The sequence below is a fragment of the Lithobates pipiens genome, unplaced genomic scaffold (assembly GCF_037356315.1).
Source record: "Lithobates pipiens isolate NorthernLeopardFrog02 unplaced genomic scaffold, aLitPip1_a1.2 Scaffold_3, whole genome shotgun sequence".
In the NCBI taxonomy this organism is placed as follows: Eukaryota; Metazoa; Chordata; class Amphibia; order Anura; family Ranidae; genus Lithobates; species Lithobates pipiens.
Genome location: NW_027507790.1, coordinates 203,220,241 through 203,636,216, shown reverse-complemented (window position 1 = coordinate 203,636,216; position 415,976 = coordinate 203,220,241). Strand labels below are relative to the sequence as shown.

The 415,976-nt window shown below is 47.0% G+C and overlaps 1 protein-coding gene across 4 annotated transcripts; it reads left to right on the top strand.

Annotated features, from left to right (window-relative positions):
* The first annotated feature begins 51,668 nt into the window (after positions 1-51,668).
* On the top strand, positions 51,669-380,719 carry DDX4 (DEAD-box helicase 4). 4 transcript variants are annotated; one of them, XM_077462712.1, is made up of 27 exons: positions 51,669-51,777; positions 86,702-86,803; positions 115,516-115,555; positions 130,746-130,793; positions 142,725-142,784; positions 144,194-144,250; positions 148,242-148,298; positions 159,388-159,423; positions 171,498-171,539; positions 198,538-198,591; positions 213,611-213,673; positions 243,591-243,641; positions 244,918-244,995; positions 278,701-278,730; positions 278,953-278,991; positions 297,680-297,727; positions 297,802-297,831; positions 299,841-299,983; positions 300,910-301,062; positions 301,203-301,357; positions 318,779-318,908; positions 341,002-341,168; positions 352,012-352,157; positions 352,529-352,628; positions 354,925-355,201; positions 366,086-366,190; positions 380,420-380,719. In XM_077462712.1, exons 2-27 carry the CDS (start codon positions 86,741-86,743, stop codon positions 380,498-380,500), a joined length of 2,253 nt encoding a protein of 750 aa, XP_077318838.1. In that variant the 5' UTR covers positions 51,669-51,777; positions 86,702-86,740; the 3' UTR covers positions 380,501-380,719. The 4 variants fall into 4 exon arrangements, with proteins under 4 accessions (XP_077318838.1, XP_077318839.1, XP_077318840.1 ...); XM_077462713.1 differs by lacking the exon at positions 142,725-142,784; XM_077462714.1 differs by lacking the exon at positions 213,611-213,673.
* The last annotated feature ends 35,257 nt before the right edge of the window (positions 380,720-415,976 follow it).

Genomic DNA, 415,976 nt, shown 5'->3' with positions numbered 1-415,976 from the left:
CTCCTTGAGGGTAGTGAATGTACAATGTATATGTATACAATGTATATGTAAAGCACTGCGGAAATTGATGGCACTATATAAGTAGCTAAAAATAAAATTGTCCTATCGTGGAGGCTGCAATAACACCACTCCCACACATGTGCATTGGAGTCACGTCACTGTGGCAGAAATGGTTGCTGAGCTGCACATGTGTGGCTCACTGAACATGACAGCTGACAGGCAGAAGAGACCAAGAGTCTCTTAGTTTATAAATACCCTGCTTGTTAGCTATTTTGATTACAAGTCAACTTTACTTCCATTTTAATAGCAAAAGGGACACTTTTTAGTTAAATTGGTTGTAAACCGCAGCAGAGTTAAAAAACAAAACAAAAAAAAAAAACAACAACACCACCTGTAGGACTAGCACACTATGAAATACTTATCTTAGAACAAACCTCTCCAGCAGGGTTCGAGTTCGTGGACTACAAAAATGTAAGTGGCCAGAGCTGCAATGACGTTGCTCCCGTGCATGTGCGTGGGAGCTCTCAGTTTGGGCACAAAGTTTTGAAGGCCTGCCACACTATGCCAAACCTTGAGATCGCTTATGCCAGTGATGTCACTGGATGCATCCAGGGTGAATATATACGAAACGGTGCATGTTTAGGCGATAACCATTTTACCTACACGTAAGCCTTATTATAGGCTTACCTGTTGGTAAAAATCAAAAAGCGGGCTTTATTACCGCTTTAAACTGACGCACAAATGAAATACTTATTACTAAGGATGAGCTCAGGTGTGTTCGCAGCCACGCATTGGGAAATGTGGTTAGCCGCGCATTGGGAATTGTGATTAGCGCTCCACAGTGCAGACTTCCTGGCAGGCTCTGCACATGCTGTTTGCGAACACAGCTGACCTCATCCTTACTTATTTTTTTGATTGAAAATGTATACTTTATTTTTCAAGAAAATATACAAAAAACAAAATACTTTTAACAGGGTACATTCCACACTGTACTGCGACGCAGCGCATAAAATACACTACATAACAATACAGTTCCAAACATACAAATAAATTACATTCATTCTGCGGTATGATGCCTGATGTGTTGTGCAGAGTAATAATACCCCGAAACATCACATCATGCATGACGCCGCATTACCCTGAAAGCATTACCAAAAACCATTACCAAATACATGTCAAGTCATACAGTCTTAGTCAAAGTCAAAGTCAAAATCAGAATGACATTTCAATGAGCAACAGGTGTGATGGGGGGGGGGGGTTGGAGAAGGTGGGGAGGGGAGGGAGAAAGAGTTCACAGGCCCGAAGCTTTATTGAACTGCCAAAAAGGGTACATAGTGGTGGGGGAGGGGAAGGGGAAATCTTCAGACCTCCTCTTCCTCCATGTTGTCCATCAGGTGATAGTCTCTGAGCAGACTGTGAATCAGTCTGCGGCAGTCCTGGATGGACATCCTCTCCCTCTGGTGGATGAGGCGCTTTCTGGCGCACCAAACAGCGTCCTTAAAACAACACAGCACCCGCCAGGCACTATCAATGTCCTCTTGTGAGTGAGTCCCACAAAAGAGTCCGTTTAACACACCAAAGTGTGTTATAGCAGTCTGTGGAACAAAGTCTTTGAGATCAGGTTCCAGAGCCCTCAACAGGCCCTGTGCAAAGGGACACTCCCAGAAAACATGCAGAGCAGTTTCCTCCTGGATGATGCAAAAGGGGCAGTGTCTGTATCTGCACAGGTTTCTGGCATGCATGAATGTCCTGAGTGGCAACCCCCCTTGGATTGCCATCCATGCCAGATCTTTGTGCCTGTTGGTAAGTCTCTTTGAAGAAACATTCCTCCAGACCACTTTGCAAGTGGCTGAAGGGAGGCCTGGAACAGTCTCAACAATGTCTGATGCTCTGATCAACTTGTGGATAGTTTTTGGCTTCCACAAGTCGGGCTTCACTCCATGTAGCCCCTGCTCCTTAATAAACTTGAAAGTATCCAAGTAATACCAAGGAGTGTCCCAGTTGTAGGGGATGGAGCTGTCCCATTTGTCCCATCCAAGGGACCTCCAGAGAGGCAGGAGGAAGAAACGGGACATGGAGTTACCGCCAGAGTCTACAGTTCTGTCCACCAAAGTTCTGCGGATGCAGTTACAGGCAAAGAAGACCCTCAGTAGAGTGGCGATGTCGGGCACGCCCTTACCGCCCTTGAGGGGTTCCTTGAACATAACAGCCCGCTTTACTCTGTCCATTTTGGAGCTCCAGATGAAGTGAAACACTGCCCTGGTGATGGCCTTGCAGGTGTTAACCCGGGGGGGCCAGGCCTGGGCGAGGTACTGCAACACAGGGAGAATCTCGCTGCGGAGTACCAGTGTTTTACCTTCGATGGTGAGTTCTCGGAGGCTCCAAAGTCCAAACTTCTGTCGCATCTTTGCCAGTCGTTCTTCCCAGGACTTCAGGGCTGCGCCCTCTGCTCCAAACCAGACCCCAAGGATTTTGATGAAGTCTGCTTTGACGCTGAAGGGCATAGGTGCAGAATAAGGCAGGAACCACTTTCCGAAGAGCATGACTTCCGACTTCCCGCAGTTGACTTTTGCCCCTGAAGCTTGGCCGAAGTCCTCACATGTCTGGGCGAGTGTGTCGATGGAGTGCCGGTCGGCACAGAACACCGTCACATCATCCATGTAGAGCGAGCACTTGACCTCCCGTCTGTCTGGTCCTGGTGCGGTGATCCCTCTGATCTCTGGGTTCCGTCTGATGCTTCGGGCGAAGAGCTCTATACAACAGACAAAAAGCAGAGGTGAGAGAGGGCAGCCTTGTCTGACCCCAGACAACATTGGAAAGGGGTCAGTTTTCCAACCGTTCACCAACACCACACTACAAATTTCATTGTACATTACATTTACATATGAACAGAACATTTCCCCAAGACCAAACCTGCGCAGAGCGCTGCACATAAACTCATGGGAGACACGGTCAAAGGCCTTCTCCTGGTCAAGGCTGACCAGGGCCGCGTGCACACGGCGGCCATGAATGTACTGGACCGTGTCCCGGACAAGCGCGAGGCTGTCCGCAATCCTGCGACCAGGAATGCCACAAGTCTGATCCGGGTGGATGATCTGTCCGATGACAGATTTCAGCCTGTTGGCCAAAACCTTGGCGAGGATTTTGTAGTCCACGTTCAGAAGAGAGATCGGACGCCAGTTTTTCAGGTCCGATCTCTCCCCCTTGCGCTTATACAAAATCGTGATCATCCCCTCCCTTAGGGTCGGAGGCATTCTGCCCTCCACCACCATCTCCTCGTACAGCTCGAGCAGGTCCGGGCCTATGAGATCCCACAGCGTTACATAAAGTTCAACTGGGAGACCATCGCAGCCCGGGGTCCTGCCTCGCCTAAAGGATTTAGCGGCAGAGTGCAGCTCCTCCAACACCAAGGGGGCGTTGACGTCCGACGCACCTGCAGGATCAATTTGGTTAGAGATACCTGACAGGAACCTGTCGGCTGCCTGTGAATCTGTTGTTTTCGGGGAGTAGAGGTTGGTGTAGTAGTCGCTGACCACTTGCATCACAGCCTCCTTTCCCTTCTGGAGTGTTCCGGTCTCGTCACGCAGCTCAGACAAGGGTGTGTGTCCTGAGTGGAGTTTCCTGAAAAAGAAAGAATTACACTTCTCACCTTTCTCAAGGTTCTCCACCTTGGCACGGAAGACAATGTGCCTGGATTCTTCCTCAAAGTGCCCTTTCAGGCTCTTCTTGGTGTCCTCCAGGTCCTGCCTAACGTCCCAGCCACAGTGGTGAAGGTCCTGCAGGGACTGCAACTGACGTTGCAGTCTCCTGAGTTCCTTCTTCCTGGCACACACTTGCTGTCATCCCCTTGCCTGAAAGAAGCTGCGTAGCTTGACCTTCACAAACTCCCACCAGTCACTTACCCTTCCGAAGAATCGCTTTTCCTCCTTCCAGGTGGCATAGGCCTCCCGGAGTTCCCCTATCAGTTCCTCATTTTCCAGCAGGGTGCTATTCAGCTTCCAGGAGCCTGGTCCGCGGGCAAAGCCCTCGCCCAGGTCACCCCGAAAGTGAATAGCCCTGTGGTCAGAGAAAAAGCAGGGGATCATGGAGAAATCGCGATGCTTGACTGCTCTTGAAGTGAGCACGAAGTCGATCCTGGAACGCACTGATCCATCGGGACGGCACCATGAGTAGTTCACGGTACCTCTCCCTATGGATCCCACGGCGTCCTGCAGGGAAGCCTCCGAGATCATCTCCTTGAGCAGCCTGGATGTAGCATCGAGTTTTGCGTACATGCTGGAGCTGCGCCCATCCTCCTCTATCGGGCAGTTAAAATCACCGCCGATTACTACTGCCCTGGTGGTGACGAGTTGGGTCCGCAGGGTCTGGAAAAGTTCCAGCCGCTCATTCTTATCTGGGGGGGCGTACACGTTGATGAGCCTAATTGGCTCTCCCACCCATGAGCCGTCTATGACCAGAAGACGGCCACAGACTAGCTCATGGATGGAGTCAACCGCGAAGCGCCCACCCCTGACAAGAATGGCTACACCTGCAGACTTACAATCGCCACCCCCGGACCAGTAGGAGGGACCGAGGGTCCACTGGGAGGTCAGATGAGTGTACCTCCTCAGAGGAGGAAGTGCGCACTCCTGGAGCATGTAGACATCACTCTGCTGTGTGGCGAGAAATGTCAGTGCCGCTTGCCTTCTAGATGTATCCTTGATACTCCTCACATTAATGGAAAAGATTGAGATCTCTGCCATAATGAAAAAGGGGTATGAGGTCTAGTCGGCAAGGGACCGAACTTACCTCCCCGGAGGGGGGTCTTCCGCTGCCTCTTCTGCTTGTCCTGTGTTCTCGGACAGGCCGAGCTCCTGCAGGACAGCATCCATCATTTTCTGGGTGATGGGGACGTGGATGTCGGAGGGGAGGTCAGGCTCAGGGGTGGCCATGACCTCCTCCTCCCCCTCCACGTCCTCATCCTCCTCCCCCGCTGACTCGAGGTCCTCCACTATTGGCTCTGGTCCCTCGCTTTCGTGCCGGTCGCCAGTGGGCCTTTTAGTGGAGGAAGCGGGTTCCTCTGCTGTTGGACTACTAGGCTTCCGTTTCCGGCTTCCTGAGAGTCCACTGGTGGGGGTGGAAGGGAGGGTGGGGAAGTCCTCCAGGGAGGACAGGTCCGGGGTGGGTGGGGGGAGGGTGGGGAGGGTATCCTCCAGCACCGGGGTGGCGGGTGGGGGGGTGCTGGAGGTTGGGGCCGGGGTCCGGGCTGGGGCCTGGACAGGGGTGGGGGTAGGGGTGTGCTTACCCGTGGTCTTCTGTGGCTCTTTTTCCCTTTCCGGTGGCTTCTTCCTGGTGCTGGAGGATGGTTTGCCCTGGATCAGGGCGCCAGCATAGGACCGGGACCGCTGGGGGCAGTGTTTAAACACGTGCTCAGCCGCTCCGCAGAGGTTGCAGGCTTTGGACCTCGGACAATCCTTGGTCTCGTGGCCTGCAACCCTACAGAACCTGCAAGCAGGTTCTTTGCAGTCCTTCCCCATGTGTCCGGTGTTGCTACACCTGTTGCAGGTGAAGGGTATACCGGGGTAGAAAAGGGTGCCTGCGGAGTTGCCCAGGGAGAAGCACGGCTGCAGGTGCAGGATGTCCCCCGAAGGGTCCTTCCTGAACTTGCAGAGTACTGACCACTTACCTATCCAGAAGCCGTTGGCATCGAGGATTCGGACGGGGTCCTTCACCACGGTGCAGAACCTCTGGAGGTAAGTGGCTATATCCTTACCTGAGGTATGGGGGTTCCTCATGGCCACCGTCACCCACTTCTCGTCCCGTGTTATGGGGCAGTTCGCAGCGAACTTACGGAAGGGGGATTCAGGACCACTCGCCTTGACCATATCCCAGTATCTTCTGCAGGCCTGGAAAGACACAAAAGTTACAAAAAATGTACCTCTTGTGAAGGCCTGCACTGAAAGCGTTTCCGCTTTGCTGAACCCCTGCTCCAGGATCATCTTCTTGCCGAAGATCTCCGGGGTCATGTCGGGGACCCTTCCGTCCACCTCCTTCAGTTGCAGCACGACCGTCCTTACTTATTACCAAGAACCTGCTGGGTTAAAGTAGAACTATGGACAAAACTTTTTTTTTTTTTGCATTTTGGATAGAGCAAGGGAGGGTTATTGTCCCATTGTGGAGAGTTCTCCTCATTTCCTGTCCCATAGCCAAACAGGAAGTGAGAGGAAATCCATGCAAATTAACCACTTGCCACCCGCCGTATAGCAGAATGACGGCGGCAAAGTAGTTTCAATATCCTCACTGGGCATTATATGACGTCCCCAGGATATTAAGCCGCTGTGCGGCCCCGGTAAAGAGTCTCCGACGGACTCTTTACCACATGATCAGCCGTGTCCAATCACAGTGTAAATAGGAAGAGCTGGTGATCGGCTTTTCCTCACTCGCGTCTGTCAGACGCGAGTAGAGGAGAGCTGATTGGCTGCAACTCTGACAGGGGGGGGGTGGGGTGGGTCTGTACTGATCAGTTATTAGCGTAGCCCCCCCCCCCCCTGAGGATGCCCACACTGGACCACCAGGGACACCACCAGACCACCATGAATGCCCAGCACCAGGTATGCCACCCTAGACCACCAGGGATGCCTGTCAGTGCCCATAATGGACTTCACTGTTTTGCATGCATTATTGTTTGGCACTGATTGGCATCCATCAATACAATACTTTATACTACAATGCCGCCTATCAGTGTCCATCCGTGTCGCATATCAGTGCCACCTATCAGTGCCCATCAATGCAGCCCCATCAGTGAAGGAGAAAACTTACTAATTTACAAAGTTTTGGAACTGAAACAAACAAAAAAAAAAGTTTTCAAAATTTTCTGTCTTTTTTTTATTTGATTAGCAGAAAATAAAAATCCCAGAGGCGATTAAATACCACCAAAAGAAAGCCATTTGTAGGAACAAAATTATAAAAATTTAGTTTGGGTACAGTGTAGCATGACCGCGCAATTGTCATTCAAAGTGCAACAGCGCTGAAAATTGGTCTGGGCGGGAAGGTGTATAAGTGCCCTGTATTGAAGTGGTTAAGGGAATTCCTTGGTGACTCCCAGGTCACCAGGACTAGTGTCCCCACTGGAAGATTTCCCCTCTATTTATTTCTTTTCCGGGGACAGCCCACAATTGGGGATTTATATTTACTTTCACTTTCAATGATAATGGTAAACAGGACAAATAGAGAGGGTGAATCGCCCTAAAATTTCTAAACTCTGAACTCAATCCAAAACTTAAAAAAAAAAAAAAAAAGAGTCTTGCCTTTAGTTATACTTTCACACTGAGGTGCTTCACAGGTGCTACAGCGCAAAAAATAGTGCCTGTAAAGCGCCTCTCCTGTGTCTCCAGTGTGAAAGCCCTTCAGGACAAAAAAAAAAAAAAAAAAGTCCTGCAAGCCAAATCTTTGCAGCGCTACAGAAGCGGTGTATTCACCGCTCCTAAAGAGCCCCTTCTCATTGAAAACAATGGGGCAGCGCCGCTTTGCAGGCGGTTTTAACCCTTTTCCAGCCGCTAGTGGCGGTTAAAGACCGCTAGTGGCTGAATAGGGTCGTTAAAACAATGGTAAAGTTGTTTTAGCGGCGTGTGAAAGTAGCCAAAGGGTGACTCCACTTTTGTGGGGGAAAAAAAAAAGCAAATAAAAGAAAAAATAATATAGCATATACAATTGCGACACAAGTCATATTGTAATTGAATTTTATTAAATTACCTCACCTTTTCAATCTGCAGTTCTGTAATTTTCTGAAAATGCATTGCAACATGGCTACCTGGAGGTGTCCTGTACACGGAATGTGTTCAGAACGCCCCCCAAAAACATAATTCCTGCTTGTGTGATTGCTCACTGCTTTTCCCAGAAGTCTGTACTAAGATTCAAGCCAGATTAAAGGCATCCTCTGCAAAAAAAAATCATTTTTGGTGGGATACTCCCAATAGGAAATCACATCTAAAGGGATACAAGCAGTTTTCTTCATTAGAGCCCTGCAGGTACACAGCTGATTGATAATTGTGAAACCACTCCCATTAGACTCACTTTCCCACATGGATACAGACAAACACACAGGGAATTATTTTTTTGTAAGTTTTTGGCACAGTGCGCAAACAAAATGTCATAAACCATGAATCAGACTGAGACAGAAGTACAGTTAAATCACACTTGTTTAATAATGATAATAATAAAAAAGGTTAACAGTAAACATAGTCAAAACAGAGACTTCAGGAACCAGAACGGATATTCAGACAACCAAAACATCAGGGAGCCAGAGAGGAGCGTAGTAGAATAGCAAGCAGGATCCGGAGCCAGAAGGAATATCAGCCAAGCAAGTCTTTAACAGGAACACAGGAGAGCATCTCTAGAGATGTGACCAAGGCAAAGACAGAGATCATCTGGGCTGGATGAGTTAAGTAGGCAGGACAGGCGAGCAGGATATCATCAAGAGGTTGTTAAGGAATCTAATGTACATAATGATAATCAAAAAATGTCTATTTGCTTATGTGTATACATGTTCCTTACTTATTATGTAGTATACAGATTGACTCTCTGTTCGGAGTTAAAGATGGCGTCTACACCCTACATCCCACGCGTTAGAAGATTGCATTTGAGATAAGGGAACCAGCTTCAACCAAACTTCAAGCATCAAGTTTCTCCATTTCTCTTGTATTTTAACCAATAAGATGTACCAATTAGACTGAAATAGCAATGACGTATCTTTCTGTATAAAATATCAACACCGCAATATCAACACCGCACAGAGAGTGTTTACTTCTAATGTGCATGCACATTTATACTTTTTAATTGGAAATAGCAGCAGATAACCTCAAACTAGTTTGTAGTTCTTATCCATTTCAAGGTGAGTCACTGTGGAGAAAAGAGAGCTGGCAATTAGCTGACAGCTGAGCGCCCAACGTTGTGATGGAAGGTTTTCAGCCCTGATACAAAAGCGCTGTGTTACGTACCTGCCGGATGAGCCTGACGTGCAGTGGGAAGGCTGTCTCGTACAACCCCGGCTCAAGGGCCACCGATGTTGCAACAGTGGCCGCAAGAGCCTGGTGGTGTATGGGTGCCTGGATCGTCTTTGGTCTTGTCAGTTCAGCTGGTGCAGCAGGAAACAGGAAGCAGGCTGGTAAGCTGGGGAGACACTGAATACGTAGTCAGACAAGCCGGGTTTGGTAACAGGTGATCAGATGTAGATATAGAGGACAGGCAGAGAATGGTCAGGATAACGGCAAAGTTCGGCAACAGGATATCAAGCAGTGTAGAGCAGAGTGTGGTTACAAGGCAAGCCAAGGTCAGGATAGCAGAGATCAAATCGTAGTCAAACAAGCCGGGTCAAACACAGGAAACAGATCGGATCACAGGAACAGGTAGTCACTGGAACAGGTATGAGCTGCAGACCAGACAGCAAAAACACAGTGCTGCTGAGGTGTATAACCACTTCAGCCCCGGACCAATAAACAGCCTAAGGACCACAGGTCTTTTTACAATTTCGTACTGCACTGCTTTAACTGGTAATTGTGCGGTCATGCAATGTTGTACCCAAACAAAATTTGCGTCCTTTTCTTCCCACAAATAGAGCTTTCTTTTGATGGTATTTGATTGCCTCTGCGATTTTTATTTTTTGCGATATAAATGGAAAAAGACCGAAAATTTTGAGAAAAAATTATATTTTCTACTTTTTGTTATAAGAAAAATCGAATAAACTCAATTTTAGTCAAACATTTAGGGCAAAATGTATTCAGCCACATGTCTTTAGTAAAAAAAATGTCAATAAGCGTATATTTATTGGTTTGCGCAAAAGTTATAGCGTCTACAAACTAGAATACATTTTCTGGAATTTACACAGCTTTTAATTTACGACTGCCTATCTCATTTCTTGAGGTGCTAAAATACCAGGGCAGTACAAACCCCCCCCCCCCAAATGACCCCATTTTGGAAAGTAGACACCCCAAGGAAGTTGTGGAGAGGCATGTTGAGCCCATTGAATTTTTTTTTTTTTTGTCCCAAGTGATTGAATAATGACACAAAAAAAAAAAAAAAGTTTACAAAAAGTTGTCACTAAATAATATATTGCTCACACATGCCATAGTTATATGTGGAATTGCACCCCAAAATATATTCTGCTTCTCCTGAGTACGGGGATACCACATATGTGGGACTTTTTGGGAGTCTAGCCGCGTACGGTACCCCGAAAACCAATCACTGCCTTCAGGATTTCTAAGGGTGCAAATTTTTGATTTCACTCCTCACTACCCATCACAGTTTCGAAGGCCATAAAATGCCAAAATAACACAAAACCCCCCAAAATTACCCCATTTTGGAAAGTAGACACCCCAAGGAAGTTGTGGAGAGGCATGTTGAACCCATTGAATATTTTCTTTTTTTGTCCCAAGTGATTGAATAATGACACAAAAAAAAAAAAAAGTTTACAAAAAGTTGTCACTAAATGATATATTGCTCACACATGCCATAGTTATATGTGGAATTGCACCCCAAAATATATTCTGCTGCTTCTCCTGTGTACGAGGATACCACATATGTGGGACTTTTTGGGAGTCTAACTGCGTACGGCACCCCGAAAGCCAATCACTGCCTTCAGGGTTTCTAAGGGTGCAAATTTTTGATTTCACTCCTCACTACCTATCACATTTTCGAAGGCCATAAAATGCCAAAATAACACAAAAAACCCCCAAATGACCCCATTTTGGAAAGTAGACACCCCAAGCTATTTACTGAGAGGCATGTTGAGTCCATGAAATATTTTATATTTTGCCACAAGTTGCAGGAATTTTACAATTTTTTTTTTTTTTGCACAAAGTTGTCACTAAATGATATATTACTCACACATGCTATGGGCATAAGTCAAATTACACCCCAAAATAAATTCTGCTGCTTCTCCCGAGTACGGGGATACCACATGTGGGGGACTTTTTGGGAGCCTAGCCACGGGACCCTGAAAACCAAGCACTGCCTTCCGGATTTAAATATAAAATGCTACCAAAAAAACTGTTAGCAATCGCAGGGATCAGGCCTGACTCTGCGATCGCTGCAGTTATGTGTTTAGTGTTTTGTAAGTGACAGTGATCGATCGATACTGCATTTGGGTGGGCTGGGCAAAGGGGCAAAACGCAGGTGCTAGCAGGTATCTGGGCTGGTCCCGCTAACAATGCGTTTTTTTGGAACCCTGAACTGCTGGGGATGCTAGTATAGATCTGATCAGATATTGATCTGTTCAGATTCTATACCACTACGGGAGGTTTATGCTTTGCGTGTGGGTGTTAGCGGTACTGGCACTAACCTAGCGCTGCCTGGGGCGACGCAGACCCTGACCCTAAAACCTAATTGATATCACCCGCCGGGTGATCAGGGGGTTAAACTTTTATTGGGTAATAAATGGTGGGTGCCCTGATGCTATAAAAAGCAAACTAACCAGAGTCACCCGTAACACTTATACAGTGATCACTGGTGAGAGGGTTAACTAGGGGCAATCAGGGGGTTCAAATTTTTATTAGGTAGTATATGGGGGTCCCTGGCACTATATAAAAACCTGACGGGGAACCTAAATAACTAACTGGCTAACCAGCGTCACCAGTGACACTTATACTGTGATCGCTGGTGAAAGGGTTAACTAGGGGTAATCAGGGGGTTAAAACCATTATTGGGTAGTATATTGGGGTACCTAGCGCTATAAAAACCTGGCAGTGAACCTAAAAAAAAAAAACTAGCTACCTAGCGACACTAATGCAGCGATCAGAAAAATGATCGCTTAGTGACACTGGCAAATGGGGGTGAAAGGGTTAACTAGGGGCAATCAGGGGGTTAAAGCCATTATTGGGTAGTATATCGGGGTACCTAGCGCTATAAAAAACCTGGCGGTGAACCTAAAAAAATAACTAGCTACCTAACGACACTAGTGACACTAATGCAGCGATCAGAAAAACGATAGCTTAGTGACACTGGCAAAAGGGGGTGAAAGGGTTAACTAGGGGCAATCAGGGGGTTAAAACCATTATTGGGTAGTATATCGGGGTACCTAGCGCTATAAAAACCTGGCGGTGAACCTAAAAAAAAACTAGCTACCTGGCGACACTAGCGACACTAATGCAGCGATCAGAAAAACGATAGCTTAGTGACACTGGCAAAAGGGGGTGAAAGGGTTAACTAGGGGCAATCAGGGGGTTAAAACCATTATTGGGTAGTATATCGGGGTACCTAGCGCTATAAAAACCTGGTGGTGAACCTAAAAAAATAACTAGCTACCTAGCGACACTAGCGACACTAATGCAGCGATCAGAAAAATGATTGCTTAGTGACACTGGCAAAAGGGGGTGAAAGGGTTAACTCTAGGGGCAATCAGGGGGTTAAACCTTTATTGGGGGGGTAGGGGGCTACCCTGGACCTAACACTAACTGCCCTGACAGTTTTTACTGTTACAACTGACACTGAATGCAGTGATCAGTAAATAAATGATCACTGCAATCAGTGACACTGTGACTGGGGGGCGGGGGGGGGGGGGGGGGTTTGTGTGCCTATGTGTTAGAGTAGTGTTGGTGTACACTTACTTTGTCTTCTCCTCGTAGTCCGGTCAAAAAGACCGCCCGAGGAGAATGACATCACTTCCTCCCAGCCTGTGTATACAATACACAGTGGGAGGAAGCTTCTCATTGGCCAGGAGCGATTGAGAGGGGGCGGCCATCCCCTCATCTCGGATCGCTCCTGAAGCGAAACGGACCGCTGTATCCAGCGGGAGGGGGTCCGATCGGACCCCCCACCCGCTGGAAGGCAGGCACGTACATGTACGTGCTTGTGCCTGCCTGTGCCATTGCGATGACGTACAATGGCAATACGGCGGTCCTTAAGTGGTTAAATAAGGCAGCCTGTTACCAATCACTGAAATTAGTCTGCACTGTTTTAACCCCTAGGTGGCAGATTCATGACACACTGAAAGTGAACCAAAAAAAATAAATAAATAAAAGGGTTCACGAAGGGTACATTCACACCAGGTGCAGTGGGACCGTGTTGGGCCACTATTTCAGCACAGTTCCACCCACAAGCCAAGGCAAAATAATCTTTTTGATGTGTTTCAGCGATGTGTTGCAGAAAAAAAGTAGTGCATGCACTACTTTTTTCAGCGCAGTGGGAGACAATCCACCGCCTCACACAGCACGGTAGCCAAATTAACCTAATGAAATGTCTGTGTGACATTTCAATGAAGTTTGTTAAAAAAAAAAAAAAAAAAAAAAAGAATAATGTGATGCACTGGGACTGCAGGATTGCAACCCGCCACTGCGTTCTAATTAGTCCCTAGGATGTACATTAGTCCCACTACCATCTTGAAGAGGAAGGACCCTTTCCCGATCCCTCAGGGAGCAAGACTCCTGACAGGGGCAAGGCAGACTTGGGTACATCTAAGCAAGAGTCCACCCTTTGTGATCAGCTAAAGTCAACAAACTAGTAGTGGAAGAGATACCACCCAAGGCAGGGGAGGAAGGAACCCAATGGCCACACACCCTCGCCACCCCCCCTCCCCCTCAAGACTTGAGGGAAGGCACAAAGACCCACATCCTACTAACTGAGTGAAGAAGAAAAGACCAAGCCAAAACAGTAAATGAGGGGGAAATCCTTCAAAAGTGAGGGAAACCCCGGTTGTCACAAAGGTCACCAGAACTAGTGTCCTCATTGGAAGATTTTCCCTCTATTACTTTTCTGGTGAAAACCCAAAATTTGGGAATTTAGTCCACGCACTCTTAGTGATAATGATAAACAAGACAAATAGAATAGCTGGATCTCTCTTGAGGTAGGGGTGCAAACAGCAATTAAAAGATTCAAAAAAGTTTTGCATTTAGTTATATTTTAAGTGCCCTCTGAAGCAGTCATTTTTTATGCCCCCGACCTTCCCAAAATATTCAAAAGGCAGTATGATCTGTGCAATATCGTGTACATGGACACTCCAGATACCATCCCCTTTTCACCCCCCATTTTGCTTAGATGCTGCCATAGCAACCGTTGACATTGTGGCCCCAGATGGTTACTGGGAAACTGGCAGCTGAGCCGCACAGAAGCTGCGCGATCACTGGCCACGCGCATCGGGTCCTCCGCCATGCAGTAGGCCCTCCTGCTAAGGCTCTTAAAGGAGCCGACCTACATGTACGTCTTTTTGCGCAGGAGAGCAAACTTGGCGACGTATAGGTACGTGAACCGATCGAAAAGTGGTTAAGACAAGATCACTGACCCCCTCCTTGCTCTGAAGAATTTAACAATGACAGGCTAATGTAAAGGAAGCGTCAGAACATCTATGACAAACGGAAGGTCGTAGCTCGTAGTACATGCGGCTCCATACGGTGGAGGTGAAGTGACCCATGGAAACGTTACTCTGGATGAGGAGACACCGTGGCACATTCAGACTGGTACAATGTGTCGCGTACCTTACAGCGGAGTCAGACTGCTGGGGGTGGCTTCTAGCACGGTTCCAGTCTCCACACCCCTGGAAGTGGGAACAGGAAGTGTGGAGGCAGCGAAAGGGTGCAGGTGCCTGCGGCTTGGAGATGAAGACCTGAAGATACTGGGTCCTCCCGGATGAAGAGGCGTAGGCCGGTCACTGGTGGAATACAGCAGGAGCCAAGCAGGTGTGAGGAAGACACTGCACGTCAGGAACAGGCTAGGTTGGCAACTGGCAGGCAACAAGGTACATAAACGGAAGGCAGGTGCGTAGTCAGGGGCGAGCAAGGGGTCTGGTAATGTGCTGGCAATGAGGTACAAAATCAGGAAGCAAATCCAAAGTAGGAAGTCCAAGCCAAGGTCAGAAATAGTCCAGGAAACATTACACAGGGATGAGCCAAAAGAATAGTTGAACAAGCCGGTAGTCAGGAACAAGGTTACAGGTATAAGAACGATCAGGTATTCCAGGGATAAGCTGAAGACGTTCCAGCACTGGTATCAAGTCAGGATCCTGTTTATATAGAGCAAGATGTGCCCGGATTTGTGGACGTGGCCGTGCGTGCGTAATTACGTGCAAATGTTCGGTTAGCGTGAGTGCATCCATGTGTTCGTATTGGCGTGCGTCCGTTCGTACTGGAACTCACACGCCTCTGACGGGGACACCGCGCATGATCCTTGGGACGAGCGTGAACTGCTGCTACACGGGGACGGATCTTCACATGGTGAGTTCTCTGACACAATGGTACAGAACCGCTTCAGTGTTTATCTGCAATCTGCATAAAGAAGCTGGGAGTGATAGGTGGATGGTCAAGTGGAGACGGCAGAGGTGGTGAGATGTCAGTGAATTCCTCTATGCACAATCTAGGATGTCATTAGAAGCTATTGTGCTGTAAATCAGAACAACCTTGTTTTCTTCTCTGCCTCACGTACCAAGCCCTCCCAATTTCCCCATCATCCTCCGCTTTGATGAACTATCCTCAAGGAACTTCCTAATACCAGGGTGATCATACCATGGCTTGACTCTGGTGATTACCAGCCTGATCCATCAGGTATTGCCTGTAGTCACAGCCAAAATGCCTTTAAAGAGCATAGCTCCAGGGCTGTAAGAAGTATCTGTATGAACCAACTACCCAATATACATCAACTCTGGGCAGTTCTCTAACATGGAAGCCACATTTCAGTACCTGCATCCGCACCAGTGGATATACACACCATTATTAGTGGTCTTATTGAATCCCCTTTGGACTGTACAGTGTATAACTAAAATTGCATTTAGTGCTGAAGATCATTTATAAAAGTGTCACTGCTGGGTTGAATAGATGCGTGCACAGCAGCAACCTTTCCATAGACAATGTTGTCTTTCTAACCACTTCTATACTGGGCACTTGTACACCTTCCTGCCCAGACCAATTTTCAGCTTTCAGCTCTGTCGCACTTTCAATGACAATTGCGCGGTCATGCTACACTGTACCCACACAAAATTTTTATCATTTTGTTCCCACAAATAGAGCTTTCTTTTGGTGGTATTTGATCACCTCTGGGATCTTTATTTTCTGCTAAACAAATAAAAAAAAAAAAAAGAGAAGAAGACCAAAAAAAATTTTTTTTAAAAGTTTTTTTTTTGTTTAATTTACAAAACTTTGTAAATAAAGTTTTTTCTCCTTCACTCATGGTCACTGATGGGAGTGCACTGACAGGCACTCGTAAGGCAACACTGATAGGAACCAATGAGGTGGCATTGATGGGCATGAATATGCGGCACTGATATACAGCATGGATGGGCACTGATAGGCGGCACCTGATGTACTGTATGTCACTGGATGCCTAGTGCCAAATAATGCCTGCCAATCAGGGATGCCCATTGTGGGCACTGATTGACATCCCTGGTGGTCTAGGGTGGCACACCTGGTGGTGATATCCCTGGTGGTCCTAGTTGCATCCCTGATGGTCCAGTGTGGGCATTCTCGGGGGGGCTGCACTGATCTGCCTTGTCAGAGGAGCAACCGATTGGCTCTGTCAGACACTAGTGAGTAAAAGCCGACCACCGGCTCTTCCTGTTTACACTGTGATCAGCCGTGACTGGACACGACTAATCACATGGTAAAGAGTCTCAGTCAGAGACTTTTTACCTAGATCGGTGTTGTGGGGTGTGAGACTGACACCCCGCAACAATGATCACCACGACACCGGGGGCGCCCAGCAGCTCCATTTCCTGAAGACGTCATGGTGAGGTTATTGAAACCACTTTGCCGCCATCATTTTGCTATATGGCGGGCGGCAAGTGGTTAATTTATTTAGTTTTGGAGGATATCTTCACTGGAATTTGTTGAGTTTTTTCTATTTATCAATTATGGTGCTTTTTCTACATTAAATATATTTTTATTCAACCGTGGTGTTCCCCTGATGTGACCTTCTTGGCAGGATCTTTTTCCTTCCTTTTGTGCAACCAGCTTAGCAATTCCTTGTGTATACAGGCCAACATTGGGCCTTGTTTACCTGCTTGCTGACCAGCCGCCGTCATTATACGGCAGCAGGTTGGTTCTCCTGCACGAGTCACCATAGCTGTACGGCGGCTCGTGTATCCGTGATAGTGGGGGAGCGAGGCCACAAGTCAGGCCGACTCGATGTGCGCCGCCGACCCGCGATCTCCTTTTACAGGGGGAACTGCCTTTGTAAACAAGGCGATTCCCCATTCTGATAGGTGACATGACAGGGATCTACTGTTTCCAGTAATCTTTGTCATGTTCCAGTAAGCCCACCCCGCCTACAGTTAGAACACACCCAAGGAACACAGTTAACCCCTTGATCACCCCCTAGTGTTAACCCCTTCCCTGCCAGTAACATTTATAGTTATCAGTGGCTATTTATAGCACTGATCGCTGTATAAATGTCACTGGTCCCAAAAGTGTCTTATCTGTTGCAGTCCTGCTAAAAATCACAGATTGCGTCCATTACTATCCCCTAGACGATATAACTCTTGCGCAAACGAATCAATATACGCCTATTGTGATTTTATTTAACAAAAATATGTATATATGTTGGGATATTTATTATAGCAAAAACTAAAAAATATATGTATTTTTTTCAAAATTGTCGCTCTTTGTTTGTTTATAGTGCAAAACAATTAAAACCTCCTAGGTGATCAAATACCACCAAAAGAAAGCTCTGTTTGTGGGGGGGGGGAAAGGTCAATTTTGTTTGGGTACACCGTCGCACGACCGCGTAATTGTCAGTTAAAGCTACGCAGTGCAGTATCACAAAAAATGGCCTGGTCATTAAGGGGGCAAATCCTTGCAGGGCTGAAGTGGTTACATGGGCAGGGGACAGAGAAAAAAGGTTTATGAGTCATGGTTTAACCGCTTGCTGACTGCCCTATAGCATTTTTACTACTACAGGGTGGCAGCTGTGCGCCGGACCTGGCTCCTCCGCAAAGGGCGCTTGCATGCACTGTTCTGTTTTTTTCCCCACAAAGGACATAAATAGGATTTGGGTACAACGTTGCACGACCGCACAAATGTCAGTTAAAGTAATGCAGTGCAGGATCGCAAAAAAAAAGTCCGGTCAGAAAGGGGGGTAAATATACCGGAGGCCAAGTGGTTAACCGACTGCAGGAGGTGCATGTTAACATGACCAGCAGCCATGTTATTACACACACCTGCAGCTCAGCAAAATTAACAAAAGATGTTGCATTCAGCAGGCAGTACTGCCACCTAGGGCAGCTGTCAAAAATTACAGGGCCCCGTACAGTTTACCTGAAGTACTGGCCCCTTCCCCCACTCCCCATCCTGAAGCATCCCTCTGTGTGCCTGCAGCAGCTGCTGGCGGGAGAGGAGAGGGGGGATGCAGTTAGCACTGCGGAAGAAAGGGGCACATAGGAGGGCCCAGACAGCAGATGGAAGAGGTGCATGTGCTAGAACCACTCTCTCTGCGGTGCAGCAGGGGGAGGCAGCAGAGCATCGGTGTCTGCAATAAGAAAGTACAGCTCAGCAGGTGCCTAGGCCCCCCTTTTGAACTGATGGAACCCATGCCCAGTACAGGAGGTCTGGCTGTACTGCCATATAAGCGACCCTGCTGCCACCAATCACAACTCATTCAAGTGAATGGGAACAAGTCTCAACCATTTTGCAAACATGTGTAATAAACATCATCCCAGTGGGCTTTCAATGGTTGATATAAACGTGGGGGTGACATATCACTTGTGAGGTGCCTGCCTCTGGAAAGTAATGTACCACAGATCATCGCTGAACTCACTGGAGGCATGAAAAAATTATATATAAGGAAACTTAACTTTTTTTTTTACATATTTACCTTTAAATATACCAACTTTAACCGCTGGATTTTCAAAAATAATATACTGGGACAATTTACTGCTGAGCAGTTGGAAATCAGGCAGTTGAACTCAAAACTGTGTCCTGCAGCTATTACATGGGACAGCAGGCCGGAATTTTTTTTCCATAACTTTTGAAATAAGACAAGAAGACAAGTGTTTGGATAATAATGGCCGCGGTTGTTTATTATTCAAAATGTTGTACATAACTCATCGAAACTCATCCAATAAACTTAAAGCTAGCCCAGTCACTACGGCTCAGGCAGCAACACAAAATCCCCAGAAGGGCAGGAGGACCTAAGGCCAACTGCCCACAGAACCCCAACCCGCGGCCATCTCAACACAGTAACTTAAATTTACATTGAAAATATCCAAGCCAATATCAGACAGATGGATGCCATCCTGCCTGAAAAGGCCAGGGATACCCCCTTCCAGCTCAGTGTGCCTAAAGGATAGCATTCCCAATCTTGATAGCAACTTGGATACTGCCCTATTCACTCTCTTCCTGATTTTTTCAAAAGGACGTACAGAAGGATGAGAAAGCCAACTTATCCTCTGCACAATTTCTGAAAAAAAAAAAAACACTACTGAATTGGGAAATGACAACTGTATCCTAAATGATAACTGTATCTTCTGTAGATCATCCCTAATCCGAAAATTAAGGTCCAAAGTTTTATGGTAACCAATATCATTACCACTTATATGAATAATTAAGATATCCAGAGAGGGAAAATGAAGAAGAAGCTGTGAAATAAAAGAAATTAGGTCTGACCATAACATTCCCCTCTTTCCACACCAAAAAATCTTAAATTTAGAAGCATCCAATCCTAACCAAAAAATCTTAAATTTAGAAGCATCCAATCCTAAATTGCTAGTATAAACTCGTTGCTGAGCTCTCAAATTCGCCCAATAGATGAAGGAGTGTCCAATCATCCATACAATGCGAGTGTTACCTGAAATAAATCATAGTATTGCGTTAGGATGAATATAAAGCAAATACCTATCCGACTTCCATCTATCAAACTGTTTAATAGATCTAACATCAAAACCCAATCTAGTGGCCTCTGTTGCTGCTCCAATCCGAAAAGAATGCATCGATAAATGTTCCTGATCTAAATTTAAGGCCTTCAAACATCTCCTGAAAACACTTAAGAACTGGTATTTAGTAAGGGGTAACCCTGATTCATGAATGAAAAACTTAGAAAACCCCCAAAGGCCTAATTGATGAATATTGACTTATTAGAGCCATCGGGCAAATGCTAGTACTCATACACATATCTAATGTTAACCAATTACCTTTACCTACCTGATCCGTTTTGGATCTGCTAATTAAATTTTTTTTATGAACTTTCAAAAATAACAACTTCAGACATGTGTATTTGAACCAGCTCAGATACCCTAAGCGCCGCAAAAAACATAACTGAAAAAACCGCCCAAAAAAGAACCGATTCAAAATGAGAATTTTTTTTTTTTTTTTTTTTTTATCCATCACGGAGCAAAGCTCACCCAGTACTAGAGGAGTGATGGGCTTCCTTGAATCAGGCCTAAAATTAATCCTTTTGTAAACTTTTAAAGCTTGTTTTATAGAAAAATACTGCATGCAAGATGGCATGTTATTTAATTTCAAGAAAAAATAAATTCCCGACAGGGTTTTATGTATGTACGACCAAGAAATAATTCTGCTCAAACAAAGAACCAACAAACTTCAATAACAGCAATTCAGACATGGAACCCAATGGTTCACCTAATATGTTTAAAAATTCTTGATACATAAACCAAGCAGATTGATAACCTGCCCAAGTAGAAGGTGCCAAAGAATTGATAATGTTCAAAATAAGGAAAATAAAAATAAAAATTGTAGCTGTCGTGAAGCAAAGCAGAACCAAGAAACTTTAATAAACAGTAACAAACTTAAAGCTAGCCCAGCCACCACGGCTCAGGCAGCAACAACAAATAAACTTAAAGCTAGCCCAGCCACCACGGCTCAGGCAGCAACAACAAATAAACTTAAAGCTAGCCCAACCACCACAGTTCAGGCAGCAACAACAACTCAGACAAGGAACCCAACGGTTCACCTATCATATTCAAAATTATTATTATTATTATTTTTTATATACAAAAACCAGGCAGAATTGATAATATAAATAGAAATAGGCCTTAAACCAGGTCCCATAAATTGATTGGACAGGAGTGTCCCACACGATCCGCCTCCAGAAGTAGCTTGAAAAAAAAAAAACGCTCCACCTGTGAACGAGACAACTCATCTGCCAAATCATTGTCCTTACCTGGTACATGTAAAGCCTTTAACCAATATGTTCAAACGTAAGCATTTAAAAATCAGGTATCTTATAAGGACAATGACTGGCGGAGACTTGGATGCTAGACAATTAATAGCGTACATTACTCCTTTATTATCTGTACGTATCAAAATTATTTTATTTTGGAAGAAAGAACAAAGCTCAAATGCAACAATGATAGGAAATAATTCCAATAAGACTATGTTTTTAATGTAACACTTTACTAATCAAAAAACATGCCAACGTTCAGCGCACCAATAGTTCTGCCAGATTGCGGCAAAAAGCCATGTGACCCTGCTTCATCAGTGAAGAGAAGGAAATCTGAATCTAGAATGAAATCCCCCTGCCATAAGGCCCTACCATTGTTAAATGTGAAAGAAATTGCAACCAAACCAGCAAATACTCCTTCACATCACTGTTTTTTTTTTTTTTTTTTTTTATTATTAACTTGAACAATAAAAGAGGCTATTTTCTCAATTTTTTCTTCTGATAACCTAAACTCCATTAACCAGTATGAATAATGATATCTAGAAATTCCAGACAAGTTGAAGGCCAAATAGTCCTCTACTGAGCCAATGGGATACCAAAATGGTCGCAAACCTCAAAAATTTTCTGTAATAAATTAATACAAAGGAAAGAATCGGGAGGGCCTAAAAACAAAATCATCTAGATAATGAATTAAAAATTGTGAACCGGAAATGGCAAAAACTACCCACTCTAAAATGAAGAGAAAGGCTCAAAATAAAAGCAAGACAAGGAACAACCCATAGGTAAACATTTATCAAAATAAAAATCATCAGTAAAGAAAAAAAAACCCAAGGGAATTAAAAGATAAAGGATTAATGGGAAGTAAGCTAAAAGCTGACTTGACATCCGCCTTTGCTAAAATAGCTCCCTTCCCCAACATTCTTTACTTTACTAGAACACCTCCAAAAGAAGCATATGAAACGGATGACATACTCTCATCAATTTGGTCATTAAGGGAATTGCCTTTGGGAAAAGATAAGTGATGAATTAATCTAAAATAATTATATTCCTTTTTTTTTTTTTGGAACTACACCTAAAGTAGAAATCCTGAAATTTGAAAACTGAGGGAAAGAAAAGGGGAATTTGAAAATGGAGGGAAAGAAAAGTTGCCACCCTTCCTTCTGAAATTTCAAAATTAACCTCATCTAAAACTACTTGAAGAAATTCAGATACTGATTTGAATTATTAACTATGGTACAACCCTGACCTTGAAATATAGGCAATAAAAAAACATCCCTAAAACCTACAATGAGAAGATGGGCCTTCAACTTGTCTGGAAACACCTGAAGCCATGGGAGCATGTTTGCTAATATCACTGGTGTGTGTGCTGTTTAAAAAATCTCCAGATTACAAATTTGTTGCTGTTTTTTTTTTTTTTTTTTTTACTTCAGACGAAATGCCTCATCAAAATTAAACCATGCCACTTAATGTCTAAGTGTTGAAATAAACCCGTACTTTTTTTTTTTAGGTGATATTTCACATAAAACACCCCCAAAAATACAAAAACGCCTGTAACCAGTTATTAAAAAAAATAAATAAAACATTTTTGATACAGGTCTACGTCTGTCGTCATCCTCTTATTTATTTATTTATTTATTTATTTATTTTTTTAATAATAAAATCGTTAGCGGAAGGAAAAATGAAAGAATATCTAAAAAAAAATTCCCCCCGCCAAATTTTTCCTTAACAACCTGACACAAATGAAATCCCAACGGAAAAATATCACAGGGCATGGACTCCTTTAAACAAATTTCCAGCAAGTTTTGTGATTTAGCATTACTATAATACACATTGATATTCTGTTCTAAATGAATTGGCAAAGCTGGAGTGCCATTAGCAGAGACGCCACTAGGTGGCGACCAAACTTCCATAGCTGAAACGTCAGAGGCTAAAACATTACTTATAGCTGGCTGACAAAACGATTTCTGAATAGCTAATTCTTTAGACACTTTAGATAATAGTACCATTTAATAATTCATTAACAGAAGGTTCATACATACCTGCACTCCCTTGATGTAAAGCAGGCCCACTATCAAGCCCTGCTTCAGTGAAAGGCAGCATGGTCGGTTGCCTAGGTGATACCTGACGCTGTGGAGGGGGAGCCCACTCTCTCAGAGAGGTTGCTCCACCTTCCGTACCACTTCTGGCCCCAACCACCGCTTCAGACGTGGATGCTCTTCCGCTCAGCTGGCCGCTCTGCCTGCCCGCTCCAAGCCTTCCCCCGCCCACCTGCCCTCTGGTACGGTCCTGAGAAGGACCAGCTTTTCTGAATAGCAGGGCGCGGAGGGTAGGCGAATAGCTCCGGCGGGGGTTGCGCTTCTTTTTCGCCGCCCCATCCGACCGAACCAGGGGCGGCGCTTCCTTGCTGACGCGCTGGCTCCTCCTCCACATCTTCGGGATCCGCTTCTTCCTGACGCAGCGACGGCTCCCGGGCTTCCACCGCTGACCACTCTCCTCTTCTTTCCTCCGGACCAGGATGGCTGACAGGCGGTGTAGCTCCCACCGGAGCCTCTTGACACGACGGGCGGGTAGGTCTAGGCATTGGCGAATCCAGGCTTCCCTCCTCTCTCATCTTCCTGCCTCAGAAGAGACTGTTTGTTCAGGGCAGAACCCAGAGAGAACACCACAGCTTTTCTTCTGAGGCGAATGAGCCCCCTCAGCGGAACCCCCTTTTTATAACCCCAAGAAAACTGGTTTAAACCAGTTCTTCCCAGGCTTTTCACATGTCATGAAGAGAGGTCACCTGTACCCCTTCTCAAAACATGTGACTAACAGCTGTTTCCCCGCTGGCCACAGGCTCTGTGGGGGAACTTGAAACTGCTGATCCAGCCGCTCTCCCATGAGGAAAAGGGGGGGGCAAGAAACTGCCCTCTCCCTTTTCCTGTCATTCTCCTATCCAGAACACTAGTTGCATACATTTTCACATTCATGTATATTCATGTAGCACTAACCCCCTAAAGAGCTGCTGGTTTTATTGGGCTTACCGTTACCTTCTTGACCTCGTGTGCGTCTAGGGGTTTCCCGAGGTAGATGGCCCAAAGAATTCTAGAAACTGACACTGGATCCACTTTTTAGGATATTTATTTGAAAAGGTAGACAAACAGTCTCTGAATGAAGGCTAGAGGGTTTAGGTACTCTTGGAACTGCAAAAGATAGAAAGTCTCTCACTATAGAAATCCAGAGAATCACCATTTCACAACTGGATTCTCACAGCTACCGGATAGACCTCCTCTCACTAGGCCCACCAGCCGATAGAGTGTTTAACCCTTTCATGACTAAGCCTATTTTTGGCATTTGGTGTTTACAAGTTAAAATCCATATTTTTTGCTAGAAAATTACTTGGAACCCCCAAACATTATATACCTTTATATTTTTTTTTTTAGCAGAGACTCTAGAGAATAAAACGGAGATTGTTGCAATATTTTATGTCACACGGTATTTGCGCAGCAGTGTTTTAAACGCAACTTGGGAAAAGGGACACTTTCATGAATTAAAAAAAAAAAAACAGTAAAATTAGCCCAATTTTTTTGCATAATGTGAAAGATAATGTTACGCCGAGTAAATAGATACCAAACATGTCACACTTTATAATTGCGTGCACTCGTGGATTGACGACAAAGTACGGTACCTAAAAATCTCAATAGGCGACACTTTACATTTTTTTTTTACGGTTACCAGGTTAGCGTTACAGAGGAGGTCTAGTGCTAGAATTATTGCTCTCGCTCTGACGATCGCGGCGATACCTCACATGTGTGATTTGAACACAGTTTACATATGCGGCGCAACTTCCGTATGCGTTTTCTTTGCTTCGCGAGCTTGCGGGGACGGCGGGCGCTTTAAAAAAAATTTTTTTATTTATTTTAAAATGACTAAATTGTTTTTAAAAAAAAAATAACATTATTTGATCACTTTTATTGCTGTCACAAGGAATGTAAACATCCCTTGTGACAGTAATAGGTGGTGACAGGTACTCTTTATGAAGGGATCGGGGGTCTAAAAGACCCCCCCACCCCTCCTTTACACTTCAATGTATTCAGATCGCTGAAAACTGCGATTCTGAATACCGTATATATTTTTAAAACCGGCGCCATTGGCAGCCGAGTAAACGGGAAGTGACGTTATGACGTCGCTTCCGTGTTTACTATGAGGAGACTGGAACAAAGCCGATTATGGCTTCGTTCCAGTTCCTCCCCGGCTGTCGCGCGTGCGCCTGAGGTGCACACTGGCGCACACACACACACACACACGCTGATGCCCAGATTGCCTAACAGCATGCGCGCACGCAGATTCGCCTGCACAGCGCGAGCAGAGCCCTGACACCTGGATTCCAGAAATATTTAAGTGCCATTAGATTGTAAGTTCCTTTGGCAACAGAGACTGTTAGTTCAATGTTCTCTATGTTCTCTGTAAAGTACTGCAAAAACATGTCAGCGCTATAAAACAAAAAATAAATATCACCCAGCTACATAACTACTGAGGCAAATTATTTCCTGTACAATATTGTAATGCTGTTAGTTTCCAATATTTATATACAGGAATTTATATGTGTTCCTTGTTATTTATATCTTTGTTTTTCTGTTCTAAATTTCAGGAATTTATGGTGGCTCTAAAATCTGCCATCCATTTAATTTTCTTATTGTTTAATGGCAGATGTACTCCTTGCTCTACAAAGTTTATGTAAGATAACAGCTCTGAAATGCAATAAAAATTCACAGTGTGCAGCAGACAGAATTGATTTATGAGTACTTGCAACCTCATACACACAAGGAGAATATCGGATTAATAATCGTCCGTTTGTTTGTTTTTTGCGTTTTAGACTCATATCAAAAATGAAGAGGTTACTTAAAGGGGTTGTAAAGGTAAATGTTTTTTCACCTTAATGCATTCTATGCATTAAGGTGAAAAAACATCTGACAGTGCCGGCCCCCGCCAGCCCCCCGTTTTACTTACCTGACCCCTCTAAAGTCCCGCGCTCGTCCCCCGACATCCTTTCCACCATTCAGCCTGGCCGCTGATTGGCAGCCATTGGCTCATGCTGCTGTCAATCACATCCACTGACGCGGAGCGCCGGGGGCGGGGCCGTGTGATACAGTGAGCGGCTATAGCTGCCGGCTGTATCACGGGAGCGTGCCCGCAGATGCTTCTCACCATGTGAGGGAGCTCGCATGAACGTGAGAAGCATCTGAGGGAGGAAGCTGAGACAGCCGCCGAGGGACCCCAGAAGAGCAGGTTCGGGGCCACTCTGTGCAAAACGAGCTGCACAGTGGAGGTAAGTATAACATTTTTGTTATTTAAAAAAAAAAAAAAAAAAAAAATGTTTTTTCTTACAATCCCTTTAACTTAAAGCGGTTCTGCACACACTTTTTTTTTTTACATGTTACAATTATTACCACTCTAACATTAAACTCACTTTGTAGATTTATTTCCGGTATCCAGGTCCATTTTTAGTTAAAATTGACACTTTTAAAAAGCTTGCAACTGAGTTTTCATTTTGCTTGTGGGCTTCACTTCCTTGTTCCATTTCGTGTCAACTACCAGCATGCCTTGCTGGTTCCCGCGCATGCTCACTGGCAACAGCGCCGAGTGGCGTAAACATCTATGTTGCCATAACGTCCGTGAAATCATGCAAGATTTCACGTTGGCTGTCAGCACTGACTTCTGGGACGAATGGCACCAGTTCCCAGGAGACAGTGCGGAAATCACAGGAAATGATGCAGATACCAGAAAAATCCCCGCCCACAGCCGCAGAGACAGAGGAATGAGTGCATATACTGGGGCAATGATTGAAAGGTACGATTCCAAAAAAAAAAAAACAAAAAAAAAAAAAAAACCGTCCATTTAGCACTCTTTGGTAGATTTGGAAGGCAGTGAGATCAACTACAAAAAGTGTGTGCAGAACCGCTTTAAGAAAACTCTCGTATGACAAAATAGAACTTCAGTTGGTAGTAAACTCTATTATAACACTACAACCTATAATTCGGCTTACCTGTAGGTACAGTGAATATCTCCTAAACTTGCACAGTTTAGAAGATATTCAGAGTGCATGCAGCAGATGATATCGGTGCTCTGAGGGTCCAGCTTACAGTGCCGAACCTTCAGAGTCCGGGCTGTAAATGGCAGCTCCTGAGCACATGCGTGAGAGTGACGTCATCGCGCCCCGGCCACTCATGTAGCTGGAGGCTGCAAACCTGTAAGGAAGACCGGGGAAGAGGTCAGCTCCCTCAGCAGTCACAGCGCTAGAGGGCTTCGTACTAAGGTAAGCTTCTCATAATGTGCTAGTATGTGATGCCAGGGCCAGATTAAGAGCATCATGTGCTTGGTGCTGAGGATTTTGGTGGGCCTTTTACTGGGCACCTCAGTCCCCAAGTACCCCCAACAGACCATGTTTGCAGGTTTTCCTTTATCTTGCACAGGTGCTTTAAATCTGAATCAATGGCTTGGTATTTTGGACAGCTATTTTATCAAAGAGAAATTCCCAAAACATGGCCTGTTGGGGGTACTTTAGAACTGAGGTTGAGAACCACTGGTTTAAACAATGCTCAATTGGTACCAAGGGACCCAAAGTGTGCCAAGAAAATATCCCCCACACCCCCAGCCTGAACAGGATGGATCCATGTTTTTATGTTAACGAGCAGGGCCCTCTAGTCCCTCATGTATTAATTTGTATTGCAAGTGTACTGTCTGCCCTCATGTTGTAAAGCGCTGCACAAACTGTTGGCGCTATATAGATCATGAATAATAAAAATAATAATAATAATGTTTACACCAAATTCTGACCCTACCATCTGAATGTCGCAGCTGAAATCAAGACTCATCACCGGGCAGTGTTTTTCCAATCTGGTGGCACCTGGTGGGGTCTGTTGCTGCTGTAGCCCATCTGCTTCACGGTTTAATGTGTTGTGCATTCAGAGCTGTTATTCTTCATGCAGTGCTTTGAAAATGTATTTATACCCCTTGAAATTATCCACATTTTGTAATGTTATAACCAAAAACGTAAATGTATTTTATGTGATAGACCAACACAAAGTGACAGGCCAATGGCTCCTGCTGCTGTCAATAGCAATCAAGGGGTGCGCATCCTCAGAGAGACAAGGCACTCCTAGACATTGCTGCATTGAGAGTGGGCTCAGGTATTAGGGGGGTAAAGCAGTGTCATGCAGGATGTGATGGTTCAAGGAAACTTTGTTCTACACTACACATTAGCAGGGCCAGGACAAGGGGTGGACAGGAGGAGCAGCTGCCCTGGCATTGTGGTATCTACAGTATGTGAGATGGGAGGGGGTGCTGTAGGGGAGGAGATTTGTGTATGAATGAATGAATGAATGAAATATTTGTATAGCGCACAATGCGAACTGAATCGCCTCTAGGCGCTGTGGCGAGCTTTGATCATCTGCTAAAAGAAGGTCTTGAGTTTTTTCCTAAAAGCCAGGTGATTTTCTTCCAGGCGGATGTTGATTGGTAGAGCAATCCATAGCCGAGGCCCTTGGACAGCGAATCTCCGATCCCCCTTGGATTTATATCGGGCTTTGGGCACGAGGAGGTTTTTGTTGGCTGATCGAAGACTGCGGTTTTTATTTCAATATTTCTTTATTGATTTTCAGTGTTTGAAACAAGATAACAATTATAACAGCTTATCAGATGTTCCGACTAGAGAAAACAGATACAGATCATATATAACAGAGTAACGTAACACGTGGCTAGTCAATTGTGCAAACTAGGTAAAATAGTATTGGGTACAAATGCTAGAACAAGAGAGTAGATATGTAATCTCTTGTCGTGGGGAAGAGGGGAAGAGTATAGATAGGAGAGTGCCAGTTAGGAATATAATGGAAACATCAGGGGGGAATGGTTACAGAGGAAAGTACAGCAGTCGGACAATAATATTGATAAGGAATATCAAGTAGGAACTAAGATTAGGTAGTTACCGTACATTTCGGGTGCGAAAGCCAAATACGCCAGTCAGAAAAAAACTTTTTCATACTTAATTGTTTTCGAGTTACTATCCTTTCCATCTCACATTGAAAGTTAAAGTCTGCAATTGTGTGTATGAGAGAAGGAGAAGAAGAGGCTTTCCAAAGTTTAGTTATGTTCAGTTTCGCTGCAAGAAGTAGATGGATGACCACTACTCGTGTACTCTTAGGAAATTTGTCAATACCTAAGTGTAGAAGAGCCAATGAAGGGTCGGGGGGTGTAGGGATTTGTGACAAGTTGGATATCAAGGCAAAAATTTGTTTCCAGAAGGAGCTCAAAGATTTGCAGAACCATAGGGTGTGCGCTATGGTACCGGTACTTCCACATGATCTCCAACAAGTAGAGGGATGGTCTGGGAAAAATTTAGAGAGACGATAAGGTGTGAGATACCATCTATGGAGAGTTTTTTGATAAGATTCCCAATGATTAGAGCAGCGGGAGGCTGTGTAGGTGAATCTAAAGGCACGTGTCCACATGTCAGGTGTGACCTGAGAATTTAGTTCGTCCATCCATCTGGATAGAGATGGTATTTGCGAGTAAGGCCGATTATCATTCAGAATAGAGTACATCAATGAAATACCGCGTTTCGGATATGTCGAGCTGGTGTAAAAGTCGTGGAATTTCTCAGGGAAAGTCAGTACTAGGCTTGTGCAATTCGTTTCGTAACAAATCGAAATTCGGCCGAATTTTGCATCTTTCGGACATTCGGATGCATCCGAATGTCCGAATAAAAAAAAAAACAAATTACAACGAATACGAAAGAAATATAACGAATGAATTCAAATTAATTCGACATGATTCGAAATTATTTCAACTGCATTCGAAATTATTTCAACTGCATTCGACATTATTTCAACCACATTCGAAAATATTTTGTGACCCGACTTTAGGGCCATGTATCTCGGGGTCACTTGGTGCTAGACACTTCAAATTTGTATATGTTGTAGTGCTAGTATTATTGTGTTCGCATACCAAATTTGGGGTTTCTAGCTATAAGTGACCCCGAGATATGTGGCCCCAAAATCGGGTCGCAAAATGTCATTCTCTGCTCTAATAACTAATAACATTTTGCGACCCGATTTTGGGGCCACATATCTCGAGGTCACTTATAGCTAGAAACCCAAAATTTGGTATGCAAACACAATAGTACTAGCACTACAAAATATCCAAATTTGGAGTTTCTAGCACCAAGTGACCCCGAGATACATGGCCCTAAAGTTGGATCACAAAATATTTTCGAATGTGGTTGAAATAATGTCGAATCATGTTGAAATCATTTCGAATCCGGTAGAAATATTTTCGAATTTGGTTGAAATATTTTCGAATGTGGCCGATTTTTCGAATTCGGTAGAAAACTAAACGAAATCCGAAAACAAATTTAAGGAAGTTAACGAATATAACTAAACGAAATTAATGAATTAACGAATTAAAACGAAACGAAACTAAACGAATTTTTTCCTTTTGCACATGTCTAGTCAGTACTGTAGAGAGGTTGGCATGGCGAAGAAGGTGTGCGATCCTAATATATGTGAAGGTTTCAGTGTCGGGAAGGCCAAATTCATTTTGGAGAGTAGTGAAGGTGTTCAAGTTGTGATTAGTGTGGTATAGATCTGATAAAGTTGATATTTTACGTTTCAACCAATTGCTTAAGTTTATGTCAGGTAAGTGTGACAGTATCGATCTAAATGGAATTTGTAGTAGGTGACACTGTTGATCTAAGATTTTCCTCTGGGTGACTTTCTTCCAGACTATTAAAGAGGCCATTATGGCCGGGGATTTATGAGTTGAAGGGATAGGGAAGCCTGCCGAAGTAGCGATCAGAGATTCTTGTAGGGTATTAGGGTGGAATGACAAGGATTCTAAAACAGACCAGGCCTTATTAGGGTTTGGATGCCACCAATAGTATAGTTGGTCTAGAATGGAGGCGTAATAATAGTTCTGAATATTGGGAAGGCTGGTCCCTCCTTTTCTGTGATGTCTGGTTAGGATATATTGGGCACATCTAGGTGGTTTATTGTCCCATACAAATCTGGAGATTTGTTTTTGAATGGAGGTGAAAAAGGAGTGGGGTATTGGTGATATTACAGTCCTAAAAAGATAAAGTAGCTTAGGGAGAATTAGCATTTTAAAAGATGCTATACGACCTAGTTTGGAAAGACCCGTTGTGCGCAACTGATTCAGCAGTTGGGGTAGCCGTTTTTGGAAGGCCCGATAATTGAGGTCGTAAAGTTGGGACAGGGTAGGGGCTAAATTTATTCCGAGATATGGGAGGGAGCTTTTAGTCCAAGAGTAGGGGAGAGTACTCTCTAAAAGAGATTGTTGTCTATGTGAGAGATTAAGTGGAAGGATTAAGGATTTTGAAGAATTAATTTTGTAAAAGGAGGCCGCACTAAATTGGCTAATGATGTCTTGAATTGCAGGTATGGAGATGTTTGGGTTCGTGACCATTAAAATGACATCATCAGCAAAGAGACTGATTTTATGCTCAGTGTCGTTATGTATAATTCCTGAAATGCTCTTGTCCTCTCTAATCTTTGCCGCAAGGGGTTCCATTATCAGGGCAAAAATGAGAGGGGAGAGCGGGCATCCTTGGCGAGTACCATTAGAAATCTTAAAGGGATTAGAAAGAGTACCATTAGTCAATACTCTGGCTGAAGGATTTGAGTACAATGAGAGTATGGCCGCTTGGAACCATCCTGTGATGCCAAATTTGGATAGTACTTCTCTGAGGAAACCCCAATGCACCCTGTCGAACGCCTTCTCTGCGTCTAGCGACAACAGCAGAGAAGGCGTTCGAGCTTGGGTGGCCTGGTGAATCAGGTTAAGGACCCTTCTAGTGGCGTCCGGGGCTTGTCTGTCTGGCATAAAGCCAACTTGATCGGGGTGCACAAGGTCGGGAAGGTAGTCTACAAGTCTGGAAGCAATAATTTTAGCAAATAATTTTATATCGGTGTTGAGGAGAGAGATAGGTCTGTAATTTTTAGTGGAGGTGTGGTCTTTTTCCGGTTTGGGGATAGTGGTGATGGTGGAACGCAGCATATCTACCGGTAAAGAACCAGAGGTGGCAGCAAAGTTGAAGAGGTCCGTAAGATGGGGAGCAATAATGGAGGCAAATGATTTATAGAATTCATTAGTGTATCCATCTTCACCCGGAGATTTGTGAAGTGGAAGAGAGTTAATGGCCTTTAGGGTTTCATCTAAGGAGAATGGACGAGAGAGCTCCTCTAGTTGGTGGCTTTTTATAGTCGGAAGATCCAGTGAGGATAGAAAATTTTGGATAATTTGGTCATTTGGTTGGGCGGTATCTGAATCGTTAGACAGCGCAGAGTAATAGTCGCTAAAGGCATTAGCTATATCCTGAGGATTTGTCAAGAGTGTGTCGGAGGTAGGGTGCCTGAGGGAACTTATCTTATTTTTAAGGCGTTGGGCTTTGACCTGTCTGGCTAGTAGAGCACCAGCTTTATTGCCTAAGGCGTAGTATTTGGCTTTGGTCAATTTGACGAAGACTGCGGTTTTGTGTGTAATGATTTATTTTCTCCATTAGGTATTGCGGAGCTTCTCTATGCACGCATTTGTGGTTGAGGCAAAGGGTCTTGAACGTGATCCGATTTTTTACAGTTAGCCAATGTAAGCTCCTCAGCGAAGGAGAGATGGATTCCCAGGTTTTTTTTTCCTGTTATCAGCCTTGTCACCGTGTTTTGGATCAGTTGTAATTGCGCAAATTGATATTGTGGTAATCCTATGTAAAGCGAGTTTGCGTAGTCCAGTCTTGAATTAATGATTGTTCCAACTACCACTGCTTTGTCATTCTTTGGGATAAAAGGGATGAGTGTGCGAAGCATGCGCAGCAGATGGTGAGATCCACTGACTACTGCAACTATTTGCGCATCCATTGACATTTGTGTGTCTAAAATAACCCAGAGACTCTTGACTTTGGGCTTTGGGGAGATAGTCTGCCCAAAGACGGTTGGTGGAGACCAGGAGGTTTTGGTTGCAGGCTTGTGATTTGGGTGTACGATAAGAAGCTCTGTCTTTGATTTGTTCAGCTGGAGGGAGTTAGTGGTCATCCAGTCCTCTATTGATTTGAGGCAGTTTTCAAGTTGTTGTTGGTGATCTTTTTTCCATTGATCCGGAAATAAAGTTGCGTGTCGTCAGCGTAAGAGTGGAAGCAGAGATCTGAGCATCTGATGATTTGAAGGAGTGGGCGAATGTAAATGTTGAAGAGAACGGGTGACAAAGGAGAGCCTTGAGGGACTCCGCAGGTGACTGCCCGAGTTTCGGAGAGGAATTTTCCTAGTTTCACTGTCGGTGACCGATTTCCTAGGAAGGACGCGAACCATTGGAGATCTATGTCTTGGACTCCGGCTACTTCTGTGAGGCGGACGAGTAGAGTATTGTGATCTACTGTATCAAATGCTGCACTTAGGTCTAACAGTACGAGGAGACACGGCTCTCCGTCATCTGCTGCTTCGAGGGCGTCGTCCCAAATCTTAAGGAGTGCTGTTTCTGTTCCATGACCTGGGCAGAAGCCTGATTGCAGCGGGTCCAGGAATTTGTGAGTGAGTATCCAGGTGGAGTTGTAGCTGATGTACTAGAGCTTTCTCCATGATCTTAGAAATGGTGTCGAGGCTTGTAATTGGCCTACGGTTGTTTGGATCCTGAGGGTCCAGGTTTGGTTTCTTGAGTAGAGGTTTGACGATGCTGGGAACAATCCCTTCGTGGAATGATTGGTTTATGAGGTGGGTTATGGTTGGAGCCACAATGTCGGAGCATTCTTTAGGAAGTTTTGTTGGGATGATGTCAATAGGTGAGGTACTGTGACACAGTTTATTAATGATGTTTTTTGCGGTGTCTATGGTAATTGCGGATAGTGAAATTTTTGGCGGTTGTAGAGAGGGGAAATTTGGGGGACCACAGGCAGTAAGAATTGTTAGGAGTGGAGGGATTTGTGTTGGAAGGGGAGATAGGGCAAGTAGATATGTGCTATGAGAGGGGGTTTGGGGGGGGGGGGGGGGGGTTGCGCTAGAAGGGTGATATGGTAGAGGGGAGGGGAATTGTGCTAGGAGGGGACATTTTTTTGGGGGGAGGATTTTCTCTGGTAGGGATGATTGAGGGGTACTACGAGTGGAAATTTGTGCTGGGAGGGAAGGGTGGACAGGATGTGTACTCAGAGGGGCAATTTGAGGGGTAGAGGATTTGTGCTAGGGGGAGTTTTTTTGGGAGGGGGGTGGCATTTGTGGTGAGGGTATTTGGGGGATGGGGAGCAAAGATTTCTGCTGGCAGGAAAGGTTTAAGCAGGGGACGGATTCGTACTGGGGAAATGTATGCTTAGGAGGTAAAGCATGCCCTGGGCTCTACCTTGTCTTGGCACAGCATGTTAGGCATCATACAACTGACTGAATTTTATTTGGTAGCTATAAAAGTATATTTTTAGTTATTTTCAATCATATAGGTTCAGCATCACATTAGTGTTAGCTTCCTATTTACAAGAGACTATGTACAGCACTCTGCCACCAGCCATGAACTGACTGCACTGCATTGGAATGCATAGAGACCTAGTGATGATGTTACTGGATATAATATTAAGTATGTAATGAAAACCAGTGCCGTCTTTAATATTGATTGGTCCCTGGGCAAAATTTTTATTGGCTTGGCTGCCCACCCTCCCCCCCCCCCGTGTAATTTCACTCTCCACCTGCTCTGAGACAGGCAATAAATAGCAGCTAGACTTAGCATCAGTTTACTGTATCAGATCAGGCAGCAACTGTGATTGGTTGCCAGTGGCTACAGCATATCATTACTGCTTACTGACTGGTTTCTAGAGATTACAGCACACATTATGGCTCACTGATTAGTTGCTAGTATAGCTCTCAAATGTCCCTGATTTCAAGGGACTGTTCCCGATTTGGAACAAAGTCTCCCTATCCTCCTCATTGGTCCCTCATTTTGGTCTACCTTAAACTATATAATTGTATATAAAATGCACTTTTTATCTTTCAAAAAGATTTTCCCAGTGCTAAACCTTTTATCCAATATTTCTAAATTTCTACATTTGTAAGTTTCAAAAGCCAGTATAAAGGAATAGTAGTGGTTGAAAAAGTACTTAAAGCGGAGTTCCACCCTCAAGTGGAACTTCCGCTCATTGGAACCCTCCCCCCCTCCGGTGTCATATTTGACACCTTTCAGGGGGGAGGGGGGTGCAGATACCTATCTAAGACAGGCATTTGCACCAACTTCCGGGCATAGACTGCCCTGTATTGAGGTAGTTAAGGTGACATGGCAAGGGGTGTGCCCCTTTCACACCGAGGTGGTTTTCAGGCGCTACAGCGCTAAAAATAGCACCTGTGTAGCACCTGAAAAAAAATAAAAAAAAAAAAAAAAAAAAACGGCCCCTTTCACTCCAGTGTGAAAGCCATAGGGCTTTCACACTGGAGCGGTGTGCTGGCAGGATGGTGAAAAAACTCATGCTAGCCGCATCTTCGGAGCGGTGTATTCACCGCTCCTACCCATTGAAATCAATGGGGCAGCGTGGCTATACCGCCGGCAAAGCGCTTCTGCAGCGGCACTTTGCTGGCAGTTTTAACCCTCTTTTGGCCGCTAGTGGGGGTTAAAACCACCCCCGCTAGAACAACGGTAAAGCGGCGCTAAAAATAGCGCCGCTTTACCGCCGACGCCCGCACCGCCCCAGTGTGAAAGGTGTCTTATACCTACATACTTTTGCTAATAGGTGTCCCTCATTCCCATCTCTTGGGAGGTATGTATTTGAACTTTGCCCAATCTAATCCAACAGAAATCGCTGATTGTTTTAAAAAAATGCATTACATTTTATATTTAATCCTCCAATAAACTATATTGAAACTCAGTTTATTGCATAGATTTGACTTTTCAAATCAACTGAATTCTGTTGGTCAGTTGAACTTCTGCATGGTATACTGCTTAGTTTCCAGTGATTACTTGCAACTACGTGCAGATTGGGGGATAGAAAATGGTTGAAATTTATTAAAAATTACCCAGTGTATATAGCCAGCTTGAGTGTATATAGCCCGTTGGGCTTTGTTGCCCAATGTGGGCTCAATGCATGGAGAAGGCAATGTGCCTCATGCGCCATCGTATCAATTCACACCACCACACTGTGTTGGTGTGCTGAAATTTTTTTTTGCATATTTGTACTGCTCCTTGTGACATGCTGTTATAGTGGATAGTTGCCATGGATAGTTAAAGAAGTATTAAATCGTAAACCAAAAGTGTATTATATTGCAGCTTACCAAAATTTTTTAATTTTTTTTTTGAAAGCCCGTGGCGTGCAAAACACACTCAAAAACTTCACCCGGTGGCAAAAAAATGTGCACACATAAAGAGTGAGACACAAAAAAGTGCAAGGGGTACACAAGCCCCCTGAATCCTCCAGGGCGTTAGGCTCCAGACAAGGACAAGGACACTTAAAACTTGGTCCATCTGGCCAAAACCAGGCAGACCCCGTTCTTTGGAAGGTCTGCTGAAACAGACCCACCCAAATACTAGGTGAGGCTCCCCCGAAGGGAGACCCCCAACCAAGAGAGGGCGAACTAAACCAGAAGGCCATGTCCAATCCTCCCCAGACTTTCAGGACAGGCCCGAGGACCTGTGACCCTACTGATCACACAGTGCACAGTGACAAAACATAAAAACGTGACACACACACAAAGAAATAAATTAAATAAAATGGGGAAGGGATAGTGTAGAGGAGAGTGAAAAGGTGATCATTGTGTGAAACAATGACCAGGCCCTCCGGCCAGGAATAAATAATTCCTCTGGTCCCAGCCAAAAGGCCCAGCCCAAGAGGCAGTGCTAAAAAAGCGTTCTATTGGTGCAGTGACCATGGTGCCCAAAATCAAATGTGACCCTCACTCACAGTGACACTTAAAACTTGGTCTTTCTGGCTGAAACCAGGCAGACCCCATTCTTTGGAAGGTCTGCCGTAACAGACAAACCAAAATACTAGGTGAGGCTCCCCCGAAGGGAGACCCCAACCCTAAGAGAGAGGGCGAACTAAGCCAGAAGGCCGTGTCCACCCCCTCCCCAGACTTTCAGGACAGGCCCTGGGACCTGTGACCCTACTCATTACAGCAAACGTGCAAAGTGACAAAACAAAGATAAAGTGCTCTAAAAAGTGTAGACGGGTATCTGATATCCTCCGCTAGGAAGGACCTTACCCTGATCCCCTGGGGCATTAGGCTCCAGACAGGGACTGAGGTACCAGACTCATGGCCATCCAGCCGAAGCCGGACGACCACCTTTCTCCAGAAGGTCTGCTGAAACAGACCCACCCAGGTACTTGGGACTATGGGACTCCCCCGAAGGGAGACCCCCCCAATAGAGGGCGGACCAAGCCAGAAGGCCTATGTCCACCCTCCCACAAGACTTTCAGGATAGGTCCGAGGACCGACACCCTACTCATCAAAACATGAAGTGACAAACGTGACACACACTTACCAATTATTAGATGTGGTGGCTGCATCAGTTTTCTTTGGCTTTTTCTCTTTGGCTTTCACCTGGTGATCTGGCCAGTAACACATCGTCGTTATTAGTGAGACACAACTGGGGCTTTCCCCCCATCCAATTTGCATGACAGGAGAGTGTGACCGGCTTTCAATGGAGCACATCTCATTGGCAGCCACAGAGGGGATTGCACAAGGGTCCTGTGCGTCTTTGGCTCTGTTTCAGGTCCGAATTGAGGCAAAAAATGATGGCCTGGTTTGTCCATCAAATGGAGAACAGGGATGCACCGGACCCCTGCTGTGAGCCACGTCCGCACTAAATGTAAACCCAGCCTGAAGGAATGATCTAAAGACCCACAACCATGGGCGTCCGCAGAACTTTTTCCAAGGGGGGGCATCATTTTAAGGCCACTCATGCTCTTTTAGACAATCTCATGAAAATCTTTCCACTGGAAATACATATGTGTTATATAAGAGATAATTCATCTTCACTTTGTATTGGAAGTTACTCTGGTGGCTGTGTTTCATGCCCATATAGCCTAGAGAATGTACATCTTTTTACATTGCAATACATCTGTTGTGGCCATATTTTGATCTCATACTGTCACTGTATAGGCTGTTTTCATCAAGATAAAAATATGGCAACAACAGATGTATGTAAAAAGATGTACATTCTCTAGGCTATATGGGCATGGTACGCAGCCACCTGGGTAACCTTGCGGACGCCCATGCTTTCAATCCAATACAAAGTGATAAGTGAAGAGGAATTATCTCTTAAAATGTATACACACACATATCTTTCTAGCAAATTGCAATTATAGCTCAGCTCAGCTGTCCCATTTTCCAAGCAAAGCAATATATTATTATATATAAAAATGCTCCTCCTGAGTCTTGCTGTTACCCGTGGTTCTTCACTGTGTATGCCTCAGTATTTTCTGTCTGTTATGATGATCCCCTAAGCCCAGGGCAGCACACTGGCAGGCGGCAGTGTATCACTGACTCTGACCCAGCCACTTGAGTGGGCGGGGCCAGTTCCATGCTGGCTGGATCTACACAACGCAAGTATGCTGGCAGCCAATGACTGGAGCGGAGCAGCCAAGGCGAGCATCACTTTGGATGATAGAGCTAGGGTGAGGGGGGCACGTCAGATGATAGATGCCAGAGTCTCAGCAGGGCCAGACTGGGAATAAAAACCAGCCCTGGAAAAAATTTCATGCTAGCCCCACAGCATTATAATACCAGCCCAACATCATTATTGTTCATGAAAGGGAAAACCATACATTTTAAAGGACATTTGATGAAGAGAGTATTATATATAGATATGAAATCACATAGGGCTTATATATATATATATATATATATATATATATATATATATATGTGTAAAAATGTATTTATTAAATTCCAGTTAAAGGTGGTAAGTGATCAATCATCAAGGGGGACCCCAGGAACTCAGAACGTGGGGGGGGGGCACCTTGTGCAGAAAGAATACACTAAGGTAAGGGGGGTGGGTTACTAATATAAAGAGGAAACCCTTTATATCACTGCCCCCTTACATTATCGTATTCACTCCCCCCTTACATCAGTGACCCCCGACTGGCCTGGCGGTGCTGTCACTGAGGTGCACTGTGCAGGGCTCAGTCAGTCGGCTACAGCTTGGTGGCTCAGGTTTTATCCTATAGTCTCCTGTCCACAGTCCACACAAGTCTGACTTCTCCCATGACCCCCATCCCGGTGGTGCTCCCACTCTTGACTCCTCTCCAGACTCCCTCAGAGACTGCAGACATGCTACAGGAGATGGTCAGAGACTGCAGACTTGATGCAAGAGCTCAATTTAGCCCCACTGTGCACATCAATGCAGCCCCTCCTGTGCCCATGTCCCAGTCTGCAGTCCCTGTCTGTGGGAAGGCGTGTTGCTGATGCTCGGTACGGTACCTTGCATGCCAGCAGGATATCCATGATGGCCAGTAGCAGGCAGGGTCTGTTCTCGTTTTGGATGGGGACGGTGCTCCTTCCAGAGGATCTGTTTGCTGTGAGATGGAGTGGTCCCTGGCCACCTGCACCTTCAGCCGTCCTCATTTTCCGCCCCCCGTCAGCCTGTCCTCTGGTCCTGGGGAAGTGGAGAGCTCGCTGTACACCTGTGTAAGGTAGGAGAGTACCTACACAGTGTGTGTTTGTTGCGTGGGGTGCAGGGGACAGAGGACACCACAGTGGGGAGGGTTGCAGGGGACAAAGGACACCACAGTGGGGAGGGTTGCAGGGGACAGAGGACACTACAGCGGGGAGGGGGGACAGAGGACACCACAGCAGGGGGGTTGCAGGAGACAGAGCATACTACAGTGAGGGGTGCAGGGGACAGAGCATACTACAGTGAGGAGTGCAGGGGACAGAGCATACTACAGTGAGGGGTGCAGGGGAAAGAGCATACTACAGTGGGGGAGGGGTGCAGTGCTGGGCACAGGTGAGGCTGCATTCTTTATGTAGCACACTCCTGAGCCCTGGGGACCGTGATGTAAAGAAGGGGCTTTCTGGGGACCCTGATGTAAGGAAAGTGGTCTCTGGGGACCCTGATGTAAGGAAAGGGGCTCCAGGGCCGGACTGGGGAAAAAAAACAGCCCTGGAAAAATTTTTTACAGCAGCCCCATAGCAAATGTCATGATTTTTCTAGTTCACAAAAAGGTGGGGAAAAAAACAAAACAAAACACAGAGACTACCTTCCACAGAATGAATACACTAAAGGGGTGGGGTTGTTGATATGGGGGGGGGCAAACCTTTATATCAATGCCCCCTTACTTTATTGTATTCACTCCCCCCTTACATCAGTGACCTCCCTTCAGACTGGCCTGGCGGCACTGTGACTGACCTCCTCCGAGGTGCACTGTGCAGGGATCAGTCAGACTGCTCCAGGTTGGCAGCTCTGGGTTTTATCCTATAGTCTCCTCTCCACAGCCCAGAAGTCTGGACTTCTCCCATGACCCCCATCCCGGCGGCACTCCCACTCTTGACTCCTATCCAGACTTCCTCAGAGACTGTGGACATACTACAGGAGATGATCAGAGACACAAGAGTTGGTCAGAGACTGTGGACATGATACAAGAGATAAATGCAGCCTCACCAGTGCCCATCCATGCAGCCGCACTGTGCCAACAATGTAGCCTCATCTGCAGCCTCGCCAGTGCCTTGATTACACACAGCAGGCATCTTTCAGGTGTCCAACGTCTTTCTTATCAATAAAGTGTTGACATTGTTCGTTAGGATGCTAGTGGCTAGAAGGTTCTAACACTGCACAATGAAAACCTGTGGCTTTGTATTACTAAAAGGTAGACTTGATCCATGCGCTGGCTTGTATACAATTTTATTCATTTTGGCAAGGCATCCCTGAAGAAACCTAAAGGCCACCTGATTGAAAAAAGGCTTCTGTAGACTCACCACTGCAACTTTGCTCTTACTAGAGACTTGCCACGCACATTTGCTACAAATTGGCAAAGTGTCAACTAGAATTTGTCCTTCAAGTACAATGCAAGCGTACAACTTGCCAGTGAAAACGTGCAGCAAGTTAACAAGCCTAAAGGCCCATACACACACGATACAAAAATCGGTAGTAAAATTGAATCCAAACTATCTGCCGATTTTTCAAATCGTTAGTACGGTGCTTTCGCCAGCCGATTCCGCTTTTTTTGTATGACAAAAGGCTGCACGTGCAGAGTATAACATTTTTGTCAGATGTGAACACAACATCCAATTTTCATTTAAATTAGTACGGTTTTCCCCTTAAAAAAAAAAAAAAAAAAAAAAAAATCATAAGAACCAGACTACGCATGCTCAGAAAAGAGAGAATACATACAAAACTATTCAACACATCTCGTCACTTCTAGAGTTGTATTCTGTCGTATGAGAATTTTCGTAGGGGGGGGGGGGGCGGTAACTTCTTCACTTTCAACATGAGACTAGCATGCAAAAAATAAAAAATAAAACGCACCAATGGCTGTCTGAAAATCGAATGTGTACGAGGCTTTACAATTCAACACTGACACAATTTATCCTTGCTATCTGGGCTGCTGGAGAGTTTGTGCTGTGGAAAAACAACAGACTTGCTGACTCGATCACCAGATGAAAATAGAAGACAAGAGGGCCTGAAAAGGAAACAAATACATCCATTGCATCTAAGAATTAGCAAGCTACAATATAATGAATGTTTGCTTTTGGAATGAGTACTGCTTTAAATGGAATTTAACGATTAATAAAATTTAAAGAAACTAAAAAAATAAGCAAAAAGCGTTTTCCAACATAATACATAAACATCATTAGAAATGCTTGCACCTTAACACGTGTCCTCTGGTGTGAATGAGCCCTTGGGGATTCAGAAATTCTGTGGGCTGAATGAAGGAAAATGAATAAATCTACAAAACAAATTCCTCCATCATTGTTAAAAGCATGGATGGACAATTCCCCCTAGCTGGGCTATTGTATTCTGGCAGCCGACACCCATTGGTGCCCATCAGTCTCCTTCACCAACAGAGCCTGCAGGACCATACACTGCTCGACTTTTTGCCAATTTAGAAGAGATTGGTCAAAATTTAGTATGTAGTAGAGTGTAGTATGGGCAGCTTTAAAGAAGGTAGGTATGGCTCTCAACACTTGTTCTCATTGTCCGCCTCTGTAAATAAAGTCTGTATCAAACAATAAATAACTATTGTTTCCTTATCACAAGCAGGAAAAACATGGCTGGCACCATCTCAATTGTCTATTTTCTTATCCAGCAGACATAGATTTGATTTGTACCTCTACCCTTCTACAGAAGATCACAGGTTTGTCAGGAGACAGAATCAATTAAAGGACAGCTGTGTTTTGTTATCAGACATCACCCCCACCTACCTGGCTGCAACACAAACTTTGCAAAGTGTTATCTAGCAATGGACATCAGATAGCAGTTTAACACACAAGTACAATTCCATTGCTGAAAGTTCTTTACATGTGCATGCACACTCATATTCATCCCAACTTTCTGGGCTATAAAAGAGGGACACATCTTTTTATTAAGAAAATATATATATATATTTTTTTGAAAAGTACAGCAATTAGGCTGCATACAAACTGACTAACTCTTGCCAAAATGCTGTAAAAATGCTGATCCTAGACACACACTGACTGGTAGATGAGCAAATATATGTAAACAGGGTTGGAGCCAGCCATAGATTTGAAAGATGAGTATATGACAGCTGCAGTTGTTCACACACAGTGCGTGCAAGCAGCGTTTGCAACCGACCACAAGAATCTACTGTCTATACCAGTCATTTCAACCAGGGTTCCTCCAGAGGTTGCTAGGGGTTCCTTGAACTGTGGCTGATGAACCAGCTATTTGATGATACCTACAGAGTTCAAGGTTTAGCACCACTTGGCAAAGCCAGCAGCATGACACCAAATATCTTTTTAGCTGTATTTAAGGTTGGCATTCTGAACACCACTATAAGGGGGGCATATTCCTATTGACCACCAATATCAGGAGCATTGTTCCTATTGAGCCTTGCTGATTTGGTTTTAGTAAGGGTTCCTCGACACATGAAAATAATTTTTTGTGGTTCCTCTAGGGCAGTGATGGTGAACCTTGGCACCCCAGATGTTTTGGAACTACATTTCCCATAATGCTCTACTATACTGCAGGGTGCATGGGCATCATGGGAAATGTAGTTCCAAAACATCTGGGGTGCCAAGGTTCGCCATCACTGCTCTAGGGTTAAAAGGTTAAGAAAGCCTGGTCTATACTGTGAATGTAGCCCTATGCAAACGGCACACAGGAAGATGGTGGAAGAACTCTCATAGCACGTCATGGGCCCTGGCAATGTAAAGAACAGCAATTACACAAAAGGGATAGATTATAACACAAATGGCAACATCTACAAAAAAACTAAAAAATATCAGTTTATGCCAGCTTTAAAGAGGGATTCCACCTACAAAAACAATATTATAAGCCAGCAGCTATAAATACTACAGCTGCTGACTTTTAATAAATGGACACTCACCTGTCCCAGGGTCCAGCGATGACGGCAACCGAGGCCGATCGATCTCTCGGCTGCTGCCGCCGCCATTCTCGGTGAGGGAATCAGGAAGTGAAGCGTTGTGGCTTCACTTCCCGGTTCCCTACTGCACATGTGCGAGTCGCGTAGCACAATGAGAATGGTCCACGCTGTCTCTGGGACCCGTGTGTGTCCCAGCAGATAGCGCGCCGAGACAGGAAACAGCATAGACTCCTGTGGGAGTCTATGCCCGGAAGTGGGTGCAAATACCTATCTTAGACAGGTATCTGCACCCCCCTCCCCCCTGAAAGGTGCTAACTGTGATACTGGAGGGGTGGAGGGTTCCGATGAGCGGAAGTTCCACTTTAGGGTGGAACCCGGCTTTAAAGCGGGATTCCACCCTAAAGTGGAACTTCCGCTGATCGGAACCCTCCCCCCCTCCGGTGTCACAATTGGCACCTTACAGGAGGGAGGGGGGTGGAGATACCTGTCAAAGACAGGTATTTACACCCACTCCCATGGGAGTCTATGTCATTTCCTGTCCTGCCACGCTGTCTGCTGGGACACACACGGGTCCCAGTGACAGCACGGACAATTCCTATTGCGCTGCGCGACTCGCGCATGCGCAGTAGGGGACCGGGAAGTGAAGCCAATTCGCTTAACTTCCTGATTCCCTCACCTAGAATGGTGATGGCAGCAGCCGAGAGCCGAGCGATTGATCAGCCTCGGCATCGCTGGAACCCGGGACAGGTGAGTGTCCATTTATTAAAAGTCAGCAGCTGTAGCTGCTGGCTTTTAATATTTTTTTTTTTTTTTTTTTTTAGGTGGAATCCCTCTTTAAGCTGGCCATAAATGGTTCAAACCTCAACCAGTTCAGCAGGGACCAGCAGATTTTTCATGCAATTATTGCCCCATCAACACATTGGTGGTTAATTACGAAAGACAAATCCACTTTGCACTGAAAGTGCGCTTGGAAGTGCAGTCGCTCTGAATCTAAGGGGTAGATCTGGTGATTTTATCATCCATTCATGTGCAAGCTAAAATGGTGATTTTTATTTTCCTTGCATGTACCCCTCGGATCTACAGCGATTGCACTTGCAATGCAAAGTGGATTTTCCTTTCGTAAATAACCCCCATGGGCTACTTTCACACTAGGGCATTGGGGGGCATTGGTGGTAAAGCGCCGCTAATTTTAGCAGCATTTTACTGTTGTTTTTGCGTCCCTTTTCAGCCACTAGCGGAAGCTTTTAACTCCCACTAATGGCCGAAAAGGGGTTAAATGTGCCCATAAGGTGCGCCGCCATTCCTACAGCGCCTCAAAGATGCGGCTTGCAGGACTTTTTTTGGCATCCTGCCAACGCACCACTCCAGTGTGAAAGTCAGAGTGTGAGAGGAGAGGCTCTTTATAGGCACTATTTTTAGCGCTATAGTGCCTGTAAAGGGCCTCAGTGTCAAAGTAGCCTACCTATGTTGAAGGGGGAATTGAGCAATTTTATTTTCTGCAATGAAATTTACGAATCCACTGTATTGCTTCTCCTGTGATAGTATAAAACCTAGCTTCTGCAGCATTTAAACTGAGCTGTGCATGCACAGCTCAACTCACTGGCACAGTACCTGTGTGCCAGGATGACTGGCTCTTGTGCATGACATGCTGGCCAATGGAGATGCTTGTAGACTGTCACCCAGATGGAGAAAGGGACCTGGACAGTTAGAATAGAGAGGAGGTAAGTATATTGCCTTTAGGTCCACTCTAAGGCCCGTACACATGATATGAAAATCAGAAGGGAAAATTCATAAGACAAGCTGTCTGTGGATTTTCAGATTGTTAGTACGGTGCTTTCGACATCCGACTTGACTTTTTTGTCAGACAAAAGCTGGATATGCAGGTTGTAACATTTTTTGTCAGGTGTGAACTTAAAGTGGAGTTCCACTCCCCCCCCCCCCCAAAAAAAATGTCATTAATGTGCATGAATAAAAATAAATAAATTTGGAAAATGTTTTTTTTTTTTAACTTACCTTTTTATGCCTGTTTCTATGTGGTCTGCCTCCTTCAGCGCCTGGGCTCCTGATGTCACTTCCCTCGGCACAGGAAGGGAGATCACCTCTCCCCCTCCCTCTAGGCAACCATCTGGGACAGGTCCCAGATGATTGCGTGGCCAGTCACGGCGTGCGGCTCGCGCATGTGCAGTGGGTGCCTGACTGTGAAGCCACAGCCAGGTGCCGCCCACAGTTATAATGCTGGCACCGCCGAGTGAAGGTGGAGATGAGCGGGGCTTTGATCCCCTGCATTGCTGGACCCTGGGACAGGTAAATGTCCAATTATTAAAGTCAGTAGGTGCAGTATTTGTAGCAGCTGGCTTTTAATATATATATTTTTTTAAGCAGAAACTTCGCTTTAATGTTCGATTTTCGGATGGTTGGTACAGAAATCGTCACACAAAAGTGGAAAGTACAAAACGCATGATTGAAATTAAGGAACGCCCGGGAAGAGTTTGGTCTTGTAAACTACCATTTGTAATATAGAATTAAAGGGGAGCTCCACCCTAAGGCGGAACTTCCGCTCATTGGAACCCTCCCCGCCTCCGGTGCAACAATTGGCACCTTTCAGGGGGGTGCAGAAACCTGTATAATACTGGTATTTTCACCCACTTCCGGGCATAGATAGCCGCAGAATCTGCGGGTATTTATGCCACTTCCTGTCCCTTCCCCGCTGTCTGCTGCGAAACACACGGGTCCCAGAGACAGCAGGGACCGTCGCACATGCACAGTAGGAAACCGGGAAATGAAGCCACAAGGCTTCACTTCCTGATTCCTATACCGAAGATAGCGGCGGCAGCACCCGAGAGCTGAGCAACAGATCGGCTTCGAGTGCCAACATCGCGGGCGTGCTGGACAGGTGAGGAGTGTCCATATTTTAAAAGTCAGCAGCTGCAGTATTTGTAGCTGCTGACTTTTTAAAAAAATAAATAAAAAACGGCGGAACTCCTGCTTTAACATTGGTGACGCGGTGTAGTGTCATATTTTGCTCCCCATCGTAGAATACTCCGGAAGTGACGTTGCGGCCAGAAATTTAGCACTGCGCATGTGCGGTGCATTCCAAACACTTGCGCCATGCGTTCCAAAGGAATTGCGACAATGCAGACTAGTGAAACCCTCAGATAATGTTGCGGAAGTGAGGGGAGGTAATCCCCTCCCCGAGCCACAGTTACCCGCTCTCTCTCCGCTCTGTCTAAAGTTAAGGTCACGATTACCTCCTAGAGTTGCCACTTCATCCCTTTAAACCCGAACACCTTTGAATTACACAGGTTCTGAGGCTAATTAAATTCAGGTAAGGTGCTAATTGAGTTTAATTACCACCTTACCAGCCACAGAACCTGTGTAATTAATATGTGTTCGGGTTTAAAGGGATGAGGTGGCAACCATACTCCCCTCACTCCCATGACATTATCTGACGGTTTCACTGAACTACATTGTCAGAAATCCTCTGGAATGCATGGTGCAAGCGTTTGGAACGCATCGCGCATGCGCAGTGTGAAATTTCTGGCCGCAACGTCACTTTCGCAGCATTCTACGATGGGGAGCAAAATATGACACTACAGCAGCAATTTATGAAATGTTGCAAAATGGGATAATGATGAAGCTGCTTTGCTGGTGATACTGATGTAGTTATGCCAAATGTATTTTAAAAGGCATTTGATTTGTACGATCTGAAAATTGCGAATCAATGCTTACCAAACTTCTACTAACACGAAATTTGCAGAAGGGCCCCAAAGGGTGGCGCTTGAGAAATGAACTTCCGCTTTATAGACTCATAGTACGTCACTATGTTTGTGTTTGTCAAACGACAATGTGCGGATAGTTAGTATGCTAGACAAAATCCTGCACATGCGCTTTTGACAAAAATTAGACGCTCGCTTTTGACAACAATCGAACCGTGTGTACGAGGCCTAAGTAGCTAATAATTGTTGAGAATACCTTTACACTTGTGTAGAGGTAGCAGTGGATGGGTGAGTGGCCTGAATGCATACGGTCTGTGTTATGGATGGCTAACCTGCATACCTGTCAAATTAGGATGCACAGCTGTGTCCCTGTAGATTCACATGGGCGGCCTGCAATCAGCACCTGGCAGCTCCCACAATATATACAACCTATTCAGGGTGTGCAGATCTTGGGGTTTGTGTGTATGAGGCCTAAGGCTGGGTTCACAGGTCCGGCTGCATTTTGGTGTCCTGTGCATTTGTGTTCACCAGTTCAGGTGCAAAATTTCCTCGAATTTTCATCTGAATTGGACCCAAAAACACACAGGACCTTGTTTGAATTCACACCGCAGCCACCCTGGACATATGTGAACAAGCTCCATTGAAAGCCGGTCACACTCACATTATGCGGCGGCACAGTGGTGTAGCGGTTAGCACTCTCAACTAGCAGTAAAAAGAGTCACTGGTTTAAATCCCAACCACGACACTACCTGCCTGGAGTTTGCATGTTCTCCCTGTGCCTGCGTGGGTTTCCTCTTGGTACTCTGGTTTCCTCCCACACTCCAAAGACATGCAGGTGGGTTAATTGGCTTCTGTCCAAAATTGGCCCTAGTATATGAATGGGGATCTTGGATTGTGAGCTCCTTGAGGGTAGAGACCAATGTGAGTGTGCAATGTACAGGGATAGGGGTAGACACTCACTCAGGTTGAACTGGATGGACTAGTGTCTTTATTCAACCTTACAAACTGTGAAACTATGCGAATTGGATGCAGTGCAAAATGCATCCATATTGATTATATGTGAACCCAGCCTTGGGCGTCTTTCACACTTATGCTACTCTAAAGTTGCGTGATTTAGCGGCCGCGATTTTGACAAGACAGTCATACGACTGTGGATCCGACTTTGCCCCAGGACTTGAAGTACGACTTGAATGAGCAGGGACGCTAATTTTATTAAAGAGGAAGTAAACCCTGATGAGTTTACTTCCTCTTTCATTCCCTGCAAAGGCAAAGCATAATGGATTACTATGCATCGCATAGTAGTCCATTATGTGTCACTTACCTGACACAGGTGCCAGCGAAGTCACCGCTGTCGCCTGTAGTCTGGCGCATCCATCTACTCAGTGGGTCTCGCTGCTCCACCGCCGCGATTACGTCACTCCCGCGCATGTGCACGGGAGCCGCCATGCGCGCCATCTTCGACGTTGGCGGTGCCGTGCTCAGTGCGCCTGCGCACCGCTGTCTATGGCGCATGCGCCGTAGACAGCGGTACCTGTTTTTCGGCAAATACGGTTTAGGAGATATTTCTTGGACCTATAGGTAAGTCTTAATCTAGACATCGGAGAGCGGGAGAAGAGAGCAGAGAAGTCGGAAAAGACCCCCAGAACTGCTTAGTAAATTACTTTAAAAACCTGTGTAGTGTGTTTTTTTTATTGACACTTTCTTTCCCCCAGGTGAATGGGTAGGGGTACGATGTACCTCATACTCATTCACATAGGGTGGGGGGCTGGGATCTGGGGGCCCCCTTATTAAAGGAGGTTCGAGCTTCTGATAAGCCCCCCCACAGACCCCGACAACCAAAGGCCAGGGTTGTCGGGAAGGGGCCACTGTCCTCATCAACATGGGGGCAAGGTGCCTTGGGGTGGGGGGCAGGGCCCCTTGCTTCAAAGCACCCACTCCCCATGTTGAGGGCATGTGGCCTGGTACGGCTCAGGAGGGGGCGCACTCGCTCGTCCTGACTGGCCAGGCTGGTGCTCGAATAAGGGTCTGGTTTGATTTTGGGGGGAACCCATGCTGGTTTTTTTCTTAAAAAAAAAATTGCCATGGAGTTCCCCTTTATGCACAAGTCGCATGCCAAAGTCAGATCAGTTAATACGGTATCCGACTTTGATCCGACTTCAGAAAAAAAGTAGTGCAGGAACTACTTTGAAGTCGGCACGACTTAAATTCACGCCAATATGAATGGTATGAATCGCATGACTTGTCATGCGATTTTGCAGTCCAAAATCATGGGACAAGTCGTACAAGTGTGAAAGGGGGCTAAGTCAGATTTATAGCTCAAGTATTTTTCAAGAACTTGCAGGGCAGGTTCACACTATCAATTGGCTAGGAATGCGCTGCATGTTCCTGTGCAATTCTGTGCAAAGTGATTTGAGACCATTCATTCTGAGTGGGCTCAAATCGCACCAAAGTAGTGCATGCTCTACTTTTGGAAACGCACTGCAACCAGATTGTATGATACTTTTGTACCATGTGAAAACAGCCAGGCAAACGCACTGCATTTGGGGTGTCATTAACTTAATAATGATACCTGCTGCAGATCTCAAGGGCAGTGCATTTTGAACATGATGCGGGAAACATGCATGGTTTGTGTGTTTCCCGCACCGCATTCTAGCAGAATCCGGGGTTCATATGTGAAGAAAGGCCATAGAAAGCAAGGGGATTGCTATGTTTGTAATGTTATCATGCTCAGCTACAAAAGCACCAGGTGCAAAGCGGCCTTTAGCCCCCTTTCACATTTGTGCAACTTGTCCTGCAACTTGGCACTGCAAAGTCGCATGACAAGTTGTACCCCATGATTTCCAATGCGTACCGTTTCATATCTGTGTGACTTTACTTCAGCCCTGGAAGATTTGGCTGCTTTATGACCAAGCCATTTTTTGCGATTTGGCACTGCGTCACTTTAACTGACAATTATGCGGTCGTGCAATGCTAAACCCAAACAATTGATGCCCTTTTTTCCCCACAAATAGAACTTTCTTTTGGTGATATTTGATCATCTCTGCGTTTTTTATTTTTTGCGCTATAAACAAAAAAGAGTGACAATTTTGAAAAAAAAAACAATATTTTATTATTTTTGCTATAATAAATATCCCCATTTTTTCCTCAGTTTTGGCTGATGCGTAGTCCTCTACATATTTTTGGTAAAAAAAATTGCAATAAGCGTATATTGATCGGTTTGCTCAAACGTTATAGCATCTTCAAAATAGTGGAAAGATTTATGGCATTTTTATTATTTTTTACTACGGTAGTAATGGTGATCAGTGATTTTTATTGGGACTGCGACATTATGGCAGACAAATTGGACACTTCTGACACATTTTTGGGACCATTGGCTATAAAAATGTGCTGATTACTGTAAAAATGGCACAGGCAGGGAAGGGGTTAACACTAGGGGAGATCATTGGGTTAAGTGTGTTCCCTGTGTGTTTTTAACTGTAGGGGGAGGGGACTGACCTAGAGGCATTGATGGATCGTGGTTTCTAGCTATTAGGAATTCACGCTCTGTCTCTCCTCGCGGAACAGAAATTTGTGTGTTTACACACACACGTCCTTGTTCTGCCTCTCGTGCCCGCGATCACTCCTGCTCTCAGGTCATCACGACCATCAACACCCCTCCGAGTGCAGCGGGCGCGTGTGCCTGCTATCCCGCTTAAAGGAGCCGACGTATAGCTACGACGGCTCGCAGGATCGTGCTGACCTGCTGCCATATAATGATGGCGGTTGGTCGGCAAGCAGTTAAAACAGTTCCTGCACTACTTTGGTCTGACTTTTATGCGACTTGAGGTCAATAGACCTCAAGATTACACAGGCATTGCTTCAGTTTGCACTAGTGTGTATGGGGTCTTAGGCTGGATTCGCAGAGGCCCCCGAGGTCCGGCTGCAGTTTGCAGTCCAGAGTCTGGTGCAAATGTTCTATTTACCGGTTCAGGAGCAAATGTTTCCCTGAATTCGCCCCTGAACTGGACCCAAAAACACACAGGGCCCTTTTCAAAACTGCACCGCGCCCGCCCTGGACGTGTGTGAACCTGCTCCAATGAAAGCCAGTCGCATTCGCATTAATGTGAACCCAGCCTTAGGCCTTCAAGCTACAAATTATCATCTCCTGAAAGGCAAAATCATAAATTTCCTCTCCAAAATGTATTTTTTGAGGTAAAGAACTAAAAATAAAATCCCACAAAGTATGTCACTCCTCAGTCATACTTCCATGTCAGCCACGTGATTTATTATCTACCCTGCCAGGCAGAAATCCAACAACCTGACCATAGCAACCCCCCAAGGCGGGAAAGTGCAAAGCCGTGATTGGGTAAGGGCCGTGGGTGCCACCCTTCCATCCAAGTCTACTTTAGAGGGCCGGAGTCAGTTGCCCCGCCCTGTACACGCGCAGCTGGCTGTTCTTCGTGTGAGGCGGTCAGTCCCTGGCGGTGTCTGTGAGGAGAAGACGTATGACAGGTGAGTGCGGAACGCCCGACTATGTGTTTGTTTTGTAACTATGTTATGTTATGTTATTTACAATTCCTAATGGGAGTTACATTACGGTGAGCCCCGGGCGCATGGTTATGGGGTGATATTTCGGGGTTGTTCTGGGCCGGTAATGTCGGTTGGGGGTTGTGCCGAGTTCCAGAACTTTGGCTGCCGCCTGTCTGGCCGTTCCGTCACATTGCACGGAGTTCCATGGATAACGGTTCTGTGCGGTGAGCACAGGCCTTGTCCGCCTCCTCCTATACCACGTTTTATCAGCGAGGTCCATGGGGAGGGGGGAGACACTTTCACATAAATGGATGTTTGTATTATCACCTGTTTTCTATTCGTTTTGTAACGTATAAAATACAAGTAGCGGAACTTATTGGCACTTTGAGCGAGTTTGGACCTAAAACCAAACTTGTACAAAAAAAAAAGTTCGACTTTTTTTTGCTAGACAATTACGTGGAACACCCAAACATTTTTGTTTCTCAGGTGTCTTAACGCCTGAGAAATGTGTGTGTATATGTGTGTATGTATATATGTGTATGTATATATATATGTGTGTGTGTGTGTGTGTATATATATATATATATATAATTTTTTTTTTTTTTTAAGATAGCACACAGTATACATCCTAGCAATCAAGCCTTATAATACATTTCATGTTGTTGGGAATGACATGACTGATAGGTAATTAACTATGAAAACTTTACAATATTTTTTAAGTGCAGCAATCCCTGGACTTTTTCTTTATATATGGCCTTTGTGAAGGCTGGATTGCTAGCACTAGGACATATATCATGTGCTGTCTACCACACCTAAGAGAAAATAATTATATAATGGTGTGTGTGTGTGTGTGTGTGTGGCTTCCAAGTAATTGTCAAGAAAAAAAAAGGCTTGTTTATAGACTTTTAACTTCTAAGCAGCAAGATGTCAGGAAAAAGCTGCAGTTAGCAAGTGGTTAAAGCGGTAGTAAACCCGTTAATTTTTTTTAATTTTTATTTTTTTCTAAAAAAATTTTTTTACCACCTGCAAAGCAAAAGGCATAATGAGCTAGTATGCATCGCATACTAGCTCATTATGAAATACTTACCTTAGAACGAGGCCCCGACATCTGGCCCGATCCACGCCAAGGGAGCTGACATGTTCCCTCTGCGTTTCTTCCGGGTATCGCGGCTCCGGCGCTCTGAGTGGCCGGAGCCACGATATCGTCACTCCCGCGCGGGAGATTTGATCCCGGCCGGTCGGCCACTGCCGGATTTTCAGCCGAGAATCCCCTTGTGCGCATGCGCCGCTGCAGTCAGCGGCGCATACCGAGGGGAATATCTCCTAAACCATACAGGTTTAGGAGATATCTTTTTTTACCTACATGTAGCCTTATAGGCTTTCCTGTAGGTAAAAGTAAAAAAAAGAGTATAAAACCACTTTAACTAGAAAATGCATTTCCTGGAGAAAATGCGTGGGAATGCTTATTATTACACAGGATTTATATAGCGACAACAGTTTGCGCAGCGCTTTACAATATGAGGGCAGACAGTACACTTAAAATACAAATCAATACAGGAGGGATCAGAGGGCCCTGCTCCTTAGAGCTTACAAACTAGAAGGGAGGGTCAAGTTGAAACAACTGCTCCCTCAAAACTGTCATACTATCATATTTCTCTATTATAAATCGGTACATGGTGCGTCTGTGCTCCCCCCCCCCCCCACCGCCCATCACTGTGTATAAGAAGCTTTTGTAACCATGGAAACAAAACAGACAAAAGCCTGGATGCCCTAAATTTAATGCATTTTTCTGAAATGATCGCTAAACTTCAGCTTTTTCACAAAAACTGTATAAGATATCAAACTGAAAAGAGAGAGCCAGATAGCTGAACATTTTAAAGTAAGTTTGGCGTCTAGGTGAAAGTATCAAGGAGCTGAAACTTTTGGTAGCGGAAGATTTTAAGGATTTTAAGCATCCTTTCATTGATGTCAGTGTTAAAAAAAAGTGTTAAAAAGCTTAACATTTTAAAAAGTATAAATAGAAAGAAAAAAAGTTGAAGTCAAAACGTACGGAATAAAAAAATGATTAAAGCGGAGGTCCACCCTAAAGTGGACCTTCCGCTCATTGGAATCCCCCCCCTCTGGCGCCACAATTGGCACCTTTCAGGGGGGAGGGGGGAGCAGGTACCTGTACAGTACAGGTATCTGCACCCACTTCCGGCATAGATTCTCCAGAAGGTACGCCCCTTTCCTCAGAATCTACGCCCCTTTCCGAAAGTCCCCCGCTGCCTGCTGGGAAACACAGATCCCAGAGACAGCGGGGACCATCCTTATTGCGCAGCGCGAGTCGCGCATGCGCAGTAGGGAACCGGGAAATGAAGCCGAAAGGCTCCACTTCCTGATTCCCATACCTAAGATGGCGGCGGCAGCACCCGAGAGACGATCGAGAGATCGGCTTCGGGTGCCGACATCGTGGGCGGGTAAGTGTCACTATTTTAAAAGTCAGCAGCTGCGGACTCCCGCTTTAATAAATAAAAAAAATAGGAAGCTCAAAGTACTAATAAGTTCCTCTACATGTATTTCTATGGTGTTTTTATGCATTACAAAACTAAACCAATAGACACAGGTGATAAAATCACCTTTTCACATAAAAGGATGTTTGTATTATCAGCGCCTGAAATGTCTCCGTTTACCCTCCATGGACCTTCCTGAGATTAAAAAAAATATATATATATTTTTTTTGTCTCTTCTTCCTCTATCACTGCGGTCTATTCTTCTTGCAGAGACCCTAGAGAATAAAATGGTGGTTAAAAAAATTGTCACTTTTTGCACAGCGGTTTTTTTAAACATACATTTTTTTTTTTTCATTAAAAAATACACTTAACCCCTTCCCTACCAGCCACCATAGTTAAACTGTGGCAGGTTGGCTCCCCTGGGCGAACCATAGCTATACGTAAGCTCGCCTTTTGACCACTAGGGGACTTGCCCGCGGCCCCCATTCCTGATCTGATGCGTCTGCCCGGCGGTTTGCGATGACCGTCTGGCACCTGCGATTGCTCCACACGGAGATCTGTCAATGTAAACAGATCTCTGCTGTCAGGGGTGAGTAGAGCGATTTGTTGTTCATATTAAGTATGAACAAAGGTTCCCTCTCACCCAGTCAGTCCTATTTCCCTACAGTTAGAATCACTTCCTAGGTAACATTGTTAACCCCTTGATTGCCACTACTGTTAACCCCTTCCCTGCCAGTGACATTTAAACAGTAATCGGTGCATTTTTTATAGCACTGATCGCTGTATAAATGGCAATACTCCCAAAAATGTCTAATGTGCCCCATCTGTCCGCCATAATGTTGTAGTGCCGATTTAAAATCGCTGATATAAATAATAATAAAAAATGCCATAAGCCTTTCCCCTATTTGATTTGCACAAAAGTTATAGCATCTACAAATCAATAAACGCTTATTGCGATTTTTGTATTTGTAATTTTTATTTTTTTATTTTTTTTATATTACCTACCAACAATTTGTAGAATGTATATGGGTCTAAAAACTGAGGCAAAAAATGAACCCCATTTAAAAAAATAAATAAAAAAAAAAGCTATTATAGCAAAAAGTACAAAATGTGTTTTTTTTTTCTTTTTTCAAAATGGTCGCTTTTTTTGCTTTTAGCACAAAAATAAACCACAGAGATGATCAAATTCCACCAAAAGAAAGCTCTATTTGGGGGGAAAAAAGGACATCAATTTTGTTTGGGTACAACGTCGCACGACCGCACAATTGTCAGTTAAAGAGGAAGTAAAGACACATTAAACTTTTAACTAAAAAAAAATGCAACCTGCAAGGCAAAGGCATAATGAACTAGTATGCATAGCATACTAGCTCATTATGAATAACTTGCCTGACAACGAAGCGGTCCTCCATCTTCATTTTTGCTGCTGCCATGTATCCCGGAGTGACTTCCGGGTCTCGCTGCTCCGGCTCTGTGATTCGCCAGAGCTGCGATGACGTCACTCCCACGCATGCGCACGGGAGCAGTCACGAGCGCCATATCGCCGTGATCTGCGGCCTGCCCAGTGCGCCGTAGACAGTGCTGGCTGTCTTTTTGTAAATATCTCCTAAACTGTATAGGTTTAGGAGATATTTCTTGGACCTACAGGTAAGCTTAATCTAGGCTTACCTGTAGGTTAAAGTGGTTTGTAAGGGTTTACAACCACTTTAAAGGGATTGTTGTGATTGCAGTGTTGAATCGCAAAAAGGCCTGATCATTGAGCAGCCAAATCTTCCGGGGCTGAAGTGGTTAAACAAAACCTCTCTTTTTTTTTTGTATGTGTAAAATGTTACACCGAGTAAATGGATATCTAACCTGTCGTTAAAAATTGCGCACAGTCGTGGAATGGCGACTAACTTCTGTATTTAAAAAACAAATAGAAAAAACATTTCCATAGAAAATTCTGCCGATTATGAGTTTAGCGTTGGAAGAGGTCTAGTACTAGCATTATTGCTTACTCAGACATTTGCAATGATGCCTTACATGAGTGTTACAAACACCGTTTACGTATGTGGGTATGACTTATGTGTTCGCTTGGGGACAAGGCACTTACATTTTTGTAATGTAAACATCCCTTGTGATAACAATACAACATGACAAGTCCTATTTATGGAGAGATCTGGGGTCTAAAAGAACCCCAAATCTCTCCTTTTCCCTAAACCCATTCATGCGTAACCCCATTTCTGACATTTGTTGCTTACAAGTTAACCACTTGCTGACCAGCCACTGTCATACTGCGGCAGGTTGGCACGATCCCGCAAACCGTCGTAGCTATATGTTGGTCCCTTTAAGCAGAATAGCAGGCACGTGCCCCCGCTGCACAGCGGGGGTGCTGATGCTCGTGACTGGCGATCGCAATGACCGCCGGCCACAAGCGATTGTGGGCACGAGAGCCAGAACAGACGTGTGTAAACTAGCACATCTCAGCATTGAGCGAGAGAGAGAGATCGTGAGTTCTTGAGCTGGGAACTATGATCTCTCATCTCCTATAGTCAGTCCCAGACCCTAAAGTTAGAACAGTTAACCCCTTCATCACCTCCAAGTGTTAACCCCTTTCCTGCCAGTGACATTTTTACAGTAATTTGTGCATTTTTATAGCACCGATCTCTGTATAATTGTCAATCGACCCAAAAATGTGTCAAGTTTCTGCCATAATGTCAGTCTCGATAAAAATCGCAGATCGCCGCCATTGCTAGTAAATAATAAAAATGCCGTAAGTGTATCCCTTTTTTGTACTCTATAACTTTTGCGCAAACCAATATGTTTTTTTTTTTTTTATCAATATGTAGAATACATGGCCTAAACTGAGGAAAAAAATTTGCTTAAAAAAAAAAAAAAGCTTTTACAGCAAAAAGTACACAATATTGTGTTTTTCTAAATTGCCACTTTTTTGTTAATAGCGCAAAAAAATACATACTACAGCAGGGGTTGACAAATTTGCTTGGAATCTAGGAGCCAGCTTAAAAAGTTAGGAGCCAGGTCCGTGACGGCGATCCGGACCTGTCCCTGGCCTGACATGGAGACAAGTGAGGGGAAGATAGCAGCGCCGTCGCCGCCGCCCCCCCCCTACCCCCCCGTCTCCAAGTCATTGCCCATAGCTCTTAGAGGGACATTTTATTTATTTTTTTCAAATGACAATTTTTTTTTCAATTGCATTTTAGTGTAAATATGAGATCCGAGGTCTCTCTGACCCCAGATCTCATATTTAAGAGGACCTGTCATGCTTTTTCTATTACAAGGGATTTTTACATTCCTTGTAATAAGAATAAAAGTGACACAACATTTTTTCTAAAAGAACAGTGGAGAAAAAAAAAAATAATAATTTTTAAACGCGCCCTGTCCTGCCCGCATATAAAATCGGTGTTCGAACCACACATAGGAGGTAGCGCCGTGATCGGTAGAGCGAGAGCATTAATTCTAGCCCCAGATCTCCTCTGTATCTCAAAACGTGCAACCTGTAGAATTTTTTTAAACGTCGCCTATGGAGATTTTAAAGGGTAAAAGTTTGTCGCCATTCCATGAGCGGGTGCAATTTTGAAGCGTGACATGTTGGGTATCAATTTACTCGGCGTAACATTATCTTTCACAATATAAAAAATAATTGGGCTAACTTTACTGTTGTCTTATTTTTTTATTAACTAAATTATTTTTCCCAACAAAAGTGCGCTTGTAAGTCCGCTGCACAAATACGGTGTGACAGACAGTATTGCAACAACCACCATTTTATTCTCTAGGGTGTTAGAATAAAAAATATATATAATGTTTAGGGGGTTCCAAATAAAGGGAAGAAGAGGCAGGTAATATAAAACAGGCAGAGGAAACTTCATTAACATTGCTGGTTTGTCATACCAACTGCGACCACAAGAGGGCGCCAGATTCCATAAGGAATCATAGGACCGCAGAAGGCCTCAAAGCCGCGGCCTAAATTTTCGGCCGTCGGCGGAACGGCCCGACGCGATCACGCTGGGGGGGTCCACAGAGACAGGATACCCCCAGCTGTGCTGCCCCAGGCGCGAGGTCGCTATTTCTAGTCGCCAATGCGACCTGGCGCCCGGGTTTTGTCGAGCCCTGTACTACAGTTAGAAAAATACCACCGAAAGAAAGCTCTATTTGTAGGAAAAAATAGGACGTCAATTTTGTTTGGGTAAATCATCGCACGACCATCATCGCACGACCGCACAATTGTCAAATCGATGCAGTGCCGTATCGCAAAAAATGGCCGGTCATTGAGCAGCTAATTCTTCCAGGGCTGAAGTGGTTAAAATCCATAATTTTTTTTCTCTTTTACTTGAAACCCTCAAACATTATATTATATATTTTTTTAGCAGAGAAACGAGAGAATAAAATGGCTGTCATTGCAATATTTTGTCACACTGTATTGTGCAGCGGTCTTTCAAGCGCATTTTTTTGGGAAAAAGACACTTTCACAAATTAAAAAAAAAAAAAACTAAACTGTAAAGTTGGGCCCCCCCCCTTTTTTTTTTTTTTTGTATAATGTGAAAATGTTAACGCTAAGTAAATAGATGGCTAACATAGGTGTGAATAGATAGTTTTTCAGGCAGACCTGATCGGACAGACCGGTGGACCTGATCAGAAAAAGCCCTTTCCACATTTTGCTGTAAGGGAAAAAAAAAGTGTTTACATGGCTCGAACCGGAAGTGGCATCAACGTCGCTCCAGTTCTCCAAGGGCATAGATATCTAACAATTGCTTCTTTCTATGGAAAAAAAACCCTGCCAATGCATAATGATTCTCGGAGCTACTGATTGGTAATGTTAGCCCAGGAACCACCAGCGCACTCACTTCTAAAATGAAAGTTGTGGCAAATCCGCCTTTGGGATCACTTGCATGGGAAAGTGCCTAACTAAAAAAAAGATACCTGGGGTTATGGCATCTAGCTGAAGCCATAACCCTGGTATTGTCAAACTAATGACGTATAGTTACAGCGGTCGGTAAGTGGTAAAGTGAACAAAAAATATTTGTAACTACTTAAGTTGAGTTCAGTTGAAAGATGCTGAAAAGAAAAATGCAGCCATTGCATCGCTTCATGATAAGGCACTGCGTTACTTTATCTGCTTCTGGACTGCCCCACAAACATTTACTGCAGCAGGGCGGCCTCTGCCCGAAATTGGGTACCCGCACCGTCAATCATTTCCGAGGCGGACAGAACGCTGGTCTGCCTATGTAAACAAGGCAGCTTGTCGTTCTGTGGCGAAGACAAAGATCCTTTGTTTCTGCTACACAGGAACACGGAGCTCTGTCTTAAAGTACAAGCATCCCCCACACAGTTAAACACTCTAGGGACACATTTAAAGCCTTTGATCGCCCCTGATGTTAACCCTTTCCCTGCCAGTGTCATTAGTACAGCGACAGTGCATATTTAGCACTGGTCCCCCAAAAATGTTTCAATTGGTGTCTGATTTGTCTGCCACAATGTCGCAGTCCCGCTAGAAGTCGCTGATCGCCGTCATTACTAGTAAATTAAATATTACATAAAATGTCCCATAGTTTGACGCTATAACTCTTGTGCAAACAAATCAATATACGCTTATTGGTGTGTTTTTTTTTTTGTTTTTTTTTTAACGTGCAGCAGAATACATATTGGCCTAAATTGAAGCACTTTTTTTTTCTCTTATGTTCACTGACTGACACAGCTCCTCTCTTATGCATTGGGTTGTTGCGACACGTTTAGGAGAGGACAAGGCATAACATGTTAAAGTGGTTGTATACCCAAATTTTTAACTTTTACCTACAGGAAAGCCTATAACAAGGCTTACCTGTAGGTAAAAAAAAATATCTCCTAAACCTGTTCGGTTTAGGAGATATTCCCCTCGGTATGCGCCGCTGACTGCAGCGGCGCATGCGCACAAGGGGATTCTCGGCTGAAAATCCGGCAGTGGCCGACCGGGATGAAATCTCCCGCGCGCATGCGCGGGAGTGACGATATCGCGGCTCCGGCCACTCACAGCGCCGGAGCTGCGATACCCGGAAGAAATGCAGAGGGAACATGTCAGCTCCCTTGGCATGGATCGGGCCAGATGTTGGGGCCTCGTTCTAGGTAAGTATTTCATAATGAGCTAGTATGCGGTGCATACTAGCTCATTATGCCTTTTGCTTTGCAGGTGGTAAAAAAAAAAAAAAAAAAAATTGCGGGTTTACTACTTTAAGAAAAACACAACTTTTTCTTAAAGTAGTCCCTTGGGTAACAACCCCCCAGCCTGCCATGCAGCCTCAGTTTTATTTTTCCTAGTGAAGGAGAGAAGGACCTAGGAACCCTGCGGGCCCATCAGTCCATGTTTTTTCTGCAGATGCTTTGCTTTTTGCGCAAGACTGAAAATCCTGTGATCTGCTATCAACAGTCAGCTGCGTGACAGGCTGGATACCTTTATCCTTGTAGTCTCCCCAGGCTGGCCAGCGAGCATGTGTAGACCAGAGCTAAGCGCTGGGTCGGCCATGACGTACCTCAGCTCCAGAGGTGGTCGGTGAGCGTTAACGATCTGGGACACACATATTACCGAGCTACTGATGTCTGCATCAGTGTGCCGGCCCAACAGCCACCCCGTACTGATTGGAGAGTGGGTCTGTGATGGAATGTCTGCAAGCTCTCCCTGCCTCGGTGGGGCTGAGCAGCTGGGCATTCCCTGGGAGGTCCCTCACCTCCCTCTCTTCTCTCCCTGTCCGTATCTTCCCTCCCCCTTCCTGTGGGGGATGCTGCATGTGGCTGCTGAGCAGTGTGTGTCTCATGTCCAGGGGCTCTCCGGGGGGGAGGGTGCTCTCACCTGGGGGGGGGGAACTGCGCTGGCTGGCTGTGCCCTTGTCTTTTCTTTATAGTACATTATAGGACACAGAGTCTGAAGTAATTGGTGGGTTATAGGCCTACCTTCAGGTGTTGACACTGGTATAACCAATACAGGAAGTTGACTCCCCTATATAACCCCTCCTCCTTCCAGGAGCACTCAGTTTTTTTGCCAGTGTCTAAGGCAGGGCTCGACAAAACCCGGGCGCCAGGTCGCATTTGTGACTAGAATTAGTGACCTGGCGCAGCACAGCTGGGGGTATGATGTCTCCGCGGACCCCCCCGATGCGATCCCGTCGGGCCGCGGCGGCCGGTAATTGAGCCCCTGGCTTTGAGGCCTTCTACAGTCCTAGGGTTCCTTCTTGAATCTGGCGCCCTCTTGTGGTGGCCGTTGGAATTGCAACCAGCAATGCTAATGGATGCAATGCTAATTCCCCTGCCTTGCCAGCCTTTCTTCCTTCCCTTTACTCAGAACCCCTAAACATTATATATATATATATATATATATATATATATATATATATATATATATATATATATATATATATATATAATATTTTATTCTAACACCCTAGAGAATAAAATGGTGGTCGTTGCAATACTGTCTGTCACACTGTATTTTCACAGCGGACTTACAAGCACACTTTTGGGGAAAATGTATTTAATAAAAAAAAAAAAGACAACAGTAAAGTTAGCCCAATTTTTTTTTTATATTGTGAAAGATAATGTTACGTCGAGTAAATCGATACCCAACATGTCATGCTTCAAAATTGCGCCCGCTCATGGAATGGCGACTAACTTTTACCCTTTAAAATCTCCATAGGCGAAGTTTAAAAAATTCTACAGGTTGCACTTTTTAAGTTAGAGGAGGTCGGGGGCTAGAATTATTGCTCTCACTCTACTGATCGCATCGATACCTCACATGTGGTTTGAACACCGCTTTCATATATGCGTTCGCTTCTGCATGCAAGCTTGGCGGGACAGAGCGCGTTTAAAATATATATATTTTTTTATTATTTAAACTTTTATTTTTATTTTTTCACTTTTCTTTAAAAAAAAAAAATTGTCACTTTTTTATTCCTATTACAAGGAATGTAAAAATACCTTGTAATAGAAAAAAGCATCACAGGTCCTCTTGTATATGAGATCTGGGGTCAGAGAGACCTCACATCTCATATTTACACTAAAATGCAATTTAAAAAAAATGTGTCATTTGAAAAAAAATAAAAAAAATAAAATGTCCCTCTAAGAGTTGGAGACAGGTGAGGGGCTTGGGGCTATCTTCCCCTCACTCGTCTCCATGTCAGGCCAGGGACAGGTCCAGATCGCCGTCACGGACCTGGCTCCTAACTTTTTTAGCTGGCTCCTAGATTCCAAGCAAATTTGTCAACCCCTGGTCTAAGGTGTTGGTCACGAGTGAAGATGTGCTCTGCGGAGCTCCAGGAGGGATCCATGCTGGATTTAAAGAAACCTCCACAATCAGATCCATCCTTGCCACTGAGGCCATGGGATGGTACCTGGACCTTGATGCAAAACGAGGTTTTGCCTGTAATGCTTCTCTTTGAGAGCTGGACCCTTTGAACCAGGGCGCTTTTTGGTCTTGCTACATTTCCTAAAGCTGTCCTGAGGGGTTCTATACAAGGCCCAAAGGAGCGGAACCCCTTATAAAAGGGCCCCAGTTTTTGAGCGTGTTTAAACGCAGCCCGCCGTGATGGGTGAAAGTTGGATCTGTCAAATCGGCAGTATCCTGCCGCGAGGACAAGGTAAGGGAAGCAGCTTTGCTTTTTCCTTCAATATATCTTATATGCCTTATAAATGTCTCCTCTATAAGTAGTAACTTGCACTACCTATGATGTGTCTTGGTGCAGCTCTGTCTCAGAACGTGTGGTCCCAGTGGCAGAGGTGGGTTCTTACTATAGATCTTGTGGGATTTGCGGACATGCCCCGGACCAATTGTCAGCCTAAGGACCAGAGGTCTTTTTACAATTTCGCACTGCACTGCTTTAACTGGTAATTGCGCGGTCATGGAATGTTGTACCCCAACAAAATTTGCGTCCTTTTCTTCCCACAAATAGAGCTTTCTTTTGATGGTATTTGATTGCCTCTGCGATATTTCTTTTTTACGATCTAAAAGGAAAAAGACTGAAAATTAAAAAAATATATATATTTTCTACATTTTGTTATAAGAAAAATCGAATAAACTAAATTTTAGTCATACATTTAGGCCAAAATGTATTCAGCAACATGTCTTTAGTGAAAAAAATGTCAAGCGTATATTTATTGGTTTGCGCAAAGGTTATAGCGTCTACAATCCAGAGTACGTTTTCTGGAATTTACACAGCTTTTAATTTATGACTGCCTATTTCATTTCTTGAGGTGCTAAAATAGCAGGGCAGTACAACCCCCCCCCCCCCCCCCCCCAAATGACCCCATTTTGGAAAGTAGACACCCCATGAAAATTGCTGAGTGGCATGTTGAGCCCATTGAATATTTTTTTTGAAAAAAAATTATAAAAAGTTGTCACTAAATGATATATTGCTCACACATGCCATAGTTATATGTGGAATTGCACCCCAAAATATATTCTGCTTCTCCTGAGTATGGGGATACCACATATGTGGGACTTTTTAGGAGTCTAGCCGCGTACGGCACCCCGAAAACCAATCACTGCCTTCAGGATTTCTAAGGGTGCAAATTTTTGATTTCACTCCTCACTACCTATCACAGTTTCGAAGGCCATAAAATGCCAAAATAGCACAACCCCCCCCCCTAATGACCCCATTTCGGAAAGTAGACACCCCAAGATATTTACTGAGGCATGTTGAGTCCATGAAATATTTTATATATTGCCACAAGTTTCAGGAATATTACTAACTTTTTTTTTTGCACAAAGTTGTCACTAAATGATATATTGCTCACACATGCTATGGGCATAAGTGAAATTACACCCCAAAATAAATTCTGCTGCTTCTCCTGAGTACGGGAATACCACATGTGGGGGACTTTTTGGGAGCCTAGCCGCGTACAGGACCCCGAAAACCAAGCAGCACCTTCAGGATTTAAATCTAAAACGCTACCAAAAAAACCTGTTAGCGATCGCCTGACTCTGCGCACGCTGCAGTTATGTGTTTAGTGTTTTGTAAGTGACAGCGATCGATCAATATTGCACTTGGGTGGGCTGGGCGGAGGGGCAAAATGCAGGTGCTAGCAGGTATCTTGGCTGATCCCGCTAATAATGCGTTTTTTGGAACCCTAAACTGCTGGGGACGCTAGTATAGATCAGATATTGATGTGTTCAGATTCTATACCACTACGGGAGGTGTATGCTTTGCGCATGGGTGTTAGCGGTACTGGCACTAACCTAGCACTGCCTGTGGTGACGCAGACCCTGACCCTAAAACCTAATTGATATCACCCGCTGGGTGATCAGGGGGTTAAACCTTTATTGGGTAATAAATGGTGAGTGCCCTGATGCTATAAAAAGCAAACTAACCAGAGTCACCCGTAACACTTATACGGTGATCACTGGTGAAAGAGTTAACTAGGGGCAATCAAGGGGTTAAAATCTTTATTAGGTAGTATATGGGGGGTCCCTGACGCTATATAAAAACCTGACGGGGAATCTAAATAACTGGCTAACCAGCGTCACCAGTGACACTTATACGGTGATTGCTGGTGAAAGGGTTAACTCTAGGGGTAATCGGGGTTAAAACCTTTTATTGGGTAGTATATAGGGGTACCTAACGCTGTAAAATCCTGGCGGTGAACAAAAAAAATAACTAGCTACCTAGCGGCACCAGTGACACTAATGCAGCGATCAGAACAACGATCGCTTAGTAACACTGGCAAAAGGGGGTGAAAGGGTTAACTCTAGAGGCAATCAGGGGGTTAAACCTTTATTAGGGGGGATAGGGGGCTACCCTGGACCCAACACTAACTGCCCTGACACTTTTTACTGTCACAACTGACACTAAATGCAGTGATCAGTAAATGATCACTGCAATCAGTGACACTGTGACTGGGAGGGGGGGGGGGGTTGGGGGGCCATCGGGGGGTGATTTGTGTGCCTATGTGTCAGTGTAGTGATTGGTTCACTTACTATGTGTTCTCCTCGCCGTTCCGTTTAAAAAGACCACCCCGAGGAGAGTGACATCACTTCCTCCCTGCCTGTGTTTACACTACACAGGCAGGGGAAGCTTCTCATTCGCCAGGAGCGATCGAGGGGATGGGCAGAAACCAATGGCCATCCCCTCATCCCGGATCGCTCCTGAAGCGAAACGGACCGCCGTATTTAGAGAGAGGGGGTCCAATCGGACCCCCCACCCGCTGGAAGGCAAGCACGTACCGGTACATGCTTGTGCTATTGTGCTGATGTAGATTTACATGCGGCGGTCCTTAAGTGGTTAAAGGACCAGTTCACAGATGCTCTCAGATGAGCTCCCTGCACAACAAGCACAGGAACTGGCCGAGCTACCTAAAGCATTATGCTTTGCGGTAGACGCTATGAAGGATTCTATTCACCAGGCATCACACCTTGCGTTTTGTACTTGTACATATGCAAAGGACTCTTTGGTTAAAAGGTTGGTCAGCTGAGACGCCTTGTAAGAACCTTCTAACTAGTTTCCACTTTAAGGGAGAACGATTATTTGACAATAGTTTGGATAAATACATTCAATTTCCAGTGGAAATAGTACTCTTTTGCCAGTCAAAAGAAAATATAAGCGTCTTTCATTTTAAACTGTTTGGCCTCTATCAGACCAGGTATAAAGGAAGACATGGGGCTACAAGTCTGCAAAGCAGAATACAAGACCTCCTTATGAAGAGGCATCTCCCCTCACAAGGATGGGGGAAGACTTCTGATATACTCAGAAGTCTGGCAAAGGGAGATTCAGGACAAATGGACTCTTTCCACGTTGTCTCTAGGATACAAGCTAGAGCTTTGAGAGTTTCCACCATCTCGTTTTCTGAGATCAAACGTTCCCAAGGATCTAGGGAAAAGGCAATCCCTGTTGCAAGCATTAGACCGATTATTGGCTCAAGGGGTGATCAGACAGATTCCCAAACAAGAGCAAGGTTTGAGGTTTTACTCAAACCTAATTACGGGGCCAAAGCCAAATGGGGATATCAGACCAAGTCTAGATCTACGTAATCTAAATCGGTTCCTGAAAATCCACTCCATTTGCATGGAGTCAATCAAGTCCGTCGTTTCCATCCTGTAAGGAGAAAAACTTCTGGCTTCCATCGACATCAGAGATGCATAGCTGCTTGTCCATATATTTCCTCCTCGCCAGAGGTTTCTGCGGTTCTAAGTAGAAGAGAAGCATTTTCAGTTAATAGCCTTGCTCTTCGGGCTTGCTACTGCATCTCGGGTATTAACTAAGGCATTAGCCTCACCTCTAGTTAGGTTAAGGGCACAGGGCATAACTGTCATGGCTTACTTAGACGATCTATTGTTAATAGACCAGTCCGTGGCTTGCTTGAAGCAAGGTGTAGCCATCACAAGCAGTTACCTGGAAGGTTTGGGTTTGATTCTCAACCTAAAGAAATCCTCTTTTAAGCCACTAACAAGGCTGGAGTATCTTGGCTTGATCATACACAGCCCAGAAAAGGGGTGTTCTTGCCTCCTGCAAGGATCAGCTCCATACAGGAGCTGGTAAGGATGATCAGGTCAAAGAGAAATCCTTTAATTCTCCTTTGCATGAGGTTGTTGGGGAAGATGGTAGCTTCATTCGAAGCAGTTCCCTATGCTCAATTCCTTTCGAAACTGAAAGCAGTATTCTGTCTGCTTGGAACAAAACGATTCAAGCTTTGGACTTGCCAATGTGGCTGTCCCCATGAGTGTCCCAAAGCCTCAGTTGGCGTTTAATATCTTGGAACCTGCTGAAGGGAAAGTCCTTCAGATCAATTATCTGGAAGGTAGTAACGACAGATGCCAGCCTTTTTCAGGCTGGGGAGTAGGAGCCTTGCCCATTGACATCCTAGTAGTTCGGGCAGTGTATCTGGCTCTAGAAACCTGGACCTCCAGGTTAAAGAATTGTCCTACCAGGATCCAGTTCGACAATGCCACGGCTGTGGCATATATCAATCACAAGGGGTCACCAAGAGTGTCTCGGCTCAGAGAGAGGTGAAACAGCTTCTAACTTGGACAGAAGAGAATGTCCCATGCCTAGCAGCAGTTTTCATTCCGGGAGTAGAGAATTGGCAGGTGGACTAAGTCGCCGGCAGTTATTCCCAGGAGAATGGTCTCTTCACCCCAAGGTGTTTCAGGCTGTTTGCCAAAGATGGAGGACTCCGATCGTAGACCTTCTAGCGTCCAGATTCAACACTAAGCTAGTCAACTTTGCATCCAGGACAGGGGACCCACTTGCATACGGAACAGATGTGTTGGCGACCTCGTGTGATCAGTTTTTACTGATCTATGCACTTTTCCCTGATTCAGTTGCTACCTCAAGTTCTTTGCAGGATCAAGCTGGAAAGAAAATCGGTAATACTAGTAGCACCAGCATGGCCCTGAAGGTCATGGTACGCAGAGAGGATGGCAGTGGAGAGTCCCGGGCTCTTCCCACTAAGGCCAGACCTGCTATCTCAGGGGCCGATATTCCATCCTACTTTACGAATGCTAAATTTAACGGCTTGGCTATTGAGACCCACATTCTGAATAAATGTGGGCTTTCCGGGTCAGTTATCTCTACTTTGATTAATGCTAGGAAGCCAGCTTCTAGAGCTATATATTATAGAGCCTGGAAAGCTTATGTTTCCTGGTGTGAGTCCAAGGGTTGGTACCCTCAGAAATATATCAGGCAGAATTCTTACCTTTCTACAATTTAAGCGTAGAGATGAAGTTGGCCCTGAATACTATTAAGGGCCAAGTCTTAGCCTTATCATTTTTTTTTATTTCAAAGACTGCTTGCTATGCATTCTTAAGTCCAGGGTTTCATGCAAGGAGTGCCACGGATTAATCCGCCAGTTAAATCACTCTTAAGCTCTTGGGACTTAAATTTAGTTTTGTCAGTGTTACAAAAACAGCCATTCGAACCGTTGCAGCATGTTCCCTTAGTCCTGACTAGGAAGCTGATATTTTTGTTTGCTATATCCTCAGCAAGGAGGATTTCAGAATTGGCTGCTGTTTCTTGTAGGGAGTCATATTTGATTATTCATGAGGACAGAGTGGTGTTACACCCTCGTCCAGGTTTTTTGCCAAAAGTGGTTTCAGGCTTTTATCTAAATGAAGATATTGTCTTGCCAGGGGTTTTTCCCAAGACCTCGTTCCAGGGAAGAAGGGTCACTATATTGTCTTGATGTAGTGCGAGCAGTGAAAATGTATTTAAGAAAACTGCTCCGATTCATAAGATTGACGTCTTATTTATTCTGCCAGAGGGTCCTAAGAAGGGACAGGCAGCGTCAAAATCAACTGTCGTTAAGTGCATTTGGCAAGTTGTAATTCAAACTTATGATTTAAAGGGAAAGATTCCCCCTTTTCAAGTTAAGGCCCACTCTACCAGCAGTTGGTGCTTCTTGGGCAGTGCAGCTCCAGGTCTCAAATCTGCAAGGCCGCGACTTGGCCTTCAGTACATACATTTGCAAAATGTTATCAAGTGCACGTAAGATGGAATGAGGATATCTCCTTCGGGCGCAGTGTGCTGCAGGCAGCAGTATAAGTCCTCAGGTCTGGGGGTTACTCTACAGGTTGTGTCTCCCTCACCTCAAGTAGCATTGCTATGGGACATCCCACCAATTAATTACTAGAGACTCTGTGTCCTATGATGTACGATAAAGAAAATAGGGTTTTTCATACAGCTTACCTGTAAAATCCTTTTCTTGGAGTACATCATAGGACACAGAGCTCCCACCCCCTCTGTTTTATGAGATGAGAGTAAATTACTTAAATTGCTTGGCTACAAAAACTGAGTGCTCCTGGAAGGAGGAGGGGTTATATAGGGGAGCCAACTTCCTGTATTGGTTATACCAGTGTCAACACCTGAAGGTAGGCCTATAACCCACCAAGTAATTACTTGAGACTTTGTCCTATGATGTACTCCCAAGAAAAGAATTTTTATAGGTAAGCAGTTTTAAAAATCCTATTATTCTCATATCGTCTCTCAGGACAGCCTCTGAGATATAGGGCTCCTCCCTCCGGGACAGGAAACGCGTCAACCCAATCAAATAAAAGGTGTGGTCCTCCAGGCCCTCCTCAGTTTTTTTTTTTTTTTTGTGTTTCCTGCCGGATGGGAAGGAGCACGTCGGAACTAGTAGGGGAGCTCCTTCTTCTCAGGGGCTGTCCTGGGGGAAGCACCTGGTGGACCTGGCCCATAGCACCCCTCGGTCCGTTAGGAGGGTGGAGAGGGTAGCCATCAGCCCCCGCTGCCACTAAAAACGTTCAGAGAGAACGGGACCCCGATGGGCGGCAATTTTCCCCTCTATTGCGCTAACCGCTCGTACCTGGTCGGACGGATGGCGGGTGAGACGTTCGGATCCACTGGCTGGCGTTCGGGTACTGTAAGCGGTGCGTTCGTAAGGAACGCACGGCGTGAGTGGGCGGAGTTTTGCGTTCCGGCGTCCGGAAGTGGGAGAGACGCACTTCTGGATTTGCATCATCGGGGCGTCGCGGCACCTGTTCCAGTCCTTTGGGCGCAGCGGTGTGGCTACAGGGCTGTCTGGAGCGGTGTGAAGGCTCAGGGAGACTGAGTAAGACACTGGAACAATGGGGGGTGCAGTTGTGCTGGTGGACTCCGTTTCGACAGGCTCCAGCACCTCTCAGGTAAGCTTGGTGAGGGCAGACCAGGACTTACACTGGGGGGTGGAGGGGTCACTCTGACCTTAGTACCCTCCCGGGGTGGGGAACCTGCTGGTGAGGGGGGCACTTCCTAGGCAGACCCTAGAAGCACAGTGGTGTGGTCAGGGGTGGTATTTTAATGGGACCCTGTTTTTCTTTGTTTTTAGGTCAAACAGGACAGAGCCCAGATACCTTTGCACAGAAGGAAATGTGCTGTGTGTGGGGCTAAGTTAGGCACCGGTTGGGAGAAGCCGCTTTGCCCGGATTGTGTCAGTAGCCTGGTAAAAGAGGACTCGGTGGCAGCTTGCCACAAAGTTTTGACATCCGTGAAGGATGAAATGGCATCCACTTTTCGATCATTCAAGAGCATGATGGATAGGATGCAGGGTCCTTCTGTCTCTTTACCCAGGGCCGTGAGTATGCCCTCCTTGTCTGAACCAAGTCAGGAGGAGGAGGTGGACAAGGAGAGAGTACCAAGGTCGTTAGCCTCTAGGACAGTCTACTTCTGAGTCAGAGGGGTAGAAGAGTCCATTAGATCATCAAGATACAAGCTGTCTTTGGATGATGTGGGTGACCTCCTTAAGGCAATATATGACACTTTGGAGATCAGGGAAGAAGAAGTCCAGCTTTCAAAACACGACATGATGTATCAGGGGTCGAGTGTACTGAAAGACGGTATTCCCCATCCATAAATCGCTGATTGAGGCTATTCTGCTGGAGTGGGAACAACCGGAAAAGAGGCAGTTTTTTTCAGGTAGCCTTAAAAGGAGGTTCCCTTTTGAGACGGATGCGGTGCATCCCTGGAACAAAGTTCCCAAACTTGATGCTCCCTTGGTTAAAGTCTCTAAAAAGACAGATTTGGCCTTCGATGATATGGGTTCTCTCAGGGATCCCATGGATAAGAGGGGAGACGTGCTGCTTAAGAGGGCCTGGGAGGCCTCTTCCATTGGGCTTAAACCTGCCCTAGCAGCTACCTGTGTGGCCAGAAACGTAGTGTTGGCTTACACAGTTACAATCTCATATTTCAGCGGGCACTTCCAGGCAACAGCTGTTGAAGTCCTTTCCGCTACTGTTCAAGGCAGTGGGGTTTTTGGCCGATGCCTCCGCAGAATCAGTCAAATTAGCTGCTAGATCTGCCGCATTAGTGAACGCTGCCAGAAGGTCCGTTTGGCTTAAGACCTGGACAGGCGATGCAGCTTCGAAGTTGAAGCTATATGGGTTACCGTTTTCGGGGGGCCACTTGTTCGGGCCCGGCCTGCAAGAGGCGTTGGAGCGCACGCAGGATAGGAAGAAAGCTTTCCCAGAGAGGAAAAAGAAAGCTGAAGGAAAAGGCTTTTTTTCGAGGCTCTAGGCAGCAGAACCTGCAGGAAAGGGAGGTTCGCCCCCAAAAAATTGGTCGGGTCACAAGGGAAGGGGCAGAGGAGGAATCTTATTCAATCCTCCTCAACCCTCCCCGAAAACCCAGTGACTCCTGTGTCTCGGTGGGAGGAAGGCTGGGGAAGTTCCTTCCACAATGGGATACTTCAACCGAAAGTCCGTTCATACGAGATGTAATAAGGAACGGCTACAGGTTGGAGTTTGGTTCAGTTCCCCTCCTGAATTTTCAGGTAACCAGGTTACCAAGGGACCAAGAGAAGGCAAAGGCTCTGGGTCTTCTGGGAGATCTGGTAGACCAAGAAGAACTGGTGCAGGTGCCTCCAGAGGAGCGAGGCTTGGGGGTTTACTCCCATGTGTTCGTGGTAAAGAAACCTTCGGGGAAATTCAGGCTGATACTGAATCTCCGCCCCCTAAACAGGTTCATAAAATACAAGCGGTTCCGTATGGAGTCAATCTTCTCGGTAACCAAGTTTGTTTCAGGGTTGTCACATGGCCAACGTGGATCTCAGGGATGCATATTTGCAAATCCCGATTCATCCGGAACCTCAGCGGTTTCTCAGGTTGGCTGTGAGGATGAACACGGGAGTGGTACACCTCCAGTTTCGAGCTCTCCCTTTCGTGCTCTAGGCCTCGCCAAGGATCTTTACAAAGGTACTGGCAGAGGCGCTGGCCCCGTTGAGGCTCAGGGCTATAACGGTGATTCCATATCTGGACGATCTACTGTTTATAGCTCAGTCGGCCCAACAGCTGCAGAAGGACGTACAGGAGGCCTTGGGTTTCCTGCGCTCACTAGGGTGGCTGATAAACCAGGAAAAATCCCAGTTGACCCCCTCACAGGAAGTCCTGTATTTAGGATACAGGATCTCTTCTGTGGAGATGAGGGTGTTTCTTCCTGCGGAGAAGATCAACAAGATAGAGCAGGCGGTAGCCCAGCTTCAATCAGGTCGGGAAGCCCAGATCAGGCAGGTTATGAGAGTCCTGGGATTGATGACCTCATGCTTTCCAGCGGTGGCCTGGGCAAGACATCATCAGCGCCCCTCTGCAGAGACTTATGCTCCGTTATTGGGATGGCAGGGAGCAGAGCCTGGACCAGGTTATGCCCCTATCTTCTTGAAATGGATAAGAACTATAAATTAGTTCTTGGTTATCTGCTGCTATTCCTAATTAAAAAGTATAAATGTGCATGCACATTAGAAGTAAACACTCTCTGAGATATGTTCAGCTCAGGCTACTTCTAAATACTGATTTATTGGTGGGCGGTGTTAATATTTTATACAGAAAGATACGTCATTACTATGTCAGTCTAATTGGTACATCTCATTGGTTACAATACAAGAGAAATGAAGAAACTTGATGCTTGAAGTTTGGTTGAAACTGGTTCTGTTATCTCAAATGAATTCTTCTAACGCGGGGGATGTGGGGGGTAGACGCCATCTTGGCTCCGAACATAAAGTCAATCTGTATGCTACATAATAAGTAAGGAACATGTATACACATAAGCAAATAGACATTTTCTGATTATCATTATGTACATTGGATTCCTTAACATTCTGCCGTCAGGCGGTCTCTGTGGTGGTGGCGGGCCCAGGTCAACCTGGACAAGGGTCTTCCCTGGTCCCCACAAGCTACGGTGGTGGTCACGACCGATGCCAGTGCGATGAGTTGGGGTGCCCACCTAGAGGGAATCTTAGCCTAAGGAACCTGGTCGAATGTAGAGGCAGGTCGTTCCTCAAACCAGAAGGAGCTTCTGGCAGTTTGGAATGCTATAGAAACCTTCCAGTCCCAGTTACAGGGCAGGGATCTGCAGGTTCGGTCAGACAATGTGGCAGCAGTAGCTTATCTGAACAAGCAAGGGGGCACCAGAAGCCCCGCGCTGCAGGCTATTGCGGACAGAATCTTCTGCTGGGCCGAGAAGAACTTGTCCTCGATATCAGCCATTCATTTGAAGTAAACTCAGAATTTACTGGCCGATTTTCTCAGTCGGCAGAAAAAATGCCATGACGAGTGGTCCCTCAACAAGGAAGTGTTCGAGGAGATTGTGTCATGCTGGGCAAGGCCAGAAATAAACCTGTTTGCAGCAGAAAACAACAGGAAGGTGACAATTTTTTTCGGTTCATCCACAGGATCGTGCCAGGGGGATAGATGCCCTTGCCAATCCATGGCAGTTCGGACTGTTATGCCTTTCCTCCTGTAAGGATGGTGGCGGAGGTTCTGCAGAAGTTCCGGTTGGAAGCTACGGACCTCATTTTAGTTGCTCCTTTTTGGCCAAGGAGACCCTGGTTTGCCAGCATAAAGAAGTTGGCTGTTCATCCTCCGATATTACTGCCAGTCAAGGAGGATTTGCTTTCCCAGGGGCCTATTCTGCATCCTTAGAGAGACTCAAGCTTGCGGCCTGGTATCTGAGGAACAGATCTTAAGATCACAGGGTTTTTCAGAGAGAGTGGTTAAGACCTTGTTAGAATGCCGTAAACCAGTAACTAGAGCAATTTACGCTAAGATAGGGAAAAGGTTTAATTCTTGGTTGTGAGAACAGGGGGTTGGATGTCCCGGGGTCCCGGCAGTCCTAGATTTTCTGCAAGCGGGGGTAGAGCTGGGCCTCTCTATCAGCACCCTAAAGGTAAAGTGGCGGACTTAAGTGTTTTTCTTCAGTCCTCTCTCCAGCAGAATCCTTTCGTCAAAAATTTCTTCAAAGCTCGGGCTAGATCCAGGCCTGTGAAGATGAAGACCTGTGCTACTTGGGATTTGTCCTTAGGGCTTTGACCCGAGATCCATTTGAACCCTTAAAGAAAGCTTCTCTTAAGTGGATGGTACTAAAAAGTCTTTTTGATAGCAATCACGTCAGCTAGAAGGGTGAGTGATCTGCAGGCGCTTTCGGTCAGAGAGCCATTTTTGTTAATTTTAGAGGACAGGGTAGTGCTTAAGACTGACCCTAATTTTCTCCTTAAGGTTGTGTCCACTTTTCATAGGACACAGGATATTTTACCAACATTTTTCTCAGCCTCAGGTGGAGATGAGGCGAGATCTTTAAGTTTGTTGCCAGAAGTCTATTAACCTTTTTAGAAGCCACTAGGGTCTTCAGGAAGTCAGACTCACTTTTTGTTAATTTTTCGGGCGCCCGCAAGGGCTGCAAGGTGTCCAAATCGTCTTATCGCCAGGTGGATACGAATGGCGATAGTTAAAGCCTATGAATTAGAGGGGAAGCAGGCTCCCTTAGTTAAGGCACACTCTACCAGAGTGGTTTCCACGTCATGGGCAGAGAGGGCTGGAGCCTCTCCGGAGGAGATCTGCAAAGCAGCAACATGGTCCAGCTACTCTACGTTTGCAAGACATTACCGTCTGGATTTATGGTCTGATAAAGAACAGACTTTTGGACGAAAGGTCCTCCCAGGCAATGGTCCCGCCCTGACAAGGTGAGCTCCTTGCTTATCTCAGAGGCTGTCCTGGAAGATGATATGAGAAAACCGGAGTTGGACTTCCCGGTAACTTTTTCTAGAAGTCTTCCAGGACAGCCTGGTTTCCCACCCAAAGTTGTTTAAGTTGGACCAAGTGGTGAGGATGTGTACTAACGTGATTGTTAGTGTTATGTCTTTCAGAGCCTTCCGGCGGTTCTTGGAGTAAAACTGAGGAGGGCCTGGAGGACCACACCTTTTATTTGATTGGGTTGACGTGTTTCTTGTCCCGGAGGGAGGAGCCCTATATCTCAGAGGCTGTCCTGGAAGACTCCTAGAAAAAGTTACCTGTAAGTCTAACTCCGGTTTTCTCTCCCTGCAGGGTGGCTGTGTCTGCCGATCGCTGCAGTGCTGTTCACCGCCATTTCTCTGTCAGTGTCCCTCATGGTATTCAGTGTTCAGCGGCCATCTTGGGTGAGGACAAGGAGCAGCATGCGCTCCTGTAGCTTGGCAGCCATTTTCCTTGTGTTTATTGTCCCTTATACTGGACACTCGGTGGCCATTTTCTTGGAGCCTGAACACGTGGATCGGTTTCAGTGCCATAAGAAGCAGCTCTGGATGAGTGGGATCGCCTATGCACCTGGGAGCTGACAAGGGACACAGACACTACTAGCTGAACAGCGCAGAACCAGTCAGGGTGGTGAGTCCTGCGGTAAAGAGCCCCTCAGCCAGCAGCAGTTAGGAGGGTGGGACCATCACTGTCCTAAGTCCCCATCAGGTGGCAGACAGGGTAGGGTCAGCATGGCTTCAGAAACTGGTGTTTCTTCCCCCGAAATCCAGGCAATTGCAACCGGTTCGCCTGCAGATTGTGCAGTGCCTCTGGATGCTTTATCGGCGGTCCTCAATTTGCCCTTCCTTGGTGAGAGGCTATTTGGAGCTTCGCTGGATGACATTTATTAAGAATGTCACAGGTGGGAGAGTACCTTGTTCCCACAGGCCAGGAAGGCTAAGGAGCCATGCCAAAGGCAAGGGCCCTCGTTTTCCTTTGGCTAAACGCTCCCAGTCCAACAGGACATCCTGAGGGACAAAAGCATCCCTGGAACCACATGCCTGTGTGCAAAAATGCTACTGCATGAAGGTTTGCCCCCGCCCGTCGTATAGGGGTGGGGGGGGGGGGGGGAGAGTCGCCTTCGGGAGTTTGCAGCCCTGTGGGCCTCTCGGCTATCTGACCAATGGATCTGCAAACTGATTTCCTCTGGCTAGAAGATAGAGTTCCTCTCTTGGCCACCAAAAAGACTCTTCCCCTCCAGCATACCCTTACTCCCGGCTCGCTGGGAGGACTTATTGGGGGCAGTATGGGACCTGCTAAGCCGCAGGTGGTAGTGCCTGTACCAATCTGTTGGTAGTCCCCAAAAAAGGGGTACGTCCAATCTTGGACCTAAAAGCCCTCAATTGCTTTAATGCAGGGCTCGACAAACCCCGGTTGCCAGGTCGCATTTGCGCCTAGATTTCGTGTCCTGGCGACTGGGGCAACGCTGCTGGGGTATCCTGTCTCCATTTGGACCCCGAACGCCGCCGCGCAATTCCATCGGTCCGCGCCAGCCAGTAATTGAGGCCGCGTCTTTGCGGCCTTCTAAAATCTTTCGGTAGTCTGGCGCCATCTTGTGGTGGATGTAGAAATTACACCCTATTCCAATAATGCTAATTCCTAATGGAGTGAAGCTCCCCTGCCTGTTTTTTGCCCAACGGTGAGTGTGGTGGCTGGTAAATGGCTTCTCATTATTATATATATATATATATATATATATATATATATATATATATATATATATATTATTACATTTATTAATTTAATTATATATATATATATATATATATATATATATATATATATATATATATATATATATATTTTATTTTTTTTTTGTAATTTTTTTTTTGTTTTTTTTGTAAAAAGTAAAAAAAAAAAATTATTTTAATTAAGGAAAAAAAAAATATTATTTGTAATCCTCCCTGCTTGACCCCTTTCACAAGGGCTGTCTGATCAGGTTCACCTGTCAGTTTTTCAGGCGGACCTGATCGAACCCTTAGCAGGGAAATGGCAGTAAATGAGCGGGAATATGTCGGAAATAATAGTCACATTCTTTTGTTAACCACTTCGTGCCCGTGCTATAGACGAAAGATGTCTACAGCGCGGACACCAATTGCCGGGAGGGCGTCCCTAGACATCCTCCTGTTTACTTCCCCTCTGCACGCCGCCATGGGCGAGCATCGGGGAAGTTCTGTGTTGGCCGTGTCCCTTGGATACAGCCAATCACAGATCATGCTAAATGACCAATCACAGCGGCCATTTAGCACTCGAGCGGTGTGTCCAATGAGAGGTGATCTCATATGTGGGGGGCTGGGGGCTATCTTCCCCTCACTCGTCTCCATGTCAGGCCAGGGACAGGTCCAGATCGCCGTCACGGACCTGGCTCCTAACTTTTTTTAGCTGGCTCCTAGATTCCAAGCAAACTTGTCAACCCCTGCTTTAATGTACAGAGGTTCAGAATGGAATCTGTTAGCTCAGTAGTCGCTGCACTCCATCAAGGGGACTCCCTGGCGTCTTTGGATTTCAGGATGCATACCTGCACATACCTGTATATCTCAGGCATCAGAGGGTTCTGCGAATTGCAGTCAGGGAAACCCACTACCAGTTTGTGGCTCCACCTTTTTTGGCTTGGTTTCAGCACCCCGAGTCTTTACCACGGCTCCAATTTTGGCGTTTATTGAGAAAACGTGGGACCGCAATCTCAGGTTATCTGGACGATCTCCTGAGAGCAGCTTCTGCCTCAGAATTAAAGGAGGATGTGGCGATCACCATGCAAACCCTGCAGAAATTTGGGTGGCTGTTGAACCTAAAGGCTATGTTCATACCGATTCAGCACTTGGAGTAGCTAGGCTTGCCGCTGGACTCCATGGAAGCTAGTGTTTCTCCCTTCAGACAAAACTGCAAACTCTCAGAGCCACGGTAAAACTATTACTGTACCGCAGGGGGTCGTCGCTGCGTTTCTACATGCGAGTTCTGGGCCTTATGTTGGCCTCCCTCGAGGCAGTACCGTATGCCCAGTTTCACACCAGAGTCTTGCAGAAGAAGATATTGACAAAATGGGACATGTTTCCGCTATCCCTGGATTGGCAGATTCAGGTGAGCCAGTCAGTCAGGGACACCCTGCTTTGGTGGCTGAGGTCCCTGGCACTTCGGTCTGGGAAGTCGTTTCTACCTCTACATTGGACAGTGATCACAACGGACGCCAGCCTGACGAGCTGGGGTAAAGTACTGGGAGTACAGTCATCCCATGGTCTCGTGGTCAGGTGCGGAAACCAAGTTTCTGATCAAGGTGCTCGACTTGAGTGATCAGGCCTTGCCTCTCCACATAGTCAATGAGACTACGAGTGCATCCAATCAGGATCGGGTCAGACAACCCCACGGCAGTGGCATGTCTACCATCAAGGAGGAACAAGTAACTCGGCTGCAGCACGTGAGGTCGCTCACATCCTTCAGGGGACAGAGCAACAGGTACCAGCCTTGTCGGCCATTTACATCTTGGGAGTTGAAAACTGGCAGGCGGACTAGCTAAGTTGCCAGATGCTCGGCCCAGGAGAATGGACATTGCATCCAGAGATGTTCAGGCTACTGTGCCTGCGGTGGGGCACACCAGACGTGGATCTCCTGGCCTCCCGTCTCAATTGGAAGGGACTGAGATTCTTATCCAGGATAAGAGATCCTTGGTTAGATGCGTCAACCACGCAGGTGGTTCCATGGGATCAGTACCGACTGATCTACAGCTTTCCTCCGCTAAAGCTACTACCAGGTCTGCTCCGCAGACCTAGTAGTAGCTTTAGGCCAAAGGAGGCCGAGGGGTTTCCAGTAATACTAATGCCCCGGATTGGCCTCAGCGTCTGACGCGCTGACCTAGTACACCTGGTTGCGAAGGCTCCCTGGCGACTGCTGTTGCAAGATGACCTTCTGTGTCAAGGTCCGATTCTCCATCTTGTTTTACCATCGCTGTATTTAACGGCATGGCTGTTGAGAGCCAGATGCTAAGGTATTGTGGCCTATCGGACTCTGTGATCTCAACTATGTTGGGAGCACGGAAATCTTCTCGGAAGATATACTGTTGTACCTGGAAGGCATACATCTGTGTGTGGAGAGAGCATGGCATCCGTGCACCTATTCAGATTCCAGGATCCTGCTGTTTCCAAAGTGAGGAGTAGACCAGAAGTTGGCTTTAAGCACCATTAAAGGACCAATATCAGCCTTGGCTGTCTTTTTTTTTTTTTTTTCAGTGACCCCTGGCGTTTCACTCTCTAGTGAGCACTGTTGTTCAGGGGGTCCGACTTGTAGTTCTTCCGGTGTGTACACTGCTACCCGTGGGATCTGAACCTGGTGTTATCGGCGCTCCAGAATCCGCAGTTTGAGAACAGAGGAATTCCCTTGTTAACTCTTTCTCGGAAAATGGTCTTTCTAGTGGCCATTACATCGGCCAGGAGGGTTTCGGAACTGGCGCCCTGGTCTTGCAAGTCGCCCTATATGGTTTACCCATATGGAGAAGGTGGTGTTGCGTCCGCAACCAAAATGTTTTTTTCGGAGTTCCACATCAATGAAGATATTGTGTTACCATATGTGTCCTAAACCGACATCCTAAGAGGTGGCCCTTTATTCCCTGGACGTGGTCAGGGCTATAAAGATTTGTCTGCTGCGGCTCCCCTTCGGGAGTTAGTCTCTGTTCGTTTCGGTAGCTGGTCCGAAAAAGAGGTATGGCGGTCTTATCGACCACCATTTTCAACTTGATCAGACAGATGTGGTACAGGCCTACGCCTTGAAGGGGCAGGTGCCCCCCTTTCCAGACATTGCCCGTTCCACCAGGATAATTGGGGCGTCTTTAGTCGCCCGTTAACCTTTTTACCAAATTCTACTGAGTGGATGTAAGCGCATCGCCTGCCTGCTTTGCCCGCAAAGTTTTATAGGCGGTCGTGTGATGTTGAAGTTCTGCACTCCTTTTTCTGTTTAAAGAAAATAGTCCTTTGAGTATAATGCACTGTTGCATTGTTGCTGTAAGTTTTGATGCGGTTAGATAAGGTGGCGTCTCCCCTATTAGGGAGCACTTTTGATTTTGGGTGAAGTTCTTTTATGCTCTTTTCCACCCCTCATTATGACACTGCTTGGGGACGTCCCGATGGTCAAGAATAAAGGAGCTGTGTCAGCCAGTGAACGTAAGAAAATAGGATTTTTGTACTCGCCGTAAAATCCTTTTCTCTGGAGTACACTGACTGACACAACACCCTTCCCTCTTATTGATTACGTTATACTGTTTTTTGACGTACTGAGGCTGCAGGAAGCAGTCTGGGGATTTGTTACTGAAGGGACCGCCCCCTGGGTGAACTAGCAAGTTGTTTTTTTGTACATGTTAGCATGTTCTGCATAGTTCTCTCCTGAAGTTGGCGTAACTATCCGAAGGTCAAGAATAAAGGAGCTGTGTCAGTCAACTCCAGAGAAAAGGATTTTAGGGTAAGTACAAAAAATGCTTTTGGGGAAAAAAAAAATTCTTTTGTTTACAGCACAAAAGAATAAAACCCCCAGAGGTGATCAAATGGCACCAACAGCTCTATTTGTGGGGAAAAAAGATTTTTTATTTTATTTGTGTACAGCAGGGATATGCAATTGGCAGACCTGCAGCTGTTGCAGATCTACACGTCCCATGAGCCATTGCAAGACTTACAGCCACAAGCTTGGCGCAGAGGCATGATGGGACTTGTAGTTTTGCAAAAGCTAGAGGTGCGCTAATTGCATATGCCCGTTGTAAAGGATAGCGCAATTGTCAAAGTAAGGCAGTGCCATATTGCAAAGAATGGGGGGTGGTAAACCTTCCGGACCTCAAGTGGCTGACAACTGCGCGGTCATGCAACTTTGTACCCACATAAAAATATATAATTTTTTTTCCCACAAATGGCTCTCTTTTGGTGCTATTTGATCACAGCTCTGTTTTATTTTTTTGCGCTATATATAAACACAAGACAATTTTGAAAAAAAGTATTTACTTTCTGCTATAAATCCTATCCAATAAAATAATTATAAAAACCTAATTTCTCTTTTGTTCATTGATGGACACAGCATCTTCATCTTGACCTAAGGTTTATATCGTCCCTTTAGGAGAGGACTAGGCAGAAAGTGTTTAAAAACAGCAACACTTGCACATTACCACCCAAGGGTTGGTCCTACTGGTTATAACGCCTCACACTGCATCCAGCAGCTCAGTTTTTTTTTCTGCCTAGTGTAGTAGAAGAACCTGGCTCCCGGTGGGACCATTGGTCCTGGGAATTTTTTTATTTTTTATGCATTTTTGATTCCTGTGATCTACAATCAACAGCCGGGCTGGATAATATAGATCCTTGTAGTCTCCCCAGTCTGGCCATTGCCCGTGAGCAGGCCCTAGCTAGCGCTGGGTCGGCCTTGACATGACCCGTCTAATCCATGGGGGCCGGTGAGCTATATGCTTCTGTGCACACGTATGTCCGGGCTATGGCTGTCTGTGTCTGTGTCTGTGGCCGTCAGCCACCCCATACTGCTCGTGTGATGGGGCCATGGTCTTGGAATTTAATTTTTTTTTCTGTGTTTTTTGATTTCTATGATCTAAAATCACCAGCCGGACTGGGTGACAGGCTGGATAATTTAGGTGCTGGTAGTCTCCCCAGCCTAGCCATCGAGCTCTAGCAGGCCCTAGCTACACGCTGGGTCAGCCACGGCCTTCCCCCGTCTGATCCAGGGGTGGCTGGTGAGCTATATGCTCTGGCGCACACATATGACTGGGCTACTGCTGTCTGTGTCAGTGCGCTGTGGCCGGCAACCACCCTGTACTGCTCGGGTAATGGGTCTTTCTTGAATGCGTCCAGCAGTCCCTGCAGGAGGGGGTAAGTATGGTTTCATCTGTCTTGGCAGAATGGAGCAGCTGGGTATTTCCTGGGCAGTCAACTAGGGGGTCTCTCAGTCCCTTCTCTGCTTGTCCCTTCCCTCCCCCCCATGCTATGGGCCATTGTGTGACTGGGCACATGGGGGTGCGGTGCACGTATCTGGCCGGGGGCCACCCTGACCAAGTTCTGCACAGTCTAGCTAGGTGTGCCTGCGTCAGCTCCCAGATGCACAAGAGACCGAGCGAGCGATCGGCTTCGGGTGCCGACATCGCGGGCGCGCTGGACAGGTAAGTGTCACTATTTAAAAGTCAGCAGCTGCAGTATTTGTAGCTGCTGGCTTTTAAAAAAACAAAAAAAAACGCGGAGTCCCGGTGGACTCCCGCTTTAAGCTGAAAAAATGTGTTCAGGCTTCAAGAAAATGTCCGCCGAGCGTCCAGTATACGGGACATAATCACAGAGAAAATGGCTGCTGGACTACAGGAAAATGGAGACAGAGCATGCTGCTCCCTTTCACACCAAAAATGGCCGCCGAGCACTTTGTACCATGAGGGACAGTAAAAATAACAAGCAGAGTAATGGCAGTGAAACACCTCAGGGGAGAGACCTACACACATCCAGGGCACAGCTATCCAGCGCAGTCCCCCCCCGAGAGCCCCTGTCTACGGCACACACCGCTCAGCAGCCCATGCAGCATCCACCCCAGGTAAGTGGGGACGGGGAGTGAAGATAGGGACAGGGAGAGAAGAGAGGGAGGGGAGGGACCCCCAAATCGACCTCCCAGGGAATGCCCAGCTGCTCAGCCCCACCGAGGCATGGAGAGCTGTACTTGCCAGTCCTGAAGAGCTAGGAGACATTCCATCACACATCCACTCCGATCAGTACGGGGTGGCTGCTGGCCCGGCAAACTGACTGAGACATCGGTAGCCCCGGTCGTGTGTGTGCCCCGGGGAATTACGCCCACCGGCCGCCCCTGAAGCTGTGGGCATGTCGTGGCCATCCCAGCGCAGAGCTCTGGTCTGCACACGCTCGCTGGCCGGGCTGGGGAGACCCCCAGCCGGCTGTTGATAGCAGATCACATGATCTTAATCTTGCGCAAAAGGCAAACTTCTGCAGAAAAAAATCCACGAACCGATGGGCCCGCAGGGTTCCTAGGTACTTCTTCACTAGGCAGAAAAAAAAGTGAGGCTGCAGTAGTAGGCTTAGGGGTTGTTGCCTAAGGGACTGCCCCTTGGGAGGAACTAGAAAGTTCTTGTTTTTTTAACATGTTCTGCCTAGTCCTCTCCTGAAGGTGGACTAACAACCCAATGGTATCACTGGTTTGGGCTTGACAGATGGTACTGGTTGGCACATGCAATTGGCAGTGGTAATAGTTTCACTGGCAGGTGGCACCTATTGGTGGTGGCATTGATTGGCACTGGCAGGTGGCGCTGGCACGTGGCACTGATAGATGGTGGTGGCACTATTGGCGATGGCAGGTTGCACTGATTAGCGGTGCCACTGGCAGGTGGTGGCAGGTGGCACTGGTTGGCGGTGGCAGATTTCACTGGCAGGTTTCACACTGAGCACTCAGTAACTGTGAAACTGACAAGTACAAGTAACAGAGGAGAGAGGAGCTGTCAGAATTGAGCATAATGTAGGGGGTGGGTGGGACCAGCTATCAAACACCAGCCAATGATTGGGCTGGTTAAGAAAAGGGTGGGGCCACATACATAGCGCCCCCCCCACCTCAGATCTCATTGGCTGGTGTTTGATAGCCGCCCACCCCTGACATCAAGCTCAAATCTGACAAGAGCCTCCTCTTTCCTCTCTGTTACTTGTCAGTTTCACACACTCGGCACCTCTGGCAATCAAGTGCCGCACTGAGTGTGAAGGGAGGACGACGGCGGTCAGTGTTAATGCACTGCATGTCTGGGGCATTGGGACTTAAAGTGAGTGGGCTGGTGGGTAGCCTAGGCGCCAGGGTGCCATTTCTGGTCGCCAGTGGCGACCTGGCGCCTGGAGTTTGTCGAGCCCTGGCTTAACCACTTTAAGTGCTTAAAAGTATTCATGCAGGTTTGTGCGTGCTAGTATAGAATTACTTAAAACAAAGTAACACCCAAAAGTTTAACTTCCACTCATTTGTCTCTCCTCCCCCTCTGGTGCCACAAGTGGCACCATTTCGTGGGGGGAGGGGGGATAGTATACCAGTCTGTGACAGGTATCCTGTTCCCACTTCCAGGAATCCACTGCGGCGGCCCATGCCGTAACCGCAGGCCTCCCTCCTCTTCCCCCTGTCGCGGGGCCAGTAGGAGAGAGGAGCGGCGCCTCGCGCATGCGCAGTAGGGTTCCCGTCGTGAAACCGTAAGGCTATACTGCCAGGTTCCCTTACCAGGAATGGCGGCGGCAGCTGATGTAAACACCAGCTGCTGTGCGGACATCGCTGGACTCCAGGACTGGTAAGTGTCCTTTTAAAATCCAGCAGCTGCGGTATGTGTAAACAAATTTAGGTAAATTAAGCGCACTCTGGGTAGGGGTGCAATAATACAAATACAGGAAAGGGGGGGGGCGGATGGGGTAAAGGGGGTATCAATCTGTAGTATGAACTATGCTCACAGGGCAAATATAATGACATGGTCCATGGCAATTAGTCCATATGAGTCCATATAAAAGATACTAAATAAACTAGTATCAAGGAAGGCTTCCAGACAGAAGTGGGTCTGAAACATAAACGTAATCACCAGACATGATGGAAATGTATATCATTATTTATGTTCATATAAGAACAATAGATGCGTCTGTGGGAACGATTAATAACAATTATAAATATCAAATATAAAATGTTTGTTTCTATGCCTTCATTCAAGTCCCCAAGCGAGAGACTATCTAAGGTGAAAATCCAATAGTTTTCCCTTTCGCATAGTCTCTTGTAACGTTCTGCCTTGGGGAGCTGCTTGGAGATGGCCTCTTTGACCCAAATGTGCATTCCTATTGAGGACTGTTGGTGACATTCCTTGAAGTGCCTTGCAACACTATTTTTCTAAACCCTTTTCTACAAAATGACGGCGCTCACCGAACCTTTTGGGAATGGCCCGGATGGTGCGGCCTACATAAAATAGGCCACAAGGACAGGTCAAGCATTACACGACGTACTCAAAAGAGCAGTTGGAAAAAGTCTGATATGGTGTATTGCTTGCCTTTGCACATGAATTCCTTTTTTTTTTTTTTTGGTGTATAACCGGTTTGCAAGTAAGACACAAGGGTTTGTTACAGCTGTACATTCCCTTCAAATTAAAAAAAAAAAGTAAGGGAAGCACTGGCAGTCAATCTAGATGTTAGTGTTTTAATTTTACTGGCCGCTATTTTGGCCTTGATATTTTTGGCTCTTCTGTAAGTGACCAATGGTCGATCTGTAAGTGTGCATTTAAGACGGGGATCCTCACTTAAGATTGACCATTCTTTTGCCAAAATCCTTTCCATTTTCTGGAATTGACTATGAAATTGTCACAAAACAGGGATTGTGGATTATCCTCGGTTCTCATAGTTTTGTCACTCCTGACTTCTGTAAGAAGGTAGTGCTGGAAGGCTCCTTCAACGGTCTCATGTGGGTAGCCCTTATCTTTAAATTTAATTTTTAAGGACTCGCCATGGGTGATAAAATCCTCATCCGAGTACAATTATGCCGAAGTCTGCAAAATTGGCTCTTGGGAATGTTACCCAACATGGGTGATGGCAACTCCCATAGTGTAAAAAGGAGTTGCCTGATGTGGGTTTCGTATAATTTTGTGCACAACTGGTAGTATCATCATGAAAAAGTTCTAGGTCCAGAAAAGCAAGTTTATCATTGTCTGTGGCTACGGTGGACAGGCCCATATCATTAGTATTACAATATAACAGAAATGCTGGCATGAGAGTATCTCATAGTAGTATGTGTAACTGCTGGCTTTTAATTTTGTTTGCCATACCTCTGCTTTAAGACCCCTTTCGCACTGAGGTGCTATAGTGCCTCTTCTGTCACTCCAATGTGAAAGCTAGAGGGCTTTCATAATGGAGCTGTGCTCTGGCAGGATGTCAAAAAGTCTTGCAAGCAGCTTCTTTGAGGCGCTTATGAGTGGTGTATACACCACTTGTAAAGCGCCCCTGCCTGTTGATATTCACGTGCAGCGCTGGCAAAATAAATCTTTTAAGCCTTTTTTCGGCCGCTAGCGGAAGTTTAAATCGCCCTGCTAGCGGCCAAAAAGTGCCGCTGAAAATAGTGCTGCTTTACCGCTGACTCTCCCACGCTGAGGCCCCATTCACACCTGAGCGTTTTGTAGCTTGAAGCCTGAAGCTACAAATGCTCGAAGGGGAAAAAATCTATTAATCTCAATGGAGATGGTTCACATCTCCACTCCATGTCGCCTGAAGCTCAAACTCGCGGTAAAAAAACACTGCAAAATTGCGGTAAAAACACAGCAAAATCACAGTAAAATCACGAGATTTTCTGCCTGAAAATGCTACATTCAGGTGTGAATGGGGCCTGAGAGTGAGAGGGCTCTAGGTCTAAACAAGGGGAAAAACAAATTAAAAAAATAAAATTACTTACTGTAGTATTGGACTCAAGATCTCTTCTAGAAAACACATGCATAATACAATAACATTATTACATTTTTTATGGCCATGTGAATGAAGCCTGTTCTGGTTCTTTACATACAGAACGTGTATGGTTTGGGTTGTCTCATTGCAAAAATGTGTTAACCAGACTTCAAAAATGGAGCGCATTGCCTGGCAGCAAAAACTTGTCAATTTAATGTTGGTCTATGTGTTTGCGCTAAATAAACCATTGAGTTAGTTACTTTTTTTTTGTACGTCATTATCACCGTTGTGTTGTCTAGTGTCCTGCTTTTAGAAAATGTTTGTGCTATGTAATTTTCTGGCCTCTAAAGAGGTTAAAAAAAAACACTACTATTATGTACTTTGGTAACTGGCTTTTGCAGTCTATAGCAGGACATACATGTAAAGACTACCCATAGATGACAAACAGTGTAGATGGACAAATTTTCTGCTGGTAAGCTCAAGAATATGAATGTTTTAAATTAATAAATGTGTGTTGTTTGTTTTTGTTTTTTGCTTTCCAGCTCGTCTCCAGTGGAAGAACATCTTTTTTTGCATTTACCATGTCTGAGGAAGATTGGGAGAATGAAATTGGTAACCCGCCTGCCTGTGTTCCGAGCTACTCGGTATGTGTTTTTTCTTTCAAATGTTAACTTTTTTTTTCTGTTGCAATGTTTTTTTTTTTATTTTTATTTTTTTTTTTTTTGTGGCAGAGGTTGTAAAGGCTCAAGAATATTTACTTTCGTGCATTCTATGCATGCAGATAAACCTGGGTGCAGCAGTCCCCTAATACTTACCTGAGCCCATGTCGATCCAGCAGTGTGTACGAGAGCAGTGGTTCTCCTGGGTCTCTTCCATCATTGGCTGGGACAGCAGTGGGAACCACTGGCTCCTGCTACAGTCAGTCACAGCCAGTGAGCCAATGAGAGAGCAGGGATGGGGCTTTGTGTGTGAATAGTTGCACTGGAGGGCGTGGCTCTTGAGGAGGGTCTGGGTTGCTCTGGGCAAAATCACTGCACAGGGCAGGTACGTATGACATATTTGTCACGTACAGCCATAAGCCTTTGATCACTGCAAATGGACTTTAAGACACAATTCAAAAAAGCATACATTAACCACATGTCTGCGGTCCATAGCTGAATTTGCGGCCACAGCAAGGTTGGTAATTCTGGGAGGGTTTACGACATCCTCCCAGAATTGTCCACACACGCGAGAGTCACCAATTGGGGTAAAGGGCCAATCCCAGCGTCCCTTTACCACGTGATTGATTGCCTTGCCCAATGACGGAGCGATCACTGTAAACAAACCAGCATCATGTTCGGTTCTCTTCTTTCCTCACTCCGATCGTGAGGAGAGAGAAGCTGCAGCGTGAGGCTGCATAAATTGTTTTAAATCTGTCTGAATTATCCACATCTGCCCCAGCAGTGTGCTACAGTGCTACATCTGTGCCCATCCTGGGATTTTGCGTGAGATGCAATAGGGATGCCATTAGAAGTAATGGTATCTCAAACGGGTTTGGCGTTTTGCAGCCACTTTAAATCTTGGGGCGGCTTTGTAGAGATTCCACCCGAGATCATGTGTGAATTGGGGCCTAAGTCAGCAGCTACTCTTTTAACCACTTAATGCGAAACAACATGCCTGTATGTCGTTTTGAGGAAGTAGTTGTACTGGGGTGATGCTTGCAGCCGTAGGCTTCACCCCGTTAAGTTGTGTTTTTTTTGTTTTTTTTAGAGCTAGCTGTCAGCTTTCTGATAACCTATGTGGCTCAGCAGCTGCTCAGCCGTTGTCACAAGGAGCGGGAAGCCCTGATCTCCTGTCCTTCCGATGTTGTAACCCGGAAGCAATGTCACTTAGTTTACTTGGCGGCTGCCAGTGGAGCAGATGTAAACAAAAATCTCTAGTATTCCAAAATGCCTATTTTGGCATTTTAAATACTTTGCACTTAAAAGGAGGGATTTGCAGCATGGGCGGGCGCAGGACGTGAGTAAGCCGCGCGCGTCTGAGGGGAGGGGCTAACCTGCGCTACCAAGTGACGTGCAGAGGGCCGGGGATGGACGCCGCGTCCTCTCCAAGGGAAGCGGGCAGCTTAGGTCGGAGCAAACACGAGCCCCCACCCGCTAAAGCACGCCACTAACGCCGCATCACCCGCTCCTCCTCCTCCACTGGAAACGGTTCGCTGAACCAAAGTGCCGCCGGTAGATCCCTCGGCCCCCCTCTTACACCTCCCCACCTCATCTACAGAGACCTTGGATGAAACCCCTGAGAGCCTACAGGAGCCCAAATGACTGGAGATCAGCAGGGTGCTCAAGAAGATAGCAAAGGACGGTATTGTACTTGCTAATGTTTGAGAAATTATCTGTCTGCTGGCTGCTCAGCTGGGGCATGGGGATAGGACGGTCTCTGCAAGTTTAAGGTGTTGAACAAATCACTGCCCTCTGAGACGAGTACCATATCAGTTTTTTGCTGCCTGTGAGGTAACATGAACAAACTGTTGGGCTCCAGTGGTAGGAGGCAGTTATTGTTCCTTTCTGCTAAGGGTTTCCATTTATAGATATGTCTCTCACCTATAAAGTATTCAAGTATATTTTAATCTAAACGTGACATATCCCGCAATAAGCCTGTACCAACCTGGTGTAATCAGGATTAATATGAAAAGCTATGTGGGGCCAGCTATTAGAAACCCACACGTATGTGCATATGTTTTCTTCCACAGCGAATAGGAATCAGGATAACGGAAAATATAATTCACCTCTCATGGCACTGAAGGATAATAAATATTTCTTGCCAGGTTGCAAGGAGATAGGAGGCAATTGGGTAAAGGAGGGAGCACAGCTTAAAGATGTAGTCAGGGAAGGTAGTATTGCACCTTTTCACGAAATAAAACAAAAAGTAGACATAATGGTGATAGACGAGTGGAGATACTGCCAGCTCTCCCGCTTTATAAAAAAACTCCCGCAGCCGATTAGGGCGGCTGATGAATTGACCCCATTGGAACAATTATGTATAACAAAGAACTCCAAGGGGATAGTGTCTAGGTGGTATAAGTTACTGCTGTCGGCGGGAGAGTTGGGAGTACCTCCTTTCGTTAAAAAATGGGAAAGGGAACTAGGTTCACAAAAGGATAAGGTAATGTTAGGTAAAATTTTTAAATTGGCCCATAGCTCAGCCATTGACTCTAAAACCGCGGAGATGAGTTACAAATGCTTGTCGAGGTGGTACTACACCCCAGATAGAGTAAATTCCAATCAGACACGTCAGGGGAATGCTGGCGCGGTTGTGGGGGAACAGGTACGATGGCTCACATATGGTGGGAGTGCCCGAAGATCAAGATTTATTGGAACCAGATCATATCGCATATTAAAACTATAACTAGTTCTGTGGTAACCGCAGACCCCTGGGTAGTTCTGTTTCATGGCACAGGAGGTAGCGTAAAACAGTACAGGAAGTCCTTGATCCCACATTTATTAAATGCGGGGAAAAAACTAATCCCCAAAAAAATGGCAAGAATCGGAGGCGCCTCTGATATGGGAGTGGGTGGACGCTGTAGAAGGGATATATAAGATGGAATGCCTGGAGGATAGCTCGGCGGGTAGGAGTAACAAATATACGCTGGAGAAATGGAAAAGCTGGCAAGAATTTAAAAGGAGATGGAGTACCTCAGAAGGATTAAGGGCATAGATTTAAACGGGTATAGATATGATTAATTGACAAGTTAAAAAAGATCTACTAGGTAGGGTGGGGGGAGGTGGTGGGGTAGTAGTAGGTGGGAGGTGGGGGGGATCTTTGGGTTAGGGTGCAGTAGATTAGATAAAAGAGGGAATATATTAAGCTATGAGAGCCGATTTGGATTTAGCATATCATACATATATAAAAAAAAAATGTATATATATATGAGAAAAATTGCCACCATGATGTAAAGCAGGGGTCTCAAACTGGCGGCCCTCCAGCTGTTGCAAAACTACAAGTCCAATCATGCCTCTGCCTGTGGGAGTCATGCTTGCAACTGTCAGCCTTGCAATGGCTCATGGGACTTGTAGTTTAGCAACAGCTGGAGGGCCACCAGTTTGAGACCCCTGATGTAAAGCGATGAGAGGAAATCTGAGCAACCAGCGGATGAGAGGACCTGGTATTCCTCGGATATTACTGGTATTACTGAGTTGGCATAAAAAAAAAAGGGATTTGTTTACGTTCCTTGTGACAGCAATACAAACCTTTTTTTCTCTTCCATCACTGACCGACACAACTCCTCTCTTGGCCATTGAGTTGTATACCTTACCTCTAGGAGAACACTAGGCAAAGTTGTAATACATCACTCAGATCTCTCAGTTCCGCCCATGGGAGCGGTCCCTTGGGTATCAACCCTCCTGCCTGCTAGCAGAACTCAGTTTTATTTTGCCTAGTGAAGGAGAAAGACCTAGGAACCCTGCGGGTCCATAGGTCCATGTTTTTTTAGGCAGAAGCTTGGCTCTTTGCGCACCGGCGGGAATGAGCTCCTGAGTCAGCGGCAGCAGGGAGGGTGCACCTGTCACTGTCCTAAGTCCCCTTCGGGTGGCAGACAGGATAGGATCAGCATGGCTCAGAAACTAGTGTTTCTTCCCCCAAAGTCCAGGCAATGGCAATCGGGTCACCTGCAGACTACACAGTGCCCATGCACACCCTGATGGCGGTGCATGGAAAGATGGGTGCAATAAGGTGGCCCCTGTGTCGTTCCCCCCCCCCCCCCCGTCCTCCGGGGAGAGCTCTGGCACAGACTTGGGCCCCGATGAGGCTGGTGACCCCTGCTCTGTCTTGTCAGATGTCGCTGACCAGGACAGTAAGGATGAGTCCGGGTGCAAAAAAGCGCTTGTTGGAGCACTTATCACAGGTACCTGTCCCCTTTGGGTCCCGCAAGCCAGCATGTTCACCTATGGTGTTCCTGTATCTGACTACTTTGACAAATTCATCTACAGGGAATGGGGTTGCATGCAACTGACCTTTTTGGTCCCCAGACACAGGGCGGTGCGTTACCCCTTTGAGGAATGCCTTCTCACAAAGTGGTCGGCTCCTCCGGTTGTGGACCCTCCAGTATCCAGGTTAAATAAGTAACCAGGATCCCGGTAGTGGGAACTCCTGCATTTAAGGATCCCGCAGACAGGAAGGCTGAGGCAGTGGCTCGTTCCTTGTTTTTACGGTTGTGGGGTCCGCTGTGCGACCAGTACTGGCATCCGCACTTGTGTTGCAGACATGGTCTGAGTGAGCAAAACATTTGCACCGCAGGCTTTTCCTGTCTGCGTGAAACTGGCAGACCGACTAGTGCAAGGCCTTGTACGTTTGTGACGCGGCCCTGGATACCTCCCTCTGCTTCTAGGGCTTCAGTGTCAGCTGTTGTGCTGAGGCGCCTGATTGGCTGAAATGCTGGTCTGTTGACCAGGCATCTAAAAAAGCCCTGACGAATTTTCCCTTCCTTAGCGAACGGCTCTTGGGGGGCCTCTGGATGGCTTTAATAAGCATGCCACCGGTGGTAACGGTGTATTACTCCCACAGGCCAGGAAGGCTAAGGAGCCACGCTGTAGGCAAGGGCCCTCTTGTTTCCGTTCACTAACTGCTTTTCCGTCCGCCTGGAGCTACGGTATTACGTCCCCAGCCCGACAGGACGACCACGGACGGACAAAAGCATCCCTGGAACCGCAGGCCTAACAAGCCTGCGAGATTAAAGTGGTTGTAAACCCTTACAACACACTTTGACCTACAGGTAAGCCTAGATTAAGCCTTACCTGTAGGTCCAAGAAATATCTCCTAAACCTACACGGTTTAGGAGATATTTGCCGAAAGATAGACAGCGCGGAGCGCAGGCGCACTGAGCGAGGCACCAGTCAATGGCAATATGCCGCGCGCGTGTGAGGGGCTCCCGTGCGCTTGCACGGGAGTGATGTCCTCGCCGCTTCGCCGAATGACAGCGGCGGAGCAGCGAGACCCACCGAGAAGATGGATGCGCCGGACTACAGGGGACAGAGGTGACATCGCTGGCTCCTGTGTCAAGTAAGTGACACATAATGGACTACTATGCGATGCATAGTAGTCCATTATGCTTTACCTTTGCAGGGAATGAAAGAGGAAGTAAAATCATCAGGGTTTACTTCCTCTTTAAGGCTACCGCATTAAAGTTTGTCCCCACCCATGTCTCGGGTGGGGGCTCTCCTTCGGGTCTTTTCAGCCCGGTGGTCCCCTCGGTTTTTGACCAATGGACCTGCGACCTGATTTCCTCGGGCTACAAGATAGTTAGTCGCCAAACAGATTTTTTCCTTCCAGCATAACCGTATTCCCGGCTCGCCGGAAGACCCTCTTGGTGGGCAGTAAGGGACCTGCTGAGTAGCAGGGTGGCTGTACCGGTTCCGGAATTGGAATGTTTCCAAGGATTCTACTCAAATATGTTTTGTAGTTTCCAAGAAGGAAAGGGTACGTCCAATCTTGGACCCAAAAGCCCTCTATCACTTTAAGGTGTAGAGATTCAGAATGGAATCAGTTGCCCAGTAGTTGCTGCACTCCAAGGGGACTCCCTGGTGTCCTTGGACATCCAGTATGCATACCTGCACATACCCATATGTCTGTGGCAGCAGAAGATTCTGCGATTTGCAGTCGGGGAAGCCCACTACCAGTTTGTGGTTCTCCCTTCGGTCTGACATCAGCCCCCGAGTCTTTACCAAGGTTTTGGCTCCGGTTTTGACATTTCTACGGCAACGTGGGATCGTGATCTTTGGTTATCTAGACTATCTCCTCCTGGGAGCATCTTCCTCATCCGAGTTAGAGGAGAAAGTAGCGATCACTATGCAGACTCTGCAAGAATTTGAGTGGCTATTGAACCAAAAGAACTCGGTGATTGTACCGTCTCAGCGTTTAGAGTACCTAGGCTTGCTGCTATACTCCATGGAAGCAAGAGTTTTCTCCCTTCAGACAAGCTGCAGACTTTCAGATCTGCGGTAAGACTGCTGATGTACCGCAGGTGGTCGTCGCTTCGCTTTTGCATGCGAGTCCTGGGGCTTATGGTGGCCTCCTTTTGAGGCTGTACCGTTTGCCCAATTCTACACCAGAGTCCTGCAGTAGGACATCTTGTCTAAATGCGACAAATCTAAGTTGTCCCTGGATCGTCAGATTCAGGGGAGCCAATCAGTCAATCACTGATCTGGTGACTGAGGTCCCCGGTGATTCAGGCCGGAAAGTCGTTCCTACCTCTAAAGTGGACATTGATCACAACGGACACCAGCCCTTTCGGCTGGGGTGGAATAATGGGGGTTAAGTCGGCTCAGGGCCTCTGGTCGATGAAAGAGTCAGAGTTGCCGATCAATCTGCTCCAACTGAGAGCGATCAGGCCGTGCCTCTCCACATGGTCAATGAGACTGCAAGCACGTCCGTTCAGGGTACAGTCAGACAGTGCCACTGCAGTGGCATATGTCAATCACCAAGGGCGAACAAGAAGTTTAGCCATGGCACGGGAGGTCACTCGCATACTTCGGTGGGTAGAGCAAAATGTACCAGTTTTGTCGGCCATTTACATTCCCGGAGTAGAGAACTGGTGGACTATCTGAGTTGCCAGATGCTGTACCCAGGAGAATGGGCGTTGTATCCGGAGGTATTCAGGTTACTGTGCCTGAGGTGGGGCACACCAGACGTAGATCTTCTGGCCTCCCATCTCAATCAAAGGGGGCCAAGATTCGGGTCCAGGACAAGGGATCCATGGACGGACGCGTCAGACGCGCTGGTGGCTCCGTGGGATCAGCACTAGCTGATCTATGCCTTTCTTCCACTGAAGCTGTTACCACCTCTGATAAGCAGAGTGGAATCCGAGGGGATCCCAGCAATACTGGTGGTCCCAGATTGGCCTTCGCGCCCATGGTACGCAGACCAGGTGCGTCTGGCAGATGCTCCCTGGCGACTGCCATTGCGAGAGGGCCTTCTGTCTCGGGGCCCGATTCTCCATCCTGCTTTACCATCGCAGGCTTTAACGGCATGGCTGTTGAGGAACCAGGGTCTGTCGGACTCGGTGATCCCAACTATGTTGCAAGCACGGAAATCTTCTAGAAAGATATATCGTCGTACCTGGACGGCCTACATCTCCATATGTGAGAAGGGTTGGCATCCGTGCTCTTTTTCCATATCCAGGATCCTGCTGTTTCTTAAAGCGGGAGTCCGCCGTTTATTTTTTTATTTTTTTAAAAGCCAGCAGCTACAAATACTGCTGCTGACTTTTAAAATAATGACACTTACCCGCCCAGCGTGCCCGCGATGTCGGCTCTCGATCGTCTTTCGGGTGCTGCCGCCGCCATCTTGGGTATGGGAATCAGGAAGTGGAGCCTTGCGGCTTCATTTGCCGGTTCCCTACTGCGCATGCGTGAGTCGCGCTGTGCAAGAAGGATGGTCCCCGCTGTCTCTGGTATCCGTATGTTTCCCAGCAGACAGCGGGGGACCTTCGGAAAGGGGCGTAGATTCTGCAGATATCTATGCCGGAAATGGGTGCAGGTACCTTCACCCCCCTCCCCCCTGAAAGGTGCTAATTGTGGCGCCGGAGGGGGGGAGGGTTCCAATGAGCGGAAGCTCCACTTTAGGGTGGAGCTCCGCTTTAAGCAAGGAGTAGACCAAAAATTGGTGTTTAAACACTATTAGAGGACAACTTTCAGCTTTGACTGTCTTTTTCAGCGACCCCTGGTGTCTGTCATATTGAGTACCTTTGTTCAGGGGGTCTGTCATGTAGTCCCTCTGAGTCCACCGTTACCCCCATGGGATTTGAACCTGGTGTAATCGGTGCTTCAAAATCTGCCGCTTAAAAATATCAGGGTGTTCCCCTGTTGACGCTTTTTCAGAAAGTGGTCTTTCTAGTGGTCATCACATCGACCAGGAGGGTTTCGGAACTGGCGACCTTGTCTTGCAAGTCACCTTATCTGGTTATCCATGAGGATAAGGTGGTGTTGCGTTTGCAACCGTCCTTTCTACCGAAGGTGGTCGCGGCTTTTCACATTGAGGACATGGTGTTAGCATCTCTCTGTCCTAGGACAAAAACACCCTAAGGAGGTGTCCCTTCATGCTTTGGGCGTGGTTCGGGCTATAAAAGTGTATTTGACTACCACTGCTCCCTTTCGGAAGTCAGTCGCTGTTTGTTTCGGTAGCGGGTTCCAAGAAATGCATGGCGGTCTCAGCCACGATTTCCAGGGGGATCAGACAGATTGTAGTACAAGCATACGTCTTAAAGGGGCAGGTGCCCCTCTTTCCGGTTACGGCCCACTCCAAGGGCAATCGGAATGTCTTGGGCTTTCCGACACCAAGCGTCTATCGCTCAGGTGTGTAGGGTGGCAACCTGGTCATCTGTCTACATGTTTACCAAGTTCTACAAGGTAGACGTCAGTGCATCGGCTGGTGGCTGTTTTTGGCCGCAAAGCTTGAATATTATAGCATTTTTTTTCCATTTTTTTTTTCTATTAAAAACACAGTACCTTTTTAAGTTAATGCACTGTTGCATTACATTCCGCAGTTTTTTGTGCGTTTGTGGGTAGTCACTCCTGTTGAGGGTACCTTGATTTTGTGGTGGATTTCTCCACGCACTGTTCTTTTTTGTGGGTAAAGTTTTCACTTGTTCCCACTTGCCACGGTGGATGAAGTGTTTATGCTGTTTTTCCCACCCCTCGTTTTGGCACTGCTTGGGGATGGCTATGGCTAAGAGAGGAGCTGTGTCGGTCCGTGATTATAAGAGAAAATAGGATTTTTGGACTCGCCGTAAAATCCTTTTCTCTGTAATTCACCGACCGACACAGCACCCGCCCCTCCTTTTTTCTTTACGTTATATTGCTTGTTGATGTACTGAGTTCTGCTAGCAGGAAGGAGGGTTGATACCTAAGGGACCGCCCCCATGGACGGAACTGAGTTCTGAGTGTTGTATTGTAACTTTGTCTAGTATTCTCCTAGAGGTAAGGTATACAACCCAATGGTTAAGAGAGGTGCTGTGTCGGTCGGTGAGTTACAGAGAAAAGGATTTTACAGTGAGTAAAAAAATCCTATATTTTTTTTTTTTTTTTTTTTAAGCCATAAGTTGCAACCGCAAATGTTCAAATCACACATGTGAGGTGTCACCAGGATTGTCACAGCAATAAATCAAGCCAAAGACATCTTACTCTAAACTGGTAACTGTGTTAAAATTTTTGAAAGCATCGTCTATGGAGATTTCGTTTTTTTCGCCATTCCATGAATATATACAATTTTAAACTAATATGTTGGGTGTGTCTTGGCGTGACATAATTTTTCTTTTACTGACTGACACAGCTCCTTTACTTAAACCATCGGGTTATTAGGCCACCTTCAGGAGAGGACTAGGCAGAACATGTTAACGTGTACAAAAAACAACTTTTCTAGTTCCGCCCAAGGGGCAGTCCCTACGGTAACAATCCCCCCCCCCAGCCTGCATACTGCAGCCTCGGTTTTTTTTTTCTGCCTAGTGAAGGACCTAGGAACCCTGCGGGCCCATCGGCCCGTGGATTTTTTTTCTGCAGAAGGTTGCCTTTTGCGCAAGATTAAGATCCTGTGATCTGCTATCAACAGCCGGCTGGGTGACATGCTGGATACCCTTATCCTTGTAGTCTCCCCAGCCTTGCCAGCAAGCGTGTGCAGACCAGAGCTCTACGCTTGGTTGGCCACGACATGCCCCCCCAGGCTCCAGGCGTGGCCGGTGAGAGTAATGCTCTGGGGCACACACATGACCCGGCTACTGATGTCTGTGTCACAATGTGCCGGGCCAGCAGCCACCCCGCACTGATTGGAGAGTGGGTCTGTGATGGAATGTTCCCCAGCTCATTAGGACTGGCAAGTACAGCTCTTCCTGCCTCGGTGGCGCTGAGCAGCTGGGCATTCCCTGGGAGGTCGATTCGGGGGTCCATCACCACCCTCTCTTCTCTCCCTGTCCCTATCTCCCCCCCTCCCCTGTGGGGGATGCTGCATGGGCTGTTGAGTGGTGTGTGTGCACATAGATGGGGGCCCGCTGTGGGGGCTCCCACCTTGGGTGGGGGCTGCGCTGGGTGGCTGTGCCCTGGATATCTGTAATTTCTCTCCCCTGGGTAACTGGTGGTCTGTGTCTGCAGATCGCTGTAGTGCTGTTTGCCGCCATTTCCTCTGCCTGTGTTTCACTATCCCTCAATGTATACAGTGCTCAGCAAAACCAAAAAGGAAGGTGCAGTATCTCCAGTATTTGTCTTTCTCCAGTATTTGAACACCCAATGTTCTAAAGGAGGGCTGCAAGACCTTTTTGACACTACCATCTTAAACTGTCGGTATCACACTTCGAAGACCGAGACACCAGAGCGCAGGCAAAGTTTTTTTTTTTTCCTTGTACAGTGCTCGGCAGCCATTTTTGGTGTGACCAGGGAGAAGCATGGTCTGATACCATTTTTCTGTAGCTCGGCAGCAATTTGCCCTGTGATTATGTCCTTTGTACTGGACGCTCGGCAGCCATTTTGTTGTAGCCTAAACACGTTTTTCATGCTCGTCGCTGTTCCCTGAGGCTCAGCACAGCGCTGTTTTCTCTTGCAAGCATCTGGGAGCTGACACATGCACACCTAGCTATACAGCGCAGAACTCGGTCAGGGTGGTGAGTCCTGTGGTGGGGGGCCCCCCAGCCTGCAGCAGTTAGGAGGGTGGGACCATCACTGTCCTAAGTCCCCAACAGGTAGCAGACAGGGTAAGGTTAGCATGGCTAAAGAAACTGGTGTTTCTTCCCCGAATTCCAGGCAATTGCAACCAGTTCGTCTGCAGACAGTGCAGTCCCTCTGGACGCTTTGTCGGCGGCCCTTAACACCTTTGTTGCCAAGATGGAGGCGGCGTGTGGATGCAAAGGTGGTAAAAAGCAGCCTGGCCCTCTAATCTTCTGGGGGAGCAACAGGCTTCTCCTGTCTGCGTGGAACTGGCAGACCAGTTAGTGCAAGGCCTTAAGTATGTTTGTGACGCGGCCCTGGATACCTTCCCTCTATTATCCAGGGCTTCAGTGTCAGCAGTGGTGTTGAGGCACCTGATTTGGCTAAAATGCTGGTCGGCTGACCAGGCATCTAAAAAAGCCCTGACGGATTTCCTTGGTGAGCGGCTCTTTGGAACCTCATTGGATGACATTAAAAATGCCACAGGTGTTAAGAGTACCTTACTCCCACAGGCCAGGAAGGCTAAGGAGCCACGCCGTAGGCAAGGGCCCTCATTTACCGCTCACAAATGGCTTTTCCCAAGTGTTCTTCCAGGACAGCCCTTGAGAGATGGAGCTCCTCCCATCGACACAGGAAACACATTGCCACAGTTCAAAAGGCGGTCCCTCAGGTCCCTGGTCAGTCATTTGTGTTTCCTCCGTCGGAGGAACATGTTGCCAGGAACCTGGAGGCCCCTCTCAGGGGCTGCCTGAGAACCTGCAAGCCTAAGGGACCGGGTCCTGGTTTATGGCTGCAGTTTGGGTCCATACCTTTTTTTCTTTGGCTCGGGTACCGTCCAGCTGAACCGGAGCAGACCCGTTACCCTCCTCCTTCCAGTGCCGAGGTGGCCAGGGGCAGAATGACGCCGGTTTCCCCCAGGAGTGGTGAGTGGAACCTTCCATCTTCCCTCCTCGTTGCAGGGGGTCGGAGACGCCGAGCGTTCACTTCCGGCGGAACCGCGTCATCACTGCGTGCCGAGACTTCCGGTTCCGGGTCTCTAAGGGTACAAGGAGGAGAGGGAGAGCCAGCGCTGTGCCTGTAAAGCCCGACCAGCGTCCAGCTATACCGGATTAGCGGCGGGATTCGGAGCGTCAGAGGGGGACCATGGAGGCTATTCCCCAGGATACTCCGGCGGAGACAGGCACCAGCCAAACCCAGGTAGGCTGCTGGGCATGCTATTACTCTGGTGGAGTGGTGGTGTTTGTAGGCTGGGCCCTGTAGTACCCCACGGTGGCGGTTTACTCACAGTGAGGTTGTTTGTTAGTGGTGATTCTAAGAGGGACATGGTGCTGACGCTAAGAAATCCTTTGTCTTCTTATTTTCAGGCTAAAGAGATGCCAAGGGAAGACAAGACAGGCCGCAAAAAGTGTCCTAATTGTGGGAATAGGTTGTCCTCTGGCTCTAACAAAGCCCTATGCAAGCAATGCATTGCAAGCTTGCTTAAATCTGAGGCAGATTCCCCTTTAGCAAAGTTTTTGGGCTCCTTTAAAGAGGAAATGGCGTCGACCTTTAAGTCCCTCCGGGAGTTAATCACTGACGTGGGATCAGCTGCAGCTGCCTCCACGAGTAAAACAACTATAATCTCATCCTCCCCATGCCTTACAACACCCAGCTCAGGGGAGCCCCGTATGGTCAGGGAGCCTAGCCCCACGTTGATTAGCCCCGAATCCTCTGACACTGACTCGGGTCAGGAAGAGGATCAAGCAGCATCTAAAGCCTCAAAATATAGATTATCTCTCGAGGAAGTAGATGAGCTAATGGGGGCTATCTATGATACGCTGGAAATTGAGGAGGAAGAAACTCAGTTATCCAGACATGATCAAATGTATGAGGCTCTGGGGAAAAAGAAAGCAAGGGTTTTTCCTATACATAAGGTGCTTTCTGACCTTGTCCTTAAGGAGTGGTCTGAACCAGACAAGAAGGTTTTCTTTCCTAAATCCCTTAAGAGAAGGTTCCCTTTTGATGAGAGCCCAGAGGCGGTCTGGAATAAAAATCCAAAACTAGACGCCCCTCTGTCCAAAATCTCAAAGCAGGCTGATCTGGCCTTTGAGGATATGGGCCACCTGAAAGATCCCATGGACAGGAGAACAGACATTGTCTTAAAGAGGGCCTGGGATGCCTCTATGGCAGGCTTAAAACCAGCTCTAGCCACTTCCTGTGTAGCTAGAAACCTGGAGTTCTGGTTATCGCAACTACAAGAACACTTAAAGGCAGGCACTCCTAGGGGGGAGCTTTTGAAATCCTTCCCTATGCTTTTTAAGGCCACCAGTTTCATCTCTGACGCCTCCACGGACTCCGTTAAATTTACGGCTAAATCTGCAGCACTTTCAGTGGCAGCAAGGAGGTCAGTATGGATGAAAACCTGGGGGGGAGACACGGCGTCTAAAACCCGCCTGTGCAGCGTCCCTTTTATAGGAGACTTAGTCTTCGGGCCTGAATTAGACTCCGCCTTAGAAAGGACGGCGGACAAAAAGAAAACCTTTCCTGCAAAAAAGAAAAATTTTCAAAGAAAAATTTTTCGTCCCTTTAAGGAACCCTCTAAATCAGAGAAGAGTTCAACCCCCAAAAAACATTGGTCGGGACATAAAGGGAAAGGAAAAGGGGGCATACTGTTTAGCCGCCCCAATCAGGATCCCAAACCCCAGTGACGTCAGGGTTCCTGTGGGAGGAAGATTAAGCAAATTTCTTCCTCAATGGGAAGAGACAACCTCGAACGAGTTTGTCTTAAACATAATAAAAAGGGGTCATGCGCTGGAATTTCACAGCAACCCTCCTTCCAAGTTTCTGGTGACAAAGCTTCCAAGTCACTCAGAAAAGGCCAGGGCCTTACCTTTACTAATAGGGGAAATGGTAGATCAAGAAGTATTGACACCAGTCCCTATTCAGGAACAAGGGGACGGTTTTTACTCGCACATCTTTGTGGTAAGAAAACCGTCAGGGAGATTCAGACTAATTATGAACCTCCGTCCACTGAATCGCTCCATCCGTTACAAGAGATTTCGGATGGAGTCCATTTATTCCATAAAGAATCTCCTGCAGAAAGAGACATTTATGGCAACCCTGGACCTAAGGGATGCTTATCTGCACATTCCAATTAGGGAGGAATGCCAGAAATTCCTTCGGATGGCAGTGCAGATAGACACAAAGGTTTACCACTTTCAGTGCAGAGCACTTCCCTTCGGTCTATCATCCTCTCCGAGAATCTTTACCAAGGTTCTCGGAGAGGCTTTAGTTCCTCTGAGGCTTCAATCAGTCTCAATTATCCCCTACCTAGACGATCTGCTCCTAACAGCCCACTCAGAGAGTCGTCTTTCTCAGGACCTAGAATTGACTCAACTCAGTCTGAGTCGATTAGGGTGGATTGTCAGTCAGGAGAAATCCAAGACAACCCCAACACAGGAGATCCTGTATCTGGGGTACTGGATCAAGTCTGTAGATCAGAAAATTATACTGCCGGAAGAAAAGATTTTGAATCTGTGGCAGAGAATATCTTTTCTTCAATGCAGCCCCAAGTGTACGGTGAGGGAAGTAATGTCGGTCTTAGGTCTTATGACGGCAGCCATTCCAGCCGTACAATGGGCCAGGTTCCATCAAAGAGAACTTCAGGGTTTTCTGTTAGAACAATTAAAAGGCAGAGATCTGGAGGAGGAGGTATCGATCCCCTCAAGGGTAAAACGCTCCCTCTGGTGGTGGAAGGACAGGGAGAACCTAAACAAAGGGGTTCATTGGGTCCTTCCTATCACTTCAACACTAACAACGGATGCGAGCAGTTGAGGCTGGGGAGCCCACCTAGGCTCAAGCTGGGTCCAGGACAAGTGGACCCCGGAGGAGAAATGTTTCTCTTCCAATTGGAAAGAACTAACAGCAATCCTGAGAGCTGTTCTAGCTTTCCACCCCGCAATACAGGGTCACCATCTACAAGTCCGTTCAGACAATACGACGGCTGTAGCATACATAAACAAACAAGGAGGAACCAGAAGTCCTCGTTTGATGTTGGTAGCCAGACGCATTCTCCAGTGGGCAGAAGCCAATCTGGAATCCATTTCTGCAGTTCACCTGAAAGGGGAGCTGAACAACAAGGCGGACTTCTTGAGTCGACAGAAGATTTCGAACCAAGAATGGTCCTTACACCCAGAGGCATTCAATCTCATAACAGCTCACTGGGGAGAACCAGAGGTAGACCTTTTTGCGAGCAAGACAAATGCAAAGGTTCCCAATTTTTTCTCGCTAAACCCAGGAGATCAACCCCTGGCGGTAGATGCCTTGCAAACTCCATGGACTTTCAGTCTGGCGTATGCATTTTCCCCTCTTCATCTCATTCCGAGGGTCCTAGCAAGATTCCTCAAGGAAAAAACCTGTTTGATTCTAGTAGCACCTTTTTGGCCCAGGAGACCGTGGTTCACAACGTTGCTACAATTGACAGACTGTCCGCCTCTAAGACTTCCCTACAGACAGGACCTCCTGTCGCAGGGACCTCTTTACCATCCGCAGGTCGCCACACTGAAGCTGTCAGCGTGGTTACTGAGGAGGAAATCTTAAGGAGTAAGGGCCTGTCAGACGAGGTAATTGCGACCTTACTACAGAGTCGCAAACCAGTCACGAGAGCTATTTACAAAAAAGTCTGGAAAAAATTCAATAGCTGGCTGAATGGCCGGGACATAAATACGGCTAATATTCTACAGTTTTTACAGGAAGGTGTAAACAAGGGTTTAACCCTAAGTACTATTAAAGTACAGATAGCTGCCTTAAGTGTATACCTAGATGAACGCTTACAGGAAAATCCTTTTGTCGCTAGATTCTGTAAGGCAGTCGCTAGACGCAAGCCAGTCAGAATCACAAAAGTCCCATCCTGGGATTTAGCAGTTGTGCTAAAAGCTTTCTTGGGGTCACCCTTTGAGCCTATCTCAGAGGCCTCCCTAAGGCTTATTACCTTTAAGACAGTTCTCCTGGTGGCAATCACTTCAGCCCGTAGGGTCAGTGAAATCCAAGCACTTTCCATCAGGGAACCATTCCTACAGATCCTAGAAGACAGAGTCATTCTAAAGACAGACCCTGGGTTCTTACCAAAGGTAGCATCTAGCTTCCATAGGTCCCAAGATATTGTCCTCCCTTCATTTTGTCAAAATGCAGCAAATGAGAAAGAGGAACGTTTTCATTTATTGGATGTGAGGAGGTGTATTCTAGAATATCTTAAAATAACAAATCCATTCAGAATCTCAGACTCCCTTTTTGTCCTTTTTTCCGGACAGCGTAGGGGACAGAAAGCTTCAAAAGTAACCATAGCTAGATTGATTAGGCTAGCTATAGCAGAGGGGTATAAGGCCTTGAATAGAGATCCTCCTGAGGGTGTTAAAGCTCACTCAACAAGAGCGTTGTCTGCATCCTGGGCAGAAAGAGCTGGTGCCACCCCGGAGCAGGTATGTAAAGCAGCCACATGGTCAAGCTTTTCCACCTTTACAAGGCATTACCGACTGGACTTAATGTCTAGTCAGGATCAGGCCTTTGGGAGGAAAGTCCTCCAGGCCGTGGTCCCCCCCTAATCTGGTAAGTACTTGGGGATCCTCTCAAGGGCTGTCCTGGAAGAACACTTGGGAAAACTGGAGTTAGTACTTACCGGTAACTCCTTTTCCGGTGGTCTTCCAGGACAGCACGATCCCACCCTTTATTTGATTGTAGTGATGTACTAATGTTATTACCTGTTATGGTTTATATGTTTTTCAGTTCCATCCTTCGGTTCTTGGTGAATGACTGACCAGGGACCTGAGGGACCGCCTTTTGAACTGTGGCAATGTGTTTCCTGTGTCGATGGGAGGAGCTCCATCTCTCAAGGGCTGTCCTGGAAGACCACCGGAAAAGGAGTTACCGGTAAGTACTAACTCCAGTTTTTTTCCGCCTGGGGCTTCGGCTAAATGTCCCCAGCCCGACAGGACAACCTCTGAAGGACAAAAGCATCCCTGGAACCTCAAGTCTGTGAGCAAAAGTGCTAACGCATGAAGATTTTCCCCCTCCCGCAACAGGGCTGGGGGGTCGCCTTCGGGAGTTTGCACCCTGGTGGGCCTCTCTGTTTTCCGACCAATGGGTCTGCGATCTGATTTCCTCTGGCTACAAGATAGTTTCTCTCTTGGCCACCAAACAGATTCTTCCCCTCCAGTATACCCTTACTCCCGGCTCGCCCGGAGGTCCTAATGGGGGCGGTAAGGAGACTGTTGAGTCGCGGGGTGATGGCACTTGTTCCGGAGCTGGAAAGATTCCAGGGGTTCTACTCCAATCTGTTTGTAGTAGACAAGAAGGAAGAGGTATGTTCTATCTTGGACCTAAAAGCCCTCAATTGCTTTGTAAAAGTAGAGGTTCAGAATGGAATCAGTTCGCTCAGTAGTCGCTGCACTCCATTAAGTCAACTCCCTGGTGTCTTTGGACATCCAGGATGCGTACCTGCACATACCCATATGCCTACGGCAACAGATGTTTATGCGATTTTTTGCAGTTGGGAAAGCCCACTACCAGTTTGTCTCCCTTTTAGGAGGATGTGGCGATCACCATGCAGACCCTGCAGGAATTTGGGTGGCTAAAAGGTCGGTGATCTACCGACACAGCGCTTGGAATACCTAGGCTTACTAGTGAGAGTTTTTCTCCCTAAAGACAAACTGCAGGCTCTCAGAGCCGCGGTAAAACTGTTGCTGAACCGCAGGTGGTTGTAGCTACTCTTCTGCATGCGACTCCTGGGCCTCATGGTGGCCTGCTTCGAGGCAGTACCGCATGCCCAGTTTTACACCAGAGTATTGCAGAAGGAGATTTCATCAAAATGTGTCAATGCTCCATTATCCCTGGATCGGCAGATTCAGATGAGCCAGTCAATCAGGGACTCCCTGCTCTTGTGGCTGAGATCCCCGGTACTTCGGTCCGGGAAGTCGTTCCTACCTCTGAATTGGACAGTGATCTCAACAGACGCCAGCCTAACCGGCTGGGGTGGGAGTACAGTCGACCCAGGGCCTCTAGTAGGAGGAGGAATCCAATCTGCTCGAGCTACAAGCAATCAATGCTATGTCTCTCCACAAGGTCAATAAGACTTCAAGGGCGTTCGATTAAAAAATTCAGTGAGACACCACAGCGGTGGCATATGTGAATCATCAAGGAGGAACAAGAAGCTTGGCCGCCGCACGGGAGGTTGCTCACATTCTTCAGTGGGCAGAGTGACATGTTCCAGCCCTATCGGCCATTTACATCACCGGATTTGGAGAACTGGTAGGCGGACTACCTAAGTCGCTAGATGCTGGACCCAGGAGAATGGGTCCTACATCCGGAGGTGTTCAGGCTGCTGTGCCTACGTTGGGGAACACCAGACAGGGATCTTCTGGTCTTCCGTCTCAATCGGAAGGTGCCGAGATTCGTGTCCAGGACCAGAGATCCTTTGGCAGACGTGCTGGTGGTTCCGTGGGGTCAGTACCAACTGATCTATGCCTTTCCTCTGCTAAAGCTGCTACCACGTCTGATTCACAGAGTGGAGACCGAGGGGATTACAGTAATCCTGATTGCCCCAGATTGGCCTCAGTGTCCCTGATATGCAGACCTAGTGTGCCTGGTGGTGGACACCCCCTGGCGACTGTCGCTACGAGAGGACCTGTCTCAAGGTCCGATTCTCCATCCCGTTTTACCATTGCTGGTTTTAATGCCATGGCTATTGAGAGCCAGGTGCTAAGGAACCGGGGCCTATCGGACTCTGTGATTGAGAGCACGGAAATCTTCTCGCAAGATATATCATCGTACCTGGAAGGCCTACATCTCCATGTGTGAGTAGAAAGGATGGCGTCCGCGCTCCTATTCTATATCCAGGATCCTGCTGTTTTTATAGCAAGTGGTAGACCAGAAATTGGCTTTAAGCACCATTAAAGGACAAATATCTGCTTTTGGCTGTCTCTTTAGTGACCCCTGGCGTTTCTCACTCCTTAGTGAGCACGTTTTGTTCAGGAGGTCTGACATTTAGTTCTCTGGTGCGTCCACCGATACTCCTGTGGGATATGAAACTGGTGTTATTGGCGCTTCAGAAAACGCTGAGAATATCCAAGAGATTCCTGACTCTTTCCCAGAAGGCTAAAGTGGTGGTGCGGCCGCAACCTTTTTTCTGCTGAAGGTGGTTTCGGTGTTCCACATCATGATACCATCTCTGTGTCCTTTACCGACACATCCTAAGGAGGTGGCCCTCTATTCCCTGGACTTGGTCCCTTTCGGAAGTCAGACTCTTTGTTTAGGTGGCTGGTCCAAAAAAAAGGCATGGCGGTCTAGTCAGCCACTATTTCCAAGTGGATCAGACAGATTGTAGTACAGGCCTATGGCTTGAAGGGGAAGATGCCCCCTTTCCGGTCACGTCCCATTCCAACAGGGCAATTGGAACGTCTTGGGCCTTCCGACATAAAGCGGCGACTTGGTCGTCTGTTCACACCTTTACACAGTTCTACAAGGTAGATGTGCATCTGCTGTCTGTTTTGGCTGCAAAGTTTTACAGGCGGCCATGTAATTTGCAATTGCACTTAATTTTTTTTCAGTTTTTTTTGCGGACAAGAAACGGTTACCTTTTAAGTAAATGCACTGTTGCATAAATGCACTGTTGCATGGTTACCGCAAGTTGCGAGACGGTTAGATAAGGTGGTGACTCCCAGATTAACCACTTGCCGACCAGCGGACGACGATGTACATGGACAGAATGGCACGGGCAGGCAAATAAGCGTACATGTACGTCCCTTTAAATTTGTCGCCCTGCCATCGGTAGCGCCACCGGCGGTGCGCTCCCGCCCTGGTCGGGAACCCCCTGAAGTCCGGTCGCGGGACCCACTGACTCTATCGCCGCGGGCATACCCGCGATCGTCTCACGGAGCTGCCAAATGAAGAAATGCCGTTGTAAACAGCATTTCTCCATTCTTCCTAGCAACTAGTGACGCTGATCTCTGCTCCATGTGATTGGAGCAGAGATCAGTGTTCACTGAATGAAAACCCAACCCCCCCACAGTTAGTAACACACCCCTAGGAACACTTAACCCCTTCACTGCCACCCACTGGTTAACCCCTTCACTGCCAGTGTCATTTACACAGGAATAACTGCATTTATATAGCAGTGATTACTGTATAAATGACAATGGTTCCAAAAAATGTGTCAAATGTCCGATGGGTCCCCCACAATGTCGCAGTCACAATAAAAATCGCTGATCGCCGCCATTACTAGTAAAAAAAAAAAAAAAAAAATTACAAAATAGGAATAGTTTTATAGCATTTTTATTAATAAACACTATAACTTGCGCAAATCAATCGCTTATTGCGATTTATTTATTTTTTTTTGTTTTTTTTCCCAAAAATATGTAGAATACGTATCGGCCTAAACTGAGGGGAAAAATTTTTTTTTATATATATATTTGGGGGATATTTATAACAAAAAGTAAAAAATAATGCGCTTTTTTCAAAATTGTCGCTCTATTTTTTTTTAATAGCGCAAAAAATAAAAACCGTAGGGGTGATCAAATACCACCAAAAGAAAGCTCTATTTGTGGGAAAAAAAAAGGACGTAAATTTTGTTTGGGAGCCACATCGCACGACCGTGCAATTGTCAGTTAAAGCGACGCAGTGCCGAATCGCAAAAAGTGGTCTGGTCTTTGACCAGCAAATTGATCCGGTCTGAAAGTGGTTAAGGAGCACTCTGTTTTTGTGGATAACGTTTTTATGCGTTTCCCACGTTCTGTTTTTGTGTGTTAAGTTTTTATGCTGTTTGCCACCCCTCGTTTTGGCACTGCTTGGGGACGTCCCGATGGTCTAAGTAAAGGAGCTGTCAGTGAACATAAGAGAAAATAGCATTTTTTGTACTCACCGTAAAATCCTTTTCTCTGTAGTTCACCGATTGACACGACACCCGCCTCTCCTATTTTTTTACGTTATACTGCTGGTTGACGTACTGAGGCTGCAGTATGCGGGCTCTGGGGGGTTGTTTCTGAAGGGACTGCCCCTCGGGCAGAAATAGAAAGTTCTGATTTTATTGTACATGTTAACATGTTCTGCCTAGTCCTCTCCTGAAGGTGGCGTAACAACCCGATGGTCTAAGTAAAGGAGCTATGTAAGGCTGAAACAACTAATTGATTAATCGACAACTAATCGATTACGAAATCGATTACTATTTTCATAATCGATTAATTGGCCAGTAACATAATGGGGTTAAAAAACTAAAATGATCCCGTTATAGTACAAACACACTACTGTAAATATTACTTTCACTGTTCTACAGTAAAAAAATGAACCCCTTCCAGTAGTGATTATTTGCTTTTTTTGTACTATAAAGGGCTAATTTTAGTCTTTTTAACCCCATTGTTACTAAATGTCTCAGGCCTGGTTCACATCTATATGTTGGTGCTTTTTGCAGAAACGCACTACAGTTCATTTCTATGGTTTCCTATGGGAGACGTTCATATCTGTGCTTTTTTCAGGAGCTGCATATTTGGAAAGGGACTGGGACTTTTACCGCAAAACATCGCTTTTTTTGGTTAAATATACTTCAGTGGAGAAGCTGCAGAAAAGAATGTAATGGATTTTTGCAGCAATTTGTGTTTTTTAATCTGCCCGAAAAAAAAGTTAAAAAAACGCAAATTGCAGTAAAATCACGTGTGCAAAAATCAAAACGCACTGCAGAAACAGATCAAAAGCAAAAACTGCATAGGTGTGCACTAAGCCTTATGCTGACCACACTGATCAATTTTTCAGATGAGACGAAAAATCCCTGTACATTCGCTGAATGAAAGAATTTTGTTTGAAATGTTCACTTCAATTCTGAACAAAAACCACATCCACTGTCTGAAAAGTCCTTTGACCGAGAAGTTTTCTATTTCAAAATTTTCCCCTCACTGTGGTTGAAAATGAACGTCAATTTGACCCATTTTTTTATTTTTAAAGGTTATTAACCGATTAATCGAAACAATAATCGGCCTACTAATCGATTATGAAAATAATCGTTAGTTGCAGCCCTAGAGCTGTGTCAGTCTGTGAACTACAGAGAAAATGATTTTACGGTGAGTACAAAAATCCAATCCCCCCCCCCCATTCATCTTTCAGTACAGCACCATAGAGAGAGACACTGGCTCCTCCCCTATCGGTAAACACCACCTTTCAAATCAATATTTAAATCTCACCTTCCCTGCCCCTCAGTTATGGTGTTTTCTCCAGAGGGGAGACCTCTATAAGGGGACGGGGCCAAAACAGCTGGGAAGGCTGAGGCCTGACATACCTGAGGTGGTCGTCTCTCTAGGCTGCCTGGTGGCAAGGGTGCCCGGGTTGGTGGCTGTTGGTGCACCCCAGCTTCTCCTGGGGAGGTGTGCTTCTCTTCCCTCCAGAGGGGTGCTGCAGGAAGTGTACCAGGTCCCCCTGTAATACAGCCAGCGTTGGCGCAAGAGGCCAGGCCGAACGGCGGTTGATGTTGGTTCCGGTGGGGGTGGGCACTTCCCTCGGATCCATGTGTTCCAGACACGCATTACAAGAAAGGACCGAGCGCTCGGCTTGTGCGACCTGTCCGTTCGCTGTGCACAAAGCTACCAGAAGGCACGTTCGACCATCTATCCTCAGCAGGACATGTTGGAGGCGGGGGCAGAGGCTTTGCGGGCAGCTCCTTGAGAGAACAGCACCAGCCACTCTAAGGTAAGAGGAACCCTGGGGTAGTGTTCCCTTGCCTATCCCCGTTGGCTCCACGGGTGTTTGCCCTCGATGGGGAAGTGGTTCGTTGTGAACATGCAAGCTATCGCCTTTGAAACATGTCAACTGCTTGTCCTGTGTGTTTTATTTTCTTACATCAGGGGACACAGAGCCATAGTAGTTACTATGTGGGTTATATGGACCACTAATAAGTGATGGACACTGGCACGCCCCTAAGGCAAGACGTGTACTCCCTATATAACACCTCCCACTCCTGGGAGTCCTCGGTTTTTTCGCCAGCGTCTAAGGTGTTGGTCATGAGTAAAGATGTGCTGTGCTGAACTCCAATGGAAGCTTCCTTGTTTGAGCTATCCAGGCTGACCGGATCTGTTCTGATGCCCTTTCATGGGCTAAATGAATAGTACCCGGGCCTTGTGTCTGAAAAAACAATGTTTTGCTTGCGAACGCTTCTCTTTAGAGAGCTGGACCCTGGGATCCAGTACTTTTTGGTAGTAAGGCCATAAAGTTGTTACTAGCAGAGTGCTGTCACAGGTCCAGGATCGTGGGTAACCCACAATCGACCCAAATCAGTCGGCTCTTCTATCCTCCATACAGGAGTTGGAGGAACAGCAGGTGGTGGTAACAGACCAGCAGAGGCTTCTATTCCCACATCTTTGTCTGCAAAGTTTAAGGCTCATCAGGAACCTGAAGCCTCTGAATGTCTCAATTACAGGAGATTCCAGATGCACTATTTACTCGGTGAGGGTGCGTCGATGGACTTGAAAGACACCCACCCGAGCCACAGAGGGCTAGCAGAGGTTTCTGAGGCTGGTGGTAAAAACCAGGGAATGGATGTTCCATTTACAGTTCAAAGCACTCCCCTTTGGGCTATCCTCTTCTCCCCACATCTTCACCAAAGTTATGGTTGAGGTCCTGGCTTTCTTGCGGCTCAGAGGCATCTCGCTAGTCACATACTTGGATGATCTACTTCTGTTTGCCTCTTCCCTGGAGCAGTTGTTCCAGGATGTCCAGGTAGCAAGAGACATCCTAGGAAACTTGGGGTTGCTCTTGATCCTGGAAAAATCCAGTTTGGTTCCGTCCCAAAGGGTCACCTTCCTGGGCTATGTGTTGGATTCAACAAATTAAAAAAAGTGTTCCTTCCCTAAGAGAAGAACAGACAGATCAGATGCATAGAAGACCTTGAACTGGAGGGAGCTGAGGGCAATAGCCTTAGCACTCCGAGCCTTTCAGAGAGAACTCCAGGGATAGCAAGTTCTGTTCGGTTTTGGACAACTCCTCTGCGGTGGCCTATATCAACAGGCAAGGGGGTACCAGGAGCAGTTCCTTTTGGGTCCTGGCAGAATCCACCTTCAAGTGGGCCGAAACAAACTTTATATCCCTTTCGTCTGTACAGTTTAAAGGGGGAACTAAACCAGGTAACTGACTTTTTTAGCAGGAACATGCTGAGGGAGGGCGACTGGGTTTTTTAACCAGGACATCTTCGAGATGGTCACTTGAAAGTGGGGGGTGCCTTGTGTGGACCTCTGCGCTTCGAGGGAGAACACAAATGGGATGGAGCAGCCGTGGTGGATGCACTGGCTCAGAGCTGGCTTTCTCCAGGGGTTATGCCCCCCCCGTACTGATTCCAGCATTCTGATCGTGCCACACTGTCCTAGGATTCAGTGTTTCTTAATTTTGTCATAATGCTGATTCCTCTCTCCCCTCTGTGTACTGATGTGTACAGTGGGAGGGGTAGAGATTGGCTGGAAGCAGCGCAGTGGGCTGGATCTGTATTGCCCACAGCACTGTTTTGCGACAATTTCAGTCACAATAATCCATGCTCAGCCATCCCGCCATACTCTGCCATGCCCGGCCTTACTTAGCCAATATTGCCAAAGGTGGTCTCTAGTTTCCATAGGGACCAAGAAATTATTTTACCTACTTTCTGTTCGTATCCTGTGAGGGAACAGGAACATATTTTTCATAAATTGGATTTTAGAAGGTGTGTCCTTCAGTACTTAGTACAAAGCTGTTTAGGAAATCTGATTGCTTTTTTGTATTTTCAGGGGCTAGGAAAGGGTCCAGAGCCTCTAGACGTATGATAGCCAGATGGTTAAGGTTGGCCATTAGTCAAGCATATTTGTTCAGGGGCTCTGAGCCTCCGGAGGTTATCATGGCACATTTCACCGGGGCAGTGGCAACTTCTCAAGCAGAGTGGGCTGGTACTTCTCCAGTGAAGATCTGTAGGGCTGCAACAGTCCAGTTTTGCCACATTTGTGAAACGCTACAGGCTGGACCTGCTGTCAGCCAAAGACCAGGCCTTTGGGTGTAAAGTGCTGCAGGCATTAGTCCCACCCTAAGGTAAGGTGCTCGCTTATCCTCCCCTATGGTGCTGTCCTGAAACATGAATGGGGGGGGAAAACAGAGTTACTTACCGGTAACATCCTTTTCCAGGAGTCTTTCAGGACAGCACTGGTACCCACCGAAAAGGATGTTACCGGTAAGTAACAACGCCCCCCCCCAAAAAAAAATTGCATTTGAAAAATTGCGTAAATACTGTGTGAAAAATGTTTGTCTAACACCCAACGCGTGTCAAAGGGCTTTATCTTGAAGTGGTTAGATGAGTGGGCCATGTTTTATACATGCAGCTGCAGGGCATCCCGGTACAGTTTTTTTTTTTTTTTGAAGAGTGGGCAGTTGGTTCTTCATGGATAACAACCGATGTGGCTAAAAGCAGCTTGGCTGTTATCCTGAAGGAGTGAGTGTCCAACCTGGAGACCCGATCCTCGATCAGGCACTACCGGCTAGAATGAGAATGGAAGTAAGCCAGAAACTGCTTCGTTCCAGTCTCCTATGTGTAAACACGAAAGCGGCATCACTATGTCACTTGCGATTTATTCGGCTGCCAATGGTGGAGATTAAAAAAAAAAAAAAAAGTATTCAGAATGGCAGTTTTTGGCTATTTGAATACTTTGAAGTGAAAAGGGATTTTGGGGTCTTTAGACTCCCTATCCCTCCGTAAAGAATATCTGTCGCCACCTATTACTGTCGCACGGTAAGTTTACATTCAGTGTCACACCAATAAAAGTGATCAAATGTATTTATATTTTTAAATGGAAAAGAAAAAATATTTTTTTAAGGCGTCCAAGCTCGCACAGCAAAGAAAATGCACACGCAAGTCGTGCCCACATATGTGAACTGTCCCTAGCCACTTCCCGACCGATGCACGCTTATGTACGTCGGCAGAATGGCACGGGCAGGCATATTGGCGTACAGGTATGTCCAGTTTTAAATGCTGCCCTGCTGGTCGGAACCCCCGTGAGTCTGGTCGCGGGTTCCGCGGACTCGATCACCATGGGCATACCAGAGATCGTCTCACGAGGCGGCTGAACAAGGAGATGCCATTGTAAACAGCATCTTCCCGTTCTGCCTAGCAACAAGTGACGCTGATCTCTGCTCCATGTGTTTGGAGCAGAGATCAGTGTTCACTAAAATAAAGTCCAGCCCCCCACAGTTAGTAACACACCCCTAGGAACACTTAACCCCTACACTGCCACCCACTGGTTAACTGGTGATTGCTGTATAAATGACAATGGTCCCAAAAATGTGTCAAAAATGTCCGATGTGTCCGCCATAATGTCGCAGTCAGAATAAAAATCGCTGATCGCCGCCATTACTAGTAAAAAAATTAATAAAAATACCATCAAACTATCCCCTATTTTGTAAACGCTATAACTTTTGCGCAAACCAATCAATCGCTTATTGCGTTATTTTTGATTTAAAAAAAAATGTAGAAGGAATACATATCGGCCTAAACTGAGGGGGAAAAAAAAATTTATATATTTTTTGGGGCCTATTTATTATAACAAAATAAAAAATAATGCCTTTTTTTTTCAAAATTGTCGCTCTATTTTTGTTTATAGCGCAAAAAATTTAAAACGCAGTGGTGATCAAATGCCACCAAAAGAAAGCTATGTTTTGTGGGGGAAAAAGGATGTCAATTTTGTTTGGGAGCAAAGTCGCACGACCACGCAATTGTCAGTTAAAGCGACGCAGTGCTGAATCGCAGAAAGTGGTCTGGTCTTAAGCCAGCAAAATGGTCCGGTCTGAAAGTGGCTAGATTCTGTGCTAAAAAAATGTTTGGGGGTTCGAAGTAATTTTCTAGCAAATAGTAAGTTTTTTTAACTTGTAAGCAGCAAATCTCAGAAATAGGCTTGGTCATGAAAGGGTTAAATTTGTGGTGCTTGGATACAGTTGGGCTCCACTTGGGTACACAAACCCTTATGTGGCTTGTCCACTAACTGGGTTAGCGCAGACTTAATGTTGCAGCTTACCAGTCCTTAGTTGAGGTGCCCACATTTGTTTTCAGTTTTTTTTTTATTTATTTTTTTTTTTTTTTACCTGATCCAGCAAATTAGGTTAATTATGTCCTGAGTTTATGGTCACAAACTCCATGTATTAACGGAGCCATGGATATCGCTTAGAGTAGACTTCAAACAGGTCTCTCTCTCGAAGGGGGGGTTGTGTTTTTAGTAGGTAACTGAAAGATGACGTTCTTTGCACTTTTAGTTCTTTACTGGAAGTGACACGAACACTGCTATTTTGTATGTCAACAAATATATTCTGTACTTTCTGAAAATGAAAAGTATTTTTGTCACAGCATTTTTGTTTCTGGGTTCTTTACCCTTTTAAGTGTCTTGAATTTACCACCTTAGAAAATGTAATGCCGGCCATAGACGGTTTGAACCTCGGCCAGTTCAGCAGGGACCATGTATGGGCAGGCTGAATGTCGCCAAGTTAATCTGTAGATCACCTTCGGTGCAACCATCCTGTTGGATTTCACTAGGGCTGCAACTAACGATTATTTTCATAATCTTATTAGTTGGCCAATTATTTGATCAGTTAATAACCTTAAAAAAACTTAATTTTCGACCACAGTGACGGGAAACTTTGGAAACAATAAACTTCTTGGTCAAAGGAATTTTCATACAGTTTATGTGGTTTTTGTTTAGAAATTAAGTGAAAATTTCAAACAAAATTCTTTCATTCAGCAAATGTACAAAGATTTTTCATCTGAAAATTAATCCGTGAGGCCAGCATAAGGCTCGGTACACACCTATGCAGTTTTTACATTTGAACTGTTTCTGCAGTGCTTTTTGCTGTGGGTTTTGATTTTTTGCGCACGTGATTTTACTGCATTTTGCATTTTTGTTTGGGCAGATTAAAAAACACAAATTGCTGCAAAAACGCATTACATTATTTTCTGCAGCTTCTCCATTGAAGTATATTGAACCAAAAAAGCACTGTTTTGCATTAAGTCCCTGACCCTTTCCAAATATGCAGCGGCTAGAAAAAGCACAAATATGAACGTCTCCCATAAGAAACCATGTAAATGAACTGTAGTGCGTTTCTGCAAAAATCACCAATAAACATATAGATGTGAACCAGGCCTAAGACGTTTAGTAACATAATGGGGTTAAAAAGACTAAAATTAGCCCTTTATAGTACAAAAATGCAGATAATCACTACTGGAAGGGGTTCATTTTTTTTACTGTAGAACAGTGAAAGTAATATTTACAGTAGTGATTATATTGTTGTACTATAATGGGCTCATAGTTTCTTTAGTTTTTTTTAACCCCATTATGTTACTGGGCGATTAATCGATTATGCAATTAATCGATTAGTTGTCGATTGATCGATTAGTTGTTTCAGCCCTAGATTTTACATGCGATAATTGCTTGCAGTTATTATAACCACTGTAGCAGTAATTACTGTGTTCGCCTGGTGGGGACAGCTGCAACGCCCACCCTCCGGCCGAGAGAACACAATTGCTTTGCGGGATGGATTCCCAGTTTGATGGGGAGCAATTTTTTTTTTTTTCCTGCAACGCCGGCCTAAGTTCAACAAAATAATTAGACAAGTGTTACTGTTTATTTTTATAGTCTAAAATGTGTTGTGTACACTGACACTCATATATATATTTTTTTTTAATCTTCAAGGAGCCAGCATTCCAGGCGAGTAATCAAAACTATTTTTCATGTAAGTGGAAAAGCATGTATTTAAAGAACTAATAAGAGTCATTTTGTTCATCAGTATTGTAATGGACTTTCATCCACTAATTTTGGCAGTAACGTGGAAAAAAATATTTCTTTCGTTCACTGACTGACACAGCTCCATTATTCTTGACCATAGGGTTGTTTGGCCACCTTCAGGAGAGGAATAGGCAGAACATGTCATACATGTGAAAAAACAGGACTTTACAGTTCTGCCAAGGGGGCGGTCCCTCCAGTAACTACCCTTCAGCCTGCTTCTTGCAGCTCATTTTTTTTCTGCCTAGTGAAGGAGATGGACCCAGGAAACCTGCGGGACCATCAGTCCTTGTTTTTTTTTTTTTTTTTTGCAAAAGTTTGCCTTTTGCACAAGATTTTTGGATCCTGTGATCTACTATCAACAGCTGGCTGGGTGACAGGCTGGATATCCTCCTTTGCCTCCCTGGCCATCGAGCGTTTGCAGAACATAGCTGCACGATGGTTCGGCCATGACATGTCCCTCAGGCTCCTAGGGCGGTCAGTGAGCTCCGGGACACACATGACCGGACTACTGATGTCTTTGTCAGTGTGCCGTGGCCAGCAGCCACCCCGTTCTGATCAGAGAGTGGCCCCCCGTGAATGATGCTGCATGATGGGCTGCTGAGTGGTGTGCATACCTGTAGCCAGGGGTCTCCTGGGGGGGCTCTCAGCTTGGATGGGGTGCTGCGCTGGGTAGGTGTCCCTGGGTGTCTGTGGTCTCCCAGCTTGGTGTCTGGAGGTCTGCATGTGTTGATCGCCATAGCGCTGTTCTACCACCATTTTCACTGTCCTTTCACTGTGTGCAGTTGTTTGTCTGCCATTTTTGGTGTGCCTCAGGGGAAAGCATGGTCAGAGGCCATTTTGCTGTAGTTTGGCGACCAATTTCTCAGATTATGTCCTTTATACTGGGGTCGGCCGGTTTCCATTTTGTTGTAACCCTGCATAGTGTTTATGCTCAGCCCTGGTCCCTGCTGCTCAGAACAGCACATTTTCTCATTCGGGACACCTGAGAGCTGACACAGGCACTTGTAGCTGAACGGCGCAGAACTTGGCCGGGGTGGTGAGTCCTGCGGTGGGGGGCCCCTCAGTCTGCAGCAGCTAGGAGGGTGGGACTTTACACTTGTGCTAAGTCCCCAAGGGTGGCAGACAGGGTGGGTAAGCATGGCTTAAGAAACTGGTGTTTCTTCACCAGGACACCCTGTAATTGCAACCGGCTCGTCTGCAAACAGTGCAGTGCCTTTGGAGGCTTTGTCGGTGGTCCTTGAAATGTTTGTTGCCAGGGTGGAAATGGTGTGCGAGCGCAAAGGTGGTAAAAAGTGCTCCCCGTCCTCCGGGGAGAGCTCTGACACAGACTCTGGCCCCGCTGAGGCTGGCAGCTCCTGCTCTGTTGCTTCAGATGATGCTGACCTGTACCGATCGGACATTGAGAATGAGTCTGAGTCTGGGTCCATGCAACACAAAGCGCTTGTTGGAGCGCTTATGAAAGCTTTGCGTGATGCCCTGAAAATTCAGGATACAGCAGGTCCCTCTGCTGAAGTAGTGGTCCCTTTTGGGTGCCGTAAGCCAGCCCGTGCACCTAAAGGTGTTTCCGTATATGACTTATTTAGATAAGTTCATATACAAGGAGTGGGCCTCCTTGTATATGACCGCATATACCGCAATGGACCTTTTCGGTCCCAAAAAGTATGGCGGTCCGTTACCCCTTTGAGGAGAGCCTTCTTTAAAAATGGTCCGCTCCTCTGCTCATCGACCCCCCCCCCCCTCCGATCCTGGTAGAGGGGACTCCTGCATTTAAGGACCCTGCTGACAGGGAGGCAGTGGCCTGCTCCTTGTTTACAGTTGTGGGGTCAGCAATACGACCAGTATTGGCCACAGCAATTGTGTCGCAGACACTTAATGAATGGGCAAAACTTCCCCAAAACTTGTGGAAGCAGCAGGCTACTCCCGTCTGTGTGGAACTTGCAGACCAGTTAGTGTAAGGCCTTAAGTACGTTTGTGATGCGGCCCTGGATTCACTTCCTCTGCTATCCAGGGCTTCAGTGTCAGCAGTGGTGCTGAGGCCCCTGATTTGGCTAAAATGCTGCTCTGCGGACCAAGCATCTAAAAAAAAAAAAAAAAAAAAAAAGCCCTGACTGATCTACACTTCCTTGGTGAGCGGCTCTTAAGAGCCTCGTTGGATGACATCATTAAGAATGCTACAGATGGGAAGAGTACTTTTCTCCCACAGGCCAGGAAGACTAAGGAGCCATGCCGCAGGCAAGGGCCCTCATTTTCCGCTCAAAAGAGGCTTGGCCATCCGAGGATTCGATTAAACGCTCCTAGCCCAACAGGATGACCTCTGAGGGACAAAAGCTCCCCTGGAACCGCAAGCCTGCGAGCAAAAATGCTACCGCATGAAGGTTTGCCTCTGCCCGTCACTCGGGTGCGGAGTCGCCGTCGGGAGTTTGCAGCCCGGTGGGCCTCCCGGCTGTCTGACCAATGGGTCTGCGAACGGATTTTCTCTGGCTACAAGATAAGGTTCCTCTCTTGGCCACCAAACAGATTCTCCCCCTCGGCATACCCTTCCGGCTCGCCAGGAGGCCCTAGTAGGGGCGGTAAGGGACCTGCTAAGTCGTGGGGGCATAGTGCCTGTTCTGGCGTTGGAAAGGTTCCAGGGATTCTACTCCAATCTGTAGTCCCCAAAAATGAAGGGGTACGTCCAATCTTAGATCTGAAAGCCCTCAATTGCTTTGTAAAAGTACAGAGGTCCGGAATGGAATCAGTTCGCTTAGTTCATGAAGGGGACTCCTGGTGTCCTAGGCTACAATGGAACCCTGCTCTCCCTGTCTCCGCAGGGTTGAGCAACTGGGCATTCCCTGGGAGGTCAATTCGGGGGGGCCCCCCACGGCTGTGCATGGATGCTGAGCTGTGTGTGTGTGTGTGTGTGTGTGTGTGTGTGTGTGTGTGTGTGTGTGTGTGTGCGCGCGCGCGCGCGCACGTGTGCCCTAGGCCCCTCACCTGGTTTCTGGCTGTACTGGGGTGCCTGGGTCCTGAGTGCTTAATCCCGGGAGGTGTCTGTGAGGGTTGCACCTGTGTCGGTGCAGCGCTGTCTGCCACATGTTTCTGCCTCTCATGGCGCTGGCTGGCGGCCATTTTCAGTGTGGGCAAGGGACAGAATGCTTCTGGGCTTCAAGCGGCCATTTTCCCGGTGATTCCCTATTCAGAACACTGGTAGCCATTATCTTGAAGCCGGACCACATTTTTTGTGCTCTAGCAGCAGCTTCCTGTGCCCTCAGCTTGCTGTTTTTGTCATCAGAGTGCTGGCAGGCTTTCTATGTAATCTGGACACGTTTTTAGGATCGCTCAACGATCGTTCACCGACCGTTCTGACGGGCTGCCACTGACACAGCTTTGGTCCCTCTGCATCTGGGAGCACTGGGGTGGGGGGGGGGGCTACAGGCACTGCTGTATACAGTGCGGAACTCAGGGCGGGTTAGAACCCTTCAGTCAGCGGGCAGCAAGGAGGGTGGGACTGTCACTGCCCTAAGTCCCCTTCGGGTGGCAGACAGGGAAGGTCAGCATGGCTTCAGAAACTGGTGTTTCTTCCACGAAATCCAGGCAATTGCAACCGGGCCACCTGCGGACTGCGCAGTTCCCATGGACACCCTGACAGCGGTCCTCAATTTGTTCGTTGCCAAGATAGAGGCGGTGCGGGGGAAGAAAGGTGCTAAAAAGCGGCCCTGCCACCGTCCTCTGGGGAGAGTTCTAACGCAGACTCGGGTCTAGCTGAGGCCGGTGACCCCTGCTCTGACTTGTCGGATGACACTGACCAGGACCCTTTCGGACCGCTCGGAAAGTTAGGATGAGTCCCCGTCCGGGGCCGTGCACGACAAAGTGCTTGTTGAAGCACTTATCACTGTTGTGCATGATAACCTGAAGATTCAGGAGCCAGCGGATCCTTCTGCTGATGTACAAGTCCCTTTTGGGTCCCGCAAGCCAGAACGTTCACCTAGGGTGTTCCCGTATCTGACTTATTTTGACAAAAATAAGTCAGATAACGCAGTGCGTTATCCCTTTTGAGGAAAGCCTTCTCAAGAAATGATCGGCTCCTCCGGTCGTGGACCCCCCAGTATCCAGGTTAAATAAAGTAACCACGATCCTGGTTGACGGGACTCCTGCATTCAAGGATCTCATGGACAGGAAGGCCGAGGCGGTGGCTCCTTCCTTGTTTGCGGTTGTGGAGTTAGCTGTGCTACTTGTACTGGCATCCACACTTGTCGCAGACACTGACTGAGTGGACAAAACTTTTGCACCGTGAATTGGGAGAGCAACAGGCTTCCCCTTTCTGCATGGAACTAGCAGACCAACTAGTGCAAGGCCTTAAGTACGTCTGTGATGTGGCCCTGGATACTCACCCTCTGTTATCTAGGGCTTCAGTGTCAGCTGTGGTGCTGAGGCGCCTAATTTGGCTAAAATGCTGGACTGCTGACCAGGTATCCAAAAAAGCCATGACTGATCTTCCCTTCCTTGGCAACCGACTCTTTGGAGCCTCATTAGATGACATTACTAAAAATGCCACTGGTGGTAAGAGTAAACTACTCCCACAGGCCAGGAAAGCTAAGGAGCCACGCCGTAGGCAAGGGCCCTCTTTTTTCACTCGCAGGCGGCTTTTTCGTCCGCCCGGAGCTTCTACTAAACGTCCCCAGCCCTACAGGACGTCCATGGACGGTCAAATGTCCCTGGAATCACAAGCCTAAGAAAAAAAGTGCTACCGCATGAAGGTTTGCCCCACCCTTGTCCCGGGTGGTGGGTCGCCTTTGGGAGTTTGCAGCCTGGTGGTCCTCCTGGTTATCAGACCAATGGGTCTGCGATTTGATTTCCACAGGCTACAAGATAGTTTCTCTTGGCCGCCAACAGATTCTTCCCCTCCAGCATACCCCTTTCCCCGGCTCGCCGGGAGGCCCTCTTGGGGGCAGTAAGTGACCTGCTGAATCGCGGGGTGGTTGTACCGATTCCGGACTCTGAACGCTTCCAGGGATCCTACTCAAATCTGTTTGTGGTTCCCAAGAAGGAAGGGGTATGTCCAATCTTGGACTTAAAAGCCCTCAATCACTTTGTGAAAGTGCACAGGTTCAGAATGGAATCAGTTTGTTCAGCAGTCAACTGCGCTCCATCAAGGGGAATCCCTGGCAACTTTGGACATCCAGGATGCGTACCTGCACATACCCATATGCCTTCGGCCTCAAAAGTTTCTGCGTTTTGCAGTCGGGGTCGACCATTACCAATTTGTGGCTCTTCCCTTTGGTCTGGCATCAGCCCCCCGAGTCTTTACCAAGGTACTGACTCAAGTATTGGCATTGCTGCGACAACGTGGGATCGCGATTGTGTGCTACCTAGACGATCTCCTCCTGAGAGCATCTTCCGCCTCAGAATTAGAGGAGGATGTGGCAATCACCATGCAGACCCTGCAGGAATTTGGGTGGCTGTTGAACCTAAAGAAGTTGGTGATTGTGCCGACCCAGCGCCTGTAGTACCTAGGTTTGCTGTTGGACTCCAGGGAAGCGAGAGTTTTTCGCCCTTCAGACAAATTGCAGACTCAGATCTGCGGTCAAACTACTGATGATCCGCAAGTGGTCATCGCTCCGGTTTTGCATGCAAGTACTGGGACTCATGGTAGCCTCCTTTGAGGCAGTACCTTACGCCCAGTTCCACACCTGATGGGGGTTCAGTCGGCTTGGGGCCCCTGGTCGACGGAAGAATCCGAGTTGCCGATCAATCTGCTCGAATTGAGAGCGATTGGGCTTTGTCTGCACATATGGTCGAGGGGTCTTCAAGGGCGTCCGATCAGGATAGTCGGACAACGCCATGGCTGTGGTGTACGTAAATCTCACCAAGGGGGAACAAGAAGCTCAGCCGCTGCAGGGAGGTCGCTCACATTCTTTGGTGGGCAGAGCGACATGTTCGGCCCTGTCGGCCATTTACATCCCGGCAGTGGAGAACTGGCAGGCGGACTATCTAAGCAGCCAGATGCTGGACCCAGGAGACTGGGCATTGCATCCAGAGACATTCAGGCTGCTGTGCCTGAAGTGGGGCACACCAGATATGGATCTACTGGCCTCCCCTCCTAATCAGAAGGTGCCAAGATTCATGTGCAGGACAAGAGATACGTGGACAGACGCGTCGGACGTGCTGGTGGCCCCGTGGAATCAGTATCGGCTGATCTACGCCTTTCCTCCACTGAAACTGCTGCCACGTCTGCTTCGCAGAGTGGAAGCGGAGGGGATCCCTGTAATACCGGTTGCCCCGGATTGGCCTCTGCGTCCTTGGTACGCAGACCTGGTGCGTCTGGTGGCAGACGCTCCCTGGCGACGGGCGTTGCGGGAGGACCTCCTATCTCAAGGTCCAATTCTCCATCCTGCTTTACCAGCGCTGGCTTTAACGGCATGGCTATTGAGAGCCAGGTATTCAGGAACCGGGGTCTGTCATACTCAGTGATTTCAACTGTTGCGGGCACGGAAATCTTCTCGGAAGATATACAATCGTACCTTGAAGGCCTACATTTCCATGTGTGAGGAGAAAGGATGGCATCCGCGCTCCTTTTCCATATCCAGGATCCTGCTGTTTGTCCAGCAAGGAGTTGACCAGAGATTTGCATTAAGCACCATCAAAGGGCAAATCTCAGCCTTAGCTGTCTTTTTTTCAACCACCCCTGGCATCGCACTCCTTAGTGAGTACCTTCGTTCAGGGGATACGACACGTAGTCCCCCCCCCCCCCATGCGTCCGTTACCCCCATGGGATTTGAACCTGGTGTTGACGCTTCAAAAACCGCCGTTTGAGAAGATCAGGGAGATTCCCCTTTTTGACTCTTCCCAAAAAGTGGTCTTTCTAGTGGCCATCAGCTCGGCCAGGAGGGTTTCAGAGTTGGCGGCCTTGTCCTGCAAGTTACCCTATCTGGTTTTCCACAGGGATAAGGTGGTGTTGCGTCCGCAACCGTCTTTTCTACCGAAGGTGGTCTCAGCTTTTCATATCAATGAGGACATTGTATTACTATCTCTGTGTCCTAAGGCGAAGCACCCTAAAGAGGTGGCCCTTCAAGCTTTGGACGTGGTTGGGGCTCTGAAGGTGTATTTGTCTGCCACGGCTCCCTTTCGGATGTCAGACTCCATGTTTATTTCAGTAGCTGGTCCCAAGAAAGGGATGGCGGTCTCGTCGGTCACCATTTCCAGGTGGATCAGACAGATTGTGGTGCAAGCCTATGCCTTGAAGGGGCAGGTGCCCCCCTTTCCGGTCACGGCCCACTCCACAAGGGCAATCGGAATGTCTTGGTCCTTCTGACACCAAGCGTCGGTCACTCAGGTGTGTAAGGCGGCGACCTGGTCGTCTGTCCATACGTTTACCAAGTTTTACCTCGGCTCCTCCTTTCTTAGGAAACACCGCCCCCACCAGATCTTTAAAACCATTCCTTCCCTCCAGCCCTTCAGTTTTGGTGTTTCCTCCGGCGAGGAGACATTGCTAGGAACCTGGTTTTAATTCAGATGGGGAGGCTGAGTCCAGTATGATCCTGAAGGCAGAACATTCGCTCTGGCCGAAGGGATGTCCGGAGAGACTGAGGTCTCATACATTGCAGCAGGGCTGGGGAGTCCATTACCTGCAGTGTCTGGCTTGTCTCATCCTTGCTTGGGGAAAGCGGAGGCATGGGACATTCGTTTTGGCACATCCTGGGGAAGCTGTTTGCTGCATGTGTCCGCGTCTCCCCCTCGTTAGTGTGGCCAGCATGGAGCGCAACGCTGGGCCGGATGACGGGCGACGTCTTTTCCCAACGGCAGAGGTCACGGTCGGTTCACGCGCGACTTCTGGTTCCAGTCGTGGGACGCCAAAACGAACGGCGCAAAGGCTGGTGTCTGCCCCATTCACGCTGTAACGACAGCTTAGAGGAGCAGTTTTTTAGCGAATCGACCATTTGGACCGAATGGATGTCTGAGACTGATGGTTCCCGTTCGGTTTCGGGTGATGCCAGCACCAGCCTTTCTAAGGTAAGTGAAACCCTGAGGTGGTGTTCCCTTACTACTACCCTTTTAGCTCCACAGGTGATTTCTCCTCGGTGAGGGGAAGAGTTGCACGTCTGGTACCCTGGTGGTGGTTGGTCCTGGGAGGGTGCACTCCTGATGTCGGTCTGATGTTTAATTTTTTGCTGGCAGGGGCTGATGCTGGTGGGGTTTTTTGTCATTGCAGGCCAAGTCTATGCAGAAGTCTAAGCTTTCACATGAGTCCAGGAAGAAGTGCCCCTTATGTAGAAGTGTGTTAGGGGAATCCTGGAGGAAAGTATTATGCAGGAATTGCATTGAAAGCTTAAGCAAGAATCAGGCTGAGGAACAAAGTTCTAGTCTGGCGGCTTCTGTTAAAGAGCTCTCCAGCACTTTTTCATTCTTTTAAAACCTTGTTTGGGAATTTTCAATCTATACAGCCCCCAGTGAGTCCACTGCCAGCACAACAGGATGTCACACCTGGCCCCTTGGCAGGTCCCTCTGCTAATGATGGGTTACCTAAGGGTAAAAGGTCGATACTAGAGGATGAGCATGACAGTGAATCCTAGACTCTTCTGAGTCAGAGGGAGAGAAGGTGGATAGCGACTCTTCCAGATTCTCCCGTTTCAAGCTCTCCTTGGAGGAAGTGGAAGAGCTCCTGGGAGCTATTCACACTACACTGGGTATCCAAGGGGAGAAAAAAATCCCGGTCTCTGCATGACCAGATGTATGAAGGTCTAGGAGAACCGAAGAAAAGGGTCTTCTCAGTGCATGAGGTTCTGGTAGACTCCATTAGGAAGGAATGGCGAGACCCAGAAAGGAAGCCTTTTCTTTTTCTAGCGCATTGAGACGCAGATTCCCTTTTTCAGAGGATGAATCTGCTGTGTGGAACAAATCTCCTAGACTGGATGTGGCCTTCTCTCAGGTATCCAGAAGGACAGATTTGGCTTTTGAAGATATGGCTATGCTAACCGACCCTATTGACAAGAGGATGGACTCTCTCCTCAAGAATTCATGGGCCTGCCATGGCTGTCACAGTGGTGGCACGCCACATGGAGCACTGGTTGACTCCTATAAAAGCTCATATTGAGGCAGAGACTGAAAAAGAGACAATTCTTTTTTTTTTTTTCCCTTCCCAATGCTTTTAAAAAGGAGTTGTACATAACGGATGTGTCAGCAGAGTCGGTCCGCATGTCTGCTAGATCCTATGCCTTGGTTAATTCAGCCAGAAGTGCACTTTGATTAAAAGACGTGGCAAGGGGACAATGCTTCAAAGATCAAACTTTGTGATATTCCCTTCACGGGGGCTTTACTGTTCCGTCCAGACCTGCAGGCTGCCTTTTGAAGTCAGGAAATCTGTTTGATCAGACAGCGGGTAAAAAGAAGGCTTTTCCCTTAAAGAAAAAAGTGGGTGGAAAAATCTAGAAAGGCCTGCCCACAAAGGAAGTTTAACTTTCTGAGTACAGAGTCCTAGAAAAATATCTGGACCAACAAGGGCAGAGGGCGTGGGGGAGCGATTTTTTTTTTGTTTTTTTTCGCCCTCCTGAGCAATCCCATAAGTCCCAATGATAAGTTCACCCCGGTGGGAGGGAGACTGGGGGCTTTCCTCCCACAGTGCGAGTCGGTTACTTCCAATCCTTTTATTCCAGGCATAAGGAGGGGGTACAGACTGCAGTTTTCAAGTCCCCCCCACAGGTTGTTAATCATAGACCTGCCAAGGTGTGCAGAGAAGGCGGTAGCCCTTCTGACTTCTCTGGGGGATTTGGAGCAGCAGGGTGTAGTGTCCCGGGTTCCTCCTGGGGAGGTAGGTAGAGGGTTTTGTTCCCACGTTTTGGTGGTCAGAAAACCTTCAAGGAAGTTCAGGTTGATCCTGAAACTTTTGGATCTGTCAATCTGCTACAAAGATGGATTCCATTTTTTCCATGAAAACACTGCTGCCTCCAAGTTGCTTCATGGCGTCCATAGATCCAAGAGATGGCTATCTGCACATTCCAATTGCTGAGGACAGCCAGAAATTCCCCAGGGCGGTAGTAAGGTCAGGGTCACATGTAGTACATCTTCAGTTCCCGGACCCTCCCCTTTGGGCTATCCTGTTCCACCCGGATATTCACCAAAGTTATGGTGGAGGCTCTGGTTTTCCTACAACTATGGGCGGCACAGTGGTGTAGTGGTTAGCACTGTTGCCTAGCAGTAAGAAGGGTTGCTGGTTCAGATCCCAACCATGACACTATCTGCCTGGAGTTTTGCATGTTCTCCCTGTGCCTGCGTGAGTTTCCTATGGGTACTCCGGTTTCCTCCCACACTCCAAAGACTTGCAGGGGAATCCCAGTGGTAGCATACCCAGACGACCTGCTCCTGTTTGCATCTTCACCAGATCAGCTGGTTCATGGTTTACAGATGGCAAGAAATATTTTGGATCAATTGGGCCTGCTGGCTAAGTGGGTAACAATTCTGTCTAGCAGCACTGGGGTTGCTGGTTCAATTCCCCAATATGCTAATGCTTGTGTTGACATTTATATGTTCTCCCTATGTGGGTTTCTCACTACAATCCAAAGACATGCTGGCATTTTATTTGGAGAAATCCAGCCTGAGTTCATCGCAGATAGTGACGTTCTTAGGGTACGTTCTAGACTCAACAGCAAGTCTTTCTCCCAGAGGAGAAAATTTGCATACTAGACAAGGCTTTGACAATTCTTCAAAGCAATCAACAAATCTCTATAAGAAAGGCCATGTCTGCCTCGGGACTGCTGACATCGGCCCTTCCAGCGGTAAGCTGGGCAGGAGCATACTTTCTCACCCTGCAGCTTTTTATTTTGAAGGTTTGGGATCGTACTCCGAATTCTCTGGACTCTACGGTTCTCATTCCAATAAAAGTAAAGAGGTCCCTCTGGTGGTGGAGAAAAGCAACCCTAATCTTGATGGCCCCGCACTGGCCCAGGAGGCCTTGGTTTTCTGTTCTAAAGAAACTGGCGGTGTAACCACCCTGAATACTTCCCGTCAGGGAAGATCTACTTTTCCAAGGCCCAATCTGCTTCCCTCAGAGGGAGAGGTAGAGTCTGGCAGCCTGGCTACTGAAGAGGAGAGGCTGAAAAGCAAGGGGTTCTCCAAAAGGTTAATATAGACTCTTCTGAATTTTAGAAAGGAAGAGACAAACAGGATTTAGTTGAAGGTATGGGAAAAAATTAAATTCCTGGTGTTCGGAGAGCTCCTTTAACGTTCATAGTCCAGTAGCAGTGCTGGAGTCTTAAAGGTCAGGTTTCTGCTTTTAAGTGTTTTTCTGGAGCAGCAACTGGCAGTGAATCCTTGGGTTTCCAGGTTCTTTAAAGGTTTAAGTAGAGAGAGACCAGTCAGTTTACATCCCTTTCCAGTTTGGGATCTTACAGAAGACCCTTTTGAGCCTATCAGTTCTTGTACGGTAACATTTTTAACCCTCGACAGTTTATTTTTATTTTTTTAATTTTTTTGGGTAGCTATCACTACCGCAAGAAGGGTCAGTGAGCTAGAATCCCTCTTAAGGAGGGCACCTTTCCTTCAGATTTTTCCGGATCGGATTATTTCTAAAACTGATCCGGCCTTTTTGCCAAAGGTAGCTTCTAATTTCCATGGAAGTCAGGAAATCTGTTTGCCCACTTTTTGTTTGAATCCTGTGAGGGAACGGGAACATGTCTTCCACAAGTTAGTTGGCAATCAGTCAGGCATACATAACAAAAGGGGTAGAGGTCCCGGAAGGTATTAGGGCCCATTCAGCTAGGGCTATGGCAATGTCTCAAGCAGAGTGGGCTGGGGCTACACCCGAACAGATCTGCAGAGCAGCAACGTGGTCAAGTTTTAAGACTTTCGTTAAGCACTACAGATTGGATTTATTGTCTGCCTAGGACCAGGCCTTTGGGCATAAAGTGCTGCAAACAGGGTAAGTTCTCGCTTATCCTCAAGTGTGCTGTCCTGAAAGACGAAAGAGGGAAAATCGAAGTTACGTACCGGTAACGGTTTTTCCAGGAGTCTTTCAGGACAGCAACGGTACCCACCCAAAATAAGGTCCTACCATTAGTACATGAGAGCATCAGGTATGTGTAATTGTTTGATGTATCTTTGTCTCCCTTGTCTGGCCGGAGGTGCTCGTGCAAAGGCTGGAGGGAAGGAATGGTTTTAAAGATCTGGTGGAGGCGGTGTTTCCTAAGAAGGGGAGGAGCCGAGGTCTCAAGTGTGCTGTCCTGAAAGACTCCTGGAAAGAACGTTACCGGTAAGTAATTACCCCTCCCCCCCCCCCCGAAAAAACACAATACTGTTATGTTAATGCGCTGTTGCATTACTTCCGCAGTTGGGTGCTGCAGTTGGGTGATGTCTTGGGGATCACTCCTGTTGAGGATACCCTGTTTTGTGGTGGTTTCCCACGCACTGCTGTTTTTTGTGGGTTTAGTTTCACTAGTTTCCACTTGCCCTGGTGGATGAAATTTTCATGCTGTTTTTCCCACCCCTCGTTTGGCACTGCTTGGGGACGTCCCATTTTGTTAGAGAGGAGCTGTGTCGGTCGGTGAATATAAGAGAAAATAGGATTTTTTGTACTCACCGTAAAATCCATTTCTCTGTAATTCACCGACCGACACAGCACCCGCCCCTCCTTTTTTCTCTTTGTTATACTGCTTGTTGACGTACTGAGCCTGCTAGGGCAGAGTGTGGGGATTGTACCCTGAGCGGAACTAAAGTTCTGAAGTGTTGTATTACAACTTTGCCTAGTAATCTCCCGTGATTGGGCTAACAACCCATTTCGTTACAGAGAGGAGCTGTCGGTCGGTGAACTGCAGAGAAAAGGATTTTACGGTGAGTACAAAAAAATCTTATTTTTTGTACTCACTGTAAAATCCTTTTCTCTGAAGTTTACTGACTGACACAGAACCCTCCCCTCCTATTGGTTTACGTTATGCTGCTTGTTGATGTACTGAGATGCAGGAAGCAGGCTAAGGGGTTGTTACCGCAGGGACCACCCCCTGGGCGCAACTGCAAAGTTCTGTTTTTTTCACATGTATAACATGTTCTGCCTAGTCCTCTCCTGACGGTGGCGTAACAACCCTATGGTCAAGAATAATGGAGTTGTCAGTCGGTGAACTTTGGAGAAAAGGATTATATGGTGAGTACAAAAATACTATTTTTCAATTTTTATCCTTATGATGGTTGTTTCTTTCCACAACTTCTGTATTACGTGCATGCTTTGTAGCTTTTCCTTTTTAAAATTTATTTGGTTTACTTTTAATTTTAAAGCGTGAGTCCGCCGGGGACTCTGCGGTTTTTTTTTTTTTTTTTTTTTTTTTTAAAGCCAGCAGCTACAAATACTGCAGCTGCTGACTTTTAAAATAGTGACACTTACCTGTCCAGCACGCCCGCGATGTCGGCACCCGAAGCCGATCTCTCGATGGTCTCTCGGGTGCTGCCGCCGCCATCTTGGGTATGGGAATCAGGAAGTGGAGCCTTTCGGCTTCATTTCCCGGTTCCTTATTGCGCATGCGCGAGTCGCGCTGCGCAATAAGGTTGGACCGGCTGCCTCTGGGATCTGTGTGTTTCCCAGCAGGCAGCGGGGGACTTTCGGAAAGGGGCGTAATCTACGCCCCTTTCCGCAGAGAGCTATCCCGGAAGTGGGTGCAGATACCTGTACTGTACAGGTACCTGCACCCCCCTCCCCGCTGAAAGGTGCAAATTGTGGCGCCGGAGGGGGGGAGGGTTCCGAGGGAACGGAAGGTCCACTTTAGGGTGGACCTCCGCTTTAAAGGACTAGATATCCAATGGTATCTGCATGCAGGTAGTGTTTATGCACTGACTCTGCTTCCAGAAATGTCTCTTCTGAGCACCTCCTGGTAGTTCAGATGTCAGCTGCTGTGAAATCTGTAATACAGCAGTGCATATTTAAAGTGCAAAGTGAATGTGTCACAGAATTCAAGGAATTAAATGTGGGGAATTCCTAGCCACTGTCCGTTGTATTGTCAATTGAAAGGCGGGCGGCGGCTCTCTCATACGACTTCATGCCACACTTTCTGCGCTTGCAGAGGCGTGCATCGTTGCAATCGGTGGTGCGCTCTGTCCCTGGGACATGGCGCATCACTGATCTTGTTAAAGAGCCAATGCCTTTTATATGATCAGCTTTATCCAATCATAGCTGATCACATGTAAACAAAAAAGTACAGGATGTCAGCATTCCTTTCCTCCTAATTGACAGCATGAGAGGAGAGCCGATTTGTGTCACTTCCTCACAGGTTATCTGCACAGATAATCAGGCCACTGATTATCTTTGCAGCCCCATCAGTGCCCAGCAGTAATGCCTCATTAGGACTTTTTAGCAACATTTTATAACAAACAAAACCCCACATTTTTCTAAACTTTGTTAATTTTTTTGCAAAAAACAAAACAAAAACCCAGTGGTGGTTAAATACCACCAAAAGACAGTCAGTGTGACGGCACTGAAAGCTGAAAATTGGCCTGGAAAAGAAGGGGGTAAAAGTGCCCAATAGGTAAGTAAAGCAAGTTTGTTTTTTCAAACTTAAAGGTCATTTAGATTAATATTGGGGGGAAGACAAAGTAGCACTTCAGGTGGAGGATCAGCAAGGTTGGGAAAATGATCTACCAGTCGCCAACTCCTGCTCAAATGGCTTTACCACATGTTTTGCTAAAACAGCCGTTGATCCACATTTTTACAGCTCATTTACAAGCAGCTATGGCAGTCAGGGGGGATTGTACACATGCTGTGGCAATTTTTAATTTTAATTTGAGTTTGATGGGCAACACTGCCTGGCAAGTCAATGTGGCCACATTGTGCTTTATCTTTAAATTTTCAAAATAAATCTCAGTTCGGCTGGATTAAAAAAAAAATAATAATCTGAAGGCTCTCAGGCCCCCACCTGGGCATCTTGAAGCCTCTGTACTAACACCTTTGAAAAGAAATCCACCATGGATGGCTTTTCAGAGTGCAGCAGAAACCAACCATGTGAGAGAGACCTAAGCATGTTCAGTACTTTTATAGCAAGCTGTTGTAGTGCCAAGATTTCAGTCTGTCTTACAGGAGTCCAATATAGTAGTTCTTGTTCCAGGTGTATTTAAATTAGGTTTCAATACATGAGTATTTTTTAAATGTGTTTTTAACATGGCTTATTTTTTTTTATTTTTTTTTTAAGCTTTCAATCGAAATGAAACAACCGAAAGAGGTTTTGGCAACAGAAAAGGTATTCATTATTTAATTCTCTAACGGAAAATATTAATGTGTTAATACCTGTGACAAAAGAAAGGGCCTTTGGAGTTACCTGCACAGAGTAGTGTTGAATTGAGTAGTTTATATGCACAGTACAATGGAAACCACACTAGTGTTAAAAGCGCAACTATTAACCACTTCCTGCCTGCCATATAGCAAAATTATGTCGGTGGTTGCGATATCCTGACAGGATATTAAGCCGATGCGTGCCCCCAGGGGCACGCACCGCGGCGATGGTGGTTGCTGCATGTCAGTCTGACACACCGTACCTTTGATCTAGGTAAAGAGTCTGACAGAGACTCTTTGCTATGTGATCAGCTATGTCCAATCACGGTTGATCACCAACCAAGTAAACGGCAAGAGCAGTTGATCGGCTTTTCCTCACTTGCATCTGACACGAGAAGAGAGCCAAACGGCGGCTCTCCTGACGGGGGTGGGGGGATCTGTGCGGATTATCAGCACAGCCCACCCTCGGATGCCCACACTGGACCACCAGTTATCCCACCCTAGACCACCAGGCAGCTGCCAATCAGTGGCAGCCCTAAGTAACCATCAGTGCAGCTTTTCAGTGCCCATTGGTGCCACCTTATCAATGCCCATCAGTGAAGGAGATAAAGTACTTTACAAAATTTGATAACAAAAACAAACTTTTCTCCATTGTTCATTGATGGACACAGCAGCTCTTGACCTAGGAGAGGACTAGGCAGAAAAGTTTTAAAAACAGCAAGACTTGCACAGTACCGCCCAGGGGTCGGTCCTGCTGGCTATAATCCCTCACACTACATCCAGCAGCTCAGTGTTTTTTCTGCCTAGTGTAGTAGAAGGACCTGGCTCCCGGTGGGACTATTGGTCCTGGGAATTTTTTTAATTTTGTCTGCATTTTTGATTCCTGTGATCTACAATCAACAGCCGGGCTGGATAATATAGATCCTTGTAGTTTCCGGGCCACGGTGGGTTGTTTGTGCTATGTGAGACGTGGGGAGGCCGTCATGCGCTCCGTGGCCATTTTCCTGGGGCCGTGGTCTTTTTTATTTTTTAGCCACAGCCAGTGTCTTGCCTTTCAGCCATTTTTTAGTAGTTCAGCCATTTTCTTGGTGCCCTCAGACATTTTTGCTGTGGGGACCAGCCACAGTTCGCCCATTTTCCAGTAGCCTCGTGTAGTTTTGCCTCCAGCACTGGCTTTCTACACAGACACCTCGTGCATGACACGGGGGGGGGGGGGGGGGAAGCGTCAGCACCTGGGTCAGGGTGGTGAGTCCTGCAGGGGGCCCCTTAGTCTGTGGCAGCTAGGAGGGTGGACTTTTTGTGTGACTTGCCCTTAGGTCCCTAAATGTTGACAGGCGAGTGTGGGTCAGCATGGTGTCAGAAGCTGCCGCTTCTTCCCCAGACATCCCTGTTATTGCACCTGGTTCCCCTGCACCTGCGGTGTCTATGGATGCTGGGTCGGCGATCCTGGAGGCCTTTGTTGCCAGGATAGAAGTGGCGTGCGGGCGCAGGGGGTAAAAAAAATGCCTACTCCCCCCACTGTCTTCCGTGGACAGCCCTGATTCAGACCCGGCCCTGCTATGACAGACGGCCCCTGTTCTGATGTATCGGAGGATACGGACCAGAACTGTTCGGACAGTGAGGATGACTCTGTGTCCAGGTCAGCGCAGGAAAAAGGCGATTGTAGGAGCACTTATTACAGCGATGCGGGATGCCCTTAAAATGGAGGATACGGCTGGGGCATCTATAGAGGTGTCAATCCCTTTCGGGTCCCACAAGCTGGCCCACACGGCTAAGGTGTTTCCTTACCCATCTTGTTTTGATAAGTTTATTTACAAGGAGTAGTGAAAAACGCAGCAGGCCTTTTACGTCCCGAAACACATGGCAGTGCGTTATCCCTTTGAGGAGAGTCTCCTGAAGAAATGGACATCTCCTGATTGTTGACCCCCCTAGGTATGCAGATTAAATAAGGTAACCACGATTCCGTGGAAGGGACTTCTGCTTTCGTGGACACTCCCGACAGAAGGGCCGAGACCGTTGCCCGATCCATGTTTACCGTGGTGGGGTCAGCATTGTAGCCAGTGTTAGCCATGACCCTGGTGTCACAGACGCTTACTGAATGGGCTAAATTGTTGCACCGTAAATTGGAGAAGCAACAGGCTTCCTAGGTGTGCTGGGATCTGGTGGATCAGTTGGCGCAAGGCCTCAAGTATGTCTGTGATGCGATCTTGGATATGGCCCCCTTGCTCTCTAGAGCCTCAGTATCAGCAGTAGTGCTACGTTGGCTGAAATGCTTGTCTGTTCACAAGGCATCTACGAAAGCACTGGCGGACTTGCCCTTCCAGGGAGAGAGGCTATTTAGAGCCTCGCTGGATGACATTATTAAGAATGTTTTTTCGTCCGCCCGGGTCAGCAGGTAAGCGTTCCCAGTCTGACAAGGTGCCTGCTGAGGGATAAAAGCGTCCCTGGGTTTGCAAGCTAAACAAGCCTTCAAGCAAATCTGTTAGTGCATGAAGGTTTGCCCTCGCCCGACTCTCGGGTGGCGGGGTTGTCTTCAGGATTTGGCAGCCCAGTTGACCTCCCTACTTTCCAACCAGTGGGTCTGCGCACTGGTTTCCTGAGGGTACAAGATGGTTTCTTGTCCTCCAAAAAGATTTTTTCCCTCCAACCTTCATCATCTTCCGGCTCGTCTGGAGGCCTTGTTTGGGGCAGTACAGGACCTGCTTCTGTGTGGGGTGATAGTACCTGTACCGACGCCAAAAAGGTTTCAGGGATTCTACTCCAATCTGTAGTCCCAAAGAAGGAAGGGGTTTGTCCGGTCCTGGACCTCAAGGCCCTCAACAGCTTTGTGAAAGTTCAAAGGTTCAGGATGCAGTCAGTTCGCTCAGTTGGTTGCTGCACTCAATCAGGGGGATTTTCTGTCATTCCTGAACATAAGACACATACTTGCATGTCCCCCATATGCATCAAGCATCAGAAGTTTCTGCGATTTGCGGTCAGGGATGAGCACTACCAATTTGTTGCTCTCCCTTTTGGCCTGGCATCGGCACAAAGGTGTTAGCCCCAATTTTGGCTTAGCTAAGGCAGCGAAGAATCGCAATCGTGGGTTACCTGAATGACCTTCTAAGAGCACCTTCCGCCTCAGAATTAAGGGAATCGCCATGCGAACTCTTCGGTAGTTTGGTTGGGTACTGAACCTACAGAAGTCGGTGTTGGTGCTGACTCAACTCCTGGAGTACCTGGGCCTGCTTTTGGACTCCTCAGAGGCAAGAATCTTTCTTCCTTCGGACAAGCTGCAGACTCTTTAAAGTGGAAGTAAACCCATCGATTTAAACAGTTCAAAGCATGCCGGGAATGCTAACTGCACATTGGCTGTGCTCTCAGCCAAACTTTCAAACCATCCAATGGCTCGTGTCATAACGAATCACATGTGCAACACCATAGCAGTTGAAGATTAAACGGAGGCAAATATGGCAGCCTCCTTTAAGCTGTGGTGAAGTTGTTGGTGTCCCACAGGTGGTCGTCGTTGAGTTTTTAGCATGCGAGTTGGGACAAATCTCCATTGTCCCTGGATTGTCAAATCTGAGCAAGCCAACTAGTCAGGGACTCCCTGCTCTGGTGGCTGAGTTTGCTGACTCTTCGGTCCGGGCTGTCGTTCGTTCCTCTTCATTGGGAGGTGATCACAACGGACGCCAGCCTGACCGATTGGGGGGGGGGGGGAATTTGGGGTGTCCAGTCAGCCCAGGGTCACTGGACCCAGGAAGAATCCCGCCTTCCAATCAATGTGCTGGAACTTAAGGCAATCGGGCGGGTCCACTTCATATGGTCCCAGAGGTTGCAGGGGCATCTGGTCAGACAACGCCACGGCGGTGGCATATGTCTACCTTCAAGGAGGAACAAGGAGCTTGGCTGCAGCACTGGACGTCGCTCACATCATGCGGTGGGCAGAGCGGCATGTGCCGGCTTTGTCGGCCGTGTACATTCTGGGCATAGAAAAACAGGCAAGCGGCCTACCTAAGTCGTCAGATGCTGGACCAAGGGGAATGGTCGCTACATCCAGATGTTTCGGCTCCTTTGGCTCTAAGGTGGGGCATGCCAGATATGGATCTCCTGGCTTCTCGACTCAATCTGAAGGTACAGAGGTTTGTGGCCAGGTCAAAGGATCCCTGGGTGGACACGGTGGCTCCATGGGGGCATTATCGGCTGATTTATGCTTTTACCCCTACTCAAACTTCTACCACGTCTGCTTCGCTGAGTGGTAGCCGAGTAGATTCTGGTAATTCTGATTGCCCCAGATTGACCCTCATCTGTGGTACGCCGACATAGTACGAATGGTGGCTGATGTTCCTTGGCGACTGCCGATGCGAGGGGACCCTCTGTCGCAAGGTCCAGTACTTCCTCCTGCTTTACCGTCACTGGCTTAACCGCATCAGTCTCAAACTGGTGGCCCTCCAATTGTTGCAAAAAAGGTCCCATCATGCCTCTGCCTGTGGGAGTCATGCTTATAACTGTCAGCTTTGCAGTGCCTCATGGGACTTGTAGTTTTGCAACAGCTGGAGGGCTGCCAGTTTGAGACCCCTGCTTAAATGGCATGGCTGTTTAAAGCCAGGTGCTAAGGGACCGAGGTCTGTCGGATTCAGTAATATCCACAATTTTGAGGGCACGGAAGTCCTCTTCCTGGAAGATTTATCATCGTATGTTGAAGGCCTACATCTTCATGTATGAGGAGATGGGGTGGTGTCCACGTACATATTCATTTTCCAGGATCCTGCTGTTTTTGCAGTGAGGAGTGGATCAGAATCTTGAATTAACCGCTTGCCGCCGAGTGTACACAGATGTGCATACTCTGCTTTCGGGGGTTGTACCAGGATGATGCCTGCAGCTGCAGGAATCATCCAAGTACCGTTTTTTTAGGGCTGGCTTTCGGCTTTCCAGCGATAACAACCGATCCAGCTAGAAGCCACTTTGCTGTTATACCGGAGGAGCAGGAGGCCCCCTCTCCTGCCACCTTCCTGCCGCTCTTACCAGGGCTCCCGTTCTATCGGGAGCCCCGATCAACAATCTGTCACTTCTGGCGGCTAGGCACATCGTGGAATGAAGCCATAAGCATAATTGTAGTCTCCTGATTGTAAACACGGGAACAACGTAATGACTAGGGCTGAAACAACTAATAGATTAATCGATTATGAAATTGATTACCATTTTCATCGATTAATTGGCCAGTAACATAGTGGGGTTAAAAAAAAACTAAAAAGAGTCCTTTATGGTACAAAAAGAGCAATCGCTACTGTAAATATTACTTTTACTGTTCTATTGTAAAAGAGAACCCCTTACAGTAGTGATTATCTGCTTTTTTTTTTCTACTATAAAAAGCAAATTTTAGTTTTTTTTTTTTTTTTTTTTTAACCCCCATTGTTACTAAACATCTTAGACCTGGTTCACATCTATGTGTTTATTGGTGCTTTTTGCAGAAATTTACTACAGTTCATTTACATGGTTTCCTATGGGACATGTTCACATCTAAAAGGGTCAGAGACTTTTAAACGCAAAATAGTGATTTATTGGTTCAATATACTTCAATGGAGAAGATGCAGAAAAGCATGCAATGCATTTTTGCAGCAATTTGTGTGTTTTTTAATCTGCCCAAAAAAATGCAAAAATGCAAATTACAGTAAAATCACGTGCGCAAAAATCAAAACGTACAGCAAAAAGCACAGCAGAAACAGAACAAAAGCAAACTGCATAGGTGTGTACCGAGTCTTATGCTGGCCACATGGATCCATTTTCAGATGAGATTATTCAGACGAAAAATCTTTGTACATTCGCTGAATGAAAGAATTTTGTTTGAAATTTTCACTCGTTTTTTAACATTCTGTTTTTAAAATGAATGTAATTTCTGAATGAAAACCACATAAAGTTCCTGAAAATTCCTTTGACTAAGAAGTTTTCTATTTCCAAATTGTCCTGTCACTGTGGTTGAAAATAAACGTCAATTTGACTCACTTTTTTTAAAAAGGTTATTAACCGATTAATCGAAACAATAATCGGCCAACTAATCGATTATGAAAATAATCGTTAGTTGAAACCCTAGTCATGACGTCACTTCCAGTTTTCTCAGCTGCCAATGGCACTGGTTTAAAAAAATAAAGTATTCAGAATCTCTGAAAATGGCGATCTGAATACTTTGAAGTGCAGAGGGAGATTAAAGATCTTTTAGACCCCTGATCCCGCCATAAAGAGTACCTGTCAACACCTATTACTGTCATAAGGGATGTTTACGTTCCTTGTGACAGCAATAAAAGTGATCAAATTTTTATTAAAAAAAACGTATACGGAAGTTGCGACCGCATATGTAAACGGTGTTCAAATCACACATGTGAGGTATCGCCACGATCGTTGGAGCGAGAGCAATAATTCTTGCATTAGATCTTGTCTAACTTAAACCCGGTAACCGTAAAACATTTTTTAAAGCGTCACCTATGGAGATTTTTTGTACCGTAGTTTGCCACTATTCCACGAGTGCGTGCATTTATATAGTGTGACATGTTTGGTATCTATTTACTCGACGTGGGCATTGGGCTAACTTTACCGTTTAGTTTTTTTTTTAATTCATGAAAGTGTTCCTTTTCCCAAAAAGTTGCATTTAAAACACCGCTGCACAAATACAGTGTGATATCAAATATTACAACAATCACCATTTTTATTCTCTAGATTCTGTGCTAAAAGGGGGAAAAAAAAATTATTTATATATATATATATATATATATATATATATATATATATATATATATATATATATATATATATATATATATATATGTGTATATATATATTGTGTATGTATGTTCGTTCTAAGTAATTTTCTAGCAAAAAAAATACGGATTTTAACTTGTAAACAACACCAAATGTCAAAAATAAACGTAGGCATGAAAGGGTTAAGCACCATCAAGGGGCAGATATCAGCTTTGGCTGTTTTTTTTTTTTTTCAGTGTCCCTTGGCGACTCATTCATTGGTGAGTACAGTTGTTCAGGGGGTTCGCCATGTGGCCCCTCCGGTTCGACCACTGCTGCCTCTGTGGGATTTGAATCTGGTTCTCTCTGCTTCAGGAACTGCCATTTGAAAACATTAGGGAGATTCCCTTATTGACACAGTAGTCTTTTGAGAGGCCATTACATCTGCCAGGAGGGTTTGAGTTGGTGGCCTTGTCTTGCAAGTCTCCCTACTTGATCCTCCACAAGGATAAGGCAGTGCTGCGTCTGCAGCCTTCGTTTCTTCCAAAGGTTGTTTCGGCCTTTCATCTAAATTAGGACATTGTTCTTCCGTCCTTATGTCATCGACCATCTCACCCCAAAGAGGTGGCTTTGTATTCTTTGGATGTGGTTCGGGCTTTGCGGGTGTATCTCTGCTACGGCTCCTTTTCGGTGGTCGGATTCGCTGTTTGTATCGGCTGGTCTGAAGGAGGGACTGGCGGTTTCATCGGCCACCATCTCTCGGTGGATCAGATAGATTTTAGTTCAGGCTTATGTCATAAGGGGACGGGTGCCTCCCTTTCCTGTCATGGCACATTCTACCAGGGCAATTGGTGCCTCTTGGGCTTTCCGACATCAAGCGTCAATTTCCCAAGTGTGTAAGGTGGGGACCTAGTCATCCATTGACACGTTAACTAAATTTTACAATGTTGATGTGAGCGCATGTTCAGATGCTTATTTTGCCGCAAGGTTTTGCAGGCGGCTTTTTAAGGTTGCAACTCCTCCGTTGAGGAGCTCTGGTTGTTATGGGTGAAGTTTTTTTGCTGTTCCCACCGCCTCGTTTCTTTGACACTGCTTGGGGACGTCCCTAAGGTCAAGAAGAGATGCTGTGTCCGTCAATTAACGATAGAGAAAATAGGATTTTTGTACTCGCTTTTAAAATCCTTTTCTCTGAAGTTCATTGATGGACACAGCACCCACCCCTCCTATTTGTTTTTACTGCTTATGACGAACAGAGCTACTTGATGCAGTTTGAAGGGTTATAGCCAGTAGGACTGCCCCCTGTTGCTGTTGTGTTTTTTTTTTATTAAACTTTCTGCCTTGTCCTCTCCTAGGTGGATATAACCCTAAGGTCAAGAAGAGCTGCTATGTCCATCAATGAACTTCAGTAGAAAGATTTAACAGAGTACAAAAATTCTATATTTTTTCTCAACATTTTCGGTCTTAATTTTTTTTTTCGTTTACCAAAAAATAAAAACCGCAGAGGTGATCAAATACCACAGGGGTTGACAAATTTGCTTGGAATCTAGGAGCCAGCTTAAAAAGTTAGGAGCCAGGTCCGTGACGGCGATCCGGACCTGTCCCTGGCCTGACATGGAGACGAGTGAGGGGAAGATTGCATTTTAGTGTAAATATGAGATCCGAGGTCTCTCTGACCCCAGATCTCATATTTAAGAGGACCTGTCATGCTTTTTCTATTACAAGGGATTTTTACATTCCTTGTAATAAGAATAAAAGTGACACAACATTTTTTTTAAAAGAACAGTGGAAAGAAAAAAAAAAAAAGTTAAAATAAGAAGAAAAAATAATAATTTTTAAACGCGCCCTGTCCTGCCCACCTTTAAAATCGGTGTTCGAACCACACATAGGAGGTAGCGCCGTGATCGGTAGAGCGAGAGCAATAATTCTAGCCCCAGATCTCCTCTGTAACTCAAAACGTGCAACCTGTAGAATTTTTTTAAACGTCGCCTATGGAGATTTTAAAGGGTAAAAGTTTGTCGCCATTCCATGAGCGGGTGCAATTTTGAAGCGTGACATGTTGGGTATCAATTTACTCGGCGTAACATTATCTTTCACAATATAAAAAATAATTGGGCTAACTTTACTGTTGTCTTATTTTTTTATTAACTAAATTATTTTTCCCAACAAAAGTGCGCTTGTAAGTCCGCTGCACAAATACGGTGTGACAGACAGTATTGCAACAACCACCATTTTATTCTCTAGGGTGTTAGAATAAAAAATATTCATAATGTTTAGGGGGTTCTAAATAAAGGGAAGAAAAGGCAGGTAATATAAAACACTCAGAGGGAGCTTCATTAGCATTGCTGGTTTGTCATACCAACGGCGACCACAAGAGGGCGTCAGATTCCATAAGGAATCATAGGACCGCAGAAGGCCTCAAAGCCGCGGCCTAAATTTTCGGCCGCCGGCGGAACGGCCCGACGCGATCACACAGAGACAGGATACCCCCAGCTGTGCTGCCCCAGGCGCAAGGTCGCTATTTCTAGTCGCCAATGCGACCTGGCGCCCGGGTTTTGTCGAGCCCTGAAATACCACTAAAAGCAAGCCCTATTTGTGGGAACAAAATAAAAACTTAGTTTGGGTACAATGTAGCATGACCGTGCAATTGTCAATTAAAAAGTGACAGCCCCCCTTGGGGAGGAGGGTTTGAGGATGGGACTTAGACAGGAATATACTTGAGGATTTCACCGACTGAGAAATGTTAGGAATGATGGGTATCATGGGTTTTGTTGGATGCTAATATTTGAAAATGAATATCTCAAACTGATACTGTAACTAAGAAATACTTCATTGTCTGATGCTGACTGTATTGTAATACTGATTTGTTAAAAACACTTCTCTGTTAAGACACTGAAAGTTGAAAATTGGCCTGGGCAGGAAAGTGCAAAAGTGCCTTGTATTGAAGTGGTTAATGTGCAAGAGCTGCCAGCAGGCTGTGAGATATTACTGCAATAGAGTACCAAAATGTGCTGCACTGCAATTCAAAATAAACACATTTGCAGATCAAATTTTAAATAAAACAAATGGTAAGCCAAGTGTCAAAGTGAAGAAATGCCAAGTTGATGAAATGTCCCAAATATTAGAACGTTCAGGTATAATGGTGAAAAGGATAGTCGGTCTTCAAAGGACACTTTTTGCAAACTTCCACCCCACCGACCCATCTGCTTTCCGAAAAGATATTAAAGGCGATCTCCTTAAAGTGGTTTTGTACAGAAAATTGCAAGTTCATCTTATTCAAATGGCTTTGGAACATAGATGCAGTTATGACCATTGAAATAAAATAATATGCAGTATTTACCTTTTATTTTTAATGTTTATGCCGACTTCTGGGCTCTCCTCCCATGGGAGTAGGCGTGTTTATCGGCTTCGCAATGGTCCCTGGGAACTTTTTTAGCTATTTCCCAGGAATCCATGGGGGACCCAGTCAAGCCGAAATTGCCATTTTGAAAGTGGGCAGGCAGCTCTATCAGCCATCACCACTATAGCACAGGAGGCAAAAGGAAGGAAAACAAAGAGGACACTCAATGAGCATGTGCGAGATGAAGCGGTGGATGCTGGGAGCTCAGTGTCATCGCATCCAGGAAGTAAATGCCTGTGGGCTTCAAACGCCCACAGTGAAAATGGAAACCGCCGGACTGCTTTTTTAAAAGTTTTCCTTAGCAATGAAATCGTCACCCCGGGGGTTAAAAAGACGCCGATCGTGGCTGCAAAGACCCGGTAGGCATCGCCCACCAGTGACACAGGTAAAAAAAAAAAAACGGCAGTGGAATCCCGCTTTAAGTCAGGGGTGTCTCAACTTTTTTCAAAGAGGGCCAGATTTGATGACGTGAACATGCATGAGGGCCGACCATTTTGCCTGACCTTCTTTGAACCATTAAAATTTGGTCAAAGTGTGTTTGTTCTAGCTCTATTACACTGCCCAACAAGAATTCTCTTGCCTTTGTGGCTGTGTGGTAAAGAGATGATCTTGGGTGTATTATTTGGATATACCGTATTTATTGACGTATAACACGCACCTTCACTTTAAGAGGGAAGTTTTCAGGAAAAAAATTTTTTGTTTAAATTAAGAACTGTGAAGCAAAATAGTCAGTGCCCATCAATGCAGACTAATCGGTGCCCATCTGCAGCCTCGCCATTGCCACGAATGTGGCCTCGCCATGAACGCCCTGACGAGCACCAAAGATTGCCTACAGGAGAATCTCTTGTTTACACGGTGGCCTCTTTAATACAAAATCCTGCCTCCTCCCCTTAATCGCCCCCTGATCATTAGTACGATGTCAGTGCATATTTTTAGCACTGATCACTGTAATGATACTGGTTGCCAAAAAGTGTCAGGTGTCCACTACAATGTCGCAGTCCCGGTAGAAATCACTGATAACCGCCATGACTAGTGAATAATAAAAATACATAAATCTATCCCCTATTTTGTAGGTGCTATAACTTTTGCAAAAACCAATCCAATATATGCTTATTGGGGTTTTATTTTTTTTTCTTTCCCTCAGAAATATATATAGCAGTTTACATATTGGCCTAAAATTGACTAAATTTCATTTTTTATTGCTTGTTTTTTTAGCCAAAAATATATATTTACAAAATTCACAATCTTTTTGTTAATAGCGCAAAACTAAAAACTGCAGATGGGTCCCTTATTTGTTTGGATGGGCGAATCCTTTCATTAAGCTCAGCCCACTTGCTGATCAAAAGTCAACCATGGCCAGCTTAAGAGGAGAGGAGGCAGCAGTAACCCATCATGATTGGTGTTGGTGGCTGCAACAACACCCCTCCCCCCCCCCAGTATTTGAGTTTCCTAGCTGCAAAAGTAACCACTCCCCTCTTCATTAGACAGTGCCGCGTACGTACACACGCGTACGTACACACGCGTACGTACACGTACACGCGTATACACGTACACACGTACACACGTTATGGAGAAGATATAGAATAAGAAGGCTCAGTGACTAATACGCTTGCATTGGGTTTCAGGTTCAGCTCCTATTTATTTTTATTTTTTTATCTAAACCTAGCCTTGGTGTGTAATAATTTAGATTAGAAGCTTTTCTAAGACGGACATTTGATTTAATTGTGTTATAAAAGTACGATGGATTAAATTGGTGGTATACTAAAGAAAAATATAAATTTTCAATTTTAGCAAGCGAGGACTGCAATAAGAATTTTGACTTTTCGAAGAGAGGGTTTGGAAACCAGAGAGGTACTTGCCAAGTTATTTTTAGTGCACAAATAAGTCAAGTGTTATACAGTTTATAACCTTTTTTCTGATGGTACATAGTGACGGTCAGGTTGGCACTTTTTTTTTTGCGACCGTAGCTTTTATTTCCTAAAACCATCTTTTTTTTGTGAACTATCACCAATGCTAAAGTGCTCCATCAGATAAATGGAGTCTCTAATGTGTTTCTCTGTTACATTGGGACCCCTACTTCTCTCCGACAGTCAAATAACTTGTTATTTTTTTACTTAATTATAACTATAGTGTTTCTGATCTTTTATAATGCATTTCATTAATTTGTACCATAAAGTGCTGTGAAGTAAATTTGCACTTAATGCAAATATATTTATCTAGTGGTGCACTGTAATTTTGGCTGCCGAAACATATTGGCCGAAAGAAAAGTGCAGATAATGTAGCCAAAAAGGGATGGGGCCATCCCGCCGTTTGCCGCACTTGTATCATCCCAGCGCGCCTGTCAGTCTCCCCTCCCTCCTGCTAGTCTCATGAGTGTCATGAGATGCAGCCTCCCCAGTGCTTGGTAGTCTGATCCCACGCTGTCATATCTGAATCGCTGTGCAGCTACTGTAATGATGTCCCGCCTCTTGTGTTAGACGGCACACTGATCCAATGCCAGGAATCATTGTGCCGTGTGGGCGGGACATCGTTACCGCGGCTGCACAGTGATTCAGATCCAGCCCTGACAAAGCATGAGATCGTGCTACCAGGCACAGGCGGGCTGCTGCATTTCATGAGCACTGGTGGGCTGCTGCATTGATCTTTAGAGGTGCACTGAATGGAAATTTTGCTAATACTATTAGTGTGTTTAAGAGATTGCAGACACGATACAAGAGTTTGTTAGAGACTGGGGATGTTTCAAGAGATGGTTAGAGGCTGCAGACTACATTTTTCTTGAGCTTTCTTGCACTAAAGGTGCCAATAATGCCCAACAATAAAATCATATTAATTTAAATTGATATTAATTTGAAAGTTGAATATAATTGTAAATATAAATATTTTTAAAAATCAAATTTTCGGTATCAGTTTTCGGCCTAGTGCTTCCTTTTTTTGTTTTCGGCACCAAAATTTCCATTCGTTGCACCCCTAGTATAAGGCAGCACTAGGGTGCTTGGTCTGAATTCCAATCAAAGCACTAGGTGTGTGGAGTTTACATGTTCTTCCTTGTGGTTGTGTGGGTTTCCGTCCACAATCTAAAGAAAAGCTTGTAGGATAACAAGCCCATATATCAAATTGGCATGTGAGGAAAGAAATTGCAAGTATGCATGTGAGACTGGGGTCTTGTAAGCACTTTGAAGGAAGTGATAGATGTTAATGTACAAAACATATGTGAATTGGTGTAAATACCTGTAATAAAATATGTTCTTCAATTTTAACAGGTAGTGAGCGCAATCAAAATTTTGAATCTTCTGAAAGAGGGTTTGGAAACCGAAGAGGTACTTGCCGGCTATTCTTTTTGTTTTGTTTTTCCTAGTTCACAAGTAGTAGTTAATGTTGTACATTTTTATAGTCTTTTGTTAATGTTTTATATCCAGGTGCTAACAAATGGTCATTGGCCTTTTTCCTTCCATTGAGCGGAACAAAAGTCCTACACTGTCATCTACAGGAAGATTGGATCGTAGCAAACGGATCTTTAACCACTTCAGCCCCTGAAGATTTGGCTGCTGAATGACCAGGCCATTTTTTGTTTCGGCACGGAATCACCTTAACTGACAATTGCATAGTCGTGTGGCGCTGCACCTAAACAAAATTGACCCCCCCCCCCCATACAGTTTTATGAGTGTGATTTGATCATTTCTGCGGTTTGAATTTTTTGCGCTATAAACCAAAAAAAGCGTCCATTTTTGGAAATATTTTTTTTTACTTTTTGCTATAATATCCTCAAAATATATATAAAAAATGTTTCTCTTATATTCACTGACCGACACAGCTCCTCTCTGTAACTAAATGGGTTTGTTAGCCTGCCACTAGGAGAACTAGGCAAAATTGTAACCCAATACACAGAACTTTCAGTACCGCCCAGGGGGCGGACCCTGTGCTAACAACCCTTCCTGCTGCCCCAGCAGACTCAATTTTTATTTTGCCTAGTGAAGGAGAATGACCTAGGAACCCTGCGGGCCCTTTAGTCCATTTTTTTGTTGTAGGATTTATACTTTTGCGCAAGATAAAAGATCCTGGGATCTTCTATCAACTGCCGGCTGGTTGACAGGCTGGTTAAGTTATCCTTGTAGTCTCCCCAGTCTGGCCATCGAGCGTGTGCAGGTCGCAGCTAAGGCTCGACAGGCCATGACATAGCTCAGCTCCAGAATTGGTCGGTGAGCTTAAATGCTCCGGGGTATACATATGACCGGGCTACTGATGTCTGGATCACAGTATACCAGGCCAGCAGCCACCCTTTAACTACGCAGGAGTGGGTCTGTGATGGAATGTCTCCCAGCTCTTCAGGACTCGTAAGTACGGCTCTCCCTCCCTTGGGGGGTTGAGCAGCTGGGCATTCCCTGGGAGGTCGATTTGGGGGCCACCTCGCCTCTTTCTCTTCTCTCCCACGTCCCTATCTCCACCCCACCGAGGGGGGGGGCTGGGTCTCTCACCCGTAGGGGGTCTGTGCGGCTAGCGATGGTCCTGGTCCCGGTGTGGGGGGTCCCAAAAGGTGTCTGGAGGTACTTTTGCTGGTTGAAGGCAGCGCTGTTCTATGATTTTTTCCTGTCACCACATGGCGCTGTCTGGCGGCCATTTTGGCTGAGGGCAGAGCAGGGTTCCCCTTGTGAGCCTCAGCGGCCATTTTCTATGGGATTTTCCTATTAGTTGCATTGGCGGACATTTTTTTGAAGCCCAAGTGCTCTTTTCACTGCAGTTCTCTTGTGATAGCATTCCATGTGCTATCACACGCTGTTTTCTTTGTCCACTGTGTATACAGGTCGCTGGATGGCGATTACCTGAACGCTGGTGCAAGCTCTGCAGATTGTTTCACCGCTCTTTTCTACAGCTGCTGCTTATGACAGTTTCTTCACTCTGCAACTGGGTAACCTCCTGGGGACTACTGGCAGAACGCCCCAGGGTGATGAGTCCGGTGCTAGGAACCCCCCCACTCCCCAGGCGGCGGCAGCAGGAGGGTGGGACATTCACTCTCCCAAGTCCCCTTTTAGGTGGCAGGCAGGGTAGGGTCAGCATGGCTTCAGAAACTGGTGTTTCTTCCCCCCGAAATCCAGGCTATTGCAACCGGGTCACCTGCGGATAGCGCTGTGCCCATGGACACCCTGACGGCGGTCCTTAACTCTTTTGTTGCTGAAATAGAGGTGGTGCGTGGAAGGAAAGGTGCACGTAAAAGGCCCCTGCCCCCTGTCCTCTGGGGAGAGCTCTGATGCAGACTCGGGACCTGCTGCGGCTGGTGACCCTTGCTCTGACCTATCAGATGAGACTGACCAGGACCATTTGGACGGCGAGGATGATTCCCCGTCCGGGTCCAGGCGCGACAAAGCGCTTGTTGGAGCACTTATCACAGCTGTGCGTGATACCCTGAAGATCCATGAGCCAGCGGATCCCTCTGCTGATGTACCGGTCCCTTTTGGGTCCCGCAAGCCAGCACGTTCGCCTAAGGTGTGTCTGTCAATGAACTTCAGAGAAAAGGCTTTTTATGGTGAGTACAAAAATCCTATTTTTACAGCGAAAGGGGCTAATGCTGACATGTGCGCTGATGCAAGTTGCATGATTTCATGCCACTCATATTTATCAATTGTTAATGCTCTTTGCGTTGATTGGCAGTATTGGCCTGTATACAGGTGTCAAAAGAGAGGACCCTTTGGTGCTTGTACAAAGTACTGTGGGATTGGACGGCTTTTTTTTTTTTTTTGTACTAGTAGGTTAACGTAAACAAGAGTGAATTAACCCCTCGTCTCTACCAAGGTATGTTTACCTTCAGCTTGCAGCAGTTTTCTTTTGCAGGCTCTCCGCTATATAGCCACCCAATCACTTTCACAGTGCAGGTGGTGTGGTTCACCCACCCCCACGTATTTCCCTGGGCTATTTTGCTGCTTTCCAGGAGCCTGAGACAGCATTAAAGCAGAGTTCTGCCCAAATTAAGTCAGCAGCTACACATAATGTAGCTGCTGACTTTTAACATTGGGACGCTAACCTGTCCTGGAGTCCAGCAATGTCGGCACCGCAACTGATGTTTCCATCGACTGGTTGGGTGCTGCTGCCGTTGCTGGTAACGGAACGCGGCAGTGTAGCCTTTTGGCTTCACAGCGGTGTCCCTATTGCACATTCGGGCTGCACTCACTGGCCAGGCAGGAGGAGGAAGCAGACAGTTGCTGATGTAATTTGCTGCGGCCCGGTCTCCTGCAGGTGGGGACAGGGTACCTGTAAAAAAAAAAAAAAATTATAGACCTGTGTTCAATTGTGATGAACAGCAGGGGAGAAATAGGGAGGCCTCAATAAAGAGTACTTGTTACCTGCCAATGCTATTACATGCAGGGGTTTAATGGTTAAGTAGGGGCCATCATTCCCTCACTTGACTTCCTGCCCATCAGGGGAATGCATTGGATCGTCTCTGCCACTACCGACTGATTCGCTAAGCGACTGAGACCACCTGGGAGTGGCAGCTGGTGGGGGGGTCACACCTTCTACCACCGATAACCGCTATCTCAAAGTGAATCCACCACAGAGACCACTTTTTACCTTAAAGTGGACCGCCCGCCGTTGGGAAAAAATAGTGGAGTTATGGCAGCTATCTGCCATGACAACTGTATTTAACATTAATGTAGTGACTTGTATACACGGTTGGCAGTCTGGAAATGGTTAAAAATTATAATGAAATATATTCTCCCCAAATAGTATTTAGCTCTATGCTTGTTGGTCAAAGACCTGTCTATAGCAATAAAGCATGCAATGAACTTTTCTCAAAGTGCAAGTTTTCTTTTTATTACCTAAACCAATTTTTTGTGAACTATCTAACAGTAAAGCGTTCTCCGATCAGATTATAAACATGGAGTCTGTAATCTGTTTCCCTATGTTCCTTTGGGACCCCTTTTTTTCCTCCAATCCAATGTGTTAATTTTTTACCTAAATTAAGCTGTAATGTGTTTGTTTCAAATTAAAAGCTTTTCTAATGACCTTGATAAATTTGTATTATAAAGTAAATTGGTGCTGTACTGAAAAATATTTATGTATATGTGCAGCACTAGGGTCCTTGGTCTGAATTCCAATTGGGACACTAGGTGCATGGAGTTTGCATGTTCTCCCTGTGGTTGTGTGGGTTTCCGACTACAGTCCAAAGACATGCTGTTAAGATAAGCGGCATGTGAAAGAAGTATAAATAAGTATGCAAGCGAGACTGGGATCTTGTAAGCGCCTTGATGGAATTGACTGCTGTGAACATATATGTAGGTGTTATATAAATGCCTCTAATAAGTTTTTCATTTTTAACAGGCGGTGACTCCAATCAAAATTTTGAATCTTCAGAAAGGGGGTTTGGAAACCGAAGAGGTACTTCTTTATTTTTTTATATATATATATATCTATCTATCCTTTTACTGATGGTATGGTAGGTCTAGGTGTTGACTAATTGACATAGGCATTTTTTCTCTTTCGTGTTCTGATTGACACAGCTCCATTAATCTTGACCATAGGGTTGTTAGGCCACCTTCAGGAGAGGACTAGGCAGAACATGTGAAAAAACAGAACTTTACAGTTCTGCCCAGGGGTCGGTCCCTCCGGTAACATCCCCTCAGCCTGCTTCCTGCAGCTCAGTTTTTTTCTCTCTGCCTAGTGAAGGAGATAAACCTAAGAACCCTGCGGGACTATTGGTCCTGGGGTTTTTTTTTTGCAGAAGTTTGCCTTTTGCGCAAGATTATTGGATCCTGTGATCTACTATCAACAGCCGGCTGGGTGACAGGCTGGATATCCTTATCCTTGTAGTCTCCTCAGTCTGGCCATCGAGTGTGTGCAGACCATAGCTACGCGCTGAGTCGGCCAAGACATGCCCTTCAGGCTCCAGGGGTGGCCGGTGAGCGCAAGGCTCCGGGGCACACATATGACCGGACTACTGATGTCTTTGTCAGTGTGCCGTGGCCAGCAGCCACCCCATACTGATCAGAGAGTGGGTCTGTGATGGGATGTCCCCAGCTCGTCCGGATGGTAAGTACAGCTCTCCATGTCTTGGCGGGATGGAGCAGCTGGGCATTCCCTGGGAGGTCGATTCGGGGGTCCCTCTCTTCTCTCCCTGTCCCTATCTCCCTCCTGTGGGGGATGCTGCATGATGGGCCGCTGAGCGGTGTTTGTACCTGTAGCCAGGGATCCCCTGGGGCGCTCTCACCTTGGATGGGGGGCTGCGCTGGGTGGCTGTTTCCCTGGGTCTGTGGTCTCCCCGCTGGGTGTCTGGAGGTCTGAATGTGCTGATCGCCATAGCGCTGTTCTGCCGCCATTTTCACTGTCCTTTCACGGTGTACAGTTGTTTGTCGGCCATTTTTGGTGTGCCTCAGTAGAAAGCATGGTTGGGGGCCATTTTGCTGTAGTTCATTTTCTCTGTGATTTTGTTATTTATACTGGGCAGCCATTTTTTTGTATCCCAGTGCTTTTTTTTTATGCTCAGCGCTGGTCCCTGCTGCTCAGAACAGCGTGGTTTCTCACTCAGGACACCTGGGAGCTGACATAGGCACTTGTAGTTGAACGGTGTAGAACTCGGTCAGAGGGGTGAGTGCTGCGGTGGGGGCCCCTCAGTCTGCAGCAGCCAGGAGGGTTGGTGGGACTGTGGACGCTTTGTCGACGTTCCTTTGAACGTTTGTTGCCAGGGTATAAACGGTGTGCGGGCGCAAAGGTGGTAAAAAGCAGCCCCTGTACCCCCCCCCCCTCCTCTAGGGAGAGCTCTGATGCAGACTGGGGCCCCTGCTCTGGCTCTTCAGACTACGCTGACCAGGACCAATCTGACAGGGAGGATGAGTCCCCGACTGGGTCTGCAAGACAAAGCACTAGTTGGAGCACTTATCACAGCTGTGCTTGATACCCTGAAGATTCAGGATACAGCAGGTCCCTCTGCTGAAATAGCTCCCCATTTTGGGTCCCGTAAGCCAGCCTGTACACCTAAGTTGTTTCCGTATCTGACTTATTTCGATAAGTTCATATACAAGGAGTGGGGAAGACCGCAATGGACCTTTTTCGTCCCGAAAAGTATGGCTGTGCGTTACCTCTTTTGAGGAGAGCCTTCTTAAAAAATGGTCGGCTCCTCCGGACGTGAACCCCCCCAGTATCCAGGTTAAACAAAGTAACCACGATCCTGGTAGGGGAAGGAACTCATGCATTTAACCACTTGACCACTGGGCACTTAAACACCCTTAATAACCAGACCAATTTTCAGCTTTCGGTGCTCTCGCATTTTGAATGACAATTACTCAGTCATGCAACACTGGACCTATATGAAATTTTTGTCCTTTTTTTCACACAAATAGAGCTTTCTTTTGGTGGTATTTAATCACCGCTGGGTTTTTTTTTTTTTGTGCTATAAAAGAAAAAATACCGAAAATTCTGTAAAAAAACGAATTTTTCTTTGTTTCTGTTAGAAAATGTAGCAGATTAGAAATTTTTTCTTCATAAATTTTGGCCAAAATTTATACTACTACATATCTTTGGTAAAAATAAGTACAAATTGGTGGATATTATTTGGTCTTTGTGAAAGTTATAGAGTCCACAAGCTATGGTGCCAATATCTGAAAATTGATCACACCTGAAGGACTGACGGCCTATTTCAATTCTTGAGACCCTAACATGCCAGAAAAGTACAAATACCCCCCAAATGACCCCTTTTTGGAAAGAAGACATTCCAAGGTATTTAGTAAGAGGCATGATGAGTTTTTTGAAGTTGTCATTTTTTACCACAATTCTTTGCAAAATCAAGATTCTTTTTACTTTTTTTTTTTTTTTTCACAAAATTGTCATATTATCAGGTTATTTCTCACACACAGCATATGCATACCACAAATTACACCCCAAAACACATTCTGCTATTACTCCCGAGTATGGTGATACCACATGTGTGAGACTTTTACACAGCGTGGCCACATACAGAGGCCCAACATGCAGGGAGCGCCATCAGGTGTTCTGGAGCACCCAGGACAATTCTGACATTTCTCTCCTACATGTAAAAATCATCATTTATTTGCTAGAAAATTACATAGAACTCCAAAACATTATATATGTTTTTTTAGCAAACACCCTGGAGAATACAATGGTGGTCTTTGCAACTTTTTATCTCGCACGGTATTTGCGCAGTAATTTTTCGAATGCTTTTTTTTGGAAAAAAAACTGTTTTGTGCTTAAAAAAAACAAAAACACAGTAAAGTTAGCCCAATTCTTGCATAATGTGAAAGATGAAGTTACGCTGAGTAAATAGATACCTAATATGTCACTCTTCAAAATTGCACACGCTCGTGGAATGGCGGCAAACGTCGCTACTTAAAAATCCCCATAGGCGACGATTTACATTTTTTTTACTGGTTATATGTTTTGAGTTACAGAGGAGGTCTAGGGCTAGAATTATTTCTCTCGCTCTAACGTTCGCAGCGATACCTCACATGTGTGGTTTGAACACCGTTTTCATATGTGGGCGGGACTTGCGCATGCGTTCGCTTCTGCATGCGAGCACATGGGGACAGGGGCGCTTTAAAAAAAACATTTTTTTTTTATTGTTCATTTTACTTTATTTATTTTAGTTTGACATTTTTTTCCCCAAAAATAATTTTTTTGATCACTTTTATTCCTATTACAAGGAATGTAAACATCCCTTGTAATAGGAATATGGCATGACAGGTCCTCTTTACAGTGAGATGTGGGGTCAATAAGACCCACATCTCACCTCTAAGCTGGGAAGCCTGAAATAAAAAAAGATTCTGGCTTTGATCGTATTAGCGATTCGGTAGAAGCACCGGAGGGCGGAGGGCGGCGGGAGATGTCTATGGCTGGGTATTGCAGGGTATCACCGACTATGGCTGGGTATCTCAGAGCATGGTGTTGCAGAGTACTGCGTTGCAGAGCATTGCAGGGTATTGGCGGGTGTTGCAGAGCATTGCAGAGTGTTGCAGGGTATTGGCGGGTGTTGCAGAGCATTGCAGAGTGTTGCAGGGTATCGGCGGGGGTTGCAGAGCATTGCAGAGTGTTGCAGGGTATCGGCGGGGGTTGCAGAGCATTGCAGAGTGTTGCAGGGTATCGGCGGGGGTTGCAGAGCATTGCAGAGTGTTGCAGGGTATTGGCGGGTGTTGCAGAGTGTTGCAGGGTATTGCAGAGCGTTGCGGAGTGTTGCAGGGCATTGCGGAGTGTTGCAGGGCATTGCGGAGTGTTGCAGGGCATTGCGGAGTGTTGCAGGGCATTGCGGAGTGTTGCAGGGCATTGCGGAGTGTTGCAGGGCATTGCGGAGTGTTGCAGGGCATTGCGGAGTGTTGCAGGGCATTGCGGAGTGTTGCAGGGCATTGCGGAGTGTTGCAGGGCATTGCGGAGTGTTGCAGGGCATTGCGGAGTGTTGCAGGGCATTGCGGAGTGTTGCAGGGCATTGCGAGGCCCTAATGGGGGTGGTACGGGACCTGCTAAGCCGCGGGGTGATAGTGCTTGTTCCAGAGTTGCAAAGGTTCCAGGGGTTCTACTCCAATCTGTAGTCCCCAAAAAGGAAGGGGTACATCCAATCTTGGACCTAAAAAGCCCTCAATTGCTTTGTAAAAGTACAGAGGTTCAGAATGGAATCGATTTGCTCAGTAGTCACTGCACTCAATCAAGGGGACTCCCTGGCGTCTTTGGACATCCAGGATGCGCACCTGCACATACCCATATGCCTCCGGCATCAGAATTTTCTGCGATTCGCAGTCGGGGAAGCCCACTACCAGTTTGTGGCTCTCCCCTTTGGCTTGGCATCAGCCCCCCGAGTCTTTACCAAGGTATTGGCTCAGATTTTGGCAACGTTGCGACAACGTGGGATCGCGATGGCAGGTTACCTAGACTCTCCTCCTGAGAGCATCTTCCCCCTCAGAATTAAAGGAGGATGTGGCGATCACCATGAAAAGGATTTTGAGTGGCTGTTGAACCTAAAGTCTGTGCGTTAGGAGTACCTAGGCTTACTGCTGGACTCCATGGAAGCGAGAGTGTTACAAGCGGACTCTCAGAGCCGCGGTTTAACTATTTGTGTACCGCAGGTGGTCGTCGCTGCACTTCTGCATGCGAGTCCTGGGTTTCATGGTAGCTTCCTTCGAGGCGGTACCGTACGCCCAGTTTCATACCAGAGTCTTGCAGAAGAAGATCTTGACAAAATGGGACAAATCTCTCTCGAGTACAGTCGACCCAGGGCCTCGACCATTTACATCCTGGGAGTGGAAAATGGACAGGGCAGACTACCTAAGTCGCCAGATGCTGGACCCAGGAGAATGGGCATTACAGCCGGAGGTATTCAGCCTACTGTGCCTGCGCTGGGGATCTCCTGGCTTCCCGTCTCAATCGTAAGGTGCTGAGATTCGTATCCAGGACAAGAGATTCTTTGGCAGACGAGCTGGTTGCTCCGTGGGGTCAGTATCGACTGATCTATGCCTTAACCCCTGCTAAAGCCACTACCACATCTGCTCTGCAGAGTGAAGACCGAGGGGATCCAGTAAAACTGATTGCCCCAGATTGGCCTCAGCTCCCCTGGTACGCCAACTTAGGGCGCCTGGTTGCAGACGCTTGCTGGCGGCTACAGTTATGAGAGGACCTTCTGTTTCAGGGTCCGATTCTCCATCCTGTTTTACCATTGCTGGTTTTAACAGCATGGCTGTTGAAAGCCAGGTGCTAAGGGACCGGGGCCTGTCGGACTCTGCGATTTCTACTATGTTGAGAGAACGGTTATCTTCTTCTTGGAAGATATACCGTTGTACCTGGAAGGCCTACATCTCCATGTGTGAGGACTAAGGGTGGCGTCCACGCACCTTTTCAGTTTCCAGGATCTTGCTGTTTTTACAGCGAGGAGTAGACACAGAAAATGGCTTTAAGCACCATTAAGGGACAAATATCAGCCTTGGCTGTTTTTTTCCCCAACAACCCCTGGCATCTCATTCTCTAGTGAGCATTTTTTATTCAAGGGGTCCTGCATGTAGTTCCTCTGGTGCATCCACCGCTACCCCCATGGGATCTGAACCTGGTGCTATCGGCGATTCAGAAACTGCAGTTTGAGAACATCAGAAAAATTCCCTTGTTGAGTCTTTCTTAGAAGTTGTTTTCCTAGTGGCCGTTACTAGAAGGGTTTCGAACTGGCGGCCTTGTTTTGAAAGTCGCCCTATTTGGTTATCCATAAAGATAAGGTGGTGTTTCGTCTGCAACCTTCCTTTCTGCCGAAGGTGGTTTCAGCGCTCCACATCAATGAAGAAATTGTGTTGCCATCTGTGTCCTAACCCCAATACATCTTAAGGAGGTGGCCCTTTAATCCCTGGACGAGGGGTGTATTTGTCTGCCACGGCTCCCTGTTGCAAGTCAGACTGACCGGTCTCGTCGGCCACCATTTCTTGGTGGATCAGACAGATTGTGGTACATGCCTATGCCTTGAAGGGGCTAGTGCCCCCTTTTTCCTGTCACGGCCCATTCCACAAGGGCTATTGGAACCTCTTGGGCTTTCCGACATCAAGCGTTAGTCGCTCAAGTATTTAGGGCGGCGACTTGGTCGTCCGTTCACTTTTTTACCAAATTCAACAAAGTGTATGCTTTGGCCGCAAAGTTTTGTAGGCGGCCCTGTAATGTTGAAATTCTGCACTCCTTTTTCTGTTTTTTAAAGAAAACGGTTACCTTTGAGTTAGGGCTGCCACTAACGATTATTTTCATAATCGATTACCGTATATACTCGAGTATAGGCCGACCCGAATATAAGCCGAGGCCCCCAATTTACCCCCAAAAAAACTGGCAAACTTATTGACTCGTGTATAAGCCGAGGGTGAGACATGCCTGTCCATCCCTGTGTGTGTGTCCGTCCATCCCTGTGTGTCCGTCCATCCCTGTGTGTCCGTCCATCCCTGTGTGTCCGTCCATCCATCCCTGTGTGTGTGTGTGTCCATCCATCCATCCATCCCTGTGTGTGTGTGTCTCCATCCATCCATCCATCCATCCCTGTGTGTGTGTGTCTCCATCCATCCATCCATCCATCCCTGTGTGTGTGTGTCTCCATCCATCCATCCATCCATCCATCCCTGTGTGTGTGTGTATCCATCCATCCCTGTGTGTGTGTGTATCCATCCATCCCTGTGTGTGTGTGTGTGTCTCCATCCATCCATCCATCCGTGTGTGTGTGTGTGTGTGTGTGTGTGTGTGTGTGTGTGTGTCCAGCCTACCTGTGTCCCGAGCCTTTGTCCCGAGCCTCCGTCCCGTGTCGTGCCTTGCCTTCGTCCCGTCCCGTCCCGTCCCGTGCCGTGCCTTGCCTTGCCTCCGTCCCGTGCCCTCTTCGTCGGCGGCCATTGTAAAATTCAAAAGCCGCGCCTCCTCCTTCGCCTGTGATAGGCGGAACACTGAATTTCCCAGCAGCCTGTGTTCCGCCTATCACGGACGTCGTATCATCCTCGTCCGTAGTACGAGGATGAGACGACGCCCGTGATAGGCGGAACACAGGCTGCTGGGAAATTCAGTGTTCCGCCTATCACAGGCGAAGGCGGAGCCGGAGGCGCGGCTTTTGAATCATAGAATGGCCGCTGTCTGTCTGCTCGACACGCTGATCGAGCGGGCAGACAGCGATGACTCGAGTATAAGCCGAGGGGGGCACTTTCAGCCTCAAAAAAGAGGCTGAAAATCTCGGCTTATACTCGAGTATATACGGTAGTTGGCCGATTTATTGTTTCTGTTAATCGGTTTAAAAAAAAAGGAAATTTTATTCTTAAATATCTCTATGCAGTGGTAAATATAAATAACCAAAACTTTGGTTAGGGAGCAAAATATCTAATCCACTCGAATGACAGAAGAGGTATACTGTATATGCCAGGGGTTGACAAATTTGCTTTGACTTTAGGAGCCAGTTTTTTTTTGAGTGGTATAGATTGTCAGCTCCCAGGGTAAAGGCCACTCATTTTCACCCCCTATCCCTAACTCACAATGGAGCACCCAGTCAATAACTCCAATGAAACGCTGTTACATCAGGGTTATGTGCTGACCAGAAAGATTAAGGCTGGCAACAGGTCGCACTGGCAGGTGGCACTGGCTGGCACGTGGAACTGCCAGATGGCATTGGCAGGTGACACTGGTTGGCATTGGCAGGTGACACTGGTTGGCATTGGCAGGTGGCGCTACTGGCACGTGGCACTGGTTTGGAAGTGGCAGGTGGCCCTGGTTGGTGATGGCAGGTGGCCCTGGTTGGTGGTGGCACTAGTAGGTGGTGGCAGGTTGCACTGATTGGTAGTGGCACTGATTGGTGTTGGCACTGGCAGGTGGCACTGATTGGCGGTGGCAGGTGGCACTGGTTGCCACTGGCAGGCACGTGGGACTGCCAGATGGCATTGGCAGGTGACACTGGTTGGCACTGGCAGGTGACACTGGTTGGCACTGGCAGGTGACACTGGTTGGCACTGGCAGGTGACACTGGTTGGAAGTGGCAGGTGGCCCTGGTGATGGCACGTGGCCCAGTTGGCAGTGGCACTAGTTGTCACTGGCAGGTGGCACTGGTTGGCAGGTGGCACTGGTTGGTGGCACTGGTTGGCGGCTGGTGGCACTGGTTGGCGGCAGGTGGCACTGGTTGGCGGTTGCACTGACAGGTGACACTGGTTTGGAACTGGCAGTTGACACTGGCATGTGGCACTGATTTGGAAGTGGCAGGTGGCCCTGGTTGGCGGTGGCACTAGTTGTCACTGGCAGATGGCACTGATTGGCGGTGGCACTGGATGGCTGTGGCACTAGTTGGCACTGATTGGCGGTGGCACTGGTTGGTGGTAGGTGGCATTGGTAGGTGGTGGCAGGTGGCACTGACGGTTGCACTGGCAGGTGGCACTGGTTGGCACTGGCTGTCACTGGCAGGTGGCACTGGTAGGCGGTTGAAGTTGGTATTGATTGGCGGTGGCACTGGTTGGCACTAGCAGCTGGTGGTGGCAGGTGGTACTGATTGGTGGTGGCAGGTGGTACTGATTGGCGGTGGCGCTGGAAGGTTTCACACGGAGCACGCTGTTACTGAAATGTAACAGAGGAGCTGTCGGAATTGAGCTTAATGTCGGGGGTGGGCGGGACCCAGCCAGGGTGTGAAACTGACAAGTAACAGAGGCTGATCTGTCAGATTTGAGCTTGATGTCGTGGGCCGGACCCGGCCGGTGGGCGGGACTCAGCAGCTATCAAACACCAGCCAACTATTGGGCTGCTTAAGAAACTGGACGGGGCCACATAAACGTAGCGGCCCGCCCAGATCCCATTGGCTGGTGTTTGATAGCTGCTGGGTCCCGCCCACCCTGGCCAGGTCCCGCCCACTCCGGCTGGGTCCCACCCACCCCGACATCAAGCTGAAATCTGACAGATTCTCCTCTCTCCGTTGCTTGTCAGTTTCACACACTTAGCGCGGCGCCGCTGAGTGTGGAGGAGGGAGGACGGCAGTCAGTGTTAATGCTGCTGCATGTCTGGGGCATCAATAGTGAGTGGGCTGGTGGCAGCTTATGCGCCAGGTTGCGATTTCTGGTCGCACTGGCGACCTGGCGCCTGGGGTTTGTCGAGCCCTGGTATATGCTATTAGAGAAGAGATATACTGTATATACTATTAGAGGAGAGATATAGTGTATATACTGTATATACTATTAGAGGATACATACTGTATATACTATTAAAGGTTGAATCTGGTAAATATGAGATATCAAATTTTTTTGTATTGACCACTTCCCAATCGGCGCACGACGATGTACATCGGCAGAATGGCATGGGCAGGCAAATTGGCGTACAGGTACGTCCATTTGAAATTGCCGCTCTGCCATCGCGTGCATGCTGGTCGGGACCCCCGTGGGTCCGGTCGCGGGTCCCGTGGACTCAATCGCCGTGGGGATACCCGCAATCGTCTCACGGGGAGATGCGGAAGTAAACCGCATCTCCCCGTTCTGCCTAGCAACAAGTGACACTGATCTCTGCTCCCTGTGATTGGAGCAGAGATCAGTGTTCACTAACACAGCCCTGCCCCCCACAGTTAGTAACACGCCCCTAGGACACAATTCACCCCTTCACTGCCAGTGTCATTTACACAGAAATTGGTGCATTTGTATAGCCCTGATTGCTGTATAAATGACTGGTCGTAAAAATGTGTCAAATGTCCGATGTGTCCACCATAATGTTGCAGTCACAATAAAAATCGCTGATCGCCGCCATTATTGGTAAAAAAAAAAAAAAAAAAAAAAAAAAAATGCCATAAAACTATCCCCTATTTTGTAAACTGTACATTTTGTGCAAACCAATCGCTTATTGCGATATTTTTTTATTTTATTTTTTTTAACCAAAAATATGTAGAGGAATACGGATCGGCCTAAACTGAGGGAAATTTTTTTTTTTATATGTAGATTTTTGGGGGTTATTTTTTTATATCAAAAAGTAAAAAAATATTTTTTTTTCCCAAAATTGTTGCTCTTTTTTTGTTTATAGCACAAAAAAAAAAAACGCAGGGGTGATCAAATGCCACCAAAAGAAAGCTCTATTTGTGGGGGAAAAAAGGACGTCAATTTTGTTTGGGAGCCACGTCTCACTTGTCAGTTAAAGCAGCGCAGTTCAGATTCGCAAAAAGTGGTCTGGTCTTAAGCCAGCAGAATTACGTTTTTGCATTTTTTTTCTTGTAGGGTAGATTATAAAACACAAATTTCTGCAAAAAACGCATTATATGCCTTTCTGCAGCTCCTCCATTGAGGTGTATTGAACCAAAAAAAGCACTGTTAAAAAAAATTCGCTGACCCTTTCCAAATACGCAGCGTCTGAAAAAAGCATAGATGTGAATGTGTCCCATAGGAAACCATGTAAATGAACTGTAGTGCGTTTCTGCAAAAAGCACCAAAAAACACAGATGTCTAAGACGTTTAGTAACATAATGGGGTTAAAAAAATGAGCCCTGTTAGCACTTCTGCTTGGGGATGTCCCTATGGTCAAGATTAATGGAGCGGTGTAAGTCAGTGAACTAAAGAGAAAATAGGATATTTGTACTCACCGTAAAATCCTTTTAGCTGAAGTTCACTGACTGACACGGCACCCTCCCCTGCTATTGGTTTGTTATACTGCTTGTTGACGTACTGAGCTGCAGGAAGCAGGCTGAGGGGATGCTACTGGAGGGACCGCCCCCTGGGCGCAACTGTTAAGTTCTGTTTTTACACATGTATAACATGTTCTGCCTAGTCCTCTCCTGAAGATGGCGCAACAACCCTATGGTCAAGATTAATGGAGCTGTGTCAATCAGAAGGATTTTACGGTGAGTACAAAAATCCAATTTTTTTTTAACCCTGGCATTGTCTTTTTTTTCAAATTAAACCTCTGCTAATTTGCAAGCAGGCCCTCGAGTCTTTTCTTGATGACATGTAAAAATCTTAATTGTAAACGATTGACCATAAAATGTTTAAAACTATGTACTAATAAAATATATTTTCCTCTCCAATAGGCAGAGGTCGAGGTGGATTTGGTACATTCGGACGAGGTATATTTCTGAGCCTTTAGCATTTTCAAATGTTTGCTTCCCTGTCTTTATTGGCACATGGGACTCAACTTTTCAAGTTGACCCTCTGGAATTCACCCCTTAAAGTGGTTGTAAACTCTCCACCACAACTTTGTCCCATGTAAATCAGCACAAAAAACCCAAATGAACACTGCTTCTAGATATCTCCTTATTTGATTAGTATTATAATAATTTTTTCTCAAGTCATCTTCCAGGACGGCACACCTGAGAGATGAGAGGCTCCTCCCTACAGGAAACACAATCAGTCGACAGCTGTTTTAAGTCCCCACCCTTCCCCTTGATCCTCAGTTTTTGATTGTGTTTCTTCCTACACAGTGAAACTGTTTTTTTTTTCTCCAAATGACCCGAAGCCTGGGGCTGGTTGTCTCCCCCTGGGAGCCGGACCACAAGCTTGGGAAGCTTCTGGGTCTGGTAGGATTTTCTTGTCCTTCCTGGGGGATTCCCCTATCTTTTCCTTGCGGGGGGGGGGCGGGGGGGGGGCAGCAGAAATTGGGAAGAGCCCCCCTAAGAGCTGAAGGACCCTGGGTACAGTGGTGTACCCAGAACTTCAGGGGCCATTATCCTGTCTCCCCTCCTTACCTGTACAGGTGGTTGTTCAGACGGGGGTGCTGGCCATCGGTTCTTTCCAGGGGGACAGTGTCCCCGACTCCTGGGTCCCCGGTAGCTCGCGTGGGCTGCCGGAGAGGGCGTGGCATCAAGCACCCGTGTCATTTTCAAACTTCGGGAATATGGCGACGGCGTTCTTACCCAGGAGGGAAGGCTGAGAGTCAGTAGGAGCAGGCGCCCACATCCTCCTTTCGCTAGAGCGAGGAGGCACCAGTTCACTACGGTGGATGTCTGCCATAACCACCTCAGATGGGAATGAGGAACGGAAGGCATTGCCCCCCCCCCTCATGTGTATATACTGACTGGTACAGTGCAGGACACAGCCTAACCTTGCACCTCCCTAGGGGGACAGCAGTTGGGGGGGGCGCACTTTGGCGGCTATCCTCCTTGCGTGCGGACCATAAGGATGGAAAAGCAAGCCCGCTGGCTGTGGCAAAAAGGGAAGACTACAACAGTGAGTACTATCCTTTGCCTTGGGAATTTAGCTGCCGAATCCCCAATTCCAGCCGGAGGGTTTCTGGGCATTTGAGACAATCTCCCCTGGGGTCTGGATTCAAATAGCCCTTAAGCTTTTGCTAAAAACACCAGCCGCAGCTCCCTCTTAAATCAGAGACGCTGTATGGTGGACAGGTGGTGCAGAGGAACTAGTGTGCCTAAACCACCTCAGATGGGAAAGAGGTAGGTAGGCCATTGCTCCCCCCCTTCCCAGTGTATATACTGACTGGTGCAGTGCAGAACCGGGGGTTCGGGATACAAATAGCCCAGACGCCACTGCTAAAACCTCCAGCCACAGCTCCCTCTTAAAGCAGAGACACTGTGGTTATCGCATCAGTAGGTTGCCAGCCTCTCCCTACAAGCCCAGTTGTGGTACATTAGTAGGGATGATTATAGCGTATAGAGGGGAACCTGGTAGATACAAAGTTACTTACAGGCCAGGTATACCACTGAACAAGTTATTAATTGTGAAGTGGTTGGTGGATTCAGAAGCTCCCCTGGTCAGCAGGTGCACTAGGTTACCGGCCCTATTAGCCCAGCTGCTAGGAATATGAAGTTGCTTCATGATGCTTAAAAGCTGACATTCAAGGATGGGCAGGGACCAAGCTTCTGTGTGGCACAGTAGGGGTTCCCTTGTGACAGATCCTCCTTTTGGGGGTTTCTTGCTATAGGTAACTTTCATAAGCTCCAACCTCCCACTCCACCTTTACACGGTGGTTATATATTATAGTGTAGGAGGTAAGAAAAAAACTTTTGTGTTTTGGGTTACAATCCACTCAGTGGCAGATCTAAAGGCGATTTACCATAGATTGATTCCTACATCCTTTTAATTGAGGATTTTCTGTGCAAACCTATGCAAGAGCTACATAATTGCTTGTTTTTGAAAATGTATACTTTATTTTGCAAGAAAATATACAAAAAACAAAATACTTTTGAACAGGGTACATTCCACTCTGTACTGCGACGCAGCGCATAAATACACTACATAATTTCCAACCATACAAATAAATTACATTCATCCTGCGGTATGATGCCTGATGTCTTGCGCAGGGTAATAATACCCCGAAACATCACATCATGTATGACGCCGCATTACCCTTAAAGCATTACAGAAGACGTGTCAATCCAAGTCATATAGTCATAGTCAAATGGCATTTCAATGAACAACAGGTGTGATGGGGGGGGGGGGGGGTGGAGAAGGTGGGGGAGGGAGGGGAAAGAGTTCAAAGGCCCGAAGCTTTATTGAACTGCCAAAGGATACATAGTGGTGATTGGGGGGGGGGGGGGGGGAAATCTTCAAACCTCTTCCTCCTTAAAGTCCATCAAGTGATAGTCTCTGAGCAGACTGTGAATCAGTCTGTGACAGTCCTCGATGGACATCCTCTCCCTCTGGTGGATGAGGAGCTTTCTGGCACACCAAACAGCGTCCTTAAAGTAACACAGCACCCGCCAGGCACTATCAATGTCGTCCTGTGATTGAGTTCCACAAAAGAGTCCGTTCAACATACTAAAGTGTGTGATAGCATTGTGTTTAACAAAGTCTTTGAGGTCAGGTTCCAGAGCCCTCAACAGGCCCTGTGCAAAGGGACACTTCCAGAAAACACGCAGAGCAGTTTCCTCCTGGATTATGCAAAAGGGGCAGTGTCTGTATCTGCACAGGTTTCTGGCATGCAGGAATGTCCTGAGCGGCAACACCCCTTGGATTGCCATCCACGCCAGATCTTTGTGCCTGTTGGTGAGTCTCTTTGAAGAAACATTCCTCCAGACCACTTTGCAAGTGGCTGAAGGGAGGCCTGGAACAGTCTCAACAATGTCTGATGTTCTAATCAACTTTTGGATTGTTTTTGGCTTCCACAAGTTGGGCTTCACTCCATGTAGCCCCAGCTCCTTAATAAACGTAAGTGTCCAAGTAGTACCAAGGAGTGTCCCAGTTGTAGGGGGTGGAGCTGTCCCATTTGTCCCATCCAAGGGACCTCCAAAGAGGCAGGAGTAAAAAACAGGACATGGAGTTACCACCAGAGTCTACAGTTCTGTCCACCAAATTTCTGCGGATACAGTTACAGGCAAAGAACACCCTCAGAGTGGCGATGTCGGGCACGCCCTTACCGCCCTTGAAGGGTTCCTTGAACATAACCGCCTGCTTTACTCTGTCCATTTTGGAGCTCCAGATGAAGTGAAACACTGCCCTGGTGATGGCCTTGCAGGTGTTAACCCGGGGGGGGGGGGCAGGCCTGGGCGAGGTACTGCAACATAGGGAGGATCTCGCTGCGGAGTACCAGTGTTTTACCTTCGATGGTGAGTTCTCGGAGGCTCCAAAGTCCAAACTTCTGTCCCATTTTCGTCAGTCTTTCTTCCCAGGACTTCAGGGCTACGCCCTCTGCTCCAAACCAGACCCCAAGAATTTTCATGAAGTCTGCTTTGATGCTGAAGGGCATGGGTGCAGAAGAAGGCAGGAACCACTTTCCGAAGAGCATGACTTCAGACTTCCCGCAGTTGACTTTTGCCCCTGAAGCTTGGCCGAAGTCCTCGCACGTCTGGGCGAGTGTGTCGATGGAGCGCCGGTCGGCACCAAACACCGTCACATCATCGATGTAGCGCGAGCACTTGACCTCCCGTCTGTCCGGTCCTGGTGCGGTGATCCCTCTAATCTCGGGTCCGTCTGATGCTTCGGGCGAAGAGCTCTATACAACAGATAAAAAGCAGAGGTGAGAGGGGGCAGCCTTGTCTGACCCCAGCCAACACTGGAAAGGGGTCAGTTTTCCAACCGTTCACCAACACCACACTACAGATTTCGTTATACATGACATTTACATACGAACAAAACATTTCCCCAAGACCAAACCTGCGCAGAGCGCTGCACATAAACTCATGGGAGACAAGGTCAAAGGCCTTCTGGTCAAGACTGACCATAGCCGTGTGCGCACGGTGGCCATGAATGTACTGGACCGTGTCCCGGACAAGTGCAAGGCTGTCCGCAATCCTGCGACCAGGAATGCCACAAGTCTGATCCGGGTGGATGATCTGTCCGATGACAGATTGCAGGCTGTTGGCCAGAACTTTGGCGAGGATTTTGTAGTCATGTTCAGAAGAGAGATCGGATGCCAATTTTTCAGGTCCGACCTCTCCCCCTTGCGCTTATACAAAATCGTGATCATCCCCTCCCTCGGTGTCGGAGGCATGCTGCCCTCCACCACCATCTCCTTGTACAACTCGAGCAGGTCCGGGCCCACGAGATCCCACAGCGTTACATAAAGTTGAACTGGCAGACCATCGCAGCCCGGGGTCCTGCCCTGCCTAAAGGATTTAGCGGCAGAGTGCAGCTCCTCCAACACCAAGGGGGCGTTGACGGCCAATGAACCTGCAGGATCAATTGGGTTAGAGATACCTGACAGGAACCTGTCGGCTGCCTGTGTGTCTGTTGTTTTCGTGGAGTAGAGGTTGGTGTAGTAGTCGCTGACCACTTGCATCACGGCCTCCTTTCCCTTCTGGAGTGTTCCGGTCTCGTCACGCAGCTCTGACAAGGGTGTGTGTCCTGAGTGGAGTTTCCTGAAAAAGAAAGTTGCACTTCTCAACTTTCTCAAGATTCTCCACCTTGGCACGGAAGCCAATGTGCCTGGATTCTTCCTCAAAGTGCCCTTTCAGGCTCTTCTTGGTGTCCTCCAGGTCCTGCCTAACGTCCCAGCCACAGTGATGAAGGTCCTGCAGGGACTGCAACTGACGTTGCAGTTTCCTGAGTTCTCTCTTCCTGGCACACACTTGCTGGCGTCCCCTTGCCTGAAAGAAGCTGTGCAGCTTGACCTTCACAAACTCCCACCAGTTACTTACCCTTCCAAAGAATCGCTTTTCCTCCGTCCAGGTGGCATAGGCCTCCGGGAGTTCCCCCATCAATTCCTCATTTTCCAGCAGGGTACTATTCAGCTTCCATGGGCCTGGTCCGTGGGCAAAGCCCTCGCCCAGGTCACCCCGAAAGTGAATAACCCTGTGGTCAGAGAAAAAGCAGGGGATCATGGAGAAATCGTGATGCTTGACTGCTTGAAGTGAGCACGAAATCGATCCTGGTATGCACCGATCCATCGGGTCGGCACCATGAGTAGCTCACGGTACCTTTCCCTATGGATCCCATGGCATCCTGCAGGGAAGCCTCCGAGATCATCTCCTTGAGCAGCCTAGATGTAGCATCAAGTTTTGCGTACATGCTGGAGCTGCGCCCATCCTCCTCTATCGGACAGTTAAAATCACTGCCGATTACTACTGCCCTGGTGGTGACGAGTTGGGTCCGCAGCCGCTCATTCTTATCTGGGGGGGCGTACACGTTGATGAGCCTAATTGGCTCTCCCACCCACGAGCCGTCTATGACCAGAAGACGGCCACAGACTAGCTCATGGGTGGAGTCAACCGTGAAGCGCCCACCCCTGGCAAGAATGGCTACCCCTGCAGACTTACAATCGCCACCCCCGGACCAGTAGGAGGGACCAAGGGTCCACTGGGAGGTCAGATGCGTGTACCTCAGAGGAGGAAGTGCGCACTTCTGTAGCATGTAGACATCACTCTGCTGGGTGGAAAGAAATGTCAGTTTCCGCTTGCCTTCTAGATGTATCCTTGATACTCCTCACATTAATGGAAAAGATTGAGATCTCTTCCATAATGAAAAAGGGTATGAGGTCTAGTCAGCAAGGGATCGAACTTACCTCCCCGGAGGGGGGGGTCTTCCGTTGCTTCCTCTGCTTGTCCTGTGTTCTCGGACAGACCGAGCTCCTCCAGGACAGCCTCCATCATCTTCTGGTTGATATTGACGTGGTAGTTGAAGGGGAGGTCAGGCACAGGGTTGGCCACGATCTTCTCATCTCCCCCCACATCCTCATCTTCCTCCTCCTCCCCCGCCGACTCGAGGTCCTCCACTATTGGCTCTGGTCCATCGCTGTCGCCCTGGTCCCCATTGGGCCTTTTAGTGGAGGTGGCAGGTTCCTCTGCTGTTAGACTTGTAGGTTTCCGTTTCCGGCTTCCTGAGGGTCCACTGGTGGCGGTGGAAGGGAGGGCGGGGAAGTCCTCCAGGGAGGACAGGTCAGGGTTGGATGGGGTCTCCTCCAGCACAGAGGTGGTGGGTGGGGGTGTGCTGGAGGCAGGGGTTGGGGGGGTCTTACCAGTGGTCTTCCGTGGTTCTTTTTCTTTTTCCGGCTGCTGCTTCCCGGTGCTGGCAGATGGCTTTCCCTGGATCAGGGCTCCAGCGTAGGACCGGGACCGATGGGGGCAGTGTTTAAACACATGCTCGACCTCTCCGTAGAGGTTGCAGGCTTTGGACCTTGGACAATCCTTGGTCTTGTGGCCTGTGACCCTACAGAACCTGCAAGCAAGCTCTTTGCAATCCTTACCTATATGTCCGGTGTGGCTACACCTGTTACAGGTGTAGGGTATCCCGGGGTAGTAAAGGATGCCTGCGGAGTTGCCCAGGGAGAAGCATGGCTGCAGGTGCTGGATGTCCCCCGAAGGGTCCTTCCTGAACTTGCAGAGCACGGACCACTTGCCTATCCAGAAGCCGTTGGCATCGAGGATTCGGACGGGGTCCTTCACCACGGTGCAGAACTTCTGGAGGTAGGTGGCTATGTCCTTACCTGGGGTATGGGGGTTCCTCATGGCCACCGTCGCCCACTTCTCGTCCCGTGTTATGGGGCAGTTCGCAGCGAACTTACGAAAGGGAGATTCAGGACCACTCGTTTTAACCATATCCCAGTACCTTCTGCAGACCTGGAACGACACAAAAGTTATAAAAAAGGTACCTTTTGTGAAGGCCTGCACAGAAAGCGTTTCCGCTCTGCTGAACACCTGCTACAGTATGATCTTCTTTCCGAAGATCTCTGGGGTCATGTCGGGGACTCTTCTGCCCACCTCCTTCAGCTGCAGCATGACCGTCTGCTTCATCCAAGGCTCTAGGGTAGGGAGCCCGTCTGCAGGGGGGAGGGCTTGGCTGGTTTCTGCTAGCTGGCGCTGGCCGAGGTGGAGGTTGAGGCAGGAACATTCTCGGGGGGCCTCGGTGGAAGTGGCTGGAGCGGGGTTCTTCTTGCTTTTGCTGGTCTTCTTATCACTCTTCCCCATTTTCAAGGAGGAGGAAGTCGCCTCAGCTGTTTCTTAATCGTCTTCCTCGTTTCCTCGAAGTCTTCGCTCTGAGGCCTTTACAAAGGCTATTGCATCTACTGCCCGGAGGTAGTAATGCGGAGAGGGGGGAGGGGGGGGAGGTTGGAAGACCGCAATCTCGTTCCACAGACACGAACGGTACCCATTGGAAGCCATAGTGTATGACTTCTCATGCGTCTTGCAGTCTCAAGTTTCAGGTTAGGTTGCACGGGTGTGGGAGCCCTAAGCTTATCTGTCCATTCTGGTTGATGTTTTGCTACACAGCAGGAAATACTCATCATGGCGTTATTGTCTTATTTTGCAGCAGACCAGAAAGATTGCAGCTGTAAATGCTGTCTGTCTTTTTCCTCAGTGTCTGCTTTTATGTTGTTGTAGAGCATAAATACTCAAGATTGAAGCTTGTTGGTGCTTTTTGTTTCAGAAAAACACAATGCTGCAGGTTGCTTGTGTCCTTTCTCAGTGTTGGTTTTATCTGAACTACAGATGACAAAAAGGATTGTCTTGTGTTCCATGTTTTACCCTGTGGCATAGCAGAAATGCACAACACGGGAGTTGGTGTTCATATTGATCTTATAACTGTATTTGGTGGTTTGTCAGAAATATGCAACATGGAGGTTTGGGTCTTTATATTTATAGCCTTGTTTTGCTGTACATCAGTAAAACACAACAGTAAAGGGGTTCCTGTGCTTTCTGTATTTATATATCAGTTATGACCTAGCTAGCTGCACTTCAGAAATAAGCAGCATTTAGGGTTTGCTCGTGTCTTAATGTTTTTACATCTTGGTAGCACATCAGAAAACCAGACTGTGAGGACTGTTTGTCTACATTGAGGTTTAGATTTGGGTCTCTTACCATATTTGATATATGGGTTTAGCTAGTCACACGCAGGTACACAACATTGTTGTCTATGCTTGTGTCCTTTCTGTCTAAATCTATTGTGACATGCCCACAATCTATGATCATTTTATTTGATATTAAGGCCCCTTTCACACATGCGCACGGAAACATTAGATCAGTTCAGTCACGTTTTTTATCATCAGTTGTCAGTTTTCATCCTTTTCGTTTCAGTTTTTCATCCGGTTATTGTCCGTTTTTCATCCATTTTTATCCAATTTTTTAGAATTGTATTTAATAATTTTTTCATGAATTATGTGGATTTTTCCATGATTCCTTGTTTTCCCCAGCATGCATTGTGCTTCCCATGCTGCTTTGTGATTTCAGCTGGCTTTGTGCTTCCTGATTCCTTGCTGTAGTATATGTGCTAATTTAGCAATGGATTTGGAGAGATTTTTTGAGCATGTGACATTATTTGTCATGCTATCTTAATTGAGGAGACAGAAAAGCATGAGCAGGAAGAAATCTGCAATAAGACGCAGGTACTGGACACATCCCATGCTGCTGAAGAGGCCCACTGAAGGGTTTTTTGCTTTGCACTATGCAGATCTGCGACATTTCCCACAAATTCTTTTTAATTTTACGCGAATGTATTTACCAACGTTTGAATTTTTATTAGAAAAGTTGCAACCCTGTTTGGAAAGGATGAACACTGATATGAGACGTTGTGTGCCTCCAGAGGAGCGACTTCTACTTACCCTGAGGTAAGCCAGCCAGCCTTTCTGCTTATGTCCAGCATAATGTAGGGCTCCTTTCATTATTTGTTCTACTCTTCCCAGGTTTCTGGCATCTGGACTATCCTATACGTCTCTAAACCACTACTTTTTGTTGGGAATCTCTACAATTTCTGGAATTGTGCACGACACCTGTCAAGCAATATGGGAGGAGCTTCGGTGTACTGCAATGCCTGTTCCAGATACATCTATGTGGCAGGAAATTGCAAATGGGTTTTGGAATAAGACCCAATTCCCTAATTGTGTTGGAGCCCTGGATGGGAAACACATCCGAATTCAGATGCCACCTGGATCTGGCTCACAATATTTTAACTATAATAAATACTTCTCCCTTGTGCTTATGGCAATCTGTGACAGTAATTATAAGTTTGTAGCTGTAGATATTGGGGCGTATGGACGTACTGCAGACTCAAGAGTGTTTACAGCATCGGAAATGGGGAGAAGACTACTTGATGGCCACTTACATTTGCCTTCAGACAAACCTCTTCCAGGAACTGTGGGGCCAGATATGCCACATGTGCTTGTAGCTGATGAGGCATTTGCACTTTCTATGAATCTCCTAAGGCCTTATGCCAGGCACAATCTAACTCCCCCCCAAAAAATTTTTAACTATCGGTTGAGTCACGCAAGGCGACTTATTGGATGTACCTTTGGCATTTTGACCAGCAAGTGGCGCATATTCCATACAACAATTCAACTGAGCCTGGAGAATGCCGAACTAGCTATACAAGCATGTTGTGTCCTCCATAGCATTATATGTGAGAAAGAAGGAATTACTGTTGTGGAAGAGGACAAGATCAATTTACCTTCTGTACGGTTTACTGGACTGCGACCCAACAATTCAGTTGTTACCATGCGTGATACGTTTGCAAACTATCATGTCCCCAGAGGGAGAGGTTTCGTGGCAGTATCGACTTATGTAAAAACACTCACCAGGCACTTTATTAGGTACACCTTTGTTAGTACATGTTTGACCCCTTTTGGTACCCTGCATTGTATTTGTTTTCCCACATAAACTTGAAATGCAATAGTTTTAATAAATAATGCATTTTCATGTTAGCAGTATAGCAGTCTTGTGACTTCTATCAGTGTATAAAGCTTGTAGTTTTAATTCTCCTAGTGCCAACATCGATCATTAATGACCCGATGACCATCACATTCTTTTGTATCGGTTGTTTTTGTTTTGTATAGAGTACAATAAAATATTCCATGCAGTCAATTATGTTTATTAATGTCAGTGACCGCAACATATAAACGGAAAAATAATTCTCATGTACAACCAGATTTAAATAAAATAATATAACACAAATAAAAACATCTATTGCTGCAGTGCAAACTTGGTGGCCAACTACAACGGGGCAACATAAAATGTGGGTTTTTTAAATGTCCTGATAAGGACTGTGGGAATTTGGATAGGGATTGGACGACAGGGAGAATTAATGTATGAAGTGGCCTGGGAACTGGAGGACTCATAGGTGGGTGCCACTTGAGGTGGGGGTACAAAATTTTGGGCAGTGGGGGCTGGTGCACGTTGGTGATGGGGGATAATGCCTGGGTGGTTGTATGGATGGGGACAAAGATGCTGCGGAGCTTGTTCAACATATGGACGTTGGTGGATGGGTAATGACTGGTGGCATGGGATCTCCAGTCCTTACGCACACACCTGTAAAATGGAAGATGGACATGTGCACGTCCATTTTCTGAGCAGTGGGAACCTTTGCTATATGGTGATACAGATTTTTTACAAAACTCGCATCCTCATTATTTGGATCGGAAAATGGATCATTGCTATCAGCCCTCCTCATTGCCCTCATTTCTTGCATGAATGTCAGCATGGCTCCATCCATGTCAGGTCTGTGCTGTCCGTGATGTTTGCTTCTTGATGCAGTAGCTCCAACAGAACGAATCTGAGGGTTGGAACATTTATTAGCACATTTTATTCTGTCAACATTTAAAAATGGGACATTTTATATAGGATACTTACAGGCACACGTTGTGGCACACGTCTTTCAAGCATGGCTGTTGATTGGGAAGACGGGTTTTCTTCAGGAGCTTGCTCCCTACCTCCAACTCCCATGTCTTCCTCTGCCGCAGGCTGGGTATCCACTGCACCCCCCTCCTCTTCTGTATCCGATAGGTTGCTGGTGGTACTGTAAATTTGTTAATAGATGGATTACAGGTGAGTACAGTAGAGTTATTACAATACATGGATCCATGTGTGTCATTAAAGTGGACCACTTATACCTAAAGGTAGGTGCAAGAAATATCTCCTAAACCTACACGGTTTAGGAGATATTAGCAGAAAACACGTAGACAACGGTGCCTAAGCGTGCCGTTTCTGAAGACTATCGTGACATGACTGGTGGCTCCTGTGCGCATGACGTCATTGTGGCTACAGCCAGTCACAGCACCGGAGCCACGATACACAGAAGTGACTCCGGGAGTGATGGCGGCAACGGAGGAGGGGAACGGGGACCGCAGCGGGTGTAATGAGCTAGTATGCTTGTAGTTTTTTGGTTTTGTTTTTCATGGTTTACTTCCTCTTTGGAGTATATAATTTTTTTTACTAGTCCAAATTTAATATAGGGGAGAAATAATGTATTTACTTACCTTATTAAGTTCATGACACTTATCAAGAAGTCCAGCATGTAAAAAAATTACATTTTTATCACCTGTATAGGAACAGTAGACAAAATGAACTGATAAAACTCCAACATGACAATTGCGTATAATATTTTAAACCCATTTTGGTTTTAGTTTGTAGACAATCCCCAACATGTGGCCACGTGGTCATGTGGCCAAGTGGCAGGTCACGTGGTCATGTGGCCACATGGCAGTCTGCCGTGATGGGTGAAGATTCCGGTCTCTAGCAGTGTCCAATCACCTGTAGATGGTACATAACCCTGTTTAGTAAAGATTTTTTAAAACTGATCTGTGTTTTGTGATGCTCCAGAGAAATGGATTTTACAGGCAAGTCAAAAATCCAATGTTTCCCGCAAGAGATTATTACAATGGCAAAAGTTTTTTATATATAAAATTATGTAAATTTGGTAATATTTTGCATGCATTTTTGCAAGTGTTACCTGCTTACTAGTCAGTTTTTTCCTACACTGAAATATAAAGTCTGAGTGCTAGTTTAAGGACTCGCTAATTGTACAATCTTTAATGCTTTTACAGATTCGAATGGCAACCAAGAAAGTGGAGAATTTACTAATGACGGTAATTCTGTGTTTGCTTATAGTTTGCTTTTAAAACCGTTTTATCTTTCATGTTTGAATTTTTTAGGAACACAGTGTTGCATGTAAAATTTTAAGCTTTACTTAAAATTGTGATCAACATGCTGATAAGTAATAACCTATTCCGTCACTAGTGGGCCAGTGATATAAAACAATACAGGAATTTTCATGAGTCTAGCAAAAAAAAAAATAATAAAAAAAAAAAAATGCTGCTGGTGGAGGAAAAATTATATTCTGTATGTAGTAATCAGACTTTGTCGTTGGAGGAAATATTTAAGTGATAGGTCTGTTAATGAAATTCTTAAACTAAAAATACTTGTAATGTCCAGTTTATGGTTATGTACATCTTTACAAAAAAAAAACAATGCTGCCTCAGATAGCAATATAGTGTCTCTAACCAGTTCCTGAGCGGCTCACATCTATTTACGAGGGAAGAATGGAACCCCTGCACATCCCTTTAAGAACCACCAGAGGACGTGGGCTGCCAGAGGCACGTGATTGTGTGCACGAGAGCAGCACAGGGATTTGTGTGTGTAAACGCACAAATCCCTGTCCTTTCAGGGAAGAGGAGACATATCGTTGGCTCCTACTAAGTAGAAACTACTATGTCTCCTCCCCAATCAGTCCTATCCTCATAGAGTTAGAACACACTGAGGGAACGCACAATTAACCCCTTGATCTCCCCCCCAGTGTTAACCCCTTCCCTACTAGTGACATTTACACAGTAATCTGTGCATATTTATAGCATGTATAAATGTCAAGAGTCCAATTTGTCCGTCACTGTATCGTTGGCAGATCATCACCATTAAATGTAATAAAAAATGCCATAAGTCTTTCCAATTGTTGGGTTTGTGCAAAAGTTATAGCAATTACTACAATCAATATAAGATTATTGCATTTTTTTCTCTCAAAATATATGTAAAATAATATAGGCCTAAATTGATATGTTTTTTTTTTTATTTTGAGGTGGTTTTATAGCCATATTTTTTTCGAAATTTTTTTTTCAAAATGTTTTTTTGTTTATAGCTTAAAAAAAATAAACCGCAGAGGTGATCAAATACCAAAGGAAGCTCTATTCGGGGGAATAAAAGATGCAATTTTTGTTTGGGTACAGCGTCGCATGACCGTGGAATTGTCAGTTAAAGCGGCGCAGTGCAAAATTGTAAAGTGCTCTGGTCAGGAAGGTGGTAAAATCTTCTGGGGCTGAAGTGGTTAAACCCATATAACACGAGTTGATCCCAACCTGGTTAATGAAAACTGGAAATGAATGCTCCAGAATCATCTGGACATATTGCGATTTAAATTTTATTGAAAACTTGAAAAAATGGGTCAGCCGCACCCCACTCTTGGCTCCTATTGCCGTTTTTGTTTACAAGGCGACTGCATATAACAGTGTCTATGCAGGCACTTTGACAACTAATAAATATAGCAGGAGGTGCTAAGAGGCGTGTAATTTGATGCATTTTTTTTTTGTATTTCTAATGGACATTATTTTTTTTTCCCCAAAAAAATTGCTATAATAACCTAAAGTTTAAAAAATATTTATTTTTTGGGTAAAAAATAAAATTGCAATAAGCGTATATTGGTTTGCGCAAAAGTTAAAGCATCCTCAAACTATGGGAAAAATTTATAGCATTTATATATATTTTTTTAGTTTACTCTTAATGGCGGTGATCTGTGATTTTTAGCGGTACTGCAGCCAACAGATCGCACACTTGGCAAGTTTTTGGGACCATTAACCTTTATACAGCGATCAGTGCTATAAATATGCACTGATTACTTTGTGTCACTGGTAGGGAAGGGGTTAACACTAGGGCTATCAGTGGCAGACAGAAATTGTCCATTTACAGGAGGGATAAGTAGTGAAGCTGTCAATTTTTTTTTTTTTGCCATACATGGATATGGCTGTATGTAGGATATACTTGCCAGTGAATATCCAATACCTCCTATTTACCTGGTGCTATGTAATGCTAAATACTGTTCAGTCATAGCTTTGTCAATTACAGGTTAAGTGAATAATAAGATTAGGCATAAAGTAAACCTGTTTTGCCTACAATGTTCACATGAATGCCAAAACTGGACCACAGAGCAATGGAAGAAGTTGGCCTGGTTTGATTGCATTTTCTTTTACATCACGTGGATGGTCTGGTGTGTGAATATATTACCTGGTCAATAGATGGCACTATGGGGAGAAGGCAGACTGGAAAAGGCCATGTGATGCTTTGGGCAATGTTCTGATAGGAAACCTTGGGTCCTGCCATTCATGTGGATGATGCTGTACACTTGCCACTTACCTAAATATTGTTGTGCTGGCCAGGTACATCTCTTTGTGAAAATTCTGCAATGGCAATGACCTATTTCAGCCAGATAATGAAAGCTGCCACACTGGTTTCAAGGATAGTGTGAGGAACCAACATGTAGTTTGAGGTTTTGACTTGGCCTCGGATTTCAGTTCAAGCATGCATCTGTGAGATGTACTGGAAAAACAAGTCAGTCTGATCCATGGAGGCCCTACCTTTCAACTAACAAGACCTAAAGTGACACTAAAGGTTTCATTTTATTTATTTTTTATTAAAATGAATGAACCTGCTATACTCACCTGCTCTATGCAATGATTTGGCACATAGTCTTCCCGAACCACCTCTTGTAGGTCCCCCACTGGCAAACTTGTCTCCTCTTCATATACCCCCATAGCAATTGGCTTGCTATGGGGGCACACAGCGCATGCTAGATCTCAGGCTGTGTCTATAGAGTCATGCTTCAAAGACACGCATTGAGATATAGCTCCGCTTCATGTCTAAGCTTGTAATCCTAGAATATTATACAGGATTTATATAGTGCCAACAGTTTGCGCATCATGTTACAATGTAGAGTGGGGATAGCACAATTGCAATACAGCTCATTACATGAGGCCACTCGTGGAGCTTAAATTCTTTTTTTTTTTTTTCAAATATAAAGTTTATTGTATACAACTCCGGATGAGGGCATACCCCACAATACAAACAGAAAAAACAATTGGAGCCATAAATACAGAAAGCATTCCGGTACAAGAAAGAGTAACAACCCGAGTAATGCAATGATTGGAAACATGGTAAAACCAATGAGTAGGTAAGGGGTCCTTGCTTCCACACATAACAAGTAGGGAAGAGGGGAAAGAAAAAAAAAAACACAATGTGAATGAGAGCTCATTGAAAGGGTATAGAAGTGGAGTACAATGTCTGTGCCTCCTCCTTCAAAACGAGGGGAGGAAGCCCAGAGTTATCGGAGGGGTATAAGGGGAAGAAATCAGGGAAGAACGGGGCCAGAGAAATAGAGATAAAAAAGAAGGGGGAAAAAGAGAAGGGGAAGTGAGGGGGGAAGAGGTCAGGGATAGACAGAGCAGGGACGGTCAAGAGACAGGGAAGCAGACATGGCGGTGGTTCAGGTCGACAGTTCCATAGGGGGGGAGCCGGGGGGGGAGTCAGGGCTTCAGCAGCGTTTGGCCTTCAGTGGAGAATATGAACAAACACCATATGTCCCAGGTTTTTTTTATATATTTCTTGTTTGTGTTGTGCAGTAAAAATTATGTCTTCCATTTTCCGTACGTCCTCTATTTTCCGCAGCCATTGAGCCACAGTCGGGGGGGAGCTTCGCTTCCAGTGAAGGGGAATGCACGCCTTAGCGGCATTGAGGAGGTGACATATAAGTGATTTCCTATACGTTTTAAGGGGTGCCTCTGAGAGGTGAAGTAAAAAGAAAGCGGCATCATCCGGGATGGGGTAGGCCGCAAACTTCTGAGAGATGCGACGGACTTCTTCCCAGAACGGCCGCAACTTGGAGCAGGACCAGAACACATGTAGGAGTGTGCCTCTTTCCTCCTCACAGCGCCAGCACCGATCTGAGGACAAGGGGTAGCATTTGCTTAATTTGGACGGTGTCAGGTACCAACGAGTTAAAATCTTAAAGTTGGTCTCCTGAATTTTGGTACAAAGAGAGGATTTAAGGGCTAGAGCAACAATGCGTTTCGTTTGTAGGGGTGAGAATGTACGGTCGAGGTCCCGCTCCCACTTCGCTAAACAGGGTAGGTTAGGCCGATCTGCAGGTGAGGACAACAGGGCATAAGTCTGGGAAAGTACGTGAGCCAACGGGTCGGTCGTGGAGCACAAGCTCTCAAATGGTGTCAGGCAAGACGCGAAGTCCTGGGGGCGTGGTAGTGAGTGCAGGAAATGGTGCAATTGTAAGGCTGTCCAGAACGGAAGGCGGTAGGTTCCCGATGACACAGTGAATTCTGTCAAAGAGGGCCATCTCCCCTCCACTAGAAACTTGGCGGCGTGGTCCAGGCCAGAGTTGAGTAGAGGTGCATATGCCGTATGGTGTAGACCCGGCTCAAAGCTCGGGTGACCCAAGATGGGAAGTAGGGGAGAGACTGTGGAGATGAGAGAGGTTCTGGAGGCTGCGCCATAACTCTGCTTCAGTGTGGTACCAATAAGGGGGTGCAGCTTCAAAGGTGATGGGAGCTCTTTATAACACCACAGTGCCCCCTTCAAGGGTATATTAGTTTGTGCCTGCTCAATCTGCACCCAGAGTTTAGAGGTCGCATTACGCCTCCAATCAATAATCCTACCCAAATGAGAGGCCAGAAAGTAATTACGTATGTCGGGAAGTGCTATGCCCCCACAATTTTTGGGGAGGGTTAGCTGTGAGTAGCGCAGTCTAGGCTTCTTATGCGCCCAGACAAATTTGGTGAAAAGGGATTGTACCCGTCGAAAGAAAAGAGGCGGTATATGAATAGGTAGGGCCTGAATGAGGTAGATGAATTTGGGGAGGATAGTCATTTTCAGGAGATTACTTCTCCCGAACCACGAGTGAAGCCCTCCCTGCCATTGTTCTAGAAGCAATCGAGATCTAGTCAGTAAGGGCGGAAAGTTAAGGTCAAATGTCTGTGCAAGAGAAGTCGGGATTTTCGTGCCCAAATACGTCAAAGCCTTGTCGGTCCATTTAAAACTAAAATTGGCCTGCAGGTCAGAGAGGGTTCGGGGCGGGACTGCTATGCCCATAGCTTCGGACTTCGTAAAGTTTATTTTCAGGTGGGAGATCGCACCATAGTGCTGAAACTCCCTGAGGAGGTTCGGAAGGGAAATTCTGGGGTTAGTCAGCGAGAATAAAAGATCATCTGCATAAGCTGAGATTTTGTAATGAGCGGCACCAGCACGGATTCCCGAGATATCAGGGTTACGCCGAATAGTACAAAGAAACGGTTCCAGGGATAGGGCAAAGAGCAAAGGCGACAGAGGGCAGCCCTGTCTCGTCCCGTTCCCGATGGGAAAGGGACTCGAGAGGACTCCATTCGCCTTGACTTGTGCAGTGGGAATAGAGTAGATATTGGCGATCCACCGCAACATTTTGTCTCCCAGACCAATGTGGCGGAGGACAGAGAACATATAAGGCCAGTTAACCCTGTCGAATGCTTTTTCGGCATCTGTATTAACCAACACACAGGGGATTTTTTGGGTTTCTGCAATGTGGAGTAGGTTCAGCACCTTGATGGTGTTGTCCCTCGCTTCTCTAGAGGGTATAAACCCCACCTGATCTAGGTGAACAAGGGACTGGATATGTCGTGCCAATCTGGTGGCTAGGATTTTGGAGAATAGTTTCAGATCTAGGTTTAAAAGGGATATTGGCCTGTAACTACCACATTGGCTAGGGTCTTTGCCTTCTTTAGGGATCAGGGAGATATGTGCCCTCAAAGTGTCCCTCTGGAGGGAGGTGTCTGCACTAAGCGCATTAAAAAGGGTCACCAAACGTGGGCCCAATATTGGAAAAAGGGCTTTATAGTACTGGGCTGTGAAGCCATCCGGTCCTGGCGCCTTGTCTGTCTTCAACGTGGCGACTGCCCCTTGCAGTTCCGCCAGGGTAATGGGCTCCTCTAGAAGAGCCCGTGTCTCCTGCGGAAGTGAGGGGAGTTGAGAGTTTGTAATATACTCATCTATTTGGGCTTGGCTACGGGTAGAGCTGGGCAGGTTATATAGGTCCATATAGAAGTCCCTAAAGGTGTTGGAGATCTGCGCAGGAGTAGATACTCTCTGGCCTTGCGGGTTCACTACCTGTGGGATATATGAAGCCGATTTGATAGCTCTAACCGACTTGGCCAACGTCTTACCGCACTTGTCACCGCTTTCATAACATATACGTCTGGAAAATTGTACCGCCGCCTTTGCTCTATAGCGGAGAGTTTCGGTTATTTGTGCGCAGAGGGACAACAGTTCCGTCTCTAAGGGTTGCGTGGGAGCATGTTTGTGTTGTGTCTCTAGCGTCGTCAATTTGGTGAGCAATTGCGAGAGGTGCTCATTTCGTTTTCTTTTAAGGAGTGTCCCATGTTTAATGAGTATTCCCCGAATAACCGTTTTATGGGCTTCCCAAAGAATCCCAGGGTCGCAACCCTGAGTGTCATTCTCCCTGAAATACAGGTCAAGCTCATTAGTGACATCTGTAAGGATCTCGGGTATTTGCAAAAGGCTCTCATTGAGCCTCCAGAAACGAGATCTAGGGGAAGGGTGGTCACTGAGAGAGTAGGTCATATAGATGGGGGCATGGTCCGACCAAGTAATCTGTCCCAAGGAGGTAGAGGATACTAAATGTAGCTGATCGTGTGGAATCAAAAAAAAGTCTATTCTGGAGTAGCATTTGTGCGGGGCAGAGTAAAAAGTATAGTCTCTCTCAGTGGGGTGCTGTAGCCTCCAAATATCCCATAGCTGGGTGTCATGTAGGGTTTGGGTAAGTCGTTTCCGACAAGTGGGCGACATAGAAGAGTATCCTGATGACGTATCAGAGGGGGGAGATAAGGGGGCATTAAAGTCGCCGCCTAAAATCAATTGGCCCGATTTAACATCCATTAAACGTGTTAAAGTGTGTCTGATAAAACTGTCCTGATGAACATTAGGTGCATAAAGGGAGGCTAGTGTAAATTGCATATCCCCAATCAGGCCTTGCAGAAAGAGAAAGCGTCCCTCCGGATCCGCTGTAACCGCCTGGCATTGCCAAGGCAGCTTGCCAGAGATCAGGATGGACACCCCTCTGGATTTAGAGGAGAGGTTCGTGGAATGGTATACCCGAGGGAAGTGTCTATTCCGGAGAAGGGGAAGCTTATCGTCCCGAAAGTGGGTTTCCTGGATGAAGACAATGTCCGCATGAGCCTTCTTGAGGTCATGTAGCAACATCCGTCTCTTCTCCGGGGTATTCAGGCCCCTTGCATTCAGGGAAACAATCTTGACGGAATCCACCGCCATGTCCGAGAGAGGGAGGGGGTGGGGAGAGGGGGGGGAGAAAGGAAAAGAGGAGGTGTGGAAAGGGGTCAGGAGAAGATAGCAGAAAAAAGGGGCGGGAAGTGCAGGGGCGGACGGCCGGAGCCGCGAATCACCCCAGCACCCCGCTTGGGGGGGTGCGGTAACAAACTAAGTGGAAGACACAGTCTTCGTACGTGTGTAATCCCGGAGTGCGGGGTACACAGCGGCCTACGGGGGGTGAGGGTAGACAGAGGACCGGAGACGAGGTCCCGGCCTCCTCGTCCACCCCGGCAAAAAACAGTACAAATAACAGTATAAGTCGGTAACACAAAACATATGGCAATCTGTAACCCTGCGAATAACATATATGCAAGAGACGGACATCGGTGAACAAACAGCAATATGGCCCATGCGGGCGGAACCTGTAGTAGCATAGCGGTGTAGATAACCAAGGCGCTCCATCACCCACAACATCAAAAATAGCAGTAGCATCACCCAATCCAGGACAGTTCACGTCAACCCCCTTCCTCCCATCACCGTATCAACGGGTTCACAGGCAAGGAGTTCCAGGAGGTGCCATCGTAGGCTGCATATGAAGGTTGATATATACCTGGGTCATCTGCATCCACCTCCAGAAATCCCCCCCTCCAGCAGTGCATCCCGTCCGCCGAGCCTACAGGCAGAGCAGGGTAAGAACCCGCAGGTACGGGAACGAACAGCCGCCGGTGAACTTGTAACGGGTCCAGGGTCAATAATGGGGCCGTGGCCCCCCGTCATACACTTGCAGTACATCCTGTGAGGGGAGTGCAGAGCAGAAAAGAGCGTGGTCCCCAACAGTTCCTCTAGTGCCCCCCTTGCTCCCCCTCCACCGCCCTCCCAGGCATAACCCCCAGAAAGAGCACAAAGTACTTCAATGTCCGGGTAGAAGAGCATCAAAGGGGATCAGCTCAGGGATGGGTAGAGAAGGTAGAAACTGCTTGGGGACACACGGCAGGAACCCCGGTCCCGGTTCCTCCACCACCCTCAGCTCTCCGAGCCCGACACCCCCCGCCGCGGTAATATGAACACGTCCAGCAAACGACCGGTTCGCGTCGGGGGGCGAGAGCAGAATCAATGCGGCAAAGCCCAAATAGTCGTGGGTGGTGACAGACAGGCGGGCGGGCCGGAGCTGATGAGAAGGGTCGCCGGGATGAGGCACCAGGTCCGTGCAGTCAAAGGTAGTCCGCTGGCCTCTAGAGGTGTCCTGGTCACGGAAGAGTCCTCCAGGGGGACGGCACAGAAGGGGACACGAAGCTCTCCCGCGGTGTCGAGGAGTCACGGAGGATGAGCGCCGTACAGAGCTGCCATAAGGGTCGGATCGGATACACCGACGGGATGTAAGAGGCGTTGGCGGCGGTCCTGTCCCAAAGATCCGTTCGAATAGAACGAAGGGGGTAAGTTGCACACCAGTGAGGACTCAGGAACACACGTTGAGGGGGACGGGGCGTCACAGGACCGGGAGAGGGAAGGCAAGTAGAGCTGATGATGTCGCGGTAGGAGCGGGCGAGGGCATCCTACACCTCCCGGTCGCCATCCTGAGAGAGGGCACGGGGACGTCTACTCCCCCTCTGCACTCTCCTCGGTAACGGTGCAGAGGGCCCTGAGGTAGTCACCCGGCCCTGCGTACGGGGCAGGTAGTCCAGCCAGTTCGCGACCACTATGGGATCAGAGTCAAGGAAGGTAAACAGTCCTGGTAAGGCTTCCGGAGATCGCAGCAGGTATGAACGTTGATTCTTCAGAAATGTCACCGAGATGGGGAACCCCCATCGATAGGTAGCTCCACAGCGCCTGGCTAAGTCCAAGAGGGGTTTCAATAGGGCCCGCCGATACAGGGTCGGTCTGGAGACATCGGGCAAGATCTTAATGCGGGCCCCGTCGAAGTCTATGTCGCCTGCCTCCCAGGCTCCCCGTGTGATGATCTCTTTGTGCGTATAATGGTGTAGGCGGCACAGTACGTCTCTGGGTCGGGCCGGATCCTGCGATTTAGGGCCCAAGGCCCTGTGGACCCTGTCCACCTCCACTCTGTCCGGCAGGCGGTCTCCCGCTATTTGCCGGAATATCGCCGTCACCGTGGCTAGGAGATCCCCCGGCCCAGTGGCCTCCGGAAGGCCGCGGAGCCTCACATTATTCCGGCGGCCGCGGTCCTCCATTTCTTCCATGCGTAATTGCATCTCCACCGCTGCGTGGAAATGGTCGTTTTGCTGTGATTCAAGGATCGCCACTCTGCGCTCCAGGGAAGACGCCGATTGCTCTCCCGTCGTAATGCGGGTGTCTAGACAGTGCACCTCCTGTCGGATGGCCGCGATCTCAGTCCTGTGCGCCGCCTCTACTCGCTCAATGATGGCCTCTATGTCCGCCTTGGTTGGAAGAGCTTGTAAAAGGGCCTTCAATTCCGGGTCCGTCTGGTAAACCGGCAAGGTTCTGGGGTCAGGCAGACCTGTGGACGGTGCCGCCGGTGAGCTCGGATACAGCGTCGGGCTCTGCGAGCCGTCCGACACGGAAGGTTCCTCCGTAATCCCCGAGGCCTGAGAGACCAGGCCATGCGGGTCTGCCATCTTGGGTTCGGAGGGTCCCGCACTCGAGAGCTGAAACAGGCGGTGTAGCTCACCGGAGGCTCGCGGAGTGTTGGCTCGACTGAGCTGCTGTTTTGTGCGCTGGGTGGCCCGCTTCTTAGAGGACATTATATACGGTTCACTAGCGGTAAAAAGCCAGGGTGAGTACAAGGAGGCCGGGAGCTCAGTAGAAGCACGTCTTCACCCGGCCATGACCAGACCACGCCCCCCGGAGCTTAAATTCTAAAGGGGGAGGGGTGGTACAAAAGGTAATAGCTGCAGGATGGTCTGGTGAGGGTGGCTCAGGTACAGTTCTTAAATGGGTGTAGGATAGGCTTCCCTGAATAAATGCATTTTCAGGGATCTCCTAAAAATGACCATGGTAGGAGCTGACTGGACATAACGGCGAAAGGATTTTGAGGCTGGGAGGAGCTCTAGAGAAGTCCTGTTGGTGAGCTTGGGAAGAAACAAGGGAACTAGAGAGCAAGAGGTCTTGGGAGGAGTGGAGAGGAGGATTTGGGTGATTTCTTTTAGAATGAGGTTGGTGATGTAGCTGTGTGCAATGTTGTGGTTAGTATTTTTAATTTTATTCGGTGGGGTAGGGGAATCCAGTCAAGGGATTGTCAGAAAGGAGCAGCAGTCTTGGATCGGTTAGTGAGGTTGTGAGTCTAGCAGCAGCATTCATGATGGGCTATCCCCCCTTCAGTCTATGTAAGGGTAGGCCAGTGAGGATTGAGTTGCAGTAGTCAAGGCAGGAAATAGCCGAGGAGTGAATCTTTTGTGGTGTCCTTAGTAAGGAAGGGGCGTATTCTGGAAATGTGGAGATTTAGGTGGCAAGATGTAGCCAGAGCTTGGATGTGGGGCCTGAAGGAGAGGTTGGAGTCTAGGATTGCCCCCTTGAATGTGTGGAGGGACCAATGGTTGTGCCGTTGATCTTAATGGTAAAGTCACGGGGAGGGAATTCAAACAAATTTGAACTTTTTGTCCTTTTTTTTTTTTTTTTTTTTTTTTTTTTTTTTTTTTAGTCACGGTTCTCTTTTATGAGCTATCAGTCTAATGAACCACCAGTAACCGGGGGGTGTGGAGGCAATACCGATGGCTACATAGCCAGAAGTGTGCATTAAAACCCCCTGAAGTCATAGATATATATGTAAGTGGCAGTAAAAGAGTTAAATGATTGTCTTGCATACCTATTTTTTTTTGGGAAAGAACGATTTACACGTGTGGGGTTTGAAGAACGAAGCAATGCTTATTAACATGCTTTGTAGCATATATGCTGTTTTCATGGCATGTAGCTAAAAAGCATGGAGGTGTGGCAAGCTAAGTTGAATTAACCACTTCAGCCCAAGAAGGATTTACCCTCTTGATGACCTAGCCATTTTTTTGCGATACAGCACTGCGCTGCTTTAACTGACAATTGTGCGGTCATGCAATGTTAAACGCAATTGTTTTTTCCCCCCCCACAAGTAGAGCTTTCTTTTGGTGGTATTTGATCACTTCTGCGTGTTTTTTTATTTTTTTGCGCTGTAAACAAACGACCGACAATTTTGAATAAAACAATTTTTCTCTTATATTCACCGTCCGACACAGCTCCTCTCTGTAACTAAATGGGTTTGTTAACCTGCCATTAGGGGAACTAGGCAAAAATTGTAACACAATACACAACTTTAGTCCCGCCCTGGGGGGGGCGGACCTTGTGCTAACAACCCTCCGTGCTCCCAGGCAGAACTCTGTTATATTTTGCCTAGTGAAGGAGAATAACCTAGGAACCCTGCGGGCCCTTTGGTCCATTTATTTTTTTTGATGCAGGTTTGAATTTTTTTTGCGCAAGATGGAAGATCCCAGGATCTTTCATCAACTGCCGGCTGGGTGACAGGCTGGTTAAGTTGTCCTTGTAGTCTCCCTAGTCCGGCCATCGAGCGTGTGCAGGCTGCAGCTAAGGCTTGGCAGGCCACGACATACCTCAGCTCCAGAGGTGGTCGGTGAGCTTCAATGCTCCAGGGTATACATATGACCGGGCTACTGATGTCTGGATCACAGTATACTGGGCCAGCAGCTACCCTGTAACTGTGCAGGAGAAGGTCTGTGATGGAATGTCTCCCAGCTCTTCAGGACTGGTAAGTACGGCTCTCCCGGCTACGGTGTGGTGAGCAGCTGGGCATTCCCTGGGAGGTTGATTTGGGGAACCACCTCCTTCTCTTCTCTGCCACATCCCTATCTCCCCTCCCCCCCCCCCCCCTCCAGGGGGGTGGCTGCAGGTGCTGCGGGCGGTGTGTGGGGTTCGCTGGTTCTCGCCTGTAGGGGGCTCTGTGCGGCTAGCGTTGGTCCTGGTCTCAGTCTAGGGGATCCCAAAAGGTGTCTGTGGAGGTGTTCTTGCTGAATGCAGGCAGCACTGTTCTGTGATTTTTTTTTTTTTTTCCCCTGTCGCCTCATGGCGCTGTCTGGTGGCCATTTTGACTGTGGGAAAAGCAGGTTCCCCTTGTGAGCCTCAGCAGCCATTTTCTATAGGTCTTTCCTATTGCATTGGCGGACATTTTTTTTGAAGCCCCCAGCGCTCTTTTCACTGCAGTTCTCTTGTGACAGCTTTACATGTGCTCTCATATGCTGTTTCCTGTGTCCACTGTGTATACAGGATGCTGGATGGCTCATCCCTGAACGCTGGTGCAAAGCTCTGCAGATTGTTTAACTGCTATTCTATACAGCTGCTGCTGACAGTTTCTTCACTCTGCATCTGGGTAACCTCCTAGGGACTACAGGCATGGCTAGTAACATTCACAGAACGCCCCAGGGTGGTGAGTCTGGCGCGAGGTACCACTCCCCCACGCGGCAGCAGGAGGGCGGTACCTTCACTGTCCTAAGTCCCCTTGCAGGTGGCAGACAGGGTAGGGTCAGCATGGCTTCAGAAACTGGTGTTTTCGACCCCCCCAAAATCCAGGCTATTGCAACCGGGTCACATGCAGATAGCGCTGTGCCCATGGACACCCTGACGGCGGTCCTTAACTCTTTTGTTGCAAACATAGAGGCGGTGCGTGGAAGGAAAGGTGCACGTAAAAGGCCCCTACCCCCATCCTCTGGGGAGAGCTCTGATGCAGACTCGGGCCCTGCTGCAGCAGGTGACCCCTGCTCTGACCTATTAGACGAGGCTGACCAGGACCATTCGGACAGTGAGGATGATTCCCCATCCGGGCATGACAAAGCGCTTGTTGGAGCACTTATCTCAGCTGTGCGTAATACCCTGAAGATACAGGAGCCAGCGGATCCCTCTGCTGATGTATCTCCCTTTTGGGTCCCGCAAGCCAGCACGTTCATCTAAGATGTTCCCGTATTTTACTTATTTTGACAAGTTGATCTACAGGGAATTGGGTAGGCCGCAAAGGACCTTTTTGGTCCCCAAAAACATGGCGGTGCATTACCTCTTTGAGGAAAGCCTTCTCAAGAAATGGTCGGCTCCTCCGGTCGTGGACCCCCCCCGTATCCACGTTAAATAAAGTAACCAAGATCCCGGTAGAGGGGACTCCTGCATTCAAAGATCCCACGGACAGGAAGGCCGAGGCAGTGGCTCGTTCCTTGTTTACAGTTGTGGGGCAGCCGTGCGGCCAGTACTGGCATTCGCACTGAGGTGTCAGACACTGACTGGGCAAAACTTTTGCACCGCTAATTGGGAGAGCAAAACGCCTCCCCTGTCTGCGTGGAACTAGCAGACCAACTAGTGCAAGGCCTTAAGTGCGTTTTGTGACACACCCCTGGATACTCTCCCTCTGTTATCCAGGGCTTCAGTGTCAGCTGTGGTGTTGAGGTGCCTGATTTGGCTTAAAGGCTGGTCTGCTGCCCAGGCATCCAAGAAAGCTCTGACGGATCTTCCCTTCCCTGGCGACCGGCTCTTTGGAGCTTCGTTGGATGACCTTATTAAAAATGCCACAAGTGGTAAGAGTACACGACTCACACAGGCCAGGAAGGCTAAGGAGCCACACCGCAGGCAAGGGCCCTCTTTTTCTGCTCACAAGTGGCTTTTTCATCCGCCCGGTGCTTCGACAAAATGTTCCCAGCCTTGACAGTACATCCACAGACGGTCAAAAGAGCCCCTGGAGACGCAAGCCTAACGAGCCTACGAACAAAAGTGCTACTGCATGAAGGTTTACCCCCACCCGCGTATCGGGAGGGTGGGTTGCCTTCGGGAGTTTGCAGCCCGGTGGACCTCCCGGTTATCCGACCAATGTGTCTGCGACCTGATTTCCACAGGCTACAAGTTAGTTTCTCTCTTGGCCGCCAAACAGATTCTTCCCCTCCAGCATACCCGGTTCACCGGGGGGCCCTGCTAGGGGCAGTAAGGGACTTGCTGAATCGGGGTGATTGTACCAGTTCTGGAATCGGATAGCGTCCGATCTTGGACTTCAAAGCCCTCAATCACTTTGTAAAAGTGCAGAGGTTCAGAATGGTATCGGTTCGCTCAGTAGTCGCACTCCATCAAGGGGACTCCCTGGCATCTTTGGACATCCAGGATGCATACCTGCACATACCCAGATGGCTTTGGCATCAAAAATTTCTGCGTTTGGCAGTCGAGAAAGCCCATTACCAGTTTGTGGCTCTTTCCTTTGGCCTCGCATCAGCCCCCCGAGTATTTACCAAAGTACTGGCTCCAGTATTGGCGTTGCTGCGACAATGCGGGATTGTGATTGTGCGTTACCTAGACTATCTCCTCCTGAGAGCATCTTCCACCTCAGAATTAGAGGATGTGGGGATCTCCATGCAGACTGCGAGAATTTGGGTGGCTGTTGAACCTAAAGAAGTCGGTGGTTGTGCCGACCCAGCGTCTGGAGTACCTGGGTTTGCTATTGGACTCCAGGGAAGTGAGGGTCTTTTTCCCTTCAGACAAATTGCAGACACTCAGATCCGCGGTCAAATTACTGATGAACTGCAAGTGGTCGCCGCTTCGCTTTTGCATGCGAGTACTGGGGCTCATGGTAGCCTCCTTCGAGGCAGTACCTTATGCCCAGTTCCACACCAGAGTCCTGCAGAAGGAGATCTTGACAAAATGGGACACGTTTCCGTTGTCCCTGATTCGACAGGTCTAGGTGAGCCAGCCAGTCGGGGATTCTCTGATCTTGTGGTTGAGGACCCCGGTGGTTCTGTCCAGAAAATCGTTCCTTCCTCTGAAATGGACGGTGATCGCTACGGATGCCAGTCTCTCAGGCTAGGGTGGAGTGATGGTGATTCAGTCGTCTCAGTGCCTCTGGTCGACGAACAACTCCAAGTTGCCGATCACCCTGCTAGAATTGAGGGTGATTAGGCTGTGCCTCCACACGTGGTCGACGTGTCTTCAAGGACGTCCGACCAGGATACAGTCAGACAAAGCCACGGCTGTGGCGTACATAAATCACCAAGGGGGGATCAAGGAGCTCAGCCGCCACTCGGGAGGTCGCTCGCATACTTAAAGCGGGATTCCACCCTAAAGTGGAACCTCCGCTGATCGGATCCCTCCCCCCCTCCAGTGTCACAATTGACACCTTTCAGGGGGGAGGGGGGTGGAGATACCTGTCAAAGACAGGTATTTTCACCCACTTCCGGGCATAGACTCCCGTGGGAGTCTACGCCATTTCCTGCCCTGCCGCGCTGTCTGCTGGGACACACACGGGTCCCAGTGACAGCGCGGAGATTTCCTATTGCGCGGCTCGCGCATGCGCAGTAGGGAACCGGGGAGTGAAGCCGATTCGCCTCACTTCCTGATTCCCTCACCTAGAATGGTGACTGCAGCAGCCGAGAGCCGAGCGATCGGCCTCGGCTGCCGGCATCGCTGGAACCTGGGACAGGTGAGTGTCCATTTATTAAAAGTTAGCAGCTATAGTATTTATAGCTGCTGGCTTTTAATATTTTTATTTTTTTATTTTGGTGGAATCCCTCTTTAAGTGGGCAGAGCGACACGTTTCGGCCCCTTCAGCCATTTACATCCCGGGGGTGGAAAATTGGCAGGCAGACTATCTGAGTCGTCAGATGCTGGACCCAGGAGAATGGGCGTGGCATTCTGAGAAATTCAGGCTGCTGTGCCTGAAATGGGACACACCAGATGTGGATCTATTGGCCTCCCATCTCAATCGGAAGGTGAGGAATATAAGAGAAAATAGGATTTTTCCAAGTCCGTCTTTCAGGACAGCCACCTTAGAGAGACCCTGGCTCCTCCCCTCTTAGGAAACACCGCCTTCAATTTCACAATTTAAGTCTCATCCTCCCTCCGTCCCTCAGTTATGTTTCCTCCGGTGGGGAGACACTGCTAAGGAACCTTAGCTAAATCAGTCGGTGAGACTAAGGCTACGTTATCTGGAGTGGAGGAGACAGGGGTCTCTCTGGCTCCGCTCGGTAGTCCGGTCTGCTGGGGAGCTGGACTTTCGTACTGACCGTCTTCCACGCACTCTAAACTTTGCTTGGGGAAAGCGGGAAGTTTGGGGAGGTCCATCCGTTCGTTCGCCCAGTGGGGCGCTGCAACAGAATGTCCTAGGTCCCCCTGTGTTTGCAGTCGGCTTGGAGCTAGAGGCCGGACCGGATGACGGGCGACGGCGGTTCCGGTGGGGGCGGACATCTTCGTTGGATCCGCGTCTTCCGGTTGCGGACGCGGTTCGTGAAAGGGGACCAAGCGTTCGGCTGGTGCAGCCTCTCTTTCTAAGTTGTACAGGCAGCTGTCGGATGCACGTTCGTACCACTCTAACTCAACAGGAGAATGTCCGAAGCAGAGGCTTCAAGAGCTCCTGGGGATAACGACACCAGCCACTCAAAGGTAAGGGGAACTCTGGGGAGGTGTTCCCTTACTTTATAACCAGTAGATCCACTGGTGTTTTTCCCCCTTGGTGGTCGGGGGGGGGAGGGGGCCAGTGCGTCTGGGATCCTGGTGGTGGTTGATCCTAGGGGGGGCACTCCCTTTAGTCCTCTTAAGTAGCGCTGGTGTTTTTTTTTTTTTTTTTTAAATCTTATGCTGCCCTCTTTTATTTCTGTTTTTCAGAAAGCCACGAGCAAGTCCCCCTCCCATGGTTCTAGGAAGAAGTGTCCTTCGTGTAGAGCCTCTATGGGGGATTCTTGGTCCAAAGCACTTTGTAAGGAGTGTATTGAGGGTTTGGTTAGGGAGCAGGCAGCAGAACAGGGTGCAGATCTGGCGACTTCTGTGAAGGAACTCCCTAGTACTTTCCAGTCCTTCAAAACGCTCTTCTCTAGTTTCCAGTGGCCTCAGCCCCAGAGCACTCCTCCACCAGTGCAGCAGAGTGTACCACCTAGCCCAGTGGATGTTCCTCCCGTGGGTGGGGAGAATCCAAGGGGTTCCAGAGAGGAAGTTGAGGAAGAAGTTTACAGTGCCGTCTCAGACTCCCAAGGGGGGGAATCTGATGGTGAGGGATTGGATGGGGAATCCAAAAGAACCTAACGGTATAAACTTTCCCTGGAAGAACTGGATGAGCTCTTGGGAGCTATTAGGTTAGATGCTGCCTTTTCTCAGGTGTCCAGACATGCTGATCTGGCCTTTGAGGACATGGGGTTACTTTCAGACCCTATGGATCGAAGGATGGATTCATTTCTGAAGAATGCCTGGGATTCATCACAGGGAAATCTTAAGCCTGCCATAGCAGCCACAGTGGTGGCCCGTAATATGGAGTATTGACTTACCCAGATTAATGCGCACATTGAAGCAGGGACGGCAAAGGAGACTATTCTATCCTCCTTTCCCATGCTGCTTAAGGGGATAGCATACATTGCGGATGCTTTGGCTGAATCTGTGCGAATGTCTGCAAGGTCCTCGGCTCTGACCAACTCAGCCAGGAGGGCCTTATGGCCAAAGACATGGCAGGGGGACAATGCATCCAAAGCAAAGCTCTGTGGGATACCTTTTACAGGAGACTTGCTGTTTGGGCCAGGTCTTGAAGCAGTGCTAGATCGCACGGCTGATAAGAAAAAGGCCTTTCCCGTTAAGAGGAAATATGGGGAGCAGTCAAAAAAGACTCGTCCTCAGAAAAAATTCCACCAAACTGTTTCATGGCATTGATAGATTTAAAAGATGCATACCTGCATATTCCCATCGCAGAGAGCCACCAGCGTTTCCTCTGGCTGGCAGTGAGAACCTCAGTAGTGCTACACCTTCAGTTCAAAGCACTTCCCTTTGGGCTTTCCTCTTTCCCCCGTATCTTCACCAAAGTAATGGCAGAAGTTCTGGCATCCCTGCGCCTCAGGGGAATCTCGGTGATCGCGTATCTCGATGATCTTCTCCTGTTTGCCCCTTCTTCGGCGCAGTTGATTCGGGATCTACAGGTAGCAAAAGACCTATTAGTGAGCCTGGGTTGGCTTCTGAACCTAGAGAAATCCAACTTAATTCCTTCCCAAAGGGTCACTTTCCTGGGGTATGTGTTGGACTCAACAGAACAAAAGGTCGTCCTTCCCTTAGAGAAAGTCCAGAAGGTAGACAAAGCACTGTTGTTTCTCCAGGGCAGCCATCAGATCTCAGTGAGGAAGGTCATGTCGGCCTTGCTAGCATCCACGCTCCCAGCAGTTCAGTGGGCGGGGTTACATTACCATCCTCTGCAACTATTCATCTTGAAGGTTTGAGACCACAGCCAGGGGTCTCTGGACTCTCTGGTTTCGGTTCCATCTCGGGTAAAGAGGTCCCTTTGGTGGAGAAAGGGAGCAAATTTGTCACAAGGTCTAGAGTGTTAAGGTAGTTTCAGGCAGTGAACACTACCCTTATTCTAATCGTGCCACTCTGGCCCAGGAGGCCGTGGTTCTCCGTTCTGAAGGGCCTGTCTGTGGAACCCCCCTGGATTCTCCCAGTCCAGGAGGATCTCCTTTCTCAGGGTCCAATCTGCTGTCCTCAGGTGGAGCAGTGGAAGCTTGCAGCTTGGCTACTGAGGAGGAATTGCTGAAGAGCAAAGGGTGCTCAGATCGTTTAGTAGCCACTCTAAGTTGCAGGAAAAAGGAAACTCAGACCATTTACTTGAAGGTATGGAGGCGGTTTAATAGCTGGTGCTCAGAGAACTCATTCAATTTGCGCAGCTCGGTAGCCGTTCTAGAGTTCCTGCAGGCAGGGGCAGATAAAGGTTTAGTCCTTGGAACATTGAAGGGTCAGGTATCCGCTTTAAGCGTATTTCTGGAAAGGCATCTAGCATCAGACCCTTGGATAGTGAGGTTCTTTGGAGCCTTAAGTAGGCAGAGACCCGTTACAAATTCCCCCTTCCCAGTTCGGGATCTTTCATTAGTTTTACAGGTTCTCACAGGAGAACTTTTTGAGCCATTGGAATCTTGCCCGTTAAGATTGATCACTCTCAAAACTGTGTTTTTGGTGGCTATCACTACGGCAAGGAGAGTGAGTGAACTCGAAGCCATTTCTGTTAGGGCACCTTTTTTTCCAGGTTTTTCCGGACCGTTTGGTTTTTAAGACGGATCCGGCCTTTTTACTTGGGGTAGCCTCTAGTTTTCATAGAGCCCAGGAGATTGTGCTGCCTACTCTGTTCAAATCCGGTGAGAGAACAGGAACACATTTTTCATAGATTGGATGTTAGAAGATGTGTCCTTCATTATTTAGATTTCACATGTCAGTTCAGGAAGTCTGATGCACTTTTTGTGTTATTTTCTGGGGCTAGGAAGGGTTCCAGAGATAGCCAGATGGTTAAGGTCAGCCCTTTGGGCAGGCTTACGTGGCAGGGGGGCTAGAACCCCCAGTGGGGATTAGAGCACACTCAACCAGGGCAGTGGCAACTTCTAAGGCAGAGTGGGCTGGTGCTTCTCCTGAACAGAGCTATAGAGCTGCAACGTGGTCCAGTTTTTCTACGTTCGTGAAGCACTATAGACTGGATCTTCTGTCAGCCAAAGACCAAGCCTTTGGTCGTAAAGTGCTGCAAGCAGTGGTCCCACCCTAAGGTAAGGTGCTTGCTTATCCTCTCTAAGGTGGCTGTCCTGAAAGACTGACTTGGGAAAAAGTTACTTACTGGTAACATCCTTTTCCGGGAGTCTTTCAGGACAGCACCGGTTCCCACCCAGGTTTTTGGAGATCTTTGGGAACTCCTCACATGAGACCGTCGGGTAAGATTAAAAGTTCGACGTGTTCTTGTGTCCCCAGTTGGCCGGAAGGTACTCGGGAAGAATTGAGGGATGGAGGGAGGATGAAACTTAAATTGTGAAATTGAAGGCGGTGTTTCCTAAGAGGGGAGGAGCCAGGGTCTCTAAGGTGGCTGTCCTGAAAGTCTCCCGGAAAAGGATGTTACCGGTAACTAACTCAGTTCTTTTGTACTCACCGTAAAGTCCTTTTCTCTGTAATTCACCGACTGACACAGCACCCACCCCTCCTTTTCTCTGTTATACTGCTTGTTGACGTACTGAGTTCTGCCTGGCAGCAGGGAGGGTTGTTAGCACAGTGTATTGTGTTACATTTTTTGCCTAGTTCTCCTAATGGCAGGCTAACAAACTCATTTAGTTACAGAGAGGAGCTGTGTCGGTCGGTGAATTACAGAGAAAAGGATTTTACGGTGAGTACAAAAATCCTATTTTCTCTTGCGTTCACTGACTGACGCAGCTCCTTTCTTAGACCATTGGTTTGTTACACCACCTTCAGGAGAGGACTAGGCAGAACATGCTAACATGTACAACAAAACCAGAACTTTCGAGTTCTACCCAAGGGTCGGTCCCATAGGTAACAACCCCCCTGCCTGCTCCTGCAGCATCAGTGTTTTTTTCTGCCTAGTGAAGAAGGACCTATGAACCCTGCAGGCCCATCAGTCTGTTGATTTTTTCTGCAGAAGTTTGCCTTTTACGCAAGATTAAGATCCTGAGATCTGCTATTAACAGCTGGCTGGGTGACGGGCTGGATACCCTTTTCCTTGTAGTCTCCCCAGCCTGGCCAGGGAGTGTGTTCAGACCAGAGCTCCGCGCTGGGTCGGCCACGACATGCCCCCCAGCTCCAGGGGCGGCCGGTGGGCGTAATGCCCCCAGGCACACTTGACCGGGCTACCGATGTCTGCACCACAGTGTGCTGGGCCAGCAGCCCCCCCCCCTCTTCTGATTGGAGAGTGGGTCTGTGATGGACTGTTCCCCAGTTCGTCAGGACTGGTAAGTACAGCTCTCCCTGCCTCAGTGGGGCTGAGCAGCTGGGCATTTCCTGGTAGGTCGATTTGGGGGTCCCTCACCTTCCTCTTTTCTCTCCCTTTCCCTATCTTTCCTCCCCATGTGGGGGATGCTGCATGGGCTGCTGAGCGGTGTGTGCCCTATAGACGGGGGCTTTCTGGGGGGGCTCTCACCTGGGGTGGGGACTGCGCTGGGTAGCTGTGCCCTGGATGTCTGTAGGTCTCTCTCCTGGGTGTCTGGAGGCTGTGTCTCTGCCTGTTTCCACTGTCCCTCGTTGCAAAAAGGTGCTTGGCGGCCGTTTTTGGTGTGACCAGGGAGCAGCATGGTCTGTCGTAGTCCGGTGGCCATTTTCCCAGTGATTTATGTCATTTTATACTGGAGGCTCGGCAGGCATTTTGTTGAAGCCTGAACACGCTTTTCATGTTCAGCGCCGTACTCTGGGGCTCGGAACAGCACGGTTTCTATCACAGACACCTGGGAGCTGACACAGGACACGGGCACACCTAGCTGGACGGCGCAGAACTCGGTCAGGGTGGCGAGTCCTGTGGTGGGGGCCCCTCAGCCTGCAGAAGTTAGGAGTGTGGGACCATCACTGTCCTAAGTCCCGAACAGGTGGCAGACAGGGTAGGGTAAGAATGGCTTCAGAAACTGGTGTTTATTCTCCCTAATTCCAGGCAATTGCAACTGGTTGGTATGCAGACAGTGCAGTCCCTCTGGATGCTTTGGACACTTTGTTGGCGGTCCTTAACATGTTCGTTGCCAAGATGGAGGTGGTGTATTGTCATAGACTCGGGCCCCGCTGAGGCTGGTGACCCCTGCTCTGTTGTTTCAGATGATGCTGACCAGGGCCGATCGGACTATGAGGATGAGTCCGGGTCCGTGCGCGATAAAGTGCTTGTTGAAGCACTTATCACTGCTTTGTGTGATACCCTGAAAATTCAGGAGACGGCAGATCCATCTGCTGATGTAGTGGTCCCTTTTGGGTCCCGTAAGCCAGCCCGTACACCTATGGTGTTTCTGTATCTGACTCATATACAAGGAATGGGGTCGATCGCAACGGACCTTTTCCGTCCCCAAATACATGGCATTGTTACCCCTTTGAGGAGAGCCTTCTCAAAAAATGTTTGGCTCCTCAGGTCGTGGACCTCCCAGTATCCAGGTTAAACAAAGTAACCACGATCCCAGTAGAGGGGACTCCTGCCTTTTAGGACTCCACAGACAGGAAGGCCGAGGCAGTGGCTTGTTCCTGGTTTATGGTTGTGGGGTCAGCAATGCGACCAGTTCTGGCCGCAGTACTTGTGTCACAAACACTTACTGAGTATGCAAAACTTTTTTGAACCGCAAATTAGGGGAACCGGCTTCCCCTGTCTGCGTGGAACTAGCAGACCAGTTAGTGCAAGGCCTTAAGTACGTTTTGTGATGCGGCCCTGGATACCCTCCCTCTGTTGTCCAGGGCTTCAGTGTCAGCAGTGGTGCTGAGGCGCTTGATTTGGCTTAAATACTGGTTGACTGACCGGACATCTAAAACAAAAAAAACTCTGACGCATCTACCCTTCCTTGGCGAGCGGCTCTTTGGAGCCTCATTAGATGACATTATTAAAAATGCCACAGGTGGTAAGAGTACCCTACTTCCATAGGCCAGGAAGGCTAAGGAACCATGCCGTAGGTAAGGGTCCTCATTTATCGCTCACAAACTGCTTTTTCGTCCGCCCGGGGCTTCGGCCAAATGTCGCCAGCCTGACAGGGTGACCTCTGAAGGACAAAACCGGCCCTGGAAACGCAAGCCTGTGAGCAAAAGTGCTACCGCATGAAGGTTTGCCCCCGCCCGCAAAACTTGTGGGGGGTTCGCCTTCGGGAGTTTGCAGCCCGGTGGACCTCTCGGCTGTTCGACCAATGGGTCTGCGATCTGAGTTCCTCTCTTGGCCACCAAACAGATCTTCCCCTCCAGCATACCCATACTCCCGGCTCGCCGGGAGCCCCTAATGGGGGTAGTAAGGGACCTGCTGAGTCGCGGGGTGGTAGTACCAGTTCCAGAACTGGAAAGGTTCCTGGGGTTCTCCAATCTGTAGTCCCCAAAATGGAAGGGGTATGTCTAATCTCTGACCTAAAAGCCCTCAATTGCTTTGTAAAAGTACAGAGGTTCAGAATGGAATTTGTTCACTCAGTAGTCATTGCACTCCATCAAGGGGACACCCTGGCGTCTTTGAACATCCAGGATGCATACCTGCACATACCCATATGCCTTTGGCATCAGAAATTTCTACGATTTGCAGTTGGGGAAGCCCACTACCAGTTTTTGGCTCTGCCTTTTGGCTTGGCATCAGCAACCCCCCCCCACCGTCTTTACCAAGGTACCGGCTTCTGTTTTGCCGTTGCTGCGGCAACGCGGGATCGCGATCATAGGTTACCTGAACGATCTCCTGAGAGCATCTTCCGCCTCGGAGTAAGGGGAGGATGTGGCGATTACCATGCAGACCCTGCAGGAATTTTGGGTGGGCGTTGAACCTAAAAAAGTCGGTGCTCAATCCGACTCAGCGCTTGGAATACCTAGGCTTACTGCTGGACTCCATGGAAGCGAGAGTTTTTCTCCCTTCAGACAAGCTGCAGACTCTGAGCCGTGGTAAAACTGTTGATGAACCGCAGGTGGTCGTCGCTAAGCTTCTGCATGCTAGTCCTGGGACTCATGGTGGCCGCCTTCGAGGCAGTACTGTACGGCCAGTTTTACAGCAGAGTCTTGCAGAATGAGATCTTGACAAAATGAGACAAATCTCCGTTATCCCTGGATCGACAGATTCGGATGAGCCAGTCAGTCACGGACTCCCTGCTCTGGTGGCTGAGATCTTTGGCACTTCGGTCCAGTAGTCGTTCCTATCTCTGACTTGGACAGATATCACAACGTCTGGGGTGGAGTACTGGGAGTACAGTCAACCCAGGGCCTCTGGTCAGAGGAGGAATCAAAGTTGCCGATGAATGTGCTTGAGCTGTGAGCAATCAGGCTATGCCTTTCCACATGGTCGATGAGAGCCAGCCAGACAACGCCATGGCGGGGGCATATGTCAATCATCAAGGAGGAACAAGAAGCTTGGCGCTCCATGGGAGGTCACTCACATCCTTCAGTGGGCAGAGCGACAGGTACCGGCCCTATCTGGCAATTTACATCCCGGGAGTGGAGACTACCTAAGTCGCCAGATGCTGCACCCTGGAGAATGGGCATTGCATCCGTAGGTGTTCAGGCTACTGTGCCTGCGATGGGGCACTCCAGATGTGGATCTTCTGACCTCTCGTCTCAATCGGAAGGTGCCAAGATTCGTGTCCAGGACAAGAGATCCTTGGGCAGACGTGCTGGTGGCTCCGTGGGATCATTACCAGCTGATCTATGCCTTTTCTCCACTAAAACTGTTACTACGCCTGCTCCGCAGTGTGGGGGCCGAGGGGATTCCAGTAATACTGATTGCCCCAGATTGGCCCCAGCGTCCCTGGTATGCAGACCTAGTGCATCTGGTGGTGGACGCCCCCTGGCGACTGACATTATGAGAGGACCTTCTTAAGGTCTGATTCTCCATCCTGCTTTACCATCGCTGGTTTTAAGGGCATGGCTATTGAGAGCCAGGTGTTAAGGAACTGGGGCCTTTCAGACTCTGTGATTCCAACTATGTTGAGAGCACGAAAATCTTCTCGGAAGATATATCATCGTACCTGGAAGGCTTCCATCTCCATATGTGAGGAGAAAGGAGGGCGTCCGCGCTCCTTTTCTATATGCAGGTTCCTGCTGTTTTTACTGCGAGTAGACGACCAGAAACTGGCTTTAAGCACCTTTTTAACCACTTGCAGACCGGACCATTTTGCTGGTCAAAGACCAGACCACTTTTTGCGATTCGGCACTGCGTTGCTTTAACTGACAATTGTGCGGTCCTGCGACGTGGCTCCCAAACAAAATTGATGTCCTTTTTTTCCCCCACAAATAGAGCTTTCTTTTGGTGGTATTTGATCACCCTTACTGTTTTTATTTTTTGTGCTATAAACGGGCAGAATGGAGAAATGCTTTTTAAAACGGCGCTTCTCCATTCAGCCATCCCATGAGACGATCGCGGGTGAGTCCGCGGGACCCGCCACCGGACTCACGGGGGTCCCGACCGGCACGTGAGCGCGCCGCCACCGGCGCGCTCGCAATGGCAGGGCGGCATTGAAGATTGGACGTACCTGTACGCCAGTATGCCTGCCCGTGCCATTCTGCCGACGTACATCGGCGTGCGCTGGTCGGGAACCGGTTAAAGGACAAATATCAGCCTTGGCTGTCTCTTTTCAGAGGCCCCTGGCGTCTCACTCTTTAGTGAGCACTTTTGTTCAAGGGGTCCGACATGTAGTTCCTCTATTGCGTTCACCTTTACACCCGTGGGATCTGAACCTGGTGTTATTGGCGCTTCAGTAACCGCCATTTGAGAAGATCGGGGAGATCCCTCTAAATCTTTCCCAGAAAGTGGTTTTCCTAGTGGCCATTACGTCGGCCAGGAGGGTTTCAGAACTGGCGGCCTTGTCTTGTAAGTCGCCCTATCTGGTTATCCACAAGGATAAGGTGGTGGTGCGTTCGCAACCTTCCTTTCTGCCGAAGGTGGTTTCCACGTTAACAAAGACATTGTGTTACCATCTTTGTGTACTAAACCGACATCCTAAAGAGGTGATCCGGGCTTTGAGGGTGTATATGTCTGCTACGGCTCTTTCAGAAGTCAGACTCCTTGTTTATTTCGGTGGCTGGTCCGAAAAAAGGCATGGCGGTCTTGTTGGCCACCATTCCCAGGTGGATCAGATAAGATTGTAGTACAGGCCTACCCCTAGAAGGGGCAGGTGCCCCCCCTTTCCGGTCATGGTTCACTCCACTAGGGCAGTTGGAACGTCTTGGGCCTTCCGACATCAAGCGTCAGTCGCTCAAGTGTGTAAAGCGGCAACTTGGTTGTCTCTTCACAACTTTACAAAATTCTACAAGGTACATGTCAATGCGTCGGCTGATGCCTGTTTTGGCCGCAAAGTTCTTCAGGCGGCCATGTATTTTGCAATTGCACTTTAACTTTTTTGCCAAAAAAAAAACAGTAAAAATTTTTTTTTTTTTATTAAATGCATTTATTACTGCAAGTTTTGGAGGCAGTTTGTAAGGTAGTGACTCTCAGATTGAGGAACATTGTTTTTTGTGGGGGAAGTTTTTATACTGTTTCCCACATGCCATTGTGGATGAAGTTTTTATGCCGTTTCCCACCCCTCGTTTTGGGCACTGCTTGGGGATGTCCCCATGGTCTAAAGACGGAGCAGTGTCAGTCAGTGAACGTAAGAGAAAATAGGATTTTTTTTTTCTCACTGTAAAATCCTTTTTAGTTCACTGCCTGACACTGCACCCTCCCCTCCTATTTTTTACGTTTTACTGCTTGCTGCAGGAGCAGGCTAGGGGGTTGTTGCTTAAGGGACCGCTCCTTGGGCGGAAGTAGAAAGTTCTGTTTTTTTTTCTTAAAAATCTGACCCCCAAGTGACACTTATTGGGGAACAGTGACATTAGTAATTGGAAATTAAAAAAAATAATAATGCAATGATCATTGTATAAATGACACTGGCAGAGAAGGGGGTTTACACTAGGGTGCGCTTAAGGGTTAATTGTGTTCCCTGGGTGTGTTCTAACTGTGTGGGGGATGGGCTCACTGAGACAACACAGAAATTGCTGTTCCTGATCACTAGAAACAGCATATCTATGTTGTCCCCTTTAAGAAGAGGGATCCGCTTTGTTTACATTAGCAGATACCCATTCTGACTCTGTATCGTGGGTGGCAGCATACACGGAGTCGGCTTGACATCTGGCATGCCCCCACATTATCTTTTGTTCGAACTACGTACAAGTACGTCGTTTTGCCCAATAGAGCCGACCTTCCGCTGTATATGTGCTGTGGCTGGTCTGCAAGTGGTTAGTGTTTTTGATCTGTGGTCCTCGGTTAGTTTTGTGCTTCTGTTCTACTTCCGTTATTAAAATCCCTGTTAATTTTTTTTTTTTTCCCTTTTTTGTTTTTAGAAAATGGGACAAGTGACGATAATCGTAGGCGTGGTGGTTTTCAGCGAAGAGGTGGTAAGCAGAATTTGTATTTCAAAATGTTTCAGATTTCTTTACTCCTTATTTGAATGAGATTAACCCCGTGATCACCCTCCGTCGCCAGTGTCACTAAGCGATTGTTTTTCTGATTGCTGTATTAGTGTCACAGGTTATGCTAGTTAGGCACGCAAGTGTTTAGGTTCCCTGTCAGGTACCCCCATATACTACCTAATAAAGGTTTTATCCTCCTAAATGGCCCCTAATTAACCCTTTCACCAGTGATAACCGTATAACTGTTACGGTTGACTCTGGTTAGTTTGTTTTTTATAGTGCCAGAGCACCCGCTGTTTATTACCTAATAAAAGTTTAACCCTCCGATCACCCGGCGGGTGATATAAGTTGATATAAGTTAGGTTTTACGGTCTGCGTCGCCCCCGGCAGCGTCAGGTTAGTGCCAGTATGTGTATCTAAAGACTTCTGCGCTCTATGGAAAAATTAGAGGAGAGCGAGAATAGCAGGTGAACAAAGCAGCAATCACTAAATGAGTTGTCTCTCTCACTGGTAAGAATAAAATGAAGGTGTGATGCGCTAATTTCAAAAAGTTAAATAGCCACAGTAAAACTAATAATGTGCAAATTTGAAATTATATTAAGTGCAACCATGCATAAATAAATCAAAAAGTGACTCTGTGCATAATATATAACGATGAGCTTAAAAATCCAAAATTGAGCTGCAATAGATCATAAAGTGACTATATGTGCAAAAACACAAATTCACCATAAGTATCAAACCTCATATACAAGAGTGTGTGAACATAATTAAAGTTGAACAAAAATATTAATATGGACAAGAAAAAACAATAAAAACTAATAAAAAACAAATTTTTTGATCAAAGTGACAACCGTGATTCGTAATGAAGTGTCCCATACACAATCAGATCAAATTGTGCAATTCGGTAAACACACTAAATTAAACGTGCAACGTGCTGGGCGGCCAATCCATCCGTGATGATCCGTGCAAATGGTGCTAATGCTATGCAATTGCCTCACTGCTGTGGGTACACAGCACCAATAGTAATGGACACCAAAGTAACCAGGGATGATTGCAGGGATGGCTGTATATCAGACTCTTTTGCAGACTTCTCTAACTTCCTCACTTGTGATGAATGGTGGATAGACTCAGGGGAATAGACCAGAGAGAACCGCCATAGTGTAGTATTTAAAATATGTGAATTTTATTGCAAAAATTAAAACTACTCACAAGCAAAGCAGGGATATACACATTGACAGACAGCAGATAGACCGGATATGGACGTCACTTCCGGGTTCCTACGCGTTACGTCGTCAAGACTTCAACTCAATTTTGGATTTTTAAGCTCATCGTTGTATATTATGCACAGAGTCACTTTTTGATTTAGGTTAGTGCCAGTACTGCTAACACCCACACAAACAACGCAGCATACACCTCCCCTTAGTGGTATAGTATCTGAACGGATCGATATCTGATCAGATCTATACTATTGTCCCCAGCAGTTTTGGTCTCCCAAAAATGCAGCGTTAGCGGGATCATCCCAGATACTTGCTAGCACCTGTGTTTTGTCCCATCCCAGATACTTGCTAGCACCTGTGTTTTGTCCCTTCGCCCAGCCCACCCAAGTGCAGTATCGATCGATCACTGTCACTTACAAAATGCACATAACTGCAGCATTCGCAGAGTCAGGCCTAATCCCTGCAATTGTTAACAGTTTGTCTCTTATATTCACCGAAAAAATAGAACGATAGAAACAAGAGGGCTGCCACTCACAACCCAAAGTTGGAACAATATGCTAATGAAATATAAATTTTGTTAGTAAGGGCGCTCGGCTCTAATAATATCTTATAATTACCAAATAAAAATGGGTGTGTTTTAAAAAAAAATCTGTGTAAAGTGCAAATATAGTAAATTCCAGTAAAGTGCAGCAAAAAAACAAACAAAAAAATACACACAATATATGAAATTGATCAAATTCAAAATGATTATATTTAAATTATACCATGTGCTAAAATGTATACCTCGTGGTGCACAATAAATAAGTTATAAAAAATCAATACTACTAAAAAATATTTATGAAAAGAAAATTATCACAATTAAGTTGAAAATATGCAAATTCAGTGATGCAAATGCTGGTCTTCTAATCAGTGTCCATAATCAGCATTGCTAGAACATATAAACAATCCAAAAGTGCAAGGTGCCTGGTGCAAATAATCCTTTGGGGGGTAGAACATCCGGTGCGATTTTTGTGCAATAGACGGAATTCACACTCACCGACTCCCCTGCAGGGTTAGAAGCGCATCCATAGTATTAGCCACTGTGTAGCTATTTGTTGATCCTAGTATCTTGCTTTCTGCCGGTCCCAGTAGTCTACTTGTCGCCTCAGGGATGTGTTATTCTCATTAAATATAAGGGAAAAAAACGCCCATAGCGTAATAATTTAACAGACATCCAGTATTTATTAAAATTAAGATCACTAATCACAAAGATACAATATACAACCGCAGTGTATGCAAGTACTGCCGCTTGAAGGAAGAGTGTGTATGTCCTAGGCCATGCCCTACGCTTTTCGTCATACGATGTCCTCTTGTAGTCTCCCCAGTTCGGCCATCGAGCGTGTGCAGGCCGCAGCTGAGGCTCGGCAGACCACGACATGCCTCAGCTCCAGAGGTGGTTGGTGAGCTTCAATGCTCCGAGGTATACATATGACCGGGCTACTGCTGTCTGGATCACAGTAAACCAGACCAGCAGCTACCCTGTAACTGCGCAGAAGTAGGTCTGTTTTGGAATGTTTCCCAGCTCTTCAGGACTGGTAAGTATGGCTCTCCCTCCTTCGGTGGGGTGAGCAGCTGGGCATTCCCTGGGGGGTCGATTCTCTCGATTCGATTTTCTCTCCCAAGTCCCTATCTCCCTCCCCCCCCCCCCTCTGAGGGGGTTGGCTGCATGGGCTGTGGGTGTGTGTGGGTTCGCTAGATTCTCACCTGTGGGGGCTTTGTGCGGCTGGCGTTGGACCTGGTCTGGGGGGTCCCAAAAAGGGTCTGTGGAGGTTGTTCTGGCTGTACGCAGGCAGCACTGTTCTAGGTTTGTTCTTTAACCATATGGCGCTGTCCGGCGGCCATCTTGGATGTGGGAAGGCTGTATTCCCCTTGTGTGCTTCAGCAGCCATATTCTTTAGGATCTCCTATTAGTTAAATTGGCTGCCATTTTCTTGAAGCCTGAGCGCTCTTTTCGCCGCAGTTCTCTTGTGACAGCATTACATGTGCTCTCACTTGCTTTTTCCAGTATTCACTGTGTATACTCTTGGCTCTTTTCTGAACGCTGAAGCTTGCTCTGCAGAGCGTTTCACCACTGTTATAAGCAGCTGCTGCTGACGGTTTTTCCTTTGTGCAACTGGGAACCTCCTAGGGACTAGAGGCACTGCTAGTGGCATTCCCAGAGGCCTCAGGGTGGTGAGTCTAGCGCTTAATACTCCCCACGCGACGGCAGCAAGACCTTCACTGTCCTAAGTCCCCTTGCCGGTGGCAGACAGGCTAGGGTTAGCATGGCTTCAGAAACTGGTGTTTCTTCCACTGAAATCCAGGCTATTGCAACCGGGTCACCTGTGGACAGAGCGGTGCACGTGGGCACCCTGATGGTGGTCCTAGACGCTTTTGTTGCAATGATAGGGGCGGTGCGTGGTAGGAAGGGTGCGCGTAAGAGGCCCCTACCCCTGTCCTCTGGGGAGAGCTCTGATGCAGACTCGGGCCCTGCTGCGGCTGGTGAACCCTGCTCTGACCTATCAGACGTGGCTGACCAGGACCGTTCGGACAGTGAGGATGAGTCCCCGTCCTGGGTTCATGCGCGATAAAGCGGTAGTTGGAGCACTTATCACAGCTGTGTGTGATACCCTGAAGATACAGGAGCCAGTGGATCCCTCTGCTGATGTACCGGTCCCTTTTAGGTCCCGCAAGCCAGCACGTTCACCTAAGGTGTTCCCGTATTTGAGTTATTTTGACAAATTCATCTACAGGGAATGGGGTCGCCCGCAACGGACCTTTTTCGGACCCCAAAAATTTGCTGATGCTTTACCCCTTTGAGGAAAGCCTTCTCAAAAACTGGTAGGCTCCTACGGTCGTGGACCCCCCTGTATCTAGGTTAAAGTAAGCACGATCCCGGTTGAGTGGACCCCTGAATTCAAGGACCCCGTGGACAGGAAGGCTGAGGCGGTGGCTCGCTTGTTTACAGTTGTGAGGTCAGCCGTGCAACCTGTACTGCCACCCGTACTGGTGTCGCAGACACTGAGGGGGCAAAACTTTTGCACCGCGAATTGGGAGAACAGAACGTCTCCCCTGTCTGCGTGGAGCTAGCAGACAAATTAGTGCAAGGCCTTAGGTACCTTTGTGACGCGGCCCTGGATACTCTCCCTCTGTTATCCAAGGCTTCAGTGTCAGCTGTGGTGCTGAGGCGCCTAATTTGGCTAAAATGCTAGTCTGCTTACCAGGCATTCAAGAAAGCCCTGACGGATCTTCCCTTCCTTGGCGAGCGGCTCTTTGGAGCCTCGTTGGATGACATTATTAAAAATGCCACTGGTGGTAAGCGTACCCTACTCCCACAGGCGAGGAAGGCTAAGGAGCCTCGCCGCACAAGGGCCCTCTTTTTCCGCTCACACGTGGCTTTTTCGTCCGCCCGGTTCTTTGGCAAAATGCCCCCAGCCCGACAGGATGCCCACGGACGGTCAGAAGCCTCCCTGGAACCGCAATCCTGCGACCAAAAGTGCTACCACATGAAGGTTTGCCCCCACCCACTTATCGGGTGGGCGAGGAGGGGTTCGCCTTCGGGAGTTTGCAGCCCGGTGGACCTCCCGGTTATCCGACCAATGGGTCTGCGATCTGATTTCCACAGGCTACAAGATAGTTTCTCTCTTGGCCGCCAAACAGATTCTTCCCCTCCAGCATACCCGTGTCCCTGGTTCGCCGGGAGGCCCTGTTAGGGGCGGTAAGGGACTTGCTAAGTCGGGGTGATTGTACCGGCTCCGGTATCGGAACGCTTCCAGGGTTTCTACTCAAATCTGTCTGTGGTTCCCAAGAAGGAGGAGTACGTCCGAACTTGGACTTAAAAGCCCTCAATCGCTTTGTAAAAGTGCAGAGGTTCAAAATGGAATCAGTTCGCTCAGTAGATGCTGCACTGCATCAAGGGGACTACCTGGCGTCCTTGGACATCCAGGATGCGTACCTGCACATACAAAAATTTCTGCGTTTGGCAGTCGGGGAAGCCCACCACCAGTTTCTGGCTCTTCCTTTTGGCCTGGCATCACACCCCTGAGTCTTTACCAAAGTTCTGGCTCCAGTATTGGTGTTGCTGAGGCAACGTGGGATCGCAATCGTGGGTTACCTAGACGATCTCCTGAGAGCGTTTTCTGCCTCAGAATTAGAGGAGGATGTGGCGATCAACATGCAGACACTGCGAGAATTTGGGTGGCTGTTGAACCTAAAGAAGTCGGTGATTGTGCCGACTCAGCGTCTGGAGTACCTAGGCTTGCTCTTGGACTCCAGGGTAGTGAGGGTCTTTCTTCCCTCGGACAAGTTGCAGACTCTCAGATCTGCCTTCAAGCTGCTGATGAACCGCAAGTGGTCGTCGCTTCGCTTTTGCATGGAGTACTGTGGCTCATGGTAGCATCTTTGATCGGCAGACCCAGGTGAGCCTGCCAGTCAGGGACTCTCTGATCTGGTGGTTAAGGTCCCCGTTGATTCAGTCCGGAGAATCATTCCTTCCCCTAAAATGGACAGTGATCACTACGGCCGCCAGTCTCTAGACTGGGGTGGAGTGATGGGGATTCAGTCGGCTCAGGGCCTCTGGTCGGCGGATGAATCCAAGTTGCCGATCAACCTGCTAGAATTGAGGGCAATCAGGCTATGCCTCCACACATGGTCGACGGGTCTTCAAGGCCGTCCGACCTGGATACAGTCAGACAACGACACGGCTGTGGCATACATAAATCACCAAGAGGGAACAAGACGCTCAGCCGCTGCTCGGCAGGTCGCTCAAATAGTTCGGTGGGCAGAGCGACACGTTCTGGCTCTGTCAGCCATTTACATCCCGGGGGTGGAAAATTGGCAGGCGGACTATGAGTCAGCAGATGTTGGACCCAGGATAGTGGGCGTTGCATCCAGAGATATTCAGGCTGCTGTGCCTGAAATGGGGCACACCAGATGTGGATCTATTGGCCTCCTGTCTCAATCGGAAGGTGACGAGATTTGTGTCCACGACAAGAGATCCGTGGGTGGAAGTGTCAGACGGGCTGGTGGCTCCGTGGGATTTGTACCAGCTGATCTACGCTAAAGCTGTTGCCACGTCTGCTTCGCAGAGTGGAAGCAGAGGGGATTCCAGTAATCCTGGTTGCCCCAGATGGGCCTCAGCGGTTCTGGTACGCGGACCTGGTGCATCTGGTGGCAGGCGCTCCCTGGCCACTGCCGCTGCGAGAGAACCTCCTATCTCAAGGTCCAATCTTTCACCCTGTTTTACCATCGCTGGCTTTAATGGCATGGCTATTGAGAGCCAGGTGCTGAGGAACCGTGATCTGTTGGACTCGGTGATTCCAACTATGCTGAGGGCGCGGAAATCTTCACGGAAGATATACCATCGTACCTGGAAAGCCTACATCTCCATGTGTGAGGAGAGGGTGGCATCCACACTCCTTTTCTATATCCAGGATCCTACTGTTTGTTCAGCAGGGAGTAGACCAGAAATTGGAGTTGAGCACCATTAAGGGGGAAATTTCAGCCCTGGCTGTCTTTTTTTTCAGCGACCCCTGGCGTCTCATTGGTGAGTACCTTTGTTCAGGGGGTACGGCATGAAGTCCCGGTGTGTCCGTTACCTCCATGGGATTTGAACCTGGTGTTGGCGCTTCAGAAGCCGCCATTTGAGAATATCAGGGAGATTCCCGTTGACCCTTTCACAAAGTTTTTTCTAGTGGCCATCACATCGACCAGGAGGGTTTCGGATTTGGCTGCCTTGTCTTGCAAGTCGCCTTTTCTGGTCAGCCACAGGGATAAGGTGGTTCGGCTTTTCATATCAATGAGGACATTGTATTGTCATCAATGTGTCCTAAGCCGAAGCACCCCAAGGAGGTGGCCCTTCACGCCCTTGATGTGGTTAGGGCTCTGAAGGTGTACTTGTCTGCCACAGCTCCCCTTCGGAAGTCAGACTCACGGTTTCAGTGGCTGGTCCTAAGAAAGGCATGGCGGTCTCATCGGCCACCATTTCCAGGTGGATCAGACAGATTGTAGTCAAAGCCTACACCTTGAAGGGGCAGGTGCCCCCCTTTACAGTCACGGCCCACTCTACAAGAGCAATCGGAATCTCTTGGGCCTTCCGACACCAAGCGTCTGTCGCTCAGGTGTGTAAGGCGGTGACCTGGTCGTCTGTCCATAAATTTACCAAGTTCTACAAGGTAGACGTCAGTGCATCGGCTGATGCCTGTTTTGGCCGCAAAGTTTTGCAGGCGGCCGTGTAGTTGCAATTTGGGTTTTTTCCTGGTTTTTAGATAAAAACGCAGTACTGTTTTGTTAATGCTCTGTTGCATTACCTCCGCTCTGTTGCGGTCTTGGGGTTCGCTTCTGTTGAGTATACCCGGTTATATGGTGGAGTTTTTCCACATACTGATGCTTGTGTGGGTTTAGTTTCACTAGTTCCCACTTGCCATGGTGGTGGAAGTTTTTATGCTGGTTTTTTTTTCCCACCCCTTGTTTGGCACTGCTTGGGGATGTCCCATGTAGTTACGTAGAGGAGCTGTCGGTCGGTGAATATAAGAGAAAATAGGATTTTTTGTAATCACCGTAAAATCCCTTTCTCTGTAATTCACCGACCGGCACAGCACCCACCCCTCCTTTTTTTCTATGTATACTGCTTGTTGAAGTACTGAAGCTGTTGGGAACAGTGGGAAGGGTTGATAGCACAGGGTCTGCCTCCCAGGGGCGGGATTAAAGTTCTGTGTATTGTGGAACAATTTTTCCTAGTTTCTCCTAATGGCAGGCTATACAACCCATTTAGTTAGAGAGGAGCTGTGTCGGTTGGTGAATTACAGAGAAAAGAATTTCACGGTGAGTACAAAAAATCCTATTTTTTTTCAGCACCAGTATCGGCAGGAATTCTCTTTCTGCTTTTTGTCGAACGGGCCATTTTCGGCCAATATGTTTCGGTGGCCGAAATTTCGGTGCATCCCTATTTAGCGGCGATCCTTTGAGAGCAGTGATACACTAGCAGTACAGGCCTGGGAGTTAGACGCCACCCCCCTTTATTCAGTGCGGACAACGTTTCCATCCCAGCCTGACAGATTGGACGTCTGTAGAGTGGGGAGCTTTTCTCTTTGCTTTTCCTGCAATTTATTGTAACCTAATTGCTCGCCAAAAATACTATTCATACATCTACCACTTTACTACCCGCTGACTGCAGTAGATGCAGAGGACTCAGTTTCTCAAAGGGAGTAGGAACCTGCACTAGCTGCAATTACTACAGCGCTCTATATACATTAGGAGGATACCATATTGCCTCAGCATAGGGACTTTGCTTTGAGGATTTTACCAAATAAGTCTATTTCTATCTATTTGTTTAGGATGAGTTTAAGATTGAATGTGGTAGCTACCTGTATCTTGGCAATGTTGCCAAATTCTAAACGAATGCGGTTGAGGTGCAATTTTATCTAATTGATGAATTTGTATTTTTTTTTTTTAATAGTGTTTTTCTATCACTGTCTGTTTCTCTTTAAAGATTTACCTTGGATTCTTATCCATGTTCTATAAATGCCACTGCAGTGGCCTATATAAACCACCAAGGCGGTAACAGTCATTCAGCTCTGAAGGAGGCTAGCCTTGGCAGATGGACATGTGCCGATTTTCTATCGGCAGTCCATATCCCGGGAGTAGAGAACTGGAAGGCAGATTATCTCGGCTGCCAGCAAATCTGCCTGATGGAATGGTCCCTACACTCAGGAGTGTTCCAGGAAGTTTGCCAACGTTGGGGATGGCCAGAGGTTGACCTACTGGCATCCAGGTTCAACAACAAGCTACAGTAGTTTTGTGTCCTGAACAAGAGATTCTCTGGCAACCAGTACCTCCCTGGTTTATGCTCTCTCTCTGATCCCTCTCCTTCCCCATCTGTTGCGCAGGATTTGTTAAGAAGCTAACAATGGACGGCCCGTGGATGCTTCATGGCTCCCCGATCTACTGTCTCAAGGTCCTATATGCCACCCCAATTTACGGTGTCTAAATTTGACGGCATGGTTATTGAAGCCAGGCTGTTAAAGGACCGTGGCATCTTGGGACCAATGGTGTCTACCCTAGTGAATGATAGAAAAACTGTCACTAGGAAGATTTACTATAAGGTCTGAAAGATTTTGTATTGCTTGGCGTGAAACCAAAATAATGGCATCAATGGAAAGATGTGATTGGGAGAATTCTTGCTATATTATATTAGCCTAACTCCTGTGTCCCATGATGTTTGAAAAAGAAAATTTCTTTTGTCATGCCTGTAAAATCCTTTTCTTTGCGTACATCATGGGACACAGGTCCCTCCCCTCTTTTTTGAGTATTCAGTGCTTGCTACAAACTAAAGCGCTTCCTGTATGGGAGGGGTTATATAGGGGATCACTTTCTGTCTAAAGACCTTGTCCATTCACTGAGATGAAGTATAACCCAGCAGGTAACGAATATTAGCCTAACTGTGTCCCATGATCTACTCAAAGAAAATTTTTTTCCCAGTAAGTGTGACGAAAAAATCCTATTTTTATATATATTTGTATTCGAAGTTTTAATATCAATATTAATAAATACTAATTTATAGTTGGCTATTGGCACCGTTAGCGCAAGATAAGCTTTAGAAAAATGTTTTAGTTTTAAATTCTATGTTTGTCCTCGCACTGGTTTGTTGCGTTTCCATTCTGGTGTTAACAATCCTGCTCGGTGCATTTTTGGTCAGTTAAAAAAATGCACCTCCCATTCCAAATGCATTGAAAAAGCAGTTTGCTGTTTTTGAGTCACGTGACTTATTAAAAGAACACCATAAGTACAGTAGATAATGGTATAATTGGGTCAAACATTGCAAAATTGCGTGCGTTTTCGGTTCCATTATCAGCACCCTTTTTCTCACTGGCCAAATGCCGATAACACCATTTTCAGCCCAAATGTTTTAGCGGCTGAAATTTCAGTGTATCTCTAGTTTTGTAGGCCACTTGAATCCTTTGAAGCAAGAATTATTTTCTTATAAAGTCAGCAGCTACAAACACTGTAGCTGCTGACTTTTAATAAGCACGCTTGCCTGCGATGTCGGCCGCCTGAGCCCGATCTGTCCATCAGATTGGGTGCAGGCGCCGCCATTTGAACTAAGGCAAACAGGCAGTGGAACCTTGCAGCTTCACTACCCATTTGCTACTGCTTATGCACGAGTCGCGTAGTGCTTTATGAATGGCCACCTGTATTCTGGGACACACACACACAGTTACCAGAAGACAGCGCGCCCCATTCCGTAAGACAACGTGGGGAGAAAAAGAATGAAGATCACCGCGGAGTAGAAAGTGCCAGATTAGTATGATCTGCCTAGCAACAGCCATTTCTGCTAAGTAAAAAAAATATATATTTTCTTCAGATTTTTTTTAGGTGCATTTTTATGTAATTTTTATTTATTTTTTTTCCTTTTAGGGTGGACCTACGCTTTAAACTTGTCTTTTCTTTATAAAATCATATTTTAAAAGTATATAGAGCTTTTGGATTAAAGAAATCAAAACTGCTTAAGTTTTTGATAAATGTATTTTTTTAAGACTAGTTTGTATTATCAAACGGGTAGGTGGTAATGAAAAGAAGCCAGCATGTTTAGCAGTAAAAAAAAAAAAATCATTTTCTCATTCGTTCATTGACAGACACAGCGTTCATTACGATGGGGTTATATCGCCTCTATTGGGAGTAGGACTAGGCAGAACAAAAAGCAAACGAGAACCTGGCTACACCCATGGGCCGTCCTTCAGTCAGTATATATCCCCACCCTGCTCTAGGTATTCAGTTTTTCTTTCTGCCTAGTCATGGCTCCCTGTTGGGACCTGTGGTTCTTTGGATTTTTTTTTTTTTTTTTTTTCCTGTGATATGCAATCAACTGCTGGGCTGGGTGACAGGCTGGATAATATAGATCCTGGTAGTTTACCCAGCCTGGCCATCAAGTGCGGCAGACCTTAGCTCTGCGCTGGGTCAGCCGTGACAAGCCCATTGTGGACCAGGGCGGCTGGCAAAATTAAGTCTCGCATAGACAAATGAGTGGGCTACTGCTGTCTGGATCAGTCTCCCCATGACCGACAGCCACTCTGTCTAGGCCGGGGGTCTGTCTGAGAGCATTACCGCCTCTGTCTGACCGTGCCCCCTAATCTCCTTCCTTGGAGAGGTCGGGCGCGGGTGCACTCTGGGGTGGTTGGTCCCTCCGGGGTTCTCCTCCATACCCCCCTACCCGGGTGAGGTCCAGGCTTATGGCCTAGGATCTTTTGGGTCAACGGCCCTTTTTTCCACCTTCAGGATATCTGGGGTGAGACCTGTAAGGAGGTTGTTTTGGAGGTCCTGGGGCTAATTTAGGCCTACCACCCCCCCCCCCCCCCCCAGCTGTTTTTTTCGCACTTAATGTATCTGTGCGGGATTCTTTTCCAAGATGGTGGCTGCAGCGGAGGGCCAGTATCCTTTGGGTAAACTGTTTTGCTCGGAACGCATTCCCTTCCTCTTATTCGAACAAATTTGTCCATGACAATGGGGAGCGTCCAAAGTGTCTTTGTTGTTTCCAAGAGCTCTTGCTGTAAGGTACCCCTTTGGGGAGTCCCTCCTACAATAGTGGGATGTTCCACCAGTAGTGGACCCTCTATCTCTAGGCTGCTCAAGGCAACTGTGGTTCCAGTAGAGGAATCTCTGGTTTGCAAATTCCAGCAGACAAGTCTGGAGAGGGAGCAGGGTCCCCCTGGCTTTGCTGCAGTGGGGGACCTATTGGTCCAGGTGCTACAGTTAACCGCTAGGTCGCTTGGCCGCAGTTTTCCTGATTGCTGAGCTCTGTTTCCTTAGTGGTGCTGAGACATGTATTTTGGGATGGTAGCATGTCGTGTTTTGATCTTGTCCGGTTACAATTGGTTTACTGGCTGTGTTCCTCCAAGGAAGTTTTCTGCTTCCAAGGGCGTTAGTTGCCAGACTGCTGGCTGTTCTCTGCAGGGGCACTGTGCAAGCCCTGTTGCGGTCATGGGGACTTTAAAAATTCTATCGACATCACAAATGCTACTTACTCATTCTGTTGTGTACCCATCTCCTGCTCTCTTTGGTTTTTGCTGTGGATGCATTATGAGCAGGGGTTGTTGCCTCTTCGGGTCTGGCCACAGCTCCTCAGGTGTTCACAAGGTGTTGGCCCTGGACCTGTCATGGTTGCGTTGATGGTGGGGGGGTTTGCTATACTGGGTTGCCTGAAAGATCTTATCAAACTCCTCTACTCCAAGGAGTATCGTAATTCTTATACAGACCTTGACTGCTTTCAGTTGGAGTCTATACTATTGGATGCATGTTCGGCCCTGCCAGATCATTGGATTATCTGAGCCTGACCCAGGCTTTAGCTGTGGACTCACAATGTTGCTTCTCCCGGACAATACTCCGGAAGTTGCATGTTGCATTTTGTTTTTCATTTACTGTCTGGCAGGTGGGCTCCTCTGCGGATCTGCATGCTGGTGTTAGGTCTGATGTTATCTATTTTTTTTTTCTCCCATTGTATTGAATAGGGTGACCACCGATGCCGGTCTGCCCGGGTGGGGAGAGGTCCTAGGACTGAGCTCTACTCAGGGTTGTTGTAGGTGAAATTTGGACTACCGAGTGATATCTTGGAACTTCATGCGAACAGACTAATTCTGGATCTTGAAAGGATAGACTTTGGGGGCTCCCGGTACAGATCCAGGCAGGCAACGGCGGTGGCTTATGTCTTTTGCCAGGGCAGGCCAAAACAGGCTGTTCCCAGTATCCTCTGCTTGGCAGAGCATCTTGTTCCTGCCTTTTCTGGCATAAGCTTTCCAGGAAGTGAATACTGTAAATCTGATACCTCAGTTGGTTAGGGTTGGACCACAGGGTGGGCCCTTCACTGGGATGCATTTCATCGTATAGTCTCCGAGGGGGCACGCCTTAGGTGGTTCTGTTTTTGCGTCTTGGTTGAACAGGATGGTACCAAGTTTTCAGGCGGCTCTAGTGACCCATGTTTACTCTATGCTTTTCATTATTTCCAGCCTTTGCTGTGGTCTTTTTGACAGGCTGCAGGGATTTTGGTCATCCTGTTGGATCCAGATGATTCCCGGGGGTCTGGGAACGTTGACAGGGTGCGCCCAGTCGCCAAGATTTTTCTAGGTGACTGCTTTTCAGGAAGGGTCTACGGTCTCATGGACCATTCTTCCATCCTGTTTTTAAAGGCACTGGTATTCAACAGCCTGGCTGTGATGAGCCAGGTGCTACGGTCTCCATCACGCCTCTTGGGGGGGGGGGGGGTGTAGAGGGAACAGCCCTGAGTACCATCAAGGCCCAAGTGTCAGCCTGGGTGATCTTTCAGCGTCTCTCGGTCTCGCACTTCCTGGTACGTACCCTTTTCCAGGGGTTAGAGGTCTGTTAACACCAGTGCGGTAGTTCTACTGTTCTGGGACCTGAACTTGGTAATTTTGGTTCTCCAGAAGTCTCTCGATCCTTTTTCAAGATATTCTGGAGATTCCATTACTTTCTCTGGCTCGGAGGATGGTCTCCTGGGTCTTTCGCCTCCGCTCAGAGTGTAAAGAAGGGGGTGTTATCTTGTTCTTCACCTTACCCAGGTTAAGTTGGTTTGCCTTTTTGTTTACAGAGTTCTGTCCTTAGATTTCCATTTGAATAAGGACATTGTATTGTCTTTGTGTCCCTAGTCAGCACTTTCTGAGGAATTTGCCTTATCTGCCCTGAAGGGGGTATTTGTGGACGGGCCAAGAAAGGGTTGTCACTGGTTTTGTCTACAACCTGTCTCTGAGTGGGGGGATGGCTGTTCTGTCAGGGATCGGGTGCCTCCTTTCCTGTTATGGTGCTTTTTCTCTGGGGCGCTTAGTGCTTCTTGGGCCTTCTGTCATCAAGCATCCATTGACCAATTTGGCAAGGTGCCCACCGGTTGTTGGTGTACTGGTTCACAAGTCTACAAAGTAAATAAATTGGCATCTGCTGATGCCTCCTTTTGGCCGCAAGGTATTTTTGCAGGCCGCTGGTTAGAGGGTCTATTCCGTCTTGAAGAGGTATTGTTCAGGTTGGGTTCCAGCTTGTACTGGGTAAAGTTCCTGGTACCTGGTTGCCTCTTGTATTAGCTTTGGGATTTCCCCCCCCCCCCCCCCCTAATGTTGGCACTGCTATGCTTTGGGGTGTCCCTATCATTATGTAGGCGGTCTCTGTGAATGAATGAGAAAATAGGATTTTCTACTTAAGGTAAAATCCATTTCTCTGAAGTTCATTGACACCACACCCGCCCTTCTGTGGAGTTCTTTTGATATGTCTATTACTGCTTACTACTAAACTGAATACCTAGAGCAGGACGGAGTTATATACTGACCGAAGGATGGCCCATGGGCGTAGCCACGTGCTTGTTTGCTTTTTGTTCTGTCTTGTCCTACTCCTAATAGAGGTGATATAACTGTATCGTTATGAAGGCTGTGTCTGTCAATGAACTTCAGAGAAATGGATATTATGATAAGTAAAAAATCCTATTTTTTCCAGCTGGTAATAGTAAGTGTATAGATGTTTCTATATCTTGTGTGTGTGTGTGTGTATACAGCACTATAAAAAAAAAAGCTCTACTTATTTTATCTCTGTGGTCCGATGATGAAATCTTTTTAAAGTAGAATTGAAGTGAAAAATTGGAAGCAGGCATGTTTTTAATTGCAGAAGAGACCAACAATATCTCTCCTGCAATAAAATAAACATGCCTGCTCCCATTCTTCTGTAGAGTACACTGAGCTGCGCATCTCTGCCTCGTTTTTAATATATATTTTTTTTAATAGGTTTTAATGATGAAACCTCTGGAAGAGGACGAAGGGGTGGAAGAGGAGGGACTTCATTTTCTGGTGCGTTTTAATTGACCTGAGAGAATCTTTAAGAGCTATTTTTGGGTTTTAAAATAAACTGCTGTTATAGTTTGTATTCAACAAGCTAACACACCAGTAGGATGAACAAACTAGCACTGTCACTTTTTAACTGTTTCAGTTGTCACCACTATTGTACATTGTTGAATTAAATCATGGGGTACATCATGGTGTAGGCAGGGATTCCCGTATCTATTGATCATTTTTATTTTTTTCTGTATTTCTCACAATCTGCACGTTCCCTTACAAGGGATTACATTCGGTTGAAATGATGTTTAGTATTAACACTACGTTTTAAAATGTTTACATATGTATAGTGTATAAATGTAATAAGGCCCCTTTCACATGTGCAATCCAATTGGGCCCACCTGCTGGTTTTTCATGGGGATCTGATCAGACCCTCTAGTCTCTTCTATACAGCTCTGTCAGCTGAGAATCGCCGCCATCTGATCCTGTCGACCAAAAAGACGGGTGGTGATCCTGTTCCCCCATCCGTCCATCGAATGGCGCCAAAAAGGCGTTCCATTTCTATCCAATTGCACCATAGAGGAGAGCAGTACTGTGTCCCCTCTGCATAGTAGAGTGTACTAGGGGTACCCATATTCACTAGTCTCGTGAGTCGACTACGGTTATCCGTTCCATGCTTTGATTCCGCGATGCATTGCGTTACGTGCGCATGGTTAAAAAAAATCTTACATCAGGCGACACAGAGACATAGTAATTTACTATGTGGGTTATATTGGACCGACAGGTGCTGGACACTGGCACGCCTCTAAAGGCATGTACTCCCCTATATAACCCTTACCATTATTGGGAGTCCTCCATTTTTTTTCGCCAGTGTCTAAGGTGTTGGTCACGAGTAAAGATATGCTGTGCTAAGCTCCACTGGTAGTAATCCTTGTAGGGGCTAGCCATGCTGACCGGATCCGTTCTGATGTCTTTTTCATGAGTTAAATGAATTGTACCTGGGCCTCGTGCCCGAAGAAACAAGGTTTTACTGGAGGTTTCCTAAAAGGTCCCAGAGTCCACCGTGAAGGGTGAAGATTGGGTTTTTAGCTCTGAGGCATTTCTCCTTCCATGTATTATGTTGTCATGCCTATCTGTCACCACTGGGGGCTGTAATGAGCACTCACCGTCCTAATGCTGGAAACAGCAAGGAAGCCTTCACTCTCCTCTCCTCTAGCCACAACAGATCCTCTGGTAAGGAGGGTCTGGTCTCCTCCTGTGCCCCAAATATTTGTTTTTTTTTCACGATGCAAAGCAATTTCCTTTAGATAAAAAAAAAAAAAAGTACAGACTGCGGCCGCATCAGCGGAGGATTTACCCCTCTGCCATGCCTACAGGTCCACAGGATGCTGCTTAGACAGGAAAGCACCTTCCTTTGAAAAGGGGCGGGGAGGGGTGTGTGGCTAAGGCATCGGACGCCGGCCACACATGGAGGAAGCTAGTTTTAGCACTGTATATGTGACAACAGAGCAGCTGGATGGCTTGGTCAGGTTAGTGAACACGGGCTTATTCCTGTGTCACATTATACTTTACTGAAGCTAGGGTTAATAGCAGCTAATGGCGCTGAACTATAGCCTAGCAATGTACATTCTTTTGCATAGTCCTGCTGCTTTATGCTTCAGGCTATCAATGGTAATGGGACCAGGAACTTCTCTAAAAGGTTATTTGTTTTGCACTGTAAACTAAATCCATTCCCAAAAGAATGTCATCCTCGTCTGAGAGGGATACGGTTAGTCAGATTGAGCAGTCGGATGTAGAACACTTCAGTCCCTGCATATATCATACAAACACGTGTTTTTTTTTCTACCATTTGAAAATCCATGTCCATAGTGAGACTAAACACAGGAAATTCCCATCTAGTCCTCAGGGCCCTTTTGTTGAGGTGCAGGAGGCTGGGGTTCAGGTAGATATTCCCAAATATTGGAAGATTTTTTTTATCCTCTTTGGAGGATCCTAATATGGAAGCTGTAGCATCGCATGTCAGGTTGCTTGTGTACTTCCTTACTCAACCATTTTGTTACCTGCAGCACAGGCTTTTGAGTTATCTACCGCTTATTGGGTTCATTAGAACCTCCCCCACCTGGGAATGTGTTTTCCTATTCATGCATAGCTAAAAAAAAAAAAAAAAAACTTATGTATTCTGAATGGTAACATCCGGATAAACCATTTTATCCTCCCAAGAAATCTTCCAAACTTTATGAAAGAGGATTTCTATGAAGAAAATGGGGGTTCCAGCAATTGATGCTGCAATCACCTCAGTGAGCAGAGTGTCGCATGTCCAATGGATAATGCACTGATGTTAAAGGATCCAACAAATTAAAGTTGGAACTTCCTTTTAAAGACTATGTCTTTTGCAGTTCAGTAGCGCAGCCGATTCTTTCTGCAATTGGTGCATCTCGGTCCATTAACCCTTTGACGTTCTGCGCCACCATTTTGGTGGAGCACATTTTGAATCACGCCAACTCATTGAAAAATGTTGACTTCAAAGGGTTAAGGAACAGTTTTTGGAGATGCCTGAAATTCTGCTTGATCTGCAGGCCCGGCAATGGGCTGGTGTATCTGACGCACTGTCTCACAGTAGATGCTATGAAAGACACTATCGTTTAAGCCTTGAGGCTTATGCTTGGACTAGTGCATTGTCACAGAGTTCCATGGCTGAAATATTGATCAGCCGAAGCACCATGTCAAAGCTCTTAGCCAGTTTGTTTCCCTTCATGGGGTATGGTTTTTTTGAGACGATCTGGATAAGTACATCTAAAAAGACCTCCAAAAGGGGTAAAGCTCTCTTTACCAGTAAAAAGAGGTTGAAACATTTCTCCTTTTATCGTGCTGCCTCTCCTATGCCAGGGGCATCTGCCTCTAGGCAGTCTCAATGGCCTCAACCATCAGGTTCAAGGGAAAGTCCCCAAGGGCAGCACCAGGATCTTGGGGCAGAAAGCCCACAAAGCAGAATGCTAAAGCCTTATCATGAAGGGGCACCCCCACTCGTTCGGGTGAGGGGAGAGGTCCTGCGATTCTCAAGATCTGGCAGGGACAATGTCATGACAGATGGATTTCTGCAATTTTTTTCTGTAGGTTACGACTAGATTTCAGTTTCCGTCTCCTAAGGATCCAGGGGGGGGGTGAAAAGTCTCTTTCTGACCTCTGGATCAGCTGTTAACCAAGTCGGTGATATCAGAGGTTCCCTTCGTGGAACAGGGGGTTTTGGCTCAAACCTTTTAAGGTTCCAGAACCAAACAGAGGTAAGACCCATTCTAGATCTCGAAGATCTGAACCCGCACTTAAACAATCTGATCCTTTCACAGTTCGATCGGCTGTGTCTATCCTGCAAGGAGGGGATTTGTGTATCTCCATGTGCCAAAGTTTGCTGCTTACCAGAAATTTCTACGGTTTGAAATTTAAAATAATTTTTTCAGTTGTGGCCCTGCCATTCGGCTTAGCCACAGCACCACAAGTCTTCTGAAAGATTCTGGGACCTCATTTAGCCAGGTTAAGGGCTCAAGGCATAGCGGTCCTAGCCTATTCGAAGATCTACTTTTAATAGATCATTCAGTCTTAAGTCTAAAACCAGAGTCTGATCTCAGCCGACAATATCTGGAATCTCTAGGTTTGATTCTTCTTAAAACCATCAAGGAGATTACAGTACTTGGGGGGCTGGTTATAGATGCCATACAAAAATAAGGTATTCTTACTCCAGACAAGAATCGGTTCCATTGTATGACTAATTCAACTTGTCAAAACAAAGGCAAATTCCTTCGTTCGGCCATGCAGAAGATTTTTAGGGGAAATGGTGGCCTCCAAGACCATCCCTTACGTGCAATTTTTTTTCAAACTGCTTCAAGACACCACACTGTCGGTCTGGAATAAAAAAAGATTCAGGCCTTGTTTGTTTCCAATGCGCTTGGCTCCCGACATAAGTCAGAGCCTTAATTGGTGGTTATCCAGCAACAGGGAAAATCTTTATCCTGGAAGGTGTTAACAACAAATGTGAGCCTTCTAGGCTGGGTAGCAGCCCTGGAATAAGATTCTGTCCAGGGGAGATGGTCCAGGTTAGAGGACCTTGCCTTTAAACTTTTTTTTTTGGAAGTTTTGGGCAGTACGTCTGGCCCTAGAATCTTGGACGGTCAGATTACGGTACTGTCCTGTCAGGATTCAGTCTGACAAGGCCACAGCGGTGGCATACATCAATCACCAGTGGGGCATGGGAGGTTGTGCAGCCCAAAAAGAGGTGAGTGTTCTAGCTTGGGCAGAACACAACATTCTTTGCCTATCGTCAATTTTCTTTTTTCAGGCATACTACTTGAGTCGCCAACAATTCATTCCGGGAGAGTGATCTCTTCACACCGACATCTTCCTAGCGATATGTCAGAGTTTGGTTATTCCGGACATGGACCTATTCGCGTCCAGATTCATCAACAAGGTCGATTACTTTGTCGAACAAAGGGTCCCCTAGCAGGCGGAAAAGATGCATTAGGCTTCCCATGGGATCAGTTTTCACTGATCTAGGCATTTCCTCCAGTTCCACTTCCACGCCTTCTCCGCAGCATTAAGCAGGAACAAAAGGTGATTCTGGCAGCCCCAGCGGATTCCAGAAGATCTTGATTTATCAAGATCATAAAGATGTCAGTAGGAGTAGCCAGACCTTCTTGCACAAGGTTCATCCTACCTTAGACAAAAAATGTAACAGGTTTGACGGTTGAATCCCACTCTATAAAAGAAAATGGGTGATCTCCTTCGGTAGTGTCTACTTTGATTAATGCCAGGAAGCCGCCTTCCAGAATCACTTAATTTAGAGTCTGGAAGGCATAGGTTTCTTGGTGTGGATCCAGGGGTTGGCACCCCAGGAAGTATGTCATAGGCAGGATTTCTGATTTCCTGCATATGGGATCTGAAATGAAGCTGGGCTCGACTTCTATCAAGAGGAAGATCCCGGCCTTGTCAGTGTTTTTATTATGGCCTCTTGCTTCCTACTCTTGGTACGTAGCTTTTTCAGGGGGTTACATGGTTTATTCCACCTATTAAGGCACCTCTAAATCCTTTTGGATTTAAAATTGGTCTTATTGGCTTTGCTGAATCAGCCGTTTGAACCTTACGAGAAATTTCCTTTGTTATTTTGAGAAGAAAGATAATCTTTTCTGGTTGCCATTTCTTCTGCTAGAAGAATATCTGAACTAGCGGCTCTGTCTTGTAAGAGCCATATTTCATCATGCATAAGGATGAGGTGGTTTTATGTCCTCATCCTGAATTCCTACCAAAAGTTGTAACAGGTTTTCATTTAAACCAAGATATTATTCTTCCTCCTTTCTCTGCAGAGCCTTAATCTAGGGAAGAGAAGGCACTACACTCTTGATGTAGTAATAGCCATCGTTCTATTTAAAGGTGACCTCTCAGGTTCGCAAAACACAGGTTTTGTTTGTACTGCCAGAGGGTCCAAGATGTGGACAGGCAGCATCAAGATCTACTATTTTACAAATGGATTTGTCAAGTAATTGTTCAAGCTTTAGCTTAAAGAAGAAAATTCTTCCTTATGTTAGAGCACACTCATCCAGGGCGATTAGTGCCTCTTGTGTGGTGCATCATCAGGCCTCTATGGCTCAGATCTGTAAGGCCATGACTTGGTCTTCGGTTCATACGTTTTTCAGATTTTATCAAATCGATATCAACCACTTGACAACTGGGCACTTAAATCCCCCTCGTGACCAGACCAATTTTCAGCTTTCAGTGCACACACACTGAACGACAATTACTGAGTCATGTAACACTGTACCCAAATTAATTCCCCCCCCCCCCCCCCCCCCACAAATAGAGCTTTCTTTTGGCAGTATTTGATAACCTGGGTTTTTTATTTTTTGCGCTATAAATGAAAACGTATTTTTCTTTGTTTCTGTGATAGTTTTGCAAATTAATAATTTGTCTTCATAAATGTTGGCCACAATTTATACTGCTACATATCTTTGGTAAAAATTACCCAAATTAGTCGATATTATTTAGCCCATTTCTTGAGACCCGAACAAGCCAGGAAAGTACAAATACCCCCCAAATAACCCCCTTTTTGAAAGTAGACGTTCCAAAGTATTTAGTAAAAGACCCGGTGAGCTTTTTGATGTCATTTTTTTCCCACAATTCTTTGCAAAATGACTTTTTCCACAAAATTGTCATTTTAATAGGTTATTTCTCTCACATTGCATGTGTATACCACAAATGACACCCCAAAATAAATTCTGCTACTCCTGGTGAGTATTACGACAACACGTGTGGGACTTTTCCACAGCCTAGCCACTCAGAGAGGCCCAATATGCAGGGAGCACCATCAGGTGTTCTAGGAGCATAAATTACACATCTAACTTGTTGACTCTATCTATTACACTTTTGAAGGCCCTGGAGCACCGGGACAATGACATGTGGCACTGATACGCCACACTGATGTGCCACTGATGACAGGTGGCACTGATAGGTGGCCAGTTTATCTTCTGTGTTCTTTTTTTTTTTTCTACTCACGGCTGCTGCAGCTGTTCAAGTCTCCCTCGAAACATGCTGTCTGTGAGGAGGGAGAGCCGACAATGAGAGATGATCTCATATGTTTACATATGAGATCATCTCTCATTGGACACGATTGCGCTGTAAACGGCCACTGTGATTGGCCATATACAGCGATCTGTGACTGGCTGTGTCCAAGGGAAACGGCCAGCACAGAACTTCCCCGATGCGCGCTCGCGGCAGCGTGCATTGCAGAAATAAACAGGACGACGGCCTCCCGACAATTGGCGTCCGCGCTGTAGCCGTGTTTCGGCTATAGCGCGGAGGCCTGGTGGTTAAAGGTCATGAAGATATTGCCTTTGGGCGCGGTATGAGTCCTCTTGCCTCCTGTTTTTTTTGTTCCCCCCTTTCAGTTGTCATTGCTATGGGACATCCCACACAGTAATTACTTTGATGTACATCAGGGGATACAGAGATCCCTCCCTTCTTGGTATACACTTGCATTGCTTGGCTACAAAACGGAGGACTCAGTAATGGGATGGGTAATATAGGGGAGTGCACGCCTTAGGGGCATGCAAATGTCCAGCACCTGTCGGTCCGCTATAACCCACATAGTAATTACTATGGCCCTGTGTCCCCTGATGTACATTAAAGAAAAGGATTTTTACAGGTAAGCTGTTTTAAAATCCTATTTTATCAAAAATTTCAAGTAGTCGGGAGGCCGAGCCAGTGAAGATATCGTATACCAGTGTCAGCAGAGGATGTGCTGCCTCCAAGAAGCGGTGGTGTCTGACCATTTGATAAAGCTCTACTTTCTTTTGGCTCAAGTGAGTGGATACAATCCAGTGACTTTGCTCTTTAATAATACAGCATTGCGCAATACTTTTTCCATTTTTTTTCTTTTATTTGAATATTCACTTCATTCACACATCAGCGCTCAAGTCATTACTCTAGAAACATATCTTGTTGGATGTTTAGTCTGCTCGTCAGTGGCCACTGATTGCACACTCGGGTGTTATTTAAAACCATTGCGAATGCTTTTCTGACAGTTTTGACCATGGAAGGTCTACAGAGGTATCAATTAGAGAATTGATGATATTCTTGACCAGTCTTAATTTCAATTTTGAACAACGTATTGTATGTCAGTGTGTATGTGTGTATATATATGTATATATATGTGTGTGTGTGTATGTATATGTGTGTGTATATATCTATATATCTATCCCTTCTTCACATAGCTATACGTTTACCAATCCATGGTATGCTTAACCACTTAAGGACCGCCACATGGCAATGTACGTCAGCACAATGGCACCGACAGGCACATACATGTACGTGCTTGCCTTCCAGCGGGTGGGGGGGTCCGTTTCGCTTCAGGAGCGATCCGGGATGAGGGGATGGCCGTTGGTTTCTGGCCTTCCCCTCTCGATCGCTCCTGGCGAATGAGAAGCTTCCCCTGCCTGTGTAGTGTAAACACAGGCAGGGAGGAAGTGATGTCATGCTCCTCAGGGCAGGCTTGCTTGGAGAACACAATAGTAAGTGCACCAACACTACACTGACACGTAGGTACACAAATTACCCCCCCCGATCGCCCAACCCCCCCCCTCCAAGTCAGTGTCACTGTTTGCAGTGATCAATTATTTACTGATCACTGCATTTAGTATCAGTTGTGACAGTAAAAACTGTCAGGGCAGTTAGTGTTGGGTCCAGGGTAGCCCCCTATCCCCCCTCCCCCATAAAGGTTTAACCCCCTTATTGCCCCCTAGAGTTAACCCCCCCCCTTTGGCCAGTGTCACTAAGCGCAATCGTTTTTCTGATCGCTGCATTAGTGTCACTGGTGCCACTAGATAGCTAGTTTATTTTTTTAGGTTCACCGCCAGGTTTTTATAGCGCTAGGTACCCCCATATATTGCCTAATAAAGGTTTTAACTCCCTGATTGCCCCTAGAGTTAACCCTTTCACCAGCGATCACCGTTTAAGTGTCACTGGTGACGCTGGATAGCCAGTTATTTAGTTGTTTAGGTTCCCCGCCAGGTTTTTATATAGCGTCCGGGACCCCCATATATTACCTAATAAAAGTTTTAACCCCCTGATTGCCCCCAGGTAACCCTTTCACCCCCTTTTGCCAGTATCACTAAGCAATCGTTTTTTTTTTTTTTTTGATCGCTGCATTAGTGTCACTGGTGCCGCTAGGTAGCTAGTTATTTTTTATGTTCACTGCCAGGTTTTTATAGCGTTAGGTACCCCCATATACTACCTAATAAAGAATTTAATCCCCTGATTGCCCATAGTTAACCCTTTCACCAGCGATCAGTCACACTCTGATATATGCTATTGTTGTTTTGTATATAATTTCTTGTAGGTATCGTACACAGTTTTCTGATTAGTTTGTGGGATTTTCTTTACTCCCTTAACACCAATATTACTTATGCGTTTATTTTGATTTTCTGTCATTTTTTGCACAATTGAACTATTGAGCTGTTCACGGTCGCAGGAATATTGTTTTGATGATTATATGGTAGAGAACACCCGCACGGACCTTGTTCTACCACTTCTGTGACACTAGCACTTTATGCGACTTCTGGCAGCTACAACTCACCATTTCTTGCACATACGTTTTATCGAGTTGGTGATTGTTTTATACATATTATCCTATTTACCTTATTGTGTAACAGAATATTCCACACACTTTCTCACCTTTTAGCACTGGCACTTTATGCGATTTTGTCAGCGTGAACAAATCGCACTGCGATTCACTATTCTTTGTGACTGCTTTATATATATTGTTTTATTTAATCTAGGGTGTAGGTAATACTTTCATGATTCTATTTATTGTCTAGCACTGGCACTTTATGCGATTCTGTCAGTTAAAAAATCGCATTAGGGATTACTTATTCCAAGTATTGCATATTTTTTCTTTTTTTTTTTTTCTTACTCATTACATTTGTCTCCTATCTTGAATATCATCATGCTATAGTGGTGAGAGTTGTCCACCACCCCCTTATAAAAATACGCACAACTTTTTATATACCTTTCTCTTACTGTATACGGGAATATATATATATCACGCACAATCTTAGTGCCTATAGAATTTATTAAGCCTCCTAGGCCAACTCCCTATTATAGTACCGCGCATCACTACTTTTTTACCTTTTTACTCTGCTATTGGGACCCAAGCATCCCCATTTCAGTGTATGCAGCAGTACGATTATCGGATTCTTCCCTGATTAGGCGCAGGAATAACCCTTTTCTCAGCTTCTAGAATGATTTATCATAGAGTCTAGAATGCTCATGTCTCCTGGTGTGAATCCAGGGGTTTGCATCCCAGAAAATGTCATAGGTAGAATCCTTGACTTTTTGCAAATGGGGTTAAAAATGAGGCTGGCCTTGAGTACAATCAAGGGCCAGGTCTCAGCCTTATCAATATTATTTCAACATCCGCTTGCTTCACATTCTTTGGTCTGAAGCTTTATACAGGGGGTAACGCACCTTAATCTTCTGGTTAAGGCACCCTTAAACCCCTGGGACTTGAATTTGGTTGTCAGTTTCACCGATAAGTCAAATTCCCTTGGTCTTGTTGACAAGCAAGTAACATTTTCTGGTAGCAATCTCTGCTAGTGAAATAGATACGAACTACAATTCAGGGTAGTTCCACAATTCGGTTCAAGGTTATCTGCTGCTGTTTCTAATTAAAAAGTATAAATGTGCATGCACATTAGAAGTATACACTCTCTGAGACACGTTCAGCTCTATTTCTGGACGGTGTCAATATTTTATACAGAAAGATACGTCATTGCTATGTCAGTCTAATTGGTACATCTTATTGGTTAAAATACAAGAGAAATGAAGAAACTTGATGATGCTTGAATTATGGTTGAAGCTGGTTCTGTTCTCATATGCATTCTTCTAACACATGGGATGCAGGGTTCAGACGCCATCTTATAGCTCCAAACAGAGAGCTAATCTGTATACTACATAATAAGTAAGGAGTTGCATAGAAACAAGAAATTTTCAAATTCCAAAAACTCTATTAACCACTTGACCACTGGGCACTTAAACACCCTTAATAACCGGACCAATTTTCAGCTTTCGGTGCTCTCACATTTTGAATGACAATTACTCAGTCATGCAACACTGGACCTATATGAAATTTTTGTCCTTTTTTTCACACAAATGGAGCTTTCTTTTGGTGGTATTTAATCACCGCTGGGTTTTTTATTTTTTGTGCTATAAAAGAAAAAATACAGAAAATTCTGTAAAAAAATGAATTTTTCTTCATTTCTGTTATAAAATTTAGCAGATTAGTAATTTTTTCTTCATAAATTTTGGCCAAAATTTATACCACTACATATCTTTGGTAAAAATAAGTACAAATTGGTGGATATTATTTGGTCTTTGTGAAAGTTATAGAGTCCACAAGCTATGGTGCCAATATCTGAAAATTGATCACACCTGAAGTACTGACGGCCTATTTCAATTCTTGAGAACCTAACATGCCAGAAAAGTACAAATACCCCCCAAATGACCCCTTTTTGGAAAGAAGACATTCCAAGGTATTTAGTAAGAGGCATGATGAGTTTTTTTGAAGTTGTCATTTTTTCCCACAATTCTTTGCAAAATCAAGATTTTTTTTACTTTTTTTTTTTTTTTTCACAAAATTGTCATATTATCAGTTTATTTATCACACAGCATATGCATACCACAAATTACACCCCAAAACACATTCTGCTATTACTCCCGTGTACGGCGATACCACATGTGTGAGACTTTTACACAGTGTGGCCACATACAGAGGCCCAACATGCATGGAGCGCCATCAGGCGTTCTGGAGCACCCAGGACAATTCTGACATTTCTCTCCTACATGTAAAAATCATCATTTATTTGCTAGAAAATTACATCGAATCCCAAAACATTATATTTGTTTTTTTAGCAAACACCCTGGAGAATACAATGGTGGTCGTTGCAACTTTTTATCTCGCACGGTATTTGCGCAGCAATTTTTCGAATGCTTTTTTTTGGAAAAAAAACTGTTTTGTGCTTAAAAAAAAAAAAAAACACAGTAAAGTTAGCCCAATTTTTGCATAATGTGAAAGATGAAGTTACACCGAGTAAATCGATACCTAACATGCAGGGCCGCTGATAAGCCAGTACAACTGGCCCTGCTGTACCGGGCCCAGCCAGCAGGGGGGCCCGGCAATCAGAGAATAAAAGAATGCAGAGTAAAAAAAAAAAAAAAAAAAAAGTCTCAGCCAGCATCCGACTTATCTGAGCTTTTTTCATCTTTCTGGGTGCCTCCGTATTCATGTTTTGTTCTTGTGGATGTGAGGTACTATTTTTTCTATTTCGGGAGCATGTCACTTCCGCAGCCACTCCACAACTGGCTCAAGTCCCGCCCTGCACATTCCCTTCCCATGCGGAGTGATTCATCTCCTTCTGCTTAAGGCAGGAGCAGACATATAGGGGTCACCATTGAGCTTGGGCTGCATGCTGCAGGGGGCACGTGTGCCCCCCCCCCCCCCCCCCCCCCATGCCTGAATTGTTAGAGAAGTGGCTGCCTGATCCTCAGCTGATGTGTAAATCGGTGATGCAGGAACTCGATCTCACTCTTTACAGTTACACTGAAAGTGAAAGCAAAGGGAGAGCTGGCTTGCAGTGTGTACTGTGCTCTCTGCCTCCCCCTAGAGGTCAGTACCCGGCATGGAGATTGAAGGTATAGTGCTGCTGACAATTAAAACAAAAGCAACCTGTATATGTTTGTAATTATGCATGTGTGTGTGCTCAAAATCAGAGGGCAGGGAAGAGGGATTTAACCGACTATAGTAGATGGTAAATTCTCACAGTATCCCCTCAGGAAAGGAGACAATAGACCCTTCAAATGCACAGATTTTGGATATACAGTAGAAGTGAGGGGCCAATTCTGTTGAGAAAGCATGGCCAGAAATCTGTCATTTTTGTCCCCCTGTCCCAAAAAAAAGTTGCCGGCTGCTATGCAAATCTAGCCTCATGACCTCTGCCATGTGTAACAACAGGTCCTCCTTAGCAGACAGCTACCGTTTAAGAGATGTGTCTGTGTGTGCTTTTATGTGTGTGTATATTTACGTGTGTGTGTATGTATATGTGTTTGGATTTATATGTATGTATATGTGTGTGCATTTATATCTGTGTGTATGTATTTATATGCATATTTGTATATGTGCGCGTGTATACACTACTTTTAAACTTGACACCCTTTTTCTGTACGATCAGAGCTGATTTTCTTAGAGCGGTTCATAATACCAACAAGAAAACACCATTCCTCTGAAAAGCAATCCAGGCTCAGATAGCTTTTCAGAGACAGTTGACAGGCAGTAAAGAGGCAATATATTGTAACATGACTGGTAAAATGTTGATAAACACTGATCTAGAGGAACCGATCTCTCCAATTTCCTCCTGCAGCCGCTGAAAGCCTGGAAGAGGATAAGGGTGGGGCTAAAGGGGGCCCCCAGACAGGTATGCTGTATGGGGCCCCATGATTTCTATCAGCTGCCCTGCTAACATGTCACTCTTCAAAATTGCACAGGCTCGTGGAATGGCGCCAAACGTCGCTACTTAAAAATCCCCATAGGCGACGATTTAATTTTTTTTTTACTGGTTATATGTTTTGAGTTACAGAGGAGGTCTAGGGCTAGCATTATTGCTCTCGCTCCAACGTACGCAGCGATACCTCACATGTGTGGTTTGAACACCGTTTTCATATGTGGGCGGGACTTACGTATGCGTTCGCTTCTGCATGCGAGCACATGGGGACAGGGGCGCTTTAAAAAAAAATAAAAAATTATTGTTCATTTTACTTTATTTATTTTAGTTTGACATTTTTTTCCCCAAAAATAAATTTTTTGATCACTTTTATTCCTATTACAAGGAATGTAAACATCCCTTGTAATAGGAATATGGCATGACAGGTCCTCTTTACAGTGAGATGTGGGGTCAATAAGACCCCGCATCTCACCTCTAAGCTGGGAAGCCTGAAAAAAAAAAAAAAAAAAAAAAAAAATTCTGGATTTGATAGTATTGGCGAGTCGGTAGAAGCACCGGAAGGGCGGCGGGAGGGGGGGGGGGGGTGTCTATGGCTGGGTATTGCAGGGTATCACCGACTATGGCTGGGTATATCAGAGTATGGCTGGGTATCGCAGAGTATGGCGTTGCAGAGTATGGCGTTGCAGAGTATGGCGTTGCAGAGTATGGCGTTGCAGGGTATGGCGTTGCAGGGTATGGCGTTGCAGGGTATGGCGTTGCAGGGTATGGCGTTGCAGGGTATGGCGTTGCAGGGTATGGCGTTGCAGGGTATGGCGTTGCAGGGTATGGCGTTGCAGGGTATGGCGTTGCAGGGTATGGCGTTGCAGGGTATTGGCGTTGCAGGGTATTGGCGGGTGTTGCAGGGTATTGGCGGGTGTTGCAGAGCGTTGCAGACTATGGCAGACTATGGCAGACTATGGCAGACTATGGCAGACTATGGCAGACTATGGCAGACTATGGCAGACTATGGCAGACTATGGCAGACTATGGCAGAGTTTTTGCAGGGAATTGAGGGGTTAATTTTCGGTGAGCAGCGATGTGGGCACTGCAGATGCAGCCCACATCGCTGCTGACACCGATCTCCTCCCCCTCCGCTGTTCCGATCGGTACAGAGAGGGGGAGGGAGGAACCGGCGTCATAACATGACGCCGGTTTGTTTACAAGTGATCACTCCGTCATTTGACGGAGCAGCGATCACGTGGTAAACGGCCGCGACGAGCGGCCGTTTACCGTGATCCGTGATGTGGACCCGGCGGTCACGGATGCTCTCGAGTGCGCGCCCCAGGGGGCGCGCGAGAGCGGAATTCTGGGAGGACGTCATATGACGGCCTCCCACAGTTAAGAAACCGCCCTAAAGCCGTCATTCGGCTATAGGGCGGTTATTAAGTGGTTAATCACCGCTGGGTTTTTTATTTTTTGTGCTATAAAAGAAAAAATACCGAAAATTCTGTAAAAAAATATGAATTTTTCTTTGTTTTTGTTATAAAATTTAGCAGATTAGTAATTTTTTCTTCATAAATTTTGGCCAAAATTTATACTACTACATATCTTTGGTAAAAATGAGTACAAATTGGTGGATATTATTTGGTCTTTGTGAAAGTTAGAGTCCACAAGCTATGGTGCCAATATCTGAAAATTGATCACACATGAAGTACTGACGGCCTATTTCAATTCTTGAGACCCTAACATACCAGAAAAGTACAAATACCCCCCAAATGACCCCTTTTTGGAAAGACATTCCAAGGTATTTAGTAAGAGGCATGGTGAGTTTTTTGAAGTTGTCATTTTTTCCCACAATTCTTTGCAAAATCAAGATTTTTTTTCCCCCACAAAATTGGCATATTATCAGTTTATTTCTCACACAGCTTATGCATACCACAAATTACACCCCAAAACACATTCTGCTATTACTACCGAGTACGGCGATACCACATGTGTGAGACTTTTACACAGCGTGGCCACATACAGAGGCCCAACATGCAGGGAGCGCCATCAGGCGTTCTGGAGCACCCAGGACAATTCTGACATTTCTCTCCTACATGTAAAAATCATCATTTATTTGCTAGAAAATTGCATTGAATCCCAAAACATTATATATGTTTTTTTAGCAAACACTTTGGAAAACAAACAGTTTTGTGCTTAAAAAAAAAAAAAAAAAAACGGTAAAGTTAGCCCAATTTTTGCATAATGTGAAAGATGAAGTTACGCTGAGTAAATAGATACCTAACATGTCACTCTTCAAAATTGCACACGCTCGTGGAATGGCGCCATACGTCGCTACTTAAAAATCCCCATAGGTGACGATTTAATTTTTTTTACTGGTTATATGTTTTGAGTTACAGAGGAGGTCTAGGGCTAGAATTATTGCTCTCGCTCTAACGTTCGCAGCAATACCTCACGTGTGGTTTGAACATTTTCATATGTGGGCGGGACTTGCGTATGCGTTTCGCTTCTGCATGCGAGCACATGGGGACAGGGGCGCTTTAAAAAAAAAAGTTTTTTGTTCATTTTACTTTATTTTAGTTTGACATTTTTTTCCCCCCAAAAATAAATGTTTTGATCACTTTTATTCCTATTACAAGGAATGTAAACATCCCTTGTAATAGGAATATGGCATGACAGGTCCTCTTTACAGTGAGATATGGGGTCAATAAGACCCCACATCTCACCTCTAGGCTGGAAAGCCTGAAATAAAAAAAATAAAGATTGTGGCTTTGATCGTATTGGGGAGTCGGTAGAAGCACCGGAGGGCGGCGGGAGGGGGGGGGGGATGTCTATGGCTGGGTATCTCCGAGTATGGCAATTTATGGCAGGGTATTGCGGGTGTTGTTGCAGAGTATTGGTGGGTGTTGCAGAGTATTGCAGGGTTAAATTTCGGTGAGCAGCGATGTGGGCACTGCAGATGCAGCCCACAGCGCTGCTGACACCGATCTCTTCCCCCTCCGCTGTACCATTCGGTACAGAGAGGGGGAGGGAGGAATCGGCATCATAACATGACGCTGGTTTGTTTACAAGTGATCATTTGACGGAGCGATCACGTGGTAAACGGCCGCGACGAGCTGGGTCCTGTGGACCCGGCGGTGGAATTCTGGGAGGACGTCATATGACGGCCTCCCAGAGTTGAACAACCGCCCTGTAGCAGTCATTCGGCTATGGGCCGGTTAAGTGGTTAAGGCTTACCTGTAGGTCCAAGAAATATCTCCTAAACCTACACAGTTTAGGAGATATTTGCCGAAAAACAGGCACCGCTGTCTACGGCGCATGTGCCGTAGACAGTGGCGCGCAGGCGCACTGAGCACGCTGTTGTCAACGGCGATATGCCGCGAGTGGCGGCCCCCGTGCACATGCCCGGGAATGACGTCAAAGCGGCTTCGCCGAATGATAGCAGCGGAGCAGCGAGATCTACCAAGAAGATGAATGTGCCGGACTACAGGGGACAGCGGTGACTTCGCTGGCTCCTGTGTCAGGTAAGTGACACGTAATAGACTACTATGCGATGCATAGTAATCCATTATGCTTTACCTTTGCAGGTAATGAAAGAGGAAGTAAACGCATCAGGGTTTACTTCCTCTTTAAAGATTCTATCCACCAGGTGTGTCCTGCCTTAAGCTTATGCATATGTGTAGAATCATATGGTTAAAAAATTGGTCATCTGAAGAACCATGTATAAACTTCCTAACCGGGTTCCCTTTTCATGGGGAGCGGCTATTTGGAGAAGACTTGGACAAATATATCCAAACAATTTCTGGTGGGAAAAGTACTCTTTTTGCCAGTCAAAAGAAGGTATAAACACCTTTCATTTATCATTCATACATTAATCTTTCATCACCTTCATTCATCTTTTCCTTGCGCCAAGGGCTTCCGCCTCTAGGCAGTGGCAACGGCCTCCGACGTCAGACTCTAGAGGAAAATCTCGGGGTCAGACCCTGGCTCAAAAGAAGTCCTGGGGTCGGAAACCTGCAAAGCAGAATCCTAAAGCCTCAATATGAATAGGCAACCCCCCTCACCAAGGTCGGGGGAAGACTTCTGCAGTTTTCAGAAGTCTTCTTCTGAAAAGTATGTGCCCACCCAAGTTGTCATCACATTCAGGAAGATATCACACCATTCCTCCTGCCTATATTTCTTCTCCATGCAGCCCAGTCCCCTGCAGTGGCAATGACATCATCAAATTCAACTTATATGCCTGGACTCCCCCGTGTCCTTGGATCACCGCTTCCCCCTCTGTACTTGCATACTGCTCTGCCGGTACTGGCAGCTGTTCTTCAGGCCCCGGCTGCTGGTAACGCTGTAAACATTGAGTGAGAAGGGTGATCTGCCTGCTCACCATCCCCCTATCTCCATTCCAGCCGCCGATGTTGGAGAGTCTGACAGAACGCATGGAATTCTCTGGCTCGCCCACGGACTGTAGCCATCAGATATTCAGAAGAGAAGTGAGTGGGGCTGACATCAGAGAAAAGGCATGGGAGGAAAGAGGTGGGCGGGGCTGACGTGTGGAGAGAGGCGTGTGGGTCTAACTTCAGGAGATGTTAGAGGGAGAGGCTGGCTGGGCAATCACATGAACGGTATAGAAGACACAAACTGAGCAATGAGGTAACGCAAGATGCTCTCTCCTGGGGAGGGCGGGACGGGCAATTTATTTTCCTGGTCGCATGCATCGATGCTGCATTGGGGACAACTTAATCGCGATTCTGCGATGAATTTCAGCACCGCTAATAGGAAGTGAACTTCCTGGATTGGGTATACCAGTGTCCACCACCTGAAGGTGGCCTATGACCCATTAAGTAATTATGGCTCTTGGTCAAATGATGTACTTCAAGAAAAGGATTTTACAGGTAGGCTGTTATAAAAATCCTAATTTTTTATTTATTTTTTTGCTAGAAAATTACATAGAACCCCCAAACATTATATATATACACACACACACACACACATTTTATTTATTTTTTAGCAGAGACCCTAGAGAATACAATTGCGGTCATTACAACTTTATATCTCGCACAGTATTTGCACAGCAATTTTTTTAAACACCGTTTTTCTCACTTTCACCGACTGACACAGCTCCTTTCTTAGACCATCGGGTTGTGACGCCACCTTCAGGAGCGGAATAGGCAGAACATTTTATAACAAAACCATTACTTTCTAGTTCCGCCCAAGGGGCGGTCCCTTAGGTAACAAGCCCCCGCCTCCCCCCCCCACGCCTACTTCCTGCAACGTCAGTTTTTTTCTCCCTAGGGAAGAAGGACCTAGGAACCCTGTGGGCCTATTGGTCCATGTATTTTTTCTGCATAAGTTTGCATTTTGCGGAAGATTAAGATCCTGTGATATGCTTTCAGCAGCCGGCTGGGTGACAGGCTGGATACCCTCATCCTTTTGGTCTCCCTAGCCTGGCCAGTGAGTGTGTGCAGACCAGAGCTCCGTGCTGGGTCAGCCACTACATACCCCCCAGCTCCAGCCATTACGGCCAGTGGGCGTAATGCCCCGGGGCACACATATGACCGGGCTACTGATGTCTGCATCACAGTGTGTGGGGCCAGCAGCCACCCCGTACTGATTGAAGAGTGGGTCTGTGATGGAATGTTCCCCAGCTCGTCAGGACAGGCAAGTACAGCTCTCCCTGCCTCGGTGGGGCTGAGCAGCTGGGAGGTCCCTCACCTCCCTCTTCTCTACCTGTCCCCATCTTCGCTCCCCCTACCTGTGGGGGATGTTGCATATGAAATGGATACGAACTACAATCTAGTTCAAGGTTATTTGCTGCTGTTTCTAATTAAAAAGTATAAATGTGCATGCACATTTGAAGTAAACACTCTCTGAGACACGTTCAGCTCGGTTACTTCTAACTTCTGATTTATTTCTGGGCCGTGTTAATATTTTATACAGAAAGCTACGTCATTGCTATGTCAGTCTAATTGGTACATCTTATTGGTTAAAATACAAGAGAAATGGAGAAACTTGATGCTTGAAGTTTGGTTGAAGCTGGTTCTCTTATCTCATGCATTCTTCTAATGTGTGGGATGTAGGGGGTAGATGCCACCTTTAATTCCAAACAGAGAGTCAATCTGTATACCACATAAGTAAGGAGTTGCATAGAAACATGTATACACATAAGGAAATAGACCTTTTCTGATTATCATGTACATTAGATTCTTTCACACAGGCTGCTGAGCGGTGTGTATGTCATTGACAGGGGCTCCCTGGGGGGGGGGCTTTTACCTGGGGTGGGGACTGCACTGGGAAGCTGTGCCCTAGAGGTCTCTCCCCTGGGTTTCTGGAGGCTGTGTCTGCTGATCACTGTAGCGCTGTTTGCCGCCATTTCCTCTGCCTTTTTTCACTGTCCTTCATTGCATACAGTGTTTGGCCAATTTTGGTGTGACCAGGGAGCAGCATGGTCTGACTCCATTTTACTGTAGTCCGGTGACCATTTTCCCTGTGTTTATGTCCTTTATACTGGGCGCTTGGCGGCCATTTTGTTGAAGCCTGAACACGTTCATGTTCAGCGCTGTACAGTGGGGCTCAGCACAGCACTGTTTTCTCTCACAAACATCTGGGAGCTGACACAGGCACACCTAGCTGGACAGCGCAGAACTCGGTCAGGGTGGTGAGTCCTGCAGTGGGGGCCCCTCAGCCTGCAGCAGTTAGGAGGGTGGGACCATCACTGTCCTAAGTCTCCAACAGGTGGCAGACAGGGTAGGATTAGCATGGCTTCAGAAACTGGTGATTCTTCCCCTGAAAGCCAGGCAATCGCAACCGGTTCGTCTGCAGACAGTGCAATTCCTCTGGACACATTGTTGGCGGGCCTTAATACAGTCATTGCCAAGATGGAGGCGGCGCGTTGGTGCAAAGGTGGTAAAAACGACGGGGAGAGCTGACGCAGACTCGGGCCCCGCTTAGGCTGGTGACATGCTTTGTCATTTCAGATGATGCTGACCAGGACCGATCAGACAGTAAGGATGAGTCCCCGCCCGGGTCCGTGCGCGATAAAGAGCTTGTTGGAGCACTTATCACGGCTGTACGTGATACCCTGAAAATTCAGGAGACAGCAGATCCCTCTGCTGATGTAGTGGGTCCCTTTTGGGTCCCATAAGCTAGCCCGTACACCCTAAGGTGTTTCCGTATCTGACTTATTTCAATAAGTTCATATAAAAGGAATGGGAAAGACTGCAACTGACCTTTTCGGTCCCCAAATACATGGCAGTGTGTTAACCCTTTGAGGAGAGCCTTCTCAAAAAAATGGTTGACTCCTCCAGTCGTGGACCCCCCAGTATCCAGGTTAAACCAAGTAACCACGATCCTGGTAGAGAGGACTCCTGCCTTTATGGACCCCACGGACAGGAAGGCCGAGGCAGTGGCCCGTTCCTTGTTTACGGTTGTGGGGTCAGCAATGTGACCAGTACTGGCATTAGCACTTGTGTCACAGACACTTGCTGAGTGGACAAAACTTTTGCACCGTGAATTGGGGGAGCAACAGGCTACTGTCTGTGTGGAGCTAGCAGACCAGTTGGTGCAAAGGCCTTTAAGTACGTTTGTGATACGCCCCTGGATACCCTCCCTCTGTTATCCAGGGCTTCAGTGTCAGCAGTGGTGTTGAGGCGCCTGATTTGGCTAAAATGCTGGTCAGCTGACCAGGCATCCAAAAGAGCCCTGATGGATTTACCCTTCCTTGGCGAGTGGCTATTTGGAGCCTCGTTGGTTGACATTATTAAAAATGCCACAGGTTTTAAGAGTACCCTACTCCCACAGGCCAGGAAGGCTAAGGAGCTACTTTGTGGGCAAGGGCCCTCATTTTCCACTCATGGCTTTTTCGTCCGCCCGGGGCTTCGGCGAAACGTCCCCAGCCCGACAGGATGACTTCTGAAGCACAAAAACGTCCCTGGAACCGCAAGCCTGCGAGCAAAAGTGCTACCGCATGAAGGTTTGCCCCTACCCGCAACACGGGTGGGGGGTTGCCTTTGGGAGTTTGCAGCCCGGTGGGCCTCTCGGCTATCCGACCAATGGGTCTGCGATCTGATTTCCTCTCTTGGCCACAAAACAGATTCTTCCCCCTCCAGCATACCCATACTCCCGGCTCGCCGGGAGGCCCTAATGGGGGCGCTAAGGGACCTGCTGAAGTCATAGGGTGATAGTACCTGTTCCAGCGCCAGATAGATTCCAGGGGTTCTTGAATCTGTAGTCCCCAAAAGGAAATGGTATGTCCAATCTTGGACCTAAAAGCCCTCAATTACTTTGTAAAAGTATAGAGGTTCAAAATGGAATCAGTTGGCTCAGTAGTCGCTGCACTCCATCAATGGGTCTCCCTGGCATCTTTGGACATCCAGAATGCGTACCTGCACATACCCATATGCCTTCGGCATCAGAAGTTTCTGCAATTTGCAGTTGGGGAAGCCCACTACCAGTTTGTGGTTCTCCCTTTTGGCTTGGCATCAGCCCCCCCGAGTCTTTACCAAGGTATTGGCTCCTGTTTTGGCATTGCTGCGACAACGCGGGATCACGATCGTAGGTTACATAGACTATCTCCTCCTGAGAGAATCTTCTACCTCAGAATTAGAGGAGGATGTGGCGATCACAATGCAGACTCTACATTCGGGTGGCTGTTGAACCTAAACGAGTCGGTGATCGTACCGACTCAGCATTTGGAGTACCAAGGCTTACTGCTGGACTCCATGGAAGTGAGTGTTTCTCCCTTCAGACAAGCTGCAGACTCAGCCACGGTAAAACTGTTGATGAACTGCAGATGGTCATCGCTACGCTTCTGCATGCGCATCCTGGGACTCATGGTGGCCTCATTCGAGGCAGTACCGTATACCCAGTTTCACACCAGAGCCTTGCTGAAAAAGATCCTGAAGAAATGGGACAAATCTCAGTTATCCCTGGATCGACAGACACGGGTGAGCCAGTTAGTCTGGGATTCACTGCTCTGGTGGCCTAGTTCCCCGGCACTTTGGTCCGGGAAGTAATTCCTACCTCTGAATTGGACAGTGATCACAACGGACGCCAGCCTAACGGGCTCAGATGGAGTAATGGGAGTTCAGTCTACCCTGGGCCTCTGGTTGGAGAAGGAATCCAAGTTGCCGATCAATGTGCTTGAGCTGCGAGCGATCAGGCTATGTCTCTCCACATGGTCGATAAGACTTTGAGGGTGTCTCATCAGGATCCAGTCAGACAATGCCATGGCGGGGGCATATGTTAATCATCGAGGAGGAACAAGAAGCTCAGCCAGAGAACGGGAGGTCGCTCACATCCTTCAGTGGGCAGAGCGACATGTATCGGCCATTTACATCCCGGGAGTGGAGAACTGGCAGGCGGAAATACCTAAATTGCCAGATGCTGGACCCAGGAGAATGGGTGTTAAATCTGGAGGTGTTAAGGCTACTGTGCCTGCAATCGGGGACACCAGACGTTGATCATCTGGCCTCCAGTCTCAATCGGAAGGTGCCGAGATTCGTGTCCAGGACAAGAGATCCTTTGGCAGACGTGCTGGTGGTTCCGTGGGGTCAGTACCAGCTGATCTATGCCTTTCCTCCGCTAAAACCATTACCACGTCTGCTTCGCGGAGTGGAGGCTGAGGGGATTCCAGTAATTCTGATTGCCCAGATTGGCCCCAGCATCCCTGGTACGCTGACCTAGTGCGCCTGGTGGCTGACGCCCCCTGATGACTGCCATTAGGAGAGGACCTGCTGTCCCAAGGTCCGATTCTCCATCTTGTTTTACTGTCGCTGGTTTTAACGGCATGGCTATTGAGAGCCAGGTATTGAGGAACCGGGCCCTTTCGAACTTGGCGATTCCAGCTATGTCGAGAGCACGGTAATAATCTTATAAGATATATCATCATACCTGGATACATCTCCATGTGTGAGGAGAAAGGTTGGCGTCTGCGCTCCTATTCTATATCCAGGATCCTGCTGTTTTTACAGCAAGGGGTAGACCAGAAATTGGCTTTAAGCACCATTAAAGGACAAATATCGGCTTTGGCTGTCTTTTTTTTTTTTTTTTTCCAGCAACCCCTGGCGTCTAACTCTCTAGTGAGCACTTTTGTTCCAGGGTTCCGACATGTAGTTCCTCCGGTGCGCCCACCGTTACCCCCGTCGGATCTGAATCTGGTGTTATTGGCGCTTCAGAAAATTTCAGAGATACCTCTGTTGACCCTTTCCCAGAAAGTGTTCTTTCTAGTGGCTATTACATCCGCCAGGAGGGTTTGCAAGTTGCCCTATCTGGTTATCCACAAGGATAAGGTGGGGTTGCCTACGCAACCTTTTCTGCGGAAGGTGGTTTCGGCGTTCCACATCAATGAAGACACTGTGTTACCATCTGTGTCCTAAACAGACACATCCTAAAGAGGTAGCCCTCCATTCCCTGGACGTCTTCCGGCTCTGAAGGTGTATTTGTCGGCTACGGCTTCCTTTCGCAAGTCAGACTCCTTGTTTTTGGTCTGAAAAAAGGCATGGCTGTCTGGCCGGCCACCATTTCAAGATGGATCAGACAGATTGTAGTACAGGCCTACACCTTGAAGGGGCAGGTGCCCCCCTTACAGGTCACGGCCCACTCCACAAGGGCGATTGGTACTTCTTGGGCCTTCCAACAGGTGTGTAAAGCGGGAACTTGGTCATCTGTTTACACCTTTCCAAATTCTATAAGATAGATGTCAGTGCATCGGCTGATGTCTGTTTTGGCCCAAAAGTTTTGCAGACGGCTGTGTAATTTGCAATTGCATTTTTCCTGTTTTTTTGTTAAAAAAAAGTTACTTTTAAGTAAATGCTCTGTTGCATTTGTTACTGCAAGTTTTCGAGGTGCTTTGTAAGGTAGTGACTCCGTTTGAGGAGTACTCTTACCCAAAAAAATAAAAAAAAGTTCTATGCTGTTCCCACGCTCTGTGTTGTGGGTGAAGTTTTATACGGTTTCCTACATGCCATTGTGGGTGAATTTTTTCTGCTTTTACCCATCCCTCGTTTTGCACTGATTGGGGATGTCCTGATGGTCTAAGAAGGGAGCTGTCATTCTGTTAACGTAAGAGAAAATAGGATTTTTTGTACTCATCATAAAATCCTTTTCTCTGTAGTTCAGTGACTGACACGGCATCCTCCCCTCCTATATTTTACATTATACTGCTTGTTGGCGTACTGAAGCTGCAGGAAGCAGGCTGGGGGGTTGTTACCTAAGGGACCGCCCTTGGGCGGAACTAGAACGTTCTGGTTTTGTTATAACATGTTAACATGTTCTGCCTAGTCCTCTTATGAAGAAGGATTTTTACGGAGAGTACAAAAAATCCTATTTTTGAGGTGGGGGAGGGGGTTGGGGGACAGTAACGTTAGCCAATTTATTTGCATAACGTGAAAGATTAAGTTACGCTGAGTAAATAGATACCTAACATAGTTTCATAGTTGGTGAGGTTGAATAAAGACACCAGTCCATCCAGTTCAACCTGAGTGAGTGTATACAATTGTCCCTATCCCTGTACATTGCACACTCACATTGGTCCCTACCCTCAAGGAACCCACAATCCAAGGTCCTCATTTATATATTAGGGCCAATTTTGGACAGAAGCCAATTAACCTACCTGCATGTCTTTTGGAGTGTTGGAGGAAACTGGAGTACCCGGAGGTAACCCACGCAGGCACAGGGAGAACATGCAAACTCCAGGCAGGCAGCGTCATGGTTGGGATTCAAACCAGTGACGCTTCTTACTGCTAGGTGAGAGTGCTAACCACTACACCACTGTGCCATCCCAATGTCACACTTCAAAATTGCACACGCTTGTGGAATGGAGCCCAACATCGGTATTTAAAAATCCCCATATGCAAAGCAAAACATTTTTTACTGGTTACATATTTTCGAGTTAGAGAAGGTCTAGGGCTAGAATTATTTCTCTCGCTCTAACGTTCGTGGCGACACCTCATGTGGTGTTGAATACAGTTTTCATATGCAGGAGGGACTTGCGTATGCGTTCGCTTCTACGTGTGGAGCACACAGGGAGCACTTCAAGTAAACCTTTTTTTTTTTTGCCAATTTTACTTAGTTTGACAGTTTGGTCAAGAAGACCCCCCCCCCCCCCCCCCCCCCCCCGCCCCATTTCACCTCCTAGGCTGGGAAGCCCAAAATCAAAAAAAAGAAAATAGAGATAATAGAGACTCCGGCAACTAACTGGTTGCCGGAAAGCTCTATGGTAAACATCCAGGGTCGGTGGAACCATTCCCCAAGTCACCAATTTCAGAGGGGAGTCTGTAAAGCCATCGGCAGGGATTTAATCCCCTCTTGCCACCTGTAAGAACGATCAATCAGCTGACCAGCCGCTATGAGCATTCTTATTGGTGTAGGGAGTCACCTGCAGCTACATGCATCATTCAGCCAGTATTCAGATATACCCCACACAGCCCAGACGTCATGATGGCTAGCCGTCCGCAAATGGTTAAGAGTTTGACATTTGCCATTGGAACTTTGCTGAATTTTAACTTATCTGTAAATTCTGTATCTTGGGAGTGTAGCACAGGCCGTCCTACCTTCTATTCCTGGTTTTCTGCAGTGATTGTTTTTGCAGCCACCCAGCTCCCACTTCCTCCCCTGGCGTCGGAAGGAAGATCATCTCTCCCTCTCCCCCTTCCCTGCAATCTTCTGGAACACTTCCCACTTCCCAGAAGAAGATTGCCTGGCGAGGGGGACATGAGCAATGCTTCCTGCACTCACATCTCTGGGACAGGTGAGTGTCTGATTATAAGTCAGCAGCTACACTTTTTGTAGTTGGTGACTTTTAACCACTTCCATACAGGGCATTTTCACCCCCTTCCTGCCCAGGCCAATTTTCAGTTTTCAGCGCTGTCGCGTTTTGCGTGAAAATTGTGCGGCCATGCAATACATTTTTATAATTTTTCTCCCCCAAATAGAGCTTTCTTCTGGTGGTATTTGATCACCTCTGTGTTTTTGTTTTTTCTTGCGCTATAAACCAAAGAAGAGTGACAAGTTGGAGAGACTATTTTTTGCTATGATAAATATCCCAATTTTTTAAAATTTAAATAAATTTTTTCCTTAGTTTAGGCCGATATGTATTCTACATATTTTTGGTAAAAAACACAATAAGCGTAAATTGGTTTGCGTAAAAGTTAGTGTCTACAAAATAGGGAATAGATTTATGCCATTTTTTTTTATTCTTTACTTGTAATGGCAGTGATCTACGATTTTTATCGTGACTGACATTGTGGCATACACACTTGACACTATTTTAAGATCGTTCACATTTATACAGCGATCAGTGCTATAAAATGCTCTGATTACTGTATAACTGTCACTGGCAGGGAAGGGGTTAACTGTTACCTAGGGAGTGATTCTAACTGTAGGGGGAGGGCACTCACAAGGGGAGGAGACCGATCAGTGTTCCTCTACTGGGATTACATGATCGGTCTCCTCTCCCCTGGCAGGACATTGATCTGTCGTGGATCCACGTCCCGGCTCTGTTACCGGCAATCGTGGGTGCCTGGCGGACATCGCGCCCGCCGGGCACATGCCCCATAGACGCCTGGAAGCCCAGGACGTGATATGACGCCTGCCCAAGATGGGAGGTCCCTCCTGTGGATGTCATTTGACAATAGGCAGGATGTGAAGTGGTTAACCACTTAATGACCAGCGCACGACGATGTACGTCCTATTTTTGAAGAGGGATATCTCAGTAACGGCAGCAACTACTGCCACAACCGAGATATCCATCTCTTCAGGCACCGGTCGTCTGTACGATAACGGTGGTCTCTGCGGCGGATTCGCAGCGAGATCACCGCTATCGGCGGCCGGAGAGGTGCCACCCCCTCCCGCACCTTTTGTTGCATTTTAGTCCAAGTATGAGGACTTTTCGGCCCCAAATCTCATATTTAAGAGGACCTGTCATGCTTTTTTTCCCATTACAATGGATGTTTACATTCCTTGTAATAGGAATAAAAGTGATCAGTTTTTTTTAAAAAAAACGTTTTTAAAAACACCCCGTCACGACGAGCTTACGCAGAGAAGCGAGTGCATACGTGAGTAGCGCCCGCATATGAAAACGGTGGTCAAACCACACATGTGAGGTATCGCCGCGATCGGTAGAGCGAGAGCAATAATTCTAGCCCTAGACCTCCTCTAACGCGCAAAATGCAACCTGTACAATTTTTTTAAATGTCGCTTATGGAGATTTTTGAGGCTAAAAGTTTGACGCCATTCCACGAGTGGGCGCATTTTGAAGCGTGACATGTTGGGTATCAATTTACTCGGCGTACCATTATCTTTCACAATATAAAAACAATTGGGCTAATTTTTACTGTTGTCTTATTTATTTTTTATTCAAAAAAGTGAATTTTCTCCAAAAAAAAAGTGCGCTTGTAAGACGGTTGGCGAAAATACGGTGTGAAAAAAAGTATTTCAATGACCGCCATTTTATTCTCTAGGGTGTTAGAAAAAAACCAATATAAAATGTTTGGGGGTTCTAAGTAATTTTCTAGCAAAAAAAACTGTTTTAAACATGTAAACACCAAATCTGAAAAGAGGCCTGGTCCTTAAGTGGTTAAATGTGGAACTCCTATTTAAGGTTGAAATACAGTTTATAGTGCAGCACCTCCCCAGGGCTCCCCTTTTACTCACCTGAGCCCACTCTTTACAGCGCTGAGAATGAGTACACCAGCTCCAGCCGGTGTCTTGGGTCCTGATTGGATAGATGCAGGGGTAGGCAACTTTTTTGCACAAAAAATATTTTCAAAAGAAATTGAGCGATAAAGTTTTATACCAAAAAAAATTAAACTTCACGCACTATATCACAAAAAGGATTTTTTTATAACCACTTTGAGTTAGAAATTAACGTCCTGGACTCATGCCTCAGATCAGCCCCAATTCCTGCAACTCCATACCTCAGATGAGTGCCCCCCCCCCCACACATCTGCCCCACCGCTGTACCCCCTGCACATCTGCTCCACCGCTGTACCATCTTCTCGCACATCTGCCCCACCGATGTACCCCCCTGCACATCTGCCCCACCGCTGTACCATCTTCTCTCACATCTGCTGTACCATCTTCTCACACATCTGCCCCACCGCTGTACCATCTTCTCTCACATCTGCTGTACCATCTTCTCACACATCTGCCCCACCGCTGTACCATCTTCTCACACATCTGCCCCACCGCTGTACCATCTTCTCACACATCTGCCCCACCGCTGTACCATCTTCTCACACATCTGCCCCACCGCTGTACCATCTTCTCACACATCTGCCCCACCGCTGTACCATCTTCTCACACATCTGTACCCCCCTACTTTTTTGTCTCACCTCTGTACTCCCCTGCTCATCTTGCCCAAAGCAGAAGCCCCCCCACGGCTCATCTGGCCCAATGCAGAAACCCTCCCTCTTAACACCCTCGCCCCCCACACTCATCTGGCCCAACGCTGAACCCCCAGGTCACCTGGCCCAACTACTGTGGGGAACCTTTGCTTCCCTCCCTTTCTGCAAGGGGGACCATTTTGTGCGCTCCTAGAATTGCAATGTTGCCAGGCCTCACATTTCTTGGGATCCACACATTGGCCCTCGTTTTCTGTACTGACTTCGCCAACCGGTCGCTACCATTTTGACTTCTGGAGTGCCTTACAGCTCCTACACTTTTTGAAATTCCTTCCGCCCCCGGACAATTTCCAATGACCGTTTTACTCCTTTTGAACAAATTTGTGAGGCGATGGGTCCCCTTCCTCATTCAATCTCGCAAATGTACGCACTACTGAAAGCTCCACCTGATGACTCTGCTCCCCTCTTCACACGGAAGTGGTAACTGACGTTAAATAAGACTTTTTTTCACAATACAGGCAGATTATATGCTTTGCTTTTAAAAGCCTCCATCTATACACATGCCAAAGAAACCAATTTTAAACCAATTTCTGACGGGATGGTACTGTTCGCCCTCAATACTTCATAAATATTTCCCTTCAAACCCTGACAGTTGCTGGAGATGCCAGGAAGAAAACTGCTTTTTACTTCATGTTTGGTCCTGTTCCGGAATTGGAGCGCTTCTGAAGGGAGGTACATCGCATTTCTCAGAAATTCACCATTACATCCTTCCACCCTGCTCTTTATCCTACATGTGTCGCCTATTCCTCAGCAAACATACAACAAATCACTTCTTCGACATCTTTTTAATGCTGCCAGATCGTGCATTGCGATTCACTGGGGAGAATCCTGACCTCCCTCTCTCGCTTTGGCTCTTGAAAATTGAAGAGGTTAAAAAGATGGTAGACCTGTTTCTTTCTGCCCAAAGTAGGCATGAGACTTAGTTCAAAGCCTGGGTCCATTGGAACACATATTCACATTCTCGGGGGAAGGAAAGTCCTGCTTTGCATCTGAGGATACTAAGACACGGTCCCCTAATGTTCTTGGGGGGTCTTCCAACTCTGTCGGCAACTGCATCTTTCTCACTATTTCCCCAACCCCCACCCTTTCCCTATTGTTTCTCCTCTCCCCCTTTCCCTACTGTTGTCTCTCCCACCCGTACAGTTCTCTAGTTCATATCTTTCCTTTTCACTTGATTTAATGTACAACTGCTTTATCTCTGCATTCATGGTGGCAGTGGAGGCAACCTCTTATACTATTTTAAGCTCTGTAGATTTTGTTATTGCTGGGTGTTCCGTCGCATGGTCACCCATGCATATAATGCTAATTATAACTGATGTTCTTCTGGTTAGTACTGGTTCTCTTTAGGGTCACCTTATGCATGCATCTGTCTAATGTGATTTACTGCTCTGTGTTTGCGGAATATTTTAAATAAAACATTTCAAAAAAGTAGTGATAAAAATTCCTTCATATACCATATAGTTAAAAAAATATATATATGGAAAGTGAAAAAATTTGACTTTGGTTTGTCAATTTATATAGGATTTGGTAACGAAGATGGAAATGAACAGAGAGGTTTTAGTAGTAATGATGGTAAGTGCATCTTCCTTTTTTTTTTTTTTTTTTTTTTTTTTTTTTTTTTTAAAGCTGCATTAATTCTACTGACCTCTCTTGGAAATGCTACGTTTGTGGCTTGCTTGGCTACATGCCATTGCTGCTCAATAACCCCATTACTGTGCAATTTGATCCTTGCAGGGCCTTTTATTGGCGTAGGACTTGCCAAAACCTTTGTCTTCGATGTACTTCCAGTGGTCTCCCTTAACCACCCCTAGGATGACTTTGTTATACTGTAAATGGAATGCACATCCACCATCCTTGACTGGGGAGAATTGTTTGATAGTCCCCACAATGACCTCTGCTAGGAAACGATTCCTCCAAAAATCTTCCTGAGGTCAAGTTACTCCCAGCATATTTTCTTTACCTTATTTTAGGAGCCTGCTGGTGACCAGACCCTATACCTCTCCTCTCCTTCCTCTGTCCTCCATTTCCTTCCATAATTCCCAGCCTGCTCCCCCCCCCCCTTTTTTAATTTTTTCTTGTCTTTGTTACCTTCAGCTTTTTCCCATATTAATATTTCATGCCTGGTATGAAATCTGTCAATATAGTATCTCGTGAGCTGTTGATCACTGGCGAATTATCCTGTTAAACATTTTCCAATATTGATTGGCTTGAATGGAAATATCTACTTTAACTGTAAAAGCTTTGCTATATCGTACCGTATCTGCTATTGTGTATGTGTCTTGTGGTGTTTTTTTAATGCTGTTCAAATTGAATCACACTAGAGATAGTCTGTGTATATATATTTATGTTCTGCAGCTTGACCAGATACTTCTGTATGGCGTTCTTTAAAACTAAGTGCACTGAGCTGCACTATTTTTCTGTACAGCTTTGTTCACCAAAGGTGAAGTTGTGTTAATCGAAATGTGTGCAAAGCAATGAACTGCCTCATCTGATTGAGGCAGAACCTTTAGTTAAAGCACGGTATGTATGTATACCACAAACCGCTAGACCATAAAATGCAAAAAACCAAAGATTGGCGTTTAGATGACATGGTTTATACCCAAAACTGGCAAGCCGCATGCATTTGCTAGCTACCAACTGGCATACGCATGCAGTCAGTAGCCAAAAAAAGGAGTGCGTTTAGAGTAATTATGGTGAAATTTATTAACTAGTTTAGCAGAGAAGGAGGTATGTTGGCAATGTTTTTAATTACTGATAACAATTGAGATCTTTAAATTGTTTGTCGCATACCATGAGACTTAGATTTTCTGCTGTAAGCTTGCGCTTTTAAATACATTTTTATTGGTAGGTTTTAACAATGAAAATTCTGGCTTTGGAAGTGGAAGGAGAGGCAGTAGAGGTGGCAGCAGAGGTGGTTCATTTTCTGGTAAGTGTGTAAGTTTCCAAGCTATAGGAACTAGACAAATTGCAAAGCTTTTTTTTTGCATTAACCACTTTGACTAGCCCTATAATGTAACTTTTTGATTACAATTTTAAATTATTTTTTGCCAATTTACTTAGATCCCAACACACACAAATTGTTTTTGCACCCTAGAGCAGTGATGGTGAATCTTGGAACCCCGGATGTTTTGGAACTACATTTTCCATGATGCTTATGCACTCTGCAGTGTAGCTGAGCATCATGGAAATGTAGTTCCAAAACATCTAGGGTGCCAAGGTTTGCCATCACTGCCCTAGAGAAAATAAAATGGCCATCGTTTAAATATTTTACACCATATTTGTGCAGTGGAGTTAAAACACAAATTGTAGGGGGGGGGGGGGGGGGGAATACTTTTTATGAATTAAAAAAACAGTTATTGTACAATATGAAAGCTGATATGCGTGTAAATAGAAACCATATATAACCTGTCATGATTTATATTTGTGCAAGCTTGTGGAATGGTGACAAAGCTACTTAAAATCTCCGTAGGCGATGCCTAAGGTTTCCATGTGGTAAACATGTGGTTTGAACACAGTTTACATATGTGGGCGCAACTTGCATTTGCTTCTGCGTGCGAGCACAGAGGGACAGGGCACTTTTATTTTTCCTCTGTCCTTAACCACTTGCCGACCAGCGCACGACGATGTACGTCGACAGAATGGCACGGGCAGGCAAATGGGCGTACATGTGCGCTCCTTTAAATTTGCCGCCCTGCCATCGGGAGCGCGCCGGCGGCGGCGCGCTCCTGCGCTGGTCGGGACCCCCGTGAGTCCCGGTCGCGGGACCCATGGACTCGATCGCCACGGGCATCCCCGTGATCGTCTCACGGAGCGGCCAAATGAAGAAATGCCGTTTGTAAACAGCATTTCTCCATTCTGCCTAGCAACTAGTGACGCTGATCTCCGCTCCATGTGATTGGAGCAGATATCAGTGTTCACTAAATGAAAGCCCAACCCCCCCACAGTTAGTAACACACCCCTAGGAACACTTAACCCCTACGCTGCCACCCACTGGTTAACCCCTTCACTGCCAGTGTCATTTACACAGGAATCACTGCATTTATATAGCAGTGATTACTGTATAAATGACAATGGTCCCAAAAATGTCCGATGGGTCCCCCACAATGTCGCAGTCACAATAAAAATCGCTGATCGCCGCCATTACTAGTAAAAAAAAAAATTAATAAAAATGCTATAAAACTATCCCTATTTTGTAAACGCTATAACTTTTGCGCAAACCAATAATCGCTTATTGCGATTTTTTTTACCAAAAATATGTATAATACGTATCGGCCTAAACTGAGGGAAAATGTTTTTTTAAATATATTTTTGGGGGATATTTATTATAACAAAATTCTCTATTTTGTTTATAGCGCAAAAAATAAAAACCGCAGGGGTGATCAAATACCACCAAAAGTAAGCTCTATTTGTGGGAAAAAAGGACGAAATATTTTGTTTGGGAGCCACGTCGCACGGCCGCGCAATTGTCAGTTAAAGCGACGCAGTGCCGAATCGCAAAAAGCGGTCATGTCTTTGACCAGCAAATTGGTCCGGTCTGAAAGTGGTTAAAAAATAAATAAATAAATTGATCGCTTTTTATTCACTTTTATTCCTATTACAAGGAATGTAAAACATCCCTTATAATAAAAAGCATGACAAAGCCTCTTTAATACGATATCTGGGGTCAAAGACCTTGGATCTCACTTTTAACTTTTTAAAAGCGCATAACAGTATTCAACATCAAATTAATGATGTAAATGTACTGTGTGCAGACTTGAAGTAGTGGGTAAGGATCACAAGAACTTGATCACCTACAGGCTTCCTGTCACCTTCAAGAGGATTGACAAGCTGACTAAAAAAAAAAAAAAGTTTGCCAGCCAAACAATAACCCATACTATTATAATCATGCCTTAGTTTTTTTTTAATCATTTCTTCAGAAATACTGTCTAAACTATTTATTTTCTCTTTAGTTCATTCAAGGACACAGCTCCTTTAATCTTGACTGTAGGGTTATCCCCGCCCACCGTGAGGAGAGGGACTAGGCAGAACATGTAAAAACAGCAGAACTGTATAGCTCCGCTCAAGGGCAGTCCCTCTGGCTATAACTCCTCAGCCTGCTTCCTGCAGCTCAGATTTTTCTGCCTAGTGAAGAAGGACCTAGGCTCCCTGAAGGGACCACTGGTCCTGGGGAATTTTGGATTTTTCCGCAAAACTTTGATCCTGTGATCTTCTATGACCCAGCCTGTTGATTTGACAGGCTGGCTAACCTAGATCCTTGTCTCCCCAGCCTGGCCATCGAGCGTGAGCAAGCCCTAGCTACGTGCTGGGTAGGCTAAGACATTCCCCTTCTACTCCAGGGGCGGCCGATGAGCTATATGCTCCAGGTCACACACATGACCGGGCTACTGCTGTCTGTCACAGCATGCCGTGGCAAGCCGCCACCCCGTACTGCTTAGGCGATGGGTCTGTGGTGGAATGCCTCCAGCTATTCCGACTGGACGGGTAGTAAATAACAGTTAAGCCTCTCCCTGCTTCGGCAGAATAGAGCAGCTGGGCATTCCCTGGGAGGTCATTTAAGGGGTCTGTCGCTCTCACCTTCCACTCTCCCTATCCCTGTTTCCCCTCCTCGCCCTGTGGGGGGACGCTGCATGACTGGGCATGAGGGGATGGTATGTGTACCTGAGCAGCTCTGTACCTTGACAGGCTGCGCTGGCTGTTTGGTTCCGTGTTGTGTTTTCTCCCCTCCTTTTTTTTCTCTGTATTGCCTGTGTAAACTTTTCCTCAGCATGTGTTGGCGCTATTTTCCGGGCGGCCGCCGTCATTTTCCCCTTAGTTTCTTTGCAGAGCATGGCTGTCAGCCATTTCTAGAGGTCTGGCGACCTTTTCTTGTCTCAGAGCAGTATTACCTCCAGTGCTGGGTCATTTCACCTCAGAACAGCACGTTTTTTTCTCTCTGGTCACCTGTGACTGGACACAGAACACAGCGGTCAGCGGCAGCACAGCATGGGGGTGGTGGGGCCCTCCGTCTGTGAGCCGATTGGAGGGTGGAATTTTGTACCTTGTCCTAAGTCGGGGATGCCCGACCAGTGGCTCAGGGGCCACATGTGGTCCGCAGAGCCCTCTGGTGTGGCCCGCGACCTCCTGCTCTGGGATGGCGGGTTGACAAGCCCAGATTGCAGGTTGCCTACCCACCATGCCAGAGCATCAGTGTTGTGAATGAATGAAATACTTGTATAGCGCACAATGCGAACCTCTAAATGAATGAAAGCCAGCGGTAGAGAAAGCAAGCAGCTCCGTAACAGAGCTGCATATGTCAATGCTTCCTGTATAGCACTGACTCTGTCATAGGCGGAGTGATACCAAAATGCACTCTGCCTGGGACAACAAGTTTATATAAATCCTGAATAATACTAAAATCACAGTGTATATAGGGGCATATCTGTTCTGCAGTGGTTACTGGGCTGCTTTCAAACTGATCTGCAGGTGTAGTGCAGAGCACCTGTGGCTTACCTGCACTGAGCTTTTATGGTTTTACCTGTGGGATTGGTGCACTTAAAGTACACCACACCTGCAGGATATAATAGAATTCTAAGGCAAAGTACAGCTAACCTGCAGGAAAGCCACAGGTGCTCTGCGCTGCACCCATGGTGTGGGTAGACCGCAGACCATCAGTGTTTGACTCAATCGGACCCTCCATTCACCTCTGGAGCGGCAAATGTAAACAGACTTGTGTCCATTTATACCTGCCTTACCTCAGATCTGCTAAAAAAACAAAGTGGATCCGTCACCTTCCATTTGTTCAGATCAGAGGGCCCATAGAGAAGAGTGGGCGGTTTGTGTCCACTTTGCATAGGCCGAGTGTATGTGAAGCTGTCATCTGCCCACTCTGCTCATTGTGGCCCGCAACTGGTTATGAAGTCGCTTAAGTAGCCCTCACTCTTCAAAAGGTTGGGCACCACTGTCTTAAGTCCCCAAATTTGGCAGACTAGGTGGGTCTGCATGGCGTCAGAAGCTAGCACTTCTTCCCCAGATATCCCTGTAATTGCGACTGGCTCACCTGCAAATAAGAAATAGTAATAAGATGGCGCAAAGATCAAACACCGTCCAAAAACCTCTATACTAACGGGGGGGGGGGGGGAGAAAGGGGGAAAAAAAGAGGGGGGGGGGAAGAAAATGGGATCAAGGGAAATAAAAAATTGTGTATATATTATATATATATATATATATATACACACACACACACACACACACACACACACACACACACACACACACACACACACACACACACACACACACACACACACACACACACACACACACACATGCATATATGTACACATGCAAAAATAAAAACACAGATAATGTCCACAAAGTTCCTTAAGTATGGTCCATAAAAGTTCAAACTCTTAACACCAGTGGCAGCAACTGTCTTGAGAGGAGAAGCACAACTCTCTAGGAAATATAATGTAGAAAAGACAAGAAGTGCGCCAAACTAAGTGTAGTATATAAGGTAGATTACATTTAATCTGATAAAATCACACAGCCAATTGGCTACTCACAAAAGGACATTGTAGTCAGGCATAAAATGTTAAGGAGGGAGGGTAATCACAGCCACTTCTATCCGGAGGAGCAGAGATGATAAACAGCTTGGAACGGCCATTCAAGATGTTCAGCAGCAGAGGCTGCGGTGTAGCAGTGTAGAAAACGCTGCCTCGTGGATGTCCAGATGATGGCAATAGGCAGTATCAGTGCCTTCTAACGTCCGGAGAGTCAGAGAACCCGGAACCGGAAGTGCGTTCCAGCGTGGAACGCAAGCTCCGTATACCGGAAGTGGCGTGTCGGCCAATCAGAAGACACGTTTCACAATATCCATTGTTTCCTCAGTTCTCTGAGGACTGAGGAAACAATGGATATTGTGAAACGCGTCTTCTGATTGGCCGACACGCCACTTCCGGTATACGGAGCTTGCGTTCCACGCTGGAACGCACTTCCGGTTCTGGGTTCTCGGACTCTCCGGACGTTAGAAGGCACTGATACTGCCTATTGCCATCATCTGGACATCCACGAGGCAGCGTTTTCTACAAAACCTAGGCTGCTACACCGCAGCCTCTGCTGCTGAACATCTTGAATGGCCGTTCCAGCTGTTTATCATCTCTGCTCCTCCGGATAGAAGTGGCTTTGATTACCCTCCCTCCTTAACATTTTATGCCTGACTACAATGTCCTTTTGTGAGTAGCCAATTGGCTGTGTGATTTTATCAGATTAAATGTAATCTACCTTATATACTACACTTAGTTTGGCGCACTTCTTGTCTTTTCTACATTATATCACCTGCAAATAATGCACTGCCTATGGATGCTTTGTCGGCGGTCCTGGAAACGAACGTTTCCAGGGTTGAGGCGGTTTGCGTGCGCAAGGAGGGCAAGAAACATTCCCTGTTGCCCCTCTGGGGAAAGCTCTGATTCAGACTCTGCCCCCGTGGTGACTGGTGGTCCCTGTTCTGACGTGTCAGAGTATGCAGACCAGGACAGTGAGGATGATTCTGTGTCCTGGTCAGCGCAGGAAAAGACGCTAGTTGGAGCACTTATAACCGCTGTGCGGGATACCCTGAGAATACAGGATGCAGCAGGATCTTCTGCTGAGGTGTCGGTCCATTTTGGGTCCCGTAAATCGACCCGCACACCTAAGGTGTTTCTGTATTTGACTTCTTTTGATAAGTAAATTTACAAGGAGTGGGGAAGCCCGCAACAGGCCTTTTCAGTCCCAAGAAGAATGGCACTGCGTCAACCCTTTGAGGAGAGCCTCCTTAAAAATAAATGGACAGCTCCTCCGGTCATTGACCCCCCCCCCCCCGGTATCCAGGTTGAATAAAGCAGCCACGATTCCGGTAGAAGGGACTCCTGCATTGAAGGACCCTACTGACAGTAGAGCTGAGGCAGTGGTCCGGTCCATGTTTACAGTGGGGGTCAGCCTTATGATCTGTACTGGCCACAGCCGCTTACTGAGTGGGCAAAGTTATTGCACCTTGAATTGGAGAAGCAACAGTCCCCCGGTCTGCGTAGAATTGAAAGATCAGTTAGTGCGCTGCCTTAAGTATGTTTGGGATGCGGCCCTGAACACAGATCCCCTGCTCTCTAGAGCATCAGTATCAGCAGTGGTTCTACAGCGCCTGATTTGACTAAAATGCTGGTCTCTGGACCAAGTATCTAAAAAAGCTCTGGTGGATTTGCCCTTCCTTGGTGAGAGGCTATTTTGAACTTTGCTGGACGACATTATTAAGAATGTTACAGATGGGAAGAGCATGTTACACCCACAGTCCAGGAAAGTTAAGGAGCCATGCTGTAGGCAAGGGCCTTCCTTTTCCGCTCAGAAACAACTTCGCCCGTACGGGACGACGGGGCGTTTGCTGAAGGATAAACGCGCCCCTGGTTTCGCATGCCTGCGAGCAAAAATGCTACCGCCTTCAGGAGTTAGCAGCTCGGTGGACCTCACTGCTGTCCAATCAATGGGTCTGCGAACTGGTTTCATTGGGCTACAAGATAGTTAGTTTGTTACTTGTCCACCGAACAGATTTTTTCACTCCAGCATACCTTTACTCCTGGCTCTCCAGGAAGCCCTGTTAGGGGCTGTAAAGAACCTGCTCATACTCTGGGTAAAACTACCTGTTCCTGGAACGGTTTCTGGGATTCTACTCCAATCTGTCTGTAGTCCCCAAAAAGGAAGGGGTACGTCCAATCCTGGACCTGAAAGCCCTCAACTGCTTTGTGAAAGTACAAAGGTTTAAAATTGAATCGGTTCGCTCCGTGGTCACTGCGCTCCATCAGAGGGACTTCCTGGCGTCTAGATATCCAGGACGCGTACTTGCATATAGCAATATGCCTCAGGCATCACAGGTTTCTGCGATTTGCTGTTGGGGAAGAGCACTACCAATTTGTAGCTTTCCCTTTTGGCCTAGCATCAGCACCCTGAGTCTTTACCAAAGTGTTCGCTCCAATTCTGGCGCAGTTAAGGCAACGTGGGATCGCAATAGTCGGTTACCTTCACAATCTCCTTATGAGAGCAGCTTTAACCTCAGAATTAAGGGAGGATTTCACTATCACCATGCAGACTCTACAGGAGTTTGGTTGGGTTCTGAACCTAAAGTCGGTGCTCTTGCCGACTCAGCACCTGGAGTACCTGGGCTTATTGCTGGACTCCGTGGAAGCTAATTTTTCTCTCTTCAGACAAGCTGCAGACTCACTGAGCTGCAGTGAAGCTGTTGATGAACCGCAGGTGGTCGTCATTGCGCTTCTGCATTAGAGTTCTGGGCCTCATGGTAGCCTCTTTCGAGGCGGTACTGTACTCCCAATTTTACACTCAGGTCTTGCAGAAGGCTATCCTGTTAAAATGGGACGAATCTGTTATCCCTGGATCGACAGATTCGGGTGAGCCAGTTAGTCAGGGATTCCCTCCTCTGGTGGGTGAGGTCTCCGGCCCTTCGGTCCAGGAGATCGTTCCTTCCTATACTTTGGACGGTGATCACAACAGATGCCAGCCTGACCGACTGGGCTTGAGTGCTGGGGGTTCAGTCAACCCAGGGCCTCTGGTCGTGGGAAGAATCCCAGTTGCCGATCAATGTGCTTGAACTTCGGGCGATCTGGCTATTCCTCTCCACAACGAGACTACAGTGTCGTCCAAACAGGATCCGGTCAGATAAAGCCACGGTGGTGGCTTAAGTCCACCATCAAGGAGGAACAAAGAGCTCAGCCACAGCACGAGAGGTCGCTCACATCCTCCTGTGGGCAGAACAACCCGTGCCGGCCCTGTCGGCCATGTACATCCCGGGCGTAGAAAACCTTCAGGCGGACTGCCTTAGTTGCTGGACCCAGGAGAATGGCCATTGCATCCCAAGGTTTTCAGGCTTCTTTGTCTGTAGTGGAGAACACCAGATGTGGATGTCTTGGCCTCTCAGCTCAATCGAAAGGTGCAGAGGTTTGTGTCTGGGACAAGAGACCCCTGGGCGGACCCGTTAGTGGCTCCATGGGAGCAGTACCGGCTGATTTATGCCTTGCCTCCACTCAAACTGTTACCATGTCTGCTATGCAGAGTTGAGGCTGAGGGGATTAGTCATACTGATTGCTCCAGACTGACCTCGGCGTGCTTGTTACGCCGACCAAGTACGGCTAGTGGCGGATGCTCCTTGGCGGTTGCCGATGCGAGAAGACTTCCTATCGCAATGTCCGATATTCCCATCCTGCTTTACTGTTGCTGGTTTTAACGGCATGGCTGTTGAAAGACAGTTGCTAAAGGACCGAGATCTGTTGGACTCTGTCATTTCCACTATGGACTACCTGGAAGGCCTACATCTGCATGTGTGAGGAAATGGGTTGGTGTCCCCGCACTTATTCAGTTTCCAGGATCCTACTGTTTTACAGGGAAGGTGCAGACCAGAAATTTGCCTTAATCATCAAGGGACAGATGTCAGCCTTGACTGTCTTTTTTCCAACACCCCTTGTCGTCTCACTCATTGGTAAGCACCTTTGTGCAAGGGGTTTGGCATGTAGTCCCTCTGGTTCGACCACCTCTACCTCCGTGGGATCTGAATCTGGTGCTATAGTCTCTTCAGAAACTGCCGTTTGAGAACATCAGGGAAATACCCTTGTTGACTCTTTCCCAGAAGGTTGTCTTTTTATTGGCTATTGCATCTGCTTGGAGGGTTTCTGAATTGTTGGCCTTGTCTTACAAGTCGCCCTATCTGGTTATCCACAAGGATAAGTCGGTGCTACGTCTGCCACCCTCTTTTCTTCCAAAGGTGGTTTTGGCTTTTCATCTTAACGAGGACATTGATTTGTCATAAGCTGACATCCTAAAGAGGTTGCCCTACATTCACTGGACGTGGTCCGGGCTCTGAGGGTATATCTGCTACGGCTCCCTTCCGAAAGTCAGACTTTGTTTCGGGGACCGGTCCAAAAAAAGGTTTGGGGGTCTCGTCTATCACCATTTCTCATTGGATCAGACAGATCGTGGTCCAGGCTTACGTCTTGAAGGGGCCCCCTTTTTCCTGCCACAGCCCATTCCACCAGGGCAATTGGGACCTTCTGGTCTTTCTGACATCAAGCGTCTGTTTCCCAGTTTTGTAAGGTGGCGACTTGGTTGTCCGTTCACACTGTTACAAAATTCCCAGGTTTTGCAAGCGTCTGTGTAAATGTTGAAATTTACATCTTTTTTTTCTTTAAAACTAATTTGTAACTATTAAACGCATTTTTGATGCATACGTTTTTCCGCAAGTTCTGGTGCGGCCATTTCAGGTGGCAACTCGTTGAAGCGTTCCTCTGGTTGTGGGTGAAGTTATGCTTTGCTGTTTCCACCTCTCGTTTTGACACTGCTTGGGGATGTCCTTAAGGTCAAGATTTAAAAGAGCTGTGTCAGTCAGTGAACGAAAGAGAAAAAAGTTTTTTTGTACTCGCCGTAAAATCCTTTTCTCTGCCGTTCATTGACGGACACAGCACCCAACCCTCCTATTTTACATTGTACTGCTTCTTGACGTACTGAGATGCAGGAAGCAGGCTGAGGGGTTAGAGCCAGAGAGACCACCCCTTGGAGGAGCAATGCAGTTCTGCTGTTATTACATGTTCTGTCTAGTCCTCTCCTGAATGTGCCGTAAAAACCCTACGGTCAAGATTTAAAGGAGCCGTGTCCGTCAATGAACTTAAGAGAAAAGGATTTTATGGCGAGTGCAAAAATCCTATTTACTCTTTACTGATTAATCTTGACCATAGGGTTGTTACGCCACCTTTAGGAGAGGACTAGGCAGAACATGCTATAGGGGGCGTCCCTCCAGTAACATCCCCTCAGCCTGCTTCCTGCAGCTCAGTTTTTTTCTGCCTAGTGAAGGAGATGGACCTAGGAACCCTGCGGGACCATCGGTCCTGACATTTTTTATTTATTTTTTGCAAGTTTGCCTTTTGTGCAAGATTTTTGGATCCTGTGATCTACTATCAACAGCCGGCTGGGTGACAGGCTGGATACCCTTATCCTTGTAGTCTCCCCAGCCTGGCCATCGAGCGTGTGCAAACCATAGCTACGCGATGGGTCGGCCACGACATGCCCCTCAGGCTCCAGGGGCGGCCGGTGAGCGCAAAGCTTCGAGACACACATGACAGGGCTATTGATGTCTGTCTCTGTGTCGTGGCCACTAGCCACACCGTACTGATCGGAGAGTGGGTCTGTGATGGGATGTCCCTAACTCGTCCGGATGAGAAGTACAGCTCTCCCTGCCTTTGTGGGGTTGAGCAGCTGGCCATTCCCTGGGAGGTCGATTCGGGGGTCCCTCTCTTCTCTCCCTGTCCCCATCTCCCCCCCCCCCCCCCCGTGGGGGATGCTGCATGATGGGCTGCTTAGCGGTGTGTGTGCCTGTAGCCAGGAGTCCCCTGGGGTGCTCCCACCTTGGATGAGGGGCTGCGCTGGGTGGCTGTGGTCTCCCCTTTGTTCTGCCACCATTTTTCACTTGCCTTTCTCTGTGTACAATTGCTTGTCAGCCATTTTTTGTGTGCCTCAGTGGAAAGCATGGTCAGGGGCAATTTTACTGTAGTTCGGCAGCCATTTTACCTGTTATGTCCCTTATACTGGGCGACCAGCGTCCATTTTGTTGTAGCCCAGCGCGGGTTTTTATGCTCAGCGCTGGTCCCTGCTGCTCAGAACAAAGCGGTTTCTCACTCAGGACACCTGGGAGCTGACGCAGGCACTTATAGCTGAACAGTGCAGAACTCGGTCAGGGTGGTTAGCCCTGCGGTGGGGGCCGCTCAGTCTGCAGCAGCTAAGAGGGTGAGTCTGTTCACCTGTCCTAAGTCCCCAAGGGTGGCAGACAGGTTGGGTCAGCATGGCTTCAGAAACTGATGTTTTTCCCCCCCAAACTCCCTGCAATTGCAACGACTAATCTGCAAACAGTGCAGTGCCTTTGGACGCTTTGTCGGCAGTCCTTAAAACATTTGTTGCCAAGGTGGAGGTGTTGTGCAAGCACAAAGGTGGTAAATAGCACTCCACTGTATCCTCCTGGGGAGAGCTCTGACGCAGACTTGGGCCCCGCTGAGACTGGCGGCTCCTGCTGTTGCTTCAGATGACGCTGACCAGGACCGATCGGACAGTGAGGATGAGTCCCCGTCTGGGTCCGTGCAAGAAAAGCGCTAGTTGGAGCACTTATCACAGCTATGCGTGATACTCTGAAAATTCAGGATACATGAGATCCCTCTGCTGAAGTAAACGCCCCTTTTGGGTCTCGTAAGCCAGCCCGTGCACCAAAGGTGTTTATGTATCTGACTTATTTTGTTAAGTTCATATACAAGTAATGGGGAAGACCGCAACAGACCTTTTCGGTCCCAAAAAGCATGGCTGTGCGTTACCCCTTTGAGGAGAGCCTTCTTAAATAATGGTCAGCTCCTCCGGTCGTGGACCCCCCAGTATCCAGGTTAAATATAGTAACCACGATCCTGGTAGAGTGGACTCTTGTGTTTAAGGACCCCACAGGCAGGAAGGCTGAGGCAGTGGCCTGTTCCTTGTTTACTGTTGGGTTTGCAATACGACCAGTACTGGGCACAGCACTTGTGTCTGAGACACTTAATGAATGGGCAAAACTTTTGCACTGCAAATTGGAGAAGCAGGCTACTACCGTCTGCGTGGAACTAGCAGACCAGTTAGTGCACGGCCTTAAGTACGTTTGTGACGCGGCTCTGGATACGCTTCCTCTGCTGTCCAGGGCTTCAGTGTCAGCAGTGGTGCTGAGGCGCCTGATTTGGCTAAATGCTGGTCTGCGGATCAGGCATCTAAAAAATAAAAATAAAAAGCCTTGACGGATCTACCCTTCCTTGGTGAGTGGCTCTTTGGATGACATTTTTAAGTGTCACAGGTGGGAAGAGTACCTTGCCCCCACAGGCCAGGAAGACTAAGGAGCCACACCGCAGGCAAGGGCCCTCATTTTCCTCTTAAGAGTTTTTTTTTTCGGCCGTCCGGGACTTCGGCTTAAGGCTCCCAGTCCAACAGGATGACCTTTAAGGGACAAAAGCATCCCTGAAATCGCATGGAGGTTCGCCTTTGGGATTTTGCAGCCCTGTGGGCCTCTTGGCTATGCTTTCAAACTGATTTCCTCTGGCTACAAGATAGGGTTCCTCTCTTGGCCACCAAGCAGATTCTTCCCTTCCAGCATACCACTACTTCTGGCTCGCTGCGAGGCCCTATTGGCGGTGTTATGGCACCTGCTATGCTGCAGGGTGACTGTTCCTGTTCCGAACTCGGAATGGTTCCAGGGCTTATTTTCCAATCTGTATTTACCAAAAAGGAAGGGGTACGTCCAATCTTGGACCTAAAAGCCTCAATTGCGTTGTTAAAGTACAGAGGTTCAGAATGGAATCGGTTTGCTCAGTAGTCGCTGCACTCCATCAAGGGGACTCCCTGGCGTCCTTGGACATCCAGGATGCATACTTGCACATAGCCATATGCCTCCGGCATCAAAAGTTTCTGCAGCTTGCAGTGGGGGAAGCTCACTACCAGTTTGTGGCTCTCCCTTTTGGCTTGGCTTCAGCACCCCAAGTCTTTACCAAGGTATTGGCTCCAATTTTGACAACCCTTCGACAACGCGGGATCGCAATCGTAGGTTCCCTGGACGATCTCCTGAGAGCAGCTTCCGCCTCAGAATTAAAGGAGGATGTGGCGATCACCATGCAAACCCTGCAGGAATTTGGCTGACTGTTGAACCTAAAAAAAAGTCGGTGCTCATACTGACTCAGCGCTTGGAGTACCTAGGCTTACTGCTGGACTCCATGGAAGCCAGAGTTTTTCTTCCTTCAGACAAGCTGCAGACTCTCAGAGCCACGGTAAATCTATTGATGAACCACAGGTGGTCATCGCTGCTCTTCTGCATGCGGGTTCTGGGCCTCATGGTGGCCTCCTTCGAGGCGGTACCATACACCCAGTTTCACACCAGAGTCTTTCAGAAGGAGATATTGACAAAATGGGACATCTCTGTTAACCCTTGATCGGCAGATTCGGGTGAGCCAGTTAGTCAGGTGACTCCCTGCTTTGGTGGTTGAGGTCCCCGGCACTTCGGTCCAGGACGTCGTTTCTACCTCTACATTGGACTGTGATCACAATAGACGCCAGCCTGACCGGCTGGGGTGGAATACTGGGAGTGCAGTCGACCCAGAGGGAGGAATCCAAGTTACCGATCTATGTGCTTGAACTCCGAGCGATCAGGCTATGCCTCTCCACATGGTTGAGGAGACTGCGAGGGTGTCCGATCAGGATCCAGTCAGAAAACGCCACAGCGGTGGCATATGTCAACCATCAAGGAGGAACAAGAAACTCCGCTGCAGCACGGGAGGTCACTCACATCCTTCAGTAGACAGAGCAACATGTACCGCCCTTGTCGGCCATTTACATCCCGGGAGTAGAAAAATGGCAGACGGACTACCTAAGTTGCCAGATGCTGGACCCAGGAGAATGGGCGTTGCACCCAGAGGTGTTCAGGCTACTGTGCCTCCGGTGGGGCACAACAAGTGTGGATCTTCTGGCCTCCCGCCTCAATCGGAAGATGCCGAGTTTGGTATCCAGGACAAGAGATCCTTGGGCATTCGCGTCAGTCGTGCTGGTGGCTCCATGAGATCAGTACTAACTGATCCTATGCCTTTCCTTCCCCAAAGCTACTACCACATTTGCTCCGCAGAGTGGAAGCCGAGGGGAATCCAGTAATACAGATTGGCCTCGGCATCCCTCGAGCACCGACCTAGTACGCCGGTTTGCAAATGCTCCCCGGCGACTATCGTTGCTATACCTTCTGTGTAGAGGCCCTATTCTCCATCCTGCTTTAACGTCGCTGGTTTTAACGGCAGGGCTTTTGAGAGCCAGGTGCTAAGGGACTGGGGTCTGTCGGACTCGATTTCAACTATTTTGAGAGCACGGTAATCTTCTAGGAAGATATACCATCGTACCTGCAAGGCCTACATCTCCATGTGTGAGGAGATGGGGTGGCGTCCACGCACCTATTCCATTTCCAGGATCCTGCTGTTCTTACAGCGAGGAGTGGACCAGAAATTGGTCTTAAGCATCATTGGGGGACAAATCGGCCTCTGCTCTTTTTTCCAATGACCCCAGGCCTCTCTCTAGTGAGCACTTTTATTCAAGGGGTCCGGCATGTAGTTCCTCCGGTGTGTCCACCTTATCCTCCCTGGGATCTGAACTTGATGCTATCGGCCGTTTAAAAACATCAGGGAAATCCCCTTGTTGACTTTCTCAGAAAGTGGTCTTCCTAGTGGCCATTACTTCGGCCAGGAGGGTTTCGTAACTGGCGGCCTTGTCCTGCAAGTCGCCCTATCTGGTTATTCACAAGGAGAAGATGGTGTTGCGTCCGCAACCGTCTTTTCTGATGAAAGTGGTCTCGGCGTTTCACATCGAGGACATTGTATTACCATTGTTGTGTCCTAAGCCGAAGCACCCCAAAGAGTTGACCCTTCACCCTCTTGACGTGGTTCGGGCTCTGAAGGTGTATTTGTCTGCCACAGCTCCCTTTCGGAAGTCAGACTTGCGGTTTGTTTTGGTGGCTGGTCAAAAGAAAGGCATGGCGGTTTCGTTGGCCACCATTGCCAGGTGGATCAGACAGATTGTAGTACAAGCATACGCCTTGAAGGGGCAGGTGCCCCCCTTTCTGGTCACGGCCCACAAGGGCAATTGCAACATCATGGGGATCGGCTGATGCCTGCTTTGGCCAAAAAGTTTTGCAGGCGATCGTATAGTTGCAATCAGGTATGCAGTTGCAATCGGATATGAAAGGGTCCCTGACCCTTTCAGATGTGAACGTGTCCCATAGGAAACCATGAAAATGAACTGTAGTGCACTTCTGAAAAAAGCACCAATAAACACATAGATAATGAACCAGGTCTAAGTCGTTTAGTAACATAATGGGGTTAAAAAAAAACCCCTAAAATTAGCCCTTTATAGTAGAAAAAAAGCAAATCACTACTGTAAGGGGTTCATTTTTTTTTTTTTTACTGTAGGACGGTGAATATATTTACAATAGCGATTATTTGCTTTTTGTACTATAAAGGTCTATTTTTTATTTTTTTAACCCCATTATGTTACTGACCGATTAATCGATTATTAAAATAGTAATCAATTTCATAATCGATTAGTGGTCGATTAATCGATTAGTTGTTTCAGCCCTACTCGCCGTAAAATCTTTTTCTCTGTAACTCTCTGCCGCGGCTCACTTCCAGAAGTCCGATTTTCTGTTCATTTCGGTAGCTTGTACAAAAAAAGGGCTGGCGGCCTCGTCGACCACCATTTCCAGGTGGATCAGACAGATCGTGGTCCAGGCTTATGCCTTGAAGGGGCAGGTGCCCCCCTTTACTATTACGACCCATTCCACCAGGGCAATTGGGACCTCTTGGTCTTTTCGTCATCAAGCGTCTCCCAGGTGTGTAAGGTGGCGACTTGGACATCCGTTCACACTTTCACAAAGTTGATGTAAGCGCATTTTCTGATGCCTTCTTTGGCCGCAAAGTTTTGCAGGCGGTCGTGTAGTTGTCGCAATTTACACTTTCTTGTTAGAGGAAGTTAAATTTTCATTGTCAATGCATTCTGGTGCATATGTTGGCCGCAACTTCTGATGCAGTTGGTTCAGGTGGTGACTCCTCCGTTGGGGAGCACCTCTGGTTGTGGGTGAAGTTATGTTTGCTGTTCCCACCCCTTGTTATGACACTGCTTGGGGACGTCCCTGCAGTCAAGATTAATGGAGCTGTGTTCGTCAATGAACGAAAGAGAAAATAGGGTTTTTATACTTGCCGTAAACCCCTTTTCTCTGAAGTTCATTGACGGACACAGCATCCACCCCTCCTATTACTTTACGGTCTACTGCTTGTTGACGTATTGTGCTGCAGGAAGCAGGCTGAGGAGTTATTGCCAGAGGGACTGTCCTCTAGCAGAACTGTACAGTTCTGTTTTTTACATGCATTACATGTTCTGCCTAGTCCTCTCCTGAAGTTGGCGTAATAAGCCTACGGTCAAGATTAATGGAGCTGTGTCAGTCAATGAACTTCAGAGAGGAATTTTACGTTGAGTACAAAAATCCTATTTTTCTCAAATCGCCTTTCAGGACAACCCCGGAGAGAGTGTAGCGCCACCTTTTTTTCAGGAAACGCATGCCCACTTTAAAAACCTCCTCTTCCCCCCATGGCTTCAGTTATTGTTTCCTCCATGGGGGAAGCATGTGCCTGGAACCAGGGAAAGCTACACTCCCTCCGGGGGAGAGCAGGCTTACCAGCAGTGTGGCTGTTCTTTATGGCCTCCCAGCAGCTTCTCCAGGGGTGAGGGGTGTCCTGGGGCTCCTAGTCTCGCCATTTCAGGGGAGCGAGGACCCTCAGAAAACCGGCCTTGTGAGCCTGGAGGTAGCTGGATAGCGCAGGGAGGGCTCTGTTGCTGGCCGGGGTCGCTGCAGGTCAGCGGCACATCCCCATTTTCGGGTCCAGGTCCTGGCCGGTGATGTCGTTTCCGGCGTTCTGAGGGGCCGTGGCGCCATGGTTCAAGTGTCTGGAACGCAGGGACCAAGGGGTGGGTCAGGTGACCGGTGCTTCCGGCCAGCACTGATGGTGAGGTGGCTGGGAAATTTCAAATTAATGGAGGAATTGGAAGGAAAAGGAGCTGTCCTACTCAGCGGAATGGATGAAGGCAAGACAGCGATTGCAGAGGCACGCGCCCCCAGCACCGGTCCAGCCCAGGTAGGTGAGGTGCAGCGGCGCCTTCTTGCTACCCTAATGGGCTGTCCTTGGGTTTTTTGTATGTCCCCCCCCCTGTCTCTCTGTCGCTGTAGGGTCAGAGGTGACATCTCTCGGACCCTGAAGCATGGTTCAGGGGTCTCACTGGAGGTCTGTTGGTGGTTGGTCTCTGCACTGGCTTGGTGGTAGTGTGGTTACAGTTAATCACTTAGTTAAAACTGTATGTCATTTCAGGAAAAGTCACTAGTAAAGTCTAAACCAAGCCAGAGGAAATGTCCTTCTTGCAAGAACCCCCTTAGAGACTCGTGGCGGAAGGCGATGTGCAGAGTTTGTACCAAGGAGTTGGTGGAAGAGAAAACATCCCAGCAGTATAAGGAGTTATTTTCCTCGGTCAAAGAGCTGACAAACTCATTGAGTTCGGTCAGGTCCATCCTGATACAAAACTCATCCGGGCAGGCCGAGCCTCAGAAGCTACCGCCTACTCCCAAGGCATCTTCTTCTAGACCAGTAGAGACCGAGGACTCTGGCGACGAAGGGGGAAGTACTCTTGTCTCCCTCAGGGACTCTGAAGAGGAGGAAGGGGAAGAAGATAGCAGGGCCTCTCGGTACAAGTTATCACTAGAGGAGGTAGATGATATTTTAAGGGCAATCTACACGACTCTGGAAATTCAGGAGGAGAAAGTACAGCTGTCGGTTCACGACAAGATGTACCAGGGGATGGACAAAACAAAACGTAGAGTTTTTCCAGTCCACAGGGTCCTCTCGGATGCAGTTAAAAAAGAAAGAAAGGACCTAGAAAGAGTCAATTTTTTCTCCAAAGCTCTCAAAAGGAGGTTTCCTTTTGAGAATAAGGACTCGGAGGTATGGAACAAGAGGCCTCGAGTTGATGTAGCCTTTATACAAGTCTCTAAACGAACGTACCTGGCTTTCGAGTATGTGGGAATCCTAGAAGACCCGATGGACAAAAAAGCTGACTCCATCCTCAAAAAAGCCTGGGATGCAGCGTCAGTCTGAAACTAGTCATGGTCGCTACAGTGGTGGCCAGGAACCTGGAATGCTGGGTGGAAAAATTAAAAAGCCATGTAGAAGCGGGTACGTCCGGCAAAGATCTTTTCCGCTAATCTTGAATGTGGTCAAGTATATGGCGAACGCATCAGCAGTCTGTTAAGCTAGCTGCCAGGAGGGCAGGAGGCCAGGAGGGCAATCTTGCTGAAAACGTGGTCGGGGGACACAGCCTCTAAGGTCAGGCTTTGTAGCTTGCCCTTTTCAGGAGATCTTCTCTTCGGTCCCAACCTAGAGTCAGTGCTGGACAGGACGGCTGACAAGAAAAAGGCCTTCCCGGCTAAGAAAAAGCAAGCCGTCAAGAAAAATTTTCATGCTCTTCAACAGTCCCATAAGAAAGAGCAGGACCATAAGAGACAGTGGGGTTCACAGAGAGGTAGGGGCGGAGTTCTCTTTAGATCTTCCCAAGATCAGGCCTCTAAAAGTAAGTGACAATCTCTCCCCGGGGGGGGGGGGCTGTCAGCTTTTCACGAACAATGGGACGCAGTGTCTGAGTCTGTTCGTGAAAAGCGTTACCGTTCAGGGGTACAGGCTGGATTTCTCAGAACCACACCTGAGCAGGTTCTATGTGACGGCCTTACCGAGGGAACAGGAGAAGGCCTCTACAATGATGTTCCTATTGCAAGAACTGATAGAGCAAAGGGTCTTGATCCAAGTTCCAGTAACTCGGCAAGGCAGGGGTTTCTACTCCCATATTTTTCTAGTGAGGAAACCTTCAGAGAAGTACCGTCTGATCTTGAACCTAAAAGTTCTGATTAAGTCAATACGGTACAAACATTTCAGGATGGATACGATTTTTTCCATCACAAAGTTGTTGACCCCGGATTGTTTCATGGCATCCCTAGATTTAAGGGATGCCTATCTCCACGTACCCATTCACCAGGCATCCCAGCATTTTTTGCACCTGGCAGTGGATCTAGGGACTTCGGTATGGCATTTCCAATTCAGGGCTCTGCCATTCGGACTCTTGTCCTCCTCCAGAGTCTTTACCAAGATTATGGCAGAGGCTTTGGAGCCCCTGGAGATAAAGGGGATTTCAGTCATCCCTTATTTGGACGACCTTTTATTTTTCGCAGACTCCAGGGAGCAGGTCCTAGTCAATCTTCAGACATCCCAGTCTCACCTCAAAAGTCTGGGGTGGTTTCTGAACCTGGAGAAGTCAATTCTGGTTCCCTCACAGGAGATGAGGTTTCTGGGTTATTCTATAGATTCGGTTCTCCAGAAAGTGTTCTTTCCGCTAGAAAAGCAGGAAAAGATACAGTTAGCAGTAAAGCAGGTTGGCCATGGCAGTTCTTGGTCTGCTTACGGTAGCAATCCCGGCTGTTCAGTGGGCCAGGTTACATTCCAGACCCCTTCAGAGGAACATTTTGTTCAACTGGTCCCATCAGGATCCTCTAGAGAAACGAATAAGGATCTCTACAAAGACGAAAAGGGCTCTCTGGTGGTGGAGAGACCAATCAAACCTCTCAAGGGGTCTGGTGTGGGCTTTTCCCATGGACAAGCGGCTGTCGACAGACGCAAGGGGCTAGGGGGCTCACCTGGACGGTCAAACGTCTCAGGGGGTCTGGTCCAAGGGGGAAGCTCGAAGATCTTCCAACTGCAGAGAGCCGAAGGCGATCTTTCTGGGTTTGTTGGCCTTTCTGCAGGTGTTGAGGGGTCATCACGTCCAGGTGTTGTCAGACAACACAACCGCAGTAACCTATATAATGAAGCAGGGGGGAACCGGGAGCAGAGGCTTGATCCAGTTGGCCAATCTTTTATTGGCCTGGGCAGAGCAGAATACGGCTTCACTGTCGGCAGTGCATCTGAAAGGGTCTCAGAACTTGTTGGCAGATCTCCTAAGCAGGCGGAAATTGATAGAGGCGATTCTTTTCTCGTCACCGAGGGGACTAAGCAGTAGGGCTGGATGTGTTTGCCCACCCTTGGCACTACCAGCTGTGCTACGCTTTTCCCCCCTTCTCTCTAATTCCACTGGTTCTGAGGAAATTCAGAGAGGAAAAGACGGATCTAATTCTGGTCACTCCATTTTGGCCAAAAAGACCTTGGTTCACAGTGCTATGGAAACTAGCCGCGAAACCCCCATGGAAGTTACCAGTCAGAAAATACCTGTTATCCCAAGGGTCAGTAAACCATCCAGAGGTGGAGCTTCTGCAGCTAACTGCCTGCTTTCTGAGGAGGACCTCTTGAAAGCAAAGGAACTCTGACAAGGTGGTTAAAACTCTGTTATCCAGCAGGAAAGCAGTCACACAGGCGATTTACATGAAGGTCTGGAAGAAATGTAACTCCTGGTGTAGGTCCAGAGACCTCAAAGTCAAGAGCACGGTGTCTGTTCTGGAGTTTCTCCATGAAGGAATGGAGAAGGGGTTAGCAGCCAGTACCCTGAAGACCCAGGTGGCGACCTTATCCATTTTCTTTGAAAAGAGTTTGTCAAAAACTTTAATTTATAGATTTTTTTTAGGGTTCTCGCTCGAAGTAGACCGGTATCCCTTAAAGACTTTCCCAGTTGGGATTTGTCTATGGTTTTGCAGGGTCTCTCGGGAGCTCCGTTTGAACCCTTACAAGAAGCTTCATTACAGATGGTGGTTCTTAAAACGATCTTTCTAGTGGCCATCACCTCCGCTAGGAGGATCAGTGAGCTGCAAGCCTTGGCGGTTACGGAACCTTTCCTAAAGGTGTTTCCGGATAGAGTGCTTCCTCAGACAGACCCAGCATTTCTACCTAAATTATCCTCAGCCTTTCATCGAACTCAGGAAATAGCGTTGCCTACCTTTTCTGCAACTCCAGCTAATGCTGGGGAAGAGGCTTTTCACACGTTTGACGTGAGACGATGCTTGCTGCAATTTCTAAAAGTGACCAAGGAGTTTAGAAGATCAAACGCCCTTTCCATGGTCTTCTCGGCATCATGCAAGGGAGAAAAAGCTTAAAAAATTACGCTGGGTAGGTGGCTTAAGCTGGCGATAGCAGAAGCCTATAAAGCGAATGGAGAAATACCTCCCTAACGTATTGCTGCCCACTCTACTAGATCCATGGAAGTTTCCTGGGCTGAAAGGGCCGGTGCGACACCTGAACAGATTTGCAAGGCTGCTACTTGGTCCAGTTATTCGACATTTCTCCCGCACTATCGACTAGATCTACTTCTGCGGCAGATCAAGCCTTCGGTAGGAAAGTACTGCAGGCAGTAGTCCCACCCTAGGGTAAGTTTCTCGGTTATCCTCTCCAGGGTTGTCCTGAAAGGCGATTTGAGAAAAACTTAGACTTACCGGTGACAGTATTTCTAAGAGCCTTTCAGGACAACCGCTGCTTCCCTCCCTAGGTTAATCTTAGTAGTAGTATTAAGTGTCTATCATGGTGGTGTGGTTTTCTGTGCTTTGTTTTCCAGTGTCGGAAGGCCACAATAACTGAAGCCATGGGGGAAGAGGAGGTGTTTTTAAAGTGGGCATGTGTTTCCTGAGAAAGAAGGTGGTGCTACATTCTCTCCGGGGTTGTTCTGAAAGGCTCTTAAAAATACTGTCACCGGTAAGTCTAAGTTTTTTCGCCAGTGTCTAAGCTTTTGGCCACGAGTAAAGATGTGCTGTGCTGAGCTCCATTGGAGCATTCCTTGCTGGGGCTAGCCATGCTGACCGTATCCATTCAAAGTGTCCTATTTTGGGCCAAATTGAATGGTACCTAGGCCTTGTATCGGAAGAAATTTGGTTTTGCCTGTGAATGCTTCTTTCTAGAGAGCTGAACCCTGGGATCCAGTACTTTTTGGTAGTGAGGCCATAATGTTTTTACTGGCAGGGTGCTGTTGCAGGTCCGGGATTGTGGGTTTCCTCTAGGGTTCCCTGCTCCTGAAGGTTTAATGGAACCCACTGTGAAGGGTGACGATTGGGTCTGTTGGTTTACCACAGAAAACCCTGCAGCGGGAAAGTTAAGTGGAGTTTTCGAAGAAATCTTTTGAATTTTCTTATGAATGTCTCCTTTAAAAAATATTGTCATGCCTGTGCGTCACCACTGGCGGCTGTCTGTATTGAGCACTCACCGCCTCATGCTGGAAATAGCGCTGTGTCAGGAGCCAAACACTTCCTCCTCCCGCCAATAAGAATAAACGCAGCGGCCGCTCGCCGGCTTTGTAACCAAAAACTACAATCTCCTCGGTAAATAAAAATCTCACTTGTCCTATAGACAATGCACAAATGTTGAAGGATCCAACAGATAAAAAGTTGGAATTTCTTTTTAAGAAGAACATTTCCCTGGCAAATTCAGTGGTGCAGTCGGCTCTTGCTGCAATTGGAGTATCTCAGTCAATAAAGGACCAGTTTGTAGAGATACTTGAGATTATTCCTGCTCAGCAGGCCCAGCAATGGGCTGGCGTATCAGAAGCACTATGCTTTATGGTATATAATATAAAAGATTCTATTATTCACGCCTCACGGCTTATGCTAGTACTGGTACATACATGCAGAATCTTATGGTTGAAAAATTGGTCAGCCGAATCTCTGTGTAAAAAGCTCTTGGCCATTTTCCCAATTCATGGTGAACGATTAGGCCCTATGCACACGAGACGCCGATGCAAACTCTGCTGAACACATGTTTTAAAAAGCAGAAACCTTTTGCTGCGTTTTCATACCACATTAAGCCTCATTTTACCGGGTTTGCATCTATAAGCGTTAGTAAAGATTACATCATATATACCCTCCCCAAGCTCAGAAAGCATGTATTAATAACTATTTCTCTTATATTCACCGACTGACAGCTCCTCTCTGTAAATAAATGGGTTGTATAGCCTGCCATTAGGAGAAACTTGGCAAAATTGTTACACAATACACAGAACTGTAATCCTGCCCCAGGGGGGCGGACCCCTTGCTATCAACCCTCCTGCTGCTAGCAGCTTCAGTTTTTATTTTGCCTAGCAATGAGAATGACCTAGGAAACTCTGCGGGCTTCCCGGTCCATGATTTTACTACCACCTCACTTCCTTATCTTCTCTCCCAAGTCCCTATAACCCCTCCTCCCCCCCCCCCCCCCCCTCTGAGGGGGGTGTCTGCATGAGCTGCGGGCGGTGTGTGTGGGTCGCGGTTTCTCACCTGTGGGGCTCTGCGGTTGCTGTTCAGTCCTGGTCCAGGTCTGGGAGTCCAAAAAAGGCAGGTTTTTGAGGAGGATGTCTGTGTGTCAGCAGGCAGTTCGTTTTTATTCTTTTGCTTCTTTTCACCTCATGGCCAGTGGCCATCTTGGATTTGGGAAAGCTATAGATTCCCCTGGGGAGCTTCAGCAGACATTTTCCCTGGGATTCCTATGTATTGCATTGGCAGACATTTTGTGAAAGCCAAAATGCTTTCTTCACCGCTGGCTCTTGTGACAGCTTGCAATGTGCTTTCTCTTGTCACTTCCTGTATTCCCTGTGTGTGAGGGACACTGGATGGCTCTGCATGGAACTCTGAAGCTGTTCTGCAGACTGTTGCACTGCTGTTAGAGCTGCTGCTGACAGTTTTTTCTCCTCTCTGCATCTGGGAATCTCCTGGGGACTACAGGCACTATTGGCATTCACAAAATGCCCCAGGGTGGTGAGTCTAGCGCTAAGCACCCCGCCACCCCCCACACACACGTGGCAGGTGCAGACAGGATAGGGTCAGCATGGCTTCAGAAACTGGTGTTTCTTCCCCCGATATCCAGGCTATAGCAACCGGGTCACCTGCGGTTAGTGCGGAGCGCATGGACACCCTGACGGTGTTCCTGGACTCCTATGTTGCTAAGATAGAGGCGGCACGTGGCAGAAATGGTGCATGTAAGAGGCCCCTGCCCCCTTGGGGAAAGCTCTGATGCAGACTCGGGCCCTGCTGCGGCTGGAGACCCCTGTTCGGACAGTGACGATGATTCCGGGTCCGTGTTGTTGTTGGAGCACTTATCACAGCTGTGCATGATACCCTGAAGATTCAGGAGCCAGCGAATTCCTCTGCTGATGTGCCGGTCCCCTTTGGGTCCCACAAGCCAGCACTTTCACTTAAGGTGTTCCCGTATTTGACTTTTTTTGACCAATTCATCTACAGGGAATGGGGTCACCCGCAACGGACCTTTTCGGTCCCCAAAAACTTGGAGGTGCGCTACCCTTTTGAGGAAAGCCTTCTCAAAAAGTGGTCGGCTCCTTTCGGTCGTGGACCCCCCAGTATCCAGGTTAAATAAAGTAAGCACGATCCCGGTTGAGGGGACTCCTCCTGCATTCAAGCATCCCACGGACAGGAAGGCCGAAGCAGTGGCTTGTTCCTCGTTTACAGTTGTGGGGTCAGCCATGCGACCTGTACTGGCATCTGCACTGCTGTCACAGACACTGACTGAGTGGGGAAAAATTTGCGCCACAAATTGGGAGAGCAGAATGCCTCCCCTGTCTGCGTGGAGTTAGCAGTCCAACTAGTGCATGGCCTTAAGTACATTTGTGACGCGGCCCTGGATACTCTCCCTCTGTTATCCAGGGCTTCAGTGTCAGCCGTGGTGCTGAGGCACCTTATTTGGCTGAAATGCTGGTCCACTGATCCAAGAAAGCCCTGACGGATCTTCCCTTCCTTGAGGACCGGCTCTTTGCAGCCTCGTTTGAAGGACATTATTAAAAACGCCACGGGTGGTTAGAGTATACTACTCCCACAGGCCAGGAAGGCTAAGGAGCCACGCCACAGGCAAGGGCCCTCCTTTTCCGCTCACAATCGGCTTTTTCGTCCGCCCGGTGCTTCGGCAAAACGACCCTAGCCCGGCAGGATGCCCACGGACGGTCAGAGGCGTCCCTGGAACCGCAAGCCTGCGAACATAGGTGCTACCGCATGAAGGTTTGCCCTCACCCACATCTCGGGTGGGGGGGGGGGGCGCCTTCGGGAGTTTGCAGCCAGTTTGACCTCCCGGTTATCTGACCAATGGGTCTGCGTCCTGATATCCACCGGCTACAAGATAGTTTCTCTCTTGGCCGCCAAACAGATGCTTCCCCTCCAGCATACCGGGTTCCATCATACTTGGAAGGCCTACATCTCCATGTGTGAGGGGAAAGGGTGGCATCCGTGCTCCTTCTCTCTATCCAGGATCCTGCTGTTTCTTCAGCAAGGTGTAGACCAGAGGCTGGCGTTGAGCACCATCAAGGGGCAGATTTCAGCTCTGGCTGTCTTTTTTTTTCAAAGACCCCTGGCGTCTCACTCATTAGTGAGCCCCTTTGTGCAGGGGGTGCGACATGTCCCTCTGGTGCTTCAGAAGCCACCGTTTGACAATATCAGGGAGATTCCTCTACTGACCCTTTCACAGAAGGTGGTCTTTCTGGTGGCCATCACATCAGCTGGGAGGGTTTCGGAACTAGCAGCCATGTCCTGCAAGTCGCCTTATCTGGTCATCCACAGGGATAAGGTGGTGTTGAATCCGCAACCGTCCTTTCTACCTAAGGTGGTCTCGGCCTTTCATATCAATGAGGACATTGTATTTCCGTCATTGTGTCCTAAGCCGAAGCACCCCAAGGAGGTGGCCATTCACGCTCTGGATGTGGTTAGGGCTCTGAAGGTGTACTTGTTTGCCACAGCTTCCTTTTAGAAGTCAGACTCGCTGTTTGTTTCGGTGGCTGGTCCTAAGAAGGGCATGGCGGTCTCGTCAGCCACCATTTCCAAGTGGATCAGATAGATTGTAGTCCAAGCCTACACCTTGAAGGGGCAGGTGCCTCCCTTTCCAGTCACGGCCCACTCTACGAGAGGAATCAGAACGTCTTGGGCCTTCCGACACCAAGCGTCTGTAGCTCAGGTGTGTAAGGCGGTGACCTGGTCGTCTGCACATAAGTTTACCAAGTTCTACAAGGTAGACGTCAGTGCATCGGCTGATGCCTGTTTTTGGCCGCAAAGTTTTGCAGGCGGCCGCGTAGTTGCAATTTAATTTTTTTCCTGCATTTTTCGATAACAAAAGCAGTATTGTTTTGGTTAATGCACTGTTGCATTACTTCTGCAATGTTGCGGTCTTGGGGATCACTCCTGTTGAGGGCACCCGGTTATGTAGTGTTTTTCCACACACTGCTTTTTTTTTTTTGTGGGTTTAGTTTCACTAGTTCCCACTTGCCATGGTGGATGAAGTTCTAATGCTGTTTTTTTCCCACCCCTCGTTTGGCACTGCTTGGGGATGTCCCATTTAGAGAGTCGCTGTGTCGGTCGGTGAATATAAGAGAAAAAAGGATTTTTGTACTCACCGTAAAATCCTTTTCTCTGTAATTCACCGACACAGCACCCACCCCTCCTTTTTTCGACGTTGTACTGCTGGTTGACGTACTGAAGCTGCTGGCAGCAGGAGGAGGGTTGATTGCACGGGGTCCGCCCCCCTGGGGCAGGATTAAAGTTCTGTGTATTGTGCCCATTTAGTTACAGAGAGGAGCTGTGTCGGTCGTTGAATTACAGAGAGAGTGATTTTACGGTGAGTACAAAAATCCTATTTTCTGCCATTTTGATCTGAGTGAGCAGCAGAGAGAGCAGTTTTTACACTTGCATTTGCCCCTTTCTGTGTTTTTTTTTTTTTTTTTGGGAAATGGATCCCATATTGAATGTATGTCAGGAAATGCTCCTGATGTTGCTCTTGATGAGGCAGCAGCGTCGTCGCAAATTGCGTGATATATCCAGAGTCAGAGCTTGTCAATATTGGACCCATCCGTTGATGGCACAGCGAATGTCAATTGGATTTTTCACAAACATAGTAGGGGGGTTGGGGATGACTAGACATGGGTATGCTGGTTTTTCTTTGTGAAAAACAATTTTTAAGAATTTCTCCTTTAAACGTGCATCTTCTCCAGTGCCAGGAGCATCTGCCTCTCTAGACAGTCTCGACGGCCTCCACAGTCGGGTTCAAGAGGCAGGACTTGGGGCAGAGAGCCTGCGAAGCAAACTACAAAAACCTCCTTATGAAGGGTTGGAGGGATTCTGGACTGAAGTTGTCTTGTGTGTTACAGAATTAATATCAGTCCCTGTGCCAGTAACCATAAAGGTATGTCTCCTGGGCCTGGTGGACGAGGTAGTTCCTACAAGGGCCATGCGAACACTGCTGAATATATTGTTCTTTTATGGTAGGAAGGCTATTTTACTGGCCTGGAAAAAAAAACAGAGGCTCCGAGCCTCTCAGCCTGGAAGGGCTTGGTGAATGCAATGCTGCCTTATTACAAAGCTACATATGAAAGTAGGGGCTGTATGCGGAAATTTGATAAAATATGGCACTCATGGTTTAACTCCAGCACTACTGTTGGATAGGGTAATGACCTGAGGTCCATCGGACCAGGAACAGATTAGGCATGCTGTCGGTGGTCTAGAACTCAATGGTGTAGTCCGGGAAGAAACACCTCTTAGGTTGATGGGATAGATCTGCGTGGTACTTTCACTAATGCACGACCTTAAGGAAAATGTGAATCCGTAGAATGGTCGAGATGTGACCGGGGGGGGGGGGGGGGAGTTGTTAGATAGAAGATCTCTGTTAGATAGCTATGGGCCACCGGGCCTGGTTATGGATGAGGCCGTGAGGGCACATCCACTGTTGTATGTTTTCTATAAAATCAATAAAAAGATTTAAATAAAAAAAAAAATGAAGGGGAGAAGGCCTCTACAATTTTCAAAGATCTGGCAAGAACAATGTCAAGATAGATGGGTGGCTTCCTCAATTTCTCTAGGTTACAAGCTAGAGTTCTGAGAATTCCAGTCTCCTCCTTTTCTAAGATCAAATGTCGTCAGAAATCAAGGGAAATGGAAGTCTTACTTTCTATCTCTGGATTATCTCTTGTCCCAGAAGGTTAGATTAAAGGTTCCCACAGAAGAGCAGGGTTCAGGGTTTTATTCAAACCTTCACGGTTCCAAAACTGAACGGGGAGGTAAGACCCATTCTAGAGCTCAAGGATCTGAATCGGCACTATCCTGTCCTTTCGCATGGAGTAAATCCCGATCGGTTGTCTCCATACTTCAAGGAGGGCAATTTTTGGCCTCAATTGATATCAGATGCCTATCTCCACATGCCAATATTTCCCGCTCATCAGAAATTTCTATGCTTCGAGGTAGAAAATTGTCATTTTCAGTTTGTGGCCCTGCCATTTGGTCTAGCCACCGCACCGAGTGTGTTCACAAAGATCCTGGCGCCTCCTTTAGCCAGGTTAAGGGCCTTGGTCTTTCTATGGGACGCCTTGGTCTTTCTATGGGACGCCTTGGTCTTTCTATGGGACGCCTTGGTCTTTCTATGAGACGCCTTGGTCTTTCTATGGGACGCCTTGGTCTTTCTATGGGACGCGTTCTCACTGATCTATGCGTTTTCTCTGGGTTAAGGTGGTATTGCGGCCTCATCCTGAATTCCTTCCAAAGAGAGTGACGGGTTTTAATTTAACCACTTAAGGACCAGGCCTCTTTCAGATTTGGTGTTTACATGTTTGAAATTGTTTTTTTTTTTTTGCTAGAAAATTACTTCGAACCCCTAAACATTTTATATTGTTTTTTTTTTTTTTCTAACACCCTAGAGAATAAAATGGCGGTCATTGAAATACTTTTTTTCACACCGTATTTGCGCAGCGGTCTTACAAGCGCACTTTTTTGGGAAAAAATTCACTTTTTTTGAATAAAAAAATGACATCAGTAAAATTAGCCTAATTTTTTTTTATATTGTGAAAGATAATGGTACGCTGAGTAAATTGATACCCAACATGTCACGCTTCAAAATTGCGCACGCTTGTGGAATGGCGTCAAACTTTTAGCCTCAAAAATCTCCATAAGGGACATTTAAAAAATTGTACAGGTTGCATTTTTTGCGTTACAGAGGAGGTCTAGGGCTAGAATTATTGCTCTCGCTCTACCGATGGCGGCGATACCCTCACATGTGTGGTTTGACCACCGTTTTCATATGCGGCTGCTACTCAAGTATGCGCTCGCTTCTGTGCGCAAGCTCGTCGTGACGGGGTGTTTTTAAAAACCTTTTTTTTTTATTATTTATTTTAATTGATTTTATTTATTTTTACACTGTTTTTAAAAAAAAAAATGGATCACTTTTATTCCTATTACAAGGAATGTAAACATCCCTTGTAATAGAAAAAAAGCATGACAGGTCCTCTTAAATATGAGATCTGGGGTCAAAAAGTCCTCAGATCTCATATTTGGACTAAAATGCAACAAAAAAGAAAAAAATGACATTTAAAAAAAATACCTTTAAGAGGTATGGGCAGAAGTGACGTTTTGACGTCGCTTCCGCCCTCCTAAGGTATAGAGCCGAGTGGGGGCCATCTTAGCCTCACTTGTCCTCCATACCCAGCTAGCAAAAGGACCCGATCGCCTCCGCCGCTACCGACGGCTCCGGTAAGCGGGCGGAAGGTGCGGGGCACCTCTCCCGCCGCCGATAGCGGTGATCTCACGGCGAATCCGCCACGGAGACCACCGTTATCGTACAGACGACCGGCACCCGAAGAGATGGATATCTCGGTAGTGGCAGCAGCTGCTGCCATTACCGAGATATCCCTCTTCAAAAATAGGACGTACATCGTCCTACGCTGGTCGTTAAGTGGTTAAACCAGGATATACTTTTTTTTTTTTTCCCCAGAGCTTCGATCTAGGGAAGAGAAGTCACTACATTCTCTTGATGTAGGGAGAACGGTCAAGGTCTATTTAACCACTTCAGCCCCGGACCAATTATCACCCTAAGGACCAGAGGTCTTTTTACAATTTCGCACTGCTTTAACTGGTAATTGCGCGGTCATGCTATGTTGTATCCAAACGAAATTTGCGTCCTTTTCTTCCCACAAATAGAGCTTTCTTTTGATGGTATTTGATTGCCTCTGCGATTTTTACTTTTTGCGATATAAATGGAAAAAGACCGAAAATTTCGAGAAAACTTTTTGTTATAAGAAAAATCTAATAAACTCCATTTTAGTCATACATTTAGGGCAAAATTTATTCAGCCACATGTCTTTAGTAAAAAAAAAATTCAATAAGCGTATATTTATTGGTTTGCGCAAAAGTTATAGCGTCTACAAACTAGAGTATATTTTCTGGAATTTACACAGCTTTTAATTTATGACTGCCTATCTCATTTCTTGAGGTGCTAAAATAGCAGGGCAGTACAAACCCGCCCCCAAATGACCCCATTTTGGAAAGTAGACACCCCAAGGAAATTGCTGAGGGGCATGTTGAGCCTATTGAATATTTTTTTTTGTCCCAAGTGATTGAATAAAGACACAAAAAAAAGTTTACAAAAAGTTGTCACTAAATGATATATTGCTCACACATGCCATAGTTATACGTGGAATTGCACCCCAAAATATATTCTGCTGCTTCTCCTGAGTACGAGGATACCACATATGTGGGACTTTTTAGGAGTCTAGCCGCGTACGGCACCCCAAAAACCAATCACTGCCTTCAGGATTTCTAAGGGTGCAAATTTTTGATTTCACTCCTCACTACCTATCACAGTTTCGAAGGCCATAAAATGCCAAAATGGCACAACCCCCCCCATGACCCCATTTTGGAAAGTAGACACTCCAAGCTATTTACTGAGAGGCATGTTGAGTCCGTGAAACATTTTATATTTTGCCACAAGTTGCAGGAATATTACAATTATTATTATTTTTTTTTTTTTTGCACAAAGTGGTCACTAAATGATATATTGCTCACACATGCTATGGGCATAAGTGAAATTACACCCCAAAATTTATTCTGCTGCTTCTCCCGAGTACGGGGATACATGTGGGCCACTTTTTGGGAGCCTAGCCACGTACGAGACCCCGAAAACCAAGCACTGCCTTCCGGATTTAAATATAAAACGCTACCAAAAGTAACGGTTAGCGATCGCAGGGATCAGGCCTGACTGCAAACGCTGCAGTTATGTGTTTAGTGTTTTGTAAGTGACAGTGATCGATCGATGCTGCACTTGGGTGGGCTGGGCGGAGGGGCAAAATGCAGGTGCCAGCAGGTATCTGGGCTGATCCCGCTAACAATGCGTTTTTTTTGGAACCCTAAACTGCTGGAGACGCTAGTATAGATCTGATCAGATATTGATGTGTTCAGATTCTATACCACTACGGGAGGTGTATGCTTTGGGCATGGGTGTTAGCGGTACTGGCATTAACCTAGCGCTGCCTGGGGCGACACAGACCCTGACCCTAAAACCTAATTGATATCACCCGCCAGGTGATCAAGGGGTTAAACCTTTATTGGGTAATAAATGGTGAGTGCCCTGATGCTATAAAAAGCAAACTAACCAGAGTCACCTGTAAAACTTATACGGTGATCACTGGTGAAAGGGTTAACTAGGGGCAATCAGGGGGTTAAAATCTTTATTGGGTAGTATATGGGGCTACCTAGCGCTATAAAAACCTGGCGGTGAACCTAAATAACAAACTGGCTAACCAGCGTCACCAGTGGTACTTATACGGTGATCGCTGGTGAAAGGGTTAACTAGGGGCAATCAGGGAGTTAAAACCATTATTGGGTAGTATATGGGGGTACCTAGCGCTATAAAAACCTGGAGGTGAACCTAAAAAAATAACTAGCTACCTAGCGGCATTAGTGACACTAATGCAGCGATCAGAAAAACGATCGCTTAGTGACACTGGCAAAAGGGGGTGAAAGGGTTAACTAGGGGCAATCAGGGGGTTAAAACTGTTATTAGGTAGTATATCGGGGTACCTAGCGCTATAAAAACTTGGCGGTGAACCTAAAAAAATAACTAGCTGTTTAGCGGCACCAGTGACACTAATGCAGCGATCAGAACAATCGCTTAGTGACACTGGCAAAAGGGGGTGAAAGGGTTAACTCTAGGGGCTATCAGGGGGTTAAATCTTTATAGGGGGGGGGGGGGGGGCTACCCTAGACCTAACACTAACTGCCCTGACAGTTTTTACTGTCACAACTGGCACTAAATGCAGTGATCGGAAAATAAATGATCACTGCAATCAGTGACACTGTGATGGGGGGGGTTTGTGTGCCTACATGTCAGTGTAGTGTTGGTGCACACTCACTTTCTGTCTTCTCCTCGTGGTCCAGTCAAAAAGACCGCCCCGAGGAGAATGACATCACTTCCTCCCTGCCTGTGTTTACTATAAACAGCGGGGGAAGCGATCGAGAGGGTATGGCCAGAAACAAACGGCCATCCCCTCATCCCAGGTCGCTCCTGCAGCGAAACGGACCGCCGCATCCAGCGGGAGGGGGTCCGATCGGGCCCCCCACCCGCTGGAAGGCGAGAACGTACATGTACGTGCTTGTGCCTGTCGGTGCCATTGCACCGACGTACATTGCCATGCGGCCGTCCTTAAGTGGTTAAAGGAAACCACTCCGATTCACAAAACACATGTTTTGTTTGTACTGCCAGGATGTCCTAAACATGGACAGGCAGCATCAAAATCTTCTATTTCCAAATGGATTCATCCATACTTTTACCACATTCTATCAAATTGATGTAAAAGGTTCGTGAGGATTTTGCCTTTGGGTGTACTGTACTGCAGGCTGCAGTGTAAATCCTCTAGTCTCTTAATGCCCTACCCTTTTTGTTGTGTCTCCCTCCCTTCAGTTGTCATTGCTATGGGACATCCCACATAGTAGACTACTATGGCTCTGTGTCCCCTGATGTATGAAAATAAAACCGGATTTTTAGAAACCGCTTACCTGTAAAATCCTTTTCTTTGAAGTACATCAGGGGACACGGAGGTCCCTCCCATCTTTGGTATACATGTATATTGCTTGGCTACAAACCTGAGGTACTCCCAGTAGTGGGAGGGGCTATATAGGGAGTGCACATCTTGTCTTCGGGTGTGCCAGTGTCTATCGCCTGAATGTGGCCTATAACCCACGTAGTAACTACTATGGCTCTTTGTCCCCTGATATATGAAAAGAAAAGGATTTTACAGGTTAGCCGTTTAAAAAAACAAAACAAAAAAACAGGATATTTACCTTCCTCAAATTTAAGATGCGCGTTATGCGCCTCTAAATACAGTATTTAAAAATTGGCCTTGTGGAGGTGAGCTTTCCCTCCCAGAAGCTCAGGGAAGCAGTGCAGCAGATTGGGAGGTACATGCATTCTAAACTTGAGCTATTCTGAACTTTAATTGTTGATGAAGAACCTAATGACAAACCACGATGTTTGGGGACCATGATACATAAAAATTGACCTCCTATATTTGCCGACAGCCATACAAACTATCTCGGGTTCTGGTGCTTGTAGCTAAATTACATTGAGCACTTGAACACCACCCGCTCTCCTTTTTTCTTTTGTGATCGCTGGCCACGAACCAGTAGAAAGGCCGCCACTGTTTGGACCTCATGGGACATCCCTCTCCCCCACCTCCCTCTTCTATTTGCACTTGTTTTCTTTCAGATGCGCCTCTTGTTAACCAACGAAGTACATTGTGAGCTCCTCTTCCCTGTTTTGGGGTGGTGTCTATTAGCTGGCTGTCAGGTCTTCTCATGGGTCTGCAAGCTTTAACTATAGTATTAAACCATGCATTGTGCGCCTCCCTATGGGAATCCCTGTCAACGTTGTAATTATGCTTTTCTGCTTCCAATCTCTGCTCCCTCTGATGTACATTTTTTTTTTTCTGTAGTTGCCTTGCTTGTTTTAGAACTCTTTATTCCTTTGTACAATAAAGTCCTTCATAAATCTGGCAATACCTGATCCTCTATGCTCTGTCAGTGAACACGTGAATTATAAACTAAAAGTTAGATTTTCATAGTCTTGTAGCAGCCAACACTACATAAGAAGCCCAAGCCTGACATCTTCACTGCACTTTTAACTGTAAAACACTGTAATCTTAATGTTTTTAAGGTGTTATTACACTTGTAAAAAATTTAAAACTTGCTGATATTTGCCTAGCTTTGAAGCAGATGCGCATGAGTAAATTTACAAACTGCAAATCTTTTTTTCAGGTGATGATTCTGGAGAGTTTGGAGGAAGGGGTAAGTCTAGTTCTATTCTCTTAGGCCTGATTCACACCTATGCATTTTACAGATTTGCACTACAGTCCATTTAACATGGTTTCCTATGGAACACGTTCTGTAGTGCAAACCTGCAAAAAGCACTAAAAATGTATAGGTGTGAATCAGGCCTTACACTGCTCAAGTACATGATTTAATTTGTTTCAGTTTTTGAAGCTGAGATAAGTTTCAATTTCATTTTAGGTGATCGAGAGTCAGACAGGGGAAGAGGTTTTGGAAGAGGTGAGTGCATTGCAAAATATGCTTTGTATTTTGAAATGGCGGCATAAGTATATTAAGTAATATGTTGAGTGAGGGAGCTGCATTAATTTGCTAGAATTTTGTCTAGGTATGTAGCCTTTTGAGTTGCTCCCCCTTAAGAGGAAATACAACTGATTTATTTTGGAAAATGGGTTTCTACGTCGATAGCCAGAGGGTGTAAAAAAGAAAAAAAGAAATCCACTGCTGACCCCTACAAAGTGCATACTCTTGTCTGTTCATGAGAATTTATTTTTTCCCACGTTTGTCAGGCTGTTATCACCACAGCCAGCCTCCTTTTTTGCAGTCATAGTGATTTGGGCTGTAGTGGTTGCACAAGCTTTAGCACTTCCAGAAAGTGTATATTTGTCTTTTGTTCACTGACACAGCTCCATTAATCTTGACCATAGGGTTGTTACGCCACCTTCAGGAAAGGACTAGGCTGAACATGTTATACATGTGAAAAAAACATAACTTTACCGTTCCGCCCAGGGGGGCGGTCCCTCCAGTAACAACCCCTCAGCCTGCAGCTCAGTTTTTCTGTGGAAGTTTGCCTTTTGCGCAAGATTTTTGGATCCTGTGATCTATCAACAGCCGAGTGAGTGACAGGCTGGATATCCTTATCCTTGTAGGTTCTCCAGCCTGGCCATTGAGTGTTTGCAGACCATAGCTACGCACTGGGTCAGCCACGACATGCCCCTCAGGCTCCAGGGGTAGCCGCTGAGCGCAACGCTCCGGGGCACACATAGGACCGGACTGCTGATGTCTTTGTCAAAGTGTGCCATGGCCAGCAGCCACTCCATACTGATCAGAGAGTGGGTCTGTGATGGGATGTCCCCGGCTCTCCCTGCCTCCACGGGGTGGAGCAGCTTTGCATTCCCTGGGAGGTCGATTCGGGGGTCCCTCTTCTCTCCCTGTCCATATCCCCCCACCTCCACTGGGGGGGACGCTGCATGATGGGCTGCTGAGCGGTGTGTGTACCTGTAGCCAGCGGTCCCCTGGGGGGCTCTCACCTTGGATGGGGGGCTGTGCTGAGTGGCTGTGTCCCTGGGGGGCTGTGTCCCTGGCATGCTGCGACCGGTTTCGTGAGTTTACGGGCTGAGATAGTGAGTCAGCCGCACTCCATCAGAGCTCTCAGCCTGTACACTCACGAAACTGGTCGCAGCATGCCAGTGACGTCATCATCCTCCGCCTGTGTTCCTCCACCTGCTCTATCCACAGCAGTTTCTTGGATTTGACAGCTTCCAGTGTCTCCGGCAGGATGTGCCGACTGATCTGATGACTCCCACTCCCTGGATTGTTTTATCCATCGCACTTTCTTAACCTTTGAAATGTGAGTTTTTTAACTTTGTGATTAAAACTGTGTTTTTAAATCTACACCCAGAGGCGCCTCTCCTTTTGTGTATCTTTTCTAAGGTAAGAGCACCCTGGGGAGGGTTACTCTATCTAGGATTGCCCCTCCATGTATGGTTCCTATCAGTGGGGGGACAGACCCTCTGGGTGGCCAGGGGGGAGCCTCAGATTCCTGCATTTTAAAAAGGGTCTAGTGCACTCCCAGGTAGAGGTCAACCGATATGGGTTTTTCTCTGGCCGATGCCGATATTTAGAAATCGCGATGGCCGATATGTTAAGCCAAATTTTTATTTTTTCTTCCCCTTCATCTCATAAGATCTAACACACCTTTCACACTGGGGCGTTTTTCAGGCACTTTTGGGCTAAAAATAGTGCCTGTAAAGTGCCTGCAAAACGGCTCCCCTGCAGTCACGAGTGCTTTCACACTGAGGCAATGCGCTGGCATGACGTTAAAAAAATAAATAAAAAATCTTTGGAGCGGTGTATACCGCTCTCCCACCACTCCTGCCCATTGAAATGAATGGGCACTTCTGTCGAATGCGATTTGGCAGCGACACTTCACAGGCGCATTTAACTTCTTTCTCGGTCGCTGGCTGGGTTATAGGTGCTCCGCTAGCAGCCGAATAGCGCCGCTAAAACTAGCAGCGTTTTACTGTGTACTCCTGCCCGCTCCAGTGTAAAAGCAGCCTTAAGTAATGAGTGATACAGAAAATTATTATTAAATACACAAAAACGGGTACTCCACTTTAAAACAAAAAAAAAATGGGCTAACTTTACTGTTTTTTTTTTTTTTTTTAAATCATTACTGTATTTTATACAAAAAAATTGCATTTGAAAGACCGCTGCGCAAATACCGCTTGACGTAAAATATTGAAACAACTGCCATTTTATTCGCTAGGGTCTCTGCTAAAAAATATATATATCATAAAAGAATATGGGATAAGAAACCCCCTGACCCTTCATGACCAAATGTACTTGGGTTTGGGGGAACAAAAGAGAAGAGTTTTCCCAGTACATGAAGTATTGATGGAAACTGTTAAAAAGGAGCGACAGGATCCTGAAAGAAAGCCCCCCCCCCCTTTCTTTTTTTTCTAGATCCATAAAGAGAAGATTCCCATTTTCAGATGACTCGGCATACATTTGGAATAAAAGCCCCAAGTTGTATGCTAAGTTCTCCCAGGTCTCCAGACACACGTATCTGGCGTTTGAAGACATGGGGGCCTTGGCAGATGTCATGGACAAAAGGATTGACTCTGCTTAAAAAAACTTGGGACTCCGCTATTGGCAATTTAAAGCCAGAAATGGCAGTTACAGTAGTGGCTCGCAAATTTAGAGCACTGGTTCTCAGATCCAACAACATATTGAGGCAGGCACAGATAAGGAAACCATTCTGTCTTTCTTCCCTACAATGCTGCGAGGACAGACACCTCGGCAGAGTCTGTCCGCATGTCGGGTAGAACAGCGGCTCTAGCCAATTCAGCCAGGAAGGCCCTCTGGCTAAAGACCTGGCCAGTGGATAGGGAAACCTCTGTACAAACGAAGAAGGGTTTTTGTCCACAAAGGCGCAGGGAAGCCCCAAAAACAGAGGGGGAAAAAGAAAACCTGGCCCCAAAAAGGCAGGGGCAGAGGGGCTATTTTTCGCCCTCCTGACAAGCCCCGTAAAACCCAGTGACTTTCCAAGTACAGTGGGGGGGGGAAGACTGGGGGCCTTCCTCCTACAGTGGGAGGCAATATCCCCCGATCAATTTATTCTAGGGGCGATAACAAGGGGGTACCTCCTGGAATTCATAAGACCTCCCCCACAGAGTTTCCTTGTCGCGCATCTACCCAGGTGCATGGCAAAGGCCGAGGCCCTGCTGGAAGCGCTGAGGGAATTAGAAAACCAGGATGCTATTCTCAGAGTCCCAAAAGTGGAAGAAGGGGGTTGTTTTCTCATGTGTTTGTAGTAAAAAGGAGCCTCAGGAAAATTCAGATTAATTCTGAATTCAAAGCCCCTGAACAGGTCAGTAGCATACAAAAGATTCCGTATGGAATCTTTACAGTAAGGGCTCTACTACCCTGCAACTGTTTCAAGGGTATCTTTGGACCTAAGGGACGCGTATTTACATGTCCCTATAGCGGAGGTCTCGCAGAAGTTTCTAGGTCTTGCTATAGACCTAGGAGGAGAAACAGTGCACCTTCAGTTTCAGGCCCTGCCATTCGGGCTCTCGTCACCCCGCATTTTTACCAAGGTCCTGGCAGAAGCCATGGCCTTTCTTCGGCTCCAGGGGATATCAATAAAAGCCTACCTGGACGACCTGCTCTTATTTTCAGCGTCCCCAATACAGTTGGCTAAGGATCTCGACCTAACAAAAAGGGTCCTTACAGACCTGGGGTGGCTACTGAACTTGGAGAAATCCGGCCTGATCCCTTCACAACAGATCATGTATCTAGTATTCCTGTTGGATTCAACAATGTTGAGAGTTTTTCTACCAATAGAGAAGGTGCAAAAACTGGACAGAGCGGTGGCTTCTCTTCAGAGCAACCAGCTGTTTTCCATAAGGTTTCTGATGGCAGTATTGGGTCTACTTACTTCTACCCTCCCAGCAGTGCAGTGGGCGGGATTACACTTTCGTCCTCTACAGACCTTCGTTCTAGGGGTGTGGGACCACAGTCAAGAGGATCTAGGCACCCTAGTACATGTTTCACACCAAGTAAAGAAATACCTCTGGTGGAGGAAAGTGACAAACCTGTCGCAAGGATGTCTGTGGCTCATCCCATTTTCTCGGGTGGTTACCACAGATGCAAGTGGCAAGAGCTGGGGGCCACATCTGGGTTCCCTTCTAGCTCAGGGCACATGGGAAGATGACGAGCTATCTCAGTTGTCCAATTGGAAAGAACTAAGGGCAGTTGGACTAGCCCTCAAATCTTTCAAAAAAGAACTCCTCCTGGGCCACCACATTCAGGTGCGGTCGAACAACTCGTCAGCAGTGGTCTACTTATACTAGCAGCGTGGCACGAGAAGCGGAGCCCTGTTTACTCTAGCTACAGACATCCTGAGCTGAGCCGAGACAACACTCTTTCACACAGCAGTTTTCCTGAGAGGAGAAAAGAACGTGATAGACTTTCTCAGCCGAAAGAAGCTGAGGGAGGGCGATTGCGTCCTCAACCAAACACAGTACCGTTAAGTTAATGCGCTGTTGTATTACATTCCTTAGTTTTTGGTGCTGTTGTGGTTGGTTACTCCTGTTGCCGTTTGGTGGATTTCTCCATGCACTGTTTTTTGTTTTTGTGGGTAAAGTTTCACTTGTTCCCACTTACTATGGTGGATGTAATTTCTTTGCTGTTTTCCCACCCCCCGTTTGGCACTGCTTGGGGAAGGCCCAATGACTAAGAGAGGAACTGTCGGTCGGTGAATATAATAGTAAATAGGATTTTATTTTTTCGCCGTAAAATCCTTTTCTCTGTAATTCACCGACCGACACAGCACCCGCCCCTTCTTTTCTCTGTCATTCATGCAGTCATACTGCTTGTTGACTTACTGATGACTGCATGAATGACAGAGAAAAGGATTTTACGGCGAGTACAAAAAATCCTATTTTTTCAACAAGCTGGTGAATGGGATTTGTGTGGGGCCCTATGTCATGATGTCTCTTCCTCACTTTTAAAAGTCTTTGGATGCTTGAATGTATTTCCCGTGAAAACCCCTGACCAAGGAGAATACAGCTCATCTCTGAAACGTCATTGGGTTTGGGATATTGCACTGTATCTACTCACTATCGTTTGTATATCAAGCATCCTTGATTATTTGTTTTGTTTTCATGTCTTTTTTTCTATGTATAATAAAGTTAATATTTTTCTATCAATTTTTGATCTGGTATTACCTATAAAGTCTCATCCATAGGAGGTTTCTCTATTTTCATGTGGGAGCAATGGTCGCCGTGGGAACCGCGGCTATTTTCTTGTAGCCACAGGGAGCGGTCTGTTACACTCTAGCGTTGGGCGGCTGTTTAAGCCTGGAACAGCGTGAAAATGGACACCTCATTGTGGAGAGCGGACGGCGGCAGAAGAGCACAGCACCTGGGTCAGGGTGGTGTGTCCTGAGGGGCGTTTTTTCTCTTGCCTTAGGTCCCGACATGCGGGAGTGGGTCAGGCATGGCGTTATAGGCTGTCACTTCTTCCCCAGACACCGCTGTGATTGCACCCGAGTCTCCTGCACCTGCGTTGCCCATGGACACTGTCGGCGGTCCTGGAAACATTTGTTTCTCTTAGATTCACCGACCAACACTGCTCCTCTCTGTAACTAAATGGTTTGTTAGCCTGCCATTAGGAGAACTAGACAAAAAATTGTAACACAATACACAGAACTTTAGTCCCGCCCCGGGGGCGGACCCTGTGCTAACAACCCTGCCTGCTCCCAGGCAGAACTCTGTTTTATTTTGCCTAGTGAAGGAGAATGACCTAGAAACCCTGCGGGCCCTTTGGTCCATTTTTGCTGCAGGTTTGATGTTTTTTGTGCAAGATGAAAGATCCTGGGATATTCTATCAACTGTCGTCTGGGTGACAGGCTGGTTAAGTTATCCTTGTAGTCTCCCCATTCCAGCCATCGAGCGTGTGCAGGCCGCAGCTAAGGCTCTGCAGGCCACGACATACCTCAGCTCCAGAGGTGGTTGGTGAGCTTCGATGCTCCGGGGTATACATATGACCAGGCTACTTATGTCTGGATCACAATATAATGTCTCCCAGCTCTTCAGGACTGGTAAGTACAGCTCCCCCTGCTTGAGCAGCTGGGCTTTCCCTGGGAGGTCGATTCGGGGGCCACCTCACCTCCTTTTCTTCTCTCCCACGTCCCTTTCTTCCCTCCGGGGGGGAGGCTGCATGTGCTGCGGGGGGGTGTGTGTGGGGTGGGGGTTCGCTGGGGCTCTGTGCAGCTAGCGTTGGTCCTGGTCCCGGTCTGGGTGGTCCCAAAAAGGTGTCTGGAGGTGTTCTTGCTGAATGCAGGCAGCACTGTTCTGTGTTTTTTTTATTTTTTATTTTTTTTCCCCCGTCACCGCATGGCGCTGTCCGGTGGCTATTTTGACTGTGGGAAAAGCAGGTTCACCTTGTGAGCCTCAGCAGCCATTTTCTATAGTATTTTCCTATTAGTTGCATTGGTGGCCATTTTTTTGAAGCCCCAGCGCTCTTTTCACCGCAGTTCTCTTGTGACAGCTTTACATGTGCTCTCACATGCTGTTTCGTGTGTCCACTGTGTATACAGGACGCTGGATGGCTCTTCCCTGAACACCGGTGCTAGTTCTGCAGATCGTTTCACCGCTATTCTATACAGCTTCTGCCGACACAGTTTCTTCACTCTGCAACTGGGTAACCTCCTAGGGGACTACAGGCACGGCTAGTGACATTCACAGAACTTCCCAGAGTGGCGAGTCTGGCACTAGATACCCCCCCCCCCCCCACGCGGCGTCAGCAGGAGGGTGGGACCTTCACTGTCCTAAGTCCCCTTGCAGGCGGGAGACAGGGTAGGGTCAGCATGGCTTTAGAAAAGTGTTTCTTCCCCCCGAAATCCAGGCTATTGCAACCGGGTCACCTGCGGATAGCGCTGTGCCCATGGACACCCTGACGGCGGTCCTTAACTAAAATAGAGGCGGTTCGTGAAAGGAAAGGTGCGAGTAAAAGGCCCCTACCCCCCCCGCCCTTCATCTGGGGAGAGCTCTAATGCAGACTCGGGCCCTGCTGCGGCTGGTAACCCCTGCTCTGACCTATTAGACAAGGCTGACCAGGACCATTCGGACAGTGAGGATGATTCCCCGTCCGGGTCCGAGCGCGACAAATCATTTGTTGGAGCCCTTATCACAGCTGTGCGTGATACCCTGAAGATACAGGAGCCAGCGGATCCCTCTGCTGATGTGTCGGTCCCTTTTGGGTCCCGCAAGCCAGCACATTCACCTAAGATGTTTTCTCATATTTGGCTTATTTTGACAAGTTCATCTACAGGGAATGGGGTCGGCCGCAGAGGACCTTTTCGGTCCCCAAAGCATGGTGGTGCGTTACCCCTTTGAGGAAAGCCTTCTCAAATGGTCGGCTCCTCCGGTCATGGACCCCCCAGTATCCAGGTTAAATAAAGTAACCACGATCCCGGTAGAGGTGACTCCTGCATTCAAGGATCCCATGGACAGGAAGGCCGAGGCAGGGCTCGTTCCTTGTTTATGGTGGTGGGGTCACCGTGCGACCAGTGGGCAAACCGTTTGCACCGCGAATTGGGAGAGCAAAACACCTCCCCTGTCTGCGTGGAACTAGCAGACCAACTAGTGCAAGGCCTTAAGTACATTTGTGACGTGGCCCTGGATACTCTACCTCTATTCTTCTATTATCCAGGGCTTCAGTGTCAGCTGTGGTGCTGAGGCGCCTGATTTGGTTAAAATGCTGGTCTGCTGACCAGGCATCCAAAAAAGCCCTGACGGATCTTCCCTTCCTTGGCAACCGGCTCTTTGGAGCTTCGTTGGATGACATTATTAAAAATGCCACGGGTGGTAAGAGTACACTACTCCCACAGGCCACGAAGGCTAAGGAGCCACGCATGCAGGCAAGGGCCCTCTTTTTCCGCTCACAATTGGCTTTTTTGTCCACCTGGTTGTTGTGCTTTTTAAGGACAATTTCCCGCACAATATTTACTAAGTAATTTTTAACAAAGATATTTTTAAGATACAGAATCAGTCTATATGACACAGTCTATATATGTGAAACTTATTCACGGAGACGAGTGATCATACAAAATAGCTACATTTATTGGTTGACAGAAAACAAATATTTACATGAAATATTAAAATACAGATTGCATTACTTGATCATTTTAAAAATTACTGGGAACACCCTCAAACTAGGCGTAGTAGTACCTTGGACACAATTATCACCATTATCACTTCTCGTAGAATAAATAACCTTTTGATAATTGACAATTAAACAGAATGTCTGTATTTCAAACGTCCAACCGTTACTATACTGCAGGTAAGTAAGTGGTTAACAATGTGAAATAAATTAGACATTTGTTTGTCAATAAAATTGGCATCTATGCAAAAATAAATTTATAATGAAAAATAAATTTAGAGAAAAATCTAAAAGGCGGTTATTGATTCGGGAGAAATATTTTCAATAATAGAACATTCAAAAAATCAATATTTAAGAGAACATAGAATAGATGATAAACATATGTTTACCCATTTCCAATGTGGCTATTAGTGTAGAATGTTGGTTACTAGGAATTTTAAGATGGCTGCCATGGCTTTCAACATGGATTCTCTTACAGAGGAATTACTTTGTGTGACCTCCGAGTTCCAAGGAGCAGGGATCTTCATGAATGTAAAAATATGTATTCATGCATGTCTTCCAGTGTCCCTTCTCAGGGCGGGGGGTCCCTAAGCTTCCCCCTGACACTCTCCCCCCAGCTCTCCTCTGAGCTTTCTTTTCCTTTCCTCCCCATCTTTTTAGTTTCTTAAATATCCTCTTAAACAAAAGGTCATAAAATTATACTAAGTTCTGCCCAGAGGGTATGTGTTCCCTCCTCATTGGCCGGCAACATGTAATGGTTAGCTTTCCCGGGAGTCTCGTGATTCTAAGGTAATAGCACCTTCAACCACCAGGTGTCTCACATGTGTTTGTTTTTTTATTTCTTTAACCACTTGCTTACTGGGCACTTAAACCCCCCTCAGTCCCAGACCAATTTTCAGCTTTCAGCGCTGATGCACTTTGACAATTGCGCGGGCATACAACACTGTACCCAAATGAAATTTTTATAATTTTTTTCCCACAAATAGAGCTTTCTTTTGGTGGTATTTAGTTACAGCTCGGAGTTTTATTTTTTGCTAAACAAACAAAAAAAGATGCAAAAAAAAAATCATGTTTAATAGTTTGTTATAAAATTTTGCAAACGGGTCATTTTTCTCCTTCATTGAAGTGCGCTGATTAGGCGGCACTGATGGGCTGCACTGGTGGGCCCTGATGGGCTGCACTGGTGGGCCCTGATGGGCTGCACTGGTGGGCCCTGATGGGCTGCACTGGTGGGCACTGATGGGCAAAGATAGGGTGGCCCCGGATGGGCAAAGATAGGGTGGCCCCGGATGGGCAAAGATAGGGTGGCCCCGGATGGGCAAAGATAGGGTGGCCCCGGATGGGCAAAGATAGGGTGGCCCCGGATGGGCAAAGATAGGGTGGCCCCGGATGGGCAAAGATAGGGTGGCCCCGGATGGGCAAAGATAGGGTGGCCCCGGATGGGCAAAGATAGGGTGGCCCCGGATGGGCAAAGATAGGGTGGCCCGGATGGGCAAAGATAGGGTGGCCCGGATGGGCAAAGATAGGGTGGCCCGGATGGGCAAAGATAGGGTGGCCCGGATGGGCAAAGATAGGGTGGCCCGGATGGGCAAAGATAGGGTGGCCCGGATGGGCAAAGATAGGGTGGCCCGGATGGGCAAAGATAGGGTGGCCCGGATGGGCAAAGATAGGGTGGCCCGGATGGGCAAAGATAGGGTGGCCCGGATGGGCAAAGATAGGGTGGCCCGGATGGGCAAAGATAGGGTGGCACGGATGGGCAAAGATAGGGTGGCACGGATGGGCAAAGATAGGGTGGCACGGATGGGCAAAGATAGGGTGGCACGGATGGGCACTGATAGGGTGGCACGGATGGGCACTGATAGTTGGCACGGATGGGCACTGATAGTTGGCACTGATTGGCACTGATAGATGGGACTGATTGGCACTGATAGATGGGACTGATAGGTGACACTGATGGGCGGCACTGCTGGGCACTGGTAGATGACACTGATGGGCACGGATGTGGCACTGGGGTGCAGCACCTTTGAGGCAGATTGTGGGCACTGCTGGGTGGCACTGTGGGCACTGCTGGGTGGCACTGTGGGCACTGCTGGGTGGCACTGTGGGCACTGCTGGGTGGCACTGTGGGCACTGCTGGGTGGCACTGTGGGCACTGCTGGGTGGCACTGTGGGCACTGCTGGGTGGCACTGTGGGCACTGCTGGGTGGCACTGTGGGCACTGTTGGGTGGCACTGTGGGCACTGCTGGGTGGCACTGACGGGGGGCACTTTGAATACATTTGGCACTGCATGGGGCAGGTGGGCACTGGCAGGGGGCAGGTGGGCACTAGCAGGGCTGGCCGTGATCGGGACTGATGTCCCGATCACGGCCGCCGGTGATCGGCTTTTTTTTTCTCTCCTCGCGCTGTCAGAGCGAGGAGGAATAATAGCCGATTACCGGCTCCGTTATATCACATGATCAGCTGTCATTGGCTGACAGCTGATCACGTGATAAGGGGTCGAAATCGACCCCTTGCACGGATCGGTGATCAGGCGAGTCTCATGGACTCGCTGATCACAGAGCGCACCGCGCACGCCCCTCAGGGGGCGCGCAGGCCGCTCGTGCACAGGACTACGTCAATAGACGTAGTCCCGGAAAAGGAGATCCGCGCTGTAGCCGTCATTTGGCTATAGTGCGGATCTCAAGTGGTTAAGTTAATTTTCTATTTCTGTAATATGCGTTCGTTGTTTATATATGTTCTAACGAATAGATCTCGAGTGTTCAAGAATTATGGCATAATATAAAATACGCTTTAACATAACTTTCAATAATCACTTGCATAAAATGGTGATATATATGTATATCAATGTATATCTGTTAATCTTTAGTCCATTTAGAAAGGACCCAGGTTAGATATATATCAAACAATATCACATACAATTATCTATATGGATACATGTATGATTTGGGTATCCAATCAATATTTGTTTATCTAAACATAGGTTAAATTCTTATACAGTTATAATCATGATTATGTCTTTTATAATACTAATTTGTTGCTAAAACACTTCTACTTATAATCACACTTCATATATAATTTCTTTATGACAAAGTTCTTTAGATCATTTGATACGAAACCACAATATCTCCTTGTTGACCCATGTATAATTTGAATGGCTTAGAAAAATATGGATGATACTGGTATATGAATCTTACAGCATGTTTTGAGATGAACTCTGAGCTTCCAATAAATGATTAAATGGGTTAGTTGTGTCCTTCAATAGATTTTTTTTTTTGGATAAGGTGTCGCTATTTGCATGGTTGTATATTGTCCAAATAGTCTTTTTACTTACACACAATGGGGTTTCTAGTTGAGGGTTATTTCCATGTGATAAATACTTATGCAAGTTGGTCTTCTCACTCTAACCAACAAAATAAGTAAACAGCTTTTTGTTTGGTGACAGAAAATACCATTGTTTCAGCGAGTTTCTGTCCCAATGCATGCTTGTAAAAGTTTTCAGTAGTTGATGTAGTAAACATGAGATCATGTATTTTGTGTTCTCCAAGAGGTTAATAGTTCAATGATGGCAAAATTGTGGTTCATCTGTTCTTGAGGCCTAAACAAATCTCACCTCTCTGACAGTAAATATTAAATGTATTATTATTATTATTTTTTTCTTCATGAATTCACAACATGGTGCTTCGACAAAATGTTCCCAGCCCAACAGGACATCCACGGACGGTCAAAAGCGTCCTTGGAACCGCAAACCTGCGAACAAAAGTGCTACTGCATGAAGGATTGCCCCCACCCGCGTATTGGGTGGGGGGTCGCCTTTGGGAGTTTGCAGCCCGGTGGACCTCCCGGTTATCCGACCAATGGGTCTGCGACCTGATTTCCACAGGCTACAAGATAGTTTCTCTCTTGGCTGGCAAACAGATTCTTCCCCTCCAGCATACCCGCGTCCCTGGTTTGCGGGAGGCCCTGTTAAAGGCAGTAAGGGACTTGCTGAATCAGGGGATGATTGTACCAGTTCCGGAACACTTCCAGGGGTTCTACTCAAATCTGTTTGTGGTTCCTAAGAAGGAAGGGGTACGTCCAATCTTGGACTTAAAAGCCCTCAATAACTTTGTAAAAGTGCAGAGGTTCAGAATGGAATCAATTTGCTCAGTAGTCGCTGCACTCCATCAAGGGGGACTTCCTGGCATCTTTGGGCATCCAGGATGCGTACCTGCACATACCCATATGTCTTCAGCATCAACAATTTCTGCGTTTGGCAATCGGGGAAGCCCATTACCATTTTGTGGCTCTTCCCTTTGGCCTGGCATCAGTCCCCCGAGTCTTTAACAAGGTACTGGCTCCAGTATTGGCGTTGCTGCGACAACGTGGGATTGCAGTTGTGGGTTACCTAGACGATCTTCTCCTGAGAGCATCTTCCCGGCTCAGAATTAGAGGAGGATGTGGCGATCACCATGCAGACTCTGCGAGAATTTGTGTGGCTGTTGAACTTAAAGAAGTCGGTGGTTGTGCCAATCCAGCGTCTGGAGTACCTGGGTTTAATATTGGACTCCAGGGAAGCGAGGCTCTTTCTCCCCTCAGACAAATTGCAGACTCTCAAATCTGCGGTCAAACTACTGATGAACCGCAAGTGGTCGTCGCTCTGCTTTTGCATGCGAGTACTGGGGCTCATGGTAGCCTCCTTCCAGACGGTACCTTATGCCCAGTTCCACACCAGAGTCCTGCAGAAGGAGATTTTGACGAAATGGGACAAATCTCCGTTGTCCCTGGATCGACAGGTCCAGGTGAGCCAGCCAGTCAGGGACTCTTTGACCTGGTGGTTAAGTTCCCCGGTGATTCAGTCCGGAAAATCGTTCCTTCCTCTGAAATGGACGGTGATCACTACGGATGCCAGTCTCTCAGACTGGGGTGGAGTGATGGGGATTTAGTCGGCTCAGGGCCTCTGGTCGACGGACGAATACAGATTTGCTGATCAATCTGCTCGAATTGAGAGCGATCAGGCTGTGCCTCCACACGTGGTCGACGTGTCTTCAAGGATGTCTGACCAGGATACAGTCAGACAACGCCACGGCTGTGGCGTACATAAATCGCCAAGGGGGAACAAGAAGCTCAGCCGCTGCTCGGGAGGTCGCTTACATACTTTGGTGGGCAGAGCGACACTTTCCAGCTCTGTCAGCCCCGGGTTACATCCCGGGGGTGGAAAATTGGCAGGCTGACTATCTGAGCCGTCAGATGCTGGACCCAGGAGCATGGGTGTTGCATCCGGAGATATTCAGGCTGCTGTGCCTGAAATGGGGCACACCAGATGTGTATCTATTGGTCTCCCGTCTCAATTGGAAGGTGCCGAGATTTGTGTCAAGGACAAGGGATCTGTGGGCAGATGCGCTGGTGGCTCCGTGTGATCAGTACCAGCTGATCTATGCTTTTCCTCCACTTAAACTGTTACCACGTCTGCTTCGCAGAGTGGAAGCCAGGGGGATCCCAGTAATCCTGGTTGCCCCAGATTGGCCTCAGCAGCCCTGGTACACAGACCTGGTGCGTCTGGTGGTAGATGCTCCCTGGCGACTGCCCCTGCGAGAGGACTTCCTATATCAAGGTCCAATCTTTCACCCTGCTTTACCATCGCTGGCTTTAACGGCATGGCTATTGAAATTGATAATAATATAAAATATTTCAAAGTCTTAAGTATATATGTTGAGATCGATCAATCTTGTGAGACGAATTTCCTTAATTAGTTCTGAGTCAGCGTAATTCAAAAATGTGTATTTATTTGTACACATTTAAATACAAAAGGATGCTTACAAAAATAGTACAATAATAATCATTTGTATCTTTAAAAATTGTCTTATGAAAATGTAAAGTTATTGCATGTGTGGCCTAAAATGGCGGAATAACCCTTTGTCTGCTGTGTATAAGAGATGTATTTGCTTGCCTGCTTGGTCTTTCAAGAGCACATTTGCCTCGTTGTGTGAGTAGGATACAACAGGAAGCCCCCCTCCCAGCACTTCCCATTATATTAACCAGGCTCTAATCTCCCGCCCGAAAGATAACTCCTCCTTTACAAAGGTGTGGGCTGAGTGATTGATTACTATAGCAAAGTAACATCTGTTACCACTTTAAAGTGGGATTCCGCTCTTTTTTTTTTTTTTTTCTTACCTGTCTCACAGGTGGGCGAGTGCTACCTTCGATTGGCATCCACGTCCGGCGTTTATTTGACCCCCGGCGCGACAAATCTTTTCCTCAGGATGACTTATAAAAACCTGCTCTGGCGTTTTCCATTTTAACTGTGGGCGTCTGAAGCCCACAGGCATTTACTTCCTGGTATATGATGTCTGGCTCCCAGCATGCTCCGCTCCATCTTGCACATGCTCCGCTCCATCTTGCACATGCTCAGTGAGAGCAGTGTAATGGCAGATACAGCTGCCTGCCCACTTTAAAAATGGCAAATTCGTACACGTCCTCGTCACGTGACCGGCGTCCTAACGAAATCTCGCGAGATTTCGCAATTTCTTTGTCCCCCATGGATTCTTGGGAAATAGCTTACAAATTTCCCAGGGACCATTGCGAGGACGATAGCCACGCCTACTCCCACGGGAGGACAACCCGGAAGTCAGCTGAAACATCAGAAATAAAAGGTAAGTAAATTTTTTTTTTTTTTTTCAGGGTTCGTTTAGGTAAGTATGCTATCTGTTGATTTTAATAACATGTACTTTCATTTTTAGGTACCAAACCACTTTAAGGTTTGAATGACCTATAACCTTAAACAACATCTCAGTTACATAGAGATAGATTTTTAAAAGCATATATATATATATATATATATATATATATATATATATATATATATATATAATGAGGTGGGGAAGTAAAAACTAAACAATGTATCACTTACATAGCCCTTAAAAGTATATATAAGATATACAATATTCATCAAAATCCTGACAGATTTTAAATATTCACTTCTTCAATTATCGCAAGTCATAACATAGAATTTATTGTCTCAAAGTTCTTTCACACAATATGGAAAACTTATATTCTGAATAAAGTATAATAAAGCCAATTAAAATTTAGATATTAAGAATATAACAGCTATTGAGAGCACCATTAAGGGGCAAATTTCAGCCCTGGCTGTCTTTTTTCAGCGACCCCTGGCGTCTCACTTATTAGTGAGTACCTTTTGTTTAGGGTGTTCGACATGTACTCCCTCTGGTGCGTCCACAGTTACCCCCATGGGATTTGAACTTGGTGTTGGCGCTTCAGAAGCCGCCATTTGATGATATCAGGGAGATTCCCCTGTTGACCCTTTCACCGAAGGTGGTCTTGCTAGTGGCCATCACATCGGCCAGGAGGGTTTCGGAATTGGCGGCCTTGTCAGGCAAGTCGCCTTATCTGGTCATTCACAGGGATAAGGTGTTGCGTCCGCAACCATCCTTTCTACCGAAGGTCGTTTCGGCTTTTCATGTCAATGAGGACATTATTTTACCATTGTTGTGTCTTAAGCCGAAGCACCCCAAAGAGGTGGCCCTTCACGCTCTCGATGTGGTTAGGGCTCTGAAGGTGTACTTGTCTGCCACGGCTCCCTCTCGGAAGTCAGACTCACTGTTTGTTTTGGTGGCTGGTCCAAAGAAGGGTATGGCGGTCTCGTCGGCCACAATTTCTAGGTGGATCAGACAGATTGTAGTCCAAGCTTACGCCTTGCATCTGTCGCTCAGGTGTGTAAGGTGGCAACCTGGTCTGTCCATACATTTAGCAAGTTCTACGAGGTAGACGTCGGTGCATCGGCTGATGCCTGTTTTGGTTGCGAAGTTTTGCAGGCAGCCGTGTAGTTGCAATGTGTTTTTTTGGGGGTCTTTTTCTTGTTTTTTTTTTTGTTTGTTTTTTTTATAAAACGCAGTACTGTTTAATGCACTGTTGCATTACTTCTGCAAAAAAGGTTGAGGTGTTGGGGATTTCTCCTGTTGAGAATACCCGGTTATGGCAGTGTGTTTTTCCGTACACTGCTGTTTTTTTTGTGGGAACTAGTGAAACTAAACCCACTTACCATGGTGGATGAAGTTTTAATGCTGTTTTTTCCCACCCCTCGTTTGGCACTGCTTGGGGACGTCCCATTTAGTTACAGAGAGGAGCTGTGTCTGTCGGTGCATATAAGAGAAAATAGGATTTTTGTACTCACCGTAAAATCCTTTTCTCTGTAGTTCACCGACCAACACAGCACCCACCCCTCCTTTTCTCTACGTTATATTGCTTGTTGACATACTGCGTTCTGCCTGGGAGCAGGGAGGGTTGTTAGCACAGGGTCCGCATCCCGGGGCTGGGCTAAAGTTATGTGTATTGTTACAATTTTTGACTAGTTCTCTTAATGGCAGGCTAACAAACCCATTTAATTACAGAGAGGAGCTGTGCCGGTCGGTGAATTACAGAGAAAAGGATTTTGCGGGGAGTACAAAAATCCTATTTTCCAGGGTGGAAGCGCAAGGTGGGTAAAAAAACTCCCCCTCTAGCGCCCCCCCCCCCCCCCATCACAGCGGTGCGGGATACCCTAAAGATAGAGGATACAGCTGGGGGCATCTGCAGAGGTTAGTCCTTTTTGGGTCCAACACGACGGTCCGCACCGCTAAGGCATTTCCCTAGGTAACTTATTTTAATAAGTTTCTTTACAAGGAGTGGGAAAGCCCGCAGCGGGTCATTTCAGTCCCGAGACGAATGGTGGTACGTTACTCCTTTTGAGGAGAGTTTCCTGAAAAAAGCGACATCTCTGGTTGTTGACACCCCCCAGAATCTGGGTTAAGTAACAATTCCGGTGGAAGGGTACCCCTCTTTAAAGGACCCTGCCAACAGAAGGGCCGAGTCAGTTGGCCGGTCCATGTTTACGGTGTTGGGGTCAGCGGTTCGGCCGGTGTTAGCCACGGCTCTGGTGTCACAAGCACTTACTGAATGGGCTAAGTTGTTGCACTGTGATTTGGGGAAGGAACAGGTTTCCCCAGTCTGTATGGAACTGGCAGTTGGTGCATGGCCTTAAGTATGTCTGTGATGGGGCCCTGGATATGGCACCTTTGCTTTCTAGAGCCTCAATATCAGCAGTAGTGCTGCGTCGCCTGATTTGGCTAAAGTGTTGGTCTGCGGACCAGGCATCTAAGAAAACGCTGGCAGATTTGTCTTTCTGAGGGGAAAGAGTACTTTTCTCCCAATGTCCAGAAAGGGTAAGGAGCCCGCTGTAGGCAGGGACCTTCTTTTTCGTTTGAAAACATTAGGGAGATCTCTTTATTGACTTTCTCTCAGAAAGTAGTCTTTCTAGTGGCTATTACATCTGCAAGGCAGGTTTCTGAGTTAGCAGGCTTGTCATGCAAGTCTCCCTACTTGATCCTCCAGAAGAATAAGGTGGTGCTGCGTCCACAGCCCTCTTTCCTTCCGAAGGTAGTTTCGGCCTTTCATCTAAATCAGGGCACTGTGCTTCCGTCCTTATGTCCTCGGCCATTGCATCCCAAGGAGGTCGCTTTACGTTCTTTGGATGAGGTCCGGGCTCTGCAGGTGTATCTGTCTGCTGCCATTCCTTTCCGAAGGTCAGACTGTTTGTTTCGGTGGCTGGTCCGAAGAAGCGCCTGGCGGTCTCGTCGGCCACCATTTCTCAGGGGATCAGACAGATTGTGGTTCAGGCTTATGCCATTAGGGGGCAGGCGCCTACCTTTCCCGTCACAGTGCATTCTACCAGGACAATTTGTGCTTCCTGGGCTTTTCCGGCATCAAGTGTCTGTTTCACAGGTGTGTAAGGCAGCTACCTGACCACCCGTACACATTCACCAAATTTTACAAGGTCGATGTGGGCGCATCTTCGGATGCATGCTTTGGCCGCAAGGTTTTGCAGTTGGTAGTGCTGCGATACCATAGGGAAAACGCTGATCCAGCGGTGATTTGCGGGTGGATTTACCCCCTTTTCGGCCTCTAGCATGGGAGTTAAGACCGCCCTCATTAGCGGTTGAGTAGCACCACTAAAACGACGGTAATGCTGCGACAAAAATGGCGCCGCTTTACTGCCGACGCCCCTCGCAGCTCAGTGTGAAAAAGCATCAGTGTGCAGCAGCTCCCATCTCTATCCAGCGCTGTGCACGAATGCCTCGACAGTCTGGGACTCCCCCTCCTGATTAACTGAAACAAAACTGCGCCATTGACTTCAGTTGCTGTCAATTAAAGTCGGCCAATCAGGAGAGGGGCTGGGCCGAACCACGGCCCCGTGTCTGAATGCACACACAGCTGCTGCTTGGTGACCCCATTGATTGATTGATGTGGGGACATTGAACAGGAGTGAGGGGCACAGAGCATGTAAGCATGGCATGGTTGTTTTTAAAGAAAAAAAGACTTGTCACATTAACATTTTATACATATTAAAAATTGAGTGGTACATCTTTACTGTGGGTTTTATTTCTGTCCTGGATTTAGGATGTAAACTGATGGTAGGAACTTCCTTCTGAGCCTTTCATACTGCTGATTTGAGCATTTGAAAAGGTTAAACCCTCTTTTATTTCACAGGTGGATTTAGAGGGAAAAATGAAGATGTAGGGGTGGAATTTGGTAAAGGTAATAAAACTTTTATATTTGAATATTTGAAACTATCTTTTTTTGTTTGGAAATAACCTTTTTATTTTCTTAAGGTCAAGAGGGATTGGACCGCTCTGAACAAGGTAAGCGATTGGTTGGCCTTTTCTTACAAGTTTAGCTCGCCTATACCACAAACTGCCTAATGCAACTAATGCCGCGTACACACGTAGCCGTCTATCCGACGGACTTCCCGCCATACTGTGTCCGTCCGACTTTCCGAACGGGCTACTTGCCCACACACGGCACTTTTTCAGCGGACTAATACGGCGTACTAAGTCCGCCGTACTATCCGCCCTACTTTTGAAATGAACGGACTCGCCCACACACACGGAGGAAAGTCCGCTCATTTTGAGTGCGTCTCCAGGTAGGCGGGGCCTGCGAAGGATGCGTCGCTGGCCCCGCCGCCTGGTATGGACTTAAAGGGGAACCCCAATGCCGAAAAAAAATCGGCGTGGGGGTCCCCCAAGGTCCACATCAGACCCTTGTCCCAGCACGCTACCCGGCCGGCCAGGAAAGGGGGGGACGAGCGAGCGTCCCTCCTGAGCCGTACCAGGCCGCGTGCCCTCAACATGGGTGTGCCTTGGGGAAGGGGGGCCACGCGGCCCCCCCACCCCAAAGCACCTTGTCCCCATGTTGATGAGGACAAGGGCCTCTTCCCGACAACCCTAGCCGTTGGTTGTCGGGGTCTGCGGGCGGGGGGCTTATCGGAATCCGGGAGCCCCCTTTAATAAGGGGGCCCCCGGATACCAGCCCCCCACCCTATGTGAATGAGTATGGGGTACAATGTACCCCTACCCATTCACCTGTAAAATAAAGTGCAAAAAAAACACAACACACAAGATAAAATAGTTTATTGCACAGCTTCGGGGGGTCTTCTCGCCGGACTCCTCCGCTATCTTCTTGTAGCTCTTTTACTAGCGGAGGAGCCCGGCTTTCTTCCTCGCCGCCGGCCTTTTCTTCCGACTTCGGGGGTCTTGTCCCCCTCTTCGGTTCTTCTGCCGTGCCACCGCGCCTTCTTCTAGCTCTTTTACAGGCGGTGGCCCGGTCTTCTGTCGCCGCCTTCCGTTCTTCTTCCCCAAGGCACCTCCATGTTGAGGGTACGCATCCTGGTACGGCTCTGGGGGGGGGGGGGTGCTCGCTCGTCCCCCCCCTTTCCTGGCCGGCCGGGTAGCGTGCTCGGGCAAGGGTCTGATGTGGACCTGGGGGGGCCCCCACGCCGATTTTTTTCGGCGTTGGGGTTCCCCTTTAACTCCATGCCAGGTGGAGGGTCCAGCGACGTATCCTTCGTGGGCCCCGCCTACCTGGAGACCCTCTCGAACTTAGCAGACTTTTCTCCGGGCAGGAAAAGTCCATTCATTTCAAAAGTGCGACGGACTGGCGTACACACGGCCGGATTGTCCGCCAAAATGCGAGTCCGGCAGGAAGATTGGAGTGGAAAACTACTTTCTAAGTCCGCCGTACTTTCGGGTGAAAAAAGTATGCCGGAGGCTACACACGGGGGGATTGTCCGGCGGACTTCAGTTTGCCGGACTTTTCCACCCGATTGTTTGATCGTGTGTACGCGGCATAAGGAACACCTGTAGATAAAAACAAACTACAGCTTTGACCAATGTTAAACAATGTTCTTTGCTATGGGTGTAAGCTTTTTGTGTAGCTCTTGAATCCTGAGAACCTCCCAGTGGTGACATCCCTCGCATGCACGCTCTCTTCTGTTGCAGTAGCTCTGAGCTCGATGCTGTGTTGGGCAGAATAGTGCACCCCAAATATACTGCTGGTTTTGAGCTAGCTGGTGGGGAATGTCTATTCAACACTCAAGAACAAGACATGGCAGTATGATGCAATTTCAGAGAGTTTTTAAGCCAGGCTTCAGGAGTTATGTAAATGGCCTACACAAATCCATCTTAAGCCAAAGATTCACTGTTTGCATTTATCTACAACCACTGCTATCTGCATGGGCAGTTACTTTTGGTCAAGTAGAACTAACCCTCTACTGTAACAAAAAAGCATTGTTAAAATGGTAAAATTATTGTGTGTGTATGTATGTGTATATATATATATATAACTAATTATATATATTTTTTTTTTCTAACAGGTCCAAGGGTGACCTATATTCCACCCCCTCCACCTGAAGCTGAAGCTGATATTTTTAAACATTACCAGACTGGCATTAACTTTGACAAATATGATGACATTGTGGTTGAGGTCTCTGGAAGTGATGTTCCACCAGCAATACTGGTTTGTCTTTATTTGTGGTTTATTAAATTGTCATTGCTGTTAAAATAATTAATATAATTTTTAAAGCTCCTGTCTCCTCCTGCAAAAGAGCACATGCGTGCATGGGAGTTGTTGCTGCGAATATTGAGAGTTTTACAGCTAGGTCTGTTAAGAGAAGAATCACTGCCTAGATCACCTGGTGGAAATAATTTTACCGATCAGGCGTCTAAACGGACCCCTGATATCTGCCCTTTTGAGACCGGGACTAAGGACACAGATTGCCCTGTCCCTTTCTCTGCAGCCTCAGCTGTACTGAAGATGAATGGACAGACAGGCTCCTTTCAGCTCTTAAACTGAAGCATCGTAAACCGTTTACGATGCTCAGTTATGAATAGACGAAGTCGATAATCACTGTGCATTCGGAAAAGGAGTTGGAAAATGACATGTATATCGGTTCCTTTCTCTGCTCTCCATCCTGACAGATCTGGGGGGGAAGAGGACCCAGGGAGTACGATGAGGGGGAGGGAGGTGGACACCAGATAAAGGCCATACAGTTAAATCGGTGCCTGTAAATGCCCACACCGAAAGGCTGCCCGGCCCCCCTGCTACATTGAAGATGCCTGGCCCGATACATCAGGTATCGGATTAAGCATCGGAGCATTTGCACGAGTACTGATACTCATGCGAATGCTTGGTTTCAGCACGGATACTGGTATCGGTGCAACCTTGGGTCTGACTGACTATAAGAGAAGGCGGGAGAAGAGGATGTGCCCAGTCTGCAAAAAAGACCAGTTCAAGATGTAAATTGAACTTACTTTAAAATGTACTTGAATGTTTTTATTGATCTGAATGGGAATATTGTCAGAATGAAGAATAATATAGGTGTGAATAAGCCCTAGCCGATTATGACCTTTTCTTCCCCTGCATATTTAACATCTTCATTGCAGACATTTGAAGAAGCAAATCTTTGTGACACGCTAGCAAAAAATGTGTCCAAAGCTGGATATGTGAAATTGACTCCTATACAGAAACACAGTATACCTATTGTCGTGGCTGGTCGTGATTTAATGGCTTGTGCACAGACGGGATCTGGAAAAACGGTATTTGATTTTTAACATGATGCATGTTTGTTGCTTTCTTATCATTGAATAACATGATTTTTTTAAGTTAACCCTTGTGATGAATAGGTATGTATTTTTTTTCCTTATTTTAATTTTTGTCTTGTGTAATATTTTTTCAGGCTGCATTTCTTTTGCCTATTTTGTCTCACTTGATGGTTAAAGGCGTTGAATCTAGTGCATTTCAAGCATTAAAAGAGCCAGAAGCAATTATTGTTGCTCCTACAAGAGAACTGATTAATCAGATCTATCTAGATGCTCGTAAATTTGCATATGGGTACGTATCGTTGACTTCTGAGACATGGTTTATTGCTTTCTTGTGTAGATTTTAAACGTGGGGATTAGCCAATTCAGTCAGAAAAATAGTGCACTCAAAAATTTATATCAGCTAAATTAGTTTTAAAACCAAAATGACACAGAAATGAATTGATGGATTGAACTGCCGTTTACTGGTTTTTACACTGGCGCAAACAAAGTTTTGGTGCAAACCACTATAATCTTTACTACTACCAGCATGCCTCAGCCTTTTGCTAGTGGCCAGGATGCATTCCTTTTCTTTACTCTTTCGTACCCTATCTTGCATTTTTTTTTTTTTTTTTTTTAAGCTTTTTTTAATAAGTCTCTACCTAGCAGCTATTTGGATGAGCATATCCTCATGCCAGCCTTGGAGGATATATCTGGAACCTGTTGAACTGCATGATTGTAGGGCTTTGCCTAGAATGTTTGTTTCTTTAGGGCACTGCTTTTGGTGTTTTCCAGGCATTTAGGGGACGCTTTGAATACCAATCAAAGCACCTCACTAAAAAAAAATTACCTTTACACTCCTGTTTAACCACTTGCTTACTAGGCACCTAAACCCCCCTCCTGCCCAGACCAATTTTCAGCTTTTAGCGCTATCACTTTTTGAATGAAAATTGTGCGGTCATACAATACTGTACCCATATGAAATTTTAATATTTTTTTTCCCCACAAATCGCTTTCTTTTGGTGGGATTTGATCACCTCTGGGGTTTTTATTTTTTGTTATTTTTTTTAAAAAAAAGACCGATTTTGTATAAAAAAAACACTTGTTGAATTTTGGAAACCGGGAATTTTTATAAGCAAAAAGGGGGGGGGAATTTTGGGACTTTAAATGAAGCAAAACATAATGCTTCCATCCCGATAATCGATAAAAATTGAAGGGGGGTTGGGACTTTGAATGAAGCAATTGTATAGAAAAAATGAACAATAAATAAGTAATATTTAAATATTTAATTGATGACATTCATCTACAATCATAAAGAGTGTAAATTTATTTCATATATATATATATACATAATGCACACAAAGCATAGACATAAGTAGAACAATACAGTCAAAATGGCGCATGATCAATGTCAAATAAATATATAAAAAGGAGAGACTGATTTGATAAGAAAAAATGAATTAAATAAAAATAATAATAATGGGAAAAAAATGAAAAAATGGGAAAAAGGATATAAATGCTATGGCACTAAAATGCCACAGCGACAGACCTAAGACTGGCACGTGTACCCACAAGATATATATAAGTCTATTGGCTAATATAAAAACAATATCATAGAGTGTTGATAATAATTAGGTAGGGATCAATCCATATGGAATACAACTGTGTCATTTAGTATAGCTCGACGCGTTTCGTGGATTATTCCACTCATCAGGAGCAGACGTACCAGAGATTCCTGTAAAGGTATATAAAATATATCAATATTTAAAATAAAATTATATATAATGTTGTATGCCAATAGAGGGCTCACTGAGCAAACTTACCAACCAAGATAGCGCATGCCGCGCATGGTGACCGGCGCAGGGTGAGCCACGGAAATAGACCCCACCACGGGAGCTGGGGCGGCATAATATGAAGGTGCAGCATCTAACGAACAGAGGATGTGTAAAAAGAGAACGTCCAATTTCAGTGTAACCTGACGTGATAATGGTGTAATGAGTGAAGGAGGTATGTCTAGGGAAAGAAAAAAAAATATATATATACATATATATATATATAAAAAATTATTTAAGTTGAGTATGTGTGTTGGCATAAAGAAGTGTGTGATATTTAAATTATATTGTGTTGTGAGCATAATATGATTATGAAAGGGTGATTATCATGATGTAGGAATTGAAAAAGAAAAAATATAAATGATGTGTGTGATTATGTGAATGAATAATAAGTGAGGAATTATATGAATGGGACAAATGAGTAGTGAGAGTGTATGATTATGACAGCATAAAAAAAGCCCACCAGTGAAGAAAGGAACAAGCAGACAAGATCAAAATGTGAACCATAAAAAAAAAAAAAAAAAAAAAAGACAAGACTCCAACCTAAAGAATAAAGGAAAAAACATAATTTTTATCCTTCATTGATGTACGCTGATGAGGGTACACTGATGGGCACTGAAAGGCTGCACTGATAAGGCAACACTGATGAGCACTGATGGGTGACGGTGATGGGCGCTTATCGTCACTGATTGGCACCACTGGTGGGCACTGATTGGCACCACTGGTGGGCATTGATAGGTGGCACTTCTGGGCATTGATGGGTGGCACTGATGTACTGTTGGGCACATGAGGCGGCTTTGCCTCTCCCTGCTCGGGAATGATGTCTCTTCAACAGAAGCTGGTGGTTTTTTAATTTTTTTTCCCTCTGCTCGCGCTGTCAGCGTGAGAAGAAAAAAAAATCCTTACCGATCCTTTGTTTACATCACGTGATCAGCTATCATTGGCTGGCAGCCGATCACGTGGTAAGGAGTCGAGATCGACCCCTTACTCTTATCTGTTATCACCCGAGTCTCACTGACTTGGCTGATCACAGCGCGTGGCCAGCTTTGAAAGGGGAGGACGTCAATAGATGTACACCCGGCAAAGCAGATCCACGCTGTAGCAGTCTTTTGACTATAGTGTAAATCTGAAGTGGTGTAAAACATTTGCTTTGCATCAAAAATTATATCCAATGTCACTTTTTTGGTGCTTCAAAGACTCCCATAGAAGTTTCTCGCTAACGGCACCTGCGGCATATTTGTTTAGATATAGCTTTACTTTGTATTTGAGGTAAAAGATATCCCTGGATGCACAGAGAAACCAAGAAGTGAACCAGAAACACATAATCTGCTTTTATTACGGTTCATGTGTATATATTCTGGGAGTTTCTGCTGCAGATGTCACATCTGGTGTTCAGCATGGAGCAGCAGACAACTAAGTAGGGTCCAGAGCGGAGCATTTAGCAAATGGCACACAGGGTGTGCAATGTGGGGACGCTCTAGAGGAAGGTTGATCAGGGACAGGAGAGAGACAATTGAGTGCAGGAGAATCGGCAGATTTAAGGGTCCAGGGTGGGAGAAACTAGCAGATGTCATACGTGTGGCAAACCAGATGTCATAAATTGGCAAACCAGAGGAGAGCTGGTGGAGGAGGGGGGTAGCAGGTCTGGAGTTTACTACTGAGCTGAGGGTCTGCTCAGCGGGGGTTACTAATCTGAGAATCTGCAGTATTTGTTTCCTCCGGCCAGACAGGAACTCCAAACAGATTTTTATTTTTCCGGCCTTCATGCTAGGTGGCAGGGGCCTCCCGACGTCCGTACCCAGGGCAAACAGGGGTAGTACTCCTGGGATACGAGTCCGTTTGGGCCAACAATTGACCTGATAGAGCGGTCTGGGGTGAAGGTAAGGGTTCCCCTCTCCCGATTGAGTTGTAGCCTCAGTGAGGTACCGGTGAGGAGGGGAGGTGGTGTTCCAATGGGTCCATCCGAAATAACACAGCAGGGTGTTGTCCTAGTGGAGGTGCAGTGCGCCGCTTGGTCCGGGTACCTCTTTTTCTGCTGTTTAGTTAGATCTTCATGTGTAGTGCTTCTCTCTCCCCAGCATGCAGTTCATGCTGGTGGCGCAGAGCGATGAGCTAACTTCCAGGGCTGGGTGACAAAAAGTGGCATGGCAGGAAGTCCAGTGGCGGCCATCTTGGTACTCCCAGTGAAGCCTAGCTGGGGATAACAGGGCTGTGCCGAAGGGCGGCGTCAGATCCAAATTGCCGCTCTGGATTCTCCACACCTCCTTATATAAGGGCCCGAATAGCAAGATGGCACGAAGGTTTCTAGGAGCATGGAGATGCCAGGATCTATGGAAGCAGGTCTGGAGGCGCATCCATCGATTCGGGCCCTAAGGTAAGAAAATATGGGGCAGATGGCTCCTTCCCTTTTCTTATCCTCCTGTGGGGGGGGTCACAGGGGGCCTTGTTTTTTCATCCAGAGCATTTTTTTTTTTGTTATGCTTAGTGTGGACAGGTGTCGCACATACTAGCATAGGCTCTGGTGGTGGGTACTTTTAAAAGGTTCTTGGATTAGAATTTTTGTTATCCACAGGGTGTTTTTGTTACTGGTATTGTCTTCAGTGGAAGCAATGTGCTGGCGTTTGTCATTTGATTAATTTCAGAACAAAGCCCATGAGCCCAGAGATAGCAAAACAAAGACACCCAGAAAAAGCCTTATGGGTGGAAGAAAAGTGCATGTCAGGACTGTATAGACAAGCATCAAAGGTTCAAAGATCCCTTTTTCTCACAGAGGAATTATTAAAGGTTATATACGACACCCTGGAGCTGGAGAAGCCAGAGGGCCAGGAGTTGTCTGTGCATGACCTTTTTTATATGCAGGCCTTCAGCCTAAGCAGAGCAGAACCTTTCTGGTACATAAGTCCCTAGAAGGAGACAGTACTTCTGGTATGAAAGAAACCGGAAAAGGGAAGTAGTCTTCCCTAAAAATTTTAAAAGAAGGTTTCTCTTCAAAGAGCAAGATACATTGTAGGAAAAGTGCCCCAGACTGGACGCTTCCCTATCTAAAGTTGAAAAGGCTTCAGTGCTTTCCTTTGAGAGGACTCGGGCACCCTAAAGCTTGATTTATGGCTTAAATAGCTCTGCGCTCTTCTGGAGTCAGATACTCCCAGGGAAGAGATTTTGGATGCTTTACCAGCGCTAAATAAGGCAGTAGCCTGTATAGCAGATGTATCCACGGAGTCTATAATATACTGGGCCAGGTCTACAGCATTCATTAATGAAGCCAGGAGGGCTATCTGGTTGAAGTCCTGGGGATGAGACAGTGTCAAAGCCCAAACTCTGTCCCCTCCCCTTTAATGGAGATTTGCTTTTTGTTAAAGAGCTAGAATCAGTTCTAGAGAGGTTGACTGATAAAAAGGGTTTTCTTTCGCCAAATACATTTTTTTTCCCTTCCATTGAGCTATGTCTTCCCTCCTATAGAGTATGCTGGAGGAGAAGGTGATAAGCTTCATCCCCCGAACCCTAAGAAAAGGGTGGTTTTATTCTCACGACAAGTGAGGGGAACCCCTATTAAAAGGGCCCCAGTCTTTGAAGGTTTAACTACACTTCCCGCCGTCATGGGGGTGAGGTTTGGATCTGTCTGTTTGCTCAGCAGTATCCTGCAGCGAGGATAGGGTAAGGGGAGAAGCCTAGGAACTGTAAAAGGTCCACCTATGCTTTTTCTCCCATCACACACGTATAATATTATAATATAATCTGTATGCCTTTAAAATGTCTCCTCTAGAGGGAGTATATTACACTTACCTAGTAGGATGCCTGCTCTGTGTCTGGCTATAGCAGCAGGTGTGGTCCCAGCAGCCAGAGGGGTTTCTTAATTGAACAGATGGTTTTCATCTAAAAAGGTTACAGCAGTAGTTTATGAACATACAAAAGCAGCTATTTGCATTTTTTTTGTATTAATTCTTCCTTTAAAACTGGGAGCCTAACAAACACTGCTGACATAAATTCCTCTCCCCCTTCACTCCTGGAGAGGTGTGGAAACAGCTTACACCATGTGTAATCAGGTTCCCACCTGAGGCTTAATACAGACTCTCTCAGTTCATATGCTGCAGACAGAAGTCTGTCACACTATAAAAGCAGGAGCGCTGGGCATGTAAAGGTGTGTATTTGTAAATAGGCATTTCCAGCACAGGAAATATTATGGTACTCGGCATCGAAGGCTGATCCTTAAGGTGACAGTGTTTTCTTTTGCCAAAACTATTCAGCAAATACCATAACTTGTTTCTTAATGCGCCTCTGCTTTGTGCTCAGCACATTTGACTTCCAGTGTACCACAAGGGTACCATGGTTTACACCCCTAGGCTCTGGGAACTCCAGTCGTCAGTCATACCTCCACACTGTCATCCTCTCCGGAGATACCTGACATGGCAAGCCAGGGTGAGTCATTATAAGCAATTGGTGCAACTGTTTCTCACATTTCAGCCCCTGTATATGTGACTGAAGATGCATTTTCCTCTGCCCTGCAGGGCTTAGAAGAAAGGTTAGGGGCTTTTATCGCATCCTCCATTAAAGGGGATAAGACGTGTGCTAGATCCCTCTCTTACTCCAAACCCCTTACCAGGGGAACAGTGGGGACAGGATGAGGTATTACCCTCAAACAATCGGGAAACCGCAGACCGATTATTCCTCTGCAGAGGAAACAGCAGATGTTCCAGCTTTAGAATCTAAGGTCAACCCCTTAAAAAAAGCGAAACACAACCTGAGCAGAACGATGAGGCGCCTTCAGCAGCTGGAGTGGCTGGTAAATCGGAAGAAGTCGCAGTTGGTACCTACTCAATGTATAGTATTCCTAGCATTCCCTACATACCTAATGGACTCAACTACATCCAAAAATTTTCTGATAAAAGAAAGTGGCAAAGATAATTACAGAGCTGAGCAGCCTCTGCGTATGTACAGAGACCTCAATTCAGGGTATAATGAGGGTTCTTGGTTTGACAGCAGCCATCCCAGGAGTCCAGTGGGCACAATTCCGTACTCGAGCACTTCAGGCGTTCATGCTTTCTGTTTGGGATGAAAGGAAGGATTCTCTTCAGAGGCAGAGATCCCGCATTAAGTAAAACTCTCAATAGAGTGGTGGTTGTTCCCTGCAAATTTCTCTGCACGTCGACTTTGGTCCCAACACAACCCTTTGGCAGTCACCTTGGATGCCAGCGGTCAAGGGTGGGGAGACCATTCAGGAGCACAGATAGCCCTAGGTGTCTGGAACTGGCTGGAAGCCAGCCTCTCCTGCTATGCAAGGGAGCTGAGTGCAGTTCTAAGGGCTCTAGTAGTCTTTGGCCCGACTCTGAGGGGAAGACACGTGTAGGTCCTTTTGGACAATATTGATACAGTAAGTTACATCAATAAGCTGGGAGATTCTGTCTCAGACAGAATGGTGCTTGAATCGAACAGTGTTCGAACAGAGTGCAGAAGTGGGGAATCCCACAAATAGACCTTTTTGCTACAAGGCAGGTGGAACAATTTTTCTCCCTACAGAGAGATGATCTCAGTCTGGGTCTAGATGTCCTATCCCAATCATGGGAGGCAAATCTGGTGTATGCATTCCCACCTTCTGCCCTCATTCCAAAGATTATCTGGAAGATGAGAGTGTTGAGCATGAAGCTTATCCTGATCGCACCATTCTGGCCAAAGAGGTCTTGGTTCTCAGGATTACCAAGACTCAGCATCTTGGAGACTGGTCAAGAGATTTCTTGCATCAATCAGCCATAAGCGGATCCCCAAGTCAAGGAGGTTCCCTCCCTGGGACTTATCGACTCTGTTGCAAGGTCTTTGTAAAACTCAGTTTGAGCCGATAGATTAACTGCCCATAAAGCTCTTGACCTTGAACAGTAATTTTGGTGGCCCTAGTCTCCTTTAGAAGTGTTGGTGAGATACATGGCGCTTTGAGTGATTGAGCCCTAATGCATCTTCTTGCAGGACAAGATTATCCTCTCGCGGGATCCGGCATTTCTCCCCAAAGTATCGTCTAACTTCCATAGTTTGGTAGAGATTGTGATGCCATTGTTTTGCGGAAATCCTGAAAACCACAAGTAGGCAGGATTTAATATGATGTCAGGAGATGCTTGATCGCTTACATAGAGCACACCAAGGAATGGCAACGTTCCACCAGCCTGTGTTGTTTGCAGGTTCAAACAGGAGTCAAAGGCTATCTAAAAATACCATCGCAAGGTGGATGAAGTAGGCCATCGTGGAGGCATACAAAGCAGCATCCCGGACACCTGTGTTAGGGATAAATGCTCATTCCACAAGAGAAGTTTCTACTTCTTGGGCCGAAAAGGGCAGGAGCAAGATTTGCAAGGCTGCAACCTGGTCCAGGTTTCAGATGTTCGTAAAGCATTACAGACTGTATCTGCTTGCTAGCCAAGACCAATCTTTCGGCAGGAAAGTGCTGCAGGCTGTGGTCTCGCCCTGATCAAGTAGTCCTTTTTTGTCCTCTCTGTAAGCTGTCCCGGAAGATGACTTGGAAAAACAGTGTTATTACCTGTTAACTACTTTTTCCAGGAATCTTCCAGGATGGCGTCAGTTCCCGTCCTTCTTGGTGATTAGCAATGTAAAACAGAGTAAAGTTAAAGCTACGCTAATGAGGGTTAATGATTTCTTATTCTGAAGCCATCGGTTATTAATACTGAGGGGCTAAGGAATGTGTTCTGCTTTTATGATGTGGATAATGTGTTTCCTGTGCTAGGTGGGAGGAGCCTATGTCTCTGTAAGCCGTCCTGTAAGATTCCTGGAAAAGTAGTTAACAGGTAATAACACTGTTTTCTCTTATTTTCACCCACTGACACAGCTCCTCTAGCAAATCAGTTGTTAGCCATATCGCTAGAACTCTTAGCCATATCACATAGCATTTAGAACTCTTAGTTCTGCCCAGGGGGGCGGTCCCTTGGGCTACACCCCTCCCGTTTGCCAGACAGGCCTCAGTTTTATTTTGCCTAGTGAAGGAACCCTGCGGGCTCATCAGTCCGTGCTTTTTTTTTATGCAGAAACTGGGCTTTTTACACAAGATCAATGATCCTGTGATCAGCTATCAACAGTCGGCTGGGTGACAGGCTGGACACCCTTATCCTTTGTAGTCTCCCCAGTCCGGCCATCGAGCGTGTGCAGGTTGCAGCTACGGCTCGGCAGGCCACGACGAAAGGTGGTCGTTAGCTTTTATGCTCCGGGCATATGACCGGGCTACTGATGTCTGCGTCACAAAATGCCAAGGCCAGCAGCTACCCTGTACTGATCAGTGTGTAGTTACAGCTCTCCCTTCCTCGGCGGGGCTGAGCAGCTGGGCATTCCCTGGGAGGTTAATTCGGGGGTCCCTCACTTCCCTCTCTTCTCACTCCTCCCAATCCCCCCCTGGGTATGCTGCATGTGGCTGCTGAGCGGTGTATGTGGGCTCTCACCTGAGATGGAGGGGCTGGCTAGCGGTGTCCTGGGTTCTCTGTGTTAAGCTCCTGGAAGGTTCCTGTGAGGGTCTGCTGTGGTTGGGTGCGGTGATGTCTGTCACATTGCTTTCTTAACTCATGGAGCTGCTGGCGGCCATTTTAGGTGTGGGCAAGGCAGCATGCCCTCTTGGGCTTCAGCTGCCATTTTCCAAGTGATCTCCTATTGAGGACACTGGCGGCCATTTTCTGGAAGCCTGAAAACTGTTTTCAGTGTTCTCTAGCAGCAACGTGGCTTGGGTGCTCTCACAGCCATTTTCCCTGTGTTTGGTGTCTGTTTACTGCACGCTGGGCGGCCATGTTAGAGAAGCCTGAGCACGTTTTTTTTTTTTTTAGAACATTTAGCGCTCATTCCGGTGGCTGCCAAAGACACAGCGTTCGTTTCCTCTGCACTTGGGAGCACTCAGGGTCTACAGGCACTACTTGTGAACAGCGCAGAACTCCTCAGTATTGAGTCCGGGGGGAAAGAGACCCTCAGTCAGTGGCAGCAAGGAGGGTGGGACTGTCGCTTTCCTAAGTCCCCTGCGGGTGGCAGACAGCATGGCTTAAAAAACTGGTGTTTCTTCCCCCGAAATCCAGGCAATTGCAACCGGGTCACCTGCGGACTGCGCAGTGCCCATGGACACCCTGACGGTGGTCCTCAGTTCGTTCATTGCCAAGATGGGGGTGATGCGTGGGACGAAAGGTGCTAAAAAGCCCCCCCCCCCCCCCAACCAGTACCTTTTGGACAGTGAGGATGAGTCCCCGTCCAGGCCCGTGTGCCACAAAGCGCTTGTTGGAGCACTTATCACAGCTGTGCGTGATACCATGAAGATTCAGGAGCCAGCCGACTCCTCTGCTGATGTACTGGTCCCTTTTGGGTCCCACAAGCCAGCACGTTCACTTAAGGTGTTCCCGTATTTTTATTATTTTGGCAAGTTCATTTGCAAGGAATGGGGTCGCCTGCAACATACCTTTTTCGCCCCCTAAATACATGGCGGTGCGTTACCCTTTCGAGGAGAGCATTCTCAAAAAGTGGTCAGCTCCTCCGGTCGTGGACCCCCCAGTAACCAGATTAAATAAAGTAACTACGATCCCGGTTGAGGTGACTCCTGCATTCAAGGATCCCACGGACAGGAAGGCCGAGGCAGTGGCTCGTTCCTTGTTTATGGTTGTGAGGTTAGCCGTGCGACCAGTACTGGCATTAGCACTTGTGTCGCAGACACTGACTGAGTGGGTAAAACTTTTGCACCGCGAATTGGGAGAGCAACAGGCTTCCCCTGTTTGCGTGGAACTAGCAGACCAACGCTAGTGTAAGGCCTTAAGTATATGTGTGACGCGGCCCTGTATACTCTCCCTCTGCTATCCAGGGCCTCCGTGTCAGCTGTGGTGCTGAGGTGCCTAATTTGGCTAAAATGCTGGTCTGCTGACTAGGCATCCAAAAAAGCCCTGACTGATCTTCCTTTCCTTGGCGACCGGATCTTTGGAGCCTCATTAGATGACATTATTAAAAATGCCACCGCACCGGTGGTAAGAGTACTCTACTCCCACAGGCAAGGAAGGCTAAGGAGCCACGCCGTAGGCAAGGGCCCTCTTTTTCCACTCACAAACTGCTTTTTCGTCCTCCCGGAGCTTCGGCTAAGTGTCCCCAGCCCGACAGGACGACCTCTGAAGGACAAAATCGTCCCTGGAACCGCAAGCCTCTGAAAAAAAGTTCTACCGCATGAAGGTTTGCCCTGCCCGCAACACGGTTGGGGGGTCGCCTTCAGGAGTTTACAGCCCGGTGGGCCTCTTGGCTGTTCGACCAATCGGTCTGTAATATGATTTCCTACGGCTACAAGATAAAGTTCCTCTCTTGGCTGCAAAACAAATTCTTCCCCTCCAGCATACTCGTACTCCCGTCTCTCTGGGGGGGGGGGGGGGGGGGGCGCGCGCTATTGGGGGCGGTAAGGGACCTGCTGAGTCGCGGGGTGATAGTGCCTGTTCCGGAATCTGAATTTTTCCAGGGGTTCTACTCAAACCCGTTTGTAGTCCCCAAAAAAAGGAAGGGGTATGTCCAATCTTGGACCTAAAAGCCCTCAATTACTCTGTAAAAGTAGAGGTTCAGAATGGAATCGGTTCACTCAGTCGCATTCCATCAAGGGGACTCCCTGGCGTCTTTAGACATCCAGGATGCGTACCTGCACATACCCATATGCCTTTGGCATCAGAGGCTTCTGCGATTTGCAGTTGGAGAAGCCCACTACCAGTTTGTGACTTTCCCCTTTGGTTTGGCATCAACAAGGTCTTCCTAGTGACCATTACATCGGCCAGGAGGGTTTCGCAACTGGTGGCCTTGTCTTGCAAGTCGCCCTATCTGGTTATCCACAAGGATAAGGTGCTGTTGCGTCAGCAACCTTCTTTTCTGCCGAAGGTGGTTTAGTCGTTCCAAATCAATGAAGACATTGTTTTATCTCTGTGTCCTAAGCTGACACATTCTAAGGAGGTGGCCCTTCATTCCCTGGACGTGGTTTGGGCTCTGAGGGTGTATTTGTCTGCTACGGCTCCCTTTCAGAACTCTGACTCTTTGTTCGTTTCAGTGGCTGGTCCGAAAAAAAGCATGGCGGTCTAGTCGGCCACCATTTCCAGGTGGATCAGACAGATTTGTAGTACAGGCCTACGCCTTGAAGGAGCAAGTGCCCCCCCTTTCCTGTCACGGCCCACTCCACAAGGGCAATAGGAACGTCTTGGGCCTTCCGACATCAAACGTCTGTCGCTCAAGTGTGTAAAACGGTAACTTGGTTGTCTGTTCGCACCTTTACAAAATTCTACAAGGTCTACAACAATTCTACAACAGACTGATGCCTGTTTTGGTCGCAAAGTTTTGCAGGTGGCCGTATAATTGCAATTGCACTTATATTTTTTTCCTGTTTTTTTTTATTTATTTATTTATTTTTTTTGGTAAGAACACAGTACCTTAAGTAAATGCACTGTTGCATTTGTTACCGCAGTTCTGATGCGGTTTGGAGGTAGTGACTCCCAGTTGAGGAGTACCGTTTTTTCGTGAGTAAAAAAGTTTGTTAACCACACAGTTTTTTGTGGGTAAAGTTTTTATACTAGTTCCCACATGCCATGGTGGGTGAAGCTTTTATGCTGTTTTCCCACCCCTCATTTTGGCACTACTTGGGGACGTCCCAATGGTCTGAGAGGAGCTATGTCAGTTGGTGAAGAGAAAATAGGATTTTTTGTACTCACCGTAAAATCCTTTTCTCTGTAGTTCAGACTGGCACAGCACCCGCCCCTCCAATTTTTCCTCTACGTTATACTGCTTCTTGACATACTGAAGCTGCAATGCAGGCTCTGGGGTAGTTACCTAAAGGACCATCCCTTGGGTGGAACTAGAAAGTTATAGTTTTATTATTGCATGTTAACATGTTATGCCTAGTCCTTTCCTGAAGGTGGGCTTAACAACCCAATGGTCTAAGAGAGAAGCAGTGTCAGTCGGTGAACTACAGAGAAAGGGATTTTACGGCATGTACAAAAAAAATCCTATTTTGTTTTCCTGGATTTTTTTCCGGTGAGATGTGCAATCAGCTGTCAGACTGGGCAACGGACTGGACACTTGATCCATTGGTCTCCCGAGTCTGGCCAGCGAGCGCAGACCACGTCTACGCGATAGGTCGACCGTGACGTAGCCCCCACAGGATGGAGGCTTGCGCCCTTCAAGTTAAACGTCTCGCGAGGTTGCATACGAGCGGAGTCTTGGCTCAAGTCGCAGTGTCCCCCATGGCCAACATCCCCCCACTACGGTGGTGAGGATGTTCTGTCTGGGGAACGTTGCCCGTCTGGTCCTGGTAGAGTGAGTATATGTCCCCCGTCTCCCCTTGGTGGGTTTGCGGTGGATGTGGTCCCTGGGTCGGTTGGTCCTGCGGGTTTCCCTCCGCCCCTTGCAACCTCTCTTTCTGTTGTGGATTATCCCTGGAGGTCCCCTGGTAGCCCCTCTTTCCCCCCTTCCTCCTGGTGCCATAATGGATCCTGGGGGATTGGTTTTGAGTACGGGGGGGGGGGGGGTGCGCCAATCCTCTTTCAGGGTCTGTCGGCCTCATTTTGCCGTAGCCGGTGTCTTTTGCCCCTAGGGCCCGCTGACTTTTTATGGCTGGCTTCCATGATTTGGTGGTTTTTGTGCTCGGGCAACAGTGGCCATCACTGTGTAGCCCAGATGGCATTTTTATCAGGTGGACGCTCCTCCTTTTAACCCGGTGTGGACTCATGTTATCCCCTTCCTTGGATGCCACTTGTGTGCCGGTCTACACGAGGCAGAAAGCGCTACGCCAGTGGGTTGGTGAGTCTGCTGAGGTCCCTTTGCTGCAGGCTGTGGGTTATCCTGATGTTCCGGTACCACTACCGGCGTGGGTGTCCCTTTTGCAGTAGTCGCTCTTGGTGTGGGGGTCTTTTCTTCCCCTATGGAGTCTCAGGAGCATGCTTTCCCACCTTACCCTCTATCAGAGGCTGCAGGTCCCCATGGGTCCCAGCCATACGCTGATGCACTGACAGCGGCCCTGGTGGAAGTGGCTCTTAGGCAGCAGACTAGCAAGAAGCGCCGCCTTACATGCTTCATCTGTCCTGTCGGATCCTGTAACTGATTCAGCTGCCATAGATGGGGGGGCCACCCTGCAAGGTCTGTGGCTGCGCTCCTAGATTTTTCAGACAGTGAGGATGATTCCTCTGCCCCGGTGGCTGCGCACGAGAAGGCTCTGGTGGACGCACTGATTGCATATGTGCGGGAAATGTTAAAAATGCAGGATGCGGCTGAGGTGGAGGTGCCATCCCTTTTGGCACTCGCAAGCCATCTTGCCTGGCAAAAGTGTTCCCTTATCACTTTTTTTTTTTTGGCAAGTTTGTCTATAAGGAATGCGAGTGTCCAAACCGTCACTTTGCGGTCCCAGAGTGTTTCACTGTGCGTTATCCTTTTGAGGAGGGTCTTAAGAAGTGGACGACTCCACCTGTGGTGGATCCTCCAGTCTCTCGATTGAACAAAGCCACCATGATTCCGGTTGAAGACTCCAGCTTTTTAAGATCTGACTTACAGGAAGGCAGAGTCTGAGCCGCATTATGTTCACTATTGCAAGTTGCTGACAGAGTGGGCAAAGCTGTTGCGCCGTGACCTGGAGGGATATCAGTTTCCTCCTGCCAGCTGGTCCACGGGCTGCAGTTTGCGATGCCTCTTTGGACACAGCTCCCTTGCTTTCTAAGCTGTCTGTTTCAGCGGTAGTGCTTTGGTGGGTATTGTGGTTAAAGTGTTGGACTGCGGACCAGGCTTCTAAAATAAAGCTCTAGCTAATATGCCTTTTGAAGGCTATCATTTGTTAGGGGCCACTGTGGATGATATTAAGAGTGTCATAGGGGGGAAAAGTACTTTTTCTTCCACAGTCAAAAAAGGGGAAGGAGCCACGTCTCTAGCGTGGTCCTTCCTTCTCGGCACACAGAAGGGGCGGCGATGCAAAGCCTGTTGCTTCAAGGGGGTGATTGTCCCGGTGTCGGAGCGTTTCTAGGGTTTTAGTGCAAACCTGTTGACGATCCCCAAAAGAGTACGGTATGTCCGATTCTAGACCTCAAGGTTCTGAACCGCTTTGTGCGGAAGTTCAGAATGGAGTTGATTCACTCCGTGGTGGCATCTCTTCATCATCGTCAAGGATGCTTACCTGCACATTCACATATGTGCACAACACCAGCGGTTCCTCCGCTCTATTGTGGGAGAGGAGCATTATCAGTTTGCAGCGTTATTCTTTGGTCTCACCTCCGCTCCTCGAGTCTTCACCAAGGTGTTGGCCCCGCTGATGCACGTTGCTTTTCTGGGCTACCTGGACTACCTTCTGCTGTGAGTAGAGTCCCCAGCGACCCTGAGGGGCGATGTGGAGATGGCTATTCAGACTGGAAGATTTTGGGTGGCTGATTAAATTGCCAAAAGTCAGCGCTGATTCCAGTTTTGAGGCTGTCCCGTTTGCTCCGTTCCATACGAGACCCCAGCAAAAAGATCTTGTTAAAATGAGACAAATGTCCAGGGTCTCTGGACAGCCAGATTGTTCTGAGGCCAAAGGGTCCCTAATCTGGTGGCTTCATTCCCCAGCTCTTCAGCAGGGGAAATCCTTCCTCCCTCTACTGGACGGAGGTCACCACTGATGCCAGTTTGTCCGGGTGGGTGGAGTCCTGGGCATGAGCTCTGCTCCGGGGTCACTGGAGGAATCCAGGCTTCCTATCAACATCTTGGAACTCCAGGCGATCAGACTCTAAATCATTGGACGGGTCGACTTCAGGTGCTCCCGATAAGGGTCAAGTTGGACAATGCCACGAAGTTGGCTTATGTCAACAACCAGGGAGGAACAAGGAGTGTTAGTGGGCCTGTAAGTAGCTGTCATTCTTCAGTCGGCAGAGCCTTTTGTCCCGGCCGTCCACATTCGGGGGGTGGACAACTGGCAGGCGGATTAACTTTGTCGACAAGTGTTGGACCAAGGGGAGTGGTCCCTTCATCAAGAGGTATTTCATCTGATATGTCTGCATTGGGGCTCTCCAGAGTTAGATCTGATGGCATCCCGGGTTAGCTGGAAGGTGCAGAAGTTTGTGGGAAGGTCTCCGGCGGACGCTCCAGACGATCTGGCTCCGTGAGGCCAGTATCGTCCGATCTACGCCATTCCTCCTCTCAAGCATCTGCCTTGGCTGTTACGCAGGATCAAGGCCGAAGGAATTTCCGGTCATTCTAGTGGCCCCAGACTGGCCTCGTCGGCCCTGGTGCATCTGGTCGCAGACGCCCCCTAGCGGCTTCCACTTAAGGAGGATCTATCCCATGGGCCAATTTTCCACCCCGCTTTACCGTCGCTGGCTTTAACGGCCTGGCCATTAAAAGCCAGGTAAGTGTTGAAGGATAGGGGCATGTCTGTGATTCCGACGCTGCTCAAGGCTAGGAAGTCTACTTCCAGGAATTTATATCATCAGACGTGGAAAGCGTGCATTTCATGGTGGGGTTTAACCCACGTTACTTTTCGGTGGCTTGGATTTTGACTTTTCTTCAGAGGGGCATTTAAAAGAATTTGGCATTGGATATTGGCAATCTTCTTTCAATGCCTCCTGGTTTCGCATTCCTTGGTGTGTATGTTCATTCAGTAGGTGTGACGTGGCTCTACCGATCTCCCTGGCCACTGTGGGACTTGAATCTGGTGCTTTCGGTTCTACAGAAGTCTCAGTTTGAAAATATTCAAGAAATTACCCTGCTCACTCTGTCACAGAAGGTGGCCTTTTTGGTGGTTATCAGCTCTGCTCGCAGGATGACAGAATTGGCGGTACTCTCCTGTCACACGCCCTACCTGGTGGTTCTTTGTCCTTCCTTCCAAAAGTTATTTCTGATTTCCATTTAAATGAAGACATTGTGTTACCCTCCCTGTTTCCTAGGCCGCAATATTCAAGGGAATTTGTCTTGCACACTCTGGATGTGGTTTGGGCGATCAGGGTGCATTTGGCGGCCACTGAGTCCTTTCGGGGGGTCAGACTCGCGGTTCATGATCACGGACGGGCCAAAGAATGGGCTGTCTGCTTCCTTGGCGACCATTTCTAGATGGATCAGACAGATGGTGACTCAGGCCTATTCTGTCAGGGGTCGGGTTTCTCCCTTCCCAGGAAGGCGCACTCTACTCGGGTGCTGAGTGCCTCCTGGGCCGTCAGTTGTCAGTGAATCAAGTGTGCAAGGCAGCCACCTGGTCGTCGGTGCACTTTCACAAAATTTCACAAAGTGGATGTGCTTGCATCTGCGAATGCCTCTTTTGGCTGCAAGGTTCTGCAGGCTGTGTTCTAGAGGGTTTTCCCCTCATGAAGGGGTTTTCTTGCTGTTCAGGTTTGGCTCCAGGTTGGTTGGCCTGTTTTTTTTTTTTTTTGTTGACTGCCCCCCCTCCTCATGCTTTGGGACATCTCTATGGTTCTGAATAAGGAAGCGCTGTGTCTAATGATCGAGTGAGAAAATAGGAATTTTTACTTACCGTAAAATCTGTTTCTCCGAGTTCATTGACAGACGCAGGACCCACCCCTCTGGATTTTTTTAACGCTTCTGACACTGCTTGTGACAAAACTTGAGGCCTGTAGCAGAGAGGGGGTGTATAATCGCCTAGGACTGCCCATTGACGTAGCCAAGTCTTTTTTTTTTTTTTCTGCCTAATGTCCCACTCATGTAGGGGGCGTTGTAACCCTATGGTTCAGAATAAGGAAGCATGCTGTGTCTGTCAATGAACTCAAAGAAAGGGATTTTACGGGATCCTATTTTTGGGGTTTTACTTTTAATGATGGTAAACAGGACAAATGGAGAGTGACTCTTCCTAACGGGGGCTCAAACAGCAATAAATAAAATAAAAAAAGTTCTAATCCATTGCCTCTATTTTCACACACAAATTGTTTCTTTTGTAATGTAGCATGGAATATTATTCAATTTTGCAGAACATGCGTGCGCCCAGTTGTGATTTATGGAGGAACACAGACGTTTCACTCATTGAAACAGATCTCTGAAGGATGTAACATTCTTTGTGCAACCCCTGGAAGATTATTGGATATCATCAGGAAAGAGAAGGTATTTACTACTGGGGTTCTCTGTAAGCCTTTAGGGCCCCTCACATTTTCACATGATAATAAATGTTATTTAACCACCTTCAGACCGGACCATTTTGCTGGTAAATGACCAGAGGTCTTTTTACAATTTGGCACTGCGCTGCTTTAACTGGTAATTGCGCGGTCATGCAATGTTGTACCCAAACAAAATTTGCGTCCTTTTCTTCCCACAAATAGAGCTTTCTTTTGATGGTATTTGATTGCCTCTGCGATTTTTATTTTTTGCGATATAAACGTAAAAAGACCGCAAATTTTGAAAAAAAATGATATTTTCTACTTTTTGTTATTAGAAAAATCCAATAAACTCAATTTTAGTCATACATTTAGGCCAAAATGTATTCAGCCACATGTCTTTGGTAAAAAAAAAGTCAATAATTGTATATTTATTGGTTTGCGCAAAAGTTGTCACATCTACAAACTAAGGTACGTTTTCTGGAATTTACGCAGCTTTTAGTTTACGACTGCCTATCTCATTTCTTGAGGTGCTAAAATGGCAGGGCAGTACAAAACCCCCCAAATGACCCCATTTTGGAAAGTAGACACCCTAAGGAAATTGATAAGTGGCATGTTGAGCCCATTGAATATTTTATTTTTTTGCCTCAAGCGATTGAATAATGACAAAAAAAAATTTTTTTTTTTTTTTTTTTACACAAAGTTGTCACTAAATGATATATTGCTCACACATGCTATGGGCATATGTGAAATGACACCCCAAAATAAATTCTGCTGCTTCTCCTGAGTACGGGGATACCACATATGTGGGACTTTTTGGGAGCCTAGCCGCGTACGGGGCCCCGAAAACCAAGCACCGCCTTCAGGCTTTCTAAGGGCGTAAATTTTTGATTTCACTTCTCACTACCTATTACAGTTTTGAAGGCCATAAAATGCCAAGATGGCACAAAACCCCCACAAATGACCCCATTTTAGAAAGTAGACACCCCAAGCTATTTGCTGAGAGGCATGTTGAGTCCATGGAATATTTTATATTTTGCCACAAGTTGCGGGAAAATTACAAACTTTTTTTTTTTTTTTCACAAAGTTGTCACTAAATGATATATTGCTCATGCATGCCATGGGCATATGTGAAATGACACCCCAAAATTAATTCTGCTGCTTCTCCTGAGTACGGGGATACCACATATGTGGGACTTTTTGGGAGCCTAGCCGCGTACGGGGCCCCGAAAACCAAGCACCGCCTTCAGGCTTTCTAAGGGCGTTACAGTTTTGAAGGCCATAAAATGCCAAGATGGCACAACCCCCCCCCCCCCCCCCCCCAAATGACCCCATTTTGGAAAGTAGACACCCCTAAATTTAGGGGTACACTAGTGAGACTAGTTAATAAATGGCGGGTGCCCTGAAACTCTAAAAAAAATAACTAGCCAACCAGCGTCACCTGTAACAGTTATATGGTGATCACTGGTGAAAGGGTTAACTAGGGGGCAATCGGGGCTTTATGCGGTAGTATATGGGGGTCCCTGGCGCTATAAAAAGCTGCGGCGAACCTAAATACCTACCTGCCTAACTAGCGTCACCTGTGACACTAATACAGTGATCAGAAAAACGATCGCTCATTAGGCTGGGTTCACACTGGAGCGATGTGGGAACGCCACGAATGCGCGGCGGGTTCCCGCATCACATACCTCCCGGCGGCAGTTAACACTGCCCTATGCGAACTGCTGGGAGTGTCAGTGAAATGTTAATGACACCCCCAGATCAGTTCGCATATCGCAGTGCGATCTGCAAACTCGGATCGCATGGTGTGAACACCCATGCGATCCGATTCTGCTGCGGGCCAAAAAAAGGGTCCCGTGCGAATTTGCGGCGGGTGCGACACTAATTCAGCCATACTATCTGTATGGCTGAACTCGAATCGCACAGAGATCGGATGTGATTTGCACTGCAGTGCGAATCACATTCGTTCTCATAAACCGCTGCAATGTGAACCCAGCCTTAGTGACACTGGCGAGGGGGGTGATCACGGGGTTAAACCTTTATTGGGGGGGTTAGGGGGGCACATTAGAACTAAAGGGGGCTAACCCTAACTGCCCTAACAGTTATTAGTCACAAATGACACCAATGCAAAAAAAAAAAAAAAAGCAATTGGTGTCACTGTGACTGAGGGGGCAGGGGTAATTGGGGGGTGATCGGGGGGTAAAGGGGGGGGTGTGAGTGTGCCTGGCATGTTCTACTGTGTAGTGTAGTGCTTGTGCAACTCACCGATGCTCTCTCCTCGGTGCCGGAACGAAAAATACCGACACGGAGGAGAGAATACATCATTTCCTCTCCTGTGTTTACATTACAGGAGAGGAAGTGATGTCACGGGACATTTTCATTCGTCTGGAGCGATCGCGAGGGGGTGGCCATGAATGAATGGCCGTCCCCTCGTCCGGGATCGCTCCCGAACGAATACCGACCGCCGCAGGCACCGGGCGGGGGCCCGATCGGGCCCCCGACCGGCGGGCAGGCAAGGACGTACATGTAAGCCCTTATGCCTGCCCGTGCCATTCTGTCGACGTACATCGTCGTGCGGCGGTCGGAAAGTGGTTAAAAAAACAAAGCTTGCCAGTAGATACGAAGTGCCATTACCAAGAGCTGTCACTACATGTAAGCAACAGCTTTCTTTTGCCTATCTTATGTCTGACTGCTAGGTTGTCTCATCAGACACATCTCTGACACTACATGCTTATAATGTGACTTGTCTGCCACTTCTCACTAATCATATTGGCCAGTAATGAAGGCCATCATGGTTGTGGATCAGTAGAAATCATTCTTGTATGGTGGGTGCGTAATAAGCTACTGTAGCTAAGGTAGGTTAGCCTTGAGGAAGGGGATGCACCCCCGAAACGCGCCAGCTGTATACCACACTAAGTGAATACGGCACATTTGTGTCCACACTGTTCAGCATTGTGCATTTTCATGGTCTACTCTTTGCTATCTTGTGAGTATCTGTTTTGTATTGATTCTATTGAATGAATGTTTTTTGGTAATGCATTAGTTGTGTGTCTTACATTTTATTGTTTTTGTAGTATCCAAGAAATAAAGGGTGATTGCTGATGGAAATCACGGGTTTTGACCTGTTTTGGATTTGGGCATTAGCAACACCACTTGGCCAGAGCACCTCACAACAAGGAGGTCTTTGTAAGGCTTAATGTAACCTCACCCATCTATCTATGTAGTCGTTGCCTGCTGACACCACCGTTTTTAAAGAAAGAAAATAAAAATTCTCGTTGCCGCCATTCAAGTCACACCCAAATCTTCACGATGCAGGTGCGACTTTCTTTATCGTACATCATGGGACACAGCCCTAGGTAATTAATGGGTTATGGGCCACCTTCAGGTATTGACACTGGTATACCCAATCTAGGAAGTTCACTCCCTATATAAAGAACCGTGCACCCACCTCAAACCCCTTTTCTCTTTCGTTCATTGATGGACTCTTTATCTTGACCTTAGGGTTATATCACCTCTTTAGGAGAGGTCTAGTTAGAAAGTGTTAAAAACAGCAGCACTTGGACAGTACCGCCCAGGGACGGTACTACTGGCTATGACCCCTCACACTGCATCCAGCAGTTCAGTTTTTTTTTCTGCTTAGTGTAGAAGGACCTGGCTCCCGGTGGTACCATTGGTCCTGGGAATTTTCTTTTTCTGCAGTTTTTTGATTCCTGTGATCTACAATCGACAGGCTGGATAATATAGATCCTTGTAGCCTCCCCAGCCTGGCCATCGAGCGTGAGCATGCTGTAGCTATGCGCTTGGTCGGCCACGCCATGCTCCGTCTGATCCAAGGCCGGCCGGTGAGCTATATGCTCCAGGGCACACACATGACCAGGCTAATGCTGTCTGTGTCAGTGTGCCGTGGCCGGCAGCCACCCCGTACTGATCGGGTGCTGAGTCTGTCTGTGGAATGCATCCAGTGGTCCCTGTAGGGAGGGGTAAGTATGGTTCCACCTGTCTCGGCAGGATGGAGCAGCTGGGCATTCCCTGGGAGGTTGACTAGGGGGGTCTCTCACTCTTTCTTCTCGGGGCCCGCTGTGACAGGCGGCCCCTGTTCTGATGTATCATAGGATGCAGACCAGGACCGTGAGAATGACTCCATGTCTGGGTCAGCGCAGGCATAGACGCTTGTAGGAGCACTTATTACAGTGGTGCGGAATACCCTAAAAATTGAGGATACTGCTGGGGCATCTACAGAGGTGTCGGTCCCTTTCGGGGGGCCGAGGCGGTTGCCTGGTCTGTGTTTAGTGGTAGGGTCAGCATTGTGGCCAGTGTTAGCCACGGCCCTGGTGTCAGACTCTTACTAAATGGGCAAAATTGTTGCACCGTGAGTTGAAGTAACAGGCTTCCCCGGTCTCAGACGAAAAACAAGCTCTGGACTGCCGCACTCTTCAGAAAACCACTTTCTTTTATTGGAAAATCACAGCTCAACAAAGCGAACAAGGAAAAATTGCTGAAGTTTCGCACTAGCTGTAGTGCTTTCCCGGTCCGTGTGGTGCTGGCGGACCAGTTGGTGCAGGGCTTTAAGTATGTCTGCGGACCAAGCATCTAAGAAAGCACTGGCGGACTTGCCCTTCCAGGGAGAGAGGCTATTTGGTGCCTCGCTGGATGACCTTATTAAGAATGTTACTGGGGTAAGAGTATGTTGCTCCCACAGTCCAGAAAAGGGAAGGAGTCACGCCATAGGCAGGGGCCTCCATTTCCTCTCAAGCTGATCTTTAGTCCGCCTATGTCGACAGTTAAGCATTCCCAGCCCGACAAGGTGCCTGCTGAGGGAGAAAAGCGTCCCCGGTAAATCTGTTACTCTGTTAATCTGTTACTGCATGAAGGTTTGCCCCCGCCCGACTCTCGGGGGGGGGGGGGGGGGGGCCTTCTGGAGTTTGCAGCCTGGTGGACCTCTCTACTTTCCGACCAGTGACTCTGTGAACTGGTTTCATCAGGATACAAGATGGTTTCTTTCTTGTCCGCCAAACTGATTTTTTCCCTCCAACCTTCATCTTCTTCCGGCTCTTCGGAAGGCCCTGTTTGGGGTAGTACAGGACCTGCTGTTGCGTGGGGTGATAGTACCTGTACTGATGCCAGAAAGGTTTCAGGGATTCTATTCCAATCTGTAGTCCCAAAGTAGGAAGGGGTCCGTCTGGTCCTGGACCTCAAGGCCCTCAATAGCTTTGTGAAGGTACAAACGTTCAGGATGAAATCAGTGGCTCAGTGGTCGCTTCACTCCAGGGGGTTTTTCTGCCATCCCTAGACATCAAGGACGCATACTTGCATGTCCCCATATGCATCAGAGGTTTCTGCGATTTGCGCTTGGGGACGAGCACTAGCAATTTGTAGCTCTGCCTTTTGGCCTGGCGTTGGCACCGAGGGTCTTCACCAAGGTGCTAGCTGCAATTTTGGCTTTACTAAGGCAGCAGGGGATCGCAATCGTGGGTTACCTGGACAACCTCCTTCTGAGAGCAACTTCCACCTCAGGATTAGGGGAGGATGTGGCAATCGCTATGCAAACTCTTTGGGAGTTTGCTTGGGTACTGAACCTACAGAAGTCGGTGTTGGTCCCAACTCGACACCTGGAGTACCTGGGCCTGCATCTGGACTCCTCAGAGGTGAGAGTCTTTCTCCCTTCGGACAAGCTACAGATTCTTCAAGCTACGGTGATGTTTTTGGTGTCCCGTAGGTGGTTGTGGCTGCGTTTTTGCAATGGGAGTCCTGGGTCTCATGGTAGCCACTTTCGAGGCGGTATTGTATCCTCAATTCCACACAAGTCTTGCGAAAGGAGATCCTGTCAAAATGGGACAAATCTCCGTTGTCCCTGGATTGTCAGATTCAGGTGAGCCAGCTAGTCCGAGATTTCCTGCTCTGGTGGCTGAGGTCGCCGGCCCTTCGGTGCAGGAAAGTCGATCCTTCCTCTTCATTGGACGGTTATCACAACGGACGCAAGCCCAGGGTCGCTGGACCCAGGAAGAATCCCGCCTGCCGATCAACGTGCTGGAACTTGGGGCAATCAGGTGGTGCCTCTACACATGGTCACATAACCTGCAGGAGCGTCTGGTCAGGATCCAGTCGGACAAGACCACTGCGGTTCGCATGTCCAACATCAAGGAGGATGGAGACAGGAACAAGGAGTTCGTCCATGGTATGCCGACATTGTACGAATGGTGGCAGATGTTCCTTGGTGACTTCCGATGCAAGAGGATCTTCTGTCACAAGGTCCAATACTTCATCCTGCTTTGATGGCATGACTGTTGACAGCCAGGTGCTAAGGGACCGAGGTCTGTCGGATTCGGTAATATCCCCTATGCTGAGGGCGCGGAAGTCCTCTTCTCTGAAGATTTATCATCGTACGTGGAAGGCCTACATCTCCATGTGTGAGGAGATGGGGTGGTGTCCGCACACATACTTGATTTACAGGATCCTGCTGTTTTTGCAGCGAAGAGTGGATCAGAAACTTGCCTTCAAGGAGCAGATATCCGCTTTGGCTGTCTTTTTCAGCGACTCATTCAGTGGTGAGTTTGTTTGTTCAGGGGGTTCGACATGTAGCCCCTCTGGTTCGATCACCGCTACCTCCGTGGGATTAGAATCTGGTGCTCCGTTTCAGAAACCGCTTTTTGAAAACATTAGGGAGATCCCCTTATTGATACTCTCTCAGAAAGTAGTCTTTCTGTTGGCTGTTACATCTGCCAGGATGGTTTCTGAGTTGGCGGCCTTGCAAGTCTCCCTACTTTATCCTCCACAAGGATAAAGCGGTGCTGCGTCTGCAGCCTTCGTTTCTGCCAAAGGTTGTTTTCGGCCTTTCCTCCAAATGAGGACATTGTGCCTCCATCTTTATGTCCTCAGCTTTCACACCCCAAAGAGGTGGCTTTGCATTCCTTGGACGTGCTCCAGGCTCTGCGGGTGTATGTCTGCTACGGCTCCTTTCGGGAGGCCAGACTCACTGTTTGCGTTTTTTGGCTGGTCCGAAGAAGGGACTGCCGGTCTCATCGGCCACCATCTCTGTGGATCAGACAGATTGTGGTTCAGGCTTATGTCATAAGGTGACGGGCGCCCCCCTTTCCTGTCACGGCACATTCTACCAGGACAATTGGTGCCTCTTGGGCTTTCTGACATCAAACATCAGTTTCCCAGCTGTGTAAGAGGGCGACCTGGTCGTCCGTTCACACTTTGACAAAATTTTACAAGGTTGATGTGAGCACTTCTTCGGATGCTTGCTTCGGCCACAAGATTTTGCAGGCGGCTGTTTAAGGTTGACACTCCTCCATTGAGGAGCTCTGGTTGTTATGGATGGAGTTATTTTCTTGCTGTTCCCACCCCTCATTTCTTTGACACTGGTTGGGGACGTCCCTAAGCTCATGATTAAGATGCTGTCTGTCAATAAACGAAAGAGAAAATAGGATTTTTGTACTCACCGTAAAATCCTTTTCTCTGAAGTTCATTGACGGACACAGCACCCACCCCTCCTATTTATGTTTGTACTGCTTTTGACGAACTGAGCTGCTGCATGCAGTGTGAGGGGTTATAGCCAGTAGGACCGCCCCCTGGGCGTTACTGTGCAAGTGTTGCTGATTTTAACACTTTGTCTAGTCCTTTCCTAAAGGGACGATATAACCCTAAGGTCAAGATGGAGATGCTGTGTCCATCAATGAACTTCAGAGAAAAGGATTTTAAGATGAGTACAAAAAATCCTATTTTTCTAAGAGAACAGTGAGCACAGAATGAGGTAAATTTTCTCTGCGGAGTAAACGGTTAACCTTATGCAACCTCACAATCTGCCAGATTGATGATACTCTTACAGAGATTTTTTTATGTTGCTCCTAACAGTCAGCTGAAAGTTTGGTTCCCTTCTTGGGTTAAAAAAAAAACCTTTACAGACTTTGTCATGCATTTCTAGGAGGGTTTATTAATGCTGAATGGGATCATTTGGATAAGTGTTTTTTCCGTCCAAAGAGTTTCTCAGTTCTCTATCATTGAGGAAAATTTCACAAATGATAGAAAGTACCAGCAATGCTGCAATTCCCAGCATCAATAAAGATGCACAAATGCTTAAGGATCCAACAGATAAGAAGTTGTAATTTTTTGTTAAATCCTCCTACCAAAGGAGCTATGTTTTGCCATAGATGCCATAAAAGACTATCCACCAAGCGTCCCGCCTTACGCTTGTGCTATAACACATGCGTATGACCCTGTGGTTGAAAAGTTGGTCAGCCGAAGCATCTTGCAAAAAGCCTTCTGACTAGTTCCCCTTTTTCGTTGAGGAATATTTGGTCAAATACATCCAAATGATTTCTAGCAGGAAAGATACTCTTTTGTCCAAGCAAGTATAAACGTCCTTTTATCTAAACTGACTCCTTCCCCTGCACCAAGGGAAGTTGCCTCAAGGCAGTGATGGCGGACTCCGTCAGACTCTAAGAGTAGAAAACATTCAGCCCCTGTATACATGATTGAAAATTTGTTTTTTCTCGGGCCTAGAAGGAAAATTAGAGACTTTATCCGCATTCGCTATCCAAGGATAGGAAGCATATTAAATCCCCCTCCCCCACATTAGATCCCCCTTATCAAGGTAACAGTGGGTAGAGGATGAAGGGTTACCCTCAGGTGTTTAGGAAAAAAGTCAAACCGATTACTCCTGCCGAGGAGACAATTGGAGCTGAACCTTTTTTTCAGCCTCTCAATCTGAGAAATTGCTGGTGAAAATCGCTTACAGAGAAGATTTGTGCCTCTTTCAAGAGGAAGTAAACCCTGATGGGTTTACTTCCTCTTTCATTCCCTGCAAAGGCAAAGCATAATGGACTACTATGCATCACATAGTAGTCCATTATGTGTCACTTACCTGACACAGGAGCCAGCGAAGTCACTGCTTCCCCTGTATTCCGGCGCATCCATCTTCTCAGTGGTATCTCGCAGCTCCGCCGCTGTCATTCGGCGAAGCCGCGATGACGTCTCTCCCACGCATGCCACAGAAGCAGACACTCGCGGCATCTCCGTTGTTGAAGATGCCGCGCTCAGTGCACCTGTGGGCCGCTGTCTACGGCGCATGCGCCATAGAGAGCGGTGCCTCTCTTCGAGCACGTATCTCCTAAACCGTATAGGTTTAGGAGATATTTCTTGGACCTACAGGTAAGCCTTAATCTAGGCTTACCTGTAGGTCAACGTGTGTTGTAAGGGTTTACAACCACTTTCAAGCTACCTCTAGTAGACAGCTGATCTGTTTTTTCTTAGGTTCCTTAAAACCTTCGCTGCCTTTGTCATGCGTTTCCTGTACATGTACAGATCCATGCAGAAATTCAACATTCTAGATCTAAAAGAATCTAAATCGGTTTGTGAAGATCGGCTCCTTTCTTTGGAGTCAATCAGGTCAGTAGTTCCTATCCTACAAGGAGGAAATCTTCTGACGCATATCTGCATGTCCATATATTTCCCGCTCACCGAAGGTTTCTGCATTTCGAAGCAGCATTTCAGTTTTTAGCCTTGCCCTTTGGGCTAGCTACAGCACACCGAGCGTTGACAAAAGTGCTAGCCCCACCTCTAGCCAGGTCAAGGGCACAGGGCTTAATCTGTCTTGACATATCTAGACGATCTATTGCTAATAAACATATTGGTGTTAGGAGTAAGGTGTACACATTACAACCATTTACTTGGAATATCTGGTTTGCATTCTCAACCTAGTTAAGTCTCCTTAAAACCGCTAAAAACCTGGAGTATTTGGGTCTGATCATAGATACAGCCCAGAAAAAGGGTGTTCTTTCCCAGGCAAAAAACAACTTCATAAGATTGTTGGTGCGGATGGTCGGGTCAAAAGGAGATCCCCCCCCCAATTCGCCTTTGCATGAGATGGTTAGAAAGGATGGTGGCTTAATTTGAAAAAGTTCCCTATGCCCAGTTCCATTCGAGTATTTTATCTAACAAGACGATCTAAGCTTTGCACTTGCCCAATGTGGCTGTCACCAAGGGTGTCCCAAAGCCTCAATTGGTGGTTACTAACCAGAATCTGCTGAAAGTAAAATCCTTGAATGAATGAAATACTTGTATAGTGCACAATGCGAACTGAATTGCCTTCAGACCTGTTATCTGGAAAGTGATGACGACAGATGCCAGTCTTTCAGGCTGAGGAGCAGTACAGAGGAAGACAACTGTCCAAGGACAGTGGTCAAGAACCGGAAGAGCCTTGCCCATCAACATCGTAGAGATTCGGGCAGTGCGTCTGGCTATAAAGACCTGGTCTTCAAGGTTAAGGGATTGTCCTTTCAGGATCCAATCCATCAATGCTACGGCTGTGGCCTATATCAATCACCAAGGGGGCACCAAGAGTCTCTCAGCATAGAGAGAGGTGAACCATATTCTAACTTGGGCGGAAGGAGATATTCCACGCCTATCAGCCGTCTTCATTCCGGGAATAGAGAATTGGCAGGCTAACTACTTAAGTTGCCAGCAGTTATTTCCAGGGGAATGGTTTCCCCACCGCAACATATTCTCGTGCTGTTTGTCAAAGATGGGGCACTCCGGACGTAGATCTTCTAGCGTCCAGTTCAATATAAAGTTAGTCAACTTTGTGTCCACAACAAAGGATCCATTTGCATGCAGAACAGATGCATAGGTGATACCTTGGGATCAGCTTTCACTGACCTATGCATTTCCCCCTATTCAATTGCTGCCTCGATGACTTTGCAGGATCAAGCTGGAAAGAAAACCGGAAATTCTGGCAGCACCAGCATGGCCCAGAAGGTCCTAATATGCAGAAATCATAACGATGGTAGTAGAGGATCCATGGTCCCTTCCACTAAGGCCAGACCGGCTCTCACATGGGCCGATATTCCATCCTACTTTATGAAAGCTAAATTTAATTGCCTGGCTATTGAAACCAACATGAGTAAACGTGGGCTTTCCGGGTCAGTTATCTCTACTTTGATTAATACATGGAAACCAACTTCCAGAACTATAGTTCCTGCTGTGAATCCCAAGGGTTGACACCCTTGGAGAGATATAGGCTGAATTCTTGCCTTTCTACAATTAGGCGTAGAGATGAAGTTGGCCTTGAGTACTATTAAGGGCCAAGTCTCATCGATTTTTATTTCAAAAACTATGTTTAGTCCGGGGTTTTATGCAAGGGGAAATGCTGATTACTCCGCCAGTTATATGGCCTTTAAGCCCTTGGGATTTGAATTTAGTTTTGTCAGCATTACAAAACCATTTGAACCGATACAGCATTTTCCCTTAGTCCTTCTGAAGGAAGTTGGTATTTTTGGTTGCTATATCCTCAGCAAAGAGGTTTTCGGAATTGGCTGCTCTTCCTTGTAAAGAGCCATATTTGATTATTCATGAGGACAGAGTGGTGTTGCGCCCTCATCCAGGCTTTTGCCAAAAGTGGTTTCAGGTTTTCACCTGAACAAAGATATATTGTCCTGCCATAATTTTTTCCAAAACCATGTTCCAGGGAAGAAAGGTCACTACATTGTCTTGCTGTGGTTAGAGCAGTGAGAGTCTTTTTAAAGACAACGACTCAGATTCTTAAGACTGATGTCTTATGTATTCTGCCAGAGCATCCTAAGAAGGGACAGGCAGCGTCAAAATCCACTGTCGCTAAGTGGATTCGGCAAGTTATAATTCAAACATAATTAAGGGTTAAGATCCCCCTTTTTCAAGTTAAGGCGCACTTTACCAGGGCAGTTGGTGCTTTTTGGGCAGTGCACCACCAGGCCTCCATGGCTCAGATCTGTAAGGCCGCAACTTGGTCTTCATTGCATACATTCACAAAAATCTATCAGCTGGATGTAAGGAGGTATGAGGATATCGCCTTCGGGTGAAGTATGCTGCAGGCAGCAGTGTAATTCCTCAAGTTTGGGGGTACCCTGTGGGTTTTGTGTCCCTCCCCTCAAGTAGCATTGCTATGGGACGTCCCACTAAGTAATTAGGGCTCTGTGTCCCATGATGTACGATATAAAAAATAGGATTTTTATTACAGCTTACCTGTAAAATCCTTTTCTTGGAGTACATCATTGGACACAGCGTTCCTTCCCCTATTTTGGGATTTAAGTATATTGCTTTGCTACAAAAACTGATGTGCTCCCGGATGGATGAGGGGTTATATAGGGAGTGAACTTCCTGGATTTGGTATACCAGTGTCAACACCTGAAGGTGGCCCATAACCCATGAAGTAATTTCTTAGGGCTGTGTGTCCCATGATGTACTCCAAGAACAGGATTTTACAGGTAAGCTGTAATAAAAATCCTATTTTTTGGGTGTACATTGAGGTCTATTGGCCAAAGTAGTGCTTACACTACTTTGAAGTCACACGGATATGAACGTTGCACATGGGGAAACCTAAGATGCGACTTGGGGTCCAAAGTCACATGACCAAGTCGCACGAGTGTGAATTGGTCCTTAAAGTGATTAAGTCTTATTTTCCCCTTAAAAATAACAAACTTATGTTATACTTGGCTGCTCTGTTGCCATGGATTTGCACCAAGCAGCCCAGATCCTCCTCTTCTCGAGTGCCTCTTCTGTGATCCTGACCCCTCTCTCCTTTTGAGTGCCCCCACAGCAAGCAGCATGCTATGAGGGCGCTTGCGTCATGTCACATCTCCATGTGTCCATTCAGACACAGCCACCTCCCATTCATTCCAGTGGCTTTTCACACTGGGGCGGTGCGCTGTGCTTGCAGGGCCTTCTGAAAAGTCCTGCAAGCAGCATCTTTGGGGTGGGTTGGGAGCACTGTATTTAGTGCTCCCAAAACACCCTGCCCATTAGAATGAATGGGCAGTGTTTTGAAAGTGCTGCAAAATTATACTTTTTACCCTTATTTTTTAGATTTGGTGATAACTGCAGCTTAAACAGTGCTATAGTGCCACTAAAACGAGCAATGCTTTAGTGCTAATGGCCGGAGCTTTCAGTGTGAAAGCAGCCTTGTTAAAAAAAAAAAAAAAAAACTGCCTTTACAACCCCTTTAATGTAGGATGCTGGATAAGACTACATCTGTTTCATTTTATGATTTATATTTTAAGATGATACAGATTCTTGAATGTTAAATATTTCCTAAAAAGTGAAACTGTTCACTCTCTAAAGTCCACTGCTTTGGATTTTTGATCCCCTCCATGTCTGTTAGCCAAGTCCCCCCTTCTGTTTTCAGAATTGGCAGAGAAGTTAGGGTTTGTTTTCAACATGCCCTTCCCTTCTAGAGTGGACACTTTGCCTCGTCTGAGATCTGCAGGACCTTTACCTCAGGGAAGGGTTTGAATCTTCACTTGCAGTAGTTTGAGTAACCTAGTCCTTAGGCATGACTGCACAGTGTGTGCCATTGTTAAGCCTGCTTTCTTTCTAATTTAGTGCTCCCATTGGTAACAGTGAGGGGTCAGCACTTTAGTGCTCCATGTTTTTCTGCTTTGTAGGAAAGTTTTTTTTAAAGCTTAACTGCAGTATCTCAGTGGCTTTGTACAATGTGGTGGATTACTAGGGGTCAGATTCTAGGTGCATGCCACCTCGTAGGTTTATCTCTTAATTTCTATTCATACTTGGCATTGGGAACACAGCTATAGCTTTACTTCCAGTGCTCCAATGCTGGACAATCTGGTGTAGCTACTGCAGTGCATCCAGAACATTTTCACAGCACTTGACTTTTGCCACATTTTGTTTTGTTAAAGCCTTATTTCATCCTTGAGATGTTTATACAACTTGATTGGAGTCCACCTGTGGTAAATTTATTTGATTGGATATGAAAAGCACACACCTGTCTATATAAGGTCCTACAGTTAACGGTGCATGTCCGCATAATCAATGCCGTGAAGTCCAAGTAATTGTCTGTAGACCTCCGAGACAAGATTGTCTCGGCACAGATCTGTGGAAGGGTACAGAAAATGCTCTGCAGCATTGAATGAGCACAGTGGCCTCCATCATCCAGAAATGGAAAATGTGTGAAACCACCAGGACTCTTCCTAGAGCCGGTTGCCCAGCCCAAACTGAGTGATCGGGAGGGCCTTAATCAAGAGAGGTGACCAAGAACCTGAACCCGATGGCCACTCTGACAGATCTCTTAGCATTTCTCTGGAGAGAGGAGACTCTTCCAGAAGAATATCCTTCTCTGCAGCACTTCACCAATCAGGCCTGGATGAAGGAGTGGCCAGACAGAAGCCACTCTTCAGTAAAAGGCACAACGGGCCGCCTAGGGTTTGCCAAAAGGTGCCTGAAGGATTTTCAGGCTGAGAAACAAAATTCTCTGGTCTGATGTAACAGAGATTGAAATCGTTGGCCTGAATGGCAAGTGTCATGTCTGCAGGAACCCTGGTCCCGCTTATCACCTGGCCAACACAATCCCTACAGTGAAGCATGGTGGTGGCAGCGTCATGCTGTGGGGATGTTTTTAAGCAGCAGGAACTCGGGAATTAGGATGGAGGGAAAGATGAATGCAGCAATGTACAGAGACATCCTTGATGAAAACCTACTCCAGAGCGCTCTGGACCTCCAACTGGGTTGAAGGTTATCTTCCAGTAGGAGAACTCTAAGCAACACAGCCAAGATAACAAAGGAGTGGCTACGGGACAACTCCTGTGAGTGGCCCAGCCAGAGCCCCGACTTCAACCTGATTTAACTTCTCTGGAGGGATCTGAAAATGGCTGTGCATTGATGCTCCCCATCCAACCTGGGAGTTTAAGAGGTCCTGCAAAAAAGAATGGGAGAAACGGCCTAAAAAAATAGGTATGCCAAGCTTTTTGCATCATTTTCAAAAAAGTCTTGAGGCTGTAATTGGTGCCAAAGGTGCTTCAACAAAGCATTGAGCAAAGGCTGTTAATACTTTATGTACATGTTTTTTTATTTAAAAAATTGCTAAGATTTCAAACAAACTTCTTTCACTTTGTCATTATGGGGTATTATTTGAGGAAAATAATGACTTTAATTCAGTTTGAAATAAGGCTGTAACATAATGTGGAAAAAGTGAAGCGCTGTGAATACTTAACAGATGCACTGTGTATTAACTCATTCACAAAATACAATGGCTTCTGTGAATCAACAGGGGATGGGAAATCAAGATCAGAGCTACTACTGTATGAGAGACCAGTGTCTCTCCAGCATTCCAGGAGTTTAGCGATAGCTGTACTGTGCCTAAGAACTCTTCCCCTCACTCCCTGGCAGACAATGAACATTACAATTAGAATGGTGTTAGGAAGGTTTGCAGTATTTTCTGTCAAACACCATGACCTTCTGTGGGCAAATAAATGGAAGGAGTCATATTCTGATGCTGCTGTACAGATTCACCAGTTTGGATTGTGGTATACCCAGATCACTTCTGCTTTTATATGGAATCCTTTTGGTGACCCTACTCTCCTTCAGACTGATTTCAGGTCTGGTGTTCGGACCACAAAAATTGGTAGACCTTCTTCCCCCTGGCCTCTTAATTGTCTCTTGTGATTGACTTTGTGCCTGTTAACACCACAAAATGTCCTCCAGATCCGTTCCGGATGCTCTTCTGCATGCCCATTAATAAGGGCCAGTTCACACTAGATGCAGTTCCACTTTTTCTGCATGAATACAGTCACTTTCTGGACCAGAAACTGACTGCATGGTGTGAACTAGAGCCATTGGAATACATGGAAAACATTGTGCATGCATTTTTAGTGCAGAAAAAAGCACATAGAACTGAACGGAATTGCGTCTGGTGTGAACTGGCCCTTAACGTGTTTTTGATTTTTGATATGTGGTTTACTGCATTCCTGAATAGTTCAGCGCAGGAAAAAAGCACCTTTGTTGTGTGTTTTTCTTATCATACATCACAGGACACAGAGCCATAGTAAAGTTACTATGTGGGTTATAGGCCACCTTTAGGTGATGGACACTGGCACACCCTAAGACAGGAAGTCCACTCTATATAACCCCTCCCACTACTGGGATTACTTCCATTTTTTTGCCAGTGTTGGTCACGAGTAAAGCTGTGCTGAGCTCCTCTGGAGTTTTCCTTGCTGGGGCTAGCAATGCAGCCAGATCCATTCAAGGTGTCTTTTAGGCCAAATTGAATGGTGCCTGGGCCTCATATCCGAAGAAACTAGATTTTGCTGGTAATGCTTCTCTTTTTAGAGAGCTTGACCCTGGGATCCAGTACTTTGGTAGTTAAAAGCCATAAAGTTTTACTGGCGGGGTTCTATTACAGGTCCAGGAGTGTGGGTTCCCCGCGGGGCCCCAGTTCCTGAAGGGTAAAGATTGGGTCTGCTGGTTTTACTACAGAAAACCCTACGGCGGGAAAGGTAAGTGGAGTTTTTTAAGAAATTTGAAAATTTTCTTATGAAATATTGTCATGCCTAAGTGTCACCACTAGGGGCTGTATGGGGCACATACCTTCTCATTCTTCCTCAAGAGATCACTCTTTCCTCCAGCTAGCAGGCAGACCTCCGGTAAGTTTGGGGGGGGGGTTGCTTCACCCCCTCTTCGCGTGGCTGAGCGTCCTATCAGCAATGCCATTTTTACTTTCACCGCCCCTACTTGGCGGCGGCTTCCAGGTTTCCTCCTCGCCATCCCTCCCTCACAAGCCGATCACGCTCGCATGGGAAAACTTTTAAAGAAAGACGGGAGGTGTGAATGTGATGGTGGGGCTTAGCGCGGCATTGGCGTCCTCCAAGGTCCGGTGCAGGAATATGCTTTTAAAGCTCTTTGTGCTGCTGCAAGCTCTCTGGAGTACACAAGAGCAAAGAGGGGGATGAAAGAGGTTTGGTGACACAGGCATTTCCTATTGACACTTTTACTATTTTGTCAGGCTGAGCATTAATAGCAGTGGCAGTAGCTGGACTGTTGCTCAAGCAGTAGATGCGATCATTCTGGTAGTACCTCTGCTTTGTTTATCTGGCTATGATCGGAAGGGGGTAGGGGGTAAAAACACCTCAAAAAAGGGCTCTAGAGGGACTTCTACAGGTACAAAGCTTAGAATCATCTCAAAAAAGATGGCATCCTCCCCTGAGAATTCTTACGTGGCTGGTCAGAATGAGCCATCAGGTTTTGCAGCTGCTCTTAACACTGCAGCCCTGTCTATATTACTGAAGAGGTTTTTATCTCTACCATTTTAGGCTCGGAGCAAAAGATTGATGCTTTAATCACTTCCCAGAGTGGGACTAAGCGCGATAAATCCCCTTCCATTTCCCAGGACCCTCGAACTGAGGAGGGGGGGGGGCGGATGATACATTTCTCTGGGGAACAGGAAGAGGCCTATGATGCCTCTAGTGAAGAGTCAAATACAGAAAGATCAGGTTCACAACATGAGAGATTGATGGTACAATCTCTGACTGAATTGGTCCGCTCCACATTCATTCTGCCATTAGCCGAGTCAGTTGATGAACCCTCTTCTGGTTTGGGTTCGATAAAGCCTCCCCAGGCTATTCATGCTTTTCCTACCCATTCATTGCTAAAAAAAAAAAAAAAGCTTATTCTGAGTGGGATCAGCCAGATAAACAGTTTTTTTCCCTCAAAAAGTTCTTCCTATGGAGGAAGAATTGTAATAAGAAATGGGAGATGCCAGCAATTGACGCTGCTATATCCTCTGTGAATAAAAATTTGACTTGTCCAGTAGACTATGCTCAAATGCTGAAGGATCCAACGGATAAGAAGTTGGAATACCTATGTAAGAACAATATTTCTCTGGCAGGTTCAGTGGTTCAGCCTGCGCTGGCAGCAATTGTATGTTATTGTATATTGTGTGTAAGAGACCAGTTTAAACAAGTTCTCAAGATTATTGCTGATCAGCAGGCCCAAGATTTGGCCAGGATACCAGGGGCGTTATGTTTTACAATAGACGCTATGAGAGACTATTCTCCAGGCCTCACGACTTATGTTTGGGCTGGTGCATGTGTGTTGAGTTCTGTGGTTGAAAAATTGGTCAGCCAAAGCGCGATGCAGAAAGCTTCTGGGTAGTTTTCCATTTTGCGTTGCACGGCTGTTTTGTGACAATCTGGATAAATGCAGCCAAAGAATTTTTAATGGGAAAAGTTCCCTTTTGCCAGTTAAAAGGATTAAGGGTTTTTCTTTTAAACAAGCTTCTGCTCCAGTACCAGGAGCATCAGCATCCAGGCAGTCACGACAGCCTCCTGGGGAAGGAAACCCACAAAACAAAATAATAAAACCTCCTTATGAAGGGGAGCCCCCGCTCACTCGAGTGTGGCAAGACTTCTGCAGTTCTCAAGGGTCTGACAGGAAGAATGTCAAGACAAATGGGTGGCTTCCTCAATATCACTAGGATACAAACTAGAGTTCCCGTCTCCTCGTTTTCTCAAATCAAACGTTCTCAGAGATCCAGAAAAAGGGTCTCTTTCTAGCTTTGGACCATCTCTTGTCTCAAAATGTGATATGCGGTGGTCCCCATGGAAGAGCGAGGGTTAGGGTTTTAATATAACTTTTTCACAGTACCAAAACCAAACGGATATGTCAGACCCATTTTAGATCTGAAAGATCTTAAACCGGTTTTTGAATATCTGCTCTTTTCGCATGTCGGTCAGTGGTTTCCATTCTACAAGGTGGTTAACTGCTAGCGTCAGTGGACATCAAGGATGCTTGCCTCCCATGTACGTATTTTTCCCGCTCACCAGAAATATCTAAGCTTCGAGAAATCTTCCTTTTCAGTTTGTAGCTCTGCCTTTCAGTTTAGTTATTGCACCTCAAGTGTTTACAAAGGTCTTGGCTCCCCTTTAGCCAGATTAAGGGCTTGGTATAATTTTTCTAGCTTACTTAGACAATCTACTCTTGATAGATCAGTTGATAGCCTGCTTAGACCACAGTTTGGTCATCACAGTCTGCTATCTGGAATACCTAGGTTGGTTTCTCAACCTAGAGAAATCTTAAAACCGTCAAGGAGATTGAAATACTTGGGTATGATCATAGATAAAGCTCAGAAGATGGTGTACTTGCCCCAGGCAAAGATTAGTTCCATAAGGGAACTGATTCAAGTGGTCACAACAAAGAAGAATCCTTCATTCGATTTTGCATGAGTTAGTTGGGAAAGGTGGTGGCTTCATTAGAGGCCGTTTCTTATGCTCAATTTAATTCAAGACTACTGCAAAATAGTGTCCTATCAACTTGGAGCAAGAAAGTCCAAGCTCTACACTTCCCAATACGTTTATCCCCAAAGGTGTGTCAAAGCCTCCGTGGTTGATAACCAAGAATCTCCAAAAAGGAAAATCAACCTAAAAGGTGCCAGCCTTCTGGGCTGTGGAGAAGTTCTAGAAGTCCTAAGCGTCTGTTCAAGGAAAATGGTCCAAATCAGAAATTGCCCTGTCCATCAATATTCTATATTCGGGCAGCACGCCTGGCTCTGAAGGCCCGGACACTCATATTATGGAATTGTCCTGTCAGGATCCAATCCGAAAATGCCACAGCAGTAGCCTATAACAATCACCAAGGGGGCACGAGAAGTCGTGCTGTTCAGAGAGGTGAATCATAGCCTAACTTGGCCAGGAAACATACCTTGCCTATCGGCAGTCTTCATCCCAGGAATAGAGAATTGGCAGGCGGACTACTGTTCCCGGGAGAATGGTCTCTTCACTTCGACATCTTTCTGTTAATATTTCAAAGATGGGGAATTCCGGACGTGGATCGGTTTGCGTCCAGGTTCAACAAAAATATCGACAACTTTCTATGAAGCACAAAGGATCCTCTGGCATGCTGAACAGATGCCTTGGCTTTCCCGTGGGATCAGTTTTCACTGATTTATGCATTCCCTCCTGTTGCTTCTGCATCTTCTTTGCAGGAAGTGAAGGCGGTGATTCTTGTGGCCCAGGAGATCTTGGCATGCAAAGATCGTAAAGATTGTGGTAGGAGTCCCAGGGACTCTACCGCCATGGCCAGACCTTCTCCCACAAGGTCCAGTATTCCATCCTACCTTACAAACTCTAAATTTAACAGTTTGGCTATTGATACCCACATTCTGAAGGAGCATAGGCTGTCGGCTTCAGTAGTGTCTACTTTAATGCAAGTAAGCCAACCTCCAGAGTCATATTAGAGTCTGGAAGGCATGTGTTTCCTGGTGTGAATCCATGGGTTGGCACCCCAGGAAATATGTCCTAGGTAGGATTCTTGATTTTCTACAGATGGGATTAGAAATTAAACTGGCCTTAAGATCAAAAGCCAGGTTTAGGCCATATCTGTATTTCAGCGACCACTTTCTTTGCGCACTCTGGTTCGTAACTTTATTCAGGTGGTAACACGGCTTAATCCTCTGGTTAGGTCACCCCTGAATCCTTGGGACTTGAATTTAGTCCTGTCGGCATTACAGAAACTGCCTTTTGAGCCAATACGACATATTCCCTTGGTACTTTTGACAAGGAAGTTTATTTTTCTGGTTGCCATATCTTCTGCAAGAAGGTTATCGGAGTTGGCTGCTCTTTCTTGTAAAGAGTCATATTTGAGTATTCACAAGGATAAGGTTGTATTACGTCGTCCTCTTAATTTCCTTTTCTTGTTATACTTTAATTTTTCCCGGAACCCTGTTCTGCGGAAGAAAGGTCGCTGCATTCTCTTGATGTGGTGAGCAGTCAAGGTCTACTTAAAGGCGACTGCTCAGATTTGTAAAACAGGTTTTTTGTTAGTGTTGCCAGAATATCCTAAGAGGACAGGCAGCATCGAAATCTACTATTTCTAAATAGATTTGTAAAGTGATTGTTCAAGCTTATGGCTTAAAAAGGAAAATCCACCTTTTGATGTTAAAGAACACACCACCAGGGCTGTTAGTACTTCCTGGGCAGTGCATCACCAAGCCTCCATGGCTCAAATTTGCAAGGCTGCAACTTGGTCCTCAGTCCATACATTTACCAGATCCTATCAAGTAGATGTAAAAGGTCATGAGGATATTGCCTTTGGGCGCAGTGTACTGCAGGTTGCAGTATGAGCCCTCTAGTCTCTTGGTACCCTACTTTTTTTGCTGTTTCTCCCTCCCTTCATTTGGCATTGCTATGGAACAACCCACATAGTAACTACTATGACTTTGTGCCCGTGATGTACGATAAGAAAATAGGATTTTTATAACAGCTTACCTGTAAAATTATTTTCTTTGAAGTACATAACGGTACACAGAGGTCCCTCCCTTCTTTCTGGTATACACATATATTGCTTTGCTACACAACTCAGGTACTCACAGTAGTGGGAGGGGTTATATAGGGAGTGAACTTCCTGTCTCCCTGTGCCAGTGTCCATCACCTGAAGGTGGCCTATAACCCACATAGTATTTACTATGGGTCTGTGTCCCGTGATTTACTTCAAAGAAAAAATCCTATTTTTTGGGGGGCGGGTTCTGGAACTGAATTGCACTGGAACGCTGTGCTGCTGTCAACTGTCATTGGAACCCATAACTTTTCATGCTATAGTTTTCTTACAGCCACGGTGATCTAACTGCAAGATTAAGAGAGGCTAAAGTATAACTCAGCGGTTTCTGAACTCCTGTGCATCTTGCTAAATTTGACCAGGAGTCTCAAAACTTACTAAAAAAGGTCCAGTTTACTGTCCTTCAGACTTTTGACGATGCTGGCCCATGGCCAGTGTGAGTAAAAAAAATGCCCTGGCATCAATGGGCGTAAATAGTGGCCCGTCATTGGTATTAGTGGGAGGAATAGTGCCCTGTTTTATGGTGAGAAAAAACAGAAGTCATCCAGTTCAACCAATAGATTTAAATTAATTTAAAAAACGCCATATATACACAACCCTATACCCACAGTTTAGCTAGAGGAAGGCAGTTGGTGTCTCAGGGGAAGGGCTAGTGCCCCATTCTTGTTAGTGGGAGGATTTGTGCCCTATTTGGTGTCATTTGCAGGAATTCTGCTCCACTGCTGGTGTCAGTGGGAAGGAATAGTGCCTTGCATCAGTGGGCAGAATAGGCACCCCAAGGGCTGGATAAGGGCAAGCAAAGGACCATATCTGGTCCAGTTTGGAGACCACTGGATTAGATGGTAAGTGTAAAAAAAAAAATCTTTTTATATGCTGATCAATTTTCTAGCATGCAATCTAATGGCTGTTAACAGTCCCTACAATTTTGCAGAGTGGTCCATCTACCTCCTCGTTTTTAGTTTAATGACATGAACCATGCTATTAATCTTTTCTCATCTATTCCCACAAAGATTGGTTTAACTAAATTGCGCTACCTTGTGTTGGATGAAGCTGACCGTATGTTGGACATGGGTTTTAGAGAGGACATTGAGAATTTGTTGCGAAGTCCAGGAATTCCTAGTAAAGAAGAAAGACAAACCTTGATGTTCAGTGCTACATTTCCCTCAAGCATACAGAGGTACTAAGTCACCTGTAAAAAAAAAAAAAAAATCTTTTAAGTGCATTGTTCATATTGCATATCTTCTATGTCAGGGATCTGCAATTAGCGGACCTCCAGTTGTTGCAGAACTACAAGTCCCATGAGGCATAGCAAGACTGACAGCCACAAGCATGACACCCAGAGGCATGATTGGACTAGTTTTGCAACAGCTGGAGGTCCGATTGCATATCCATGTCATTTATGACCACTAATATTACAAAAAGTCTAACCGCTATTACAGAAAACTTTACTTGGCTTTGATAGGCGACTTTTAACCCTTTTTTTTTTTGCCAGAGCAGTTATTCCATTTTATTTTTATGTATTTTCTGAAAGAAGATACCCTAGAGCAGGTATGTCCAAAGTCCGGCCCGTGGGCCAATCGCGGCCTGGTTTTGGACGGCCCCCCTGGTTGTTTAAACATATATATATATATATACATATATATACATCTCTTTTGTGGCCCCTGGCGATCTCCCAGCGCTGGGGCCACAAAAGATATATAGTCTGGCTGCGTCGGAGGGACGAGTGCCGTGCACACCGGAGGGGAATTTCCTGTTTCCACAGCAGCCTCTGTAATAGGAAGTCCCGTCTCTGCCATTGGACGACTGTTCTGTCCATCAAAGGAGGCGGTACTTTCTCTTAAAGAGGCTGTTGTGTAAATGGGAGATTCTCCTGTAAGATGTCTTTGGCACTCGTCCTGCCCCCCATGGCTGCACTGATGGTAATGATGGCTGCATTCCTGGCAATTGCAATTGTGGAGCTGCGTTCCCGGCAATGGCGGCTGCGTTCCCGGCAATGGCGGGTGCTGCATTCCTGGGAATTGTGGGTCTGCAGATGGACACTGACCCTTATTTTGCTTCACAGTTCTTTATTTAAAATTTTAAGTAATTTTTTCCTGAAGCTTCCCTCTTAAAGTGAGCCTGTTATACGCCAATATCCAAATAATACACTTGAGTTCATCTATTCACCACACACAGCCACAAAGGCAAGAGAATTCTTGTTGGGCCGTGTATTAGTGCTCGGACGAACACACTTAGACCGAATTTTAATGGTTCAAAGAATGTCAGGCAAAATGGTCGGCCCTCACGCATGTTCACGTCATCAAATCTGGCCCTCTTTGAAAAAAGTTTGGACATCCCTGCCCTAGAGAATAAAATAATGGTGGTTCCAATTTTTCTGCAAAGATCTAGGAAACGCAAACATTTAAATTTTTATGGCACACAAATGCAATAAACGACCCAGTTTTTGGTGAAAATATAAAAGATGCGGTTGCGCAGAGTAAATACCCAATATAAAAACCAAAAAATGTAGCGCTTAAAATAGAAAACACCTCGTGGAGACAAGTGTTGTTGTAACGCACAAAAAATATAAATGTAATAGATAGCGTAGCCAAGCTACATCAAGTAAAGGCAAGTGCACTTAGTATATAACTACACAAGTGTGAAAAAGTCTTTGTGACTCGTGACATGAAAAAACTAAAAAAGTTCAAATAATGGATGTACCAAATGGCCTGGGTCTATACCAAGACCCTACATAAGAAAAGACAATAGTCTCTATAATCCTAGATGATCACTTCACGGTAGAGAGTAGTCAGGATCTGTTGCAATGCCACACGTCAAAATACCCCAGAGGTGAAGACAGCAGCTGGATGTCACCCTTCTTACAGATACCACGTTATAAACGGGAACGTTAATGGATACGCTTACCCGAAGGTGTGGACCCACACACCTTGGTGGTGAGTCATTCAGACATCAAATTGCGATAGACAGCAATTCCTTCATCCAGGTGATGTAAACCTCAGCTATGCCAATACACCATCCAATCTCGGGGTATCCAATCCGGGACATTTTTTTTGGCTCCAAGGTGGTAAAAAGGACAATCACACCCCAAATAGGTGCGTAAAAAATGCAAACGGAAAAAGAGGGGGAAAAAAACAAAAAGCCTCTTCATAGAGCAGATTAATCCAAAAGGAAATGTTTTATTAAAACAAAATTAAAAAAACAAGATACATGTATGTACAAACCCTCAATGAAGAAGGGTACAAAAATACAGATATCAATAAAAAAAAGCGTAGAAAGTCTGCAGGCTATGTACCCGACATGTTTCGCAATAAACTTCCTTTAACTGGGGCATAACCTGCTGTGAAATCCCACGCTCATATATACTGCTCTATCATCACCTCAAAATTAACATCAGCTGCTGTTCAAAGACTGGGGCAGCAAAACTAATACAAAAAAGTTAGTCCTACACACGTTTGCTGACACTGACAGGGATAAGCGAATCAATGAAGGGGCAGTATCACATCTAGCTTCTGAGATTGGATGATGAATTGGCATAGCTGAGGTTTATATCACCTGGATGGAGGAATTGCTGTCTATCACAATTTGATGTCTTACTGACTCAACACCAAGGTGTGGGTCCACACCTTCGGGTAAGCATATCCATTACCTTTCCTGTTTATAACGTGGTATCTGTGTGACATCCAGCTGCTGTCTTCACCTCTGGGGTATTTTGACGTGTGGCATTGCAACAGATCCTGACTACTCTCTACCGTTCAGTGATCATCTAGGATTATAGAGACTATTGTCTTTTCTTATGTAGGGTCTTGGTATAGACCCAGGCCGCTTGCTACATCCATTATTTGAACTTTTTTTGTTTTTTCATGTCACGAGTCACAAAGACTTTTTCACACTTGTGTAGTTATACTAAGTGCACTTGCCTTTATTTGGTGTAGCTTGGCTACGCTATCTATTTCATTTATAATTTTTGTGTGTTATAATAACACTTTTCTCCACTAGGTGTTTTCTATTTTAAGCGCTACATTTTTTGGTTTTTATGTTGTATGCAATTGTATTATTGTTAATGTTGGCTGCTTGTATTGTGTTTTGAATTTCTGGTAGCGCAGTTTTATTTTAGGTAAATACCCAATATGTCAAACCTTAAATTTGTGTGCTTCCATGAAATGGCTGCAAACTTCAGTACCCTATATTTTCCATAGACACAACTTTAAAAGCCCCCTATAGGTTGTCATTTTAGCATTACAGAGGTGGTCTGGTACTAGAAATACTGCTGTCTGGTGTGCGCAGCCATATGAAACGTATATCACAATCGACCTTTAAATGTGTAGGCGCCCCAATGCACTAGTTTACGTTCATACAGGCTTTTGGAATGTTTTAAAGGATAAATTCACATTTCATAACATGTTAAACCCTTATATACACCCGCTTACCCGCATAACAAAAGTGAAGGCAAACTTATTTTCTCTGATATTCACCGACCAACACAGCTCCTCTCTGTAACAAAATGCGTTGTCAGCCCTATCACTGGAGATTACTAGGCAAGTTGTAATACAACACTTCAGAACTTTTAGTTCCACCCAGGGGGCGGTCCCTAGGCTACAACCCCCACAGCCTGCTCTAGCAGAACTCAGTTTTTTCTTGCCTAGTCAAGAGATAAGACCTAGGAACCCTGCGGGCCCATAGGTCCGTGTTTTTTTTTTGGTGCAGAAGCTTGTCTTTTTGCGCAAGATGAATGATCCTGTGATCTTCTATCAACAGCCGGCTGGGTGACAGGCTGGTTTACTTATCCTTGTAGTCTCCCCAGTCAGGCCATTGAGCGTGTGCAGGTTGCAGCTACGGCTCGGCAGGCCACGACATTCCTTGGCTCCAGAGGTGGTCGGTGAGCTTTATGCTCCGGGGCGTACATATGACCGGGCTACTGATGTCTGCGTCACAGTATGCCAGGCCAGTAGTCTTCCCTGTACTGATCAGGAGCTGACTACTGTGGAATATCTCCCAGCTTCAGGTCTAGTAAGTAAAGCTCTCTCTGCCTGTCAGGGTGGAGCAGCTGGGCATTCCCTGGGAAGACGATTCGGGTGGGCCCCCCTCACCCCCTCTTCTCTCCCCCTGTCCCTAACTCCCTCCTCCTCCCCCCCTCGGGGGGGCTGTATATGTGCTGAGCGGTGTGTGCGTGCCTGGGCTCTCACCTGGGGGTTTTAGCTGTGCTGGGTCCTGCAGCTTATCCCGCTGTATGCCTGTGTAGTCATGCCCCTGTGTGGGTGCAGCGCTGTGCCTGCCACATGTTCTCTCTAGTCCCCCATAGCGCGGTTCGGTGGCCATTTTAAGTATGGGCGGCCAGCCACCGACAGTTTTTTGCTATCTCTGCATCTGGGAGCGCTGAGGATCATCAGGCATTGCGGTAATATAGCACGGAATGGCCCAGGGTGGTGAGTCTAGCGGGTTAGAGCCCCTCAGCCAGCGGCAGCAGGATGGTGGGACTGTCACTCTACTAAGTCCCCTTCGGGTGGCAGACAGGGTAGGGTCAGCATGGCTTCAGAAACTGGTGTTTCTTCCCCCGAAATGCAGACTATTGCAACCAGGTCACCTGCGGACTGCGCGGTCCCTATGGACACCCTTAACGGCGGTCCTTAATTAGTTCGTTGCCAAGATTGAGGCGGTACGTGGGAAGAAAGGTGCTAAAAAGCGGCCCCTGCCCCTGCAGACTCAGGTCCTGCTGAGGCCGGTGACCCCTGCTCTGTCTTGTCAGATGACGCTGACCAGGACCGTTTAAACAGTGAGGATGAGTCCCCGTCTGGGTCCATGCGTGACAAAGAGCTAGTTGGAGCACTTATCACAGCTGTGCGTGATACCCTGAAGATTCAGGAGCCAGCGGATCCCTCTGCTGATGTACCGGTCCCTTTTGGGTCCCGCAAGCCAGCACGTTCACCTAAGTTGTTCCCGTATCTGACTTATTTTGGAAAAATAATTTACAAGGAATGGGGCCGCCCGCAACGGACCTTTTTGGTCCCAAAATACATGGTGGTGCATTACCCCTTTGAGGAAAGCCTTCTCAAGATATGGTTGGCTCCTCCAGTCGTGGACCCCCCAGTATCCAGGTTAAATAAAGTAACCACGATCCCGCTTGAGGGGACTCCTGCATTCAAGGATCCCACGGATAGGAAGGCCGAGGCGGTGGCTCATTCCTTGTTTACGGTTGTGGGGTCAGCCCTGCGACCTGTACTGGCATCCGCACTGGTGTCGCAGACACTGACTGAGTGGGCAAAAGTTTTGCACCGCGAATTGGGAGAGCAACAGGCCTCCCCTGTCTGCGTGGATCTAGCAGACCAACTAGTGCAAGGCCTTAAGTACGTCTGTGATGCGGCCCTGGATACTCTCCCTCTTATCCAGGGCCTCAGTGTCAGCTGTGGTGCTGAGGCGCCTGATTTGGTTGAAATGCTGGTCTGCTGATCAGGTATCCAAGAAAGCCCTGACGGATCTTCCCTTCCTTGGCGACCGGCTCTTTGGAGCCTTGTTAGATGACATTATTAAAAATGCCACTGGTGGTAAGAGTACTCTACTCCGGCAGGCTAAGGAGCCACGCCGCAGGCAAGGGCCCTCTTTCCGCTCACAAGAGGCTTTTTCGTCCGCCCGGTGCTTCGACAAAACGTCCCCAGCCCCACAGGACTCCCACGGACGGTCAAAAACGTCCCTGGAACCGCAAGCCTGGAAACAAAAGTTCTACCGCCTGAAGGTTTGCCCCCACCCATGTCTCGCGTTCGGGAGTTTGCAGCCCGGTGGTCCTCCTGGTTATCCGACCAGTGGGTCTGCGATCTGATTTCCACAGGCTACAAGATAGTTTATCTCTTGGCCACCAAACAGATTCTTCCCCTCCAGCATACCTGTGTCCCCGGTTCACCGGGAGGCCCTGTTGGGGGCGGTAAGGGACTTATCTTCCGGGTATCGCTGCTCCGGCCATTTACAGCGCCGGAGCAGCGATGACATCATGGGAGCTATCACAAACGGCATTATATTCAGTGCACCTGCGCGCCGCTTTCTTTTTGTAAATATCTCCTAAACCGTGTAGGTTTAGGAGATATTTCTTGAACCTACAGGTAAGCCTTAATCTAGGCTTACCTGTAGGTCAAAGTGGTTTGTAAGGGTTTACAACCACTTTAACAATGTGTTTCTATAGTGAAAGAAGCTCTTTCGACTAATGTGGTTGTATAGGTGTTTTAAGAAATTCAGCCCCTGAAGATTTGGCTGCTCAATGACCAGGCCATTTCTTTTGCGCGATATGGCACTGCGTCACTTTAACTGACAAGTGCGCGGTTGTGTGACGTACCCAAACATATTTGACGTCCTTTTCCTCACAAAGCTTTCTTTTGGTGGTATTCATCTCTCCAGTTTTTATTTTCTCCGACCGACACAGCTCCTCACTTAGCCATTGGGTTGTTACGCCCACCTTTAGGCGAATACTAGGCATTACATGTTATGTAACACACAAAACTTTCCAGTTCCGCCCAGGGGGTGGTCCCTTAGGTAACAACCCTCCAGCCTGCCATGCAGTCATCAGTTTTATTTTGCCTAGTAAAGAAGGACCTAGGAACCCTGCGGGCCCATCGGTTCGTCTTTCTTTCTGCAGAAGCTTGGCTTTTTGCTCAAGATGATAGATCCTGTGATCTGCTATCAACAGCCGGCTGGGTGACAGGCTGGATACCCTTATCGTCTCCCCAGCCTGGCCATCGAGCATGTGCAGGTCGCAGCTCTGCGCTAGGCAGGCCATGATGAAACCTTCGCTCCAGAGGTGGTCGGTGAGCTTTTATGCTCCGGGACACACACATGACCAGGCTAGTGATGTCTGCATCAGTGTGCCGGTCCAGCAGGCACCTTGTCCTGATCGGTGAGTGGGTCTGTAATGGAATGTCTCCCAGCTCTTCAGGACTGATAAGTACAGCTCTTCCTGCCTTGGTGGGGCTGAGCAGCTGGGCATTCCCTGGGAAGTCGATTCGGGGGTCCCTCACCTCCCTCTGTTCTCTCCCTGTCGCTTTCTCCCTCCCTGTGAGGGATGCTGCAGAGCGTTGTGTGTGTGTGTCTGTGCAGGGGCTTTTGGGGGGGGGTTGTGCTGGCTGGCTGGGTCCTGTTTTTCATTAACCTGTGAGGCTGTGCAGCGCTTTTTCACCGCCATTGTTTCTCTCTGTTCCTCATGGCATTTGCATCAGCGGCCATCTTGGGTGTGGGCAAGGGAAAGCATGCTCTCCTGGGCTTCGGTGGCCATTTCCCCTGTGATTTGTCCTTATACTGGATGCCAGCGGCCGTTTTCCCTGTGTTTTATGTCCTTATACTGGACGCTGGGTGGCCATTAATCCTGAGCACACTGCAGAGTGGTTTCCGTGCAATTAGCAGATGCGTCCACTGACAGAGCGGATTCCTCTGCACCTGGGAGCAAACAGAGACTACAGGCACTACCTGCTGGATAGCTCGAAACCCCTCAGGGTGGTGAGTCCTGCGGCAAAGAGCCCCTCAGCCAGCAGCAGTAAGGAGGGTGGAACTGTCACTGTCCTAAGTTCCTTTCGGCTGGCAGACAGGGTAGGGTTAGCATGGCTTCATTTTTTTCCCCCCAAATCCAGGCAATTGCAACCGGTATGCCTGCGGAGTGCCCTTGGACACCTTGTCAGCGGTCCTCAATTCGTTCGTTTCCAAGATGGAGGCGATGCATGGGAGCAAAGGTGCTAAAAAGCGGCGCCTGATTTGGTTAAAATGCTGGTCTGCTGACCAGGCATCCAAAAAAGCCCTGATGGATCTCCCCTTCCTTGGCAACTGGCTTTTTGGAGCCTCTTTGGATGATATTATTAAGAATGCCACTGGTGGTAAGAGGACATTACTCCCACAGGCCAGAAAAGCTAAGGAGCCACGTCGTAGGCAAGGGCCCCCCTTTTCCGCTCACAAACGGCTTTTTCGTCCCCAGCCCGACAGGACATCCATGGAAGTTCAGAAACATCCCTAGAGCCACAAGCCTGTGAACAAAAATGCTACTGCATGAAGGTTTGCCCCCACCCGTGTCTCGGGTGGGGGGTCGCCTTCGGGAGTTTGCAGCCCGGTGGTCCTCTCGGCTGTCCAACCAATGGGTCTGCGATCTGATTTCTTCTGGCTACAAGATAGTTTGGCCGCCAAACAGATTCTTCCTCTCCAGCATTCCCGTACTCCCGGCTCGCCGGGAGGCCCTCCTGGGGGCCTTAAGGAACTTGCTGAATCGCGGGGTGATTGTACCTGTTATGGAATCATAACGTTTCCAGGGGTTCTACTCAAACCTGTTTGTAGTTCCCAAGAAGAAAGGGTTACGTCCAATATAAAAGCCCTCAATCGCTGTGAGAGTACAGAGGTTCAGAATGGAATCAGTTCGCTCAGTAGTCGCTGCACTCCATCAAGGGGACTCCCTGGTGTCCTTAGACATCCAGGATGCGTACCTGCACATACCCATATGCCTCCGGCATCAGAAGTTTCTGCGGTTCGCAGTCGGGGAAGCCCACTATCAGTTTGTGGCTCTCCCTTTTGGTTTGGCATCGTTCCTACCTCTAAAATGGACAGTGATCACAACGGATGCCAGCCTATCCAGCTGGGGTGGAGTGATGAGGGTTCAGTCGGCTCAGGGCCTCTGGTCGACGGAGGAATCTAAATTGCCACTCAATCTGCTAAAGCTGAGAGCGGTCAGGCTATGCATCTTCACATGGTCGATGAAACTTCGAGGGCGTTCGATCAGGATCCAGTCAGACAACGCCACTGTGGTGGCGTATGTCAATCACCAAGCAGGAACAAGAAGCTCAGCCGCTGCATGGGAGGTCGCTCACATACTTCGGTGGGCAGAGCGACATGTACCGGCCCTGTCAGCCATTTACATCCCGGGAGTGGAGAACGGGCAGGTGGACTATCTGAGTCGCCAGATGCTGGACTCAGGAGGATGGGCATTGCATCCGGAGAATTTCAGGCGGCTGTGCCTGCGGTGGGGCACACCAGATGTGGATCTGCTGGCCTCCCATCTCAATGGGAAGGTGCCGAGATTCGTGTCCAGGACACGAGATCCTTTGGCAGACGCGCTGGTGGCTCCGTGGGGTCAGTATCAGCTGATCTATGCCTTTCCTCCATTGAAGATACTACCACGACTGCTCCGCAGAGTGGAAGTCGAGGGGATTCCAGTAGTTCTGGTCGCCCCAGATTGGCCTCGGCATCCGTGGTACGCAGACCTAGTGCAGCTGGTGGCAGACGCCCCTTGGCGACTGCCGCTACGAGAGGACTTTCTGTCTCAAGGCCCTATTCTCGCTTTACCATCGCTGGCTTTAATGGCATGGCTATTGAGAGCTAGGTGTTGAGGAACGGGTCTGTCGGACTCGGTGATCCCCACTATGTTGAGCACAGAAATCCTCTTCCAGGAAGATTTATCATTGTAGCTGAAAGGCCTACATCTCCATGTGAGGAAAAATGATGGCATCCGCGCTTCTTTGCTATATCCAGGATCCTGCTTTTTCGTCAGCAAGGAGTAGACCAGATGTTGGAGTTGAGCACCATTAAAGGACAAATATCAGCCGTGGTTGTCTTTTTTTCGACGACCCCTGGCGTCTCACTCACCATTTGAAAATATTAGGAAGATCCCTCTGACTCTTTTCCAGAAAGTGGTCTTTCTAGTGGCCATCACATTGTCCAGGAGGGTTTCGGAACTGGCAGTCTTGTCCTGCAAGTCACCCTACCTGGTTATGCACAAGGATAAGGTGGTGTTGCATCCGCAACAGTCTTTTCTTCCAAAGGTGGTTTCGGTGTTTCACATCAATGAGGACATTGTGTTACCATCTCTGTGTCCTAACCCGACACATCCTAAGGAGGTGGCCCTTCACGCTCTGGACGTGGTTCAGGCTCTGAAAGTGTATTTGTCTGCTAGGGCTCCCTTCTGGAAGTCAGACCCGCTGTTTGTTTTGGTGGCTGGTCCAAAGAAAGGAATGGCAGTCTCGTCAGCCACCATTTCCAGGTGGATCAGACAGATTGTAGTACAAGCCTACGCCTTGAAGGGGCAGGTGCCCACCTTTCCGCTCACTGCCCACTCCACAAGGGCAATCGGAACGTATTGGGCCTTCTGACACCAATCGTCTGTCGCTCAAGTGTGTAGGGCACGGCGACCTGCTAGTCTATCCACACGTTTACCAAGTTATACAAGGTACACGTCAGTGCATTGGCTGATGCCCGTTTTGGCCGCAAAATTTTGCAGGCGACCATATAGTTGCAATTGAATATGCAATATTTTTCTTTTTTCCTGGTTTTTAGATAAAACAGTTAATGCACTGCAGTTTTTGTGCGGTTGTGGGTAATCACTCCTGTTGGGGGTACCCTGGTTTTGGGTGCATTCTCTCCACACTTGTTTTTTGTGAGTAAAGTTACAAAGCTATTAGTGCTATAAACAAGCACAAATTACTGTATAAATGTCACTGTTAGGGAAGGGGTTGACACTTGGGGGCAATCAAGGGGTTAACTGTGTTCCCTAGCGGTGTTCTAACTGTAGGCGGGATGGGACTGTCTAGGAGGAGGAGAGAGTGGTGTTTAATATGAACAAACGATGTCTACTCTCCTGAACGAACCCGGGATTTGTGTTTTTATACACAGATCCCGGTTCTCGCTCGGTCACCAGCGATTGCAGGTGCTCGGCGGTCATCGCGCCCGCTGGGCACATGCTGCGCTCGCCCCTAGTGGCCAAAAGGCGAAGCCACATAAGGAAACAACGTTTCGCCCAGCTGTGCCATTCTGCCGCATTAAAACTGAGACGACTGGTTTGCAAGCAGTTAACGTGGCCTTAGAAATGGTGAATTGTAATGTTTTATTGCAGCTTTCTCGGGTTTGCATGGTGCATACAATTTTTTTTTTTTTTTTTTCTCTCTCTCTCTCATCTGTAGTAGTCACATAAAGAGATCATCTCAGATTCTTTTTGATTTTCTTTTTGAAACCAAGCAGCTCTAGGTTTGTTGTCACCATTGATTTATTTTTTTATTTTTTTCTTCTTTAACCAGCCTTGCCAAAAATATTCTGAAGCCAGATTACTTGTTTGTTGTGGTTGGCCAAGTTGGTGGTGCCTGCAGTGATGTGGAACAGGTGGTCATGGAAGTTGAAGAATTCGGGAAGAAAGACAAATTGATGGAAATCCTACAAGAGACAGGTAGAAATGGCATCAGTAGCAACATATTTGGCTTAAAAACAAAGAATGGCCATTATAAATCCTAATGTGCAGTGTATGTAATTGAAGTGTAACTTCAGCCAAATGTAAAGAAAAAAGTTGATATGCCAACCACCTCCACTCTTAAAATGTCCAAAACCATTTGGCTGCTAATACTTAAAATCCTTAGTTTTACCCTTCATGCGTATATATAATAAAGAGAATATTTAAACTGCTCTTTCCCTCAATGAGATCTAGAATGTCTTTTCCAATGTCATACAAAACAAGTTCATACATTTCAGGGCTTTTTAAAGAGTGTGTTCATTTTTAGAATTTAATTTTGTATTGCATTTTTCTTTTTCTGTTTAATTTAGGTAGTGAACGCACAATGGTGTTTGTGAAAACTAAGAAGAAAGCCGATTTCATTGCTACATTTCTCTGTCAAGAAAAAGTCCCATCAACCAGCATTCATGGGTAAGGGTAGTTCATATTGGGGGGAGGGGTGGGTTATAAGATATTAAATAAACCTAAGACCCCCATGCATGTGGGACTGTCCAGTTGTAGCATGTCCATCCTTTTTACCATGCCAGGCAATGTGGCTGCACCTATACCCTCCAGGTATGCTTAAACACTGGGATGGTCACAGTGCAGCTGGACATCTGATAGCGTTTACATAGGTTATTCTTTGGGGGAGAAGTGAGAGGAAATTCCTTTACGTGAGGGGAATCCCTAGTTCCCTGGGTCATCAACTCGTGTATCCATTGGAAGATATCCCGTCAATTCCTGTTTTAGAGTCAACCCAAAATAGTGTTTTTGGGGGGGAGACGAGACACACTACTACAGCCACAGAACCTGATGTGTCCTAATCCTACTTCACTTCGATCTAAAGTCGTTTTGCCTTTTATTTATAATTTAATAAAATATATATGTGCAATTTTGTTCCGAATTAATTTTTTTACAAATTTGTTACTTTGGAAATATTTGAATGAAAACCTGTTTAAACAAATTTTTCAGAAAATCTGAAATAATTCCGATCTAACAATTACTATTACTAACAATTAACTTATAGGTTTTGGAATGTTGGTTGAAGGCAACTAATACGAATTTATCCAAAGTTACGAATTTTTCAAAAGCACAAATGCCACATCAAAATGAATGGACCGTAACAAATTAATAATAATAAAACTTTTTATTTGTTACGTTCCATTTGTTGATATGCAGCATTTGTTCTTTCAGATAATTTGTTACGTTCAGTAATGGCATAATTTGAAAGTATTCAAATACCTATAAATTTAATTTAATTGTAATAGTTATTATTTTGGATTTTCTTTCTTATTTATGAGTTTATTCTCAAGAAGGAAACACGATCATAACGAGAGAAAAAAAAAAAAACCTAGGGGGGAAAAAAAACAGAAACAAAATATAATGTATATCTCATGCATTCTTTCAAAACCAATTGCCTTGTTTGATTTTTTATTTTTTTTATTTTTTTTTGTGCAGCAAAGCAGTTTCAGATATTGGTGTTTAACCACTTGGGACCCGCGCTATTGCAAAATGACGGCAATAGCGCGGACCCACATTTTCGGGACTACGTCTATTGACGTAGTCCCGGTTACGAGCGGCCTGCGCGCCCCCTGAGGGGCGCGCGCGGCGCGCTCTGTGATCGGCGAGTCCGTGAGACTCGCCTGATCACCGATCCGTGTAAGGGGTCGATCCCGACCCCTTATCACGTGATCAGCTGTCAGCCAATGACAGCTGATCATGTGATAAAACGGAGCCGGTAATCGGCTAGTATTCCTCCTCGCGCTGACAGCGCGAGGAGAAAAAAAAAAGCCGATCGCCGGCGGCCGTGTTCGGGACATCAGTCCCGATCACGGCCAGCAATTTAAAAGGACACCTGCCCCCTGCCAGTGCCCACCTGCCACCCGCAGTGCCATCCTGAATAAAGTAAGTGCCCCCCTGTCAGTGCCACCCAGCAGTGCCCACAGTGCCACCCAGCAGTGCCCACAGTGCCACCCACAGTGCCATCCAGCAGTGCCACCCACAGTGCCACCCAAAATCTGCCTCAGGTGCTGCACCCCAGTGCCGCCCATCAGTGCCGCCCATCAGTGCCCAGCAGTGCCGCCCATTAGTGCCCAGCAGTGCCACCTATCAGAGCCACCTATCAGTGCCACCTATCAGTGCCCATCAGTCCCATCTATCTGTGGTACCTATCAGTGCCCATCCGTGCCACCCATCCGTGCCACTTATCCGTGCCACCCATCCGTGCCGCCTTATCTGTGCCCATCGGTGCCGCCTTATCTGTGCCTATTAGTGCCGCCTTAACTATGCCTATCAGTGCCCACCAGTGCAGCCTATCAGTGCCCACCAATGCAGCCCATCAGTGCCCACCAATGCAGCCCATCAGTGCCCACCAATGCAGCCTATCAGTGCCGCCTAATCAGCGCACTTCAATGAAGGAGAAAAATGACCCGTTTGCAAAATTTTATAACAAACTATTAAAACATGATTTTTTTTTTTTTTTTTTTTGCATCTTTTTTTGTTTGTTTAGCAAAAAATAAAACTCCGAGCTGTAACTAAATACCACCAAAAGAAAGCTCTATTTGTAGGAAAAAAATGATAAAAATTTCATTTGGGTACAGTGTTGTATGACCGCGCAATTGTCACTCAAAGTGCATCAGCGCTGAAAGCTGAAAATTGGTCTGGGACTGAGGGGGGTTTAAGTGCCCAGTAAGCAAGTGGTTAATAAACCTATTTTTCTTATTTCCAGTGACCGAGAACAAAGGGAGCGAGAGACAGCTCTGAGGGACTTTAAAACAGGACAGTGTCCTGTAATTGTAGCCACTTCCGTTGCTGCCAGGGGACTGGATATTGAAAATGTTAGTTATGTCATCAATTTTGATATCCCAGATGATATAGATGAATATGTTCATAGAATTGGACGTACTGGACGCTGTGGCAATACAGGAAGAGCAATTTCATTCTTTGATAAAAGAGGAGACGACGAACAAAGGATTGCTCGTTCACTTGTAAAAGTGTTATCTGATGTAAGTTCTGAACTGATTAAAAAGCAGAAGGAGCTGGCAAAATTGATTTTACCTTGTTTTGACATAGGCTCTACATCAGTAAAATTTGTTTGAAAATGTTTGAGATATTCACTAGATTTCTTAATGGTGAGTTTTGTCCCATCAACATATGTTTTCAATAACTATATTCAGAGCAGGCTAAAAAAAAAAAAAATTCAACCGATGTTTTGTGAATATGGTTTTCGTTCAACCACTTCCGGACTGCCCACCGCACATATACTTCGGCAGGTAGAGCACGCACGGATGGAACACATTTAACCCTTTGATCGCGCCTATTGTTAACCCCTTCCCTGCCAGTTTCATTTATACTTTGATCAGTGCATTTTTTAACACTGATCGCTGTTGGTGTCACTGGTCCCCAAAAAGTGTCACTTGGGGGTCAGAGTTGTCCCACAAAAAATTTCATTTCTTAGCCATTACCAGTAAAAACAAGAAATTGAAATTCCCTAAATTCCTTATTTTGTAGACACTAACTTTTGCGCAAACCAATCGATATACGCGTATTGGGATTTTTTTTTTTTACCAAAAATATGTAGAAGAATGCAGATTGGCCTAAACTGATGAAAATGTAATATAGCAGAAAGAAAAAAATAAAAACCTGCAGAGGCGATAAAATACCACTAAAAGAAAACTTATTTGTGGGGAAAAAAGGGCATCAATTTTTGTTTGGGTACAACATCACACAACAGTGTAATTGTCAGTTAAATCGATGCAGTGCCATATTGCAAAAAATGGCCTGGTCATTAAGGGTGTAAATCATTCCAGGCTGAAGTGGTTAAGGAAAAATTGAAGTACTTTGTAAAGATGAAACCTGTTTATACGTGGTTGAAGTAAATTTTGAGAGCTTTTGAGTTGGATCACTCAATGGCAATGAGGGAATATTCTGATGTATGATGGGCCATAGCCAAAAGACGGCTACAGTGCGGTCTTGTTCTGGGAGGGCGTCCATGGACGTCTTCCCAGAATCTTGCTTTCGTGCGCTGCCGTAAATGGCCGCTGGTAGCGGGCATTTACCACGTGATCGGTCTGTCGAATGAGGGAGCGATTGCTTGTAAACCGGCGTCATGTTATGACGCCAGTTCTTTCTTCTGTACCGATCTGTACAGTACGAGGGGAGAGACCGTTTGCAGTAGCGCTGTGGGCTGGATCTGTAGTGCAAACAGCGCTGCTCAGTGCCCATACTCGCCAATACATTTTTAACATTAACACTTTAGTTTTTTTGTTTTTTTTTAAATGAATTTTCAGTCTTTTTTGGTTCATAGCGCAAAAAATAAAACACAGCAGTGATTAAATACCACCAAAAGAAAGCTCTGTGAAAAAAGGACAAAAATTTGCAGCAATCCCGTCAGGAAGGGTAAGTACGGCTCTCCCTGCCTTGGTAGGATAGAGCAGCTGGGCATTCCCTGGGAGGTTGATTAGGGGGTCTCACCTCTACCTTTCCTCTCTCCCCATCTCTCATTCCCTCACCCTGCTGGGGCTGCTGTGTGACTGGGCATGAGGTGCGGTGTATGTACCTAGGCTGGGGGGCTCCGAGCTTTGGCCTGGCTGTTGGGGTCCGTTTTTTTTTTCAGCCCTTTGCACTGTGAGGTGCCTGAGTAAATTTACCTCGGGAGGCCGTCACCATTTTCCTGTAGTCTTATGCAGTATATGGCTGTTGGCTTCCGAACCTTCTAGAAAATGGCTGTTTTCTTGGTGATTTTTGTACTAAGGACGGCCGGTGGCCATTTTCTTTTAGCCTCAGCGCGTTTTTACCTCTAGTGCTGGGTCTGTGTACCTCAGAACAGCGCGGTTTTCACTCTGAGCACTTTGTGACTGAAACAGGGCAGAGCGGTCAGCGGCAGCACTTGGTCAGCGTGATGAGTCCTGTGGAGGGGCACCTCAGTCTGTGAGCAGCTAGTAGGGTGGGATTTGTGTACCCTGTCTTAAGTCCCCCTAAGTTGTGGCAGGCGAGTGATGGTCAGCATGGCGTCAGAAGCTGGCGATTCTTCCCCAGACATCCTTGCTATTGCAACCGGCTCACCTGCAAAAAATGTAGTGCCTATGGATGCTTTGTCGGTGGTCCTGGAGACTTTTGTTGCCACGGTGGAAGTGGCGTGCGGGCGCAAGGGGGTTTAAGACTCGGGTTCCGCAGTGACTGGCGCCGCCTTTTCTGGCGTTTCAGAGGATGCGGACCAGGACCATTCGGACAGTGAGAATGACTGTGTCCGGGTTATTGCAGGAAAAAGTGCTAGTATGGAGCACCTATCACTGCGGATACCCTGAAAATAGAGTATGCAGCAGGAACCTCTGCCGTAGTGTTGGTCCCTTTTTGGGTCCCGCAAACCGGCCCTCATGCCTAAAGTGTTTCTGTATTTGACTTATTTTGATAATTTCATCTACAAGGAATGGGGAAGTCCGCAGGGGGCCTTTTCAGTCCCAAGAATGGCGATGTGTTACCCCTTTGAGGAGAGCATCCTGAAAAAATTGACCTCTCCAGTCGTTGAGCCCCCCCCGTTATCCAGGTTAAATAAAGTAACCACAATTCCGGTAGAAGGGACTCCTGCTTTCAAGGATCCTGTCGACAGGAGGGTCGAAGCAGTGGCCCGGTCCCATGTTTACGGTAGTGGGGTCAGCTTTATGACCTGTGCTGACCACGGCCTAGGTGTCGTAGACACTTACTGAATGGGCTAAGCTGTTGCACCGTGAATTGGAGTAGCAACTGTCTCTCACGGTCTGTGTAGAGCTGGCAGATCAGTTGGTGCATGGCCTTAAGTATGTCTGTGATGCAGCCCTGGATACGGTCCCCCTGCTCTCGAGAGCATCAGTATCAGCAGTGGTGCTACGGCTCCTGATTTGGCTGGTCTGTGGACCAGGCATCTAAAAAATAAATAATAATATTAAAAAGCTCTGGTGGATTTGTCCTTCCAAGGTGAGAGGCTTTTTGGAGCTTCGCTGGATGAAGTTAAAAATTTTACTGTGGGAAGAGCACGTTGCTCCTACAGTCCCGGAAGGGTAAGGAGCCACGCCATAGGCAATCGTTACCAGTCCGACAATGCACCCGCCGAAGAACATAAGCGTCCCTGGTTTCACAAGCCAAACAAGTCTGCGAACAAAAATGTAAACGCATGAAGGTTTGCCCCCGCCCAACTCCCAGGTTTGGGCGCCTTCGATGATGTCTGCGTCAAAGTATGCCAAGGCCAGTAGTCTTCCCTGTACTGATCAGGAGCTGACTACCGTGGAATGTCTCCCAGCTATAGGACTGGTAAGTACAGCTCTCCCTGCCTGTCTGTCAGGGTGGAGCAGCTGGGCATTCCCTGGGAGGTCAATGTTCTCTCGTCCCCCATAGCGCTGTTCGGCGACCATTTTAAGTATGGGCAATGGTCAGACTGGCTTCAGGCGGCCATTTTCCTGGTGATTCCCTATTGAGATCACGGCGGCCATTTTCTTGTAGGACCACGTTTTTGGTCATCAGAGCGCTGGGGAGGTTATCCTGTGTTCTGAACATGTGTATTTGATCGCCCACAGATCATTCACCGATCGTGCGGCCAGCCACCGACAGTTTTTTGCTATTTCTGCATCTGGAATCGCTGGGGATCATCAGGCATTGCGGTAATACAGCGCGGAACGGCCCAGGGTGGTGAGTCCAGCGGGTTAGAGCCATCCAGCGGGTTAGAGCAGGAGGGTGGGACTGTCACTGTACTAAGTCCCCTTTGGTTGGCAGACAGGGTAGGGTCAGCATGGCTTCAGAAACTGGTGTTTCTTCCCCCGAAATCCAGGCAATTGCAACCGGGTCACCTGCGGACTGCGAGGTCCCTATGGGCCCCCTTATGGCGGTATTCAATTAGTTGCCAAGATAGAGGGGGTACGTGGCAAGAAAGGTGCTAAAAAGCGGCTCCTCCAAACGTGGACCCCCCAGTATCCAGGTTAAATAAAGTAACCACGATCCCAGTTGTGGGGACTCCTGCATTCAAGGATCCCATGGATAGGAAGGCCGAGGTGGTGACTCATTCCATGTTTACGGTTGTGGGGTCAGCCGTGCGACCTGTACTGGCATCCACACTGGTGTCGCAGACACTGACTGGGCAAAAGTTTTTCACCGCGACTTGGGAGAGCACCAGGCCTCCCTTGTCTGCGTGGATCTAGCAGACTAACTAGTGCAAGGCCTTAAGTACGTCTGTGATGCGGATACTTTCCCTCTGTTATCCAGGGCTGTCAGCTGTGGTGCTGAGGCGCCTGATTTGGTTGAAATGCTGGTCTGCTGACCAGGCATCCAAGAAAGCCCTGACTGATCTTCCCTTCCTTGGCGACCAGCTCTTTGGAGCCTCGTTAGATGACATTATTAAAAATGCCACTGGTGGTAAGAGTACTCTACTCCCACAGGCCAGGAAGGCTAAGGAGCCTCGCCGCAGGCAAGGGCCCTCTTTTTCCGCTCACAATCGGCTTTTTCGTCCGCCCGGTGCTTCGACAAAACGTCCCCAGCCCGACAGGAGCCCCCACGGACGGTCAAAAACGTCCCTGGAACCACAAGCCTGTGAACAAAAGTGCTACCGCATGAAAGCAGCGATACCCGGAAGAAAAGTCCCTTACCGCCCCCAACAGGACCTCCCGGCGAACCAGGGACATGGGTATGCTGGAGGGGAAGAATCTGTTTGGCGGCCAAGAGACAAACTATCTTGTAGCCTGTGGGTGGGGGGTCACCTTCGGGAGTTTGCAGCCCGGTGGTCCTCCCGGTTATTCAACCCATGGGTCTGCGATCTGATTTCCACAGGCTACAAGATAGTTTCTCTCTTGGCCGCCAAACAGATTCTTCCCCTCCCAGCATACCTGTGTCGCTGGTTCGCCGGGAGGTCCTGTTGGGGGAGGTAAGGGGCTTGCTGAATCGAAGGGGGATTGTACCAGTTCCGGAATCTGGTGTGCCCCACTTCAGGCACAGCAGCCTGAATATCTCCGGATGCAATGCCCATTCTACTGGTTCCAGCATCTGTCTAAAGAGAAAATGAGTTTTTTTTACTCGCCATAAAATCCCTTTCTCTGAAGTTCATTGACTGACACAGCACCCACCCCTCCTGTTTATGTTTGTACTGCTTTTTGATGAACTGAGCTTCAGGAAGCAGTGTGAGAGGTTATAGCCAGAGGGACCACCCCCTGGGTGGTGTTGTGCAGTCTTGCTGTTTTTGCATGTTCTGCCTAGTTCTCTCCTGAAGTGACGCGATAACCCTAAGGTCAAGAATTAAAGGAGCTGTGCCTGACAAACTTCAGAGAAAAGGATTTTACGGTGAGTACAAAATTCCCATTTTTCCCTCCACGTGTTAGTGCAATGTGACCATCGACCTGTTTCTTTTCACTTGGATGAAGTGTGTGGGTCGTCAAGGCACCACCCTGAAGTCTAGGGGGAGGATGTGTGGCCCTTAGGTTCCCTTCTCCACTTGGGTCTCTCTTTGAGGGAGTGCCTTACCTAGTTCTTGGTGGTCGACTTCAGCTGACCATGAGAAAGGTCTGCCAGGCCTTTTGTCAAGGTGGGAACACAAGTGTGCTTTGCGCCCCAGGGACTAGACACACCTTTTTGGTGAATGCTTTTCCACGTGCACTTTTTTGTTCACTTGCAGGCATTTTGTTTTTGCTTACTGCCAAACCAGGGTTTTGTAAAAAGACAGAATTGTGGATTTATCTCTGAAATCATGCACTTCTTATTGCACGACTGTATTCTGCTAGCTTTATTTGCTGCAGCTTGGCACTGCCTGCTGTGATCCACAAGCACCCCTCCAGACCTTTTTCCATCGTGGAATCTACCAGGGGAGCCCTTTTTAATGTGTAATTTGTTTGTGTATTTTTGGCACCCAAATTATGCTATATCCTATGCCATTCTACTTCCCTGCATAATTTGGGTATCGTCGGCAAACACTGAAATTTAGCTCCTAATCCAAACCGATGTATTGTTAATAAACAAATCCAACTGCATTGATCCCAAGACACCGAACCCTGGTGCACAACTACTCACCAGAGTAGTTGTGCACCAGGAAGGGGTAAGTCCGATCTTGGGCTTAAAAGCCCTCAATCACTTTGTGAAAGTGCAGAGGTTCAGAATGGAATCAGTTCGCTCAGTAGTCGCTGCACTCCATCAAGGGTCCCTGGCGTCCTCGGACATCCAGGATGCGTACCTGTACATACCCATATGCCTTTGGCATCAAAAGTTTCTGCGTTTTGCAGTCGGGGAACCACATTACCAATTTGTGGCTCTTCCCATTGGTCTGGCATCAGCCCCCAGATCCTTTACCAAAGTACCAGCTCCAGTATTGCCGTTGCTGAGACGTCGTGGTCGTGGGCTACCGGGATGATCTCCTGAGAGCATCTTCCACCTCAGAATTAGAGGAGGATGTGGTGATCACCATGCACACTCTGCAGGAATTTGGGTGGCTGTTGAACCTAAAGAAGTTAGTGATTGTGCCGACCCAGCGTCTGGAGTACCTAGGTTTACTGTTGGACTCCAGGGAAGCAAGAGTTTTTCTCCCTTCAGACAAATTGCAGACTCTCAGGTCTGCAGTAAAACTGCTGATGAACCACAAGTGGTCGTCGCTCCGGTTTTTCATGTGAGTATTGGAACTCATGGTAGCCTCCTTCGAGGCAGTACCTTACGCCCAGTTCCACACCAGAGTACTGCAGAAGGAGATCTTGTTAAAATGGGACAAATCTCAGTTGTCCCTGGATCGACAGATCCAGGTGAGCCAGCCAATCAGGGACTCTCTGATCCCCGGTGATTCAGTCCGGAAAATCGTTTCTTCCTCTGAAATGGACAGTGATCCGGCTGGGGTGTAGTGATGGGGATTCAGTCGGCTCAGGGCATCTGGTCGCCGAAAATCGGTTGCCGATCAATCTGCTGGAATTGAGAGCGATCCGGCTGTACCTCCACACATGGTCGATGTGTCTTCAAGGGCGTCCGATCCGGTTACAGTCGGACAATGCCACGGCTGTGGCGTACATAAATCACCAAGGGGGAACAAGAAGCTCAGGCGCTGCTCGGGAGGTCGCTCACATACTTCGGTGGGCAGAGCGTCACGTACCGGCCCTGTTGGCCATTTACATCCCAGGGGTGGAAAATTGGCAGGTGGACTATCTGAGCTGACAGATGCTGGACCCAGGAGAATGGGCATTGCATCCGGAGATATTAAGGCTTCTGTGCCTGAAGTGGAGCACACCAGATGTGGATCTATTGGCCTCCCATCTCAATTGGCAGTGCTAAGATTCGTGTCCAGGACAAGAGATCCGTGGGCAGACGTGCTGGTGGCTCTGTGAGATCAGTACCAGCTGATTTAGGCCTTTCCTCCACTGAAGCGTTGCGAGAGGACTTCCTATCTAAAGGTCCAGTCTTTCATCCTGCTTTACCATCGCTGGCTTTAATGGCATGGCTATTGAGAACCAGGTGTTGAGGAACCGGGGTCTGTCAGACTCGGTGATTCCAACTATGTTGAGGGCACCCAAATCTTCTCGGACGATATACCATGGTACCTGGAAGGCCTACATCTGCATGTGTGAGTATAAAGGGTGGCATCCGTGTTCCTTTTTCCATATCAAGGATCCTGCTGTTTCTCCAGCAAGGAGTAGACCAGAGATTGAGCACCATCAAGGGACAAATGTCAGCCTTGGCTGTCTTTTTTTTTTTTTTCCAACGACCCCTGGCATCGCACTCTTTAGTGGGTACCTTCGTTCAGGGGGTATGACATGATGTCCCTCTGATGCGCCCACCGTTACCCCCCGTGGGATTTGAACCTGGTGTTGTCGACGCTTCAAAAACCACCGTTTGAAAATATCAGGGCGATTCCCCTATTGACTCTTTCCCAGAAAGTGGTCTTTTTAGTGGCCATCACATTGACCAGGAGGGTTTCGGAGTTGGCAGCCTTGTCTTGCAAGTCGCCTTATCTGGTCATCCACAGGGATAAGGTGGTGCTGTGTCTGCAACCATCCTTTGTACCGAAGGTGGTATCGGCTTTTCATATCAATGAGGACATTGTATTACCATCGTTGTGTCCTAAGCCGAAGCACCCCAAAGAGGTGGCCCTTCACACTGTATTGGTCTGCCACGACTCCCTTTCGGAAGTCGGACTCACTGTTTGTTTTGGTGGCTGGTCCAAAAAAGGGTATGGCGGTCTCGTCGGCCACCATTTCCAGGTGGATCAGACAGATTGTAGTACAAGCCTCCGCCTTGAAGGGGCAGGTGCCCCCCTTCCGGTCATGGCCCACTCTACAAGGGCAATCGGAACGTCTTGGGCCTTCTGACACCAGGCGTCGGTCGCTCAGGTGTGTAAGGCGGTGACTTGGTCGTCTATTCATACGCTTACCAAGTTCTACAAGGTAGACATCAGTGCATCGGCTGATGCCTGTTTTGGCCGCAAAGTTTTGCAGGCGGCAGTGTAGTTGCAATTCCATATGCAATCGATATTTTTTTCCTGGTTTTTCGATAAAAACGCAGTACTGTTATGTTAATGCACTGTTGCATTACTTCCGCAAATCGTTGCGGTCTTGGGAATCACTCCTGTTGAGGATACCTGGTTATGTGATGGTGTTATCCACACACTTGTTTTTTTTTTGTGGGTTTAGTTTCACTAGTTCCCACTTGCCATGGTGGATACATTTTTATGCTGTTTTTCCCACCCCTTGTTTGGCACTGCTTGGGGACTTCCCATTTTGTTAGAGAGGAGCTGTGTCTGTGAATATAAGAGAAAATCGGATTTTTGTACTCACCGTAAAATCCTTTTCTCTGTAATTCACCGACCGACACAGCACCCTCATTTTTCTCTTTACGTTATACTGCTTGTTGACGTACTGAGTTCTGCTAGAGCAGGCTATGGGGTTGTAGCCTAGAGACCGCCCCCTGGGCGGAACTAAAAGTTCTGAAGTGTTGTATTACAACTTGCCTAGTAATCTCCGGTGATAGGGCAGACCAACCCATTTTGTTAGAGAGGAGCTGACGGTCGGTGAATTACAGAGAAAAGGATTTTATGGAGAGTACAAAAATCCTATTTTTCCAACTCCCCTTGGCGACTCACTCATTGGTGAGTACCTTTGTGCAAGGGGTTCGACCACTGCTACCTCCATGGGATCTAAATCTAATGCTATCGGCGTTTCAGAATCCGCAGTTTGAAAACATTCGGGAGATGCCCTTGTTAACACTCTTAGAAAGTATTTTTTCTAGTGGCTATTACATCTGCCAGGAGGGTTTCTGAGTTGGCAGCCTTGTCATGCAAATCTCCCTACCTGGTCATACACAAGGATAAGGCGGTGCTACATCTGCAGCCATCTTTCCTTCCAAAGGTCGTTTCGGCATTCCATCTTAAAGAGGACATTGCGTTATCTTCATTATGTCCTAAGCCCAAACACCCAAAAGAGGTTGCCTTACATTACCTGGATGTGGTCCGGGCTTTACAGGTGTATCTGTGTGCTACGGCTCCCTTCCGGAAGTCAGACTCTGTTTGTTTGTCTTGGTGGCTGGTCCGAAAAAAGGTCTGGCGGTCTCGTCAACCACAGTTTCTCGTGGATCAGACAGATCGTGGCTCAGGCCTATGCCTTAAAGGGGCGGGTGCCCCCTTTCCTGTCACGGCTCATTCCACAGAGCAATTGGGACCTCCTGGGCTTGGGTCAAGAATTTAAGGAGCTGTGGCCATCAGTGAACTAAAGAGAAAATGAGGATTTTGTACTCATTTTGTACGCCATAAAATCCTTTTCTCTGAAGTTCATTGACGGACACAGCACCCACCCCTTCTGTTTGTACTGCTTTTTGATGAACTGAGCTGCAGGAAGCAGGGTGATAGGTTATAGCCAGAGGGACCACCCCATGTGTGGTGCTGTGCAATCTTGCTGTTTTTACATGTTCTGCCTAGTTCTCTCCTGAAGTGGCGTGATAACCCGAAGGTCAAGAATTAAAGGAGCTGTGCCTGCCAATGAACTTCAGAGAAAAGGATTTTACGGTGAGTACAAAAATCCAATTTTTCTCTCTACGGGCAATTTGACCATCGCCTGTTTCTTTTCACTTGGATGAAGTGTGTGGGTCCTCAAGGCGCCACCCTGAAGTCTAGGGGGAGGATGTGTGGCCCTTAAGTTCCCTTCTCCACTTGGGTCTCTCTTTGAGGGAGCGCCTTACCTAGTTCTTGGTGGTCGACTTCAGCTGACCGTGAGAAAGGTCTGCCAGGCCTTTTGTCAAGGTGGGAACACAAGTGTGCCTTGTGCCCCAGGGACTAGACACGCCCTTAAGTGCACCTTTTTGGTGAATGCTTTTCCACGTGCACTTTTTTTGTTCACTTGCAGCCATTTTGTTTTTGCTTACTGCCAAACCAGGGTTTTGTAAAGAGACAGAATTGTGGATTTATCTCTGAAATCATGCACTAATTATTGCACGACTGTATTCTGCTAGCTTTATTTGCTGCAGCTTGGCACTGCCTGCTGTGATCCACAAGCACCCCTCCAGACCCTTTTCCATCGTAGAATCTACCAGGGGAGCCCTTTTTAATTTGTGTATTTTTGGCATCCAAATGATGTTATATCCTATGCCATGCTACTTCCCTGCATAATTTGGGTATCGTCGGCAAACCCTGAAATTGAGCTCCTAATCCAAACCGATATATCGTTAATAAACAAATCCAACTGCATTGATCCCAAGACGCCGAACCCTGGTGCACAACTACTCACCAGACTGTTTATAGAATGAGTAATATATCACTATTCTCTATTACCAATTCATGTGATCATTTCCATGTGAAAACTCAGCTGAAAACTTGTTCAACATGCATTGCTGATTGTGTTTCAATAATGTATAAAAAAATGTATTTAGTAATCCTCTTAGTGTTTTGTTAACTGTGTTTTTTACTATTTACACAGGCACACCAAGAAGTGCCTGCTTGGCTTGAAGAGGTTGCCTTCAGTGCCCATGGGATGTCTGCCTACAATCCACGGTCAAAGTTTGCATCCACAGATGATAGAAAGGTAATATATGTTAAAAAGGGAAGTATGGTTCTGAAGTCTAGACCCTAAGGCTCCGTTCACATGTATATGAAACCGGATGTGATAAGAACTGCATCCGATTTACATACATGTTTCACACGTGTGCAGCAAATTTGGTGTGGGTTTAAAGAGTGTGGTGTATTTTTTAATTGCAAAAAAAGATTGTTTCTCTTTCGTTCATTGACAGACACAGCTCCTTTAATTCTTGACCTTAGGGTTATATCGCCACCTTCAGCAGAGGACTAGGCAGAACATGTAAAAACTGCACAGCACCGCCCAGGAGGCCATCCCACTGGCTACAACCCCTCACTCTGCTTCCTGCAGCTCAGTTTTTCTGCCTAGTGTAGAAGGACCAGGCTCCCTGAGGGGACCATTGGTCCTGGGAATTTTTCAATTTTTTTGATCCTGTGATCTACAATCAACAGCCGAGCTGGGTGATAGGCTGGATAATATAGATCTTTGTAGTCTCACCAGCCTGGCCATCGAGCAGTCCCTAGCTATGCGTTGGGTCGGCCACAACATGCCCCTTCTGCTCCAGGGGCGGCCATTGAGCTATATGCTCCGGGGCACACACATGACCTGGCTACTGCTGTCAGTGTGCTGTGGCCAAAAGCCACCCCATACTGCTCGTGTGATGGGTCTGTGGGGGAATGCATCCATACGGGAGGGGTGAGTGCTTCTCCCCCTTGCCTCTGCAGGATGGAGCACCTGGGCATTCCCTGGGAGGTCGACTAGGGGGTCTCTCACTCTCCCTTTCCTCTCTTCCTATCCCTCATTCCTTCCTACCCCTGCTGGGGCCGCTGTGTGACTGGGCATGAGGTGTAGTGCATGTACCCGGGGGGTGGGCGGCGTTGCGCTGACTGTCAGGTTCAGCTCGCTCTTTCCCTGCTTTTTTCCTGTCAGAGTGAGGTATTAGCCTGTTTGCCATGAAGGGAGGCCGCTGTCATTTCTTTCTTTGTAGCCTATTCAGTGTATTGCTGTCAGTCATTTTCTGGAAGGTTCCGACTGCCATTTCCTTGTTATTTTTTGCTAGAACAGCCAGCAGCTATTTTCTTGTAACCTCAACGCGGTTTACCTCTAGTGCTGGTGTCTAGAACAGCGCGTTTTTTACTCTGAGCACTGCATGACTGACAGGGCAGAGCGGATGGTGGCAGCACAGCTCAGTACTTGGTTAGCGTGGTGAGTCTTGTGGGGGGACCCTTAGTCTGCGAGCAGCTAGGGAGGATGGGATTTTGGGTACCTTGCCTGAAGTCCCTAAGTTGTGGCAGGCAAGTGAAGGTCAGCATGGCGTCAGAAGCTGGCTCTTCTTCCTCAGACATCCCTGCTATTGCAACCGGCTCACCTGCCCAAAATGCGGTGCCTATGGATGCTTTGTCAGCGGTCCTGGAGACCTTTGTTGCCAGAGTGGAAACGTTGTGCGGGTGCAAGGGCAGGGGTAGAAAATGCCCCCCTGCAACCCCCATCCTCTGGGGAGAGCTCTGATTCAGACTCGGGCCCCTGTTCTGATGTGTCAGTATGCGGACCAGGACCATTCAGACAGTGAGAATGACTCAGGATGCAGCAGGAACTTCTGCTGAGGTGGCGGTCTCTTATGGGTCCCGAAAACCGGCCTGCACACCTAAGGTGTTTCTGTATTTGACTAATTTTGATAAATTAATCTTCAAGGAATGGGGAAGCCTGCAACGGGCCTTTTTCGTCTCGAAACGAATGGCGGTGCATTAACCCTTTGAGGAGAGCCGCCTGGAAAAAATGGGCGTCTCCAGTCCAGCCCTGGTCTGCGCAGAACTGGCAGATCAGTTGGTACATGGCCTTAAGTATGTCTGTGATGTGGCCGTGGATACGGTCCCCCTGCTCTCTAGAGCATCAGTATCAGCAGTGGTGCTACGGTGCCTGGTTTGGCTGAAATGCTGGTCTGAGGATGGGGCATCTAAAAAAGCAATGGCGGATTTACCCTTCCAAGGTGAAAGGCTATTTGGATCTTCACTGGATGACATTTTTAAAAATGTTACTGGTGGGAAGAGCACGTTGCTCCCACAGTCCAGGAAGGGTAAGGAGCCACACTGTAGGCAAGGGCCCTCTTTTTCCGCTCAGAAATGGCTTTTTCCCGGTCCGACAAGGCGCCTGCTGAAGGACAAAAGCTTCCCTGGTTTTGCAAGCCAAACAAGTCTGCAAGCAAAAATGTTACTGCATGAAAGTTTGCCCCTGCCCGAGGGGGATCGGGATCGCTTTTGGGAGTTTGCAGCTCGGTGGACCCTCCCTACTGCCCCGGCCAATGGATCTGCGAACTGGTTTTATCCAGGGTACGAGATTGTTTCTTTGTTGTCCACCAAACAGATTTTTTTTTCCCTCCAACCTACATCTGCTTCCGGCTCGTCGGGAAGCCCTGTTCGGGGCAGTACAAGACCTGCTGCGTGGAGTGATAATACCTGTACCGACGATGGAAAGGTTTCATGGGTTCTACTCCAGTCTGTTGTTGTCCCTAGACAGGTAGGGGTATGTCCAATCCTGGACTTGAAGGCCCTCTACAGCTTTGTGAAAGTGGAAAGATTCAGGATGGAATCAGTTCATTCCGTGGTCACTGCACTCCATCAGGGTGACTTCCTGGCGTCCTTGGATATCAAGGACGCGTACTTACATGTACCCATATGCCTCAGGCATCTAAGGTTTCTGCGATTTGCAGTCCAGGAAGAGCACTACCAGTTTGTGGCTCTCCCTTTTTGGTCTGCTGTTAGCACCCCGAGTCTTTACCAAGGTGTTGGCTCCAATCGTGGGTTACCTAGATGACCTTCTGAGATCAGCTTCCACCTCAGAATTAAGGGAGGATGTAGCGATCACCATACAGACTCTGGGAGTTTGGTTGCTGAACCTCAGGTGGTCATCGCTACGCTTCTGCATGCGAGTCCTGGGCCTCATGGTAGCCACTTTCGAAGCTGTACCGTATGCTCAATTTCACACTCGTATCCTGCAAAAGGAGATTTTGTCAATGGGCCAAATCTCCATTATCCCTGGATTGTCAAGTTCGGGTGAGCCAGCTAGTCAGGGATTCCCTTTTCTGGTGGCTGAGGTCTCCGGCCCTTCAGCCTGGGAGATTGTTTTCTTCCTCTCCATTGGACAGTGATCACAGCGGAAGCCAGTCTGACCGGTTTGGCCGGGGGGGGGTGGTGTTTTGGCCGTACAGTCGGCCCAGGGCCTTTGGTCGCAAGAAGAATCCCAACTGCCGATCGGTGTGCTCGAGCTTTGGGCGATCAGGCAGTGCCTCTCCACATGGTTATGGAGGCTTCAGGAGTGTCCGGTCAGGATCCAGTCAGACAACACTACGGCGGTGGTGTATGTCAACCATCAAGGAGGAGCAAGGAGCTTGGCTGCAGCATGGGAGGTCGCTCACATCCTTCAGTGGGCAGAGCGCCACGTGCTGGCCGTCGGCTGTATACTTTCTGGGTGTAGAAAACTGGCAGGTGGACTACCAGTCAGATGCTGGACCCAGGGGAATGGTCGTTGCAGCTGGATGTATTCCGGCTCCATTGCTTAAAGTGGGGCACACCAGATGTGCATCTCTTGGCCTCTCGGCTCAATCAGAAGGTGCAGAGGTTTGTGTCCAGGACAAGAGACCCGTGGGCGAACGCATCAGACGCGTTGGTGGCTCCATGGGGCAATTATCGGCTGATTTTATGCCTGAGGGGATTTCTTGGTACACTGACCTTGTATGATTAGTGGTGGATGTTCTTTGGCGGCTGCTGATGCCATAGGGCCTTCTATCGCAAGGTCCGATACTTCATCCTGCTTTTACCATCGCTGGTTTTAACGGCATGGCTGTTGAAAGCCATATACTAAGGGGCCAAGGTCTGTCAGACTCTATAATTTCCACTATGCTGAGGGCACAGAAGTAAGCTTCTCAGAAGATTTACCATCGTACATGGAAGGCTTGCATCACCATGTGTGAGGAGATGGGGTGGCGTCCACGCACATAGCGCTCAGTTTTCCAGGATCCGGCTGTTTTTGAGTGGATCAGAAACTTGCCTTGAGCACCATCAAGGGACAGATATTGGCCTTAACTGTGTTTTTCCAATGCCCCTTGGTGACTGTCATTGGTGAAGTACCTTTGTGCAAGGGGTTTGTCATGTAGTCCCTCCAGTTCGACCACCGCTACGTCCGTGGGATCTGAATCTGGTGCTATTGCTCTTCAGAAACCCCTCTTTTAAAACATTAGGGAGATTCCCTTGTTAACGCTTTCTCAGAAAGTAGTCTTTCTAGTGGCTATTACTTCTGCCAGGAGGGTTTCTGAGTTTGCGGCCTTGTCATTGCAAGTCTTCCTACTTGGTCATCCACAAGGCTTAGGCGGTGCTACGTCCATGGCCCTCCTGTCTTCCAAAGGTGGTTTTCGGCTTTTCATCTAAATGAGGACATTTTGTTACCATCCCTATGTCCTAAGTCGAAACATCTGAAAGAAGTTGCTTTACATTCCCTGGACGTGATCCGGGCTCTACGGGTGTATCTGTCTACTACAGCTCCTTTCCGTAGGTCAGACTCCATCTCAGTTGCTGTTCCGAAGAAAGGTCTGGCAGTCTCGTCTACCACCGTTTCTCGGTGGTTCAGACAGATCGTGGTTCAGGCTTATGCCTTAATGGGGCGGTTTCCCCTTATCCTGTCACGGTTCATTCCACCAGGGCAATTGGAACCTCCTGGGCTTTCCGACATCAAGCGTCTGTCTTACAGGTGTGTAAGGCGGCGACTTGGTCGTCCGTTCACTTTCACTAAATTCTATAAAGTTGACGTAAGCGTGTTGACATAAGCGCAGGTTTTGCAGGTGGCTGTGCAAGGTTGCAATTCACGCTTTCACGAAGTTACAAGTTTGTTGTGAACGCATTTTTAAATGCATATGTTGGCCGCAGGTTTTGATGGCTGCCGTTTAAGGTGGCAACTCCTCGGTGGGTGAAGTTATTTTTTGCTGTTTCCACCCCTCATTTTTTGGCCCTGCTTGGGGACGTCCCTAAGGTCAAGAGTTAAAGGAGTTGTGTGTGTCAATGAACAAAAGAGAAAATAGTATTTTTGCACTCGCCCTAAAATCCTTTTCTCTGAAGTTCGACGGACACAGCACCCACCCCTCCTATTTATGTTTGTACTGGTTTTTGACGAACTGAGCTGCAGGAAGCAGAGCGAGGGGTTATAGCCAGTGGGACTGCCTCCTGGCCGTTGCTGTGCAGTTTTGCTGTTCTTGTATGTTCTGTCTAGTCTTCTCCTGAAGGTGGCGATACAACCCTAAGGTCAAGAATTAAAGGAGCTGTCTCTGTCAATGAACTTCAGAGAAAAGGATTTTACATTGAGTACAAAAATCCTATTTTTTTTCTATAGTTAAAAGGAAGTGCAGTGCAAAAAAAAAAGTCCAATCAAAATTCCACAGGAATTGTAAAGGAAGTCCAACCAATTTCATATGATGAACCACGAAGCCCAGACAGCAGCAAGAGAGCTCCACCTGTGGGAATCCAAAGACAGACGATAGGCTTAACCACTTAAGGACCGCCGCATGGCAATGTATGTCGGCACAATGGCACCAACAGGCACAAGCACGTACATGTACGTGCTTGCCTTCCAGCGTGTGGGGGGTCCGATTGGACCCCCTCCTGCTGGATGCAGCGGTCCGTTTCGCTTCAGGAGCGATCCGGGATGGCCGTTGGTTTCTGGCCATCCCCTCTCGATCGTTCCTGGCGAATGAGAAGCTTCCTCCGCTGTGTATTGTAAACACAGGAAGGAGGAAGTGATGTCACTCTCCTCGTGGCGGTCTTTTTGACCGAACGGCAAGGAGAGAAGACATCAAAGTAAGTGCACCAACACTACACTGACACGTATGCACACTTTTCACACCAGTTTTTTTAGGTTCACCGCCAGGTTTTTATAGTGTTGGGTACCCCCATATATAACCTAATTAGCTCTTTCACCAGCAATCGCTGTAAGTGTCACTGGTGACGCTGGTTAGTTATTTAGGTTCCCCGTCAGGTTTTTATATAGCGCCAGGTACCCCTATATAAATACCCAATAAAGGTTTTAACCCCCCTGATTGTCCCTAGTTAACCCTTTCACCAGTGATCACCGTATAACTGTTACGGGTGACGCTGTTTAGGTAGTTCGCTTTTTATAGCATCAGGGCACCTGCTATTTATTACCCAATAAAGGTTTAACCCCCTGATCACCGGAAGGTGATATCAATTAGGTTTTAGGGTCTGTGTCTCCCCAGGCAGTGCTAGGTTAGTGCCAGTACCGCTAACACCCTCGCGCAAAGCATACACCTCCCTTAGTGGTATAGAATCTGAACAGATCAATATCTGATCTGATCAGATCTATACTAGTGTGCCCAGCAGTTTAGGGTTCCAAAAAAAAATGCATTGTTAGCGGGATCAATCCAGATACCTGCTAGCACCTGCGTTTTGCCCCTCCGCCCAGCCCACCCAAGTGCAGAATCGATCGATCGATCACTGTCACTTACAAAACACAACACACATAACTGCAGCGTTCGCAGAGTCAGGCCTGATCCCTGCGATCACTAACAGGTTTTTTTGGTAGCGTTTTATACAGTCGCTGATGGCCTAGGTGCTTTTTTACCTGCGAGTCTCAATAGTGTACCCCTAAATTTAGAGCCCAAAATGGCAAAGCGAAGGTATACTAATGAAGAGGCCTACACGTTTCTGAGCATGACAGATAGTGAAGCAGAAGACACTGATCTGTCAGATTCAGGCTCAGAATACAAACCTGTAGAGGACAGCGGCTCCATGACAGATAGCTCTGACGACGAAGATGAGGTCCCTGCTAACGCCAGGTGTACCCGACCCCGATCTTCTGATGTTGAGGTGCAAGAATCGCAGGTCCCTCGTATGGAGCAGAGAAGTACTAGAGCCGCTCATCCTGGTGAACTGGCAAGCACCAGCAGCCTAGTACACCCTGGACGTACATCCAGCACTGCAGTATCACGTGGTGACGTGGCGAGTCCCATAAATGCAGTTGAAGCTGGCGAGGTGGCAAGCACAACTAGTGTCCCGCTGCCACCAAGAAGAAGACAAAGGCAGGCCCGTCGTTCCCATAGTGCCCTTCCTGCAGAATTCGCCAATCCTGATTGGGTGCCCACCACTTGTGCAGCACCAGTACTTCCCCCATTCACTGGCAAACCCGGTATTCAGGTGGATACGCTTTACGCCACTTGATTTTTATTCGTTGTATTTCACGGAAGATCTCTATAGATCTATTGTGGACCAAACTAATTTATATGCTGGTCAACACATCGCCGCTAATCCCCAGTTGCCTTCCCTTGCCAGAGATTGGAAACCAGCTACGGTTTCCGAATTTAAGACCTTTCTGGGCCTTTCCCTCAACATGGGCACACATAAATTCATGACGTTGCGGGCTTATTGGTCCACGCATCCGACTGACCACATGCCCGTGTTCTCTAACTCCATGTCCAGGAAACGATACGTGCAGATCTTGCGGTTCATGCACTTCAATGACAATGAACTTTGTCGTCATCGTGGAGACCCTGAATACGATCGGCTCTACAAAATTCAGCCCCTCATAAACCACTTCAACCAACGTTTTGCAGACTTGTTTACTCCCCATAAAGTTTTCTGCGTTGATGAGTCTCTGATTAAGTTTACTGGTCGCTTGTCATTCAAACAATACATTCCCAACAAGTGTACCAGATACGGGGTCAAGCTCTAAGTTCTGTGATGGGGCCACAGGCTATACATGGAGCTTTATGGTTCATGAGGGTAAAGATAGTCACGTAGAGCCGGAGAACTGCCCTGACTACATAGGAAGCGCTGGCAAGATGGAACTTGGTGTCACCCTTGTTCGAAAAGGGGTACCACTTGTACGTGGACAATTACCTGAGCGTGCCACTGTTTAGTCACTTGCTTGATCATCAGATTGGAGCATGTGGCACCGTGTGACCTAATCGCCGGGGCTTTCCCCAATGGCTTGTATATTCCCGTCTTAGGCTGGGGGAGAGAGCCTGCTATCGGTGTAATAATTTGCTCACTATGAAGTGGAGGGATAATAAGAATGTTTTCGTTCTTACCTCCCTTCATGCAGAAACGACGGTCCAAATTCATACGGCGACTGGTATTGTGGAGAAACCCCTCTGTGTCCACGAATATAACAAAAATATGGGAGGGGTGGACCTCAATGACCAGTTGGCGCCATATCTAGTTGCCGTTAAGGCCAGATGCTGGTACAACAAAGTGTCTGTTTACTTATTTCAATTGGCTTTGCTGAATGCTTATGTGCTATACAAAGCTTCAGGCGGGACTTTAACCTTTCTTTTCTTCCAGAGAGAGGTTGTCACAGACCTTCCGTATCCAGATGGTTCTGCACCTCACCATTCCCAACCAAATGCAGTAAGCCGGCTGCATGAGAGGCATTATGCTTATGCCCTCCCGAGTACCCCTACCCAACGAGCCCCCCAAAGAAGATGTCGTGTCTGTACCAAGCGCGGATATAGGCGTGACACCCGTTGTTATTGTCCACGCTGTCCTGGCAATCCTGGTATTTGCCTCTGTGAGTGTTTTGAACGCTACCATTCACTAGTGAAGTATTAGCGTAGGGTACAGCATTTCACAGGCTAGGGACACTAACACAGGGTCTCCCAAGATGCCATCGCATTTTGAGAGACCCGAACCGTTACAGTTTACAGTTAAAAAAAAGTAAAATAAAAAAACAAAAAATATATAAAAAATAAAAACCAAAAATAGTTGTCGTTTTATTCTCTCTCTTCTCTCATTTTTTATACTTTACTGTTTACTTTGTTTTATTGTTAACCATTTTTTTTTTTTCCAGGTACGCCATTCAGCTGCAGCTCGGATTTATTTATCTTGACAGCAATAGCGTTTGCTCCCACGATACATAAAGCCGTGACTCCAGTGCTGTAGGAGGTGATTTCACCACCACAGTTAAAAAAAAAAAGAGCATATATGCCGAAGCATGGGGGCAGCAGGGGAGGAGGAGCGATTTTGCTCCTAATGCCGCGTACATACGGTCGAAATTCCAACGGATGGCTTGCCTGTGGAAAAGTTTGACCGTGTGTACGCGGCATAACTTTTTTGCGGGAGGATGCCCCCATGCTTCGGCATAATATATATTTTAGGGACAGGTTGTGTTAAAAAATGTTTTATTTTACTGTTTTTTTTTGGCATTTGCTTTGCAGGTATGGTAAGGTTTTACTGTAATGTTACTTTGTTTTAACGTTAACCATAATTTGCTTAGCAGGTACGCCATTCAGTTGCAGCGTGGATTTATTTATCTTGACAGCAACAGCGTTTGCTCCCACGATACATAAAGCCGCGACTCCAACGCTGTAGGAGGTGATTTCACCACTACAGTTAAAAGAAGCATGGGGGCAGCAGGGGTGGAGGAGCGATTTTGCTCCGAATGCTGCGTACATACGGTCGAAATTCCGACCGAGGGCTTGCCCGTGGAAAAGTTTGACCGTGTGTACGTGGCATAACTTTTTTGTGGGAGGATGCCCCCATGCTTCGGCATATATAAATGGTGCATGTATGTCCATCATTAGAAGTGGGTGGATGAAGGGAGGTATTCTAATGGTGGGCATACCCACCGATCTTTTTTTTTTTTTTTTTTTTTTTTTTTTTTTTTTTTTTTTGTTCAGCCAACATGCCTCTCAGTAAATAGCTTGGGGTGTCTACTTTCCAAAATGGGGTCATTTGCGGGGGGGTTTTGTGCTATTTTGGCATTTTATGGCCTTCGAAACTGTGATAGGTAGCGAGGAGTGAAATCAAAAATTTTCACCCTTAGATATCCTGAAGGCGGTGATTGGTTTTCGGGGCCCCGTACGCAGCTAGGCTCCCAAAAAGTCCCACACATGTGGTATCCCCGTACTCAGGAGAAGCAGCAAAATGTATTTTGGGGTGCAATTTCACATATAACCATGGCATGTGTAAGCAATATATAATTTAGTGACAACTTTTTGTAAAAAAAAAATTTTTTTTGTCCTTATTCAATCCCTTGGGACAAAAAATAAATATTCAATGAGCTCAACATGCCCCTTACAAATAGCTTGGGGTGTCTACTTTACAAAATGGGGTCATTTGGGGGGGGAGTTTGCGCCATCTTGGCATTTTATGGCCTTTAAAACTGTGATAGGTAGTAAGGAGTGAAATAAAAAATTAATGCCCTTAGAAATCCTGAAGGCGGTGCTTGGATTTCGAGGTCCCGTACGTGGCTAGACTCCCAAAACGTCCCACACATGGGGTATCCCCGTACTCTGGAGAAGCAGCAGAATGTATTTTGGGGTGTAATTTCACATATGCCCATAGCATGTGTGAGCAATATATCATTTAGTGACAACTTTGAGCAAAAAAAAAAAGTTTAATATTCCTGCAACTTGTGGCAAAATATTAAATATTCCATGGACTCAACATGCATCTCAACAAACAGCTTGGGGTGTCTACTTTCCAAAATGGCGTCATTTTGGTGGGTTTTGTGCTATTTTGGCATTTTATGGCCTTCGAAACTGTGATGGGTAGTGAGGCGTGAAATCAAAAAAAATGTATTTATTTTTTGTCATTATTCAGTCCCTTAAGACAAAAAAAATAAATATTCAATGTGATCAACATGCCCCTCAGCAATTTCCTTGGGGTGTCTACTTTCCAAAATGGGGTAATTTGTGGGGGGGTGTTTGTACTGCCCTGCCATTTTAGCACCTCAAGAAATGAGATAGGTAGTCATAAATTAAAAGCTGTGTAAATTCCAGAAAATGTACTCTAGTTTGTAGACGCTATAACCAATAAATATACGCTTATTGACATTTTTTTTTACTAAAGACATGTGGCTGAATACATTTTGCCCTAAATGTATGACTAAAATTTAGTTTATTCGATTTTTCTTATAACAAAAAAGAAAATATATATTTTATTTTTTTTTTCAAAATTTTCGGTCTTTTTCCATTTATATCGCAAAAAATAAAAATCGCAGAGGCAATCAAATACCATCAAAGAAAGCTCTATTTGTGGGAAGAAAAGGACGAAAATTTTGTTTGGGTACAACATTGCATGACCACGCAATTACCAGTTAAAGCAGTGCCGTGCGAAATTGTAAAAAGACCTCTGGTCCTTAGGCTGACAATTAGTCCGGGGCTGAAGTGGTTAACATTCCCTCCATCACTGAGATCCTTGCTCACTCACATTAATCAATGGACTCCTGAGCTAACGGAGTCAATAGTGCGTGTCCCCTTAGGGTTAAAATATAGCCAATGCAGCAGACCACGATCTCCCAAGAATCCCACGGGTACATATAAATATAAGTGCTCTCTGTTTAAACTAATACAGGTTTTATTAAAAATAACAAATACCTACTCACAATTAAATCTATCGTAAACGGCTCTAAGGAACATAAAACAGTGTGAGGTCCGTCTCACAGGATGGCAACAGGTGATGTCATCCAAGCTTAGCTGTGCCCCTCATATGCGTTGTGTCAAATAGGAGCTACAGCATCATCTGACCTGTCTTATTTGAAACCTGTTACGATGACAATGATCAATGCCGGAAACATACGGCTGAAGAACAAAATGATCACAGCACAGGGCATATGAGCATTCAAGCCTGCTCACCCATTGCAATTGTCGGCACTAATTAATGCAGACAGCTACCAGAGCCTGAGAAATTAAACCTAAAATAGGATACACAATCCACTCAATAAAAATATTAAAGTTAAAAACCTATATAATAAGGTATGGGTCAAATATAAACCTCTTTAACCTAAATTGCACAATAAAACACCCGCTGCCTTCCTTTACAATCCTCATAAGTAATAATACAGAAGACTAAAAAATTGTAGCACTACCTACACAAAAGTAATAGATAAAATTTGGCTTTGAGTTTATTTTTTTATTTTTTTTATTTTTTAATAAAACAATTCTATACAATTTTTCTATAGTATAGAAGTAATACAAGTGGTTATAGAGCCATTTTGGAGTTTGAAATTAAACTGGTTCGCCATTGGAGCATTTTCTTGCACACACAAAATTCTTGCCCATAGGTATAAATGATTTTATGGGCAAGAATTGTGTGTGCAAAAAAAATTTCAAACTCCAAAATGGCTCTATAGCCACTTGTATCACTTCTATATTATAGAAAAATAGTATAGAATTGTTTTATATACTTTTTTTTTTTTTTTTTATTCAGCAGCTACAAATAGTGCAGCTGCTGACTTTTAATAAATAGGCACTTACCTTTCCTGGAGTCCAGCGATGTCGGCAGCCGAGGCCGAGCAATTGCTCAGCTCTCGGTTGTTGCCGGCACCATTTTCTGTGAGGGGATTACGAAGTGAAGCGTTGCGACTTCACTTCCCAGTTTCCTACTGCGTGAGCCGCGCAGCTCAATGAGACTGGTCTGTGCTGTCTCTGGGACCCATGTGTGTCCCAGCAGACAGGAAGAGGTATACACTCCTGTGGGAGTCTATGCCTGGAAGTGGGTGCCAATACCTGTCTTAGACAGGTATTTGCACCCCCCTCCCCCCTGAAAGGTGCCAAATGTGACACCAGAGGGGGCGAGGATTCCGAAAAGCGGAGTTAAAATTTTTGTGTGAACCTCCGCTTTAAGTACCGTTGAAATGGATAAGAACTACAAATTAGTTCTTGGTTATCTGCTGCTATTTCTAATTAAAAAGTATAAATGTGCATGCACATTAGAAGTAAACACTCTGAGATAAGTTCAGCTCGGCTACTTCTAAATTCTGATTTATTGGTGGGCGGTGTTGATATTTTATACAGAAAGATACGTCATTACTATGTCAGTGTAATTGGTACATCTCATTGGTTACAACACAAGAGAAATGGAGAAACTTGATGCTTGAAGTTTGGTTGAAGCTGGTTCCCTTATCTCAAATGAATTCTTCTAACGCGGGGGATGTAGGGGGTAGACGCCATCTTAACTCCGAACGGAGAAGTCAATCTGTATGCTACATAATAAGTAAGGAGCATGGGAACATGTATACACATAAGCAAATAGACATTTTCTGATTATCATTATGTACATTAGATTCCTTAACAGTCCCCCCTAAAATGGCTATTTTCTTCAGTCCCTCATCTAAAGGTCCTCCTCACCTGGCCCATTCTCCTCAGCAACTCTTTTTAAGCTGTATATAGAGTTAGGCAGCAACTAGTTCACTACCCCCCTCGATACAGCTGGAGAAGGGCAATCAAGTGCTATCTATCCCTATAACCCTAGAGGATTGTGAGTTTATGGACAGGGAGTGACTGTAGAGGAGTGAAGGGTTTGTCATCCTCCATCATAAGAGGGTCCTCTTCTTGGTGGAGAAATGTAGGTGGGCTGTTGTCTACAGCCTTGCTCATTAACTTCTTTACGAAAGGTAGAATACAGCATACAATCGGGGCTAAAAGAACCAGGATTATTAGTACCGTTACTCCTATCTAATGCGGGGGATGTAGGGGGTAGACGCCATCTTAACTCCGAATGGAGAAGTCAATCTGAATGCTACATAATAAGTAAGGAGCATGGGAACATATATACACATAAGCAAATAGACATTTTCTGATTATTATGTACATTGGATTCCTTAACACCGTAGGTTGTCGACATTCCACGAGCATGCACAATTTTAAAGCAAGTCATGTTGGGTATCTATTTACTTGGCGTGTCATCTTTCATATTTTACAAAAAAAATGGTATGTCTTGTGTTTTGGTTTTTAATTTACTAGTGTATTTTTTTACAGCAAATTGCGTTTTTAAAAATCTCTGCACAAATACCGCGCGACAAAAAATTGCAATGATCGACATTTTATTCCCTAGGGTGTCTGCTAAAATATGATTGGGGTTTTTTAATTTTCTAGACTAAAAATACTGTTTTAAACGTGTAAAAAAAGTGCCAGAAAAGGCTTGGTCTTAAAGTGGTTAATATCAAGCTCTTGTACAGCTTGCTCCAAAACTGAGGCCTGCTAGCGGTAGGAGGGATATCTTGGACTGTCATACAGTTTTGTTTGTTTTTAATTTGCCGGTGTTCAGCATTAAAATGAATGTGTCCCTCACTGTACATTAAAGAAATATAACCTTTCTCTTGGGACTTTTTTTTTTTTTTGCTGCACGTTACAGGTAACTTTGCTTAAGTTGAAAACAGATGTTTTACCTGTGAGTTTAACTTTTGTGTACTTAACAGTCTTTCTTTCTTTTTTTTTTTTTTTTTTTTTTTTTTCCGCAGAGAGGAGAATCCAGCAAAGATTTCAGTACTTCAGGATTTTCCCCTTCTTTGGCTCAGGCAGAAGAGGAGGATTGGGGATAATTGTTAAATGAAACTATATTTATAAGGCACTTCTGCTGTTGTGTTTTGTTGTTTGAGAACCATATATTGAGTATTTAGAATTAAAAGCATTTTTTCTGTGTGTCTCTTGTTTTGTAGCTAGATAGTTTGTATCATGAAACTTGAGAATTTGTTTTGTGGTGCTCTAGCAACCAGTTTAACTTTTTTTCTTTTAAGCACTAAATAAAAAGTTAAATCATGCCTCTCTGGTATTCTGCTCTCTGAACTGAGTACAGTGTGCATTGTAATGTATATTGTCTATACGGACATCCAAAACAAAAATGTGACTAATAGATTTCCATCTGTACTTAAAGCTCAACTCCAGGCAGATATATGCAATTAACGTAGGTCTGTGTTAATCCATCTGTGTATGGTGTTTTTTTTTTTTTTTTTGGAGGGGGGCAAGCCATGCCATGTAAACAACCTAGATCTGACTGGCTATCATCCTTTTAGAAGTCTCTTTACAGCAGAGGGAGGCTGCAGCACAAGGAGTCAATCCAGTTTGCTACAACATAAATGGCATCCTGATAGAAATTGGCTAATCTGTTTGCTGGTTTCATTGCCCAGGCACAGGTTGGGAAGGAGGCCTGTAAAGCAGACCATGCCAGTTCCAAAGGGACCAGGCACATTTTAATCCATGTACGCATACTGTGGTTGTACACAAGTCGATCTACTGATAAGCTTCTGCACAACCGCCAAGCTTGATTTTCTCCGCTCAATCAGCGCTGTAATGCTGTTCAGTGTATTCTGATGACCGGGAAGTCTTCATGCTGTCAGAATACAATTTTATTTTTTTTTTACTGGTTTTGTTGTTTGTATTTGTTGCCATTACACAGGGTTAAAATTGTGGCTTACTTTATGGTATTTTACATATGGCTCTGTGTGCAAAATTAGAACAAAAGTTCTTTATTAAAGATGATGTCAAATTAAAAATTATCTCTGCATTGAGGATGCCCCCATCCACATTCAGTGTGTGGATGGGGAAATTGAGTCAGTTTTTTTTTTTGTTTTATCTTGCTGACTAAGGAAAAAACTGACGGACTGATCAGGCCCCCCATGTCAGTTTTTTAGACATCCATATCTCTATGGAGCAGCAGATTTTAGCAGACATGCATATCCTGACACCTCGCATCTCTAAAAACTGATGGGGATCTGTTCCCCATCCGTCGATTGGATGGTAACGAATATACGGTCAGTTTCTATCTGACCGTCCCATAGAGAAGACCAGGCTGATGTCGGCTCTGCATAGCTGACACGGGCCTGCCCCTCCGCACACTCAGCGGACAGATCCCTCGCTGAGGAAGCGGATCCACTTGACAGAATCCGCCCCATCTGCAAGAGGCCTTAAGCTTGTTGAACACCATCATGGACCTGCCCATTGTTGAATCTACCATTTCTTTACCACTTCAAAACTGTCAATTCCGATACTTCTCACATATTTGTCAAAACTTGCATCTTCTTACTAGAAAATTACCTAAAACTCTCAAACCTTTTCTGAAAGCAAAGGCTGTGGAGAATAAAATGGTGGTGTTTGTAATTTTATTTCACATATTAGCACAGCCAATTTATCAAATAAAAATTTTCAGGAATAGATGCGTTTTAATTTTTAGTGCACACAAATAGAATCGAATACTCAGTTTTGGTAAAATGTATCAAAGATGTACACAGAATATAGATTTAATTTTTTTTAATTATAGTTCAATAAAAACGAATTTTTATTAAATATACAAAAAAAAAATCAAGTATTATTAAAGCCACCACAACAGTTATGTGGTTGGGAACAGCAATGCAGCAAACTTCTGCTCTACATGTTTAACTGTAAAGGCTTCCTCAGGAGTGTTATGGAAGCTGCAAGTTGCTGATACTACAAATAAAAAAAATAAACAGTGGACGGAAAGTATTCAGACCCCCTTAAATTGTTTGCTCTTTGTTATAATGCAGCCATTTTCTAAAATCATTTCAGTTCATTTTTTTCCTCATTATCGTACACACAGCACGCCATATTGTCAGGAAAAACACAGAATTGTTGACATTTTTGCCGATTTATTAAAAAAGAAAAACTGAAATATCACATGGTCCTAAGTATTCAGACCCTTTGCTGTGACACTCATATTTAACTTGGGTGCTGTCCATTTCTTCTGATTATCCTTGAGATGGTTCTACACCTTCATTTGAGTCCAGCTGTGTTTGATTATACTGATTGGACTTGATTAGGAAAGCCACACAACTGTCTATATAAGACCTTACAGCTCACAGTGCATGTCAGAGCAAATGAGAATCATGACCTCAAAAGAACTGCCTGTGATGCTCAGACAGAATTGTGGCAAGGTACAGATCTGGCCAAGGTTACAAAAAATTTCTGCTGCACTTAAGGTTCCTAAGAGCACAGTGGCTTCAATAATCCTTAAATGGAAAACATTTGGGGCAACCAGAACCCTTCCTAGAGCTAGCCATCTGGCCAAACTGAGCTATCGGGGGAGAAGAGCCTTGGTGGGAGAGGTAAAGAAGAACCTAACAATCACTGTGGCTGTGCTCCAGAGATACAGCCGGGAGATGGGAGAAAGTTGTAGAATGTCAACCATCATTGCAGCCCTCCACCAGTCGGGGCTTTATGGCAGAGTGGCCCGACATAAGCCTCTCAGTGTAAGACACATGAAAGCCCGCATGGAGTTTTCTAAAAAAAATAAAAACACCTGAAGAACTCCAAGATGGTGAGAAATAAGATTCTTTGGTCTGATGAGACCAAGATAGAACTTTTTGGCCTTAAGTCTAACCAGGATGTGTGGAGAAAACCAGGCACTGCTCCTCAACTGTCCAATACAGTCCCAACAGTTTAGCATGGTGGTGGCAGCATCATGCTGTGGGGGTGTTTTTCAGCTGCAGGGACAGAACGACTGGTTGCAATCAAGGGAAAGATAAATGCGGCCAAGTACAGGGATATCCTGGACGAAAACCACCTCCAGAGTTCTCAGGACCTCTGACTGGGCCAAAGGTTTACCTTCCAACAAGACAATGACCCTAAGCACACAGCTAAAATAACAGAGTGGCTTCACAACAACTCAGTGACTGTTCTTGAATGGCCCAGCCAGAGCCCTGACTTAAACCCAATTGAGCATCTCTGGAGAGAACTAAAATGGCTGTCCACCAATGTTTACCATCCAACCTGACAGAAATGGAGAGGATCCCCAAATCCAGGTGTGAAAAACTTGCATCTTTCCCAGAAAGACTCATGGCTGTATTTAGATGAAAAGGGTGCTTCTACTAAATTCTGAGCAAAAGGATGTGAATACTTAAAACCATGTAATATTCTTTTTTAATCTGCAAAAATATCAGCCATTCTGTGTTTTTCTGTCAATATGGGGTGCTGTGTGTACATTAACCACTTAAGGACCGCCTCACACCGAAATACGTTGGCAGAATGGCACGGCTGGGCACAAGCACGTACCCGTACATTGCTTTTTAATTGCCCGGCGCGCTCCCAACCCGGTCCTGAGCTCTGTGGCCGCGGGACCAGCGGACCCAATCTCTGCTGGTGTCCCGCAATCGGTCACAGAGCTGAAGAACGAGGAGAGGTCTGTGTAAACAAACCTCTCCCCGTGCTTCCTACTGTGGCTGTCACCGATCGTCTGTTCCCTTTTATAGAGAGAGACTATCAGCGATCTCACATGCCAGGCCACACCCCCTACAATAAAAAAAAGTCATACATAACACCTACACTGCCCCTAGTGGTTAACTCCTTCACTTGCAGTGTCATTTACACAGGAATCAGTGTATTTAACCACTTAAGGACCGCCGCATGGCAATATACGTCGGCAGAATGGCACCGACAGGCACAAGCACATACATGTACGTGCTTGCCTTCCAGCGGGTGGGGGGTCTGATCGGACCCCCTCCCGCTGGATGCGGCGGTCCGTTTCGCTTCAGGAGCGATCCGGGATGAGGGGATGGCTGTTGGTTTCTGGCCATCCCCTCTCGATCGCTCCTGGCGAATGAGAAGCTTCCCCCGCCTGTGTAGTGTAAACACAGGCAGGGAGGAAGTGATGGCATTCTCCTCGGGCGGTCTTTTTGACCGGACTGCGAGGAGAACACATAGTGCACCTGACACGTAGGCACACAAATCACCCCCAGGTTCACCGCCAGGTTTTTACACTAGGTACCCCTATATACTACCCAATAATGGTTTTAACCCGATTGCCCCAGTTAACCCTTTCACCAGTGATCACCATATAAGTGCCACTGATGACGCTTGTTAGCCAGTTAGTTATTTAGGTTCCCCGTCAGGTTTTTATATAGCGTCAGGGACCCCCATATACTACCAAAGATTTTAACCACGATTGCCCCTAGTTAACCCTTTCACCAGTGATCACCGTATAAGTGTTACGGGTGACTCTGGTTAGTTTGCTTTTTATAGCATCAGGGCACCCACCATTTATTACCCAATAAAGGTTTAACCCCCTGATCACCGGGCGGGTGATATCAATTAGGTTTTAGGGTCAGGGTCTGCGTCGCCCCAGGCAGCGCTAGGTTAGTGCCAGTAGCGCGAACACCCACGCGCAAAGCATACACCTCCCGTAGTGGTATAGTATCTGAAGAGATCAATACTAGGGTTCCAAAAAACGCATTGTTAGCGGGATCAGTCCAGATACCTGCTAGCACCTGCGTTTTGCCCCTCCGCCCAGACCACCCAAGTGCAGTATCAATCGATCACTGTCACTTACAAAATACTAAACACATAACTGCAGAGTTGGGCCTGATCCCTGCGATCGCTAACAGTTTTTTTTGGTAGCATTTTATATTTAAATCCTGAAGGCAGTGCTTGGTTTTCGGGGTCCTGTACGTGGCTAGGCTCCCAAAAAGTCCCCCACATGTGGTATTGCAACTTGTGGCAAAATATAAAATATTTCTTGGACTCAACATGCCTCTCAGTAAATAGCTTGGGGTGTCTACTTTCCAAAATGGGGGGGGGTTGTGCTATTTTGGCATTTTATGGCCTTCGAAACTGATAGGTAGTGAGGAGTGAAATCAAAAATTTGCACCCTTAGAAATCCTGAAGGGGGTGATTGGTTTTCGGGGTGCTGTACGTGGCTAAACTCCCAAAAAGTCCCACATATGTGGTATCCCCGTACTCATGAGAAGCAGCAGAATATATTTTGGGGTGCAATTCCACATGGCATGTGTGAGCAATATATCATTTAGTGACAACTTTTTGTAAACTTTTTTTTTTTTTGTCATTCAATCACTTGGGACAAGATAAAAATATTCCATGTGCTCAACATGCCCCTCAGCAATTTCCTTGGGGTGTCTACTTTCCAAAATGGGGTCATTTGGGGGGGTTTGTACTGCCCTGCCATTTTAGCACCTCAAGAAATGAGATGGGCAGTCATAAATTAAAAGCTGTGTAAATTCCAGAAAATGTACTCTAGTTTGTGGACGCTATAACTTTTGCGCAAACCAATAAATATACGCTTATTGACATTTTTTTTTACTAAAGACATGTGGCTGAATACATTTTGGCCTAAATGTATGACTAAAATTTAGTTCTTTCGATTTTCCTTATAACAAAAAGTTGAAAATATCTTTTTTTATTTTTTTATTTTCAGTCTTTTTTCTTTTATATCGTAAAAAATAAATATCGCAGAAGTAATCAAATATCATCAAAAGAAAGCTCTATTTGTGGGAAGAAAAGGACGCAAATTTCGTTTTGGGTACAACATTGCATGACCGCGCAATTACCAGTTAAAGCAGTGCAGTGCGAAATTGTAAAAAGACCTCTGGGCCTTTAGGCTGACAATTGGTCCGGGGCTGAAGTGATTAAATAGCACTGATTGCTGTATAAATGACAATGGTCCCAAAAATGTCCAATGTGTCTGCCATAATGTCGCATTCACAATAGAAATCGCTGATCGCCACCATTACTAGTAAAAAAAAAAAAAAAATGCTATAAAACTACCCCCTATTTTGTAAACGCTATAACTTTTGCACAAACCAATCTAATCGCGTTTTTTTTTTTTTTTTTTTATATACCAAAAATATGTAGAATACGTATCGCCCTAAACTGAGGAAAAAAATGTTTTTTATATATATATTTTTGGGGATATTTATTATACCAAAAAGTTAAATTTTTTTTCAAAATTGTCGTTCTATTTTTGTTTATAGCGCAAACAATTTAAAACCGCAGAGGTGACCAAATACCACCAAAAGAAAGCTCTATTTGTAGGAAAAAAAGGATGCCAATTTTGTTTGGGAGCCACGTCGCACGACCGCGCAATCGTCAGTTAAAGCGACGCAGTGCCGAATCGCAAAAAGGGGCCTGGTCCTTTGGCTGCAAATTGGTCCGGGGCTTAAGTGGTTAATGAGGAAAACAAGGAACTTAAATGATTTTAGCAAATGGCTGCAATATAACAGTGAAAAATTTAAGGGTGTCTGAAGTCTTTCCGTCCCCACTGTACATTTGAAGACTATTATTACTTATGTACTGTTTATTTCAACAAATCAACAATCAAATTCAAAACACAAGATCCGTTATGTTGGGGAGAAGGGCCTACCAGAGTGCTCACAGGAGAAAATGTGCTGCCTCAATCAAGCATCAGGGTCATGAAGGAAGAGAGTTAGGCCAATGGTATTAGAAAAAAGAAAGTAAAACTACGCTAACCTCAAAATCCCAAAATGAACAGGATATATGTGTATACAAAACCAAAAGTAAGAAGCAAAATAAAAAACTTAAAATGTTATGCTTATGAGATCACCTCAAGGGGATATATAACCTTTTTCAGGGTAAACACCAGAGAAAATCAAGAATAAATGAAGCCCAAGTGAAAAAGAGAAGGAGGGGCCCAACAGGTCCAAACAGGGAGAGGTACGTTTGTATCTTTTATAAGTAATAATATTGGGGAGACTTCGTAAATTCAATGTACAATCGGTTTTACTCTGGTTATCTTGCCTAGACCCTTCATACCTAGTTCTAATTGAGGCTCTTTAGGAGATACTCTAAGGCCGGGGCCACTGCCAGCTCACTAAAAACAGTAGGAAGGTGCAAAACCTTGTCTCCTTGCTGGTGAACAAAGCAGATAGCCGCTGAGGGACAGCAGATTTCTAGGAGCCAAATCATGTCCCCCAATCTGTCCATCTCATCTGTTAAACGTATGTTCACCCTCTCGGGACCAAGTATCCTCGCACCTGCAGCCACATTATGCACTGGTGGCATGGCGTAGCGTTCTATCCCTCACCGGCAGGATTCTGACACGCCACTCTGTCCAAGCGGAAGGGACAATACAGGCTTGTGTGAGATGGCGAAGACAGCATCTTGGAATATCCCTGCCTGTCAGATTCAATCGGCGACTAGGTGGACCTGCAGGCTGGGATGGGTGGAGGACAACCAAGGAGGTCACTGTCCTGAAGAACTGTGGTGTTTAACACGGTCCCCAGGAATTCAGTTGCCAACAGGACGGGTGGCTCTAGACTGTCCACGTCTTTAAAGGAGGGGCCACCCCTGAGAAAATACTGAGGCAGTCCAATCGGGGGGGGGGGAGACTCCCCGGGCATCCGTATGTTCACAACCACCAGGGCCAGATCCCCAAGGCATGGTACAAATAAAAATATACCCCTAAAGAAAAAAAGAAACCTCAATGGGTTGTATTAGCAGCATTTCATCATGAGCCTCATGTTAAAGGGCTGTCGCCCCAAAATATCTTCCTTTTTTTTTGCAGAAGCTTTGCTTTTTGCGCAAGATTAAAGATCCTGTGATCTATCAACGGCCGGCTGGGTGACAGGCTGGATACTCATATCCTTGTAGTCTCCCCAGCCTGACCCAGCGTTTGCAGACCAGAGCTCTGCGCTGGGTCGGCCACAACATGCCTCAGCTCCAGAGGCAGTCGGTGAGCGTAAATGCTCCAGGGCACACATATGACCGGGCTACTGATGTCTGCGTCAGTGTGCCGGGCCAGAAGCCACCCTGTACTGATCGGAGAGTAGGTCTGTGATGGAATGTCACCCAGCTCTTCAGGACTGGTAAGTACAGCTCTCCCCGGGGCACTTTAAATTTTATTTTCTCTTATATTCACCGATCGACAGCTCCTGTCTTAACAAATGGGTTGTTAGCCTTATCAGGCATAGTTGTAACACAACACTCAGAACTCTTAGTTCTGCCCAGGGGACGGTCCCTTGGGCTACAACCCTCCAGTCTGCCAGACAGACCTCAGTTCTATTTTGTCTAGTGAAGGAAAAGGACCTAGGAACCCTGCGGGCCCATCGGTCCATGCATTTTTTTATGCAGAAGCTTGGCTTTTTGCGCAAGATAGCTGATCACAGGATCAGTCATCAACAGCCGGCTGGGTGACAGGCTGAATACCCTTATCCTTGTAGTCTCCCCAGTCCGGCCATCGAGCGTGTGCAGGTCGCAGCTGCGGCTCGGCAGGTCACAACGAAACCTCAGTTCCAGAGGTGGTCGGTGAGCTTTTATGCTCCGGGGCGTACATATGACTGGGCTACTGATGTCTGTGTCACAGTATGCTGAGGCCAGCAGCTACCCTGTACTGATCAGTGAATAGTTCTGCAATGGAATGTCTCCCAGCTCTTTGGGACTGGTAAGTACAGCTCTCCCTTCCTCGGCGGGGCTGAGCAGCTGGGCATTCTCTGGGATGTCGAATTCCGGGGTCACCTCCCTCTCTTCTCTCCCTGTCCCTTTCTTCCCCCCCCCCTTCCCTGTGGGGGATGCTGCATGGGCTGCTGAGCGGTGTGTGTGTGCGCGCCATAGACGGGCTCTCACCTGGGGGGCTGTGCTGGGTGGCTGTGCCCTGGATGTGTGTAGGTCTCTCACTGGAGGCTGTGCCTGTTGATTGCTGTAGCGATGTTCACCACCATTTATCTGCCTGTTTTTGTTCACTGTCCCTCATGGTATACAGTGCTCGGCGGCCATCTTTGGTGGGGCAAGGAGCAGCATGCTATTTGTTAATTTCCCTAGAGTTTGGTGGCCATTTTCCCTGTGATTATGTCCCTTATACTGGACGCTCGACGGCCATTTTCTTGAAGCCTGAACAAGTTTTTGGTCAGTTTCAGCACCATTTACAGCAGCTCTGCACAGAGCAGTGTGGTCCCCTATGCATCTGGGAGTGGACACAGGCACTACTAGCTGGACAGCGCAGAACGAATCAGGGTGGTGAGTCCTGCAGGAAAGAGCCCCTCCGCCAGCAGCAGTTAGGAGGGTGGGACCATCACTGTCCTAAGTCCCCATCAGGTGGCAGACAGGGTAGGGTCAGCTTGGCTTCTTCCCCTGAAATCCAGGCAATTGCAACCGGTTAGCCTGCAGACTGCAGTGCCTCTCGACGCTTTGTTGGGGGTCCTCAATTCGTTCGTTGCCAAGATGGAGGCTGTGCGTTGGTAAAAAGTGGCCCTGCCCCCTCCCATCCGGGGAGAGCTCTGACACAGACTCGGGCCCTGCTGAGGCTAGTGACCCCTGCTCTGTCGTTTCTGATGACGCTGACCAGGACAGATCGGACAGTGAGGATGACTCCCCCTCCGGGTCTGCGTGTGACAAAGCGCTTGTTGGAGCACTTATCACAGCTGTGCGTGATACCCTGAAGATTCAGGAGCCAGCAGATACCTCTGCTGATGTAGCGGTCCCTTTTGGGTCCCGTAAGCTAGCCCGTTCACCGTATCTGACTTATTTTGATAAGTTCATTTACAAGGAATATGGTCGACCGCAATGTATCTTTTCAGTCCCCAAATACATGGCGGTACGTTACCACATTTGAGGAGAGCCTTCTCAAAAAGTGGTCGGCTCCTCCGGTCGTGTACCCCCCAGTGTCCAGGTTAAACAAAGTAACCACGATCCCAGTAGAGGGGACTCCTGCCTTTAAGGACCACAGGGACAGGAAGCCCACTACCAGTTTGTGGCTCTCCCTTTTGGTTTGTCATCAGCCCCCCGAGTCTTTACCAAGGTATTGGCTCCTGTTTTGCCGTTGCTGCAGTAACGTGGGATTGCAATCGTGGGATAACTAGACAATCTCCTCCTGAGATCGTCTTCCGCCTCAGAGTTAGAGGAGGATGTGACGATTACCATGCAGACCCTGCAGGAATTTGGGTGGCTGTTGAACCTAAAAAAGTCAGTGATCATACCGACTCAGCGTTTGGAGTACCTAGGCCAGTGATGGCGAACCTTTTTGAGCCTGAGTGCCCAAACTGAAATAAATAAGTTGGTTTTGTGTTGTAAAGTGCCAACACGGCAATTCGCGAGGGAGGGGTGCTGAGCAAAAGAGAGGGTGTGTGTGCGAGAGATGGGGGTGTGTGTAAGAGAGAGGGGGGGTTGTGTGTAAGAGAAAGAGAGGGTTGTGAGATAGGGGTTTGTGAGAGAGAGAAAGGGGGCTGTGAGAGAGAGGACACATAGAGAAAGGTGACAGAGAGTGAGGGGGGGACAGATAGAGATGGGGGGCAGAGAGAGGGGGGACAGAGAGATGGGGGCACGGAGAGGGGGGACAGAGGGGGAAGGGTGTGAGAGATATGGGACAGAGATAAAGGGGAGGGCACAGTGAAAGAGAGAGAGGACAGAGAGAGAGAAGGGTGACAGAGAGTGAGGGGGGACAGATAGATAGAGATAGGTGACACACACAGAGAGGGGGGACACAGAGGGGGAGGAGTGTGAGAGATGCTGAGAGAGAGAGGGGGCAGAGAGAGAGATATGGGACAGAGATAAAGGGGAGGGCACAGAGAGAGAGAGAGGGGGGACACAGAGAGAGATATGGGACAGAAATAAAGGGGAGGGCACAGAGAGAGAGAGAGGGGACACAGAGAGGGGGAGCAGAAAGAGGGGGACACGGGGGCTGAAAAAGAGGAGAGCTGAGAGAAAGGGAGACCTCTAGCTCTGTCCTTATCTGCAATCCCTGCTCTGCCTCCCTGCCCCAGTCTTTGTCTGCAGGTATTCAGTGTATAATTGTGCCCAGTACCTGTCTCCATCCCTGTTCCATCCAGCGGCTCCCTCACAGCCTGCGCCTCTCGCCTGTCCTTGTCTTCTGGGCCCACGGTCAGTCTGTTCTCCGGGCCTCACTGTTGAAGGAGGTTTGAGGAGTCCAAGCTCCAGAAGGCGCCAGGGCTGCTGCGCCCCTCTTCAGCCATACAATGAAGCAGTGAAGCTCTTCTCTCCCTCCCATGCGTGCCGTCAAGCCTGTAGCCTACCACGCGGAGAATGTGGGGCCGCCCACTCATTCGTGCAGACAGTTTCCCGCACCTCACCGCTGCTTGCTTCTCTCCCTCGCGTGCTCTCAGGTCTGTAGCCTTCCGCGCGGAGGCACCCACTCACTCGTGCAGTTAATTTCCTGCCATGTTAGTTAGTTTGCTGCCATGTTCTCCCCACCGTGAACCAGGACCCTCTCGCGTGCCCACAGAGATGGCTGTGCCATAGGTTCGCCATCACTGACCTAGGCTTACTGCTGGACTTCATGGAGAGTGTTTCTCCCTTCAGACAAACTGAAGACTCTCAGAGCCATGGTAAAACTGTTGATTAACCGCAGGTGGTTGTCGCTTCGCTTCTGCAAAAGAGTTCTGGGACTCACGGTGGCCTCCTTTGAGGCAGTACTGTATGCCCAGTTTCACCCAAGAGTCCTGCAGAAGGAGATTTTGACAAAATGGGACAAATCTCCGTTGTCCCTGGATCGGCAGATTCAGATGAGCCAGTTGGTCAGGGATTCCCTGCTCTGGTGCCTGAGGTCCCCAGCACTTCAGTCCGGGAAGTCGTTCCTACCTCTGAATTGGACAGTGATCACAACAGACGCTAGCCTAACCAGCTGGGGTGGAGTAATGGGAGTTCAGTCGACCCAGGGCCTCTGGTTGGGGGGGAGGAATCCAAGTTGCCGTTCAATCTGCTCGAGCTTAGAGCGATCAGACTATCCCTCTCCACATGGTCGATAAGACTACGAGGGCGTCCGATCAGGATCCAGTCAGACAACGCCACGGCTATGGCATACGTCAATCACCAAGGAGGAACAAGAAGCTTGGCCGCCGCACGGAAGGTCGCTCACATCCTTCAGTGGGCAGAGCGACATGTACCGGCCCTGTCGGCCATTTACATCCTGGGAGTGGAGAACTGGCAGGCGGAATATCTAAGTCGCCAGATGCTGGACCCAGGAGAATGGGCATTGCATCCGGAGGTGTTCAAGCTACTGTGCCTGCGATGGGGCACACCAGACATGGATCTTCTGGCCTCCCATCTCAATCGGAAAGTGCTGAGATTCGTGTCCAAGACAAGAGATACTTGGTCAGGCGCTTCAGACGCGCTAGTAGCTCCGTTCGATCAGTACCAGCTGATCTATGCCTTTCCTCCACTAAAACTGTTGCCACGGCTGCTCCGCAGAGTGGAGGCCAAGGGGATCCCAGTAATACTAAGGCCAGGATGCTAAGGCCAACTGATTGCCCCAGGTTGGCCTTAGCATCCTGGTATGCAGACCTAGTGCGTCTGGTGGTGCCTCCTGACGACTGCCGTTACGAGAGGACCTTCTGTCTCAATGTCCGATTTTCCATCCTGCTTTACCATCGCTGGTTTTAACGGCATGGCTATTGAGAGCCAGGTGTCGAGGAACCTGGGTCTTTCGGACTCTGTGATTCCAACCATGCTGAGAGCATGGAAATCTTCTCGGAAGAGAGATCATCGTACCTGGAAGACCTACATCTCCATGTGTGAGGAGAAAGGATGGCGTCCGCGCTTCTTTTCTATATCCAGGATCCTACTGTTTCTACAGCAAGGAGTAGACCAGAAATTGGCCTTAAGCGCCATTAAAGGACAAATATCAGCTTTGTCTTTTTTTTCAGCAACCCCTGACGTCTCACTCTCTAGTGAGCACTTTTGTTCAAGGGGTCCGACATGTAGTTCCTCTGGTGCGTCCACTGTTACCCTCGTGGGATCTGAACCTGGTGTTATCGGTGCTTCAAAAACCTCCATTTGAGAATATCAGGGAGATCCCTCTATTGACTCTTTCCCAGAAAGTGGTCTTTCTAGTGGCCATTACTTCGGCCAGGAGGGTTTTGGAACTGGCGGCCTTGTCTTGCAAGTCCCCCTATCTGGTTATCCACAGGATAAGGTGGTGTTGCGTCCGCAACCTTCTTTCTGCCGAAGGTGGTTTCGGCGTTCCACGTCAGTGAAGACATTGTGTTACCATCTCTGACATTGTGTTACCATCTCTGTGCCTGAAGCTAACACATCCTAAGGAGGTGGCCCTTCACTCCCTGGACGTGGTTCGGGCTCTGAGGGTGTATTTGTCTGCCACAGCTCCCTTTCGGAAGTCAGACTCCTTGTTTGTTTCGGTGGCTGGTCCGAAAAAAGGCATGGCGGTCTCGTCGGCCACCATTTCCAGGTGCATCAGACAGATTATAGTACAGGCCTACGCCTTGAAGGGGCAGGTGCCCCCCTTTCCGGTCACGGCCCACTCCACAAGGGCAATCGGAACGTCTTGGGCCTTCCGACATCAAGCGTCTGTCGCTCAAGTGTGTAAAGTGGCGATGGTAGATGTCAGTGCATCGGCTGATGCCTGTTTTGGCCGCAAAGTTTTGCAGTCGGCTGTTTAATTGCAATTGCACATACAATTTTTTTCCTGTGTTTTTTTTTTTTTTTTGGTAAAAACGCAGTACTTTTTGACTTTCAGGGATTGGGTAGCTGAGGTTAACCTAACTTTGCCATTGAAGAAAGTTATCTATGCGCACAGGGGTTGCCCAACCAAATTCAATAAGATCTGGGACCGTTGGCTCAATGACCCGGACACTTGCGTAGATTAGCTATATTGCAATGTTACGTTGTTCCTGGGTGACCTGTACCACTTTAGACGGACCGGGCGGGTTGTTCCACTAATAGCCCTGAAAAGAGAAAGTAAAGGCGGGCTAGGGAGTGTGTGGTCTGGACCACTTTTTACCAGGGATACAAATTTGTGCAATGGTGCTTACCCTCTTGTTTTAACTAGGAACCTGTCAGTGCTGTTGATGCGATCTTACGGACTAATGATTTTTTCCCATTTCCCTATTTACTATGTAACACAGTCTCAGTGATCTTATATGAATAATGATATAGTATTAATGGACCTGACCTGTGTTTTTCTAAGCTACGGAGCTACTCCTGACTGTTATTACCCTTTGTTGCTGTATGTACCAAAACTGTACCTTGTTACTGTACCATATACCAATAAACTTGTTTTAAACAAAAAAAAAAACGCAGTACTTTTTAAGTAAATGCACTGTTGCATTTGTTACCGCAGTTCTGGTGCAGTTTGAAAGTAGTGCCTCTGTTGAGCACCCTATTTTTTTGTGGGTAAAATGGTTTATTTGTTGATTTGTTAATTTGTTATTGTTATTCCCGCACACTTCATTTTTGTGGGTAAAGTTTATACTAGTTCCCACATGCCATGGTTGGTGAAGTTTTATGCTGTTTTCCCATCCCTCGTTTTGGCATTGCTTAGGGACATCCCAATGGTCTAAGAGAGGCGCTGTGTCAGTCAGTGAATATAAGAGAAAATAGGATTTTTTGTACTCGCCGTAAAATCCTTTTCTCTGTAATTCACCAACTGACACAGCACCCGCCCCTCCTATTTTTCTCTACGTTATACTGCTTGTTGATTTTTTCTGAAGCTGCAAGGCAGGCTGTGGGGTTACCTAAGGGGCCTTGGGCGGAAGTAGAAAGTTCTAGTTTTTGTATTACATGTTAACATGTCATGCCTAGTCCTCTCCTGAAGGTGGCGTAACAAGCCAATGGTCTAAGAGAGGAGCTGTGTCAGTTGGTGAATTATAGAGAAAAGGATTTTACGATGAGTACAAAAAATCCTATCATCAATGCCAACTTTTTCAGGGAGTAAATAAGTCGGGATAAATCAAAAATAAGAAAGTAAAGGGGGAGCAGAGAAAGAGTAGGTAGAGGGGACCACCATCCAGTTCTGTCATTGGAAAAAATTCAACAATATCTAATGGTGGCTCAACCAAATAAAGGTGTAGACGGTGACAATCTCAGGTAGGATACGAATAAGAAAGATTCAAGAAACTCCACCCATGGGTCCACACTGCCTTAATCTTAGATTTGTATTTGTTTACTGTGGAAATTACCTCCTCCCTCCACATAATGTGGTTAATCTCGACTACCCATTCCTGTAGAGTTGGTAATCTGTGCGATTTTTTGTGTCTTGGAATTAATGCTCTGCCTGCCATCAGTAAGAATCTGAATAAGCCCTTTTTAATGGATTTAATTCAGGATATAGATATTTCATGCTTTAATATTGTGCTTGCCTGTAGCATGGTGTCAAACTATGGTAAATTTTAACCACTTGCTGACCAGCCGGTATAGTAGGTATGCTACGGGAGGATGCCTCTATTGCATGGGTAGGGAACCTTTTTGGCTGAGAGAGCCATGAACACCACATATTTTAAAATGTAATTTCATGAGAGCCATACAATATATATATATATATATTTTATTTTTATTTTTTATTTTTTTAAGAATGCCGGTTATACAAGTAAACATGTGAAAGGACATGACAATCAGCTGTGACTTACAATAATGAACCATGAGAACTCACACCAGTCCACATACACTGTTAAGATAAAACTGCTGAAATCTATCCAGACAAACTATCATAAAGAGATGCGATTAACAGATTTCAACTATATGTATCCAAAAATTCCAATAGAACCAACAGGGCAATCTTCTGTCTGGGAGGGAATATCTAGGTACCCTAAACACAGTGCACATAGATCCGTGCTGCATTTTTACTCTGGACGGTCACTTGTAGTAGGGCCCCCCCCCGAGGGGAGGACTATCTTGCCCCTCGCATTCCAGTGACAAGGTTACTTATTGTAATTGACTGGAGCAAGTCACTGTTGTCCTATTTAGGCTATGGAACTCGCACCCAGAGGGCTGGGGGCGGTACCAAACTGTCGCAAGAGAAAAGAGGGGATAGTAAATAAGGATGGGGAGGTAGGAGGGGAGGAGGTGAAGCCCCAGCGAGGCCGCCGACCCAAGGTCCCATGCCCCTAAGGGACTGCCTGTTTATGTGTAGGATTTGTAGTTGTCTGAATATCGAAACAGATCCCAATGTGACCACCGCGCACGATGTTCCTCCTCTCTTTCCCCTATAGCAGCCGTTAGTCGTTCCATACGCTGTATGTCGCTAATCCTGGCAAACCACTGCATCACTGTCGGAGGGGACCTCTGCTTCCACATACTGGGAATACATGCCCTGGCCACGTTCAGGAGGTGCTTCAGCAAGGATTTACGATAACGCCTACTGGACATTGGGGTCAAGTTCAATAGTATTGCCGCTGGGTTGTCTTTTAGATCTACATCAATGAGTTTATGGATGATTCCTAGTACCTGACTCCAGAAGGGCATCAGCACTGCGCACTCCCAGAAGATGTGGAGAATCGTGCCGCTCTGAGTTCTACATCTCCAACATAGGGGGCTGTGCCCTGGGAATATAGACACTAATACAGAGGGGGTCCTGTACCAGCGCGTCCGTTCCTTGTAGGAGATTTCTTGGTATTTGCTGCATAAAGAGGACTTATGTGCAAAAAAGAGGATTCTATTTTTCTGGTCATCTGTAAACTTGACATTGAGATCCCTCTCCCATTTCCTCAGGTATGGGGGATCATCTAGGGAAGTGTTTGTCTGCAAGATATTGTATGAGTAGGAAAGGGATTTCCGCACCGGTTCCTCTCCCATACACAGATCCTCAAAGGATGTGCGTGGTCTGCGAAAGCCCTCAATATCCGGCAGGGATCTGAGAAATTGTGAAAGTTGTAAAATCTTCCATCGTCCCAGAGCAGATAAGCCAAAACCAGGGTATATATTTGAAAGGTTGTTCCAATCTGAAGGACCGGAAAAAGAGGAGGCTCTAACTATGCTCTGCTCTGGTCTAATCCGAAAAGACCTGTCAGAGAGCCCTGGAAAAAATTTCGGATGTCCGATTATAGGTGCCATCGGGGAGGGAAAACTGAGCGTCTTAGTAATTCTAAAATATCTGTGAAGCTCTTGTAGAGTGGTTTCTATTAATGGGTGGGAAGGGGAGGAACTGGGAGGCCTCAGTCCACTCCATGGCAAGCCTTCAAGAGGTGCCAGTACTGATTCCTGTTCCAGACTGACCCAAAGCTTATGTGATTTATGCCGGCACCAGTCCACTGCCCTGTTCATATGGACTGCTGTGCAGTATAACGCAGGGTCAGGGAGACCCATCACCCCTCTGAGTTTGGGTCTGTGTAGTAGGGAGCTTTTAAGCCGCGCAGGCTTGCCCTGCCAGATTTAATCATTATCGTGCGCAATTTACAGAAGAAAGTCTGTGGTAGCCGCACCGGTAGAGCTTGTAAAAGGTAAAGCAATCGTGGCATGATATTCATCTTTAGTACGTTGCTTCTACCGAACCAGGAGATTGCCAGGCTTTTCCACCTCTCCAGGTCTGAGGAAAAGGTGTTCAGAAGTGGTTGAAAATTAAGTTGATAGATAAGGTGCAATTCCGATGGGATTCTTGTGTCTAAATATTTAATAGCCTGGGGAGACCACCGGAAGGGAAAGTTGTCGCTAAGGGAAGCCCGGGGGATAGGGAGACGTTTAGTGCCTCTGATTTCTGGAGATTAATTTTGAAATCTGAGAGCGACCCTTAGCGGCGTATTTCTGCCAGCAAAATTGGTAATGAGGTGTGGGGATTGGCAACGTAGAATAACAGGTCGTCTGCGTACGCAGCAACTTTGTGGTGATAAGTGCTTGTTTCGAGTCCTCTGATGTCCGGGTTGAGCCTAATATGTTGTAGCAGGGGTTCTAGGGAGATTATGAACAGGAGTGGAGAAAGTGGGCAACACTGCCTCGTCCCGTTGCTGATCTTAAATGGGTTGGAGGCTTCCCCCTTCACTCTGACTGATGCGGAAGGACAAGAATAAATGGCTGAGACCCAGGACAGAATGGAGGCTGGCATTCCAAGGCGTTGCAGAGTGGCCAACAGAAAAGTCCAGTTGACCCTATCAAACGCCTTTTCAGCATCTGTCGACAGTAGGATCAAAGGTACTTTAAGGTGTTTGGCCCTTGCTACCACATCACTCATCCTGATCGTGTTGTCTCGCACCTCTCTGTTACGGATGAAGCCGACCTGGTCTAAAGGAATTATACGTTGGAGGACAGACCCTATTCGTTCTGCCAATATTTTAGTAAACAATTTCAGATCGCAATTTAGTAGAGAAATAGGCCTATAGCTGGCACAGAGATCAGCATGGACGTCCTTCAAGTGCCAGGGCAAAGTGTTGGCCGTGAGAATACTCGTGCCCTTTGATTTTGAGGAGGATGAAGCACTGTGGTACGCCACTGGGAAACGCTTACTGGTAAGTTTAGGTATCTTGTCTGCCCGAAAATGGGTCTCTTGTAAAAAGACCACTTGCGGTCTCTGTCTCCAGAGATCCGCCAGGCAACTTGTGCGCTTCTCTGGGACATTCAAGCCCTTCACATTCCAAGACACAATTTTCAGAGACATCACAGGCAGGTCAGGGATGGGCCGCCGGGAGCTTGGATGGTAGGAAGGGTGTGGGAGAAGGAAGAGAGCAGGCGGGATAGGGGGGCTAGAAAGAGAAGGAGGAGACAGGCTTAGAGGGAATTCAAGACTGGGAGGGTAGAAAGAGCAAGAGTGAAGGGGGAAATTTGGGAGAAAACTAGATCTCCAACCGGAGAACCACTGCCTATGTTGGCAGTAAAGGCCTAGTGGGGGAAGCGGTAGGGCACTTCGGAGGCCAGACCCCCGGAGCACAGGGCTCTTCCAGGTACTCCTTGCTGGCAGCGACCTCAGCAGAAACCGCTGTGGAGTACTCAACTACTCAACAAAGAAACATCATCAGAAAGCAATACAAAATGTAACATAAACCTTGAAACCTCAGTTTAACTTATTCCCTTAAATGGCAACATAACTATAACAATCTGCAGCCGACCCATTGCACAATTAACAGCATTGTCAGAAGGGGAGACCGCCCACCCCTCCGGGCCAGAGCCCCCTGATAATGAGTCGTGTCCCCATCACCCGGCCCCTTTTCCCTAACCGAGGAAGTTCCTACGGGGACCGCCCCCATGTTCCCAGACCAAGCAGTTATGAAAGCCAATGCCCATTTTGTCCCCGGCTCACAGGTGCCATCATATAGAGCCGATCTGGAGTTATAAGGGGGAGTGCAGGTGGAAGGGGGGAGGAGGCCCAAAGTGTCATCTGTGGTGCAGTGCCCCTCCCAATAGGGCCGGAGGTAACCCGACTCCGCAGGGTTGAAAGCCTACAATCCGGGCAGTATCCAACCCATCAGTCTCCCTGTTCCCTCCCCCCCCCCCCTACACTACCTGTAACCAGGCAAGGGTAGAGCAAGTTAGGGCCAGCATGTCGTGGGTACAATGTTGGGCAGGCCAGGGGGGGCCACCCCCAGAGAGCCTATCTCCAGTCCAGTCACTGGGCGGTGGGGAAATGCCCCTTTCGTCCGGAGGGCCAGACTCCTAGTTATAAAGGGGCCTGTACTCCCATAGCCCCACACCACAAAAAAAAAGGGGGACCGAGGCAAAAAGAGAAAAGTAAAACAAAACAGAGAAAATAATGAGGAAGTGTTCCGGCCTTAGACCAGGGGCTCACGGTTTAGTGTCCTGCAAAGCCTGCGAGCTTCCGCAATTAGAGTTCATCTCCGTGCCGATGATTCAAAAATGCTGTACCGTGCAATGGAGAGAAAGGAAGACCGAGAAGAGGAGAAAGAAAAAAAACAAAAAATGAGAGAAAAGCCACAAAACGCAGCAAGCACTGATCGGAGTTCATTGTCCTGCGGATTCTTTGACCTTCTGCGTTGAGAGCGATGGTTGCGTCGTGACCTTTGGGGTCTAGACGTGTCGCTTACAGGTGGTTTATCGTTGCTAGCCGGAAGGTCAAATGCCAGTCAGTTGGGTAGTTGTAGAGAGGGTAGACCCAGAGCCCTGAGAAAGTCGGGAACATCTGCTGGATGTCGGAGGGCATGTGACCTTCCGTCCTTGCATACAATCAGGTGAAAGGGGTGACCCCACTTGTAGGTGATCCCCCTTTCATTGAGTCTATCAAGCAGGGGTTTCATGCAACAACGCATCTGGAGGGTCCTCCTTGAGACATCCGGTAGCAGGACAACTGAGGAGCCATCAAAATCAATGCTCCCCCTGTGCCAAGCCTTTTGGAGAATGTCCTCTTTAACGGTGTAATTATGCAGGCAGCAGAGCACATCCCTGGGTCTGTCTTCCGTGAGGCTCCTGGGTCCTAGCGTTCTATGAACTTTGTCAATTGCAATTGGCGTCTCCGGCGGTTGTTCAAGGCAGTTATTGAAAATGGCCGTTACCGTCACCTTGAGGTCAATCTGTCGGGTCGCTTCGGGTAGGCCACTCAGTCTTATGTTACGCCTGCGGTTGCACTTTTCCAGGTCATCTATTGTGAGGTATAGCTGTGCGATTTGGTCTGTCACTTCTTGCCGGATGTTCTGCAGATCAGAGACCTCTTGTCGGAGGACTGAGGTGTCCGTTTCCAGAGTGGAGACTCGCGCTGTCACGTCTGTCACCTCCTGCCTTATTCCCGCAATCTCTCCCCTCAGCGCACCCTCAATTCTGGACACCACTGAGTCCAGGTCTTCCCTGGTGGGGAGTTTCTGCAGGAGTGCCCAGATTGCCTGCTCAGTGCATGGTATGTGTGACGGAGCCTGCATAGACAAAGCCTGTGGTGAGTTCAGTGCTTGGTGCTGCTGCTGTGTAGTGGGAAGCTGTGTGCCTGTGTAAGAGTTCTGGGAGGCTAGAGTACCAGGCCGTCCCCACCGTATAGATCTGCCATGCTCTCCCTCTGGGCTGCCCAGCAGTGTTAAAGTCAGTGAGGCAGGGGGAGAGATCGCTAGGTGGGGAGAACGGTGGCATGTTGTTACACAGTTCAGATCTCTCACCTCTCCCCGCCGACGATCCGGACTCCGTCCGCATGGCCGACGCCACCTTGGCCGGGTCCGGAGTAGATGCCGGCGGCACGAGATACCGCTCCATTCGGGCTGCGGAATTTCTTGCGTGAGCGTACTGCCTCTCCACAATGTCGGGCAATGATGAGGAGCCGAAATAGAAGGTATGGATGATGTGTCAGGTCCCTGGAGAGCCGCGGCCCGGGAGCCTCAGAGAGATGCGGCTTCACTCGTCCAGGCCGAGACCACGCCCCTCCATACAATATATTTAAAACTAAATACAAGTAAATTTGTGCATTTTATGTAAGACCAACACTTTTAAAGTACAATAAGTCCCTGAATTAAACAATCAGGTGTTCTTTATTAAGAGATAAATCACAAAACAAAGAAAGATGGCCAAACATGACCTCTGAATTCTTTTTAATAACGTTATGCTGTTGCTAACAAATGATGAATAAAGTACTTCTTACCATTAATGCAACTTCTGGTACTGCATGCTTTTGCTGATGGCTTTGTAGTCTGGTTGATACGTGGTGAGGTTAAGCTTCATGCAGGCGTTGAGACTTCCATCTCCCCCACTGTAATGTCCACGTCGTCTCCCCCCACTGTAATGTCCACGTCGTCTCCCCCCCACTGTAATGTCCACGTCGTCTCCCCCCCACTGTAATGTCCATGTCGTCTCCCCCCACTGTAATATCCACGTCTCAAATTGTGACAAACAATGTAGCGCTGAAATGTGAAAAAAGTGACCACAAGCAACAAAACTGGATATAAGTCACACCTATACCCAATATGTTTAGTAGTGAGATCAAACTTAAAAGGCCAGCACTCATATCACATGTTGTGTTGCCTAATAAAGAAAAATATTGATGTGCTAGAGTAAACTAACAACATAAACAAAAAAAAGTCCAACTATAACAAAATAGTGTAGAACATGAGTCCAGATATTCCGTTGGCACAAACTATATATAGCCTTCAGTCAATAGCCAGAAATCTTGCAGAAAAAGGTGGGTACCCTTACCGGAAGTGATGGACACAAACTACTATATAGCAAATGTGTCATGCAGGCTTGTATACGTCACAAACGATTTGTGTACGTTAGATCATGGATCACCATCAGAGTAGTCGATACCTTCTCCGTTCGCCAGCTTCAAGATTGGTGCACCACAGGTCTCAAGGAATTCTCCACTGTCTCTCGAAGGTTCCAGTCAACTAGGAGCTCGGAGCGGGTTCACCATAAACGAAAAGTATGGACACAATGCCTCGCATAGTGAAATTCCACCATTGAAGGTTTTATTTATAAAAATGCGAATTACATAAAAAAAAATAATATCCGGAAAATCACGTGATCCAATATGTTATATAAAAAGAACAATAAAAAGCAATATGGGGAGCAGGAAACCCTAGCCTGACGCGTTTTGACTAATAAGTCTTCTACTGGGGCATTACCTGACCCCCCCCCCCCCCATATTGCTACAATATATATAAGTCTTAAATTAATAAATGTCTCCCACTTGTAGAAAACACCTCCTCCAACTCCTCCTCCGTTAACCCCCAATGTGTGTGCGCACAGCATTGCGCGCATTAACAACACCGACACCCAGCCAACATCAACCTCACCTTACAATGAATAGTTAAACTCTTAATGCAAAATGATGAGAGCAGATCACTATCGAATACAAGATGGCGGCCGCACGTGCGTTCCACCGATGTTGATTACAACTGAAAGTGGTAATAGGCTGAATTAATAATCCGTTATCACAAGACTGTTCCCTAAGCCAATATTTACCGTCTACATGAAAGAACAACTTATCTGGCATTCAGCGTTTACACAATCGAACAGATGAACCCTCTAATATGCACAACATTATCCCGTTTCAGCTAGCGTGCGCTTCACACAGGGGGAAGCAAACCTATATTTGGATTCCAACCCTCGATCTGAAAGCGGAAGTGGTCGTACGCCACTTCCGTTTATTACTTTTCCCTGTGCGTTTCAAAGAGAAGCAAGCAAACCTATTGTTTGCGTTCCACGCCTCAATGTGAGACTGAAAAGGAACAGGCGCCGCATCTGGATGTCACATTATGGCCGGAAATAAGCCTGGTATGCATACCAAGCCTCCTTCTCAAACCAGAAATCATCCGAATGCCTAAAATAACTTATTAGTGATAAAATACATAGTCTAGAGAACTTCAATATGAACCAATAAGGATAAAGAATAAAGCATGAAAAGGGAGAGAATACTACACTCGTCCTAATCTTAGCTCAATTACCTCACCTAGCCTATATTAAATACAACTCATTCTGGAATGAAGATCCACCTAAGGCGGAACTCCCATTCACAGAGTCATGCATGTATTCTTAATGGATCGAAAAGAAAGGCAGTAGAATTATCTATCAATTCTCCAGGATCCAATCAATATCAAGAACAATGATCAAAAGGAATGAATGTTTATTATTTATAATAAATATGGGTGTTGGATACGAAAAAATGTCACCATACACTGACAATTGTGAACTGGAATGTCACACACCCTCAACCTTTAGATACAAAAAAATGTCACCATACAAACGCGAAACGCCCCTAATCTTAGGTTCGCCCCGCCAGTGAGGGACAAATTTGTCTATCACTTGAAATAGGGTGCCTTTGGGATCTCTATCATGGCACTCTAAGTAGTGGCGGGGGACCGTGTGCTTATCACAGCCTTTCTTGATTTTAGCAATATGTTCGTTGATACGCACGGAGAAAGTCCTCTTCGTGCAGCCAGCGTATTGTTTATTACATGGACATGTAATTAAATATACAACGTACTTGGTCGCACATGTTGTGAAGTGTCTCACTTTGTATATACGTGTTGTCACACTGGATGCAAAAGTGTCAGTCTTACGTCTCATGACGTTATGCGCACACACATTGCACTTCCTACAAGGGAAAAAACCTTTACAGTTAAAGAAGAGTGTTGGTTTGGTTGGAGGGTCTACTGTATTAGGAGCGATCTCACCCCTCATTGAACGGGCTCCCCTAAAAATGATGCCAGCCCTATCGGCCAAACAGGTCCTAGCACCCTGTCTTCACATAACACCTTCCAATGCCTGTTGAAAATCTTTCCAATTTCTTTATGTTGAATAGAAAAGGTTGTAAAGAAGGACCATCTGGGGGGGCGTGGTCGGATGAGAGAGTGAGTGAGCGGACGCCCGGGCCTCGTCTCCCTCTGCTCCCTCGCTAGAAGCCTAGAGGCAATGCTCAACTTTGAGTAGAAGCAGCACATACCATGCCCGTTTTGTCTCTTCTTCTCCCGCAATAATCCGCGGTGGCCGCCTGAAGAGGAGTGGTGTCCGTGTTCCTGAGGCTGGCGGTGGAAGTTCCCGCGGCGGGCTGAGCTATCGCGAGATCTCTCTACAGCGTCTTCCGTGGAGCAGTGTAGAGCGAACAGCGTCCCCGACAGAGACCGAAGGTTGCCGAGGGAAGCCGAGAGGATTCGAAGGGAACCCACGCCGCCGGTTCGAGCCATCGCGAGACTGTATACGCATCGCAGTGCGGCGGCGGGCGTTTTGAAACCTGCTTAAAGACCGGAGACCTCGGAAGCCGGAGCAACGAAGCGAAGCGCTCCAGTAGCCTGTGGCAACGGCCCAGGCTAAGCGGTAACACAGGGCAATAAGGGGGGGTGAGGAGAGTGCAACATAAGTTAAAACGCAGGTGGCAAGGCTTATTTGGTGTGAGTACTGGTGACAATTAAGTCTATATGCAGTTAACACCCCCCCTCCTCCTCCCTACTTGTCCCCTGACCAGCAAAACCCCAATTATTGGCTCGGATTGTTGAAGGTCGAAATAAGGATGCAAGAGATCAAAGGCACTGTATAATTCAGGCTACTTGGTATTACACGGCAACCACATTGAACCAAGGTCTGTGATCATACTGATCCGGAGGTGGGTGAGCACTTGGACCAAGGGCGCTGAGTTATTTGCATTGTATTCCATTGAAACCACACAGAGGCTAGAGAGACTCAAGGGCCCTACCTACCTTTGGTATATAACCTCTATATCATCGCTATATTACCTGCTAAACCGTTCCTAGGGGAAGACCATGCTTAGCAAAAGGGCTACGGAGGACACATTACATAGCGACGGGAATTTAAAAACCCGCGCGGGCAAAGAAAAAGCTAGCCAGGCCTCAGCGGCAGCCGCTGCAAAACTCGAACGTTATGCTCATACAACTTCACCAACTAGGAAAGGACACCATCAGATAGCTGGGCAAGCAAGGTCACAAGGGGCGTCCTCGGATAGGAGAAGCATTAGCCAACTAGCATCAAATCCTATCGCGTCACCCATCGGAAATAAAGCAAATAATCCGGCGCTAGCAGAGGACACGGCAATGCACAATGCGATAGGCCCAGCAATATCTCCATCAGCAGGGGAAGGTGAACCTACGCTGCGGGATATATTGGCTGCAGTCAATGAATGTAAAGACTCTATCCGCGGCCTGGATAATCAGCTAACTAGCATTAAGATGGACTTACACTCCATGGGTCAATTGTTGAGCAATACCGTGGAGAGAACCACAGTACTTGAGGAAAGACTAAGCACGATTGAGGACGAGTTTCATCCACTTCAGCAAAAAATAATTGGGCTACAGAAGCAGATTACCAGCCAGTCATCAAAAATAGATGAAATAGAGAACAGAAACCGCAGGAACAACATACGCCTGATTGGCCTACCAGAGGGGAGCGAGGGCTCTAACCCTATAGCCTTCTTGGAAAACTGGTTTAGAGAACTTTTGGGAGACGACTCTTTTTCAGCACTCTTTGCTATAGAAAGGGCACATAGAGTGCCAATTAGAGCTAGGCCACTAGAGGGCCGCACTAGGCCGCTTATACTGAAAATCGTGAACTACAATGATCGCCTTATCTTGATGAGAAGGGTCAGAGAATTAAGGGACATTCTCTACAAGGGGACTAGAGTGTCATTTTACCCGGACTTTTCACCAGACCTACAGAAGCAGAGGGCAGAATTTATCCCTATTAAGCGAACCCTTCAAGAACACAATATACCTTATGCTTTATTATACCCGGCCCGATTACGTATGACCGCCCTGGGTTCAACCTTTTTCTTTAGTACCCCAAATGAGGCGAGGCGGTGGCTCGAGGAACATAAAGGGGACCTTTAGTGTTTTCCAGCATTTTTGGGTTCGTCCAGCTGGGGATCCCTCATGGTTCCCCCTTCCTCCTGCCTCTTCTTCCCCTCTTGTTTTTTTTTTTTTTCTTTTCTCTTTTTCGAGTTTAACCTGAGACTTATAGGAAGTAGCAACTAATTAATAGGATTGAATGCACTAATAGAATCACAAGTTTAGTAGTGGTATTTTATGCAAATTGGGATACTGTTATACGGAGAGTAAATACGAGATTGACATGAAGGAAAAATGACACTATATGCATATTATTATAAGCACAAATGGATTTATAGTCTAGTGTTGGCGTATTTAGCAATTTAGGGGACACTAGGGACACTAATTAACTAATGTGATATTTATTAGAAAGGTGGAGGTTATGTTTGGTCCCCCCCCCTTCTTCCTTTTTTTTTTTTTTTCCCTCACCATATTTGGGTGAAATGAACAATAGTGTCACTAGTTTAGCACGTGTAAAGGTTTTAGGTGATAAGAAGCACTAAATATTGCCACTCGGTGAAATGGTATAATTTGCTGTTGTTTTGAAATTAGGGTTTATGTAGGTTGAAGTAGTGAAGGAGGTGTATGGATGGGTTACCTGCTAGTGATTTTCTTGATGCAGGCCCCCTCCTTCTCCTCCTCCCCCCTTCTTTTTTTTTTTTTTTTTCTTTCTTCTTTTCTCTTCCTCCTCCTTGCGGTTTTAGGAGATGGCCTTAACCGAATGATGGGTCTAGACGGTCCTGGGTAAATATTAGGGGCGGAAACAGACAAGACGGGTTTCTAGGTGTAATAGAGGGGTGGGGAGGCGGGGTAGGGCGCCCTGAGCTCCGGGGTGAATGTATAAGAGGGCCACTGTAGGAACACCTAGGGGATGCCCTGATGGGAAGAGGAGTGGGGGTGGGGGGGAGGGGGGAGGGTGTTGGGTGGGCAGGGGTGGGAGGGGGGGAGGGAGGGATGGGGGGAACTTCGAGCACACGCTGTGGGTATGGGGGGCTGAGGGGGAATATGGGTGGGAGAGGGGAGGGGACCTGTTGGGGGCCTCCCCTTCTCCCCCCCTGCCCCCAATTAACCTGGCAATTACCAAGGTTTATGAATAGTGTAAGCATTGTTTCATGGAATGTGAGGGGGCTGGGTGATTTAAAGAAAAGAGCAGCGGTCATGATTGAAACAGAGAGAGACGGCCCTGGTTTACTCTTTCTACAAGAGACACATTTAACCCCTAGCACAGCACCACAGCTAAACAATCGGAGATTCCAATCTTATTACCACTCCTTCCATACATCATATTCAAGAGGTGTGAGCGTTTTAGTTAGGAAAGGTACGGATTTCCTGTGTAAAGAGTCCTCTATTGATGAGGAGGGGAGATTTGTCTTTCTATATGGTCTCATGAGAGGGCAACACTACATTCTAGCCAACATTTACATCCCCCCGCCCTTTAAGCTGGAGGTTATGTATAAATTGTTGGTGTTTTGCCTGAATAAGCCGGGAGTCCCGTGGATAGTACTAGGCGATTTTAATGAAATACTAGATGGGAGCCTGGATAGGTTTCCCAAACCCGACGGGGCTAGAGCAGGGCGATTGCAGGGATTCTTGTCCGAAATAGGATTGTGCGACCTATGGCGAACACGACACCCTCAGGAGAGACAATACTCCTGCTTTTCTAGGACCCATCACACACTATCAAGAATTGACATGGCCTTGGGCAATAAAGAGGCAGTAGAGGTGGTACAGGAAATAGAATATGGGGCAAGGGGGGTTTCAGACCATTCCCCCCTGTCCATGACTGTGATCCTGGGCACCAGAACAGGCCTAGGGGAGTGGAGGATAAATCCTGGCTGGTTGGAGTTAATGGATGGCTCCTCCCCCTTCCTAGACAAGATAGGGGAATATATTCAAATAAACAAGGGCTCAGCTTCACCCGGAATGGTCTGGGACTCCCTAAAAGCCTATATTAGAGGCACACTAATTCAACAAATTGCAATAATTAAAAGGAAAGCTCGAGAACAGGAGTCAGTAATACGCAATAGAGTTGCTCTGGCGGAGAGGGCATATATAGAAGCTCCATCCCCTGTAAGCCAGAAGGCGTGGCTTGATAGCCAACAAGTCTATAAAATGTCCCTCTTAAAAAAGTCAGAGAATAGGCAAATTTTTCAACGCCAGCACTATTTTGGCGAAGGAGAGAGGGTGGGACGAGCCCTCTCCCTTTTGGTCCAAACCAATAGCTCGCCTACAACAGTCCAGGTGATTAAGTCACCAAATGGCGATCTCATTTCTAGCCCCCCTGCAATCATGGGAGTACTCCATGACTACTACAACGACTTATATAAATCAGCATTGCGGGGTCAAGGCAGCTTTGCCACTGACTTTTTACTCCAAGCAGCAATCCCAACACTACTAGAACAGGACAAATTGGGTCTTGATCTACCACTTACGCTGGAGGAGTTAAAAGAAGCAGTAGCCGCAATGCCTAATTATAAATCTCCAGGCCCAGATGGGTTGCCGGCAGAAATATACAAGCGCTACGGTGAAGTGCTACTGCCGGAACTCTTGGAAACATTGAACCATGCATTCGAGGTGGGGGAACTTCCCCCCTCGATGCTGGAAGCTAATATAATTCTAATACTCAAGGAGGGGAAGGATCAACAGGAGGTCTCATCATATCGGCCAATATCTCTGCTGTGCTCAGATATCAAAATCCTAGCCAAGGCCCTAGCAACCCGCCTAAATAAATACATCCACAAACTTATACACCCAGACCAGTCGGGTTTTATTCCAGGCAGGTCAACCAGCACTAACATCAGAAGAGTCTTCCTAAATATTCAAACTCCCAGGGACAACGATGGGTCAGGAGCTATCCTGGCCTTGGATGCGACTAAGGCTTTTGATAGCCTGGAATGGGACTATCTGTGGGGAGTGTTGGAGAGGTTTGGTTTTGGTCCTCATTTTACCCAATGGATAAAATTACTATACAATAGACCCAGGGCAAAAATTAAGATGGGAACTGAGTTTTCTGAGGTTTTTCAGCTGGAGAGAGGTACAAGACAGGGGTGCCCACTGTCTCCCCTCTTGTTTGTACTAGCCATGGAGCACCTGGCTGTCCTGGCCAGATCAAGCCCGGACATCCGGGGATTCCAGCGCGGAGCAGAGGAAGATAAAATTGCCCTGTTCGCGGATGATGTCCTGTTCTTTATTGGAGACGTGGATTCAACCCTGAACAGGGTAGTGCAGATGATGGGGGAGTTTGGTCAACAATCTGGCCTTGTAATTAACTGGAGCAAATCAGCCCTTTTGCCGCTATCCAGATCCGGGGTCCAATGGGCGTCACCGACGGTGCTATCCAGATCCGGGGTCCAATGGGCGTCACCGACGGTTATTGGTCTAGAGACAGTGTCTAGACCAGTGATGGCGAACCTATGGCACGCGTGCCACGGCTGGCACGCAAAGCCATCTCTGTGGGCACGCGAGAGGGTCCTGGTTCACGGTGGGGAGAACATGGCAGCAAACTAACTAACATGGCAGGAAATTAACTGCACGAGTGAGTGGGTGCCTCCGCGCGGAAGGCTACAGACCTGAGAGCACGCGAGGGAGAGAAGCAAGCAGCGGTGAGGTGCGGGAAACTGTCTGCACGAATGAGTGGGCGGCCCCACATTCTCCGCGTGGTAGGCTACAGGCTTGACGGCACGCATGGGAGGGAGAGAAGAGCTTCACTGCTTCATTGTATGGCTGAAGAGGGGTGCAGCAGCCCTGGCGCCTTCTGGAGCTTGGACTCCTCAAACCTCCTTCAACAGTGAGGCCCGGAGAACAGACTGACCGTGGGCCCAGAAGACAAGGACAGGCGAGAGGCGCAGGCTGTGAGGGAGCCGCTGGATGGAACAGGGATGGAGACAGGTACTGGGCACAATTATACACTGAATACCTGCAGACAAAGACTGGGGCAGGGAGGCAGAGCAGGGATTGCAGATAAGGACAGAGCTAGAGGTCTCCCTTTCTCTCAGCTCTCCTCTTTTTCAGCCCCCGTGTCCCCCTCTTTCTGCTCCCCCTCTCTGTGTCCCCTCTCTCTCTCTCTGTGCCCTCCCCTTTACTTCTGTCCCATATCTCTCTCTGTGTCCCCCCTCTCTCTCTCTCTGTGCCCTCCCCTTTATCTCTGTCCCATATCTCTCTCAGCATCTCTCACACTCCTCCCCCTCTGTGTCCCCCCTCTCTCTGCCACCCGTGTGTCCCCCCTCTCTGTGTGTGTCACCTATCTCTATCTATCTGTCCCCCCTCACTCTCTGTCACCCTTCTCTCTCTCTGTCCTCTCTCTCTTTCACTGTGCCCTCCCCTTTATCTCTGTCCCATATCTCTCACACCCTTCCCCCTCTGTCCCCCCTCTCCGTGCCCCCATCTCTCTGTCCCCCCTCTCTCTGCCCCCCATCTCTATCTGTCCCCCCCTCACTCTCTGTCACCTTTCTCTATGTGTCCTCTCTCTCACAGCCCCCTTTCTCTCTCTCACAAACCCCTATCTCACAACCCTCTCTTTCTCTTACACACAACCCCCCCTCTCTCTTACACACACCCCCATCTCTCGCACACACACCCTCTCTTTTGCTCAGCACCCCTCCCTCGCGAATTGCCGTGTTGGCACTTTACAACACAAAACCAACTTATTTATTTCAGTTTGGGCACTCAGGCTCAAAAAGGTTCGCCATCACTGGTCTAGACTGAAGTACCTAGGTATTTGGATCTCGGGGAAAGTGAACCAGTATCTTAATGAGAACTTAGTACCATTACTAACGAAACTGAAGCAGAAACTTAATAGGTGGTGTGGTCTCCCTCTCTCCGTTGCGGGACGCTGCAACTTAATAAAAATGATCTGGCAGCCCCAAATATTATATATCCTACACAATTCCCCAATCTGGATTAACCAGAAATGGTTCCAAAAAATGGATTCTCTTATTCGAGACTTAATTTGGAAAAAGGGACATGCCCGGATCGGGCTTCAGACGATGCAGCTTCCCGTAGCGGAGGGAGGATTGGCCATACCCCACCTGAGAGCATATTTCTTAGCGGCACAACTCCAGCACTTAGAGGGGGCAGGGCTCCAAGAGGGAGGGTCGCCAAACCATAAATTGATGATGGTTGGGACACCCCACAATTTAGTGCTTGAAGCCTTGGAGGCTAACTCATTTGCCCATAGAGGCCCTACTAACATACTAATGAGGAAGGCGTGGCATAAGGTAAAACAAAGCATGGGATATGTGGGAGTAACTATCTATACGCCCTTATGGCATAACCGTTATCTATCCGAACTAAATAAAATAGATAGATCGTTAGAATGGGGCAGCCAGGGCATCAACAGGGTGGTGCAATTATACGAAGGGAATGTAATGAAAACCTTTGAAACTCTTAGACAGGAATTCGATGTCTCTAACAAGACGTTCTATAAATATCTACAGTTGAGGCATGGTATTCAAGCTCAATTTGGATCGCTGGAGATTGAAAGGACTGAAATCCCCCTGCTACAGGGACTCATGGACCATAGGCAAGTAAAAGGCCAGATCTCCAGATTTTATACAAAGATTAGGGGTAGGATCCTGAAGGGAGAGGGCCTAGATAAAAGCAGGAGGGGGTGGACAGGAGATGTGGGCCCGATTACCCAGGAACAATGGGACAAGATTCTTACACAGGGGAGATTGGTCTCTATATCCCCATCGCAGCAGGTATCACACCTGTTTCTTATAAATAGGGTATATTACACTCCCCAGAAATTGTAGAAAATGGGTAAGAAACCCAGTGATAGCTGCCCCAGATGTGGGGCAACGGGGGACCTTCTGCATATGGTATGGAAATGCCCAAAACTGTATGGGTACTGGTTAGAAATAGTACTCAGAATAAACAAGATTTATAAGACCAACTTGAAATCAGAGGCTAGGATATGTCTATTGGGGATTTTTGAAGAGGATAATATTCCCCCTCTAATTAAGTTACCTGTCCTGAGATGTCTGTATCAGGCCAGACGGCTGATAGCCATAAATTGGCAAGCCAAAAACCCCCCGGTAATCGAACAATGGGTCAACACAATTAACGCCACCATTTGGTGTGAGAGAGCAACGTATATTAAACAAAACAATCTTAAAAATTTTGGAGCAATATGGAATCCTTGGTTGATCGACATGGGATATCCCGTAGGGGAGGCCACTGAGAGGGTGGGTTAGTGTATGCCGGATGGGCTGGGGGCGACGGATTTCTCTCTCCGGCTTCCCCGGTTCACTGCCTTGTGTCCCAATGAGTGCTTATTACTCCCCAACCAGCCAAACATTATAGGAAGGGTTGGTATTAGCAGCGTGTGCTCGAAGAGGGGGGGGGGTTGGGGAGGGATTGGGGTGTAGGGCGAACCCGGCGGGAGGTTGGGTACGCCCTCGCCATTGTATTATATATGTATGAAATGATGATTTCTGTGAAATGTGGGACATATTGTTATTTTGTACCGAAAAATTTTCTCAATAAAGATGAATTATTATAAAAAAAAAAGAAGGACCATCTGAAGTTATCTCCATCTTTAACTCGCGGTTTGTCTGCCAACATCTTTAACTCGCGGTTTGTCTGCCAACAAAGAGCATCTATCCATGCATTGTACTGCCCGAATATCCCTGTCCAATGTGTTAGATCTGTATCCTTTCTCCAGGAATCTTTGTTTCAAGACAGAAGCTTGAATGACAAAATCCTCAATTTGCGAACAATTGCGTCTAAGACACATAAATTGCCCCTTAGGAACAGATCTTAACCATTGGTGATGGTGACAGCTATGAACCGGAATATAACCATTCCTGTCGGTAGTCTTAAAATGGGTCTGTAGGACTAATTCATGATTAATAACTGAAATCTTGAGATCCAAAAAGTTAATGGAACTAACACTTGCCTCAAAAGTAAGGATGATGCCTCTACTGTTAGCGTTTAGTTCTGTCATGAATAACTGCAATGATGCATGGTCACCTTTCCACAGGAGGAGGATGTCGTCTATGTGACCATCACAAACTCCTGGACCCGCTTCCGCCCAGGTCATGGAACAGAAACAGCTCTCCTCAAGATTTGGGATGATGCCCTTGAAGCAGCAGATGATGGAGAACCGTGTCTCCTCGTACTGCTAGACCTAAGTGCAGCGTATGATACAGTAGATCACAATACTCTACTCGTCCACCTCACAGAAGTAGCCGGAGTCCAAGACATAGATCTCCAATGGTTCACGTCCTTCCTAGGAAATCGGTCACAGTGAAACTAGGAAAAGTCCTCTCCAAAACTCAGGCAGTCACCTGCGGAGTCCCTCAAGGCTCTCCTTTGTCACCTGTTCTCTTCAACATTTACATTCGCCCACTCCTTCAAATCATCAGATGCTCAGATCTCTGCTTCCACTCTTAAGCTGACGACACGCAACTTTAATTCCGGATCAATGGAAAAAAAGATCACCAACAACAACTTGAAAACTGCCTCAAATCAATAGAGGACTGGATGACCACTAACTCCCTCCAGCTGAACGAATCAAAGACAGAGCTTCTTATCTTACACCCAAATCATAAGCCCGCAACCAAAACCTCCTGGTCTCCACCAACCGTCTTTGGGCAGACCATCTCCCCAAAGACCAAAGCCAAGAGTCTCGGGGTTATTTTAGACGCACAAATGTCAATGGACGCGCAAATAGGAGCAGTAGTCAGTGGATCTCACAATCTGCTTCGCAGACTCATCCCTTTTACCCCAAAGAATGACAAAGCTGTGGTAGATGGAACAATCATTAATTCACGACTGGACTACGCAAACTCGCTTTACATAGGATTACCACAATATCAACTTGCGCGATTACAACTTATCCAAAACACGGCGGCAAGGCCGATAACAGGAAAAAAACCCTGGGAATCCATCTCTCCTTTGCTGAGGAGCTTACATTGGCTAACCGTAAAAAATCGGATCACGTTCAAGACCCTTTGCCTCACCCACAAATGCGTGCATAGAGAAGCTCTGCAATACCTAATGGAGAAAATAAATCATTACACACAAAACCGCAGTCTTTCATCAGCCAACAAAAACCTTCTCCTCGTGCCCAAAGCCCGGTATAAATCCAAGGGGGATCGGAGATTCGCTGTCGAAGGGCCTCGGCTATGGAATGCTCTACCAATCAACATCCGCCTGGAAGAAAATCACCTGGCTTTTAGGAAAAAACTCAAGACCTTCCTCTTTTAGCAGATAATCAAAGCTCGCCACAGCGCCTAGAGGCGATTCAGTTCGCATTGTGCGCTATACAAGTATTTCATTCATTCATACACACAATCAGAATTTCTGCCAGCAAAAGTCAGATGTGAGCTTTTGGTCAGAAATTCCGACCGTGTGTATGCTCCATTAGACTTTTTCTGGCAGAATTCCAGCCAGGAAAAGATTGAGAGCAGGATCTCTATGGTCGGAAAAATTTCCGATCGGAAAGTTTCCAAAGGAAAATACGCTTGTGTATGGGGAATTAGGGTATTTGTATTGTGGTATACTTGGATGACCCTGTTGCTGGAACAGATGGAAAGGGCTCTGCCGGATAATGTGTTTCTGTGCAAACATTGTAGAGAAATTGGTAGATGCTGTAATTTCAAAAAAATCGTTACTTGCTCCATATGATTGATGGAATATCAGGGCTAGTCCTGGACACCTCCCAGGCCAAGTTGTTCCTTTCCCAGAAAAATGAAGACACTCGGGTTTCAACTCCTTGTCCAATCCAGATGCTGTCCAACCCTTTCATTTGAGGGTCTTGGAGCTGATGTTGGCCTACTCTCAGCAGTTCATTTTGCCCAATTCCACTCCAGACATTTGAAACACAACATTCTGTCATTGTGAGACAAATGAGTTCTGTTTCTGTACAAACTGATCCACTTAACACCAATGATTAGGGTGTCCCTGACTTGGTGGCTCCAGGATCCAGCATTGAAGTTGTGGAAGTTTCTTCCAGTCTTCTAAAGGATCCTGACAATGAACACCAGCCTATCAGGCTTGGATGGGGGGGGGGGGGGGGGTGTATCCTGGGCACCCTATTGAAGCTGGGGACTTGGTGGTCAGTGAAATCTCATCTCCCAAGTTACATCTTAGAACTTTGGGTGATCATGCTGTCCCTTCAGTCCTTCAGTGTTCAACCAAACTGTTGGAAGGACCTGCACAGCTGCATCTTTTTTTGAAAATAGTGACAGGTCAGCAGCGGTGAGCAGAGCCCCTGCTTGCAGTCACTACAGGCAGTGGAGCAGGTGACGGCTACAGGAGAGGTAACATGTTGCATGTTCCACCCTAAAATGGGTGGAACTTTTAACCTGTTCCCAAAGGTGCACTTATCCTTTAATGTTAGGCTTGTAGTACTACCATAATAGTCCAGATCACTACTGTTTCT

Bases quoted from the DNA above. Each gene is read 5' to 3' on its own strand.
- DDX4 (XM_077462712.1), top strand. From the start codon at position 86,741: ATGTCTGAGGAAGATTGGGAGAATGAAATTGGTAACCCGCCTGCCTGT. The intron at 278,992-297,679 runs GTGAGTGCATTG...TTTATTTCACAG, and splicing joins GGGAAGAGGTTTTGGAAGAG to GTGGATTTAGAGGGAAAAAT. The intron at 297,832-299,840 runs GTAAGCGATTGG...TTTTTCTAACAG, and splicing joins ATTGGACCGCTCTGAACAAG to GTCCAAGGGTGACCTATATT.